This window comes from Oncorhynchus masou, chromosome 10 (genome assembly GCF_036934945.1).
Source record: "Oncorhynchus masou masou isolate Uvic2021 chromosome 10, UVic_Omas_1.1, whole genome shotgun sequence".
In the NCBI taxonomy this organism is placed as follows: domain Eukaryota; kingdom Metazoa; phylum Chordata; class Actinopteri; order Salmoniformes; family Salmonidae; genus Oncorhynchus; species Oncorhynchus masou.
Genome location: NC_088221.1, coordinates 11,985,017 through 12,428,268, shown reverse-complemented (window position 1 = coordinate 12,428,268; position 443,252 = coordinate 11,985,017). Strand labels below are relative to the sequence as shown.

The 443,252-nt window shown below is 43.2% G+C and overlaps 5 protein-coding genes and 1 long non-coding RNA gene across 9 annotated transcripts; 4 read left to right on the top strand and 2 right to left on the bottom strand.

The window, feature by feature from the left end:
• Nucleotides 1-10,547: 10,547 nt before the first annotated feature.
• Nucleotides 10,548-91,555, bottom strand: LOC135547153 (myosin light chain kinase, smooth muscle-like). Of its 3 annotated transcripts, XM_064975867.1 has the most exons (34): nt 91,375-91,555; nt 82,134-82,279; nt 76,513-76,669; nt 63,629-63,836; nt 62,448-62,493; nt 61,862-62,027; nt 61,420-61,585; nt 61,145-61,166; nt 60,401-60,981; nt 59,982-60,185; nt 58,740-58,874; nt 45,767-45,919; nt 42,287-42,424; nt 40,187-40,384; nt 39,757-40,003; nt 39,305-39,385; nt 38,175-38,956; nt 36,294-36,410; nt 35,342-35,410; nt 25,118-25,171; nt 24,686-24,733; nt 24,036-24,163; nt 23,645-23,801; nt 21,972-22,277; nt 21,785-21,811; nt 21,507-21,591; nt 20,993-21,196; nt 20,160-20,377; nt 19,769-19,892; nt 16,565-16,717; nt 16,026-16,149; nt 15,030-15,120; nt 14,615-14,743; nt 10,548-12,254 (listed from the first exon to the last, which is right to left on the bottom strand). In XM_064975867.1, exons 3-34 carry the CDS (start codon nt 76,663-76,665, stop codon nt 12,016-12,018), a joined length of 5,553 nt encoding a protein of 1,850 aa, XP_064831939.1. In that variant the 5' UTR covers nt 76,666-76,669; nt 82,134-82,279; nt 91,375-91,555; the 3' UTR covers nt 10,548-12,015. The 3 variants fall into 3 exon arrangements, with proteins under 3 accessions (XP_064831939.1, XP_064831941.1, XP_064831942.1); XM_064975869.1 differs by lacking the exon at nt 25,118-25,171; XM_064975870.1 differs by lacking the exon at nt 45,767-45,919.
• Nucleotides 91,556-100,888: 9,333 nt separating this feature from the next.
• On the bottom strand, nt 100,889-102,896 carry LOC135546921 (uncharacterized). Its single transcript, XR_010456640.1, has 6 exons — nt 102,788-102,896; nt 102,080-102,245; nt 101,850-101,952; nt 101,557-101,718; nt 101,157-101,338; nt 100,889-101,061 (listed from the first exon to the last, which is right to left on the bottom strand). It is a non-coding gene; the product is annotated as an uncharacterized LOC135546921 (long non-coding RNA).
• Nucleotides 102,897-104,123: 1,227 nt separating this feature from the next.
• LOC135547152 (kalirin-like) lies at nt 104,124-383,812 on the top strand. Of its 2 annotated transcripts, none has more exons than XM_064975865.1 (60): nt 104,124-104,518; nt 206,672-206,746; nt 208,719-208,833; nt 228,260-228,452; nt 229,859-230,371; nt 236,391-236,513; nt 241,410-241,601; nt 242,192-242,323; nt 244,186-244,416; nt 261,429-261,551; nt 267,129-267,320; nt 271,758-271,927; nt 273,494-273,668; nt 276,230-276,425; nt 280,054-280,220; nt 283,591-283,710; nt 287,110-287,328; nt 287,912-288,061; nt 294,556-294,670; nt 295,172-295,287; nt 295,519-295,641; nt 296,682-296,864; nt 299,073-299,194; nt 300,426-300,492; nt 300,867-300,976; nt 301,299-301,368; nt 302,057-302,146; nt 302,440-302,532; nt 306,291-306,402; nt 306,759-306,949; nt 309,200-309,301; nt 309,718-309,860; nt 310,163-310,265; nt 325,334-325,580; nt 353,679-353,950; nt 354,991-355,131; nt 355,947-356,042; nt 357,178-357,296; nt 357,611-357,677; nt 358,395-358,498; nt 359,083-359,152; nt 359,313-359,399; nt 359,942-360,034; nt 360,179-360,229; nt 360,513-360,590; nt 362,231-362,416; nt 362,643-362,814; nt 363,601-363,842; nt 364,282-364,532; nt 366,195-366,330; nt 370,696-370,755; nt 372,607-372,634; nt 372,899-373,061; nt 380,154-380,275; nt 380,394-380,525; nt 380,747-380,911; nt 381,304-381,382; nt 381,557-381,757; nt 382,278-382,416; nt 382,651-383,812. In XM_064975865.1, exons 1-60 carry the CDS (start codon nt 104,452-104,454, stop codon nt 383,194-383,196), a joined length of 8,940 nt encoding a protein of 2,979 aa, XP_064831937.1. In that variant the 5' UTR covers nt 104,124-104,451; the 3' UTR covers nt 383,197-383,812. The 2 variants fall into 2 exon arrangements, with proteins under 2 accessions (XP_064831937.1, XP_064831938.1); XM_064975866.1 differs by having other exon boundaries at nt 364,279-364,532.
• A 6,430-nt stretch (nt 383,813-390,242) lies between these two features.
• On the top strand, nt 390,243-393,544 carry umps (uridine monophosphate synthetase). Its single transcript, XM_064975864.1, has 6 exons — nt 390,243-390,467; nt 390,779-390,932; nt 391,112-391,798; nt 392,080-392,255; nt 392,484-392,598; nt 392,955-393,544. Exons 1-6 carry the CDS (start codon nt 390,318-390,320, stop codon nt 393,146-393,148), a joined length of 1,476 nt encoding a protein of 491 aa, XP_064831936.1. The 5' UTR covers nt 390,243-390,317; the 3' UTR covers nt 393,149-393,544.
• Nucleotides 393,545-400,179: 6,635 nt separating this feature from the next.
• LOC135546920 (beta-crystallin A2-like) lies at nt 400,180-402,840 on the top strand. The gene is made up of 5 exons (XM_064975475.1): nt 400,180-400,267; nt 400,569-400,755; nt 401,532-401,673; nt 401,934-402,076; nt 402,319-402,840. Exons 2-5 carry the CDS (start codon nt 400,598-400,600, stop codon nt 402,464-402,466), a joined length of 591 nt encoding a protein of 196 aa, XP_064831547.1. The 5' UTR covers nt 400,180-400,267; nt 400,569-400,597; the 3' UTR covers nt 402,467-402,840.
• A 3,718-nt stretch (nt 402,841-406,558) lies between these two features.
• LOC135547149 (protein FEV) lies at nt 406,559-410,077 on the top strand. The gene is made up of 3 exons (XM_064975863.1): nt 406,559-407,008; nt 407,494-407,565; nt 408,063-410,077. Exons 1-3 carry the CDS (start codon nt 406,960-406,962, stop codon nt 408,599-408,601), a joined length of 660 nt encoding a protein of 219 aa, XP_064831935.1. The 5' UTR covers nt 406,559-406,959; the 3' UTR covers nt 408,602-410,077.
• The last annotated feature ends 33,175 nt before the right edge of the window (nt 410,078-443,252 follow it).

Here is a 443,252-nt window from a genome sequence, read left to right as displayed (position 1 = left end):
ATCGAACATCGCTGGAGAGACCTGAAAATATCTGAGCAGCGACGATCCTCATCCAACCTGACAGAACTTGAGGAGATCTGCAGAGAAGAATGGGTGAAACTCCCCAAATACAGGTGTGCCAAGCTTATAGCGTTATACCCAAGAAGACTCAAGGCTGTAATCGCTGCCAAAGATTCTTCAACAAAGTACTGAGTAAAGTCTGAATACTTGTGATGTTTTCAGATTTTTTTTGCAAAAAACCCTGAAAATCTGTTTTTGATTTGTCATTATGGGGTGCTGTGTGTAGATTGTTTCCGAAGGCACCATAGATAGAATAACCCAGCTATTCACTAGGCTTGAAAGAGAAAAAAGAGAAAATAATCTATTAAGCTTTTAGTTTGCAGAAGATATGAGATAATGTATAGCCAAACAGGGTGGAGTCCCATTGCTTGTGAGAGAGGATGACATCAACTTGGGGAGAGGTTCCATGAAAATGAGAGGTTCTCCAGATGCACAGTGGTTTTATTGAACAACACAGACTGTGTGTCAACAGGGCGTTATCAGGGGGTCAGCTGTGTTAGCTGGCTACACAAATTGCATCAGGGACATTAATGAAGAGTGAGGCACACCAAAATGCTCCAAATTGTTTTTGTTGGCGACGTACATGTTCTGACATTCTCCTCCTCCGTCTCGTTTCTCGTAATTCAATTATCGAGCATCGTGATTAAGCAGGATTTTGACTGGCTTGATTCACAGTCACTGAGTCAGTTGACAAAAGTGATATTTGGGGACATGGGCAAAGCATAAAAATATGCTGGATAGATCACGGTCATTGCAGTCATTTTAGTCAGTTGATGTGAAATGATCAAGTTTGTGAGGAACAAAAGTAGGCCTACATATATGTTTAGCACAAATAGAGTTCTATTTTAAATTCCAATATCATTTCTTAGAATTCCACATGGAAATGGAAAATACTGAAAGTTAAGATATTATATTCTATCCCTTTGATATTCTTCCCCTTTGCAGGCACACAACAAAACATCAAATACCATCTAATACTGGTGGGTACATCTTCATAACATTGTAATTACAATCAAAATGTCCTTGTCAGTAGGAATCTCCATATATATTTCTTTTCAACATAATATTACAACCTGAATCACATACAGCAGCTATAATAATTGGCCTTTCTTTTTCCTCTCAAAGTCGTAATCCCATTGGTTTAGGAGCTCAACAACTGACCTATTATTCACCACAAATGAAGTAATGAACATACAGAACAGTAGTGCTCAGCAGAGCTATGCCTGTAAAATACACACACAAAACAATTAACAGTCCAACAATAGTAGGGTCTCTCCCAGACGTCTGCAGAGGACAGTAGCCAAGGCTGTGGAGTGAGTGGGATAGACCTGATGCAGCTGATGAGCTTAGACACATGAGATGGTGTGTTTGTGTGTAGATGGAAATGAGAGACATTGATTGCCTGGTGTAGGGTGGTGGTGGTAGCTGCAAACAGGCCAGGCCCTCAGCTGGCTGAGAAAGGCAGGGAGATCGTGTCAGTCCACTGGAACACACAGAGAGAGAGCAGAGAGAAGAGAAAAAGAGAAGGGAGAAGAGAGAAAGAGAAGGGAGAAGAGAGAAAGAGAACGAGAAAGAGAGACAAAAAAGGGAGAGAGAGAGAGAGATGCCCGTGTGCCCCCCACAAACAATGATGGAATGAAGGGGGCCTCTGACACCAGGTATTTGATAGAAAGACTATGAAAGGGCAAGTTGATATAACCCAGTGCACGTGACTAGATACGATGCCGTCATCAGTGTCTGAGCACGAAGGTGGAATACATTCCCCGAACTTTAACATGTAAACAACACATTGTGTTGCACCAGCCATTATCTTGTGACAAATAGGCTAAAATGTGTTACTATGACAACCGCTAGGCCAGATACTATAGTAAATGCCTTCGTTTTTTTGGTCAATGTTTTGTATCACAACAAACAATGACATAATACACTCCTCCAGGGTAGGCTTTTTTGGCCTACTCTACATAGAGAATGGGGGAATATGGTGGTTCAGGGGGAGACACAGCACAGCTGCACAGTGCTGAGAGGCCTACAGAAATCCCCACTAAAGGCACTCCTAAGAGAGCCCAAGGCGCACCACACGGAAATGTAAAATGCCCAACAGATGCCAAAAATAAAGAGAGCACAATCAAATCTCTGTGTCAGGAATCTCCCAGGGACACCAATTCACAGCTGTTGCTATATTTCTCTACAACGCAGCCAAAGGACGTTGTGTTCTCAAACACGAGAGCAGGGTTTCCCAAACTCAGTCCCGGGCCCCCCCGCCCCCCCGGGTGCACATTTTGTTTTTTGCCCTAGCACTACACAGCTGACACGAATAACCAACTCATCATCAAGCTTTGATTATTTGAATCAGCCGGGTTTGGGAAACACTGCTCTAGAGTGCACGCTCATGAGAGGAGGTGGTGTGACACCAAGAGAACATTGTGGTGGAGCCACAACAGAGCCAGAGTTTTACAACCCTCCTTTAACCCCCAACGATGTCTGTTAATCAGTGGGCAAAAGTCTACACATAAAATGTCACGTCAAAGCGTCCATTTCGGTTCAGAGTAGAGAGCAGGATACAGGGAGTTATAGTATTCAGGTCAACTAAGCATCGTGAATGTGGACAGAATATTGGGCTTGTTAAAGATTCAAGCTGCATGAAGGCTTAACCAGGCATTTTCTGAGTGAGGTCCAAAGCAGAGAAAGTAATATCCCATAGAACGAAGACGCCCTCTAGTGTATATTAAGTGTATTTCAAGAAGAAGAAAAATGTGATACAATTCCTTTCTTGCTATGTGAATCAGACATTAGAAACACACAAGTAAATGAAAAAAAATAATGGAGACACCTGAGTAAATGAGGGTTCTGGTGAGTCTTATGGTGTGGGGTGCCTTTTCCTGGCATGGTTCATTCAACCACTTCGAGGGCAAGATAAACGGCAACAAATGCATAGCCATTCTGAGTGATCACCTTCAACCTATGGTGAAGCATTTCTATCCAGATGGGAGTGGTCTCTTCCAGGATGACAATGCCCCCATCCAAAATTCCAAAGGGCTCGAGTTGTCACTGAATGTTTTGATGACCATGACAATTATGTAAACCATATCCCCCTTCCCTCCACCAAACCCACCACTGGCGTGCATGGCCAAAAAGAACATCAGTGGTGGGTTTGGCATTGAAAAACCGAAGCATGTGCAAAAAAGTGCCTGATACCTACAGTAAAATATGGTAGTGGATCGTTGTTAAGGTCAGTGACATCCTGAACTTTACCAGGTACCATTTTAGACAAAAACGTGTATGCATTTGACAGCAGGCTGACACAAGTGAATCTTCCAGCAAGACAATAACGCCTAACACTGACGGAAAATTTGGATAACCTCTAACACTAGTTAAAAATGTAATCTGTAAAAATGTAATTACTAACAACAACAATCACGAGTCAGATGTCGGTTTCGGGAAATGTGTTTAGTTTCACATGTAAATCCCTCGTTTAAAAAAAATAATCCCCACGTGACTTTTTTTTCACACCTTTATTTTTCACATGATTATTTTTACCACTTTACACGGTCTCCCATCCAGGGACTGACCGGAACCCACCCTGCTGAGCTTCAGAGGCAAACTAGCAGTGGGGTGCAAGGGTGCTATCTTGCTGGAATTAATGTGCCAACATTTGCAAATGGAGAAAAGGCAGCGAAGCAAAGGCCAAGGTAGCATAACCAAAGCTAGGGAAAATTGCGAAGAGGAAGGCGTTTTATTTTAATCGCCTTATCATAAAACCTTTTTTTTTTTGCGTCCATTTACAATTTATTTGCTCTCGCATTTAACATGATATCAGTTCGATGTTTAGTTTGGCTAGTAATATCATTATTTTTGCTTGCAATACTAGTAATTTTGTTCTCGACTTCATAAGTTTAGCTTTATATTAAAGAGCACAAAAGTAACTTACTATAGGATTGGGTTGCCCCATATAACAACACTATTACTCAATAAGAAATGTCCAATGCAGCTGTTTTTATCTCAATATCAAATCATTTCTAGGTAACAATTAAATACCTTAAATACTGTGATTGTTTTGATTAAATGGTCAAGACAGAAAAACAGCTTCTTAGAAAAGAGCAAATGTATGTAAACGCATAGCGCCACAGTTTTGCTAAAAAGCTGAAGGATGGGGCTGGAGAAATAGAACCAGTCAAATCCATAGACTGCTATGGATGCCAAGGACTGACCATCCATGATATCAAAAATATTAGTTCTAACCATGTCTTTAAGCTATACAGTGTTTGTTTGCATTTATTTGGTTTACAAACAAATGTTAAGTAAATGTGAGGTTTAGGTGTGAAACTGCTCATTTGATTTTCACTTTCAGATGTGAGGCTCAAAATGTACAGAAATAAAGACCTTTCTTCTGAAACTTGTCAGTCTATTCTTGTTCTGAGAAATGAAGGCTATTCCATGCAAGACATTGCCAAGTCACCAGATCTTTACTCAGTACTATGTTGAAGCACCTTTTATAACAAATTACAGCCTCAAGTCTTCTTGGGTATGCTTGGCAAGCTTGGCACACCGGTATTTGGGGAGTTTCTCTCATTCTTCTCTACAGATCCTCTGAAGCTCTGTCAGGTTGGATGGGGATCGTCGATTCACAGCTATTTCCAGGTCTCTCCAGAGATGTTCGACCAGGTTCAAGTCCGGGCTTTGGCTGAGCCACTCAAGGACATTCTGAGACTTGTCTTGGCTGTGTGCTTAGGGTTGTTGTCCTGTTGGAAGGTAAACCTTCATCCCAGACTGAGGTCCTGAGCACACTGGAGCAGATTTTCATCAAGGATCTCTGTACTTTGTTCTGACTAGTCTCCCAGTCCCTGCCAATTATAAACACCCCCACGGCATGATGTTGACACCATTATGCTTCATTGTAGCGATGGTGCAGGTTTCCTCAGACGTGATCCTCAGGCCAAAGAGTTCAATGTTGGTTTCATCAGACCAGAGCATCTCATTTCTCATGGTCTGAGAGTGCTTTAGGTGCCTTTTGGCAAACTCCAAGTGGGCTGTCATGTGCCTTTTACTGAGGAGTGGCTTCCGTCTGGCCACTCCACCATTAAGGCCTGATTGGTGGAGTGCTGCAGAGATAGCTGTCCTTCTGGAAGGTTCTCCCATCTCCACAGAGGAACATTTGAGCTCTGTCAGAGTGATCATTGGGTCCTTGGTCCTCTCCCTGACAAAGGCCCTTCTCCGCCATTGCTCAGTTTGGCTGGGCGGCCAGCTCTAGGAAGAGTCTGTGTGGTTCCAAACTTCATTAATTTAAGAATGATGGAAGCCAGTATTCTTGGGGACCTGCTGCAGAAATGTTTTGGTACCCTTCAGATCTGTGCCTCACCACAATCCTGTCTCGGAACTCTTCAGACAATTCCTTCATTGCTTGGTTTTTGCTCTGTCATGCACTCCCAACTGTGGGACCTTATATAAACAGGTGTGCCTTTCCAAATCATGTCCAATAAATTGAATTTACCACAGGTGGACTCCAATCAAGTTACATAAACATCGCAAGGATGATCAATGGAAACAAGATGCACCTGAGCTCAATTTCGAGTCTCATAGCAAAGGGTCTGAATAGTTATGGAGTATTCGACATTATGGAGTATTGTGTGTAGATTTTGTTTTGTTTAAAAAAACAAAAAACTTACCTTTATTTTAATAGGCAAGTCAGTTAAGAACAAATTCTTATTTTCAATGACGGCCTAGGAACAGTGGGTTAACTGCCTGTTCAGGGGCAGGACGACAGATTTGTAACTTGTCGGCTTGGGGGTTTGAACTTGCAACCTTCCCGTTACTAGTCCAATGCTCTAACCACTAGGCTACACTGCCCCCCCAGATTGATGAGGAAAACATTTTATTTAATCCATTTTAGAATAAGGCTGTAAAGCAACAAAATGTGGAAAAAGTCTAGGGGTCTGAATACTTTCCGAGTGCACTGTATATGGTAGGAAAAAATAAATAAATATCACTCCAGAAATGTATGGGCTTCAACATTGATCAAATTGACTTGTTGCTGTGTGATGGCGCAGTGCACATAAAACAATGTGGTTATATTCCCAATATTTGCGCATTCAAAACTGTAAAGTTTGCATGCATTCTGATCATTTCCAGTGATACTCAACATCCTGAAATATATGTAGATATATTTGTTAGAAAGAATACTACATTTCCCTTGACCGATTGATGCGGAATGTGAAAAAATGGCTCAACTTACCCCACACCCCATGTCCATGTGTTAACGGGCCTTACGAGATGCAAACCACTCATTTAATAATGCATAGAAATGTGTTATTTGGGGTCTCCTGAAGCTGTCCTAATTCCTGCTTAACTGGTCCCGTTTATCTAAGGGTTAAACCAGAAATCCTCTCTCTTTCTGAACAGACGAGTTTAAACTCATGAGTTTAAAATCAATCAATACTGAAGACTATGTGAATGCTTATGTTGTTGAAGTTGCCACCCTGTCATATGTCCCGTTGAAACCAGCGCTATTGCAAAGACGATAAGGCGGTTTAAGATGGCAGAGTGTTTTTACCTGTATAAGAATGGCCAGGTGACAGGGGGAGTGGTTATGAGGGCAGTGTGTGTCTGATCACCCAGGACCTGGAAACTCAGTGTCTCTGAGACTGAGAGACATCAAGGAGTTGATTCTACATGGAACAAAAATATTAAACGCAACATGTGAAGTCTTTGTCCCATGTTTCATAAGCGAAAATAAAAGATCCCAGAAATGTTCCATAAGCACAAAAAGCTTATTTCTCTGAAATGTTCCCCGTTACTGAGCATTTCTCCTTAGCGAAGATAACCCATCCACCTGACCGGTGTGGCATATCAAGAAGTTGATTAAACAGCATGATCATTGAAAGGTCACTCTAAAATGTGCAGCGTTGCCACACAACACAATGCCACAGATGTCTCAAGTTGAGGGAGCATGCAATAGGCATGCTGACTGCAGGAATGTCCACCAGAGCTGTCAAATAATTTAATGTTCATTTCTCTACCATAAGCCACGTCCAACGTTGCTTTAGAGAATTTGGCAGTAAGTCCACCTGGTCTCACAACCGCAGACCACGTGTAACCACGCCAACCCAGGACCTCCACACCCGACTTCTTCACCCAAGGGATCATCTGAGACCAGCCACTCAGACAGCTGATGAAACTATGCATTTGTACAACCGATTCGCACCAACTGTCAGAAACCGTCTCAGGGAAGCTCATCTGCGTGGTCGTCTTCCTCACCAGGGCCTTGACCTGACTGCAGTTCGGCGTCGTAACCAACTTCAGTGGGCAAATGCTCACCTTTGATGGCCAGTCTGGGTAGCCATTTGATTAGATGTTCAGGAGTCTTATGGCTTGGGAGTCAAAGCTGTTTAGAAGCCTCTTGGACCTAGACTTGGCGCTCCGGTACCGATTGCCGTGCGGTAGCAGAGAGAACAGTCTATGACTAGGGTGGCTGGAGTCTTTACAACCATCATATCAATGTAAAATTGTAGTCATGCAATGATATGTTATTCCAAACACATAGTGTGGAATATATATATATATATATAAAACACAGGAAAAACATTGACTCCACTGGGCCTTTCATAGCTTTTTTTTGCTGCCATGTAGCAGTGTAGCTAACAAATATAACTGCACATAGGTTGTGAAGTAACTCATGTTCAGAAGAGTGCTGATGGAAAACCAGATAGGGAGGAGGATGTTTTGTGTGGGGACTTGGAGGAAATGGTTCTCCCGAATGAGGAAGAGCAGAGACGACCTGGGCAGAGATATGTGATATAGTGTACCCTCTGCAGGCTGAGGTTGATTCCTGTGTCTATTTAGGGGAGGCGTTCTTTGTTGGGTTGAGTGACACTGAGGAACTAGGTTATCTTGGTGGTTTGAGAAAGGATTTGGTTCCCCCAAGTGATCTACTGTATTCAGAAGTTGTCAGTGATTATATTTTGGTCCTTTAGCTGACATGTTCTTTACCAGAGTAGTGGAGGTTGTGGTTCCTCCACAGCCTGACAGCGAGGTTGTTTGGTTGTCAGGTGCTGATTTAGCTGACATTTCTCAATGAGCTGTGAGAGGGAGGAGACTCTTACCAGTCATGTTGTGAGATTAGTGAGGTTCCGCTGGAATACTTTTTCTTTAGGTTGTATCTTGTGATGGGAATCAGGAGCTTGAAGAAGAGGTTGCGGGGAAAGCCAGATCCACCGGAGTTGTCGCTTCCTGTTGTTGAGGGGCTGGCGACAGTTCATGCAGCATGTAGTGTTTTCTTCTGTTAAAGTGGAACCGACAGAGTTGGAACTACTTTGCAGATATGAAACAGACAATCATAACAGCAGTAAAATATATAAAATTCCTAGTTTATGCTGCAACACTGACTTTTAAAAGAGGTTTTAAAAATAGAACCTATTTGACTCAAAATTCCATGACGCAGAGTAAGGCATTGTTCGCAGAATGGATGGATGTAGTTCAATGCATGATTAATATAGTTCACCAATTTCTTGGTAGTCCAAACAAATATTGCTATGAAGTTGTAAATCCCTGCTGGCCTGGTATATTGTTTGCTGCCTCCACCCATTTGGGATGCACTGTTCCAGTTTCAATGACTCAATATTTTGAACTAAAACGGACTACTGTAACTAAAGCTGTATCACAACCGGCCGTGATTGGGAGTCTCAGTGCAGGCACAATTGGACCAGCGTCGTCCGGGTTTGGCCGGTGTAGGCCGTCATTGTAAATAATAATTTGTTCTTAAACTGACTTGCCTAGTTAAATAAAAGTTAAATAAATGTCAATACAATCAAACTAGCATGGGCAAAGATCACAAGTCAGTCACAATGTAGATAATAGGCTAGTTCAGGTATCAAACAAGGCCCTTGAACCAAATTGGACAAACAAGCGAATATAAAATGAGTCAACAGTCTACTTTATAAAATTACAGCTCAATGTTCTTGCATAGGGGAATTCAACTTCAATGGGGCTTGCTTTCAGTTGCCCCATTTACAGCGTGCAGTGGAAGGACCATGTACAGACACATGCCACAGTCCTAGCTAGTCTACTAAAATGTTGCAGTCTGGCTTCGATTTCTAAAGCTTGACAATTAATAACCTAAAAAAACTAAACCTGCAACAAAACACCATACAAAGGAGAAACATTACAGCATCATTTGAGAAGTAGCCTAGACTGGCTACTCAACAACAACACATTTTGAGTGCACCACATTTTCAATACGGCCCATGTGCTGATTGAGTTTGACACCCCTGGGCTAGCTTGTCTATTTCTGGCACTACCTATTTATTTAGCAAGTTAAAAACAGAGTCTAACATTAGCTGCTGGGACGATGTCATGTCATTGGAAGAGTGGGTGAGTGAGTGACTTTTTCCCCTCATTGTTTTTCAGTGGCTACAGCTGGAGATGCAGGTGTCACTTGGTTGACTAGCAATACATGTGAATAGCTATGCTGAAATCTTGAATGACTTATCCACAGTTAGCATCTCTCTTAATAGCTAAAATGTTGACGGCCAACTAGCTGAAAAAGTTTGAGGGTTTATTTTAGTAGTCCTTCTTTAGATTTTAGCGCATCTCACTCTGGCTAGTATTAGTTGTCGATGTGCATAGGCAACTGAGGGAGCGATAGCCTGCCTTTTCAGGGTTGTTTGATCAATCGAACTGGGACGACCCCAAATGTAAAAGAGGACTCACGTGGTATTTTACATATTTGCAGAAATCCGTTCAGGGAGGGGTATTTTGTGGCCTTTGGGGAATGAGTTCTAATAATCTAAAGTTGCATTCTATTAATTTACGAAATTGTGAAAATGACCATACGGAGGTGAGGAGAATACAGTTAGTGTTTCCCCATTGATAATACTCGAGGAACACTAATGCTCTGGAGAAGGTAGAGATTGTTCTCAAAGTCAGAGTGAGGCGGCAATGGCTAACAGTTCACCTCCAGCGAGTGCTCAGGGCTGGAGGAAGAGGGCTTTGTGGACGTGGACGTGTTCCTGGTGAGGTTTTTTTTGGAAGTCGTTGCTGATGTTCACTTGTCCCTGGTGGTGGTTGCTCCAAGTCTCACAATTGCCAACATAATGGAGCTTGTTCCTTGTGACCCTGGGCCCTGTGAAGGAAGTTGGTCTCAGTCTAGAACCAGAAGGGGTCACAGGTTGTCCTTTGGCAGGAGCACCTGAGTTTAGATCCGTCAATTATGGTTTTGGATGACTGGCTTATTGTTTTGAGAATAGCTTTATCCCAGAGGTGAGGGTATCTGAAGCCAAGTTTCATAGTTGTGCAGTTCTAGCATTTATGGTGTACATATTAGCCTCTTCAGTTAAGGAAGTTATAGAAATAAGTCAATTAATTGAGCAATGCCGGTCGGTCATTTTTTTTTACTGTTTGTTTTTCTTTTTTAGCTGACAAAAACAATCTAGACATTATTCCCCCATGCTTCTAACACTATGGGAAACTCATCCCAATCACGAAATACAACCAGCTTGATTTTGTGATAATTTATTTTGTAACCGTGAGCAACTACACTTGTAGTGTTCTCATTACATGTAATCTCTCATACTGATACATTTATAAAAATTGAAGAAATATAATCTACACACAATCGAATACAAAATAAAAATCTGTGTGTGATAATTCACTGGTCTGTTTAGTATTGCAAATGTGTAATAATGGTGGACACGTGCTTGCAGGGAAGGTCACAAAACTGATGCTCAAATATGATAACAAGACTGTGCTTAAATAATTTAAAAAACATTCTAAAAGCCAAAGTAATTGCAAATACCATTATGCTGATAAAACACAAGGGTCATTCCACAAAATTATTGCCTTTTTATATAAGTAGAAATTGGTCACCAATATTGAATTGACCCTTGTGTTATATTAAATGAAGTGCCCTTTAACAGACCACATGGACAATTCAAATCACAGATTTTTAATATAAATAATAACTTGCTAAAGTGGCTAAATTCTGCATTTTGACATGTACCATGATGTGCACCCTCTGACCTCTAGGAACATTTGAACCCACTTAACCCCAACATTTCACCATCATTGTAAAGCCTTAGTTATTTTGCCGCTTTGACAAAGTCATTTGTGAAGATGATCCTTTATGTAATGTGATTCGTGACTCCTTTGTGTCTTTCCCTCATTTTAAGGTCAACCTTGTTACGTGAACTGAACTCTTTCAAATAATGGTGAAACTATAAATGTATAAATATTCTTTTCAAAAGAAATATTCAACATCTAACAATCAAATCATAGTGTAAAAGCAGGGGAGCAGGTTTCTACTCCTGTGGTGGAAAACTGAGCCGGGGTCAGCCACAACACATCAACTCTGTTACGCATAGATAGACAGGCTAGAAATGTTTTAACAATTAAACATGTTTTTGTGAAGCTTGCACACAAACCTTCCATTCCCCCGTCACTAGGGGATTCATGGCCGATATAAGATGAAATTGTCAACCGTGTTACATTATTTGGCACTTACACACTTAGAAACATGTGTTTGTTATTAAGTTGAACATGTGCACTCTATGACAAAGTTAACATTTGGTGAAAAAAAAAAAAAAAAAATGTTGACCAAGTTACACTTCTCAAAAGGCACCGAATTGGTGGAACAACCCACAAACACGCCACTGACTTCGGGTTTGTTTGGTTAAGGGGAGAAAACCGTAGATACTGTAAATTTAGCAAATCAAATAAATGGATCACACAAACAGCTGGAATGCGGTTAATGTCAAGGTAATGTTAGAAATATCAACATCTGATATCTACTATAACTGATAAGTAGGAAAGTGCATAATCATAGCAAAAGGTAATGAAGCCCATTCCCTCTCCCCCCCATTTCAGAGTGTGTCAGAGAAGGGGAGTGTATTACCAACACAGCTATTAAAAAAGATAGTAAAAGCTAAAAACAGGGGATATGGGTTTGTTTTGTACTGGTTGTACCACTCATTCCTCCTCTTCTTCCTCCTCCTCCTCCGCCATCACCTCCACCAGGAGTTCGGCTGTGCACGTGGCCTCGCCCAGACTGTTGACAGCCTTGACGGTGTATTTGGCATCGTCGTCACCGTTTACCTCAGAGATCACCAGGCTGCAGTTTCCCTCCTCGTCGTAATCAATCTGGTAGTGGCGCGTCTCCTTGATGGGCTGTTCGTCTTTGTACCATACCACCTCTGGATCAGGGTAGCCTGGGAACCACAAAATACAGACCAACTTTATTAATTTGGTTCGTGTACAGTTTAGCGGATGGTAGCCGGCTAGTGACTGTGTCTAAGGTTCAGGACAGGACGGGTGGAAGCCGGCTAGTGGTTACTATTTAACTGTCTGATGGCCCGGAGATTGATGGTCCCCAGCTTCGATGCACTTGTACGGCTTCCAACTTCTAGATGGTAGCAGGGTGAACAGGCCATGGCTCGGGCTCGCCTCAGAGACCACCAGGCTGCAGTTGCCCAAGGTTCTTGATTATCTTCTTGGCCTACTGTGACGGGTGCTGTAGATGTCCTGTAGGGCAGGTAGTGTGCCCCCAATGATGCGTTGGGCTGACTGCACTGCGGTTGCGGGCGGTGCAATTGCCATTTCAGAATTATTGTTAAAGTTCGTTGACCTGATATTATGCATTTTACCACAATTTCCACAACTGTTTTCCAAGTCGAAAGAGGTAAACAAATCAATAAAAAAAAAACATTTTTTGAAAAGGCCTGAGTTAAACATAACATAGAATTTTTTTAAAGTAAATACATTTTGTAATTTGTCATTACCGCAACACGTAACCTTCTGAATCTTGTTTGTCATAATTACTTGTGTAGACATGTTATTTTTATGTACACATTTGGATAAAGGCATACTATTAGATTTATACTTCAGTAATTTTTTCTTAGTTATTTTTCTTACCATATACAAAATATTGGAACATTACGGTAATGATAAGCAGGTTTCTGAGATGAGAATGTATGTTTTGGTAATGAGTGTGCATAGTTTGCCATAAAAAAAACTGTACTGAGCTCCATTAGAGATTCAGTAACTAATTTGTTGATCCAAATAACTTGAATACTAAAATCACACACACGTCAAAACGGGGGATATTCTCCTTTAAGTGGTGGGGTTGTTCTTTGCTAAAAGAAACTCCAGATTGTGGCTGTAAGTGAAACAAAATTGGGTTTATACAACCATATTTCTTGACAACCTCTACTTAATCAAATAATTGATGTTTGACAACAACAAAAAATCTATACTATATGTAAGCAGTGGTCCTAGTAAATGAAAGTTACAGCCCAGCGCACCCCATTGACTACACATTATAATTAGCTTATCATTACCGAAATATGCCTTCAGAATAAGATCCTCATTCTGAAGGTATATAAGTGAAGATATTAACTTGTGCTCATCTAAGGACTACTTCAATAGATGATGCATCATATGTGAATAAAACTATTAAACTATAAAAAATATATATAGGAACTTGAAAGTGTTATGGTAATGAGAAACATGTCCACAGACACTTATGTACAAATATTAATAGTTTAACTTCAACTAGTATACAATTATTATAATTTATGGACATACTACAGCAACATGTGTTTTATTCAATTAAGTTAGAAGAACAAAAATGTTATAAAATGAACGGATAATTTAATCATGACACTTTTCAGTAATGAGAATTTGGGGTGAAATGTTACATTCAACATTTTTGCTGGAATTGATTTAAAATACGATACTGTGCCATAAACTAGGCATCTTCGTCTTCAACATGATAGTTGATTGTTGCAGATTTATCATGGTTTTCTAACTCAATTTGCTACTGCCATGGTTAAAACTGGTTTCATGAACTTTAAGCTTTTGACCCTCTCCACTGCAGTCTGTTGACGTGTTTGGGGATGTGCTCTCTGCTGTCTCCTGTAGTCCATGATCAGCTTGTTTTGTTGACATTGAGGGAAAGGTTATTTTCCTGCCACCACTCACCTCCTCACTACCACTGTTGTGTCGTCAGCAATCTTGATGATTGCGTTGGAGAACAGGGAGTACAAAGGAGGGGGGCTGAGCATGCACCCTTGTGGGTCCCCTGTGTTGAGGATCAGCCTGGTGGAGGTGTTGTTGCCTACCTTCACCACCTGGGGTTGGCCAGTCAGGAAGTCTCAGATCCAGTTGCACAGGGAGGGGTTCAGACCCAGGGCCCTGAGCTTAGTGAGGAGCTTGGAGGACACTATGGTGTTGAAGGCTGAACTGTAGTCAATGAGCAGCATTCTTATAGGATGAACAGCATATTGTAGCATGTTCCACTTCGGGATGCAGGCTGTGTTTCTCAATGGGTATTCATAGGATGCAGGTAGTATTAGAAATATGAATGGGATCGAACAGATTACAATTATGGACAACCATCGAGAGAAAAGTTTACACTATGTGTGCTGCCTCCTAAAACCATATGCCTTCCTTCTGTTTGGTTTATGTACTTCATGGCAGATGAATGGATAGAGCACTTGTGATGCATGTATATGTAAATTAGGAGGCCATGTTGCATGTATATGTAAATGAGGAGTTTGTGAGACATTACCCTCAATCTTGCAGTCAAATCTGGCTGCGCTCCCCTCTACCACCTCAACATCCTTTATCATGGAGCTGAAGGTGGGCTTGACCTGAGTTCTCTCCTCAGACTCCAGGAACTCAAGGAACTGGTTGTCCTCTGCAAAATATGGAACAAAACAAAATGACATTGTTTTAGCCTCAAGTTAAACTGGTGCAGAGAGTGCTGCTTTGACTTTGAATAGGAGCAGCAGCTCCCTTGGCAGCACCAGCTACTGTACCAACCAAAGTGCTCCAAAAAATGAGGGCAAATATTTTCAGTGGCATTAATAAAACAAACATCCCTAGCTGAGTGCCATCCCTTGCTCAGGGGTGCAACAGAAAGGTTTAGAACATTCATGAGTAAAAAAAATAATAAATAAATAAATGTTTTGTTGCCACGCCACCTTCGGTAGGGGAGCCCTTCTTGGCACTGACGCCCGCCAACATCGCCATGGACGACAGTCTTCCTATGGCCCGCACTGCATGTCCCGTTTTCTGCCATGAAATCAATGATGCAATCGTTACATGTCTGAGCAGTACAAACAGTCCTTGGGCTAGAAGATAATTACATCCTCCAGAAATGTTAGAACCGCAATCTTATAAGTAAATGGGCTCGTTTGTATCAATTTGAAATGTCCTGTTTGTTGGCCATGAAGTATAGACTAGGTGTGAGTCCCAAATGGCACCCTATTACCTTTATAGTGCACTGAGCTGGTCTATAGTAGCACCCTATATATGGCGAAGGATGCCATTTGGGACACACCCAGCCTGTGACCCTAAAAGTATGCTTGCTACTACAACCAAAGCTTGATAACTTGATCCCTGAGATTATAAATCCTGAAGGCAACAAAGGACAAAAAAAAGAGACATCGCTCCACTTTCACAGTCTACTGTTTTGTGCTCTAGTTTTCCAACATGATGCTTGCAGTTTGTCCTTTTCAACCTCATGAAATACTAATGGACCTCAATGTTGACTTTGTTGTAAAATGAGCGGTCTACTCATGTGTGAGCACTCAGAGAATGAGTTTATCTGCAGGGACTTAGTGAGATTCACTTGTCTTAACCAACTTGGAAGCTCATCGAGACGGCCTGATGAGGCAAGTCAACAATTTCTGTAGCCTCTCCTATAGCAGAATTCTAAATAACATTCTCAAACGCACATGTTTTGGATGATTCATATACTCTGCCATACCACAGTGCTTGTCTTGTTTCTCATTTAAACAATTTTACGCTGCTGAGCACAGCCCTACTGTTAAAGATGGATGGCCGTTATGTTGCACTGTAACATGAGAAATGGTCTGAATCCCAAAATGACACCCTATTCCCTATATACTGCAGTCGACTACTTTTGACCAGAGCCCTATGGGACAAAGCCCACGATCTGTTCTGCTTGTACCTACCTGCCATTTCCTTCTCAGGATGTATTTCTTCATCCTTTCCTTGGACAGCTTCTTGGCCTCCATTTTGCCAGTGTCTTGTTTTAGCCATGGGTGTTCATAGCAGCGATCACATGTTAGTCTGGCCCTACGATCAGAGAACCACATGAGCACTGAGCGAGATGCGTAAAGACCCCATTCTCACTGTATTCCAACACATCAGATAGTGATTTGGATCGAGTCTCAAATGGCACCCTATATAGTGCACTACGTTTGACCAGAGCCCTGGTCAAAAGTAGTCTACAACCCAGGGAATAGGGTGCCATTTGGGAAGGAAGCATTACGTACATCTTACACCTCAACAATGAAAACAGACATCTGGCAGGCTGATCAAAGCCATTCTACAACATTTACACTCAAATCATGTCAAGACTGGGACTTCATCCCAAATGGCACCCTAAAATATGGTAAAGTAGTGCACTATGTAGTGAATAGGGTGCCATTTGGGATGCATTCGGTCTTTCATCATGTTGTGTTTCAGAGAGCAGCACCATCGTGCTTACTTCATATCTTTCTTCAGCAGCATGGTGATGAAGTCTTTGGCGTGGACTGAGATCTCATCAAAGGCGTCGTCTTCAAAGTCCCAGGTGGCCGAGGTCACGTTGGACAGGGTCTCGTTGTCGTTGTCCCCCATGAACGGGGACAGGCCACTCACGCTGGGGAGAGAGAAAGAGGCAAAGCGATAGAGGATCGTGATGGTTGACCTACAAAAATTGCACAACGTCTTCCAAAAAACACTTCTGCTTTGCATGGAAAGTACACCACACCCTGGCGGCACCCTAAAACCTGCTTACTTTTAAATGATGAAAGGCCAAATTGTAGTATATATTATTACTATTGGTGGTCTTGGTAAATTTCAACAAAGCTGCTTGTTTCATTGGGCACACCCAGGTGTTTTCCATACTGTAGGTGTATAAGGGTACATCAGTAAAGCTTTTTTATTCTCCAAATGGCACCCTATTCCCAAGGGGCCTTGGCCAAAAGTAGTGCCATTTGGGACGCACTCTGGAATCTGAAGCAACAGAGGAGATACGGGGAGAGCCTCATTTGTAACACTTATGTAAGCAGTGTGTAATAAATCTTTGTGGACCAAGGAGACCTCAGAGGTTTGGGGGCACTGGAGAGTATCGCTGTGCTCTTCCTCTATATCCATTTACAGGCATAGAGGACGGAAAGGCCCATACACTGCCTGCTGGTGGAAAGTATCTGTTGCAGAGAGCATGAAAGCCCAGAGAAACCTGATAAGGCTGGTTTGAGATTAGGGACACATTGTAGCACATAGACAGCCATACTTTATTTGCATAGTCCCCTATAGACAATATACAGATGCTCAAACTATCAACTATTACTGCAACAGCTTGCTGGTTAGGGTTAGAGCAAGGTTTAAAAGTAAATTCTGCCACTTTATAACCAGTTATGCTGTTTGTATACACCCACGGGCCAGTTTATTAAGTACACCAGCCCGTTCACGAAAATGGATCACACCTACAAACAATAAGTCACGTGCCCGTGGCTTGCTACATAAAGCAGGCAAACAGGCATCCACTTACTGTTTGACTGAACCGTAAAATGGGCAAAACTATGTTGGTGCAGGGCACGCCGAATCCAGTATCTCAGAAATAGCCGCCCTCTTGGGCTTGTCATGCACAAGTGTCTAGGGCTTACCGAGAATGACTATCTCTCCGTGGCACAAACTTCTGTCATCATGAAGCGCTTTGAGAGACTAGTCAAGGATCATATCACCTTTCCTGTCACCCTAGACCCACATCAATTTGCATACCGCCCCAATAGGTCCATAGACAACGCAATCGCCACCACACTGCCCTATCCCATCTGGACAAGAGGAATACCTACATCAGAATGCTGTTCATTGACTATAGCTCAGCCTTCAACACCATAGTACCCTCCAAGCTCAGAATTAAGCTGAGACCCTGGGTCTCAACCCTGCCCTCTGCAATTGGGTCCTGGACTTTGACGGGCCGCCCCCAGGTGGTGAAGGTAGGAAACAACATCTCCACTTCGCTGATCCTCAATACTGAGGCTCCACAAGGGTGTGTGCTCAGCCCCCTCCTGTACACCCTTGTTCACCCATGACTGCGTGGCCATGCACGCCTCCAACTCAAATAATCTAATTTGCAGATGACAACAGTAGTAGGCTTGATTACCAACAACGATGAGACCGCCTACAGGGAGCAGGTGAGGGAACTTGGAGTGTGGTGTCAGGAAAACAACTTCTCACTCAACGTCAACAAAAGGAGATGATCGTGGACTTCAGAAAACAGCAGAGGGAACACCACCCTATCCACATCGAAGGGACAACCGTGGAGAAGGTGGAAAGCTAAGTTCCTCGGAGTACACATCACAGACAAACTGAAATGGTCAACCCACACAGACAGTGTGGTGAAGGAGGCGAAACAGCGCCTCTTCAACCTCAGGAGGCTGAAGAAATTTGTCTCGTCACCTAAAACCCTCAAATTTCTACAGATGCAAAATTGAGAGCATCCTGTTGGGCTGTATCACCGCCTGGTACGGCAACTGCTCCGTCCACAACCGCAAGGCTCTCCAGAGGGTGGTGCGGTCTGCACAACACATCACCAGGGACAAACTACCTGCCCTCCAGGACACCTACAGCACCCGATGTCACAGGAAGGCCAAAAAGATCAAGGACAACAACCACACGAGCCACGGCCTGTTCACCCCGCTACCATCCAGAAGGCGAGGTCAGTACAGGTGCATCAAAGCTGGGACCAGGAGACTGAAAAACAGCTTCTATCTCAAGGCCATCAGGCTGTTAAACAGCCATCACTGACACAGGGGCTGCTGCCTACATACAGGCTCGAAATCATTGGCCACTTTAATAAATGGATCACAAGTCACTTTAATAATGTTTACATATCTTGCATTACTCATCTCATATACTGTATTCTATACCATCTATTGCATCTTGCCTATTTATGTTTCTTACTCCATTCCGTCACTTAGATTTGTGTGCATTAGGTAGTGTATTTCACATTACTTTTGGGTTGTAAATTATAGTGCTTGGATGAATGTCATGCTGAATATCTGTTCATGTTATTGTCACCAATCAACTGCAACCCACAAAAAAAGTATAATTAGATGCTAACTAGCTACGCTAACCACAAGAGTTACTGCATCTAGAGATGGCATGCTAGCTAGCCCGACTGCTACATCCAAAATAGAGTTTGCAACAACAGCTGAGTTTCATCTTAGCAACTGTCTTAACATGTAGGCCTGTCAGAAGAACAATGTTTACTCTGAAATGTATAGGCAAATCATTAAGGAGTCCTAGCCTCAGCCTGCGTCTTTGGTGCCAACATTACCAATGCTAGCTAGCTAACGCACTAAACCTGCTGCACCTGAAATAGTGTTTTCAACAATAAGACAAATACAGCCTCAGCGACTGTCCAAGCAACCTTCCAACAATACTGGAGGCCAATTGGAATTAATAACAAGTATGAAGTTTACAAGTAATTCAATACGAAAGTATATAGGCTATTTGGAAAGGGCAAAATGGCGGCTTAGTTGAAATTTTGCTGGCAATTAGTTGAACAATCTACAAACCATCTATTTGGGACTATCCAAATAAAGTGTTACCATAGAAGCTTACCACAAACATTACAAATAAGACTAGTTATAAGGGTTCTTATAGTGGTTATAGTGGTACTTATAACTTGCTTGACACTCACAGAATGTAGCAGATGACGCCTATACTCCACATGTCTGTTGGGTAACTGATTGCTTCATAGTTGATCACTTCTGGTGCCACAAACTCAGGGGTTCCAAAAAGAACTTTCAATGTTCCAGAGTTTTCTAGGAGCACACAAGGGAAGAGGGTTTCAAGAATGAAAATGTTGAAGTTTAGCATAGGAAGTTATTGAAAAGAAACATCATAATTCTGAATTCCTGTAACTTGACCAAAATTCCCAAGTTTTCCAGAAATCACAGTTGGAATATTTCTGGAATCAGGAGGGAATAAGCAGGATATCTGGGAATCCTCTAACCAGGATTTCTGGGAAAGTTACCAGAATTTTGCAACTCTAATCCTGAAAATGTGTTCTGCACATGAGGCCTGGTTACCTAGTCTGCGTGCGAGGCCAAAGTCGATGAGTTTGATGGTGCTCCCAGTCTTGTTGACACACATGATATTCTCAGGCTTCAGATCCAGATGGACGATGCCCTGCTTGTGGATGTAATGGACCCCATCCACGATTTGCAGCATGTACCTGATGACCTCTCTCTCCGTCAGCTCAAAGTCTTCATCGATGATACGCTCAAACAGTTCCCCACCAGAGATCCTGCAGAGGGAGAGAGAGAAAGATGGTTGAGATCCTGCAATATAGATAATCACAGCAAAATATGAAAATCATTCACTGGATACCACATCCTTGTCAAATCTAGAGTATCTCGAATATCATTTTTCAGCTTACAAGGCATATCTAAAATTGGTACTAAGGACAATTGCTGTTTTTAATGCGAGTCAAGTGTTCTTGGGTCAGTCAACTGTTTGACAATGCTATAAAAAGAAAAGGGGAAATGTTTCAGTCTAATGTGTTTACATGTCTAAAATATTTGGCAAGTGAACTTTTTCAAAGCATAACCACATAAAAAAAGCCGATGGTTCTGTCTGAAGTGTCTGTCTAGTAAAAAAATAAATCAGATGGAAATGTTGGAAATAGAAAACAAATTCCTTCCCCAAAATAAAGATATCACTTTCAGGTTTTTTTATTTCTTTAAACATACGAGTGTCATCATCTACTAAATAACATTTCTAGCCAAACTACTGTAAATAGGCCCGTGTCCTCCAAAGGGCACATATTCTTTATATAGTGCACTACTTTTGACCAGGCCCCACAGGGTAACTGAAATTAATATTATTTGTAAGGTATAAAAGTGACATGCAATATACTCACATTTCCAAAACCATGACAATGTCCGACTTGCCCTCGAAGGCATCAATGCACTGGACAAGTTTGGGGTGATGGAGGGAGTTCATTATAGCAATCTCTTGTCTCACATTATCTTTCTCTTTGGCAGAGTAGGCTTTGATAAACTTTCCAGCCCAATGCTTTTTCGTTGCCTTCTCCAGAAGTTTAAATACTTGTCCGAATTTCCCCCTACAACATAGAAGACAAAAATGTTTTTGGGGAATCTGAGAGGAGATCATGGATGAGAGGCATGTACAATAGGCCTATTGCGGACAAGTTTCAATGTAGATCAATGCTTTGCATGAAATATATGCCATTTAGCAGAAGCTTTTCTCCAAGGCGACGTACAGTAGTAGGGCAAACTCTGTTCATATGGGGACCCGGAGCAGAAATCGAACCCACGACTCAAATGTTACAAGTGCAATGCTCTACTGACTGAGCCTGAGGAGCACAATTAAATAAATGCTTTGCTGACCAACGCTTGTAGGTGGGTACTCACGTTCCGAGGCGCTCTTCCACATCGTACAGATCCTTGACTTTAACATCTGTTCTAACGGTCACGTCTCTGTAGTCTGGCTCTTTGTCTGAAAATAGGAACATGACAGTATATGTGTTATGACAGTATATATGCCTAGTCAGTCATAACACATAAGCACATAAGCACGTTGCAAAACAAAGGACGTAATAAAGCATACATATGTGCTTCATAGGTGTTACCCATTGAAACATTTTTTGAAGGAAACAACTATGTCAAAACATGGATTGGATTAGACATACCTTCATCATCCTCAACCTCCTCCTTTTCTGTTCGATAAAATTATAACGAAATATCGTTAGTCATTGGTATGAATCAATAATCATTAGTATGAATCACTGTCTGACAATGTCAAGGAAAACAGCTGGTTAAACAACGAGTGACAAGTGTAACCAATGCGTGGCAGTACACCAAAAGACCCCCACTTACCCTCTACATCCTCCTCTAGCATTGTGACAGGCTCAGACTCTGCACTGGGCTCGCCGATACCGTAGATATTGACAGCCCGCACCCTGAACTTGTACTGGCGTTGACCCAGCAGATTGTGAACATTATAGAAGGTGCTGTTGCAGGAGACCAGATCCTTCCACTCGCTGTCCACAGAATTCCATATCTCTAGGTTGTAAGACTGGACCGCGCTGCCCCCGTCGTAGGTGGGGCCGTACCATGACAGCGTGAGGGTGGAGCGGCGGATGTCTGAGGCGGCTGGAACACGGGCAGGGGGATCAGGTTTGTCTGGAACACAGAGGTCACACAGAGCCACTCAAGAGGTCAACGCTGAGTTCTGAACACTGGTCCGGGTTACATTGATGTGAAACATGCTCTAGGCTTTGTCCCAAATGTAACCCAGTCCCTATATAGTACGCTACTTTTGACCAGATACCTATGGGCCCTGGTAAAAATTATTGCACTATAAGATTTGGACAGATTAGATTCCCAGTCCCAGGATCTGATAAATGTGTTGGGCAAGATGAACCACCTGAGGGGGAGATCGAATGATAACAGTTCCAGGAAGGACAAACAATCCTTCCATTCACAAATGTCAGTACTCAGTAGTTACCATACACAAAAGCACAGCCGTGTTGGTAATGAAAAAAGGTTTGTCTGGCTATAGTGGCTACCTTCTGAACAGCCAACAACCATTCGTCAACAACAGTCTCACCATATCCAGTCAGGGCAGGGTGTCCATTAAAGGGCACAGTACAGGAGACTATACGTGAGAGCAGATGATCAGTGAGGCATGGAGGATCCACACAAGAAGTCTGGATCAGTTTTATGTACAGCCAGCTACAGTGCACTTTATTCTCCCTGCTTTGTTGAAGGGGTGGGAGCCATGTTACACAAGCTGTTACAAGCATACCCCCACTTAATCCCCAGGGTTCCATTGTAAAACACCAAACAAATCCGCCTCAAAGAGCACAGCTTGACACCAACAGGTTTGCAATGGTGTTGGAGTCAATGAAACAAATTATATGAAACAATTCAAAACTAAAACCTCTATACGCCATACATGCAGTCGAAGGTTGTAATAGTAACGTGAGGATCATATACATTAACAAGCATCTAAGTAGGGGGCTGCTTATACCAGTGTGTAACAAGTGCTGTGTCTCTGTACTCTATTAACAGTTCTCTGGGCACATAAACGGTTGCGTTTATGTGGAGCAGCTCAATAACTCTTCTCCCAGGCTGCTGCGTATTTTCCCTGAGTCAGGCTGGATACACTCCACTCTGACAGAAGTGGCAAAGGGCCTCATATTAAAGCAACAGCTGAAGAGAAAGCACAAGCCTTAAAAGGCCATTGGAGATCCCTGCAGTGGCTTGTTAGTGTTAGGACCTAGAGAGCTCCAGCTTTCCCGGCCTGCGTACCTTCCCTTCCCCAACCACATTCCCCAAAGCTACAGGACTGCCATTTTTACGAGAGACGAACATGATAGGTAGTGGGGCGAGTTAAATCATGCGTTATAGCAAAAATAATTTCACAGGGAAAGATGTCTCAAGAGTCTTAATTGTCTTGTGAATCTCAATGGAGCTAAAAATGGCGTCACTGCCTAGCGCCTAGAGGCCAAGCTCAATACGGCCCGATTTGGATAAATGGAACATACCAACAACGGTGAGGTTGAGAGCAGCCTGTCTCACGCCGTAGTTGTTTCGCAACTCTACGGTGTAGCAGCCACAGTGCTCCTGCTGGCTGTCAGCGATGGTCAGTTTACTGTTGGACTCAGTGGTTTCAATGGTTAAATCACCTTTGACCTCTTGGATCTGCAGACAAAACCACCATAAAAGGTAAGTCATATCACGGTGAAGGAAACTTTTGCTAAAACAGTTACATAGAGTTACTATAGTGTTATTAAATATATATACATAAATAATTAGAAATTGGACATGGTGGTTCATTTCAGGTGAAGATTGGAGTTGATCATAGACAGGGCAGAGCAATAGAGTCAATATATAATCAATACATAAAGGGGCGAACTGGTACAGACTTGTCCTTACTGGTTTGCGGAACTTGAGCCAGGTGCATTTGATTGGAGGAGCTCCTCCAAACTTACAGAGAATTTCCACCTTCTCTCCTGCCAGGATCTTCATGTCGTCTGGGAACTGAACAATCTGAGGTGGTATAGCTGGATGACACACACACACACACACACACACACACACACTTCAGCAAGAAACATCTCTATCCATCATCAGAACAAACCTCCAGGTAAAGCGTTCAGTACTCATCTGGCTCCCCCCTTCCACTGTTTGTCCAATAATCTGGGGGCTGAGATGGGTTGGCAGGGGGAATCTCCCATTGCTATTACAGGCACCCTCAGACAGAGCAGAGAGCAGCTCTCACAGAGCAGCTGAGTCCAGCCAGTGTTTGGCACATGAGCTAGGCCCTCTAGCCTGAATGAGAGCTGGGCTGGAGCACAGGCTAGGGGGATCATCTATCCTGCTTGTTGACATTTGGGTCGTTCTCTATTAGGCCAGAGAGTTTTAGTACAGGGGCCCTATGTATCAAGTGCTCCAGAGTAGAAGAGCTGATTTAGGATCCATTTGGTCTTTTTGGACAGGGGGAGCTGATCCTACTTCAGCACTCATACTCTGAGAAGCTTGGTACATAGAGATACCTTTTGCATGTATGAGGAAGTCTTTCTTACCCTGTTTGGGAGGAGTCTTTGTATTCGGTTTCTTTATCCTTGCCTCACCTGGAAAAAATAAATTATTACAAATTGGGAAGGCCGCAGTTATGTCAATGCAGTAGATAATGGATCCAATGAGATTTGATACAAATGATTCCCATTTGTGAATCTTCAACGCAATTATTCAAGTAAAATGAATATATTGATCAGAACCCAGACTGATTCTAAAAATGGTGTGTAGAATTCGCATAAATTAATGTCATTGCAATTGATTACATTGTGAGCAACAACAGCAGCAAGCGTCAGTAAATCAAAGTTTAAGTCCCTGTTCTTTTCCCAACATAATCACTCAGTGTTCCTGCACCAATATAGCTGGAATCCAGTTGTTACTATTGACAAGCCTTATTGATCAATGCATAGATGAAGATTGAATTTGTACAGCTCATTTACCACAAGTTTGAAACACCAGTCCAGTTTGTAGGCTAGCCTCTGACGGAGCACATACTGTGGGAAATAACACATTTGTACATTCAGAATCCTTGTTTAAAGCATTTGCGTTTATAGTACATCTATAAAATCATTTTGGTTTTATAAACACTTATGAGTTCTGAAGACTTAGGCGTATAGTCCGCCATAACTAGTGTATTATAAAGGCATTATGAACTTCATAGAAAATGTTAGTTCTTCCCAGGACAGTATATGGGAACCGAGAACAAACTATCTGATAAGTCAACTTGGGGAGGGAGCTATTCTCTTGTGGATGTCCTGGAAGAAAGTGCCGCCTTGTCCTTTGCTATTTGCCTTTTTTGGTCATAAAAAAAAAATTGTACCAAAGTCTTCAGGAAATAGCTCTTGGCACAATACACATTACATTTGATTGCCGTCAAGAATGAATGTGACAGTAAAAACAAACTAATGGAGCTAGTGAGGAGCAACACGGAATATTAACCTTGATGAATTACAGTTTAGGCTCGCAATGTCTTTACTTCCCTCTTTTCTGCATGAGATCCTCCTCTCTGGAAAGAACATCCTTTTTACAACAACTATTTTTGCCCAGTGTACTGAAACAAAACATGAAGTTGATAAAAAGTTTAATTTGCACAAATAACATCTACCATTGCTGTTTACATTTGTGAATACTGTACAAATATTTGTTTTGCAGCGTAAAAATACAGCAGATGACAGCCAAACAAAGAGAACAGGCTTTTAAACACACTAAAATTGTTATGAGCACACTGAATGGCCGTGAAAGGGTTTAATGCGGGAAATAGCGTACTCATTAAAAGCTTGTGTTCATGAAGTTCCCACCCAAAACAAGTAGAGAACTTAAAGGGGAAATCCACTCTTTTGGTATTTTTTTCTAAATATTTTGCATGCTAGCAGTCCAATATCTTGAAGATGCAATGTGTCACCGGCCACATCATGATGCAAATACATTTTGCATCATGACAACGTGATAGGGCCGGTGATACTTTGCATCTTGGAAGTCCAAAGTATTGAAAACCTGACTGCTGACATGCAGAATATGATCGGGACTGTATCAACAGCGGACTACTGAAAAAGAAAAAAAAACAAACACCAAAAGATAGATTTCACTTTAAAGAACAACAAATGCTTAATTAGTCCGGTTGTAAAGTTTTCACATCCATCAGTTCAGTTCTGAATTCTAAATAAACTACTGCACCCAGCCTTTGAGCTGCAGTTAAAAGGTAGTATGTGTATTCATGGGTACCAAGGGAAGCCAGGCTTCCCCCAGAAATGGTCTGTTTCATAATTTTCCTTCATTTCGCAAGAGGCTGTATCTCACTAGAGAAAGCATCAAAGTGAGCGAAACAGTACCCGTCTGACTCTGTCTGGTCAAAAAGAGTATGAAGTTGTTGCCATCCATAGCACTGAATTCAAGAGAAGCCAGTGAGCATTTGACCTCCCTTGATTGAAAATATATAACACAGTTTAGCTCAACGCTGATTGGCTGAGTGAGCTCAACTGTGAATGGTCCTGTCACATCAAAACAAATTCTAATAACATTAAAAAGTGTCAAGGGAAGCCAGTTTGGATTTGGCTTCACTCTAATCACACCGAAAGCAAAATTGAAAGTCATTGACAGAAATTGAATTGTTGGATCTCGTTGTGTTGTGGTCCTATGGTGGCTAGCTAAAATTGCCTCTCCTAAATTAGCCATGGATGGAGACTTGGACTTGTGGTTTTACTTAATTCTCCATACTGGCCAATGATTGTAACTGCAATTCTGATCCAACCATAAATTCATACATTGTGCCTGAGGATGGAAGTTCAACATGTAGCTAGATGTTAACTAGCTGGCTTGGCACATCGTTGCCCATGAAAGGAATTTAGGCTAGTGAGCAAACATTTTAGCCATTTTTCCCCCTACTTGCACGAACACACAGAGAAATGAGAACCATGGACAGCCACAGTTTACGTTGAATGGACTAAATTGTTTTATGTATATTTTAGTTGTCACTGTCATAGGTTATTTGATGATGTTGAAGTTGAAATGGTGCTGGAATAGGGAAGAAGTTGCTCTCCGGTTTTATCGTCTCGGCCTTATACATCTCTGTATCACCGTCGCAAGGCATATGGACTAACAAGTTCATATTGCCAATCGCAATATAAAGTCAAGAGAAGAAAAAGCCAGGAAGGAAGAGAGATGACGAGAAACGATTCGGTTAACCGTTTTGTGTGTGGATTAATTGGCAGAGTAGAGGACCTTGTGCATTTCAGGTAAATTAACAACTCAATGTTTATATCCCAGGACAAATTAGCTAGCAAGTGCAAGCTAACTAGCTAAATTGCCATAAATGTTTAATGCTTTTCTACCTGTCTCCAAATTAATATAATTGGTCCAGAGTTTGTTTTGATATCTTAACCTGTGTGTCATGATCGCGTTTGGTGTGGGGGGAAAAAATAAATGTATGCACGATGGTGCACACGTGCTGCCAGTTTGGGTTCCGTGTAAGGCACTGCATCACACTGCTAGAGGCGTCACTATAGATCTCGGTTCGATCACAGGCTGTGTCGCATCGAGCCGTGACCGGGAGATGCATACGGCGGTGCACAATTTGCCCAGTGTCGTCCAGCTTAGGGTAGGGTTTGGCCGGCCGGGATGTCCTTGTCCCATGGCTCGCGACCTCACCTCTCCCGAGTCCGTACGGGAGTTGCAGCGATGAGACAAGACTAACTACTACCAATTGGATACCACAAAATTGGGGTAAAAAAAATAATACATCAAGTAACATGCATACAAGGTGGGAGCTTTGTCTTTTTTTACCCCTTTTTTCTCCAATTTCGTGGTATCCAATTGGTAGTAGTTAGTCTTGTCTCATCGCTGCAACTCCCGTACGGACTCGGGAGAGGCGAAGGTTGTGAGCCATGCATCCTAAAAACACAACCCAACCTAGCCACACAGCTTCTTGACACAACGCACATCCAACCCAGAAGCCAGCCGCACCAATGTGTCGGAGGAAACACCTGGCGAACAGGTCAGAGTGCACTGCGCCCGGCCCGCCACAGGAGCCACTAGTGCGCGATGAGACAAGGATATCCCTGCCGGCCAAACCCTCCCTAACCTGGACGACGCTAGGCCAACCTCCCTAACACGGATGATTTGTGTCGCCCCATGGACCTCCCAGTCGCGGCAGGCTGCGACAGAGCCTGGGCTCGAACCCAGAATCTCTGGTGGCACAGCCTTAGACCACTGCGCCACCCGGGAGGCCCGGATCTTAATGTGTCTTTAAAATAAATGTGAGAAATATCGGTGAAAACACCGATGCTCAAATATTGATATAACCATATTGAAGTAAACTTGGGGTCACGCGATGACATGTGTGGTCCTCCCACTATGACTCTTCGGGAATGTATGCAGTTTATTAGGGTTGGGGCTACAGATTAAATAAATTGTGAACTTCACAGGGTGGTGAAAGTGCAAGGTGATGAGCTTGATGCGGCAATAAATATTAAGGGTCTTATTCTGGTGACAGTCGATGCATGGCTGCCGTTGGACAATTAAAAATAATCTTGCTTTGGTCCAAAATAAACTAATCATGCATGAAGTCAACCGGTGTAAGTGAAAGTCAAAAGAGCTAGCTTTCTATCTCTATGCTAACGTTAGCTAGCATTTAGCTCACGCCCCCCCCCCAAATCTACACATAATACATCATAATGACAAAGCAAAAACAAGTAAATAAAAATTGCAAATCCATTAAAAATATATATACTTTTACACAAGCATTCAAGCCCTTTGCTATGAGACTGAATTGAGCTCGGGTACATCCTGTTTCCATTGATCATCCTTGATGTTTCGACAACTTGGAGTCCACCTGTGGTAAATTCAATTGATTGGACATGATTTGGAGCGGCACACACCTGTCTAAATAAGATCCCACAGTTGACAGCGTGTGTCAGAAAAAAGTAAACCATGAGGTCAAAGGAATTGTCCATAGAGCTCCGAGACAGGATTGGAAGAAGTTCGGAATTACCAAGACTCTTCCTAGAGCTGGCCGCCTGGGCAAACTGAGAAATCGGGGAGAAGGGCCTTGGTCAGGGAGGTGACCAAGAACCAGATGGTCACTGACAGAGCTCCAGTTCCTCTGTGAAGATGGGACAACTATCTCTGCAGCACTCCACCAAATCAGGCCTTTATGGTAGAGTGGCCAGATGGAAGCGACTCCCCAGTAAAAGGCACATGACAGCCTGCTTGGAGTATGCCAAAAGGAACCTATAGGACTCTGACCATGAGAAACAAGATTCTCTGGTCTGATGAAATCAAGTATGAACTCTTTGGCCTGAATGCAAAGTGTCACATCTGGGAGGAAACCTGGCACCATCTCTACAGTGAAGCATGGTGGTAGCAGTATCATTCTGTGGGGATGTTTTTTAGTGGCAGGGACTGGGAGACTAGTCAGGATCGAGGGAAAGATGCACGGAGCAAATTACAGAGAGATCCTTTATGAAAACCTGCTCCAGAGCGCTCAGGACCTCAGACTGGGGTGAATGTTCACCTTCCAACAGGACAACAATCTTAAGCACACAGCCAAGACAACGCACGCAGGGGTGGCTTTGGGCCAAGACTGAATGTCCTTGAGTGGCCCAACCAGAGCCCAGACTTGAACCCAATCAAACATCTTTGGAGAGACACCACCCCCCCCCCCCCCCCAAAAAAAGTTGCGCAGCGATGATTCTCATCCAACCTGACAGAGCTTGAACAGATCTGCAGAGAAGAATGGGAGAAACTCCCCAAATACATGTGTGCTAAGCTTGTAGCATCATTCCCAACAGAAGACTCTAGGCTGAAATCACTGCCAAAGGTGCTTCAACAAAGTACTGAATAAAAGGTCTGAATACTTATGTAAATGTGATATTTCAGTTGTTTTTTTTATACCTGTTTTTGATTTGTCATTTGTCATTATGGGGTATTGTATATAGTTTGAGGGAAAAAATCAATTTAAGCAGTTTTAGAATAAGGCTGTAACGTAACAAAATGTGGAGACAGTGAAGGGGTCTGAATACTTTCTGAATGCACTGTAGTACACTACATTGTCTTTGTTTCATCTGCTGCTTGTTTCCTAATGTTCACTCATGCATTTCCACATGTCATTTATGAAATTAGATTTTATTCTATGAAGACTGGCAATTACAATGCTGTGAAAATTGTAGAAAAAGTCTTCAGTCAGTTTTCATACTAAAAGGTTATGTGCCACAGCTTACCATGTGCAGTACAGGGAATATGTTCCCTTCATGTGAGTCATAGAAATGTACAATCTTTCATTCTTGGCTTTCCGGCAGTCTTTGTGGTTTATGTATGCATGGAGCATAAATTGTACAATTGTAAACAAATTCTTTGTTAAAGTTCAAACCCATGTATATTCGTTAATATACAGCACCAACTACATAAATGTCTGCTACCTGGATTTATAACATAAGCTAGCTAGATCACCCACCCATCTACAGTTCAACCAAACCACTTTGTGTATCCTTGAAAAACAGCCAGCCCAGACATAGTGGACATCCACACATAACAAATCAAAGCGCTAGATAAATGGAACAGCTGTTTCCCGGAAATAATTGACTTTGGTAGCAAAAGGATCAGACCAGCGCCATAAAAATGATACACTGCTCAATGTACACATCACGGACAAACTGAAAATGGTCCACCCACACAGACAGTGTGGTGAAGAAGGCGCAACAGCGCCTCTTCAACCTCAGGAGGCTGAAGAATTGCCTTAAACCCTCAAACTTTTACAGATGCACAATTGAAAGCATCCTGTTGGGCTATATATCACCGCCTGGTACGGAAACTGCACCGCCCATAACCGCAAGGCTCGCCAGAGGGTGGTGCGGTCTGCACAACTCATCAGTGGGCAAACTAACTGCCCTCCAGGACACCTACAACATCCGATGTCACATTAAGGCCAAAAAGACCATCAAGGACATTAACGACCCGAGCCACTACCTGTTCACCCAGCTTCCATCCAGAAGGCGAGGTCAGAACAGGTGCATCAAAGCTGGAACAGAGATTGAAGAACAGCTTCTATCTCAAGGCCATCAGATTGTTAAACAGCCAGGACTTGCACGACTGCTCATCCATATATTTTATACTTTTATATTCTCATCCCATTCCTTTACTAGATTGTGTGTATTAGGTTTTGTTGTGGAATTGTTAGATATTAGGTTTTGTTGTGGAATTGTTAGATATTACCTGTTAGATACTGCTGGACTGTCGGATCTAGAAGCATAAGCATTTCGCGAACATGCCATAATGCAGTGCCAACTGTAAAGTTTGGTCGAGGAGGAATAATGGTCTGGGGTTGTTTTTCATGGTTTGGGCTAGGCCCCTTAGTTCCAGTAAAGGGACATCTTAATGTTACAGCATGCATTGATATTCTAGACGATTCTGTGCTTCCAATTTTGAGGCACCAGTTTGGGGAAGGCCCTTTCCTTTTTCAGCATGACAATGCCCCCGTGCACAAAGCGCGGCCCATGGTTCGTCAAGATTGATTTGGAAGAACTTGACTGGCCTGCACAGAGCCCTGAACCCCATCAAACACCTTTGGGATGAATTGGAATGCCGACTGCAAGCCAGGCCTAATCGCCCAACATCAGTGCCCGACCTCACAAATGCTGTGTGATTGAATGGAAGCAAGTCCCTGAAGCAATGTTCAAACATCTAGTGCAGGTGTGTGCAACTCCAGTCCTCTGGGGCCTGATTTGTCAACATTTTCTCCATCCCTTGCAAACACAGATAATTAATCAAATTGCATTCTAAACTGAAGATCATGATTAGGTGATTATTGGAGCCAGGTGTGTTAGCTGGGGCTGATGCAAAACTGTGACACCATTCAGGCCCTCGAGGACTGAAATTGCCCACCCCTCACTAGTGAAAAGCCGTCCCAGAAGAGTGGAGGCTACCCCATATTAATGCCAATGATTTTGCAATGAGATGTTCGACAAGCAGGTGTCCACATACTTTAGGTCATGTAGTGTAACTCAAGAAATCGCATAATTTTTTTTTGTAAAGGTGGTCTTAAGTCTTACAAATTTACATCCAACTAAGACGTTTGCAGTTTTGCTCAAGTGAAAAAATGTACATGAGAACAATTAGTCTCTCGTTGAATGACCCCTACTGTTGACCAATCACCGAAGGGGCATATACTTTGGCTTGCCACGTTATATTTGTGCACGAACAGCCCCCCCCCCCCCCCCAAAAAACACACAAAAAAAACTTGCCGAAGACCAAAACGTCACAAACTGTTCCGAATTGTTTCGGATGGAAAGCATGTGGACGCCTTCAGCTGAGAGCTCCACAATTACAATCCATTGAGATGTGATGTACATATTGTGAAGTGGAGAATTCTCAGTTACTTGCTACTAAACTGTTCTTATGCCAGCACCCAGGATATCAAGCCTTGAAGGCTCACGGTCCATATGTGAGCTGCAGAGCAGTTGCACCATGTTACCCAGCCGGAGACATGTTGAAGCTGTCAAAACAAGTCCGGCCTTAACCCTTCCACAGAGCCCTGATCTGGTTCCTTCTCACAGGCTTGGAGTCAGTTCTCTCTACTTTCATTGTGTTTAGACAATCTGGAGACATTGCATTGCACAGGCCTGTATCACAATCAGTTTTTATAATCGCCCCCCCCCCCCCAACATGGAATCTAGAGAAACCATTGAATCACCTGATGAGCACACACTCCGTCATAACAGAGGGAGAACATTACATCTCACTTGTCCAGCATTGTTACGGGCTGTCAAAAGGAGTAGAGGGCACAGATGAAAGCAGTTTGATACGAGGTAAAGGAGCGGTTGAGTGTCCCGATGGGACAGTGCATTCTGAGCTCTCCAGGACCCTGCAGTGCTGGACTGTGCCCCCGAGCGCAAGTTAAATAAATGTGCAGGGGTTAGAGTTTTCCAGCGGGGATGAAAAAGCTGCTTGTTTTCATAGCACTACGCCACTGACGCATTTCCCATGGCTCACCACGCTCTGTGGCTGTAATTAGATAACACACAAGCACGAGCAACAGGGACTGCTTTAGAAAAACCATAACATGGCGAATAACATCGATAGCCCACTCGGTAAAGCACTTGGACGTAATACGACCATGCATCTGGATGAGAATCTGAATCAAAACATTTACATTTTTGTCATGTAGCAGACACTCTTATCCAGAGTGACTTACAGTTAGTGCATTCATCTTAAGATCGCTAGGTAGGACAACCACATATCACAGGCATAGACAGTACATTGTTCCTCAACGTAGCTATCAGTAGAGTTGGAGCTAGAAGGGGGGGGGGGGTCAAGTGCAAGTGCTAGTAGAGTGATGAGAATGATTTAAAGATGCTGTTTGGGTTTCAGACGTTTTCGGAAGATGGGCAGGGACTCTGCTGTCCTAGCTTCAGGGGAAAGCTGGTTCCACCATTGGGGTGCCAGGACACAGAAGAGCTTGGACTGGGCTCCCGTAGGGGAGGGCCATGAGACCTGAGGTAGCAGAACGGAGTGGTCGGGTTGGGGTGTAGGGTTTGAGCATAGCCTGAAGGTAGGGAGTTCTTCTTGCCGTTCCGTAGGTAAGCACCATGGTCTTGTAGTGGATGCGAGATTTGACTGGAAGCCAGTGGAGGGTGTGCGGAGGAGCAGGGTGACCTGAGAGAACTTCGGAAGGTTGAAAACTGGACGGGCTGCTGCATTCTGGATAAGTTGCAGGGGTTTAATGGTACAAGCGGGGAGCCCAGCCAACAGCCAGTTGCAATAGTCCAGTTGATGTGTCAACAACTACCTGCAAATTATGAGCAGTCAGCAGTTCACACACCAAGTAAGTCACTGGGAAAACAGGCAGCACTTAAAGTAGATGGCCCTAGCTAGCAGAAAGACAGTAGCCGCAACAGATAAAGACAAAAAAGTTAAACACTCATGTGGATATCAGGAGTCCTCCAGCTATAGAATGAAGCTATAAAACTAACATTACATTTGGCAACAATAAGCTTTCTAGTACCATGTAAAATAACAAAATATGTAAGAACTACAGTATAAGCACTGACACCAACTATCACAAATCGGGGTTATAGCTTCACATGACATCCAATACCCCATTGGAACATTGTAGTGAATGAATCATTCTAAAAACAGAATTACACCCAACGCCGGACTTGAAAACATTTTCCTTGTTTCAAATCTACCCTACTTGGGAATCCAACATCAAAAGAGATTAGCCTTAATAAATCTGGGGCTCTTGTGTCAGGTCTCAACCGTCTGCTTTTATTTAACTGCTCCAAACTATCCTACAGCTCTGAGTTTTGTAGCTTGTTGGGGTCAGGCCACATTCCAGCAGGACAAAAGCGTATCCCAAAGCTGGCAGATTTTCTGCAGAACCTCCAAGTATTGGAAAAAGAGGCCGGAGCATGTGCTTCTGGCTGAATCAAGAGATGGCTGAGGAACAGGGAGACGCGAGCCTTACATGGAAGTTCGGGAGAGGAGGTTGAGTAAGCGGGGCAGCCATGCAAAGGGTCTCTCGCTCTCGTTTCCTCCCTCTCCCCCTTGCCTTTTCCTCTCCCTCCCTCCTTGGGCTTGTTTTAAGTGCCAGCGAGTGTCCCGGGCTTAAAGACAAACAGCAGTCAATTAGCTCTGTCAAACATCAGAGGAGAGGGGTGTCATAGTGGCCTCTGACCCCTGGAAGGAACCATCCAAGCTGGAGGGCTAAACGGACATGCTTCATGCTCAGCCCTAAGCGTGCCCGATCCAAAGCCTTTTATGTAAAGGAAGATTTATGTGCTTGATTCAGAAGGAGGATTCGGCTGGGTTTTTTACAGGCTTACATCATTAAATCATATGGAAAATAATGTGCAGGGGTATAGCACATAACGCTGTCAAACTACCTATGCATTCCTCAAGCTTGGAAAGATTAAGAGGACTATTAAGATATTCTAGTAGTGTAAATCAAACCTACTTCGGATAAAATATTTACTGATCGCTATTTACACCTTATATCTGTCCTTTGTTCTCTACATACTGCAAGCCGATCACAGGGTAAGAACAATATATATATATTTTTTGTTCACATGCTATAAAAGTGCCCGAGCTCGAGGAGGCAGACAGGCTGCAGCAGTGGGAAAGGCAGATCCCATGCCGCTCCTTCTTTGGGGAATAAGCATATTTTGGAAACTCACTCTCGGAGGTAGGGATGGATGGCTTCTTGCTCTTCTTGTCAGCTGCTGTCGAGTTTGTGTCTGTAGGATCTATGAGAGAGGAAAACGAAAACATGTTTCAGGTCACAGATTTCCACACATTATTATTGCCATTTATTTCATGCTAAAAATAATTCCTACGAATTGTATCAGTAACAAAAAAAAAAGTAACCATAGTCTTGTACAGTACTTTATAGAAATCAAATCAAAGTTTATTGGTCGCTTTTTTTCCCTAACACCAACAGTGCAGTAATTCAAAATAATACACATAATCCAAAAAGAAATGTAGATATATCATAACGAGCAATGTCAGCGTCCGGAATATAATGGTGTATAGACCGTGGACAGTGAACCATACATGAAATTAACCAGTCAATGTTAAAAATGTATGGATTCCCAATGGACCATTTAAAGTGAACTGAATCATTGAGATATGCCCCTGTATCCATCTTTGTCTCTCCTGCTAAACATATTTTATCTCGACTCACTTTACGAAATGGCAGCCCCCCCCCCCCACACACACACACCTCTCTGATTCAGTTGGGTTAAATGCGGAAGACACATTTCAGTTGAAGGCATTCAGTTGTCCAACTGACTAGGTAACCCCCTTTCCCTAAATTACGTTTCATAATCTCATATTTTTGTATTGATGGCAACAGTAGTAGAAGTATGCGACAGTTCAATCAATATGTATTGCAAATTAATATAAAACTAGGATTGAACCGTGCGTGCCTGCCTAATGTTTTGATGCAGGCCTGTTAGTGAGTGCTGGGGGGCTGGGCAAGGCGGACGTGCAGTGGGAGCCTGGAACAGGGACTCCAGCTCGGCTAATCTGGCCGCTGTAATTGCAGGAAGTGCCTAGGGTTATGCCGGGGCAGCCGGGAGTCCAAGGGGGACTCATGGGAGTGGGACATGACAGCCAGGAACAACTCACCATCCACCAGCACCATGCAGGAACACTCTGCTTTACCGGCCGAGTTCTCCACCCGGCACTTGTACTGGCCTTCGTCCTCGGGCAGGGCCTTGTCGATGGTCAGGGAGCACTGGCCTCCTGCAGGAAAAACACACACACACAGAGAAACTTTGTCACTGTGGCCCCCAGTACACACAGCGGCCCCCAGTACACACACACACACAGCGGCCCCCAGTACACACACACACACACACACACAGCAGCCCCCAGTACACACACACACACAGCGGCCCCCAGTACACACACACACAGCGGCCCCCAGTACACACACAGCGGCCCCCAGTACACACACACAGCGGCCCCCAGTACACACACACAGCGGCCCCCAGTACACACACACAGCGGCCCCCAGTACACACACACAGCGGCCCCCAGTACACACACACAGCGGCCCCCAGTACACACACACAGCGGCCCCCAGTACACACACACAGCGGCCCCCAGTACACACACACAGCGGCCCCCAGTACACACACACAGCGGCCCCCAGTACACACACACAGCGGCCCCCAGTACACACACACAGCGGCCCCCAGTACACACACACAGCGGCCCCCAGTACACACACACAGCGGCCCCCAGTACACACACACAGCGGCCCCCAGTACACAATCACATCCATAGCCACAGTGACCCCCAGTACACAATCACATCCACAGTGGCCCCGAGAACACACAACCATAGCTACAGTGGCACCCAGCACACACACACACACAACCGTAGCCTCCATTACTACCTTACGGCTCCATGAGGTCATAACTCACATACTACTTTTGTTATGGTGGGATGTAAATGAAAAAAAAAAGGTGCATTCTTCAACATGACCCACCTTGACACTAAAAGGAGAATAAAAATGACCTGGGGGGGGGGGGGGGTCACCTATACATGATTCCATTATTTCACTAGGTGAGGCCCTGACTTGGCTGTGTGACGGTTGAGATCTGGGGCTGTGTCACAGGACGTAACAGCTGGTGGTTGAGCAGTGTGCCTAGTTATGTTACTGTGCTGCTGCCCGTTGATTGTCTTGTTAAATTAGCCCTTACCCATAGCGCTGGTCAAAGGGCGTCATTCGGTTGCACTCAATAACAGACAGGCAACTCGCTGTTGTCATGGTCAAGCTATGGGACCAGAGCAACGCTTAACCGCTGCCTCAACTCTGGACTGAACTGTTATCCTGACAAAAATGCACTCTAACTGGACTGACAAATACTGGTTCAAGATAGCCAGAGTTCCAGGCATCTGCACCAACACAAACTGCCTGAAATAACAGAGCAGTGATTATGGACAAACTTGTCCCAAATTACACCTCGTTCCCTATGCAGTGCACTATTTCAGGGAAAGGGTGCCATTTGGGACGAACACGACGTCTGTGTTGGCGGTGTGTCAGGGGACCCCAAGGAGCCCAGAAACAGGGAATCCTTTGGCCATTCTTACTCTACAGTCGATTCATACCACCTTGTAAATATGTGGGGCTTTCTACAAGGAGACAATTACAAGCACCCAGAACAAAACAATTCGGCACTATGATAACATCGACTCCCTCTATGTAAAGGGATATGTTCCCATCATATCCCATATCGAATGCAGCGGTGCAAGAGGGGAAACTCAGTCACATCACTGTCTGTCACACTACTTCACAATATTAGAAGCCAAGCCTCCACAAACACATGGGATGCGAATTATCTACGTAGTGCACTATAAAAACCTAATAGGGTGCCATTTGAAGCCAAGCCTCCACAAACACATGGGATGCGAATTATCTACGTAGTGCACTATAAAAACCTAATAGGGTGCCATTTGGGACGCAGACATGGTCGGCCTAGTAGTGGTCCACATACTTACCTTCGTTGGACAGCTTGATGAACTTGGAGGGCTTGATGACCTTCCCGTCTAGAGTCCAGGTAATAGAAGCTGGGGGGTCACAGGTCACTTGGCAATGTAGCCTCAGGCAAGCCCCGTCCACCACGCTCATATCACTCAGCTTCTGACTGAACAAAGGCTCCTTTTCAATGTTGTTACTCTCATCAATAATCCCACCTGCCACGCAGTTGATAGCGTTCTTCTCCTTCTCAGTGGCAGCAGGGGCTTTCGGTGTTGCTGCTTCTGGAGTAGGGCTCTCCCCATTCTTCTCCAAGCTCGTCTGATTCTTCTTGTTGGCCAGAACCGATCTGAAATCTGTAGGCTCTCCTTTCTCAGTAGGAGCGGTACCTGGTTTTGGGGAGGTGGCGGTGGTGCCCCCTTTTTTCCCCAGCACATCTCTAAAGTCCACCTGCGTGGGAGCGTTGACCTTCCTCTCATCTTCAGACAGTGTCTTGGGCTTGCCCCCTCTGGGCTGGAGCTGGCCCCTGAAGTCCATCTGTTCCGCCGTAATCTCCTTCAGGTCCTCCTCGGAGACGCTCTTGGTGGTGACTTTTCTGCCCAGCACCGTGCGGAAGTCGCGCTGCTCAGCCTCCTGCAGGCGGATCTGGTCCTCGCGGTGCTCCTTGGTCTCCACGCGCCTCTTCAGGAGTCCCCGGGCTGTGCTTGGCTCTTCTGACCCCTGCTGCGGAATGGAGCTGCTGCTTGGTGGTGCTCTGCCTCTCACTGTCCCGTCCACTCCTCCCACACGCTGACAAGGCTCAGGGCTGCAGCAGCACAGAGAGAGTGAGGTGTGGAAGAGGAAAAAAAACAGGGGTTGTTTAAAAGCCCCTGCTGGCTCAGCCTCCACTAGTTAATTGGGGGAGATACACAACTCAACATGTTACATCAGAGATGACTTCAGTAGCCTTATAAGGGCATGCACCCTGAGCAGGGCCCCAGCCCCCAGGCTTTGAACAATGGCACAGCTGGAGGAGGTACTGTAAACTATTTATTTGGTTATATTCAGGGATTAAGCGGATTTGAAACTGGGGTCTGGGGAGGGGAAGGGAAGGCAAAAATAGCCCAGGTTGAGGGACCTCGACAATGAAGCAGTAGGCTAGTTAGTTACATACGTTTGGTGCTCTCCACTGGACACCACTGCACCCTCACTGACCACCAGAGTGGCAACACAACTGCAGTCACCCACTTTGTTCCTAGAAGAGAGGATGAGAAAAGGAATGGAAAACTGGGGAGGAGGGAGTGTTTTAATTGACCGTAACTGGTCCTTTCAGGCCAAATCCCTCTAAAAAAAGAGACAGCATCAAGAAGAGGGCTTGTGTCTCAGTGATGGCAGTTTTAGATGACCTTAACATTACTTTTTAATATGTAACCCTAACCCATGTATTGTAATAACCAATCAAAGCATAACAAAAGTGAAACATTCAAGTCATCTACTGTATAAGGAGTCCTCCCACTATGTCCCAAAAGGCACCCCTATTCCCTATGAAGTGCATCCCCTGGTCATCTAGTCAAAAGTAGTGCACTTCATAGGGAATAGGGTGCCACTTGGGATGTAGAAGCCTACCTCAGGCTGATCTCGTAGTCCCCGGCGTGGTGGGACCGGACTCGTCTAATTAGCAGGGACACCACATCCTCCTTCTGCAGTATCTCATAGTCCAGGTCAGTGGTCACCACCTGGCCCTGCTTCATCCAGCTCCACTGAGGGAAGGGGTCCCCAGCGATGGCACAGGACAGCAGGACATTCTGGCCCAGGTAGGCGGTGGTGGGCTTGAGCTTTGTGATGAACCAGGGCTGGACCCCGTCCTGGGGCTCTGGAAGACAGACATGGATAACCAATAGTTCATTATGGCATGAACAGGGTTGCAAAATGCTGGTAAAGTTACCCACATTTTTGTAACCCTAGGCATAAACTACATCTGCTACAGTTTAATACATCCAATTTCACCTGACACACCGAGCTATCTCAAGTAGAGTTAGCTAGGATGTTAACCTACCTTGTACAGTGAGTGAGACCTCTGTGCGAACCTCCCCTACTTTGTTCCATGCCTCACAGGTGTACTTCCCAGTGTCCTCAGGGAAGACTTCCTGGATGAACAGACTGCATTGGTTCCCCTTCCGCTCAAAGTGGAAGTCCTCAGACTCCTGGATCTCCTTCCCATTGTGGAGCCACACAATCTCTGGATGAGGATTCCCTACGACCATAAAAAGGTCACATTAAACGTTGTGTTTCATGTCCACATCATTTCAACGTGTCTAAAATGGGATTGTGTAGATCAATAAAGTGACTTTCAGATGATTTGGACCGGGGTTAAGGTAAATTCGGAATGGAGTTGCGAATTAGTCAATTGGCCACAATTGGAACTAAAGGTATCATTTAATTACATTTGTTTATTTTAACACTTTTTTCTGGTTCATATACAGTCCATGAACCAAAGACCAGCCCCAGCTACTATTGATTATTGCCTATGGGAGAGCAACCCCTTTAAAAAAGGAAAGATTCACCCATTTTGAATGTTAGAACATCGCTCGGAGATGCACAAATATGATCTATCAATTCCCAGGGCCATTTCCCGGCTGTATTTCTGCCTGCTTGAACGCCGAATAGCTCAGATACACATGAAAACATGACATTTCTCCTGGAAATCGATAGAACATCACTCAGAGATGCACAAATACAATATAACATTCAAAATGGATGATTCTTTACTTTAAGTAGAACTGAACTCTGACAACAACAAAAAGTTGGTAAATGGCCTTTATGGGATGTCTTCATTTATCCACCATCTTTGACCTTACATCTCAAAGCAAAGACTTGTTCAACATTGAGTTATAGTCAAACTAATATTTGAAATGGTATCTTTTCTTTATTACAAACTGGATGGTTCGAGCGCTGATTGGCTGACAGCCGTGGTACTGTGTATCATACTGTATACCATAGGTATGACAAAACATTTATTTGTACTTTTCTAATTATGTTGGTAACAAGTTTATAACAGCAATAAGCAACCTTGGGGGTTTGTGATATGGACAATATACCCCAGCTAACAGCTGTGTCCAGGCAGTCCGTGTTGCATCGTGCGTAAGAACAGCCCTTAACCGGGGTGTATTGGCCATATACCACATCCCCTCGGGCCTTATTGGTTAAGTAAGAGGTGGGAGATGCTTTTGGCAAAAATATTTGCCAAAAGAAGGAGACTTACGTTTCATATGTTAGTCGAATTTCTTTGAATTGATTCTACTTCCTCTAATTCAAATTCACGGTTTGGACAAAAAAGAAAAAAAGTAAGCATGGAGACAGTGGACAGGTAAACAAAACCAAAGCACAGATTTCAGTCTCACCTTGTCCACAGACGCTTACATGGTAAGGAAACTAAAATCATATTCTAACTTTGGGTGAACTACCCCTTTAAATTGTGCCCTATAGTAGCAGGCCGTTATGACAGGTTGTATTACATAACACACTCAATGATACAGTTGTCTTGCGTAACTGTATGCATTTTTCACATAGGCATGATCAAAATAAAATGCATGTGCTTTAAAGCTATTAGAAATCTTTTATAAGAAAATAAAGCAAGGGACCCTCCTGCTCCATCACTATTCACATTAAAAAGACGAGGTCTAGAATAATGTAAATCATACGACGCATTACTAGAGCCTCCTCCCCCATGCGAACAACCTCAGTGGGATAATGAAGATTACGTAATAATAATAAGTGATAATACTCAGAGTCAATCCATCCCCTCAGGTCACACATTGGAAGGAAATGGAAATGCAGAAAACACCCGAAAACCAAACAAGTATCTCTGGGGGGCCAAGCAGGAAATACCAGCTTCTAAAGCAAACAGTCGCTGAAAACACACACGATGAGTTTTCCATTCTGATTAATGGGAATCAGGGCTAAAACGAGACACCCACCAGGGTTGTATTCATTAGGGTGCACCACAGCAAAATGTTTTTCAAAGTAAAGAAGCTTCTTTTTTAATAGAGGGGAGGGAAAAAGCACTTCTTGGACTTGTCCAGGTAGTCCCTCTCCTGTTTGTCTGTTTTCTTCCGTTTGGTGCCGAATGAATACGACCCGAGAGGCCTTCTCTTACCCGTCACCTCCACGGTCATGATGACTTGGCTACCGTCCATGACTTTTAGATCCTTCAGACCTCGGAGAAATACAGGGGCCGATGGCTTCTTGGTGTCGACTGCATTCGGAGGGTCCGTCCTCTTGGCACTTTTCTTAGCTGAAATTATAACATTTGCAGGGTTACTTTTTACAGAACAGAAACATGAGTAATTCACTGAACAGCACACTAAGCCTAGAGAACCAACGACGGTTAACTTTCCCCCAGTTGACGGCCATCGTGAGGGAGCTGGCCTACTCTGAAAGTCAAAAGGCTTAAAACAACAGGTAAAAAGGGGAGGTAAAAAAATGACTTCATTTATTGTAAAACTGCAGAGCAAGTAAAAACCATTGGCAGAACAAAACATAGCCTTGCTTGGAGGACGATCTCCAAACACTTCTGACACAGGTTAAAAATACATTCATTCATTAAGCTAATATCATCTGCACCTGTGTCAGTCCTCCAGTGTGAAATTAAACAGCCAACAACCTATTAACAAGACAATTAGTAGTTGGGTGTGTGCATAGGTCAATCAGTGCAGGCTATTGGGAGTTTGTCTTTCTGTTCATTTTCCATTCCAGTCAAAGACATAACATTACTTGCTTCACAGTTAAATATGCTATATTAAGAGAGTCTTCTCCGAGTGAAGGTCTTTCCTTCACAGTCATGTAAATAAATATTACCTCAACATGGATTCCTGGAGTACTATATATAGAGGCTGGCGTAGATCTCTTAAAATGCATCCCAAATAGCACCCCATATAATGGACTACTTATGACCATAGCCCATGGTTAAAAGTAGTAGACTATATAGGAAGCCATTTGGGACAGAGTCATGATGATTTAGAAAAACAAAGAGGAACATGCTGATGTTAACAAACTCCCTGTGCGTCTCTTGGGAGTCTCTGCTCGTTCAGAAAAAGATAACCTTCTGGGAGAGAGCAACAGCTCTCCTACATCAGGAAATGAGCTGTCTGGCAGTCTACTGCAGGATATCCGAAACCTAAAATACTGAAGAACCCATACCAAAGAATCTGTGGAAAACTGTTTATGTTCTTAATGACATTGGCAGCCAAGCCTATATAGGTGCTGCAGCAGCAGCCACTGTCTGCACACTTCCAGAAGCTATGGAGCAGAACGTCACGAGTACACCTGATCCTCATCTGGCATCTGGAACACAAAGCAACGCTATAAAATTAACTCCGGCAGTTTACAATTGGAAAAAAAATGGTCAAGGTTCCGGTCTGTGTAATAAATAAATAAAAAATAAAGGGAGTGGGGTGTCTTGGTTTCTCTACCATCTCTGATGGGGTCTGAATCCCAAATGGCACCGTTTTTCCTATTTAGTGCTGTACTACATAGGGAATAGGGTGCCATTTGGAATGCAGATCATGAATACTAGACACATCGTGAACATTACCAGCATGTATTGTGCTTGGTTCTACGAAGTCAGCTCCCCATATTGTGATGTTCTTGGCAAACATGCAAGGAACATTTTCCTGAATATGCAAACACTGGAATAATCTCATTAAAAGACGACCATAGGGACGATGTTCCTGCCAAGGTCTTTGAGAGTCCAAAATCAAATTACTTGACTCATCATTACACTTCAGTCCATTAAAGGTAGACTCAGATGAATTACATTGCAATGAATAAAACCGCAGATATTAAGATGAGCGAGACTCAAGACTTCGCTCTCACACAGTATCTGCGCATGGGTTTGCTTCATGCTGTTACAGAGTGGTAGTCTGGGCACCAAAACAGGCCAGCCTCGCTGTGAGAGAGAACGAGAGAGAGCGTGAGGAAGAGAGAGAACGAGAGACCAACGGGAACTTTTTGGCCCTCGCTCCTTGATTCATGCACACCATGTATGGTGTTTGGTTTTACGTAGTCAACCCACCTCCCTTCCCCCAAGTTTATAAATTGAAATGGCTCTAACCCTGTGGATGTCAGGACCCAACAGACAGGGAGGCAGGCTTGTCATAAACACAGAAAACCGTCTGTATGCATATCCAGCATGCCAGAGGGAGATCCAAGGCATCTCCAGCATGTTTCCATCAGCACTGCTGCCTCAGCCAGCATTCCAAATGGCACCATATTCTCTTTATTAGCGCACCACCTTTGACCAGTGGTGTAAAGTATTTAAGTAGTACTTTAAAGTATTTTTTCTTAAGTTGTTTTTTGGGGGGTATCTGTACTTTATCATTTCAATTTTTTGACAACTTTTACATCACTACATTCCTTAAGAAAAGATTGTACTTTTTACATCCATACATTTTCCTTGACACCCAAAACTACGTTACGTTTTGAATGCTTAGCAGGACAGGAAAATAGTCAATTTCACACACTTATCAACCAAACATCCCTGGTCATTCCTACTGCCTCTGGCGGACTCACTAAACACACGTGCTTTGTTTGGAAATGAGGTTTGAATGTTGGAGTGTGCCCCTGGGAAAATGGTGGTATTTCAAATGTTTACCCCAGCGAAACAAATAGCTGAACCTCCACCTTGAAGCCTGGCGTGTGCTGATAGACAAGGATTTCATCCCAAATGGTAACCAATTTTTTTTTTAGTGTGCTGCTTTTGAGCAGGGCCATGGTCAAAAGTAGTGAACTACTTAAGGAAATAGGGTGCCATTTGGGACTAAAACAAACTGCAACAGAGAGAGCAGATGTTTCCTTAAATGCTACATCGGATCCCTAAATAGCTATTATCTTAGAGTAGCATTCTTCAAAGAGGCTCAACGTACTCACAAGAGACATTTCAGGGCTTTAGCAAACCGTCAAATACTCATTCTTCTAAAAAGAAAGAAGCATTTTCCTATCTCAAGAATTGAGCGCATTTTCAATTTAGCCAAAACAAAACGCGTGTTTAGATGTTCAAAAACGTAAAATCTAAACCCAATTATCAAAATAACATTCATTGGTCATTCCCCTAATTTTAGCACTGCAGACTGTTGGAAGCCAAAGTCATAAAATTGGAATATATTACAAACTATAGGGCTTCGGGGACTAATAGCGGAACTGCAAAAGTACAAGTAATCAGCATCATTTTGAGAAATAATTACATACATATGTGCTCTATTGGGGTAGTCCTCTGGGAAATATCTGATACATCAATCACAGATTAAATGTGTCTTCTCAAAGATGCAAAGGTTAAAGAAACACATCTGAGGCTGGATGTATCAAGCGTCTCAAAGAGGGGAGTGCTGATCTAGATCAGTTTCGCCTTTTAGATGACAATGAATAAGATTACATGGACAGAGGGAAGCTGATCCTAGCACTCCTACTCTCAGGTAGCATTAACACAGGAAGTCCAATTAGGATCTTTCACCCAATTATTGGCAAAATATCTGATTGGTTAAAAGACCAATTAGTGAAAAGAACATCAGAATTTGGCGGCCTGTGTAAACGCAGCCTGAGAAACTCGATACATATGGCCTCTAGAGGCTCCCAGGCCCACCTTTGATGAGGACTTTGGCAGTGCACACGGCTCTCCCATGGATGTTCTCAGCAACACAAGTATACTGGCCCTCGTCCTCTGGCAGGGCGCCCTGGACTGAGAGTTGGGCCAGGCCATTCTCAAAGGAAGAGCGGGCGTACGGAATGGGCTTGTCTGATGGTGGAAGAGAGAGGAACATGTGTCACACTTGTGGAACACCTAAACACAATCCACTCCCAGCAAAAATAGTTTCTCTTACACAGAGCAGGGTACACTTTTGCTGTCACGGTAAAGCAGGGCCGTATTGGGGAGAGATAATGAAAGGTCATTACAAATTAAGACGTTTACCATGCAGGACATGTTGTGTAAATCCATTTTCATATCAAATCAAGGGACTAAGAGTGTATTCCTTCATATCAATTCTGAAAGGTCACGTTTTGTAAACAGGTGTAGCGTAACAGTGAAACACTTACTTCCCAACAATGCAAAAATTACACAATCGTTCAAAAGTTCGGGGTCACCTAGAAAAGTCCTTGTTTTTGAAAGAAAAGCACTTTTTCTGTTCACTAAAATAACATCAAATTGATCAGAAACACAGTGTAGACATTGTTAATGTTGTAAATGACTACAAAAATGACAGGCATACAGAGGCCCATTATCAGCAACCATCACTCCTGTGTTCCAATGGCATGTTGTGTTAGCTAATATAAAGTATATAATTTTAAAAAGGCTAATTGATCATTAGAATACCCTTTTGCAATTATGTTAGCACAGCTGAAACGGTTGTGCTGATTAACCAAGCAATACAACCGGCCGCCTTTAGAATAGTTGAGTATGTGGAGCATCAGCATTTGTGGGTTCGATTACAGGCTCAAAATGGCCAGAAACCAAGACCTTTCTTCTGATTCTCGTCAGTCTGTTCTTGTTCTGAGAAATGAAGGCTATTCCATGCGAGAAAAATTCCAGGAAACTGCAGATCTCGCACAACGCTGTGTACTACTACATTACAGCAATTTCGACCATGAAGGCCTGATTCACTCAGTCCCATCTGAACAGTTGATGTTGAGATTTGTCTTACCTGAACGATGAATTTGGGCTGCAATTTCTGAGGCTGGTAACTCTCCTTTCCTGTGGCGGTCCTCATGAGTGCCAGTTTCATCATATTGCTTGATGGTTTATGCGACTGCACTTGAAACGCTCAAAAGTTCTTGAAATTTTCCATATTGACTGACCTTCATGTCTTAAAGTAATGGACTGTCATTTCTCTTTGATTATTTGAGCTGTTCTTGCCACAATATGGGCGTGGTCTTTTACCAAATAGGGCCATCTTCTGTATACCACCCCTACCATGTCACAACACAACTGATTGGCTCAAACACTTTAAGGAAAGCAATTCCACAAATTAACAAGGAACACCTGTTAATTGAAATGCATTCCAGTTGACTACCTCAAGATGCTGGTTGAGAGAATGCCAAGAGTGTGCAAAGCTGTCATCAAGGCAAAGTGTGGCTACTTTGAAAAAAATCTCAAAACCTACTTTTGATTTGTTTAACACTTTTTTGGTTACTAGATGATTTGATGTGTTATTTCAAAGTTTTGATGTCTTCACTATTATTCTACAGTGTAGAAAATAGTACAAATAAAGAAAAACCCTGAAATAAGTAGGTGTCTAAACTTTTGACCGGTACTGTAAATATAGAAAAACATTTTAACAAGGGATAAGACAATGAGAAATGACAACTTGATGTATGTGATGTGTGGGGCAAATATTTTTGCCACACACTTACGCTGCTGCTGCTACTACTGTCTTATGTATCCTGTCACTTTACCCCTACATATCTACCTCAATTTCCCCATACCCCTGCACATTGACTCGGTACTGGTAGCCCATGTATATAGCCAAGCTATAATTTATATAAATCAAATCAAATTTTATTTATTTGTCACATACACATGGTTAGCAGATGTTAATGTGAGTGTAGCAAAATGCTTGTGCTTCTAGTTCCGACAATGCAGTAATAACCAACAAGTAATCTAACTAACAATTCCTAATCTACTGTCTTATACACAGTGTAAGGGGATAAAGAATATGTACATAAGGATATATGAATGAGTGATGGTACAGAGCAGCATAGGCAAGATACAGTAGATGGTATCGAGTACAGTATATACATGTGAGATGAGTATGTAAACAAAGTGGCATAGTTAAAGTGGCTAGTGATACATGTATTATATAAGGATGCAGTCGATGATATAGAGTACAGTATATACGTATGCATATGAGATGAATAATGTAGGGTAAGTAACATTATATAAGGTAGCATTGTTTAAAGTGGCTAGTGATATATTTACATCATTTCCCATCAATTCCCATTATTAAAGTGGCTGGAGTTGAGTCAGTGTCAGTGTGTAGGCAGCAGCCACTCAATGTTAGTGGTGGCTGTTTAACAGTCTGATGGCCTTGAGATAGAAGCTGTTTTTCAGTCTCTCGGTCCCAGCTTTGATGCACCTGTACTGACCTCGCCTTCTGGATGATAGCGGGGTGAACAGGCAGTGGCTCGGGTGGTAGATGTCCTTGATGATCTTTATGGCCTTCCTGTAACATCGGGTGGTGTAGGTGTCCTGGAGGGCAGGTAGTTTGCCCCCGATGATGTGTTGTGCAGACCTCACTACCCTCTGGAGAGCCTTACGGTTGAGGGCGGAGCAGTTGCCGTACCAGGCGGTGATACAGCCCACCAGGATGCTCTCGATTGTGCATCTGTAGAAGTTTGTGAGTGCTTTTGGTGACAAGCCGAATTTCTTCAGCCTCCTGAGGTTGAAGAGGCGCTGCTGCGCCTTCTTCACGATGCTGTCTGTGTGAGTGGACCAATTCAGTTTGTCTGTGATGTGTATGCCGAGGAACTTAAAACTTGCTACTCTCTCCACTACTGTTCCATCGATGTGGATAGGGGGGTGTTCCCTCTGCTGTTTCCTGAAGTCCACAATCATCTCCTTAGTTTTGTTGACGTTGAGTGTGAGGTTATTTTCCTGACACCACACTCCGAGGGCCCTCACCTCCTCCCTGTAGGCAGTCTCGTCGTTGTTGGTAATCAAGCCTACCACTGTTGTGTCGTCCGCAAACTTGATGATTGAGTTGGAGGCGTGCGTGGCCACGCAGTCATGGGTGAACAGGGAGTACAGGAGAGGGCTCAGAACGCACCCTTGTGGGGCCCCAGTGTTGAGGATCAGCGGGGAGGAGATGTTACCTACCCTCACCACCTGGGGGCGGCCCGTCAGGAAGTCCAGTACCCAGTTGCACAGGGCGGGGTCGAGACCCAGGGTCTCGAGCTTGATGACGAGCTTGGAGGGTACTATGGTGTTAAATGCCGAGCTGTAGTCGATGAACAGCATTCTCACATAGGTATTCCTCTTGTCCAAGAGGGTTAGGGCAGTGTGCAGTGTGGTTGAGATTGCGTCGTCTGTGGACCTATTTGAGCGGTAAGCAAATTGGAGTGGGTCTAGGGTGTCAGGTAGGGTGGAGGTGATATGGTCCTTGACTAGTCTCTCAAAGCACTTCATGATGACGGAAGTGAGTGCTACGGGGCGGTAGTCGTTTAGCTCAGGTACCTTAGCTTTCTTGGGAACAGGAATGATGGTGGCCCTCTTGAAGCATGTGGGAACAGCAGACTGGTATAGGGATTGATTGAATATGTCCGTAAACACACCAGCCAGCTGGTCTGCGCATGCTCTGAGGGCGCGGCTGGGGATGCCGTCTGGGCCTGCAGCCTTGCGAGGGTTAACACGTTTAAATGTTTTACTCACCTCGGCTGCAGTGAAGGAGAGACCGCATTTTTCCGTTGCAGGCAGTGTCAGTGGCACTGTATTGTCCTCAAAGCGGGCAAAAAAGTTATTTAGTCTGCCTGGGAGCAAGACATCCTGGTCCGTGACTGGGCTGGATTTCATCCTGTAGTCCGTGATTGACTGTAGACCCTGCCACATGCCTCTTGTGTCTGAGCCGTTGAATTGGGATTCTACTTTATCTCTGTACTAACGCTTAGCTTGTTTGATAGACTTACGGAGGGAATAGCTGCATTGTTTGTATTCAGTCATGTTACCAGACACCTTGCCCTGATTGAAAGCAGTGGTTCGCGCTTTCAGTTTCACACGAATGCTGCCATCAATCCAAGGTTTCTGGTTAGGGAATGTTTTAATCGTTGCTATGGGAACGACATCTTCAACGCACATTCTAATGAACTCGCACACCGAATCAGCGTATTCGTCAATGTTGTTATTTGACGCAATACAAAACATGTCCCAGTCCACGTGATGGAAGCAGTCTTGGAGTGTGGAGTCAGCTTGGTCGGACCAGCGTTGGACAGACCTCAGCGTGGGAGCTTCTTTTTTTAGCTTTTGTCTGTAGGCAGGTATCAGCAAAATGGAGTCGTGGTCAGCTTTTCCCGAAAGGGGGGCGGGGCAGGGCCTTATATGCGTCGCGGAAGTTAGAGTAACAGTGATCCAAGGTTTTTCCGCCCCTGGTTGCGCAATCGATATGCTGATAAATTTTAGGGAGTCTTGATTTCAGATTAGCCTTGTTAAAATCCCCAACAACGATGAATGCAGCCTCCGGATAAATGGTTTCCAGTTTGCAAAGAGTTAAATAAAGTTCGTTCAGAGCCATCGATGTGTCTGCTTGGGGGGAGATATATACGGCTGTGATTATAAATCGAAGAGAATTCTCTTGGTAGGTAATGCGGTCTACATTTGATTGTGAGGAATTCTAAAATCAGGTGAACAGAAGGATTTGAGTTCCTGTATGTTTCTTTCATCGCACCATGCCTCGTTAGCCATAAGGCATACACCCCCACCCCTCTTCTTACCAGAAAGGTGTTTGTTTCTGTCGGCGCGATGCGTGGAGAAACCCGTTGGCTGCACCGCATTGGATAGCGTCTCTCCAGTGAGCCATGTTTCCTATAAATGATAGTCCAGTGTGTGTGCATGGAGTCAAAAGGATGGATTTAGTTCAAAAGAGGGTCAATGCAGATAGTTTGGGTAGCTATTTTGTTAACTAATTAGCAGTCTTATGGCTTGGGAGTAAAAGCTGTTTAGGAGCCTTTTAGTACCGCTTGCCATGCGGTAGCAGATCAAACAAACAGTCTGACACCACCTGGTAGAGAAGTCCTGGATGGCAGGGAGTACGGGTCCAGTGATGTACTGGGCCGTACGCACCACCCTCCGTAGTGCCTTGCGGTCAGATGCCGACCAGTTGCCATACCAAGCAGTGATGCAGCCAGTCAAGATACTCTCAATGGTGCAGCGGTAGAACTGACGCTCTGAGGGACAAGCCAAATCTTTTCAGCTTCCTGAGTGGGAAGAGTTGTTGTTGTGCCCTCTTCACTACTGTGTTGGTGTGTTTGGACCATGATAGGTCCTTAGCGATGTGAACACCGAGGAACTTGAAGCTCTCGACCCACTTCTACAGCTGCTCAGCGCATGCTCTGAGTATGTGGCTTGGTAATCTGTCTGGCCTTGTGGCCTTGTTAATGTTAAACCTGTGAAAAGGTCTTACATCAGCTACGGAGACTGTGATCACAGTCATACGGAACAGCTGGTGCTCTCACGCAAGTGTTGCTTGCCTTGAAGCAAGCATAGAAGGCATTTAGCTCATCTGGTAGGCTCACGTCACTGAGCAGCTCTGGACTGGGATTCCCTTTTGTAATCTGTGATAGTTTGCCAGCCCTGCCACATCCGATGAGCGTCAGAGCCAGTTATAGGACTTGATCTTAGTCCTGTATTGACAATGCCTGTTTGATGGTTCGCCAGAGGTTGTAGCGGGATTTGTTATAAGCGTCCGGTTGAGTGTCCTGCTTATGAAAGCAGCAACACTAGCCTTTACCTCAGTGGGGATGTGACCTGTAATCCATGGCTTCAGGTTGGGATATGTACGTACTGTCACTGTGGGGACGACATCGTCAATGCACTTTTTAATTAAGCCGGTGACTCATGTGGTAAACTCCTCAATGCCATCGGCTGAATCCCGTAAGATATTCCAATCTGTGCCAGCAAAACAATTCTATAGCTTAACATCCGCTTCATCTGACCACTTCCGTATTGAGCACAGCACTGGTACTTCCTGTTTGAGTTTTTGCTTATAAGCAGGAATCAGGAAGATGGCGTTATGGTCAGATTTGACAAATGTCGGGCGAGGGAAAGCTTTGTTTGTGTGTGGCGTAAAGGTGATCTAGTGCGTCCCCCCCCCCCCATTGCACAGGTTACATGTTGGTAGAAATTAGGTAAAATGGATTTCAGTTTTCCTGCATTAAATTCCGCAGCCACTCAGAGCACCGCATCCGGAACAGCATTTTCTTGTTTGCTTATGGCCCTATACAGCTCGCTGAGTGCGGTCTTAGTGCCAGCATCGGTTTGTGGTGGTAATTAAGCAGCTACAAAAAAATATGAAAACTCTTGGTAAATAGTATGGTCTACAGCTTATCATGTGGTATAACTCCAGTGAGCAGAACCTTGAGACTTGCTTAATATTAGAGATTGTGCACCAGTCTTTGTTCACAAACAGACAAACCCCACCCCTACGGATCTTACCAGATGCTGCTGTTCTGTCCTGCCAATGCATGTCTTTGTTCAGCCATTACTCCGATAAAGCATAGTATTTTACAGTTCTTAATGCCCCGTTGACGTTCATTCATGTTAAGCGAACGTATGCTTGCTGTAAAATCACTCAAAAACGCATAAAAAGACAACACCTCACGGAGGTAAATGCTGATACAACGGCAAAAGATCCTTCTTTATTCACACCCCTTGACCTTTTCCACGTTGTTGTGTTACAGCCTGAATTTAAAATAGATTAAATTGAGATTGTGTAGGCCAGTGACACACACACACACACACACTACCCCATAATGTCAAAGTAGAATTATGTTTATAGATTTTTTTACAAATAAACTTACAAAATGAAAAGCTGAAATGCCTTGAGTCCATAAGAATTCAACCCCTTTGTAATGGTAAGCCTAAATAAGGGCAAAAATGTGTTTGACAAGTCACAAAACATAATAATCAATACCAATGTGTTTAATGTGATTTTTGAATGAGTGCCTCCTCTCTGTACCCCACACATACAGATAATTGTAAGGTCCCTCAGTCAAGCAGTGCATTTCAAATACAGATTCAACCACTAAGACCAGGGAGGTTTTCCAATGCCTCACAAAGAAGGGCGCATATTGGTAGATGGGTAAAAATACAGAAAGTCATGTTCAAAAAGTTACTAATTACACTTTGGATGGGGTATAAATACATCCAGTCAATACAAAGATCCGATTTCCTTCCTCTGGCAACTGTCTTATGGATTTCACCATGAGGCCAATGATGACTTTAAATGATGAGTTTAATGGCTGTGATAAGAGAAAATAGAGGATGGATCAACAACATTGTAGTTACTCCATAATACTAAAGTAATTGACAGTGAAAAGAATCCTGTTTGCAACAAGGCACTAAAGTAATACTGAAAAACATTTGGAAAAGCAATTCACTTTTTGTCCTGAATACAAATTGGGGAAAAATCATATCAAACATTTTTGAGAAGCACTCTCCATATTTTCAAGCATAGTGGTGGCTACACCATGTTATGGGTATGCATGTAATCCTTAAGGACAGGGGAGTTTTTCAGGATAAAAAAAATAAATGGAATGGAGCTAAGCACTGGCAAAATCCTAGAGGAAAACCTGGTCAGTCTGCTTTTCACCAGACACTGGGAGACAAATTCACCTTTCAGCTAGACAAATTAAAACAAGTCCAAATATACACTGGAGTTGCTTACCAACATTGAATGTTCCTGAGTGGCCTAGTTAAAGTTGACTTTAAAATCAGCTTGAACCTCTATGGCAAAACTTGAAAATGGCTGTCTTGACCGAGCTTGAAGAATTTAAAGAATTAATGAGCAAATATTTTACAATCCAGGTGGGCAAAGCTCGTAGAGAGATACCCAAAAAGAGACTCACAGCTGTAATCACAGTCAAATGTGATTCTAACGTGTATTGACTCAGGGGTGTGAATACGTATGTAAATTAGATATGTTAGTATTTCACTTTTAATCCATTTGAATACATTTCTAAAAATATGTTTTCACTTTGTCATTATGGGGTACTGTGTGTAGGTGTGAGAAAAATATTTAATCATTTTTTTATTTAGGCTTTAACAACAAAATGTGGGATAAGTCAAGGGGCATGAATACTTTCTGAAGGCACTATGTATTAATCTTTCCTCGCAGGCCTACATTTCACAGTCGGGAAGCTAGCTAGCTCGGTGTTGAATTTAACCTGGATGAGTTGTGATGCTCTGCCACCAACAATTATAAATGGCTCCCGCGCCCAGTGCTGGACAACCCGATCCCAAGAAAGGCATTCACTTTGAAATCCAGGGGAGCCTGTTGGCAGGTATTTCAGAATCGGCCTGCGCAAGTCCGAGTCTCGGAAAGAGAGAATCTCAGATGTCTGCTTAGGGAGCACAAACACTTGCCAAGTCTGTCTGGGTGTAATACTTCAGCAGGGTTTTCAGGAAGGAGGGATGCATGCTTTTCCTTTATATGGTTCCTCGGCTTCATATTTGTTTAATGGCTGTGGGTGTATTTTCCAGCGGTAGGAACAGAAGAGAACAGAGGGGCTGTGAATGGATTGGTACTGGGATCCCTACACAGTTGCTGGGAACAGGACTTTCTCTTCCCTGAGTTGACTATGATGCCATTAATTGTCTATCCGTCTTTAAGAGGCTAACATCAACAGCTCCTGCACATACAGCTCAAACCTGGAGCACTAAGAGAAGCGGACCTTTGGAAACTATGAGTACATCCCTAATGAAACCCTATATACTGCAATACTTCTGGCCAGGGTATATAGGGGTCTGGTCAAAAGTACTATACTATGAAGGGATTAGGGTGCCATTTGGGACTGAGACAATGATACTTCTCTAAAACAAGTCAATTCAATTAGTGCTTAAAGAAGATGTTTTCTGAAGAGGATAATTCAACACATTTGGCCCCCGAAGCACAACAAAACAATTACACTGGCATAGACTCACCCCTATCAGTTTACAAACAATTTCAGCGGCCAAAATTTTGACTGGTAATGAAAGTTAGAGTTGAGAACTGAATCCTTATGTTGAGAGTCAAGTTAGGCTGGGGTGATGGATACAGATCAAACTTCAACAGAATATGATTATAATTAATGCATCATTGGGGCGGCAGGGTAGCCTAGTGGTTAGAGCGTTGGACTAGTAACCAAAAGGTTACAAGTTCAAATCCCTGAGCTGACAAGGTACAAATCTGTCGTTCTGCCCGTTAACCCACTGTTCCTAGGCCGTTATTGAAAATAAGAATTTGTTCTTAACTGACTTGCCTAGTAAAATAAAAGGTAAATAAATAAATAAATAAATACAGAAGGATAAAAATAACCCAGCTACAATAATACAGAAAATAGGGTTATAACGGCAAGGTTATAAAAGTAAACAAAAACTAAAATAAAAAACGTAATTGGAAAAACAATTTCTGAAACTGAAATAAAATTAAGAAAAACAAACATGCAACAATTTGTTTTACCGAGTTACAGTATAAGGAAATCAGTAAATTAAAATCAATACATTAGGCCCTAATCTATGGATTTCACATGACTGGGAATACAGATATGCATCTGTTGGTCACATATACATAAAAAAAATATATATTTTAAAAAGTATGAGCGTGGATCACACAACCAGTCAGTTATGGTATGACCATTTGCCTCATGCAGAGCGACACATTTCCTTTGCATAGAGTTGATTAGGCTGTTGATTGTGGCCAGTGGAATGCTGTGCCACTCTTCAATGGCTGTGCGAAGTTTCTGGATATTGCGGAAATGGAACGCACTCTCGTACACGTCAATCCAGAGCGTCACAAAAATGCTCAATGGGTGACATGTCTGGTGAGTATTAAAGCCATGGAAGAACTGGGACATTTTCAGCTTCCAGGAATTGTGTACAGATCCTTGCAACATGGGGCTGTTCATTATCAAGCTGAATCATGAGGTGATGGTGGCAGATGAATGGCACAACAATGGGCCTCAAGATCTCATCATGGTATCTCTGTGCATTCAAATTGTCATCGATAAAATTGAATTGTATTCGTTGTCCGTAGCTTATGCCTGCCCACATCCCCACTGCCACCATGGGGCACTCTGTTCACAACATGGACATCAGCAAATGCTCGCCCCGTCACAAAGCAATACACATGGTCTATGGTTATGAGGCTGATTGGACACTGCCAAATTCTCTAAAATGAAATTGAGTACAGCTTATGGTAGAGACATGAACATTACATTTTCTGGAAACAGCTCTAGAGGACATTCTTGCAGTCAGCATGCCAATTGCACATTCCCTCAGAACTTGAGACATGTGGCATTGTGTTGTGACAAAACTGCACATTTTAGAGTAGCCTTTTATTGTCCCCCAGCACAAGGTGCACCTGTGTAATGATCATGCTGTTTAATGAGTTTCTTGTCAGGTGGATGGATTATCTTGGCAAAGGAGAAATGCTCCCTAACACCAATAATGCTAGAGAAATAAGCTTTTTGTACATATGGAAAATGTCTGGGATCTTTTATTTCAGCTCATGAAACATGAGACCAACACTTTACATGTGTTAATATTTATGTTCAGTGTATATTCTCCCTGATTCCAAAAAGGAAGTACCAGTGACACGCTCAATTACGGAAGTGTCTGATGAAGCGGATGCTAAGCTGTTTCGCTAGCACAGATGGGCATATGTTCTGGGATTCATCCGATGGCATTGAGGTGTTCACCACATCAGTCACCGGCTTGGTGATATTGATTACAGGAAACACCAGCACTGAGCTAAAAGGTTAGAACTGCCACATTCAAGGAGCGGGACACTAATCCGGACGCTTATATGAAATCCCACTATGACCTCCGACAAGCCATCAAACAGGCAAAGCGTAGTAACAGGACTAAGATCGAATCCTACTATGCTGGCTCAGACGCTCGTCAGTTTCCAGGCCCTGCCAGATCCATCACAAATAACTAAGGGAAACCCAGGTACGAGCTGACCAGTGATGCAAACTTACAGTACCAGATAAGCTAAATGCATTCTATGCACGCTTCCGAGGCAAGCAACACTGAACCATGCATGAGATCACCAGCTGTTCCGGACAACTGTGTGATCATGCTCTCCATAGCCAATGTGAGTAAGACCTTAAAAACATTCACAAGGCCGCAGGGCCAGACGGATTACCAGGACACGTACTCAGATCATGCACTGACCAGCAGGCAAGTGTCTTCACTGACATTTTCAACCTCTACCTGACCCAGTCTGTAATACCTACATGTTTCAAGCAAACCCCCATATCCCCTGTTCCCAAGAACACCAAGGTAACTTGTCTAAAAGACTATCGCCCTGTAGCACTCACATCTGTAGCCATAACATATTTTGAAAGGCTGGTCATGGCTCACATCAACACCATCATCCCAGACACCCTGGACCCACTCCAATTCGTATAGCGCCCAAGCAGATCCACAGATTAGAGGTCTTCAAGGATGCACCTGTACCCGAATACCCAAGACCCGGTCTGGGACCCGAGCGGGTCCAGATCCAGAATTCTAAAATGTTGCAGGTCTTGGTATAGCAACTGCTTGGCATCTGACCGAATGCTTGGACCCCTTCAGTACTGGTATCCTGTAGTTACTCATTGCAAATTTAAAAATGACATGTTACTTTTCTATTCTTTTTCTATTTTCTTTCTCTCTGCCAATGTTGGGAAGGGCCTTAAAGTAAGCATTTCCCTGTTAGTCTACAGCAGTGTTTATGAAGCATGTGACAAATAGAATTGTATTTTATTCAAAACTCCTGCCGGTGCTAGAGTAAATGGGTTGATTGCTTTGCAAATTGATACAGCAACCCAGAAAGTTATGACATTCTGAATGAGGCATGAAAAATTACGCTGGGCGTAGACGAACGGAGCATGAAAGGACTGATTGCTTCATTTATGAGCATTTCAGTCAGCTTCTGTCACCCCTCATTCAACAAGGCACAGCATGCATTGCTCAACCTCCATCGGATTTAGCATCCGCACACCGGAGAGGTAATTGTCTGCACATTGGACATACCAGAGCAGAAGAGGGCGAACATAGTCAAGGCTATCAAGCTGTTACACAACAGGCAAAAGACCCATGACCAGAGCTGGCCATAGAAACAGAAATAAAAACAAATAGAAAAATCAAAACTATAATAACCTGGTTTCACTGTGTTGAGTTGAAATTCTACTAGATCAATTGTCAACGCCAATGCTTACATTTATTTTTTTATTGTAACCTTATAAAACACAACGTTCAATATGTGGAGCAGTTAAAGATGAAAAATAAACACTCTGTGTGTGATCTGGACGTGGTACAGAGACACATGAGCCTTCAGCAGCAGAGCAGCCAGACTTGTGAAATGGTGGTCCTCTGATCGGCCGCCCTCAGGCTGAGAGGGAAAGCAGTAGCAGAACTCCTATAATGCCTCCCAAATGGCATCCCATAGGGCTCTGGTCAAAAGTAGCGCACTATATAGAAAATAGAGCACCATTTGGGACACACACACAATAACTCACACCCCCAGTCTAGTTGATCTGTTCAAGAGGGTTCTGAGTACAGAGAAATTTGTATTCCTCCCCCTTCTCATATCATCCTTCACTTTTCATAGAAATGGACCTGATTTTAGTTGGTCAGTCCTGTGGGTGCAAAGCCTTGAAAACAGGAAGTCACCCCCCTCTAGTGGGTAAAGCGGCATAACTGGACGTGATGACTGGTACGGAAAGGGTTACAAAATTCCCTCAACTTTGCCAAAACTCCTGGGGTTTCCAGAAATCCTGGTTGAAAGATTCCCCAGAATCAGGAAGTATTCCAGAATCCTTCAACCATGATCTTCTGGAAAACTTTTCCAACCCTTCTTACTGCAGGGGGAGATGATAGGCTCTCTCACCGTTTAGGAGCCAGGAGAGGTCAGGTCGAGGCTTTCCATCCACTGAGCACTGCAGAAGGAAGTCCTGGCCCTCACTCACTGAACATCCCTTCAGGACTGTGCTGAATGCCGGGGGCTTGCCCTCCTGCCGTGGGTCTGCAGGGGAGGGAGTACACAGACGGTGTATTAACATTTACAGTATGCTGTATTGGAGCCTTGCAGTACATTTCAAATGGAATGTGTGGTAATGGTCAGTCTAAGAGTGACAAATGTGGTATTAGTAAAGTGGGGGGGGGGGTCCATTGTGATTCTGCACCCTTTTTCCAAAGTGTGTACTTGCACACTCCCATCTCAGATTTAACAATGCTGGAAATGCCCTCCAACCAAAGCTGACACCAAACCAAAGCTTTTATATCGATAACGGGGAGTACGCCAGTGTGCCACACTTTGGGAAAATCGGGACACATACTGGGTATCTGACAAGATGCAATTTTCCTTCTTTCCAATAGATGGCATAGGTAGACAAGAACTGTTACAGTCATTCCTAAAGGATGCTCACTCCCAACAAATATATACTGCTCGTCTCAAGCAAACTGAATCTACATAGCGTTTGGCACTGTTCTGAATTAGAGAAAATAAACACAATATAAAATGCCAGATGCTCCCCTTTTGCTGCAAATTGAATCACTGGTCGACTGGTGCCAGTCTGTCAAGTCCAAACAAAAACAACTAGACAAGATATCAAAACCTCTCCAAACCCTCCACTAAAATAGTTTCACTTTGATTATCATTAAAATAAACAAGCAACTTTTGGGGGGGTTATAAGGACATGCAACAGTCTCGTTTCCAAACGCAACAGTCTCGTTTGAGATCAACTCAACATTGTAGCTGAGGAATGGACTTAACCTCAATGTGCTCACTTATCCCGACTTCATCATTACCATGTTTTGATTGAGACAGCCAGGGGAAAGGAATTAGATGTGGTTTTTTTACCCAAAGGCAGAGCTGGAGACCAGAAACGGCTCAAAACTATTACACTTTCACAAACATAGACCTGTTCACTGAAAAGGAGCAATGTAATGAGCCTACGCAACACGGGCCTTAGTTCACCCTATTAAAGCTAAATGTACTTATTTACAGTAAAACTGCAACCTATTCCCTATATAGTGCCTTAATTTTGACCAGGACCCATAGGGCTCTGGTCAAAAGTAGTGCCCTATATAGGGAATAGGGTGCAATTTGGGATGCATACTAAGTACTTACTCTTGACACCGAGGATCCAAGTAGAAGAAACCTTCCCAGTGCTGGTGGTCATGGTGCATCCATAAGTTCCACTGTCCCTCTTCTGGACGCTGTTCACAGTGACGATGTGTGTGTTGCCATCCTGCTGGAAGGTCAGCCCTGCTCTGGGTCTCAAAGGGAGGCCATCTTTAACCCAGCTCAGGCCAGGCACAGGAGAACCTGAGACTGGAAGAGCACATCAACAGTCAATCTAATGGGATAAACATGCAACAATGAAGTAGCTATTAGTGAACATTGTCCAAACGGCCTATTAAAATGTCAAAAACATCTAAAAGCTGGGAATGTGTTGGGAAGGTCATGTACTATTTTCTCAGATTAAATATAGATTTATTCATTTTTTAACATCTGAAAACATGGAATCGCGAAATGTTTTGAATCACCTTGGCATTTGAATGTGACTGGGGTCCCCTCCGTAGCATCCTGGCTCTGAGGTACAGAGTCAAATTTGGGTTGAGCTCCTGCAGTCACTGCTGCCCTCTCTGACCGGCTCTCTCTGGTCTGCCTTCTGGTCTCTCTGGTGGGCTCTGGAGACGGCTCTGGGACTCCCTTTGGGGGGGGTTTCAACGGATCTCTTGTATCCCTCTCAGGGGCTCTGCTTTGGGGGTGAGGGCTGGTCCTTGCAGCGCCATGGCCTCCCAGGTGGTGCTGCAGGGTTGTGGAGCTGGCAGTCTTGGGGGGAGAGACACCAGGCTTTCTAGGGGCTTTGTCTGGCAGGTCCGCAGGAGGCTTGGGAGAAGTCACAACGGTGGTCTTGGGAGATGCTGCGCTGGTCTTCCATGCTGGAGTTTTGATCTCTGTGCCGTCTTTGGTCTCCCTGGTGAGAGTGGTGAGCCTGGTCTCAGTCCCGTCTCCTGTTTTAGCAGGGGATCGTTGGTCTGCGAGCAGGCCATTACTTGTGGGCTTGACTTCAGGTGACTCAGTTGTCTTTGGGACAGGTGCTACCAGAGCCGAGGGACTTAGGCTGTAGAAGTAGTAACATATGACATTGTCAAAAGATTGAACACCTCACTGTGAAGAAATTGTGGAAATATTTTCTAGAAATTCAGCCAACTCACAAAAATGCTTACTCATGTAGTCACACAGTAATATCACTATGCAGGGAATTTTATGAGATACATACTCACATGCCCGAGTCACTGACTGAACCTAAAAAGGAATGGATACACACTGAATTTCCCCTCTCAAATACGAATCAACATTTCCAAAATATAACTCGGTATTCAGAACTGGCGCTGCTGATGATTTACTGTGACGTTAAATGGTACCCTATTCCCTATTTAGTGGGCCCAAGTCAAAATAAGTGCACTGCAAAGGGAATAGGGTGCCATTCGGGCCACAACCTGTGTGTTGACGACTGATGGCTGAATAACAGGCTGTGTGATTGGCTGCAGTGTCCTACCCTGAACGATCAACTCCGCTGTAGCCGTGGCCTTCCCAGCACTGTTGGCTACAGAGCAGGTGTACATTCCTGCATCGTCTACACACACGTCTCGGATCTCCAGGAAGTGGATTCCGGACTTCTCAAACATGTTGAAGTGGGGAGAAGCATGGAGCTCCTCATCTCCCTGCGACAGCCATCCATCACAGAGAAAGTGGAAGAAAGGGGGAGAGAGGAAGAGAGTGAAGTCAGAAATTCAGAGATGAAGACTCACCATCCTCCATCTTTGAAAGACAGAATGTCTTCTCTATACCATCTAGAGTTGCAAAATTCCGGTAACTTTCCCCAAATTCTCAGGTTTCTAGAAATCTTGGTCAGATTTCATACTTATTCCCTCCTAATTCCAAGAACATTACAACTTGGGGAAAGTTACAGAAGTTGCCAAACTTCTGTTCCATCTCACTTTGAGCCAGGTAACCAGGGGCTGTGGACGTCCTGTGATTTTGGCCGAGAATTTGCCAGTCTGTCCCATTCGGACAAAAATACGTGAGGGTTTTGTCACAAACTTGGGGGGGCTCTCCCCCCAAATACTGGGCCTGCTCTCCACCGCTGGAACTCCAAACCGCCCGCTGGAGTCAGAGAGAAAACACAATGACTCACTACCTTATCGTCCAAAGATGTGTCTGCACAATAATATCACTTGAACAAACAAATTACATTTTAATAATGACTTAATATAGCAATATGACTGACTGGCTATATTTTTAAAACCAACATAAAACATATCTGCATTATTCGAAAAAAAAAAAAAAACATGATTAAACATCTCATGCAACAAATATTCTGGTTTTACAGAGGGAACAGGATAGGAAGGTTGATTTAAAAAAGAGAAATCATACCATCATGTGCAAAGAAAAATGTGTCCCAAATGGCACCGTATTCCCTATATAGTGACCTACTATTGACCAGGGCCCATAAGGCTTTGGTCAAAAGTACTGCACTTTGTAGGGAATAGGGTGTCATTTGGGACACAACCAAAGACATCTTACCCTGTTCTACTGGAGGAGGGGAGGCTGTATTTCTTCACCGTGTTCCCTGAAAGAAAACATGCCTCAGATAATGAATAAAAAAACTAAAAGTATGCATCTCAAATGGCACCCTATTCCCTATGTAGTGCCCAGAGACCTAGTCCAAAGTAGTGAACTATATAGGGAATAGGGTGCCATTGGAGACAGCCATAGAATATATCGCTGGTGCAATTCCAGCAGCACGTAAATGAATGGGCAGTGTTGCAGAATGCTTCATATCTCAGTCCAATGCTTTGTAAGATGCGTTTGTTCTGCTACTTGTTAGAAAGGGCGTGCTCCATATGTTAATGTTTAGTGAGCCTGAGGTGCCTAAATAGCTGTTTATGATCTTGGAAAGCTGAACAAAATGTATGGAAACACTCGGACATCCTCCACTTCTCCCCGGAAAGCAGTAGGTGCCGGGCCCCCCTCTATCATGCATAATGTTACCTAAGTATCCACAGTGTAACTATCGGAAATGGAAAGGCACAGCTGGCATGTCTACACCAAGGAATAGAAAAAAAACTAAGTGTGCTAACACCGCTTATGCTAACAGGACAGTATAAATCCAAAATGGCCCCCTATTCCCCATTTACTGCACTACTTTTGACCAGGGCCTATGGGGCTCTGGTCAAAAGTAGTGAACTATATAGGGAATAGGGGGCCATTTGGGACAAAAACCTCTGTTGGCTTTGGATGGGTTGCTCTAATGAGTTCCTTCTGAATGGGGAAATAGAAAAGGACATTATCTGCAATAAATCAAAAACAAAGTGGTCCTTTTGAAGATGATCCATACTCAACCTTATCCCTATCATTACATTGAGTTAAAACATCACTTGGGCAAAGTATAAAAGCCATGTTACAGGACATCTTATATTTTATGGAGTTGAATAAATGTGCTGGTGTTTAAAATACTTGACACAGTCTTGGTTTTAATTTCACATGAGCTTTTGAGGCCGTGCATTTCTCAGGGTTCCTTAGAAGTCTGCTTTCCATGCTACATTTGAAAAGGAGCTACAAAGCAAAGCCAGTGGACCCTGCCAAAACATTTGTTGACAGACCATTCAATTATCTATCTGGTTGGCTGACGGAGAGGGTCAAATTGTGTTCCAAATGGAAGCCTAGACTGCCATTTGGGAAACAAATTGAAGGCGCTTCTGTACCTTCTACAGTGATCTCCACTGTGACCTGGCGACTTCCGGCATCGTTGACTGCCTCACACGTGTAACGTCCCGCATCCTCCTCCTGGATACCATGGACCACCAGGCTGAAGGTTCCACGGCTACTTTGTTCCATGGCGAAGCGATCTCCAGCTATCACCGCTTTCCCATTCCTGGACCACATGACCTGGGGCTCAGGGTGTCCTCTCACCTGGGAATAGATGGATGTGTTTCAGTGGATTTTAACTATACAAAAACAGAAGAAAAATGGGGCATCAGGGGTTAATAGTCATGGTTGAAACACAGCCCAACGGTGTGCTACTCACAATCATAACGGTTTCCGTAAGAAATTTAAAAAAAAATTTAACTAGCAGATGAGTTTTTTTTAGGCCACTGACTGACACCAGCTCCGTGACAATCCCCATGCCTAGTATGTTCACATCCATCCATTTATCTTCTCAATACAATTGGAGTCAGAGCACAGGAACTCCCTGGGTGTGTGAAACTGACTGAATCTGTGGCCCATAGCCTAATTAAAACTTAATTACACGTAAAAACAAAATGGACACAGCAAACAATAGGATATTTACAAAAACAAATGATAAGCATTGATATCAACAATCAGCAAGCGAACTGGGAACCTACTGATTACTCTCGGCGTTTCCGACTTCCCAGAATACAACAAATGCTACTTGTGGCAGTAATTAATGTCTGTTTAATTATCCCAGTCTTCTGTTTTCCAACAAAACCTACATTTCCACAACTTCCTATACCCAGTGCATATTGTATTACTCAGGTTCTCAGTCCTCTGACGTTTCCATTCTCTCAATGCTTTTTGTCCAAGTTCAGTAGCCATCGCTAATAACACCACGTGAAGAGTGGAGTACAGGTGCTGAAAGGGCACACGATATGGCAGGGATGAACAGGTACAGAAGCTCTGTGAAACACTGCTCACATCCCCCGTCTAACTGGAGGAGCTTCCCACCTTTCTCGAATTCATTTCACTTCTTGTCGACTTCCATAAAAATCGCACTACAGCTTATTTTCTCTGAAGTCTTTGAAGCATCACAAATCTACAGGCAGAGACCACAGCTAATAAAAGGACAGCGGATGGGCAATCTCTCCCACTCTGTTTCCACTGGTGGCATTGCCAACCATCCTCCCCTTGAACCCCTGGGACTTTGTAAAATACCATTTCGGAGGAGAACCATGGTAAACCCAAACATGAACATTACATGGGTCTCACTCTGCAAAGCAATATAAGCCCTTGCACATATTGGCTTTAAATTAACAGCAAAACAAAAATGTAAATTGTTAACCACTGCAGCTGGTACGCATTTCAGATTGAACATACAAATGAATATGGCTCGACAGCTCGTAGACAATAGATTTGAGTTCCATATGGAACTCAAGTCTTAGGGGAGGTAAAACAACAACAAAAAGCTGTGAAAGTCCAGCTTCTCTCTGTAATCGACCACTCTCATTCCAGTCTGTCAAACTAGCCTCTCAGTTTCAATAAAATATTACCTCTGCTGTACCCAGTCCTCCTCAGGCTTGCCCCAAAATAGCAGTACCAGGTTTAAGTCGTTATTAAATCAAACAGACACTGGCATTTCCTCTTAAAACTCAGCTGCTTGACGTTCAGTGTCACAGAAATCTTGAAGCAGAGTTGAGACTTCTCGTTCACAAAACTTATTGTGGTCAACCTCTCGACCTCAAACATCCCAAATGACCACGTTCACATGTCGAGTATAGGAGAAACAACGGGTTGTTTACACACCGAGTCGAGTTCATACAAAACCCGGACACAAGTACCATATTGGTTTGTGAAGGGATAAAATGGCATGAAAACAAAGGTTGTGACAGGACTATGGATCAATGCACTGGCAGCCGAGGAGAGCCTTGACTGCTGATCCATCCTGGACATACAGCCTAGCTCCCGAAGAGCATCGAAATACCCAAGAATGCAAGACGACAAGTAAACAAGGAGAGGCGCATATGAGGAACAAAGCGAGGAATATTGTCTCTAGTGCTTTTTGAGTCACGCTACTGGCACCCAATGTATCACCACATCAAGCGGTACTACTTGCCATAACAAGGCTAATACTTTTGGGATAAAAGCAGACTTTACAACGAAATCCCCTCATAATGAAGAGAGGAAAATGATCAAAGGGAAGCTGAAGTTTGTTATTTTAATCATGTAAGCAGAGCGATTTATACTGCCACCGTTTGTTTCCATGTGAAGCAACTATTTTGATCCCTCGTGTCTTTAGACAAGACGCTGCTCCAAATCAATAAATGCATCGGACGTTTTCTTGTCCGCTTCTCAAATGACACCTTATGTCCTATTTAATGCTTTACCTTTGACCTAGTGAAAATTAGTCCTAGTGAAAAGTAGAGCACTATATAGGAAATAGGGTTCCATTTGGAACTAAGGCCTTGTCCTTTCCATTTCCCAAGAAATAGGCCTATGGTTTATTTGGCCCGGTAATTCTCAAAAGGTCTTGTACACAGAGAATTACTTTTCAACTTCGCATTCTGGTAGACACCTGTACTGGATTACTGCTGGAGCTGGTCTCTCAGAGACTCAAGAATAATTGTCTGGCTAATTCTCATTGGACGTACAGTTCAGCAGAGCCTATTCATGTATTCCCAACCAAGTTGTGATCGCTACCGTCCGGATGGTGTCAGAACAGGCTAACGTCCCAAATGGCACCCTATTCCCTTCATAGTGCACTACTTTTGACCAGGACCCATAGGGGCTCTGCTCTAAAGAAACGCATTTAGGGTATAGGGCGCCATTTGAGACACATCCCTGTTCCGTCAGGTTGAGTGATCCATAAGTTGATTCTCACAGTGCTGAGAATAGCCACTAACTATCCACATTGTGAGAATCCAACATCATTTAGGGACATGTTCAGTTTAATCCTGAGCTAACATTCCATTGGAAGGGGGAAAAAATTAAGTATTTGACTGCTGTTTCACCATTCAAAAAAACAACCTGATGTCTTCATCTCATCAACATTGCTTTTTTCCTGGCTTCGCAGCCACTTTCAAGCCAGACTGCCAAAAGACTTCCATGAATTACACACGCAAAAGACAATAATTACCCGTGTTCAACTACCGTTCCAAACAACAGTCAGTGGACGGATGAGACCGCTCTCTGCGGGAAAAAAGGCCTTCATTGAAGTAGCCTATGTGAACAGCGTACGCCATTAAAACCAAAATGTAACATTTGAATGTAACCAGCAGCAGAAGAAAGATGGCCGCTTCTCTAACACTGGTCAGAGGAGTCAGCGGAGCGGTGAGTCAGAGTGGAGCCGTGTAGGAGTAGCCTAGAAGTGGTCCACATCTGCTTTCAATAGGCAAGCAGTTTCAACCACCATCAGGTTTCTGGCAGCATACCTTTCACAGCGTTCACATGGAGCCTCCCTCGCATGCTGCTCCCCCTATATTTTCCTACTGGCTCGTAATTATGTAATAATAGAATTCTTTAGGAGGATGAGTTCTACCCTTGGCAGGCCATTAAAATGACTGGGAGGCTGGGGAGAGAGGCGCTACGTTGACCCGTGGCATGTCAGATGGCCGCCTCCATGTTGGTGGACATTCCTCGTCTTCAGAGGAGCATCCCCTCACATTAAGAACATGCCCCTTGAGCATGACAACAACGATGCCTGTTGGGAAGGGAAGAAAAAAAAACACGTACAGTCACTGTCATGCAGTACGACCAGCTGACCTCAAATGGGGACACAGACCTGGTTTGCGATGGGACAACTGCACTGTCTACTGTAGAATATAGACAAGCACGACTACAGTACTTTTTCACTGCCAATGAACACATGAGCATTTTTTTTAGATATATTCTTTCAGGAGAGTCTCTAATTATGCCATATTAATAGTTCTGCAGCACCACCCAATTACTTACTGTCCATGTCCCAAATGGCACCATACATACACCACACTGAACAAAGTATAAACTCAACCATTTCAAATATTTTACTGAGTTACTGCTCATACAGTATAAGGAAATCAGTCAATTTAAATAAATTCATTAGCCCCTTACCTATGGATTTCACATGACCGGGAATACAGATATGCATCTGTTGGTCACGGTAAGGGCGTGGATCATAAAACCGGTCAGTATCTGGTGTGACCACCAATTTGCCTCATGCAGAGCAACAACTCCTTCGCATCGAGTTTATCAGGCTGTTGATTGTGGCCAGTGGAATGTTGTCCCACTCTTCAATGGCTGTGCAAAGTTGCTGGATGTAGGCAGAAACTGGAACACGATGTCGTACATGTCGATCCAGAGCATCACAAACATGCTCAATGGATGACATGTTTGGTAAGTATGCAGGCCATGGAAGAACTAGGATATTTTCAGCTTCCAGGAATTGTGTACAGAACCTTGCGACATGGGACCATGCATGATCATGCTGAAACATGAGGTGAGGGTGGCAGATGAACGGTATGACAGCAGGCCTCAGAATCTGGTCAGGGTATCACTGTGCATTCAAATTGCCATTGATAAAGTTCAACTGTGTTCGTTGTCCGTAGTTTATGCATGCCCATAACATAATTCCACCATGGGGCACAACGTTGTCATAAGCAAACTGCTCGCACACACGTCTGCCCGGTACAGTTGAAACCGGGATTCATCCATGAAGTGCACACTTCTCCATCGAAGGTGAGCATTTGCCCACTGAACTTGATTACGACGCCGAACTGCAGTCAGGTCAAGACCCTGTTGAGGACGACGAGCCCTCAGAGGAGCTTCCTGTGACGGTTTCTCACTGTTTGTGCAGAAATTCTTCGGTTGCGCAAACCCACAGTTTCATCAGCTGTCTGGGTGGCTGGTCTCAGACAATCCCGCAGGTGAAGAAGCCGAATGTGGAGGTCCTGGGCTGGTGTGGTTCCACATGGTCTGCGGTTGGGAGGCCGGTTGGACATACTGCCATGACATTGAAGCGGATATTGGTAGAGAAATTAACATGCCAATTGCACGCTCCCTCAAAACTTAGCTGTGAAATTATGTTGACATGTTTTTTCTTTTTGCCAGATATTTGTTGGCCACTAGGACAGTGGAATGTACTTTATGCCTGGCCAGTCATATTTAGATCGATGCTTTGGGCCTGGCTATTGACCCGGAGTGTAATACCACGTCAACATAACTTGGCATTTGTGGAATTTCAATGTGTGACAGAAGTCCACATTTTAGAGTGGCCTTTAATTATTGTCCCCAGCACAAGGTACACCTGTGTCATGATCATGCTGTTTAATAAGCTTCTTGATATGCCACACCTTTCAGGTGGATGGAGAATCTTGGCAAAGCCGAAATGCTCACGAACAGGGATGTAAACAAATTTGTGCACAAACTTAGAGAAATAAGCTTTTTGTGCATATGGAACATTTCTGGGATCTTTTATTTCAGCTCAAGAATCATGGGACCAACACTTCACATGTTGTGTTTATATTTTTGTTCAGTAAACAGTGCATTTGGAAAGTATTCAATCCCCAAATTTTTACGTTACAGCCTTATTCTATAATGGATTTTTTTTTATCCCCCTCCATCTACACACAATATTGACAAAGCAAAAATGCTTTAGAAATTTTTGGAAAAGTATTTTTTTTAAATAAATAAAAATATTCAGACCATTTTGCTCAGTACTTTGTTGACGCACTTTTGACAATGATTACAGCCTCGAGTCTTCTTGGGTATGACGCTACAAGCTTGGCACACGTAAATTTGGGGAGTTTCTCCCATTCTCTGCAGATCCTCTCAAGCTCTGTCAGGTTGGATGGGGAGGGTCGCTGCACAACTATTTCCAGGTCTCTCCAGAGATGTTTGAGTCTAAGCTCTTGCTGGGACACTCGAGGACATCGAGACTTGTCCTGAAGCCACTCCTGCGATCACACTAACAGCGTCATCGCATTTTGGAATTACATTAATTTCCAATGAAACTTTTGTTGCATATATATCCAGATGATGCTACGTACTATTTTGCGCAATGACGCTGTCGGTGTATTTGAAGCCGTTAGGGTCATTGTCCTGTTGGAAGGTGAACCTTCGCCCCAGTCTGAGGTCCTGTGTGATCTGGAGCAGTTTTTCATCAAGGATCTCGCTGTACTTTGCTCCGTTCAGCTTTCCTTTGACCCCGACTAGTCTCAGTCCCTGCCCCTGAAAACCATCCCCACAGCATGCTGTTGCCACCACCATGCTTCACCGTAGGGATGGTGCCTGGTTTTCTCCAGATGTGATGCTTGGCATTCAGGCCAAAGAGATCAATCTTGGTTTCATCAGATCAGAGAATATTGTTTCTCATGGTCTGTGAGTTCCCAAGCGGGCTGTCATGTGCCTTTTACTGAGGAGTGGTTTCCGTCTGGCCAGAGATGCAGAGACGGTTGTCCTTCTGGAAGGTTCTCTCGTCTCCACAGAGGAACTCAGAAGCTCTGTCAGAGTGACCATCTGGTTCTTGGTCACCTCCCTGACCAAGGCCCTTCTCCCCCAATTGCTCAGTTTGGCCAGGTGGCCAGCTCGAGGAAGAGTCTTGTTGGTTCCAAACTTCTTCCATTTAAGAACGATGGAGGCCACTGTGTTCTTGGGGACCTTCAATGCTGCAGACAGGTTTTGGTACACTGACACAATCCTGTCTCAGAGCTCTACTTCGAACAAAGTGTAATTTGCATAGTTTAAGGCTTATATCAGTAAAGACAGCCTCTTCCAGAGTAATACGATACACAATCTCTATATATTCAGCGAGTGGGCAGAATAAATCATGTCGAAACCAATTTGACAGGACAAAATGCTAGAGCCTGAAAATAGAATTGAAACTTTGGTATGGATAGTCCTCCTTCGTCTTTCTCTCTTTGTAGGTTTATAAATGTTATCCAGGATGGCTTATCTTGACATATACATTTAAACTGCACTACGCATTTTATCCCGTTAGCCAGAAGTGGGAACCATGGGAAGCATTTAACTACAGAAATGCAGCTGTGGCAATATATTTATTTTGATAATGGCTATTCTGCCGGTTACAGCAACCGTTAGTCCATCTACTGAGTTCGGATTGATTTGAGTCTTCTGTTACGTTTCTTCCAATGATTTTATCTAAGGAAATAAATGTATCTACTCCCAAATGTCTAAAATTGGAAACAATTGGGAATCTATAAGTAGAGACGGAGTCCATCAGAGTCTTAAGAGGCAGTAGGGCTGACTAATTTGATAAAACTTGATGGCGCTGAATTTATCTATGACCTTTTTAATGCGTTTGGGAGCGATTGGGATACATTGTCTAGATATAGTAAAACATCGACTGCGTATCATGAGATGAAGTGGTCAGTATATTTTAGAGATATTGGTGTCATTTCCTTAAATGTATGATTTGCCTGGGGCAAGGGTTCCATGGATGATAAAAATAGCAAAGTAAAAATTGGATCGCCTTGTATGCTGCTTCTAGTGATTCTGTTATAATGATAAGAGGGATTTGCATAAACAGGAACATCTGCATCGAGATCAGTATCTGACCCCACAAATATCTTTACTTCGTGCCAGAGGAGCTACAACTTGCACCGTTCTGATAAAAGAGAAGTCAAGTTTCCCCCACGTAACACAGAGCCATTGAAAAAGCTTCAATCTAGACGGGCAAAAGAAGGGGGACAGTGGTATTTATGGACGCACCATGACCTACAGCACTGGGAAGGTTTCTTCTTCTTGGATCCTCAATGTCAAGAGTAAGTACTTAGTATGCATCCCAAATGGCACCCTATTCCATATAATAGTGCACTCCATTTGACCAGAGCCCTATGGGTCCTGGTCAAAAGCAGTGGACTATATATGGAATAGGGTGCCATTTGGGACACAGGCGTAAGGAGAGGTGATGGATCTTTTCTTCAGGAGTGATGAATGCTGCCTGGGAGAGCAACAGAACAAAGTAACAAACTCCCTGACACATGACCTCCTCCTGGAAGCAGATAACCGTATGTGCACACGGTACCCTTGTTTAAAGGTCGTCTGTAAATCATAGATTAAAGCGGGCTCCCACCATCTAACAGTGTGTGTGTGGGGGGCATTTGGCTGGCAGATGTCCAAAGTGTTCATTTCCATCGATACCAAAGATCCTAAAGTCTTAAGGTTGGTGCTGAACATATCTACATCCCACACAATAAAGTCATTTCAAAATTCCTTCACCAAGATGCTCTCACTGCACACAAACATGCTTTAGCTCCATCACAGTTTGAGGTACTACTGTACACCCCCACAAAAAGTAACAGCTGGAGAAATTCTGTGTTGTTGCAGAGCATCCAAGCAGAAGAGGAGCTGACTGGGTTCTGCTCCAGCGGCTCTGAAAAAAACAATACCTCAGGAAGCTGAAAGTCACAAGACTAAGATCTTTTAATCCTTATCAAGACGCATTCCATATATTTACTGTCTCAGCACCTGACCTGGGTTCAAAAACTATTTCAATTCTTTCAATAACTTGAGCGTTTGGACTAGCCTGCATGGAGTGACAGTTTTGGGATCATTTTATAAGCCAGGCAAACTCAATCAAGCACAAAAAGAATTTGAGATAATTTGAATAGTATTTGAACCCAGGTATCCTTACACTTGACGGTCAGGCTGTACTGAATCAGACACCGCAATGCTGGCTCCCTCTTCCTCTGCTAACAAGCATCTCACCCTCATCACAAATGACCAATCCCAAAGGATAAGGAAGTGATGCAAAAGGCGGGACTAGACTAACCTCATAGCAAAAATACACATCCATTTATTTCGATGTTGGATTTAGCGTTGGTTTAGTATCAACAGTAATGGAAATACAGTATGTTAGAATTTGAAAAAAAAATGTATTGTCCAAAATCTTGTTTACATAATCACTGTATGAAGGTTAAAATGCCAAGACTGTTAAACATTATAGAAAGAGCTAGAGAATTAGAACTGAAGGTATTGTTATTGTTGGTCCAATGTGCAGCACAGGAATGCAAAAGGTCTGTGTTTAAGAACTATAAATAATACAGATTTATCCATACTGTCAACGTGCCAGAACAGAAGTGACCCAGGCGAGTAGTCAGTCTGCAGAAACAATTTCCATTGTGTCAGTTTTATTTTTTAAATTAAAGATATTCAAGTTAGCTATACTTATATTTAAAGTACTTTCAATATCAGTGGGTTATTATTCCCAAAATAAACCAATTTGAACCATATGAACCCATAGAATTACATATTAGGGTCGCTGTGTATGAACCTATATGATCGGTACTATATCTAAAACCAGAGTGCTAAAATGGGTTTCTAACAGAACAGTTCCCCCAAACTGGACCTCCCAACTCCAACAGTTCGCTCCATTCTCTCAGGAAACAGCTCTAGACTTGGTTGCCAAAGGCTTTGCTATCAATGACCAGAATTGTCTGAGGCAGACATTATCATGCCATCTCAATATTTTCGGGGGGGATTCAATAATGTGCTTCCTTACATTATGTCAGGGGTGTGTCATGACAACAGTCAGAAGTGTGTATCCTTTAACATGGGAATTACAGTAGGCGGGTGAGACATACTTGAATCTATGGTAACTTTCCCAAAATTCCCAGGTTTTCCAGAAATCCCAGCAACCCAACTTGGATCCTTAAGAATTTTTCCCTATTCACATTTCATCCAACACAACTTGACTTTTAAAGATCTTAAATACATTTCCAGACAAATTCAAATAAACCCATAGATTAGGATGACACAGGGTGGAGGGATGAGCTTCCTTTGTGAGTGAGCTATAACACGTGGAGCACAACAGGGTGCTCTGTGGACCTGTGGTGCTCTGTGGTGTTAAACATCTGTGGCCACAGCTCAATGGATTCTGACCGAGCGTCTGAGCTGCAGTTACTGTCAGACACAGTCAGTCCAGTTCTCCTCTAACTCCCTCAGCAGTCCCAGGCTTCTAGCTCCATGCTCCTGCAGCTTCCCTGGCTCTGGCTCCAGACTGCAGCGGCATTCATCATTTCAATTCCCTTTGCCTTACCCACTGTGTTTTAGGAGCACACCGCAAGGGTTTGCGGGCGGCGAGACTATTTAGAGTACCAAGAGCCATTTGAGAAGGGGAAAAAAAAAAAATCAACTAAAAATGTGGAAGCTCATTGACGGCAACACAGGCAAAGATGGTATGTTAGAGAAGCCAGAGGAAGTTGAAGATAGGGGAGGTTTTTACATTCATACTGGATCTTGATCATGACCACTGGTTGAAGTCCAGCCTGGTTTAGTTGAATCAACTTTGGAAACAGGTAGTTCAGATCCTGGATGCTGATTGGTTGAAGGGCATTATTTATTGACTTTAAATTGTCGGCAAATGCCTGTTAACAGTTCATTCCGAATTCTCTCTCCTTCTTGAAGACTTTACTGCAGGGATCATTAACTAGATTCAGCCGTGGGGCAAATGTTTCTTGAGTGGATGGTGGGGCTGCAAATTGACTGACTAAACAGATAGAATATTTGACTAAAACAATCGTTTCTCACCTGGATTACATTTAAGGACATTGCCCTGCGTAGGGTGCAGTCATTCGGATAAGACATTAAAGCGGGTGCCATTCAAAATCCCATGGCACTTATTGTAAGAGTAGGGGAGTTCACGGCGGTATCAAGGCTAAATTCCCAAACTGGCCACATTCCATCATGCTCACCTAATCGGCATATATCACTCCTCACCGGATGTGTGGTGAGCATTCTGGCACGAAAATGGTCACCGTGCATCCCTGAGGTGGGTGCATAGGAGTTCCTCAGTTTGTAGAAAAGCGCTATATAAATCCAATCAATTATTATTGTATACGATCACATACAGAATGTCTCTAATATGAGGGAATACTTGAACAGATTTGAAAATCACTTGGAGCTGATTTCATCTTATGTCCACAAAACATGGGGGTCCACCATTCGCATGGTTTTGGCCCGCGGGCCGCCAGTTGGGAAACCCTGCTTTACTTTATCGTTTCATAAAGAGGATGCAATTTGGATTTTTACCACGAGCCCCAGAAATGACTCCATTACTTCACATCAGACTCAAAGCAGAGACAGGGAAGCCGAATGAAAACCGTGTGTACGGTGGAGGTGAACTCAAAGCGACAGGAGCCTGCTTTCTGTAACACCACAGTCTCATTAGTCACAAATCCTTTCCTATCGAAGAGCGATCCCACACACAGCAGGGCCATAACACTGATTTCATGTCGTTAAAACCGAACCATGGATTACAGTTTCTCCTGGCCCGTAGACTACTTTCAGGGTGAGGAAACATCGATCATCAAGTTGTACAATTCTGAACTTCCCCTTTAAAGAGGACTCATTAGCATTTGAAGAGAGCAGTAAGGTAAACATAACCAAAGTATTGATTGCTGCCATACCTAATCAATTGCCTGCTTACAATGTAAGTGAACCAATGTCATTTATTTTGTGTGTGAACTCTCTCTTTTACATGGAAAGCAGTGGGGAGACTTGACAGGAACTGAGACCGGGACATCTGAGGAGCAGAACCGACCCATAGGGGAGTGTCAAAACATGACACGGGTACATGATGAAAGGGTTCCAAACACAGAGCAAAGCCACTGTAGAGAGTTTGTCTAGCTTAACTGACTGGCCATGCTGACGACATGTGCAGTGGACAGAGTAACATTTCAATCGTGCATTTTTTGGGGATAACAAATCAAGATCACAAAACCAATGACCTACACTCTGGATATATAGTTAGGAAATAAAATGTATTGGAGAAATGCATTGTGGTCCTGTGTAGAGTTCGGCACTAGCACATTCAGGATAGTGTGTTCGAGTCGCACTGTGGCCGCCAATATGAACATTTATGCCCACATGACTAAATTGCTTGAATAAAAGTGTTTGCTAAATTGCATAAATTATATTATTCTTCCTGACTAGCATTTCACCCATGATAAACCTCTAACTTATTCCCGATCAACATGGATCTCTTTTTTCCCAATTTTTAAGTGTATTTAAAAAAAAGCATAGCCTACGCATCAATGATTTAAATGTTTGAAAACATATTGGGCAAAAATGTATTTTTAAGGATAACAAGTCACCATCCATTAATCATTTGGAAAATGGAAATTCAAGCAATCTTTGCCAAAAGGACCTTTGCGATAAAATCAAGACCTGACAGTACCGTCTGCCAGCCTCAAGTACATGTTGGGAAAAGCATTCTGAGACGGTCATTTTTTTGGTAAAAAGCCTGGTTGCTCACCCATGACCACACTGGGTGAGCTGATAAACTGGACACGGATGCCCAATTCCAAATCAATCCCTACGCACATGGAGATACGAAGAGATATTATAGGTGTTAGTGATATGGCAATATCTCCACCTTGCCCCTTGGATAGGCTAGGTGGAGTTTTCACCATATTGCTCATCTCCACAAGCGCATAGGGCGTAGGGGTCAATTTGGGATTGGGCCAAGTCCAAACAGACAGTGATACTCAGAGAGGGATGCCAAGGAGAGCTCAGTAAACAGCACAGGTAGGAGCCTTGGGCCTGCTAACAGGAGGTAGGGGAGGTCAACACAAGACCTTAACCCAAGGCAACAAAGTACACTTCAGCACTTCTACTCCAAACACAATGAAGGTTACACAACATGCTCAGCTCACGCACACTCGGGTGGGTTGAAAATAAACATATAACTGGTACAAAGTCACAAGGGACGAAAAACAAATTACATTTTTTGGTCCATTCACAAATTGGATCCCTCTCCTCCTTATGGCCCTAATCTTTCAATGTTTGCAGATATGGTGGATGCCTTACCACTACACTGGTTATACCTATTCAGAAATGCTGACATCAAAGAAGATAGGACCAAGGGGAAGGGATACAGGGAGCGAATTGGGACAGGCTTTGAGAGAGCGATTCCTACCTTCCCATCAAGGCGTGCGGTCTCTCCTGGGCTGACCCGGGCATTGCGAGGTGGGAGAGTGAATGTCGGAGACTCCGGACTTGGAGAACCTCCGCCTAATGTCAAGCTGGTCTTGGAGATCCGCGTTGTAGTCACAAGCTGCACATCCCCCATATTTCTGTAAAAGATAGAATTACTTTTTTGTAAATTATTTTGATAATGCACTTCACTTTTATAGGCCACATCCCCATACGTAGTGAAGTACTTTTGACCGGGGTCCATAGGGGACTATAAAAGGGAATAGGGACACAGCTAAAGGCTGTTTGGCCTCACATATTACAGATAAAATAGAAATATGTGATTCCTGTCTTTATATACCTTTCTCTTTAATCTAATCAACCATTTGGGGTGTATTTATTACGTCTTGCAACATAAAACGTTAAAAGAACCAAACAGAGCAAACGGAATGAAAATGGGAAAGGACCTACCGGAATCTATCCAATAGAAATGCTTGTTTGTTGCAAAATGTTCTCAGTTTGGAGTAGACATTTCCTGTTGCAAGCGTACAAACCTCTTTGCAACAGAATCTGTATAATGAATACACCCCGGTGTCGAGCCAAATCAGTAGACCTTATCAACCATAAAAACAATTGTGAATCAATGGATGATTTTTAACAATCATTACTTTTGCAAGTTTTGAGCTTGTTATTCTTATACACCGAGCTTCGCTTTGGAAGGCCAAGCTGTAGAGGTAGTTAAGGAAATATTAGAAATTAACTGCAACTTCCTTTTCCTGATGATTTAGGGGAAATACCTCCCATGTTTATTTTCCAGCACAGGCTTGAACAGAAATGGCATTCCCAGACACCTTTTCAGCCCCCCGACCACATTTCTGTGACAGTCAAAAGTCAAATTAAGAGCAAATAAGCAACCCCCAAAAAAATATTCAACAAAAAAAATTATCGCTTGAAGGCTATAATCACCATATTTGACTACTAAAAGTTTTCTGGATCACAGTACGTGCTCAATCTAGCTCGAGCTGGCCAACATTTGCATCCCTGCGTATCTAATCTAAGTCATTAGAATAGCTAAATAAGGACAACACCCACATACTGTACTCAGTAGGTCCGACAGATGCCTTGGTCATTGTATATCCCATGTGTGGAATGTGTTAATCACCACCATGGTCTCAATAGAGGAGTTGGGACAAGTACACGTGTTTTTATCCTGCCTGTTTTGAGACGTTAGATGCCTAACGCTGGTATAAACACTGGGCCTTCAGTCTGCAGCCATATGGAGCTGCAGCCGATGCCCCCTGAGGATGAACGTGAGAGTGGCACAGGGTAGAAAACCATGAATGTTACCTCCACGAGATGCCAGAAGGGCCTGTTGGACTACTCTCCAGCTTAACAACAAGTACTGGTGGTATTAAGCAAAAGGATTTGATCATTCACAACCACCAGTTCCACTGGGAAACAGGAAAGGCAGTCACACCTTTGAGCAGAGGATGAAAGCTCATGCCGCATTTAGTTTCATTAATCTGCTTCAAAAAAAATACTTATTGTACTCTACGGTTCAATGGCAGTGGCTTTCAAGCATCAAACAAAGAACTTGAGCATAGCCTTTATTAGAATTTAATACAATTCATATCCCAAATCCACACAATGCCACGTAACATCACATGGGATTAATAACGATGTCAATACAGCTGTGTATTTGATGTGGCGTGTTGTAAAGCCCTCTTGCTCTTTTAGTGTTGTGAGAGCGGTGTCAGTTCAGGGTAACTGAGGGGCTTTGAAATGTGTTTTTGGTTGAGGCCCTGGTCAAAAGTAGTGAACTGTATAGGGAATAGGGTGCCATTTGGGACAGCCTTTGCCATTGGGTTATTACCTCACAGACGTGGCATGACACACTCAAAACATGACATTGACATGCCCTGTCAGCAAACAAAAGTATCACAAGAAGGGGAAGGATTTAGCTTGAGCTCTGGGCAAACATGTTAGTGACATTAAATATTAAATGAATCTAACAAAAGAACCTTGATTGGCCCCAACGACAATGCAGCCTATGTATTATTACTCTATCTGTAAGTATACTAACAAAAATATTTTTAAAAAGCAACATGTAAAATTTCAGTTTCTTGAACTGAAATAAAATATCCCCGAAATTTTCCAGACGTACAAAAAGTGTATTTCTCTCAAATTTTGTGCACAAATTTCTTTACATCCCTTTTAGTGAGCATTTCTCCTTTGCCAAGATAATACTTCAACCTGACAGGTGTGGCATATCAAGCTGATTAAACAGCACGATCCTTACACAGGTGCACCTTGTGCTGGGGGACAATAAAAGGCCATTCTAAAATATGTCGTCTTCTTTATCCCTAACAGAAAGTCATTCTTCAATCCCAGGAGCCTCTTCAACATTATGTATTCTCAGAGGTTACCCAAAGTGGACCTTGTCGTTATATCTTTGGATGCCGAAAAGGACTTTGACCAAGTTGAGTGGTCCTATCTATTCAAGGTCTGACAGAAATGTAATATTGGAGATGGGTTCACAAAATGGATCCAGCTTTTATATAGGAACCCCTGTGCGAGAAAACCCACGTACCAAACTTTGTCACCACGATTTAACCTTTATATAGGGACAAAGCAAGGTTGTGCGCTGTTGCCTCTGCTTTTTACTCTAATCATTGAACCTCTCGCTCAGGCGATATACGGCTATAATACTAAAGATAAATCTAAATTGGATTTCACTATACACAGATGACATTCTCCTATACAGTGGCTTGCGAAAGTATTCACTCCCCTGACATTTTTCCTATTTTGTTGTCCTACAACCTGGAATTAAAATATATATATTTCTTTTCTTTCTTTTTTTGTGGGGGGGTTGTATCACTTGATCAAAATATTTTTTATTGTGACAAGAAAGAAAAAAACTTGACCGTGCATAACTATTCGCCCCCCCCCCAAATTAATACGTTGTAGAGCCACCTTTTGGAGCAATTACAACAGCAAGTCTCTTGGGGTGTCTCTATAAGCTTGGCATATCGAGCTGCTGGGATTTTTGCCCCTTCTTCAAGACAAAACTGCTCCAGCTCCTTCAAGTTGGATGGGTTCCGCTTGTGTACAACAGTCTAAGTCATACCACAGATTCTCAATTGGATTGAGGTCTGGGCTTTGACTAGACATTTAAATGTTTCCCCTTAAACCACTCGAGTGTTGCTTTAGCAGTATGCTTAGGGTCATTGTCCTGCTGGAAGGTGAACCTCGGTCCCAGTCTCAAATCTCTGGAAGACAAACAGGTTTCCCTCAAATGTCCCTGTATTTAGCACTAGCCATCATTCCTTCAACTCTGAAAAGTTTACCAGTCCCTGCCGATGGAAAAACATCCCCACAGCATGATGCTGCACCACCATGCTTCACTGTGGGAGTGGTGTTTTCGGGGTGATGAGGTGTTGGGATTGCATTTCATTGCTCAGACGAATTAATGCCATTAAAATAGTCTTCCTCCCACAACTGCTTTACCTATTCCAGAACATCCCAGTATTCATACCTAAGTCCTTTCATTAAACTGGACTCAATTATAAATCCATTCATCTGGGATTATAAAACACATGATAGGTAAAAACACCTCTGTAATTCCAAAATGGAAATAGGATTGTCTCTCCCAAATGTTCTATTTTACTATTGGGCTGCTAACCTCTGTGCTGTTATGTTTTTGCTGGATGATCCATTTCCGTCATCCAGTTGGCTTAGTATGGAGTGTGAGGATTGCCCCCAATTCTCTATTGGCGCTGTGATTTTGTCACCTGTCAAGTTGATGTCACTTTATAGTGACAATCCTATTATACACAGCGCTGTCCGAATCTGGAAGCAAATTAAAGTCTATTTTGACCTTACACCAATATCATTCCTGCTTCCTGTTGCCAGAAATCCCTCCTTTGCCCCCTCTAACACCTTATAGAAATGGAGAGAACTAGGGATCAATACCATAGGGGACGTCCCTTTTTCTTCAGGACCCTGTCTTTCAAAAATAATTTGTAAAAATCCAAATAACTTTACAGATCTTGATTGTAAAGGCTTTAAACACCGTTTCCCATGCTTGTTCAATTAACCATAAACAATTAATGAACATGCACCTGTGGAACGGTCGTTAAGACACTAACAGCTTACAGACGGTAGGCAATTACAGTCACAGTTATGAACATTTAGGACACCAAAGAGGCCTTTCTACTGACTCTGAAAAACACCAAAAGAAAGATGCCCAGGGTCCCTGCTCATCTGCGTAAATGTGCCTTAGGCATGCTGCAAGAAGGCATGAGGACTGCAGATGTGGCCAGGGCACTAAATTACAATGTCAGTAATGTGAGACGCCTAAGACAGCCCGACAAGGAGACAGGACGGACAGCTGATCGTCCTCACAGTGGCAGACCACGTGTAACAACACCTGCACAGGTTCGGTACATCCAAACATCACACCTGTGGGACAGGTGCAGGATGGCAACAACTGCCCGAGTTACACCAGGAACACACAATACCACCATCAGTGCTCAAACTGTCCGCAATAGGCTGAGAGAGGCTGGACTGAGGACTTGTAGGCCTGTTGTAAGGCAGGTCCTCACCAGACATCACCGGCAACAACGTCACCTATGGGCACAAACCCACCGTCGCTGGACCAGACAGGACTGGCAAAAAGTGTTCTTCACTGATGAGTCGCGTTTTTCTCTCACCAGGGGTGATGGTCGGATTCACGTTTATCATTGAAGGAATGGACGTTAAACTGAGGCCTGTACTCTGGAGCGGGATCGATTTGGAGGTGGAGGATGCGTCATGGTCTGGGGCGGTGTGTAGCAGCATCATCGGACTGAGATTGTTGTTATTGCAGCCAATCTCAACGCTGTGAATTACAGGGAAGACATCCTCCTCCTTCATGTGGTACCCTTCCTGCAGGCTCATCCTGACATGACCCTCCAGCCTGACAATGCCACCAGCCATACTGCTCGTTCTGTGCGTGATTTCCTGCAAGACAGGAATGTCAGAGTTCTGCCATGGCCAGCGAAGAGCCCAGATCTCAATCCCATTGAGCATGTCTGGGAACTGTTGGATCGGAGGGTGAAAGCTAGGGCCATTCCCCCAAGAAATGTCTGGGAACTTTCAGGTGCCTTGGTGGAAGAGTGGGGTAACATCTCACACCAACAACTGTCAAATCTGGTGCAGTCCATGAGGAGGAGATGCACCGCAGTACTTAATGACTTATGATTTTGACCCCCCTTTGTTCAGGGACACATTATTCCATTTCTGTTAGTCACATGTCTGTGGAACTTGTTCAGTTTATGTCTCAGTTGTTGAATCTTGTGTTCATAAAAATATTTACACGTTAAGTTTGCTGAAAGTAAATGCAGTTGACAGTAGGAGGACGTTTCTTTTTTGCCGAGTTTATAAAGATGCCATTTCTGCCCTGCAGTGAACAGACAATGACAGACTTCAATGATGACATCACCACATGCCGTGTTGCATTATGACATGCATGTCAACACACAAAAAAAATGTTTAAAAAAAGGTACGTACAATAAACATTAAGTCATTAAAGTATGTGCAACAGAAAGAGGGAGGGTAAACAAAATCAGAGAGAAGCCAACTCACTGTACTCTGTGTTGGGCTGCCTTTGCCGTAGGAGGGGCAGTGGAGGACCAAGGCCTGTCTCTGTTTTGGAAGCCTGATGCTTGCTCGGAGGAATCACCACTGGCTACCCCTGGGGCTGGGTTTGTGAGCGTCCCTCCTTTTTCCTCCTGTTTGCATGGATAAAATGAGTTAAGGTAGGAACACATTATTTGTCTAAGGACAAACACGGCTGCACATCTTCACATGGATTGAGTGTGATTGGTTCATTTGTTTATTGATTGAATTGATAAGTATAAAGTTGCTCCAGCCTGTTTTTTTTTTTTAAATGACCGATGATAAAACACAATAAATGCCCAAAGGCGTCCGATTTCCAATTTTGTCCTCTTTTTCCATTTGATTCTCAAAAGTCCATATTATGTTACTCTATTTAGCCTGTCAAATGATGGCTTACTTCCAAAAGAAGTCCAAGTCTTTGTTCAACTAACACAACATCATGTTAAACACATCTATCAAGGAAGAACACATGGTCTCGATTAAAAGTTAAATACTTTGTTTTATTCATTAGATTCTCTTCAGTTGGAAATCAAAACGAAAACGAGGAGAAACTGATGCAAACAAAATTGGAGTATAACCTCAGGTGGAATCTAAACATGTGCTTGGTGAGGACTAGAGAATGAAAACAGTTGTGTTGCTTGTATTGACTTTCCATCAGCCACAGGAATTAACATAAATGGTTCCTGTCTGAGAAAACATTTAATTGACAGGATGTGCAAGGCCTATAATAACCAACAAAGTCCCTTTTTGCTGTATAAACCATCAAGACAGGGAAAAAAACAACTGTTAGTTGTTATTCTGTACACAAATTTGACAAACAGTTCCCTCTAAGCATAGCACGAACATCAAAAGGTTGCCCTTAACTACAGAACTGTTGTTTTTCTGAATGCATTCTTCTATCGTGTCCCAAATCATCCATGGGCTCTGGTCAAAAGTAGTGTACTATACAGGGAATAGGGTGCCATTTGGGAAGCATGTTCTGTAATCCATCATCAGGATGCCATGTTGCTTGCCATCTATGAAATAATAACAGTGGGCCACTATCAGCAAAAACACAGCCAGAACTGTGTTTCATTAATTATTTATTGGAACACCAAGATAGGCACATTGGTGCTTTATCAGTGGACACATTGCAGAATGTATATTCAGTTTATTTGCGCTATGATGTTTTGCATGGCCCCGAGTCAGTCATGCTTCATACCTCACATTCGACATGGTCAAAGTAAGGTTCATACCCTTTAAAAACCAATATCAATAAAAAGAACCACGGCATAATAGTTCCGCAAGGCAAATAAAAATGCTTGCAATAGCTGATAGAAGACAAACCACTAAAAATGTATCAGTGTTATTGCAAACCCACATAACCGTGGCTATTTCCATACATAAGACTGTTTAACTGTGTGAACCCTTAGACGCACAACATGGGCCCAGGAGGCCCACAGTAATATTGGTTCCATCCAAAGTACTCCAATACCAATGCTCCTTTCATCTAAGGGTTAAGTCACATATGCATACCTGGAATACCTGGCTGGGAGAGATGTACTCTATCTCTGACAGTTTGGGGGACCGTTGCTAGCAATAAGCAAACACTTTTACATGGCCATGGGGTCATTCACCTTCACTCGAGGCCATTAGGGTGAGATAACCCACAGCACATAAGGTATACACATTCCAAATTATACCCTATTCCCTATGTAGTACACTACTTTTGACCAGGCTCTGGCCAATAGGGTGCCATTTGGGACGCACAATGAATCACCAGGATGACAAACCGGTGTACAACACGGAGGGGACTGCAGTTAAATACAAAGGACATAATGAAAGGAGAATGATGGGGACAAACTGGATAACATGTGTATGAACACAATGTCTAATCTTACTCAGAGTAGAGTCACACTTAGAGCTTTTGGTAAATGTGACACACCGTTGACTGACAGCTGGGGGAAACATGAGTTAGGAGAATAAAAATAAATTCAAATAAAAAAAATGAATAATAAATAAATAAAAACTGGGTCCATGATGTACATGGGCAATACTACTGCTTGTCAATAGCATCAGGAAGCTCATAGGACAGGACTGTGATAAGGCTAGTAACAACCCGGTAACCCACGCCTCTCAAAGTACATCCCAAATGGCACCCCATTCCCAATATAGTGCACTACCTTTGACCAGGGCCCATGCCTCATAACAGTTTCAGTTGCCAACTGTGACTGTAGCCGAGTCATGTCATATTAAACCATAATAATTAAGTTAGTTTTCCATAAATCTGTACTGTACTTTTGTTTATCCCGTGTGTAACTCTGTTTTTTGTCGCACTGCTTAGCTTTATCTTGGCACGGTCGCAAATGAGAACTTTTTTTCAACTGGCATACCTGGTTAAATAAAAGGTGAAATAATGTTTGTTTTTTTATCCACATGGGAAGATCACAGATTTCCTGCTTATTCCCTCCTGATTTCAGGATTCTTACAAATGGGATTTCTGGAAAACCTGGGAATTTTACATAACCTACTGTAACACCAACCAGCTCCATTGTTTGCCTGTAGTCAGTGTCTGGACAGGGAAAAGTGCTGACCTAAGACTTCTGCTCCTACTCAAGACCGTCCTTAGGTTCTGGATGCCCAATAAAAATAGCTGACTGCCAGAGCACAGCTGGCAAGTGAAGATTACTATTAGTGTTACAGTATTAACTGGACTTCCTGTTCAATCACCTGTGTTTCATTACTTAATGGCACAACTCATGTCCAACTGATTATGGATCAAGCTCATTAAGAACAAATTCAACAGGGGCCTCCTGAGTGACGCAGAGGTCTAACATGCTGACCAGACCGGACACGTAGCGTAAATGTAAATAAATTTAGAAATCCATGTTATTCAATTATTGCGAACGCGCCAACGAGCGTCTGCGATGCCAAGGGCTAAAATAGAAGTTATTCCTATTTCTGATGCAAATCCTGCTGAAAATCCTGCCTCTCCCATCTCCTCATTGGTTTATAGAAGCAGGTACCCACGTGCCATCTCCTCATTGGTTATACCCACGTGGGTGATTGATAGATTTTTTTTTGCCGGTCATCGTGGTAATACTATGAAAGTGTAGATGCCAATCACCATATAAGTTCAAAGATGAAAAAGCCTGGAACGAGGAGAGATGACTAGAAACGATTCAGTTGGCCGTTTGTGTGGATTAATTGTCAGAGTAGAGGACCTTGTGCATTTCAGGTAAAATAGCAACTCAATGTTTATATCTCAGGACACATTAACTAGCAACAGTAAATTAGCTAAATAGGACAAATTAGCTAGCAAGTGCAAGCTAACTAGCTAAATTGCCATACATGTTTAATGCTTTTCGACCTGTCCCCAAATTGTCATTGGTTCAGAGTTTGTTTTGATATTTTAACCTGCGTGTCGTGATCGCGTTTGGTGTAGGGGGACAAAATAAATGTTTGCACGATAGCGCACGCGCGCAGCCGGTTTGGGTTCCGTGTTAGGTACTGCTTCCCAGGGCGAGCTGTGTTACTACGGATCCTGGTTCGATACCGGGCTGTGTCGCAGCCCGGTATCCATGAGACCCATTAGGCGACGCACAATCAGCCCAATGTCGTCCAGGTTAGGGGAGGGTTTGACCGGCTGGGTTGTCCTTGTATCAGCGAGCTCTAGCATCTCCTGTGTCGTGCCGGGCGCATGCACGCTGACACTGTCACCAGGTGTACGGTGTTTCCTCCGACACATTGGTTCAGCTGCCTACTGGGTTAAGTGTGCATTGTGTCAAGAAGCAGAGCGGCTTGGCAGGGTTGTTTCGGAGGACGCACGGCTCTGGAGCTTCGCCTCACGAGTCTGTAGGGAGTTGCAGCGATGGGACAAGACTGGAACTACCAACGGGATATGACGAAATTTGAGAAAACGGGGTAAAAACAAAACACACATAAAATCCTACAAAACATTGTTCACTTTATGTATTTCTGAGCAGCTCCAAGACATACGATACCTACTAATGGTCTAGTTTCGTTTCTGTCTGAAGTAGAACGGCTGGTCGGGGAGGAGTAATCGGTCACCGTCTAGCAATCCAACAGGTTGCATGTTTGAATCAAGGACCATTGCAGCATTTTAAATAACATTCCTCTAACTCTTATTCTAAACTTAACCTTGCGGTTGGTGGAGCGGCGCGGGTTAGGGCAGAGGGCCGGGCACTGCAGGCTTTAAGGTGCAATATGCAGAATTCACTCCGTCATTTCCTAATTGCTTAAATTCCAGTAGTTCGCCATATTTCTGTTTGTGTGACAAAACAGGCAGTCATTGTGTGGAGAATCATGGTACCATCCAAACCACTGTGAAATATATTTTCTATAACCAAAAATATTGTATTTTCAGAACGGCAAAACATAAGAAATGGTGTACATAGTACAGATCTACCGCGCCTTAGGCTTGGGTTACACGAAGTAACACTCACGCCATTTTATTTCCAGTTGCAAGTGACATCAAGCAATTTTGCTGTTACATGAAGAAACTCAAACCCAAATTGCATGCAACGGCCAATCAAATTGAAGCTGCTTGTTTAAGAATTCAGAACCCACCGCATGTCATCTGCTGCATTACATCTTGGTTTCACAAATTATTTGTTTCTCCAACGTTTGGTTATTGTAACAGCAAGGATACAGACCTGTAGCCTGTACAATTTAGCTAGCTAGCCAAAATGACATTGCAAAACACCAACATAGCTAGCTAGGAACATGCTAACCAAGCTGGCAACGAACTAAGAGGTGGCAGTGGTAGCCTAGTGGTTAGAGCATTGGACTAGTAACCGAAAGGTTGCAAGTTCAAATCCCCGAGCTGACAAGGTACAAAATCTGTCGTTCTGCCCTCTTAACTGACTTGCCTAGTAAAATAAAGGTAAAATAAAAATAAATTAAAAAAAGATAGCTAGCACAGCTCATGTTGGAAAATGTCAGTTGAAACTGTTCAGTGAGAGGTTTAGGATCACCTCAAAATTAGTTATTGATTGCTAAACCATATACATAAACCATGACTAGCCATGATGCCAATAATGTTTATACCACTGTGCTCGTCTGTTCTGTCAGCCCTGATTCCCGGTTGCGCAGCACTGACGGCTGTGTTGACATGACAACTGGGTCGGAATTCCGAACCTTCGAATAGATCATGTGACATGTGTTTGTTTTGACAGGTTGTTACTTACAATTAGTTTCGCAAAGTTGCAAAGTTTCAACTGGATACAACCAAGTTGAAAATTAGTTGCAGGGGGGTGTTTCCGAAGCAATCAAGCAACTCAGTTGTAAAGCTACTAAAAATTGCATGCAGGTTTCGTCGCGTAACATACGCCGAATACAAGTGTAGACCTTACCGTGAAATACTTACTTACAAGCCCTTAACCAACAGTGCAATTCAATAAGATAGTTAAGAAAATATTTACCAAATGTTTCAAATAAAAAAAATCTAACAATAACAAGGCTATATACTGTACAGGGGGTACTGAGTCACAGGGGGTACTGAGTCAGTGTGTGGGGGTGCAGGTTAGTTGAAGTAATTTGTACATGTAGGTAGGGGTGAAGTGACTATGCATGGGGGGGGGGGTCAATGTAATAGTCCTGTGGCCATTTGAATAATGAACTGTATTCTCACAAAGGGTGTGAAAGTTCAGTGTAGAATGTGATTAAGATTGCATCATCCATGGATCTGTTGGGGCAGTATGCGAATTGGAGTGGGTCTAGGGTATCCGGGAGGATGCTGTTGATGTGAGCCATGACCAGCCTTTCAAGCACTTAATGGCTACCGACGTGAGTCGTACGGGGCGGTTATCATTTAGGCAGGTTCCCTTCGCTTCCTTGGGCACAAGGACTATGGTGGTCTGCTTGAAACATGTAGGTATTACAGACTCATTAAGGGAGAGGTTGAAAATGTAAGTGAAGACACTTGCCAGTTGGTCCGCGCATGCTTTGAGTACAAGTCCTGGTAATCCATCTGGCCTCACGGCTTTGTGAATGTTGACCTGTTTAAAGGTCTTGCTCACGTCGGCTATCGAGAGCGTTATCACAGTCATCCAGAACAGCTGGTTCTCTCGTGCACGCTTCAGTGTTGCATGCCTCGAAGCAAGCATAAAAGGGCATTTAGCTCTTCTGGTAGGCTCGCGACACTGGGCAGCTCACATCGGAGTTACCCTTTGTAGCCGTAATAGCCCTGCCAAATCCGTTGAGCGTCAGAGCCGGTGAAGTAGGATTCGATCATAATCCTGTATTGACGCTTTGCCTGTTTGATGGTTCATCGGAGGCCATAGTGGGATTTCTAATAAGTGCCTGGATTAGTGTCCCACTCCTTGAAAGTGGCAGCTCGAGCCTTTAGCTCAATGTGGATGTGGCCATGGATTACAGGCTTCTGGTTGGGATATGTACGTACGGTCGCTGTGGGGACAACCTCGCCGATGCACTTATGGATGGAGCCGATGACCGAGGTGGTATACTCCTCAATGCCATTGGATGAATCCTGATTTATTTGGCGTAAACTATGGCCAAACAGTAACCTGTGAGTTCTGGTTAATAAACGATTCAATTGAGAACTCAGTCCTGTTGTGGACAATTTGATTTATTATTTAATAAAGGTCATTACTGTACTCTGGTAAGGTGGTTTGGGAAGTATCATGCCCAGTTAGAACAGCTCATTTAGGCGGGTGGTTGGATGAAGATGGAGGACTTCAACTAGCTTTGTGCCTCACGGATGATGCTTTGTCCTGTTTGTTGTTGCTTAGCCCGGAGGACAGACATGATTATGGGGTGTTAGTTGGAACAATGAGGCACGTTGGACACTACTTACAACCCGAGCTGCTGGGCTCCAAACTGAGTAGTAGATACAGGCAGCCAGGGGAGCCGCTACGGGTGCTCGCTAATGACATTGAACGCGTCACTCGGCAGGCATACGCTCACATACCCCCTCTGTGCAGAGCGAGCTGGCACGTGACCAGTTCACACTCTACTACGGAGCTGCACACACAGACCCAGCTAACTCATCCCAAGCAAACAGTGGGGGCGTTTGGAGATACACCCACTGTGCTGGCTGTGGTGCAGAGCCTGGAAAGCCTGTATGGGTGACTGAAATGACTAAACTAATTTGTGCGATATCGCCACAGACCGCATGCAACACACACCACGGCCCCATGGTCTGCTGGGGGTGTGGTCAGCCAGGAATTGCCCTATGTCCCCCAGAGCCCAGGGAAAGGGGTTGGGGTCCACAAAGACAGGGCAGGGAGGACCCCTGGCTCTCTTTACCAACCCCCATTATCATCAGGACGGGGGAGAAAGGCTCCACTTCCCCCAAAAGCAGACAACTGCAAGCAGATGTTGCCTGCATTGTCGGTGGGCAGGAACTGTGTTGGGGACTTTTGTTACATCCCTGTCAAGGGGGTGCCCTGCACGGAGTCCACAGTAACCCCGGTGAAGTCAGACGTTGTACCAGGTTGGACTCAGTTTCAGCCCGCACGGTCACAGGTGAGCTGGTACCCATGAAAGGCTAGGGGGCAGGACAGTGCATCATCCTGTGTGGATAGCAGCTGTACAGTACCCATGTACCCTGGGGTTGGACTTTCTTAGGAGCACAGGCTTCCAGCTAGGCCTAGACAGGGGCACACAAGTTTCCAGGGAGGGCCTGCAGTCACCAAATACTCATGGCTGCCCTGCCCCACCCCCACATCTGTGTGAGACCTTCCCCCAGCTGCACCCTATAGCTAAGCCCCCACAGCTTAGTGTGACATTCCCCCAGCTACCTCAATGACACCTCCCCCTAGCCCATCTACTCCAGATAGGAGAGGACACTGTTGGCAGTGAAGGAGATATGGGAAAAGAACTGTGATGGTCTTGACTCACAGCAGGTGGAACATCTGTGGCAGTCACTGTTCAAGTTCTGAACAATGCTCTGAGGATAAGGTCGGTCAGACCCACATGAGATCGACACCGGCAACGCTCTGCCCGTAGGCTCATGCACACCTGCCCTTCTCATGCTGGGGAGAGAGCCGCACCCCTGCGGAGATAGCATTTCGACAGCCCCCTGATAGCCCTGCTGTTCCCCCGGGGGCCGGAGTACACTAGGAGACACCTTCCAAAGAACAGATACTCTGCCTCATCACGCCCGTGCAGACAAAGGAGACCTCCAGTTTGCTTCCGAAGACTTTGTGTGTTCCCTCGGAGACGAGGGACTTTGAGGTGGGTGGGTGTAGCGACCCACATAGACAACTGTGTGTCACTAAGTTTTGTTGTTCCTTCATTGTGGTGCACTTTACCAGTATCCGGTCAACCTGTTGTCTGCCAACCAAAGGAATGCCTAGAATGTTCTGGTGCCAGGTGTCCTTGTGGTTGGTGGAGGGAGGCAGGAGGTCAGGCACTGCAGGTTGAAAGACCATGCTTGCTATTGTTTGCTCTTTTTTTGCATCCTGACAGAGTTGGAAGCCTGTTGTTGTTGTTTACTGATTTATTTGGAGTAGGCTATGGCCAAAACAGCAGCCTGTGAGTTTTGGTTAATAAACCGTTCAATTCGATTACTCGATCCTCTGTTGTGGACACGTATTTAATTATACATGTCCACCAAGACGCATGATAAATTACGTCATCCAATTCGTATTCTATTGCATGACCGGGTAATATGTATGATATTGTACGACTGCTATTCCATTCATAATGTAACCTAACGTAACGTAATTTAACATACTAAATGGAGTGACACAGATTTAAGTACAGAATAATACAAATTGCCCTGAGAACACCTTGAAATAAAAACACACCACATGATTTTCAAATCATCTACTGCAAGGTTTATGTGGAATTTGAAACTAAAAAGCAACAAATGAAAAGCTCAACAACAAGAACTATAGATTGAAAATATTGTGGTAAAGTATTAGGCTATTTTAAATAATTGAGTAGAATAATATCACTAGTAATTTCAGATTAATTTGAAGTAATAAATGAAAAAGTCGATGTATTTGAAAATGGAAATTCATACAAACAATTGTAAAGTCACATCAATAATAGAGTAAGCTAAATCAATAACCTAAGGAGGCAATAATAAAAGTTCTCGATTGTCATGATCAGAGTTCCTTCATTCGAAACGTTTATGCAATAGCCTACCATGTTCAGAGCAACCTTTTGTAGGTGCAGTGATATCCCAGAGTTACAGGTAGGCTGAGACAAACATTTTCAATATTTCAGTTGGACTTACCAAAACAGCACGTTGCCAAAATAGCGTCTCGCCAATTTGAAGCGCTGCTCCTCTTGCTCTAACTTTTCACTCTGATGAAATAAACTTCTCCTAGAACAATTCAGCAGAGAAAATGTATTGCGCTTTCAAAGACAGATGAGTCACTCATCCGTCGGATGTATCGCCGTCTACTTTAGTAAGATCTTGCGGGATTCGTTGCTAGTATCAAACTTTTTGGCGTCAATCCTAACATACGTTGTGAGACATTTCATTGGTCGTGCGAGATGGGAAAGGGGGAGGTCTGAAAATCTGCAGATCTATCCCCAAATGTACTGCCTGGTCTGGGTCACACAGCATTTGTAAATTGATGTATGAAATGATGTAACTACATGATGTATTTTGCTCTCAGCTTCTTCCACTATTTATTTGAGGATTAGTTCATAAATTTCAACTGGTAAATTCAAATAGATAACTTACATAGGCTATTCAGTGCTTACTCCACATAGCCTACAAACAGAAAGCCATATTCTGAAATGTAACCAACTTTCAGTCCTTAACACATATACTACATGAGTAGTATGTGGACACCTGCTCATCGAACATCTCATTCCAAAATCATGGTCAATAATATGGAGTTGGTGCCCCCTTTGCTACTATAACAGCCTCCATTGTTCTGAGAACACTTTCCAATAGATGTTGGAACATTGCTGTGGGGACTTGCTTCCATTCAGCCACGAGAGCATTAGTGAGGTCGGGCACGGATGTTGGGTGATTAGGCTTGGCTCGCAGTTCGCATTACAATTCATCACAAAGGTGTTTGATGGGGTTGAGGTCAGGGCTCTGTGCAGGCCAGTCAAGTTCTTCTGCACCAATCTCGACAAACTATTTCTGCATTTTGTCATGCTGAAACAGGAAAGTGCCTTTCCCAAACTGTTTCCACCAAGTTGGAAGCACAGAATCGTCTAGAATGTCATTGTATGTTGTAGCATTAACATTTCCCTTCACTAGGACCAAGGGGCCTAGCTCGAACCATGAAAATGTCCGCAGATCATTTTTCCTCCTTCACCAAACTTTACAGTTGGCACTATGTATTCAGACAGGTAGAGTTCTGCTGGCATCCGCCAAACACAGGTTAGTCTGTCGGACTGCCAGATGGTGACGCGTAATTCATCACACCAGAGAACACGTTTCCACTGCTCCAGAGTCCAAAGGCGTCAAGCTTTACATCACTCCAGCCGACGCTTTGCACGTGGTGATCTTAGGCTTGTGTGCGGCTGCTCGGCCATGGAAACCCATTTCATAAAACTCCCGACTAACAGTTATTGTGCTGATGTTGCTCCCAGAGGCAGTTTGGAACTGGATAGTGAGTGTTGCAACCAAGACAGACGCTTTTTACACGCTACGCGCTTCAGCACTCGGTGGTCCCATTCTGTGAGCTTGTGTGGCCTACTACTTCGTGGCTGAGCAGTTGTTGCTCCAGCAGGGCAGAAATTTGATGACCTGACTTGTTGAAAGTTACTGAGCTCTTCAGTAAGGCCATTTTACTGCCAATGTTTGTCTATGGAGATTGCATGGCGGTGTGCCCGATTTTATACACCGGTCAACAACGGGTGTGGTTGTAATGGCCAAATCTACTAATTTGAAGGGGTGTCCACATACTTTTGTATATATAGTGATGTATTGATTACCTTGAATACCCAGTTGCGAAACTGAAATAGCCTCTCAGGCTTACTTGCATCATTACCTGGACAGGTTGTGATTACTCCAAATAAAAAGGACAGTCTAGGGCTGTTTTTCCTCTGCATTTGTCACTGTATTCACTCCACAATCAGTTCAAACACCATAGTTCACAACTATCACCAAGAGCCACTAGGGTTGCCACTAATTACCACAGCCACAAAGTCTAATTATGGCTAATCCCCACCTATTTCTGCAATTTATTGTCATAAAATCAGATTTTAAACCCAACCCTAACCTTAACCACACTGCTAACCTTATGCCTAGCCTCATTTTGACTTTGTGGCCGTGGTAACTAGGGACAAACAACCACTGGCTTGAACACCATTTTTGATAGCCTCATTTAAAGTGTAGTTATTTCTGTGCCGATTAAATATTACTGTGATCAATAAATCTTCTTGGAGCTGAGCTGTCGCAAGAGTTGAGGCAGACAGTTGTAACATGTGGAATGGTCATTTAGTCAGTGTGGGATTCAAGTAAGAGGCTGAATAGTGAAAACACCTGCCACATCTTCTGGCTGTTTCAGAACCCAGTGAAATGCATTTCTTGACTTGCAGCTGATTTCACAGCCTGTCAACACTCAGTGATGGCAGTGCTATGTAGGAAACACAGGAAGCAAAAAGATGTCAGTGGGCTGGATGTAAGAAACAGCCCATATATGCAAGAAACAAAAGAGCTTGAGAGAAAGTGTTAATATAACTTGCGATTTGATGAAAATATGATGGAGTTTCTTAGGTTTATGCAAAGGAAGCATGGCGTTCATTTAGTATGGTCACCGATTTGATCAAATAACACACATTGGAAGCTCTGTAAGTCAAACTGCAAACTCACCATAACCTCATCTAACTTTTTTTAACAGATAACTCGTTTTCCAATTGTACATTGAGAGGTCAGCATCAGTGTTACATCGGTGCTCTCTAGTGGATATTGTACTATATTGTACTATTACACTTCAGTTTATCAGTACATCAGCATATCAGTGTATTTATTATCTGTAACTGTGTCTTTTCCTACCTTCTAATGAACTGTGTTGGTTAAGCAAAGGAGCAATAGTATTTATACCTCTGGATGGTTAGCTACAACAAACGTCATAAAACAACGAGATACACTGTTATGTGTTCAGCTTCTATAAAGTAATGTCATATTACATGTAAATATGTTGACTCCCCCCTACCCATTCTAGAAAGAGGCCGGCCTTGCAGTAGGCTACTTCAGCATGGGAATCAGATCAAGAGTAGCTAGCCCACCGGAAAGGTAAAAGTAAACATTCTCTGGGAGTGCTGCCTCAAACGAAAACTCCAGACAAAACAATCCTAAACTGTCTGAAACACAGATGTATAGGAAACCCCCTCTGTGATTTCCTCCACATGCAGTGTTAACCCTGCTCAAGAGAAGGCAGTTTGACATTTACGTTTCAATATGGAGAGTTGGCAAAATCATCTCCTCCTACACGTTAGTTGTGTATCTTAAGTCATGCAGTGAAAAACATTTGGTGTGCTTTATTGGAGTGGTCTAGTGTTTCTCACACTCCACACATTTATTAATTCACCAATTTCCAAATATATTCCACTGGCCTATTAAAAACGACCATAACATTTGAACCAGTATGGAACATTTTATTATGATAATATAACATAAATGCTCATTTTCAAAATGGTCCTGACCTTACCATAACATGTAGGCTACTGTATTGTTCTGGTCCAGGGCGTTAGTATGGCTGCTAACGCTGTTATTAAGGGGCTCAGTGTTAAAAGCTGCGCTAACACCCTGGACCAGAGCTAGCTATTGAATAACCTTGTTGACCTTGACCTTTAGAGGAGTCTGTTTGAAAGGGTGATGATCTCAGGCGCCACTGATCTGCTTATCTCATTTAGTTGATGGTGTAATTATTTTCTTCCTGTCAGTTTGTGGCTGTATCTCTGTAATTGGCCAACACACTCCACTGATTAAAGCATTCAACCCACTGTGTGGTTTTTAGGAATGTTTTATGGCCTGGTTTTGGCCACAAAATTTGCCAATTGGAGAATGATATTGGCTATGCTGGCAAAACATCAGCTTGTCCTTTGAGGCGAGGTTTTTGGTTCGTAAACTGAAATGTGTAAGGTACTGAGACTTATTTGTGTACGGACTTTTGGGGGGAATATTGCAGTTGCCCAATTTGTGTCATTTTTGTGGACAGTGATTATGTTGCAAATATGTTGCATAATCCATAACAATTGTTTTTCCATACAGCATTACAATGTAACCCAAGCCTTCTGGTGCCTATAGCGCCATCTCCTGACGGAAGTTAGAAAGTGTCCTACTAAATGATGTGTCCCAGCTGTCCCGTGAGTAGTTCTCTGCTCAATACATGCAACAGCTCTCCCACTCTCCCATAAGGACCTGTGGTCATCTGGCCAATCTCTTTCGAAATATTCATTTTTCCTACATACTATTTTACCTGTGATTTGCAGATACGCTAAATCTACTCTATAAAGGATGATACCTTTTAGGGTGCATGCAGTACGTGCCTTGGCTTCGTTTCCCATAACCAGGGTTCAGTAATATACTCTATAGAGCTTGTAATGAAGAGGATCGGAGCATATTAAGCACTCAAAGGAGGTATTTCACTGTCTCTAGATTTTCATGGCTCTGTGATGTATTTTATGAACAGTACAGCTGCTTTCTTCACTTGGTAAAATCTGGCCAAACAATTGAAATCCTAAGGGAAATGTCCACATAGTCATGCTCATTCTTCCAAGACAAGGTATAGGCCCCCCCCCCCCCCATAATACACTCAACTTAAACCTGACTTAGGTTTACAGTGTCCATATTAGGACTTCCTGGATGTTGGATGCTAATCATTTGCTGTGCATTTGTCTCATCCTGTGGGCCTGTGTCTGTGGGTAAAGCATGAGGATCCTGGCAGAACCAGTGCTCAATGCCCTGTTAACAGGCCGTAGTCTGATGGCTCCAGGCTGCCTGGCCCACAGCTCACTTAGACTGCAGAACATTCCATGCTCAGGTCACCACGGTAGAAACGGTAGGAGATTAAACGCACCGAGAAATCAGAGGACCATTTACAATATTATCTAATCTACCCACACGTATAGCCTAGGCCTAGTAGACAGCATATTCCAATCACGAACACAACACACAAAGGAATCTATCTCTGAAATTACAATGTAGCGAATAAAATTCAACTTAGCATTTGTCGATGACACAAAGGAGATACACAAAGGAGAGTTTCAATTACCACAAGTTAATTGGAGATATAGCTATGGGGCAAAGAAAATACCAAACCAAATCCAACATGGTTTGCCAGAAATCAGATAATCATATAAATTATATGTAGCTTAGGCTGCATTTACACAGGCAGCCCGATTCTGATCTTTATTTTTCACTAATGAAAAAGAGCTGATGTGAAAAGATCTCATGTGATTGGTTAAAAGACCACTTAGTGAGAAAAAAATATCTGAATTGGACTGCCCCAGTGAAATGCAAACTGCAGCCTTACACACACACACACACACACACACACACACACACACACACACACACACACACACACACACACACACACACACACACACACACACACACACACACACACACACACACACACACAGAGTTGGGCAAGCTTAAATGCCCGAGAAAACTTTGTGTATTGGTGGCCGTGGCGGGGATGACCTAGTTGGTTGAGGAAGGCTGTCACTTCCTGGCATCTGGTAGCCCAGCGGGTCCATCTGTGGGACGACACACTCCCAGTGCACTTTCACATACACACACATGAACGCATGCAAGCGCGCACACACAGAAATATGCATGCGTACTGTACACACACACTGGCTGTACTACAGAACTCTGCACCATGTGAAAACATTGCTGCTATCATATTGAAGGTTACTTTGGAAAATAAGCCACTTTTGTAGTATTATTGGTATTATTTTCACAAGTATGTGGTAAAATTTCACAACTCAACTCAACTTTAAGCACATTTTCAACACACAATCACACAGTAACTTTTTCACCAAACCTAATCAGAGTTTCATCAAGAAATACCTTTCATTGAAAGTGAAATGAATGCAATGGTCAATATACTTTTTATATGATTCTCTTCTCATTTGTTTAAATACATTTGGCCATCACTTAATCCAACTGCGCTTTATGGTTAATCACCGTTTGGTAAACCTATAGATTTTAAATGGGGTTGTCTACTAAATACGGATTTTGAGTAGAATAATGTGTGCTTGTAAAAGTATAAACATCTAAAAGACATGTATGATACATGGTAACCATACATAATGACTACTCGTTATTGTTCATTGATTTCACATTGTGGTTACCACATTTGGTCACCATATACTGCAAAAGGGGATGTGTGAAGAATTGCAATTTTTGTTCAACATGGAGCAGTATAGACAGCAAAGGAGAGAGAGAAATCAAACGGCTCAGAGAGGAGGGCATGGGCCCCATCAAAGAGGTCAAAGAGATGGGCATTGGCCCTGTCAAAGAGGTCAAAGAGGTGGGAAGGGTCCCTGTCAAAGAGGTGGGCATGGGCCCTGTCAAAGAGGTGGGCATGGGCCCTGTCAAAGAGGTGGGAAGGGTCCTTGTCAAAGAGATGGGCATGGGCCCTGTCAAAGAGGTGGGCATGGGCCCTGTCAAAGAGGTGGGCATGGGCCCTGTCAAAGAGGTGGGCATGGGCCCTGTCAAAGAGATGGGCATGGGCCTTGTCAAAGAGATGGGCATGGGCCTTGTCAATGAGGTGTACATCAGAGAGAGGGAGGCAAACGGCAGGGAACTGTTATGTCTAATGAAGTCTGGGCCATCGTCGTTGACCATGTGGTAAACAAAAGCCTTACCATGGCAGAGGCAGACAGATTAGTTCAACTCTCAATTTGATCATGAGAACATTTCCCCAAGAAAACCGGTAAGTCTGCAGGATATGCACTATGCTTTACCATTACATTTAGAGTAAATGACATCTTGTAATGTATGTACATTCACAAAACATGTTACAGTATTCTTGCAGTATGATCTATTGACAGTAGACTCTGTTCTAACCTCAGAATTGACAGAAGACGCCATGGTGGTGGTCGTGTGCTGATCGACCAGCAGGAGGGGGCAGTGGGGGAAATGGGGAGGGCCAGGAATTACATACAGTTGTCCGAAATTAAGCAGGCCATTGAGGTGAACGATGACACCTTGCCAATGTGGCATCCATTTACCTTTTTGTTTTATTTATTTGCAGCAAAGAAAACAAGGGATAGACAACACAGATAAAAACACATTTAAAAAAACGGTGTGCAGGTGTGCTTGGAAGCCCAAGGGTTTATGTAAAAAGTAAAACCACACCACAAAAAAATACAAAAATCGAAACGGTTTGATAAAACAGATAACGAAACCTGCTAATTATAAATGAATTGATCAGTAATCACGTAAAAACTAAAAAATAATACATACTGTATATACAGATTTGTTTAAATGTGTGTGTGCATGTGAGAGTTAGGCTATATGGAGGAGATTACTGAGTAGTTTGGTTCATCTGGCTGACCCCAAGTCTTCACTTGAAGTTAGAGGGATGTAAGTCGCTCTGGATAAGAGCGTCTGCTAAATGACTTAAATGTAAATGTAAATGTAATGATATTTTTGCAATGTGAAGATATGAATTCCTGAGTATGGTACCTCTGTATCTGATAGAGACTATTATGTGAGGTGCGGCAGTGGGGAGGGGGAAGGTTATCACAGTGTCTTATGGTACATTGATGGATGTCAGAATGAACCTGGAAGAATCCATTGAAGGGTTTAGGTAACTGTCTGGGAGGTGTGAGTATTTGTAGATGAAAGTGCAGAATTGGAGTACATTAATGTCATACATAAACAAGATATTGAGTTTCTTAAACAAAGCTGAGGTTATTTTGTATGATGAGTAATAAGTGTAAGTAGGAAGCATATGTACTGGCCCAGACAATATTACCTTTAATGAGATATGGGTAAATAAAGCTGTGGTCTAAAGTTAGGAAGCAAGCTTGATGAACCAAAGCACTAATCTTTCTGATAGTACCAACAGATTTCATTACTTTGCTTCAGACCAAGTGACACTGACAGGACTGCTCAATCGCCCGCCTTTTGAAGAGGCACCAGGTATCTATTAAAAACACATTTACCTGGTGCCTTTTGAGAGAAACAACAATCAGGAGAAACAACAGCGGGCAGAGTATGTGTCACGTTCGTTGAATGGAGGAGACCAAGGCGCAGCGTGATATGAACACATGTTACTTTAATGACGACGAAGAAGAAACACATAAACAAACTACAAAACGAACATGAGCGCTCGCGTGCGTATTTAGTGCAGACACAGGAATCTAACATAAACAATAACCCACGAAAGGCCCAAAGAAGATGGCTACCTAAATATGGTTCCCAATCAGAGACAACGATAAACAGCTGCCTCTAATTGAGAACCAATCTAGGCAACCATAGACATACATAAACACCTAGATGGTAAACAACCCCATAAACCTACAAAACCCCTAGACAGTACTAAAACACATACATCACCCATGTCACACCCTGACCTAACCAAAACAATAAAGAAAACAAAGAATACTAAGGTCAGGGCGTGACAGTACGTTCAGGTACACCACTATATACTGTATTACTTTTACTATTAGATGCACATACTACTTCACAAAATCATATCGGAACTATACTGTAAAAATAACTAACCAAAATATATTTTTAGAAGGAGATGGTGCTTGATGCTGCTGTGAACCATCACAAGTATATCTTTGTTGATGAAGCGTGCTTCAACCTGGCCAGAACTCATCGGTCAACGGAGCGACCGTCCAAGTGCCTGGACAAAGTGGGGGAAACATCTCCATGTGCGCAGCTATCTCTGAAGTTGGGGTGGTAGGACCTGGGCCATTGTGTTTCTAAATTAAATTGAGCAGGCCTGTCAAGGTCAAGGGGTCACCTATGTCATTGTCAATGTCAGGATCCACCATAAAGGCATGGTTTCGGGTCCATCCCCAATTTGTGGCCCTATAACCTGCCCCATACTCTCCTTTTCTCAACCCTATTGAGGATTTTTTTTTCCTGCATGAAGGTGGAACGTGTACGATCGTCATCCCATGAGCATGCCACTATCTTTCTGGCCATGGATGAGGCCAATGTCAAGCTTGGATTCGCTATGCCAAAAGGTTTTTCCTGCGGTGCATGAACAATGAGGACATTCACTGTGATATGGATGAGAATTGATGGCCAAATGCTCAAGACAGGCTTGATGCAAATGAGTGCGTGCAAAACATTGTGTCAATTTCATTAATTTGATTTTTTGTTACATTTGATTTACACACAGTGCACCTATGTTGCAGTTATGTGAGAAACATTTTTGTTTGCATGAATTATTTTAGAGGATGTCTTCATTGATCACACCTTTGATTACACATTGGATAGGTATTATGTAGAATATTCCTTTCAGCATGTCTAAGTGTTCTGAAACGTGTTTCTTGCATAATTTACTATTGGATTAACTGACAGTTAAAACGACTAAATTGACAATATATCATCATATTGTGGATTGATCATTAAACCAACGTTATCATTAGATTTCAAAATCAATGGTTGTGTGGTGAGAGATGTTTACAATCTAAGTGAATGCACAATGACAGGTTTTGACTGAAAGACTGGCTGCGTTACAAGTGAGACCAGGTTGGAGATTTGTACTAAGAGTTGTGAAAATGTACCACATACTTGTGAAAATAGTACCGAAGCGACATAAAAGAAAACTTGTAAGATCAAATGTTTTAGCAGTCAATGTAAAGCAGAAAAAAATACTACTTCGAGTCTAAGTTAAATATAATCATATTTATTTCCACTACAATGGGACCTGATTGACAGCCTGTAAAGATGAATCAGTTAGTTGGATCCAGACACAATTTGCGATTGTTAATGAAGTCTGATACTTTTACCACACCGTTGTTCGAGATCCTGTGAGAAACAAAACAGGATACAGAGAAAATAAAATAATCATTTCTCATCTTCAAACCCTATCTATCGAGGTGTCATAAATGCTTTGTACTCACGCTCTCTTTTGCAGATAGCTGAGAACTCTGTCAATCTGCGACTGTGAGATGTTCTCATTCCCAACTGCCAGGTAGGTGTAGAGAAACCGGAAGGTTTCAAAGGACACACATGCATCTGGAGGCTTACAGTTGGAATCGCAGTTCATTATGTAGCAGGCTTGAGTCAAGGCATCTTTGACATTCTGTCAAGAGATGGACTAAGAGGTTGACTTTCTTTTGAATATAGTGTACTTTTTTTAATTTAACCTTTATTTAACTAGGAAGTCCCATTGAGCTCAGAAGTAATCTTTTTCAAGGGAGACATACTTCATTGGTAATGTGAGAGATGCACATTCTACAAAGAAATGACATACAAAGAATTACATGTTGAATGCATTTATATTTAGTAAATATGATTTACCTTTCCAAGATAACTGCAGCATGAAGCAAGGAATTTATTCCATTCAATTTCTTCACCAAACTTTCCCATTGAAAGGATGTGGTTCAAGGTATTCTCTGGCATATTCAAACTTTTCCATATGAGCCCAATCTCCAACTTTCTAACGGTCTCCCTTTCAGATAACTGGGAGATAGATTTTAAAAGGACTCCAGGTTAGTTGGCCTAACCTGTGTTCCTTGATTCGGCATCATGACAATTTGTTAACTGCAAGTGTACTCAAATCAAACATCAAGAAAAGACCTGAGATATTATACCTGGGAATGTAGAATTCCCAATATCTCATTTGTCAGTTCCAGTTTGGTTTCAGGATTTGGCTTCACTGAAAAAGGCTGTCCTTTCACCATAGCTGTGAAGTACCTACACAAACAAAATAGTATGGGCTTTGAAACCTCCTCACTGTGTGTTTACAATAAAATAGGATGCATACAGTGAAATGCTGGAATGCAAAGAAGCATCTGTTCCTTCAAGTGTTTTTTGAACTCACGCAGTGGAATACTCAATAATATCCTCTGGCTGAGCTCTGATGGCATCTTTGGTGAACTGCAGCAAAAAGTCTGGCAACTCTTGTGGAATATGAACACTCATTCCAGTGTGACTGCATTCACTTCCACTTGAATTAGGCCTAGACATGTCTGGGAACACAAAGGGTCCTAAAGGTGTTTTTTTTGAGAGAGAAAGAGAAAGAGAGAGAGAGAGAGAGAGAGAGAGAGAGAGAGAGAGAGAGAGAGAGAGAGAGAGAGAGAGAGATTCTCATTATTCTTATAATTTATGTTCACACCCCTATGTCATTTCATTAGGCTGTTATTTAATTTAATTATGTTACATGTTTTTGATTGTTATTTGTTGCACCCTAATAGTGATTTTCGAGCCCCCATGTCACCATTCAAATCCTGATGCCCGGATGAATTGGTTTGTCATGCTGTTTTTACATATTTCTATCGAAATGCCAAGTAAATCAAGTGTTGTTTTTTTATCAAGAAGTTCATCCCACTGTTTTTCAAGTTTGCCTTGATAGAAAATGTAACATTAAGCCCCATTCTTTTTTTTCAAATAATGTTTTGTTTAGGACTAACCATTAACTTTAGTGGTAACAATCCAACGTGTTTTTCTGCCAGTGAACACAGGCATGTTTTTTTAACATAGGTACGAATTCCAACATAAAATAATAAATAAGATTTAAAAAAAAACTTACTTAAACTCTTTTAGCTCTATCCCAAGAAAGAAAACACATCTAGTATAGCTTACTCCTCTCCGTTTCTGTTTAATATGTTTATTTTTAAACGACTCCTGCCAGGTTGGTAGCCAAGTAACGCCGTTAGCGTGACGTTCATGTGACGTTTAGGTTTAATTGCGCTGTCTCACGTTGTTGGTGGTTAACAGAAAACACCAGGCTACCACTAGAGGGTAATGTTTAGCTTTCTATCGAGCAGACAGACAACAGCGTGATCACAGTGCCACATTGAATGCGATCCATTTATGATTTTAATAAGCCTAATGAAATATCAACAGCGAACCTTAACTTGAATCTTCTTTCATGTTTGGGGAAAGCTACACATACTGCATTCCGGGGCGGCAGGGTAGCCTAGTGGTTAGAGCGTTGGACTAGTAATCGAAAGGTTGCAAGTTCAAATCCCCGAGCTGACAAGGTACAAAATCTGTCGTTCTGCTCCTGAACAGGCAGTTAACCCACTGTTCCTAGGCCGTCATTGAAAATAAGATTTTGTTCTTAACTGACTTGCCTAGTAAAATAAAGGTTAAAAAAAATTCATTCAAATCCACCGGAAACTGCTGACAAGAATCAGGCAACTTAATGTCATAGAACTAACTTTTGGGATTGCTCCTCGTAATTAGGCCTATTATGAAGTTTCTCTCGATAGAGGGCATCAGCGGGACCAATAATGGTGCATTTGAATAGCAGGACGTTGTCTCGTTAACTCATGGGATGAAGGGAGCGAGAGGGGTTGGCCAATCGATTAACAAATCGTTTTTTTCTAGTCATGATCCTTAGCAGGGTGATTTTAAATTTTGTGATTGCCCCCCCCCCCCGCTAAAAAAACATAGGTTTGTAGAAAGTAGTTATATTTAATTACATGGCTTCTTGTGTAAACTTTCTCTACAGCGAGCACTTTACTCACCAGCAATTACCTGTTTAGGGAAAGGGGTTTGTTTAGGGGGCGTGTGTTTAGGGGCGGAGGAGGGTGCGGAGGGGTCCGATTCTGAGCTATTGTTAGGAATACACCCCTGATGATACTGCTTGTATCTGCGCGATTAGTGGATTTTACAATCAATAAGAATACAATTAATTTGTTGGAATATACGGATATTAGCCTGCTATTATGCGTTTTTTGTCCCTGAAAACGTACAGATGTAAAATCATGTTGATGCTTTTTTTTATATAGCCAGACCAGTACCATTATGCAGATTTCGTGACATCACTAGAATTAACTGCCAAGAAACCGTTCTAATGCAACCACATGCTGATGCCTTGTCTTTGTAGGCTACATCTGCTCCGGCTGTATTATACTCAAGACGTGTGGTGTTTATAATACATACGTTGTTTTGCCAGTAGAACAACCCATTTGCAATCTTACGGTATCTTCAATTGTGTCACACGCGCCTTGGCTTCCTTTTGTGGCGCCGGGGCTGCGAGAGGAGGAGGTAGAGTTTTAAACAATAGAGCGCAAAATACAGCCCTGCTCCTTGGAGCTTGTAACAAGGACGGGAACCTACGACTGGAAAGCGAACAGCTGTGACAAAGAACTCAAGAACATGAAGAAGCTCGTGCACTGATTTGGTTATAGTAATCACTGGATATATTTTGCGCTACATTGTCTCTGACATCCTCAAGGAGAAAACATGAATTCAGCTGAAGGAGCCGAGGAGGGTCCAAATGATTCCGATACGGATGCGTTTTTCAAAACCGGTAAGATGAAAGTACAGTATTTGAAACCATTTCCCTCTGTGAAGTGAAACGTTTTGAGACATCTAGTGTTATTTGGGGTAGGCTATTGTGTTTAACCTATGGCAAATCTATCTCATTCATAGCCACACTTGGTTTCTGTGAGTTCCTCGGCTTAGTTACTAGTCCAAAGAGTGGTTTTCACAGTCGTTGGTATTCATTTACATTATGTAAGCATTGAATTGAGGAAATCCGTAAAATTATGTCATATTTTGTATATGAATGTTCAATTAGGCTGTATTGGGGGTGGAAAGTGTATAAAGGACACTTGCTTTTGTTGGATATTTACCCTCATACACTCTTATTGCAGGACTGTGAACTAATGACTTATACACACACACACACACACACACACACACACACACACACACACACACACACACACACACACACACACACACACACACACACACACACACACACACACACACACACACAGAGCGATACAGTATGTGTTAGTAAACACTTGGCACCAGGGGAAGTGAAGATGATATTATGCCATTCATAAAGTAGAGTATACACACCCTGGACTGCTTAATGGGTGCCTGTATCCGTCAGTGGGGGACTCCCATCACAGTGGAAAGGCAGTTTCTCAGGGACAACCTAGCCGTCGGACACTGCTCATGTTTAGTGCCTCTACACAATGTGTATCCCTGAGCAGTCTGCCGTGTGTGTGTGTTGCACACATTCTGCCTGCTCTACTGGAGAAGGGGGGACACACCCTGCCTCTCCATCTCACTCTAGCCTAGTGCATGGGAATCACACCCGGCTCTGCCGCCACGCACCCACTACGAAGTAGATATGTATCTCCATTTCCAGCTTAATTAGTGGGATAAGCGGTTATTAGGGCCGGGCAAAAGAGTAGGTCTACATCCCAAATGGTACCCTATTCCCTAAATAATGCACAAAGTTTTTCCAGGGCCTTGGCTTTGGTCAAATGTAGCGCACTATAGGGAATACACTGGTCAAAGGTAGTGGAATAGGGTGAAGTAGTGCACTATAAAGGAAATAGGGTGCCATATTCTTTTAGTTGTGGCTGTCTGACTGTGTTCCCTCCTTTTTTGTAAGTCAGTTAGAATGAGAGTAGGAGCTCCCTTCCTCTTTCCTCAGAGGGAGGTCACACTGGAAAGGCTCGTACTGTTTTTATGCAAAGCATCCTCATTGTAACTGGAGCATAATCTATCAGGCATCCTCCACTGTAGGTTGAGAGCAGATAAGAACAAGGAAGTGGGACAAAACACAAGCTGGGGGAAAAGTGGCGCCCCGGGCCCAGATACATTCTGCCTTTGGTGTCAAGGTCTGCAGAACCACACTACAGCAGCGCTGGCTTTTTCTTCTTCTGCACCAAGATGGAATTGAAATGACTCCCAGATGGCGAGATCTGTAAAAGCCACTGGCGAGGAATATGACTTTGCTGTGGTGGTACAGTGGAGACCAAAAGAGGACATCTGCTCCTGCTTCTCCATCTACGATCTATCATTGATAGTTGTATTGATACAACATGGCAGGCCCTACCCTGGGGGCAGGCAGGCAGGGGGAGAGACCATAAACCATGAAAGGCCCCTTGCCCGGTCCCACTCAACCACAGCACCAACCAGGAGTGGGTGTTTACCGTGCGAGAGAAAGACATTATGTGGCTGAATGAGTAGTAATCCATTCACAACGGCCGGCTGAAAGAGCACTGAAGTGGGTTTATGTCCCGGGCCTCACAGGAGACTCCAGGCCTGCTTATTCGGAGCTTAGAGGTAGATTAACCTCGAATGCGAACTTTAATTCACCCCTCTTTGTAAAGTGGATTCCGAGTCGAAGCATTTTCTTGTGTACATGACATAGGTCTTTTCCTCTTCAGGCTCACAAAGTAATCAGAGGGCTGTGTAGAACTTTCTCCCTCCGTCTGCCTTTGTGATTATATGTAATTGGTAGCCATGGCAATCACTTTGCTGGGTAATTTTGGCTGCTGCTCTTGGCTTTTAAGTAGTTCCCTCGCAGAGCGAGGGCCATCATCAGTCCGGATAATAATTTCTGAAGATTGACAGAGGCAAACTCGTGGATTAGTATTTGATTTGCTTTAGCATTTCAGTCTGCCATAAATAAGTCAAGCTGAGAAAAAACCCCCAGAGCAGCTGGGTTGAAAGGGGCTACTTTAGCTGATTGGACCTTTCCGACATTGTGAATATGAAGTAGGCTTATTAACCAAATGAATTGATAACACAACTAGACCTACATTTTGTATTTGTGTTATAAAACCCAAATTATATTTACACAGTTCCTTAGTGGCTATTGGGCGTTGTAGAGGGTTAGCTCTATTCATTGTTAAAAGCCCTGGCCAGTGTGTTGGTGCTAAAAATGAGAGTGGGGTGTAGTGTGTGTGTGTGTGTGTGTAGTCACACAGCTTGCTCAAATCTGCTAGGGCAGCTGGTTGACCCTGGTGCCCCCAGGACCTTTTTCATTTTCCACTTCACCGTGTGATATAGGACCTGCTCCCTCACGGAGCCAGTGCTTGCATCCCAAATGGCACCCGATTCCCTATATAGTGCACTACCTATGTAGGGAATAGGCTGCCATTTGGGATGCCCTCAATGACACAAAGGCTGCCTGGACTGGATGGTTAGGCTTAGGTTCTGATGCTTATTATCTGAGCTCACAGTCACAGTTTCGTGAGGGGCGATGCTTTTTCACTTAATTTAAACGCTAAGGTTAACCGTTATGCCGCCCTGCACCTTAGAGGCTGCTGTCCTGTATACATGGACTTGGAATCACTGGCCACCTTAATAATGGAACACTAGTCACTTTAATAATGTTTACGTACTGCTTTACTCATCTCATATGTATATACTATATTCTATTCTACTGTATTTTATTCAATGCCACTGCCATTGCTCAATCTAATACTTATATATTTCTTAATTCCATTATTTTACTTTTAGATGTGTGTGTATTGTTGTGAATTGTTAGATACTACTGCACTGTTGGAGCTAGGAACACAAGCATTTCGCTACACCTGCAATAACATCTGCTAAATATGTGTATGTGACCAATAACATTTGATTTGATTTGGATAGCTCCACTTTGTTGGGTAATGTCATGGCACTGCAGATGAGGCACTCCATGCATTCAGTCACCTGATTCATGAGTGGCGCATCACATGCACGTAAAACATCACATAAAAACACCTCGGTGTAATTGGCTCCTCAGTGTTAGGACAAATATTTACGTTAATTCACACAGCTCGCTTTGCTTTATTATGTTTTCACTTCATTTCACCCTTGGTAATAGGCCCATACAATTAAAATTAACAGATCATTATTACATGATTGTTACAATGGTAATTGAATGTGTAGTCTACCTCAGTGCAGTGCCTATTTTGCCAGGTCATGCATTGACAATTGACACAGTATAGACCTACTTACAAAACGGCACATCTGCTCTGACCAAACATAAAGAATGCAGGCCAGGGTGTTGTGATCTTGGCACATGAAAGAGAATCTGTGAAAGGGAATGAAACACTGCTAACTGAATGGAGTCATGGTTTCCCTGCAGTCTGAGAGGCAGACCGACAGACAGGCAGGTTCCACCCCACCGTGACTAGCCCTGGCCTGGGTACTGCATCGCCGGGCAACCCCCTCCTCCTGGTAGTGGTACCACACTGACTGACTGGCCTGGCCCCAGTAGTTAATGGTGGCTGTGCTTCATGGGTAGACCAGCAGGGGGGGGGGGGGGGATGGTCTCCGATGCCCCCACTGTCAGCCGGAACAATGGGTGTATACTGAACCCTCTCTCCCCGTCCCCTCTCCCCTCGAGCGGCCAGCCAGAAGCACCAGGCTCAGTCTATACTGCACCGCGCCACCAGGGTGGCAGATGGCTAATTGGCCGACGTAAACCACTAGGATAATAGAGAGAGTGAGAGAAGATTTGCGAGGATTATTGAGTCATGATCTGACGTGGAGGAGGGATAGGCAGAAAGAGGGATGTCCCCTACTCATAAAAGCAGCAGGCTCGTCACCGCTCATGTCGAACCATATGCTGCATGTGTGTTGTTGAGGGCGGTCTGGTTGGTTAGCCTGAGAGGGTAACGGAGGGAGACCTTATTAGCAGATCGCTGAATATAAAGGCTTTTAGAGAAATTGACAACGCAATCGAAGCAGTTCCCTAAGGACAGCATCTGTGTTTATTCTGTCTGATAAAGAGTCTAAAGACATAACAGTAGTTGACGTTTTCTTCTGCCTGATTGTTTATCAGGAGTGGCTGGTTTTAGAGGCTTTCATTTTTGTTTTCCTGCATAATATTTCCTTGTCATATTTAATACACGTGCTACTGCACAATTTTAACCAGCCATTGCAGCAGTCATTTCAGTCTTGTCGTTTCAGTATGTCTAATAAAACCTGTGATGATATATATATCCCATTTAGCAGACGCTTTTGTCCAAAGCGACTTACAAGTCGGCTGGGGCCACTACTTTTACATATGGGTGGCCCCCGGGGGGAATCGAACCCACGACGCTTGGCGTTGCAAGCGCCATGCTCTACCGACTGAGCCACATGATGACAGTAAAGTGTTACATCTCACAGTCACAGAGACTATTATCCATTTCTGCTGGGAATTGACATGACTGACTAATCCTTAACAAATCTCAACATAATTGGTGCTGTAATATCTCTAAATTTGTGTTGAATGAATTAATGTACAGGCTAATCTAAATATGTATGGTTATGGGATTTTATAAGAGTACACTATTAAGGAATCGGTGTCTGTACTTTAGATGACATGGGTGCTTGGGACTCCACTCTGACCTGTGACGTAAAGGCACCCTACTCCATAGTGCACTAATTTTGACCAGGGCTCTAGTCAAAAGTAGTGCATTATATAGGGACTATGGGTTAGAATGTTTCAACGAAATTGGGTCGTTAACATTTAGAAAACAATCCCTAACTGAAAACCAATGTTTTTTTAAAATATATTTTCTTACAATATTTGTCACAGTGCAGTTAACACAAAACTACCACTAACAGGTCCCGATCATCACCATCATGAAGGGAAAATAAAAAGTAAACAAATACCTAATGCAATAATGCTATAACTTTAGTAGTAGGAGATATGCGTCTTTCAAATGATTTGCCACAGATAGGGTTGCAAAATTCCTGGAACTTTCAATTATATTCCCTTGTTTTCCAGAAATCCTGGTTGGCGGATTCTGGATTCTCTGCTTATTCTTTCCTGATTCTAGAAATCGTCAACCGGGATTTTGGGCAAACCAGGGAAAGTTCCCCAAATTTTGCAACCCTATCCACAGATATAAAGTGCTCCGCATTAACAGTTGTAACAATGGCAAAGACTGAGGCAGGGAGGCGACAGCAGCGAAGTCCTGTAAGGCAATACTTTGAGAAGTTTAAATGAAAAGGTGCAACCTTTGTGAGCTGGAATTGAGCTACAGTGGCAGTACAAGTGTAATGCTTCACCATTTGAAAGGGAGAAATGCTGAGATCCAAACCATTGCTGGCAGCAGCACTTCACAAGAAAGAAGGGGCGGAGTTTCGAAAATCAAAGTGTTGATGTCAATGGTTTTTCATTTATTTAAATTGAACAAATTCTTATTTACAATGACAGCCTACCGGGGAACAACTGCCTTGTTCAGGGGCAGAACAACAGATTTTTTACCTTGTCAGTTCAGGAATTCGATCCAGCAACCTTTCGGTTAATGGCCCAAAGCTCTAACCACCAGGCTACCGGCCGCCCCAATGTCTGGGGTTGGGGGACAGCAGTAAGGTGAGCTCTGTCTGATAGCCATGACTTCGGTAGATGGAACCATATCTGCATTGTGAATTAATGTATCATTTAAATAAACAATGAAAAAAAATGGCTGTTTTTAAACGCTAATATATATTTTTTGCATTTGTCATATCCCTAATCAGGAATAGGGTTCTATTTGCGATGTAGCCACGGCAACCAGGTTAGACCACCTGCTCACCCCATCTTTGCCGCCTAGTTTAATATATTTTATATCCACTCAAGTGGATAGGCCTATTCCTTTATTTCCCCCTCTTGTCCATGAACTCTCAAGCATTTTGTAAACTCTAGATGGGAAATATAGCGAGGCCTCTGAGATTGAAGATGGAAAGCATACCTGATAGGGTAAGCTTGAAAAAAGCTTCCGGGTTACAACCAAATAGTTGCCAGCTGTAGCCATCAGATTTTAGCATGATGTGATAGGCCTAAATAGTGCTGTTTTTAAGAGGGGCAGGTAAGGGTAATTTTCTAATCCTATACTGACAATTATGAAAAACCAATGTGTTGCGGTGATCTTTGTACGAACTTGAACCAAGTCACAGAGAAACACAGCAAGCGAAGGTAAAGGTAAATTCACCTCTTTACTTAAAGTCTTGACAAAAACAAGGCAACAGCACAAGAGTGCACTAAACATAAGACCTAAGCACAGGTACAAGCAACAGAGGAACCTAATTAGCAAGGCTAACCCAGACAGGATGACCACATCAGTGAATCAACCCACTCAGGTGACGCACCCCTTCCAGGGACGGCATGAGAGAGCCCCAGTAAGCCAGTGACTCAGCCCCTGTAATAGGGTTAGAGGCAGAGAATCCCAGTGGAAAGAGGGGAACCGGCCAGGCAGAGACAGCAAGGGCGGTTCTTTGCTCCAGAGCCTTTCCGTTCACCTTCCCACTCCTGGGCCAGACTACACTCAATCATATGACCCACTGAAGAGATGAGTCTTCAGTAAAGACTTAAAGGTTGAGACCGAGTTTGCGTCTCTGACATGGGTAGGCAGGCCGTTCCATAAAAATGGAGCTCTATAGTAGAAAGCCCTGCCTCCAGCTGTTTGCTTAGAAATTCTAGGGACAATTAGGAGGCCTGCGTCTTCTGACCGTAGCGTACGTGTAGGTACGTACGGCAGGACCAAATCAGAGAGATAGGTAGGAGCAAGCCCATGTAATGCTTTGTAGGTTAGCAGTAAAACCTTGTTCTGTTGAACTTGACAGTGACACATGTGTGTGAGTGAGCGGGTGTTATTACATGTTTTACTCATGTAAACGTTATTTTTGCACACATGTAGCCTTGTGCACTTGATTGATGTCTACTATAGTGGCCACTATAATAGAGCAAAACTAGAATTGCTGTTTGTTTCATTCTATTTGTACTTTAAGATGTTTTTTTTCCCCAAGAGCAATATTTAGATGTGTGTGGTCACAAGCAGTCTGTTATAAAGGTGGTTATGGCTAACTGTTTTTTTCTCAAGACTTGAGTGTCATTTGCAGTCTAGGCAACAAATAACATTGCATTTATTTCTTTAAATGTTTTAGCTGTAAGTTAAGTTCACATCAACCACTTTCTATTTTACACACAGAGACTGATCATGTAGATCAGTGGTTCCCAAACTTTTTATAGTCGCGTACCCCGTCAAACATTCAACCTCCAGCTGCTTACCCCTTCCAGCACCAGGGTCAACGCACTCTCAAATGTTGTTTTTTTGCCATCATTGTAAGCCTGCCACACACACACTATACAATACATTTATTAAACGTAAGAAAGAGTGTGAGTTTTTGTCATAACCCGGCTTGTGGGAAGTGACAAATAGCTCTTATAGGACCAAGGCACAGATAATCTATCATTTTGCTCTTTATTTACCCATCTTACATATAAAACCTTATTTGTTCATCGACAATTGTGAATAACTCACCACAGGTTAATGAGAAAGGATGCGCATGACGCTGCAATGTTGGGTTGTATTGGAGAGAGTCTCAGTCTTTTTTGTTGTTGTTGAATTTTACCCCTTTTTTCTCCCCAATTTCGTGGTATCCAATTGTTTAGTAGCTACTATCTTGTCTCATCGCTACAACTCCTGTACGGGCTCGGGAGAGACGAAGGTCGAAAGTCATGCGTCCTCCGATACACAACCCAACCAAGCCGCACTGCTTCTTAACACAGCGCCATCCAACCCGGAAGCCAGCCGCCCCAATGTGTCGGAGGGAACACTGTGCACCTGGCAACCTTGGTTAGCGCGCACTGCGCCCGGCCCGCCACAGGAGTCGCTGGTGCGCGATGAGACAAGGATTTCCCTACCGGCCAAACCCTCCCTAACCCAGACGACGCTAGGCCAATTGTGCGTCGCCCCATGGACCTCCCGGTCGCGGCCGGTTACGACGGAGCCTGGGCGCGAACCCAGAATCTCTGCGCCACGGCTAGCAGCAAGAGCCTCTCAGTGAATGCTGCAGTGTACCCAAGTGGCATTGGGAGCAACAGCTTGCTCACGCGTTACCACTCCACTATGTCTCCCTGCCATGGCTTTTGCGCCATCAGTGCAGATACCAACACATCTTAACCACCAAAGGCCATTTGATGTCACAAAGCTGCCCTGTACTTTATAAAAAATATTCTCCTGTTCCAGTGGAGAATATATGGTTTGCAGTGGTTTGCAGAAGAGGATGTCTTCCTTACTTGACCCCCCCCATAAATGTAACGGACATATACCAGGAGCTGTGCCAGGCCCGCCACCTCTGTCGACTCATCCAGCTGTAACGCATAGAGCTCCCTGGCTTGTATGCGAAGTAGTAATTGTTTACTGTCATGTAACTGATACGTCGTTGAAACAAGTGGTGTTTAATGGAGGCATTGTCTGTATAGTTTTTTTGGCCTTTCCCCACAGCATTGTACCAGCCATTTCCACAGCAGGAGGAAGAATTAAGTCCTCCACAATAGTATGGGGCTTGCCTGTCCTAGCCGCTCTATAGCTCACCATATAAGATGCTTCTAGCCCCTTCTTATTAATGGTATCTGTTGATTTTATACATGTCTTACTACTTACTATTTGGCGTACCCCCAACGGCATTGTGTGTACCCCTTTGGGAATGCCAGTTTGGGAATACCTGTGTAGATCATATTCTTTGTTGTTTAATTAGTTATAACCTGCATTTCCCACTAGCAGGGATGTTTTTGCATGTTTCAGTGCAACAACAAAAAAGTGGCACCTTTTTGGGCCTTCACTAGTTTGCATCCCTGTAGATTTATCTCCCTAAAAGACAACTGACATAAATAGCATACAAAGGATGAATCTTTATCAATAGCAACAGCTCTTGGTGCTCCTGGAATCAGAAGCTTTTTTGACTTAATGGAGCAACGTAGTCAGAAAAATGCTGATGAATGTCTTGCTTGAGCTGTATATGCAACTGGCTAACCTCTGATGCTCACCGGCAATGTGTATTGGAAGAGATTTCTGAATGCCCTTCGCCCAGCATACACCCCTCCAACCAGACATGCTTTATCTACTCATTTGCTAGATGCAGAGTTCAACAGAGTTCAAGTTAAGGTCAAGCAAATCATAGAGAAAGCAGACTGTATTGCAATCATCTCTAATGGGTGTTTGAAAGTTTGTGGGCAAGGAATAATGAACTACATCATCTCCACCCCTCAACCAGTATTCTACAAGAGCACAGACACAAGGGACAACAGACACGCCGGTCTCTACAATGCATATGAGATGAAGGCTGTCATCAATGTCCTTGGACCTTAGAAGGTATTTGCACTGGTGACAGACAATGCTGTGAACATGAAGGCTGCTTGGTCTAAAGTGGAGGAGTCCTACGCTCACATTACATTTACATTTAATTATTATATCCCATTTAGCAGACGCTTTTGTCCAAAGCGACTTACAAGTCGGCTGGGGCCACTACTTTTACATATGGGTGGCCCCAGCGGGAATCGAACCCACGACGCTTGGCGTTGCAAGCGCCATGCTCTACCGACTGAGCCACAGCAGACGCTCTTATCCAGAGCGACTTACAAATTGGTGAATTCACCTTCTGACATCCAGTGGAACAGCCACTTTACAATAGTGCATCTAAATCATTTAAGGGGGGTGAGAAGGATTACTTATCCTATCCTAGGTATTCCTTGAAGAGGTGGGGTTTCATGTGTCTCCGGAAGGTGGTGATTGACTCCGCTGTCCTGGCGTCGTGAGGGAGTTTGTTCCACCATTGGGAGGCCAGAGCAGCGAACAGTTTTGACTGGGCTGAGCGGGAACTGTACTTCCTCAGTGGTAGGGAGGCGAGCAGGCCAGAGGTGGATGAACGCAGTGCCCTTGTTTGGGTGTAGGGCCTGATCAGAGCCTGGAGGTACTGCGGTGCCGTTCCCCTCACAGCTCCGTAGGCAAGCACCATGGTCTTGTAGCGGATGCGAGCTTCAACTGGAAGCCAGTGGAGAGAGCGGAGGAGCGGGGTGACGTGAGAGAACTTGGGAAGGTTGAACACCAGATGGGCTGCGGCGTTCTGGATGAGTTGTAGGGGTTTAATGGCACAGGCAGGGAGCCCAGCCAACAGCGAGTTGCAGTAATCCAGACGGGAGATGACAAGTGCCTGGATTAGGACCTGCGCCGCTTCCTGTGTGAGGCAGGGTCGTACTCTGCGGATGTTGTAGAGCATGAACCTACAGGAACGGGCCACCGCCATGATGTTAGTTGAGAACGACAGGGTGTTGTCCAGGATCACGCCAAGGTTCTTAGCGCTCACATCACACCCATTGGCTGTGCTGCTCATGCATTGACTCTGCTCCTCAAGGACACCATGGCACTGAAAACAATGGAGAAAGCCAAACATTAGAGAGAGCCAAGCAAATGGTTAGGTATGTGAAGGGTCATCAAGTTATAGCAGCAATCTACCTCACCAAGCAAAGTGAGAAGAATAAGAGCACCACATTGAAGCTGCCCAGCAACACCTGTTGGGGTGGTGTTGTCATCATGTTTGATATGGCAGTCGTGCCAACATCTCATCAGCGACCTGGTGGAAGGGACTTTGTGGATCTGAGCCTCGTTGCCCTTTAGTTTTACAGATGTACTTTTAAAACGTTTTTGGGAGATGTGATGGATCATTGAGGATCATTCAATATTTACTTTCTTTGGTTGTTCAGTGAAGTCATTCCATGTGAAGAGCCAACTCGTTTGATTAAAGTTCAATTCGTAACTAAATAGTTTTTACAATTTCTATTGGAAGGATTTTATAATTTGCAATTATGTCTAGGTAAAAAGTAATATGTTTATGTTTCTGTCTCCATATGATATGGTAAATACAGTGCCTTGCGAAAGTATTCGGCCCCCTTGAACTTTGCGACCTTTTGCCACATTTCAGGCTTCAAACATAAAGATATAAAACTGTATTTTTTTGTGATGAATCAACAACAAGTGGGACACAATCATGAAGTGGAACGACATTTATTGGATATTTCAAACTTTTTTAACAAATCAAAAACTGAAAAATTGGGCGTGCAAAATTATTCAGCCCCCTTAAGTTAATACTTTGTAGCGCCCCCTTTTGCTGCAATTACAGCTGTAAGTCGATTGGGGTATGTCTCTATCAGTTTTGCACATAGAGAGACTGAACTTTTTTCCCATTCCTCCTTGCAAAACATCTCCAGCTCAGTGAGGTTGGATGGAGAGCATTTGTGAACAGCAGTTTTCAGTTCTTTCCACAGATTCTCGATTGGATTCAGGTCTGGACTTTGACTTGGCCATTCTAACACCTGGATATGTTTATTTTTGAACCATTCCATTGTAGATTTTGATTTATGTTGTGTATCATTGTCTTGTTGGAAGACAAATCTCCGTCCCAGTCTCAGGTCTTTTGCAGACTCCATCAGGTTTTCTTCCAGAATGGTCCTGTATTTGGCTCCATCCATCTTCCCATCAATTTTAACCATCTTCCCTGTCCCTGCTGAAGAAAAGCAGGCCCAAACCATGATGCTGCCACCACCATGTTTGACAGTGGGGATGGTGTGTTCAGGGTGATGAGCTGTGTTGCTTTTACGCCAAACATAACGTTTTGCATTGTTGCCAAAAAGTTAAATTTTGGTTTCATCTGACCAGAGCACCTTCTTCCACATGTTTGGTGTGTCTCCCAGGTGGCTTGTGGCAAACTTTAAACAGCACTTTTTATGGATATCTTTAAGAAATGGCTTTCTTTTTGCCACTCTTCCATAAAGGCCAGATTTGTGCAATATACGACTGATTGTTGTACTATGGACAGAGTCTCCCACCTCAGCTGTAGATCTCTGCAGTTCATCCAGAGTGATCATGGGCCTCTTGGCTGCATCTCTGGTCAGTCTTCTCCTTGTATGAGCTGAAAGTTTAGAGGGATGGCCAGGTCTTGGTAGATTTGCAGTGGTCTGATACTCCTTCCATTTCAATATTATCGCTTGCACAGTGCTCCTTGGGATGTTTAAAGCTTGGGAAATATTTTTGTATTCAAATCCGGCTTTAAACTTCTTCACAACAGTTTCTCGGACCTGCCTGGTGTGTTCCTTGTTCTTCATGATGCTCTCTGCGCTTTTAACGGACCTCTGAGACTATCACAGTGCAGGTGCATTTATACTGAGACTTGATTACACACAGGTGGATTGTATTTATCATCATTAGTCATTTATGTCAACATTGGATCATTCAGAGATCCTCACTGAACTTCTGGAGAGAGTTTGCTGCACTGAAAGTAAAGGGCCTGAATAATTTTGCACGCCCAATTTTTCAGTTTTTGATTTGTTAAAAAAGTTTGAAATATCCAATAAATGTCATTCCACTTCAAGATTGTGTCCCACTTGTTGTTGATTCTTCACAAAAAAATACAGTTTTATATCTTTATGTTTGAAGCCTGAAATGTGGCAAAAGGTCGCAAAGTTCAAGGGGGCCGAATACTTTCGCAAGGCACTGTATATGCAATGCAAAAAACATCTACCTTTAAACGGTGTTAATATTAATTAGCATATATTTCCGTTAATTTCCATATATTCCCGTTAATTCCCACGGAACGTTTCGAAAATGTGTAACCCTAAATGGCAGTGGTTAATTGGTGGGCTCAGGGAGTCGGTGGTAACTAATTACATGGGGGTCAAGTACGGCGCTGCCACCTGAAAAGTCAAATTAGCTACTCATAGCAGTAATGTGAGGATGATAGTTGGATGGCTGGGTCCCAAGTGGCTGCCTGCGTGATAAGGGCCTACAGTGGCTGAGTTAAGCAGGTAGAGGAGCCGGCTAGTGTGTGTGTGTGTGTGTGTGTGTGTGTGTGTGTGTGTGTGTGTGTGTGTGTGGTGCTGCACGTGCGTGCGTATGTGTGTCAGAGAGAGAGATTACACTCTCAAACACCACTCCACATCAGGAGTCCACAGGGAAGGAAAGCATGTAAACCAGAGCATTACTATTGGAGGATTTTCTATTGACTTTCTCTTGGTTCGGACTGGCGCTTACACATGCCCATAGGGAAACCGCTCCTTCAACCCTCTGTCCTTCTATCCACCTCTCTCTCTGCCAAGAACAAGGGATTGAAAGGAGTGGTGAGGAGACTCAGCAGAGTCTCAATGTTATGTTGTTTAGCCTTGTGATGAAGACATTGCTTTTGAGACCCCCTCTGACGCCAGTGTCTATATCTGTCTGCAGGAGTCTCCGGGGGTAATAGCCATGATATAACGAGAAAATGAAAATGGATATGAGAGAGTTAGTCATTTCAAGGGAAAGCTCGAACAGTCTCCTTTTTTATTGTTCTCCTCCTTCAGATCCCTCTCCCCCTTATCCTCATTCCCTGTCCTGTCCACAGATGTGTGTGTGTGTGTGTGTGTGTGTGTGTGTGTGTGCGTTCATGTGCAATTTGTGTGTGTGTGAGTGAGGTTGTATTTGTGTACGTGTGTGTCTGTGTGCCTTAGCCCCTGACCTCGCTCCTCTCTGAGCACTCAGCCCTGACTCACTGTCAGCCACAAGGTCGCATGGGATGGAACTGGAGAGCACTCATGAATTTTTCATCATCTCTTGCTCTGCTCTCCTCCAGTCAACTTACTGTATTCCTCCTCTGCTTTATGCCGGTTCTGCGTCCCAAATGGCATCCTAAATGGCACCCTATTTCCTGATATAGTGCACTACTTCTGACCGGAGCCTTATGGGCCCTGGTTAAAAGTGGTGCACTACTTCGGGAATAGGGTGCCATTTGGGGCAAAACAAGAGGCTGGCTGGGCTGGACGACTACAAGGCACCACTGTCTGTCTGCCTCTTATTAAGCCTCTGTATTAAAGATGCCCCTGCAGCATCAGCTCTGTCACCTTGTTCCTCTCTGATGATTAATCTCCGTAACAAAAATGGCGCTGAGGGCTGTTGCACATAAAAGTTGTCCTATTGTGTACTCCTACGTCTTAAAGACTCTGTGTCGAGATGGGCTAACTAAAAGGCCTTATGATGCCAGCAGTTAAGACCTGTTCATGAATAGCCTGTTAAAAAGTGGTGTTCAGCACACGTCCCACAAGATTGGTCTGGTGTCAGCATGCACCCCAAAAGCCCTAGTCATGTCAAATAAGGGGAAGAGAGAGCCAGAGAGAATAGAGAGCCAGAGAGAAGAGAGAGCCAGAGAGACAGAATCATGCTGTCAATGGAAAGATGGTTTGCTTAGCACTTTTCCAACACAATATTTCATGGTAACTGGAGAAGGGACGATTGAGGAGAAAAAGGATGTGAACAGGGTGTAAGAGGCGCCCAATAGAGATACTACAGGAAGTGATGCCAGTAAAATGCCTTTTTGAGCAACCGCCTCTCCCTCTTACATCTTTGTAAGCTCTCTGATAACTGTAACAGGCGATACAATAGTATACACATCAAGTAGTACACACCACAGCTGTAGCAGCATAGTAACAGCAGTAACAGCATAGTACTTGTGTCCATGCTGAAGTGCTATGCTGTTACTGTCGTAAATACAGCATTACTACACAGGTAGACGGGCGAACGTAAAGTGTTACCTACAGTGCAGTTCTTTTCACCTACAAAGTTACCCTGAATGTGTCTCTAACACGTGGGAACCCAGGAGAGTATGGCAGAGTATAGTTTAGGCCTAAAATGAGTAACCAACCTTGGGTTGTTCCACCTCAAAAAGCACAAGAAAGAGGATTGTGACACCCACCATGTCAGATTGTTCTGAAATCCTCTCTGTAGTTAGAAACAGATCAGATTAGCATTCCTGAAGCATTTTGTTGAAATATAATTTGATCTCCAAGAAAATAAGCTAATTGGTAGCACCCAAATTAACCATTTTCATTCATAGTATTAATATAATATTCCAAAAATATACTACCTGACATCGGATTTGGACCATACTTTTTTCTAACGATGAGTTAGAATCCAAAGAAATGGTCAAAAGACACCTATTGACCCCCCCCCCACATCCCACGCCAATCCCACTGTATTTCACAAACTTTAAAGTACTTGTTAAGGAGAGAGTGGTCTGTGCACGGGCAGAAGGCAGGCAGGCTGGGCACTGAAGCTCAAGATTATTTGATTGACAGTTCTGGTTGCCTAGTGATGGACGTTAGCCCCGCTTCGGAAGCAGGCATTCCTTTACAGACAAGTAAAATGCCTGTTCATATGTCCAGAGAATGTTTTGTGTTGGCATTTAAAAAGCCGTTGTGTAGCCTACCGTAACAGACAAACAAACATACCACAGCCAAGGTGCTAGAAAGGGTCACATTCCATTATGTCTGAAAAGGTCATCGATACGGATACGGTAGCCTACTGTAATTTCATATTATGAGCCAAAAACACTCCCTCCCACTCAGCAACATAAAGTACCCCATGCTCACAAGACTGGCCCGGAGATGCCTCTGTATCCCAGTTACATCGGTGCCATGAATAGCCTAGGATATTCTACACCCAACAGACAGAAGACTGAACACACACTGTCATCATTAGCAAAGAGGAAGTGCAGACAGGTCAGCGAAATGGAGAGAGAGGGGCAGGCAGAACCATATGTCTTGGTCATCTGCATCTTGCTATGTCCTGTCTTGGATGACTTGCAAATTCACCGAAGAAGCCTAACGTTTCCCTCTTGCTCTCTGGTTTTATTTAAATGACACAACTTTCTTTTTTGTCTATTTAGGTTATAACATGTAAAAATGTGTTTTGTGAATAACTGCACTGTGATTTTAATTATGTGTGGAGAAGAAAAAACGTAACAAATTGAAGGATCCCAACTTCGTTTAAACTTTTAGCGTTTAAATGTTCACACCCACAGCCGAAGTAACATGGAAAGCCCGCTTGTGATGAAGTGTGACTGGCAGTGGAAGCCGACTAATGAAACAAATACAACATCTTTCTCAAAACGTAACAAACCAGCGAGGCTCAAGCAAACAAAATACTTTATTCTTTCACCACCTCAGACTGACAAATTCACTCAACACATTGGTTTTCTTATGCAGAATTACTTTTAACTGGTTTCCCTCTACAGATGAGGACTTTTTCAAATATCAATGTCCATTAGTTTCTTCGCAAGGCAAACTACATTTGTTCTGCGTACCGTTTCCATCGTTTCTTGGTGTGCTTCCCAAAAGGCACCCTATTCCCTGCACAGTGTGCAACTTTTGGTCTGAAGTAGTGCACTATGTAGGGAATAGGGTGCCATTGTGGACACACACACTCAGTTCTTACCGGGCTCCTGTCTGTTTAGTGTATACGGCCCAGGCCCAGACCGACCCAGGCTTATTCAGCCCCTCAGCTCAGCTGGTCCGCTGCTGTGTATCTTGGCCTGAGCAGGGTCATGTTGATGACTCCCCAGGGCTAGCTGGCCCAAAACTTGATTACAACAAAAGCCCAACTGACTGCAGTCATTGTTAATGGGCTGACCCTTTCACAGCGACCTTCGCTGTGTGTTTAATGTTAAATAAGCCCTTAGTAGATGTGCTGTTTGCGACATGCTGCGGTGGGCTACGCCAGTGTGTGTGTGTGTGTGTGTGTGTGTGTCTGTGTGCAGACCACGCTTCTGCTTCTGCTCCTCATCTGCGTGGGGGAGTAATGAAAACGGCATCATGTGGATGACCTCATTGATATGCGTGTTCCTCCGAGGTTCTGGCTTATGTTTTATTAACGTGTAGTGTGGACTGAATTCTCCTGGTTTTGCTCAACACCACCCTAACACATAAACAGCCTGCCATTGAGTGGACAGGGAGAAAGACTCAGCAATAATATGTCTGCTGTCGTTGTTTTCTTTGTGGTTGTATGGTGGAAAACCTCCTTTGGTTTTGTTCTGGTTCAGTGTTGATTCAGTCTGCGATTGTCGATGATAGGATCTCTGTAAGTAACAGACATGTATTTAAAAAGGCACACACAGACCCTATATGGACTGGCTTGCAGGAGATACCAGCCGTAAGTAAGACTTCCAAGTTCTATTAGCAGTTAGAGGTATGTGCTTAGCATGCTGTGAATGACATGCTTCTCACAGGGCAGAGTAAAAACACAGGGTTGTATTGGGGGTTAGTTTTAGCAATATCACAGGGTTTAGATCTGCAGGAAGGTAGGGTTACACACACGCAGGGATTACAATGGGTCCCCCACACTGATAAGTTCACTGTACTGGACCCATAATGCCCATATATTAGAGCTTACTAGAAACATCTGGAAAAGCCATTCGCCCAGGGAGAGACCAGCTCATCGCATTTAATAAAAAATAAAAAAAAGCCTTTAGGCTTTGCCCGAGTAGGAAAAAAACGTCTTTCAATGGTACAGAGCTGTTGCTCGCCCAATCATGGCTGCCTGCTCTTAGACTGTTTAAGCGTCCCAAATGACACCCTATTCCCCATTTTAGTGCACTATAGGGGCCTGGTCAAAAGTAGCGCACTATGAAGGGAATAGGGTGCCATTTGGTTCGCAGTTTGTGAGACGAACAGTGAGGCCAACGATTGGTCCCTCATTCCACTCCAGGGCATTCCACCTATCTCCCTTTGCGAGAGGGAATTGGAAAATAACTCCGTCAGCCGAGTCCGATGTGTGAATGGTGTGTCATGCAGGATCTGTAAAGCAGTTGAAAGGTGGCGAGCGCACGCTGCCGATCGGCCCGGGCCTGATTGCTGTGTTTCATACCGTGGTGTAATGGTCAAGTTCGCCCAGCGTATATAACACAGCTGCTGGATTAATGAACACACTGGGAGCATTGGCACCAGCGTTGTGCAGCTGCAGTGCCAGGATACACTAACCGTGTGTTAAAAGTCTCAGTGAAGGAGAGAGAGCGGAATATGACCCTTTCTCACTCCACTCCAAGCCTGATCGTTGGGCCACTTCAAAGGATCAAAGTGAAGAAGCCCCATTTACTCATTTCAGCCTGGATCTTGGTTTGGATGCACACACAGGACTCACATCTGGTGTGACTCAAACTCGGTTGTTTGTGAAATGAAGTGTTTTGCACTTGAACGATGGATACAATATGACTAATTCAAAATACAGACGGAATGGAGCGTTTGAAGGACACGTTTGGTTGCAAAGCTATTGAACCGAATGTCATCAATGGCGTGCCGCGGTCTCATTCGCATTCTGTCCTCAGCTTGTTTGAGTCACACGCTACACTTGCATGTCTGTTTGTCATTGTCATAGGCACTTGTCAGCGCTGTTTCATGCCACCTGGGTTGATGTTGTGCCAATTTACAGCTCACAGCCTGAAGACGATCCATTAGCGTGATTGAAAAATAAATGGATGTTTAACAAGGGTTTGCTAACAAAAATATAAACGAAAAAATGAAACCATTTCAAAGATTTTACTGAGTGAAAGTTCATGTTCAAGGAAATCAGTCAATTGAAATCAATTCATTAGGCCCTAAACTATGGATTTCACATGACTGGGAATACAGATATGCATCTGGCGGTCGCAGATACCTTCATCAGAAAACCAGTCAGTATATGTTGTGACCACCATTTGCCTCATGCACCGCGACATATCTCCCTCGCGTAGAGTTGATCAGTCTATTGATTGTGGCCTGTGGAATGTTGTCCCTCTCCTCTTCAATGTCTGTGAAAAGTTGCTGGATATTGGCGGGAACTGGGACATGCTGTCATACACGTCGATCCAGAGCATCTTAAACATGCTCAATGGGTGATATGTCTGGTAAGTATGCAGTCCATGGAAGATTTGGGACATTTTTAGCTTCCAGGAATTGTGTACAGGTCCTTGCGACATTGAGCCGTGTATTATCATGCTGAAACATGAGGTGGTGGCTGCAGATGAAGGGCACGACAATTGGCCTCAGGATCTCGGTATCTCTGTGCATTCAAATTGCTATTGATAAAATGCAATCGTTTTCGATGTCCATTGCATACACCTGCCCATACCATAACCCCACCGCCACCACTCTGTTCACAACGTTGACATCAGCAAACCGCTTGCCCACATGACTCCATACACGTGGTCAGCAGTTGAGAGGCGTTGGAGGTGGCTTTTGGTAGAGAAATGAAAATTAAATTCTCTGGCAACAGCTCTGGTGGACATTATTGCAGTCAACATGCCAATTGCACGCTCCCTCAAAACTTGAAACATCTGTGGCATTGTGCTGTGTGACAAAACTGCACATTTTAGAGTGGCCTTTTATTGTCCCCAGCACAAGGTACACTTGTGTAAGGATCATGCTGTTGAATCAGCTTCTTGACGTGCCACACCTGTCAGGCGGATGGATTATCTTGACAAAGGAGAAATGCTCACTAACATGGATGTAAACAAATGTGTGCACAACATTTGAGAAACGTAAGCTTTTTGTGTGTATGGAACATTTCTGGGATCTTTTATTTCAGCTCATGAAACATGGTACCAACACTTCACATGTTGCGTTTTATATTTTTGTTCAGTGTACTTATCTCACTTGGAAGCCTCATTCACCTTCATTGTTCTGCAGATTTAGTGTCCTGCCACCTTGCTAAACAAGGACTCTAGTCCAACGGAATATGCCTGCAATCCAATCAGAACTAAAACACAACTGATTACAATATGATTCGTTCCATTTCATAGACCAATGCAAGAAAATAACTTGTAGTTATATATTTTATGGCATTTGGTCAGGAAACACAGGATTCTGCTGTTTGTGAAAGTGTGATGATGGTGCTCAGAAAGGCAGCTTTCAAAATATGGCAAGGAGTTAAACTCCACATGTAGGGTTTTTGTGAGGGAAAGATCATGAGCCAAAGTGTCAGAAATGTGAAATGTGTTCATTTGACTTGGATTTTCTCTGTCTGGCTGCTGTTATTCAAAGAAGACATAGTCAGCTTTAGAGTCCGGGGGGCATTGCATGCAGCGGTTTAGACGGCTGGATAGGCTTGGCGTGTGTGTATCCTAGACCTAGACACTTGGAAAAGGCTGCGTTGCCTCTTGACATAAGACATTTTCCTCTCCTTTTACCCCGATCCCTTCTTATGGAGATGATTATGGAGATCAATCCTATTTGCTTCACCACAAATGCATTTATGCCAGCTATGTCATCTGGCAGCGGATCAGCCTATTTCTCACCATGCTGCCAACTATGTGTGGTCAATTTAGATTTTCCTATTCTTTTGAAAAAAAAAATGTTTTTTTGGGGGGGGATAACACATTTCTCAACTGGTGTTCTTTTATAAGCTCTGAAGTGCCCTTGCTTACAAATAAATCTGTCAATGTGTAGTCTACTTCCTTCCGGAATCGTATTTAAAAACAGAGCGCAATTAAAGCTAATTTACTCCAGGGTTCTTATTTCGTCATTGCATTAGATTTTATTAACTGAACAAAGAGGGAAAACTTGACCATTGGCTCTTCAGTTGGGTGCAGAGTAGAGGTCGACTGATTATGATTTTTCGACGCCGATACCGATTATTGGAGGACCAAAAAAGCCGATACCGATTAATCGGCCAATTTAAATTGTTTTTATTTATTTGTAATAATGACAATTACAACAATACTGAAAGAACACTTATTTTAACTTAATATAATACATCAATAAAATCAATTTAGACTCAAGTAAATAATGAAACATGTTCAATTTGGTTTAAATAATGCAAAAATAAAGTGTTGGAGAAGAAAGTAAAAGTGCAATATGTGCTATATAAGAAAGCTAACGTTTCAGTTCCTTGCTCAGAACTTGAGAACATATGAAAGCTGGTGGTTCCTTTTAACATGAGTCTTCAATATTCCAAGGTAAGAGGTTTTAGGATGTAGTTATTATAGGAATTATAGGACTATTTCCCTCTATACCATTTGTATTTCATTAACCTTTGACTATTGGATGTTCTTATAGGCACTTTAGTATTGCCAGTGTAACAGTATAGCTTCCGTCCCTCTCCTCGCTCGAACCAGCAACACAACGACAACAGCCACCATCGAAGCAGCGTTACCCATTAAGAGCAAGGGGAACAACTACTAGAAGGCTCAGAGCGATTGATGTTTGAAACGCTATTAGCGCGCACTAACTAGCTAGCCATTTCACTTTGGTTACACCAGCCTCATCTCGGGAGTTGATAGGCTTGAAGTCGTTAACAGCACAATGCTTGATGCACAAAGAAGAGCTGCTGGCAAAATGCACGAAAGTGCTGTTTGAATGAATGTTTACGCAACTGCTCCTTCCTACCACCGCTCAATCAGATACTTAGATACTTGTATGCTCAGTCAGATTATATGCAACACAGGACACGCTAGATATTATCTAGTAATATCATCAACCATGTGTAGTTAACAAGTGATTATGATTGATTGTTTTTTATAAGATAAGTTTAATGCTAGCGAGCAACTTACCTTGGCTTACTGCATTCGCATAACAGGCAGTCTCCTTGTGGAGTGCAACAAGAGAGAGGCAGGTCTCTTATTGCGTTGGACTAGTTAACTGTAAGGTTGCAAGATTGGATCCCCTAGCTGACAAGGTGAAAATCTGTCGTTCTGTCCCTGAACGAGGCAGTTAACCCACCGTTCCTAGGCCGTCATTGAAAATAAGAATGTGTTCTTAACTGACTTGCCTAGTTAAATAAAGGTATAAAAAAGTACAAAAAAAAAATAATAATTAATAATAATAATAATAATAAATCGGCAAATCGGCGCCCAAAAATACAGATTTCCGATTGTTATGAAAACTTGAAATCGGCCCTAATTAATCGGCCATTCTGATTAATCGGTCGACCTCTAGTGCAGAGTACGTGGGAAATCAACATAATTAACTCTGCTTTTGAACAGTCATAGCAGGACTAACAGCCTTGGTTTGAAATATTGATAGCGATAGCAGCACATGTGAATCTTATCATGCTATGCTACAATGCTATTAAAACAGATGGACAAACAGTGTTATGATGAAAGCTAGATTCATTATTAACAGGACTTGAACGTATTTATTTCAATCATAAAGCAGACAGAAAACTTAGTGTATCAGAAGCAGTCATCCTGTGAGCTATTTATAGGACAAACTGTTGGCAGTTGGTAGACCATTTGGCACCAGTGAGTATCTGTTTGTCATGTCTCTGTTAAGGGTCCAGCAGCAGCTGATGTCTAGTTCATGTATGCACATGTCCTCTCTAGTCATCTGGTCTGGAGGCCCACTCCCTTCCTCCGCATCCACTTCAGCCCTGCACATGCAAGGAGTTGTCCCAGCTGCTCCGTCTGAGAAAACTGATACAATTGACTGGAATTCAAATAAACCCAAGAAAATATTGGTTATGGCATTACCTATGGGAAACATGTGCCGATCGTCTAGCTAACTTGTCTAGCAAGTACTTTTCCTCCCCTTGGTAGGAAAACAGCAATTCGTTGTCTTAGCGGCTGACCCACTGGTTCTTTTGCCCTCTTACATTTCTACAGTGGTTGTTGTGCCTATTGTCTTCTGGTGGTGTAGTATGTTTTTTTCCCCCTCGTATTCAATTACTTGGATCTGAGCTGAACACATTAGAATCAAATGCCATTTAATTCCCGGCTCATGTGTGGGATTAGCTAGCTAATATGGGGAATTACTGCTGGCAACACAGCTGAGCCTCACTGAGCACACGTTGAGACCCAGGAAGGTATTAGCAGCTCCAATCAGGTCAGATTGAGTTTAATATCCCCATTCCCCAGGTCTCTGTTTTCGTATACCAGGCAGGGATATCTTCACACCCTCTACGTTCCAGGTGCCCAGTGATCTGAAATATGAAATAATAGAATGAAAGATAAATGTTTTCTTTCTCTGCGCACACCGACAAACGTCATCACTGTGAGGAAGGCAGCCACGAGGGGTTAGCATTTGAAAGGCAAAGAAAAACAGGAACACCTCTGTTTTCTCAAACGGAGAAACATGGTCGCCCTCTCCTCAGGGTAAAAATGACTGACTCTGCTTGGTCTGTGTGTGTGAAAAGCACACTCCCGTGTTCTTCTGTCATTACAAGTTTTGGGTTCAGCACAAGGGGAGGGAAGACTATTTCTCTCTCTACTATTTCAGTCTCTACCTTCTTGTTGTGTCTAGATCCATTTCCCCTTCATCCGCGGTGGATGTCGGCTCAGTGCTCAGTGGATCACTACTCTGTCTGGCCCACGATACCACGGATGTTATAAATATGAAGGTTGATTGCCAAGGTGTGAAAGTAGCAAACACAAGCACAACACTACACTCTAGATGTTAAGACAACAGAAACACGACCCCGGGAAAAGTGTTTGTGGCTGCTCTATGGAAGTTTCCCTCAGGCCGCAAGTCCATTGTCCCGTGTGGTGTTTCTCAGCTCTGGCCAGGGACCTAGCTGGTGCTGTCAAGTCATTGCTCTTTACTGCTGCTGACTCAGCCTTCAGAAGGCACTTTCTCTCTCATGCCACTGAAGCCATGCAGGAGGACAGCGGCACAGGGAACGGAACAGGGCTGGGGCTAATGGAATTGGTTCCCTCTGTTGGTGAAATGAGTCATGTATTGATGTTTTTTTAATGCGACGGCATTTGATGTAAGTGAGAGCCACTGAGTCCGAGAGAGGTGTTGTCACAGTTACTGAAAGGCTGGTGTTCATTTGAGGAATATTATCATACAATTGGTATGAAAAGAGGACATGAGAAAAGAGAGGGAAATGTCAGAGTTTTCAGATTCTCCTCAGAATCGACACATTTTTAGTCTAGTTTTCATTCCAACCCTGCTCTATTTTGCACTCTGCAGTTCAATCGAGTACAAAAAAGACTGAGTGTCAGCGTATGCGCTACTGGTGTTTTGAAGTCAGGTGCAGGAGAGCAGAGAGTTGTGAGCAGGCGCACTCTTTATTGGGCAGGAGCACAAAAGCGTCAAACCTCCAGCCAAAATGCAAAAGAGAACTGCGCAAAATACAGTCACAAAAAACAAACGTAATAATCCAACCTCCGATGGGTTACACAAGAATACCCAGGGGGGAAATAACCAGCCTGGCGCAACACACTGAACATGCAACAAAACAAACAATTCCACACAAAGACATGGGGGGAACAGAGGGAATATATATGTAGTGTGATTAGAGAATGTAAACCAGGTGTACGGGGAAACAAGACAAAACAAATGGAACAATGAACAGTGGAACGGCGATGGCTAGAAGACTGGTGATGTCGACCACAGAACACTGCCCGAACAAGGAGAGGAGCCGATTTCGGCGGAAGTTGTGACACTGAGTGCAATATGACATTTTATTAAATATACTGAACGACAATTTCAAAGATTTTACAGAGTTACTGTTCATATAAGGAAATCAGTTCATTTAAATAAATAAATAAATTAATGGATATATGGATTTCACATGACTGGGTAGGGGTGCAGCCATGGGTGGGCCTGGGAGGCCATAGGCCTACCCACTTGGGAGCCAGGCCAAGCCAATCAGATTGAGTTTTCCCCCACAAAAGGGCTTTATTACAGACAGAACTGCTCGCCAGTACCACCCTCTCCCCTCTCAGACGATCCCGCAGGTGAAGAAGCTGGAATTCGAGGTCCTGGGATGGCGGGGTCAGCATTTGTGAGACCGGTTGGACGTACTGCCAAATTCTCTAAAACAATGTTGGAGCCTGGCTTATGGTAGAGCAATTAACATGAAATTATCTGGCAACAGCTCTGGTGGACATTCCTGCAGTCAGCATGCCGATTGCACGTTCCCTCAAAACTTGAGACATCTGTGGCGTTGTGTTGTGTGACAAAACTGCACATTTTAGAGTGGCCTGTTATGGTAATCTGCACAAGGTGCACCTATGTAATGATCTTGTTGTTTAATCAGCTTCTTGATATGCCACACCTGTTAGGTAGCTGTATTATCTTGGCAAAGGAGAAATGATCACTAACAGGGATGTAAACAAAGTTGTGCACAGAATTTGAGAGATATAAGATTTCAATGCGTATGGAACATTTCTAGGATCTTTTATTTCAGCTCATGAAACATGGGACCAACACTTTACATGTTGCGTTTACAAATGTATTCGGTTTAGTTTGAGGAATGGCCTGAGCCAGATGATGTGATGGCAGGTAGCCCTATGTGCATCAAACCCCCCGATTTACGCCCATTGGTTGAGAGAGAGGAAGGTGATCATTGCAAGAGTGAGCCCATAGGTTAAACAGCAAGCGTGTGAAATGCACATAATTGTGCTTATAGACTATAAGGTAAGAAGGTGAATGACATTCCGCATAAGGCTAATAGGAAAGAGGAGAAGAAACAATGTTGACGATGTTACGTTTGTATTCATTCCCACTATGTCCGTAGAACAGGAAACAAAGTGAATGATGTTATACTTACTGGATTAAGTTAAATGAACATTCAGACCAGTCTTCCTGATTGAATGTTCGTAAACTACATTTGAGAAAAACTCAGCCTAATCAGGCACCCTGACAGACAAGATGTTTCTTTGTTAATAATCGCTGTGTGTTGATTTGATTCATGAACTTCAGCTGCATGTTGTTTTTGTTTAATAGAAGGAAAAGCTCATTGTTATTGAGGTGGAAACGATGGATGACGTTTCTCATTTTAAGTCGATTATCCAGAAATATAGTTCATGTGAACTCTGAGAGAATGCACCCGAAGTTTAGATTTTTTTTTTACAACTCTTAACTGCAGCACCAGAGAGAGAGAGAGAGGCAGTTTAATCACTACCCCATACACAATACCTCGCCTTCTCCTGCTCTAATGGTTTGTGTTGCATTTTGATGACGTATCTAGATATACCCGTAATTGTGAAATTGAATTGTTTTTCCTTCCATCATCCTCTCTGTGAAATGTTGGGTTTTGGAGGTGTGAAATGCAGGGGGAGGATATGCCCATGGCTTCCTCCCAACTGTCCTGTGTTATTACCTCTAAAAGCCAGAGCTGTTAAGGAGAGGGACTGTGGCGTGAAGTAGAAACAACATACAAAACGCTCGCCTTCGCCTTTTAATGGCAAAGTGTTTGGAAACGAAGGAGAATGACTGGTGAAAGACAGATGATTGATGCTTGGGCATCATGGCGGCTACTTAGAAACTCCTCTCAAATGTATAATGCATACGCTGCCTAGCATAAACTCTGTGGATATAATTACGCGTGTGTGGAGATTGTGTGTGACCTACGTCTTTCTCTAAAAGCATGGGCTCCTTGTGTGCTCATTTATGGCAAGCCTAATGACTGGAAATGTCATTCACTGTCATTTCTTGAAAATGGCTCTGGTGATGAATTTCGCCCTGAGGCTGCAGGAGAAGCCCAAGACAGTTTAGCATTAGCCTCTGCAGCATGATGCCTGGCAGGAACGACCTCGGGCAGACAATGAGAGATTGAGAAAAGATGATGTGAAATGGCAGGATCCTCCCTGTTACTGTACTGTGCTGTGCTGATTTAAAATGGAGCAATGTTCCATTTTCTGCCTACAGAGGCGGAGACGAGCCTAAGGCTGTCTTACACAAGCCGCAGGGTTTGTCGTGCTCTCTTTGGCACCAACCTGCCTGTAACTGCAATACAGATCGACTCTGGAAAGGAACTGCAATAAGAGCCTTTCTGTGCTGCTGGTATGGGCTAACCATCCATACTGACCATCCAGATCGACAGCGGTGTAGCGGAGCGAGTCTAGAGCTTCAAGTTCCTCTGTGTCCACATCACTAAGGAATTAACATGGTCGACACTAGAGGTCGACCGATTAATTATGGCCGATTTCAAGTTTTCAGAACAATCGGTAATCTGCATTTTTGGACACCGATCATGGCCGATTACAGTGCCTTGCGAAAGTATTCGGCCCCCTTGAACTTTGCGACCTTTTGCCACATTTCAGGCTTCAAACATAAAGATATAAAACTGTATTTTTTGTGAAGAATCAACAACAAGTGGGACACAATCATGAAGTGGAACGACATTTATTGGATATTTCAAACTTTTTTTAACACATCAAAAACTGAAAAATTGGGCGTGCAAAATTATTCAGCCCCCTTAAGTTAATACTTTGTAGCGCCACCTTTTGCTGCGATTACAGCTGTAAGTCACTTGGGGTATGTCTCTATCAGTTTTGCACATCGAGACACTGACATTTTGGCAAAAGGTCGCAAAGTTCAAGGGGGCAGAATACTTTCGCAAGGCACTGTACATAGCTTCCTCAATTACCTTGTACCTCTGCACATCAACTCAGTACTGGTACCCCGTGTATACAGTCAAATTATCATTACTCGTTGTGTATTTATTCTTTGTTATTATTTTTCTATATTTTTCTCTCTGCATTATTGGGAGGTACCCGTAAGGAAGCATTTCATTGCTAGTCCACACCTGTTGTTTACGAATGTCACAACTTCTGCCGAAGTCGGCTCCTCTCCCTGTTCGGGCGGCGTTCGGCGGTCGATGTCACCGGCTTTCTCGCCATTGCCGTTCCATTTTCTCATTGTTCCATTTGTTTTGTCTTGTTCCCTGCACACCTGGTTTACATTCCCTAATCATACTGCATGTATTTATCCCTCTGTTCCCCCCCCATGTCTTTGTGTGAAATTGTTTTGTTACGTGTTTAGTGTTATGCGCCAGACTTATTTTTCCTCCGGGTATCGTATTTTGACCTGTTGTATGTATTTGTCATACATTTGTGTATTTGTGAGTATTTTTGAGCTGATTGACTTTTACCTGTGGCTGGAGGATTTTGGGCGGAGTTGCGTCTGTCTTTTTGTGTTTATTCCAAATAAAAGTGCGCCTGATCACAACTCACTGCTTTCCTGCACTTGACTTCGTACCAGTAGCACACAACCTTTTATGCTGGGCAACCACTCAATCGCAGACCATCTGAGAGCAATAAGGGCTAGTGCACATCTGAGAGGAAGGAAGGGGAGGGGAGCATGTTTATTTGAACAAGGTCATCAGTGTCTCCCCTCCTCATTACATGATGTTCAGGTTGCTTCCCACCTCTGGCCCTCTCCTGCTGGGCTTGCTGGTTCCTGGCGCTCTTCAGGAAATACTGATGATGGGGGGGGGGGGGGTCTTTGAAACCTGACAGGAGACAGAGAGGCAGTGTGCTGCTGATGGCTCATTACCCCAGACCTGCCTGGCTTCTTATACCTGCTCTCTGTTGTTGAGTGTCTGGCTCTGGCATATATGCATTACTAGACAAGTCTCTTTTTTTTGTGGGGATGTGCCAGTTACCTCCACTTAAAGTGACGTGAAAATAATCCCCTCCCTGCCACCTGAATGTGTCAGTGTGGTAGAGAGGGAGAATGTGAAGGTTCGTGTGAAGGCTCATCAGCCTTCTACTTCCCAACCACATTGACATGCTCCACACTCCCCCATCTCATCCAAAGGGGAAAATGTACATGCTAGCATCGTGGTCTGGGTGGGTCTTTTTCTCTATTGAAATGGGGCTTTATTACAGTTTCAAACCTCTGCTGTCTAACGGCAGCCATCTGAAAAATGAGGTACGGTACGACAATTGGATTACGGTTGAATGAGGATGGCGTTTGTGCTCCTCTGGTTGTGTATCTGTCTTTGCTTTCCACTGCAGTCGTCTCTAAATTGAACGGTGTTCTCTCTGCCATTTTATAAAGACAAACATTGTTTGGATGGGCATGAGTTGTCCAACTACTGTCACTAATCAAGTCGAGATCCATTCTTTCCTCTATTGTGGTTCAACATGTGACATGGACAGTTGGCCTCTTTTTAACCTCTCTAGACTGAAGGAAACTTTGCCAGTGTCCCATTGCCCTACATTTGCCTCTTTATGAAAAACCTTGCCCTTAGTATAAACGTCTTATTCGGATCCCTAGTCAATTCCAATCCCTAGAGCTAAACAAAATATACAGCCATCCTCCCCAGCAGAATACCATAAACGTCAAACCTGGCTTCCGTATCTCAAGCGTCAAGGTAGACAAACCAATGTCTAATAAAAGTCAACCTTAATGTTTCCTTGTCCGCCGTACTCTTCCTGGACTGCGTGGTACTCAGCCATGACATCTGACTCCCCCCCCCCCACGCTTGTGTTGTAGCCCAGATGTTTCGTGGAGCTAGCTGTTAGCAGGGGCTGGCACAGCCTGCAGGCCTCGACTTGACTGGAAGTCTTCCTTTCTCTAGATCACAATGCATTGTCTTCACTGAGCAGCTGAGTGGAGGGATGACGTCCTAGTGCCGGGGGGGGGGGGGACACACGCTTCGGTCCAGTTTCATACGGTGGTGGTGTAGCCTTCACAACAGCTGTCGGTCTGTCGGTTCAGCTGGACAGTTGAAGACAAAATGTGCACATTTTTAGCATCTCTTCGAATTGTCCTTTTTTAAGGTGTCGAGCGTTGACTATGTGTATGATATGGCTGCTTCTGTCGGTTTCCAGTAACTGCCAAACACTACACTCCCACAGAGCCGATCAGATTGATCGCTGCAGTCGAAGTATGTAACCGTGCCACTCACAGACTATGCACAACATCCATCAACTCATATGACACGAGCCACTTGCAGTATGTTCTACAAACGCACGCATTGAAACCAACCCAATGTTTACAACTGCCCGTTATAGCTCAGCATTTCCCAAATGAGCGGTGGGCAGGCTGATATTGGAGACGTCATTAGAGAGTCAGTGAGCTCAGCCAGCCCAGTCTCCATTAATCCCTGCAGACCAGACCTGGGTTGACTGACTGGTGCAGCGGCAGACACACATGCCAGACCGGCAGGCCTGTGCAGCGGAGTGGCCAGACAAGGCCTCTAAACTATTCTGATTTAAATCAGTTCCTTAATCCGATGCTCACTGAAACGTGTGTTTGAAACTGGCTGAGATGGAGTTTTAAAATTGATCCACTACAGCTGAACAAACACAGACAAGGGGGTTGGCGTTTCTAGCAACAAACAATAGGTTTGAACCTGCACCTAGCTAGAGTGATGTGAGATAACAGTCAATGCCGTTCAAAAGTTTGGGGTCACTTAGAAATGTCCTTGTTTATGAAAGAAAAACACATTTTTGTCCATTAAAATAACATCAAATTGATCAGAAATACAGTCTAGAAATTGTTAATGTTGTAAATGACTATTGTAGCTGGAAACGGCTGTCACGATCGTCGTTGGAAGCATACTCCAAAGCGCAGCGTGATCTGGGTTCCACATATTTATTGAAGTGGAACTTTGAACAAGACAAAATAAAGAAACAACGAAACGTGATGTAAATGAAGTGCTCAAAGGCAACAACACAAAAACAAGATCCCACAAAACACAGTGGGGAAATGGCTGCCTAAATATGATCCCCAATTAGAGACAACGATAAACAGCTGCCTCTGATTGGGAACCATACCAGGCCAACATAGGACTAAACAAACTAGATACGAACCCCTCCTTAGTCACAACCTAACCAAAATAGAGAATAAAAAGGCTCTCTATGATCAGGGTGTGACAAGCAGATTTTTTAAATGGAATATCTACATAGGCGTACAGAGGCCCATTATCAGTAACCATCACTCATATGTTCAAATCCAATCAAACTTTATTTGCCACATGCGCCGAATACAACAAGTGTAGACTTTACCACGTAATGCTTACTTGCAAGCCCTTAACCAACAGTGCAGTTCAAGAAGAAGAAAATATTTACCAAGTAGGCTAAAATAAAAAGTAATAATAAAAAGTAACACAATAAGAATAACGAGGCTATATACAGGTCAGTGTGTGCAGGGGTACAGGCTAGTTGAGGTAATCTGTACATGTAGGTCGGGGCTAAGTGACTATGCATAGGTAACAAACAAACAGCGAGTAGCAGCAGTGTATAAGGGGGGGGTCAATGTAAATTGTCCAGTGGCGATTTTTATGAATTGTTCAGCAATCTAATGGCTTGGGGATAGAAGCTGTTGAGCAGCCTTTTGATCCTAGACTTGGCGCTCCTGTACCGCTTGCCGTGCGAGAAACCAGTCTATACCTTGGGTGACTGGAGTCTTTGACAATTGTGATGTGATGCACCCTGGATTCAAACCATGGAATGCAGTGACACCTCTTGCACTGAGATTCAGTGCCTTAGACCGCTGCGCCACTCAGGAGCCCTGATGCTCCAGATACTCAACTAGTCTGAAGAAGGCCAGTTTTTTTATTGCTTCTTTAATCAGAACAACAGTTTTCAGCTGTGCTAACATAATTGCAAAAGAGTTTTCTAATGATCAATTAGCCTTTTAAAATGATAAACTTGGATTAGCTAACACAACGTGCCATTGGCACACAGGAGGGATGGTTGCTTATAATGGGCCTCTGTACACCTATGTAGAGATTCCATTACAAATCTGCCGTTTCCAGCTACAATGGTCATTTACAACATTAACAATGTCTAGACTGTGTTTCTGATCAATTTGATGTTATTTTAATGGACAAAAATGTGCTTTTCTTTCAAAAACAAGGACATTTCCAAGTGTACATTATGGAGGTATTTGGATTAGTGTCTATGCATAGGGTCTATTCTCAATGGGAGTCTGTGATTACAGTTTGAGTAAACAGTGCAAAGTAAGGGAAATATTAAATATATTTGCAGCTGGCCATTTGAGTGGAATAATTCTAGTAGAATGAACCTTTTGCTGAGAACTTAGACCAGGGCTCCCCAATTTGGCCCTCGTGTGATTTTATTTGGCCCCCCAAGTTTTCCGAGCAAAAAATATATATAAGAAGGAAACCATGGCACCAATGGTGACTTTAAAACAGTTGATAGAAGAAAACTGAGGATGGATCAACAACGCTGTAGTTATTACTCCACAATACTAACCTAATTGACAGAGTGAAAGGAAGGAAGCCTGTTCAGAAGAATTATATATATTTTTTAAAATGCATGTTGTTTGCAACAAGGCACTAAAGCAATACTGCAAAAAATGTGGCAAAGCATTTCACTTTTTGTTCTGTATGCAAGTGTTATTTTTGGGCCAAATCCAATACAACACATGACTGAGTACCACGTTCCATATTTTCAAGCATAGTGGTGGCTACATTATGTTATGGTCATGCTTGTAATCGTTAAGGACTGGGGAGTTTTTCAGGATAAAAAAAAAATGTTATTGAGCTAAGCACAGGCAAAGTCCTAGAGGAAAACCTTGTTTTGTCTGCTTTCCAACATTCACTGGGAGACTAATTCACCTTTCAGCAGGACAATAACCTAAAACACAAGGCCAAATGTAGACTGGAGTTGCTTTTCAAGACGACATTGAATGTCGTGGCTGTAACTAGTGGCCTAGTTACAGTTTTGACTTAAAATCAGCTTGAGAATTGATGGTAAGACTTTAAAATGGCTGTAATAATCCACAAACAACATGACAGAACTTGAAGATTTTTTTAAAGCATAATGTGTAAATATTGTACAATACAGGTGTTATATAAATGTTATCCAACACGATATCTAAACACAAACGGCTTTACATTGAATCAAATGGCCTTGTCCTTGTAATTTTGTCCTGCTGAAAAACGTAATCTTATAGACTGTCTTTTTTCAGATTTGAGTAGTATGAGCTGCAGGGAAACATTTACGTGCAAAAGGGCTCCAGCAAGAGAGACAAAGAACTTCTTGACCCCCAATCTGTCACGCTGTGACATATGTTGTCATGTGAAGAAAAACATTCATCCACATTCATTCTCCTGCTGCTGAAAAATGTCCCTAAACCGGATATGATTAGGGTCAGGGTGTTATCGTGGCAGCTGTTGCTAAGATCCAGTAATTGAACCCCGGGTCTCACCTGCCATTTCCCCTTGCCATATATACAGCCAAACGTGACAACTGAGAGCAATTCAAGACGATCACTTGATGGGAACGTTACAGAAATAGGACTTTGTGATTGTCACGAACCGGCTCAAAGCCCGTAACAAAGGGAGACAACATGGAGATAAGGAGTAACAAAATATATATTTATTAGTTAAAGCAACTAAGGAAAATATACAATGGTGTGTGTAATCAGTAATCAGTAGTGTAAGTGAGGCCCCACAAGGGTGCGTTCTGAGCCCTCTCCTGTACTCCCTGTTCACCCACGACTGCGTGGCCACGCACGCCTCCAACTCAATCATCAAGTTTGCGGACGACACAACAGTGGTAGGCTTGATTACCAACAACGACGAGACGGCCTACAGGGAGGAGGTGAGGGCCCTCGGAGTGTGGTGTCAGGAAAATAACCTCACACTCAACGTCAACAAAACTAAGGAGATGATTGTGGACTTCAGGAACCAGCAGAGGGAACACCCCCTATCCACATCGATGGAACAGTAGTGGAGAGAGTAGCAAGTTTTAAGTTCCTCGGCATACACATCACAGACAAACTGAATTGGTCCACTCACACAGACAGCATCGTGAAGAAGGCGCAGCAGCGCCTCTTCAACCTCAGGAGGCTGAAGAAATTCGGCTTGTCACCAAAAGCACTCACAAACTTCTACAGAGGCACAATCGAGAGCATCCTGGCGGGCTGTATCACCGCCTGGTACGGCAACTGCTCCGCCCTCAACCGTAAGGCTCTCCAGAGGGTAGTGAGGTCTGCACAACGCATCATCGGGGGCAAACTACCTGCCTTCCAGGCCACCTACACCACCCGATGTTACAGGAAGGCCATAAAGATCATCAAGGACATCTACCACCCGAGCCACTGCCCGTTCACCCCGCTATCATCCAGAAGGCGAGGTCAGTACAGGTGCATCAAAGCTGGGACCGAGAGACTGAAAAACAGATTCTATCTCAAGGCCATCAGACTGTTAAACAGCCACCACTAACATTGAGTGGCTGCTGCCTACACACTGACACTGACTCAACTCCAGCCACTTTAATAATGGGAATTGATGGGAAATGTTGTAAATATATCACTAGCCACTTTAAACAATGCTACCTTATATAATGTTTACATACCCTACATTATTCATCTCATATGCATACGTATATACTGTACTCTATATCATCGACTGCATCCTTATGTAATACATGTATCACTAGCCACTTTAACTATGCCACTTTGTTTACATACTCATCTCACATGTATATACTGTACTCGATACCATCTACTGTATCTTGCCTATGCTGCTCTGTATCATCACTCATTCATATATCCTTATGTACATATTCTTTATCCCCTTACACTGTGTATAAGACAGTAGATTAGGAATTGTTAGTTAGATTACTTGTTGGTTATTACTGCATTGTCGGAACTAGAAGCACAAGCATTTCGCTACACTCGCATTAACATCTGCTAACCATGTGTATGTGACAAATAAAATTTGATTTGATTTGTTTTGCATGCATGAATGTGATAATGCAGGGTGTTGAAAGGTGCCAATGCAAACAAACAAAAGGCCACCAAGAACTACAACACAATCTACAAAGGTGTCTGCATGGAGAGAGTCTCCATGAATGTGGAAGAGGTCTATTTATCCTGGGACACACCTGGCCCAGGTGTTTCCCCATGTAGCTGACAACCCTCCCCAACTCCACCCACCGGCATCCTAATAAGGAAACAAGAACAAAGACAGAATATTAATATTATTCAAAACGAGAACACAAAGGCTTGTCAGCAGACATACAGTCCAGTCTTCTGCTTGCTCACATAGCAGCCCAAACCATGGTTTGTGACACCTTATCTCCTTCACAGGCCAATTTGGAGGGACACCTCAGGGCTCAGTGTTAGGCCCATTGTCGAGTCACAATAATATTGTATTGAAGCGATGCAGCTGGCAGAGTTTCTCTTCTCCGCTCAGCCGCTCGCAGCATTCCTCACTGGACATCTTATCTGATGCACTATTCACCCTCCCCTCACTGCACAACACTGCGTAATTGGGATGAAGGAAATGAAACAGACATTGTTTTAATAGCTGGGGATGGCGTTTGAATGAGTGCAGTTGTTTTTAGATATCTCTGGCTTGTCTCGCTGAGCAGCCCAGCCTCTCTTCGGAATTAATCTTACTCTGCAGTATTCCATTCCGTGCTCAGATCTTTCATCATTCAGTCTACTTTCTTGCACTCTCTATTTTTCTCTTATGTGCTGTCTTTTCCCACAGTGGACTGCTGTTCCTTCTTCTCCCTCTACTGCAGAGTAACACCAGCATTTTGAACAGAGCTGATGGCTGGTCTCTAATTAATAGCCTTTTGCTGTGATGTCAGATCACTTGAGTGGGGATAGGATTATCTATCATACTTCATTATTAAGTGGAAGCACAACATCAATCTCTTTTGGGGAGCTCTCTTCTGTCCAATAATCTGAAGGAGATGTCTCAGTCCGATCAATGAGCACCACTATCATTCTACCAGGGTTAGGGGGCGTGATCTTCACCTGCCAGTCTTCCCACACACAGGGCAGAGGAGTCAGAGGGTTACAGCCAAACATCAGTCTGTATCCAGAGAGACAGGAACCCAATCGCCTGCCTGGATCACAATAGCCTTCTTAGCTTTCCTCCTCTCAGCTAGGCTCAGGGGCATTTACGGGTGTGAAATGTCCTACCTCACTGCACAGGAAGTATGCTCTGATTCCTGTCTGCTCTTGGACTTTATGAATCATAAAGCAAGTGTTGGTGCAGGGGACCGAGCCGGCTGAGGCTGAAATCAAACCCTGCCGCTGATGTTTGCTTTCACTCAAAAGCACTTAGTCTCTGAGATTACATCTGCTCAGAGATTTTGTCTTCAACGCAGGTGAACTTTCAGAAGTTTGCAGGGAGTATTTGTGTCAATTCCAATAAGACTTGTTTTCCTCCTTCTTCTTTTTTTGCTATTCAGCAGAGAGAGGAATGTGCGTCATACTGAAGCCCAAAAGTCCTTTCCTTTAATTGGGTTCATATTTCACTGACCAATGCAACTTTTTCATGATCTTTCGCTCCACCGAATGTGACAAATCTGAATATCTGAGACGATAGAGTCAGACAGTTATGGCATTGCTATCTGGGCTTGTTAAACTTGGCTCTCATTCCAACCACACTGTTTGGGTAATTGAGGCCTCTCTTTCCTCGACATAGAATACTGGCTGAATCACATTGAGAATGAGTTAACGTTTCCTGTGTGTGGAGAATACTTTGTTCTGCCTCTGGGGTTACAGCAGCAGCAGATGCAATACAAACAACAACCAGTCATTACACTACAAATACAGATGAGATATTGACGGCACTAAATTACACTTAATAGTATTGCTTTCCTTTAGGGAAGCAATAATGTATTTCTGCCCCATAGAATCCAATCAACCGAGATTGATAGTGTATCAAAGAGAACAGAAACGCATGGATATGTTCCCCCCTATAAAGCATGTTGTGTAGAGTAATGAATTGAATGCAGGTTTTTTTCAGGCAGGAGGCTCTTGAGTGTAAAATTTGTTCAAAACAGGGCAGCTTTACTCTCTCGCTCGCTCTCTCGCTCTCTCAAAACATGCTGTGTCTGGAATTTCCCACTTGGACTCCTGGCATCTCTTGCCACTGCAGGGGAAATGAATGGGTCTATGAGTGGTATTCACAGACAGGAGAACCCGAACTGCGCAAGTTTGTTAAACAGGGGTCAATTTTTAAAATTCTGCTCGTCTTGTTTCTCTAGCAGGGGGCTTATGTATGTAGGTGGATAAGCTCTTTATGTGAGTGATTCCTCACAAAACCCATGATTTTGGGATATTTTCACAAAATGTAATTAAATAGAATAGTCCTTTGGAGGAAGGAACGTTGACATATATTTGACATTTGTATCTAAAAGCATAATTGAGATGAATCAAAGCTGGCATATGTATGACATTTTGGCCTTACCCAGGCCTTCTTTTAAGACTCTATAGTGTTTTATTTGTAGGTGCTACAAAGCAAACATTGGTGTCATATGAAGCTATACCGCTTGCTCTGTGATATGAGTAGTATTTTGATTTCCAAAACTTTGTTTCTTACATTATTTTCTGATTATACAACAGGTGGTTTGGAATTCCCATTGTTAGAGCATCTCCTACCCATGATACAGTTGAAGTCTGAAGTTTACATGCGCCTTATAGCCAAATATATTTCAACTCAGTTTTTCACATTCGTAATAATAATAGAGGACACAAATGGATCGAGATACGCAACGTTGAGTTTCAATGAAGAAACCAAGAACCACAAAAATCCAATGGAAAGCGACAGAGAGAATCATTACGGGTGCATGTATGAAAACCTAGGGAACGGGCTCTGCCCCGTGGAATCGCTAGAAAAATATCTCTAAATTACCCGAACATGCCCCAGCCTTTTATTGAAAATTGAACATTTTTGATTTGGCACATGCGATTCTCACAATTCTATATCTATCGCAATTCGATACTGCAATTTCATTGTGATTTGATGTTCCAAACATTGCTCACTATGTCTACTGCAGAGAGACGAGGGAGCATGAGAAAACAACTAGTTTTGATCAGTCAGGGAAATAAAAGTGCGGAAACATGTTGTCTGACTATTTAAAAAGAAGATTGAGAACCAGATGAAAAATACCAGCGTTTGGCGCAGGTACTTCTGACTAACGCTGCCTAATGCTACCTACAGTAGCAAAACAGGGATGCTACCCCATGCTTCCCACGTATGCGCACACTGTATATAGACTTTTCTATTGTGTTTTGACTATGTTTGTTTATCCCATGTGTAACACTGTGTTGTTTGGATCGCACTGCTTTGCTTTATCTTGACCAGGTCGCAGTTGTAAATGAGAACTTGTTCTCAACTGGCCTACCTGTTTAAATAAAGGTGAAATAAAAATACAAATACAAAATTGGATCATAACTCTAAAAGTAGTAGGTATCCCACTCTGGAACTTTGATATTCCCATTAAGTATATTATGTTCAACAATATATTGAAAAATGTGCCAAATCCAAAATGTTTATAAACAGTACCAGATCAGCATTTTGGACACAACTACTCATTCAAGGGGTTTTCTTAATTTGTACTATTTTCTACATTGTAGAATAATAGTGAAGACATCAAAACTATGAAATAACACATATTGAATCATGTAGTCAACAAAAGTGTTAATATATTTTATATTTGAGATTCTTCAAAGTAGTAGGACCTTTGCCTTGATGACAGCTTTGCATTCTCTCAACCAGCTTCATGAGGTAGTCACCTGGAATGCTTTTCCAACAGTCTTGAAGGAGTTCCCACATATGCTGAGCGCTTGTTGGATGATTTTCCTTCACTCTGCGGTCCAACTCATCCCAAACCATCTCAATTGGTTTGAGGTTGGGTGATTGTTGAGGCCAGGTCATCTGATGCAGCACTCCGTCACTCTCCTTCTTGGTCAAATAGGCCTTACACAGCCCGGAGGTGTGTTTTCGGTTATTGTTCTGTTGAAAAACAAATGATTGTCCCACTAAGTGCAAACCAGATGGGATGACGGGTTGCTGCAGAATGCTGTGGTAGCCATGCCGATTAAGTGTGCTTTGAATTCTAAATAAATCACAGACATTGTCAGCTGCAAAGCACCCCCACATCATCACAAATCCTCCTACATGCTTCTCGGTGGGAACCACACATGCCGCAATCATCCATTCACCTACATTGCGTCTCACAAAGACAATGAATACAGATATTGGTTTATAGAACAGCACATACATAGAACACAGAAATTAGTTATAAGAAAAGCACAAACATTAAAATTCCTTCCAATGTACATACCACGGGAGTCCTCTTACATTTGGGAACTTCACAGTCATGTTGATCAAACAGCCTACCTTTTCATGGTTATCTGTCCTTCGGTTATGCACATCAACAACAACAAGATCAACAACTAATGCTAGCCAGGGCGAGATGAGATACAAATCTAATGAGGGAACATTAGATAAATCCTCTCAAACTTTTTCATCTAGTTGGCTGTCAAAATTGCACTGATAAACGATGTGGAATAGTAGCCTGTTCATCCTTCTGCAGCTTGCCTGCCAATGCATGCTTGTCCCAACCCACATTTTGACAACTGAATGGGAACTTCCCTGCCTGCCCGTCCATTTGATCAATCATCAAATCAAATCAAATCAAATGTATTTATATAGCCCTTCGTACATCAGCTGATATCTCAAAGTGCTGTACAGAAACCCAGCCTAAAACCCCAAACAGCAAGCAATGCAGGTGTAGAAGCACGGTGGCTAGGAAAAACTCCCTAGAAAAGCCAAAACCTAGGAAGAAACCTAGAGAGGAACCAGGCTATGTGGGGTGGCCAGTCCTCTTCTGGCTGTGCCGGGTAGAGATTATAACAGAACATGGCCAAGATGTTCAAATGTTCATAAATGACCAGCATGGTCGAATAATAATAAGGCAGAACAGTTGAAACTGGAGCAGCAGCACGGCCAGGTGGACTGGGGACAGCAAGGAGTCATCATGTCAAGTAGTCCTGGAGCATGGTCCTAGGGCTCAGGTCAGTTGAAACTGGAGCAGCAGCACGGCCAGGTGGACTGGGGACAGCAAGGAGTCATCATGTCAGGTAGTCCTGGGGCATGGTCCTAGGGCTCAGGTCCTCCGAGAGAGAGAAGGAGAGAATTAGAGAACGCACACTTAGATTCACACAGGACACCGAATTGGACAGGAGAAGTACTCCAGATATAACAAACTGACCCCAGCCCCCCGACACATAAACTACTGCAGCATAAATACTGGAGGCTGAGACAGGAGGGGTCAAAATACAATGCCAAAATACATTTGATTGATGCCAAAATACGCTCTAAGTCGTTCCGAAATTCAGAGTGTTGTCAGATTGTCTGTTCGTAAATTCAGAGTACACACTGTATTATTGATACTGGACGATTTGGCCGAGGAGTAGTTGATCCGAGCGTTCCCCAAAATGGCAGTCAAGCACCCAAGCTAACAGGCTAATTTTGGCTAGCTTGCTAACTACTTCCAGACACAAATGAGAACACCTCCCTCTGGCGGTTTTACTCACCCTAGCAGAGCTGGTTAAGCTGTTTACATGTTATCTAGGGCGTTAGTGATTAACTATGCTGCTGTCAACAATTGAATAACTTTTTTTGCAATGTTTACTGACAACAGTCATAAAAGGCAGGTGTTGTGGGTTCTAAATTCATCAGGTGTTCTGCACTCAGGCACACAGACGAAAGTGCTCTGAAATCGGAGTAGATAGCCAGAGTGAATCTATGAACAAAGCCTGGATAACGGTCTTTCAAGTTCAGCATAGCTAACGATTCACATTTCTTGCTAGCTAACCAAGTGACACCTGATTCTCCAGCTGTAGCCACCGAAATACGATATGAGGGGAAAAAGTAGGTCACTCACCCACTCCTCCAATGACGTGACATCCTCCCAGCAGCTAGCTTGCTAGCTAATGTTAGGCTCTGTGTTTTTAGCTTGCTAAATAAATAGTTCAATAAATAAATATATACAGTAGCCAACTATGACTGACTTGTGGTCATTGCCCTTGCTAGTTTGATTGTATTCACATTCCCAGCCTTAGTTACATTCATCTGTTTTTTTTCCCTAAATATTTTGTCATTGAAACTTTAACAGTGCATCCTGAGTGTGTGGGGCCAGGAAATACCGTACAAGGCAAGCTGTGATTTACAATCTGATGGCAATATTTTTGGGACTACCAAGAAATGTATTGGTGAATTATATTATTCATGCATTGAACTGCATCCATCTATTCTGCCAACAATGCCTTACTGTACGTCATGGAATTTTGAGTCAGATATAACCTATTTTTAAAACCTCTTATAAAGTTGCTTTTGTAGCATAAACTGGGGATATGATATTTTTTACTGATATTATTGTCTGTTTGTTTCATATCTGCAAAGTAGTTCAAATGCTGTCAGTTCCACTTTAAAGAACTGGGTTAAACCTTAACAAAAGTTTTGAAGAGTCTAGGTGTCACGCCCTGACCTTTATATATCTCTGTTTTGACTAGGGTGGGTACTCTAGTGTTGTATGTCTAGGGTGTTGTATGTCTAGGGGTTTTTGTATTTCTATGTTGGCCTGATATGGTTCCCAATCAGAGACAGCTGTTTATCGTTTGGGGATCAGATTTAGGCAACCCTGTTTCCCACTTTCTGGTGTGGGATCTTGTCTATGTATAGTTGCCTGTCTGCATTATTTGTATAGTGGCATGTTTCGTTTGGTTGTTTTGTTAGGTGAGTTTCAGTTTAAATAAAATTAGGTGGAACTCTACTCACGCTGCGCCTTGGTCTCATCATTATGACGAACGTGACACGAGGCCTATTGCAGAAATGAAACTACCCAACAAATGACCGCAATAGACTAATATTTATTTTAAAACAGGCCTACTTTGAACCTATCTTGAATTAATGGAGCACACAATTAAAAAGACAGTTCAAACATAATTTAGCCATCGAAAATGTTGCAACAAAATGATTTATTTTTTTTGCATATTTAAAAAACTGGTTTAGATTCTTCAACCTAGCCTACAATAATAACAACACAATAGGATAGGCTACAATAATAACAACACAATAGGATAGGCTACAATAATAACAACAAAATAGGATAGGCTACAATAATAACGACAAAATAGGATAGGCTACAATAATAACAATACAATAGGATAGGCTACAATAATAACAACACAATAGGATAGGCTACAATAATAACAACAAAATAGGATAGGCTACAATAATAACAACACAATAGGATAGGCTACAATAATAACAACACAATAGGATAGGCTACAATAATAACAACACAATAGGATAGGCTACAATAATAATGACAAAACAATTTATAATAAATACGAAAATAAATAAATCAAACTTAGAAGATTGCATCAAACCTGAATAGGTAGTTGCACACAGCAACATTCTTCTCATTTTTGTCCACAACTATATAAAAACTTGTTGGCTTCTTTTCACTATACTCATTCTCATCTACCTTTAGTTGTACTTCAATGAAAAAGGCTCATGTGACAGCCGTGTGGCCCGGAATGATAGTGGGACCACAGTGGGTGCTCTTTTATTTCCTCACAAATGGAAACCATGTGCATGTATGCGTCCATTTGTTGTCTCACAGTCATTCTGCTTCTGAACCGGGAATGAGGTGAACTATTACACACTATTAGAGAAATGCACAGGCATGATAGATTCAGTACGTGCCAACGTTAGCACTGATAAAACATTAAAATAATCCCCAATGTTTCCTCTATGATGTTATGGCTGTGGAAAGAAGTATAGCTTCTCATTAGCCTACATCTTACTGAAATGCTACTGAAAATCTCTCAAGTTGAACACTTGTGTGTGTGTGCGCGTGCATGCATACGCATGTGTGTGTCGACAGTTATGTGTGAATGTGTGTGCTTGAAAGAGAGCCAGGTTCCAACACGGCTGCTGAAAGTGGCGCCGCCAAACACAGACAGCTGTAGTCTGCAGCAGTGTGTGTTGCGGGCGGCCTGCTCCTCATGCCGGAGACTCACTGGGGAGGTGGTGGTGCTGAAAGCTTCAGAGTCACTTGCTGCTGGGGTTAAGGAAATACAGGCCTCTGAATCATCCTTTAGCACGCCCTCAGTCCCTCTGCCTTAATATGTCCCCAGTGCAACATCAGACCTGGGTGTTTGACTAGCTGAATGATATTACTGTCGATTAATGTAGACGTGGCCCTGTCCACGGTGCCATCAATAACCCAGACCTCCAACCAGTAGCAAGGGTCTCCCAGTGAAGGAAAGTCCCCCATTGCATCATGGGGCTGCAGGTCTATAGCTCACCTCCATAACTCTCCTGTCCCCATACTGCCTAATGGAAAGAAGTAAGAGTGCTGATCTAGGCCCAGCTCCCCTCTGTCCATGTCCATCATATTCATTGTGATCTAAAAGGCAAAACGGATCCTAAATCAGCACTTCTACTCTGAGACGGTTGATACATAGGGCCCCAGGTCTGTACTGGCCAGGCTCAATGTCTGCCTATTTTGTACAGCCGTTGTGTGATGGTCCAATAGTGCGTTGAACTGGATTTCCTTTGTTAGTTAAGGTCACTGGAACAGAAGCCCTTTGTAAAAGTGGTTAGTTGATAAAGTCTACAGCCCGGGGCATGTTGTTTTTTAGGATGACTGCTTAAACATCTGCACTGTTCAAAGACGAAACACACTTTCTGTAATACGAAAAATGTGATATTTAGAATAGTGGGCACAGTCCTGTGAGTAAAATTAGTTTTCTCAATAATGAAAAAATGTAAATGGGACAAGGACATCCCAGTACTGTAAAAAGAAAGCATGGCCTGACCGTGATCCCAAATGGCACCCTATTCCCTATTTAGTGCACTACTTTTGAACAGGGCCCATAGGAAGGCCAATAGGGCTCTGGTCAAAAGTAGTGCGCTATATAGGGAATACGTTGCCATTTGGGACGAGGCTTGGGAACCAGCTGTATGTATGTGTGAGTGTCCTCTCATGCCTTATTATTGCAATCTACAGCACTGTCTGTCTCCACTCTTCTGCCTGCTCTGCTAATGCGCTAAACGAGGCCCACCGGCTTGTTGTGTCCCACCGTCCGCTGTGTGTTCTGCTCGCCAGCCAGAAACACATTAAGCTAATTTAGAGAGCCGGGGCGAGAAATAATTCAATCCATCAGCAGGGCGTGCGGTGTCAATTGTTGTAGTCCTATCAGGGAGACACAGACAGAGAGCTGGTGCTGGTGGGCTGGCAGGCTGGCTGGAAGTCCCAGGGGAGGGGAGGGACTCTGGCGTCCTGCCTCTCTCCCTCTCACTCGCTCTATTTTTTTCTCTCTCCCATTGTCCTCTCATTGATCATGTTTACGTCCCAAATGGCACCCTATTCCCTTTTATGGTGCACTACTTTTGACCAGGACCCATAGGGCTCTGGTCAATGTTGATTTATTTTTTAAAGCATTGCACTTCGTAGGGAATAGGGTGCCATTTGGGACGCCTCTCATGTCCTCCTGTTGGATGGCTGACGTAATGATCCTGGCCATGTCTCCTCCTCTCCTCCCCACAGCCCTTACCTCTGTCTATTGTTTACCCGTCATCTGTCAGTGTCTGGGCTTTCTGCCGCTCCAAGAGGGCCAGCTATGCCCCCAGATCCCAGCTATCACTCTTATCGCCAGTCCTCTTCTGTTTTACTGCTTCTGGAATATTATTTGATCTTTTCCTCCCTCCCTCCCGTCTCTCCCGTCCCTCCCGTCCCTCCCTCCCTCCCTCCCTCCCTCCCTCCCTCCCTCCCTCCCTCCCTCCCTCCCTCCCTCCCTCCCTCCCTCCCTCCCTCCCTCCCTCCCTCCCTCCCTCCCTCCCTCCCTCCCTCCCTCCCTCCCTCCCTCCCCTCCCCTCCCCTCCCTTTTGATCTATCTTACTTTGGGGTCTTTCCAATAATCAAGTCAGTGAGCACTTAGCTCTAAGGCTTTCTATGTCTCTTAGCAACAGCTCAGCCTAGCTCTCTCCTCTGCTGGATGTACAATGGTGTGATGCCTTATGTGAAAGCAACCAAACAACCTGTATGTTTAAAAAAAAAAAAAAAAAAAAAAAAGATAATTCTTTATAGACAGGTTGGTTGTTTAGCAACAAAACTAACACGTGCGCACCTATGGGGAAAACCAGACGGGGTTGTCTTAGATTGTTGACAACATGTAAACTATATTTCGTCTCCAATGTTTATTGAAAACATAAATACATTTTCACAATGAGCACTTGTCTCTCAAATACATCATTACAGTTGTTGGTTAGCTAGCTAGTGAATTATTTTGCCATATTAGTATAGACGTGACATCAGTCAAAACACCTCAAAACAAGACATGGTATAAAGAACAAGATAAACTAGCCGAAACAAGCCACCTACGATTCCCCAGATGGCCCCTTCTTGTCATCGTTGCTAGCTATCTGGCCATTCAGAACCACAACCCACGGCCTTCTGCCCCATTGGCACGTGTGCACCGTTTTCGTGATGTTGTCAGCTAACCCGTCTCTACATTGTACGACTGAGAGTATTTATGCATTGGGTCCATTTTTCGTTTTCACCACTAATGGTTAAGGTTAGGATTGGGGGAGGGGAAGCGGATCCTCGATCTGTACCTAGGGGAAACTCTGAAAAGAGACTAGTTATGGCTCTGTCTGACAGCACTAAATACACACAGCCTGAGTAGTTTAGGTCTGAGCTGTCTGTCTGCTTTGTGTCTAGACTGCGTCGCAAATGCCACCCTATTCCCCACTTAGTGCGCTGTTTTTTAAAACCAGATCCCTATTGGCCCTGGTCAAAAGTAGTGCGCTATATAGGGCATAGGGTGCCATTTGGGAGGGAACTCTTTGTTCTCCAGTGTGACACATCGGAGCAGAGGGATGAGAAATTAGTTGCAGACTGACACAACATTCCCCTGAGGTGTTTTGCTTCATGCTGCTGGATACCATGCACATATGTGTGTGTTTTTGGTGATGATACGCTGAGCTTTGTGTGTGTGTGTGTGTGCGTCTTTTTTTGTGAATCTGTGTCTGTCAGCGTCTTGCCCGCAGTTCACTTGAACACATTCATGTTTATTCTTTTTCCACATGGCTTGGTTTACTGCTTCCTCTTTTCCTCAAAAGAGACCTGGTGTAGACGGGCCGATCTCACAGTGTCATTAGAAAGCACTTCCCTTAGTGTAAAGATATTTATTTGTTTCAAAATCAGTCATAATCAGTTAGAGCACTGTCACAAATCCAATGAGGCTGTGTGGCCAAGTGCCTTGCAGATGGGGGATAGCTACACCCGTAGGAGCTGTCTGAGTCAACATGGGCTAGCATCCCTGTGGAACGCTTTCGACATCCTATGTAGTCCTTGCCCTGATGAATTTAGGCTGTTCTGAGGGCAAAGGGGGGGGGGGGGGGTGCAACATAACAAAACAAAAAGGAGAAACCTATATTCAGCAAGTTGAATTGTTGTTTTGATACTAATCATTGCAGATAGAAATATAATGAATATGTACAATCTTTGAATCTTAAATGGTATCCTATTCCATATTTAGTGCACTACTTTTCATATAGATCTGTTCAAAAGTAGTGTACCATATAGGGAATAGGGTGCCATTTGGGATGCATAAAATCACTAAAATACACTTTATTTTTTCATTTTTTGTGATATCCATTTGGGAGTTACAGTCTTGTCCCATCGCTGCAACTCCAGTACGGACTATGTTGAGAGCAATGCGTCCTCCGAAACATGACCCGCCAAGCTGCACTGCTTCTTGACACACTGCTCACACTGCTCCTGGAAGGCATCAATGTGTCGGAAGAAACACCATACAGCTGGCGACCGAAGTCAGCATGCTTATGCCCTACCGCCACAAGGAGTTGCTAGAGCGCGATGGGACAAGAACATCCCAGCCGGACAAACCCTCCCCTAACCCAGATGACGCTGGGACAATTGTGCGCCACCTCATGGGTCTCCAAGGTCACATTTAATAAACAAAGTCATGGAGTTGATGGGTTTGGTTTTCTCATTACATTGGCTACATCCCCAAATGGCACCCTATTCCCTATATAGTGCCTTACTTTGACCAGAACCCTATGGGGGAGGCAGCCATTGTTACACGGTAGTGCCATGTATCACGCACCATTTCATAAGCACAGCACAGACAGGTTATGATGAGAATCCCCAAAGAATGCCTTGGAGGTGTGCTGCTCTCACACAATCTCAGTGGAATAAATCCTAGTGAGTTTATGAGGTCAGGGAGAAGACATTGATGTCAGATATTTCCCTCAGTAGAACTGCAGTAACTGCTGGATATTAGGCTTGGGCGCTATCCAGATTGTCACCCCCAAAAGTTAGCAATGCTAACAAGTATATGTAAAATCCCATAGAGAATGCTAACTAAATGTTAAAGAGAACATTATACAGTCTCTGACCAAAGCTATACAAGTAACTCAAAAATGCTACTCACAGTTTGCTGCATGCATAAAACAAATATTATACAGCAAGGTCCAGGAAGGGATTCTCAGCTGTTACCAAGTGAATACTTGAGTTTGGAAGAAGTTACCCACTTGCTAACTAGTTACTAAATTAGCAAACCAAATGCACAACTGCAGAGCATTTTAGCACATTTTAGACAGTTTGTATTTGTCATTATTACAAACATATATATATATAAGGAAGTATAAGTGTGTGTGTGTATGTGTATATATATACACTTATACTTATTTCCTTTTATACAGTGGGGCAAAAAAGTATTTAGTCAGCCACAAATTGTGCAAGTTCTACCACTTAAAAAGATGAGAGGCCTGTAATTTTCATCATAGGTACACTTCAACTGTGACAGACAAAATGAGAAAAAAATTCCAGAAAATCACATTGTAGGATTTTTAATGAATTTATTTGCAAATTATTCAACTTCATAGTTGAAGTGTACCTATGATGAAAATTACAGGCCTCTCTCATCTTTTTAAGTGGGAGAACTTGCACAATTTGTGGCTGACTAAATAATTTTTTGCCCCACTGTATATTTGTGATAATGACAATTACAACAATACTGAATGAACACTTTTATTTTAACTTAATATAATACAATTAAAGTCTATTTAGTCTCAAATAAATGATGAAACATGCTCAATTTGGTTTAAACCATGTAAAAAAGCTAACGTTTAAGTTCCTTGCTCAGAACATATGAAAGCTGGTGGTTCAGTATTCCCAGTTCTTCAATATTCCCAGTTAAGAAGTTTTAGGTTGTAGTTATTAAAGGAATTATGACGCGTCAACTATTTCTCTCTAAACCATTTGTATTTCATATAGCTTTGACTATTGGACTTTAGTATTGCCAGCCTAATCTCAGGAGTTGATAGGCTTGAAGTCATAAACAACACAGAAATACGAGCCTTTGGTCATTAATATGGTCAAATCCGGAAACTATCATTTCGAAAATAAAACATTTATTCTTTCAGTGATATAGAACCGTTCCGTATTTTATCAAACGGGTGGCAACCCTAAGTCTAAATAATGCTGTTACATTGCACAACCTTCAATGTTATGTCATAATTATGTAAAATTCTGACAAATTAGTTCACAACAAGCCAGGCGGCCCAAACTGTCGCATATACCTTGACTCTGCATGCAATGAACGCAAGAGAAGTGACACAAATTCCCTAGTTAATATTGCCTGCTAACATGAATTTCTTTTAACTAAATATGCAGGTTTAGAAATATACTTCTGTGTATTGATTTTAAGAAAGGCATTGATGTTTATGGTTAGGTACATTAGTGCAATGGTTGTTCTTTTGTTAAATCATCACTCATTTGGCGAAGTAGGCTGTGATTCGATGATAAACTAACAGGCACCGCATTGATTTTATGCAACACAGGACAAGCTAGATAACTACACATGGTTGATGATATTACTAGTTTAACTAGTGATTATGTAAAGATTGATTTGTTTTTTTATAAGACAAGTTTAATGCTAGCTATCAACTTACCTTGGCTCCTTGCAACACTCGCGTAACAGGTGGTCAGCCTGCCACGCAGTTTCCTCATGGATTGCAATGTAATCGGCCATGATCGGCATCCAAAAATGCAGATTACCGATTGTTATGAAATCTTGAAATCGTCCCTAATTAATTGGCCATGCCAATTAGTAATTATCATCTGGCGCATGCTGCTCAACAGTGAGTGACTCACAAGGCTCCGGTCTCTCGTTGTTCTGTGCTAGTAAACACACACCATGCGACTGGAGACTACTGGTAAGCTTCATAAGGACAAATTATGTGACAGGTGAAATGAAGAACGTAATCTTCGTTATCTCCTAACGTATTACACAAGTTGACTGCAGGTATTTACTTAAAAAGTAGCTACAAATATTCGCATTTATTTAAAAAAAACTTTAACAAATAGTTTAACTGTATTGACAGTATTGAAAGACCATCCTATGGTTAAAAAAAACATTAACCCATCCACCAACAAGTTCAGGAATGGTTAAAAAATCACAACATTCACTTAAAATTAACCTTACAAATAGCGGTGTTGGGGGATTTGGAAAGCCATAGACAATTAATCAATAATATGATAATACTCATAGGAAAGATTTTAATCTCTTCGGAGGACACGTCTTTTTTTGTTTTTTTCAACTTTTCGGCTACATACAGTGTACATATATTTGTTTATGTACTGGAGAACCATTTTGGGTTTAAGTATAACTTATGTATGCGTAAAGCTTTTGGTGAGTTGTTTAATGCTTTAATATTTAATAATTGTTGCCCCCCAATTCATATAGGCACGTTTAATTTAGTCCGGCTTAGTATTCCAAAGAAGGTTAAATATTTTTTGATCATATGATTTAAAAAGCAAGTCATCTGGAGTAGGCAGCACCATTAGTACCATTAGTAACAAGTATGTCAAGGTAGTGTAAACACTGTCTTTTCATGGTCCAATAAATAATATGATACACTTGTCATAATTAGGCTTTAGTCCAGAGAGGCTAGAAAAGTGATCAAGATCTTCAATGAGACTGTGCAGGGATCCAGATTGCGGACTTAAAAAAAAAACTACATTGACACTTTTGTTTTTATCCCCTGGATTTCTAACCCCTTGATGTTCTTGTTGGATCATAATAAATAGATATGGAGACAACGGACAGCCTTGTTTTACTCTTAAAGGCTAAATACCTTCTGAGAAGTAATCGTTATTTACTATTTTACACCTGGGGTTGCTGTACATAACTTCAACCCATTGTATAAGAGATTCACCGAAATTAAAGTACTCCAGGCATTTATATATATAAAATGAAGAACAGGCCTGGTATCTTTGATGTTTCATAATGTTCAATTGTTTCAAGTCATTGTCGTATATTATCTCCAATATATTGTCTATATTAAAAAAACGAGTAAAAAATACATATTCTATGTGCTATGCATTTTACCAGGATTTCCGCATCACAACATTGAAGTGTAAGAGGCCTCCAGTTTTTTAAAAGGACTGGATCTTTATACTCACCACCTGGGTCCTGTTTTAGTAGTAATGAAATCAGACCTTCTTGTTGAGAACCTGAAAGTCTAGCATTTTAATAGGAGTAATTCAAACATGCTAATAATGGATCTTTGAGTACATTAAAAAAGGTCTGATATACTTCTACTGGTACACCATCAAGCCATGATATTTTTCCAGACTGAAAAGATTGAATTGGCTCAAAAGGTTCCACCTCTGTTTTGCTCTGCTTTCTATTAGTCCTTTGTGCATATGTTAAATATGATGCTGCCCTTTCCGCAATATTGCTGTATCGATTTATCCTTTTCCTTGTTAGCCATTCAGGCCAGGAAGCTAGTATGTCAATGAAATATTTCCTTGGCAGTCCCCTGTCAGTGACTGGCCACACACACACACACACGAGAGAGAAAGAATGGGGAGGTTGTCTAACCTGAGGTTAGCTTTCTTTTTAATTCAAAACAAGCATCTCTGCTGCTACTATGATGTTGACAACACCAAACAAGGTTAATTCTGCCATCTGTAAAACTCTATGATTCGTGTTATTTTAACCAGTTACACTGCAGAATACTACTACAGCAACAACTTCACACCAAACTTGCATTGTCATTCTCTCCTGTCAGAGGTTCCCTGTCAGAGAATATATCATATCTGTAATCACCACCAATTTCCCCAAAGTAAACTCAATGAATCAAATTTGAATAAAGCTGAAGCAATTAAATGCTGAGAGTGGAAGGTTATAAATGGATTTGAACAATGGGTAATTACAGTTCCTGATATGAAGGCATCACATTAGGAACATAGCACCTTGTCTGCATCCCAAATGGCATCCTATTCCAATATAGTACTCTCCTTTTTACCAGGACCCATATGACTCTGGTCAAAAGTGGTGCACAATGTAGGCAATAGACTGCCATTTGACCACTTGAATCTGGAGATGATCCTGCTTCTGTATGCAGTTGAGTTGCATCCAGAAATATCCCACTGTTTCAGTTTTATGCAGTGTCTGAAATGTCTAGTACAAGGGATGGAAAGGATGAGTGGTTAGACATGTATCTCAGTGTGTGTGTGCGTGTGTGTCTGTATGTCTCTCTCTCTGTCGGTCTGTTTGCATGTGTGTATGTGTACGTCTTGTAAAATGGTTGTACTCTGAACTGACACCCTCTGACTTCCCTTTCCCACATCTAGATGAGTGAGTGTGGCGCTGAACCGTTGCTGTCGGTGCCCTAACTACAAACATGCCATTGTTCCTTGGCATAGTAAACACTCTCCTCTGACCTATTTGCCCATTGTTCCACGTGATAAAGACAAGGATCAGTAGCCTAATATTTGTGGAACAATTCCACGATTGTCCGAGCCTCTGCTGGTGCTGCTGCTGACCCCACTGACTGCGTCCCAAATGGCACCCTGTTCCTAATATACAGTGGGGGAAAAAAGTATTTAGTCAGCCACCAATTGTGCAAGTTCTCCCACTTAAAAAGACGAGAGGCCTGTAATTTTCATCATAGGTACACTTCGACTATGACAGACAAAATGAGAAGAAAAAAAATCCATTAAATCACATTGTAGGATTTTAAATGAATTTATTTGCAAATTATGGTGGAAAATAAGTATTTGGTCACCTACAAACAAGCAAGATTGTACAGTGGCTTGCGAAAGTATTCACCCCTTTGGCATTTTTTCTATTTTGTTGCCTTACAACCTGGAATTAAAATAGATTTTTTGGGGGGGTTGTATCACTTGATTTAAACAACATGCCTACCACTTTGAAGATGCAACATATGTTTGAGGGTGAAACAAACAAGAAAATAAGACAAAAAAAACATACAACTTGAGCGTGCATAATTATTCACCCCCTCAAATTCAATACTTTGTGGAGCCACCTTTTGCAGCAATTACAGCTGCAAGTCTGTTGGGGTGTCTCTTTAAGCTTGGCACATCTAGCCACTAGGCAAAACTTCTCCAGCTCCTTCAAGTTGGATGGGTTCCGCTGTTGTACAGCAATCTTTAAGTCATACCACAGATTCTCAATTGGATTGAGGGCTGGGCTTTGACGAGGCCATTCCAAGACATTTAAATGTTTCCCCTTAAACCACTCGAGTGTTACTTTGGCAGTATGCTTAGGGTCATTGTCCTGCTGGAAGGTGAACCTCCGTCCCAGTCTCAAATTTCTGGAAGACTGAAACAGGTTTCCCTCAAGAATTTCCCTGTATTTAGCGCCATCCATCCATCATTCCTTCAATTCAATTCTGACCAGTTTTCCCAGTCCCTGGCGATGAAAAATATATGGTGTTCTTGGGGTGATGAGCGGTGTTGGGTTTGCGCCAGACAGCATTGTCGTTCATGGCCAAAAAGCTCCATTTTAGTCTCATCTGACCAGAGTACCTTCTTCCAAACGTGTTTGATTATTTTTTTCTTTAAGCAATGGCTTTTTTCAGGCCACTTTTCCGTAAAGCCCAGCTCTGTGGATTGTATGGAATAAAGTGGTCCTATGGACAGATATTCCAATCTCCGCTGTGGAGTTTTGCAGCTCCTTCAGTGTTATCTTTGGTCTTTTTGTTGCCTCTCTGATTAATGCCCTCCTTGCCTGGTCCGTGAGTTTTGGTGGGCGGCTTGTTGTGGTGCTATATTCTTTCCATTTTTTAATAATGATTTCAGATATTTTTTTCTAACCCAACCGTGGTCTGTACTTCTCCACAACTTTGTCCCTGGATCTGCCAGAGCCGCCAGTCAGCCAGGATCTCTCTCGCTCTCCGGTAAGCACAGGAAGTTGGCCCAGGTCTCCTACCTAGCTTCGCCATACTCCCTTTTTTCCTCCCCCCAAGATTTTTTTGGGCTGACTCTCGGGCTTCCAGCCGCGCCGCCGTGCTGCCTCCTCATACCAGCACCTCTCCGCCTTCGCTGCCTCCAACTCTGCCTTGGGGCGGCGATATTCCCCTTGCTGTGCCCAGGGTCCTTTCCCATCTAGGATTTCCTCCCACATTATTTTTTCTTTAAGCTGCTCCTCCTGCCGCTGCCTGTCACCACGCTGCTTGGTCCTGTTTTGGTGGGTGATTCTGTCACGGCAGATTTCCTCCTCTTCCTCTGAAGAGGTGAAACAAGGATCGGACCAATACGCAGCATGATAGGTGTCCATGGTTTTTAATGAGAAAAACTAAACATGAGCACAAAGAAAACATAATAAAGTTAACTGGCAACGAAACAGTCCCGTGTGGCACTGACACAGGAAACAATCACCCACAAAATAACCAAAGAACATGGCTGCCTAAATATGGTTCCCAATCAGAGACAACGATAAACACCTGCCTCTGATTGAGAACCAATCCAGGCAACTATAGACTTACATAAACACCTAGAATGAACACAACCCCATAAATCTACAAAAAACCCTAGACAGTACAAAAACCCTAGATGAGACAAAAAACATACATCACCCATGTCACACCCTGGCCTAACCAAAATAATAAAGAAAACAAAGATAACTAAGGCCAGGGTGTGACACCCTGACCTGTTTGGAGAGCTCCTTGTTCTTCATGGTGCCGTTTGCCTGATGGTGCCCCTTGCTTAGTGGTTTTGCAGACTCGGGGGCCTTTCAGAACAGGTGTGTATGTATGTATATAAAGATATATATATATATATATATATATATTACTGAGATCATGTGACAGATCATGTGACACTTATATTGCACACAGGTGGACCTTATTTAACTAATTATGTGACTTCTGAAGGTAATTGGCTACACCAGATCTTATTTAGGGGCTTCATAGCAAAGGGGGTGAACACATATGCACCCACCACTTTTCCGTTTTTTATTTTTTTATAATTTTTTGAAACAAGTAATTTTTTTTTCATTTAACTTCACCAATTTGGACTATTTTGTGTATGTCCATGACATGAAATCCAAATACAAATCCATTTAAATTACAGGTTGTAATGAAACAAAATATGAAAAACGCCAACGGAAGGTGAATACTTTTGCAAGGCACTGTAGCTCACTACATTTGACCAGGGCCTATAGGGCTCTGATCAAAAGTAGTGCACTATGTAGGTAATAGGTTTCAATCAGGAATCATTTACAGTGACGGTCAGTCAGTGGGAATGGAGAGCAATGGGCCATGAGGCCGAGGTCTTGGGCCAGAAACCTTGAGATAGCCTTCAGCAGGACATTTCCGTAATCTGCTCTCATGAAGTGTGTGTGGGGAGCTTTGTCCCATTCATTTCACATTCATCACTCTGTGAATTGTCTGCTAAAAAGGTTATGCCTAGAACCTAAATGGGTTCTTTGGGTGTTCCAATAGGGTAACCCTTTGAATAACTATTTGTGGTTCTAGGTAGAACCCTTTTGTTTCTGTTAAAACCCTTTTGGGTTCAATGTACAACCCTTCCCCTATGGGAACAGCCGAGGACCCCTTTTGGAACCCCTTTTTCTGAGTGTAATTCTGAATCCCAAATGTCACCCTATCCCCAATGCAGTGCACTACATTTGACCAGAGCCCTATGGGCCCTGGTCTAAAGTAGTGCACCATGTCAGGAATAAGGGTGCCATTTGAAACACAGCCTCGGTTTCCTTGGTTTTGGGTCGTTGATATAAGTTGCATACAGAGCAGCCTCAACACTGCTCAGCTTCCCATGAATACTTCCTTACTGGTAATTAGTGCTGGTGAAGTGTCTTTTACCTCAGAGTATTCATTAGGGACACATATTTTGGAACTTACGCACCATGTAAATTAATGCTTCTCACAGTGCCATGGGCCTATATGTGCCTCTTGTTCATCTGTTAGGCATATTCCTTGAGGGCAGATAGGGTCAAAAGTAATGCACTGTATTGGGAATAGGGTGCCATTTTGGACAGCCTTGGACCTGGGTTGGTTCCATTGCGCACTCTGTCACGAAGTGTCCAACGTGTCCCCCGGGTCATATAGGCTAATTGGGGATTTCCATGGCTATATCTCAAATGGGACCCTATTCCCCATATGCTGTAGTACACTACTTTTGACCAGTGCTCTGGGCCTACCTATGTGCCTTGTTCAGAATTAGTGCACTAAATAGGGAATAGGGTGCCATTTGGGACACAGATCCGCTCGCAGTCTCCAGTGCAGGATGAAAGACTGTCTTCATCACGACTGACGGATGTGTCAGAATTCATTATGCACTGCTGAGCTTCAGTGGTCTGCCCCCTCAATCTCCAATCAGCCTTTGATTGCAGTACAACAGAAGCACTAGGAGAGAGAGCCACATCACTTCCGAGTTCCCAGTCAGTGTGGGTGTGTTTGTGAGCATGTGTGAGCGTCTTGCGCGTGTGAATTTTGTTCCTGAGGTATAAACATCACATTGGAGGTCCATTGAAGTGTGTGTGTGTGGTTTGTGTGTGCGTGAGAGTGTGTGCATTTGTCTGCATGCTGGCTGACAGGTCAGGGACATCAGTGTTAATGGTTTAAGCAGGGGTGACACATGACCTCTAACCCTACTGCTGCTGTAACACACTGGGCCTGGCCAGGACAAATCTCTCTCTCTCTCTCTCTCTCTCTCTCTCTCTCTCTCTCTCTCTCTCTCTCTCATACACACACACACACCCTGTGAACTATATTACCGTCAGATAACTTTCTTTGTGAGATAAAAAGTGGCTATAACGTAATTTTTGGTGTGGCACTGTGTAGATACGGGAAGGGAAGTAGTTCTATTCTTTTGTCAGTCAGTGAAAGTAGATTTGTGTAGAGCTGCTTTCCTTTGTGGAACTGACGCAGTAAACTCACGCACTAAAGACGTGTGCGTCCGTGCACGCACAGATATTTTGTGTTTGTGCATGTTGGCCCTATGTCCTCCTCTCAGGGGAGATTTGGTCAAGCAGGGGAGTTTGTGCTCTCAGATTTCCCTCCACACTGAGAGGCTGAATGACTGACCTCAGAGATCTGAGAGAGTGTCGACACACTCACGCCTGCTGGCATTCCTTCTCAGTCTGAGACTTCAGAAAAATACACAAACAAACCAGCACCATGATACTCTGAGACCACATCCCAAATGGAACCCTATTCCCTATTTAGTGCACTACTTTGACCAGGGCCCACACAGTAGGTTACCCATAGGGCTCTGGTCAAAAGTAGGGGCTCTGATCAGGGAGGCAGGTAGCCTCAAGGTTAGAGTGTTGGGACAGAATCCGAAAGGTTGCCGGTTCAAATACTGGAAACGACAAGGTAAAATAACATCTGTTTCTGTGCAAGGCATGTAACCCTAATTGCTCCAGGGCAGCTGTACGATGGTGGCCATGACCCCACTCCCTGCCGGTGTCTCAGGGGGATTTAGGACACGCCAAAAAACAAAAACACATTTCCATTACACACGTGTGTGTAAAAGTTCAAATACATGCACCCCGAAAATGATTATAAGTAGGGCACTATATAGGGAATAGGGTGCCATTTGGGATGCGTTCAACAACAGCACAGAGCCTCATCAGCGCTTGCTAAACCAGGAAATGGAAGGCAGAAAAACAAAAGCTTCAGATAACCACAGGGTAACTTCCTAGCAATACAGCTTTTCAATTAGAAAACAGGTCTCAGTGCACATTCCTGTGCACCACTTCATAGGCCCAGGCAGCTGAGTCATCAGACAGCCATGTTTTAAAGTTCATTAGGGCCGTATGGTCACTCTGTTAAACCAACTCAACTCTTTTTACTCTCTCACCTCGGGAATCAATGAATGAAGAAATGCAGCAACAACAGAAAAGGCTTGAGTCGGTTCTTCTGATTTGATACTGGGGAGGAAATTCTAACATTACATAATGCCCCAAATCAAATATGAATGGCTCTTTCCTTATTTTCTCCAATCAGATTGACAACAAGATATGTTTGGAACAGTATACTGGCAAAAGCACATCTACTTCACCACTTCAGTGGAAAGAATAGAAGTCTCAATGGGAAAAAATATCACTAAGGAAACAAACTGGAAAAGCACAAGGTCTCTGTCTTCTGGCGATAAAATAAATAGTAGAGTCTCTCTGAGACAGAGAACAGGTTGTGCAGGTTTCCAAACATAACAATGCACTTCCCAAATTGAATGGATAACAGTTATGCTAACCTGGAGCTCAATTTGAGCAGGTAAATCAGAGGCAATGGAGGCAGGTTCAAATTACTCCTAGGCTGCGGCCTAAATATCTCATAGGCACATAGGCCTCTATTCAAAAGTAGTCCACCAGGGAATATGGTGCCATTTGGGATACATCTCCTGTCTGCCCAGTGTACTTGAAAGATTTGAGCCTCTGCTCAGTCAGGTTTTGCCCACTCAGACAAACCTCGCAATGAGCAGAGAGAGAGCATAGCAGAGAGCAGTGTAATGTGATTTTGTGATGAGCTGGTCACTTCCTGGTGCAGCAGAGGTAAGCAGATACTGATTCACTCTAGTACCAGGCAGGGATGCATCCCAAATGGCATCCCTATTCCCTATATAGTGTAACACTTTTGACCAGGCCAAGAGGGAGACCCATAGGGTGCTGGTCAAAATAAGTGCACTATATAGGGGACAGGGTTTGATTTGGGATCCAGACCAGTTCCCCTGACATCTCAAGGCAAGACAAGGGCACAATCCAGTAACACTAGCAGCCTCTGAATCCGTTTGTGTCCCAAATGGCACCGATGGGCCCTGGTCAAAAGTAGTGCACTAAATAAGGAATAGGCTGCAATTTGGGATGCAGACAGTGTCAGGATGAGAGGTGGTACTGGACAGAACAAGGCGCCAGCCATGCCAGCCACCGCGCCAGCCTCACAATCAGGCACCAAGGGCAAGCCAGAGGAGACACGCTAACAACATTGATAACCAGAAAGGCTTTGGGGGGACAATGTCAGGCACTCTTTAGTTACTGTCCCCCTACCTGAGCAGAGAGGAGAGCCCGGTAGCCCACATGATTAGAAGGAAGCTCCATAAGGTAATGAATGAATTATTCAGACTTCACACGATTGACATTTCTTGTTTTTCTATTTGACCTTCATTTTCAATGGATGATGGTGGGGCACCATAGAGCGCTCGATATTAAGACAGGGGATACATCCTAAATGGCTCCCTATTCCCTATGTAGTGCACTAAAGCCCTCAGAGCCCTGGTCAAAAGTAGAGCACTAGATAGGGAATAAGGTGCCCTTTGGGATGCAACCACAGATAAAGAATGGTCTCTGTGGGTCATCTGACAAGAATCTGAATTCACACACACACACACACACACACACACACACACACACACACACACACACACACACACACACACACACACACACACACACACACACACACACACACACACACACACACACACACACACACACACAACTACTAATAAATACTCAAGAGATATCTGTAATTTCTCCTAGAACTTAAATAGCAAAAATGATTGGACCATTCATTTAGCTGGGGTTACACTTGGATATATTGAGTTAATATCCTGCTCCTCCAAGGCTCTGCTGATGGGCGACAGCTAGTCTAGCGGTTAGAGCACTGGGTAACCGAGAGGTCGCTGCTTCGAATACCCGAGCATGACAAGGTGAAAAATCTGTTGATGCGCCCTTAGGCACTTAACCCTAATGTGCTCCAGGAGCACTGCACTACTATGGATGACCCTGTAAAACACAAGTGTCAAACTCATTCCATGGAGGGCTGAGTGTCGCTCCTCCCTTGTACTCAATTTATTAATTAAAATCACTAATTAATGAGGAACTCCTCTCAGCTGGTTGTCTAGGGCTTAATTGAAGGGGGAAAAAACACAGACACTCGGACCTCCGTGGAATGCACCTAGTTGGTGAACATACATTTTTCCATTTTTATTTGCTTACGGCACCTGGTATTCCCATTTGCTTACCGCACCTGGTCTCCCATCCCAGTACTAACAAGGCCCAATCATGAACAGGTATGTTCAGGGTGGTATGGCCACAAGCATATTTTTTTAACCTTGTTTTCTCCCCAAATTAGGTTCCTTGGCTCACCTCTGCAACTCCTCAATGGGCGCAGGAGAGGCGAAGGTTGAGTCATGCGTCCTCTGACCCGCCTGTCCACCTACTTATCACACTGCTCTCTAACCAGGATGTCAGCCGCACCAATGCGTCAGAAGAAACACTGTCGACTGATGACTGGCGTCAGCTTGCAGGAGCCCGGCCCTGTCACAAGGAGTCACTAGGGCACGATGAGCCAAGGAAAGCTCCACTGGCCAAACCCTCCTCTAGCCCGGACGGCGCTGGGCCAATTGTGCGCCATCCTATGGGGACCCCGATCAAGGCATGTTGGGACACCGACTGGGATCGAACCCCAGGCTGTAGTGGCGCCTCAGGACTGCGTTGCCATGCTTTTGACAGATGCACCACCCAGGACCCCCTTAAAACATATATTTCAGCCAGTCAAGACTGAGGACACATTTCAGAGAGCCGATCAGGCTGCACTAATGCTCTGGATAAGAGCATCTGCGAAATTACTGAAATGTAAATGTATTAAATTGGCTCAATTGCTCTCTCACCTAGATACCAGGAATTGTGGGAGTAAATGCTATATTCAAGCGCAGCCTCCGCTAATGCACCGGAACCTTCTATTTCTAATGAAAACCTTTAATGGCTATAAAACAATGCCCTGAGAAAAGTCACAATGATTCAGAAAACAATTTGAATTCTCACACTGTTTTTGCAGCTTTCGTGGCAACACAACTTGTTTTCTACCAAGCTCTCTGAAAGCCCAAACCACTTAATTTGCGCTAATACATCCGAGAGAAAATACAATGTGCCGGATCTTTTTTTCTCTACTATGTGTTTATGCAGTTTATATCACTGTAGTGTGGAGGCACTGGGTGTCCTCTGTCGCAAATGGCACCCTATTCCCTATACAGTTGAAGTTGGAAGTTTACATACACTTAGGTTGGAGTCACTTATAACTCATTTTCAACCACTCCACAAATGTCTTGTTAACAAACTGTAGTTTGGGCAAGTCAGTTAGGACATCTGCTTTGTGCATTTTTCCAACAATTGTGTATAGACAGATTGTTTCACTGTATCACAATTCAAGTGGGTCAGAAGTTGACATATACTAAGTTGACTGTGCCTTTAAACAGCTTGGAAAATTCTAGAAAATGATGTCAACATAAGTCAGAAATAGCATTTCAATATTCACTCCCAGGAATCCCAGTTCCACAATAAATGTTTGATTTGTTCCATAAAGTCCGTAATTTATGTCCAAATAACTCCTTTTGGTTTGCGCGTTCAGTAGACAATCTAAACTCACGATGTGTGGGTAGGTCCAGGCAAAAGTTCAGACGAAAAGTCATATTAGTCCGTAGAAACATGTCAAACGAAGTATAGAATCAATCTTTAGGATGTTTTTAACATAAATCTTCAATAATGTTTCAACCGGAGAATTCATTTGTCTTCAGAAAAGCAATGGAACACGAGCTACCTCTCATGTGAATGCGCATGACCAGCTTGTGGCACTCTGCCAGACCACTGACTCAAAGAGTCCTTATGAGCCCCTCCTTTATAGTAGAAGCCTCAAACAAGTTTCTAAAGACTGTTGACATCTAGTGGAAGCCTTAGGGAGTGCAAAATGATCCCATAGACACTGTATTCAATAAGCCAAGAGTTCAAAAACTACAAACCTCAGATTTCCCACTTCCTGGTTAGATTTTTCTCAGGTTTTCGCCTGCCATATGAGTTCTGTTATACTCACAGACATCATTCAAACAGTTTTAGAAACTTCAGAGTGTTTTATATCCAAATCTACAAAAACTATGCATATATTAACTGGGACTGAGTAGCAGGCAGTTCACGCTTTTCATCCAAATGTGAAAATGCTGCCACCTAGCCATAAGAAGTTAAACAATTTAAAGGCAATGCTACCTAATACTAATTGAATGTATGTAAACTTCTGACCCACTGGGAATGTGATGAAATAAAAGCTGAAATAAATAATTATCTTTTATTATTCTGACATTTCACATTCTTAAAATAAAGTGGTGATCCTAACTGACCTAAAACAGGGAATTTTTACTAGGATTAAATGTTAGGAATTGTGAAAAACTGAGTTTAAATGTATTTGGCTAAGGTGTATGTAAACGTCCGACTTGAACTAAATAGCACTACTATTGACCAGGAATCATAGGGCTCCATAGGAACCAAAGTAGTGCACTATATTTGGAATAGGGGAGCTATTTGGAATGTAGGCTCTGTGTTTGTGTTTCTGGCAGGAACACAAGGCCATTTCCTATGGTGAGGATGAGTCGTTTGGGGAGATTGCTTGTTATGGACCGCTAGCTATGGACACAATACAGTCAGCACCTTTAAACTGACCATGAGAGGTTCAAGTGGGAGGCCATTTGAGGAACTCCCGCTCAAATCTTCCACCGGAAAAGTCGTCATGCTTGTTATTTTTATCCTCTACAATAACATGGGTAAATGCAAAAACAAATGACACCTCTTAATTGGTGACCCAACACCAAGATTCCAAAGTCAACATCAAGATTCACCATGAAACACTGCTTTAGACATGCATATTCGGATTTGTTCCTTTCTTTCCTAAAATCATTTCCCGTTTACATTGGAGTAGAGGCTACATAAATATCACCAATGGACGGCAAATATAGTTCTGTATCAGTGGTGTGACTTCAGTCAGAGGCTATTTAGAATTAGTGAGGAAGCTACGCTTTAGACCAGGAGACACGTTGCTTTTCCCCTTTCTACTGTACCACTCAGTGACATCACATCCCATCCCTCCCTGCCCAGTGTCACGGATGAGCACGAACAAAGAGGCACACACACACACACACACACACACCTCTCCTTTGTCCTTGGCCTCCACTGCCTATTCTACTCTACACTAAGTCTTGCTTCTATTGTTCCTGATCGCGCCAATTTCCTACACAGCATGTACTAGGAAAACATCATGTCAGCCTCCCCAATATCACAGCCATATTTCTTCATTGGTGGGTCAGGACCAGGCGGGGAGCAGAAGACAAGAGAGGAGCTGGAACTGCATGGGAACGGAGACTAACAACAGCCAGAGCTTCAATCCCTAATGGCACCCTATTCCCTATCTAGTGCACTGCCTTTGGTCAAAAGCAGAGCACTACATAGGGAATAGGATGCCATTCGGGAGGCATACTCTGTCTACACTCACATGTACTGGCTCTGCAATTCTCCATCCAGTGAATTATTTGTATTTCTTACAATAGGACCCATGGGATGAATGTCCTGTTTTCCACTTGTTCTGGCTCACATGCTCTATACTGAATACAAATATAAAAGCAACATGTACAGTGTTGGTCCTATGCTTCATGAGCTGAAATAAAAGATCCCAGAATTTTTCCATTTGCACAAAAAAATGTATTTCTCGCAAATCAAATTTTGTGCACAAATTTGTTTATATCCCTGTTAGATAGCATTTCTCAATTGCCAAGATAATCCCTGACTGCAGGAATGTCGACCAGAGCTGTTGCCAGAAAATGTATTGTCAATTTCTCTACCATAAGCCGTCTGCAACGTCGTTTTAGAGATTTGGGCAGTACGTCCAACTGTTGTGTGGGTGAGCGGTTTGCTGATGTCAATGTTGTGAACAGAGTGCCCCATGGTGACGGTGGGTTTATGGTATGGGCAGGCTATCAGCTACAAACAATGAACACAATTGCATTTTAGCGATAGCAATTTCAATGCACAAAAATACTTTGACGAGATCCTGAGGCCCATATTTTTTTTAAGGTATCTGTGACCAACAGATGAACATCTGTATTCCCAGTCATGTGAAATCTACAGATTAGGGCCTAATGAAATTATTTCAATTGACTGATTTCCTTTATGACCTGTAACTCATTCAAATCTTTGAAATTGTTGCATGTTGCGGTTGTATTTTTGTTCAGTACACATGAACATCCCACATGTTCAGTGTCTGTTACAATCCTACATAGTGAGACAACAATATGAAATAGGGGATGCAGAGATGAGAGGCTCCTGAATGGATGGTTTTGATGTCAATATGAATTATGATGGCTAATGGTACTAACCAACACTATTCTCTATATAGGGGGCCTCTGGTCAAACGTAGTGCACTATATAGGGAATGGGGTACGATTTGGGAGGCACCCACAGAAAAGTTTCTATCCCTGACACCACTTTCCTGTCATTACAACACATTTGTGTTGTAAATTAGATTATTTCTGGGTTGAATGCAGTATATTGGTATAATGGCTTTAACAGAGATAGTGGTGCTGTGTAAGATATTGATTGAAATATAAGTTTAATGAAATATGCATTGGCCAGAGTTCGGCGGAAGTGTTATAATTTATTATACGGGTAATGCATTCATCTCAGGCCTTCACAGTGACTTGGGCATATGTCCCAAATGGCACTCTAGATCCCGTAGGCTCTATTAAAAAGTAGCGTGTCATATTTTTTATTGTTTTTTACAGTTCAGGGAATTGTCAGAGCCATCGTTCTTGGTGACAAATAGTGTTGTTAATGTGACTTTGTTACTGTGAAGTGATTGATGAGCGAAGGGTTTATCTCATCAATATGAATAGGTTACATTGTATTTTCACCACACAAAGCCAGTTTTCCTATTCTGCATATTCAGTAGCTGACCTATTCTGTAGGTAGAAGAGCTCTTCGGTTATTAGGATAACCAAACAATCGTTTCGGCGTAGCCGTGTGTGTGTGTGTGTGTGTGCGTGGCTTCCAAATGGCAAGGACAAAACACTTCACACACAGGGAGTTTCAGCACTCAACAACATCCCTCCCTGCATCCCTCAGCACTCAACAACATCCCTCCCTGCACTTAAGAGGCCTTCTAAAAGAAACTCAGGCTCTTTCAAGATCTGGGACGGTGATAATGCATTTTCCGAATGTGGACTCTGCCTGCATCCCAAATCGCACGATGTTCCCTAATTTAGTGTGCTATGACTAGGACCCATAGCGCTCTGGTAGAAAGTAGTGCACTATATAGGGAATAGTGTGCCATTTGGGACACAGACTCTGAGCGTCTCCCTCTATAGATTACAGAGCTCTCTAAGGTTTTACACTGTAACCGCTGTGAGAGAGACACAATGGTTGACTAGGACCTCCTCAGCCTCTGGAACGACCATACATCTGCTAGTGATTGCTGTATTGAGATGTGAATATGAGAGATGGAGAGCAGCTCAGCAACACTCTCTCTGCATGGCCAGTCCTCCTGCGTTCCATGTGCACGGTGCTTCAGATAAGTTCTCAAGACAACACAATGTCAGTTATTCAATCTGTTATCCTGGTTGGACAATTCCAGATTTTCCTGCTTATTTCCTCCTGATTCCAACCGGGATTTCTGGAAAACCTCCTACTCTTTTCCTATTCTCTATGAACTATACAGATGGGGGCCAAAACCAGCTGCCTTTCTTTCCCGGTCGTTGTTCACTGGTCAACTGTTTTGTTAGAGAAAGGGCGACTGATGATTCCACCTCGGACTGATAATTGGCTTGTTGACCAGGCCTAAAGAGAATTGCTCCATATTCAATTAGAATCAAAGAGGCTTTTTACTCTAATTCCTCTCGCCGTTGTAATTAGAATATCCTGCTTCATGTCGCCACATGCGACTGTGATTTATGACTGTATCCTCAAACTCCTAGAGAAGATTTGTTGTATTGATGCTTTGTGCCCACAGACCCTGTGTTTCTGCCAGCCTAGGGCTGTCCAGGGTCTCTGGTGGACTAGCCTGTAATTAGGAGACAACGGCCGCATCCCAAATGGCACCCTATTCCCTATGTAGTGCACTACTTTTGACCAGAGCCCCATGGGCCCTAGTCAAAAGTAGTGCACTATATAGTGAATAGGGTGCCATCTGAGTACAGAGAAGAGGGACAGGGAGAGAGTGGTCAACTGTTAGAACCAAATAAACATGAGAAAATGGTTAACCTCGATCTCCCTCTTCAGATGTGGAAATTCGCTGTCAGCACCTAAGTATGAGAATTATTAGAATTTTTCAATTTAAAAACAAAAAATGAGTCAGGTAGAGGATCAATTACTGTTTCAGTTACTCATTAGGACAACATAATGCAGGGATCATCAACATAATCATTTCAAACCTTGCTTTCATTTGTGTACGATCACGTGTCTCTATATTATGATTGGGAATACTTGGGAACAGATTTCTTGAATTAAAATCATTTGGAGCTGATTTCCTTGTGTTTTTACAGTCTTTTTATATCCAACAAGGAAAGTTACCGAAATCTTTTGGTGGCCTCAGGAAACCAGCTACGGGCCTCCAGTTGGGGAACCCTGAAATAATGCATACAGCGCCTTCAGAAAGTATTCACACCCCTAGACTTTTTACACATTTTGTTGTTGTTACAGCCTGAATTTAAAATAGATTCAATTGAAATGTTGTGTCACTGGCCTACACACAATAACCCATAATGTCAAAGTCGAATTACTTTCTGAGAAATGTTTTTATAAAAAAAATGAAAAGCTGAAATGTCATGAGTCTAAGTATTCAGACTCTTAGTTATGACAAGCCGAAATAAGTTCAGGATTAAACATGTATTTGCTTAACAAGTCACATAATAAGTTGCATGGACTCTGTGTGCAATAACAGTGTTTAACATGATTTATGAATGACTACCTCATCTCTGTACCCCACACATACAATTATCTGTTAGGTCCTTCAGTCGAGCAGTGAATTTCAAACACAGATTCGACCACAAAGATGGGTAAAAAAATGTACACATTAAATATCCCTTTGAGCTTGGAGAAGTTATTAATTACACTTTGGATGGTGTATCAATACACCCAGTCACTATAAAGATAATAGCATCCTTCCTAACTCAGTTGACAGAGAGGAAGGAAACCGCTCAGGGATTTCACCATCAACAACCAACTTGGCAGAGCTTGAAGAATTTAAAAGAATAATGTGCAAATATTGTACAATCCAGGTGTGCAAAGCACTTAAGAGTTACCCAGAAAGACTCACAGCTGTAATCGCTGCCAAAGGTGATTCTAAGATGATGGGTAGAATACTTATATAATCAAAATATGTGTTTTTCACAAATTTTATACAAATGTTAGAATTTTTCTTCCGCTTTGAGGATTTTGTGTAGATCGTTCACAAAAAAATGACAATCAAATCCATTTGAATCCCACCTTATAACACAACAAAATGTGAAAAAGGGGTGTGAATACTTTCTGAAGGCACTGCATGTGTCGCACATGGCACCCTATTACCTACATAGTGCTATGAGAGCCCTATGACCAGAGCCCTATGAGTTGTGCACTATATAGGGAATAGGCTGTCATTGGGGATGCAACCGATATCTTGCTAGTGAAAGTGTAAGGATACAGAACCAGCCTGTCATTATCATAGCGAAGCTCCCCGGTTTCCTTTGACTGTTGTCAGCTAATAACCTCTGGCTGTTTCCTTCCATGTAAGCTGGAGCAACACCTGTGTGCCTTGTCTTGTTAACTCATTTAACAAGACAAGGGGGCCTCGCTGCTCACATGGTGGAGTGATCACCACGAGCTAGCGAGCTATCTCCACAGTCACAGGGCCACAGTCAAAAAAGAAAAAGGTGCTTTTCTCCAGCGAACATCTGTAATTGGGATAGCATGTGGTTTCAGGGGTTCAAAGGAGGAATGTGTGTGTGTGCAGGAGACAAAGCAGCCTGCCTCTCCACCGTTCCTCCAGCTTCTCTAATGTTGATATTGCTGTCTTGGATGTAATATCATGTTCTTTCTGTGTATCTTGCGTGGCATCACACCCTCTTTCTCTCTCCATCACCAGCAGGTTCTGACAACACCTTGAAATAGCTGCACCACTGTCACTGTGCTGATTTAAGTGCTTATGAGATTGATATGAAGTAAGAGAAAATGAGCGCTGTCAGTACAACACGGTATGGTCTCATTTGCGTTTGACTCCTATCGCCATGTTGCCTCCCTGTGTCTTTGTGTTGCGTCAGAGTGTGGTTAACAGAAGTGTACTACTTTTGACCAGGGCCCAATAGGGTGCTATTTGGGACACAGGCAGAATCTCTCTCTGTGTTACCGGTGTCAGCAGTGCAGTGCTGGCATGGGTTCTCTTCTTGTCTCCTTTGCACATAAATAAACTTTGAAACTTGAACCTCCCCTCCTCTCAGTAGTGTTTTGGTCTTAAGCTCAGCAACAGCAGAGCTCCCCTCAATGTTTCTCCTTAGCAGGACCCGTGCTCAGTCAGACCCAGAGAGCTCTCTCTCTCTCTGCAGAGCCCTACTAGCTGGCAGCAGTCCCTACACCAGATGGCGTGCAGTTTGAGCATTACGTAAAAGCAGGTTGCCACTTGCCAGAGCTTTGGCCCCGTCCGAGTCCAAGGCTTGATCTCCGAGTAAAGTGCACATGATGGGGTTTGATCTGTATTACTGTAATACAGTTAAGTAATTGGCATCAATCTCTGAGAGAGAGAGAGAGAGAGAGAGAGAGAGAGAGAGAGAGAGAGAGAGAGAGAGAGAGAGAGAGAGAGAGAGAGAGAGAGAGAGAGAGAGAGAGAGAGAGAGAGAGAGAGAGAGAGAGAGAGAGAGAGAGAGAGAGAGAGAGAGAGAGAGAGAGAGAGAGAGAGAGAGAGAGAGATGCTGACGCAAGACAACATAGCGCCTGTAGGAAATCTGAAACGTGACTGGTGTGTTGCGAGTGCTTTTTGTGAGTGCTTTCGCCTCCTCCTGCGCAGTTTTCTGGGATTGATTGTGCTCAAACAAGAGTCTCTTTTCTCTCACTACGTGGTAGAATCAAACCAGTGATTCATTTGCGGAGGGTCCGCACATCAAAATAATTCATTTTCGGCTATTTTATTCATTAGAGGCAACACTTGCAAAAAAACCTTTGAGCTGTTAGTCCTTCGTCAATGATGTCAAATGTTTGATTACACACTAAGAGGCTGCATGCTCTCTTCCTCAAAATAAGTTTCACAGAATCTCTGCATTTAGCCATGTTGAGAGAAGGCCTACTCTGTTGTCATGGAGACCCCTTGGAGTCAGGGCTGAGTGCCAGTGCGGGCGATGTGATTGGCAGGCATGTATGGCCCACTGCACGGAGGCTGACTGATTGACAGGCAATGTAATGTGACTGAACCATGCTGGGGTGAATTGACTTAAGAATGTCTGTGTCCCAAATGGCATCGTATTCCCTATACAGTGCACTACTTTTGACCAGAATCCATCAGTCTCTGGTCAAAAGTAGTGCACTATATAGGGAATAGGGTGCTATTTGGGAATGCAACCTTAGAATGTTGCGTGGTGGGCGAAGGTAGGTAGGCAGACTGGCTGAGTGGAAGAAGGGAAGGTGTGAAAGCCTGTTGGAGGAAAAGAGGCTGCTGTCAGCTCTCCCCTCCATCAGCACATCAGCAGCTCTCCAGGTCTCTCAACTGCAATCCATTGTGTCCTCGACGCATGGAATAGGCTACACTATGTCTCACCTCTGTGATTGTAGTCTTAGAATGCGCTTACTTTCCGCAATGCAGTTTTCAGTGTTCTCAAGGCCCCTTTGTTCATGCGCGACAACAGCAGTTTGAGTGTGACATTTTTCCATTCAACTCGCCTGCGGATTGTGACTTGTGTTTGCTATTCTTATGAAGTGCTGTATGACCTCAAAACCGAAGAATGGCTTATTCCTCACTCCGACACACCACATGACCTCATGCACTGGCAACATCACAGCCAGGAAAGATTGTCTTTACACAGCTTGTGTCCAAAATGACTCCCTATTCCCTATTGGGTACACTAGTTTTTACCAGAACTCTATGGCTATGTCTATGGACTGTGGTCAAAAGTAGTGTATTATATAGGGAATCGGGTGCCATTTGGGGTGCAGACGGAATCACTGAGTGAAGGGCAAAAACGGGTCCCCTTAGGTGCTGTGGAGTGACAGAAAGCTGGACCACGATGGCTCAATCAGGTTTCCATGATGGTGTGGCTTTTTAGACCCTATGTGTGTCCAAAATGGCACCCTATTCCCTATGTAGTGCACTACTTTTGATCAGCGCACCATTTTCCCTTGGCAAAATTAGTGCACTCAAAAAAGGAATAGGCTAGCATTTGGGAACCTACCCCCTGTGACAGCCTTGTATTGACCAGCCATCAACCACCAGCCCTGCCCAGGCAGTTATCGGGATTTGCATTCACACGGAGGGTTTGCTTCACATCGTTCACACAGCACGGTGACTCAGCCAACCTGAACTCTGACGTAACGTTGACGTAACGTCACATTACCTATTGATTTCCAGTCAGATGACAGATGAAAGTATCACACAGACATGGAGCGAGCGTGTCTCTGTGTGTTTCTTGTTGTGTGGTTCTGGTGTGTATGGGGATGCGGTCGTGAATGTGGATGGACAGGCGTGTGCGTACACGAAAGAGCTTCAGCGCACACAGTTACACACACCCAGATCCTTTTACTCTGCCGAACGCCTGTTGCTACGGAAACTGATGCACACCACTGCAAACTCTACAGGACCTCCTTCACAGATACTGCTGTGTAGATGGTGAACTTGTGGGGCCTAGTTGGCTCGCTGCCAGGTGGTCCCATTTCTTGGGCCTCCTCGTTATTTCCCTGTACTCTAATTGAAGTGACACGTTTGAACATTTGGGGAGGTGCGATAGATTCTCAGCGGGTAGCAGAGTGTTTGGTCTGGCTTGTTGCGTGCCCCCGCCATTTAAACACGGGATACCTTAATATATGTCATCACCTGTGTTCACATCAGCCCTGATCTGACATGTGTGTGAAAGTGACTAGGCTGCTTGTGGGGAAACTTGCTGTGTGTGTAAGATAATTGGACTGGTGTTTGTGTTTCATTGTAATAAACACTGTGTGTGTGTGTGTGTGTGTGTGTGTGTGTGTGTGTGTGTGTGTGTGTGTGTGTGTGTGTGTGTGTGTGTTGTAGCTGGGGGGCTGTCTGGCTCTGACCAAGTCACTCTGGCTGTGTCAGTCCCTCTTTGTGTTGGGCTGATGGCCACAGCCAGTGACATCGTCTGGGCTGGTTAAAAGGCCAGCGATTTGAGTGTAACAACAGGAGTGTGCTGTCCTGGTTGTCTGTCCTTTCAGCTCCAAGACTTCCTAGTGCTCCCTAGCTGCTCTCCCCACTGATAGGAACTGACAGAGGAATGAGCTAGAGAGTGTGTGTGTGTGTGTGTCTCTTTGGTTTTGCTATCCTTGTGGGTACCAGAAGTCCTCACAAAGATAGTAAAACAAGGAATATTCGGACAACTGGGGACATTTCACCAGTCCCTACAAAGAAAAAGGCTATTTTTGGCTTAGGGTTTAGGGTTACAATTAGGGTTAGGGTTTGGGGTTAGGGTTAGATTAAGGGTTAGGGTAATTGTTAGGTTTAGGGGTGAGGGAAAATAGGATTAGGGTGCCATTTGGGAAGCAGATGTAGTTTCCCTGTAAAGAATGCTCAGCTTGGGAGAGAGGGAGCAGGAAAACATGGAACAATCGCTGTATAATAACAGCGTGGCAGTGTTACCATGCCATGCCCCCCACGGGACATCCAGCACTGTATAATAGATCAATAGAATGTTGTGGACAGGCAATGGCTCAGAGCTCGCATTGCTGTGCTCGTCTAAACACAGTGGGAAATGGGTACTGGAGGGAGAACTTGCCTGGTGTAATGTCGTGGTTACAGGAATACTACACACAAAACCTAAATTTCAGTATTTTGTTTGTTAGTTCACTTTTAATACAATCCCAACCAATGTTGCATGTCGGCGGTCAAGTTTTCAAGATAGAGCACCTTTTTTAGCGCAGGGCAACAACAAAAGGCTTTGCTCCGTCTCGGGAGGTTATTGAGTGTAGGGTTCCTTTAATTTGGTAGGGGGGGAAAAAGAAAAGAAATCTGCAGGAACTCTCAGTATCTCGTCTTGAATTGAAATCCACATTTGACACGGAAGCATGAAAGATGGATGTGCTCCATCTGTTGAGGAAGCACAGGCTTTAAGCAGGGGGAAGTGAACAGTTAGGGTTTACAAGGGCTCTGCATCTGGAGATGCCATGATGAAGACAGACAGACAGACAGACAGACAGACAGACAGACAGACGGAGATTATACTGATGATGAGAAATGGAAACCATGTGGAGGTGGCCCATCCATCCCTCTCTCGTCAAGTTGGACTACAAAGCTTCCAAACTCCAGCCCTATAATTAATGACAAGCAGAGAACACTTGGGGTTTTTCACCGTTTTTATGTGGCATTGCCCTTCTGTGGTTCTTTCATTTATTCCATGCTCCTTTATCATTTAATATGACAGGCTGGCAGGGGCTGCTGTAACCACCTCAAGCCCGGGGAACACCTTTAGCTGGTTTTAGAAAACCAGAGCAACTCAAAACAAACATCAACAAACCAACGAAAGGATTGCCTGAAACCCTTTATTATTTTGGCGCTCTTCCACATTAATTTGCAGTTACCATTGGTTTAGTGCACAGAAGGAGCTGTGCCTGTTTGGTATAACAATGGCAAGCGAGGGCTCTTTGTGTGTGTGTGTGTGTGTGTGTGTGTGTGTGTGTGTGTGTGTGTGTGTGTGTGTGTGTGGATTCGAGGGAGCACATGGTAAACGATGTGTATCCATCCGGGCTGCTAGCATGTGCTGCTGGTGGAAGGGCCCTTGTGGAGCTGTGAAAGATTGGCCACAAGCGTACATTTGTATGTGCTAACGCTGGCCAATGCTCCATGTCGGAGAATGTCATCGGCCCATTTCCATACTCAGGGCTTTCCCTGTGGTGCTCAGAGGTGCTTTACTGCGTCCGGCGTCCGCAACACTCATTACTCTGCCCACACACACACACACACACAAACACACGCACAGACACAGAATCCCCCCACGCCCACCTCCCATAAACACAGCGCTAATGGCCTAAAGTGCCGCTCCATTTTGATGCACCGCCCTTGAATGTATGACCTCATGCTGTCATTAACGGAGCTCGTCTCTGGCTCTTAAGGGGATCATTTTCTCTCCTCTCGTTCTCCTCCCGTCTTATAAACCAGCCATGGCTTCGGACTCCCGATTCTCCCCCACGCTCCCGACTCGGGTGGAACAGATTTGAGTCGGTCACGTCGTAAACCCTGTTGATCGTGCTGCCGGCGGCCCAAATTGCGTCCTATGCCCTATAATGCGCACTACTTTCGTGGGGGGGGGGTGCTGGTTAAAGAATTGTGCACTATGTAGGGAATAGGGATCAACTCCAGCGCATGCTGCCACAGTAGAGCACAGTACGTGATGCTAGTCTCCCAAGGACAGAGAGATGGAGAGGGAGATCTCCGGCTGGGCTTCTATGGGGGATTAACCAAACCCCGATTTAATTAGATCATGTGAGTCCCTCCTGTCACACTTACACATGCATCCAGCAGCCCTTTTGTGTATGTGAGCATGTGTGTGTGTGTGTGTTGACGTCAGTGTGTGTGTGTTGGCTGTTGTGTGTGTGTATGAGCGAGTGATATGGAAAGAGGAAAGAGTCAGCGATTGGCTGTGGGGTGGCCTTTGGGTGAGTTTGGCTGTGGTGGGGCAGGATAGTGATGTGACAACTCACAACTGAACATCTGTTGATGGACAAATCAAAGTGGCATGCTGGCGAGCTGTTTCAGCACTGGAGAAGCAACCAAGACAGGTATTTATGGAGATGAGTTTAGCAGATTAAGGACTTGAATGTCTTGCCTTTGTGTGTGTGTGTGTGTGTGTGTCTGCATTATCTGCTGTATTTGGTCCATCAGTGACTTTAGTTGAGTCTGTCAGAAGCGAGAGCCACATTTCAGTTCTGTTTATTTGACATTGTCATTCTAGCGTTCGATTGTTTCATTAGGGATTGCTGACAGGCTGACAGTGACAGCTTGTCTCCTTGCTTTGGAGCTTCCTAGATAAAAGAGAGAGAGAGGGCTTTTTTGTTGTTGTCACTTTTGATTAGATATCACTTTTATCTGGGCTGACCCAATGTTCAGAGATTTGAGGGAGGCTCAGAGCTGCTTTTACCCCGGTGAAATATGCTCTGGTGTCCTCTTCTGAAAGTCCTACCATTTACTAGCATTCCTTTTGAAGTATCGTTGAAGGAAAGGCTTTTGAAATGTTGGCCGCCGACAAAACGTATCCTGCCGACTCATAGTCTGTGTCGCAAATGGCACCCTATTCACTATTCAGTGCACTTTGGACAAGGGTCCACAGGTCTCTGGTCAAAAGTAGTGCACTTTATAGGGAATTGCGTGCCACTTGGGACACAGTCAATGTGCGACTAAAGTGTCGAGAGAGCATATGCGTCACAGCAATTCCAACTATTTCTGAGAGCAACAATGCTCATGTTCAAATATTTCCAATTGCATTTCTTTGTAATCAAGACTATGTTTGCTACTGGTTGAATTGTATTGTTATGTCTAATAGGCTTTTATGATGTCTGTACACATCTTTCTTCCTACAAAAGGTTAATAGATACACAGTACGATATAAATAGCCCAGCCACGCCACACAGGGATGGTTGAAATGCAGGTGCGGGATCCTCTGTGGAGCAGTGGCGTTCTCAGGAGACTACAGCTCAAGCAGGGAAGCGTAACACTGGGTTTGTCACAAATGGCGCCCTATTCTCTTTTTATAGTGCACTACTTTTGACCAGGAGCCATTGGGTACCCATCTGCATGAATTACCAGCCCAAATCCCCCGTAGACCAGGTTGTATTTCCATTCCCATTAGTTCATATTAATATACCATAAACAATCACCCTCTCGACCTGAGATATTCTCTAGTTTCTTGGTGTGGGAGACAATGTGCTCATCTAGGCTCCCCGATTCCCTATGTAGTGCACTACTTTCAACCAGAGCTCTATGACACAGCCTGTGGGCCCTGGTCAAAAGTCGGGCACTACAAAGGGAATCGGGTGCCATTTGGGACACCAGCCTTCGACACCTACAGTAGTAGTCAGAGTGCTAGTTTTCTCCATCTCTAGCTAATGAAGTGTGTCTGCTTTACATGCGTTGACTAGCAATCCATATCAAGGGCTTATTCCAGCCCTGGAGCCCAGCCTAGTGCACACGTGTTACAGCGTGGTCCAGCATCCACCATTGATTCTACTAGTTCAGAGCAGGGTCGCATTGATTAGGCACCAAACGGAAGAAAACAAACTGAACCTGGGAGACTACCTGCATTTGTCCAATAACAAACACAATTTTTCCGTCTTCCGTTGCAAAACGTTTTTCTGCGGTCTGTCATAATGAGTACTACCAAGAAGAGGAAACCCATAGGGTTTCAGCATAAGGTCTCCCTTTCTGCAGGAATCACAGGAGAGGCGGGAAGTCCCTGGACCTATTAGGATCCTCCCTGCAGAGCCATTATTCTTTCCTATGAACAGCACCCAGCATGTTCTTGTTGTATTGGAGCTCTTTGGGAATGTTTTTAACACACACACACTCCCTCCTCTGCACTCATACTCCCCTCTCTGTTTATTCCTCTCCTGTCCGTTTCCCCTCCTCTTCTCTGCATAAATGAGGGAGGAGAGGGAGCGAGAGAGATTGTTGATGTCATTATCTCACTTCGGCAACGAAAACATTTCAACATAAAATGCAACAATGGTCTTGTCATTCATGCTTACAGTATAAAACTTATCTGAAGCGCTCTGCCCAAGGGACTTGCCACCTGATTTCTATGAGATGGAGTCGTGCTTTTCAGTTGTTATGACCCGTCATTTGCATGCATTTTTTCTTCCTCTGAGCCCGAGTGTGTATTAGCACCAGACGCCTTTCCCTCGCTGTCGCTCAGCTTATCCCAGAGAGCGGGCCATCCCCCCCTTCTTTCTCTGTCTCCCTCCCCCATTCCTCTCCCTGCTTCTTTCTCGAGTCCTTGCTCTTTCCAGTAAAAGAAGGCTGCCTGATGAAAGGGATTGTGGCATTTCATTTCATTGACATTGTTAGGATGTTTTCAAGTAAGGCAAATGTGGTTTGTCACATTTCATTAATGGCAGTGTAAGGACAATGCCCCACTGGGCGGAGGCATCATTTTTAACGTCTAGTTTTGTTTTACATTTGGTTGAGTTGGCAACTAACTTGAATGAAATGTTAAATCAACAACAATGTTACCATGTCATTGGATTTAGGTTAAAAGTTCCCTTACATTGATGGCTTCCAGCATATCGAGTAAGTTTTCCAAGTTGATTCAGCGCCATCACGTGCTAACAGCGTTGATTCCGTCAGTGTTTGCCTAGTGGGACACTGCGTGTTGATTTCCCAGGCAACATTTTCTAGCACAAGACACATTTGTACCACCTGAGGAGCAAGCCCTAAATATTCTGTTAAAACACTTAACCAAGTGGTGCATCAACATTGTCTCTCTCTCTCTCTTGTCCATGGGGTTTTTGTATCTTAGTTAGGACTTGTGGTAAAATATTGGCTCGTATCTAGGACTCGCAGTATTGCAGAAACCAGCGAACCTCAAAGGTGTATATCTTGTTAGTTGACTTGTCAGTCTGGCTGTTAATAAAATCAACATTATATGGGCGCTGTAGTGAAGTGATGACTAGCAGCATTGACCTGTGCGTTTTTTCTCTATTTTTCTTCAGTCTGGGTTGGCTTTGCGGCGTGTGAGTGTTCTTTCTCCCGGGGCTCTAAGGCTGGTGGTTAGGGGTTAGCGGGAACCTAAATGGGTAGTCCCCTGGGTGCTGTTGTACTGGGTGGCTGGGTGAGGAGGTCTGACAGGCTGGGCCCTGGTTTAGTCTCCCTGGACTGAGACGACCAGTGAGTGATTGGCAGCTGTGACATTTGCCTCCGTTCCAGGCAGGCAGGCTGGGCATAGATACAACATAAAGAGCAGCTCTGATCTAAACCTTGGAGACTCTCTGTTGGATGCATGTGCTCCAGCTCACACGTGTGTCCTTGTTAGTAAAGGTCATTTACAGGTGAAGGGACCCATGAGCACCAACAAGTTCATATGAGCATATCAAATGAAGGCTATATTTTGGGGAGATGAACCCTTTTCCATAGGGGTTTGGCATAAGTAATGGCTTTGATTTAAGGTCAAACCGATTTGAAATGGGCTCTTAGAAACATCTGCAACACATTGTGTTAAAATGTATTAAAATGAGATGAAAATAAGTGAAGACTAATAGCAACAACATTATATTTTCTTTTGGGGAAATGATTTGCCTTCTGTAAGTTTAAGAAACATTGCCTTGTGCCTTGTAATTCCGTTACCAAAAAAACCCACATCTTGAAGATATTCCCTAATTTCTCTCCGTCACGAGGAGGCTAATTGAGACTACATAACTGGAAGTGTGTGCTTTCTCCCCTTCCGAATCCTATAGCAAATAATGACAACTCCATTCAGATGATTAGGTAGCAGCCTACCTGTTGGTTCTTGCTGTTATAGTCTGTTGTTCTCATATAACTTTTAGTTCTGTCATTTTTGCCAGATATCTCCTAATGACTTAGCACAGGCTCTAGCTCTATGACTGTAGCCTAGTGGCGGTTTGATGACTTGTGATTGGACGACAGCGACAACAAGCTCCACCAGCCACTCTTGTGAAAAGCAAAGAGCACGAGCAGTATAAATTATACCAAAAAAAGTTTATCTCCGTGGGAAGCGAGATGTAGACAGTATGCCTTGTGAATTCACGTGGAATTGTATGATTGTTTTGGTATCGTTTTAACAAAAAACTGATAACAAAATGGCAGTTTAAACGTTAGGAAGAATCGTCCATTTGTCATATCCCAAACACACATCAAGCCCCGGCCCATCACTCAAGCAGCACAGTTCTTCCTCGCTGTTAGATTCACTAGAAGTTTACATGCTGTTCTGTTAGGTCAAATGCCGTCAACAGATTGTTCATAACAAGAATGATGCTGCTTTCCACTTCGCTTTTTAATATAAAGCATTATATTTATATGCTTCCAACAGTTCACCTAAGTGTTTTGGTCTGCAGGTATCTGCAAAAATAAAGAAAACACCAACATAAAGTGTCTTAATAGGGCGTTGGGTCACCACAAGCCACCAGAACAGCTTCAATGCAACTTGGCATAGATTCTACAAGTGTTTGGAACTCTATTCGAGGGATGCAACACCATTCTTCCACAATTACAGTCCATAGTTTGGTGTTTTGTTGGTGGTAAAATTCTGTCTCAGGCATATTACAGAATCTCCCATAAGTGTTCAATTGGTTTGAGATCTGTTGTCGGCCATGGCATATGGTTTACATCATTTTCATGCTCATCAAACCATTCAGTGACCACACGTGCCCTGTGGATGAAGGCCTACGGGGGCATAGCCATGGTAGCCAAAATAATGGCTAAAATAATGGCCTGCCCAGCATTTTTAAACATTTATTTTTCTATTGAACCTTTATTTAACTAGGCAAGTCAGTTAAGAACAAATTCTTATTTACAATGACGGCCTACCAAAAGGCCTCATACGGGGACTGGGATTAAAAATAAACAAATATATAAATATAGGACAAAACACACATCACGACAAGAGAGACAACACTACGTAAAGAGAGACCTAAGGTAACAACATAGCAAGGCAGTAACATATGACAACACAGCATGGTAGCAACACAACATAACAACAACATGGTAGTAACACAACATGGTAGCAGCACAAAACATGGTACAAGAATTACTGGGCACAGACAACAGGACAAAGGGCGAGAAAGTAGAGACAACAATACATCACGCAAAGCAGCCACAACTGTCAGTAAGAGTGTCCATGATTGAGTCTTTGAATGAAGAGATTGAGATAAAACTGTCCAGATTGACCCGAAGCATGGTGGGATGTTAATTGCTTAATTAACTCAAGGTCAAAGACCACACCTGTGTGGAAGAACCTGCTTTCAATATATTTTATAGCCCTCATTTACTCAAGTGTTTCCATTATTTGGGGGCAATTGCAATTAGATTTCTTTTGCCCATATCGTGCTGCCTTAACATCTGTGATTCACAGATGTTTGGACAGCACAGTACAGTAAAGGAAAAATAAGAGTATAGTTCAATACAGCAGGCCTAGAGTTCAGTTCAGTAGAGCACACTAGTACAGTGTACTGTACTGTAATGATGGACTCCAATGGAAAGTTTATATTAGAGAATAAACTTTTCCCAAATAAATAGGTGGCAAAGTTATGGTGCCCCAAAACAAAGAGCGCTATGGAGCTCTTGACTGTGGCCTAACTTGGCTCCCCAAGCCATATCATCATTTACACATGGACCAACGACCTGCATGCCCAACAAGAGAGGGTGGCCACATCACTAAGGGGAGAGATAGAGAGGGCCTCCACCATCTTCCCCCCTGTGAAGATATATCTACCCCTCCAAAGGAGAGAATTCCACCCTGCCACCAACCAGAGGATAAATGCCAGCTTCTCTTGGGACTGTGTGCTATGGCCCAACGTACACCTGGCCCACCATCCCACCCTCAGCCTGCACTATCTTTACGACAATGTACACCTGGCCCACCATCCCACCCTCAGCCTGCACTATCTTTACGACAATGTACACCTGTACAAAGAGGCAGATCCAACCTTCGCTCGGACGTTAAAGGATGTTGCTCTGGTTGGCCAGTCCATCTCTCCCCACAGGAGCAACAGACCAGCCACCCACTCCCTGAGGCAAATCAGACACTCCTTTTAGACTTGCATCCAGTAACACCTCACAGGGACTAGAGAACAGCCAGCAACACTGCCCCCCCACCAGCCTCCACCACTTCTCTCCCAGGAACTGCATGCAGACACACTGAGCTACTGTATGCCCAAGCCGTACGCAATCAAAGGGGCCCCATGCAGAGTTTGGAGCTTCGCCAGCCACACTGCCTTCCATACAACCCTCCTCAATTCCCCCCCACAACCTCCCTCCCAGGCAAGTTTTGGTTACCCTCCCTACTCCCACCCCCAGGACAGGCCTGGGACACTCCCGCTCTTAATGGCAGCCCCAACTCTGCAACAGGAGCCACACCAATGCCTCCTGTGCACACCCAGAAGGGAGCATTGGCAACCACTCCGGCCCCTGCCTTGGCTCCACTCCTTTGGCAGGAGCTTGATCTGGGTGGACTGAGCTCTGCCGACACTGCTCTTCCAGTTCCTGCCCCAGCCCCTTGCATCCAGCAACTTGAGGGAGGTGTGTCAAATGTTGGGGTCTGCTCTGCTCTCACGTGGTCGCCTAAGGACCTTGGCAAAAGTCTCAGCTCACTCAACAAATAACTGCAGATGACCCTGTGCATGTTAGCTCTTATGGGAAAGAGCTAACAGGCACTCGCTGAGTTTAAATCTCATAGGGGGCTTGGGTAATGCACCTAAATGTGCAAAGTATCAAAAAATCAATAAATGGACACAATTAACATTTGGGAGCAGGACTCTGACATTCTGGTTCTCTCAGAAACATGGTTAAATGGTTCTGTCTCTGATAAGGGCATTGAAGTAAAATATTATAACATACTTAGATGTGACAGATTACAGAAAGGGAGAGGAGTGGTTGTGCGTCCATAAACCAGAATGCACATGTATTTGTTGCTGGGATTTTACTGCCCCCCTGCTGCCGTGGCGGATGCTATTGGTGCTATATCCGAGTGTTTGACACCTTTGTGTCCATGGATTTGGACATTTTAGGGGTTTTGAATTTGGATTGTCTATCCCTGGCATCAGATAAATGTAAGAGTATATGCATTGATTTTAATCTGACTCGATTGAACATAAAACCCACACGGCTAAATGTGAAAACCCCTATTAACTCCTGCTTGATTTTCTTAATTCTTACTAACAACACTATACATATTTGTCTAGTGTGCTCCCTCTCCGGCCTCTAAGTCACCAGGCTGCTTGTTAAGGCGCACACCAGTCACCATTGTTACGCGCACCTGCGTGTCATCAGACTCACCTGGACTCCATCACTTCCCTGATTACCTTCCCGATATATATGTCGCTCCCTTTGGTTCCCTCCCCAAGCGTTATTTTGTTTCTGTTTCTTGTCTGCGTGCTGTTAGTGGTTCCTGTTTTTGTATTATGTTCCATTTATTTTATTAAAACACTCACTCCCTGAGCTTCCCGACTCTGAGCGCACATCGTTACAAGTGAAGTATTTGGATATGATTTCAGTGATCATTGTCCAGTAGTATGTATTACAGATATGAAACAGCCAAAATGCTAATCTTTAAAAAAAAAGGTACTATCCTCAAGGGTTTTTACATGAAATGCTCTACTCTGATTTACCCACCATCTCCTGTATTTCTGACCCTGACTTGGCTCAAGAAAATGTATCCTCCATATTTATTCTTCTGGCAAATAAACTCACCCCTTTTAAACACTTCAGAGTCAAAGATAGATCAGAAGAAAACCAAGGGTTAGATCTATCTGAAATCAGGCCTGGGCCAAAGCATAGAAAACTGACTCTGTAGTGGACTGGCATCTTTATGACAATTGAGAAACAGATGTACTATCTGTCTGACTCCGGCACAATAACTGAGAATAGGATAAGTGATGCTTTTAATCATCATTTTATCATCTCGGCAGGTTTTTTATTTGAGAGAAACAGTGGTTTAATTGACCCTGGTCAGTCAATCGACTGCTCTTCCCTCTGCCAGCCTCTAGCTGACTCAACGGTTAACCCATCAACTTCTCATTTGAACAATTTACTATCTGTGATGTGCAAGATGGCTTGCTTTAAAAAAATCCACTGGGCTTACATGCTTGATCCATTTGTGCTGCAGCTCTCTGCCCCCCTGATTGCTGAATCATTAACCTGACAATTATATCTGGCACTATCTCCAAGGTTTGGAATGCGGCCCATGTACTTTCCCTTCACAAAGGTGGTAACCTAAATAATTATTGCCCTATTTCTAAACTTTCTTGCCTAGCAAAAATATTTGAATCCTTGATTAATTTTCAGCTAAGATCTTTCTTATCTTTGAAATGTATTCTATATGTACATCAGTTGGGTTTTAGACACGGTCATAGCATTATCTCTCTGCTGCATCCCTAGTTAAAAATGATGTGGTTAACTGTATGGATAAAAGGCACCGTTGACCTGCCAAAGGCGTTCAATACTGTTGATCACTCTGCTAATTCAGCGGCTTTCCTCAATTGGCCTATATCAGGCTTCATGTAACTGGTTTAAACATTTCTTGACAGATAGAACTCAATGTGTATCTACTGATGGTGTTAAATCAGGTTTCCTGGACATTACTAAAGGTGTCCCGCAGGGGTCAATTCTAGGTCCTGTACTTTTTTTTACTATTTACATGAGCAATATCGACAATATAGTCTGTAAATTGTAACCTGCATTTGTATGCCGATGATACTGTTGTGCATGCTATTGCCCCCACAGTTGATCAGGCTCTATCTGAACTACAGTCTGCCTTCATTATATTACAGAAAAACTTTATTGACCTGAATTTAATATTGAATGCAGGTTAAACTAAACATATGTTGCTTTCTAGAGCACACAAAAATAACTAATGATTTAAGCATTCTCATTCAAGGGTTATTCTTTATTTTTTACTATTGTAGAATAATTGTGAAGACATCAAAACGATGAAATAACACATATGGAATCCTGTAGTAAGCAAAAAAGTGTTAAACAACATTTTATGTTTGAGATTCTTCAAATAGCCACCCTTTGCCTTGATGACAGTTTTGCACACTCTTGGCATAAATCCACTTCACTTACTGTAGTTCAATAACCAAAATAGATTGTTTTGCTATAGCTGGCCCCCCCATTCTTTCTGCAGACATCTTTGAATATTTAAAAACATGCTCCGGAACATTGGTGACGAATAAGTATTTTTTAAACTTCCCACTTTGGGCTGGATGTGTAAATCTATTAGCAGAATTATGGTCTTACCTCAATTAGCCACGAAATCCCGTGTTTGAAAGTGACTGTCTGGAAGCTGTGCGGCACCATTTTACTGACATTTTCTACCACGTGGGCCAGCCCGTAGCAATTCTAGTTCTAGCCAATGAGCTTCAGCCCTTCACCATTTGAGTGACGGCTAGCAAGATGCGCACACACAGCGGAGCGAGAGATGATGTGATGCACATACATATCTGCAGATATGTGACGTAGTACGCAATTTTCAGGGACCACTTTTGGCTTGTGAGCACTATTTTCATAACTACTGGCTAAAAAGTACATAAATGTTCCGGAGAAAGTACATTTGTTTTTGCAACATTTTCTGTGAAAATTGTTCAAAGTAGTCCTTGTGTATAGAGTTGTATGGTTTGCTACCCTTTTGAAATCAATGGTTTTTGTTTGGCATACGTTTTAAAGATAGAGTCTGATATGCTGTTGGTCGACAGATAATGGTTTAGTCGATCAGTTGCAAAAAAATGTTTTATGGCACGTCTTGATTGACGCCTGACTCAGCGGACTAAACCACTGCGGAGGCCCGCGGGGATAACACACCAGTAGTTCATTTACCGATAATTTCTAATCTACAATGTTTGTTTGGTTAACGTCATTTCTGTTATTGCATTCAGTATCGAAGTTGACATGTTGTTTGCAGAACGCACAACCTAGGCTACACTTATGTGAAACACATTTTGGTTTATTTCATTCCTTTTACGAGTTGTCAATTGAATCATTGTGTTTTGTTTGGAGCGCCCCTGTCAATGTTGAGTAAAGACGAGCCCTGGATTACTCATAGAAGTAGGCCTTGGATACCTGGTCTGCGCACAAATGTAGGCTTATAAATGTGCCTATTTTGGGATCTAATAGTATTTCTGATTGTTTTAACTCACCACCACTAATGAGCTGTGGAGCTTCTTCAAAGTAATTTTTTCTACACCTCAAAGAAGAAGTAAACAAAGTCTGTTTTTACATCCATTGAGACTGACAATAGATCCTCAGGGTAGCTTATTTGAATCATCTTTCCAGCTCTCTTCCTTTCAATAACCACTTGGTGGTGAAAAGGGAAAAAAATGTCATGCTCTGATCCAGTGGAAAATAGGTGAACCTGATTTACTTCTTATCCCTTGCTCAAATAGCTTATAGATGTGTCTCCGGAGCTCACGGAAACCCTGAGTGTCCAAAATATTTGTCCAGAGTATTTTATACAATGTTGCAAGTTTGTTAGAACAAGCTTAGGGCTGGACCAAGTTGATAGTTGATCAAATGTTTCAAGTTCCTTGCAGACAGGCCATGTGTAGTCAATGTGATTTTTTTTCATCATGATATTTTCTACCTGCAGCCTGCAATGTTTTAATTTGTTGGCTTTATGTATGCTATATTTACATAGTTGACAATGGCAATCAAAAGTATTTTAAATGTATAATTTTAATTTACATTTGTATTAATGACATGACAATGATTTTGAGAAACAAAGACTTTATTATAAAAGACATGAAACTGTTCCAAGAAAATATGCATATGAAAATCATAACGGGCATGCAGATCGGTAGAAATGGTAAGATAAATTGGCACTCCAAATGAAAAAGGTTGCGGGAACATAATGGCAGAAGGCCAGCAGCAGGGGGAGGTGGAGGTTTTTTTCTTCTGGTTAGGCTATCTTGATCTCTGGCTCCCTCTTGAGTCATTTGGTTGTCTTAATTATTCAATCACAGTGTGCTTAAAGCATCAGACAAGCTCAGTAGCCTACGTATAGTTGATTTAATTCAAACACCACCGGTCTATATATGGAAAAATACACGTTTTAAAATGGCGACCATTCAATTGGTCGAAAGAACAGCCAACTCTTGGTTGACCAATATTTTTTTGTCGGGGCAAGCCCTAGTTTACAGTAATAGCAACAGAGCTGAACTGTCGAGGTTGCATGTACCACTCAGATACGCCATATTTTACCATGCTATGACAGAGTGATTGTTAGCATACTGTAGAGGCCTCTGCGTTGTAAGGATTTCTCAAAGTTTAATTTGACTGCATTGTAATATTTTATTGCTCCTCTGGTTTGGGTAATTGTTTAGGAATGTGGAGAGTATTCTAACAGCAAGAATAGATTGGCATTGATCCTACTGTGGGGCTCTCGTTTGGTTGTAAGTTCAAGACCTGAACATTTCGCTTTGAGAAAACACACACATGCTGCTGCCAAAGCATGTCCGAATGACAATGATTTCTTACTTCCATCGAATACTATACTACTCTTGGCTTTAAAAATCGTCTTGTTCAAAAGCCGCCCTTGGGAAAAGAATATCTGGTATGGTCATATGGTCACTTGGTCCAGTTATGGTATTCATTCTTGAATGAACAACGTCTCACAGCCCGTATGACATGCAATGTCTGAAAGATTTACCTTGGAATGATATACTGCAGACTGCAGAATGGAGTATTTAGAAATATATGCTATCATTGACCCAACATGCTGTATAGTTACATTAAACAAAAGTATTTTTAAGCTTCAGGCATGTTCTAGAAATCAGTGGCCCGCCCTGTCTCTTTATGTAGCGTTTGATAACACTGCGATTGAACAAAGGTGATTTAGTGGGAATAAATGGGGATGTAATTATGAGGGTTTTACTGTCTTCAACCCAGTGTGTTCTGGGTAAAGGATTAGACACAGAGCTCTTTTGTTCCGTCTCCATGATCGGATGCAAACCAATTTGGTCTCGCTGTTCTCTGATCATTACCCCATGAAGAGTTTTACGGCAGGGGCTGGGTCGTGTCGCAGGCCGGGTCTGTGTCTGCTCTGTGACCCCCCCCCCTTAAAATGGGAGCAGGGACCTTTTTTTTTGTCTGGAAGGTCCATAGTAAATTTAGCAATTTAGCAGCAGCGATATAAAATCCCCACAGTGGTGGGTAATTGTGGTGAGGCTGGGGCTGGGTCTCCAGCTGGATGCTTTATCTCAGAGGGAGGTGGCGGGGCTTGACCTGGTTTCCTTTGTGGATACGTTGCCATGGGAAACCGTTGTCGCAGCCAATAGAAGGGTGTTTCTGGAGGAGGGCAGATGAAAGAAAGCAGCAGTCCAGCTAGAAGACAAGGCGATAAGGAGCCTGTCTAGCTCTGCTCAGCCATGGTGACTGTCTGGTTGTGTCCCAAATGGCACCCTATTCCCTACATAGTTCACTACTTTTAACCAGGGCCCATAGGGCCATGGGCCCTGGTCAGAAGCAGCGCACTATGTAGGGAATAGGCTAAAAGGTTGACTTTTGGGATGCAGCCACAGTCTGTGTGCCCTCTGTTTATTGTCTCAGACAGTTGTCAGGCTAACACTGTGTTTGGTGTAGTAGTTCACTAGTCTATTAAAACATCACATTGTGTAGACTTCACAGTAAGGTGAACGGTGTGGAAAAACATTTATTGGAATTGCCAGTGCATGTAGGCCTAATTCTGTTGTTTTGTTAATATAATTTGAGCGTGCCTAATATAAATATGAAATGCCTGATTTTCTAGGTTAGATTAGGCCATTTTCATGCAAAAGCACCCATGACCACCAACGTGAAGTTTATAGGAATATGTCAAATTGGGTGTCAAATGAAAGCTAAGATTCTTTCTTTTTTATTAAGGCATATATATTGTACATTTTCCCACTATTTTCCATACTGAAAATTAGGAATAAGCAAAGGCATTGATTTCTGGTGGAAACGGGGTCTTAGAAAATATGTACCAGGAAAAGTCTTAGCAATACATCAAAATCCAATAATGTTGAAATAAAGACCCCTGCCAACTAATATCAACACTTATATTTAGTTTTCTTCTGCCTTCTGTAAGTTTAAGAAACATTGCCTAGTGCCTTGAAATTACATTACCAAAAACCCACATACTTATCTTGTCAAATTTCTCTCCCGCATGAGGGAGGATATTGAAAGTTCACAGAAGTAACAAGTGAAGGCAGACCTTGTCATGCCCTGACCTTAGAGAGCCTATGTATTTCTCTATTTGGTTTGGTCAGGGTGTGATTTGGGTGGGCATTCTAGTTTTCTATTTCTTTGTTGGCCGGGTATGATTCCCAATCAGAGGCAGCTGTCTATCGCTGTCTCTGATTGGGAATCAAATGTAGGCAGCCTGTTTTCCACCTCAGTTTGTGAGATCTTGTTTTTGCATTGTTGCTGTGGAGTCTGCAGAACTTTACGTTCGTTTGTATTTTGTTGTCTTTTGGTGTCATTTGAAAAATAAAGTAAAATGTATGCCTACCACGCTACACCTTGGTCTCCTAACAACGGACATAACAAACCTATCAATTAGGTGGAGTATTTTTACTGATATCAATTTTGTTTAGGAAATATTAAGTGTTTAAAACACAGAATTCAGCCTCCTGGGTGGCGCTGTACTGCGGTGCCAGCTGCTCCACCAGAGACTCTGGGTTCGCACCCAGGCTCTGTCACAACCGGCCGAGACAGGGAGGTCCATGGGGCGATGCGCAATTGGCCGAGCGTCGTCCGGGTTAGGGAGGGTTTGGCCGGTAGGGAAATCCTTGTTTCATCGCGCACCAGCGACTCCTGTGGCGGGCCGGGCGCAATGCGCGCTAACCACGGTTGCCAGGTGCACAGCGTTTCCTCCGACACATTGGTGCTGCTGGCTTCCGGGTTGGAGGGAACTGTGTTAAGAAGCAGTGCAGCTTGGTTGGGTTGTGTATCGGAGGACGCATGACTTTCAACCTTCGTCTCTCCCGAGCCCGTACGGGAGTTGTAGCGATGAGACAAGATAGTAGCTACTACAACAATTGGATACCACGAAATTGGGGAGAAAAAGGGGTAAAAAAAACACAAAAAAACAACAACAACAAAAAACACGGAATTCTGTTACCAAACTCCGTAATGGAATTTCTGCAAATGAATTGGCTACAATGGAAAATCATAGTCGTCTCAAACCACAATTGTTTAAACTGCTACTGTTATCCATTGTTATGTTCAGGTGATAACGGTTTTCTTTCTCGGTTTTCTGGTGGTCAAAGCATAGTGTGAAAAGTCTGGATAACTCCCTCTCTCTTCTCTCTCTCTCCAATTTATGCCTCCTTTCCCGGCTCTTACTGAGCCCCCTCTCTCTACATTTACTGTAATCAGCATCCTCCCCCACTGAGCACCGACCGACACCGGACGTCCAGGGACGTTGGAAAGTTGTTGAAATTTGGTCAGTCTGCCTTGGCCTTGATTTCAACGTCCACAGACATTGTTTTTTGGTCCGGTCCGAACCAGCCTTTATTTCAACGTTCACAGATGTCTGGACCGACCTTAATTTGGCCCAAACATGGACGTCCATGATTGGTTCAGATTTGGTCTGATCCGGATCAGAGAAAAATAAAGCATAGTGCATTAAAGAAAAGTAGAGTGTAGTTCAGTACAGTAGACAGTAGAGCACACCAGAGTTGAGTACATTATAATGTACTGTACTGATATTCTACTTTACTGTACTCTACTGAACACTACTGTACTGAATTCTACTGTTCTATACTTTAATGTCCAAACTTAAACAGAGTAACTTATTCCACATTTGGTTGTGTTACAGCCTAAATTCAAAATGTGTTACATCTACACACAATACCACATAATGACAAAGTGATAATGTTTGGTTAGTGAAATTTTAGAAAATGTATTAAAAATGAAATACAGAAATATCTGATTTACGTAAGTATTCACATCCCTGAGTCAATACTTTGTAGAATCAACTTTGGCTGCGATTACAACTTAGTCTTTAAGAGCTTTCCACATCTGGATTTGCCCATTATTCTTTTCAAAATTCTTCAAGCTCTGTCAAATTGGTTGTTGATCATTGCTAGACAACCATTTTCAGGTATTACCATAGATTTTCAAGTAGATTTAAGTCAAAACTGTAACTCGGCCACTCAGGAAACATTGTTTTAAAGCCATCGTTGGCCTCATGGTGAAATCCCTGAGTGATTTCTTTCCTCTCCGGGAACTCAGTTTGGAAGGACCCCTGTATCTTTGTAGTGACTTGAGTGTATTGATACACCATCCAAAAGTCTAATTAATAACTTTACCATGCTCAAATAGATATTTAATGCCTGCTTTTTTTTCTTCTTTTTTTACCCATCGACCAATAGTTGCCCTTCTTTGCGAGGTATTGGAAAACCTCCCTGGTCTTTGTGGTTGAATCTGTGTTTGAAATTCACTGCTCGATGAGGGACCTTACATATAATTGTATGTGTGTGGTAAAGAGATGAGGCAGTCATTCAAAAATCATGTTAAACACTATTATTGTACACAGAGTGAGTCCATGCAACTTATTATGTGACTTGTTAAGCAAATGTGTACTCCTGGACTAGATTAGGCTTGCCATAACAAAGGGGCTTAATAGTTATTGACTCAAGACATTTTAGCTATAAATGTTTTATTAACTTGTAAAAATTCACATTATGGTGTATTGTGTATAGGCCAGTGGCAAAAAAGCTCAATTTAATCCATTTAAACTTTTAAATAACCAAATATGCAAAGGAGGATATTGGATATTTCTGCCTTTGTGTTCTTAATTAGGATACATCACCATGAAGAGAATGACATACATATACATAATTATGCATTTCTGTGTATTACAGATTAGGGACCGATGATGAAATTCTGTTACCACAATTATTTTACCGGGTGTAAATCCACTACACTTAGTGGCAGGGTAGCCTAGTGGTTAGAGCATTGGACTAGTAACCGGAAGGTTGCAAGTTCAAACCCCCGAGCTGACAAGGTACAAATCTGTCGTTCTGCCCCTGAACAGGCAGTTAACCCACAGTTCCTAGGCCGTCATTGAAAATAAGAATTTGTTCTTAACTGACTTGCCTAGTTAAATAAAGGTAAAAAAAAGAAGTGTAGTTCAATAACCCCAAAAATATTTTTTCAAAGTTAAAGGTGTCATGTCATAGCTGACATACTATTCTTTCTGCAGACATCTGAATCTTAATTCAGAGCTGTAACGTCTGCTTCCAACTCACACTCTCAAACACATAGATCCCCTGAACGCAGCTCACTTTCCAGGCCACTTTCCAGCTCATACTCTCAAACACATAGATCCCCTGAACGCAGCTCACTTTCCAGACCACTTTCCAGCTTACACTCTCAAACACATAGATCCCCTGAATGCAGCTCACTTTCCAGGCCACTTTCCAGCTCATACTCTCAAACACGTAGATCCCCTGAACGCAGCTCACTTTCCAGGCCACTTTCCAGCTTACACTCTCAAACAAGTAGATCCCCTGAACGCAGCTCACTTTCCAGGCCACTCTCCAGCTCACACTCTCAAACACGGTAGATCCTCTGAACGCAGGTTGCGCTCCAGATCCCAATCACCTGAATACTGATCACCTGTTCAGACACTTGTATGTCATTATCATACACTATTTAGTACAGTTTTTTTGCACCCTATCAATGTGAGGTATTGTTTGTTTTGTGACACACTTCTATTCGGAGCGATGGTTTCCCACCGTAATTTTATCCTCCTGTGTAAGTTTTTGCCTGCCTCGCTAACAACACCTTTTTGCCTATTCCCTGCCTATTGCCTGATCTCCCGGACGACGTTACTAGCCTTTTCCCTGCCTGTACTGTTGCTTTTTTGGACCCCCTATGTATGACCTTCTTTCTGCCCCTGGACCCAACTACCTGCCTTCTCCTGTGGTCCTTTACAAATAAACACCTGCTGCTTGAAACCAGCTCTCAGTCTCCCATTGTGTGCATTACAAGAGCAATTAACAGAGGTTTTGGAAAACATGGTCACATAAATAAACTGATGAGAATTTTACCGGCATTCTGTTACCAAACTTTCCATCTGTATAGTTCTCCTGTAAATGTGTTATTTCTTCAAATGTTAAGTGTAAATTGTTCAAAGTAGTCATTTTTGCATAGAGTTGTATGGTTTTGTTAAACTTTGAAATCAATGGTTTTTGTAAAGGCATACATTTTAAGTCTCATCGCAATTATGTTACGGTGGAATTGCCCATTAGTAATCAATTGATTTACTCCATGTGACACTAGAGGCGCGGAAGCCTATTTCACTTCCTCAAAATCCGCAGAATGAATCTGATAACTCAAGAAATCTGTAATAAATGTTGAGGTTTTAGTTGCGCAATTTCACATCTAACTAAGGTGTTTGGTGCAGTATTTCTCTAGGAAAAACATTAGCAACGCGTTTTCTTCTGTAAACAAAGTCGGAGCTGCTTGGCAGGTCTGTCTCACTGTCTATGCTATTGGATAGAGACCAATCACCGCAGCTGTTCACCCCATGTTAATGGAAAATGGACATCATCAAATCAAAATCCAACCTTCATTTACCCGTTGTGATGCACGGATGTTCCAAACTCTGTTTTGGACGAGACTGACTGTATTTTTGTATTTACACTTATTGATGCCACAGGCTGTTTTCAAATGGATTCGTTGCTTTTTAAGGGTGCCTTTCCAAAGGCTCTATTCTGATATTTTTCCCACTAATTGATCAATCACATCAGATCTTTTTTTTAAAGGCTGATCTAACTAAATTTATCCAATAAGAAACTCTAGTTTTTGTTGCGAAATGTTTTCCATTACAAAACATTTTGCTACGGTGTGCACTAATAAATACACCCCTTGTGTGTTGCTATGAAATCAGCTATATATCCCTTTTGTCTGTATGAAAATAAGAATCTGTTCTTGTGTTTGTTAATGATTCTAATCAGAGGTGGTACAGGCCATCTATGCACAAACTGCAGTGCCCAGTGATTGACCCTCAGTTCCTTCACTGTTTCAGCATATTCCCTACATAGTGCCCTACTTTTGACCAGGGCCCATAGAGGTCAAAAGTAGTGCGCACTGTAAGGAATAGGGTGCCATTTGCGAAACATCCTTAGTCTGTATGATCAATTGGATGTGTCTGCTGCTTTTCCAAGCTCAATCATCATTGCCTCTCCTCCAGTCGTAATTGGTGTGTTTTAAGGTAAATGTAATTACTCACTAATGGAATTTGGAAAGTGTCCAAACACATCTACCCCTTCATTGCTGTCTGTATCAGGCTCCGAGGAAGGCACTTAATCCCAGCAATACATTTAACATGCGTAGGGATGGAGGAAAGGTTTTAGGTTTAAATGCAGTCATTCAAAGGGAAGGTTGTAAGCATAAAGAATGCCATGAAGGGTATCAGAAACAGATTGGAGAGACAACAGAGACTGGGATGGGCACATTCCCTCCCTCCCTCCCTCTATCATGAACTTGTTCTGATGTCCTGTCCTGTTGGTCCCTGTGCACCCCCAACTGTCAACACTAGGATTAGTGAGGCAACAGATTGCTCTCCTAATGATTTACTCCTAACTTCAAAAGCAGACCGGCTGATGTTTGTGACACTCTGGTGCCGACAAGCACATGTTTCGGCCTGAAGTAACGATGGTGGTGGCATCTCAAACTTAGCTGCGGTCATTATTGAGTAATAACATCTTTTAAATCAGGTTGAAGTATCTGAAGTATTTTTCTATGATTTGGCATGCGTCCCAAATGGCACACTTTTCCTTTTGAAAAAAAAGCAGTACTTTTGACCAAGATTACAAAGTAGTGCACTAAATAGGGAATATTCTGGTGAAGATGTAGTATGCCATGGACAGGTGGTACCTGTGGAGTGCACTTCCGCTGTCTTTACGTAGCGCACCACAGGCCAGGATGAAGAATGTCTCTTGTGTTTTATGGTCACCCGGGTTAGAAGGTGAAGAAACAGGGAGAATCTGATATCCAGAGCTGGGTCATCCTCCTTCTCTCCTCCTTTCCTCCCTCCTCCTCTCCACTCTCTGGATCCCAGGACAGATGTTTTTACAGGGTTCTGTGGGATTGGATGTCTTCCTGCCTCTGCTGGCAGTCTGCTCCACTCCAATGGGCTGGGTTAATTGCTCGGGGAGGACAAGGGTCTTCCACTAAACTGAGAAGAAACAGCCTTTGTCAAATTAAAACAAATGGGAATCCATCCTGCCTGGTGCTACGGCCCTCAGCCGTCTGACAGGCCATGTCAGGAACAGGCAGTAAGACATGTCAGACAAGTCAACTCCATGGGAGGTGAGCTCTTTCTCTCTCTGAGAGGCCTACAGAGTCCTCCTGTCTTCTTCTTCTTGGCTCCTCTGTACTGTGGAGATATTACTCCACTTGGTCTACTCTGGATACTCTGGAATGTTCTTTGGAGACTGTGTTTGGTAAATCATGTACCTTTGAGAACGCGGTGTCTCATAGCCACAGTGGGCGATGGTGGACATGTCCACTTGTTTTTTGAATCCTGCCACTTTTGGACACTGGGTTTCATAACACAACAGACGGTCGTCCAGCTGAAGGAACTGGGAGGGAGAGAGGGAAAAAGACAGAGAGAGAGACTTTATTGCTCAAACAATGTGGAGCCATAGGGACAAGTGACCTTATCTAATAGAAATCAGTAGGAAACCAGTGCACACTTTATGATTAGATATCTAGATGTAATGACTCGTTGCGGGGCGGTTTTCTTGGTCATTGATGTCGTGCATATGCTATGCTCTAATTGGGTGCTCTATATTGGACAAGACAAATCCTTGCATATTTGTCAGATGATTCTGCAAATATTGAGTAGTAGACAACTTTTTCCTGTCTATTTTGTCCAGTTTTAAAAGGGCAATCTGGGATTAGTACAATTTTTGGGTTGATTTTGATATCAGGATGGTGTCCTTGCATTGCTGAATTTAATTTCGCTGCTCTATCGATCACTACATACATTCAGTCTGAAACTGCCACCCAAGAAGTTATTTGTTTGACTTCATAATGAAGGGCGCTGTACAAAATAAATTAATTAGGGATTGGATCGTCTAGCAAATTGAACCAATCAGAGTATGAAAGTTGATAACGTCATCATGTAGGCCGACTCTGGCCCAATCGGTTTGTAGGACCAATGAGAACGGTCAGAATGTTTTTGCCTTCTAGAAATCGTCAGGGAGGGAGGCAAATCCACTCATCGTGGAGAACAAACCTCAGTTGGCCAGGAGCGATGTGGATGGGTAGCCAGGCAATGCATATCAAGCTCTGTCTATGAATTTGAGAATAGTTGCATTTCTCCAGCTGCCCCATCCCCCAACTTTTTCCAAATAAAAGTGGCGGGGTGTCTGCTTTGTTGTTTTTCAAATCCCAGAATGCCCATTTAAGCATTAATCAGATGAGAAGCCACTGTTGTTTGTAGACATGAACTTGAACACACAGATGATTCAGTGCTGCTGTGTGTTTTCCAAATCACGCTGTGGTGTAGTGTGGAGAATGCTCTTCATCCTCCAGCTCGTTCATTGTACTAGCTGCTGTGTTATGATCGATGCCCTTGCCTCGCCTCTCCCCCTGTGTTTTTGTGCGGTTGAGTAGATCAAGAGAGAGAGCCTGAGGAAAGTGGCCGGGCACTGGTGTGACTACCAAGTCTGTATGTGGTGCAAAGTCAATGAGAGGAAAGAGTGGTAGAAACTATTGTTATATCCCAGCTAGCACATAATGTTCTGAGAACCATATGTTTCTTAGCGCTTGGTGAGAGCGTGATTGTCCTATGGTTATTTTGCATATAACCTTCCCACAACTTTCTGGGAATGGTGCAGGATAGTTGCTTTGCTTTGGAACATTCTCAGCACATTTAAAGGCCCAGTGCTTTCAAAAACATGATTTTTTTGTATTTTATATATACAGTTGAAGTCGGAAGTTTACATATACTTAGGTTGGAGTCATTAAAACTTGCTTTTCAACCACTCCACAAATTTCTAGTTTAGGCAAGTTGGTTAGGACATCTACTTTGTGCATGACACAAGTAATTTCTCCAACAATTGTTTACAGACAGATCATTTTACTTATAATTCACTGTATCACAGTGGGTCAGAAGTTTACATTCACTAAGTTGACTGTGCCGCCTTTAAACAGCTTGGAAAACTCCAGAAAATGATATCATGGCTTCAGAAGCTTCTGATAAGCTAATTGACATCATTTGAGTCAATTGGAAGTGTACCTGTGGATGTATTTCAAGGCCTACCTTCAAACTCAATGCCTCTTTGCTTGACATCATGGGAAAATCAAAAGAAATCAGCCAAGACCTCAGAATACAAATCTGGTTCATCCTTGGAAGCAATTTCCAAATGCCTGAAGGTACCATGTTCATCTGTACAAACAATAGTACTCAAGTACAAACACCATGGGACCACGCAGCCGTCATACCGCTCGGGATGGAGACGTTTGGTGCGAAAAGTGCAAATCGACCTTGTGAAGATGCTGGAGGAAACAGGTACAAGGGTATCTATGTCCACAGTAAAACATTTCCTATATCGAAATAACCTGAAAGGCCGCTCAGCAAGGAAGAAGCCACTGCTCCAAAACCGCCATAAAAAAGCCAGACTATGGTTTGAGAGTGTACATGGGGACAAAGATCATACTTTTTGGAGAATTGTCCTTTGGTCTGATGAAACATAAATAGAACTGTTTGGCCATAATGACCATCATTATGTTTGGAGGACAAAGGGGAGGCTTGCAAGCCGAAGAACACCATCCCAACCTTGAAGCACCATGGTGGCAGCGTCATGTTGTGGGGGTGCTTTGCTGCAAGAGGGACTGGTGCACTTCACAAAATAAATGGCATCATGAGGCAGGAAAAGTATGTGGATATATTGAAGCAACATCTCAAGACATCAGTCAGGAAGTTAAAGCTTGGTCACAAATGGGTCTTCCAAATGGACAATGACCCCAGGCATAGTTCCAAAGTTGTGGCAAAATGGCTTAAGGACAACAAAGTCAAGGTATTGGAGTGGCCATCACAAAGCCCTGACCACAATCGTATAGAACATTTTTGGGCAGAACTCAAAAAGTGTGTGCGAGCAAGGAGGCCTACAAACCTGGCTCAGTTACACCAGCTCTGTCAGGAGGAGTGGGACAAAATTCACCCAACTTATTGTGGGAAGCTTGTGGAAGGCTACCCAAAACTTTTGACCCAAATTAACTAGGCAAGTCAGTTAAGAACAAATTCTTATTTTCAATGACGGCCTAGAAACAGTGGGTTAACTGCCTGTTCAGGGGAAGAACGAGGGATTTGTACCTTGTCAGCTCAGGGATTTGAACTTGCAACCTTCCGGTTACTAGTCCATTGTTAACCAGAAATGATATTGAGATAAAAACGGCTGCATTGGGCCTTTATGGAACTTGACAGAAAAAAAACAAACATATTCTCGGTATTTCATTACTTTAATAGAATGTTTCCTGAAAGCTCAAACATGGTTACATTTCTTTTCAATTTTGGTCATGTTCAAAGAAAGTTCTCCAACTGGTTTGACATTGGGAATGTACTCAAATAGAGAACGTTAAGAAACAAAGTTCTTCTGTGGGAATTTCAGTACTTTAGCATAACATTTCCTACAGGTTTCCTCATATTTCTATTTAAGTCATGTTCTCAAATTGTTCAGAGAAAGTTAAGAAAACTTTCCATAAAAAACACAAGAAAACTTTAGTAACGTTCAGAGAATGTTCTAAGAATGTTATTTAAAAACATACATTCTGCTCTTAGCATCAACAAAACTCTCTCTATCCTCTATCTTGTTAAGTGTGTTCAGGTGTGTTGGCCGCACACACTAATTGGTCAAACCTGATGTCCTTTAAATTAGAGCCTATTAGAATATACTAATATTAACCGCTTTGTATGCTCCCTCTCATACACCCAGGTTCTGTTATCTCAGGTCGTAACTTCCTGGAGGAGACTCTCTCCCCCTGGCCATGCAGAAAGAGTGTATAGAGAGAACAAAGGAACTTGCATAGAGAGAACAAAGGAAATTCTTCTACATCACAGAACTTGAGAACTGAACAATATCCATGTTTTGGGGAATGCGTAGAAGCCAGCTACGACCCGGTCCATTTTGTTTCATGTTTGTAACCTCATGAAAGTCAACACAGCCACATTAACATAACTCTGATTATACAGGTGCCTCCGCTATGGAGGTTTGCGTCTATGGAGGTTGTATAAAATGAATGAGTAAAGATTAAACTATTTGTGAAATTATGTAATGAGATGTTGAACCGTTAATGTGAGAGAATTGTATTCCCTTTAAATTTAACTAAGTCATTGGCCTGCCCTCATGAGCACAGGCATGATCTGGCTCATGGGACAGCCCTTTTCTATGGTTACGAATAAAACCTCCTCCTGAAGAAATCCTCTTCAGACCACGCGTACCTTGATGGACACCGAGGGGGCACAGGTTGAGTTCAGACCACAAAACCTCAGTATAAGCTAAGCAATGGTTGTTGAATTCCTAACCATACCAATAGGAGCTTTGGCTACACGGCGGGAAATGGTTAAAGTCTGAGACTATCGATCCTGACTGAATAAGAGCAAATCTTAGATACTAATTACTAGTCTGCAGCTAGAAATGATGTCAACCTGGGATGCAAAGACCGACAACCGCCGAAACATCTATTCTATGGGAACATTTCTGAATGGTACTCTGAACTATCCATTCTAACCACAAAATACTTTTAATCTTCAGGGAGGCAGAGAGAGAGACGATGATGAACTGACTCTTCAACAGATGGACGGACGATTCCAACAAAGATCACGATGACCCTCTCAGCCAAACATTTTCTGTAGTAGCGGATCAGACCTGCACAACGGTCAGGAGGAATTTTGGATCATTCCTCTTTACAAAACTGTTTCAGTTCCACAATATTCTTGGGATGTCAGGTGACTTCATACCACAGCATCTCAATCGGGTTGATTGCCATTCAAGCCATTCTGATTTACTTCTGTCTTTTGGGATGTTGTCCTGTTGCATCGCCTAACTTCTGTTGACCTTCATTTGGAGGACAGACAGCCTTACATTCTCCTGCAAAATGTCTTGACTTACTTGGGAATTCATTTTCGGTCGATGATAGCAAGCTGTTCAGGCCCTGAGGTGGCAAAGCAGCTCCAAACCATGATGCTCCCTCCATCATGGTTTACAGTTGGGATGAGGTTTTGATATTGGTGTGCTGTGCCTTTTTTTATCTCCATACATAGTGTTGTGTTCCTTCCAAACAACACAACTTTAGTTTCATCTGTCCACAGAATATTTTGGAACATCCAGCTGCTCTTTTTTGCTAACTTCAGACGTGCAGCAATGTTTTTTTTGGACAGCTGTGGCTTCTTCCATGATGTCCTCCCATGAACACCATTCTTGTTTAGTGTTTTATGTATTGTAGACTCATCAAAATAGATGTTAGCTTCTTCCAGAGATTTCTATAAGTCTTTGGCTGACACACTAGGATTCTTCTTAACCTCATTGAGAATTCTGCTCTATGCACTTGCATGAGTCTTCAGATCCTCAAAACCTTCTCTAGCTGCACCATCGAGAACATCCTTACTGGTTTCATCACTGCCTGGTATGGCAACTGCTCGGCCTCCAGCCGCAAGGCAATACAAAGGGTAGTGCGTACGGCTAGTAAATCACTGGGGCCAATCATCCTGCCATCCATGACCTCTATACCAGGCGGTGTCAGAAGAAGGCCCTAAAACTTCAAATCAAATCAAATTTTATTGCTGCTCACCCTAGTCATAGACTGTTCTCTCTGCTACCGCACGGCAAGCAGTACCAGAGCACCCAGTTTTGGTCCAAGAGGCTTCTAAACAGCTTCTACCCCCAAGCGATAAGATTCCTGAACATCTAATCAAATAGCAAACCAGACTATTTGCATTGCCCCCCCCCCCCATTTTACGCCGCTGCTACTCTGTTATTATCTATGCATAGTCACTTTAATAACTCTACCTACATGTACATATTATTTCAATTACCTCGACTAACCGGTGCCCCCGCACATTCACTCTGTACCGGTACCCCCTGTATATAGTCTCGCTATTGTTATTTTACTGCTGCTCTTTAATAGCTTGTTACTTTTATTTTTTTACTGAACACTTATTTTTCTTAAAACTACATTGTTGGTTCACTGTAAGGTCTACCTACACCTGTTGTATTCGGCGCATTTGACAAATATAATTTGATTTAAAATATAGTGTTAAACATTCATACCGATATAGGCGAGTTAGCTGACAACGTCACAAAAACTATGCACACGCTTCAATGGGGCAGAAGGCAGTGGGTTCTGAATGGCCAGATAGCTAGCAACAATTACAAGAAGCTGCCATCTGGGGAATCATAGGTGGCTTGTTTCAGCTAGTTTCTTGTTCTTTATACCATGTCTTGTTTTGACTGCTTGTAACTTCTGTACAAATATGGCTAAAATTCGCAAGCTAGTTTACCAAAAAAACTGTAACGATGTCTTTTGAGAGACAACAAGTCTTTCAAATACTTTGTGTTTGTTTTAGATGTGTGGGATTTGCAGTTTTGCAAGTATGCTATTGGCTCTGTTGCCGCAGGCAAGGTCAATCAAGCATAGCTACATTTGAAATGATTTAAAATAGAGTTTGAACCCATGTCTGGAGAGAGGAGATTGAAATATCCATGACTATGCTCATTAATACAATGCTGCTGGCCAGCATCCCTCTTAGTACAATGCAGCCTGCCGTGTCAATGAACAGGGTAACCAGGTAAAATGCTGGCAAAGAGAGCGTGCGGGGTACTGGACCTGGCTGGAGCGCTGTTCTAAAAACAAGCTTAACGCCATGTAAAATAGAGAAAATCTACTTTACAGTGCTGCACAGTCAACTCAGAGTATGTAAACTTCTGACCCTCTGGAATTGTGATACAATGAATTATAAGTGAAATAATCTGCCTGTACACAATTGTTGGAAAATGACTTGTGTCATGCACAAGGTAGATGTCCTAACTGACTTGCCAAAACTATAGTTTGTTAACAAGAAATTTGTGGAGTGGTTGGGAAAACGAGTTTTAATGACTCCAACCTAAGTGTATGTAAACGTCCAACTTTAACTGTGTAATCGCTTTACATTTTGTATCGGTGATGTGTTTATACTATAGAGTAAGGTGACCGGATTTCTGAAATGAAAACCGGGGACATTTCCAGTTCGGCGGTCAATATGTCATTAAAATATCCAATGGTATTATCTGTGAAATAACAAAGGGGGACAATTCCAGGCACACTGACAGACAGAGAAAACAACTATATTACAGAAACACTACAGACAAGACAGAACTGTCCCGTCTGAACAGCCATTAAGTGGTCCAGGTAGTCTTGGTAGAATGAGAACATGATCAACATTTAAAAAAAAACAGGGACAATAGTATACGTGAAATACTTAACAAGATAATAAAAAAATAAGATGCTGATGAGATTGGTAACTAGATAATATACTTATACCAACCTAATCTGTATATTTCTCAGAAGAATGTATCTTCTTCAGGATTGCTTTGTCTTTGTCCAGCTTCTCCATTAACTCCTGGCAAGGGAGGTTGAAGTTTGTCTTCACAATAAGCATGGTCTCGATGGTAGGTACAGTGCACCTATTTCTTGCTGCTGTCCATATATCATTCATTTGGGAGAACACTCTCTCGACTGGTGCATTACTGCCAGGTAAGCACATGACAACAGACGCTAATCTAGCCAGGTTAGTGTGTGGGATGTCATTCTCTTTGAAGTGGGTAACCACTGTGTTCCATCTCTGACTGAGTGGTGTCTCAGATGTTTTCCATTATTCAAGCGATCCCCCCTTTAAGAACTCTTGCAAGCCAGTAACCTTGTCAAACAATGCATCCTAATTTGATGGTCACATTGGGGCATTTTTTCTGCAGTGTGGCTTCTGCCTTCTGGATCTCTTCATGCTGAGGTCCTGTTTTTAGAAGGAGGCAATGTAAATATTTTCGATTATCTGTGTGCTTCCCCCATGCTTGGTAGTAATTCACAGCCATAGTGAAGAATGATTGGGATGTTTTGAGAAAGCTCGCTTTGGACATTGCTCCATTTTCCTCTAGTTCTCTCAGAAGACCTCTGATCAAAACTGGAATTTTGCCTCAACGTTTCTCAGAATTGCAGCTGACTTCACAGCACAGCTGTCCTGGCCTTCACGCATCTTGCTCGTGTCACTGAATATGGTCAGGTTTCCATAGACAAATGCCAGACAAAGTTCAGTAGGTGAATCTTCGAATATTGTTCGCAGGACAACAGGGCATTTGTCTTCAGAAAGAAAAAAGGTTTTCAATGGCACATACATTTTCAGGACTCTTTCTAGAGCAGGGAGCGTGGACAACCAGCAAACATTGCTGTGTCATAAAATGCTATGGTACTCCTGGCCAACAAACTCACAAAATCTATTCTGTCTCTGTCTACTCCAAATATCTTTGTGAGCAGGTACTCAACATCATGGGGAATCATATCCAAAGCTGATCTGGCCGTGTTATGAATGATGCGGGCTGGACAACCTAAGCCATTCACCTCCCGCTGCAGAGCATTTTTAACTTTGGCATGGACATTGACCCTCCCCAGCCTATTCAGACCTCCAAAGTTGGTATTTGTGTTGTCGGCAGAGAACGCCACAACTTTGTTTTCCAGGTTAAATTTGGATGGTCACCAGGAACTCCGCTGCAATTTTCTCTGCTGTTTCTCCTTTCAATTTTACAAAATCAAGCAGTTTTGTTTCCACAGACGTGCTGCCATCATATATCTTACGATATCTGGCTACTATTGGCAGCAGCTTTACATGCCTGTGATTGAATTTGTGTCCCACAAATTCAACCTGGTCTAGGTCCTGTGTTACCAAAGTAGTTACCCATGGCGCTAACATGTTACTCACTATGGCGTCACTTTGGCTCATAAAGTTTCCGGGTCAGTTGTGCTGGGCAGTGCATAGATCTGTAACTGTGATTGTGTTGCATAGTGTGGTATGCAAAGACCCTCCTGCACAGCTAAATCATATTCTTCTTGGGAAGGCTCTACCTTCGTGAAGAATGTGGTGACAGAGGGCATACAAACACGGGCAATCAGAGAGCGGCTTTATGTTTTGTCGTCTATTGATGTTCTACCACTGCCGTTCTTCCCCCGCTGCCAATTGAAAAAGAGGAATTACAAAGAGTGCAGTGAACCATGCTATCGTCTTGACCTGAATGTATAAATGGAAATTATCTCATGTTGTCATTTCCGTTTCTGCGAAAGAGCCATTGTACCTCCTCTGTCTGCTCATCTTCACTCTCCTTGTGCCACTCTTCTTACTTTCTTAATTTTTCTCCTTCTCTTTTCTTCACTCGTCTTCCTTCTCTTTCTTTCTTCCTTTCCTTCTCTTTACCTTTCCACCTCATTCTCCTTGTGTCAATTCATTTTTCCGTCTTACTCTCCAATCTTTAATAATAAATAGTACACTATTAGATAAAATACTTCTGGTTCACAGATTCCTATTGCCTCATTTTTGTATTTTATCTCAAAAACATTGTTTGGAATAATAAATTGTCAGGCTCTGTAATCATATGTTTACCTTTCCTCCTTCATCTCGTTTACTCTTCTTCCTATCCAATCTTCCTCCTCTCCTTCCTGTCCACTCTATCAGAAAACATTATGCTAACGTTATCCATGAAAATTTCTAAATATATTTTCACACCACTTATTGTAATGCCAAACCATTTAAATACAAATACATATTCCCAAAATTAATTGTGCATTCATTTGATCTAATCATATTTTCAAAATAGCCCGTCCACTGCATGTTTACCTGTGAACTTTTTTTAACCTAGCTACCATGACAGTAGCTAGCTAACTTAGTCTACACAGCTAACGTTAGCTAGCATAACCTATTTAAAACCTTACAGAGCAGATTATCTATCTATATAATAAATTGTGACATTATAACATCACGAGCTAGTATCTCAAACAATTGTAACTTACATGCCTTGAAAGCACATTTGTGGTGATGTTGTGGATTCACTTGACATTTGTGGTGATGTTGTGGATTCAAGTTTTCCACATGAGTTTTTTCTAAACTAGCGCGAGCAAGTAGTTAGTAGAAGAAGAGTGAATGAAGCTGCTATAGCCAGAAGCCCCTCTGTTGGCCTAAACAAGCACAGCGCGATTGAGACATCAACCGGTAGGCTCTGCTGCCCGGTCTTTCTTGACACGTTAAATATTTTTTCACTTTGCAGTCTGGTTTCAACGCACAGTTAAAAAACGGGGACATTTCCGGGGACAGCTCCAGCCGGGGACAGGCCACCATCTGGTCACCCTACTATAGAGTCCTCTAGCAGAGAATGCTGTCCGGCCCAATTCTCTGTTTTATCGTTGTTTATTCCTGTTCCAATTACATCATTGACTTCTAAAAACGTTGGAGGGAAAAAAAAAGTTCTCAGGGTCTGGGAATAACTTTAAGAAGAACACCAAGCTTGTCTTTCTGTTATCATCATCAGCCTGTAGTTATGTGTTCCATTTGTCCAGGAATGTAAATCTCTTAATGAGATTACAGAAGATGAAAGTTGATTATCTGAATCTTGTCCTGATCTGTCTCTCTTCTCCAGGGTCCTTCAGGAATGATGGGATTAAGGCATCTGATGTCCTGCCTGTGCTGAAAGAGAAAGTGGCCTTTGTGTCAGGTGAGTGTGTCTCGCGTCCCAAATGGCACCCTATTCCCTAGTCCTATCAGTCCTGTTCTAAAGTAGTGCACTATGTAGGTAAAATAGGGTGCCGTTTGGTTTGCAGCCTGTGATGTTTCATCTTGACTAATCCACTATGGGAAATCATGAAGATATTTTCTGTTCTGGCTGTCAGTGTTCTTGGCAGACATGTGTTGAGGAAATTCCCATGACAAGCATGATTAGTAGTACATGACAAGCATGTTGACATTTAACCATCGGCAAAACAACTTTCATGTGCGGGAACTTCCTATTACACTATCATCTTCATTAGTGCAAAGACCAATTATGTACCAAAGACTTCTTACATTTATTTTGTTTTCTGTTTTTATGCCGTGCGTAATATGCGGAAGGCTATGTATTGTATAACGGCGCAATCATAATTTTAATTCAGTTTGCATAGGCTCATAAGCCTATGCATATGCATACGCTCTAATATATGCGTATGGTTGTTTTGAATTAATCATCACCTTAGAAAGCAGCTGTCCATTTCGTTGAGTTAGGCTTTGAAACAACATCCACAACGACCATGTTTTAAACTCAGTTTCAACCTGCTGTTGAACTTCTATTCTTCAAATTGATCATCACAGCAAGGGGAGTTTTAAAAGCACAATACTCTTTTGATGTGAATTGTGATTGCATTTGCGTTGATATCAGAGGGACAATAGAGCCCTGAGTACCAGGCCATTAGGACCTCATGGTACATAGCAAGTTGTGTACACATGTCCAGAGGGCATAAAGGAGATAACCGTAATTCGACAGTCATGTGGAATTTTACTGCGGTCATGACTGCCGGTGTGGCGGTAATACAATGCAGCCAGCCGTGTGACTAAAAACGGTTTCTGACTCATCTCTCAATGAACAGGGTAAGCAGGTAAAATGCTGGCAAAGAGAGCTGGCTGGGAACTGGACCTGACTGGAGCGCTGTTGTAAAAAATAAGCTAAACGCCATGTAAAATAGAGAAAATCTCATTTAGTCTAATAAACACAAGGCTGTTAACTTAAGGCAGCCTTTGAGCTGTTGAGAATAGATATCTCATCTCTCCTTCTTTCTCGCTCTCTCTTTGTCTGTTGCTCTCCGTCTCGCTCTCTCTCCCCTGGGAGATGGGACTACTCTGGCATGCATCTCACTGATGTTTTTTTCTCCCCAAAATACATCACAGGTTTCCCCAGCAGCAGTAGAGTAATATTGTTGGCCTTATCTCTCTTGACGAGGCCCAGTGTGTGGTACACACATACACACACACAGGAGGGGGGGGGGGGCATTGAGGATGACAGACTGGTGGACATGTCAGAGAGTCGAGGGGAGGGAGAAGCACGGGGGAGCACTGCCATCCGTGGGGGTTGGTGCTTCCAAGAAGTGTCAACAAAGATCTGTCACCACCAAAATCCCTCCATGGCCCCCCTCTCCCTCCATGCCCTCCCTCTGGGGCGCTGCTGCTTTGCCTCCCTGCCTCCATGTTTGCCTTCCTGGTGCTGCTCACAAAGTCCCATGAGCACCGGGGATAAACAAACGTGCACTGTACTTCAACATCGATCTGGTCATGCATCTCTCCACACATGGGATGCGTCCCAAATGGCACAATATTCCCTGTTATAGTGCACTACTTTTGACCATGGGCTCTGGACAAAAGGTAGTACAGGGAATAGTGTGCCTTTTTGGACAAATACCTACTAAATAAGAGATATGAAGACAGAGCCTTTCTACTCTCATTATGTTGTAAATCATGTCATCCTGTAAATGACCTATACTGGCACTTTGAGAGAATGCTGAGAAAATGGAGGGATGTTTTTGGGCCCTGGTCAAGAGTAATGCACTATATAGAGAATAGGGTGCCATTTGGAAAGAACCCTATGTGCACTTAAAGCTCTATCTATCTCTGCCATAGGACTTTCATAAATCAGGAGATTTCTGCTATCTGTGTTCCTACAGGAGGTCGTGATAAGAGAGGTGGCCCCATACTGACCTTCCCTGCCAGAAGCAACCATGACAGAATAAAACACGAGGAACTGCGGCGGCTGGTGACCTATCTCTCCACTGTGCCCAGGTAAGAACAGAGGATATGTGTCTGATCGAGGATCAGTTTAGCTTTTTAGATCACAATGAATAAGATTACATGGACAGGTGGGACCTGATCCTAGATCAGCACACCTCCTACTCTGAGACGCTTGATACATGCGGGCGATACGGCCCCTGGACTTTCTGACCGTGCTAATGTAAACATGGCTTAATGTATGTGGCTAGCTGGAGGAACATGCTTTATCCATGTACCGTGCCTTCAGAAAGCTTTCATAACCCTTGACTTATTCCACATTTTGTTGTGTTAGTCTGAATTCAAAATTGATTAAATACAAATATATATACAGTACCAGTCAAAGGTCTGGACATACCTACTCATTCAAGGGTTTTTCTTTATTTTTACTATTTTCTACATTGTAGAATAATAGTGAAGACATCAAAACTATGAAATAACATATGGAATCATGTACTAACCAAAAAAGTGTTAAACAAATCCAAAATAGATTTTAGATTCTTCATAGTAGCCACCCTCTGCCTCGATGGCAGCACTTCTTGGCTGCTTTTCCTTTACTCTGCGGCACAACTCATCCCAAACCATCTCAATTGTGTGAGGCCAGGTCATCTCATGCAGCACGGCATCACTTTCCTTCTTGGTCAAATAGCCCTTAGACAGCCTGTAGGTGGGAACCACACATGCAGAGATCATCCATGAGGGTAGGTAGCAACACATCTGCCACGCTGATCCTCAACACTGGAGCTTTACAGGGGTGCGTGCTCAGTCCCCTCCTGTACTTCCTGATCACCCACGACTGCATGGCCAGGCACGACTCTAACACCATCATTAAGTTTGCAGACGACACAACAGTGGTAGGCCTAATCACCAACAACAACGAGACAGCGAGACAGGATCCTTCCTGACAGGATCCTTCCTTCCCCAGGATCCTTCCTATAGGCTGTCTTGGTTAGTCTTGGTTAGTCAACGTAACCAAGACTAAGGAGATGATTGTGGACTACAGGAAAAGGAGGACCGAGCACACCCCCATTCTCATCGATGGGGCTGTAGTGGAGCAGGATGAGAGGAACCAAGTTCCTTGGTGTCCATGTCAACAACAAGCTAGAATGGTCCAAATAAACCAAGACAATCGTGAAGAGGGCATGACAAAGCCTATTCCCCCTCAGGAAACTAAAAAGATTTGGCATGGGTCTTCAGATTCTCAAAAGGTTCTACAGCTGGGCCTCCCGGGTGGCGCCGTGGTCTAGGGCACTGCATCACAGCACTAGCTGTGCCACCAGAGACTCTGGGTTCGCGCCCAGGCTCTATCACAGCCGGCCGCAACCGGGAGGTCTGTGGGGCGGCGCACAATTGGCCTAGCATCGTCTGGGTTAGGGAGGGATATCCTTGTCTCATCGCGCACTAGCGACTCGTGTTGCGGGCCGGGCACAGTGCACGCTAACCATGTCGCCAGGTGCACAGTGTTTCCTCTGACACATTGGTGCGGCTGGCATCCGGATTGGATCTGTCAATTATATGCATATTCTAGCCTCTGGTCCTGAGAAATAGGCTGTTTACTTTGGGAACATTATTTTTCCAAACATAAAAATAGTGCCCCCTAGCTTCAAGAGGTTATTAAGAAGCAGTGCGGCTTGGTTGGGTTGTGTTTCGGAGGACGCATGGCTTTCGACCTTCGTCTCTCCCGAGCCCGTTTGGTAGTTGTCACGATGAGACAAGATATTAACTACTAACAATTGGATACCACAAAATTGGGGAGAAATGGGGGGTAAAACTCAAACAAACAAAAAAGAAGACCACAAGGGGTATCGGAGTGCCAAGTCTAGGACAAAAAGGCTTCTCAACAGTTTTTACCCCCAAGCCATAACACTCTCTGCTTATCATATATGCATAGTCACTTTAACTATACATTCATGTACATACTACCTCAATTAGCCAGTGCTCCCGCACATTGGCTAACTGGGCTGTCTGCATTGTATCCTGCCACCCACCACCTGCCAACCCCTCTTTTACGCTACTGCTACTCTCTGTTCATCATATATACATAGTCACTTTAACCATACTACATACTACCTCAAATCAGCCTGACTAACCTGTGTTTGTATGTAGCCTATACCTGTTGTATTTGGCACACGTGACAAATAAACTTTGATTTGATTTGAATATCCTGCGGATCTGTTACTATTTTACCCTTCTTGTCTTTTATTTTGTGAATAGCTCTAGATGCCTGTACATGTCTTAGCTGTCAGTGTACCAGCCCACAATAATATACCAACCATTAGGATATGAAATCGAGGAGGAGTAAACAAAAATTATGTTTTTCCTTATCAGGATTGCTACTCCTCTCGCTTTTGCATCAGAGTTGGACTGGTATATCTAACCGATCCAGCCGATTTGTAGCTTGGCCTGAGCAGAGTGTTTAATATGAGTTTCTTGAAGAAGCACTATGTCAGCGCCCAGTGATTTAAGATGAGAAAAAACCTTAGCTCATTTGACAACATTTTTATTTACCTTTATTTAACTAGGCACGTCAGTTAAGAACAAATTCTTATTTTCAATGACAGCCTAGGAATAGTGGGTTAACTGCCTGTTCAGGGGCAGAACGATAGATTTGCACCTTGTCAGCTCGGGGATTCCTTCTGGTTACTAGTCCAACACTCTAACCACTAGGCTACCCCAGCATGCCCTAAGCTATTACAGTTCCAGCTGACTATCTTTATTCCACCAGGTCTACTCTGTGCTCGGTCACTATGTGGCATTTCTTATTTTAGATGAAATTGTTGCTGTCATACAAAGCCCAAAACAAAAACGTCCCGCCCTGCGGGAGCTTGTCACGCCGCCTGTTTTAATAAATGTGAACATAAAACACAGACCTCATCCCCCCTCCACTTCCCATTACTGAGTGACTTCCCCAAACGAAGCACTCCCTGACTAACAGGCTGACCACACGCGATGCGAGCATTGCAAAATAAATGTAGAAATCTTTGTTATTCAATTATTGCACCCACACTGCTCGTGCGCCAATGAGCGTCTGCGTTGCCAAGGGCTAAAATAGAAGTCAGTTCTATTTCTGACTCAGATCGAGTCCTGCCTCTCCCATCTCCTCATTGGTTTATAGAAGCAGGTACCCAGGTGCCATCTCCTCATTCGTTATACCCACGTTGACTGAAAGACGAACGGTAATGCACCTAATTTATGAAAGTTGCCAATCGCATTATAAAGTCAAGAGAAAAAAAAGCCTGGAAGGAGGAGAGATGACTAGAAACTATTCGGTTGACTGTTTTATGTGTGGATTAATTGTAAGGGTAGAGGACCTTGTGCATTTCAGGTGAAATAACAACTGAATGTTTATATCCCAGGACAAATTAGCTAGCAACAGCAAGCTATCTAAATAGGACAAATTAGTTGGCAAGTGCAAGCTAGCTAAATGTTTAATGCTTTGACCTGTCCCCAAACTAATATAATTGATTCAGAGTTAGTTTTGATATTTTAATGGTCGCGTTTGGTGTGGGGGGACAAAATACATTCATCCACGCAGCCGGTTTGGGTTCCGTGTAACACACAGACTTTAGGGAGTCCAGACATACAGCTTGAACTAACTCGTCATCTATAGATTTAAATTTTTAATTTTACCTTTATTTAACCAGGCAAGTCAGTAAAGAACACATTCTTATTTTCAATGACGGCCTAGGAACAGTGGGTTAACTGCCTGTTCAGGGGAAGAACAACAGATTTGTACCTTGTCAGCTCGGGGGTTTGAACTCGCAACCTTACTAGTCCAACGCTCTAACCACTAGGCTACCCTGCCGCTCCACATATAAACTAAAGTTAAATAACACTTAACTCTCACGTTAGGGGGTGAGTGGCGCTAAAACATGATAGGCCAAACAAGGCTATATAAGCCATAACATCTCACCCATCACATAAGTCCCAATTTCTGATCTTCTGATCGAAAAGACATAGGCAGGAAATTCAAACACATTCCTGGACTGTATTTGGCCAATTAGCCGGTTGACACAGCCATTCTGTACCCTCAGCCAGGGAGCTTGCTTGACAAGAACAGATCGGCCTCTTTTGGGTTGTTAAACGTGCGTGTTGATCCCTCGACTGTCACCTTAAATCCGGGCTGGGAAGAGGAATCCATATCGGGTGTTGGCAGCCCTGCATTTCTTGCGTAGTAACTCATCATACGCTTTCTGTTGGTTCCTCACCTCCAAAGTAATATCTGGGTAGAAAGACACCCTGGCTCCGTTACAGTTAAGGAACTTTTGACTAGCCAGCTTGAGGATGAGATCCCTGGTCTGGGGATAGTGCAGCCGTACAAGGAATGGCCTTGGTGGCACGCCCGCTTTGTTGTCTGTGATCTGTGTGCGCGGTCGTTCAGGATGGCCGTTTTGAAGTGTTCACTCTCCGGCAATGCCGGTATCAGCTACGAGACAAATTCAGTGGGTTTCCCTTTCTCAGTGTCCTCTTGGATCCCAAATATTCGGATATTCTGCCGTCTTGAATGCGACTCGAGCATTTCCAATCGGGCTTTCAGGGTTTTGTTGTAATTTTGAACTTTGTGCACTGTTTCTCTATGTCCTGTAGCCTTTCCTTGTGATCGACTGTCATCTGCTGAACCTCATGCACCCTGCCCTTAGTTGCCTTCAGTTTCAGTCAAAGTCCCAATACTCTCCACCTTCTTGCTTAGTGAGTTTATGGCAGCCAGTAGGTCACTTTGAGTAGGTTCTGTGGGGAACTCTTGGGAGCTAGCATCTTCAGCTAACTCCTCGTGGGTCGGCAATGTTGACATTGGTTCGTTGTCTATCTTATTCAAATTATCTCTAGAGCCCCCCCCCCCTGCAATTTCTGAGGCTGGTAACTCTAATGAATTTATCCTCTGCAGCAGAGTGTAACGGTTTTCTTGAGTCGAAGAAGAGGCGGACCAAAACACAGCGTGGTTTTTATTCATGGTTCTTTAATAAAGAAACTATACATGAATAGACTAACAAAACAAGAAATGTGAAAAACCGAAACAGCCCTATCTGGTGCAAACACAATCACCCACCAAAACCCAACACCAAACAGGCTACCTAAATATGGTTCCCAATCAGAGACAATGACTAACACCTGCCTCTGATTGAGAACCATATCAGGCCAAACATAGAAATAGACAAACTAGCTATCTTCTGTAAACCCCCCACCTCGTCACACCACAACTGATTGGCTCAAACATATTAAGAAGGAAAGAAATTCCACAAAGGACTTGTAACAAGGCACACCTGTTAATTGAAATGCATTCCAGGTGACGACCTCATGAAACTGGTTGAGAGAATGCCAAGAGTGTGCAAAACTGCCATCAAGGCAAAGGGTGGCTACTTTGAAGAATCTAAAATCTATTTTTATTTGTTAAACACTTGTTTGGTTACTACATGATTAAACATGTGTTATTTCATAATTTTGATGTCTTCACTATTATTCTACAATGTAGAAAAGTCCAAATAAAGAAAAACTATTGAATGAGTAGGTGTATCCAAACTTTTGACTGGTACTGTACGTGTGTGTGCCTATGTGTGTGTATGCATATGTGAATATGGCATGCGTGCGTACATGGTTGTGTGTGTGTGTGTGTCTGTGTTAGGTTGCTGTCAGCCATTGATCAGGCCTGGCAGTGGGCCCTATGAAGTCAGCTTCAAAGCCTCTGTGTAGCTCTGAACAAAGACCTGCTTAATGAGAGTCTAAATGGTCAGCCAGCCCGGTTGGCTGGCCCGGAGAGCCAGTGAGAGTCCCCTCCGACTCCCCTCTAACTGACCCGCCACTATCACCAACACATGTCGAGCATGGAAATGGATACCCCAAATGGCACTCTATTCCCTATATAGTGGACTTTTTAAAACATAGACTTATGGGACCTGGTCAAAAGTAGTGCACTATGTAGGGAATTGGGTGCCATTTGGGACTTAGCCAGGAGAGGAGTATTAGAGAGTGGGGAGCGGGGGATGGCCACATGGCACACTTCTAGAGCAGTGCTGTCAACCATTAAGAAATGAGAGCCTCTCTCCTGATTCAAATCAAGAGCACTTTTGTGGTTTTGAGTTTCTCTCTCTCGGAGTAGCTTTACATCTCTCCGTCATATCCACAGGAGGTATTGGAGTGAGCTGGGTTTTTCCTTCGGTTCCCTTCTTTAAAAAAATTCCGCACATGAAATTAGACAAAACGATAGAAATGATTTGTTTGTTTTTGAATGTATTTTTTTTGTTGCTTTTCAGTATTATGGTTTCATAATGAGTGGTGTGACTATGAACGTCAAGGGTTGTGTTGATACAGTAGCTCCAGATCACGATATCCCAGTGATTTGTTGCTGGTCATCAATGGTATTGATCTTCCATCCCGTACCCCAGGCATTTATTGGAATTCCCTCTCTGCATCCAGGACATTTTTATATCCTCACTATTTATAGCTCTCGGATATGCATTCGCTAAGCTATTTGCTGTGATATTTTAGCAACAGTCTGTTTGTTTTGAGCTCTTTGGAATTAGCTGTGCTCTCGTGGGTCAGTGAAACTACAAACTGAGACGATGATGTCATTGCCTAATCACTTCAACATGTTCCTTCAATTAAAAGGGAATTAGCAAGTCGATGGTTGCATCCCAAATGGCACCCTATTCCCTGTATAGTGCACTACTTTTGACCCCTAAGGTCATTAAGGACACATCCCAAGTTCACGAATGCTGCTTTTCACTGAAAATCAGTGTGGCAAAGCTAAAGGTCACAGGCTACATATCCATTGACTTTTCATGTGAAAATTAGTGTTTTCATGTAGCACCTCATTTATTCAACACGAAGGAGAAAGTCATCAAATCAGTAGCACTTGCCTTTCCTACTAGTATGACTGTGTCATGGCTGTTTTCTGTTGTTCTTGGACCAGTGACCCATTGAGAAGAATAAATGGCAGAAAATAAAAAGGGTTTAAAGGGGATGCTGTTGTGGTGGGAATTGCACGGTGCTGGTACAGATTTATTGGTTGCATCTCAAATGGCACCCTATTCCCTGCATAGTGCACTACAGTAGATATAACCAGAGTAACCTCATCCGCTAAGCTGCAGTAAGGTCTAGGGCAGTGGTTTTTCATTGTTTACATTTTGTATTTCACCTTTATTTAACCAGGTAGGCTAGTTGAGAACAAGTTCTCATTTGCAACTGCGACCTGGCCAAGATAAAGCATAGCAGTGTGAACAGACAACAACACAGAGTTACACATGGAGTAAACAATAAACAAGTCAATAACACGGTAGGGGAAAAAGGAGTCTATATACAATAAATAGGCCATAGGAGCGTAATAATTACGATTTGGCAGATTAACACTGGAGTGATAAATGATCAGATGAGCAGGTAGATATTTTGCACTGGTGTGCAAAAGAGCAGTAAAGTAAATAATTAAAAACAGTATGGGGATGAGGTAGGTAAATTGGGTGGGCTATTTACAGGTGGACTATGTACAGCTGCAGCGATCGGTTAGCTGCTCAGATAGCAGATGTTTTTATTTTTTTTAATATATTTTATTTTTGCATTTTCCAATTAAGAACATTCAAAACAAAAGTGAAAAGATATTAGACAACGATGGGACAAAGTGACAGCAACAGACGAGCGTAACAACAATAAATAATAATAATGATTATATAAACAAACATACCTACAATAAGAAAAAAAATCATAACGAGACATTGGATCACCTGCCGTAGGCTACATATTATACATTACGTGTGAAACATTATGTGAGGATTATATATAGATTCAATCAATGAGATGTGGAGGGAGATTCTCCATATAGTCAATAAAAGGTTGCCAAATTCTTTAAAATGTCTTTAACTTATTCCTCAAGCAGTAAGTGATTTTCTCCAAAGGGATACAACTATTAACTTCCGATAGCCACATTGCAACTGGCAGGGAGGAATCCAATTTCCATTTCAAGGCAATACATTTCTTGGCAATTGCTAGCAATATTTCTGTTAGCTTTATAGTATGGCTTTGCCTCAGATTGGTGTTAGTAAAGTTACCCAGTAGACAGACCTCCGGGTCTAAAGGGAATGCAACCCCGTGAATTGAGGATATGGTATCGCATACCCCCTGCCAGAAACCATGTAGTTTTGAACACTGCCAAGTGGAATGGAGGAATGTTCCTTCATCTGAGCCACATCTAAAACATAGGGAGGAGTTATCTGGGTTGAACTTGTGCAGTCTAGATGGGGTGATAAAGATCTGATGGAGGAAATTAAACTGGATCAGTCTGTATCTGGAGTTCAATGTGGATGTAACACCATCCCTGCATAGGTCACTCCATAGATCCTCATCAAGATCAATACCCAGATCTTTTTCCCAAACCCCAAGTCGGGGTTTATCTAGCCCAGGCAGTGTTAGTCCTGACATAAGAGCATTGTATACACGGGAATTGGTCTTGAACAGTGGTTGGTCTGCATGGCAGAGTTGTTCAATAGGTGACATCTTAGGTAGGTTCCATTGTCCCTTGAGAGTCACCCTAATAAAGTTTCGTAGTTGTAGGTAGCTAAAGAAGTCCCTGTTAGGCAAGTGGTATTTCTGTTTCAGCTGATCAAAAGACATAAGAACTCCCTCCTCGTAACAATGTTCCAGAAGAGTGATCCCCTTATCAGACCATGGTCTAAAGTTACTATTCTGGAAAAACATAGGGATCAATCTATTATTCCATAAAGGGGTTTTAGGGGAAAGGAATCCCCCTCGTCCGAACAGCTCATGCAGTTTGCACCATGCCAGGATAGAATGTATGATTAAAGGGTTGTCTGTGATGGTTTTTATAGATTTTCTGTCCCATTTGTAAAACAATTCTGCCCCAGTGTCATCATTTACCTCAAGCTTTTCAATGTTCAACCATGAGGGAGAGGGACCATTGTCAAACCTCTGAGCCAGAAACCTAGACTGTGCAGCCCAGTAGTACATTCTAAAATTGGGGAGGTTTAAGCCCCCTTGACTGTAATCAAGGGTCAGTTTATCCAGGCCAACCCTAGGGGTTTTGCCGTGCCAGATAAACCGTCTGGTCAGCTTGTCGAGAGATGAAAAAAATGCTGCGGGGATAGGGAGAGATTGAAACAGATATAGAAATCTGGGCAGGACATTCATTTTAATTACATTGATTCTACCCAGTAGAGTGAGAGGTAAGTCCATCCATTTACAAAGGTCAACCTCCACCTGTTGCAACAAACTGGCCAGATTGATTATATAGAGGTTGTTCAGATTACCATCCACCATTATGCCCAAATATGTGAAGCCCATAGGCGACCATCTAAAAGGAAACTTGTGCTTGATGGTATGATGGTCAAAGACAGACAACGGTAAGATTTCGCTTTTATCAAAATTGACCTTATATCCAGAGAAAGAACTATAACACTGTAGTAGGATCTGCAAGTGAGAGAGGGAGTGTTCTGGGTTTGTTAAAGCCATGTATGTCAGGGCACGTTCTAATAGCCTCAGCCAACGGTTCGATGGCGAGGGCAAAGATGTGGGGGCTAATTGGGAAACCTTGTCTGTTCCCCCTATAAAGAGGGAAAGAGGAGGAAGTAATCCCATTGGTAGCAATCCTAGCTTTAGGAGATTTGTAGAGTGATTTTATCAAATTTACAAACACGGTACCTAAACCGATCTTTTCCAAGACGCAAAAGAGGTATGGCCATTCAACCCTATCAAAGGCCTTCTCAGTGTCGAGGGAGACTGCGACACTAGGTATTTTGTTTTTGTTAGCAAGGTGAATTATATCAAAGAACCTTCTGAGATTATTGGAGGACAATCTATTAATTATGAAGCCAGTCTAGTCTGGGTTGACCAACAGGGGAAGACATGACTCCAGTCTCTTAGATAGCATCTTGGTGACCAGTTTACAATCTGTGTTAAGGAGAGAGATTGATCTATAGGAGGCGCACTTTAGCGGGTTTTTCCCTTTCTTGTGGATTACAGTAATCACTGCTTGAGAGAAGGACTCTGGAAAGCAGTTGTCTTCTCTGGCTTTTTTAAGTACCTCCATAAGGTAGGGGACCAACAGCTCCCTAAATTCTTTATGGAACTCTGGAGGGAAGCCATCCTCCCCAGGAGATGTATTATAAGGTAAGGATTTAATGGCCTCCAACAATTCAGGAACTGAGAAGTGTTCACTCAGGCGCTCGCTGTCTTCCCCTGACAGGCATGGGAGGTTGAGAGAGGAGAGAAAGGAGTCAATCTCTGATAGATCATCACTTGATTGGGAAGTGTAGAGGTCTTCATAGTATTTCTTAAAAGTTTTATTAATTTCAGTAGGGTCGAAAGATATCTCATTAGTAAGAGTTTCTATGGCATTAATTGTCCTCTTACTTTCCTCTGCTTTCAGTTGCCATGCCAATACTTTGTGAGCTTTCTCTCCAAGCTCGTAATAACGCTGTTTTGATTTAGTGATGGCCCTCTCAGCTTGATATGCGTTCAGAATATTATATTTAATTTTTTTACTTACCAAAAGTCTGTATAGATCTTTAGTCGGGCCACTTTGGTAGGTTTTTTCTAGCTCTGAGATTTCAGATTCAAGGGCAATCAGTTCCGCACCGTGTTTTCTCTTCAGCCCTTTAGTATAGGAAATAATCTGTCCCCTCAGATAGGCCTTCAATGTGTCCCAAAGAATGAAGCTGTCAGGAGCAGAGGGTTTGTTTGTCAAAGTAAAAATAAATGCTCTTTGATGAATGCACAAAATTCAGGTTGCTTCAGGAGTGTAGAATTTAGTCTCCATCTATATGCTCCATTTACCTTGGTAGGAATGGAGATTGATAATACCAGAGGAGAATAGTCACTAAGCAATCTGGGGAGATACTCGACATCTAACACTCTATGAGACAGTTGTGTCGAGAGTAAAAAGTTATCTATGCGTGTGTGTGTCTTGTGTGGGTGTGAATAAAAAAAGTAGTCCCTATCCTGTGGGTGCAACTGTCTCCAGATGTCTAGTAAATTGCGATCTTTCATGAATGCCATGGTGAGCTTGCCGGCTATGGTAAGAAGTGAGGGTTTATCAGAAGACCTATCAAGAACTGTATCTAAGCAAAAATTAAAATCTCCTCCAACCAGTAGCCATCCTGGTGGTGCTTGAGCAACCTGAAGGAAGACATTCTGAATAAACATATGGTCATCGAAGTATGTATAGACTATTTTCCTTTTAATCGGGCTGTTAAGACCTTTTACATTGAATGTGACATATTTTAGTGGATTAAGCATAGGTTGGGTTTCAAATATGTAACTGAATAGAAACCTATCTTTTAAAAAACATTTTTTTTTACCTTTATTTAACTAGGCAAGTCAGTTAAGAACAAATTCTTATTTTCAATGACGGCCTAGGAACAGTGGGTTAACTGCCTGTTCAGGGGCAGAACGACAGATTTGTACCTTGTCAGCTCATATATACAGTGCCTTGCGAAAGTATTCGGCCCCCTTGAACTTTGCGACCTTTTGCCACATTTCAGGCTTCAAACATAAAGATATAAAACTGTATTTTTTTGTGAAGAATCAACAACAAGTGGGACACAATCATGAAGTGGAACGACATTTATTGGATATTTCAAACTTTTTTAACAAATCAAAAACTGAAAAATTGGGCGTGCAAAATTATTCAGCCCCCTTAAGTTAATACTTTGTAGCGCCACCTTTTGCTGCGATTACAGCTGTAAGTCGCTTGGGGTATGTCTCTATCAGTTTTGCACATCGAGAGACTGAAACTTTTTCCCATTCCTCCTTGCAAAACAGCTCGAGCTCAGTGAGGTTGGATGGAGAGCATTTGTGAACAGCAGTTTTCAGTTCTTTCCACAGATTCTCGATTGGATTCAGGTCTGGACTTTGACTTGGCCATTCTAACACCTGGATATGTTTATTTTTGAACCATTCCATTGTAGATTTTGCTTTATGTTTTGGATCATTGTCTTGTTGGAAGACAAATCTCCGTCCCAGTCTCAGGTCTTTTGCAGACTCCATCAGGTTTTCTTCCAGAATGGTCCTGTATTTGGCTCCATCCATCTTCCCATCAATTTTAACCATCTTCCCTGTCCCTGCTGAAGAAAAGCAGGCCCAAACCATGATGCTGCCACCACCATGTTTGACAGTGGTGATGGTGTGTTCAGGGTGATGAACTGTGTTGCTTTTACGCCAAACATAATGTTTTGCATTGTTGCCAAAAAGTTCAATTTTGGTTTCATCTGACCAGAGCACCTTCTTCCACATGCTTGGTGTGTCTCCCAGGTGGCTTGTGGCAAACTTTAAACAACACTTTTTATGGATATCTTTAAGAAATGGCTTTCTTCTTGCCACTCTTCCATAAAGGCCAGATTTGTGCAATATACGACTGATTATTGTCCTATGGACAGAGTCTCCCACCTCAGCTGTAGATCTCTGCAGTTCATCCAGAGTGATCATGGGCCTCTTGGCTGCATCTCTGATCAGTCTTCTCCTTGTATGAGCTGAAAGTTTTGAGGGACGGCCAGGTCTTGGTAGATTTGCAGGTTTCTACTCCTTCCATAAAAATATTATCGCTTGCACAGTGCTCCTTGGGATGTTTAAAGCTTGGGAAATCTTTTTGTATCCAAATCCGGCTTTAAACTTCTTCACAACAGTATCTCGGACCTGCCTGGTGTGTTCCTTGTTCTTCATGATGCTCTCTGCGCTTTTAACGGACCTCTGAGACTATCACAGTGCAGGTGCATTTATATACGGAGACTTGATTACACACAGGTGGATTGTATTTATCATCATTAGTCATTTAGGTCAACATTGGATCATTCAGAGATCCTCACTGAACTTCTGGAGAGAGTTTTCTGCACTGAAAGTAAAGGGGCTGAATAATTTTGCACGCCCAATTTTTCAGTTTTTGATTTGTTATCCAATAAATGTCGTTCCACTTCATGATTGTGTCCCACTTGTTGTTGATTCTTCACAAAAAAATACAGTTTTATATCTTTATGTTTGAAGCCTGAAATGTGGCAAAAGGTCGCAAAGTTCAAGGGGGCCGAATACTTTCGCAAGGCACTGTATACAGATAATTAGGAATTAGAAAATATTTCAACTTTGGTTTGAGCACAAAAGTGACCTGTGTGTCTCTTTAGGGAGGAAACAATAAACATAGGAAAAAAAAACATCCCACCCACCCCGATTGTCAGACTAAAACAACAATCCCAACAATCAAACATGAATACACTTGTATTCTCGCTTGCTGCTCGCTTTCCATCTTGTTCTTACTAGCTAAACCTTGGCGTAAACTAAAACCTGCGAGCTCTCTAAATTGAAAACAAACGTTGTGAATAGATATTTATGGCTGAATATTTACTGCCCATGGTAAGGGATGCTTGAGTCTCTTTTCGAAAGATTAACATAAATGAGGGGGAAAGCAGTGGGCCTAAGCCCACTTATTGCTTCGCCCAGTAGATATGGACTAAACCAAAATATACTCTCCTGTAAATGTAATAGAACTCACCCCGGAAAGATACGGTTAGTTGAAAATGAACAAATCAATTCTAGTGACCGGGAGATACCAGCAGTTCAATCCGGATAAGAGAAAACAAACTGCATTTTATCCCCCAGAGAGACCGTCCTGGCTCAGACGTTGCTCAGTTCTTTGAGAAAAGTGTGCACTTCTCCCGATGTGTTGAAGAGATGGCTTCGGCCTTTGTACTGAACTTTCATCCGCGCAGGGTGGATGAGGTAGCCGGTGATGTTCTTCTCCTTCAGTGCTTTGGTGGCAGGTCTGAACTGCTTGCGACGTCTGGCGAGATCCGCGCTCATATCTGGGAAAAGGCTGACCCTCTTTCCATCAATGGTGATGTCCACTTTGGCTCTTGTGAGTTGCAGTATCTTCTCTCTGTCTTGGAAACGGAGGAACCTGATCAGGACGGCTCGTGGGGGCTCATCTGGCCGGGGTTTCGGCGCTGATGTTCTGTGGGCGCGTTCAATTTCCAGCGGCTTGGTGAAGTTGATTATGTCTAGGACCTCCGGGATCCATTGAGTGAAGAAACTGACCGGGTCACGGCCCTCACTGTCCTCTTTCAATCCCACCACATGGATATTACTACGTCTACTCTGGTTCTCCATCTGATCTACCTTGTTTTTGAGGTAGGCATTGTCCTTTTGCAGTTGTATCAAGACCTGGTCATGTCTAGCGATGGTATCTTCAACTGTGCTAATGCGCAACTCTGCCTCAGTCGTTCTCAAAAGGAGATCATTCATGGAGGATTTCAGGTCGTCAATGGAAGAATGGAGTTCAGCCGATTTCTTATCAATTTTCAGAGAAAGACCTCTGTTACCATCCTGAATTTCCCGGAGGAGAGTAGCCAGCATGTCGGCAGGCTCGCAAGAGGCTGCTGAGAGCAACAGTCCGGAACTGTTGTCTGAGTTATGAGGGCTAATGCTATTCTTGCTAGCTGTAGTGTTATCGTTATCTTGGGAATCAACAACGTTTTGGTCGTCCTTCTTGCCTCTCGGTCGGAGGTCCATGGCTCTTTGGGAAGGTAAGTACTTGACAATTTATCAGCCGATGTTAGAATATTGTTTCAACGTTGTTATTTAGGTAAAAATAGAATAACTTTGAAGAGCTCGGTTTGTCAACGTCTGCTCAGCTCCGCGGCATCACGTGCTCCCCCCAGATAGCAAATGTTTAAAGTTGGTGAGGGAAATAAAAGTCTCCAACTTTAGCAATTTTTGCAATTCGTTCCAGTCACAGGCAGCAGAGAGCTGGAAGGAAAGGCGGCCGAATGAGGTGTTGGCTTTGGGGATGATCAGTGAGATGTACAGTGTGGCAAAAAAGTATTTAGTCAGCCACCAATTGTGCAAGTTCTCCCACTTAAAAAGATGAGAGACGCCTGTAATTTTCATCATGGGTACACTTCAGCTATGACAGACAAAATGAGAGAAAAAAATCCAGAAAATCACATTGTAGGATTTTTTATTAATTAATTTGCAAATTATAGCGGAAAATAAGTATTTGGTCACCTACAAACAAGCATAATTTCTGGCTCTCACAGACCTCTAACTTCTTCTTTAAGAGGCTCCTCTGACCTCCACTCGTTACCTGTATTAATGGTACCTGTTTGAACTTGTTATCAGTATAAAGGACACCTGTCCACAACCTCAAAATGTCACACTCCAAACTCCACTATGGCCAAGACCAAAGATCTGTCAAAGGACACCAGAAACAAAATTGTAGACCTGCACCAGGCTGGGAAGACTGAATCTGCAATAGGTAAGCAGCTTGGTTTGAAAAAATTAACTGTGTGAACAATTATTAGGAAATGGAAGACATACAAGACCACTGATAATCTCCCTCGATCTGGGGCTCCACGCAAGATCTCACCCCGTGGGGTCAAAATGATCACAAGAACGATGAGCAAAAATCCCAGAACCACACGGGGGGACCAAGTGAATGACCTGCAGACAGCTGGGACCAAAGTGACAAAGCCTACCATCAGTAACACACTATGCCGCCAGGGACACAAATCATGCAGTACCAGACGTGTCCCCCTGCTTAAGCCAGTACATGCCCAGGCCCGTCTGAAGTTTGCTAGAGAGCAATTTGTATGATCCAGAAGAAGATTGGGAGAATGTCATATGGTCAGATGAAACCAAAATAGAACTTTTTGGTAAAAACTCAACTCGTCGTGTTTGGTGGGCAAAGAATGCTGAGTTGCATCCAAAGAACACCATACCTACTGTGAAGAATGGGGGTGGAAATATCATGCTTTGGGGCTGTTTTTCTGCAAAGGGACCAGATCGACTGATCTGTGTAAAGGAAAGAATGAAACAGGCCATGTATCTTGAGATTTTGAGGGAAAACCTCCTTCCATCAGCAAGGGCATTGAAGATGAAACGTGGCTGGGTCTTTCAGCATGACAATGATCCCAAACACACCGCCCAGGCAACGAAGGAGTGGCTTCGTAAGAAGCATTTCAAGTTCCTGGAGTTGCCTAGCCAGATCTCAACCCCATAGAAAATCTTTGGAGGGAGTTGAAAGTCCGTGTTGCCCAGCAACAGCCCCAAAACATCACTGCTCTAGAGGAGATCTGCATGGAGGAATGGGTCAAAAATACCTTGTGAAGACTTACAGAAAACGATTGACCTCTGTCATTGCCAACAAAGGGTATATAACAAAGTATTGAGATCAACTTTTGTTGTTGACCAAATACTTATTTTCAACCATAATTTGCAAATAAATTCATAAAAAAATCTTACAATGTGCCAGTGGACCGGACAACATGCCCTCCGATTTGACACACTGAACTCTATCTGCAAAGTAGTTGGTGAACCAGGCAAGGCAGTCGTTAGAGAAACCGAGGCTACTGAGTCTGCCGATAAGAATATGGTGCTTGACAGAGTCGAAAGCCTTGGCCTGGTCATTGAAGACCAACTGGTTGATCGCAAACTGATGAAGATCAACTGGTTGATCGCAATCTATTGGTCTATTTCAGCAGGACAATAACCTAAAACCAAATGTTAAATATCCACTGGAGTTGCTTACCAAGAAGACATAGAATGTTCCTGAGGGGCCTAGTTACAGTTAGGACATCTACTTTGTGCATGACACAAGTATGTTTTCCAACAATTGTTTACAGACAGATTATTTCACTCATAATTCACTGTATCAAGTCCAGTAGGTCAGAAGTTTACATACGCTAAGTTGACTGTGCCTTTAAACAGCTTGGAAAATTTCAGAAAAAGTCATGGCTTTAGAAGCTTCTGATAGGCTAATTTACATCATTTGAGTCAATTGGAGGTGTACCTGTGGATGTATTTCAAGGCCTACCTTCAAACTCAGTGCCTCTTTGCTTGACATCATGGGAAAATCAAAAGAAATCAGCCAAGACCTCAGACAAAATATTGTAGACCTCCCAAGTCTGGTTCATCCTTGGGAGCAATTTTCAAACGCCTGAAGGTACCACGTTCATCTGTACAAACAATAGTACGCAGGTATAAACACCATGGGACCACACAGCTATCATACTGCTCAGGTAGGAGACACGTTCTGTCTCCTAGAGATGAATGTACTTTGGTGCGAAAAGTGCAAATCAATCCCAGAACAACAGCAAAGGACCTTGTGAAGATGCTGGAGGAAACAGGTACAAAGTATCTATATCCACAGTAAAACGAGTCCTATATTGACATAACATGAAAGATCGCTCAGCAAGGAAGAAGCCACTGCTCCAAAACCGCCATAGAAAAGCCAGACTACGGTTTGCAACTGCATATGGGGACAAAGATCATTCTTTTTGGAGAAATGTCCTCTGGTCTGATGAAGCAAAAATAGAACTGTTTGGCCATAATGACCATCATTATTTTTGGAGGTAAAAAGGGGAGGCTTGCAAGCCGAAGAACACCATCCCAACCGTAAAGCACAGGGGTGGCAGCATGATGTTGTGGGGGTGCTTTGCTGCGGAAGAAAGTGATGTGGATATATTGAAGCAACATCTCAAGGTCAGGAAGTTAAAGCTTTGGTCGCAAATGGGTCTTCCAAATGGGCAATGACCCCAAGCATACTTCCAAAGTTGTGGCAAAATGGCTTAAGGACAACAAAGTCAAGGTATTGGAGTGGTCATCTAATGCCCTGACCTCAATCCTATAGAACATTTGTGGGCAGAACTGAAAAAGTGTGTGCGAGCCAGGAGGCCTACAAACCTGACTCAGTTACACCAGCTCTGTGTCACGTCCTGACCTTAGAGCTTTTTGTCTCTATTTTGGTTTGGTCAGGGTGTGATTTGGGTGGTCATTGGGTGGGCACCAGATGTCCAGTGCTCCCCCACAGCCCAGTTCGACCTGTGCCTGCACTCGAGTGGCCGGGCTAAAGTGAGCATTCAGCCTGGAGGAGTGGTGCCAAGGCTGTGCTCCAGTGCTCCCCCACAGCCCGGTTCATCCGGTGCCTCCTCCACGCACCAGGCCTCCTGTAGGTCTCCCCTGTACGTCTCCCCAGGCTCTCTTTTGTGTTTCTGCACCTGACAGGACTGTTCCGGTTTTTGTTCATTCTCTTTGTTATTTTTGTTATTCAGTGTTCAGTTGAAATGAAAGTATGAACACTTACCACGCTGCGCTTTGGTCCACACCTCCTTCAACAGACGATTGTTACACTCTGTCAGGAGGAAGGGGCCAAAATTCAACTTATTGTGAGAAGCTTGTTTAAGGCTACCCAAAGCGTTTGACCCAAGTTAAACAATTTAAAGGCAATGCTACCAAATACTAATTGAGTGTATGTAAACTTCTGACCCACTGGGAATGTGATGAAAGAAATAAAAGCTGAAATAAATCATTCTCTCTACTATTATTCTCACATTTCACATTCTTAAAATAAAGTGGTGATCCTAACTGACTTTTTACTAGGATTAAATGTCAGGAATTGTGAAAAACTGAGTTGGCTAAGAGTACAAGTACTTGGCTAAGGTGTATGTAAACTTCCGACTTCAACTGTATATATATAAAAAGGGGGGTTAGACATTTTGCAAACAATTATATTTATAGAACCGTAAATCTAGCTGCAATATCAAAGCTGATCTTCATTCCCAAAACCAATAGGAAACCAACTGCACAACCCTCATGGTTACATAACTGCTTTTAGTAGGTATTAATGTTGCAAAGGCTTACATTTGTTAAGTCATGTTTAAATAAAATGTTGGCTCAGAAAAGGTTGGTGACCACTGGGGAAGGAGATGCTTCATGTAATAAAATGTGCATCCCAAATGGCACCCTATTCCCTATATAGTCCTATGGGCCCTGGTCAAATGTGGTGCACTAAATAGGGAATAAGGATCCATTTGGGATGTAGACATTTTCCCTTGTTTGTCCCCCAGTCTTCCAACACAAACGATGTGGAGAGGATCATAATTCCAGAAGTAGGGGAGGCTTGAGGAGGAGGGCATGTGGCGGGCCAAAGCAATTACAGGTTATTTTTATCTTCCAATCACAATCAAGTGCTTTCAAAGCACCGGGACCTAAAAATAGGGTGGGGGGGGGGGGGGGGGTGACAGGCTTGTCAGAGTGTTAGAATCGTGGGAGCTAATCATCACTCTGAAGGTAGAACGAGGGGGCTAGCTTAAAACAAGTCCAATTGAATAGCGCTTGTCATTTAGTCATAGCAGTTAAATTAGTTCCGGTGGTGTAATGGCTTTAGCATCACCGTGGTTGGCTCAGAGTCCAGGGGAGTCAAGGGACCAATTCAGATCTAACTTGGCTGAAGGACATTAAGTAGGGCGTGTTGGAGGATAGTGTGGAGAGCCCCCCTAGCCCAACCCAGGCTCCCTTGGAGTTGGTGTGATGTGTTGGGCATGCTGCGTACTAACGGTTGGTTCTCTCTCCCACCCCCACTCTCGCTCTCCCTCACCTCTCTCTCTTTCATTCTCTCTCGCTTCACTCTCTCGCTTCACTCTCTCTCTCGCTTCGCTCTTTCATCTCTATCTCCCAGTGAGGATGTGTGCAAGCGGGGCTTCACAGTGATCATTGATATGCGTGGTTCCAAGTGGGACCTGATCAAGCCTCTACTGAAGACCCTGCAGGAAGCCTTCTCTGCTGAGATCTGCGTGGCACTCATCATCAAACCGGACAACTTCTGGCAGAAGCAGAAAACCAACTTTGGCAGTGCCAAGTTCACTTTTGAGGTAAGGGAGAGCTCAGAATGGGTAAAAACTGAGCCTTGTTTTAGTTGGCATGTCTGGTTGCCCATTGTTAAAATATGTTATATTTTCTCTCGTACAGGCATTTTCTCTAGTCAGCATGCCTGTTTTGATGGTGATTATGTATTTCATCCGGAGTTGAATAGCAAACGTTTCATTGTGATGTTATCACAGGACTATAAGCACTACTTGACAACAGTTGTTAATTTTGGTCTGTCTCTAAAATGGACAGGAAGCACAGAGCCGTATTTTCAAAGGAACTGGTGAGAAAAGATTGCAAAGAATGATTATCCCCCCCCCCCCACACGATTTTCCCCATATTCTCTGCATGTAATGCTGTACAGAAGTCAGCCATTAGTACTGTGCTAGGTAGTGTGAGGTTAAGCTTACATCCCTTGGTCCTCCCCTTTCTCATTCCTACCATCCACAGTGAAATGTAGTGCTAATGAGAAACAGAAATCTGCGTTCCAAATGGCACCCTTGGTCCCGTATGCCTCTGGTCAAAAGTAGAGCTCTATATAGGGAATAGGGTGCCATTTGAGACGCATCCAATGAAGCCTGTATATGTTTTTGCTGGGGTAACATCATGCGAACCTCTTGATTGTGTGCTGTTGAGTGGGTCGAGAGCTTCAAGTTCCTCAGTGTCCACATCACTAAGGAATTAACATGGGTCACACATGCCAACACAGTCGCAAAGAATTTTCAGTAGGCTGAAAAGATTTGGCATTGTCCCTCAGATCCTCCAAAAGTTATACAGCTGCACCAATGAGAGCATCTTGACTAGCTGCATCACCGCTTGGTATGGCAACTGCTTGGTATCTGACCACAAGGCACTACAGAGAGTACAGCGCAGTGCATCGCTGGGGCTGAGCTTCCTGACATCCAGGACCTCTATACCAAGCGGTGTCAGAGGAAGGCCCTAAACATTGTCAAAGACTCCAGCCACCCAAGTCATAGACTGTTCTCTCTGCTATCACACGGCAAGCGGTACTGGTGCACCAAGCGTGGAACCAAATGGACCCTGAACAGCTACTAACCCCAAGCCATAAGACTGTTAAATAGTTAGCCAAATAGCAACCCAGACTATCTGCATTGACTCCCATTTGCACTAACTCTTTTGACTCACCACATATGCTGCTGCTACTGTTTATTATCATTTTACCCCTACCTATATGTACATATCTACCTCAATGACCTCGTACCCCTGCACATCGACTCGGTACTGGTACCCATTGTGTATTCATTCCTTGTGTTATCTTTCTGTTATTTTTCTATTTTTCTCTCTGCATTGTTGGGAAGGGCCCCCTTAAGTAAGCATTTCACTGTTCGTCTACACCTGTTGTTTACGAAGCAGGTGACAAATAACACTTGATTTGGATTTGACTTGACAGACTAGCATGGTGTCAGTGGAGGGCCTGACTAAGTTGGTGGACCCGTCCCAGCTGACAGACGACTTTGAGGGCTCTTTGGAGTACAACCACGAGGAGTGGATGGATCTGCGCGTGGCCCTGGAGGAGTTCATGGGCTCGGCCGTGCACCTCCTCTCCCGCCTGGAGGAGCTCCAGGAGCTGCTGGCCAAGAAGGAGTTCCCAGTGGACGTGGAGGGTTCCCGGCGGCTCATCGACGAGCACACGCAGCTCAAGAAGAAGGTGATGAAGGCTCCCGTGGAGGAGCTGGACAGGGAGGGCCAGAGGCTGCTTCAGTGTATCCGATCTAGCGACGGGTTTTCTGGGAGGAACTGCATCTCGGGTAGCGCTGACTTCCAGAGCGTGGTGCCTAAGATCGCCAGCCTGCTGGACAAGCTGCACTCCACCAGGCAGCACCTGCACCAGATGTGGCACGTCCGCAAGCTCAAGTTGGACCAGTGTTTCCAGCTCCGCCTCTTTGAGCAAGACGCAGAGAAGGTGAGTGACCAAGCTCAGAGATCTAGAAACATTCACAATAAAACCATTTCTGCTGAGTTGATCTCTGAATTGAAAATCTTTATGTCCATTGAAATATTTTATGGACTTTTGTCTTTAACTCGTGGTTACAAACGTGCAAATTTAAGTAAAATTACAAACAAAACATAGATCAGACAACGTGATATAGATGATACCAATGATCTCTGCGAACAGAATAACAAAAATTAACCCACAGTACATTAAATACACTGGTGATTTGACGTTCATAATATAATATGCAGGGCGTTTAGCTAGTAAGACCATTCTAATTGCCAAACGTGTGCCTTGTGTACAGTAAGGCAGACAAACGTCGACATGGAATTTATATTTAAAGGTTGCAAACTGATTGAGAGGTTTTTCGCATATAAATATCCCTGATCCTTGGATGCAAATATTTATCCTAGAGACCTCAGTATGACAGCGATGAACAAACTTCTGGCTAGATGTTATTTAAGGTTGCATCCCAAATGGCCCTCAATCCCCGACTGTATATAGTGCAATACTTTTGACCGGAGCCCTCTGGGCCCTGGTCAAAAGTGTACAGATCGGGTGACATTTGGGACACAGACTTTCTCTGTTTATATGCAGGGCCTAAATACATAAACGCTGACATGTTGTTTATTTATTTGAAATGCATATTAAATGGGATATAATAACAGCCTGTGCTTTTAGAAGGATATGTGCTTTTACAAGATTCTGAAAAAACAGAACAGTTCAGTACCTCATTCCCGAGATGCTATTTTAGGGAATAAACATGTATTTTGCCCACTTTTCCAATTAGTGAGGTATGTTTAAGTGTGTATTAAAAACTATTTATTCTCCCCTGCGCACACATCGCCCTTGACAATGGCAGTAATGTTGCCCAGATGAGCCCAAAGGTATATGTAATCATTTTTTTGGTCATTTATTTTTGGTTTTTAAAGGAAAACCTCACATTGCCTAAATACCCCAAAACTCATTAGGAATAGCACAACAACAACAACATGACCTCATGTTAGGACCTATATAACTCTGGCAAGGTCAGAGACACAGGTGAGCCTGCGAGAAAAGGTGGTTGTGTTTAGATGACAATGATGATCACACATTCAAAACAATGTTTTACATTGCCAAGTCATCTGCCGTTTCCCAATGCAACTGGACAAATGAACTCAAACAAATAAACTACAGTCAAATGGCCACACAGCAAGTGTATACAGACAGAAAGGAAGAAAAACGGCATTCTCCTAACCATGCGATATTCCCTCCAAGCCTTCAAGCCTGCACTCCCCCCAACATACCGTACAATGATGAAGTAGTAGCCAATGCCTGCTGGATTCTAGACAAAGGCCTTCATCTGGATAAGTGCAGTCAGTCCCTTTTCTAATGACAGTGGAGCCCCATGGTTCCTCCTGATGATTAGGCCAGGCCCAGATAAAGATTAATTTCCCTGGGGACAATGCCAATTAAGGCCTGGCACACATACTCTGTCTGTCCCTCCATGTGTCCTCTCCAATTGGTCTGTGATTGCCTGCTAACACTGCACTAACAATGTGTTACACGACTCACAGTCTAACAGGATAGCTACAGCAGTTCACCTACTGGTCATATTGTAAGCTCAGATTCCATAAGACTATTTTTAATTTGGATCCGACCGAGCACTTGGACAGTCATAGTAGCGTTTGTGGTTGCACACCTGCACTCCAGCCATTTGAACAGTGACTGTAAACACTGAGCGTATTATAACAGGGCACCTTTGAAGCTCAAGCATTAATAAGGGTATTTTTTGAACAATGAAATGAAATTGTCAGTGTGCAACCCCAGTAAAGGCACTACATATCTGTGTGGATCAAGATCAAAGGGAACAATAACAGACAGAGAGGAGGATGGAGGATAGACACATGTTTATTTTGGTCCTCCATAATGACCTTGTGCGCTCTCTTTGGCTTGCACCCCAAATGGCACCCTATTCCCTACATAGGGGACTAATTTTAACCAGGACCTATAGGTCGTTATCAGTAAAACGTCACAATAAGGTGCAGAGCGTTTCATTTGACTGCTGGGGGGGGGGGTTAGGAGACCCAAAACTCCCTAAAACCATTGACACCCGAGTGCAGTTTTTAAGGGATTGTCAAATAAATGTTAACTTTGGTTGTAATATTGTCAGCATAGTCAGAACTAAAAATGTTTGATTATTCCATGCAAAACAATTTAGCAGCAAATAACTACATGCGTTTCACGATCAGTACACGATCAGTACTCTGAATGATCGGCTATGAAAAGCCAACTGACATTTACTCCTGAGGTGCTGACTGGCTGCACCCTCGACAACTACTGTGATTATTATTATTTGACCATGCTGGTCATTTATGAACATTTGAACATCTTGGCTATGCTCTGTTATAATCTCCACCCGGCACAGCCAGAAGAGGACTGGCCACCCCTCATAGCCTGGTTCCTCTCTGGGTTTCTTCCTAGGTTTTGGCCGTTCTCGGGAGTATTTCCTAGCCACCGTGCTTCTACACCTGCATTGCTTGCTTTTTGGGGTTTTAGGCTGGGTTTCTGTACAGCACTTTGAGATATCAGCTGATGTAAGAATGGCTATATAAATACATTTGATTTGATTAAACATCAATTGATGGTGTAATTTCTCATACGTGAAGGTAACCCTACGATATCTCTCAATATTGGCACCATTAATTTGATATTTTACTGACATAAAATTAAAGGGAACTCTACTTGACAAGTATGAGTGGTTTAGGTCAATTACCCATCCTTTGTGGGATCTGCTTGACAAGCTACCAGTAGAAACTTTGTACAGTTGGCTAAACAGAGTGATAAGTATAACTAATGTACTTTTTTCCAACCAACGTATGCCTACCTAGGGAAGTTAGCTAACATTATCCCCTTTTCAACATAGGATTAAACACGCTTAAAAACTTCCTTTCATGGGCATCAATGCGCCAGGCCAACTAACAGGCCAGGGGCACAATGTATGAATTTATGGTTGGATCAGAATCGGTGTTGGCCAGTACAGTAATTGGCCAGTACGGAGAATTAAGTAAAATCACAAGTCCAAATCCCCATCTCCATCCATGGCTAATTTAGGAAAGGGCCTATTGGAGCTAGCTAGCTAACCCCCGGAGGACAACAATGCAACGACATGCAACAATTCAATGACGTTTGGTGAGAAGCCAAATCCAAACTGACTTCCCTTGGCACCTTTTTTTTTTTAATGCGCCAGGACCATTCACAGCTGAGCTCACTCAGTTTGGCTAGTATTTTATTACTTTTTTATCCAGGGAGGCCAAATGCTCCTGCGAATTGAAGGAAATGTATGAAACACAGAGAGAACAAAGTTAAATTATTTTGTGTTTTTTTCTTGGTGACATTTTTGGGGAAGCATGGCTTCCCTTGGCATGAATACGCACCATTGCTTATCAATAAAACGTCACAATATGGTGCAGAGCATTCGATTTGGCTGCTGGCGGGCAAGGAGACCCCTATCTCCATTGACAACTACCTGACGTTTTCAAGGAATAGGCTCGCAATTTCACATCGGCTACACTCACCCCCCTTTTGACCTCCTCCACTTTCCGCAGCAACCAGTGATCCGGGTCAACAGCATCATTGTAACAGTATAGACTTTACGTCCGTCCCCTCGCCCCGGGCGCGAACCAGGGACGCTCTGCACACGTCAACAGTCACCCTCGAAGCAACGTTACCCATCGCTCCACAAAAGCCACGGCCCTTGCAGAGCAAGGGGAACCACTACTTCAAGGTCTCAGAGCAAGTGACGTCACCGATTGAAACGCCACTAGCGCGCACCACCGCTAACTAGCTAGCAATTTCACATCGGCTACACAAGCACGCACACGGGCATACACACAGAAATCAGTACCATGGACAGCCACATCATATTTAGATTAGATTTATTGGACTACATAGTTGTTTGTATCTTTTAGTTGTCACTGCATAGATGATTAGATGATGTTGAAATGCTGACGTTGAAATAATGGATGCAGTTTTCTTTGTGACTTGCACTAACTATCCGTGTTTCTAAATCAATAGTTGTTTAGCGATCCAAAAATGGAAACATTAACTTGCTTGACCATGCTGTAGGTCATTTAACGGTTTGTTACATGCAATATGTTTTGTGGACTTCACCGGATAGATGTTGCTCTCTGGTTTTGTGATGAAACAACGGTGTGGTTGAATTTATTCTGCCGCTGTGTCTTCTTATTGTCTCGGCCTTAGGTGTCAAAGCATATGATTGAATTATAGAGCAAACAGCACAATTATCACAACACATAGGTTGTAATATTGCCCCCCCCCCCCTGGCATGGTTTCCCCTGTGATGTTACTCACTATCCGCTACTGGTGATAAGACCTATAGGGATTCTGGTGCCTTTTGGGACCCAGTCAAAATGAACAAATACTGCTCCTCTCGCCTGGCCTCCACGCCGCCGTCTTCCTCTCCCATCATGCACTGGTAATGATCAACGCCATATGATGGGAAAAAATCTCACAGTTTTTTTTTAGTCAGGAGAGTTATAAATTATAATCAATGTTGTTCTCCACATAGAGAGAAAAAAGACCTCTTTTGATGCAATCAATATATTTCTTTCAAGGGATATGTCATTTTTACAGAGTACATTTTAGGTTTATGATAAGGAAGGAGTTGTTGTTCATTTTGGATAATGATATACAGATGTAGGATCACTCTTTTGAACACTCTTTCGTTGCCGAGAATTTTCCTGCACTTGCAGGAAAAGCAAACTTGTAGTGCAAACGGTTCCTTATCGTCAAGTGAACATGAGTCATTTATCAGCAACTGCACTGAGCCAGAATTGTCCCCCCTAAAAAAAAAAGCAAACAGTCATTGAGCTAATTATTCTTTAGCTAGCTTCTCTCTGTTTAATTTGTAAATGATTAGATTAAGCTGTCAAGATTTGTAATTTAATAAACATGACAAGTTAGGGAATGTATAAGTATTGTTTCAATCATATGGTCTTTTGACAATAAAGTTGATTAAATCAAACCCTACTTTGAGGGTAAGAAATATGATTCAAAACCAAAATATATGGAGGACCATTTTTTCCTTGCCACTTTTCTGCTTTTCCCATTCTATTTCCTAAAGTTATTGCTTATTGAAAGAAAAGACATTGTAACTTTTTACTGCAATTGATCATGGTTTAGTAGGATAATAATTACCATAGCACTATTCATTAAAAAAAACGCCTAAATCGAAGCAAATTGTCTATAGCAACACCTGCTCGGTAATCTGTTATATCAGTACAAACACATCAGACAACTCATGCCTTTAATAAGGACTTACATTGGAAGGCAGCGCTGAGAGGTCACACTTGCGCCAATGTTTAATTAACAGCTCAATCAAACCTGATTAAATAGATGTATTCTAATGTCGCAGGCTCTTCAGAGCGGGGGTGTAAAGCTGCTGTAAAGCTGCTGGCCTAGAGGGCTGTCCTAATGTGACCCTATAATCATGCTTGTCACGCCACCGTTATTTAATTTTTGATCATATAGTTGAGTGTACCGTGCAGGATCTTAATAAAGAGCGATGGCAAGCCTCCCAATGATCATTAGGGTATAATTAACACCAGAGAGAGAACTACAGTATCATGTAAAGCACTGCATGTTGGATCACATATACTGCTGAAGCATGGGTTCAAATCCAGCCCTTTGCTGTGTCTTTCCTCTCTCTTGATCCTGTCCAATACACCTGAAAATGAAATAATTTCTGTCTGCTGTGCTGTGATGAGTTACAACAGCTGGGAATGTTCAATGATTATTATGATGATTGATTGATTATATATAATATGCTGTTTATATGCGTGCAAGCCGTGCATTCATTTCTGAATGGGTGTGCCCAGCGGGAATTGAACCCAGAAGCACCATGCCCTAACAACTGAGCCACACAGGACCAGTAACCCAACCAGCAACCTTAACTAACCTTATGTATCTTTGTTTGTTCCCATCATAGATGTTTGACTGGATCAGTCACAATAAGGAAGTGTTCCTGCAGAGCCACACAGAGATCGGTGTCAGCTACCAACACGCAGTGGACCTCCAGACGCAGCACAATCACTTTGCCATGAATTCTATGGTATGTGAGGACTATGTAGTGTGTGAGGACGATATGGGATGCAGGAACTAAATGGGTTGTGGCAACTATGTGGGGTGAGAGGACTATGTGGGGTGAGAGGACTATGTGGTGTGAGAGGACACAGTGCATGGGGATGGGGGATCTAATAATATGGATGACATCAATACTCTGAGTCATGGCTCAGTGATTTCACTTTGTATGAGCGGAGTAAAAGCGGAATTATTGAAAGACAGACTGGTCGATGTTCGAGGAGCGAGTCAAAAAGCCTTTCAATTACTGTATTAGTATCTCAAATTGGGTTGTGAAAGAAACATGCTCGTACAGCTATCAATGATGTAGCGCAGGCCACTGGCGATGGAGCGCTGGCGAAGTCCATTTTGCATATGAAAACATTCGTTCAGATTAGTATTGCTCTACTGAAATCGCAGGCTACTTCCTCAATGTTGATATGATTTCCTCTGCTTCTACTCACCAGTTACACTGCCATTAAAACTCTGTTAGGATGTTTCCCAAATGGCACCCTGTTACCTACATGGCCCTGGTCATAAGTAGTGCACTAAGTAGGGAATAGGGTGCCTTTTGAGATACACCTTAGAGTAGGGAATGGCCTCCACTGCAGTTTTGCTCTGACAGAATGAAGACATGTTTGGTGCTATTTGGTTCAGAAATCAAGCCACATTACAGTGCTGAGAAAAAGTATTTGCTCCCCTTCTAATTTTCTCTACTTTTCCATCTTTTTTTATACTGAATGTTATCAGATCTTCAACCAAAACCTAATATTAGATAAAGGTGAACAAATAACATAACAATTACATACTTATTTCATTTATTTCATAAACAAAGTTACAGTATGCAACATCCAATGCCCCTGTGTGAAAAAGTCATTGCACCCTTGCACTCGATAACTGGTTCTGCCACCTTTAGCTGCAAAGACTCCAACCAAACGTTTCCTGATCAGATCTCTACACGTTGCTGTGGAGGAATTTTGGCCCATTCTTTCATGCAGAAATACTTTAACTCAACGACATTTGTGTGTTTTCAAGCATGAACTGCTCATTTCAAGTGCTGGCACAACGTCTCAATTCGGTCTGGACTTTGACGAGGCCATTCCAAAACTTCAAATGTGTTGCTTTTTAGTCGTGCAGGTCCAGGTCCTGAGGCAGAAAAGCATCCCCAAAAGCATCACACTACCACCACCATGACCGTTGGTATAAGGTTCTTACTGTAGAATGCGGTGTTTGGTTTCCACCAGGCATAATGGAAGCCATGTCAATGACTTTCTTTTTCACACAGGGGAACTGGGTGTTGCATAATTAATGAAATATGTATACATTTGTTGGTTATTTGTAAACACAGGTTTCCTTTATCTAATATTAGGTTTTGGTTGAAGTTCTGATAATATTTAGTATAAAAAAATATGCAAAAATAGAGAGAACCAGAAAGGGGGCAAATCATTTTTCGTGGCACTGTATGTACCAAACACACCACATGCACATTTGAATGGCATGAAAAGTCCTAGCATTTAGGGGGGTAGATCAGCTTTAGTATTGTTGATAGATTGTGCCTTCCATCAGTGTTATTGTCTGCATTTCCAATCCCCCATATATATATATAAAGGTATATATATATATTCATATATTTCCCCCTAACCCTAACACCCCTTTCCTAAACGGAGTAAACTACTGGACAACAACACTTCTACTTCCAGCTTATACATACTAAATACATATTTTAAATACTTAGATATTTTTGTTTTTTAGTCCCATTCTAGCCTTCTATTGCCATTTCCAGCCTTGATTCTCAATGTGAGATGTTTTAAATTGTATTTTTTACAATAAAAACCTCCCCACTCAGAGGCAGCTTGGCTCTCACTGAAGAACCACTCTCTCTCACTCTTTCTCTCTCTCTCGCTCTCTCCACACTCTCGCTCTTGCTCCCCCCTCTCTCTCTCTCTTTCTCTCTCTCTCTCTCTCTCTGCTCATACAGACTCCTAAATCATGCTGTTATTATGTTCTGACGTGTCTTGGCTCAGCGTGTCCAGCATGTAGCTACCATGTCTGATTGTAGTTCACTAAAGCCCTGCTTTAAACCAGCGAGCTGTTTGTTTTTCATGCCTCCATTACCAGTTCTAATCAGGTTTAGCGGTAAATAAAGCCCACGGTGGGTGCATCATGTGAAGCTGATAAATGGTTGGGCCTAAAGCGGCCAGAGATGATTAAACTCCCATAGTGGAGGGATGGGTGGGTGGGTTTTGTGGACTACAGAGCCAGATGGCAGCACAGAGGATGTAAATGTCTGTCTACCTGTTTGTGTGCGAGTGTCAAAGACATCAGGGGTGGCCTGCCAGAGATTGAGCGATTCTGTCAAAGCTGCAGAAATCTGTCACGCTTGTTGTCACTAAGTTCTACACCATAATTTCATGCCGGACTGGCTCACAGGTCATACAGTATCTCTGTAGCATTGATTGTTTGGCTAATAAGCGATACTACGTTGCTAGGTATAGCTAGACACGCCACAGAGACCTAGATTTCTTCATTTGTTTGTCCACTTCGATTCAGTCATCTCTATGTATGAATAAATCAAATCCAAGTTCATTTGTCACGTGCGCCGAATACAACAGCATTACAGTGAAATGCTTACTGACAGACTCTAACCAACAGTAAAGGTATTAGGTGAACAATAGGCAAGTAAAGAAATAAAACAACAGTAAAAAGCCAGGCTGTATACAGTAGCGAGGCTCTAAAAGTTACGAGGCTTCGTACAGACACCGGTTAGTCAGGCTGATTTGAGGTAGTATGTACATGTAGATATGGTTCAAGTGACTATGCATACATGATGAACAGAGAGTAGCAGAAGCGTAAAAGAGGTGTTGGTGGGTGGCGGGACACAATGCAGATAGCCCGGTTAGCCAATGTGCGGGAGCACTGGTTGGTCGGCCCAATTGAGGTAGTATGTACGTGAATGTACAGTGAAAGTCACTTTGCTTATATGATAAACAGAGAGTAGCAGCAGTGTAAAAAGAGGGGTGGGGGGCACACAATGCAAATAGTCCGGAGTCTTATGGCTTAGGGGTAAAAACTGTTGAGAAGCCTTTTTGTCCTAGACTTGGCACTCCGGTACCCCTTGCCATGCAGTAGTAGAGAGAACAGTCTATGACTGGGATGGCTGGGGTCTTTGACAATTTTTAGGGCCTTCCTCTGACACCGCCTGGTGTAGAGGTCCTGGATGGCAGGCAGCTTAGCCTCAGTGATGTACTGGGCCGTACACACTACCCTCTGTAGGGCCTTGCAGTCAGAGGCCGAGCAATTGCCGTACCAGGCAGTGATGCAATCAGTCAAGATGCTCTCGACGTTGCAGCTGTCAAACCTTTTGAGGATCTCAGGACCCATGCCAAATGTTTTTAGTTTCCTGAGGGGGGATAGGCTTTGTCGTACCCTCTTCACGACTGTCTTGGTGTGTTTGGACCATTCTAGTTTGTTGGATGATGTGGACACCAAGGAACTTGAAGCTCTCAACCTGCTCCACTACAGCCCCATCGATGAGAATGGGGGCATGCTCGTGCCTCCTTTTCCTGTAGTCCACAATCATCTCCTTAGTCTTGTTTACGTTAGGGATAGGTTGTTATTCTGGCACCACCCGGCCAGGTCTCTGACCTCCTCCCTATAGGCTGTCTCGTCGTTGTGGGTGATCAGGCCTACCACTGTGTCGTCTGCAAACTTAATGATGGTGTTGGAGTCATGCCTGGCCATGCAGTCGTGGATGAACAGGGAGTAGAGGACAGGACTGAGTATGCACCCTTGGGGAGCTCCAGTGTTGAGGATCAGCGTGGCAGATGTGTTGCTACCTATCCTCACCACCCTGGAGCGGCCCATCAGGAAGTCCAGGATCCGGTTGCAGAGGGAGGTGTTTAGTCCCGGGATCCTTAGCTTAGTGATAAGCTTTGAGGGTACTATGGTGTTGAACGCTGAGCTGTACTCAATGAATAGCATTCGCACATAAGTGTTGCTTTTGTACAGGTGGGAAAGGTCAGCGTGGAGTGCAATAGAGATTGCATCATCTGTGGATCTGTTTGGGCAGTATGTAAATTGGAGTGGGTCTAGGGTTTCTGGGATAATGGTGTTGATGTGAGCCCTCACCAACCTTTCAAAGCACTTCATGGCTACGGACGTGAGTGCTACTCATTTAGGCAGGTTGCCTTTGTGTTCTTGGGGACTATGGTGGTCTGCTTGAAACATGTTGGTATTATAGACTCAATAAGGGACATGTTGAAAATGTCAGTGAAGACACCTGCCAGTTGGTCAGCACATATCCTGGTAATCCATCTGGCCCTGCAGCCTTGTGTATGTTGACCTGTTTAAAGATCTTATTCATGTCAGCTACGGAGAGCGGGATCACACAGTTGTCCGTAACAGCGGATGCTCTCATGCATACCTCAGTGTTGCTTGCCTCGAAGCGAGCATAGAAGTGCTTTAGCTCGTCTGGTAGGCTTGTGTTACTGGGCAGCTCGCGGCTGTGCTTCCCTTTGCAGTCTGTAATAGTTTGCAAGCCCTGCCACATAAGACGAGCGTCGGAGCCGGTGTTCAATCTTAGCCCTGTATTGATGCTTTGCCTGTTTGATGGTTTGTCGCAGAGCTATAACAAGCAAATAGATCCTGAATTCAATTAAAAACAATATCCTGAATTTAATTCAATATATCCTGAATTAAATGAAATAGATCCTGAATTAAATGATATTGACCCCTCAAACTCAACTCTGGCAATTAATTATCAGGTAGAATGGAAAACCAGCTCCGGACCTCATGGGGTACAAGTTGAATAACCCTGATATAGACCCTGGATCTTTTCCCAAAATATATGATGTCTTCTCTATGTGTGTCCCTCCCTCCCTCGGTGCAGAATGCCTATGTGAACATCAACCGGATCATGTCGGTGGCGTCGCGGCTGTCGGAGGCGGGCCACTACGCCTCGCAGCAGATCAAACAGATCTCGGCCCAGCTGGACCAGGAGTGGAAGAGCTTCGCCGCCGCCCTGGATGAACGCAGCACCATTCTGGCCATGTCGGCCGTCTTCCACCAGAAGTCGGAACAGGTTGGCAGTAGACAGTAGGCCTACGGGCTGCAACCCTCATACTGTTGTCACTCAGTCACATAGCCCTGAATTCTACCTAACTTGAAGTCTGAGCACGTAACGCAGACATTTGTGTAAAACATGTACTGACATCAAAGGGGGATTTGCATGACAATTCAAGCGTTGCATCAAAGCTTTGACCATCCTTCCAGCCCACAGGCCGTCTGAGAGAGATTGTAGTGTCAGTGTTGTCCTGTATTTCTCTGGCTGTTGCCTGTTGCTGTGTCGAGGTCGTTAAGATAGACCTGCGTTGCCTTGGCAGCAGCTGCTATGATGCAGATTGTTTGGGGCTACAGGTGTTCCTGTCGGCTGTAGACTTTGCTGCTTTACAGAGAGCCAGACAGGCAGGCAGGCGGGGTCCAGGGTTTCCTCAGCCTCTCGGGTCTGCCTGCCTGTCTGCTTCCCTCCCTTCCTCCCTCCATGCTTCCCTACCTCCCTTCCTCCCTCCCTGCCGGCCTCTGTCTCTGAAATTTATCCCCGGGCTCTGTTGATTGATCTATCTGTCTCTGTTCTGTTGTGTGAATGTGTCTTTTTGGGCTGATTTCATACAGTTCTTGGCTGGGGTGGAGGCCTGGTGTAAGATGTGTAGTGAGGGGGGACTGCCCTCGGATATGCAGGACCTGGAGCTGGCCATCCACCACCACCAGACCCTCTATGAACAAGTGACCCAGGCCTATACCGAGGTGAGACACCCTCACAACACAAACCAGGGTTGGGGCGAATTCCATTTCAATCCCGGTCAATTCAGGAAGGACACTAAGATTTCAATTATTTTCAATGCTTTTCAATTGGGAATTGGAAAATTTGGATTTGGAATTTGGTTTACTGTCTGAATTGATATGGTATTGTCCCCAATCCTGACACTCACCCAGTTAGAGCACTAACTAAACTCAGGTTTATAGTGGCATTCTGTGCTAGTTTAAGATCCCACCACATAGCTTTTAAGGGGAATGACCACAATTGTAATCCCCCTTTTATATGAGATATATACAATGTTTTTTAAAAGACTGTCATAAGCATGGATGTACTCTGCACATAACGTTGAAATGTTGCCCTTAAATGAAGAAGTCCTTAAATCAGATCGTACCAGACACAAAACTCTTTCATGTAAGTGTTTCCCTGTACTACAGTTTTATATCAAACATGACCTTTACCCGTCACATTGAATCCATCTGCATTGCACCCTGTGTGACACGTGGCCTGTTATGCATTACGTGGACCTCTGTCCTTCCATGTCAGATTTACTCGCCACAGAAGATCCTGTATGATGATAGGTTTGTGGTTGTGTAGCATTTCACTAGATGACTCTGCACTCCACGTACTTTTTTCCTCCTTGGTTGTTTTATTTTGAGCGTCATCTCTGAATAGGTTGCTATAAACGTCTCTGTGGTTTGAACCAAAAAAAGAAAGGCTTTGCTGTTCTCTTCCATATTGTGCCATAGATGAAGAAGAAGAAAAAAACCTCATCCTGATGCACCAGAAAGTGGATGTCATTTAGCGATTTAGCTTTGACTTTGCTTCATTTAGGACGGTGCTTGTGCAGCAAGAACAGAACAGAGGTGATTAGCAAGGAACTGACTTTCAAATCCCTTATTTTCCTCAAACTTTTCTTTCCACATAATGAAACTAAGATTTGACTGACATGACAAGCATCAAGATGAATTGTGATACTGTATCTAATGCAGACATAGAGTTTCAAAATCTCTGGGAGATTCTCAAAATTCCCAGGTTTTCCCCAAAAAATCCCGAAATCGGGAGGAAATCCAGGAATCCTCCAAATGTGATTTGTGGGAAAGTTGCAACCCTGTAGTAAAATAGGGGGTGCTTATATTTGTCGTGTTTCAATGCATGTACAAGTGTGAGGTGTAAAATGGGAATGTGTTTTTTGCGTATCCCATCTCCCCCTGAGACAGTGGTGTTACTGCCAGGGATCAGATATTATTGACAGTGACCCTGGAGCAATTAGGGTAAAGTGCTTTGCTCAAGGGCAGATTGACAGATTTGTTTCACCTTGTCAGTTTGAACTAGCAACCTTTGTTTTGTTTTTGTAAACCTTTATTTAAATAGGCAAGTCAGTTAAGAACAAATTCTTATTTACAATGACAGCCTACTGGGGAACAGTGGGTTAACTGCCTTGTTCAGGGGCAGAACAGCAGATTTTTACCTTGTCAGCTCAGGGATTCGATCCAGCAAACTTTTGGTTACTGGCCCAACGCTCTAACCACTAGGCTACCTGCTGCCTCTATTAGGAGGATTAGCCTAGCTCTCGCCTAGCAGTTAGAGCATTGGGCCAGTAACCCGGCAGGGTAGCCTAGTGGTTAGCATAATAGGTTGGAAGGTTGCAAGTTCAAATCCCCGAGCTGACAAGGTGCAAATCTGTCGTTCTGCCCCTGAACAGGCAGTTGTTCCAAGGCTAGGCCGTTGTTCCTAGGCCGTTGTTCCTAGGCCGTCGTTGAAAATAAGAATTTGTTCTTAACGGACTTGCCTAGTTAAATACATTTAAAAAATAATAATAAATAAATATCACATCCCTCTCTGTCAAAAGGTCAGTCAGGATGGCAAGGCACTGCTGGATGTCCTCCAGAGACCATTGAGCCCGGGGAACTCGGAGTCTCTGACGGCCACAGCCAACTACTCCAAGGCAGTCCACTGTATCTTGGACGTGGTCCACGAGGTCCTGCACCATCAGAGACGCCTGGAGAGCATCTGGCAGCACCGCAAGGTCCGCCTGCACCAGAGGCTACAGCTCTGTGTGTTCCAACAGGACGTCCAACAGGTAACTAGCATCGTGTTTATATACACGTGCAAACGCCAGAGTATTTGAGCGGTTGGAAATTCCACTCATCGATCTCGGATTGGTCTTTGCACACCGTTCTGACTCTGCAAAAAAATTGCTCAGTGCTCACGGGGTGGGTGGGGTGCCGCTCCATTCCTTTTTTTCACGTTTCTTTTTTTTTCATTTAACAAATACTTTTGTGACTATGTACCACTTGGTTTTGAAGTAGAATGTCGTAACATTTCACCATCATGTCGTAGGCTATTAAACCAGGGCTTACCTACAGTAGGTGATAGGCTGTGGCCACTGTGTTAAAAAACAAATAGCTTATTCTCTAATCTATTCATCATCAGATACTTCAGTTGTAACTGGCTCTGTTGCGACTCACATTTGACAGTTGCTAGACAACTTTAGCACTGTTACAAACGTAGCTCCACGCCGCTCACATCCCCTGGCAAACCCACACAGTGTTCGGCCTCCTGCTGTACATCACTAACTGTATTGTAAATAGCAAAATGAACATGACGACACAGTGTAAATGAAATGCTGCATCTTGAATCATATGTTGGTGCCCCGCCTCTTCAGTCACTTGTCAGGGCTGTGGGAGTTGTAAGGACTTAGATGTAGCCTATAGAAATGCTCTATGGCACACTAGTTTATTAACAGTATGAGGTTAGTAGTTCACGGTGTCAATCTGCTCTGTAGAACATGAGTCATTTATTGTTTTGGTTGAGCCCATTTTAGAGAACACAGTTCCTTGCCCTGGTGCTGCAGCAAAATATGAATTTACATCTCATAACTCATATGGCTCTGTGTTGACTCCGGGTTTGAAAAGGAGTCCATATTTCAAACGAGCAGCGTGAAGAAAGAGGAGTTTTTCAACAGTTAAGGGGAATTACTTTTCATGAGCAGAATTGTTACTCTAATATTTCTCATCTGGAACGTGCTCAGGAGGACAGTTAGTATCCCTTGCGTTGGCCATTTTGGAGAAGGGAAGAGCTGCAGTCTGGGAGTGTGTCCCAAATGGCACCCTATTCCCTATTTAGTGTACTATTTTTGACCAGGGCCTATACAGAATGGCGCTGGCATGTACAGTATATCGGCCGTTTTACGCGATCCTGACCAATTCTGCTATTTTGTGTGTTTCTTTGCACTGATCTTAACTTTTTTTTGTACATAATGTTTCCACCATTGTTTCCTATGACATTAAAGAGCCTCTGGACCTAGAACAGCGATCACTAATCTCGATTTGGATGAAGAATTATACTCGACACTAGGAAGAGGAAAATAAGACGATATAGAGGGCGATGTGGGGGCAGCCTGATAAACTACGATATAGAGACCAACGTGGGGACAGCATTATGAAACTCCGATATAGAGGCCGACCTGGGGGCAGCCTGATGAAACTACGATATAGAGGCCAACGTGGGAAGACCCTGATGAAACTACGATATAGAGGCCAACGTGGGAAGACCCTGATGAAACTACGATATAGAGGCGAACGTGGGAAGACCCTAATGAAACTACGATATAGAGGCCAACGTGGGAAGACCCTAATGAAAATACGATATAGAGAACAACGTGGGAAGACCCTGATGAAACTACAATATAGAGGTCAACGTGGGAAGACCCTAATGAAACTACGATATAGAGGCCAACATAGGAAGACCCTAATGAAACTACGATATAGAGGCCAACGTGGGAAGACCCTAATGAAACTACGATATAGAGGCCAACATGGGAAGACCCTAATGAAACTACGATATACAGGCCAACGTGGGAAGACCCTAATGAAAATACGATATAGAGAACAACGTGGGAAGACCCTGATGAAACTACAATATAGAGGTCAACGTGGGAAGACCCTAATGAAACTACGATATAGAGGCCAACATGGGAAGACCCTGATGAAACTACGATATAGAGGCCAACGTGGGAAGACCCTGATGAAACTACGATATAGAGGCCAACGTGGGAAGACCCTAATGAAACTACGATATAGAGGCCAACATGGGAAGACCCTAATGAAACTACGATATACAGGCCAACGTGGGAAGACCCTAATGAAACTACGATATAGAGGCCAACGTGGGAAGACCCTGATGAAACTACGATATAGAGGTCAACGTGGGGGCAGCCTGATGAAACTACGATATAGAGACCAACATGGGAAGACCCTGATGAAACTACGATATACAGGCCAACGTCGTAAGACCCTGATGAAACTACGATATAGAGGCCAACGTGGGAAGACCCTGATGAATCTACGATATACAGGCCAACGTCGTAAGACCCTGATGAAACTACGATATAGAGGCCAACATGGGAAGACCCTAATGAAACTACGATATAGAGGCCAACGTGGGAAGACCCTAATGAAACTACGATATAGAGGCCAACGTGGGAAGACCCTGATGAATCTACGATATACAGGCCAACATGGTAAAACCCTAATGAAACTACGATATAGAGTCCGACCCCTGGGCACCCTGATGAAACTACAATATAGAGGCCAATGTGGGGACAGCCTGATCAAACTATGATATAGAGGCCAACATGGGGACAGCCTGATGAAACTAATATATAGAGGACGACGTGGGGACAGCCTGATGAAACTACGGTATAGAGACCAACATGGGGACAGCCTGATGAAACTATGATATAGAGGCCAGCATGGGGACAGCCTGATGAAACTATGATATAGAGGCCAACATGGGGACAGCCTGATGAAACTATGATATAGAGGCCAACATGGGGACAGCCTGATGAAACTATGATATAGAGAACAACATGGGGACAGCCTGATGAAACTATGATATAGAGAACAACATGGGGACAGCCTGATGAAACTATGATATAGAGGGCAACATGGGGACAGCCTGATGAAACTATGATATAGAGGCCAACATAGGGACAGCCTGATGAAACTATGATATAGAGGCCAACATGGGGACAGCCTGATGAAACTATGATATAGATGCGAACATGGGGACAGCCTGATGAAACTATGATATAGAGGCCAACATGGGGACAGCCTGATGAAACTACGATATAGAGGCCGGCGTGGGGGCACCCTGATGAAACTAATAAATAGAGGACGACGTGGGGGCACCCTGATTAAACTACGGTATAGAGGCCGATGTGGGGGCACCCCGATGAAACTACGATATAGAGGCCAGTGTGGGGACAGCATGATTAAACTACGATATAGAGGCTGATGTGGGGGCTTCCTGATGAAATTACGATATGGAGGCCAACGTGGGGACAGCCTGATGAAACTAGCGAGTGAATAAACCACCTCTACTCTCTGTTCCAGTGGAGAATGTACAATCACTGGAGAACAAACTAGACGAGGTCCGTTGGAGTCAGCTCTAATTCCAGCAACAGAACCGAGCCAAGTCTGGGATACAAATCAAGAACTGACCTCTGATCAGCCAAGCCAAACAATATATAACCAGTCCACCAGGGACACTGGGGCGCTGTTGACTCAAGCCTCACTTACCTCACAAACTTAAGGAATAATTACTAGGCATAATCTTAGAAAATGTTACCAAGGATTCAATAGCCTAAAAAAGCAATGCTGTGTGTGTGTGTGTGTGTGTGTGTGTGTGTGTGTGTGTGTGTGTGTGTGTGTGTGTGTGTGTGTGTGTGTGTGTGTGTGTGTGTGTGTGTGTGTGTGTGTGTGTGTGCGCGCCCGCATGTATGGTAGGGTGTGTGTGTATCAGCTTTCTTTGTCATGTCAGGGAGAATCATAATCACACATCGTCTCTCACACCTTCCTCCTCTTGCAGTATGGCTCATTTTGGGTGAATACCTCTCACCACTCCTCTCATATCTCCTCCTCTCCCTACCTCTTTTTCACTGTGATAACGAGTCCACTCCCCCCTCAATGAGGCCAGTCTCTACTATTCATCATTCAATGTGCGTCCCAAATGACATCCTATTCCCTTTATACCGTTCTACTTTTGACCACGGCCCATGAGGCTCTGGTCAAAAGTAGTGGACTATATAGGGAATAGAATGCCATTTAGGGACGCACATCCAGTCATTGAAGTATGACTTGTGTTTATTAGATAACACATGCCAGAAAGTACTTCACAGGCACAGCCAGTGAAATTAGTGTGATTGGATTTATCATTCCTTGATTAGGGCCTATTCAATGTAAAAATGAAGAAAAGACAAGTTCGACTGTCGGCCAGTTTTCATTTCAATCCGATCTGCTTCAGTGTCTATTGTGCTTCCGACGTGTTTTCTGCTGTTCTGATTTGTTCCGTAAACCAACCTACCTTTCTCTCTTTCCCTGAGAGGGTATTGAAATGGCTGTCATTTGGGAAGCAACTGGAGTAATAGAACAATGTACTAGATAGAATACAACACAGTGAAAGCCACACTGGAGAGATGGAAACAGAAACAGTGTAGTGTGCAGTCCAGTGAGTCCACCTGCCCACAGTCAGAGTGGAGCTCATTTATAGGACCCAAACTGAACCCTATTACCGGTTAAGTGCACTAGTTTTGACGAGGGCCCCATAGGGTAATGGCCAAAAGTAGTGTACTATATAAAGAATAGAGTGCCACTTGGGACTCATGCATGGAGAGAGTAGCATGCATTTAGTTAGTTCATATGCTCAGTGTATACTCACAGTGCCCTAGTTTATATACATTTACTCAAGGGAACCACATCAGGGTAGTTCATTGATATTCATATCATGTCAATGATGTTTACTTGGAGTGGTTTAATGAACACCCTTATCTGTCTGACAGCACCAACTGCTATCAGCAGCTACAGTATGCATGCCTCTCTCTTTTTCTTCTCTTTCATTTCAATCCGATCTGCTTCCGTGTGTGTTGTGTATCCGACGTGTGCTTTCATGTTCTGATTTGTTCCGTAAATCAACCTTTCTCCCTCTCCTCTGAGAAGGTATTGAACCCTGTCTCGCTGCACTGCACACATTAATTTCAACACAAAACAAAGAGAGACAATTCGTGTCTCTAGTTTCATCTGAGAAATAGAACTCCTTCACCTGTGTGTCTGCCCAGCTAGCACATTTGGTTCCTTGGAAGTTGTGGGAAAGTACATTTTTGGTTTCCCACTGAATCTGTGTCACTCCCTGGCCATAGAGGGGCTTTTTATGCTCTCTTTTGGTTAGGCCAGGGTGTGACTAGGGTGGGCGTTCTATGTTCTTTTTTTCTATGTTTTTGTATTTCTGTGTTTTTGGCCGGGTATGGTTCTCAATCAGGGACAGCTGTCTGTCGTTGTCTCTGATTGAGAACCATACTTAGGCCGCTTGTTTTCCCACTATGGGTTGTGGGTAGTTGTTTTCATGTGCTTCACCATACAGAACTGTTTCGAGGTTCATTGGCGCACTTTGGTTATTTTGTATTCAGTGTTCAGTTATATTTTATTAAAATGGACACTTACCACGCTGCGTTTTGGTCCGATCCTTCCTATTCCTCATCCAAGGAGGACAACGATCGTGTGAATCGAATCGATCGGATGAATTCCCAGATTCCCATGAATTCCTGATTATTATTTTTTTTAATGTTGCCTGTTCTTGGAACGTACATTTTTAGGTTGCAGGGAGGTTCTGAGAAGGTTTTACTATGTTTCTCTGAAAGTTTTCCTGGGAGGTTTAATTAATGTTTTGAGAACAGAAATGATAGGTCATTTGAAGGTAATTCATTAACATTCTAAGAGCATGTAAGACTTTTAATATCACTGCTTGCTTAGTTTGGGTTAGCTGTTTTAAACTCCAAGTAAAGATAGGACACATGGAAATTCATTTGCTTAAGCATTAGTCATTGAAAACACATTTATTTTTTTATTGTGGCACAGCATCAGTGAGATTCAAACCTATGATATTCTGTTCTCTCTCCATGGAATTAGTCCACTGCATCACCAGGATGGAGCTAGCATGCCATGTTTTTTTAAATTCACACAAATCAAAAATCCCAAATTTTTGTCTATTAGAAACAGACCCCTTTTCAAAGGAAACATGCACTTATTAAGATCGGGTGTGGCCAATTAGTGGGCTCAGCTAACACACCTAAACAAACTTAACAAGATGGAGAGTTTTGTTGATGCTGACAACAGAATGTATATGTTTTTAAATAACATTCTTAGAATGTTCTCTGAACTTTACTCAAGTTTTCTTGTGGTTTTTGTGGAACGTTTTCTTAACGCTCTCGGAACAATGAGAACATGACTTTAAATAAAACCATGAGGAAACCTGTAGGAAACGTTATGGTGAAGTTCTGAAATTCAGAAGAACGTTGTTTCTTAACGGTCTCTGAACTATTTGAGAACATTCCTAATGTCCAACCAGTTGGAGGACATTCCTGGAGCATTACCAAAATGTCATTTAAATGTAACCATGTTTGAACTTTTAGGAAACGTTCTGCTGAAGTACAGAAAAAAAACAAGAAAATAAAGTTCCTTAAATGTGCTGTGAATGCCAAGTTATTTTATTTTTCATCCTGCAACATTCCCAGAAAGTTGTATGCAAAATAGCCATAGGACAACCACGCTCTCACCAAGCTCTAAGAAACACATGTTATTACAGAAGGTTACGTGCTAGCTGGGTGTGGAGCTTCAGATCAGAGCGTCAGCGTTTTTGTTCCAAATGGCATCCTATTCCCTATATAATGTACTACTTTTGACCAGAGCCGTATGGGCACTCAGTAGGCAATAGGGTGTCATTTGGGACACACAAAACGTAATACAACAAATGTACGAGATAGAATACACCACGTTGAAAGCCACACTGGACTTGCTGAAACAGAAACGGTGTACTGTGCAGTCCACTGCGTGTCTGGCCCCTGCCCTTGGCCCTCTGCCCGCAGTCAGAGTTGAGCTCAGTGGTAGGGGGGTGACTTTGTTTACAGCCCACTAATTACATATTGTTAGGAACAGATGTCCACGAAGACTGTACTGTACATTTAGTTAGTACACACTGTATACACATGGTTTGCCTAGTTTACAGTGCCTTCGGAAAGCATTTAGACCCCTTGACTTTTTCCACGTTTTGTTACGTTGCAGCATGAATTTCAAATCACTTCAATTTAGATGTTGTGTCACTGATCTACGCACAATAGGCCATCATGTCAAAGTGGCATTATGTTTTTTAGAAATGTTTACAAATTAATTTAAAATGCAAAGCTGAAATGTCTTCAGTCAGTAAGTATTCAACCCCTTTATTATGGCACGTTTATATAACTCCAGGAGTAAAAATGTGCTTAACGAGTCAGTTGCGTGGACTAACTATGTGTGCAATAATAGTGTTTAACATGATTTTTGAATGTCTACTTCATCTCTGTACCTTACACAAACAATTACAGTGGGGCAAAAAAGTATTTAGTCAGCCACCAATTGTGCAAGTTCTCCCACTTAAAAAGATGAGAGATGCCTGTAATTTTCATCATAGGTTCACTTCAACAATGACAGACAAAATGAGAAAAAAATCCAGAAAATCACATTGTAGGATTTTTATTGAATTTATTTGCAAATTGCCGTAGAGGAAGGAAACCGCTCAGGGATTTCACCATGAGGCCAGTGGGGATTTTAAACCAGTCACAGAGTTAAATGGCTGTGATAGGAAAAAACTGAGGATGGATCAACAACATTGTGGTTACTCCAAAATACTAACCTAATTGACAGAGTGAAAACAAGGAAGCCTGTACAGAATAAGACTATTTCAAATCATGCATCCTGTTTGCAATAAGGCACTAAAGTAATACTGCAAAACATGTGGCAAAGAAATTAACTTTTTGTCCTGAATACGAAGCATTATGTTTTTGTTATATCCAACACAATACATCACTGAGTACCACTCTTCATATTTTCAAGCATGGTGGTGGCTGCATCATGTTATGGGTATGCTTGTCATCGAGAAGGACCAGGGATTTTTTTTTAGGATCAAAAGAAAAGTAATAGAGCTAAGCACAGGCAAAATCCTAGAAGAAAACCTGGTTCAGTCTGCTTTCCAACAGACACTGGGAGACTGAATCACTGAATCCACCTTTCAGCAAGCCAATAACCTAAAATACAATGCCAAATATACACTGGAGTTTCTTACCAAGACAACATTGAATGTTCCTGAGTGGCCTGTTTACAGTTTTGACTTAAATCAGCTTGAAAATCTGTGGCAAGACTTGAAAATGGCTCTCTAGCAGTGATCAACAACCAACTTGACAGAGTCGAAAGAAGTTTAAAAAGAATAAGGGGGAAATATTGCACAATCCAGGTGTGCAAAACTCTTAGAGACTTACCCAGAAAGTCTCAGCTGTTATCGCTTCTAAAGGTGATTCTAACATGTATTAACTGAGGGTTGAATACTTATCTAATCAAAATGTGTTAATGTTTTCTTTACCATTAATGCAATTTTAGAAAGTTCAAAGTTCTTTCACTTTGACATTACAGAGTATTTTGTATATGTTGTTGACAAAAAAAATACAATTAAATCTGTTTTAATCCCACTTTGTAACACAAGAAAATGGGGGAAAGTCAAGGAGTGTGAATACTTTCTGAAGGCACTGTTCTATTTAAGCAAGAGGATAACTGCATCAATGATTGCGAGTGACTTAATGTGAATCAATAAGAATGAGCTGAGATGATGTCTTGACACCCCTACTTTCTGCAATGTTTCTGTCTCTCACTCAGTTGACAGACTGTATCAGGGCCTGCAGACTCCCATAATCTCTGTTACTCCAGAGATCTCTTTCTCATATGAGTTGGTACAGCTTCTCATTTTCCTGTTCGGATTACCCTGTCAACAGTTTAGCAAGACAAGATTATGCTTTCTCTCTCCGCCCCTCTCCCCCACCCTTTCTCTCTGATTTAGAGGGGTTGGATTAAATGCGGAAGACACATTTCAGTTGAACGAATTCAGTTGTACAACTGACTAGGCATCCCCCTTTCTCTCTGTCTCTCTCTCCCTTTTTTCTTTTGATTTTGAATGCGGGGCGGTCTAATTTAGAGATAATCAAACGTAATCCTTTGTTCTATGTTTCCTGACTATGCCGGGCTTTTGGTCAGTGATTGAAGCCTCCGCAATAGCAGGTCAGGGCTGGGGTTATCAGCAGAGCACATGAGTGACTGCTGCGCCGCACTGCACCACCAAGCAACAGACCGTGTTAATGGGACACATTTCAAGCCTCTGACTCATAGGATGCGTCCCAAATGGCACCCTATTGCCTATTTAGTGACCTATTCCCAATAGGGCTCTGGTCAAAAGAAGTGCACTAGGTAGGGAATAGTGTGCCATTTTGGGATGTGGAAATACTTTGGGCATCCAACTGCAAGTGACTTGTCAGGAGGAAGCAGTGTTGGAGGATACGTGGAGGAAGTTCTGCGCTATCCAAGGTCATCTGCTCTATAACTGTAGCCAGATTTAAGAGGAGTTGGGGAACCTGGGGCTCTCTCTATACTCTCCTCCCTCCACATTTGTGTTAATCTAATGACATTCCTCTCATTTTTCACAAGGTATAGCATATTTTTGGATAGGGGTAAGATATAGTGATGCTCTCACTCAGGTTTATGTGACAGTGGATAACAAATGAAAGGGATAGCACTCAAATGAAATAAACTTGAAATAAACTGTTACTTAGGCAACAGCAAGATGGTGCTTTATGTATCTGCGTATTTGTGAAGGTCAGAAATTCTCCACCCCAATGTGCTACTCACCCAGCTAGCACATTTGATTCCTTGGAATTTGTGGGAACTTCCAAGGTTTCTCATTGGTTCTGCGAACAAAGCCATATGTTTCCGACCAGTAAAACGTAATTTTTTTTATAACATTCTGAGAACTGAAGTGAACATTTCACCTGTTTTGGGGACAAAGATGTTTAGGTTGCAGGGAGGTTCTGAGAATGTTTTACTATGGTTCCCTGAAGGCTTTCCTGGGATTTTTTATTAATGTTCTGACAAAGAAAATTATAGGTTATTTGAGTGTAATTAAATAATGTTAACAGAACTTTTAATAAAACCGCTAGAGACTAAGGAGATGATTGTAGACTATGGGAAAAGGAGGACTGAGCACGCCCCCATTCTCATCGACGGGGCAAGAAACTAAAAAGATTTGGCATGGGTCCTCAGATCCTCAAAAGGTTTTACAGCTGCAACATCAAGAGCATCACTGCCTGGTACGGCAATTTCTTGGCCTCAGACCGCAAGGCACTACAGAGGGTAGTGTGTACGGCCCAGTACATCACTGGGGCTAAGCTGCCTGCCATCCAGGACCTCTACACCAGGCGGGGTCAGAGGAAGGCCTTAAAAATTGTCAAAGATCCCAGCCACCCCAGTCATAGACTGTTCTCTCTACTACCGCATGGCAAGCGGTACCGGAGTGCCAAGTCTAGGACTAAAAGGCTTCTCAACAGTTTTTACCCCCAAGCCAAATCGATTCCTAAACAGGTAATAAAGTGGCTACCCGTACTATTTGTATTGTGTGCCCCCACCGACCCCTCTTTTACACTGCCTGCTACTCTCTGTATATCATATATGCATAGTCACTTTAACTATACATTCATGTACATACTACCTCAATTGGCCCGACCAACCGGTGCCCCCCCTGCACATTGGCTAACAAGGCTATCTGCATTGTGTCCCGCCACCCACCACCCGCCAACCCCTCTTTTACGCTACTGCTACTCTCTGTTTATCATATATGCATGGTCACTAAAACCATATCTACATGTACATACTACCTCAATGTGCCTGACTAACCGGTGCCTGTATGTAGCCTCGCTACTGTTATAGCCTCGCTACTGTATATAGCCTCGCTACTGTTATTTTTCACTGTCTTTTTACTGTTGTTTTATTTCTTTACTTACCTATTGTTCACCTAATACCTTTTTTGCACTGTTGGTTAGAGCCTGTCAGTAAGCATTTCACTGTAAGGTCTACACCTGTTGTATTCGGCACACTTGACAAAAAAACTTTGATTTGATTTATCCAAACAGATGCCATTTCAAAGGAAACAAGAACTCACTAAGATCAGGTACGGCCAATTAATGTGCGTGGCCAAACCATCTGAACACACTTTAGAAGCTAGAGGATAGAGTTGTCTTGATGCTGAGAACAGAATGTATACTGTATGTTTTTAAATAACATTCTTCGAACCTAATAAATGATAACGTTTTATCGTGGTTTTTATGAAACGTTTTCTTGGCGTTCTTGGAACAATTTGAGAACATGACCTTAAATAGAACCATGATGAAACCTGTTGGAAACATTATGCAAAGTACTGAAATTCCAACAGAAGAGCGTTGTTTCTTTAAGTTCTCGGAGCAAAGGTGAGAACATGACTTTAAATCAAATCATTAGGAAACCTGTAGGAAGCATTATGCTGAAGCACTGAAATTCCCACAGAAGAATGTTGTTTCTTAACGTTCTCTGAACTACTGGAGAACATTCCCACTGCTAAACCAGTTGGAGAAAGTTCCTAGAACGTTACCAAATTTTTATTAAATGTAACCGTATTTAGGGCTGTTACGGTGACCGCCACACCTGCGGTCACGAGTCATGACGGCAGTCAAATAGACCATTCCATTATTGTGGGCCGGCTAGTATTGGTGTCTCTGAGGGGTCTTTGCTAACTACCTCTCTCAAAGAGTGCAGTGTATAAAGTCAGAACCCTCTGCTGTCTCAGCCACTGCCTGTCACCAAGGGTGTACCACAAGGCTCGACCCTAGGCCCCACGCACTTCTCAATTTACATCAACAACATAGCTCAGGCAGTAGGAAGCTATATCTCATTCATTTATATGCAGATGATACAGTCTTGTACTCAACTGACCCATCCCCGGATTTTGTGTTAAACACTCTACAACAAAGCTTTGTTTGTGTCCAACAAGCTTTCTCTGCCCTTAGTCTTGTTCTGAACACCTCTCAAACAAAGGTCATGTGGTTTGGTAAGAAAAATGTCCCTCTCCCCACAGGTGTAATTACTACCTCTGAGAATTTAGAGCTTGAGGTAGTCACCTCATTCAAATACTTGGGAGTATGGCTAGACGGTATACTGTCCTTCTCTCAGCAAATAAGTTAAATCTAGACTTGGTTTCCTTTATCGTAATTGCTCTTTCACCCCAGCTGCCAAACTAACCCTGATTCAGATGACCATCCTACCCATGCTAGATTATGGAGACGTAATTTATAGATTGGCAGGTAAGGGTGCTCTTAAGTGGCTAGATGTTCTTTATGATTCGGCCATCAGATTTGCCAGGAATGCTCCTTATAGGACACATCACTGCACTCTATACTCCTCTGTAAACTGGTCTCTGTATACCTCTGTAACTCTGTATACCCGTCGCAAGACCCACTGGTTGATGTCTATTTATAAAACCCTATTGCACGAAACCCTCTTGCATGAAACTATTTTCGCTCTTTTGCACGAAACTATTTTAGCTCGTTGGCGCGCACGAGCAGTGGGTGCAATAATCAGTGGGTGCAATAATTGAATAATATAGATTTCTAAATGTATTTTGCAACGTGAGCGGTGTAGTCAGCCTGTTAGGCCTCACTCCCCCCGTATCTGAGATACCTACTGAGCCCACATCCTCCACATACAACACCCGTTCTGCCAGTCACATTCTGTTAAAGGTCCCCAAAGCACAAAAATCCCTGGGTCGTTCGTCTATTCAGTTCGCTGCAGCTAGCGACTAGGAACAGCTGCAACAAACATGCCAAAAATATCTTCATTAAAATACTAAATCATGGACACACTTTCTGACAGTTGTGGCTGCTTTGCGTGACATATTGTTGTCTCTACCTTCTTGCCCTTTGTGCTGTTGTCTGTGCCCAACAATGTTTGTACCCTGTTTTGTTCTGCTACCATGTTGTGTTGCTACCATGTTGTTGTCATGTTGTGTACCTACCATGCTGTGTTGTCATCTGTTGCTGCCATGCTATGTTGTCGTTTTAGGTCTCTTTTTATGTAGGGTTGTCTCTCTTGTCGTGATGTGTGTTTTGTCCTATTTTTATTTAGTTTATTCTTATTTTTAATCAAATCAAATCAAATGTATTTATATTTCCCTTCGTACATCAGCTGATATCTCAAAGTGCTGTACAGAAACCCAGCCTAAAACCCCAAACAGCAAGCAATGCAGGTGTAGAAGCACGGTGGCTAGGAAAAACTCCCTAGAAAGGCCAAAACCTAGGAAGAAACCTAGAGAGGAACCAGGCTATGTGGGGTGGCCAGCCCTCTTCTGGCTGTGCCGGGTGGAGATTATAACAGAGCATGGCCAAGATGTTCAAATGTTCATAAATTACCAGCATGGTCCAATAATAATAAGGCAGAACAGTTGAAACTGGAGCAGCAGCACGGCCAGGTGGACTGGGGACAGCAAGGAGTCATCATGCCAGGTAGTCCTGGGGCATGGTCCTAGTGCTCAGGTCCTCCAAGAAAGAGAGGAAGAGAGAATTAGAGAGAGCACACTTAAATTCACACGGGACACCGAATAGGACAGGAGAAGTACTCCAGATATAACAAACTGACCCTAGCCCCCCGACACATAAACTACTGCAGCATAAATACTGGAGGCTGAGACAGGAGGGGTCAGGAGACACTGTGGCCCCATCCGAGGACACCCCCGGACAGGGCCAAACAGGAAGGATATAACCCAGACAGGGGGGGGGGCACAACGGCAACTGGCCGCAAAAGACCTGGATTTTTTTAGCGGGCATTACAGCCACACAAAGGGGATGCCACTGGGAAGTTTGAGCATTATCAAGTGCTTGTCAAATGGTGAATGAGAGACTGATGAAGTGTGCAAAATGCCTTTTATGCATTTAAATGTAGATGTTCCAAAGGTCTGCATCAGTGGCTTGTAGGCTGTGTGTGTGGAAGCCAGGAGTTGCTAAATGTGTTTATGTTAATTAACTGTCAATTACTGTGAGACGGGCAGTTATTTGCTTGACAATAACTGTCTGACAGAATTTCATGTCCGCCACAGCCCTAACCATGTTCAAACATTTAGGAAATGCTCTGTTAAAGTAATGAAATACCAACAAAATACATTTTTTTGTCAAGTTCCTTTAATGTGCTGAGAATGTTCCAAAGCCAAGCAACTATCCTGCACCATTCCCAGAAAGTTGTGGGAAGGTTGTATGTGTCACGACTTCCACCGAAGTTGTTCCCTCTCCTTGTTCGGGCGGCGTTCGGCGGTCGACGTCACCGGCTTTCTAGCCGCCACCAATCCATGTTTCATTTTTCCTTTTGTTTTGTCTGTTTACACACCTGTTTCCCATCTCATAATTATGTTCCTTATTTAACCCTCTGGTTTCCCTTTCAGTTTTGGCGTGATTGTCTTTCGTGTATTCCGGTGTGTTGGATTTTGAGTCCTGTTTGGTTCCATGTCTGGAACGGGATTTTGTTAAATTTTTTGATTGAGTAAATCAGTGTTTGTTACTCTTACCTGTGTCCTGCGCTATCTAGAGTCTTCTAGATAGACTCTGACAGAATGCAAAATAAACATAGGACAAACACGCTCTCACCGAGCTCTAAAAAAACATGCAGTATGGTTCTCAGAACGTTATGTGCTAGCTGGGCATAGTGTAAGTCTAAAAATGATGGTCTTTTCTTTGAGTTTTACTGCCTCTGTCTGCGTCCCAAAGTGCACCCTATTTCCTATACGGTGTCCTACTTTTGACCAGTCCCATAGGGATCTTGTCAAAAGTAGTGCTCTATATATGAGGAATAGGATGCCATTTGGGACACAGCCTCTGTTTTATCTTTTCTATGACCATCATATAACCAGGAACTGAGGACTGCTTTCACTTATACACTGTCAAAAGAAATAAAACGGTGAAAAGAAAAAGCACTTTTGGCAGCCTCTTCTGTACAGTACATTTTTCAAATGCCTCCTTAGGGGCTTGGATCGTATGTGTATACCCGGAACAATTAACAGATTTCGAACAAAGATCATGTTAAGCACCACAATGTTCACACAAGTGCTGCTCTTTCCTATGGACCTCGAGTTTTAATCAAGAAAATAGTCGTCCGGTGGTTTTGCCTGCTGTTTTTTCTAGCTACCTCTGTTTACTTTTATGGTCTTGTTGTCGTTTATGGTTTTGTCCAGGGCATCTTTGTTTTTATGCATCGGGCTTCTGGTGAATCATGTTTTTGCGTACTACTTTTCCAGGAAACTGACATTTTAATGTACTGTACTTTTCCTCTGATTTGTCAGTGATGTTGGGCTTCAGCATCACAAACACAGGTTGCATCCAACTATTGAAGAACTAACAAGCAATGTTTGAAATATGTTCTACCCTCTTGTGGCTTTGAGTCAGTGACTCTTATCACGGACCCCTAGGCTCTGGTCAAAAGTAGTGCACTAAATAGTGAATAATAGGGTGTTATTTCAGAGTCCAATATTTCAAGCCCACTTCCTCATCATCATAACTTGCATATCATCTTGGTGTTGAGTGACTGCTGAGACATCACGAGACTGACAGCACATCCCAAATGGCTGGCGCCATATTCCCTATGTAGTGCACTACTTTTGACCAGCGTCGTATGGGCTACATAGGGAATAATCCAGAAGTGACCCTCCTGTCTGAGGCATGGTATCCTCAGACAGATAATATATTATATGTATCTCTTCTAATAATCTCTTCTATTCTCAGCCCTTTCCATGTTTGTGTGACAATTTTTTACCATGTTCGAGCCAGGCTACTTTTAGACTCCTGCTTGTTCCTGTGCATGCAGCGACTCTAATCAGTCAGGGGAAAACAAGGGTTGTCTGCTCAGCCACTGACATGTTTATTAAACATTCCTGTACACCACACGCAATCAGAGGACCCTTCCGATCTCCTACTATACACACACACACACACACACACACACACACACACACACACACACACACACACACACACACACACACACACACACACACACACACACACACACGCAGGCAAGCGCATGCATGCACACACACACACACACACACACTCACATGCAACTATACACACAGGCACAGGCGCACGCACGCACGCACGCACACAAACACACCCACCCACACTCACATGCGACTACACACACGCACGCACGCCGGCAATCAAACGCGATCAAGACAGGGAGGCTATACTTGAGGACAACACAGGATAACAAGATAATTGAAGTGGGGCAGGACTGGCAAGCTTTGGTTTCACATTCCCTCAAATGACCATAGAGAGAGTTATTAGAAAAGGGAATTTAAAAAAACAGACCTGGGTTCAAATAGTACTTGAAATCTTTCAAATATGTTAAGTGTTTGCTCTAGCCTGCCTATAGTGCCAGATGGGCGGGGTTTGTCATTTTGGGACTATTCTATTGGTTCCATTGAACCAGGCAAGCTCAATCGAGCACAGAGAAAGTATTTTAAATGATTTAGCATAGTGCTTGAACTCAGGTCTGCCAGGGAATGGTGAAAGCCACTGCCACAGGGTGCTGCTGTGCTCTTCTCTGTTCCAGTCAGATGCTGTTTGCTTACACCCACAGGGACACGCAACACAAATCCACACAGATGATCTCATCTTATGACCTCTCAACTATTCATTAACATCTCACACTGTAAATTCTGCCTCGCTGACGATCATGTTTAGTCACGCAACAGTTTCAATTTGAACTCTACAGGGGAGTTATGCGAAGTTCACTGCACTTTTTGTCTATCCTTTGCTATGCACATTTGGCTTCCTTCTCATTGACTGCCATCAAGATATATAACTTAAAGTGAAAGTATTCCCAGGCTAAGTGAAAGCCCAGCATCAGGAGAGAATGATGCTATTGGATATTTCAGAGACCCCCTATAGTTTGGCTGAAACAGTTCACAAAACCTCCTCTTCCTCCTTGAAGATGGACTGCTGTTGTGATATAGGCTGACAGAGTGACAGTGGTGTCTCTTCCCCTGGAACCCAACATGCCTGTCTCTTGTACAGTGTGAGTCTTGTCTCCTTTGGAGCTAGGGGTTGAGGGCAGGAACATGGGCTGTTCAGAACATTGGTTAACATGAGTGTCTTTCTGTGTGTCTTGTGTACAGGTGATGGACTGGATAGAGAACCACGGAGAGGCATTCCTCAGCAAACACACGGGCGTGGGCAAGTCCCTCCACCGCGCCAGGGCACTGCAGAAACGGCACGACGACTTTGAGGAGGTGGCACAGGTGAGAGTACCACTATGTGTGCCAATGAGGACATTTTAATAGTGTTAATAGCTTGTCGTTGGTCATATCCTGGTGGGAATCTCCTCCCCGCATTGTTGAGTAGGCCCTGGGGTGAGTTCCCCCTAGGTACAGATCTAGGATCAGCCTCCCCTCTCCCAATCCTAACCTTAACCACTAGTGGGGGAAATACAACGCTGATCCAAGATGAACGTGTATAGGCAACTTCCCCCTACTCTGTTGAGGCTGTGGATGGCATTTTTAGATTGAAATGCCTCATCAACTGTAGCCTGGGTGTCAGTCTCTTTAGCAATCTTCAAATATGAACATTCTATTGTTAATGAGCTCGAGGAGATCAGAGGATTTGGTCCTTATTCAATAACCCTCGCAGCTATCACCCAATCACAATGCTTGTGCAAGTTAGACTGATAGGAGAATGTTCAAACTTAATTCATACATTTGATTGGAAACATTTTAACATTGGGCATTCTGACGTCATACATTTCATTGTGAACATAAATATTGGGCGTGGGTAGAATATAAGGAATCCTTGTTTATTGCACCAGAGAAGCTGTGGCCATTCAAACTTCCCATCCAGTTCATTGTGAACGCTGTAACGTATTGAACACATTGGGCTAGGCTACTGGTTCTCGAGCTGTAAGAGGAATAGAGAGAGGAAGAGAGAGAGAGAGGCCAGCGGAGAGGCCCGAGATGCATGAGTTGTGCAAGAAGGGAACAGAGAATTGTACGTTACAAGTGAATTCATAGGCTGGTCTATTAATCCACCGTTCGTATGCTAGCCTATATATTTTAGCCTACTCTACTACAGTGGACTTAGACAACCACCACCTGTGCTATGCAAGCCCGAGACAAGACAGTATTTTGCTCTGACGCACGTTTTGTGCCAATGAATTCAAGTGGAACGTCGCCAAATGCGTCAGTTTAATTAAATGTGCGATAGAAAAGAATAGTGCCTAGGCCTTTTTAACGAAAGCCTGGCTGTTGACATAGGCAACAGATCGCAAAGCAGGGAATCCCCATTACCCGCTGAGCTCGTTTTTAGGAAATGGAAAGTTCACTTTCTCATCCATAAACACATATCAAGTACACTTCTATGATCTCATTTGAAATATTAGACCTATGGGGACACCTGTAGCCTATATTTAGCAGCCAATCATGAGTGATCATTGTATCCTTTGATCGTCTAGATATATCTTCCTCTAGAATAAGTCACTTGCTTGGATAATCATTTCATAACCAACTTCTCTAGTAATACCATAGCTGTCTCTCTCTCCTCCCTTCAAACTTTCCTTGTCAATTCATTTGATAGGCAACATTATTTTAGCATTAGGCTATGCTATAATGTAGCCTAGACCTACTTTCTGATGGACTTGAAGGTGCCTATGTTTTGAATACATTTGTTAGTGTGTGTCTGAGGTGCGCTGGTGGCTTTGATTGAGTTAAGGTCATTTTAGTGTGTGTGTGTGTGCGTGTGTGCGTGTGTGCGTGTGTGCGTGTGTGCGTGTGTGTGTGTGTGTGTGTGTGTGTGTGTGTGCGTGCGTGCGTGCGTGTGTGTGTGTGTGTTCGCTAATTCTCTCTATGTCTATTCAGAAAGTTTCCTAAAGTTTCTCTTAATAAGAGAGGAGGGGCAAATAATATAAGCGTTTTTGTTGTTGTTGTATGTAAGCAAGTCGTGCTTCTGTGGTTACACAGTGCCCCATGGTGGCATAATGATCATCATATGTGCAAGGAATGAGGACAGGTGCGAGTGTTGCATTTCTTTCCTGCTTACTCCCTCTTGATTCTGGGAAATGCTGCAACCCTAAAAGCAGTGCTTGCGAGATAATACAGATGTAAGGTTATAATTTTATTCAGTTTGCTACTCCAGGAAATCTATCCTGCAGCAACTGGAAATGTGAACAATTAACGGTTATTTTTGGTCAGGGTTGATACAAAGTCAGAAAGCCTTTTTAAACCTGAAATACTCTACAAGTTTTACATTTCCTTCATATCAGGAAAGTTCTCTTGCAAACAGGTTGATCAAATTAAGATCCGACATCTGTATCGGATACCACCCGGCTTAACAGCAAGATAGAAAAATGTTAGAATCACCAGGCACATTTCTTCCACTTTGCTAACTTCCTGAGTGTAACCGTAGCAGCATGAGCCGTGACTAGTGATAACAGCAGTGCTTAGGGCTGAGTTTTAATGGTAAAAGGATGTGTAATCCGGGTATTACGGCAATATTGTAGCCCCTCCGTTGATGGATTGGCTTGATTTGGGTCATACGGTTTGCCACTTTTTCAAGATGGACAATGTGTCTTTCTTCAGGGCGAGCCAAAGTCTGGGCCCTGTTCAAAACTAGTGCACTACATAGGGGAAAGAGTGCCATTTGGGATGCAACCTGAATATCAGACTCCACATTATTTATCCTATTTTCCACCAATTAAATTCTCTCTGGGGAAGTGTAAGAGACGAGGATGTTTAATTCACTCCTACTCCTGCAGAATGGATCAAATGGCTTACTGAATCAAATAAAGAGCTTCATATTGGAATATGTTCATGTTCATATGTACATATGGCACCATCATCTTTCAAAGACACCTTACCAGATTGGCGCACAAGCCTTTATTTGATATTCTACATAATATACCATCGAGCAATTTATGAGGAATACATTTTTTTTATGACACCACATTGAAATGTTATTAAATCAGAGAGATTGTGCTCAGATTAAATCTGCCTCTTTAACTGGCTCAAATATAATGCCATTGTAGATGAAAACCCCCCTAAATAGCCTGGATGACAAAAATAGTGCAGCTCCCTCTCTAATGATTGGCCTCTGATGTATTCCACCAACAAAACATGCGATGGGGGTATTTGGTTAGGCTGAGCCCTTCTTAGTAGGATGAGAGAAAGAGAGAGAGAGAGAGAGAGAGAGAGAGAGAGAGAGGGCAAGAAACAGAGAGAGGGCGAGAAACAGAAAGAGGCTGAAAGAGAGGGCAAAGGAGAGAGGGCGAAAGAGTGAAAGGGTGAAAAAGAGAGGACGAAAGAGAAAGGAAAATATTTAAAACAGGACACAGTAGAAGTGAGTGTCATGTCTAGGGCTAACACCATGTATTAGAGGATGGACAACTTTGGGCTTGACTACAGTCTAAATCTACTGTTCAGAATCCTACTGTTCCACTTCTGAAGGAAGAGTTGTGCATCACAGTTTATAGCCTCGAGACAAAGTAGTCCTTGGTACATTTGAGTCCACTGTCAAGACCGTGCCCAGACAGATAGCCAGACAACCAGGACTTTGAGTTAAATAAGAGCCTCCCTACTCCCTCACAACCTATTTCTCACAATACCTTTGCTCCTCCTCTTTCTCTTCATCTTCAACAGAAGTTTTTCCCTCTTTCATATGGAGAGAGAGAGAAAGAGAGCGAGAGAGAAACACAGAGCTTTTGTTTCTGGCATCGTGCTCATAAAAGTCCTGCGCGTGCAACAGATTGATTGAAAGCGGTACAGAGGGAGTCCAGCATAGTAATAAAAAAGACTAGAGACAAAGATAGGGAGGGAGGGAGGGAGGGAGGGAGGGAGGGAGGGAGGGAGGGAGGGAGGGAGGGAGGGAGGGAGGGAGGGAGGGAGGGACGAATCCACATCAGCCCAGCCAACTCTGTGAGGGGAAAGCCTGCATGGAGTTATTGATTTTCACATCTCTGGAGGGAGAAGAGAAGACAGACCAAAGACAGAGAAGTTCTTCTGATGGGATGGAATTTGTGTGCTGCCTAGGCCTCCTGCTGCTGTGTGGAATACACCCAACACACCACTTTGGCTCCCAAATGGCACCCTTTTCCCTATATACGGCACTACTTTTGACCAGAGCCCTAAGGACCTTGGTCAAAAGTAGTGCTAAACACAGCAGCGTTGCAGTTCTTGACATAAACCGGTGCAGCTGGCACGTAACTACCATACCCCGTTCAAAGGCACTTCAATCTTTTGTCTGGCCCATTCACCCTCTGAATGGCACACATACACAATCCATGTCTCAATTGTCTCAAGGCTTTCAAATCATTCTTTAACCTGTCTCCTCCCCTTAATCTACAATGATTTAAGTGGATTTAACGAGTGACATCAATAAGGGAGTATAGCTTTCACCTGGGTTCATCAGTCTATGTGATGGAAAGAGCAGGTGATCCTAATGTTTTATAGACTCATTGTACACTGAGTGTATATGTGCCATTCAGAGGGTGAATGGGCAAGACAAAATATTTAAGTGTCTTTGAACGTGCTAGGTGCATCGGTTTGTGTCAAGAACTGCAACGATGCTGGGTTTTCAACCGTTTCCACTTTTTGTTCAAGAATGGGTCCACCACCCAAAGGACATCCAGCCTACTTGAAACAACTGTGGGAAGCATTGGAGTCAACATGGTCCAGCATCCCTGTGGAACGCTTTCGACACCTTGTAGAGTCCACGCCCCGACAAATCTAGGCTGTTCTGAAGGCAAACGGGGTTGCAACTCAATATAAGTAAGGTGTTCCTAATGTTTTATACACTCAGCGTATATATGGGCGCTCCAAATGTTATCCTGTTTACTATATCCATGTCCATTGAATTGACCCTCCATTGTATGCCGTATAACACGCTGACCCTCTCTATTCACTGGGAATCAATTAGATTTGGGCCAGAGCTAATGTCAATGTGACACGGAGACTGTGTGTAAAAGTGGGATTCTGCTTCATTTGGAAAAAATAGATGGATTGTGATATTTTGACGGCGTGAAAAAGGCCGACACGGCAGATAAGGAGACAGGTACGGTAGGAGTTTATTTACTTAACTGGGATTAGGGTTTGGCCCATAGTGTCACTTCTTCTCCAGGTAGTGGGTCACTAGGTCAGGGTCCATCTCTACTCCCAAATGGACCAGGATGCATCACAAATGACACCCTATACTGTTTATAGTGCACTACTTTTTGACCAGAGCTCTGGTAGTGCACTATATAGGGAATAGGGTACCCTTTGGCCCAGTGAATGTGACTCACTGCCACGACAGAAGGTTTACCAGGTCCCGAGCCATGGGGCCATCCCATCCCAACCGGATCAGCACGGTGTTACATGCTACGTGTTACCTAGCCATTCATCTGTCCTGCCCTAATGGCTGTTGCTTTACTGACTTGGTCTCCACTGTAGTGTCCATCCAGAGACAACACTTGTCCTCTGCCAGGCTGTGGGATTAGCACGTATGGAAGATAGCCAGGGATTTACCCTACCACTCTGCACCGATGGGTCCGCTGTATACGTGTGAATGGAACTGTTTTTGGGGCAGTTTAGTGGAGGCGCCAATCGGAGAGAGAGAGGTCCTATCCGTCTCTGGCGGTGGAGGAGAGAGCGAGACGTCAGTGTGCAGTAGTCAGTCAAAGCGTGCGGAGACAGAGTGCAGACAAACAGACACAATTCTCGACCAACTCAAGAGGCCTCAGCGTTGCAGTAGTCGGGCCCTGCAGAGAGCAGAGACTTTAGACAGACACAGTTCTTTACCTGCTTGTGTTGTCCTCATCTAATTTGAGCTGCCTGCTTGTCTTCTCTGGGTACCAGAACACCTACACCAACGCAGACAAGCTCCTGGAGGCGGCAGAGCAGCTGGCCCAGACTGGGGAATGTGACCCGGAGGAGATCTACAAAGCAGCACGGCACCTGGAGGTCAGGATCCAAGACTTTGTCCGGCGGGTGGAGCAGAGGAAACTGCTGCTGGACATGTCGGTCTCCTTCCACACCCACACCAAAGAGGTAAGACATGTGACCCCCGACCCCTAACCTTCATGACCTGTGGGATGGATCACTTTCCACTGTATGTCTGGGAAGTTCTGGGGTTCCCGGACACCGTTTCCTTCTTTTATTTATGCATAGTATGGTATGATAGAATGGGAGTGGATGTGGTAGGATGCAGTAGCCTTGTCGGTCTACCTTCAACACCCACACTAAAGATGCAAGAGCCCAGATCTAAAGGCCCTTCAGGATGGTTTAATCTCTCTGTCTTCAAGAGCATAATGGGGTCTAGTGACCTTTGTTTTGAAGTGGATTTTTCTTTTCACTTTATTGAGACTGTACTGCAATCAGATAGGGAGATGGGTAAGGAAGTGGAAGAAACAATGTAGAGGGGTGGCGCCGGGGGTTGAACCCCAGGCTCCGGTGGGGAGTGCAAACGTGTGCGTAAAGTCAGGGTGGTTATCACTAGACCACGGGCTCTGCAATACTACCCCTTCTTTATGCATGTACAAAATATTACCGTAAGTGGCAGTGGATGTGGTTGGGTTTAAGGTGCAGTAACTTGGCAAGGGGTCGAGGCGCGAGTTAATGCAGCCTCAGATGCCCGTCTGTGAGTGTCACTGATCACTTCAGATAGACAGACAGGGCAGACAGACAGACATGGCAGACATACCAAGATTACTAAGGTATGCAGGGAGTCTGCTCTACTTAGCGCAGCCTGATCCATGCCAGTTGTGAGCCAGCCAAGGGCTAAACTGGAGACTTCAGGAAGACGGTGTGGGTTTCCCCCAAATAGCACCCTATTCCCATATAGGGCTCCGGTCAACAAGTAGTGCACTATATAGGGAATAGGGTCCCATTTGGGACAAAACCACTGCCATCATTTTCACAAGAACCTATCACATCATACAGACACAGGATGGAATTCTCTCGGAGTCTCAAAGGGTTAACAAAATCCATAAAGCAGAGGTTGCGCTGTGGTTCCCATGGTAACTGCTCCCCATGACTGATCTGAGCACGCTCAGAATTGAACGTGCTTCTCTGTGCGACTCCTGCTCTAGCTGAAGGATCCTGGCTGTGCTTGTGCTGCACTGGGCATGACACACGCAAACAGCTACCACACACTTACACACAGATTTCACCATAAACCTGAATTAGGATAAAATAGATTGTGACACAGCAGTTGTAATCCCGGGTTTGGATTACTGTGATTAGAATATACAGTACAAACACACACTTAACACACTGATTTCACCATAAACCTGAGTTCAGACATGGGATTAGGGTGAAATAGGTTGTGCCACAGCAGTTGTAATTCTGGGCTATTACAATATAGTCTATTACAATATTACAGGATTCCTGGCTTTGTAGTATTGTAATAGACTATACACATAGACATATATGCCATACTTCTAAATGTTAAGCATGTGAGCGAGGAATGTCCTGTGTCTTCTATTCTACAGATGCTTTCATTCATTGTGTTTGTTCATCCATGAGCCAGGAGTAAAATGAGCTGAATGTCAATATCTCATTATCTTATTTAACCCAGAAATGAGGTAAGACATTCCAACAGGTATAATTGTAAATTACCATAGCAACTACATTTGCACTATATTTGTAATACCAAACACTAAAATGCCTGTTTGAAATGAATTTGGGGCAATCAAAAGGCACTGATAACGTTCTCTAAGAGCATTCACTGCCTACGGGCCCTGGTCAAATGTAGTGCACTATATAGGGAATAGGGCGCCATTTGGGACAGCCGTTTCTCTTTTTGTGTCACAACCATGTGGCGGACAGACAGAGGCTTCCCAACAGTCCTCTCTGTGATTGCTAAATCACGGCTCTGATTGCCTTCCTCGTCTGTTTGATGGTGCTGCTCGACCTAGCACCCAGTCAGCCGCCCAGCAGCCTGCCGAAGACCAGCACGCTGGCGTCCCAATTGGCACCCTATTCCCTATATAGGGCACTACTTTTGACCAGACCCCATGGTAAGGCGGAATGGGGTGCCATTTGGGATGCACACTACAGTATGTCTCCATGTAGACCGTTCTCCAGAATGAAAATTACCCTCTTCCTGCACGGCACGGCAGCCACAAGCATTCCTTCTTGTAAGCTAATTGCTGCTTTCTGTTTTTCTGGTAGAAAGTATATTAAATGCCAATTGATATAAAGACAAAAACATAAGCGCAAGCTGAAGGCCGACGCAGCCGAGGAGACAACGGATTGGGAAAATGAAAAGGATAAGTCTTGTCATACTTTACAGAGGGGGAAGGAGTGACAACGCCTTCGTAAAATCAAAAAGGCTTGGGCGGAGCGCATCGTTTCATTTTACGTGAGATGAGAATATACAAAATCGACAAAACTTCCTCTTGACAGGAAACACCAAAGTTAAAAGTTGTCAGTAATTGTCAGTTGAGCCAGTGTTGATTAGTTGGCATTAGCGACACATCCGATGCAGTGAGTGTGCCCTTGGCAATCTGACCATGTCCTGTCATTAGGCTTTTAAAAAGTAGTTGTAATCCTGGACAAGTGGCCCAGTCGGTCACTGTTAACAGGCATGTTCTGTGTGACCGCTACTTCATAACCAGCTCTGGTGTCCCACGGCATTACCACTTCCCTTTGCTTAACTCCAATAAAAATATCTACTGTTGACTGCCAGAGTGATCCCACAGATTCCATCGTCATCCATAAGCAATCTACCATACTGGATCATGTAGCCGGGAGCCAGCCAGTCAATTACTCCAACCAAATAGGCTTTGCAAAAGATTAGGGAGTAGCTGTTGGAAATAGTACAAGGTGGAGACTTAGGCTTAAAAAAAGTAGCAAAGTTTAATATCAGCTGTATACATGCCCCGTAAAATGAGCCATTTTCAAATCATTGCCATTTTGACCACTATATTTCCTCAGTCTGAGCGTTTCCTTTCCCATCAGTGAGACTGCGCCGTTACGATCCTTCATCAATCCCTCTCCCTAGTCACCCTCTGCGCCACGCTGTGTGACTCCTAAAGCCACATCCCCACTGTCTCTCATAGATCACCGTAACATCACAAAATCAGGTTCAAGGTACAGTATAGCCATTTGTAGAGGGGAAATGGTATTTTATTCATTTTCTAGCACACTACTTTTGACCAAGGATATGGGCTATAGTAGTGAACTATATAGGGAATAGGGTGCCATTTGGGATGCATGCAGTATGTCACTGGAGAGAGATGACATTCTAGTATCTTGGAAGGTGTTTTTGTGGTTCCTGGAATACAATTTGTCTGTTCGTGTTTTTTTGTTTTGTTATAACTTATCGTATCATTGTACTTGTAAGATACATTGTATCTGATGATTCAATGATTAGCTTGTTTTCTCCCTCACTGCCATGCTTTCTCCCTCACTGCCATGCTTTCTCCCTCACTGCCATGCTTTTTCTCCCTCACTGCCATGCTTTCTCCCTCACTGCCATGCTTTTTCTCCCTCACTGCCATGCTTTTTCTCCCTCACTGCCATGCTTTCCCCCCCTCACTGCCATGCCTTTTCTCCCTCACTGCCATGCCTTTTCTCCCTCACTGCCATGCTTTTTCTCCCTCACTGCCATGATTTTTCTCCCTCACTGCCATGCTTTCTCCCTCACTGCCATGCTTTTTCTCCCTCACTGCCATGCTTTCCCCCTCACTGCCATGCTTTTTCCCTCACTGCCATGCTTTTTCTCCCTCACTGCCATGCTTTCTCCCTCACTGCCATGCTTTTTCTCCCTCACTGCCATGCTTTCCCCCCCTCACTGCCATGCTTTTTCTCCCTCACTGCCATGCTTTCCCCCCCTCACTGCCATGCTTTTTCTCCCTCACTGCCATGCTTTCTCCCTCACTGCCATGCTTTTTCTCCCTCACTGCCATGCTTTTTCTCCCTCACTGCCATGCTTTCTCCCTCACTGGCATGCTTTCTCCCTCACTGCCATGCTTTTTTCTCCCTCACTGCCATGCTTTCTCCCTCACTGCCATGCTTTCTCCCTCACTGGCATGCTCTTGTTGTAGTTCATCAAAATTGGGTTTGTTTTCGAATTCATTGTAGATCTGTGTAATCTGAGGGAAATATGTGTTTCTAATATGGTCATACGTTTGGCAGGAGCTCAGTTTCCACCTCAATTTGTGGGCAGTGTGCACATAGCCTGTCTTCTCTTGAGAGCCAGGTCTGCCTACGGCGGCCTTTCTCAATAGCAAGGCTATGCTCACTGAGTCTGTACATCGTCAAAGTTTTCCTTAAGTTTGGGTCAGTCACAGTGGTCAGGTATTCAGCCACTGTGTACTCTTTGTTTAGGGCCAAATAGCATTCTAGTTTGGTCTGTTCTCTTGTTAATTCTTTCCAATGTGTCAAGTAAGTATCTTTTTATTTTCTCATGATTTGGTTGGGTCTAGTTGTGTTGCTGTCTCTCTCTCTCTCAGCCCTCTCTCTCACCTTCCCTCCCTCCAGTTGTGGACGTGGATGGAGGATCTCCAGAAGGAGCTGTTGGAGGAGGTGTGTTCAGACTCGGTGGAGTCGGTCCAGGAGCTCATCAAGCAGTTCCAGCAGCAGCAGACGGCCACGCTGGAGGCTACACTCAACGTCATCAAGGAGGGAGAGGACCTCATCCAGCAGCTCAGGTCAGTGCGGATCTTGGATCAGTTGAGCCTTTTAACCACTACTGGTTAAGGTTTGGATTGGGGAAGGGAATGCTGATCCTAGAAACTTCCCCCCGGGATGTGTTTACAGCCCAGCAGGGGGCTGTGGGACTGATCATACATCAGCGCTCCTACTGGGCCTGATATCAAAAATCATCTGAGTATGAGTGCTGATCTAAGAATGTTGGAATTGACTCCCATTCAACTCATGAGTTGAAAATCAGATTTAATTGGCCAAACCCCACAGGAAGTATCATTTTAATTTGAGTTTGACTGACCGGAAGTAGAATTGAATTCAGTGCAATTCCACCCAGTCATAGAACATGAGAGTTTCATTGAATCTGACAGGTCATACTTTCAGATATCAAAGAATAAAGCACTTTTTATACCTTTATTTAACTTGGCAAGTCAGTTAAGAACAAATTCTTATTTTGATTGACAGCCTAGGAACAGTGGGTTAACTGCTTTGTTCATGGGCAGAATGACAGATTTGTACCTTGTCAGCTCAGGGATTTGATCTTGCAACCTTTGGGTTACTGGTCTAACGTTATAACCACTGGTTTACCTGCCACCCCAGGTAGCCTTGGATGTTTTATGTACAAGATGTACTGTATATTTGTATAGACTACACCTAATATAGAATAGAATAGGCATTTGAATTTCATTGAATTTCACTGAATTGTATTGTATTTCCTTTCATTCAAATTCGAATTGCAATTCTGTATTCGGTTTACAACTTCAATTCATATTCAGGAATTGAATTGGAATTTATGAGGCATTCTCAAATCAGTTCTGAATTGAGCCCAACCCTGGTGTAAGAGTACACGGACAGGGGGAACCTGATCCTAAATGATCACTCCTACTCTGAGAAACTTTATGAATGGCCCAGATCTAGGAACAGTTTTGCCTTTCACATCGTAATAAAGATTATACGGACAAGGGCTTACCTGATCCTAGATCAGCACTCGATTTATGAAATACTGTACTGTATTGTCAAGAGTGATGGAAATGGAAATGCGCCACTAGGAGCCCTGGTCTAAAGGTAGTGCGCAATAAAGGGAATAGGTTGCCATTTGAGTTGCTCCCTTAGTACTACCCATCTCACAGCTCAGGGTTTCTCTCTCTCTTATTGACATGAAAAGTTAGCAACTTACATTGTCAACACAAGCAAAGCAATAACCCCAGAAATAATAACAATCCCTCTCTCACCCCCTCTCAATTCAATTCAAGGGCTTTATTGGCAATGGAAACATATCTTAACATTGCCAAAGCAAGTGAAGTAGATAATAAACTAAAGTGAAATAAACAATATAAATGAACCGTGAACATGACACACAGAATTTCCAAAAGAACAAAGACATTTCAAATGTCATATTATGTCTATATATGTTGTTGTAACGATGGGCAAATAGTTAAAGTACAAAAGGGAAAATAAATAAACATAAATATGGGATGTATTTACAATGGTGTTTGTTCTTCACTGGTTGCCCTTTTCTTGTGGCAACAGGTCACAAATCTTGCTGCTCTCTCTCTCTCTCTCCCCTCCAGGGACGCTGCCATGTCCACCAACAAGATGCCCCACAACAGCTCCATCGCCCACATCGAGAGTGTCCTGCAGCAGCTGGACGAGGCCCAGGGCCAGATGGAGGAGCTGTTCCATGAGAGGAAGATCAAGCTGGACATCTTCCTGCAGCTACGCATTTTTGAGCAGTACACCATCGAGGTGAGAGGCACCAGAGGCTGGAGGGTGGGGGTCAAGGGAAAGGAGCGGGAGAGGGGGGCCGGTCTGTGCGTGGGGGTGGCTGGGTGTGTGCCAACGGCGGTGCTGTTTAAGATCAGGGAGGACGATTATTTTTTTTTATGAGCATGGCCTTATTTTTATTACACATTTTTCCCGATACCCATCATAAGGTTGCTACAACCTAGCCTACAAATTAAAGTTTACAACGGAGGTGCACAGGTCAGGAGAAAAATGTGAGTAATCAAGTTGACAGACAGTTACACATTCAATACCGCCTTGCACGCTCTTGCCTGCATCCAGCTGATCTAGGGTGTAAACACTAGTCCAAACAGTTGCTAACCGAGAGTTTCTAATGGACAAATTCAGGTAGGTTTATCCCCGTTTCGTTCTGTTTTCTTCCGTTTAAGAAACGTTTTTCAACAGAATCGGCGGAATGAATACACCCCTGATCCCCGCATCGTTCACTTTCATAGCAGCAAACAGCAAACCAACAAACATGATCACTTTGCTCGTTGTATAATTCCTTCTCTCATCTATGTGCTCTCCTCCTCTCAGCTTTTCCCTTCGTTTGTGGACTTCATTGTACAACACAACAGGCATAAAAAATATCCACTGGTACTGGTGGCAATAAATTAAAACAAGCAAAAGTTTAACTTGACTTGGAAGAGTTCCAGTGTTGGATAGCCATAGTCATCTAGCTAACCTAGAATCCCTCTCTGTTTTCAGCCGGTTGTATGAGTAGGCGAAACTAACTAGCTGCATTCGCTAGAAAAGTCAGTGAAAGTGCTTTTTTTTTAAACTAACTATAAACTCAGCAAAAAAAAAGAAACGTCCTCTCACTGTCAACTGCGTTTATTTTCAGCAAACTTAACGTGTGTAAGTATTTGTATGAGCATAGCAAGATTCAACAACTGAGACATGGCTGGTGGCATTGTCATGCTGGAGGGTCATGTCAGGATGAGCCTGCAAGAAGGGTAGCACATGAGGGAGGAGGATGTCTTCTCTGTAACGCACAGCGTTAAGATTGCCTGCAATGGCAACGAGCTCAGTCCAATGATGCTGTGACACACAGCCCCCAGACCATGACGGACCCTCCACCTCCAAATCGATCCCACTCCAGAGTACAGGCCTCGGTGTAACACTCATTCCTTCGACGATAAACACGAATCCGACCTTCACCCATGGTGAGACAAAACCGCATCTCGTCAATGAAGAGCACTTTTTTGCCAGTCCTGTCTGGTCCAGCGATGGTGGGTTTGTGCCCATAGCCAACGTTGTTGCCGGTGATGTCTGGTGAGGACCTGCCTTACAACAGACCAGCCTCTCTCAGCCTATTGCAGAAAGTCTGAGCACTGATGTAGGGATTGTGCGTTCCTGGTGTAACTCGGCAGTTGTTATTGCCATCCTGTACCTGTTCCGTAGGTGTGATGTTCGGATGTACCGATCCTGTGCAGGTGTTGTTACACGTGGTCTGCTCTAAGTACTAGATTTATTTGCTGATCCTTTGATTGGGTGGACAACAAGAGTTCTGATAGGTTGGAGGACATCCTCTGGAAGTTGTCATAATTACTGTGTAAGTTTACAGAAGGGGGTGAGAACCATGAGCCTAGGTTTTGTATTGAAGTCAGTGTACCCAGAGGAGGACAGAAGCTAGCTGTCCTCTGGCTACACCATGGTGCTACCCTACAGAGTGCTGTTGAGGCTACTGTAGACCTTCATTGCAAAACAGTGTGTTTTAATCAATTATTTGGTGACATGAGTATATTTAGTATAGTTTTATCTGAAAATTATAACTTTTTAAATATTTAAATATTTGTATTTTTCTGAAATTCACTGAGGATGGTCCTCCCCTTTCTCTTATGAGGAGCCTCCACTGGTGTCTACACGTGTGTACGTGCATACGTACGTGTGCTTGTTTAAACGTGTGTGTTTGCGTGTGTGTGTATGCGCATGAGAATGTGTTCGTGTGTTTGTGAGATGGCATCTGCTGGCCACACAGTAATCTAATGATATTAGCATAAGGCTTGGAGAGACCGAATGTCAGTTGACTTTGATAGATAACTGTCTATGTAGTCCCTGATGAGGACTGGGCCTCCACTGAACTGCAGTGTGGAGCAGTGTTGCTCTTTAGTATGTCCTAGGCCGAGACGTGCCGTGAATCACCAATGGGTGTATCTAGGCTCTTACAGTTTCAGAAAAACATGGCATTATACCATAGTGAATAAAAGAAAGACTACCAGTGGAACTTAAATGACTATAGTAGTAATTCACTTGGGGGGGGGGGGGGGGGGGGGGATTATTACCATAATGCTGTCATGAAGAACAATAATACTGGGAGAGCTATAGAGCTACTATCCATGTAATGTACTGTATGTCCAGTGGAATAGCTTTGTTTGGTACAGCTTCATCTTTCACAGTATCATCTGAGCTGCACATAACGACTTAATTCCATAATCGATAACACTCGGTCTCAGTGTGAGCACCTTGGCCCATCCAGGTGCAACACTAACATCATTAACCTTGCCTGGCTGACCTCCCTGCAGGTGACGGCGGAGCTGGACTCGTGGAACGAGGACCTGCTGCGCCAGGTGAACGACTTCAACTCGGAGGACCTGAACCTGGCCGAGCAGCGGCTGCAGCGCCACACGGAGCGCAAGCTGGCCATGAACAACATGACCTTCGAGGTGATGCAGCAGGGACAGGACCTGCACCAGTACATCATGGAAGTCCAGGCCTCAGGTGAGAGATACTCAGACCAGACTGGAAAAAAAAACACTCCCTTTTCCCAGGATAAGTAACTGCGAGAAGCCGGTAAATTATAATAAATTATTTATATGAACAGCATGATGTGAAATGGAACTGTTACATTATATGTGATGTCTAAATCTGGCCTCTCTAAGGCCTCTGCATGATGAATCATCAACGCACAGGGTGGGGACAGACAGCCCATCTCAGTATGGAGCGCAGTTCACAATGCATGTAGACCTATCATCTCATCATGGTGACTTTATTTTCATGTGACAGATAGGCCTGCATTTTCTTCAGCATCGTCTATGCTACAGTAACATAAAGATCAAATGCGCGTCTATTTTACCCACCTCTTATCTGTCTTTCAGGTCACCTTATTTTTTAATCGTAACGGCTTTATCTCTTTAAATTGAAGCTGTTTTAAAACAGGCTATCAATCGAATATCGTTGCTTTAAATCAGTGCACGCGTGAAAACTCTCGCAGTCTTTCTCTCTCTCCATCCACTCCATTCTAATTGCATCCAAAATAGATAATCCTGTTCTATATTGATATATAAATATAGCCCTATATATAGATGTTCTAGCCTACCTCTTTAATACATACAGTAATACATCATTATCCTTATATGTATCTAATTAATGATGGGTTGTGCATAATAAGCTTCAAACTTATGACCTCTGTCTCTTGCCCAATACACACGCAGCTGTGCTCCGCTGGCCTCTCATTACTAAACGCTCCTTAGCTCTTGGAGTCCCATGCAGGAAAAGCTAGACTAGAATAGCTTGCTGGACATTTATTTTATTTGTGCATTTTTTTTTTTTTTTTACGCCAATAGACTATTCGAAGAGGGACTCAAACTCTTGTTGGCTGAACGTTAAATAAAGCAGCCAAATAGAACTCACGGGTAGTTTGAAAGAAGAGCGAACGAGCGATGGCGGTAGGCTATAGGAGTTATTTATTCAGACCCATAAGCATTCAGTCTTTGTGAAGAGAAGTGAAAGCCTTCTGCATCTCATTTTTGTCCTATATTATTCAAAGATGCCATTAGAATGATAAGATAAGGACAACTAAACTTATTTCATTCAACTGTTGAAAGCGAGGAAGGAATGAAGCAACAATAGAGAGAGGAAGAGGAGGTAGGCTAAGAATATTAGGGGAATATGTGTATGTATGTGTCAGCCTACTGTAGATGCGTCAGCCTACTAATTATACAAATAGGCCCTAATTAAATTTCGGAATGACAATCAAATTCGCTAGTCTATAGTTGTAACTTTGTAGGCTGCATGTGCTGCACCAGAATCACATGTTCTCTCCCCACTTTATCATGGTTTCAACAGTCCGTATGATACAATACAGTACAGTAATACAGTTCACACTAAAACAGATTCGCCTACTGGAGTTGGTTTCATTTATTTACCCAAGAGAGCATATAGCTGGCTACATCTATGGGCTTTTTTTCTGTTGTGCGTAATGTGCTGTAGCCTATATCGTGTTTGTGTTGGATAACGGCACAATCATTTGTTTTTTTGGGGGCTTGGGATCATTAAATGACTTTAATGTAGGGCTCATCATTTCTTTTTTTATGGATAGCTCATCAGGCTCAGGTTGCATCAGGCTAGATCAAAGCTCTAATCAAATCCAGACATATGCCTATTTACAGTATATATACTTTCGGATCCTTATAACACTTCCCGGTGTTATGTTTATGTCTTGGGTGGTTGGAGTCTTTGACCATTTTTAAGGCCTTCCTTTTTTTTTTAGGTTGAAGCATTTCTCCTTTAACTTTCTTTTTTCTTTTTGTATTTTGTATTTTTTTTTACTCCCATTTACAAACGTATACATACGAACAAGAACTTACAGACGCACACAAACATGGATTACATCTCATCTGCCCAGAACCGCAAGCTCACACCCCCATCCCTAGTGCCTGCATAATTGTTTGCCACTAGGCCTTAAATTGTATCAATTTGTTTTTCTCGGTCGCCCGTGCTATTTCAATATTTTAATAATAAATCACTCGATTTTTCCATTCTGTTGATGGTGGTATTTCAAGTTTTAAGTATACGTTTTTTCAAGATGAGTGATGAGAAGAGAATCGTCCAGTCCATTGGGTATCTCACTACACCCCCATATGCCATGTCTTGAAATATGCAGAATAAAAGTATGTTTACATTGTAATACTTCTGACAGCCACCTTTCTAGCTGAGGTCCAGCCTTTTCTAACACAGGTGCATTTTTTGTCTTGAAGGCCCAAAAACAGTCCCATTTCTTCCCTTGAGGCTCCCATTATTAGCCAAACAATGATCATTCTGCACAACAACTAAAAAACGATTTAGACATGCTGGCTGGGATAAAAATGAAAAAGCCCATCTGAAATTTGCCAGTCTGTTTCTGGCTGTAAGACTCCTATTGTGTCTGCGGGTTCAGAGATTGGGACAGGAGCATTGATGTGACTGAGAATGTGCTGCCCTGCCAACTGAGAGAGAGCAGAGGTCACCTGACTTGGGCCAAGTGGAAGGAGTTGATAGGTAGGATGGGGTGGAGGGAGGCAGCATCAGAGGTGCTGGGTCGAATCTGGAGTTAACCATCTGGAGAGAGAGGAGTCAGGAATTAGGTTAAAAAAGCATGGCTTTCCTTCTCCCTCAGCACAATCCTCTTACCCTCCCCACTGCACTGCATGGGGCTTAATACGAGGCCTGAGCTGCATCGCAAATTGTACTCTATTCCCTATATAATACACTACTTTTGACCAGAGCCCTATGAGCCCGGGTCAAAAGTAGTGCACTTTATATGGAATGGAGTGCCATTTGGGACGCACCCACACCACCCCCCCCCATAGCCCCCCTCATACACACCAGAGGGGTGAGGAGCATCCACCGTGCCAGCCATCGCTCTGTGCCAAGAGGGGTGAGGAAGGGGAGGGAGGGCGTTGAGCTGAAATCTGGGCCACCCTCGTGTGCCCTTCATGGACTGTGTGGACTGTGACATCCCCCTCAGTTGGGACCAATGGAGACTTAAGCCCTCCAAAGGTTTGTGCTGGGCTCTAGACAATATTTCAGGGTGGGAGGTTAAAATAGCCAGCTGTACTAGTGTCACATTTTATAGTGTGCATTTACAGTATGGACAGTTTCATTGCAGGTTTTTGGAGTGGTGCTCCTCCGAGCTCAGGTCAAACGTTGTGCATCATAGGGAATAGGGTTCAATTTGGGATAGACTTGATAACCATGGGGTTTAGGGGTAATCACAGTCATTATTTAATTAGACATTGAAGGGAAGTGTTGTCTTTTTAAGTAGGGTGATTTAATTTGTTAATTGAGAAGGAACACGGCAGATTGAAATGGAGAAGGACTGGTGGACTAGCGCCACCTAGTGCTACAGTTTATAACACATCCTTCATATATACCACAAAGGGTCTGCAGCCACTCCTATTGCCCAGTGGTAAGGTGAACACTCAAACAAATCCAATACAATTTGTTCTTAGCGTTCAGGCTCTGCTGACAGGAAGAAGAGCAGAACCTTTAAAACCCGACAACCCGAATAGGCTAACTTATGGAATGTAACTATATGTGACTGTATGGTTTCATGTGGTCGTGACAGTAGTTTCGTGTGGTGGTACAGGCATTGAGCTGACTGGGGAAAAAGAGGTGGATCTGGCCACTCAGGTCCAGGAGCTGCTGGAGTTCCTCCATGAGAAGCAGCATGAGCTGGACGTCAGCGCTGACCAGACCCAGAAGAGACTGCAGGAGTGTCTGCAGCTCCGACACCTGCAGTCAGAGGTCAAACAGGTGGGTGGGAGTACGCACACACACATACACACGCTCATATTGTGCAGTGCCGTCAGAAAGTATTTATACCCCTTGACTTATTCCACATTTTGCAGTGTTACAGCCTGAATTCTAAGTGGATTAAATACATGTTTTTCCTCACCCATCTATACACAACAGTGGAGGCTGCTGAGGGGAGGACGGCTCATAATAATGCACACCCATAACAAAAATATGAAGAGTGGTACTCAGTGACGTGTTGTATTGGATTTTCCCAAAACATAACATTTTTTTTCTCAGGACATAAAGTACATTGCTTTGCCATATTTTGTTGCAGTTTTACTTTAGTGCCTTAATGCAAACAGGATGCATGTTTTGGAATATTTTTATTTTTTACTTATTTTTACTCTGTCATTTAGGTTAGTATTGTGGAGTAACTACAATGTTGTTGATCCATCCTCAGTTTTCTCCTATCACAGCCATTAAACTCTGTAACTGTTTTAAAGTCACCATTGGCCTCAGGGTGAAATCTGAGCGGTTTCCTTCCTCTCCGGCAACTGAGTTAGGAAGGATGCTTGTATCTTTGTAGTGACTGGGTGTATTGATACACTATCCACAGTGTAATTAATTACTTCATCATGCTCAAAGGGATATTCAGTGTCTGCTTTTGTTTTATTTTTTACCCATCTACCAATAGGTTTGCTTCTTTGTGAGGCATTGGAAAACCTCCCTGGTCTTTGTGGTTGAATCTGTGTGTGCAAGTCACTGCTCGAATGAGGGACCTTACAGATAATGATATGTGTAGGGTACAGAGATGAGGTAGTTATTCAAAAATCCTGTTAACCCCTGTTATTGTACACATGCCATTTATCCAGGCCATTTATCATGTGTCTTGTTGAGCAAATGTTTACTCCTGAACATATTTAGGCTTGCTATAGCAAAGGGGTTGAATACATATTGACTCAAGACATTTAAGCTCTTCATTTTTTATTAATTTGTAAACATTTCAAAAAACATAATTCCACTTTGACATTATGGGGTATTGTGTGTATACCAGTGACACAAAATCTCAATTTAATGAATTTAAAATTCAGGCTGTAACACAACAAAATGTGGAAAAGGTCAAGGGGTGTGGATACTTTCTGAAACCACTGTATATGCACTCACAAACACACTATGGCTAATTAGGATGAACTGGACTGGTGAGAGTCCATAGCTGTTTCCAGCGCGCGCGCACACACACACACACAATGGGAGAACGCAGCAGGATACACCCTACATCAAACAGTCGGTGTGAGTGCATGGCTGCCAGCAGTGGTTCAATGTTTGGCTTGTATCAGCTGCTTGGTGAAGGCTGCTTTTCACTCAAACATGTTTCTAACTACTTTTCTGCTTGTAGGGTAAAATGTCAACTCAATGTATGCCAGTGCCATTGAAAAACACTAAACTTGAAATGCATTTTCTTCAGCTGTTGTGGTTATTTTATCATCCTCTGACAGGCTAGTAAAGTATCATCTGTGTCACTCCGAAGTTGTGCCCCAAATGGTACCTTATTCCTGACATAGTACATGACTTTTGACCAGGGCAAAGGTAGGGCACAATGTAGGGAATAGGGTGCCATTTGGGACGCCAGTCTGAGAGAGCAGCTCGTTGAGGACATTTTAATCTGAATGTCAGTTTGACAGAGAGCACATTCAGTATTCACTGTTCAAGAAATACAAACTGTGGAAATACAGATGGATGATTAAAATATGCTGGATCGCTCTCTCAGACTGAATTCAACCAGGCCTTCCACATAGCAAATCACTTCTTATAGTCAATATTAAAACTACTATTTAATTATTCAGCCTCAATATCAAATGAAATTGATATATATTGGATAATATTTCCAGAAGAAACACGTCTCAACCGAAAAAAGGCTGCAGTTTCCGTAAATCATGAATTGTGTTTGTCGCAGTTGTAGTGACATGCGTACACTGACTATGAAAAACATTAAGAACACCTTAACATGACATAGACTGACAAGGTGAATCTAGGTGAAATCCATGATCCCTTATTGATGTCACTTGTCAAATCCACTTCAGTTCAGTTATTATCGGTGAAGGGGAGGAGACAGGTTAAAGAAGGATTTTTAAGCCTTGAGACGATTGATACATGGATTGCGCAACTCAGTATTAGGAAGGTGTTCCCAGATGGCTGCTAACTTCCCTCACACCATCCTCGGTGTCTCGCCTCGCGCTAGCCGCATTCTGCACTATTCTCATTTGGGCTGGAGTAATTGAGGGCCAAAACTGCTGTCCCCGGGGACTTGGGAGTGAAGAGCCTCCACTTTGCATGATGCACTCTAATGGAAGGAAGGCAGGAAATAAGCCTGATTGTCGCAGAGTATCTCTGAAGGAGGCTTCTGGGACTGTGCTCAGCCCGGGTATTGTGGTGGTGGTGGTGGAGGGAGGAGGAGAAGGTGTAGCAATGGGCAGGGCTAAGAGAGCGGGAGAGTGAGACAGAGATATGAAGAAGAAGAGAGAGGAGAGATAGAGAGACCGGGAGATAGAGGGGAAAGGACAGAAAAGAGAGAGGGGAAGGGACAGACAGACACGTACAGAGACAGACCGACAGAAATAAAGAAAGAAAGAGGGTGGTAGAGATTAGCCATCCTCAGTATCCCCCTGACCTGGGGGTCTCTGAGTTTTAGGAAGCTAGAGAGGAAAAACAATCCATGTTTCTAATCCCTCGTGGGAGTCCTAAATGAACAAAAGGGAACATATGTAATATCTAATAGTTAAATGCCCGTGAAGAAAATACTACTGCTAATCCTAGTTTATTCCCTTGTTTATGTTGAACTATGCCAAAAATGTGTGCTTTTATGAAGCTAAACTGTTCTGAAGCGCTTTGTGCCTCTAGTTGTATTTCATGCTTGATGTTGGGATTGCTTTAGATATGTATTACATAAGCTCTGTCTAAATGACTTTGTGTATTTCTAAATCCATCCTTAGGTTTTCAACTGCTGTTTACAGTTAACCATGTCTGAGTATCTTCATGCTCATAAAGAAAGTGACATTATGGGTACTGTATTATGTTACGTGACGCCAACCAATAATCCAGAGTTCTTCTAGCCACATTGACCATAGCTTCCTGTGAGCTGATGTTTGCCCAGAACGTTTGCCCACCAGTGGTGGCTGGTGGCACTTTAAGTTGGAGTACAGGCTCATATAATAGTAATAGCTGGAACAGAATAATTGGAATGGCATGAAAAACACAGGAACAACATGTTTCCATGTGTTTGATACCATTCAATTCACCAAATTCCAGCCATTATTATGAGCCGTCCTACCCTCACCAGCCTCCTCTGGCCCAGGCCTAACTGTACTCCTACTCTGTGTGTCCTGTGCAGGTCCTGGGCTGGATCCGGAATGGGGATTCTATGCTGAATGCCAGCATGGTGAATGCCAGCTCGCTGTCAGAGGCAGAGCAACTCCAGAGGGAGCATGAACAGTTCCAGCTGGCCATCGAGGTAACCGCTTCCCCCCGCCAAACCAGACTGACAAGGCTAATCACTTCAATGTGCGCTGTCATGAAACTACATACACACGCATAGGCGCACGCACACACACATACACAAACATACACCTATATTTGGTGTAAACTCCATACACGCTTAGTCACACACACACACACACAAACATTCTCTCTCAACACCAGTGCACTGCTTGTTTTCGTTCAGCTCTTTAAATAGCTGCTGGTCTGAGCATGACGGCAAACGCTCACACACACACGGGATGGGGCTGCCCGGTAAAGTCCTGTATCAGCACACACAGGCTCTGCCGTGGCTCTCACTCTGAGAACTGGAGCCTGGTACCGGAGGCCCAGTGGCCTGTTCCAGTGCATTCTTTTGTGCGAGCATGCATGTGTGTGTCCTGAATCCCATCCAGCACAGCTCTGAATACATTTGTGGGAATGAAAATAAGCTCTTCAACCTTATTTCCAACCGGCGGGTAGAGCATGTTTTGACATTTACATATATTGTATCCTTTTGGGTTGCCGCAGTTCAGTGTTGTGGCACTTTAACTTTGCCTACTCAGAGGTCTGTAAGAAAACAAAAAAATCAGTGACCAAAGATACGGGATAAATGGCAGGAATACAGTAGATGAGGGATTCATATTGTACCATTCCTGTTAGTAGAGACCTTGAAGAGTAGGAATGTGAAAATAAATAGTTAACATGTAAAAAGGCTAAAAAGGAAGAATTTGGTAAAAATGTGCTCAACCAGCCGGTATCAATCGTCGAACATCTTTCCAAAATCATGGGCATTATTTCCACGAGATGATGGATCATTGCTGTGGGGACTTGCTTCCATTCAGCCACAAGAGCATTAGTGAGGTTGGGTATTGATGTTGGCTGATTAGGCCTGGCTCGCAGCCGGCGTTCCAATTCATCCCAAAGGTGTTCGATGGGGTTGAGGTCAGGGCTCTGTGCAGGCCAGTCAAGTTCTTCCACACCGATCTCGACAAACCATGTCTGTATGGACCTTGCTTTGTGCACGGGGGCATTGTCATGCTGAAACAGGAAAAAGCCTTCCCCAAAACTTATCACAAAGTTGGAAGCACAGAATCGTCTAGAATGTCATTGTATGCTGTTGTTATGATTTTCCGTCACTGGAACTAAGGGGCCTAGCCCGAACCATGAAAAACAGCCCCAGACCATTATTCCTCCTCCACCAAACTTTACAGTTGGCACTATGCATTGGGGCAGGTAGCGTTCTCCTGGCATCCGCCAAACACAGATTCTTCCGTCGGACTGCCAAATGGTGAAGCGTGATTCATCACTCCAGAGTCCAATGGTGGTGAGCTTTACACCACTCCAGCCGACCCTTGGCTTTGCGCATGGGCATCCTAGGCTTGTCTGCGGCTGTTCGGCCATGGAAACCCATTTCATGAATCTCCCGACGAACATTTCTTGTGCACCTGTCAGCAAGGGGTGTGGCTTAAATAGCCGAATCCACTCATTTGAAAGGGTGTCACCGTACTTTTGGTCATGTAGTGTATCATATTAGATGCTAAATGGATATTGTTAAGGTAACTGCATTGGCAGAGCGTTCTACACTACAGGAACCAACAACTGTTATTTGGTATAATACTCCTCTGAGATGGATGCTTTAGGAAAGGTGTATGGCTGTTGTTCCTGTCATTTCCTGAGGAGTTACCCTCCATTAGCTGTGGACCAGTTGCCTGGTGTGCATCCCAAATGGCACCCTATTACCTATATACTGTAGTGCACCACTTTTGACCAAAGCCCTATGGGCCCAGGGTGAAAGTAGTGCACTATAAAGGGAATAGGGTGGCATTTAGGGCGCAAGTATGCTCCATGGTCTAGTGTAGGAAGGCCTATAGTGTTGGGTAACAGGAGTCATCCAGCGAGGAAAGTCCATGTTTGTTATGTAACGGTACATTGCCTTGTTGTACCGATTCAAGAAATATTTCAAATGGAATTTTCAAACTCAATTCAAAAGACATACTCAATTGATCGCATTCTGTTTGGAGACAATTCCTGAACTTTGCTTTGTTTTTGACAATACACAAATCATCATATTTTTTGATTAAAAGTAGTAACTAAAAGTTAAATACTTTATTCCTTCTTGTGTAAGTGCAGAAATGTTGAATGGCTCTTGACTGCATCCTTTCCGTTTCTCCTGCGTTGGTTATCTCTGGTGAATTTATAGTTGTAAACCAGGCCTGGATCTGGCAGGGAAAGCCAGATCCATTTAATTCCGTAAGATTGAGTACACTTGTAAAAACGTGCATTCGGTGTCTCTTAAATTCAGATGTATTTTTTCCTTTGTGATAATGCTGACTAGCCAAGCAACAGAAACAGGCAGCCGTTTGACACGGTTACAACTGAATCTTTCCTTCCTCGAGGACATACGTATGTGAGATGATGAAAAAATAGGAGAGGAAGTCGGCAGACTTCACATATTGCACCCTATTTCCCATACCGTGCACTACTATTGACCAGGCCCAGTTTCCCAAAAGCATCTTATGGCTAAGTTCATAATTAGAACCATCGTAGGAGCGTCATTAAATCTCTTCGAGACGTACATTTTTGGGAAACAGCTCGAAAAAGTTACAACTTGAAAATCGCTTGTTATTTAGCACCTGCCTCAGACAACGTAGAATAGCTGTCAGATGCTTTTTTTTTGCCCCACTCTCCGCCAAACATGGAATCAAGACGTTCGTCTGTCTCTCTGTGACCACTGAAAACTTCCAAAGTTGACAACAGATACAAAGTTGCCAACGTCTTTGCCATTGTTAAACATGCGAAGGGATGAAAACATTCTTCAACTGAAAACCGAGATGACGACATTAAAGGATAAATACAGTAGGCTTATAGGAAATCATATTGAAGTCGTGCAAATTGTAGCCTTCTGTCTCAATATATTTCATGGTGTGTAGCAACATGCGCAACGATATGCCAAATCTGTGATTTAGTGCATCATTATTGGGTAAGCGTTAGAATAAGCCACCTCTGTATTTGCAGCCATAGGTGATAATATCTCTCTAGGAGCTGATCCGTCATCAGTATTTTGAAGTAATTAAGGTAAGATTTGAACGTGGAAAGCTGATCCGAGAGCAGCGCTACCCTTTCTTTTGAACCTCTCAGTTTCGACATGCTCCAATGACGCACTTAGTGAATGTTCTCTCAGCCCCCCCCCCCCAAAAAAAATATCATTGTAGAAGAAAAATGTAAACATGAAACTATCTCAAGTCTAAGCACATGTTAAAAAAACATTTTTTTTAAAGCACATGTTCAAAAACTTCATATTTACCATGTACATTACAATTAAGACACGATCATGTAACATTGACCCCTCACTTACCCTGACCCTAAACAACCATCTCTCTCTCTGTCCCCTCAGTCCCTGTTTCATGCCAATTCCCTCCAGAAGACCCACCAGAGTGCCCTGCAGGTGCAGCAGAAGGCTGAGGTCATGCTCCAGGCGGGCCACTTTGACCCGGACGGCATACGGGCCTGCGCCGAGAAGGTGGCCATGCACTGGCAGCAGCTCATGCTCAAGATGGAGGATCGACTCAAGCTGGTCAACGCTTCTGTGGCCTTCTACAAGACCTCAGAGCAGGTGTGTGTCCACCCCACCCACACGCAGTGCTACCTGAATTGTTTTTAGCTTTAGCTGAATCACTCAAAAACTGCCTCAAGCATTTCCCATCCATTAAGACAAATGGTGGTGGAGGCCTGGAGGGCCTACTTGAGAGGCGTTCTCTCTTTAATCACATCATCCTGTCTCTAGCTATATCCTCAATAAACAAGAAAAAAAATATGAGTTCCCACTCCTTTAATAAAATAAAAAGACACAGAGGATGATGTGGTTTTGTGTTTGGTTAAACTGGGCGTCAGGGAGCCTAGTGGTTAGAGCTTTGGGCCAGTAACTGAAAGGTTGCTAGATCGAATCCTCAAGCTGAGAAAGTCAAAATCTTGCCGTTCTGTCCCTGAACGAGGCAGTTATCCCACTGTTCCAAGGCCATCATTGTAAATAAGTATTTGTTCTTAACTGACTTGCCTCGTTAAATAAAGGTACATTTTTTTTTTTTAACTCAAAGATGGAAAAGGCTGCATAACGGCTGTACTTCCGGTTCCTTGGCACCTCGAAACTGTGTGTGACCTACTGTGAGGACTAACTGAGACGACTGTGCCCTCCTCAGGTATGCAGTGTGCTGGAGAGTCTGGAGCAAGAGTACAGGCGAGATGAGGACTGGTGTGGTGGCCATGACAAGCTGGGAGCCATGGCTGAGACGGACCATGTCATCCCCCTCATCAGCAAACACCAGGAGCAGAAGGAAGCCTTCCTCAAGGTACAGCAGAGAAGAATGGTTCCGTCTCAAATGACGCCCTTTTCTCTGTGCCTCATTTGTCTGTGCCGGTATATCACGATCGTCTGCAAAGAAAATAACAAACGAAACACAGACAATTAGTATATAGTACGAATAATTAGGTAGCGAGCTAGCAATCCCATTTAGCTACAATGTTAACAAAAAAACAGATGAACGTAGCTAGCTAACCGTCACCACCGCCTAATGTGTTCTAGAGTGTAAATTCATTACACTTTGTGAAACTAATAGGGTAGGGAAAGGTAATTGGGAAAGGGAAGAAATATTGCCTTACCAAGTAACCCTACACCCATTAATAAAGCCTCAACACGCTATTCCACTACTTGGCCCTATCTGATCCTACAGGGTGGGACACTATCGTTCCACACACCTTGTAACTCTTCTGCAGTAAAACCTCATACACCCAAGTACCTCTCTGCAGCTGCCACCTGAAGAAACAAAATCGCAACATGTGACAATTTCAACGATTTTACTGAGTTACAGTTCATATGAGGAAATCAGTCAATTTCAATCAATTCATTAGGCCATAATCTATGGATTTCACATTACTGGGGAGGGGCGCAACCATGGGTGGGCTATGCCCTCCCACTTGGGAGTAAGGCCCACCCACTGGGGAGCCAGGCCTAGCCAATCAGAATGAGTTTTTCCCCACAAAATAGCTTTATTTACAGACAGATATACTACTCAGGTTCATCAGCTGTCTAGGTGGCTGGTCTCAGATGATCCCGCAGGGGAAAAAGCCCGATGTGGAGGTCCTGGGCTGGCATGGTTACAAGTGGTCTGCGGTTGTAAGGCCGGTTGGACGTACTGCCAAATTCTCTAAAACGACGTTGGAGGCAGCTTATTGTAGAGAAATTAACATGAAATTATCTGGCAACAGCTCTGGTGGACATTCCTGCAATCAGCATGCCAATTGTGCACTCCCTCAAAACTTGAGACATCTATGGCATTGTGTTGTTGTTTGACAAAATTGCACATTTTGGAGTATCCTTTTATTGTCCCCAGCACACGGTGCACAAGTATAATTATCATGCTGTTTATTCAGCTTCTTGAAATGCTACACCAGTCAAGTGGGTGGATTATCTTAACAAAGGTGAAATGCTCAATAGCAGGGATTTAAACAAATTTCTGCACAACATTTTAGAGAAATAACTTTTTGGGGGAAATTTCTGGGACCCTTTACATGTTGCATTTATATTTTGTTAAGTACATTTTCTGTGATTTACAATCCATTTCTGCAGTACAGTTGATAACCATGGCTAAGAAGCCAACCTTACTGAAGCACATGTTATTCCTGTCACTCTGTAATGGTTTTCTTGTGGGGAAAGAGAGGTGGACCAAAATGCAGCGTCGTTAGTTTTGTGCATCTTTAATAAAGATGAAAGTACTACAATTTACAAAACAAGAAACGTGATAAAACCAAAACAGTCCTATCTGGTGCCACAAACACAAAGACAGGAACAATTACCCACAAAACCCAACACAAAACAGGCTACCTAAATATGGTTTCAGAGACAATGAGAGACAATGACTAACACCTGCCTCTGATTGAGAACCATATCAGGCCTAACATAGAAAAAAACACACACGAACGATGGCGGATCCTGGCTAAATGGCGGATCTGGAAGATCCTGGCTGACTGGCGGATCCTGGCTGACTGGCGGATCCTGGCTGACTGGCAGTTCTGGCAGATCCTGGCTGAATGGCGGTACTGGCTGAATGGCAGTTCTGGTGGATCCTGGCTGAATGGCGGATCCTGGCTGACTGGCAGTTCCGGCAGATCCTGGCTGACGGGCGGTTCCGGCAGATCCTGGCTGAATGGCGGATCCTGGCTGAATGGCGGATCCTGGATGACTGGCGGATCCTGGCTGAATGGCGGATCCTGGCTGAATGGCAGTTCTGGCAGATCCTGGCTGAATGGCAGATCCTGGCTGACGGGCGGTTCCGGCAGATCCTGGCTGAATGGTGGATCCTGGCTGAATGGCGGATCCTGGCTGACTGGCGGATCTGGAAAATCCTGGCTGAATGGTGAATCCTGGCTGACTGGCAGATCCTGGCTGACTGGCAGATCTGGCAGATCCTGGCTGAATGGTGGATCCTGGCTGAATGGCGGATCCTGGCTGACTGGCGGATCCGGCAGATCCTGGCTGAATGGCGGATTCTGGCTCCCCCTCCTTAGCGTCCCTTGAGTGGTGACCCACGCCACTAACCTTGGCCTAAGAACCCTAACAACGGGCCACACTGGACTGAGGGGCAGCTCCGGACTGAGGGGCAGCTCGGGACCGATGAAGCTCAGGACTGAGAGGAAGCTCAGGACTGAGAAGAAGCTCAGGACTGAGAGGAAGGTCAGGACTGAGAAGAATCTCAGGACTGAGAGGAAGCTCAGGCAGGTTGATAAATCGAGCAGATCCTGTCTGGCTGGTGGTTCCGGGAGATCCTGGCTGGCTGGTGGTTCCGGCAGATCCTGGCTGACTGGCGGTTCCGGCAGACCCTGGCTGACTGGCGGTTCCGGCAGACCCTGGCTGACTGGCGGTTCCGGCAGACCCTGGCTGACTGGCGGTTCCGGCAGACCCTGGCTGACTGGCGGATCTGGAAGATCCTGGCTGACTGGTGGATCCTGGCTGACTGGCAGTTCTGGCAGATCCTGTCTGAATGGCGGATCCTGGCTGACTGGCAGATCCTGGCTGAATGGCGGATCCTGGCTGAATGGTGGATCCTGGCTGAATGGCGGATCTGGCGGCGCTGGGCAGACTGGCGGATCTGGCGGCGCTGGGCAGACTGGCGGCACTGGCGGCGCTGGGCAGACTGGCGGCGCTGGGCAGACTGGCGGTACTGGGCAGACTGGCGGCACTGACGGCGCTGGGCAGACTGGTGGCAATGGGCAGACTGGCGGCGCTGGGCAGACGGGTGGCTCAGGCGGCGCTGGGCAGACAGGTGGCTCAGGCGGTGCTGGGCAGACTGGCGGCACTGGGTAGACTGGCGGCGCTGGGCAGACTGGCGGCACTGACAGCGCTGGGCAGACTGGTGGCGCTGTGCAGACTGGCGGCACTGACGGCGCTGGGCAGACTGGCGGCGCTGGGCAGACTGGTGGCACTGATGGCGCTGGGCAGACTGGCGGCGCTGGGCAGACTGGTGGCACTGATGGCGCTGGGCAGACTGGCAGCGCTGGGCAGACTGGTGGCACTGGGTAGACTGACGGCACTGGGCAGACTGACGGCACTGGCGGCGCTGGGCAGACTGGCGGCGCTGGCGCGCTGGGCAGACGGGTAGCTCAGGCGGCGCTGGACAGAGAAGCTCTGTCGCCTCTGGACTGAGGGGCTCTGGCGCCTCTGGACTGAGGGGCTCTGGCGCCTCTGGACTGAGGGGCTCTGGCGCCTCTGGACTGAGGTGCGGAAACTCTGGTAGCGCCGGACAGGCGGGAGCACCTGTGTTGATGGAACGGAGAGACAGCCTGGTGTGGGGTGCCGGCACTGGTGGTACCGGGCTGGGGACACACACCTGAGGGCGAATGCCTTGCATACTACACCAAATCAACTCCTCTCTCTCTTCACACTCCCCCAATTCTATTAACACCTCCTCGAGTGTCTCATCTCCCATCCGTTCACTCTCCTCCATTCTGTCCAATAACTCCTCGACCCTCTCAGACTCAGCCCTCAGCTTCGCCGATAGCTCCGATAACATCCATGGCTCCTTACGGTTAACAGGGGAAGTTGGCTCAGGTCTGGCTCCTGCCTCTGCCACACTCTCCCTGTGCCCCCCCCCAAGAAATTTTTGGGGGTGCCTCTCGGGCTTCCAGCCGCACTGCCGTGCTAGCTCCTCATAATGCTGCCTCTCTGCTTTCGCTGCCTCCAGCTCGGCTTTGGGGCGGCAATATTCCCCTGGCTCTGCCCAGGGTCCTTTCCCGTCAAGGATCTCCTCCCAAGTCCACTTCTCCAAATAGTGCAGCCTCTCCCACTGCTGCTGCTGCTGCTGCTGCTTCTCCTGCTGCTGCTTCTGCTGCTGCCTCTGCTGCTGCTGTTGTTGCTGCTGCCTCTGTTTACCACGCCGCTTGGTCCTTGGTTGGTGGGTAATTCTGTAATGGTTTTCTTGTGGGGAAAGAGAGGCGGACCAAAATGCAGCGTGGTTAATTTTGTGCATCTTTAATAAAGATGAAAGTACTACAATTTACAAAACAAGAAACGTGAAAAAACCAAAACAGTCCTATCTGGTGCCACAAACACAAAGACAGGAACAATTACCCACAAAACAGGCTACCTAAATATGGTTCCCAATCAGAGACAATGACTAACACCTGCCTCTGATTAAGAACCATATCAGGCCTAACATAGAAATGGACAAACCAGACACACAACATAGAATGCCCACCCAGCTCACGTCCTGACCAACACTAAAACAAGGAAAACACACACGAACGATGGTCAGAACGTGACACACTCTCTATTGCCCTTTGCCTACTCACAGCCCTTTAGGATCCCTCTCCATGTACCATCTTCCTCTACTACTTTCTTCGATGCCTCAGCATACAACATCTTCTGTACTACTCTGACCCTGGCAACCTCGATCTATGTTTCTCTCACCGGACACTTCTGATCTCCAGCAACATGGGTACCCCTACAATTAACACACACAGCATTTTCCAATGATATTACACATTCCTTTGACTCATGCCCTCTTGCACACTTCTCACATTTAGGAATTTCCCTCCTACACACTGCTGCAACATGATCATAAGCTTGGCACCTAAAACACTGTAATGGGTTCGGGACAAAAGCTCTCGCGGGAAAACTGAAACCTCCTAACTTGACTGTCGGGTAAAGACTCTGCATCAAAACTCTGCAGGACAGATGGTGTCTTCTGTGTTTCACCATGCTCTCCACCGTGTCTGCATCACAGCAAACGGCGAGTGTCACAAACACCGGCAATCTTCCATTTCAGTTGATCCTCCTCAACATTTAAATGCCACCCCAGTTATCAGTCCTTTCAACAGCAACTCTCTCCATATCAAAGCAAGTCACAGGTCCTGTCCTGGGGCGCGTTGTGCTGAGCACCCGCTCCCTCTGGACGGAAGACACACAAAAAAGCAATCCACTTTGAGTTACTTTCACCAATTCAACAGTCCCCAACCTCTTCTCCACCCAAACTGACAATCAGCCAGAAGGCAATCCATTCTCTCCAAAAATCTCACACTTACTGAACCAGAATCATCTTTGTCATCATCAGGGCGAGGCTTGAACTCTGTGGTCTTCACCACACCTTCACCATCTCTTAAGCTCTGTCAGGTTGGATGGAAACCTATTTTCAGATTTCTCCAGAGATATTAGGACGGGATCAAGTCCGGGCTCTGGCTGGGCCACTCAAGGACATTCAGAAACTTGTCCTGAAGCCACTCCTGCGTTTTCTTTCCTGTGTGCTTTTGGTCGTTGTCCTGTTGGAAGGTGAACCTTCGCCCCAGTCTGAGGTCCTGAGCACTCTGGAGCAGGGATCTCTCTGGACTTTGCTCTGGTCATCTTTCCCTCGATCCTGACTAGTCTCACAGTCCCTGCCACTGAAAAACATCACCACAGCATGATGCTGCCACCACCATGCTTCACCATAGGGATAGGGCCAGGTTTCCTCCAGACTTGACGCTTGGGATTCCGGCCATGGAGTTCAATCTTGGTTTAATCAGATCAGAGAATCTTGTTTCTCATGGTCTGAGAGTCTATAGGTGCCTTTTAGGAAACTCCAAGTGGGCTGTCAAGAGGAACTCTGGAGCTCTGTCAGACCAAGGGCCCTCTCTCCCGATTGCTCAGTTTGGCTGGGTGGCCAGCTCTAGGAAGAGTTTTGGTGGTTCCAAACTTTTTACATTTAAGAATGATGGAGGCCACTGTGTTTTTGGTGACCTTCAGTACCCAGTAATCTGTGCCTCGACACAATCCTGTCTCGGAGCTCTACGGACAATTCGTTCAACCTAATGGCTTTGTTTTTGCTCTGAGATGCACTGTCAACTGTGGGACCGTATATAGACAGGTATGTGCCTTTCCAAATCATGTCCCATCAATTTAGTTTACCACAGGTGGACTCCAATCAAGTTGTAGAAACATTTTAAGGTTGATCAATGGAAACAGAATGCACCTGAGCTAAATTTGGAGTCTTATAGCAAAAGGTCTGAATACTCATGTAAATAAGGTTTTTCATTTATTTTTATTTTTTTAATTTGCAAAAATGTGAAGATCTGTTTTCACTTCATCATTATGGGGTATTGTGTGAAGATTGATGAGGACATTTCAGAATAAGGCTTTAACGTAACAAAATGTGGAAAAAGTCAAGGTGTCTGAATACTTACCGAATGAACAGTATGTTGTCTTAAGGTAGATACACATGCAATATCTTAACCTTCATTGTATTTTGGATGGTAGTTGTGGATACATTGTCCATTGCAAGGAACCTGTTCGACAATGTATTTTCTTGTGCCACAGGCTTGCACATTGGCCAGGAGAAATGCTGAGGTGTTCCTGAAGTACATCCACAGGAATAATGTGGGTATACCTGGTGCATCAGGCCATGCCAGAGGTCCTGAGCAGCAGGTTAAAGGTCAGTCACAACAGCCTTATTGGACTAGCATGGTGTTTGTCCCAAATGGCACCCTATTCCCTACATAGCAGCTAATAGTAATAATATGTAATTTGTAGAGAGCATTTCCCACACTCAATGCACACCTACCTTGGACCAGGGCTGGCCAAAAGTAGTGCACTATATGGAATAATAAGGTATAATTTGGGACGAACAAAATGGACTAACTCTTTTCAGGCTCCTCTTCTTTAGGGAATGTACATATTTATACATTCAGTTCTTTCAGTTAAACTTACTTCTAACGTTTCTTATGTTTCTATATTGACTAGTGAGGTTTTGTTTGAAACTCTGGAGTATTCACCGCTGTTAGTTATTACTGCACTGTTGGAGCTAGGAGCACAAGCATTTCACTACACCTGCAATAACATATACGAAATATGTGCATGCAACCAATAAAATGTGATTTGATTTGAAGATCTGCTAACTTCTTTCTGTGCTCCCGGGCCTCCCTCTCCTCTTTAGCCATCCTCAACGAGCTACTCCAGAGGGAGAACCGGGTTCTGCACTTTTGGACCATGAAAAAACGCCGCCTGGATCAGTGCCAGCAGTACGTGGTGTTTGAACGCAGTGCCAAACAGGTGAGCTCTCCTGAACGAAGCCCAAGCACTCCGAGTGCTGTGTTTTTACTGCATGTCCATAACATCTGGCCTCCTGGACTGGACCCAGCCAGGATACGTGGGGGTTTTATTTGCTTTCGATGGCCAGCACAGCCAACGTTGAAAGATAGAGGACATGCAGAGAGGAAGAGAAGAATATGGAATGAGGGAGCTCTTCACTTCACTAATTTCCCCCCATGTCTCTCTCCACAGGCTTTAGACTGGATCCAGAAAACAGGAGAGTATTACCTCTCCACTCACACCTCCCCTGGAGAGAGCGGCGTGAGGAGTCAGGAACTACTGAAGGAGTATGAGGAATTCCGAGTCTCCGCCAAGGTATGGACCTGGTGCCGGGAAGCAGATATAGGATGCATCCCAAATGGTACCCTATTCCCTATGTAGGGCACTACTTTTGATCAGAGCTCTGGTCAAAAGAAGTGCCCTACATAGGGAACATGGCACCATTTGGGACGCAACCCTAGAGCTACTGTTCGGAGTCTGCTCTGACTCCCTCACTTACTGCTGACCCTCTACCTGCATATCACATTAGCTAAACACTTACACTAAACACTTCTCTGTTAGTCCTCATTTGGACTAATCTTCCGAGAGTCCTTAAACATTAAAATACAATTTATAATACAACCACATTTTCACATATAAACACACTGTTACAAACAGACATGATACACTAATATATTGACCCGTTAAATACTCAGTCTAAGAAGATATTGATTTCTTCATCTGCTATAGTCCAACACAACATTTCTATGTGTTATATTTAAATGGTTTTAAAGTATTGTTTAAATTTTGAGTGGTTTCTGGTTTGCTCAGTTAAATTATTCAATTTCTGTATTGCTCTAAATCAAAATGTTATTTTGCCTATTTCTTCTTTCTGTCTGGATAACAAATAGATGGTGGACAATCTATTCCTAGTATTTACTGAATGTCTGTCTCTTACCAATAGAGTTTGGCCGTTTTAAATGGTGCATATTATGAAATGACCAACCAAGAGCATTGCACATGACTACAACAAAATAACCATATCGCCACCTTAAAACAATCCTTGCTGCTTTGTTCTGTGCAATTTGCAGCCTCCTAATTTCACTTGCTGATGCATTTCCCCGCGAATGCATTATCAGTGGTTCAGGCAGCAAGCAAGTGTTAGGACATCTCTCCTGAGGGATGTCTGCACTCTCTCAAGCGTCAGCCTAGACATTGACGGGGAGTGTGGAGGCTACAGATTATTGAAAGATTCACACGCAATCATGCTTACATGCACACACATGTTATAATACACACACATATATGCAAACTCACCTATGCGTGGGCGCGCACACACACACACACACACTCATCTCTCTGTGGGCTTCCTACAGCAAACCAAGGAGAAGGTGAAGCTCCTCATTCAGTTGGCAGACAGCTTCGTGGAGAAGGGACATGTGCACGTCATTGAGCTGAAGAAGTGGGTCACCACAGTGGACAAGCGCTACCGAGACTTTTCCCTCCGGATGGGGAAGTATCGCTCCAGCCTGGAGAAATCACTGGGCATCAGCTCCGAGGTAAGGCCCCCTGGAGGGCCCCTGTAAGGCCCCTATAGAGTTTAGGGCTAACCCCACCTGCTGTGAATGCTCATTCATCAACATAACATAACAACAGTCCCTGGCAACTAATTCGGCTTAGTCTTTCTCTTGCTAATGAGTGTGTTTTCAAAGGACGTATGAAACGAAACAAATTTTGTCCAACATATGATATTTATAATTTGTGCTCCCTTAAATGTAAAGATAGTCCTTCATCTGCTGCTGTTGTTATAACTCCCTTAGAGGTCACCTCCCCAGTAGAAAAGTCCTGCAAATACACTTACAGTTGAAGTGGGAAGTTTTACATACCCCTTAGCCAAATGCATTTAAACTCAGTTTTTCCACAAATCCCGACATTTAATCCTAGTAAATATTCCCTGTTTTAGGTCAGTTAGGATCACCACTTTATTTTAAGAATGTGAAATATTAGAATAATAGTAGAGAGAATGATTTATTTCAGCTTTTACTTCTTTCATTGCATTCCCAGTGGGTCAGAAGTTTACACTCAATTAGTATTTGGTAGCATTGCCTTTAAATGGTTTAACTTGTGTCAAATGTTACGGGTAGCCTTCCACAAGCTTCCCACAATAAGTTGGGTGAATTTTGGCCCATTCCTCCTGACAGAGCTGGTGTAACTGAGCCAGGTTTGTAAGGCCTCCTTGCTCGCACACGCTTTTTCAGTTCTCCCCACAAATGTTCTATGGGATTGTGGTCAGGGCTTTGTGATGGCTACTTCAATACCTTGACTTTGTTGTCCTTAAGCCATTTTGCCACAACTTTGGAAGTATGCTTGAGGTCATTGTCCATTTGGACCCATTTGTGACCAAGCTTTAACTTTCTGTGCACCAGTCCCTCCTGCAGCAAAGCATCCCCACAACATCATGCTGCCACCCCTGTGCTTCACGGTTGGGATGGTATTCTTGGGCTTGCAAGCCTCGTCCTTTTTCCTCCAAACATAACGATGGTCATTATGGCCAAACATTTCTATTTTTGTTTCATCAGACCAGAGGACATTTCTCCAAAAACTATGATCTTTGTCTCCATGTGCAGTTGCAAACCGTAGTCAGGCTTTTTTTATGGCAGTTTTGGAGCAGTGGCTTCTTCCTTGCTGAGCAGCCTTTCAGGTTATGTCGATATAGGACTTGTTTTACTGTAGATTTTACTGTCCTCCAGCATCTTCACAAGGTCCTTTGCTGTTGTTCTGTGATTGATTAGAACTTTTCGCACCAAGGTACGTTCATCTCTTGGAGACAGAACACGTATCTTCCTGAGCGGTTTGATGACTGCGTGGTCCCATGGTGTTTATACTTGCATACTATTGTTTGTACAGATGAACATGGTACCTTCAGGCATTTGGAAATTGAAACAGACTTGTGGTGGTCTACAGGTTTTGACTGATTTCTTTTGATTTTCCCATGATGTCAAGCAATGAGTTTGAAGTTAGGCCTTGAAATACATCCACAGGTACACCTCCAATTGATGCAAATGATGTCAATTAGCCTATCAGAAGCTTCTAAAGCAATGACATAATTTTCTGGAATTTTACAAACTGTTTAAGAGGCACAGTCAACTTAGTGTATGTAAACTTCTGACCCACTGGAATTGTGATATAATGAATTATAAGTTAAATAATCTGTCTGTAAACAATTGTTGGAAAAATTACTTGTTTCATGCGCAAAGTAGATGTCCTAACCGACTTGCCAAAACTATAGTTTGTTAACAAGACATTTGTGGAGTGGTGTACTTAAGTGTATGTAAACTTCCGACTTCAACTGTAAGTGTGACTGTTTCACAAAGAAATGGGCTTCTAGTGAGCTCAATACAATATCTTTACTATAGCTAGTATCTCTACTGCCTTGGGTCGAGGAAAACCGGGGGCAAGACCTAACACATCTCAGTTTGAAGCCCTTTCCTCATCTCCACACGCAGGCATTGATTTCTCCTCTACTTGAAAGAGTTTTTTTTTTGAAAAGTCTATTTGATGTCAGCGTGTTGAATGCTGAGTCATCAAGGACCATGTTGAAGGGAATATAACATGACTTTAAATATGCGTCCCAAAGGGCACCCTATTCCCTATGTATGGCACTACTTTGACCAGGGTCCATAGGGCTCTGGTCAAACGTATTGCACTACATAGGGAATAGGGTGCCATTTGGGGTGTGTGCTGAGAGCTCCCTCTGTCTCTGGTAGGATAATAAGGACTTGGAGCTGGACATCATCCCAGCCAGCCTGACTGATCCTGGGGAGGTGAAGCTCCGCGACCCCAACCACGAGGTCAACGAGGAGAAGAGGAAGTCAGCCAGGAAGAAAGAGTGAGTACACACTGCCGACAGAGAGAAATAGGGAAGAATCGCTGGAGGAAGCAGGTGTTGCGAAGTACTCAAGTCTATGGTAGTACTATGGCTTTTCATAAGGTGTATAGGCCTATGTTTAACATCTCATGATGTGCTGGGGGGCTGGTCAAGTGGTAGTGCTGCCGTCTGCCCACGCCAAAACACATATGCTCTTTGAAGAAGTGGTTAGATCCACGTTCCGCCACTCACTATTTCTGCTGTGTCCCTCGTTTATATACATTTCATTCAGTTCATTCCGACCCCTTGACTTTTTCCACATTTTGTTACGTTACAGCCTTATGGTAAAATTGATTCAATTAAATGTTTTCTTTATCAGTCTACCCACAATACCCTATAATTACAAAACGAAAACAGGTTTTTAGAAATGATTGCAAATGTATAAAAGAATACAAAACAGAAATACCTTATTTACATAAGTATTCAGACCTTTTGCTATGAGACTCGAAATTGAGCTCAGGTGTATCCTATTTACATTGATCTTCCTTGAGAGGTTTCTACAACTTGATTGGACAAGGTTTAGGAAAGGCACACACCTGCCTATAGAAGGTCCCACAGTTGACAGTGCATGTCAGAGCAAAAACCCAGCCATGAGGTTGAAGGAATAGTCCGTAGAGCTCTGAGACAGGATTGTGTCGAGGCACAGATCTGGGGAAGGGTACCAAAAAATGTCTGCAGCATTGAAGGTCCCCAAGAACACCGTAGCCTCCATTATTCTTAAATGGATGAAGTTTGGAACCACCAAGACTCTTCCCAGAGCTGGCCGCCCGGCCAAACTGAGCAATCGGGGGAGTAGGGCTGGGGCAAACATATACCTTCTTAATTGGCTCAAACGCATTAAGAAGGAAAAAAAAATCCACAACTTAACTTTTAATTAGGCAAACCTGTTCATTGAATGCATTAAAGGTGACTACCTCATGAAGCTGGTTGAGAGGATGCCAAGAGTGTGGAAAGATGTCATCAAGGCAAAGGGTGGCTCCTTTGAAGAATCTAAAATCTTTTTTGATTTGTTTAACACTTTTTTGGTTACTACATGATTCCATATGTGTTCTTTCATAGTTTTGATGTCTTCACTATTATTCTACAATGTAGAAAATGGTCAAAATAAAGAAAAACCCTTGAATGAGTAGATGCGCCCAAATGTTTGACTGGTACTGGTTGGTGATAATATCGCATGTGTTTATTTATCCAGGTTCATAATGGCTGAACTCCTTCAGACTGAGAAGGCCTATGTAAGGGACTTGCATGAATGTTTAGAGGTAAGCTTATTCCTCTTCCATTTTCGCTTGGCAATGGAACTCTTCTTTTCAGGGTTGTTTTGGCCTTGGCATGGACTCATAGAAGTGGTTCTTGGGATGTTTTAATGATATAATAAGTCAGATTTGTTCTTTGTTTTTCCACCTACACAGTCATTGGTATTTCAATTACAGTAACATTTTAGTTATCCAGAGCAACTAACAGCCAGTGCATTCAACACATTTTTGGAGGAAAAAAACACATTACAGTTATAACCCTTCTTTGAAAAGGTTGCCAGGATGAAAAAACAAGCCCAAGATGTTTTGTGAGGATTGGTTGTAGGACATGATAGAATGTAATTTACTGTGTGTCTCTCTCATCTCCTCGTCCTGTCTAGGCGTACCTGTGGGAGATGACGAGTGGGGTGGAGGAGATCCCGCCTGGCATCGTCAACAAGGAGCACATCATCTTCGGCAACATCCAGGAGATTTATGACTTCCATAACAGGTAGGAGTCTCTTTCAAATTGAGGATGCGTCCCAAATGGCACCCTATGCCCTATATAGTGCACTTATTTTGACCAGGATCGGGGTCAAAGGTAGGGCACTATATAGGGAACAGGGTGTCATCTGGGACACATCCTTAATTTGAAAGAGATTCCAACTTGTTATATCAGTTAGCTTTGTTGTTGTGTTTCAGGTGCAAATCATTGCATGAGAGACCAATTCAAATCACTTCTATTTCATGTGATTTTGGTTGTGGAAATACGTATTCTATGATAAGCAGTGAATATTAGCATGGTTAACCCTCTCTTTTCTGTCTAATTGCAGCATTTTCCTCAAAGAGCTAGTGAACTATGAACAGCTACCTGAAGATGTGGGCCATTGTTTTGTCACATGGGTAAGACTCCTGTTTTCACTCAATGGGTCGTGTTAATTAGAGCACACAAAGGAAAACGTTGTGTAACGTTTAGCAATGGAAACCGAAAATGAGTATTTCTTATTGGTAACGTCCAGGTAGTCCCATCCTGTTTCATGCCTAGTGAATACGACCATAGTGTTTAGTTTTTTGCTTACACCGCCCACATGGCACTTCTGACTTGTGGCTTCATGATTACATGTGAATGTTGTTTACATTCTTGCAATTAGTTTATAGAACATCTGTAATCAATCGTATTTTATAAAGCCCTTTTGTCCATAAACAGGCATACAGTAGCATTCATTTTTTATTTAACGAGGTAAGTCAGTTAAGAACAAATTCTTATTTTCAATGACGGCCTAGGAACAGGGGGTTAACTGACTTGTTCATGGGCAGAACGACAGATTTTTACCTTATCGGCTCGGGAATTCGATCTTGCAACCTTTCAGTTACTAGTCCAACGCTCTAACCACTAGGCTACCTGCCGCCCCATGATAGCCTCTTGTAAAGCTGCTTGGTTTATGCATTGTCAGTGAATGTTACTTACCGTAGTGATATAGATAGATAGATAGATAGATAGATAGATAGATAGATAGATAGATAGATATATGTAAGAAAATACATGTTCAGTAATTTGAATTTGACTGGATTTTCCCATTCTGTTTTGCAGGCTGATAAATTCCACATGTATGTAAATTACTGTAAAAACAAACCAGATTCCAGCCAACTCATATTGGAGCATGCTGGAAGCTTCTTCGATGTAAGTGAATGAGTTTTCCTCTTATACCTGTAGGTGGTGCCAATTAGCCAATAATCATTTTCTGCTTGCTACCATTAGTCTCTTTGCATGAAAGTGCACAGCCATACTCAGTCTTATGACTTCTGTTCCAAATGGCACTCTATTCCCTTTACAGTGCACTATATATGAACAATGACCATAAGGAATAGGGTGCCATTTCAGACGAACACATGATGATAGGCATCACATTAAGGTATCTCAATGTCAACATCAATATGCTTTAATCGTCATGATGTCGTCAATTCTGTGTGCAGGAAATCCAGCAGCGACACGGATTGGCCAACTCAATCTCCTCCTACCTTATCAAGCCAGTGCAGAGGATCACTAAGTATCAGCTTCTCCTCAAGGTAGTGAACATGATGGGACAAAAGATTTCTGTCCCAAATGGCACCCAATTACCTATATAGTGCACTACTTTTGACTAGAGCCCTATGAGCCCTCAAAAGTAGTGCACTACAGTTATGACTGAAATGATTGGCGACATTAAAAATAATATTTACCAAAAGAAGGAAATTGTATTATTTTACATGAATACAATTGCTTTTTTCTCAACAAGATAAGAATTAAAATGATTGGCACCCCTGTTTTCAATACTCTAGCACCCTCCCCTGGCAAGGATAACGAGACAGTTTTTTTCTAAAAAAGATCCTTGATATCCTTCATCTGCTCTTATGGACTTCCCTTGTGAATTCAAACCACAGGTTTTCAATGAGGTTCAAGTCCGGAGACCGAGATGGCCGTTGTAAAATGTTGATAACTGGGTAAAGTTCATGATGTCATTAACCTTAACATGGTCCCCAGGACCAGTGGATGCAAAATACTCCCATAAAATCAAAGATCACCACAACATTTTACAGTAGGTATGAGGTTCTTTGCATCCTTTTGACACTAGTGCTGAGCGATTAGTGATTTGAGGTCCGATTTTTAAAAAAATCACAGTTTTCGATTATTCAATATTAATAAAACATTAAATGCACTATACATTGTGGGTTGAATGCTGTAACACAGATTTTTTTAAATAAAAGTCCTATGATGGTAGTGACTGCCCATTACTGCTTATCATTTATTCACATTACTTTACAAATTAATTAAAGCTGAAACGTCTTGAGTCAAGTATTCAACCCCTTTGTTATTTGAAGCCTAAATACGTTCAGGAGTAAGCATTTGCATAACAAGTCACGTAATAAGATGAATGGACTCACTGTGTGCAATAATAGTGTTTTAAGCATGGTGAAGTAATTAATTACACTTTGGATGGTGTATCAATACAACCAGTCACTATAAAGATAAAGGCGTCCTTCCTAACTCAGTTGCCAGAGAGGAAGGAAACCACTCAGTGATTTCATCATGAGGCCAATACAAAAACTGTTATAGAGTTGTTGGCTAGAGATCCAAGTAGGCACATTTGCTATTTAACGCAACCATTTGTGACAAAACTATTGTAGAGTTGAAAATGCGATGGAAGCACATTGAACTTTAGACTTTTATTCGGTACATGAAAACTTTGCAATATGTAACTTTTTGGGCGACCTGACCAAATCCACATAGAAATGTAAGTGATAGATGTGTCATTCTGATTGATAGTAAGTCTAAGAAGCGGTAGATCTGTTCTGTGTGTGCTATTTAGTTTTTGCGTCTTTTAATTTCGGTTTTGTTCACCAGTTTCAAATAGCTGAAAATGCAATATTTTCATTGATGGAAAATATATTTCACAGTGATTTCGATGGTACAGTGATTCTTTGCACTATACTTGCTTGTTTTGTCACGTGAACTGATTAGCAACTAGGGAATGGCAAAAAAGTACATTTTGTGTGCACTGTCATCACACACTGACCTTTATCAGCAACAAGTCCGTTTGATGGAAATAGCACTGGTGGGAAAATGCCTACTATTTATATTCAATTAAAAATCTGTCACCAATTAGATGGAAACCTAGCTGTTGTAGTTAAGCACAGAAAATGTGTCAATTAACTACAACTCCCTACTACATCACACAGTTCTGGCTTGATCGGATTTCTCTCTGGAGAAACTGTGCAAGCTGCACATTGAGCACTAAATGGAATTCAAATAATTGAATCAATTTTGATCAATTAGTTGTTTAAAAAACAAAAATACAAACATTTTGGTTAATCACTCAGCACTTTGACACCAAACCCACTACTGGTGTGTGTGGCCAAAGAGCTTTACTTTCATGTCATCTGACCTTAGCACCAGTTACAATCCAAGTGCCAATGCCGTTTAGCAAACTTCAGGCATTTGCATTTGTTGGATTAAATGGAAATAGAACTCTTTAGCCACGCACACCAGTGGTGGGTTTGGCGTCGAAAGAAGGATGCAAAGAACCTCATACCTACTGTAAAATATGGTAGTGGATCCTTGATGTTATGGGACTATTTTGCTTCCACTGGTCCTGGGGCCCTTGTTAAGGTCAACGGCATCATGAACATTTACCAGGACACTTTCACCAAAAACCTGGGTTGCCTCTGCCAGTAGGCTGAAACTTGGCCACAAGTGGATCTTCCAGCATGACAGTAAGCCCATCAAAATCCACAAAGAAATGGTTAATTGACCACAAAATCAGATTTTTGCAATGGCCATCTAAAGTCTCCGGACTTAAAACCCATTGAAAACCTGGAGGAACGGTCTAAGATTGCTCTCAAGCTCATAAAACATTTTTGAAAAAGGCTCAGTGTCGTTATCCGCACAGGGGTGGGTCCTACAGTATTTTAAACATGGGTGTCAATACTGTCATTGTAACGGCAGTTGGTGGAAGAAGGTGGGGACCAAGGTGCAGCGTGGTAAGTGTCCATCTTGTTTATTTAACTGAGCACTGAGTAACCAAAACAACAAAGAGAACAACCAAAACAGTTCTGTCTGGTGCAGACACAAAAACAGAAAACAACAACCCAGTGGGAAAACGCTACCTAAGTATGGTTCTCAATCAGAGACAACGATAGACAGCTGCCTCTGATTGAGAACCACACCCGGCCAACCAACAAAGAAATCCAAAACATAGAAAATGAACATAGAATGCTCACCCTAGTCACACCCTGGCCTAACCAAAATAGTGAATAAAAGCCTCTCTATGGCCAGGGTGTCACAGTCATTCGACTCCTATCTTTTTGAGAGAAAAATATATTACTTGTTAAACATAATATTTTCCTCTGAGCGATTGTATTAGTATAAAATCTATAAATCTATAAATAGCATACAATATACAGTGTAGCTCATTATTTGTAATATTTATATTATACAGTGGGGAGGCAGCGTAGCCTAGTGGTTAGAGTGTTGGACTAGAAACCAGAAGGTTGCAAGTTCAAATCCCCGAGCTGACAAGGTACTAAATCTGTCGTTCTGCCCCTGAACAACCCACTGTTCCTAGGCTGTCATTGAAAATAATATTTGTTCTTAACTGACTTGCCTAGTTAAATAATAAAACAGTCTCCTTTGCACATCTTTATCAAGGTTTCCAATATAGTGCACATGTGGAATAGTGGAATAGGGTGCCATTTGGGACAAGGATCCATCCCACTTCCCCCAGGAAATATGAAACATCAAAGCATTCTGGAGCACTTCTCTACCTCTCTCTATCCCTCCCTCCCACCTACATATGCACCCACCCTGCCTCTCACTCTCCCTCCATCATCCCTCTCTCCCCTCCCTCCTTCCCTGCAGCCCTCCCTTACTCTCTATCAGCATGTTTACGTTGAGCTTTCTCATAGGGCCACGCTCATTAATCACTTCCCATGAGTCGGCTGATTCCCTTGCCTGTGTGTGGGCCCTTAGCTCTGTGTTAAAATGTCCATAGCAGCACTTAGTGATGTGTCATCACACAGTATCTTAGGATGCATCCCAAATGGCATCCTATTCCCTATGTTATATAGTGCACTTATGCCAAGAGATCCCCCTTTACAGTGCCTGGCATAAGAAATAGCACTGAAACCATTTCCAGACGTGTCTTCTCCAAATGACTGTTCCTAATAAAACAGTATCCAGCTGGGGAAATGATTGTCCTGTGTTTAACATGCATGCCAAGGAACTGTAGACTTAGGAACCCCATCAATGCACTGGAACTGATGAAAACGGTCCAAATGTCATGTTTCAGGAGCTGCTGACCTGCTGTGAGGAGGGGAAGGGGGAGATTAAGGACGGCCTGGAGGTGATGCTTAGTGTCCCCAAGAGGGCCAACGACGCCATGCACGTCGCCATGCTGGAAGGTACAGCAGGAGGGAGACGTGTGTGCTTGCGTTCTATTTAAAACGTCTCCAATTCTCTTAGAAAGGGTGTTACATCACTTCATGTGGAAGTAAACTAACTAACTGTATATGTCCCTTTAAGGGACAATTGTGAAATGTACAGTAAGACCTGCACTGCATGGAATAACTTTTGTCGGCAAGTCGGCAAGTATAGAGCTGGAAGGTTGTTGTTTCTCTGTCAGCGTTGGGGACAATTGGAATTGAAGTCTGACAATTCCAATTGCCGAAATTTCAAATTTCATAATTGCAAAAAAATGTGCTTCTATTTCAATGACTAAATTGAAGTTCTTACTTGACTTCAATGTGATCTCCGACAGGTTTCGATGAGAATCTGGACGTGCAGGGAGAGCTGTTCATCCAGGACACGTTCCAGGTGTGGGATCCCAAGTCTCTGATCCGGAAGGGCCGGGATCGCCATCTCTTCCTGTTCGAGATCTCCCTGGTGTTCAGCAAGGAGATCAAGGACTCGGCCGGCCGCACCAAATATGCCTTCAAGAACAAACTGCTGGTAGGACTGGACTCCTTTCCTGGACCCTTTTTCTCCTTTCCTTGTCCTTCTTTTCTGTCTTCTCCTCTCCTCGCCTCTTTTGTCCTCTCCTCGCCTCTTTTGTCCTCTCCTCACCTCTTTTCTCCTCTTTTCTCCTCTCCTCGCCTCTTTTCTCTTCTTTTCTCCTCTCCTCGCCTCTTTTCTCCTCTCCTCGCATCTTTTCTCCTCTTTTCTCCTCTCCTCGCCTCTTTTCTCCTCTCCTCGCCTCTTTTCTCCTCTTTTCTCCTTTCCTCGCCTCTTTTCTCCTCTCCTCGCCTCTTTTCTCCTCTCCTCGCCTCTTTTCTCCTTTCCTCGCCTCTTTTCTCCTCTCCTCGCCTCTTTTCTCCTTTCCTCGCCTCTTTTCTCCTCTCCTCGCCTCTTTTCTCCTCTCCTCGCTTCTCCTCACCTCTTTTCTCCTCTCCTCGCCTCTTTTCTCCTTTCCTCGCCTTCTCCTTTCCTTGCCTCTTTTCTCCTCTCCTCGCCTCTTTTCTCCTCTCCTCGCCTCTTTTCTCCTCTCCTCGCCTCTCCTCGCCTCTTTTCCCCTCTCCTCGCCTCTTTTCTCCTCTTTTCTCCTCTCCTCGCCTCTTTTCTCCTCTCCTCGCCTCTCCTCGCCTCTTTTCCCCTCTCCTCGCCTCTTTTCTCCTCTTTTCTCCTCTCCTCGCCTCATTTCTCCTCTTTTCTCCTCTCCTCGCCTTTTTTCTCCTCTTTTCTCCTCTCCTCGCCTCTTTTCTCCTCGCCTCTTTTCTCCTCTCCTCGCCTCTTTTCTCCTCTCCTCGCTTCTTTTCTCCTCTCCTCGCCTCTTTTCTCCTCTTCTCCTCTCCTCGCCTCTTTTCTCCTCTTTTTTCCTTTCCTCTCCTCTGTTCTCCTTTCCTCGCCTCTTATCTCCTCTCCTCGCCTCTTTTCTCCTCTCCTCGCCTCTTTTCTCCTCTCCTCGCCTCTTTTCTCCTTTCCTCGCCTCTTTTCTCCTTTCCTCGCCTCTTTTCTCCTCTCCTCGCCTCTTTTCTCCTCGCCTCTTCTCATCGCCTCGCCTCTTTTCTCCTCTCCTCGCCTCTCCTCGCCTCTCCTCTCCTTGTCTCTTTCGTCCTCTCCCCTCCTCTCCTACCTGCTCTACAGCTAAAGTTCAAGTCAGAGGTCCCTTTGAAAGGAATGAAGCTGCACATGACTCACTCTAAGGAATGAGACTGGTTACGTATAGTCATTTGGAGTTGCAGCTTTTCAAGGGCATTTTCACAAGACAGTGCTGGTGTTTTCATGTAGATATTGTGTCATCCAGCTGGCCAAGCTGTGAACCTAATAATACTATCACGATGTGATGCCTTGCATGTGTCCTGGGGAGTCCTGGTGAGTTGGATCAGAAAGGCAGGTGCTTTTAACCAGTGGAGATGTTTGCTCCACACTGTGGGCCAAGAGGTTAGCCAACCCATTCCCTTTGATTTGCATCCAGCCTTGGATGAGATGTAAAGCCCCCATCGTGTGTGTGTGCCTGTGCGCCTGAGCGCGTGCCCGCCTGAGCGCGTGCCCGCCTGCGCGTGCGCCTGCGTTGGATGAGTGCGCAGAGTATTTATGCTATTGTGGGCTACGATTCGTACGACGCTCAAATGTAGATATTCTTGCCTTCTTATTTCAATAAAGTCACTCTCAATTGAGTGTCTGCTAAATGACTAAGATGTAGATTATGTGTAAGCAGGACTGGACTACGGTATATGTGTTAATTGCCCGCTTGTGTAATAGGCTACAGTATTTCAGGGTGTTTTAGAGGAAGCTGTGGAGGGAGAACACAAAAAGGCAGGTGTTGAAAACATGAAACCCCGAGCAGATGGAGTGGTCTCAGTCCTGAATTAAAGCATGAATTATGAATGCATATGTGCGTGTCCAATAGCAGCTGTTCCAGGTTGCTTTCCACATGGCACCCTATTTGCCTTTATGGAGAGAGCCCTATGGGCCCTGGTCATAATCAGTGCACTATATAGGGAATAGGGTGCCATTTGGGACACGCGACCAGCCAGGATCCAAGGACTACAGTCCACAGGGACAAAGAGGAAAGTTGGATGGGATTTACTATGACCGTATCTTAATGTACCTCTTAAATGCCATGTCATTATACAGGGAACGTTGCTATTGGGGTGTTTTAAATTATATTCAATTGAATACTGAACACATTATTTGGGATGTTCCAATTCATAACAAGCATTTGAAAACAGTGTTTAAGAACTTGTTGTTCTCCATCTCCAGACATCAGAACTGGGCGTGACAGAGCACATTGAAGGGGACCCCTGTAAGTTTGCCCTGTGGGCTGGAAGGACCCCCTCATCTGACAACAAGACTGTCCTCAAGGTAGGTCCACAAAGGCATCTACTGATTCCTAAAGATAGTTTAGGGCAGCTTTCCCTTTTAGATCATAATGAATATGATTATACGAACAGGGGGGACCTGATCCTAGATCAGCACTCCTACTCTGAGATGCTTTGTGAATACGGGGCCCAGGTCTCTTAAAGCTGCCTTCTACTGATCTTCAAGATTTTTCAGGACATTGAGGGCCATTAAAGGCAACATATAATATAGTCTGCCTAAGGACTAGGCCTGTAAGGGTCATGCCTTGCAGAAGGCATCATTTACACAGCAACAGCTTCAGGGTTACAGTGCAGTTTTTCTCCTTTGTACGCCAACACCTTCTCGTGAACTTCAAGTGACAGAGGCCAGAGGACCCAAAAAGTTCAATGTGATGTGGTGTGTCTCTCTCTCCTCCCCAGGCGTCCAGCATTGAAGCAAAGCAGGAATGGATCAAGAACATCCGGGAGGTGATCCAGGAGAGGATCATCCACCTCAAGGGGGCGCTGAAGGAGCCCATCCACATGCCCAAAACCCCTGCCAAGCCACGCAACAACAGCAAAAGGTGAGCAGGCCCATCACTCTGCCATGGCAGGCACCCACATAAGCAACACCTGGAAGAATAAACAATAGTCAAATAAACAATAACCATATTTGGTAGATCAGTATGGCTCATTATATTTGATTTGGTCCATCTTTTCGATTAGGATGGCGAAAGATACGATACATCCCCATCAACAAACGAACATCAAGACAGACAGTCATGTGACACATCCCTTTTAACTCTCTCTGTGTGTGTGTGTGTGTGTGTGTGTGTGTGTGTGTGTGTGTGTGTGTGTGTGTGTGTGTGTGTGTGTGTCTGTCCAGGGATGCTGGTGAGGATGTCGACAGTCAGGGTGACGGCAGCAGCCAGCCAGACACCGTCTCCATCGCCTCCAGGACCTCCCAGAACACTGTGGACAGTGATAAGGTAGGAGGACGTCAGGAACATCTCTTCTATTCCCAATAGGGCTGCACAAGATATTACCATCACACATATTTCACAATTGTGGGATGTGTATTGCATCAAACAAACAAAGTTTGTTAAGTTACAGTGATATCGGTCACCTACAGTGCCTTCAGAAAGTATTCACACTCTTTGACTTTTTCCACATTTTGGAAAATTATTATCTCAGAGGTGTGAATACAAATGTATTTAATTTTCGGTACATTTGCAAAAATTGAAATGGGGTATTGTGTGTAGAATTTTGAATTCAGGCTATAACACAACAAAATGCGTTATAAGTCAAGGGGTTTGAATACTTTCTGAAGGCACTGTGCATTGCAGACATTGCATTACATAAACCAAAGGTGGTGTGCCGCGTCTTCGACTGCACAGTCGGGGTTACAATTGCTAAATCATGTGATGCGGTTAGCTGATATGTTAAACACTTATCGTAGCATCATGACACCTGGCATACATTTGCAATGTGGTCAGTCTGGCCAATTGATTCCTCCCTAGCTCTGCCCCCTGTAGGTCACATGATGGAGAGGTGATTTACAAACAGGGTTTCCCTGGCCTCTCTTATGTTTGCAGCAGGGGCTGTGGCCTGGCATTAGAGATTAGACTCCCCATGTAGATGCTACTAGGTTAGACCACAATCATGTGAAGCTATGAAAAGGGTGTTTAGGTTTTGTGCAGGCATGTGCCCTCACTCAGCATATGAAGGACCATATGAAGTCAAAGTAAGGCTCATTTCAAACTATTTTGCAGCTAAATGGTTTCTCTTGAGCTAGAAGACACTGTATTGTTGGAGTGGGAGTAGCCAGCAAATCTGATGCCTTACGCTTGCTTACAGCAGCACTACAGGGTCGGACAGGCCATTTGCTTCAATTAAGACGCTGCGGAGCTGGCGCGAGATATGGCTTGGAAAATATACATCAATCCAGGGATGGGAAATGTGTTGTACACCATATTGTCCCTTTATCCCAACTGTTCGTGATGTTACGTTTGATACCGGAGCTTCAAGGCATGAGTCGAAATCACTACCTCGAAGCAGTATGCCGATGCCTGTATCACTTTATCAGAAGCACATGATCAATGAAGTCCGAAGCTTTGTTTCGTCCAACATCCACCTGATTTGGTTTGGTAGAAGACAAAAAGTCTATCTATAATAATTTGGCTGTTCTAAATGATTTTGACCAGCAGCTGCCACTAGTGTATGCTGTGTTGAACAAAGCCTTGAGTAATGAACCCATTTCTGACACAATTGACTGGAAAACCTCAATGCCTCAGGAAGCTTATTTTCCCCATCACTACCGACTGTTACACAGAGAAGATTGAACGACTGGTTTTTAAGTGCCTGTCATTCAATCTTCTCAGTGTCACAGCTGGGATAATATAGACAATTCGGAGTACAGCGCATTTCTCATCCCTCGATTGAGGTAAGCTTTCCGAGCCATATCTCACTCCAGCTCCTCTGTCTTAATTTAAACAGTCTGTCTGACCCTGTAGTTGCAGCTGAAAGCAAGCACAAGGTGTTGAATCAGCTAGTGTGGGAGTTAAGCTGGGCCATGTTTAGTAGTCAAATGTTCCGGATAGAAATGAAATAAATAGGGATGACACGATTGGTTGTTCTACCTCCTATTTCTATCTGAGCGTTCCACAACATTGCACTCTGTTGAACGTGACCCTGATGGGCATTCTGTTGTGAAGCTGTCTCTGGTCGTGCCTTTTTGCTGTCTTGTCTTTTGGATGGAAGATCTCGCTTTAACCCTCCCCGTGGTCCCTGGTCAAATCAAATCAAAATCAAATTTTATTATTTGTCACATACACATGGTTAGCAGATGTTAATGCGAGTGTAGCGAAATGCTTGTGCTTCCAGTTCCGACAATGCAGTAATAACCAACAAGTAATCTAACTAACAATTCCAAAACTAATATCTTATACACAGTGTAAGGGGATAAAGAATATGTACATAAAGATATGAATGAGTGATGGTGCAGAGCAGCATAGGCAAGATACAGTAGATGGTGTACAGTATATACATATGAGATGAGTATGTAAACAAAGTGGCATAGTTAAAGTGGCTAGTGATACATGTATTACATAAGGATGCAGTAGATGATAGAGTACAGTATATACGTATACATATGAGATGAATAATGTAGGGTATGTAAACATTATATTAGGTAGCATTATTTAAAGTGGCTAGTGATATATTTTACATCCTTTCCCATCAATTCCCATTATTGAAGTGGCTGGAGTTGAGTTAGTGTGTTGGCAGCAGCCACTCAATGTTAGTGGTTGCTGTTTAACAGTCTGATGGCCTTGAGATAGAAGCTGTTTTTCAGTCTCTCGGTCCCAGCTTTGATGCACCTGTACTGACCTCGCCTTCTGGATGATAGCGGGGTGAACAGGCAGTGGCTCGGGTGGGTGTTGTCCTTGATGATCTTTATGGCCTTCCTGTAACATCAGGTGGTGTAGGTGTCCTGGAGGGCAGGTAGTTTGCCCCCGGTGATACGTTGTGCAGACCTCACTATCCTCTGGAGAGCCTTACGGTTGTGGGCGGGGCAGTTGCCGTACCAGGCGGTGATACAGCCCGACAGGATGCTCTCGATTGTGCATCTGTAGAAGTTTGTGAGTGCTTTTGGTGACAAGCCAAATTTCTTCAGCCTCCTGAGGTTGAAGAGGCGCTGCTGCGCCTTCTTCACGATGCTGTCTGTGTGAGTGGACCAATTTCGTTTGTCTGTGATGTGTATGCCGAGGAACTTAAAACTTACTACCCTCTCCACTACTGTTCCATCGATGTGGATAGGGGGGTGTTCCCTCTGCTGTTTCCTGAAGTCCACAATCATCTCCTTAGTTTTGTTGACGTTGAGTGTGAGGTTATTGTCCTGACACCACACTCCGAGGGCCCTCACCTCCTCCCTGTAGGCCGTCTCGTCGTTGTTGGTAATCAAGCCTACCACTGTTGTGTCGTCCGCAAACTTGATGATTGAGTTGGAGGCGTGTGTTGCCGCGCAGTCGTGGGTGAACAGGGAGTACAGGAGAGGGCTCAGAACGCACCCTTGTGGGGCCCCAGTGTTGAGGATCAGCGGGGTGGAGATGTTGTTGCCTACCCTCACCACCTGGGGGCGGCCCGTCAGGAAGTCCAGTACCCAGTTGCACAGGGCGGGGTCGAGACCCAGGGTCTAGAGCTTGATGACGAGCTTGGAGGGTACTATGGTGTTAAATGCCGAGCTGTAGTCGATGAACAGCATTCTCACATAGGTATTCCTCTTGTCCAGATGGGTTAGGGCAGTGTGCAGTGTGGTTGAGATTGCGTCGTCTGTGGACCTATTTGGGCGGTAAGCACATTGGAGTGGGTCTAGGGTGTCAGGTAGGGTGGAGGTGATATGGTCCTTGACTAGTCTCTCAAAGCACTTCATGATGACGGAAGTGAGTGCTACGGGGCGGTAGTCGTTTAGCTCAGTTACCTTAGCTTTTTTGGGAACAGGAACAATGGTGGCCCTCTTGAAGCATGTGGGAACAGCAGACTGGTATAGGGATTGATTGAATATGTCCGTAAACACACCAGCCAGCTGGTCTGCGCATGCTGTGAGAGCGCGGCTGGGGATGCCGTCTGGGCCTGCAGCCTTGCGAGGGTTTAACACGTTTAAATGTTTTACTCACCTCGGCTGCAGTGAAGGAGAGACCGCATGTTTCCGTTGCAGGCCGTGTCAGTGGCACTGTATTGTCCTCAAAGCGGGCAAAAAAGTTATTTAGTCTGCCTGGGAGCAAGACATCCTGGTCCGTGACTGAGCCGGATTTCATCTTGTAGTCCGTGATTGGGAATATGTTGCCATTTTGGATGCACGCCAGAGAGGGAGGCCTGACCAGGCTTTTGTGACGCCCTATGGCCTTTTCACACAGTCCACCCACATGCCATGCTTTGCCCCAGTGCTAAATGTCACACTGCCACACACAACAGACAGACAAGGCTCTAGAATGGAGTGACATGGCCTTGTTGGGCTGGTGATGAATGGGCCTGATGTGAGGGAAGTTTATGGAACAGCCGTGTTTATGTGTGTGTGTGTGTGTTTGTGTGTGTGTGTGTGTGTGTGTGTGTGTTTGTGTATGTCCTTCCTGGGCTTCTTCACGTGTGATTTTTCCATGAACTCTTGCCTAGTCTTTATCTCTGGAACCCAACACAATTTCTACTCTCCTCTGTTGTTTGCAGCCCTTCCTGACATTTAGGACTGCTTTTGTGTTGGAGGTTGTCTCAACTGAAGAACAATATTATTTAATTCAGTCTTGAGGTGGGAGTGTTGTCTTATTGCTCTTCTTGGAAGGCTCAGTGCTGGAGCTCCCTTATAGTTTATTGCAAGACCGATAAGCTAAATTCCGATGTTGCTTATGCTGTTATGATTAGGTAGGGGAAGGCTGGATAGTACAAATCACAGTTCATAACGCCAAACCTGAACTAATTTGAGCGGCTAAGCATCACTGACTGACTGTCATGAGTTTTTTTTCTTATTTTCTCTCTGTTGTTATGTCGCAAGCCGAGCCATGTCAATTCTTCCACAGACTTGGTTTTGAGGTCTTTCCAAGCCCTTCCAATACCTTCGTCTGATCCAAGCTGAAAGTTTGCCACTCTGCACAGACACATGCAGACTCCTGTCTCGCACCCACTGCTGTGGCCCAGTGGCTGTGGCTTCCACTGAGGGAGGATTTGTTTTCATCCTGCATGGAGCTGGAAGAGCCCGTCTGCGATCCAAATGGCACCCTATTCCCTATAGTGCACCACTTTTGTACAGAGCCCTATGGGATTCCCTATGGGCCCTGGTCAAAAGTAGCGCAGTACATAGGGAATAGGCTGACATTTGGGACGCACGCCTAGGCTGCATCCTGGGCTTGTCTTGATGCCATCTGTCTCCAACTTGTATTTTTCAGTGGTGTCTACTTACCCCTGTAGATCCACCCAACCCATGGCTCCATGGAGTATTATAGAGTATTAAGTCCAACAACAACACTTTTTTTTGTAAATTGTTGGCTTGTAGATTGATACATGATGAAAACAGTTTTCTAAAATTTAACCATTTTGGGTGTACAACTGGGGCGTGCGTATTCACGAGGAACAAAATGGAAGCAAATGGGCCGAAACTGGGAGGGATTACCTGAACTTGTCCAGTAGGAAAGGCTGGTTTTTGTTTTCCTTTGCAAAACATTTTACTACGGTATGCACTTATGAATATGACCCATAGTTCACAAGGGTGTTTGGCCTCTGTCCCTCATGCTGCACATCTCATGGATGTGTTGCTGTGCTCTGCTCATTCACTAAGGCAAGGCTGTGTGCCTCTCTCCATTAATAAAAGTTGACTTCTCCACCCCTGTCTCACCATATAATGAAGCTATTCTCCCATTGCCACCGCTGCATCCATAAGTCACAAGACGACCCTCACGCTCCTCCGATGGGAGAGGAGGGTTCTCTCTCTTCTAATGTTCTCTTTCCCTCACTCACATGCTCTCTCTCTCTTTTTCTTTCTCTCTACTTTTCTGTCTCTCTCTCTCTCTTTCCCTCTCCCTCCATCTGAAGGCTTTGGGCCAAGTTGGGCTTAGCAGTGTCCCTCCCTCCCTCCCTCCCTCCCTCCCTCAAGCAAGCAAGCAAACACACACATTCCCTAATACACATACTGTCAGAGTGTAGATCATCACAGCAGCTTGGGCTATCCAGTGTTCCACAGGCTTACTATGAGTAGTAGAGACGGGTCATAATAACAAACACTACTGTACAGCCTGCCTGTCTGGCTCAGCCAATCAGAAGGCAGAGCTACTTGAACTGAGCTTAACTCACAGCAGCGCAGAGAGAGTGAAAGCAGAGCAAGAGACACCATGCCAAAGTGGATGAGCTTTAAACTTTTCAAGGAGAGCAGTCGCGTAAGTAATAGACCCTAGCTTCTCTACCGAAGTACCTTGGATCTTTTAAAGACCTGTGACGTTTAGAGAAGGTTTTGTCGAGGCTACGGGTCGTTTTGTCGAGGCTACGAGTCCTGCCAGATGTTGTCAGGCACTTGTCTTCTGTGCAATTTTAAATCATACCATGAATTAGTTGAATCTATTGATTTAATGTTTAGCCTGATCAGGATCTTTAAGATTGTAATTCTACTGTCTGAATCACACGAGTCCAAACTGTACATTGCAGGTATGTATAGCTTCTCCACATATTCACCATAATAGAGAAAATGTATATCTCGCCACATAGGCATATCATTCATGGGAATCATATTGGAGTCACATGAAATATGTTAATGTGGCTAACATCAGATGGTTGTAATGTTATGCCGGAGCACTAAGAAGAAGCACATTGCTGTGTTGAAAGGGAGTTCCCTCCCTCATGTCCCAGCAGTAGAGCAGATTAATGGTTAAACTGTGAGGGCTGGCTGGGCCAGTCGACAAAGGAAGCAGGCTATTAAAACTGCCTCAATGAGACAGTACTTACTGACTCACTGTGCAGTTCTGAACATAGAATTATGGATATTGGCAGCCTAGCAACATGACAAAAAAAAACATCCATCTTGGTCAGGAAAAGTTTAATTCTAGAAACTGATCAAAATGTTGAATTATAGGATATGTTTGGCTCTGGCTAAAGACATGGTTGCTGTAGATTAACCATATAGTGGCTTGTCTTGTCTACTGTTTTACTGAGTATATGCGCAGACCTGGGTTCAAATACTTTAAAAAATCATTTCAAATTCTGTATCTGTGCTTGATTATGCTTGCCTGTTGCAATGGAACCGATTGAAAAGTTCCTAGTGTAAACCCTGCACACCTTGCATTCCAGGCAGGCTAAAGCAAACGCTCCAGATTTCAAATAGCATTTTAACCCAGGTCTGTGTTCGTATAGTCTAAGAGAATGAGGATGGAGGCTGTGTTGAGATGAGTATGCAGCAGACGGGTATGTCTTTATGACTGAAACGCAATGAATGCTCAGCTGACATTCAAAATTAGGTCATACTATGGCCCGCGAGTGATTTTTATTTGGCCCCCTAGTTTACTGAGCAAAAATGTACTGTAAACCAGGGATAGGTATCTAGATTCAGCCGCAGGCCATTGTTTGATTGATGTATTTATTGTATTGTTTACCCCGTTTTCGTGATGGACTCAGGAGAGGTGAAGGTCGAGAGCCATGCGTCGTCTGAAAAACACGACCCTGCCGAGCCGCATTGCTTCTTGACACACTGCTCGCTTAACCCGGAAGCCAGCCGCACCAATGTGTCGGAGGAAACACCGTCCAACTGGCGACAATGTCAGCGTGCATGCACCCAGCCCACCACAGGAGTCGCTAGAGTGCGATGGGACAAGGACATCCCGGCCGGCCAAACCCTTCCTAACTCGGACGACGCTGGGCAAATTGTGCGCCCCCTCATGGGTCTCCCGGATGCTGCCGGCTACTGCCGGCTGCGACACAGCCCGGGATCGAACCAGGATCTGTAGTGACGCCACTAGCAATGCGATGCAGTGCCTTAGACCTCTGCGCCACTCGGGAAGCCGCACCGCATGCCGATTTTTGACGTCGTGGATGGTTGGGGGACCAGAACAACTAAGCCCCAAAAGAGATTGTATTTTAAAATAACAATCATTTCATGCCTTGAAAATAACAATCACAAATGTCAATATTTTGTGGGAGTACTTGGGAATAGTAAACTGGGTGATTTGACAGTATTTTTTATAACTTCCCAGAATGCACCAGGCGGCCCATTGATTACTCAAGGGCAACGAACACAATGGGCGTTAATAAGATTCCTGTTGCGTTTACGCACTGAAGGTAGGTGAGGAGTCAAACCAGGAGAGCAGAGATGTCAGTGTAGCCTACATATTTTAATCAGGGCATGTCCAAAAACACGGTACAGTACAATACCCAAAAGCAACGTCCAAGGCAATGGTAGCTAACAGTACAAAAACACAACGCACCTTACTAAAATAACCACACGCGAAATACACTGAGGAAAGCCTCCACAAGCAACAAGAAAATAATCCCGGACAAACCTAAGCGGGGAAACAGGGGTAAATATACACACAGAAATTAAAGCAAAGGAAAACCCGGTGTGAATGAACCAAAGACAAAACAAACGGAAAAGGAAACATGGATCGGTGATGGCTAGTAGGCCGGCGACACTGACCGCCGCGCACCGCCCGAACAGGGAGAGGAACGGAAGTCGTGACAATTCTAATGGAGTTTCCCCATCTCCTCAAAAGTATCTCTTGTTGAATCAACAAATCACACCACATACTTTACTTTCTGCTTTGATCCTATGGGTTCATTCGCAATGGCCGCCAGTCCACCCACTATACCGTCATTGACTTAAATGCGGATGCCCGTTCTATTCTATTTCTACGGCAGCACATACAGTGAGGAGAGGAAATGTTTTTTTTTTTTTTTTTGCTATTCTAACAGTTATTATGGAGACCGCGTCATCCACAATTCCATGACCGTCACAGCCCTACTCAACGCTACTAAAAAAGCCTTGACCACTCCAGCAGTGCTGAGCATTTACACCCCATGTATATTCTTTCTACTCTAATTGTCTGAAGTTTCAATTCAGTTAAGTTTGAATATATTTAGTCTGTCAATTGTACATAATTTGTAGGCTTATGTGCTACATTTGTTCTTCATGGACTCCCAGCCTTGCTTCTGAATCATAATAAAAATGTGTCAAAACACCCACGAGGAAAAGCAATCTCCATCACCAAGACTGTGGCCGGTGGCCATCCTAACCAGGGTTGTATTCGTGAGGCAACAAATGGAAGAAAATGGAATAGGGAAGGACTTGCTGAACTTGTCCAATACGAAACTCTTCCGTTGCAAAATGTTTTTGTGGTGGTGTGTCCTAATGAATACGACCCGAGTGAGCATTATTTGACGTGTGTACCTTGACAGAGGCTCGACCGCATCTCTGGCTGGCCTGGAGATCTCTTAGCAACGGGCCCCGTCTCCCCCCTGGTGGAGGTGACCTGAGACCTGATACCGTGCAGATGGTGTCGAGGGGAGATGAGGGGTGCGTCCCAAATGGCATCCTATTCCCTACACAAAGGTGCTCTGGTCAAAAGTAGTGCACTATATAGGGAATATGGTGCCATTTGGGACAATACCGAGATGAGACGATGCCGGCCACATCTGCTGCTTGCTGCAGCTTAGACCCAACAGCTGCTGACATTTCATGGACAAAACTGTGCTGGGGGACAGAGGGCTCATGCCATGTCAGCTCCATTGTACGGTAAAGCCTCCATCCACGTCCCAAATTACACCCTATTCAGTGCACTACTTTTAACCAGTCCCCTTAGGAAATAGGGTGCTATTTGCATTCAGAAGACCTTGATTTACTTAACTTTTAGAACTCATTGTCAAAACGTTGCACATGGAACATGGAGATGTTGAGCATTGCTCTTATGATTATTTATTTCGCACTGATTCTTATCATACTATGGAGAAGTTGCTTGGCTTGTAATGACCTCCCTTTGAACAATATTGCAGAATAGTCACTGGCACAGTAGTTGATTATCACAGCTTGACTTGCGGATTGTTTATCATTCATTCAGCTAATTAACAAATAAAACATGGACGTCACTCGCATTGCTGTGATCATTTGGTGGGTTATAATTATTTATCTGTTTCTCCTCTGTCTTCACCCAAACTCCTATGACTAGGTGACATAATTCAATAAGTTGCAGCTCCTTTTAATATTAAGGCCCCTGCGATGACGAAACCCGTCTTGGATGGGTTCCGCCACAGCCCTGGAAACTCAGACACTTTACAATTTCCTGTTCCCCTTCGTCGGCACGGCTCTAACATCCACGCTATTTTGACCCAGACTGGCTTCTCTCTCACACTCACTCACTCACTCACCGTCTCACTCACTCACCCACTCACCGTCTCACTCACTCACCCACTCACTCACCGTCTCACTCACTCACTCACTCACTCACTCACTCACTCACTCACTCACTGTCTCACTCTGCATCTCAACACACTGAGCCAAATGTTGTCCTCAGTGGGTTATTTATGGAGATTGAGCGAACATTTGAAGAGTCCTGTATTTATGCTTTTGACTTGGGTCTCAATGTTTTGGGCTTTTCCAAATGGGTTAATGTCTCAAACAAAAGTTGTTTTTATTTGCCATAAAAGTGGAGTTTAAATATATAATGCTTTAACCCCTACTCCTTGGGCCCGTCTCAAATGGCACCCTTAATTCCCCATGTAGTGCACTACTTTTGAACAGAGCTGTATGGGCCCTGGTAAATGTAGTGCATGAAACAGGGAATATGGTACCATGTGGGACTCGGCCCTTGTTTTTTGTGACTCTTGAAAACAGAGGGCACACCCTTATTGTTTTGGAAGATTCGTCACTGACACCCACACAGTTCTACCACAGTGTCTTATCCCTGGCTCATAACACGTAACGTTTTTTCCAGGTGGCTTTGCTGGAGAGGTTAAAATAGGAACTGTTGCATGCCATCATGAAATGTTTGTTTTTATTTAGTCTCTTTTACAATGGCCATGAAACAGTCTCCCTCAATGTATTTCACATGAATCTGGCCTTGTGTCCTATGTATGCATACTGTGAATCCCCCTTAACTATCCAGCTCCAATCATATTTTATTATGGTCACCACGATAATTAGGCTGAGTTACTGGCAGTTGTTATTCTACTAATTGGACAGAATTAATCATGTGGAGGTCTGTTGTGCTGCTCGCCAGTATAAAACCAGGGGATGTATTAACGAACAAGTATTTATCACTATAGTAACAAGGGATTCTTCTGCAGGCTGTTTGTTTTTGTAAAATTAACTCCTTTGGGGACCGTTTCAATGTAAGACACCACTTAATGAGAGGTCAGTTCACTGATGTTCCATTGGCTTTGGAACACAGGGAGGTTGTTGTTTGATTTAGGAGAGAGGGTGAAATACAGATCTTGCAGCTAGCTGTCTCCTATAAAATATGTTGAGGGAATCTTATTATTATTATTATTGCATTATTCACATGTTGTGAAACACTGATCTTGGGTCAGTTCGTATTTCCCCCACTAATGGTTAAGGTTAGGATTGGTGGGAGAGGACGCTGATCCTAGATCTGTACCCAGGGGAAACTTCAAGCTGGATCCTGTAAGGACAGACACTGAGGTGGTGCTGTGGCCTGTATGGTCTGCCTGCCTGTTGAGAGTAAACATACATGACATACATAGACAGGAAGAGGAGAGGCCCAGGCTGTCTGAGCCCCACTTGCACTCATGAATTTTACAGCTGGGACCAGATGGCCAACCATGCAGCTCGCAGAGTTACCCCTTACCAGATAGCCATCCAGGAGTTACCTCAGAGTTACCTCTGACCAGATGGCCAACCATGTATGTTGCAGAGTTACCTCTGCTCTCAGGGCCAATGGGGCAGGGGTAAAGTAAGCCAGGTCCGGTACAGCGTCCCAGTAAAACGTGAGCCTATCACAGTAATTGAAACAAAATGCAAAGAGAAGGCAATTGCACCATAGTTTAACATTAGCCTGCTGAAGGTCAGCTGCATTAAAATGACCGAATTGACTTGGCACTCCAAATTGCATTGTGGTTCGACGAGAACACAAACATTTTGCCAAGTCGGATATAAGTGGCAGAGAACCAGATGTGCGCTTACAGCAGTGGACTACAATTGTAGTGGGCCTATATGAGAATCGGCAAAATGTCTTTACGAGTTAAGGTAACCGATGTCTCTTTCCATTCATCAAATTGCGGGTGCACAGTGCACTGTTTGGATGCTGTAATTATTTTGTGAGTGGACGAACATGCGCGGGTAGCCAACAGGAGCGCTTTTTGAAGTGATCGTTTGACAATCGGATGAAAACATAAAGACTGGTTGTGTTTATGCCATGTTAAAAATGTAATACATGATGAAAGTTCCATGGCAAACCTTTACTGGGCCGACAGAGATCACATTAAATTAATAGGGATTCTATATCTATATATATGAGACCCATAAAAAAAATGTAGTAGGTCCCGTAGCGGTAAGAAATCAAATCTACTTCCACACCTGGGGAGTAGTGTAGAGTTGCCCCTAGATGTTGATCCTGGGTCAGTTTTGCATTTCCCAACTCATGGTTAAGGTTAGAAACTGATCCTAGATCTCTACCTGTGGTCAACTTTGACCCAGAGCTTTCTGTTGACTCTGTGAACTCTGTCCTATTATGCACTGGGTGTGAACTGTTGATGATGGTAGCGTTCGGACATGACTCATGCCTCTTATCAATGCTGTGGGCATATTAGTCAGCCTATTGAGCTGAGAGGTGTGTATTAGATTCTGCAGTCAGGCAGATATACCACTGAACTCTGCGGGCCGGTTTCCCGGACACAAATTAAGCCTCTTCCCGGACTAAAACCCTATTTCAATAAAGAATTGGCAATGTGTTTTTTGTTGTTGTTGTTGTTATAGACAATGTAAACAAGACTGTTTTTGAGGGCAAACAGTCTTGTTTGCCATGTCCATGTAACTTAACTGGGGCTTACAGTGACAATTCTAATAATAGTGAGCTCTTTAATGAAGCACATGTTTTGGCTCAGCAATCCTCAGTGGTCAGAAATGAGAATTTGGACAATGTAGCGAGTGATGCATAGCCTGATGATGCTTCCAGAAAGATGTGGGTGGTCTGTCTTGATATACAGTGAGTTCCGAAAGTATTGGGACAATTACACGTTTATTGTTGTTTTGGCTCTGTACTCCAGCACTTTGTATTTGAAATGATACGAGTGCAGACTGTCAGCTGTCGTTTGAAGGCATTTTCATCCATATCAGGTGAATGGGGTCCCCCCATTTTAGGGGACCAAAAGTATTGGGACAAATTCACTTGGGTATTAAAGTAGTAAAAAGTTTAGTATTTGGTCCGTTGATCTTCCTCATTCATCATTATTCACCATTCATTCAGGATTATCCATAATAATGTAGAAGAGTCTAGAATCTTTTCTTATTTGCATTAAAAGTGACTTCAAAATAACACTATTTTCCATTTATTTTGGGCACAAAATAATCTGAAACGCAACCAAAATGAACAGAATATGCGTCCAACAAGTTTGTCGAGTCACAAGTTTGATGTAGTAATTTGTGTTCTATGGATATGGGACCAGAGTAGAGCGTCTGAGCAGATGAGGAAGTGTTGAGTTGACTGTAAGTGACAGCCTGAGGATTGATCCTATCCTATTTTCATTTCCCAAGGTGCAAGGTGGGAGATTTACTGACTTCCAATTGGCTCCTAGCTTGATGATTGTGAAACCAGAGATAATCTTCCTCAGCCAGAGAACATTAATAATCATAGAGGACTGGGGATTTCCTCATAACTGGGAGCCTGCAGTCATTTATGACTCTCATCGATCAAACCGGTATAGTGCCACAACCAATCCCTCGTATAGAGTTCCCATAGGCATTGCGTCCCAAATGGCACCCTATTCCCTATATAGTGCACTACTTTTGACCCAGACCTCTTATGGGCCCTGGTCAAACGGGGTCGCTATTTTTGAGACTCAGCCATAATCACCAGACGACTATGAGATATAGCCTGTATGCGTCCGTTTATTACCACACTTCACTAACATAGTCATATAATACCATCCAGTTGAGTCATTTAGTGGGTGTAAATATGAGCAGGTTGAATCTTGCCTTGAAGGCTGAACTGAGCGATTTCCACTAGATGTGCCAGCTGCGAAGTCAAAAATGTACTATATTGTAAACATTTTATGAAAACTAAAATGTGCTTTTTGGTCTCAGTTTAAGGTTAGGTTTAGGCATTAGGGTTCGATTTAAAGTCTGATTTGAAGACTTTGTGGCTGTGCTAGCTAGTGATCACTCTGCAGAGCTGCCTCCAGAACAAGATTTGTGACAAACATGGCGAACCTGCTGTAAATATGACGGCACGACATCTCTTTCTAGAAACTAAGCTGATCTCTGATACTGATAATGAGTTCATGACGAGGTCAACTGTGTTGAACTGATACACTCTCCTACATACTTATTTGGACAGAGAAGCTCAAATATTTAATTTGGCGTGTTACTCCAGCATTTTGGATTTGAGATCAAATGTTTCATGAGGTGACAGTACAGAATGTCACCTTTTATTTGACGTTATTATTGTACATATCTGTTTTATTGTAGAAATGAAATCACTTTGTGTATCTAGTCCCCCCACTTGAAGGAATACGTATTTGGACAAGTTCACTTACAGTGTATATTGTCAAAGGTTTAGTATTTGGTCCCATATTCCAAATATTAAATGACTACATCAAGCTTGTGGCTCTACACATTTGTTGGATGCATTTTCAATTTGTTTTGGTTGTGTTTCTGCTATGTTGTATAAACGAATGGTAAATAATGTATCGTATCATTTTGGAGTCACTTTTATTGTACAGAAGAATGGAATATATTTCTGAACACTACATTATAGTGGATGCTACCATGATTACGGATAATCATTTAATGAATTGTGAATAATGATGAGTTAGAAAGTTAGATGCACAAAGATCTTTTAATCCTCTAACTTCCTCACTCATCATTGTTCACGATTCATTCATAATTATCTGTAATGATTATCATAAGCTGTCCCACATGACACCCTATTCCCTGCAAAGCTCACAGCTCAGGTCCCAGTGTAGGTCAAGCAGGTAGCCTCACCACCAATGTGTTGGGCCAGTAACCGAAAGGTTGCTGGATCGAATCCCCGAGCTGACAAGGTGACAAAGGAAAATCTGTCGTTCTGCCCCTGAACAAGGCACTTAACCCAATTTCCCCTTTAGGCCATCATTGTAAATAATAATTTGTTCTTAGCTGACTTGCCTAGTTAAATAAGAAAATTAAAAAGCCCTGTTGTGGTTATGACGGTATTCAGATATTAGTTTAATGGAGTGCTATGAGCATATGCATAAAAACAATGTGAGCCATGATAATAGTTTTATTTGTGCGAAAGACCCGCCTTGTTTTAAAGACTATATAACTCACTGTTCTCTCTCTCTCTCTCTCTCTCTCTCTCTCTCTGTGTCTCTCTCTCTCTCTCAGCTCTCCGGGGGCTGTGAGTTGACGGTGGTGCTGCAGGACTTCACAGCAGGTTGTTCCAGCGAGCTCAGCCTTCAGACGGGTCAGACGGTGGAGTTGCTGGAGAGGCCCAGTGACCGCCCCGGCTGGTGTCTGGTGCGGACCACCGACCGTAGCCCCCCTCAGGAGGGCCTGGTGCCCAGCTCGGCCCTCTGTATCTCCCACTCCCGCAGCAGCGTGGAGATGGAGTGCTTCTTCCCCACAGGGAAAGGTAAGGGCATCAACCATTTTACAGTTGAATAAAGACGGACAGATTTACTAGTAGATCTTTATAGAATGAAGGTGACATTTGGTCAACAAAAACAAGAAGGACCAATGGAATGTTTGTAAAAGTACAATGCATTTAATGTGATGGCTTGTTCAATAGAACGAAATCTTACAATTGTCTTGGTCCTCTGTTGTTTTTGTTTGGCAGCATGGTAATGTCACTTCTTTGTCTCTCATCTCTCATTCAATGTCAGAGCTGTGGAAAGATTTGATATGAATATACCTGCAGCAAATGTTTACCATTGTTTCACCTGCTACGGGCACTGCTGGATTTTTCAGAACTTGGAAGCTTTTTGTTCCCAGACAACTCAACATGTCTTAATCCTACCTGTAGAGGGAGGTGTTGGTTGTCACTAGGATTCGAGGCAGGTTGGCCATTTGACAGCTCGGGGAACATTTTGCCTCTGAAGAACCCTTGACATTTTACCTCGGTACAATATCCGTCTCCACTTACGTCACTCAGAAAGGTTTTAGGTATAATGATGGCAATTCTCTCAAACGGTTTTCACATCAACATGCTGCTCACACTGTGATAGTAGCTAATGCCTCCCTGCTTTCCAGGACAAACGTAAAAGAGGTTCCGTTACGACTTTCATGGAGGCTCTCTCTAGCGTGGTCTAATGTTCTGTATATGGAATTGTAATTAGATTTTGATGTAGCATTGAAAGGGGGTAGTTTTGACACCTGTCATGTAACTTTAATCTACGTAGAGGTATCCATTGTCCGAATGAAACTTTTGTGTCAAACAGAGAGAGAGCGTACCACAGAAGTTTATAGAGGTGAACTTAGGGGTCACTATGTGTCACATTTAGCCCAACAATGAGCACCATTATGCTCTTTCGAACACAGCCCATCCATAGCAACTTAACAAAGGAGCACAGTGGTTGCCGTAGGGATTTCTTCTAGTTATAAAATTCTACTTGTCACATGCTTCGTAAACAACAGGTGTAAGTGAAATGCTTACTTGCGGGTCCTTTTCCAACAATGCAGAGTTACAGATCTAGAAGTTGCCCTAATGCCGATTGAGTCTGCTTTTTTTTACATTTGTAACAGAGCCGGTGTGCTTTCTAGGAGTCCATGTTGTGAAATGACTGGCTATTGTTAGCCGCCTCAATGAGTATCTGACGAACCTCTTGTTATTGTCCATAGAACATTCCTTTGTCACCTGTCCCGAATTTCATTTGTTTTGCTGATTTGGACCTAAAACATCCCTTGTTCCTATTCTGAGATGCTGTGGACACCCTTGCTTCCTGTGCTTCTGTGAAAAGGGATTCTTTTTGGAATATAGTTTATGGTAGTGTTGGTTGATTGAGTAGCACAGTGATACCACAAGGCTTAAGATAATAAAGTTTGCTGTGCACTGTTAGGTTCTTCATATCCATTACATCCAAGTTAGTCATTTTGCATGTACAGTGCCTTCAGAAAGTATTCACACCCCTTGACATTTTCCACATTTTGTTGTGTTACAGCCTTAATTCAAAATGGATTAAACATATTTATTTTCAAACCCATCTGCACACAATACCCCATCATTTTGGTAATTTGATATTTTCTTAGGATACCCATTATCTGTTGCAAAAGCAGCAGCTTCTCTTCCTGGGGTTGACATGAAACATGACATAATACAAAACATTAATAGACAAGAACAGCTCTAGGACAGAACTACATCAAATATTTTTTAAAGGCACACGTAGCCTACATATCAATACATACACACACGCTATCTAGGTCAAATAGGGGAGAGGCGTTGTGCCGTGAGGTGTTGCTTTATCTGTTTCTTGAAACCAGGTTTGCTGTTCATTTGAGCAATATGAGATGGAACGGAGTTCCGTGCAATAATGGCTTTATACACTGCTCAAAAAAATAAAGGGAACACTAAAATAACACATCCTAGCTAGCAGCAGGCAATCTGGTCACGAAAATCAGAAAAGCAATCCAATTAAATTGTTTATCTTTGAGCTTTGGATGTTTTCACTCACGAGACTCCCAGTTAGATAGTAAATGTTCCTTTTTTCCAAAAATATTATTTTTGTAGCCGAAATAGTTCTTCACGTTTGGCTGAGAATTCGACCGGAAATTGCGGTCACGACAACGCCGAAAAATATTCCAAATTAGCTCCATTATATTGGCAGAAACATGGCAAACGTTGTTTATAATCAATCCTTTATAATCAGGCCTCCCGGGTGGCGCAGTGGTTAAGGGCGCTGTACTGCGGCGCCAGCTGTGCCATCAGAGTCCCTGGGTTCGCGCCCAGGCTCTGTCTTAACCGGCTGCAATTGGCCTAGCGTCGTCCGGGTTAGGGAGGGCTTGGTCGGTAGGGATGTCCTTGTCTCATCGAGCACCAGCGACTCCTGTGGCGGGCCGGGCGCAGTGAGCGCCAACCAAGGTTGCCAGGTGCACGGTGTACCCTCCGACACATTGGTGCGGCTGGCTTCCGGGTTGGATGCGCACTGCAGTACGGCTGGTTGGGTTGTGTATCTACATTTACATTTACATTTTACATTTAAGTCATTTAGCAGACGCTCTTATCCAGAGCGACTTACAAATTGGTGAATTCACCTTCTGACATCCAGTGGAACAGCCACTTTACAATAGTGCATCTAAATCATTAAGGGGGGGGTGGTGAGAAGGATTACTTATCCTATCCTAGGTATTCCTTGAAGAGGTGGGGTTTCAGGTGTCTCCGGAAGGTGGTGATTGACTCCGCTGTCCTGGCGTCGTGAGGGAGTTTGTTCCACCATTGGGGGGCCAGAGCAGCGAACAGTTTTGACTGGGCTGAGCGGGAACTGTACTTCCTCAATGGTAGGGAGGCGAGCAGGCCAGAGGTGGATGAACGCAGTGCCCTTGCTTGGGTGTAGGGCCTGATCAGAGCCTGGAGGTACTGCGGTGCCGTTCCCCTCACAGCTCCGTAGGCAAGCACCATGGTCTTGTAGCGGATGCGAGCTTCAACTGGAAGCCAGTGGAGAGAGCGGAGGAGCGGGGTGACGTGAGAGAACTTGGGAAGGTTGAACACCAGACGGGCTGCGGCGTTCTGGATGAGTTGTAGGGTTTTAATGGCACAGGCAGGGAGCCCAGCCAACAGCGAGTTGCAGTAATCCAGACGGGAGATGACAAGTGCCTGGATTAGGACCTGCGCCGCTTCCTGTGTGAGGCAGGGTCGTACTCTGCGGATGTTGTAGAGCATGAACCTACAGGAACGGGCCACCGCCATGATGTTGGTTGAGAACGACAGGGTGTTGTCCAGGATCACGCCAAGGTTCTTAGCGCTCTGGGAGGAGGACACAATGGAGTTGTCAACCGTGATGGCGAGATCATGGAACGGGCAGTCCTTCCCCGGAGGATGCATGACTTTCAAACTTCGTCTCTCCCGAGCCCGTACAGGAGTTGTAGCGATGAGACAAGATAGTAGCTACTACAACAATTGGATACCACGAAATTGGGGAGAAAAAAGGGGTAAAATTCACACAAAAAAAAGAATTACAACCATTGAATCTATATGTATTGACCATGACAGTTTACAATCTAAGGTAACACCAAGTAATTTAGTCTCCTCAACTTGTTCAACAGCCACACCATTCATTACCAAATTCACCTGAGGTCTAGAACTTAGCGAAGGATATGTACCAAATACAATGCTCTTCATTTTAGAGATGTTCAGGACCAGATCACTACTGGCCACCCATTCCAAAACAGACTGCAACTCTTTGTTAAGGGATTCGGTGACTTCATAGCTGTGGTTGCTGATGCGTATATGGTTGATTCATCAGCATACATGGACACACATGCTTTGTTTAATGCCAGTGGCAGGTCAATGATAAAAATAGAAAAGAGTAGAGGGCCTAGAGAGCTGCCCTGCGGTACACCACACTTTACATGTTTGACAATAGTGAAGCTTCCATTAAAGAAAACCCTTTGAGTTCTATTAGAGGTTGAAAAACCATAACACATACAGTTGAAGTCGGAGGTTTACATATACCTTAGACAAATACATTTAAACTCAGTTTTTCACAATTCCTGCCATTTAATCCAAGTAAAAAGTCCCTGTCTTAGGTCAGTTAGGATCACCACTTTATTTTAAGAATGTGAAATGTCAGAATAATAGTAGAGAGAATTATTTATTTCTGCTTTTATTTATTTCATCACATGAATCCCAGTGAGTCAGAAGTTTGCATACACTCAATTAGTATTTGGTAGCATTGCCTTTAAATTGTTTAACTTGGGTCAAACATTTCAGGGTAGCCTTCCACAAGCTTCCCACAATAAGTTGGGTGAATTTTGGCCCATTCCTCCTGACAGAGCCCCGAAAAGTACGATCTTTGTCCCCATGTGCAGTTGCAAACCATAGTCTGGCTTTTTTATGGCGGTTTTGGAGCAGTGGCTTCTTCATTGTTACCTTCTTGCGTCGAGCAATCCCGGATCCGGGATCCTATTTATAGCCTCAAGCTCATTAGCATAATGCAAAATTCAAACTTGCAAATGCTTTTATTTCATTATTTGTTTTTTTATGCATGAATGCGATGGCTCACTGTTTGTTGTTGGCATTTCCTGCCTAAGTTTGCCAATGAAGTAATCATTAAAATAATTGGCAACATCAAATGGTTTTGTGACGAATAAGCCATCTGATTCGATGAAAGATGGGAGTTGAATTTGTTTTCCTGCCCGTCATGTTCCATCATTCTTTATATCATTGATCTTAGCTTCATAATACAATTTCTTGTTCATTTTGTTGAGTTTAGTCACATCATTTCTCAATTTGCAGTAAGTCAGCCAGTCAATATGAGCCACTCCTTTTGCCCCATCTCTTTCAACCATACAGTTTTTAAAATCCTCATCAATCCATGGAGCCTTAACAGTTCTAATAGTCTGTTTCTTAACTTCTTGCGTCGAGCAATCCCGGATGCGGAATTCTATTTATAGCCTCAAGCTCATTAGCATAACGCAACATTAACTATTTATGAAAATCGCAAATGAAATGAAATAAATATATTTGCTCTCAAGCTTAGCCTTTTCTTGACAACACTGTCATCTCAGATTTTCAAAATATGCTTTTGAACCATAGCAAAACAAGCATTTGTGATAGCTAGTGTAGCATTTAGCGGGCAACATTTGCACAAAAACCAGAAAAGGATTCAAATAAAATCATTTACCTTTGAAGAACTTCAGATGTTTTCAATGAGGAGACTCTCAGTTAACATAGCAAATGTTCAGTTTTTCCTGAAAGATACTTTGTGTAGGAGAAATCGCTCCGTTTTGTACATCACGTTTGGGTACCAAAAAAAACCCGAAAAATCAGTCATCAAAACGGCGAACTGTTTTCCAAATTAACTCCATAATATCGACTGAAACACGGCAAACACTGTTTAAATTCAATCCTCAATGTGTTTTTCACATATCTCTTCATTGATATATCGTTCGTGGTAGTCTCCTTTCTCCGGTGAATCGCTTGGAAAAAGACGTGCAGTTGAAGATGACGCACCAATTTCGACGGAGGACACCGGGCGGACACCTGGTAAATGTAGTCTCTTATGGTCAATCTTCCAATGATATGCCTACAAATACGTCACAATGCTGCAGACACCTTGGGGAAACGATAGATAGGGCAGGCTCATTCCTGTCGCATTCACAACCATATAAGGAGACAATGAAAAACAGAGCCTCAAAAATCCTGCTCATTTCCTGGTTGCAGTTTCATCTTGGTTTTGCCTGTAGCTTCTGTTCTGGGGCACTCACAGACAATATCTTTGCAGTTCTGGAAACGTCAGTGTTTTCTTTCCAATGCTATCAATTATATGCATAGTCGAGCATCTTTTTGTGACAAAATATTGCGCTTAAAACAGGCATGTCTTTTTATCCAAAAATGAAATAGCGCCCCCATAGATTTAACAGGTTAACAGGTGCATGTTTATCAACAATCATAAATTCCTCAGGTGCTGCATCTGGATGCTCCTCATTATTCACATCAGACCAACAAATATTTTTAACCTCATCCACATAAGAGTCACAGCAAAATCTTTTGTATGATCTCTTATACACTATTTTGGGCCCAGCTTTTGGAACTTTGGCTTTCCTGGATGTAGCCACTATATTGTGATCACTGCATCCAAAGTTCTACAGTATTAGTATAAATGTGGATGATCTTGTTCCTGTTGTGTTTGTAAACACCCTGGTAGGTTAATAACCTGAACCAGATTACAGGCACTGGTTACAGTGAGAAGCTTCCTCTTGAGCGGACAGCTTGATGAAATCCAGTCAATATTCAGGTCCCCAAGAAAGTAGACCTCTCTGTTTACATCACATACACTATCAAGTATTTCACACACATTATTTAGATACTGTTAGCACTTGGTGGCCTATAGCAACACCCCAAACAAAAAAAGCTTTAGATGTGCCAAGTGAACCTGCAACACTTCAATAAAAAAATCACATAAGATCTTCTATAGGCATTATAGGGATATGGCTCTGAATATATACAGCAACACCTCCCCATAAGCATGTGTACAACTGACTTTCCCTTTCTGTCTCTTCTATAGATGTTATATCCTTGTATTGCTACTACTGTATCATCAAAGTGAGTCTCAGAAATTCCTAATATATACATTTTATCTGATGTTAGCAAGTTATTGATTTCATGAACCTTATTTCTAAGGCTGCATATATTAATATGGGCTATTTTCAGCCCTTTCCTGGGTAGCTTATCAGAGATAGACAGACATAATATGGAAAAGAGCACACAAAGCAAGAGGAAACAATATACATTCAGCAGTCCATTAATCAATTGCTGTGTGTGTGCGCTCTGCAGGGTTGAAGCTACAAACCCATAGGCTTGGTTCTCTCATCCCTTCCAGGCTTCTGGGAGTGAGGGAGGGTGGACAATGAGCCTGTCATAGCGGATGTAAGCAATATCCACTCCAAAGTGAAAACATGTTTTTAGAAAATGTTGCACATTTGTTGTAAATGAAATACAGAAATATCTCATTTACATACTGTGCATTGGAAAGTTTTCAGACCCCTTGACTTTTTCCACATTTTGTTACGTTTACAGCCTCAATCTAAAAAAATGTTGTTTTTTTTTAAAATTCCTCCTCAATCTACACATAATACCCGATAATGACAAAGAAAAATCATGTTTTTAGAAATGTTTGCAAAAAAAAATCACATTTACATAAGTATTCAGACTCTTTACTCAATACTTTGTTGAAGCACCTTTGGCAGGGATTGAGTCCTCTTTGAGTCAGCTTCGAGTCCTCTTGGGTATGATGCTACATGCTTGGCACACCTGTATTTGAGGAGTTCCTCCCATTCTTCACTGCAGATCCTCTCATCCTTTGTCAGGTTGGATGGGGAGCGTCGCTGCACTGCTATTTTCAGATTTATCCAGAGATGTTCGATCGGGTTCGAGTCCGGGCTCTGGCTGGGCCACTCAAGGACATTGAGACTTCACTCCTGCGTTGTCTTTGCTGTGTGTCGTTGTGCTTAGTGTCGTTGTCTGAAGTCCTGAGCGCTCTGGAACAGATTTTAGTCAAGGATCTCTCTGTTCTTTGCGCTGTTCATCTTTCCCTCGATCCTGACTCGTCTCCCAGTCCCTACTGGAGAAAATCTCCACGGCATGATGCTGCCACCACCATGCTTCACCATAGGGATGATGCCAAGTTCCCTCCAGACGTGACGCTTGGCATTCAGGCCAAAGCATTCAATCTTGGTTTCATCAGACCAGAGAATCTTGTTTCTCCTGGTCTGAGATCCTTTAGGGGACTTTTGGCAAACTCCATGTGGGCTGTCGTGCCTTTTACTGAGTGGTGGCTTCCATCTGGCTACTCTACCATAAAAGCCTGATTGGTGGAGTGCTGCAGAGATGGTTGTCCTTCTGAAAGGTTCTCCCATCTCCACAGAGGAGATGGGAGTGACCATCGGGTTCTTGGTTACCTCCCTTCTTGGTTACCGCCACTGTATTTTTGGGGAACTTCAATGCTGCAGACATTTTGGTACCCTTCCCCAGATCTGTGCCTCGACACAATCTTGTCTTGGAGCTCTACAGCGGTTCCTTCGACCTCATGGCTTTGTTTTTGCGCTGACATGCACTGTCAACTGTGGTACCTTATATAGACAGGTCTGTGCCTTTCCAAATCATGTCCAGTCTACTGAATTTACCACAGGTGGTCTCCAATCAAGTTGTAGAAACATCTCAAGGATGATCAATGGGAACAGGATGCACCTGAGCTCAATTTGGAGTCTCATAGCAAAGGGTCTGAATACTTATGTAAATAAGATATTTCTGTTTTTTTAAATATACATTTGCAAAAAAATGCTTTGTCATTATGAGGTACTGTGTGTAGATTGATGATTCAGAATGCACTGTAAGTATTCAGACCCCTGAGTCAATATTTTGTCGAAGCACCTTTGGCTGCGATAACAGCTTTGAGTTTGCGCTGTTCTGTGAAGGGAGTATTACACTGTGTTGTTCGAGATCTTCAGTTCCTTGGCAGTTTCTCACATGGAATAGCCTTAATTTCTCAGAACAAGAATAGACTGACTAGTTTCACAAGAAAATTATTTGTTTCTGGTCATTTTGAGCCTGTAATTGAACCTATACATGCTGACACTCCAGATACTCAACTAGTGTAAAGAAGGCCAGTTTTATTGCTTCTTCAATCAGGATTTTCTTCAACATTTTTCAGCCGTGCTAACATAATTGCAAAAGGGTTTTCTAATGATCAATTAGCCTTTTAAAATGATATACTTGGATTAGCTAACACAACATGCCATTGGAACACAGGAGTGATGGTTGCTGATAATGAACCTCTGTACGCCTATGTAGATATTCCATTAAAAATCTGCCGTTTCCAGCTACAATAGTCATTTACAACATTAAAAATGTCTACACTGTATTTCTGATCAATTTGATGTTATTTTAATGGACAAAAAATGTGCTTTTCTTTCAAAAACATGGTCATTTCTAAGTGACCCTAAACTTTTGAATGGTAGTGTATGTCTGGTTTCAACTTTTTCACCACAATAAGGAAATTCCCATTCTTGTGGCCTCGTAGATACACTACGTTGTTTTTCCCACACTCACACATTTTCTCTTTAATTTTCTCTGAAAAGTTCTCACATTTACAATAGAACATGCTCCTTCTGCCCATGCTCTTTACAGAGAAATACCAGTTCCCCATGGGTTTGTGACATACTGAACATTCTGTGATGAAAACAAGTAATCTCTCATCACACACCTTGTGTAGGGTTGTGTGTTTTTGCACAGCTATCTATGACCGTACAAAGTTCAAGGAAGTAAGCAAGATCAATGATAAGCTGGTGGTGGTGGTGTTGTCGTCTCACCAGTGCATGTCATTAATGATCATGTAACTCAGACATTCTCGTCATAGTTTCAGGGAAGAATGATCCTAACCCTAATAATGTATTAATATTTCATCCAGATTTTTTTGTTTGTTGTTAGTGACAGTTGGTGAGCACTAGAGTTAGAATTAGTTAGAGCTATTTAGAGGAAGTGTGAGTTAGTTAAATGATGGTCAAATAAATGAAGGCCACCGAAGCGAGGCGTCCTGTCTCTGTGTATGTGTGGTCGGTTGCTCGCCATGTTCTGTTCAATAAGACACACATTAACTCTCGTTTGTTTCAGGAATCAACTCATTTGCCTATCCACTGCATACTGCTGGTTAAGACTTTCCTCAGAGAAGAGCTGGCCTTGTTTTTCCATGGCAGCATGCAAAACTAAGAGCTGTCGTATGGTCACAGCTAAACAATATGGAAATTTGCACAGCAAGAAGAAAATACTCCCGTGTGAAAAGGGTAATGTAGAGATGCGGTCGTAAGGGCAGATATTTCCGGAGGAGGGGTTCAGGTGCCTAAGTGTTGATATTTATTTACAGTGTTCATATTTATTTACAGTTTTCAGTAGTGATAGCCCGGCAAAGATATCCACAAGATAAACGGGTCGACGACAGACTTGCTTCTCAAACAAAATCAACCTGAAACAGGCTTAGCCTGTAGCTTCCATAGCTATTACAGGTTGGGGGTGTGCTTGGCTCAAGCAGCCTCCCCACTTGATTTCTAAAGCAGAACTGAATTTCTCTCCAAAAAGAGCCCATATACAGTTTAAGAAAGTACACTTCCTGGAACATACCAATCAACATCAAACAAGTCAACATCAAACAAATCTGACTAATACAAATGTAACTGGCTTTCTCATAATTACCACATGACATATATTCGGTCTAAAACCAAATTGACCACTTCCATGTACACTTTAAATGAAGCACACGTTAAACAACATGAATCATGAATGGTTACATGAATGGAACTGGCAAATGGTAGAAACCCAGTAACGTACTGTATGGCGGTGGACGAATGCGTGCGCACCCCTGACGCACAACCCAAATGACAGGGACAGACACATGGAGCTCTGACAACACGGGAAGTATGAACAAAGGAAAGCATTAACAGAATTAAATAAACCGTTTCTAGCTTGTGGCTGTTACGATTATTCTGTGCACACAAAACAACCTTCCACTGTTGAGTAGGCTAGAGACAGGTAATGTACCACATTGTTTGGAACAGATTATACAAAACTACGTACAATGTTCCCACCGAACTGGGCATGAACTATAAACTGGAGCTTACTGCAAAGGTGCAAAATAATAATATAGTCATGTGCAGTATAATGCATAAGGGAAATAGAAAACACTTTTTAAATATAATGGTAGATTAGACAGTGATGAGACTGTGTGTGTGTGTGTTCGTCACACACACGTCACCTTATGAAAAGGCAATGCCGTCAAAATAAATGCCGTAGGGGCACAGTCATGGTCCACATTTCAGAAACTGGTCATTCACTAGGTAGCAAAATAGAAGGTCCATGGGTGCCTGACTTTGGGGGGGGGGGTTTGAAATGCTGTCACGATTATTACATTTTTTTAGTAACTTGTCTCAGCAGCATACATATTTGATGCAAAGAGGATAGAAATGGCTTGTTTGGTCGATATTACTTCCCAAGCAGACAGACCCAGCGCCAATATAAAATGACTAAGAGGACAGTTGAAATCAGTGAGGGGGCCAACAAATGTGGGGTTCTTGCATTGGAATTAAATTGAATTCTGCTTATATCACGCTATACCACAATTATCGTAAAGTTCAAACCCTGAGATTGCGAGACCATTGAGTGCTTTTGAAGTGACAGGTTGGCGTGACATCTCTGTAGCCCATCTCCACTGTAGCAGCACAATGGACAGAGCCCTACACACTAAAAGCAAGGCCTATTTGGCAATGAAAATGTAGGCTGGCAAAATAAGTAACTTTGCCATTCCATTAACCCTAGGTTTTTGCTGAAAGTGACGCCACTGGCTATAACACCAAGATTTTGATCAAAACCTACCAGCATGATTGTTTCTTACCTTTTTCAGAATAGTTGCAGCTTCTTTGATGCTCTGTTGAACTTCCTGAGTAATCGATCATTCCATTCCCACCAAAACCTTCTTGTAAGATCGCCCTGAAATTCCAGTTGGATTAGTTGTGCTTTCCTTGGGTGTAGCATGATTCATCTGTGCTGACTGAACACGTTTGTCAAAGTGGAAAATGAGTTCTTGCCAGGTGCCTATCATTAACAAGTATTGACACCTCAGTTCCCATAGCACTTCAAACGTGTTTATCTTTCCACATTGCAGTGCATTTCAAATGCTACTTACTTGATGCGTGTCTAGCGAATCCATTGGTTCTATCAATAGCAATGCTTCCAGTTAAAATACCCACCTTGGGTGAAGGCCTTGTCTGCATTAGGATTCGAGGCTGGCTCCTCTGTTCTAAGATCGTCAGGAATAGTCGGAGGTGGCTGTTGAGCCATTATCCTGGTGGCGCTTGTGAAAGGGGGGTATGTTCTGCACGCGTAGCTTGCTGGAGATAGGCAGCAGCATCGCTGCTGTGCTTGGCGGCAGCCTCAGTGCTTTGATTCTAATATCCATCGTGGTAGTGGCAGATTAGCTGGTTAGAGCTATACAGGCTAATAACACTAACGCCTTTTGCGGCTAGCAGAGAAGCTAAACTCTAGCGGTGGTGCGTGAGGCAGAGTTGATTGAAGCAGCTTCAACTGTAAGTTGAAGCAGCTTCATACTTATACATCAAAATCAATTATTACATGCTGAGGTGTTTCACGTTATTAATGTAGCCTACCACAGATGAGCAGTGTTCTTTTCAGCTTTTTATGGAGTCGTAGCCTACCTAACCGTCCAGTGGCTTTCAATAGCCCCCCTACACACAAACACGCTCTGTCCGTGGTGCTGATACAGCGCGATACAGATTTCGTGACAACCTGTCACTCAATCATTGCAACATTTGGGATATTTTTATATAGGGACATAAAACTAAAACTGAGGTGGCACAAGTTTTAATTGAGGGGGCTATGTCCCCTTTTGCCCCCTCATGGATCCGGGCCTGCAGGCAGAGCTGTTTTATCAAAACAAAAATATCCTGGTGCATTCAGACAAAGCCCGTGGTGTAAAGTACTTAAGAAAAAATACTTTAAACTACTACACTGAACAAAAATATAAATTCAACATGGAAAGTGTTGGTCCCATGTTTCATGAGCTGAAATATAAGATCCTAGAAATGTTCCATATGCATAAAAAGCTTATTTCTCTCAAATCGTGTGCACAAATTGGTTTACATTCCTGTTAGTGATCATTTCTCCTTTGCCAAAATTATCCATCCACCTGACAGGTGTGGCATATCAGCGCCTATAACCACTGCGCCACCCGGGAGGCCCTTAAATATAAACATTGGGAAAATAGATAGCAAAAATGCAGAAGGGTGTTAAATGCCTGTAAACAGTTTGGGGAGCATTTTTTCCCCCCACAGATTCAATCATTTAATATTAGGCCTACTGATTATTTCTCACTATCTACTTCCGAGATACTCATTGACAGACCGCGAGCTACCAGACATGCGGTTTTCTTCCAATGTTCAACCTTTGGTAGTAGGCTAATGGAAGGCTACTTCGAGTCAGAGTCGGCGGTACAGCGAAGCCTAATCTGACATGCCCGTGCTCATCATGGTTCTTAAAGCCAAAGGGAAAAGATGCAAAGAATTTGTTTGTGGTGAACGCTGCTTAAATTGAGATTAAATTGTAATTGTGTGTCAGTTGTCTACACACCACATCCCATAATGTCAAAATGGAATTATGTTTTTTGAATTGTTTTTTACAAATTAATTTTAAATTAAAAGCTAAAACGTCTTGAGTAAATAAGTATTCAACCCCTTTGTTATGCAAGCCTAAATAAGTTCAGGAGTGAAAATGTGCTTTGCAAGTCACATAGTAAGTTGCATGGACTAGCTCTGTGTGCAACATTTTGAATGACTACCTCATCTCTGTACCCCACACCTACAAGTATCTGTAAGATCCCTCAGTCAAAGACCAGGGAGATTTTCCAGTGCCTCCAAGAGAAAGACAGCTATTGGTAGATGGGTTTAAAAAAGCTGACATTGAATATCCCCTTGAGCATGGTAAAGTTATTAATTACACTTTGGATGGTGTATCAATACACCCAGTCACTACAAAGATACAGCTGTCCTTCCTAACTCAGTTGCCGGAGAGGAAGGAAACTGCCAATGGTGAATTTAAAACAGTTACAGAGTTTAATGGCTGTGATAGGAGAACTGGATAAACAATAGTGTAGTTGTTATTCCCCAATACTAACCTAAATGATAGTAAAAAATAAGGAATAAAAAATATTACAAAACATGCATCCTGTTTGCAAATCAACACATCAATGTGTACCACTCTTAATATTTTATCAGCAAGGACTAGGGAGTTTTTTAGGATCCAAATCAATTGAATACAGCTCAGCACACTGGTTCAGTCTGCTTACCAACAGACATTTGGAGACAATTCACATTTTAGCAGGACAATAACCTAAAACACAAGCCTTGGTCATTGAGGTGACCAAGAACCCAATGGTCACTGTGACAGAGCTCCGAAGTTCCTCTGTGGATATGGGAGAACCTTCCAGAAGGACAACCATCTCAGCAGCACTCCACCAATCAGGCCTTTATGGTAGTGGCCAGCTGGAAGCCACTCGTCAGTAAAAGGCACTTGCCAACCCGCTTGGAGTTTGCCAAAAGGCACCAAAAGGACGTTCAGACATTGAGAAACAAGATTGAAAGAAACAAGGCCTGGTTACAGTTTTGACTTAAATCGCCTTCATAATTTATGGCAAGACCTGAAAATGTCTGTCTAGCAATGATCAACAACAACTTTGACAGGTGTACAAAGCTTTTAGATACTTAACCAGAAAGACTCACAGCTGTAATCACTGCTAAAGTTCCTTTTAAAAAGTATTGACTGCGTGTGAATACTTATGTAAATTAGATATTTCTGTATTTAATTTTCAATACATTTGTGAAAATCTCAGTTTGCGCCATTTCTCAGGTGCATATGAGTAGGTCTGAACACAGTTCGCCACCGCCAACTTTTCAGTTCATAGGTACCTTTAAAAAAATGAAATTGTCTCTCACATAGAAGTCGAAGTCATTAATGGTCAATGGTCAGTTGGATTTGTGTAGAACTGTCAGCAGCAGACTGACTCTTGACTTGGGTCAGCTTTCCACCACTCCCTGTGCAGTCCAGGGGCACAAGAGCAATGGTCGGGGAAACATTGCCCCCCTGTGGCATATCCAGCCCCATTGCCCCCCTGTGGCATATCCAGCCCCTTTTGCTGTAGCGTCGCCTTTAGGCCAAGCGCAGATGCACTCACAGGCGTCTCAGATTCCCCTGTACGGACAGGGACAGGAAAGGCCCCGGTCAGCTCAGTCACAAGTTTCCCCTCAACATCGCCCCCAACACGTTCAGGAGAGGAGTGGGCAGGAGGCAGATTGACATCCCGGACGATGTCCTCACCAGGGCCTGACTAGCGCTGCGGCTCCGACTCACACCCACGCCACGGCTTGATGGCTGACGGTCCTTTGTGCTTCGAAGCAGCAGTAAAACTCGTTGAGCTGGTTAGGTAGAAGGGGATCACCCAACGCATAGGTGTTCTTTTGTTGGTCATTTGTGATCTTCTGAAGACTCCTCCAGACAGACGAGCAGTCGTTAATGGAGAGTTGTTGTTCTAGCCTCTCCTTATATGGTGCTTTAGCGGCTTTAATCCCCTTTTTCAGATTCTTTCACTACTCTGCAATGGTCCATGTTGCCACTCCTATGTGCCTCTTCCTTGACAGAGCGTAGGCCTCTCAGCTCTGCATTGAGCCAGGGTTTTTCGTTGTTGAATGTGACAAAAGTACTGGTTGGAATGCAGTTTTCCCCATAGACACCAATGTACGATGTTACCCTGCCTGTGTAGTCAGGTAAACTCAGCAAAAAAAGAAAAGTCCCTTTCCCAGGACCCTGTCTTTCAAAGATAATTCGTAAAAATCCAAATAACGTCACAGATCTTCATTGTAAAGGGTTTAAACGCTGTTTCCCCCATGCTTGTTCAATTAACCATAAACAATTAATGAACATGCATCTGTGGAACGGTCGTTAAGACACTAACAGCTTACAGAAGGTAGGCAATTAAGGTCACAGTTATGAAAACTTAGGACACTAAAGACGCCTTTCTACTGACTGAAAAACGCCAAAAGCAGGGTCCCTGCTCATCTGTGTGAATGTGCCTTAGGCATGCTGCAAGGAGGCATGAGAACTGCAGATGTGGCCAGGGCAATAGATTGCAATGTCCGTACTTTGAGACGCCTAAGACAACACTGCAAGGAGACAGGACGGACAGCTTATCGTCCTTGCAGTGGCAGACCATGTGTAAAAACACCTGCACAGGATTGGTACGTGGTACAGGATGGCAACAACAACTGCCCGAGTTACACCAGGAACGCACAATCCCTCCATCAGTGCTCAGACCGTCCGCAATAGGCTGAGAGAGGCTGGACTGAGGGCTTGAAGGCCTGTTGTAAGGCAGGTCCTCACCAGACATCACCGGCAACAACGTCGCCTATGGGCAAAAACCCACCGTCGCTGGTCCAGACAGGACTGGCAAAAAGTGCTCTTCACTGACGAGTCTCGGTTTTGTCTCACCAGGAGTGATGGTCGGATTCGCGTTTATCGTCAAAGGAATGAGCATTACACCGAGGCCTGTACTCTGAAGCGGGATCGATTTGGAGGTGGAGGGTCACAGTGTGTCACATCATCGGACTGAGCTTGTTGTCAATGTTGGCAATCTCAACACTGTGCATTACAGGGAAGACATCCTCCCTCATGTGGTACCCTTCCTACAGGCTCATCCTGACATGACGCTCCAGCATGACAAATCCACCAGGCATACTGCTCTTTCTGTACGTGATTTCCTGCAAGACAAGAATGTCTGTTCTGCCATGGCCAGCGAGCCCAGATCTCATTCTCGTTGAGCATGTTTGGGACCTGTTGGATCGGAGGGTGAGGGCTAGGGCCATTCCACCCAGAAATGTCCTGGAACTTGCAGGTGCCTTGGTGGAAGAGTTGGGTAACATCTCACAGCAAGAACTGGCAAATCTGGAGCAGTCCATGATGAAGCGATGCACTGCAGTACTTAATGTAGCGGTGGCCACACCAGATACTGACTGTTACTTTTGATTTTGACCCACCCTTTTTTCAGGGACACATTATTCCATTTCTGTTAGTCACATGTCTGTGGAACTTGTTCGGGTTATGTCTCAGTTGTTGAATATTATGTTCATACAAATATTTACACATGTTAAGTTTGCTGAAAATAAATGCAGTTGACAGTGAGAGGACGTTTCGTTTTTTGCTGAGTTTATGTTGATATTGTCTTCCTTGAAAATGTCCCATTTGGTGGTCTATTTCTTCACTGCTCTAGTACCAGTTCTACCTGTTCATCTTAGAGCACAGGCAGGCCAAGGGTGTTTCATCTGGCTGTGTGGGGCTCAGTCTGTGTCTTCCCTGAAGCACTGCTCTGTCTTTCTGTGTCCCCAACAGCCACATAGCCCAGATATGCTCCATAACAATCACACAGCTCCTTACCTGCAGTGTCCTAGTTCTCAGTACAGCACCAAGGGCACTTTGTCTGTATGCAACACAACCTGTCCTTATTTATCCTCTTTAGGATTTGATACACACAAGGTGCTTCTCACATAAGCTTTTTCAGAAGCTTTACTTGGAGACTTAGAGAGGGCATAGTGGGAAAGGACTTATTTTCAGGGAGTAAAATGGCAATTAACATAATGAAACCTGGCTGTCTTTCCTCAGTAGCATAAGAAGTAATACATTTGGTGCTCATATCTGCTTGTCAAGAATGTGCCCGCACATGACATTTGACAGCCATTCCCACCCATGAAGCCTATTTTAACTACTGGTAGACTGGGTGCAGTTAAAGGCACAGTGCAGTCAAAAACTTGATTTCACTGTGTTTTATATACACTACCAGTCCGACGTTTTAGAACACCTACTCATTCAAGGGTTTCTCTTTATTTGTACTATTTTCTACATTTTAGAATAATAGTTGAGACATCAGAGTGTGCAAAGATGTCATCAAGAAAAAGGGGGGCTATTTATAAAATATATTTTTATTTGTTTAACACTTTTTTGGTTACTACATGATTCCATGTGTGTTATTACATAGTTTTGATGTCTTCGCTATTATTCTACAATGTAGAAAATTGTCAAAATAAAGAAAAGGCCTTGAATGAGTAGGTGTTCTATTAGTATTTCCACTCCAGTTTGAGGTTGAAATAATACTGTGAAATTGTTTAAATTATGTTAATGCTCTTTTAGTGCAAGGGCTGTTTGAAAAGACCGCCTGAAATGTCAGCCTGTTTTGGTGGGATGGAGTTTTGGCCTGCCTGGTGACATTCACCAATAAGAAAGGGCGTTCCAAACGCTCTGCAAATAAGAGCTCATTTTCAGTTTTCCACTGCCCACATAGATCCCTCCCAAACAATCCGAGCAAAATACTTGTTTGAGAAATTGTCCTTTGCTAAAAAATCTATTTTGGTTTCTTTTTGACCCTTTTAAAACAATCACAGTCAGGTATTTCATTTCGACCCAGAACTGAATTGATATTGAGATAAAACGGCTGCATTGGACCTATATACAATATACTATAAACAATCTGAGTGTTGTCTTTATGTTTGCTAGGACCATACCGATAGGGCTAGTGGTGCCTTTGTCAAAGTGACCTATTACGTTCACATTTTCACTCTAACCTAAACTGCTCTCTGTGAATCAGAGGTAGTGAGTGAGTGCCTGGGAGTGTAGGGTGCGCCTGCCCTGTTCCCTCCTCCCTCCCGGTCCGTCCCTCCCCTCAGTGGAGGCAAGTGGAACAGGCTGAACTTGAAGAGGCTCGTGGCTGGTTGACTGGACTGCAGTACAGGTGCATGTTGCATCTCCCCTCTCTCCTTATCATTCGTCTCCCGGAGCCATGCGCTTCCTTTAGCTGGCCAGGATGAAAAGTGGGAGGCATTGTTGCTCATGTTGTGGTTGGATTCTTGCTAAGTGTTGCTGCTGCGGTTACAAAGTGACAGGTGCGTACCTTTACTGCTGGCTGAAGTACAACTCCAAAGGTAAGTTACATCCCTGGCTGATGTCCAGACAGAAGCGCAGCTTAACGATATGGAAGATCTTTCCGTGAGAAGCTCAGCTGTGAGAAAACACAGAATCTGTTCTCTGATCGTAACCCTGACAGGAGCCCTATGCGCGTAAGTCCATGGTTTAGAACGGAGATCCTGAATATTGTTACGCAATTATTTTATCTGGACATCAGCCAGGGGTGTTACTTACCATTTGTATTTGCTACCAACATTTGTGAGAGAATGCTTGTGTCTGACTTTACGTGCTGTAGCTGGTTGACACTATTAGACGTGTCTCCTGTTTTAATATTGCATGGCTTTACCTTGCCAGTGTTTACTTGTTTGCGGATGTTTCAGGGATCTATTGTGTAGAATCTTAGTGGGACAACGCAGCACTCTATCACTCGCGTGCATTCAAACCGGAATCTTTCCTCCCTGTCTATTCCCTTTCTTTTCCTTTGCTGTCGTTTTTCACTTAGGCTTGGTGTCTTCTTGCTGTGTTGAGTGCACAGAGGCAAACGTTTGTCTCTTAACGCTTTTTAGTGTGACCGGAGCTATTCACTCAAACATTTGTGAGAGAAAGCTTGTGTCTGACTTCACATCCTTCATAGTAGCTGGCTGACAGCCTGAAAACAAAATCTCTCCCGTTTTAATATTGCATTTGCATTTCTCTAGTGTTTACTTGTCTGCTGATGTTTTAAGGCGTGGTGCTGTGGAGTGGACAGAGGCAAAGTGCCTCTCTGCTGAGCACTAATGTGACCTTAAGTACTGCCTCATTATATATTAACTCCGGCAGCATCTCTGGGCTGTGTACAATAAGAGAGATAGCTGCTGCAATGGTGAACACTCAATGAGAGCTGCACTGGCGCCAACAGCTATTGTATGCTGTTGTATCATTATGCTGTCTCCATGCAAGAGGATGCAGAGATTCAGAGGGATGGGGATGAAGCCGTGTCAGCAATATGTTAGGGTTCTGGGTCAGCAGAGTAGGCTCCCATTCATAAACATTGAACGCGTCACTAAGAATTGCATAACATGCGAGGTGTTCGTTAGTCTTACAAATGTTATGGATTTTAATTTTCAACATTTCTGTTGTGGTATGTCTCTCAAGAATGTGGGATAATATACGTGGAAGTCATGTTTTTCAACTCTCTAACCTAGATTATTTTTGAGGGTAGATAGTAACACCGCTGGTGTCTTTTGAAGACCAAATTAGCCACAAATCTTCTTTCATGTGAAGCATTACAACAAGTTTCTTTGAAGATGACTCTTAGGGGGAACTTTAGGGAGGGCTGTCTGAATGTGGATGGGATGGCTTTCTCCTTTTAATTGTTGCCCAGCGAGTTAACTAGCAGGAATGTTTTCCTCTTTGCATCAAATGTCTGGCCTTATTACTGCTCTTGTTCTTGTTGTTGTTGTTTTTACATCCTTTAGGGGTTCACCTTTTGCCCGTTCAGCAAATGGACACCGACATGCTGATAATGTAACCCACACTTAGGAGGTAGCTAGTAGAGAGATTTGAAAACTCTTCGGATATGCGTGGAATGTTTACACAATATAAGTATGCCACAAAGTGCGTGACAATGATGGACTGATGAGGAAATAAGACTTGTCTGTGAATAGAAATACCAAAACTCTGGCGTAGTACCAGTAACACCCGGTCAGGAAAAGCAGGACCCCTCAGTTTCACGCATGCAAGGAATTCAACTTTCTGTTTCCTGGAAGTCAGATGACATGACAAGTGAAGGAGTATAGTCAAGGAGTAGACGCAAAAAAAATACCTCACGGAGAAACAACTGATAACAAGTTTCTGCTGATTTATTCCATTGCTGACAGGGCATCTCAGTCACAGGATACGTCCCAATTGGCACCCTATGTAGTGCCCTACTATTGAAGACGGCCCTATGGGCCCTGGTCAAAAGTAGTGCCCCACATAGGCAATAGAGTGCCTTCAGTTTAGCCTTTTAAAAGGCCATTTGGGATGAAGTTTCCAGAAGAGAAGATGCGGTTGTGGCAAGTTGCCGGAATGTTCTGTGAACAGTTGTACTTCGATAATTAGCCATTTATGTATTTTTATTTATCCGTTATTTTACCAGGTAAGTTGACTGAGAACAAGTTCTCATTTGCAGCAACGACCTGGGGAATAGTTACAGGGGAGAGGAGGGGGATGAATGAGCCAATTGTAAACTGGGGATTATTAGGTGACCGTGATGGTTTGAGGGACAGATTGGGGAATTTAGCCAGGACACCGGGGTTAACACCCCTACTCTTACGATAAGTGCCATGGGCTCTTTAATGACCCCAGAGAGCCATATGGTGACTAAAGCTGTAGAGGATTCTCAGGGTAATTCAACTCTTTCCTGAACAGACACTGCTCATAGCCCCAGAGATTATCTTCAATTTAATTAATGTATATTAATGAATACGTCCACCTGTGGGACATTCCATACTGTACACGTCCTTAAATGTGGGCATACTGTACTAAGAACCTGTGTTACTGCATATTTGACACCACATATCAGGACAGGTAGTCACAAAAAAACAACAACTAGAAAACAGACAGGCTGTCATGGAGGAGATTGTGTGTAGACTAGAGCAGTACACTGTCAGCCGTTGTTCTTATGTGCGGTGAGAATGGAGAATTAGGTGTATTGAGAGTGATAGCAGCCTGAAGGCTGTGTTGTTGAGTTGTAGCCAGAAGCAATGGAGCCTCTGAGAGGGTGACAAGAAGCCTGTGGCAGTATGTATCAAGTGCTTCATTCGGAGTGGTGATCTAGGATCAGCTCCCCCCACTCCATGTAATCTTATTCATTGTGATCTAAAAGGCTAAACTGATCCTAAATCAGACATTGGATACGTACTGCCACTGAGGTGCTCTCCTCCTCTTCCACCACCTCTTTCTCCTCCATGCCCCTCCAGCCCTGTGCATTGAGGTGAAGACTGGCCTGCCTGCCTGCCTGCTTCACACGCAAGCGGGTTGCTAGGGGACCATGGATCCTCAACAGAAAACATCTCAGGCATTTTTACCGCTCACATGTTCCAGCTGCCGGCCTGCTCCAGTACGTGTCCATGTTTTCCCCATTCTATTGTCAACCCTGGCTCAATTAGAAATCACTTCAAGTCTTTGTGATACAGCATGCCGGTGGAGAAACCATTTCTGGCTATTGTTGGGAAAATGGTTATCTCTCTGCCTTTTCTCTTTTGTGCATTCTGAAGCTGAGACTAAGTAATTGACTCGAGGGTTGTTCCACCTCAAAAAGCACAAGAAAGAGGATTTTGACACCCACAATCTTTGATGATTCTGAAATTGATTCTGTTGGAAACATTTAAGATTAGAATTCATGCGACATTATTTTGTTGTAATATCATTTGATAACTGCGCAATGAAGCTAAATGATTGCACCCAAATAGGCAATTTAAATGTATAGGATTCATATAATATTCAATAAATATAGTACCTAACATCCAATTTGGACCAAACTTTTTTGTAACCCCACACTAATCCCACTCCAACAACGAATATATAGTATCAGTTCCCTATGTCTGACGCAGTATGAAGCTGCGGCTCAGAGTATCGTTTCTTCATGCTATGTAATGTATTACCAGTGAATTTGGTAAAGTGTTATCCCCCGTTCAGAGAAATTTGTCATTGAAATTGTACCATCCTACATCCTGCTATTACCAGGTTCTGGCCCCTAGATGGTGCTGTTCCGGGTTATTTCTTTTTTAACCCCCCCCCCCCTCCTCTCAATGTTAAAGGGATAGTTCACACAAATTACAAAATTACATGTTGGTTTCCTTAGCCTGTAAGCACTCTATGGACAGAGCATGACAGCAATACATGCGTTGGATTTGTTGTCCACTGTTTCAAATACTAATTTATTAGCATTTGTGGCACAAATCCAATGCAAGTCAATGGGACCTATATTTCACACTTCATGTCCAAATCATGCTGAAGTATCTAAAAATGTATTTTGTACCTCAATGATGTTACTTATAGATCATTTGGGTATGAAGCACTAAAATGCTAATATATGTACCATTGACTTGCATTGGATTTGTGCCACTAATGCTAAAAAGTTAGCATTTGAAACAGTGGCCAGGTAAACAAAACCAAAGCATGTGTTGCTGTAATTCCTTGTCCATAAATAAGGAAATCAATGTGTAATTTTGTGATTTGGGGGAACTATGCCTTTAACATTGGGGGTTGGGAATGAATTTTTCCTAAAAAAAAAAATCATCACCTAATAGTAGGAACAGCACCATCTAGTGGTCAGAACCTGTTAATATCAGGATATAGGATGAGCCAAACCTAACAACTTCAATGACTAATTTCTCTGAACAGCGGAAAAAAAACATCACCAAATTCTCTGAGAATACATTACATGGGATTAAGAAACAATACTCAGAGCTGCAGCTCCATAGTACTTGTCAGAGATAGAGAACTGATACTGTATACTCATTGTTAGGGTGGGATTGGCGTGTGTGTGGGGGGGGGGGGGGGCTTTTGTCAATTTCTTTCAATTCCTCATGGCTCATTGTTAGAGAAAAGTTTGGTCCAAATCAGATTTATTGAATATTCTATGAATCCTATAAATTAAAACGGCCAATTTGGGTGCAATGCATTATCATTCATTTCTCAGAGATCAAATTATATTTCAACAAAAAAAAATGTTTCAGGAATGCTAATCTGATCTGTTTGTAACTACAGAGAGGTTTTCAGAATAATCTTGAGACGGTGTGTGTCATGGCTTGCTGAAATGACATGGAGCGACTCTCAAGGTCATTCCACAGGTTGCCATTGTGTGAGACTGGCTCTATATCACATAACTTAATCACAGTCGGTGACACAGAAATATGACACTCTGTTTGCTCTATGCGATAATACCTCACACAAGCATTTCAAACAGGCAGACAGTTTAACTAGAGCAGTGGTCCCAAAGCATAAAAACCCTCCAGAAAATATAGTTATAACAAAACATTTGGATGGGTCTTAAACTAAATTCACCATCAGAGCAGGTCAAAGAAACACTTACAAACCTTTTTGATTTCGTGTTGAGGAGTCATATTTTATCAACATAATTATAACTCTGATGACTGTTTAACTCCAATATCTCACTGCACAATGTTTATATAGGGTTGGAAATAATATACCCCTTTTGTGGTAAGAAGGGATTACTCTTGGTGGCTTTTTCTAGTGAAAGCAAAAGGTGTGTGATAGAAAGTGCTGATTCTGCGAAAGCACTAGGTAGCAGTGAGACAGCCGAGTGAGGAATGAGAATATCTCTCTCTTAGTGCGGCCATTAAGCAGTCAAGGTGGGAAAGGAAGGCGCTTAAGAGGACCATGTGTCCCCAATGGCACCCTCTTCCCGATATGGTGCACCACTTTTGATCAGAGCCCTATGATCTTCCGTATGGGCCCTGGTCTATAAAGGAGAATAGGGGTGCCTTTTGGGACATAGCCCTCGTGTACAAAGAGCAGGGGCCTATTGGCCGGCCAAGGGAGCCACTATTTTTGTAGCACGTGACCATGAGAGCGCCTGCTGTCGTCAGCAAGCCTCAGTGTGACGCGCTGCTCTCCAAAGTGCTTTTCAAGCAGGCAATCATGTGTGGCGTCACAAGGCCAGCTCAACAAGCTACTGTCCAGTCACAGTGAGATTGTTACCACAGACAGTCTGCAGCGAATGTTCCCGAGGCTGCGTCTCAAATGGCACCCTATTCCCTAAAATAGTCTACTACTTTTGACCTGGGCTCTGGTCTAAAGTAGTGCACTATATAGGGACTATGCTGTCATTTACTATGTAGGGAATTAGGCTGCCATTTGGGAAGCATCCCAAATATCTTTGAAGTGGAGTAGAAACCCTCATGTATGGCGGTTATTGAACAGAGGAGGCCTAGCCTGGAGCACTATGCTCCACAGCATCTATGCAGGTCATAGCTGTAAGTGTACACACGTGTCCCATGCAGCCAAGTGTTGGAGTCTTCTCTCTCTCTGACAAAGGCCCATGGAGAAGGCCTGTCTGAAAAGCAGTGTTCATGTTATCAAAGAGCCATTTCATCAGTTGACTCCACATGGAGAGGAGGGGCTGTGGGTCACCTCAGTTAAAGGGATATTTCAGGATTTTGGTAAATTAATGCCCTTTATCAACTGTACTTTCCCAGAGCCAGGTGAACTTGTGGATACCAAGTCAAATTCTTCGGAAACAACAGTGAAATGCTTACTTACGGGAACTTTGCCAACAATGCAGAGTTAAAGATATATATTTTTTAAATTATAAAAAGTTAAGAGGTAGTATGCTTGCTGTACCCAAAGACTTTCAGTCTTTGTGCTAAGCTAGTTAGCATTGGCTTGCAAACGGATCACTAACTTCCTTCATACTGGACGCAGATACATAAAAATGTTATCTACGAGTTCATCTGACTCTGGGGATGTAGATAAATGGTCTCATTGCCAAAGTCCCGAACTATCCCTTTAAAAGGCCTATTCCTTCAGACTGCCCTTCTTTCTCTCTCCTCCTCTCTCTCTTTCAGCCCTGTTGTTGACTGTCCCCACAGGGAGAGATTGTGGCTGGGACTATGATATGGCTATGATACCCCTATGGGCTGCTGAGCTAATCTACTTAATAATATCTAACTACAGGCTTTGTCCACATGATTCTTCACAAGCTCACTTCCCCATAATGAGTCACCTAGCACAGAAGCAACAAGTCAGCAGCAACACAGGCTACGCTATCCCATTTCCTGTCAATACAGTGCATCCGGAAAGTATTCAGACCCGGTGACTTTTTCCACAGTTTGTTACGTTACAGCCTTATTCTAAAATGGATTAAATTAAACAAATCCTTATAAATCTACACACAATACCCCATAATGACAAATCAAAAACAGGTTTATCGAAATGTTGGCAGAAAACAGAAATACTTTATTTACGTAAGTATTCAGACCCTATGCTATGAGACTCAGATGTGCATGGAGGAATGGGCCAAAATACCAGCAACAGTGTGTGAAAACCTTGTGATGACTTACAGAAAACATTTGACCTCTGTCATTGCCAACAAAAGGTATATAACAAAGTATTGAGATAAACTTTTGTTATTGACCAAATACTTATTTTCCACCATAATTTGCAAATAAATTAATAAAAAATCCTACAATGTGATTTTCATAGTTGAAGTGTACCTATGATGAAAATTACAGGCCTCTCATCTTTTTAAGTGGGAGAACTTGCACAATTGGTGGCTGACTGAATACTTTTTTGCCCCACTGTATCTCCCTATCCGGCTGATAACAACATCCTGGGTCTTTTCAACATCATGGACAGACTTGTATGTTGGTTGACCTGGCTGGCCTGGTCAACAGCACAAACATATCTCCCCTTTCTTCTCAATGGCTTGGCCAAATGTTTCCTTTAGTATCAAGCTATGTTTTATCTCAAGGGGATGGATGTTCTCTCTGCTTTTCTGGTTAGTAGTACTGACGATACTTCAGGATTGTGTTCATTTGGGAGAAAATCTATTTTTTTGTGTGTTCTGTTGTTAAATGTTTTGTTATGGTGTACCCTACTGTACTTCGCTTTTGACTGCATGGTGGTGGACCGGGAGGAGTTTGACAAATACATCATTCAGGAGCATTTGCTCTAATCACTCTCTGGCGTCAGTCGGATCTATGTGAGGACCTCTGCTCTCTTTTGGGTCTATGTATCCTTCCATACAGGAATTTTGTAACAGAGTGCAGAGGCAAATGTCCTCGCACTGTAGACCAGAGCTAGTCTGGATCCAACAGCACATACAGTTCCTTCAGAAAGTGTTCAACCCCTTCACTTTTTCCACATTTCTTGTTGTGTTTCTGCCTGAATTTTAAATCGATTCAATTGAGATTTGGTCTCACTAATCTACACACGATATCCCATTATGTCAAAGTGGAATTTTGTTTTGATAAATTATTACAAATTAATAAAAAATGAAAAGATTGAGTCAATAAGTATTCAACCCCTTTGTTATGGCAAGCCTTAAAAAGTTCAGGAGTAAAAATTTACTTAACAAATCACATAATAAGTTGCATGGACTCATTCTGTGTGCAATAATAGTGGTTAACATGATTTTTGAATGTGGCAAAGAAATGTACTTTTTGTCCTGAATACAAAGCAATATGTTTGGGGCAAACACAGCACATCACTGAGTAGCACTCTATATTTTCAAGCGTGGTGGTGGCTGCATCATGTTATGGGTTTGCTTGTCATCAGCAAGAACTAGGGAGTTTTTTGGGATAAAAAAACGGAATAGAGCTAAGCACAGGCAAAATCCTAGAAGAAACCCTGGTTCAGTCTGCTTTACAACAGACACTGGAAGGCAAATTCACCATTCAGCAGGACAGTAACCTAAAACACAAGGCCAAATCTACACTGGAGTTGCTCACCAAGATGACATTGGATGTTCCTGAGTGGTCTAGTTACAGTTTTGACTTAAATTGGCTTTGAAATCTTTGGCAAGACTTGTATCATTGCAAGACAGCCATTTTCATTTCTGAGAAATGTCAGAATTTGTCTTCCCCTTTGACATTAGAGTATTTTGTGTAGATTGTTGATAATAAATCACAATTGAAGCCATTTTAATCCGACTTTGTAACGCAATAAAATGTGGAAAAATATTAGGGGGTTGAATATTTTCCAAAGTCACTGTATGTCTTCAACTTGGTTAAATAGTTAGTAATAGCCTAAACGAGTCCACCTTTTAGCAATTATGAAGCAAGCTGCAGTTTATTAACATAAAAGTCAGAAAAGCAACTGTCCAGCAAACGTTTCCACTTCTTTTTACTGGCTTAAAACAAACATGAGCATCAAATATTTACAGAGAAAAGTGCATAATTATCAGCTAACACACTGGAAATATATCTTTGGGGGGGGGGGGGAAATAACATTTGTCACAGGCCCTGTTTGTACAAATAATATCAACGGTCAAAAGGAGGTGTGTTGTGTTCTGAAACCGAGGCTTGAAATGAGCTGAACACACACTGTGTGACTTGCATTCCTATACAGTATTAGGCTCCATTGAGTATTGTTGGTATACACATGGCTGCATTCCTACACTGTATTACATTGGGCAATGTTAATAAACAAGTGACTGTGTACTGTTCACCCTATGCTTTTGGGAAGGTTGGTATTTCTTAGTGGACGTCAGACTGCAAGGGATAACTAAGGCATAGTTAGTACAGAAAGCTAGCACTGTGTATGGACAGTCTCCATCCAACATGGCACCTTATTTCCTATGTTGTGCTCTACTTTGGCCAGGGCCCATAGGGCTCTGGTCAAAAGTAGTACACTACAGGGAATATGATGCCATTTGGGATGCACACAAAGCCAACGAGAGAGTGCTGGTGTGCGACTCAGAGGCTCATGCTGTGTATTTGGGTACTATAAAGGTGTGTGTATGACAGAATGCTGTCAGGGTGGAATTCTGAAGACTAAAATGCTGTTTGTCTCGTCTCCTTCCAGAGAACTACTCAGTCAGTGGGCCCGAGGGAGCGAAGACCGAGTCGGTGGCCAGCCTGCAGCCCCAGGCATCCCAGAGCTCCATCCATTCAAGCTCTCCGGGACCGAAGCGCTCGGGGAACACCCTGAAGAAGTGGCTGACCAGCCCTGTGCGCCGCCTCAGCCACGGCAGCAGCATCAAGAAGTTACCCAACAAGCACAAGAAGAGAGACGGCCGCAAGAGCATCGACCTGGGGCCTCCCGAGAGCACCCTGCACGGCGAGAGCGTAGACGAGGTAACGAGTGTCCTGACTCCTCTCCACAGCGTCTCTTGCTCTCTCTTTCCAACTCTCTCGCAGGACGCGAGCGCAGACGAGGTAACAATCACCGTCTCTTCTGCGTCCTCATCAGCCTCCTCTCTCTCTTTTCAACTCTCTCCATCCAGCGCGTCTTTGTACATACTGTGATGGGTTTCCTTCAGGGACCGCTTATGGTGGACTTGTGCTTCTTTCAGGCTCTTTTAGTTTTTACAAAGGGTTAAGTGATTGGATCAAATTTAGAAGTACAGCTCAGGCAACGCCTGGGAGGGTCAAAAAAATCTCTTGACCCTCACATGTATGGAGGAGCAGTTTCCCAAGGATACAGGATACAGTATGAGCTGTTATCTTATGACATCCTAGCCCAATTATCATGGGACAATTCTACAGGGTGCATAGGCAATGTTGGTTTAATCACAAGTCATGAACAATGGGCATCACAGTGTAAATTGGAGCCTTCTAGCAATTTTAGTCAGTGCACTAGTGTATATCTTTCCATTTTAAATGTACGGATAGCAGCGTAATGTTGTGCTGTACTATAACCACTGCTAAATGTTTTAGATGCCTCCCACAAGGATAGAAAAGTGAGAGAAATGTATAATCACCATATGTTATTAGACAGCTACAGTATAATTTCACAGTACCTTGAAAAGTAGACTCCTTGTTCTCACTCCTAGCGGAGCCCCATGATAAAGAAAATAAATAAATAAACCTCAAGGAATGGTCACAGAAGTGTCCCACATGATTTGATCTCGCCGATCAGTGGGACTGTGATAAGGGTCACGTCCCTAATGGCACCCTATTCTCTCTAATTGTGCAGTGCACCATAATAGGGAATTGGGTGCCATTTGGGACGCAGCCCCAGGCCTGAAGTGACTTCCTACTGGGTGGCTGTGTGGCTCCCAGTGTGATTCTGAGACAGAGAGGCACTGTGGTGGAGCAGGGCACCCCAGTGAACCCCGGGACAATGGCCCACATTAACTCCCCCCCCCCTGACTCGACCCTTTCTATCTCTACAGAGGGGCAGAAAGGAGGGCCCCCTGTCCAAGCCCTCCTCTGGAATGCAGAGCGGAGGAGAGGAGGAGCCCGAGGATGACTCTCACACCCCCCTGCCGCCGCCCATGGAGATCATCAAGGACCCCTCGTCCCAGGAGGAGAAGGTATGACATGACACCCTCTCTCTCTGACACCGTAGTACCTCTTCTAGATGGCGTCCAAAATGGCACACTGTTATGCTCTGGTCAAACGTATTGCACTATGTAGGGAATAGGGTGCCCTTTGGAACGCAGCCTTAGCAACAACGAGAAAATAGAACAAAAAAAATGTCAAAAGGAATATCTTCCCTTCGGGTTGATGGACTTGTGTTGAAGCATCTTATTGATCACAGAGAATCTGTTATGTCATTCAGCATGGGCTCATAAGACGTGTCCACCTGAAACCCCCTCCCCTCTGCTGTCTATGTGTACAGTACAACACTATGCCACAAACTACCAGATGTGTCTCCAGCGGAGTCTGTGTCTGCTGTGCCCTGATGAATGTGAGGCATTATGTACACTGGCTTGGTTTACAGCTGGAAGAGCTGCTGCACTGTGTTTGACCTAACTAACACACTGTTGCACTGTGTCACGTTCACTCTCTCACTTGGCTCTATATACAAGATCACGCCACACGGACTGTGTCCCGAATGGCATCCTATTCCCTTTGTAGTGCACCGCTTTTGACCAAGGCCTCTGGTCAAAACTAGTGCACTATAATTTGGGACGCACTCTTTGTCACTAAATTGTCTCTGGCCTACTGCTTACTGATCGAGCTAGTGTATAATTCCAATAGCACCTCACATTTCTCCACTAAAGCTTGCCTTTTGTAGCTGCTCAAAGGTCCTGACTAATAACTACCTTTGTCTCCCTGTCCCTGTTCCCTTTCTCCTTCTCCTTGCTACTAACACTCCCATTCCTCCCAAACCGTGCCTTTACAGTCCTCCGCATTGCATACTGCGCGTCAGGGCTCCGCCGATGTCCCCAGCGCTGCGGATCTTGTCAGTGCAATAGAAAAGTTGGTCCAAACTAAGATGGTAAGTGCTAAGGTGAATGCAATACAAAATGGCATTGGGCAATTTCTACGCTGTCTTTGCACACTGCTAACAGTCGGTGACAATCTCTTAACCATCTCTAAACTAACCCCATGTTTCTCTTGACGTCATCTACTCACTCCAACTTCCACTTCTCAAAGGCCACTAAGCAACCATGTCATGCTGACTGGGAGCCACCATTTTGAGATGCACATCAGATGTTCATGTTATCGCGCCGGACAGTTAACACACAGCTTCCTCTCTCAATGTCGTTGATAGAACAGAGGTTGCGTCTCAAATAGCACCCTATTCCCTGCCTAGTGCACTACTTTTGACCAGGGCCCATAGGGCATAGAGAATAGGGTGCCATTTGAGGCTCAGCCTCTCTTGCCACAAACAGATCAGATAAAACAGATTAAGTAGTATGGCGTCAGGTGAGAGATCGTGTGATACGTTTCCGAGTATCTAATGCACAGTAGCTTCCTTGTGAATGTTCGTAAAATTATTATAAAAAAAAAAAAAATGGACCCCTTTTTCTCCCCAATTTCGTGGTATATAATTGGTAGTTACAGTCTTGTCTCATTGCTGCAGCTCCCATACAGACTCTGGAGAGGCAAAGTCCTCCGAAACACATCCCGACCAAGCCGCACTGCTTCTTGACACAATGCCCACTTAACCCGGAAGCCAGCTGCACCAATGTGTCGGAGGAAACACCGTACACCTGGCAACCGTGTCAATGTGCACTGCGCCTGGCCCGCCACAGGACATCCCTGCTGGCCAAACCCTCCCGTAACCCAGACGACGCTGGGTCAATTGTGCGCTGTCCCATGGGTCTCCCGGTCGCGCCGGCTGCGACGGAGCCTGGACTCGAACCCAGAATCTCTAGTGGCACAGCCTTAGACCGCTGCGCCACTCGGGAGGCCAAATGTTCATTAATTTGACAATGTTTTCATCAACTCTCTTTCAGCTTTGTGCACGTGGAGCCATTTCCAAAAGAGCACAATACAATCGAACACTGCTTTTGAGATGCATAGACTTATTATGTAGCTCATTAAAGCAGAGTGATCTCAGCAGTGGACTGTGTGACTATAACCTCTGACCTCTGGCTTCATATCCTCTCTCTCTTCCCCCTTGTTAGAATCTGGAGCCAGGTGCCTATCCCAGCTTCACCAATTTGACTCCTCCAGAACAGACCAGCCCAGCCCTGCCCAGGAACCCTGAACTGGAGCAGAAGGCCAAAGCTCTGCGTGGACGCATGTATGAGACATGTAGCTAAACCTCTGGCTGACTCCCAATTCCCAAAGTGTGCATTTGCGCACTCTCCATCATGGATTTAACAATGGTGGAAACTTCCTCCCGCCAGTGATTACACCAATGCAATGGTTTTAAGTCCATGAAGGGGAGTGTTCAAGTGCACACTTTGAGAGAAAGTGGCACACAAACTAGGGCCCTTGCCTCTCTTGACACTCTTTGTTTGTAGCATGACTGTGTATAGAGGTGGTTCACTCTGCAGAGAAATGCTGCCTCCTGTGTGTATTCAGGTCACTGAACACACTTGTCCTTTTCCTCAGGTTTGTCCTCAATGAGCTGGTACAGACGGAGAAGGACTATGTCAAGGATTTGGGCATTGTAGTGGAGGTGAGTTGAGAACAATGTCGTCCTAGCAGGGGACTATTCAGCCTCAAAAGTGCAGAAGGAGCGTGAGAGAGAGAGGCAACAGTGGTATCCTAGTAACAGTGGGGAATGTGACCAGTCACTGCTCTAGTTTTAAAAGTCATAAATCTCCAAGGTGTGCGTTCCAAATGGCACCCCATTCCCTATTTAGTGCACTACATTTAACCAGAGCCCTTTGGGCCACTATATAGGGATTTGGGTGCCATTTGGGACACATGCAAGTGTTTGGTGCTGGAATAGCAGCCAGGCTGTGTCCTTGTTGTCGCCCTATTTGCATTGTGTCCTTTGGTATTTATGTCAAAGTCACAGAGAAGCTCTCTGACTTATGACCATATTTATGTGCAGTTGAGAAAACATCATTTGAGTATGGTTTTGTCTTACATAGGGAGATAAGGGCATAGGGGTTTTCTCACGTCCAGGACCTGAGTCCCAAATGACAACATATTCCCTATATAGTGCACCATAGGCCCTGGTCAAATGTAGTGCACTAATTACGGAATATGGTGCCGTTTGGGATGCAGTCCAGGAATTCAACCATATGTAGTAATCCCATACTCTTTTTCCACCACATGATAGTTTTACACTGCTGATTATTGTCGGACTCTCATGTTTCCCTTGACGAGTCATATCAAGGTCACGACCTGAATTCGGTCTGATTATTATTTTTTCCCCCCCTTGTAGGAGTTCATGAAGAAGATGGAGGAGAAGGGAGTACCTGAAGATATGAAAGGAAAAGACAAAATGGTTTTTGGGAATATTCACCAGATCTACGACTGGCACAGAGAGTAAGTCGTTTTACAGTCTGCTGATTGTGTCTGTGTGCAAAATGCCACCCTATTCCCTACGTGGTGCACTATTTTTGACCACAATGTGACTCTGTTGCAATCAATTGATCAAATCACTTTTTGTAAAGGAGAATATGTGTAATTCAATTGAGGGTTCATATAAAGTATCATAATATAACATAACATCTTTGGTAGTTGAATAACATTTGGGGAAATCGGATCTAGACTTTATTTTCCTTATTTATTATTATTATCATTAAACATCCTGCCGAAAAGACTTGATGAGTATTGTTAAGCTATGTCGAATTGCAGGAAATGAGCTTCAAAACAACATGTTTGTCAATTTTCCTTGTTCCCTGAAATTAAACAAAATCAAGCTGGTGGTGTATTTAATATAGCCATCTCAGTGAGCAATCATTAAAAAAAATGTAAAGGGGGGGATATTTCAAATGTGAAAAAAGTAGTGCTGGGGATAAATGTTGGGTGGTAGAAGACCAATACTTAGGCGTGTAAGTAAAATATACCACTATTTTGGCTTGTCTCATAACCATACACTGTGATTGAGAGAATGTTTCCTCCCACAGTTTTTTTGTCGGTGAGCTGGAGAAATGTCTTGAAGACAACGAGCACCTTCCTGAGCTTTTCATAAAACATGTACGTGTCTCATTTGTGTTCGGATGAGATAATGGGTGTTGTAGAACTTCAAGTTAGACCCATTTAACAGACTTACTGGGGTTTAAAAGTATTATTCCGACATTTTCAACCATAGAACTGGAAAATAAATAATAATAATAATGTGGTTCCATTTGAACAGGAGCGGCGACTACACATGTATGTGGTTTACTGCCAGAACAAGCCCAAGTCTGAATTTATCGTCGCTGAGTACGACACATTTTTCGAGGTGAGCTTATACCACACTTCTGAGAATTCTTGAACAGCCTGAGAACGGCTTTGCATAAAATATTTTTTTAATATATTTTATATATATATATTTGCATTATAAATAAGCCAAATCAAATCAAAATCAAATCAAATTTTATTTGTCACATACACATGGTTAGCAGATGTTAATGCGAGTGTAGCGAAATGCTTGTGCTTCCAGTTCCGACAGTGCAGTAATAACCAACAAGTAATCTAACTAACAATTCCAAAACTAATTTCTTATACACAGTGTAAGGGGATAAAGAATATGTACATAAAGATATGAATGAGTGATGATACAGAGCAGCATAGGCAAGATACAGTAGATGGTATCGAGTACAGTATATACATATGAGATGAGTATGTAAACAAAGTGGCATAGTTAAAGTGGCTAGTGATACATGTATTACATAAGGATGCAGTAGATGATAAAGTACAGTATATACGTATACATATGAGATGAATAATGTAGGGTATGTAAACATTAAACATAAATCCTATTTGCATCTAATTCTACTTTAGGGCCTACAGCAAGAGATCAGTTCAAGACTGGGCATAAGTGACTTTCTCATAAAGCCAATTCAGAGAATCACCAAGTATCAGCTACTTCTAAAGGTAAGGCTAACATTCTCAACTCCAGCATACAAGGAACCCTGTAATATGCAAGTCTTAGATATACTCGATTTACACCAAACGTTCCATTATTTTATTGTTCGCCCTATTAATTACTTAACTCTTTTTATTTGTATCTTCCTTCAGGACTTCTTGAAGTATAGTTCCAAAGCAGGACTAGATTGCCAAGAGTTGGAGGTAACAGAAACTATTTGCAATTGAAGCTATAGAGTATGTGTTGTTTAGGGTTTCCCAAAAATACCTGTTTTTTTTCTGAAATCCCATTTGGACGATTCATGAAATCTGTAGGGAAAAATTCAGAAATCTTCCTGATTCCAGGAAACATTCAACCAGGATTTCTGGAAACCTTAGGCTTTTTGGGAAAGTTACTGGAAGTTGTAACCTTAGTTGTTGTGTTGTGTATTCGTCAGCGTGGCTATATCTACTTCAATGCTCACACCATTCTTAATATGTTTTACAGAAAGCAGTTGGTTTAATGTCCCAGGTCCCCAAGCTGTGCAATGACATGATGAATCTTGGCAGACTACAAGGCTATGAGGTGCTGTACAGTTTCATGTCATGTATTTATTTAGCCAGGATATTCCACTCAGTAGCAATTGCCACTGTTTCCCAGGGAGTCAATAAAGGCGTATACATTAAATAGAAAACAGCACGATATGATGTGATTTGTTATGTCATACATGTACAGGAAGTTAAGTTAGCGCTGTGATTTTAGGTTTGTTTCAATCCCATGCTCAAAATGTACTAATGAAGCTGTATTACCTGTCTTATTGGATGACCAGGCCAGGGCTCAGTCTGTTTGTTCCTCCACAGCCATCGTGAAAGTCACTTTGACGACACTCACAACTAAATGAAATCTCTGACCTCCAAGATAAGCAAAGATTTGCCTTGCCTGCTGTAACCGCTACGTCCCAAATGGCACCCTATTCCCAATATAGTGCACTACATTTGACCAGAGCACTATATGGGTGCCGTTTGAGACGCAACCCTGGTCTCGGACCAAGCGCAAGTGCCTGCTGTTAGCTTTATGACCTGGTGAGGAGAGAAGGGGCTGATGGACCGTGTAACACCCCTGTGTTGACAGACAGACTGGGGGATGGCTGACTCTGCTTTATTCTCCAGTGTTGATAGACGTTGACTCAAATCAAACTTTATTGGTCACATGGGCCGAATACAACAAGTGTAGACCTTACCGTGAAATGCTTACTTACAAGCCTTTAACCAACAGTGCAGTTCAAAAAGAGTTAAGGAAATATTTACTAAATAAACTAAAGTTTAAAAAAATCTGAAAAGTAACACAATAAAATTACAATAACGAGGCTATATACAGGGGGTACCGAGTCAGTGTGCGGGGGTACAGGTTGGTTGAGGTAATGTACATTTAGGTAGGTGTGAAGGGACTATGCATAGCTAATAAACAGCGAGCAGCAGCAGTGTACAAAACAAATGGGGGGGTCAATGTAAATAGTCCGGTGGCCATTTGATTAATTGTTCAGCAGTCTTATGGCTTGGGGGTAGAAGCCATTTAGGAGCCTTTTGGTCCTAGACTTGGCGGTCCGGCACTGCTTACTGTGCGGAAGCAGAGAGAACAGTCTATGACTTGGGTGGCTTTCCTCTAACACCACCTAGTATATAGGTCCTGGATGGCAGTAAGCTTGGCCCCAGTGATGTACTGGGCCGTATGCACTATCCTCTGTAGCGCCTTACGGTCAGATACCGAGCATTTGCCATACCAGGCGGTGATGCAACCGGTCAGGATGCTTACGGTGGTGCAGCTGTAGAAGTTTTAGAGGATCTGAAGACCCATGTAAAATCTAAAGTCTCCTGAGGGGGGAAAAGGTTTTGTCGTGCCCTCTTCACGACTGTCTTGGTGTTTTTGGACCATGATAGTTCGTTGGTGATGTGGACACCAAAGGACCTTGAAACGCTCGACCCGCTCCTCTACAGCCAACGTCGATGTGAATGGGGGCCTGTTCGGCCCTCCTTTTCCTGTAGTCCACGATCAGCTCCTTTGTCTTGCTTACATTGAGGGAGAGGTTGTTGTCCTGGCACCACACTGCCAGTTCTATGACCTCCTCCCCTATAGGCTGTCTCATCGTTGTCGGGCCTACCAGTCATAACTGAACCTGTGTGTGTGTGTGTGTGTTTGCGCGTTTGTGTTCCTGTTCCATCCCCCAGGGTAAGCTGACCAGCCAGGGTAAGCTGCTGCAGCAGGAAACATTCTTTGTGACAGAGCAGGATACGGGCGTTCTGTCGCGCAGCAAGGAGCGCAGGGTCTTCCTGTTTGAGCAGATCGTCATCTTCAGCGAGCTCCTCCGCAAGGGCTCATCCACGCCGGGCTACCAGTTCAAGAAGAGCATCAAGGTGAATTACGTCAACCACGACCACAATCAATAAGATCAGGGCCCACATTCACAAAGCGTCTCAGAGTGCTGACCCCTCTTATTCATTATGATTAAAAGGCCAAACTGGTCCTAGATCAGTACCTTCTAATGGAGCTGTTTCTGAAAACAATTTCCTATTTCCTACTTTTGCGTTGATAATGATTTGTGCATTGATGGGTTAGCATGCTTGTGTTTCATTGTAACAGGTGAGCTACCTTGGCTTGGAGGAGCATGTGGAAAATGACCCGTGTAAGTTTGTGCTGTCGTGTCGAGGGTCGGCCGAGCGCTTCACCCTGCAGGCAGCCAACCTGGACATCAAGCAGGTGTGGGTCCAACATGTCAGCCAGGTCCTTGATGCCCAGAGCAACTTCCTGTCTGGTGAGAGAATGTCCTGCCTGACAAATCAAATCAACGTTTATTTGTCACGTACAGTGAAATGCATACTTACAGGTTCTAACCAATAGTGCAAAAAATGTATTAGGTGAACAATAGGTAGGTAAAGAAATAAAACAACAGTAAAAATACCGGCTATAAAAGTAGTGAGGCTATAAAAGAAGCGAGGCTACATACAGACACAGATTAGTCGGGCTGATTGAGGTAGTATGTACATGAATGTATAGCTAAAGTGACTATGCATATATGATGAACAGAGAGTAGCAGCAGCTTAAAAGTGGGTTTGGTTGGGGGGGTGGCACACAATGCAAATAGTCCAGGTAGCCATTTGATTACCTGTTCAGGAGTCTTATGGCTTGGGGGTAAAAACTGTTGAGAAGCCTTTTTGTCCTAGACTTGGCACTCCGGTACCGCTTGCCATCAAACACCTCTACTGTCATTAGCCAGCTCTAGGGTTGCAAGATTCTAGTAAGATTCCCAGAATAATTTCAAGAAATCCAGGTAGGAGGATTCCAGAATTCATGCTCATTCACTTCTGATTCAGGTAAACTTCCAACCAAGAATTCTGGAAAACCTGGAAAATTTGGGAAATGTACTTGAATTTTGCAACCCTAGCTATATCAAAAAAAATAGTTTAATCATAACTACAGCCTCAACACAGAGTAGTTTTCACCTCTATCATGGTCCTTATCTGTCTGACACGGAATACACAGGTATTATGTGGATTATCTGCCATTAACTAGTGTGTGTAACAATTGACTATCTCCACAGCCCTGCAGTCTCCTATTGAGTACCAGAAGGAGAAGGGTAGTTCTCACTCCCTCACCAGAAACCCATCGGGCAGCCGGCCCCCTAGTTGTAACAGTAGGCCCCTCTCCTCCTCCTCTGTGGGGGCAGAGAAGCCCCCCCTGGCGGGACCGGGTCGGACCCCCACCCCTCTCGAGCTATCTACCTCCAACGGTAGCCCCTGCTTCGACCCCACGAAACACAGCGAAAGCTACGAGTCCACCAGGGTGAGTCCAGTCTAGTTAAATCTAGTCCAGACCACACCAGTCCAGATCACTCCAGTCTAGTCCAGTTCTGTCCATTGCCAATTGCCAGGACACACACAGGTCTTAGTGTTACCCCCCCCCCCCCCCTCTCAAAACTCTAGCACTGCAGAACTAAGGAGGTCGGAACATTGCAGGTGTGAATTCAGGCTATTATTAGTTCTGATGGCTGGCCTAGTTTTACTGCATTTCAGCAGGAGACGAGGTGTTCAAACTTGCTGACAAGAAGAACTGAAGTCAGAGTTAAGGAATTGACTCAATGTACTGTACTGTATGTGATGACTCAGGCCCTTTTGAAAGGTTCGTTATTTGAATGTGTATACAGGTTTGTATCACTGCTGTGATTTCCACTGTTGTAATATAATCATCCTCCTTCCTGTACCCCCCCACCCCCACCCAGCAGCACGGTGGCGGATGTAACGGCATGTCCTCCACAATGATGGTGACACAGGACTACAGTGCACTGAAGGAGAATGAGATCTGTGTGATCCAGGGCGAGATGGTGCAGATCATGGCCACCAACCAGCAGAACATGTACCTAGTTTTCCGGTCTGCCAACAGCCAGTCTCCTGCAGCCGAGGGCTGGATCCCAGGCCACATCCTGGGACCCCTCACTAAAACGCTCAAAGACAGTGCTGCTGACGCAAGCATCAAGTAAGTGTCCCGTAAGCCCTGCTACCACACCCACGGAGCTGCTCTGATTGGATGAGGTGAAAGTTGTCTGCTCCAATCCCTATCCCCAACCCCCTTAATGGGAACTAACTCGGAAATGTTGGACTACACAGGGGTCATGTTTTCTCCCTTTTTTTGTTTGTTAATATATGTAAAGGCTTATTAAATAATTATCTGAAAAGAGCTAAAGGACTGTAGAGAATCACGGCTTCATGGTAGAGAAAACGCACAGAGAAAATCTTACATCAATGTGGAATTGACTGGTCTGGACTTTCATTTCTGTTTCTAACATCGTTTTTTTCTTTACACGTTTAAAAAAAAGAGAGAGAAAAAGGAAAAGAACGGCCTGATGGACTGAAGCCTATTTCTCAAAGTGGAGAAAGTTTGTTATTGTCTATGGCAAATTGTACAGATTGTGTTTTTATTTTATTTGTAGAACTTTTATTTTGTTACTATCAGATATGTTGGCAGTTTACTGTAAAGCGTTTAATTTGGTTTGTTTACTGATGCACTTTCTTCAGTACATTCCTGTATGAGGTATTTTGCACTATTTAAGAGAATCCATTATTAATGAAGGCAGGTTGTGCAATATAATGATAGTCACAATGTTAATCATTGTGCTTGTAGTGTAACTAAACATTTGAAATGCATTTGAAGAATGTAAAAGACCATTTTGACGTAAGCATGCATTTGCAAGGCAACAGAAGTGGAACTTGTTTGCGTTAGAAGAACATCAGTGACGTTGTTTTATATTGCGAACTCTGCAGTCAAACTGTACCTTTCTCCGCTGACCATTGCTCTCACAGCATTAGACCTAGATTCCATTCTTATCTCACATTGAGGATCAAATGAATAGTGAAATCAGTTACCAGTTATTTTCTAATGTTGATTTTCATGTGTAAAGATCTCTATCAAGTTTAATTGTGGCTTGCCATCCATTTCTTCCCAATGATGGACCATTTCTAAATCATGGGCTTTATTAAAGTGATCATCATTCTCATGGACCTGTCCCGGTGGTGTATAAATACATTGACAAACACAAAACACCACTTCTGGGATCTACATAAAGGAGTGAAGACATTAGGAGTAGTTCAACAGCACTTTATTCACTTTCTATATGATTTGTTTATTTTACACCCGTTTTGTTGACGTAGTCTGATTTTATTATAGTAGACAACTTTATTTTCAATTTTGTACTAACCCCACCGGTCCTCGACAAAAGTTGGTTGGGTACAAAGCAGCGTCGTTGAAAATCTCATGACAACGTAGAGCCATTGAATGGTTGGTCAGACGCAAACAAACTATGCTGCTTTGACACAAATTGTGTGTCCACTATGGTGTAAGAGAATCAAGGTATGGTAGCGTATGGAGAAGTCACATTTAAATAGCTTGTCCGTCTTGTGTGTCTAAATTTCTAATACACTGTGATACAAATGTGAACATTAGCCTTTTGTTTTTCTGTTACAAAGAAGGTACATTTCTATCTCTCTTTCTTTTGCTTTCTCTTGATCTCAATCTCACTCTGATTTTCTTTTCTTTCAATAAAGTTGGCTAGCCCCCACTCAATCCCCCCCCCCCCTGCACCTCCTCTCCCCTCACTGTGAATAAGCCTGGATTTGACTGGTACATTTCTTGGCACAACAGGAAATCTCTTTCATGGAATACCCTGCGCTCGAGAAAGCGGACAGAAAAGGATATCAATGGCAAGGGTGGTGGCGCAAGGGTTGAGAATGGACTCCGTAAGCCCAAGGAGATTCTCAGCACCAAGGTCACTGTCGAAGTGAGTAAGCAGGCTAACGGCGGAGATGGAGTTCTATGACCCTGCCTGCCAATCCCTTCACCTGTGTCCCGTGATGTTAATAATCTCCCAACACTTAAACATGATCATCTAACTGCACTCACTGTCTGCTCTCACTTTGGTTTGACTCCCCCCGTATGCATGACACTAACGAGTCAAGTCACTTCTTGTCTGTGAATTGTGGTGGTTTTTGGTTTTTGATTAAGCTAACTTTTGTTTTTGTTCAAATGAACAACTTTTGTTTACATTAATGCCACTGTGAAACCACCATTTTGATAACATATGTCCTGGAACCCATGAAGCTATCTCCTAAATGAAAGTCCTCATTCCAGAGTATGGGTTTAGCATGACGGTATTATAAGCTGTTCAATTAAAACACACTGAAACTGGATCTCACTATACAGTGAATTCTGAAAGCATTCAGACCGCTTCCCTTTTACCACATTTTGTTACGTGATTCTAAAATGGATTAAATAAAAATAAATGTCCGCATCAATCTACACACAATACCCTATAATGACAAAGAGAAAAACTTTTTTTTTTTTTTTACTTTGCAAATGTATATAAAAAACATACCTTAAGTATTCAGACTCTATGAGACTCGAAATTAAGCTCAGGGTGCATCCTGTTTCCATTGATCATCCTTGAGATGTTTCTACAACTTGATTGGTAAATTGAATTGATTGGACATGATTTGGAAAGGCATACACCTGTCTATATACTGTAAGGTCCGACAGTTGACAGTGCATGTCAGCGCAAAAACCCAGCCATGAGGTCGAAGGAATTGTCCGTGGAGCTTCGAGACAGGATTGTGTTGAGGCACAGATCTGGGGAAGGATACCAAAAAATGTATGCAGCAATGATGGTCCCCAAGAACACAGTGGCCTCTATCATTCTTAAATGGAAGAAGTTTGGAACCACCAAGTCTCTTCCTAGAGCTGGCTGCCCGGTCATACTGAGCAATCGGGGGAGAAGGGCCTTGGTCAGGGAGGTGACCATAAACCAGATGGTCACTCTGACAGAGCGCCAGACTTCCTTTGTGGAGTTGGGAGAACCTTTCAGACAGACAACCATCTCTGCAGCCCTCCACCAATCAGGCCTTTATGGTAGAGTGGCCAGACGGAGTCACTCTTCAGTAAAAGGCACATGACAGCCTGCTTGGAGTTTGCCAAAAGGCACCTCAAGGACTCTCAGACCATGAGAAACGAGATTCTTTAGACTGATGAAACCAAGATTGAACTATTTGGCCTGAATGCCAAACATCACGTCTGGAAGAAACCTGGCACCATCCCTACTGTGAAGCATGGTGGTGGCAGCATCATGCTGTGGTGATGTTTTTCAGCACCAGGGACTGGGAGACTAGTCAGGGAAGAGGGAAAGATGAACAGTGCAAAGTACAGAGAGATCCTTGATGAAAACCTGGTCCAGAGCGCTCAGGACCTCAGACTGGGGGCGAAGGTTCACCTTCCAACAGGACAACAACCCTAACCACACATCCAAGATAACGCAGGAGTAGCTTCGGGACAAGTCTCTGAATGCCCTTTAGTGGCCCAGCCAGAGCCCGTACTTCAACCTGATCAAACATCTCTGGAGAGACCTGAAAAAAGCTGTACGGCGACGCTCCCCACCCAACCTGACAGAGATTTGAGAAACTCCCCAAATACAGGTGTGCCAAGCTTGTAGCGTCATTCCCAAGAAGACTCGAGGCTGTAATTGTTGTCAAAGGTGCTTCAACAAAGTACTGAGTAAAGGGTCTGAAATACTTATGTAAATGTGATATTTCTTTGTGCAAACATTTCTAAAAACCTGTTTTTGCTTTGTCATTATGGGGTGTTGTGTGTAGATTGATATTTAATACATTTTATAATAAGGCTGTAACATAACAAGATGCGGAAATAATCAAGGGGTCTGAATACTGAATACAAATGCACTGTACATTACATTATCTTTCTGTATCAATGTACAGTATTAGTGCATTTCAAAGTAAACCCATATCAATTCCAAATGATGCTATGCTAAGTCTGCCAATCCAGCTATCATTTTAAGCATGTTAGAGTACATTGTTTTAATTTGACAATTATGACCATTCAAAAAAATCACACAAAGTTTGCTTGCAAGTTTGTCCTCGTCATGGGTTGTTTTAATATTTATGGCACTACCCCTACACTCCCAATATCAAATGTGAACTGAAAAAGAGACCTGCACATTGAATCACAGTTCTGCTTTAGTGTGTTGTTAATTATCTTGTTAGATTGCATTGTTTCAGGTGTCAGCTCTATAATTTCTATGATTTAATGTAGCTACATTTTCCAGCTCATCCAATATGTATATATTCATACATTTACCTCCAATAGGCTCAGTCGTTCCCAAGCAACTCTACGTTGCAGATTCACTCTTTCTTTTCGTACATTCAAGCCTTCCCACATACTACATGCTGGATTGGACCTCTAGCCCTTATCCCATAGGCCATCCCCAAGATAAAACAATTAGTTTCCTTGCACTGTGGGTGTATCTATCCAATCCTTTCAGATATACAGGAATGCTTGGGGAGTATGGGCTATGGGATGAATTTGAAATTCAGCACAAGACATATTCTCTGTCTTTAGCACTATATTTACTAGTAAAACCAAATCCCATACACAGTTAAGTGATAATGCCCCTAGAAGCCTGTGTTTGGAGAATATATTGGCACGTGTGCCACAAATAGCTACCTTGCTGTTATTCTAGCTGCACTTTTTGATGTGACTGTAAATTAGCTGTTGTTGTCTCCCTATAGCAAGCAAGGGATAAGAACGTTGCCAGCCAGTATGGCAATGGAACATTTAGAACGAACGACTGGGTCGCGCCTCTAGCAAACAAACTGATAGAACAAACAAACGATCAGCCGGTTTGGGTAGCAACCCTAGATTTGTGTCAGGACTGTGTCTTGTGCAAGGATGAACCTAAATCCCATACACAGTTAAGTGATAATGCCCATAGAAGCCTGTGTTTGGAGAATATATTGGCATGGGTGCCAATATATCCTGTTCTCTGGCATTATCACTTTTATACAACAGGTTACCAACATATTAAAATAATGATTGACATATTTTCATTAAAAAAATGTTACTTTGAAGAATTTATTTATACTATTTCATCCTTGCACAAGACATAGTCCTGACACAAATCTAGGGTTGCTAACCCAAACCGGCTGGTCGTTCGTTTGTTCTATCAGTTTGTTTGCTAGAGACGGGACCCAGTTGTTCAGTCTTTTTGTTCTGTATGTACAGTATGGACGCGACCCAGTCGTTCGTTCTAAATGTTCCATTGCCATACTGGCTGGCAACGTTCTTATCCCTTGCTTGCAAGGGAGACAACAACAGCTAATTTACAGTCACATCAAAAAGTGCAGCTAGAATAACAGCAAGGTAGCTATTTGTAAACCTTGCTGTCGGTCTCTCCAACATTGTTTCAATATTCAAATTTGATCTCCAGCTGTCCAATATTTGTATACACCCAAAACAATGAGCTCATGAGGCGAGATTTTGCCTGGCATAGAAAATGTGCTCTCTCGTCAGGACACTGTTGTTCAAAGGAGCTAGCCAACAACACAGTGAACACAATTACTTCAAATATAAGCTGGAAACACTGCAAACTAGCTGCACTTCGTTTTGTTGTACCTTTTTTCAGGTGACATTTCTTTGTATATATCCATAAAAATAATGCCAGCCGATTCATGATTTCGATTGGCTGAGAAACGCTGCCTGTCTTGTCTCGTCCCGACTCCCGTTCATTACAATAGGACAGCTGGAGATCGAATTTGAATATTGAAACAGTGTTGCAAATGTCGGAGAAACCGACAGCAAGTTTTATACATATCTCCGCTGTGGAAAACAAAATGTTAGTCTAAAAGAAATGTGAGATAATCTCTAGATGCTTTTTATAGTGGAGATCAGGTTTGTAAATTGCTTGGCTGGGCTGATGGGACAGTGGATTGCACAGTCTGATGGAACAGAGTAAATAGGCATTTTATGTCATAGATTTAGTCTGGTGGTAACTTGTGGAATAGACACCAGCTGTAATGCGGTTTTAACCAATCCGCATTCAGGATTAGACCCACTCGTTGTATAATAGCCTACAAAGAATCCTTGGCCCACATTCAGAAAGCTTCTCTGAGTGGAAGTGCTGACTGAGCTAGTATCAGTTTGACTTTTCGATCATAATGAGTAAGATTGTATGGACAGATCCTACATCGGCACTCATACTCTGGGACACTTTGTGAATACGGGCCCTGACCATGCCCCTAGCTTGGGGACCCAGGGCCTTTGTAACCTCTCTAATTTTGCTTTCTCTCATCCCACACCGCAGGAGTCAAACAGCTCAGAGGAGTCAGATTGCGATGATGAACTCCCCAAAACTAGCATGGAGGTAGTAGTACACGCTGATCTGCCGTCATGCATGCTGCCCAGTTGAGTTTCTGTAGCTAACCCAGTGAGCACAAGAAGTTGAAAATGTCTTTTCAACATATTTTTCAACCCCAAAAAACGTATTTGTAACGTCTTTTCAACGTCTTTTGCTCGTAGGGAAGTCTACATATTAGCAAGAGGAAACTACACAGAGCATCTTAGGGGTTTCCATTGTGGTCAGGAGCATTCTGCCAAAACACCTGGTTCCACATATTGTTGCACTAGCTACAGAGGTTTCATCCATAGAAATATAATCACTAGAACAGACATCCCCTTCCAAGTCAATGGTTATGCAATGGGTGGACTGGCGGCCATTTTGAAAATGTACCCTGAACAGGAACCAATTTTTGTTCCTGCTCCTTATCTGATAGGATTTTCTGGATCCAGCCTCAATGAGGCCATGGGTGGAGTTTGTAAATGCATTAGCCACTGATTGGTGCACAATATTAAATATCAGATAAGAACCTGGGGTGTAATCATTAGTCAAACGTATTAGTCCTGTGTGGCTCAGTCGGTAGAGCATGGCGCTTGCAACGCCAAGCGTCGTGGGTTCGATTCCCGCTGGGGCCACCCATATGCAAAAGTAGTGGCCCCAGCCGACTTGTAAGTCGCTTTGGACAAAAGCGTCTGCTAAATGGGATATATTATTATTATTATTATATTGTATTGCAACAGAAACCGTTTACTCCAAACGGAAGATGTTTTTCAACGAAAAAAATAATTTCTATTGGACAAAGTCAGGTAGGTCCCTCACCGTTTTGTTCCGTTTGGCTCTGTTTGGTTCCTAGTGATTACACACCTGAAACACATGAGCAAAAGAAAAAACGTTTAAAATGCGTCTTTTTGGTTGAAAAGACGTTGACAATATGTATTTTCAACGTCTTGTGCTCACCTGCATAATTGTCACTGCTCTACAGCCTGTGGACCCCCAAGGAACAGTAGCTGCTGCATGAGCAACAACTAATTGGGATCCTAATAAACTAAACCAGCCTGCACCCCTCTAAAGCTCGCTTGGTCCTGTGTGGCTCAGTTGGTAGAGCATGGCGGGTTCAATTCCTTCACGGGCAACCCATATTAAAAATAGATACACGCACAACCAACAGTAAGTTGCTGCCTAGTCTGCTAAATGGCACATATTACTATTGAAAATGCTTTAAGTTCCCCCTCAGTTCCAGTTCGTGGTCATTGTATTGGAAAAGCATCCTCCTTTGCCTTTAACAGACTTGACCTATCAGCAGGTGTGTTAGTCTGTTGTAAAGATGTCCATCCTTTTTGATTTTCAATACAATTGTTCCAATTTCATGTCATTATATCCCTAAAGCAGTTTGTGATATTTTTTGTAGGTGCTGCATGTTCCACTTGTCTGATCTCAAGCATCCACACGTTCTCTTCTTGTGTAGCAGTGTGGTTTCCATGGAGCATTACTGCAACCTAGTGTTCCTACCTTGGAATAGGTTCATGAATGTGAAAAAAGCCTCTCACAAACCCCTTGAAGCATGTTACTACTCCTGACCCTTCTTCTTTTAGATCCCCTGGTGCTTGCATCCCATGCTGTTTTTTATTGAGAACAATATTTCTATTATGCGTTTTGAAGATTTTGAAAGGCATAGTATGCCTAAATGTCACATAAATGTGGGGTACGATGCCCTTGTACAGTAGCCTATATTGCAAATAATGTTTAAATGGTAGTACACAACTGTAACACAGAACTCTCTGAGGTATGTATGTATTCACTCACTGTAAAACAGTGCGTATTCCAAACAAGAACATTAGTTCATTCATATTGCCTAACAGCCATACCTTTTCTTTGCAGATAATGAACCCCAATTTTATACAAGAAGGTAAGATGAACTATCAGAACATAAGCCCCTGCATTTCAATGCTTAAGAGTGAAATCAATCACTTAATTACGGAAATGCCATGGATCCTGAGTCTGGTTGTGTCTCAAATGGCAGCCGATTCCCTAATAGTGCACTACTTTTGACCAGAAGTCCATGGGCCCTGGTCTAAAGTAGTGCTCTATCTAATGTGTCATTTAGGATGTAGCGTATATTTGCTGTTAGAATGTGGTGTGGTTAGCTGACACTTTGTGTGAATGTATTTAGTGGCTCCAGAATTCCTGATACCACTAGCTGATGTGACATGTGCATTTGGGGAGACGGTGGTCTTGTGCTGTAAAGTGTGTGGACGTCCCAAACCCAACATCACTCTGAAAGGACCCGATCAGAGCCCGGTTGTCAACAACTGTCGGTTCACTATCAACATTAGGTAAATGGACTATAAGGTTTCTAGTTAGAAGTTCTAGATCTGATCTCCAACCCTGTTCCTGGAGCGCTACCCTCCTGTACAGTCTTGTCTCATAGACTAGACGTAACATAGTAAAGATACAGTATCATACTGAATTGAGTATGTTACGTTTGGTGTGGTTACTTAATGCAAAAAACTAAAAAGGTGGTTGGCCGAGGGTATAACACGAAAAGGTTGAGCGTTCGAAACGCATCGACAATTTTAGCTAACTAGCAACTTTGCAACTACTTCGCATGTTAGCTAACCCTTGCCCAACCCAAACTCATCCCTTGAACCTAACTCCTAACCATAACACTTGAAAATAACGGAACCTTAACCCTTAACACCTAGACTAGCTAATGTTAAAATGGATGATGGACTTCCACAAATGAATATACAGTGCCTTCAGAAAGTATTCACACTCCTTGACCTTTTCCAAATTTTGTTGTGCTAGAGTCTGAATTTAAAATTGATTAAATTTAGATTTCTTTGGGTCACTGACATACACACAATACCCTATAATGTCAACGTGGAATTATGTTATTTTTTAAAACATTTTTACAAATTAAGTAAAAATGAAAAGCTGCAATGTCTTGAGTCAATAAGTATTCAACCCCATTGTTATTGCAAGCCTAAATAAGTTGAAGAGTACAAATGTGCTTAACAAGTCACATAATAAGTTGTATGGACTCACTCTGTGTGCAATAATAGTGTTTTACATGATTTTGGAATGACTACCTCATCTCTGTACCCCACACATACAATTATCTGTAAGGTCCCTCAGTCGAGCAGTGAATTTTAAACACAGATTCGACCACAAAGACGAGAGAGGTATTCCAATGCCTTGCAAAGAAGGGCACCTATTGGTAAATGAGTAAAAAATGGATGGTGTATCAATACACCGAGTTACTACAAAGACACAGGCATCGTTCCTAACTTAGTTGCCAGAGAGGAAGGAAACCTCTCAGGGATTTCACCATGAGGCCAGTGGTGACTTTAAAACAGTTACAGTGTTGAATGGCTGAAAACTGAGGATGGATCAACAACATTGTAGTTACAGTGCATTCAGAAAGTATTCAGAAACCATGACTTTTTTCCACATTTTGTTACATTAAAATGGATGAATCTAAAATGCTCATCAATCTACACACAATACCACATAATGACAAAGCCAAAAAAAAAAAACCTTTACATAAGTATTCAGATCTTTTGCTATGAGACTCGAAATTGAGATCAGTTGCATCCTGTTTCGATTGATCATCCTTGATGTTTCTACAGCTTGATTGGAGTCCACCTGTGGTAAGTTCAATGGATTGAACATGATTTGGAAAGGCACACACCTACCTGTATAAGGTCCCACAGTTGACAGTGTATGTCAGAGCAAAAACCAAGCAATGAGGTCGAAGGAATTGTCCGTAGAGCTCTGAGACAGAATTGTGTCGAGGCACAAATCTGGGGAAGGGTACCAAAACATTTCTGCAGCATTGAAGATCCACAAGATCAGTGGCCTTCCATCATTCTTAAATGGATAAAGTTTAGAACCACCAAGACTCTTCCTAGAGCTGTCCGCTCGGCCAAACTGAGCAATTCGGGGAGAAGAGCCTTGGTCAGGAAGGTGACCCAAAAAAACAATTGAATCAATTTTAAAATAAGGCCGTAAGGTAACAAAATGTGGATAAAGTCAAGGGGCGGAATGCTTTCTGAATGCACAGTACTCCACAATACTTACCTAATTGACAGAGTGAAAAGAACGAAGCCTGTACAGAATAAAAAATATTCCAAAACATGCAACCTTTTAGAGCTGGGTAGCATGGCCAGGCGTTCTAAGGCTCCATGTTAAGGCTCCAGTCTTTACGGAGGCTTGGGTTCAATCCCATCACTGCCATCTTTAATGAGGTTCCTTGCGCAAGTCTTCAATATCTACCAGCATTTCGCTACACCCACAATAACATATGCCAAATATGTGTATGTGACCGATAAAATTAGATTGGATTTGTTTGCAACAAGTGTGGTGGAATTATTGTAATCAAAAGGACACTTTTACATTTCTTTAAAACATTTCATTTAATATATTTATATTTAATATTTACTGTCTCAACGTCAACAGTGATGAGGCGACTCTGGGATGCTGGCCTTCTAGTCAAAGTTGCAAAACAAATCCATATCTAGGACTAACCAATAAAAATAAATGATTAACATGGAACACAGACACTGGATAGAGGAACTCTGCCTAGAAGGCCAGCATCTCGGAGTCGCCTCTTCACTGTTGACGTTGAGACTGGTGTTTTGCAGGTACTATTTAATGAAGCTGCCAGTTGAGGACTTGCGAGGCTTCTGCTTCTCAAACTAGACACTAATGTACTTGTCCTCTTGCTCAGTTGTGCGCCGGGGCCTCGCACTCCTCTTTCTATTTTGGTTAGAACCAGTTTGCTCTATTCTGTGAAGTGAGTAGTACACAGCGTTGTACGAGATCTTAAGTTTCTTGGCAATTTCTCACATGGAATAGCCTTAATTTCTCAGAACAAGAATAGACTGACGAGTTTCAGAAGAAAGGTCTTTGTTTCTGGCCATTTTGAGCCTGTAATCGAATCCACAAATGCTGATGCTCCAGATACTCAACTAGTCTAAAGGAGGCCAGTTTTATTGCTTCTTTAAATCAGGACACCAGTTTTCAGCTGTGCTAACATAATTGCAAAAGGGTTCTCTAATGATCAATTAGTCTTTTAAAATTATAAACTTGGATGCCAAGATGCCATTGGAACAAAGGAGTGATGGTTGCTGATAATGGGCCTCTATGTAGATATTCCATTAAAAATCAGTAATTTCCAGCTACAATGGTAATTTACAACATGAACAATGTCTACACTGTATTTCTATGTTATTTTAATGGACAAAAAGAAGTGCTTTTCTTTCAAAAACAAGGACATTTCTAAGTGACCCCAAATTTTTGAATGTTAGTGTGTATCTTCATAGACAGTGAAAAGCTCATATTTAAATGCATAATTAAGTGCATGCAACAATGGAGTTTAATAAAATAAGCTTTAGTTATCTATCACACTCCAATGGATCAGCATGATGGAAATGACTATGTCCATCCCAGAAACTAAAATTAGCATATCTTGTTGGACAAATCCAGGTAGTGGCTCTTGTTTAAGTAAAATGTATTCCGTTGTTGCCTAATGAACATGACCCAAGACAAGCATCATGATTCCACTATTTATAAGGCAATGCCTGTAGACCAAATAGATTAGGATCAGTTTCACTCTCCGCATCAGAGTTCACCCTCTCCATTCACTAGGGCATGCTGCGAATAGTGTCAACATCTTTAGTTCATAACAGCAATCAAAACAATCAATCCATAATACATGAATTGCTTCACTCGTATAGTTAATAACATACTAAACACAAATCAGTCCTTCAGTTTAAAAAAATAATTCATTTTCCAAATCATAATCAAAACCCATTTAATTATCCAACCCAAATATACAATGACATTGCTCAGTGATTTAAATGAGTCCCATCACTCAGTCAAAAACCCTCAATTTAACGCACATCAACACTGGCAGAATGTACATTTACATTAACATACAGTATAATTATGCTATAATTCTAGTTTTAACTTATCATGATTTATAATTACAGATCAGTGTCCTAATGCATTCTTAATCTAAATTTACTATACATTTTATGTAGTGTGTAGACCTCTACAATCAACCTAACCCCTCCAGGCACTGATTCTTCTTGCATCTTCTTCATTGCCTTCCTCCAATAGCTTTACAGTTCAAAGTGGATGACCCATGATAATGTCCCAATTTCAATGTCTCACCTGAGCCGCCCGCCACCACCTTCACCACCCATTATGTCTTGTCCATTTGTCAACCAGTATACCAGCAACATAAGAGAAGTTTGGAACAGATTTCTCCCCATGCTCCCTCCACGTGGACACCTCTCACACTCCTGAGAGAAAAGCAGTTGATGGCTCCAATTGGACGCTGCACACAGGGTGCTGGCTCAGGACTAAGGTCTCTCAGTAGAAGTGGTGCGGATAGGGCCGTATTGCACGCTTTTCCCCCCCGCTTTTCTTCAGTCAATTAGGGGTTTTGAGGTACACCCACGGTTCGGCCGCATGATCTTTTCCATGCATTAAGACACGTCACCCTTCATGATAACCTCAAGAGAGAACAGATCAGAACAATAGTTTAGTTCAGTTCATTTTTGATTCAGGGAAATCCAGACAAGCATTGACTATGATCAATTATTACTTTTACCAATTATTCTTAATACCAATGTCTAAACATGTGTCAAAGAGAATAACAACCCTTTCAATTGAATTATTTATTTTCTTCATCGCAGAGCCACAGGATCAGGATGTTAGACCTATAACCTACCGGGAGAAATCCCAGCAATCCAGCAGACCTAATCTGGTGAGATTTGTATCAAAACAGAACAGAACAAACAACACAACAATACACTCCTTCACATATCACTCCAGGTGTGTAAACTTCAATCCAAAACCTCAGAGGACTGTTACTTCCCCCATTTTGACACACAACTCCCCATGTGAGTAATGTGTAAAAAAAACAACACTACTACTACTGGTCAAAATAGAACTATAGAAACACTAACCCTTAACTCCATAAAGAACAAAAATGTATACCCATAAGGTCATAGGAAAATAGACTTAAGACAGCCTACCCTTAGTCAAAGGCAACACCCTCTCCTTCTTCACATTGGTCCAAATCACAAATATGTCGAAGCAGTATAAACTATATCATAATTATCAATATTACAAATAACCTTCAAATCAGTATTACAAATGACCTTAAATTCATTATCCAAATGGCTTTCCAGTGAGAGTGATCAAACCACACAGGAAAGTCAGGAGAGAGGTCATACAAACCCTCCAAAGAAGTGTTTCTTACTATATTAGACTAATTCATAAGAAACATTTCATATCCCAGGTTTCCAGTAAATGTCTTACGAAAATAATTCATTTAAAACTCTGAAAAGGAAAACTTCAGAAAATGAAATGTCTGTGTGTGCCCCTTTTAAGATAACATGGCACTAAACCCAAATGAAATAGTACAGTTACAATAAAATCAAAACATAGTATTTTAAAAACACCAACAAAGTCATAACAAGTGTGTTGTGTGGGTATTTGCAAACCTTAAGGTAAAAACATACAAATGCCCAGGCCTTATTAAATTGGGTAGTTTTTGGCCTCAATCTCACTCACTGCTCTCCCCAAGACCACAGGCCCGGGAAACATTTCAAGGTGACAATGAAACCCCCAGGCATCTTCAGACACTGCAACATGTATCTCGCCACCGAGTCAAAAGATTAACTCCCATATTATATTATATGACTGGTCTCTTTTTTTCCATAGCAAGGTAAAATGATCCTGGTGTCCAACAACATACAGTCGAAGTCGGAAGTTTACATGTACCTTAGCCAAATACATTTAAACTCCGTTTTTCACAATTCCTGACATTTAATCCTAGGAAAAATTACGTTTTAGGTCAGTTAGTATCACCACTTTATTTTAAGAATGTGAAATGTCAGAATAATAGTAGAGAAAATGTTGCACAATCCAGGTGTGAAAAGTTTTTAGACAATGTTGCTTCTACAAAGTATTGATTCAGGGGTGTTAATACTTATGTAAATGCTATATTTCTGTTTTTAATTTTCAAGTAAATTAGCAAACATTTCTAAAAACATGTTTTCACATTGTTGTTATGAGGTATTGTGTGTAGATGGTTGAGAGAAAACAGTTTAATAAATTTTAAATTCAGGCTGTAACACAACAAAATGTGGAAAAAGTCCAGGGTTAAATACTTTCTGAAGGTACTGTATACCGTACAAATATAACATATCATACTAAAAGCAGTGTCTCGGATTTACGTACAGAAGATGACAATGCAGGTTGTCCTGTAGGTTTTCACTCCAACCCTAATCAGCTGTTTGATAAATTGAATCAGGTTATTCAGAGCGAAAACCTACAGGAGGGTAGCTCTCCTTATTTTGTAATGAATTTTTTTACAATTCGCAATTGTTGATATCGATCTAAAACTAAACAGAAATCGACAATGCTTTAGGCTAGAAACAAGTAGTAAAATGCCCGAGGAAGATGCAACTCTGCACGAGAATGGTTTGTCTCTGTGACATTCAGAAGCTGAGCTACAACCTTCTAAAGTCGAGGAGACAAAGAAATCGGACTTTGCTTGGAAAGGGATCTTATACAATGTGTGACTGTCACTATCAATTGATCTATTCACTTTCTGTAAAAGGGAATATGTATAATTAAATTGAGGCTTCATATAAATGATCATATAACATATTTGGTAGTGGAATAACATTTGGGGAAATCAGATCTAAACTTTATTTTCCTTAACCATTATTATTATCATTAAATAGCCTACCTAAAAGATGCCATGAGTCTTGCTAGACTATGTAAAATTGCAGGAAATTAGCTTCAAAACAACAACATTTTACTATGCCCTCCAGTTTGACGTTTTTCAAATGTTATATAGGGGGCCCTGGGGAAACAAGTTTGGAACCCCTGGTCTAGATGAACGCAGGTATTTTTCAACATCCTGTGGTGCCTGATGAAGGGAGGATGGCTCATATTAATGGCTCAAATAAATTAAGTGGAACGTGACCAATTCCGGGAAACCATATGTTTCATAGTTCCATTCCAGTGGTACCCCACTATATAGGGAAAAGTTCCAATCTATTGTCTGAGAATTGCTTAAAGGTAATGCCTGTAGCCTAATCCCATTGTCCATCCATTAAGTAGACTAAACCTGTTGTTGGAGGACTAGCATGAACATTAGATGGAGCTCAGTAAAAGAAGCAATCAGCGAAAGCATACATCAACGTTCTGTCCCAAATGGCACCCAATTCCCTATGTTGTGCACTACTTTTGACCAGGACTTATAGGGTTACGGTCTATTTTAGTAGTGCACTATGTAAGGAATAGAGTGCCATTTGGGATTGAACTCAAATGTAACATAGGTCAAGCTCCATTTTCAGCAACCAATCCAACCTGGCCTCTTCTTCTCTGTCTGTCTCCAGGGATACGGGTGACATTCTGCTGAAGATCTGTAACCTAATGCCCCAGGACACTGGCATCTACACCTGTATGGCTGTCAATGACCATGGCACTGCCTCCTCCTCTGCCTCTATCAAAGTCCAAGGTAAGAGGAAAGGAAGAGATGGGGGTTGTGGATGATGGATATAGTGAGGAATGAGGTAGGAGGTGAGGTTCTCTATGACCATGGAGACTACTGATGTTGGGCTGATGTCTGTTCTCAGGTATCCCAACAGCACCTGCTAGGCCCGTGGCCCAGGAGGCCAGTAGCAATGCGGTGACTGTCCACTGGCTCCCCCCTGCCAGCTCAGCTAGCTGTGCCGTGTCCAGCTACACAGTAGAGTACAGGCAGGAAGGTACAGTAGGCCCATCTCTTCTGGCTCTGGGGTGCACCAAGATACAGATTTAGGATCAGCCTCACCTCCCCAATGCTAACCCTAACCATTAGTAGGGGAAATGCAAAACTGACCCAAGATCACCATCTAGGCCCAACTTCCCCTACAATTCACAAGCTACTGACAGTCACCTGAGATCGTTGAGCAAGAACTTGTTGACCTCTTCATTCTCTTCCCTGCAGACTCCCTACTGTGGCAGCAGTCAGTGGTCTCTACAGTAGATGTGTGTGTTAAGATTGAAGATCTCATCCCTGGGGGGCACTACCAGTTCCGGGTCAGTGCCAGTAACCCCTGGGGGGTCAGTCCACCCAGCGAGCCCTCCAACATGGTGACCCTGCCCAGCGGGAGTGAGTCAAACCCTCCACCTTCACACTACAAGCAGGGAGGGAGTTAAGCTATACCTAGACTATGGATACGTCCTAAATGGCACCCTATTCTCTATATAGTGCACTACTTTTGACCAGGACCCAGGTGCCTGCTCCTAGAATCCATACTAAATGGCACCCCATTCCCTATACAGTGCACTGCTTTTGACCAGAGCCCTATGGTCAAATGTAGGGCACCATAAAGGGAATAGGGTGCCATTTTGGAAGCATTATCTTGGCATTTCACCCTCATCACAAAAACCAGTCATGGCAGATTGAGAGGTCCTTGAAGAAAGAAACGTTACTGTACGAATGTAGCGACAATGTAAATATTGACTAATAAAATATTCCATTTGTTATCTCTCTATTCTAAGCTTCCACATATGATGGAATGGGCATTCAGTGGAAAGACAACTTTGAATCGAGTTTCACGGAAATTTGTGAGATTGGACGGTAAAGTACACCCCCCCCCCCCCCCGCTGTTTTAAAGCAGCCTATCATAATAATTTTTGTATTTTATTGGGACTTTTCATAAAAATTCTCATAACAAAGGCTCACAGCAGCAGTTTACAACAATGAAATGTTTTACCTGTTACAACTACCCTCCTACTCCTCTCCCTTCTCCAGGGGTCGATTCTCCGTGGTGAGAAAGTGTCTGAACAAGGCCAGCAAGAAGGAGGTGGCTGTGAAGTACATCACTAAGAAGATGCAAAAGAAGGAGCAGGTGGACCACGAGGCAGACATCTTGAGCCACGTCCAGCATCCTCAGCTGGTGGCTCTGACTGACACCTACGAGTCCCCCACCGCCCTCATGTTGGTCTTCGAGCTGTAAGGACATTTCTGCTGTGGACTTGGGCTGTTTCTCAATTCATATTTCCCTTGATTCCTTGCATCATCTCTGCTCACCTCCTTCTCAAAATGCATTGGAGAAGAAGGTCCGGGTGCAGGGACTTTGGATCTTATCCTCCAATACGATTGAGGAGGCGGCAAGGAGAGAGGAATCGAGAAAAGATTAATTGAGAAAGAGGGATAGATTATTGTACAGCCTGGTGTTTCAGTCACTTTTTGCTTTTAGCCAACTTCTTGCTGTGTTGCCAACACTAACATGTGAAGCTCATGGAATGAAATTCATAGAAGAGAACCCAGTATAGGACCCAGGCTAGGGATTATAGTTTACACTTGGCTTTGTTAGTGTAAATGAACATAGTCATTGTTTGCATCCCAAATGGCACCCTATTCCCTACATTGGTCAAAATCAGTGCACTGTGTAGGGAATAGGGTGCCATTTGGGACGCACAATAGTGTCATAGTGTGGTCTGTATACATTTTTGTCTCGTGTTGCTCCCAGGCTGGAGGGCGGGAGGCTGTTGGACTACCTGGTGGCCCATGATGAGCTGATGGAGGAGAAGGTGGCCTTCTTTGTGAAGGACACCTTAGAGGCCTTGCAGCACCTCCACACCTGCAGAGTGGCCCATCTAGACCTTAAGGTGAACACAAAGCACACATCAGTACCAATGCTAAGAACATATATTAAAGTGACGTTACACTTTAGTTTGACAGATGTTTTCAGACCTCTAAAGTAGCCTGTCAAGATGAAACCACGTCCCACGACGCCCCAAATGAATGGAAATTAGTTAACTTTTGTGGTCTAAAAGCACCTGTCCCTTTTAACCTGATCTTGGTCAAACCCATTAACAAACGCATTCATATCGTGTCTCTAGCCTGAGAACCTCCTGGTGGATCTCCACGTGCCTGTTCCTTCTATCAAGCTCATAGATTTTGGAGATGCGGTCCAGGTGTCTCGCCACCGTTATGTCCATCTTCTCCTGGGCAACCCCGAGTTTGCGGCTCCTGAGCTGATCCAGGGCACAGCGGTGTCCCTGAGCACTGACGTTTGGAGCGCCGGGGTTCTGGCCTACGTCATGCTGAGCGGTGTCTCGCCCTTCCTGGACGAGAGCCTGGAGGAGACTTGCGTCAATATCTGCAAGCTGGACTTCTGCTTCCCAGAGGACTACTTCCAGGGAGTGAGCCAGGCGGCCAGGGACTTCATAAGCTCTACCCTGCAGCAGGACCCCCGGAAGAGGCCCATTGCCACTATCTGTCTTCAGCACCCCTGGGTGAGTGCCCACAGTGGAGACTACTCCAAGACCCCACTGGACACGGGCCGTCTGGCATCCTTCATCGACAGACGGAGACAACTACACGACGCGCGCCCTGTCACCAACATCAAGGGACTGTTGACCAGCAGCATGGGACACACCCTATAATCACCCCGTGAACAGCCAATTAACACAAAGGTGAAACGAAAAACACTCTGTTAGTAGTACTTTGGGGGTGTATTCACTAGGCACTTAACAGAACCAAACCGAAGTAAACTGAACCAAATGGGGAGGGACCTACCTGAATTTGTCCAATAGAAACTTGTTTTCGTTGCTACTGTTTGGACTAATGATTACACCCCAGGACTCTGCCATTGAAACATGCTTTTCCATCTCTGGATAGTAGATAATACCTGTAGCTTGTCAACAAACATGTTGTGTGAATATCATTACTGTGTTCAAGATGCCAGAAGACAAGACATTGAGATCGAGATCTTTCAGAGCTGTAGTATGAAGCCCTACCACTCTTATGGTGTCCATGTATTGGAAATGCCAAAATTGTAATATATTATCCTTGGAAATGATTAACTAACTATCAGGGAAAGATCTATGAACGGTAATAGAACTGTTGAATGTAATTTATTGTAGAATGTGGTCAGCCTTTGTAGAAGTGCTATTGTCTGTGAAGAAATATTCAGCATTGATCCCTTAGTGTGGAGATATAGTACAACGGTTATTTTTCCAACGGTGCGGTTTGAGATATGAATGAAAGAATCCAACACGATTAACTTCTCACATCACTTTTGTACATCATTCTTGTTTGTCGGTACACGTCTGTCACCTCCAAGCTCACTTTGAATGCATTTTGTTGGTTCCCCATTCATAGGTCTCAGGTTTAGTTGTGATTTGAATGGTCTAAGCTGGAAGGACAGGCTGCAAATTTCAATCCGAATAGGGCAGTGACCAAACAATGAGTTGCATATTTCTCTTTCTTAGACCCAAATCGTTTACAACAAATCTGAGGTCTTCACATTAGCTCTCATCGCTCATGTAGTTGAGGTGAGTCGGACTGCCCTGCGATTTCAAAATCAGTGTCTCCCTCGGCCCAAGAGGAATTTGTGTCTAATGGTTAAATGGCCAGTGCAGTCAAAAACGTGACTTTCCTGCGTTCTATATTTCCACACTATGAGGTTGGAATAATACTGTGAACTTAATGGCCTTTTAGTGTTAGAGCTGTTTGAAAAGACTACCTGAAATTTCAGCCTGTTTTGTTGGGATGGAATTTTGGCCCACCTGGTGAGAATCTCTTTATTAGACCAATAAGAGAGTTCCAAACCTCTCAGCCAATAACAGCTAGTTTATAGTTTTCCCCTCCCCACTCAGACCACTCCCAGACAGTCCGAGCAAAGTTCTTATTTGAGAAATTGTTCTTTGCTAGGAAGCTATTTTGGGTTTCTTTTTGATTATCACAGTAAGGCACTTAATTTTTACCCAGAATTGATTTGATATTGAGATTTTTTTTTAAACAGCTGCATTGGACCTTTGAGGTCATGGTTTCCCGAACTCAGAGACTGGGGTTCAGATCCCACCTGTGACACTTAGTACTGGTCACCCATTTACTCAATATGATTGTTTACTTGTGCAATTAGCACTCAGGGTCTAGAACACTGATTGAACACTTCATGTAGTATTGCCCCAATAGTGTAGGATTTGAAAACCCAGACCTTAATTACTTAATTTCTGGATGTATTGTTTATTTAAATATGAGAACTGGTATAACTTGATTGATTTTAAATCGTTATGTATTTATTCAAATTATGAAAGGATGTTTCTAACATTTTGTAACAGCGGACGCAGAGACCCATCATTCATTCGTACTGTGTGCTTCCCAAATGGCACCCTATTCCCTACATAGTGAACTAGTTTTGACCAGGGCCTATAGCACTGGTCAAGCAGTGCACTATATAGGAATAGGGTGCCATTTGTGAAGCACATTAAGCATTCCTATAAGTAGGATATACAGTACAGTATGTAGACTCTCTCACAAAAATCAATCTTTGTCATCAAATATTTAAATGTTATGCTGATTACATTTTTCTCATACCTACAGGCAAGGCAATTGAATGGCAATTCATAAACAACCATAAAACCATAACCATGTGTACATGCCTAATCAAATACAAAGCTGGTAGTATGCTCCATGCTACAGTGCTTCAAACCTACTACTGAGCAAATTGGTGAATCAGTTCTGCTTCACGTTAGCAAGATGTGATACTATTGCTACCTAAAACAAAGTGGTAAAATCTTAAGATTTACAGTGCCTTCAGAAAGTATTCATAACCCTTGACTTTTCCCACATTTTGTTGTTACAGCCTGAATTTAAAATGGATTAAATTGAGATTTTGTGTCACTAGCCTCCACACAATACCCCATGTCAAAGTGGAATTATGTTAGAAATTAAGAAAAAAATTAAAAGCAGAAATGTCTTGAGTCAATAAGAATTCAACCCCTTTATATGGGTACTAATAAAAAACAAAACAGACATTGAATATCACGGTGAAGTTATTAATTATACGTTGGATGGTGTATCAATACACCCAGTCACTACAAAGATACAGACCTTTCTAACTCAGTTGCCGGAGAGGAAGGAAACCACTCAGGGATTTGACCATGAGGCCAATGATGACTTTAAAACAGCAATGATCATTCAACCAATTTGACCAAGCTTGAATTTTGAAAATCACTGAACAAAAACGCAACATGTAAAGTGTTGGTCCCATGTTTCATGAACTGAAATAAAAGATCCCAGAAATGTTCCATACGCACAAAAAGCTTATTTCTCTAAAACGTTGTGCACACATTTGTTTACGTCCTTGTTAGTGAGCATTTCTCCGTTGCCAAGATAATCCATCCACATGACAGGTGTGGCATATTAAAAAGCTAATTAAACAGCATGATCATTACACAAGTGCACCTTGTACTGGGGACAATAAAAGGCCACTAAAATGTGCAGTTTTGTCACACAACACAAAGCCACAGATTTCTAAACTTTTGAGGGAGCGTACAATTGGAATGCTGACAGCTGTCCACCAGAGCTGTTGCCAGATAATTGAATGTTAGTTTGTCTACCATATGCTGCCTCCAACATTGTTTTTGAGAATTTGGCAGTATGTCCAAACAGCCGCAGACCACATGTAACCACGCCAGCCCAGGACCTACACATCCAGCTTCTTCACCTGCGGAATCGTCTGAGACCAACCACCCGGACAGCTGATGAAACTGTGCAGTATTTGTGTCTGTAATAAAGCTCTTTTGTGGGGAAAAACTCATTCTGATTGGCTGGGCCTGGCTCCCCAGTGGGTGGTCCTATGCCCTCCCAGGCCCACCCATGGCTGTGCCCCTGCCCAATCATGTGAAATCCATAGATTAGGGCCTAATGTATATTTCAATGGACTGATTTCCTTACATGAACTGTAACTCAGTAAAATTGTTACATGTTGGGTTTATATTTTTGTAAAGTATAATAATGGGCAAATGTTGCACAATCCAGTGTGGAAAGATATCAGAGACTTGTATTTGATTTATTGACCTTTATTTTACAGGGTGTCATATTGAGACCAAGTCCATTTTTTTCAAATGAGCCCTGCACAATACAAAACACACACATCATAAAGGACAACAGGCATTCAAGCCTGAGCCTCCCCTGCAACACATTCCACATCTGTGGAGCATAAAAACCAAAGCAGCTATTCCCTAAATCAGAAGCCACCCTTGGAACCTCTAGCACTATCCAATCTTGTGCTCTTCTACGGTATTCTATTGTTTTAACCTTGACGAATGTTTCTGTGGGAGCTCATGGTAAATAAACAAAGGGAATTCTGCTCTAATCTTACAAATAGAGAGGCCCAACCCTCCTTTTGATACAATACGCAAGGGTGAGTTAAAAGATTTAAAATCGGCAGTAATGAATCTACAGGCACAATGGAAAACAGCATCTAGAGGTTTAAATGTGGAAGCTGCATCTAAAACAGACATAAAAGTGGCATGGACACCTTTCTATTATCAACAGACTACACATGCTCTATTTCTGTAGAATAATCCAATTTTGATCCCCAATTGACCATCTAGCCAGACACCAAGATATTTATAAAGAGGGAGGGAACTCAACAAAATAATCTGTGGTAAGGCTAGTAACTTCAAGGTTACTTAAGTCTGGAAAACCTAGAAAATAGCATGCATTTTGTTTTGTTTGCATTAGGTACCAACTTAAGATCCAAGAGTGACTGTAGTGCTTGGAAATACCGAATGCTAATGTGAAAAGGCTATGTTTACAGATGGTGCAACAGAATACCATACTGTGTCATCGGCATAAAGATTTCACATTTTTCACAGTATTTCCAATGTTATTTATATACAGCGTGAATAATAGTGGCTCCAGAATCAAACCCTGGGGTATCCCTTTATGCACTTCAAGGAATTGAGATTTAACCTGGCCACAATAGTTTTTCAATGTAAAGCATTGACAATATTATTTTAAAAATGAATGTTGTTGCAGTAATAATACTGTGCCCTGATGTACACTACCTGTCAAAAGTTTAAGAACACCTACTCATTCAAGGGTTTTTCTTTATTTTTTACTATTTTCTACATTGTAGAATAATAGTGAAGACATCAAAACTATGAAATAACACATATGGAATCATTTAGTAACCAAAAAAAGTGTTAAACAAATAAAAATGTATTTTATGTTTGAGATTCTTCAAATAGCCACCCTTTTCCTTGATGACAGCTTTGGACATGCTTGGCATTCTCTCAACCAGCTTCATGAGGTAGTCACCTGGAATGCATTTCAATTAACAGGTGTGCCTTGTTAAGTTAACTTGTGGAATTTCTTTCCTTCTTAATGAGTTTGAGCCAGTCAGTTGTGTTGTGACATGGTAGGGGTGGTATAAAGAAGATAGCCCTTTCTGGTAAAAGACCATGGCCATATTATGGCAAGATCAGCTCAAATAAGCAGAGAGAAATGACAGTCCATCATCATTACTTTAAGACATGAAGGTCAGTCAATCTGGAAAATTTCAAGAACTTTGAAAGTTTCTTCAAGTGCAGTCGCAAAAACTATCAAGTGCTATGATGAAACTGGCTCTCATGAGGACCGCCACAGGAATGGAAAACCCATAATGGAAAACCCATCTGTGGCATTGTGTTGTGTGACAAAACTGCACATTTTAGACATTCTATTGTCCCCAGCACAATGTGCACCTGTGTAATGATCATGCTGTTTAATCAGCTTCTTGATATGCCAAACCTGTCGGGTGGATTGATTATCTTGGCAAAGGAGAAATGCTCACTAATGTATGTAAACAACTATGTGTATACAATTTGAGAGAAATAAGCTTTTTGTTAATATTGAAAAATGTAGGGATCTTTTACTTCAGCTCATGAAACATGGAAACATGAAACACTTTACATGTTGATTTAGACTCAACATGAGTTTACTGACTGCGTAGCCTCATAGTAGATGTGGTTATCAAGCCTTCCAGTTCTGGCCTTGGTGTACCTCATCCTAGGCTTGAATGGCTGTTTTGTATTCTAGGGACTCTAGTGAGTAGTCTGGACCCTGGTTTTATGGATACACAATCTATCGTTTTTCCTGTACAGTGCAGTATTTGTAGGTAGTGTCCAGTGGCTCCATTTTTAAGTTTTATTTTATTTATTTTTATTTCACCTTTATTTAACCAGGTAGGCTAGTTGAGAACAAGTTCTCATTTACAACTGCGACCTGGCCAAGATAAGGTGGAGCTTTACCTAGCATGGCCTTGTTGACGACCTGGATCCAGTGGGTCTTCCGACGAATATGTAGCGAGGGCCAGCCGACTAGAGCATACAAGTCGCAGTGGTGGGTAGTATAAGGTGCTTTAGTGACAAAACGGATGGCACTGTGATAAACTGCATCCAGTTTGCTGAGAAGAGTGTTGGAAGCAATTTTGTAGATGACATCGCCGAAGTCAAGGATCGGTAGGATAGTCAGTTTTACTAGGGTAAACTTGGCAGCGTGAGTGAAGGAGGCTTTGTTACGGAATAGAAAGCCGACTCTTGATTTGATTTTCGATTGGAGATGTTTGATATGGGTCTGGAAGGAGAGTTTGCAGTCTAGCCAGACACCTAGGTACTTATAGGTGTCCACATATTCAAGGTCGGAACCATCCAGTGTGGTGATGCTAGTCGGGCATGCGGGTGCAGGCAGCGATCGGTTGAAAAGCATGCATTTGGTTCTACTAGCGTTTAAGAGCAGTTGAAGGCCACTGAAGAAGTGTTGTATGGCATTGAAGCTCGTTTGGAGGTTAGATAGCACAGTGTCTAATGACGGGCCGAAAGTATATAGAATGGTGTCGTCTGCGTAGAGGTGGATCAGGGAATCGCCCGCAGCAAGAGCAACATCATTGATATATACAGAGAAAAGAGTAGTTTCAGGCAAATATTCATTTTTTTGGCATAGGTGCACACTGGCCTTGGGCTGATTAAATGTGTAAAAGGTGCAATTGGCTCATCATCATTAGGTTAATCCAGGTCTTTAACAGGTATGCCTGACCATCATTGTTTACATTGTGTCTTGGAAGTAAGTAATCACCTATAGGCCTACAGTGTATTGCATTGCAGTGAACAGGGAGTGGGTGGATATTTGGGTATTTAGACCATAGTCCCTCATAAAATAACACCACATCTAGATTCTACAGACCCTACTGAGAAAATCCCAACCCTTCTTCTACTTCGGCACCTAGAATAGTTTTCTCTCTATAAGCCAATATGTAATTTATAGGCACATAGTGTATTGTATTGGGACCAATGGAGTGGTTTGGAGTAGAAAGTGTTACTGGGCACGTAGACCTCTGTCCCATATGAAATAAAAGCAATATATAGATTCTATAGACCCTAGTGAGTAGTCCCAACCCCATTTTTACTTCAGCACCTAGAATAGTTTTCTTTCTATAAACCAGTATGTATTTCATATACAGTGTATTGCATTGGGGGCATTTATTTGACCGAAATGTAATGGACATGTCACTTAAATATGAACCAATATTAATAATTGTTCATGTCTAGACAAAAAAAAACATATATCATGACTAAATACATGTTAATGAAACGTTTATAATATTCAATTGTGGACCTTTATTTTGAAAATTCCGTGACCCGGAAACACTTTACGTGTCTGACGAGATGCCGCTTGACGAGTGAGATCGCTATCTAGCCTACTGATATTTGCAAGCGGAGTTAAAACATTGAAAATGGAAAACGTCTGTCTTGAAAGTTTAATCTTAAAGTTGCATGATGTTCAGGCAGTGAAATTCGGAACGTTCACGCTGAAGAGTGGAATAACCTCGCCGATTTATTTTGATCTCAGAGTTATTGTTTCTTACCCAACTCTCATGAACCAGGTTGGTAAACACGTGTTTTCCATGAGTATTGGAAACAGCAATGTCGGCGTTCCCAAACTCGGTCATGGGGACCCTAATGATGCACGTTTTGGTTTTTGCTCTAGCACTATACAGCAGATTAAAATGACCAAAGCTTGATTACTAGGGCAAAAAAACAAAACGTGTACCCCTTGGGGTCCCGAGGACCGAGTTTGAGAAACGCTGAACTATGTCTGTTCGGAGGTAATCAAATCAAATTGTAAAATGTATGTTACGAGCTCATTAGTTGAAGTTAGTTGACTAAGTGTTTTGAGTGGTTTGTTTGCCTTTAGGTGTCAAGTCTTCTTTATCAACGCGCCAAAGATAAGGACTTAAAATACAGCTCTGTGTGTGGAGTCCCATACACTGCTCTGCCCTTGGCTACAATCATCTGCTCCAATCACGAGCTGCCCATGCTCATCCGAAGAAAAGAAGCCAAAGACTATGGTGCGATTTCATGATGGTCAAATTTGATTGTTCTCTTTGAGTGTTTTTTTATTTTAAGCATCCCATCAGTCTACAGTTGGAGCTAGCAAGTGTTAGAGCATTTCATCAGTCTAAATAGATTCCAGATCTCTCATCAGACATCCATCATGGCCACAATATGTTCCATCTCTTTATCCTAGGAACTAAGAAGATTATAGAGGGGACTATTCACCCTGGAGACACGTGTCTGATCATCGAGGATGTAGTGACCAGCGGCAGCAGCGTCATGGAGACGGCTCTGGTGCTCCAGGCGGAGGGTTTAAGGGTGACTGATGCCATCGTGTTGATGGATAGGGAGCAGGGCGGCGGGGCAATGCTGGCCAAGAGGGGCATCACGCTCCACTCCGTCATCTCCATCTCCAAACTCCTCAACACCCTGTTTCAGGCAGAGCGCATCGACTCGCTCACGGCCCAGAGCGTGTGCAGGTTCATCCAAGAGAACAACACCTACAAGCCCTCTGGTGAGGAGGAGAAGAACGGCTCGCCTGCAGCCAAAAAGCCCTGCAAGCCGGCGGAGCTGAGCTATGGAGACAGGGCCCAGCTCCAGAAGACACACCCTCTGGCCGCCCAGCTCCTCAGACTGATGGAAGAAAAGAAGACCAACCTATGTGTGTCGGCGGACATGACGGGCTGCGAGGAGCTGCTGCAGCTAGCCGACTCTCTGGGGCCTCAGATGTGTGTGTTGAAGACCCACGTGGACATCCTTCAGGACTTCAGCCCAGCCTTCACCCAGTCACTCAAGGACCTGGGCCTCAAACACAACTTCCTCATCTTTGAGGACCGCAAGTTTGCCGACATCGGGAACACGGTGAAGCACCAGTATGAAGGTGATTAGTGGGTGCACTCGTTGTGCATTGCTGTGTGCCCCTCGGTGGGTGGTGATTTCACCTTAAATGTGCAAACTCTTCCCACCCAGGGCCCCAGGCTATGTAAAACTAACGCGCCCTGTGTTAAAATAGACACATAGTCCAACTCCAGCAAATAAGGGGCATTGTTGTACAGCAGTTGTCCCCTTAACCTTTTGAAACATAGCTTTTCAATCCTAATTAATATCTGGTTTCTATTATTTCTAAGTCTTCTGACTTGTGTGTTTTCCTCTATTTCTCAGGTGGGCTCTACCAGATCTCCTCGTGGTCTCACATCGTTAATGCCCATGCGGTACCAGGCCCTGGGGTGGTGAAGGGGCTCAGTGCGGTGGGCCGCCCGCTGGACCGCGGCTGTGTCCTCATAGGTCAGATGAGCTCCCAGGGTTCCCTAGCAACAGGGGACTACACGCAGGCTGTGGTAAGCAAAGCGCTCCAGCAAGAATTTCCTCAGAATGTTCTGTCCCTCTCTAACCTCCCACAGCTCTCTGCAATGTGTTAGAATTCAGGACACAGTGTCATCTTGCAGGGTCACCGTGAAAGCCGGTTTTACATTCTAGTATGTTTTCATAAGGGTGTTTGCATCGGACAGTTTAACTGTAGTAATAGTTGGATTCCTTAATGTAATCCTTAATCTGTCATTCCATAGGTGAAAATGGCTGAGGAGCATTCTGAATTTGTTTTTGGGTTCATCTCTGGCGCCAAGATCAGCAACAAGCCTGAGTTTGTACACATGACTCCAGGGGTGCAGATGCAGTCAGGAGGTACCACACTCTATACCTGTTAACCACTTCATCCATCCTGTCCAGTGTTCTGTCATTTTCAGAATGTCCTGTTGTAAGCTATCCTTGCCACTAGATGGTGCTAGTGTCCAATAAATGAAGACTGGGTCACTTATCTTGGTTGTCTGTATTGGCACCCTATTACCAACAGTGCACTACTTTTGACTAGAGCCCTATGGGCAAAAGTAATGCACTATGTTGAGAGTAGAGTGCCATTTTGAATGCAGCCCTTGTTTTCATATTTATTTATTTTTTACCTCTTCAGCAACAAACTAGGGTGGTGTTTTCTTTAGCACCACACTGTTCATTGATCATAATCTTCATCCTTTCTGTTTCAGGTGATGGTCTGGGCCAGCAGTACTCCAGTCCTGATGATGTGATTTGTAAAAGAGGCTCTGACATCATCATCGTGGGCCGTGGTATCCTGGGGGCCTCTGATAGGGTGAAGGCTGCTGCAGAGTACAGAGAGGCAGGCTGGAACGCATACACCAAGAGACTCAACACATCTATCCAAGGAGACGCTAAAGACTAGGGCTACATCCTAAGTGGCACCTTATTCCATATATATTGCACTACTTTTGACCAGAGCCCTATGGGCCTTGGTCAAAAGTAGTGCACTATGTAGCGCATAGGGTGCCATTTGGATGCTGACAAGACTCGAGCAGACACCACATCGCTAATGTGAAACATGATTATTCCCTCCAACCAGCTGCTGAAACCTTTCTCTTAGCCACAACTAGTTACAAAACTTGCTAAATCAACTGAACTGCGACAATGCTAATTTTAACCTTTGGCGACAGGGATATGTTTCAGTTTTTTTCCCATAGTGTTATTTTTATATAATCTAATTTGCCATTTTTTTAAAATGATTTGTGTTGACCAGTTATATGGAATTGTGAAATGACTTAAATAAATACATTTGCTGTAATTATCAGTGTTCTTTGAAGTCTATAAACAATTTATCAGGGGTGTTTTCTACAGATGAACAGATACAGATGGAAGACTGTCAAAAGATTCATTTTACAAATGTGAATGAATGTGTATTAATTAATTGACATTGCAACAATCAATTGACTTGTGTTGACAACAATGTATTGGTGAACCAGTGAAGTCTTTATCCCTCTGATGATTATTTGTGATGTGCCATCCAGGTGTAGGGTTTGCTGTATATCCTAGCCACAAATAAACCGTGGATATGCTGAGCTTGTTTCATTTTATATGGTATCTCAATCAATCAAACGTATTTATGAAGCCCGTTTTAAACCAGCCAATGTCACAAAGTGCTGTACAGAAACCCAGCCTAAAACCCCCAAACAGCAAGCAATGCAGATGTGGAAGCGTCTGCATCTACTTTTTACTTTGTGAAATCAAGCATCGTCTACATAACACGCCAGTCTTTTCGCAAGGCAAGCTCTGATGAGGTAAGGAACTAATTTGCAAGCCACATGATATGAAAATATGTGTAAATGACATGATGGGGAACAGAGCAGGGGGGCAGGCAGGTGGGTTTTCTCCTACCTTCAACACAGGTGAATGAAGCCACCTTTGAATGTCCCATTCTCAACCGGTTCAGCTTGAGCACAAAGGTCAGCAAACCCTGCCATCTCATCGATTGGACCGAGCGCAAAGCACGGTTGGTTTGCATAGAGAGGGAGGGTTGGCATAATAAAGAGCTAAACTCGTCTACGTCTGCTCTCCCTCCCCTTGGCTGTTGTGTCAATATTGGACCTGAGCAACGCACCGTGCGACAGGTGTCCACTGGAGAATCCTCTCTCTTTTTAAAACCAACCTGAAAAAAAGGGAGAGAGAAGATAAATGGAAGGATGGCCTACCATGCCAGGAGTATATATAGGCTACCTACAACGTGCTAGACGCATTCAGTGTTGCCTATAAGATGTACACAATGCGCAGGTATTACTGCTAGTGCGTTTTTAAAATGTCTTCTCACTTTTGTTTCTCCCGACAATAGAGAGGCAATGGTAAGTTTATGTCGGGAAAAAATGTGTATGTTGGATTAAATTGTGAATGACAATTTTAGACAGGTAGGCTACATTTTTTTTGTATTGGCATCAATGTTAACCTTTGCACCTTTCCAGGTGTGTGGACGCAGCGAGAAATGGAGAGTATAACGTCGTCTGCAACTGCTCTTCCAAGACGGGATCATCATATTTCGTTTGATTTTCTGTATTTGCCTCACGTTGAGCCACACGCACAATACCTGAAGATTAAGTTTTGTTCGTTCGGCTCGCGTTAAGCAGGTACAGATTTTCTACAAAACAGAAGAGCAAGTTCATACTGCGACATGAAGTCGTTCTCATTGATGTTGCTGTATTTTCCTGTCACAAATACAAACTTCGAACCCCGATTTTTTGGTGCAACTGGACAAGTTTTTTTTAAAATTAGTATTCTCTTGATTTATATGGATAAAGTTATGTTACCATTTTTTTTGTTTGTTCTCTCCATGGATTTTACTATGACTAGTTATTAGACTTATATTGCCTAGTTATTTCCTTTTATTAAATACCATTAGGTTTTTTCTTTATGGACATGCTGTAATGATGATATCCAACCAGTTAGCGCCAATAGTGTCATCATTATGTCAGAGTGCACCGGGAATCAGGGAGCTGGTCATTTCTTAATTGTAGTTATCTTAATCATTAACCAACCAAGTAACAGCCATCTGATATGGACCATCTGCTGGCTGGATCCTCAGCTGCCTGGGATCTGTACCTCAGAAGAGGCAAGGCTACTCTGTTAAATGAGCTATGAAATTCATAGGTGTCTGGACATTTATTCCAGTAAATGCAGAATGTAGCCTATAACAAACAGCTCATCATAAAAACACCACCTCATTCTCCATTGCTCATGCACTGTAAAACATTTTGCATTTCAGTTAAGCACAGAGACATCATACACTATAGGCATATCACTGCTTTGCATATGTTTCAGAAACATCTATTTTCCACCTCTGACAGTATAATTTGTAGTGCCAGTTACCCCACCACACACACACCACTTCGATGAGATGATTAACACATGTACCTCAAGTATCTGTATAGTTCCATTCTCCTTTGAGCATAACTGCAGGTATACATTTGCATATCCAGTTTTCGTTGTATGAACGAGCCAATAAACAGCCTGGTAAAGGCTATCCCATGTAGTCATTTCTGCTCTCATGTTTCCCTACAAAGTTCCAGTAAATATTTGTTTAAGGTCAGTGTAAGGAGACCTCACAGCCCATATTCTTCATGCTAGTGACAGTTTATGCTGCAGTTACACCCTAAACCTCCAACATGACACTTCCTCAACTTACTCTACAGAGCAGTTATTGGCTCTGTAAAATATGTACACACAATATTATTTTGTCATTCCCTGGTGTCTCAGGCAAGTCTTCAATCTTTCAGTATTTCATGGAGCAATATATGTTCTTATCATTTCATATCTGTTCTGTTTTATGGATAAACATGACTGGGACAAAATTACTTAACGAAAATTATTATTTGCCCTGTCTCAGCAACCTATAAAACTGTGTGGGATTCTCTCACAGATGCAAACAAATTGTGACTATTTCAATTCATTCTGACTATACAGATATAAAATCATCCTTCTCTTATCCTATTACATCATCTTGAGAGAATTATGTGTAAGATCAAATAAGCTCAGTTTTTTCCCCCATGGGCTATTATTCTTTAGGTCTGTGGCTATCATAACACCCAGACAATTGTGTGTGTCTGTAGAAAAGCATGATTGCATTTGTGGTGCCTGTTCAACTGCTACCTGTTGCCTAAGTGGAGGACAAGTGTTGCCCTGTGGGCTGTGTGCTGTTTCAAATTACAGTTAAAGAGGTTGCTAATGAAATATGAAAATGCCTGGGGGTTGTTTCTCTTGTAACTGCCTGGCTTTACCTAAGCAGTGGAGCACAGAGGCTGGGAGAAGGAGGGGGAGAATCCAGGGCTCTGCAGCAACTCTCTGGGTGCGTCTGAAATGGCACCCTATTCCCTATATAGTGGACTACTTTTGTAGTCCACTATATAGGGAATAGAGTGCCATTTCGGAGGCACCCTGTCTTGGCCTCGGGTAAATCCTGCCTGTCTGTTGCGGTTCACTCTGATGCAGAGCCAGAGCCATTCACAGAGCAGATGTCACCTGCCTGAGCTGTCATGGCCTGTTCAAATTTGTCCTTAGGAGGATTTGTTTCTATAGCAGCAGAGGGGAAAAACACACAGGGAGCAGGTCATTTGGTGGTGGTCTGCATCTGCTCACTCACTGACTATTCAGGTAGCACCAACTCACGTTGAAGCAGAACACAAGACCTGTCCATTTACAACCTTATAGCAAAAAAAAGAGATATTTCTGATTCACATTGGACAATAAAGTTGTACTGTATGCCACTTATCTTCAGTTGAGTTGTGTCTCCTCAAGGCGATATTCTGAAGAAAGGTGCTGTAAGTGAATATTTGCACATGTTGGGATCAGTGTCTGATCAGGTATGTGTATGGATATGTCCTTGGTTCAAACATACACAAAACATTTCCATGACACAGGCTGATCAGGTGAATCCAGGTGAAAGACATGATGCCTTGTGGATGTCACCTGTTAAATCCACTTCATTCAGTGTAGAAGGGGAGGAGACAGGTTAAAGAAGGCTTTTTAAGCATTGAGACAATTGATATATGGATTGTGCATGTGTGGCACTCAGAGGTTGAATGGGCAAGTCAAAAGATGTAAGTGTCTTTGAACGGAGTAGAGTAGTCGGTGCCAGGGGCAATTGTTTGAGTCAAGAACTGCAATGCTGCCGTTCCCCCCCCCCCGCTCAACAGTTTCCGATGTGTATCAAGAATGGTCCTCCAGCCACCTTGACACAACTGTGGGAAGCATTGGAGTCGACATGGGCCAGCATCCGACTAATTGAGGCTGTTCTGAGGGCAAAAGGGGTACAACTCAATGTATATTCTATAGCATTATCCATCCTATTTTCTTGTTGTTTGAGTGGCTCACTTGAAAAAGAGACCTGGGTCTCAATGTTGACTCCGTGTATAAATACAAATCGAATGAATACAAAATAAATTTGAAGGGTAACCTGAAACTATGAATTTGTGGGCAATAGCAGCATCACTTACTGACAATACATCAATGCTTACGCAACCTCCCTGACTAAGTCAGATAGGCACAGGCTGGAGGGCTTTGTTACCATGGAGAAACTGGATCCTGAGAAACAGTCTGCCTCACTTACACCACACAGTTATCACACGTACACATGTTGCCCTATAGAGGGGAATTGATTTAAAAAATAAATGAAGGGGGATAATTGTGATAGCTAAAGTTGTCTCTAGCCTGGTTCATCTCACATCACTCTATGGTTTATTCGCCGTAACGTGTAAGATACAATGAATGGATACGAGAAAATGCTGTGAGGGAGAAGAAAAAAAACAGATGTTCAAACAATGTTGTTTGCTCTGGTTGCTGCCTGGTTGACTGGTTCTTCCAACCTGCACCTCCGCCAACTGTTTGCAGGTTGGCTACTCAGGATGGCAAACATAGTGCCAGCATTGCTAAATGAAGTGGTCATCCTGTCGAAGTGCAGTGGCCCATAGATTGACATTTCTATGCGTTCTCTCTTTTTATCCAACACAAATAATATATTAAATAGTATCTATAATATCTGAAATAAAATATAAATGTATTTGTAGCCAGAGTCAAATTAATATAGACTTGCCAACAGTTTTCCAATGCACAATAAGTAAATATTCATTGTTATTGTGAAAAGCATCTGATATGATCATATTTCACAGGTTCCATTTCATTTATAAACATAGAAATGGTACAACCGATCATTTAAAGTTTCATGAGCAATATCCCCTCTATCAGAGACCCGTGAGACCAGAGCAGAAGACTAGACTAGCCTACTACTTTCCTACTACTGCTGTAAAGGAGATAAACATTCAAAGTAGAGTTCTGAGTTTTGAGCCTTTACTGTAGGCCCTATGTGTCAGATGCAAATAGGGAGAGCTGAATTTCCAAGTGAAATTAAGCTTCAGCTGATGAGCTGACAAATCTAATCTATCCAATGGGGGATCAAAGGCCAGCAGATGGGTGACTACTGCTCTGTCACCATGTCCACCAGCCCCAGGGCAAACAAGGCCACACAGGTAAGACAGAACAATGAACCCACCTCACTCAAAGGGGCTGCTGTACACACAAGAAATGAAGCATATAGGCACACACACGTGGCCACACACGGAGACAACAGAAAAGGGTATAACTACCATAAAAACACATTCACAGAGGACCCATCCAAGTCTGAAGTCTGATTACTTTCAATTTCCATCAGCAAGTATATTTAAGTCTACCACAGCTTTGGGGTCAATTCCATTTCAATCCAGTCAATTCAGGAAGTAAACTGAAATTCAAAATGTCCAAGTCTCATTCCCAATCGGCACCCTATCCCTTAGTGCGCTACTTTTTAAAAGTAGTGCACTTTATAGGGAGGCATTTGGGACGCCGCCCAAGAGTTAGGCCAACAACCTTCTAAAGCCCTCACCTAGTGAATTTCTTCATAAAAATACAATACTATTATGCATACTGTATTCACAGACTTCTCGTCCTATTATAACATCACCTGACCTGACCATATGTCTCTATGATATGTTGCCTCACTTCAAATGTGTCATCGTCATATTTACAGCCTATTATCACCAGTCACTGTAATGAACTGTTGTGCCACGAGATGTCACTGCAGGCAGGTATTATTGCAAGTTGACTGACATGACGAGGTTCCATTTGTATTATTATACTAAGAATCCAGATCATGAAGTAACACTGCAATATCCAAGCGCCTCCTTAAATAAAATATGATACACATTTATAAGTCAACCATCCGTATTGATGAGAAGATCCACAGATCCACATTCCACTTTGCTTTCATAAGCTCCACAAAGGCACAGAAACTATTTGGACCCATTGACAACTCAGCAACTGAAAAACACTGACGTCATAGAACAATCTGCATTGTAAATGGATGAGAACTGAGTGCTACCAGGAACATGCCAGAATCTTTTCTCACGTTCCTTTCAATTAATATGACGAGAATCGATTTAGCGTGAACAACAATAGGTATCAAAAAGGTTATACATTTAAAATGCTCTCTTTCAACCATATGAAGTATAAACATGATCCAACATGAAAGAATATGAATCATTCCTGAAAAAGAAAATCTGTCTGTTTCTCATTTTGTTTCCAATGAGAGATGACAGTGGTGCCATGTTGAGTGCTGTGCGGTGGCATGGGTAGAGGCAACCACACATTGATGCCCTTGTACCCACCTCTGGGCTTAATCTCCAAGAATTCTGCCATTATCCCCAATTTCCAATCAAACTGTCGTGTCAGTGTGTTGCTATTGTGGCCGGTTCAGCAGGCAGGGCACAGGCTTTGGGTGCAATTTTGATGAGTCAGTGGATCTAAGCTTCCCACAATAGGCCTCTGTAGCCTCCACAATGGTGTGGACTAATGCACGCTTTCAGCCTGCCGCTGCTGAGTATGCAAGGCTTGTGCGAAAGCGGCAGTAAACGAGGGGCTTGGTAGTATAAAAACAGAAGTGAGGGCCTAGGACTCGACATTGTTACACTGGATCTGTTCCACCTCAGTACTCTCTGTAAGTATTCACACTACCTAGGTAGGATGTGAACATCTGATTCCTGTGCATCAGCGTGCCAACCAGTGGGATTGATTACATCCAGTATGGGAGATATATATTTGATATTTGTATCTGATATTTCCCCAGTGCAAACTGAGAGCTCAACTCATTCACAACATGAGTTGTTTGGTGCTTCGCACCTTGCTCAGGAATCAATGTTCACTTTCATGTATAGCTAGCTACCAGAGAACCCAGAGTGTTAGCTCTCCATTTTAGCCTAGTTTCCTCATCTCTGGTCTTCCTTGTCCCCCTTTGGTAGAGAGCAACCTCACGGTGGAAGTAGCAGCCATGAACACTCAGCAGATGGAGCAGATGGGCCAGTTCAAGATCACTGTCTGGGAGGAGGAGAACTTCCAGGGAAAGCGTTGCGAGTTCCTGCTGGAGTGTCAGAACATCATGGAGAGGGGATTCCAAAAGATCCGCTCCATCAAGGTCGAGAACGGACCGTAAGTCTCTCTTTGGATGTCTACACCAGCCTAAAACAGAGGAGCTGTACTACATTACTGGTAGAGTAGTAATGTAGTATTACTATATTCGATCCATGGTTGTTGTTTGGTCAATCAAAGGTATTGAGGATTTTTAGCTCATAGGTTGCGTTTGAGTAGAAAGTGAGAAATATGGTCATTGTAACATTCATTTCTAGCCTTAGTTCCTCTCAGAAGCTAATGTTTCCTTGAATATTATATTCTACAATTGCAGTTGTACTGTACTGTTGTGAACCTGCCCTCGGTTGATAAGCAAAGCTTGGTATGACAATGCTGCGTTTCGTTATCATTATCATGTCCACTCAACACTTGATAGCCTGATTTGGGCAATCTGTGTGCAATATAGTTTATGTATCATTTTCACATGGTTTGGACCAAATGTTATAGCTGAACGCAAGACATGAGCTCATCGATTTGTGCGCGTTATTAACCTTAAATGGAGCTCGTTGTTTTGTTTCTGTCAGTCAGTCAAAGTAGACTACTGTTGTAATCTCCATTGAGTCCCAGCTGCCGGCCTTGTGTTCTGTTCAAGCGGCTGACTGGCGATCTGATAATGGTCCAAAGGCGCAGCATGTGGTGTTTGCTTTGTCCTTTTGTCCCGTAATCAACACAGCGCTCTGTGCCATGGGGGCGTTGCACTTTTGTGAACTAACCTGGCACTCCATTTTCTCTCTCTCATTCTTTCTTTCTTTCTCTCTTTCTTTCTCATTCCCTCTTTCCCCCTGCCTGTCGTTTAGCTGGGTGGGTTTTGAGTACCCTGAGTTCCAGGGCCAGCAGTTCATCCTTGAGAAGGGAGACTACCCCCGTTACGAGGCTTGGAGCGGAAACAGCAGTTACAGGACCGAGCACATGCTTTCCTTCAGACCTATTAAGTGTGCTGTAAGTTCCTCCCACACAAATGTCATTTCAAGGATAAAGAAAAGCGCCCATCAGCGCATATTTCGGAATGAAGCACAGTAATAGTAATAATGTTTTAGGTTAAGGTTAATATATTCACAGATGATGCTGGTGTTTATATTTGACCATAGTACAATCATACCACAATTCTCAAATCCATCCGTTTTGGATTTTCCCCAAATCTCTAAAATATGATGAGGCCAAATTAAAACAAATCAAGGCTCCTGCACCTCTATCAACAGAACCACAGTGACAGCAAGGTGACTCTGTACGAGTGTGAAGACTTCCAGGGGCGCAAGTTCGAGATGTGCGATGACTACCCCTCTCTACAGGCTATGGGCTGGTGCAGCAAGGAGGTGCCCTCAATTAAAGTCAACTCCGGAGCGTGAGTCTTTTCTTATTCCTGTAACCTATGTATGCTTCTGTTACAAACACTCTAGGCTCTGATACGTAGACTACATTGACAAAGACATAATCACCCAAGACGATTGGTTTTGTACATTTCATAACAGCTTAGGACTGCACCCGGTCACACGTTACCTACATAGCAGCCTCATATAGTTTGTGTGATAAGAGTCCCATTAGAAAAAATGATCAAGTGAAAAACATGTGCCCTTCTCTTCACAGCTGGGTGGCCTATCAGTTCCCCGGTTACCGTGGCTACCAGTACATCCTGGAGAGAGACAGACACCAGGGAGAGTACAGACACTACAATGAGTACAGCACCCAGGCTCACACCAACCAGGTCCAGTCTATCCGCAGAATCCAGCACTAAGTCCACTTGACACTATCCTCCAGCGGCTACCATGTACTGACCATGACATATATTCAAAATAGGCAATAAAGGCTTTATTCAAACTACGGAAACAGAGTGCTTGTGGCAATTCCTTGCTTTAAAAAAAACAGACTCTTGATCAGGACATATTGCTAGCTATCTAGCTGTTTAAAAGCCCGTGGTAGAGTCTTAACAACCCATTGCCACAGTGGCTAGCTGTATACTCCAACACAAGTGAATCACAAAGGCATTTCATGACCTGACAAATACATCAATACATAAACCAGGGTAAATACCACCTTTCTGTTAGGATAGGATGTATATTGTTCTTGTCAGATTGTATCTTATTTCCAATAAACAAAAGCAAGAGATCACTATTGTTTCCACCATTTGTTATTGCAATGTTGTGTTTTGTCGTAGCCTACCATGAAGCCTATACAAAAAAAGAGGGGTTAGGGGCTAAACTGGGGCATCAAAGGACCACCTTTCTTTTACTGTGACAACAATCAAAAGAGCCATAAAACTTTACCAAGCGAAATCGACAATATATGCCACATACATGCCCCTGGAGGCAATGGATCGACCCCCAGTTACGACACTCACTTTCTCTGACATATTCCTCTCTGCCCTAAATGTAGGCTATCAATAAAACTTGAAAATACCTTTCAAATATGTTTTTTAAAAAGAACAAAGAAATAAACAATATGTTTCTGTGCTTATGCCTTGAAATAACATACACTACATGCCCAAAAGTATATAGACACCCCTTCAAATGAGTGGATTCGGCTATTTCAGCCACACCCATTGCTGACAGGTGTATAAAATCGAGCACACAGCCATACAATCTCCATAGACAAACACAGGCAGTAGAATGTCCCATACTAAAGCGCTCAGTGACATTCAACGTGGCACATTCATATGCCACCTTTCCAACAAGTCAGTTCATCAAATGTCTGCCATGCTAGAGCTGCCCCATCTAACTGTAAGTGTTGTTATTGTGAAGTGGAAACATGTAGGAGCAACAACGGCTTGTGTGGTAGGCCACACAAGATCATAGAAATGGATCGCCAAGTCCTGAAGCGCAGAGCACATAAAAATAATCGGTCCTTGGTTGCAACACTCACTACTGAGTTCCTAAATGCCTCTGGAATCAACGTCAGTAGAAGACCTGTTCGCCGGGAGCTTCATGAAATGGGTTTCCATGGCTAAGCAGCCGCACATAAGCCTAAAATCACCACGAGCAATGTCAAGCGTAGGTTGGAGTGGTGTAAAGCTCACCACCATTGGACTCTGAAGAAGTGGAAATTCTCTGGAGCGATGAATCACGCTTCACCATCTGGCAGTCTGACAGACGAATTTGGGCTTGGCAGATGCCAGGAGAACGCTACCTGCCCCAATGCATAGTGCCAACTGTAAAGTTTGGTGAAGGAGGAATAATGGTCTGGGGCTGTTTTTCAATGTTCGGGCTAGGCCCCTTAGTTCCAGTAAAGGGAAACCGTAATGCTACAGCATACAATGACATTCTAAACGATTCTGTGCTTCCAACTTTGTGGCAACATTTTGGGGAAGGCCCTTTCCTGTTTCAGCATGACAATACCCCTGTGCACACAGCATGGTCCATACAAAAATGGTTTGTCTAGATCAGTGTGGAAGAACTTGACTGGCCTGCACAGAGCCCTGACCTCAACCCCATCGAACACCTTTGGGATGAATTGGAACACAGACTGCGAGCCAGGCCTAATTGCCCAACATCAGTGCCCGACCTCACCAATGCTCTTGTGGCTGAATGGAAGCAAGTTCCTGCAGCTATTTTCTAACTACTAGTGGAAAGACTTCCCTGAAGAGTGGAGGCTGTTATAGCAGCAAAGGGGGGGACCAACTCCATATTAATGCCCATGATTAATGCCCATATGAATGAATGAAGACAGAAGGCTCTTAATATGAAATTAAGTAGGCTTCTCTCCAAACCTGGCCTAAGGCGACCAACATGCAGCCAGACAATGTGAGTTGTCCAAGGTGCTGACCACTGCAGCCATGACAAACTAATGTAAGACCAAATAAACGATTTAAATTGGGGGATAGCCCCGCTATGTAGGGTTAGGCTATCGTTGAGACTGCCATTGCATGATAAGGCTAACACATTTGCCAAGTTGTGCATAATATATGGATGTTTTCTTGAACCGGATTACGTTTTAAATCACACTTGCTACATCCTTATTGAATGTTTGTTTGCTGTGTCGTCTGACAGTTCAGGTCCAGGACATTCAATTTCGCGTTAACCTACACACCCAGAGACTTGCTCATGAACCGCAGACCGGTAAAAGACACAGGCCCACACCCAGTCCAGGATCTTTTAATAAATGTTCAACTATACACACCTTTCCCAAATACACATTTCTATCCCGACTGATTAAAACGGCCGCACAGTGCAGAGGAGCTTGGCAGTCGTTTCGGATGGTGGGGGAATAGGTTAGGCCAGTGTTGCTTGTGTTTCAATCCCGAAAAACTGGTAAGTCCAACGATGAGTAAGAGAAGATATAAATAGTTTTTAGGTAGCCTAGCACTCTCTTTGCCTGTGAACGAGTTGGGAATTATTTTAAATGCAGGAGGCACTGCACTTGTCTTGGCTTCTCACCATCGATTTACTGTGCATACATAGGAATGGTCTCATTTTGTAATCAGATGTATACAATTATTTAGATATTTCTGTGGGATTGCTTTACAGTCAATAGACTTTATCTAAAGTGTTATTGAAGGGTGGAATCCTAATTTGAGATCCGTGCATAACTACCACCACTGACAATATGATTTATGCGCACATGTGTCAAATTATGATTCGAAGAGTTTTAGAGCCTATCGTTTGTTTGAATTGACAAATATTTATTTGAAATTATAAGGACACTATAAGGACATCAAAACTGGAACTATAACTTGGAACACATCAGAACGGGCCAATAATATTTAATTCAAACCTTTCGAAAATGATCTAGCATTCGAGGCTTGTTTTAAGTTGCCTGCGACCTGTTTAAAGACTCAGGCAGCTAAAGCAAGTCTGGGACGCCAGACACAACTCTTCTGAGGGCAGCAGCAGCGGAACGCGTGGAGAGAGAGGCGTGGTGGGGACGTGGAATATTATCGCCTACTCCATGAGTCATATAATAGCCTTGCTTAGCAGTCACATACATACTCTCTGGTCTCATATCGTTTGCTCCTGTTATCTTTGCCCTAGACAACTATGACTTGATAACACATTTTCGTGAAAATATTACATTTGCATCAATACATGTTGATTTACAAGAAATGTAATATGTTGTGTTTATTATGTGAATTTAATTATTGTCCGGTGTTGTGATTAGAAATACGTATTATGAAGTTGGTAAAAGTAGCATAAAACGTCTACAAAATCTACAATTTGCTGTACATTTTGCATGTCCATGGCATATGACAGCTAATAAAGTGTTTGCCTTAAATACTGTCATTCCCTTTTTATTACACTTACTCACTGCATATTTTCACAGCTGATCTCATTAATGTTATCTGCCCACAGTGTATTTTTCTTCATATTCCTTAGGCTAGGACTAGGCCACGTTTATATGGATAGAGTTATTGTATTTCAAGAAAAATCTTAATAAAGAAAATGCATTGTCATTATTATAAAAATGCTTATTATTATTTCTTATTAGTATACCAAGCCTCTGTATTATTAGGCCTATTCATGATAATGGGTATGGCTCTGAGTATGATTAGGATTCCTTATATTATTATTACTAGGCCTATTGTTGTTATTATTATTTGTAGGTCTATTGTTGTTATTGTTATGCTATTATTAGGCTAATGGAGTTTTGTGGATCATGGATGGGGTCTTGGGAGGTAGCTTGGACGCTCGTCCTTGCAGGATTGCTTTTGATTAATAGAGAATTGTTCTCTCGTGGCTTTACATCGATAAACATATTTTAAGATATTGTTTTAGATTTAGCCTCATTACACTCCGATTGTATATAGCCTTATGCCTATAAACATAAGGTCGGTGATACATTTTTCTTGTTTTCCCAGGTGCATTGAGGCGTGTTTTTAAGGTCAATATTATTTTCATACATGAAATAGGCCTCTGTGTTTGCAAAGAGGTAAAGAGGCGGAAAAGAGAGGGATCTGAACTGGTTTTCCCATGTCAAACACTTCAATTCTCCATAGAAACTCTGATCTTAACGCGGAAACTTTATTAAACCCTGATGGTGGATTGATAAGACCGAATTTCTCTCGGATCTTTTTATTGTGGAGACCGGGGAGAGATGACAGAGGCAAATTGCTCTTTTAATTAAAGCAATGCACCAGAGGAAATTGCTGTCTGAATATTGTCTCCGAGATGGGGTTTGTGACAGTTGCCTGGAAACTTCAATCTGTCCCACATTTATTCCAGATCACAGTTATGAGATAAAGTTTAATAAAAATCTTTGCCCGAATGAAATCCAACCCTTTCTTGAACAACAGCTACAATGAGACAGAACTGCGGAGGAAACCTTATGTTTAACATGTATCTCTCAGGTTCGTTCTTTTGTACGTGACATTGAAAATATTATTTATTTATAGGCTATTCAGATGAGGGAAATCGTCTTTATTCCTTCGGTAGTGATTCTGCTTCTAGTTAGCGATTGCTCTGCCTTTTCAATCTGTAACCTGTCTCCTCTTTTGTCGGAAATCGGATATCCTCTTTCCTGAACGCGTTTCCTGGCTTCAGCCGTAATGCTTGGAGGAAAAAAACTACAAATATTAGAAAACCGAGCATTAGTTAGAGACTAGATTATAAAATGAAACCATAGCTTTTTAAGGCTTTTTTTAATAATATTTTCAATCTGAAGATAGATATTTCAACGTGGAATAAGGATATAGTTTGCATAATTTTCTAATGTTTCATTGTATTTTAACATAATTTTGCAATGGAAACTTATTTTACATTAATATATGCTATATTTTCAAATAATATTGGTTTAATAACATATTTATTTGTGTTAATGACCGGTCTATTGCAGATCCAACAGAAAATCTGTTGAAAGAAAGCAAAGGTGCATCCTGGAGTCCCATAAACACAGGAGTGCAAAAAGGTAAGAAATTGTTTAAATTTTGTATTTATTATATGCATCCCAACCCAACATTGTAGTTATTCAGAGCATTTTTAAGAATTAATATAAGCGTTTACCTTTTAATAATTGTAATAATCTACCGTCCATAGAAACACTGCCATTGATTTTATTAGAGATAATTAATCACATGAAAGAAAATGATAACACGCTTAAAAAAGGGTTCTACAAGAGTGGACAATAAATACGTAATTGGGTTGTTTGTGAACTAGGCACATTTTTTTGACAAATCATTTTCTTTCTTGCTTTTGTAATTATAAGACATAGACATTGAGGAAATTGAAACAAATTATTGTCCAACTACTGCTAGGTTATCGACATGTTAATTTTATGCGTAATTGTACACTTATTTTGGAAATAAAGTTAAATACATTTTTCAAATAGCCTATCAAAGGATGAATGCTTATTTTCCTTTATTGTCACCGTCACACATGTGTACTATTATGTGTTATTTTGATTAGGCAGTGGACAGATTCAGCTATGGCAGTTTCTCCTCGAACTCCTGTCAGACAGCGCCAACATGTCCTGCATCGCCTGGGAAGGGACGAATGGAGAATTCAAGCTAATTGAACCAGATGAGGTGGCACGGCGATGGGGCGAGCGCAAAAGCAAGCCCAACATGAACTACGACAAACTCAGCCGCGCATTGCGGTACTACTATGACAAAAACATAATGACAAAGGTCCATGGGAAGCGATATGCTTACAAGTTCGACTTTCACGGGTTGGCTCAGGTTTGTCAACCCTCATCAACAGAGCAAGCTCTTTATAAATTCCAGAGTAATTTTGCCCCCATTCCCTTTTCAGGGATTTCAAAGCTAAACCTGGTTGGTCCAGGCGTCGGTTCGTCTGGATTCTCTTATTGGCCGGGGTCGCCACCGACTCTCTACCACAGTCACAACCTCCAACCCCCGGGACCGTTTGGTTCTGTGTCTGCCTCGCACATCAGCTGCGTCAACAACATCAACAACCTGAATAATATCAATAACCACTACAATTGACTCCTATTAACTCTACCAATAACGTTGTTAAAAAAGGCCTAATCATAATTCACAATGGTAGCTGAAGGCGCACGTCTTTTTAAATTAGGTCTCTGAATTATGATTTTTCCTCTTGTGGACCAACATTTTTTTTTAAATCCTCAATAATTGGGTCTATGGGAAAATCATGAATCATTTATGGAAAGTTTAAAATTTAAACACATGCTTTAAAAAAGCCTATATCAAACAAAATCTAGATTAAGAACCATTGTCTTGCCTATTTTCTCTCGTTGATAAGACATTACGAAAACGTTCTCGAACGTTGCAGATATAAATACTACAAATAGACCAGACGTAATTTCCTTATTCTACATGCAAAACGATGCGTCCTGCTGAACGCATTCCTGGTGTCTGCAAGAGATTGTCTGGCTTCTAGCGCCTCCAGGTGGCTATTAATTCGGCATATAAATACTGATTTGATCTCAAATAAGCTTGCAGTGTACTTTTCAATGTAGAGATATTACTGCGATGGAGATACAGATATATCGTCACTTTAAATAGCCTTCGTTATGTAGATGTGCCGACACAGGCAGTTTACAATGCAGTGCAGGTGTCTTCAAGATTACGACAACAAAAGGGGTTGCCTTTTCGTTTTCATACGTTTTCTTTATAGACTATTTTTACATTTGACACACAGATTCGACATTTTTATACACGGAAAAAAATACATAGATTGTTCGATTAACACTTAAAACCTCTTAGAAATGATCTTTGAAATTGTAGGCTAATTTTTCCGAAAAGCTATATCCACCAATTTTTCACATTTGTGTTTTTCATCGGAAATTATTGCTTATGGGTACCTTAATTTATGTGTAAAATAGTACTGTTCTCAGATTTTCGTGTGTATGATTATTATACTTTTTTTTGCAAAATGTTATACATCCATTGTTTAGCTGGAATGAAATGTTCATATCCTGTCAAATGGAAAATGTAGGCTAATTGTTTTAGATAGAGATCTCATATTACTGTATGAAAAAAAGTTGATTTAAAAAATATGTATGTTGTGCACTAAATGTATAATTTGTACATTTATTTATACACATTTTTGTTACTTGTTACATTTGACTCTGTAAAACCTAGCAGTACTACCTATTTCCCTGAGAGTGAGGCGCATATGTAGCATTTTGAAAAACATGTAATTATTTGTCTCTAAAATGAAACCGTCAAGTGATAGATTTGAAACAAATACATATCTGTCATTGAACAACCCCATGCCATGATTAGATATAGTGAAAAAAAACACTAACCTCTTTCATAATTTGTTTAAACAATAAAAGCTAATTTACCAACATTTCTGAAAATGGGTAGGTCTATATAACGTTTTGGAATTAAACTCTTCACATGTACCTATTCCATTACTTCTTATTCGTTCTCTTGTTGTTAGCCTACTGTAGCCTATAAAATGAACATGTTATTGAATAAATCGAGTGTCATTTGTACAGTGGTTGATTGTCATTTGTTAAGGTTTAGGCATGCATGCTATTAGGCCTATTGTAGCCTAGATTTGTGACATTTTGTGAACTTAGCATGTTATTTAACATGCATTTTATTTTTGCAGAATTATCACAGAATGTATGAAAATGTGCACAAGACCATCATTATCCCCATTAGAATTTGCAGATGATTTTTCCAAGTGGGCAACACATCTTTCGCTCTCAGCTTGGTTGAGGATCTTATGGCGACGTCTAATTAAGCCTACATTATTTTAAGCCACACAGGGGCGCGGCGTCATACTGTTTCCATAACATTTATATAACATTTAAATTATCTACATTTAAAAACATGACCCACTGTTCCATGCGTTATTCTGTTTTGAGGGAGAAACGTTTTGTGTTACTTTAAATCTAGACAAAAATGAAATTGTGCTATTTCAAAATATCTTTTCACCTTCATTGCTGTGGATCAGGTCATTGGCCACATTTACAGTGCCTTCAGAAAGCATTCACACCCCTTGACTTTTTCCACATTTTGTTTTGTTACAAAGTAGGATTATGATGGATTCAATTTTCATTTTTTTTGTTGTCAAAAAACAACCCAAAATACTCTGTAATGTAAAAAATAAAAAAACAAAATGAAAACACTAATACTGTATGTCTTGATTAGATACGTATTCAACCCCCTAAGTCAATACATTTTAGAATCATATTTGGCAGATGTGAGTCTTTCTGGGTGAGTCTCTAAGAGCTTTCCTCACCTGGATTGCATAACATTTGCCCATTATTCTTTTCAAAATTCTTCAAGCTCTATCAAATTGGTTGTTGACCATTGGTAGACAATCATTTTCAGGTCTTGCTATAGATTTTTAAGCAGATTTAAGTCAAAACTGTAACTCGGCCAGTAAGGAAAATTCACTGTCTTCGAGGTAATCAACTCCTGTCTCGATTTGGCCTTGTGTTTTAGGTTATTGTCCTGCTGAAAGCTGAATTCATCTCCCAGTGTCTGATAGAAAGCAGACTGAACCAGATTTTCCTCTAGGATTTTGCTTGTGCTTGTGCTTAGATTCATTCCATTTATTTTTTATCCTGAAAAACTCCCCAGTCCTTAACGATTACAAGCATACCCATAACAGGATACAGCCACTATTATGCTTGAAAATATGGAGAGTGGTACTCAGTAATGTGTTATATTGGATTTGCCCCAAACATATCACTTTGTATTCAGGACAAAAAATGAATTGCTTTGCCACATTATTTTGCATTATTACCTTAGTGTCTTTTTGCAAACAGGATGCCTGTTTTGGAAGATGTTTTTTCTGTACAGGCTCCATTCTTTTCACTCTGTCATTTAGGTTATTATTGTGGATTAACTACAGTATATTGATGGTATGGGTCAACATGCCTTCCATGTCAGTTTGCCTGTATCTGGTAATGAATTACTTCACATAAGCTTTATGTAACCTAAACCTACATCTAGACATGCAGTGCTGTCAGTGGTTTGAGATCCAGAGAAACAACTATTCCCTCTTTGTCTGTGGAGCCCATTTGAAGTCATAGATGGAGAATGCCTCCCGCATGGTTGCATATTGTGAGGAGGCTGATAAGAACATGGCAGTGTATGTGTGTGTGACCTGCATATCAATAGAGCCATCTATTGATGTCAGGCAGGCAGCGCTCGAAACACCAGACCCATTTCAAATACCCGGTCTCCTCTCCCTCTGTCTGCATATTGACAGACCAACAGAGGCCAAGGCATGATCTCAGTTTCTCTCTATTCTTGTTCTCACACTATAGAACACTTAAAGGAAATGTCCCTATAGCAATGACATTCACTTTCAAAAGATTAAAAAAGGAGCACAAGCAAGATATGCATACCGATCTAAACTGTTTTAAAGCTATGCTTAAACCTACAAGATTTTTAATAGACAGTACCAGTCAAAATTTTGGACACACCAACTCATTCCAGGGGTTTTCTTTATTTAGATTCTTCAAAGCCACTATTTTCCTTGAGGACATCTTTGCACACTCTTGGCATTCTCTCAACCAGCTTCAAGAGGTAGTCACCTGGAAAGAAAATCAATTGTGTTGTGACACGGTAGGGGTTGTATACAGAAGCCGTTTTTTAATAAGGCTAAGTCCATATTATGGCGATAACAGCTCAAATAAGTAAAGATAAATTACAGTCTATCATTACTTTTAGACAGGTCAGTCAACCCGGAAAATTTCTATAACTTTGAAAGTTTCTTCAAGTGCAGTCGCAAAAACCATCAAGCGCTATGATGAAACTGTCTCTCATGAGGACCGCCACAGGAAGGGAAGACGCAGAGTTACCTCTGCTGCAGAGGATAAGTTCATTAGAGTTACCAGCCTCAGAAATTGCAGCCCAAATAAATGAGTTACAGAGTTCAAGTAACAGACACATGTCAAAATCAACTGTTCAGAGGAGACTATGTAAATCAGGCCTTCGTGGTCGAATTGCTGCAAAGAAACCACTACTAAAGGACAACAATAATAAGAAGATACTTGCTTGAGCCAAGAAACACAAGCAATGGAATTTAGACCTGTGGAAATCTGTCATTTGGACTGATGAATCCAAATTTGAGATTTTATGGTTCCAACCACTGTGTCTTTGTGTGGTTCCCACCATAAAGCATGGAGGTGTGATGGTGTGGGGGTACTTTGCTGGTGACACTGTCAGTTATTTCTTTAGAATTCAAGGCACACGTAATCAGCATGGCTACCACAGTATTCTGTAGTGATATGCCATCCTACGAAGCAGCCACCTGGCCAGGCTCTGTAGATGTGCGCATCACACACCACTCCCGAGTATATTACTAGCCAATGTCCAGTCTCTTGACAACAAGGTAGATGAAATTTGAGCCAGGGTTGCCTTCCAGAGAGACATCAGAGATGGTAACATCCTATGTTTCACGGAAACATGGCTCTTTTGGGTAATGCTGTCGGAATCGTTCAGCCACCGGGCTTCTCCATGCATCGCGCCGACAGAGCTAAACTCCTCTCTGGGAAAAGGAAGGGCGGGGGTGTATGCTTTATGATTAACAACTCATGGTGTAATCATAACAACATACAGGAACCCAAGTCCTTCTGCTCACCCGATCTTGAATTCCTTACAATCAAGAGCCGGCCATTTTACATACCAAGATAATTCTTGTTATTTCAAATCAAAGTTTATTTGTCATGTGCGCCGAATACAACAGGTGTAGACCTTACTTACAGGCTCTAACCAATAGTGCAAAAAAGGTGTTAGGTGAACAATAGGTAAGTAAAGAAATAAAACAACAGTAAAAATACAGGCTATATACAGTAGCAAGGCTATAAAAGTAGCGAGGCTACATACAGACACCGGTTAGTCAGGCTGATTGAGGTAGTATGTCTATGTAGGTATGGTTAAAGTGACTATGCATATATGATGAACAGAGAGTAGCAGTAGCGTAAAAGAGGGGTTGGCGGGTGGTGGGTGGTGGGTGGCGGGACACAATGCAGATGGCCCTGTTAGCAAATGTGCGGGAGCACTGGTTGGTCGGCCCAATTGAGGAAGTATGTACATGAATGTATAGTTAAAGTGACTATGCATATATGATAAACAGAGAGTAGCAGCAGCATAAAAAAGAGGGGTGGGGGGGGCACACAATGCAAATAGTCCGGGTAGCCATTTTATTACCTGTTCTGGAGTCTTATGGCTTGAAGGTAAAAACTGTTGAGAAGCCTTTTGGTCCTAGACTTGGCACTCCGGTACCGCTTGCCATGCGGTAGTAGAGAGAACAGTCTATGACTGGGGTGGTCTTTGACAATTTTTAGGGCCTTCCTCTGACACCGCCTGGTGTAGAGGTCCTGGATGGCAGGCAGCTTAGCCCCAGTGATGTACTGGGCCGTACGCACGTTTGTTATTCTGGCATCACCCGGCCAGGTCTCTGACTTTCTCCCTATAGGCTGTCTCGTTGTTGTCAGTGGTCAGGCCTACCACTGCTGTGTCGTCTGCAAACTTAATGATGGTGTTGGAGTTTTGCCTGGCCATGCAGTCGTGGGTGAACAGTGAGTACAGGAGGGGACTGAGCACGCACCCCTGGGGAGCTCCAGTGTTGAGAATCAGCGTGGCAGATGTGTTGCTACCTACCCTCACAACCTGGGGGCGGCCCTTCAGGAAGTCCAGGATCCAGTTGATGATGGAGGTGTTTAGTCCCAAGATCCTTAGCTTAGAGATGAGCTTTGAGGGTACTATGGTGTTGAACGCTGAGCTGTAGTCAATTAATAGCATTCTCACATAAGTGTTCCTTTTGTCCAGGTGGGAAAGGGCAGTGTGGAGTGCAATAGTGATTGCATCATCTGTGGATATGTTTGGGCGGTGATTGGTTGGGCGCCCGTAATTGAGTTTTGATCATCCATAAGGTGCAGTACAAGAACAGGGACACAGATAAATGTGTAGGTTGTTGAAATTCAGGGTTCACTCTTCTTAGTCAGTTGGTCATCCATTGTTTTATTTCTAGAAGTGTTAGCCGTCGTACATTTTCAGCAGAGGGAGTCACCTTTCTCTCTCAATGGTAAACATGACTCTGTGTCCTCAGCTACCATTCACAACTGCACGTTCTACCACCCACAGCGTGATCTTTTACCTCAACCCATTCACTGTTAACTGGGCTAAAGTGGATTAAGCTCAGTCAATATAGCTGCAGTTGAGTGGTGTCCTATACTGTAGCTAGTCGAGTTGACTGCAAGTACATGCAGGATCAGGTATAATCTTGTTGAACAGATTAGGAGTGGCAGTTATAGTAAGTGAAAAGAATAGCCCATAATCCCTCATGTTCCCTGTTCCACTTTAGTTTCCATTTAGTTGAACTTTACTTTTAAGTCATACCTCTACCACAGTGGCACAAAGACCAAAAGATGGACTTTCACTACAGTCAGTACAACATTTAAGATAAATATAAACCTAATATATATAAATAAACATTAAAACACCCATCTAAATAGGACATTAATGATTTTACTATTCATAGACATGATGCTCATGCACAGATATTTTGACCTTGTATTATATCATCGGAGTGAAAATGTTGCATTCTAGCATTTTTTGTCATTAATCTGGAGGCAGCTTTGCAGAGTGGTCACTATCTGGCACAGCAACAATGTCATAAAATCTGATTTTAAACCTAACTTTAACTCTAAGCTTAACCACACTTCTAACCCTAATGCCTAACACTAACCTTACATTACATTTGTACAATACAGCCATTTTTGACTTTGCAGCTGGCCTATCTAAGGAAAAACATGCGAAAATGTTACAGGGGTCTTGTCTGAAATAATCCCCGATTAGAAGGGGTGTAGTTGGTCAGCTTGTCTGATTCTGTCTCAGTGTAAAGATGTATGAACTTAAATTCGGTCACTCTTTTGCTGCTGAGAATTGCATACTTGTAGTGTATTTGAGTTTTAAAAAGGCTTCTAAAGTTTGTAAATTCCACTTTGAAAATTCAGACTTAATTTGCCCTAATGAAAATTGTACCAACCCCTACAAAAAATGTCAGTTAATTATAATCCACATAATAATTCCCATTTCCTGATGCTGCAGTATTATTTTTCTGCTGAATCAAACTGACTCAAATTAAGATCCTACATCTCTATGTACTAGAGATCTAAAGTGCAGCTAACTTTGTCCAACTACAGTGTTGTAGAGAACGACAGTGTTGTAGAGAACGAAAGTGTTGTAGAGAATGGCGTGTCAGTGCTATCAACGGTGCAGCTGTAGAACGTTTTGAGGATCTGAGGGCCCATGCCAAATCTGTTCAGCCTCCTCCTGAGGGGTAAGAGGCGTTGTCGTGCCCTCTCCATGACTGTGTTGGTGTGTGTCTACCAGGCCTACCACCGTCGTGTTGTTGGCAAACTTAATGATGGTGTTGGAGTCGTGTGCGGCCACTCAGGCGTGGGTGAACAAGGGAGTACAGGAGGAGACTAAGCACGCACCCCTGCGGGGCCCTTGTGTTGAGGGTCAGTGTGGATGATGTGTTGTGGCCTACTCTCACCACACGGGGAAGAACAAGATCCAGTTGCAGAGGGAGGTGTTCAGTCACATGGTCCTTAGCTGAGTGATGAGCTTGGCGGTTACTATGGAGTTGAACTCTGAGCTGTATTCAATGAATGTGTCATGTCAAAGGAAATTTATGGAAATGTTGACTAATGTTGCATTTCATGTGGACTTTCTCTCAGAAATCCATTTTGTTACGAGGATGGGAATGAAAACAGGGGAGAGCTGGTTAATACCAAAAACAGACTGACCACCAAGCTATACCTCAGCACCACCACAATGACATTCTGCATAATTTGTTTTCTAATCCATTAGACATTGCCTAGGTCAATATGATAGATAAAGAAGCTTTGATAAACTTAATGTGGCCTATATCCGACCACAGTACATGGGTCATCTCACACTCAGACATTGTGTATTCCTATTGATTCCACAGTGGGCTCTGTCTGCAGTGTTGCTCTTCGGCCAATGCTTGATGTGACAATGTGGCCAATAGTCATTCAGTAATCCACTGGTTACTATAGAGACGAGGAAGAGGAGAGGAATGCGCCAGCTGGCCATCAGACCCGGGCTGCATCTCAAATGGCACCCTATTCTATTATACATTCCTAGGACCCAACAAAGCTCTGACTGCAGCCTACCCTGTCGTCACACAGACACTTCTATCAGACTGCAGCAAATTCCAACCAATCAACTGGAGGAGCCTTTGGCCCACGTGTTCTAGTTCTGGGGAATTCCTCTTGTATCAATGTTAACCACATTGTCTCATGAAGATACAATCCGACCTTTCAGAGTAAAGTTGGTCATTGTCATACTGATCACATAAGTTATTGTCATGACCAAAATGTATTTCCAAAATTAAATGTGTATCTTTATAGACCAAGTATGTTAACAGGGTTTCTAGTAGCCGCAAATATCCATAACGTATCAGTGTTTCACTCTCTTGAAATGCGTAAAGTCCTTTGATTATTTAAAGACTATCCAACCACCCCCTAATGTTATGATACTGTAAACTGTATGGCCTGCATATTTATTCTAATATATATTGCATAAAAAGGATGCAAATAGCCAACAGATGAAGGCGAAAGGTTTTAGGACGTGAAAGTGGATGACAGGCCCGTCACGTCATCACTGCCTCAGCAACAGCTTTACTTCCAGAACACACACACACACTATCTCTCTCTCTCTCTCTCTCTCTCTCTCTCTCTCTCTCTCTCTCTCTCTCTCTCTCTCTCTCTCTCTCTCTCTCTCATTTCACTCATACAACAATATAGCCTATTATTAAAATACAGTATGTTTACAATATCAACAATATTATTTTCCACGTTCCAAATTACACTTTATATATTCACACAGTTTAAGGGGGCACGTTTGTCATGATGACAAGGTGAATGTGCTCTCTACTGAAATGGCTCAACAGAATCCTTCAGATTGTCCAAAGCACAGCATATGACAATCTCGTATAACTGACGAATGTGTCCTTTCATATCTGGAAAAGGACAAAGTAGAAGTAGAAACTGATGCTGTTGCGGCATTGCTCATCTCCACAGTGTGAATCCCGTTGACATGGGTGTCTTGATTAGAGGTCAGCTGGTGAACCCACAGTTCATAAACAAATGAGAAGCACACCTGATCATGGCTAGAAGGTATCCAGCTTTTGTCAAATTAATCTAATATTTGACATTTCATAGCAGATTAGGAGAATGTATGCAGCAGGTTAGGAGAATTAGGTTAAGTTTAGGAAAAAAGGTAGGGTTAGCTAAAATGCAAAAATATAAATGTTTACGTTAATTTGACAAAAGCTGAATCCCTTTTATCCAGGACCACTTTTCATTCTAGATTACATGGTTGCTTTCAAGACAAGATTGTTTTTATTTATTTGTTGTCAGTGTCAGTAGAGTAGGCCTAGACTACCATCGTATTAAAAAATATTATCCTCTCCAGTCATATAAAGTGTAGTAGAATTGCATTAAATGTTTATCAAAGGCTACATTTCCCCCCTGCAAAGGAAATTAATGTCTTTGGTATAGCCTATAAACCTATGCCACTACGTGCTTATTATTAGCCTAAATTATCACTATCCACTCTACTCCTCAGGCTTACATTAATCTGCCAATGCGATGCTAGATGCATGCATGCAATCCTTTGATATAAAGGGTGAAAAAATTGCTTCCCCAAAACATGAAACTCAAGCGACACATGCTAATAACTAGACTACAAGCTAGCTAATTTTGGCTAACTTAGTGTTGTTGTAACCTTGTATTGACTGCTGTCTGTGTTGAGGTCTTGACAGACCAAAAGGTTCATTCTCTTTTCTGACAGTTCTTGAGTCTTATCTCGTTGATGTCACCAATGGGGTTTTATGGTTGGGGTAATCTGCCAGAGCAGCCAAATACTCCACAGAAAATGACAGAGGTGATGAATCAACTAGTTTTAGGCACTGTTATCATGCAGTTTGGGGTAGCCACTCAGCTGTTGTTGTCAGAAGAATGAATGCGGTGGTCTTCCAACATGGCCACCAGGAGGCGTTCTACATCAACCGCAAGCCTACTATATCTTCTGGTGGAAGAACGAAATTGTATGAATTTAAATGAAAATATGTAAGGAAAGATTCAAATGTGTTGTTTACATTGTTACATAAGCTTGTTTGGCTGGTAGCTTATTCTTAAGATGTTTGTGGTGAACCATGATGTGCATTAGGGTGTCTAAATAATGTGGAAATTGAGAAAGTTGAGGTGACTAATCTGCTTGGAGTAACACTAGATTGTACTGTCATGGTCAAAACATATTGATTCAACAGCAGGTACAATGGGGAGAAGTCTGTTCATAATAAAGTGTTACATTCTTAACAGCATTATCAACAAGGCAGGTCCTACAGGCCCGAGCTTTGTCGCACCTGGACTACTGTTCAGTTATGTGGTCAGGTGCCATAAAGAGGGACTTAGGAAAATTGCAATTGGCTCAGAACAGGGCAGTACGGCTGGACCTTGGATGTACACAGAGTGCTAACATTCTGAATATGCATGTCAATCTCTCCTGGCTGAAAGTGGAGGAGAGATTGACTTCATCACTACTTGTATTTGTGAGAGGTATTGACATGTTGAATGCATCGAGCTGTCTGTTTCAACTACTGGTACACAGCTCGGACACCCATGCATACCCCACAAGGCATGCCACCAGAGGTCTCTTCACAGTCCCCAAGTCCAGAACAGACTTTTATATGTTAGTAACCATTTTATAAAATAAATAAGGCACCCGAGGCAGTGCTGTATCATGAAGACAGTCACAGGTAAATGGGTTGCCCAGCGTGCCTTGTTGCTTAAATACATTATATTGGCTTGGCCTTCTTTCAGACTGTGCAAATAGCTGCAAATCTTCTCCAATGTTTCAATGCAGAGCAACCTGATCTCAGAGCATTTTGTATTTCTTAAATCTGAGATCCTCCATTTAGTATGATATGTTACATTTTGTTTGGTATGTATTCATTTGTGGATGTCCATCACCCATTGCGTATGCTATATTATGAATACAATTTGTATTATATGTTACAAATTTGCTGAATGTACAATATGTAATGAATTTGAAAAACGTACGATATGTTACGAAGTCTAGCTAGGTGGCTAACGTTAGCGAGCTTGCTAAGATTAGCTAGACTAGGGGTTAGCGGTTAGGAGTTATGGTTAAATTTAGGAGTTTAGGTTAAAGGGTTAAGGTTAAGGGAAGGGATAGCTAAAAGGGTTAAGGTTAGGGTTAGGTGAAGGGTTAGCTAAAAGGGTTAAGTTTGGGGTTAGGGGAAGGTTTAGCTAACATGCTAAGTAGGTGCAAAGTAGCTAATGCTGCTAGGAGTCAAGTGGATATTGATGGGTGAAATTCCAGAAGGTGATGCTCGCCTCTTACATCACCACTCTGTAGAACACACTTCCCCACAAACACTCAACAGTAAACAGACAGAACTTTACACTGAGTGAGGAATTTAGAGACAGTCAAAAGCAGCAGGGATAATTCTGTAAACAAGGACTAGTTGTTCAAAACTAAAGAATTAGCCAACCCCCATACATAGGGTAAGACTGTCAGCTGATTGGACCAATGAGAGAGATAATCAGTGACCACATTACATTTTATTGGATATAATTTTCGAGAACAAGCTTCCATTGATAGATAACTCAATCAGTAGATGACTTAATCCTATCAAACACCTCATTAAGAAGACTTTAAACATCTAGACTTACATGGCGCAAAGCAATACGAATAATTTGAGCAAATGAAAAGTATTGAAAGGGCCTATAGGGGAAGGCATACTTTTAGGGGAATTTAGGGCTTTTAAAGTATGTACATTATATAACCAGTGTTGGGAAAGCTACTCTGAAAATATAAACTCAGCAAAAAAAGAAACGTCATCTCACTGTCAACTGCATTTATTTTCAGCATGTGTAAATATTTATATGAACATAGCAATATTCAACAGCTGAGACATAATCTGAACAAGTTCCACAGACATGTGACTAACAGAAATGGAATAATGTCAGTATCTGGTGTGGCCACCAGTTGCATTAAGTGCTGCAGTGCATCTCCTCCTCATGGACTGCACCAGATTTGCCAGTTCTTGCTGTGAGACTTTACCCCACTCTTCCACCAATGCACCTTCAAGTTCCCAGACATTTCTGGGGGAGTGGCCCTAGCTCTCAACCTCCGATCCAAAAGGCCCCAGACGTGCTCAATGGGATTGAGGTCCAGGCTCTTCTCTGGTCATGGCAGAACACTGACATTCCTGTTTTGCAGGAAATCATTCACAGAACAAGCAGTATGGCTGGGGGCATTGTCATGCTGGAGTGTCATGTCAGGATATGCCTGCAGGAAGGGTATCACATGAGGGAAGAGGATGTCTTCTCTGTAACGCACAGCGCTGAGATTGCCTGCAATGACAACAAGGTCAGTCCAATGATGCTGTGACACACCGCTCCAGACCATGACGGACCCTCCACCTCCAAATCGATCCCACTCCAGAGTACAGGCCTCGGTGTAATGCTCCTTCCTTCAATGATAAACACGAATCCGACCATCACCCCTGGTGAGACAAACACACAACTCGTCAGTGAAGAGCACTTTTTGCCAGTCCTGTCTGGTCCAGTGAAGGTGGGTTTGGGCCCATAGGCAACGTTGTTGCCAGTGATGTCTGGTGAGGACCTGCCTTACAGCAGGCCTACAAGCCCTCAGTCCAGCCTCTCTCAGCCTATTGCGGACAGTCTGAGCACTGATGGAGTGTGATGTTCAGATGTACCGATCCTGTGCAGGTGTTGTTACACGTGGTCTGCCACTGCGAGGACGATCAGCAGTCTATCCTGTCTCCCTGTAGCACTGTCTTAGACGTCTCACAGTACGGACATTGCAATTTATTGCCCTGGCCACATCTGCAGTCCTCATGCCTCCGTGCAGCATGCCTAAGGCACGTTCACGCAGATGAGCAGAGACCCTGGGCATCTTTCTTTTGGTGTTTTTCAGAGTCAGTAGATAGGCCTCTTTAGTGTCCTAAGTTTTCATAACTGTGACCCTCTTGATACTCCCCATCCCGGATCCGGGATCGTGAATAAAGCCTCAGGCTCATTAGCATAACGTAACGTTAACGATTTCTGAAAATCGCAAATAAAATGAAAATAATGTGCCTGCTCTCAAGCTTAGCCTTTTCTTAACAACACTGTCATCTCAGATTTTCAAAATATGCTTTTGAACCATAGCAATTCACTAATTTGTGTAAGAGTATGCAAAGCTAGCTTAGCATTTTGAGTAGCATTTAGCACGCAACATTTTCACAAAAAACAGATAACCAAATAAATAAAATCATTTACCTTTGAAGAGCTTCGGCTGTTTTCAATGAGGAGACTCTCAGTTACATAGCAAATGTTCAGTTTTTCCTGAAAGAATCTTTGTGTAGGAGAAATCGCTCCGTTTTGTACATCACATTTGGCTACCGAAACGAACCGAAAATTCAGTCACCAACAACGTCAAACTTTTTCCGAATTAACTCCATAATATCGACCGAAACATGGCAAACGTTGTTTGGAATCAATCCTCAAGGTGTTTTTTCACATATCTCTTCATTGATATATCGTTCGTGGAAGCCTGCTTTCTTCTCTGAATTCCATGGAAAAATACTTGCAGCTGAGGTTTGCGCACCAATTTCGGCGCAGGACACCGGGCGGACACCTGGTAAATGTGGTCTCTTATAGTCAATCTTCCAATGATATGCCTACAAATACGTCACAATGCTGCAGACACCTTGGGGAAACGACAGAAAGGGCAGGCTCATTCCTCTCGCATTCACAGCCATATAAGGAGACAATGGAAAACGGAGCCTCAAAAATCCTGCTGATTTCCTGGATGCCGTTTCATCTTGGTTTTGCCTGTAGCTCACGTTCTAGGGCATGCACAGAGAATATCTTTGCAGTTCTGGAAACGTCAGAGTGTTTTCTTTCCAAAGCTATCAATTATATGCATAGTCGAGCATCTTTTTGTGACAAAATATCTTGTTTAAAACGGGAACGTTTTTTATCCAAAAATGAAATAGCGCCCCCAGAGTTTCAAGAGGTTAATTGCGTACCGTCTGTAAGCTGTTAGTCTCTTAACAACTGTTCCACAGGTGCATGTTGATTATTTGCTGATGGTTAATTGAACAAGCATGGGAAACAGTCTTTAAACCCTTTACAATGAAGATCTGTAAAGTTATTTGGATTTTTACGAATTATCTGAAATTACCTGACAAAGAGACGTTTCTTTTTTTGCTGAGTTAAGTTTACCAAGCTACACACCGGAAGAGGTTTTAAGCTACATTAAATCAAATCAAATTTCAAATCAAATCAAATTTTATTTGTCACATACACATGGTTAGCAGATGTTAATGCGAGTGTAGCGAAATGCTTGTGCTTCCAGTTCCGACAGTGCAGTAATAACCAACAAGTAATCTAACTAACAATTCCAAAAATAATTTCTTATACACAGTGTAAGGGGATAAAGAATATGTACATAAATATATGAATGAGTGATGGTGCAGAGCGGCATAGGCAAGATACAGTAGATGGTATCGAGTACAGTATATACATATGAGATGAGTATGTAAACAAAGTGGCATAGTTAAAGTGGCGAGTGATACATGTATTACATAAGGATGCAGTAGATGACAGAGTACAGTATATACGTATACATATGAGATGAATAATGTAGGGTATGTAAACATTATATTAAGTAGCATTGTTTAAAGGGGCTAGTGATATATTTTACATCCTTTCCCATCAATTCCCATTATTGAAGTGGCTGGAGTTGAGTCAGTGTGTTGGCAGCAGCCACTCAATGTTAGTGGTTGCTGTTTAACAGTCTGATGGCCTTGAGATAGAAGCTGTTTTTCAGTCTCTCGGTCCCAGCTTTGATGCACCTGTACTGACCTCACCTTCTGGATGATAGCGGGGTGAACAGGCAGTGGCTCGGGTGGGTGTTGTCCTTGATGATCTTTGTGGCCTTCCTGTAACATCGGGTGGTGTAGGTGTCCTGGAGGGCAGGTAGTTTGCCCCCGGTGATACGTTGTGCAGACCTCACTACCCTCTGGAGAGCCTTACGGTTGTGGGCGGAGCAGTTGCCGTACCAGGCGGTGATACAGCCCGCCAGGATGCTCTCGATTGTGCATCTGTAGAAGTTTGTGAGTGCTTTTGGTGACAAGCCAAATTTCTTCAGCCTCCTGAGGTTGAAGAGGCGCTGCTGCGCCTTCTTCACGATGCTGTCTGTGTGAGTGGACCATTTCAGTTTGTCTGTGATGTGTATGCCGAGGAACTTAAAACTTACTACCCTCTCCACTACTGTTCCATCGATGTGGATAGGGTGGTGTTCCCTCTGCTGTTTCCTGAAGTCCACAATCATCTCCTTAGTTTTGTTGACGTTGAGTGTGAGGTTATTGTCCTGACACCACACTCCGAGGGCCCTCACCTCCTCCCTGTAGGCCGTCTTGTCGTTGTTGGTAATCAAGCCTACCACTGTTGTGTCGTCCGCAAACTTGATGATTGAGTTGGAGGCGTGCGTTGCCGCGCAGTCGTGGGTGAACAGGGAGTACAGGAGAGGGCTCAGAACGCACCCTTGTGGGGCCCCAGTGTTGAGGATCAGCGGGGTGGAGATGTTGTTGCCTACCCTCACCACCTGGGGTGGCCCGTCAGGAAGTCCAGTACCCAGTTGCACAGGGCGGGGTCGAGACCCAGGGTCTCGAGCTTGATGACGAGCTTGGAGGGTACTATGGTGTTAAATGCCGAGCTGTAGTCGATGAACAGCATTCTCACATAGGTATTCCTCTTGTCCAGATGGGTTAGGGCAGTGTGCAGTGTGGTTGAGATTGTGTCGTCTGTGGACCTATTTGGGCGGTAAGCAAATTGGAGTGGGTCTAGGGTGTCATTAAAGCTACACTTTAAAAAAATATAGCTTACTTAAGTCAAGGTAATTTGAAAAAGTATTTCACTACATCCAAACTACTGTACATTGTGTACAGTACATCTAAATCTGAAATATCATAGACTACTAATTTCAAGAACATATCACTCTGGAGTCAGATGCGAACACAATGTGTAATTGCCTATTAAACCCAAAGTATTTCAAGTGAGAATTAGACAAAAAGTAGTGTGTATTTCCAGTAGTTAGCTACACCACTACATGGAAAAAAGTAATTAACTACTGAAAACACTTCCAACATTTTTATTCAGTTAAAGCTACTGCAAAATATAGTTAAATTACTAGTTGAACTAAATGTAGTTCACTACTCCCCAACACTGTATATAACTTAATAAAATGAACTGAAACAGTAAAGTTGTTCTCTAATAGGGAGGTGGTTATGGGTTTAACGATAAAAAATACATTTAAAAAATTGAATTTATTTTGTCACGTACACAGTGTACAGCAGGTATAAAGGTGCAGTGAAATGCTTACACGCTAGCTCTCCAACATTGCAGTTCCATAATCAATATCAATAATACAAATAAAAGAATCAACAACAACAAAATAACAACATGTAATTAGAAGAAGATAGTATGCATAGTAATAAACTCATACGTACACAATAGGATATACAGCACTGGAGGTTGGTGGCAACTTCATTGGGAAGGACATGCTTGTGGTAATGTGTGAAGAGGAATATGTGGAATGATATCAAATACATCAAACACATGGTTTCCATATGTTTGATGCCATTCCATTTGCATAGTTCCGGCCATTATTATGAGCCGTCCTCCCCTCAGCAGTCTCATGTGGTATACAGTATAGATTATGAATGTGCTACGTCAAGTATGACTGTATCTACAAATGTAAAGTAGATAGTGTCTTGGTAACGCAGTTGAATAAATAGTATGTAATTGAACAGCAACGTTGACTGTGTGTGTGTGTGTGAGAGAGAGAGAGAGAGAGAGAGAGAGAGAGAGAGAGAGAGAGAGAGAGAGAGAGAGAGGGGAATGTTGTGTGTGCGTGCGCTTGTGTATGTGTATTTAGCTGCACTGCAAGAGTCGTCACTATAGTATCTGGTTCGAATCCAGGCTGTATCACATCCGGCCGTGATTGGGAGCCCATAGGGCAGCGTACAATGACAAGTAGGCCGTCATTGTAAATAAGAATTGTTCTTAACTGACTTGCCTAGTTAACTAAATTTGTCAAGCAAATAACTGCCGGTCTCACGGTAATTGACCGTTAATTAACATAAACACATTTAGCATCTCCTGGTTTCCACGCATAGCCTACAAGCCACTGATGCAGACCTTTAGAACATCTACAATTTAAAAAGTTTAATAAATCCATGTAATACCAACCTACACCATCACAATAAATGTATTACTTATTTTAGATAGATCTAAAGAAACATGATATGAAGATTTCAGATTTCTCTTTCAGTTGAAAAGAATAGCATACTCTGAGTTGTCCTTATGTTAGACCCTAATCTGGCTTTGCCATATAACTGTCGGCTACACTAGGTCATTTAGCAGACAAGATTTGCTTAGAATTTCGTGGCATTATTTTATATTATTTTGGAGTATGAAGAATACAATTGAACATAACTGAATGAAATAGAAAGGATATTTTCTCCAAACGATTTGAGGGGGTGCACACATGTGGGTATCTGTGTTGAGTGGTTAACAAAGATACAGGTACTGCCATATGCTTAATTTAGAGTTATTTATGTAACTTTAGTTGTGATAGAAATGTTGTGCTATATGTTTTGATTTTTAATACATTCTAAGACTGCATGATGCGACTCTAATGATGATTTGAATACAGATGCATGAAAGGCATGAGCTCTGCTTTGTTTTTTTTTGCACAGGCTGTACACAATTCATCAGTCTCTCATTCACAATTTGACAAACACTTGATAATGCCTCAAATTTCCCGGCTGCATCCCCTTTGTCTGGCAGTGAAAAAAAGACATGCCTTTTTCGGCCAATGGCAGGGTAATGTGCGGAGGCCGGCTAGCCTAGCCTTGTAATAATTTTATTTTGCAGCCTGCCGAAGCACCTCTCACTCACATGGCTCTCCGTCACGTGATTGGGTCTTTCTCACAGGCTACAAGTGAAGACAGACACATCGGGGATGCACCTGCGCACGTCCTTATCCAATTCCGAGGTGCATATTGAAGATATTGGAAGAACTGCCCACATTTACTTTTTATGGTGAAAATGATCTTCCCCAAACTTGAAACTCAAGGTGCTGTGTATGTATGCCAGTTAGGCTCCACAGCCCTTGTAAAGTGAATTAATGTGTCTAATTTTAAGAAGGTATTTGGACACTTTAGTTCTGATACAAACCTTATCAAAACATTTAGTCCTATGGGCTAGGCTACATGAGGTGTGAGACTATTATTTGAAAATGTCACAAAAGAAAGCATGGGCTGTCTTTCTTAATAAACTGGGCGTCATTCACAAGTGATAATACATAATTCACAAGTGATAGGCTAATATTGTCACACTATTCTTGATTTAATCTTGTCTTTACATATACAAAATAATATGTGTGAAATTTATTTTGATTTAGTATGGACCATTATCATGCATCTGTCTCAAAACAAGGGCAGCGAGAAAAAATACATGTTATCTATGCACTTGAATGATGAATGGAGGACGCTTTCCCAAGGTTCATTTTATTGCCAGGCAGGTAGGCTATACTCCTGTTTTAAAGAGAAGCAATGTGCTTAAAATTTGGAAAGTTGATATATAAATATAGTAGTCTCAGCCTATAGAATGCTGATGGGACCTTCACTCTGTTTTCTCACAACATTGCATAGCCTATAAAAATGTTAAGCAACATGAGCTCATGGACTCAATTACATTGGCATTTATGTCAGAGTGATTAGAGGGACAATAGGGTGCTGAGTACCAGGCAGTTAGCAACTTTGGTAGGCTACTAATGACCATCAGCAGCATCAGAGCTTGGAGATGCCTAATTACAGTGAAAGGGTCACGTGGAATTTGACTGCCCTCATGACTCATGACCGCCAGTGATACGCCAGTAATACGGTCACAGCAACAGCCCTAATCAGGTACAACTGTGTTTAGCCACCCAAAAATGATTATTTATGAGCAATTCCCTCTACCCAAAACTTCTCACCTGAATGCATTTATTTGAAGGGGTTGTGCAACGGCTGAAATTGGGTTGAGAGTTAGCCTTTAAGTGATACAGTCTACTTTGTGCTCACCCCTCTGTTCCTCTCCATCACTTTCTCTGTGATGTCTGTCGTAGTCTCTCTTGTATGCCCTCTTATGTTTCTGTCTCTTAGTCCTTTATGCTGTTGTCTCTTTTGTCTACCCTCCTCTCTCATCCTGTCCTGGTTGCAAAAACTGTAAAAGTGTGTCTTGTCTGGCGTCTCTCTCCATCACCTATCCTTCTGTTGCTGTCTCTGTGCCTTGTCTGGTAAGTCTTTCTCCATCATATCCTACTCTTCTTTTACAGTCACTGTGTCTTGTCTGGTGTGTTTCTCTTCATTAAACTGGGATATGCTTAACACCCCGGCAGTCCTACAATCTAAGCTAGATGCCCTCAATCTCACACAAATCATCAAGGAACCCACCAGGTACAACCCTAAATCTGTAAACAAGGGCACCCTCATAGATGTCATCCTGACCAACTGGCCCTCCAAATACACCTCCGCTGTCTTCAACCAGGATCTCAGCGATCACTGCCTTATTGCCTGTATCCGCTACGGACCCGCAGTCAAACGACCAGCCCTCATCACTGTCAAACGCTCCCTAAAACACTTCTGTGAGCAGGCCTTTCTAATCGACCTGGCCCGGGTATCCTGGAAGGACATTGACCTTATCCCGTCGGTTGAGGATGCCTGGTCATTCTTTTAAAGTAACTTCCTCACCATTTTAGATAAGCATGCTCCGTTCAAAAAATGCAGAACTAAGAACAGATATAGCCCCTGGTTCACTCCAGACCTGACTGCCCTCGACCAGCACAAAAACATCCTGTGGCGGACTGCAATAGCATCGAATAGTCCCAGCGATATGCAACTGTTCAGGGAAGTCAGGAACCAATACACGCAGTCAGTCAGGAAAGCAAAGGCCAGCTTCTTCAGGCAGAAATTTGCATCCTGTAGCTCTAACTCCAAAAAGTTCTGGGACAATGTGAAGTCCATGGAGAAAAATAGCACCTCCTCCCAGCTGCCCACTGCACTGAGGCTAGGTAACACAGTTACCACCGATAAATCCATGTTTATCGAAAACTTCAACAAGCATTTCACAACGGCTGGCCATGCCTTCCTCCTGGCTACTCCAACCCCAGCCAACAGCTCGCCCCCCCCCAGCTACTCGCCCAAGCCTCTCCAGGTTCTCCTTTACCCAAATCCAGATAGCAGATGTTCTGAAAGAGCTGCAAAACCTGGACCCGTACAAATCAGCTGGGCTTGACAATCTGGACCCTCTATTTCTGAAACTATTCACCACCATTGTCGCAACCCCTATTACCAGCCTGTCCTCTCTTTCATATCGTCTGAGATCCCCAAGGATTGGAAAGCTGCTGCAGTTATCCCCCTCTTCAAAGGGGGAGACACCCTGGACCCAAACTGTTACAGACCTATATCCATCCTGCCCTGCCTATCTAAGGTTTTCGAAAGCCAAGTCAACAAACAGGTCACTGACCATCTCGAATCCCACCGTACCTTCTCCGCTGTGCAATCTGGTTTCCGAGCCGGTCACGGGTGCACCTCAGCCACACTCAAGGTCCTAAACGATATCATAACTGCCATTGATAAAAGACAGTACTGTGCAGCCGTCTTCATCGACCTTGCCAAGGCTTTCGACTCTGTCAATCACCATATTCTTATCGGCAGACTCAGTTGCCTCGGTTTTTCTGATGACTGCCTTGCCTGGTTCACCAACTACTTTGCAGACAGAGTTCAGTGTGTCAAATCGGAGGGCATGCTGTCCGGTCCTCTGGCAGTCTCTATGGGGGTGCCACAGGGTTCAATTCTCGGGCCGACTCTTTTCTCTGTATATATCAATGATGTTGCTCTTGCTGCGGGCGATTCCCTGATCCAACTCTACGCAGACGACACCATTCTGTATACTTCCGGCCCGTCCTTAGACACTGTGCTATCTAACATCCAAACGAGCTTCAATGCCATACAGCACTCCTTCCGTGGCCTCCAACTGCTCTTAAACGCTAGTAAAACCAAATGCATGCTTTTCAACTGTTCGCTGCCTGCACCCGCACGCCCGACTAGCATCACCACCCTGGATGGTTCCGACCTAGAACATGTGGACATCTATAGGTACCTAGGTGTCTGGCTAGACTGTAAACTCTCCTTCCAGACTCATATCAAACATTTCCAATTTAAAATCAAATCTAGAGTCGGCTTTGTATACTGTATGTCAAGAGAGACATACCAGACAAGACGCAACAAAGCCTCCTTCACTCACGCAGCCAAACTTACCCTAGTAAAACTGACTATCCTACCGATCCTCGACTTCGGCAATGTCATCTACAAAATAGCTTCCAACACTCTACTCAGCAAACTGGATGCAGTTTATCACAGTGCCATCCATTTTGTTACTAAAGTACCTTATACCACCCACCACTGCGACCTGTATGCTCTAGTCGGCCGGCCCTCGCTACATATTCGTCGCCAGACCCACTGGCTCCAGGTCATCTACAAGTCCATGCTAGGTAAAGCTCCGCCTTATCTCAGTTCACTGGTCACGATGGCAACACCCACTCGTAGCAAGCGCTCCAGCAGGTGTATCTCACTGATCATCCCTAAAGCCAACACCTCATTTGGCCGCCTTTCGTTCCAGTTCTCTGCTGCCTGTGACTGGAACGAATTGCAAAAATCGCTGAAGTTGGAGACTTTTATCTCCCTCACCAACTTCAAACATCTGCAATCTGAGCAGCTAACCGATCGCTGCAGCTGTACATAGTCTATCGGTAAATAGCCCACCCAATTTTACCTACCTCATCTCTATACTGTTTATATTTATTTACTTTTCTGCTTTTTTGCACACCAGTATCTCTACCTGTACATGACCATCTGATCATTTATCACTCCAGTGTTAATCTGCAAAATTGTAATTATTCACCTACCTCCTCATGCCTTTTGCACAAAATGTATATAGACTCTTTTTTTCTACTGTGTTATTGACTTGTTAATTGTTTACTCCATGTGTAACTCTGTGTTGTCTGTTCACACTGCTATGCTTTGTCTTGGCCAGGTCGCAGTTGCAAATGAGAACAATGTTCTCAACTAGTCTAGTTCTCAACTACCTGGTTAAATTAAGGTGATTTATATATATATATATATATATATATATTTTTTTTTTTATCCTACTCTTCTGTTGCTATCTCTGTGCCTTCTCTGGTGTGTCTCCATCATATCATACTATTGTGTTGCTATCTCTGTGTCTTGTCTGGTGTGTCTCCGTCATATCATACTCTTCTGTTGCTATCTCTGCGTCTTGTCTGGTGTGTCTCTCTTGACATACAGTATACACAGGATATACACAGAGTACATATTGCAATTAAATGTTTACATGCAGGTTCACCTCTCGACAATGCAACAACAATAAAAAAAAAGTAAAAAAGCTCAATTAAATATTTTCAACCAATGTAATAATTGGCAGTTATTTACAAATAGTTACACAGCCTTTATATAAAATAAAAAGAAATGAGCCAAGCATGTTTACCTGTATAATGGAATAGGTTATAAGACCTCAATGATTCATTTAATTTGGTCCGTTCTACCAACTCAACATTGCCCATTTTAAACAGGGTTAAATATCTAGTAGTAATGTTCAGCTTCAGTCCACTGTGTCATTGTCAGAATATAATGTGCTTTAGTCAGAATTGTTTCTCTCATCTCTTCGGTCTCAGCTAGCTAGCCAGCCAGTAGCTACTAAAGTTACTAGCCAGCCATGCTAGCTAGCTACAGTAACAAACCTCATCAAAAATCATAATATTAGCTTTCCCATTCACTAAATATACTGTTAAATAACTCTGACTGACACCCAATAGATTAAGGATGCTGAGCGCTAACACTAGATTATTAGCATTAGCTCTTATGCTGAGAGAAACTAGCTAGTTAGCTTCCACCAACCCTGCCCAAACCTGTGGCTAACTCTGCTGCTGCTGCACTTTGACTTTCTTGCTATTCTACCCACTACACCTCATTCACTGCTGCCTGCTCCAGCTCAATCTGCTCGCTTATTTTTCCTCTCTTACAGAAGACATTGCGAATACTCTGACTGACAGGAGTTTTTCTGCTTGAGGGCATTGACATCTAACCAGTACTGTGGGCGTGGGGAGGGGGAAAAATGGACATGTGTGGTCCAATGCGTTGTGAAATATTTACCAATTACAGCAGACACTGCGACACTCCAGCGGCTTCTTGTAATGCCTGCTACTGCCTAGCAGTATATTGCTGTTATTATTTAGTTTTTATTCAGTTTCTATAACCAATCTGACATTTTTTGGGGGACAAAAATATGTATCGTACCATCAGAAGGTTTGGGGCTGGATCTAAAACAATTCCAGGCTTAATGATGCCACTGCTGTGATACCGCTTGCCAGATATTGTAGGGGTCGTACGTGGCCACACAGTCATGGGTGAACAGGGAGAACAGGAAGGGGCTGAGGAGGGGGTGGTCTACCCGTCAGGAAGTCCAGGATCCAGTTGCAGACAGTGGTGTTCATACCCAGGGTCCTGAGCTTAATGACGAGCTTGGCGGCGACTATGGTGTTGAAAGCTGACCTGTAGTCTATGAACAGCATTTTCTCACATAGGTATTCCACTTCTCCAGATGGAATAGGGTAGTGTGCAATGGTGATTGAGTCTTCCGTGGATCTATGGTGTTGGTATGCAAACTGTAATGGGTCCAGGGTGTCAGGTAAGACCCGCAACTGCATCGTCCAAAACCGCAGAGTTCTCCAGAGGGTGGTGCGATCAGCACAACGCATTACTGGGGGCACACTGCTGCCCTCCAGGACATCTACAGCACCCAGTGTTACAGGAAAGCCAAGAAGATCATGAAGGAGCTCAGCTATCCGAGCCCCGGCCTGCTCACCCCGCTACCATCTAGAAGGCAGAGACAGTACAGTTGCATCAAAGCTGGGAACGAGAGACTGGAAAACAGCTAGGATAGCCGGCCTCCGTACATTACCCAGCCCTGAACTTCAGTCACTGTTACTAGCTGTGTACCACCCGGTACTCAACTAGGTGACCTAAACTGGGACATGCTTAACACCCCGGCCATCCTACAAACTAAGCTTGATGCCCTCAATCTCACACAAATTATCAATGAACCTACCAGGTACAACCCCAAATCAGTAAACACGGGCACCCTCATAGACGTCATCCTAACTAATTCGCCCTCCAAATACACCTCTGCTGTTTTCAATCAAGATCTCAGTGATCACTGCCTCATTGCCTGCTTCCGTAATGGGTCTGCGACCAAACAACCACCCCTCATCACTGTCAAACGCTCACTGAAACACTTCTGCGAGTAGGCCTTACTAATCGACCTGGCCGGGGTATCCTGGAATGACATTGACCTCATCCCATCAGTAGGTGATGCCTGGCTATTCTTTAAAAGTGCCTTCCTCACCATCTTAAATAAGCATGCCCCTGTCAAAAAATGTAGAACTAGGAATAAATATAGTCCTTGTTGCACGCCAGACCTGTCTGCCCTTGACCAGCACAAAAACATCCTGTGGCGTTCTGCATTAGCATCGAATAACCCTCGTGATATGCAACTTTTCAGGGAAGTTAGGAACAAATATACACAGGCAGTTAGAAAAGCTAAGGCAAGCTTTTTCAAACAGAAATTTGCATCCTGTAGTACTAACTCAAAAAAGTTCTGTGACACTGTAAAGTCCATGGAGAATAAGAGCACCTCCTCCCAGCTGCCCACTGCACTGAGGCTAGGAAACATTGTCACCACCGATAAATCCACTATAATTGAGAATTATAATAAACATTTCTCTACGGCTGGCCATGCTTTCCACATGGCTAGCCCTACCCCGGTCAACTGCCCGGCACCCTCCACAGCAACCCGCCAAAGCCCCCACCATTTCTCCTTTACCCAAATCCAGATAGCCGATGTTCTGAAAGAGCTGCAAAATTTGGACCCCTACAAATCAGCCGGGCTAGACAATCTGGACCCTCTCGTTCTAAAATTATCTGCCGAAATTGTTGCAACCCCTATTACTAGCCTGTTCAACCTCTCTTTCGTATCGTCTGAGATTCCCAAAGATTGGAAAGCTGCCGCGGTCATCCCCCTCTTCAAAGGGGGTGACACTCTAGACCCAAACTGCTACAGACCTATATCTATCCTACCCTGTCTTTCTAAGGTCTTCAAAAGCCAAGTTAACAAACAGATTACTGACCATTTCGAATCCCACCATACCTTCTCCGCTATGCAATCTGCTTTCAGAGCTGGTCATGGGTGCACCTTAGCCACGCTCAAGGTTCTAAATGACATCATAACCGCCATCGATAAGAGACATTACTGTGCAGCCGTATTCATCGACCTGGCCAAGGCTTTCGACTCTGTCAATCACAAAATTCTTACTGGCAGACTCGACAGCCTTGGTTTCTCAAATGATTGCCTCGCCTGGTTTTCCAACTACTTCTCTGATAGAGTTCAGTGTGTCAAATCGGAGGGCCTGTTGTCTGGACCTCTGACAGTCTCTATGGGTGTGCCACAGGATTCAATTCTCGGGCCGACTCTCTTTTTCTGTATACATCAATGATGTTGCTCTTGCTGCTTGTGATTCTCTGATCCACCTCTGATCCACTCACTGTATTGGCCTTTTGTTTTCTTTTGTTCTACTGTATTATTGACTCTATGTTTTGTTTATTCCATGTGTAACTCTGTGTTGTTGTATGTGTCGAATTGCTATGCTTTATCTTGGCCAGGTCGCAGTTGCAAATGAGAACTTGTTCTCAACTAGCCTACCTGGTTAAATAAAGGTGAAATAAAAAAATAAAATAAAAACTCTGCACCTTAGAGACTGCAGCCCTATGTACATAGTCATTGAACACTGGTCACTTTAATAATGTTTACCTACTGTTTTACCCACTTTATATGTATATACTGTATTGTAGTCAAGGCTCATCCTATATACTGTAACTACTGCTGTACACACCCTTTCTATTCATATACTATCCATAATGTTTATACACACCATCATATACATTTGTGTTCGAGACCAATAATCAATTGATCAAATTTATTTACATCAGCAGTTGACATACAACAGCTTGTGAAAGTATTCGGCATTTTTCCTATTTTGTTGCCTTATAACCTGGAGTTAAAATAGATTTTTTGGGGGTTTGTATCATTTGATTTACACAACATGCCTACCATTTAGATGTTTTAATATTGTGAAACAAACAAGAAATAAGACAAAAAACCTGAACTTGAATGTGCATAACTTTTCACCCCCCGAAAGTCAATACTTTGTAGAGCCACCTTTTGCAGCAATTAAAGCTGCAAGTCTCTTGAGGTATGTCTCTATAAGGTTGGCATATCTAGCCACTGGGAGTTTTTCTTTCCCATTCTTCAAGGCAAAACTGCTCCAGCTCCTTCAAGATGGATGGGTTCCTCTGATGCACAGAAATTCTAAATTCTAAGTCATCCATCATTCCTTCAATTCTGACCAGTTTCCCAGTCCCTGCCAATGAAAAACATCCCCACAGCATGATGCTGCCATCACCATGCTTCACTGTGGAGCTGGTGTTCTCGGGGTGATGTGAGGTTTTGGGTTTGCGCCAGACATAGCATTTTCCTTGATGTCCAAAACGCTCCATTTTAGTCTCATCTGACCAGAGTACCTTCTTCCATGTGTTTGGGGAGTCTCACACATGCCTTTTGGCGAACACCAAACGTGTTTGCTTATTTTTTTCTTGAAGAAATGGCTTTATTCTGGCCACTCTTCCATAAAGCCCAGCTCTGTGGAGTGTACGGCTTAAAGTGGTCCTATGGACACATACACCAATCTCCGCTGTGGAGGTTTGCAGCTTTATCTTTGGTCTCTTTGTTGCCTCTCTGATTAATGTCCTCCTTGTCTGGTCCGTGAGTTTTGGTGGAATGCCCTCCCTTGGCAGGTTTATTATGGTGCCTTATTCTTTAAATAGTTTAATAAGGGATTTAATGGTGCTCCGTGGGATGTTCAAAGTTCTGGATATTTTTTATAACCCAACCCTGAAATGTACTTTTCCACAACTTTGTCACTGACCTGTTTGGAGAGCTCCTTAGTTTTCATGGTTCCGCTTGCTTGGTGGTGCCCCTTGCTTAGTGGTGTTGCAGACTCTGGGGCCTTTCAGAACAAGTGTAAAAATACTGAGATTATGTGACAGATCATGTGACACTGAAATTGCCTCCTGTTGGACTTTATTTAACTAATTGTGTGACTTGTGAAGGTAAGTGTTGCACCAGATATTATTTAAGGGCTTCATAACAACATACATATGCACGCACCACTTTTTCATTTTTTTCATTTTTTCATTTCACTTCACCAATTTGGACTATTTTGTGTATGTCCATTACATGAAATCCAAGTCCTAAGGGTGGCCAGTCCTCTTCTGGCTGTGCCGGGTGGAGATTATAAGATTGCATGGCCATTAAGACCAGAAGGGTCAAATAATAATCACAGTGGTTATAAAGGTTGAAGGTAAGCACCTCATTAGTAAATGTCAGATGGATTTTCATACCGGAGCATTCAGAGGATGAGACAGCGGTGCGGTAGAGAGAGCGAGAGAGATAGAGACAGAGAGAGAGAAGGTCAAAACAGCAGGTCTGGGACAAGGTAGCACGACCTGTGAACAGGTCAGGGTTCCATAGCCGCAGGCAGAATAGCAGAAACTGGATCAGCAGGACGACATGGTAGCACGTCCGGTGAACATGTCAGGGTTCCGTAGCCGCCGGCAGAACAGCAGAAACTGGATCAGCAGCAGGACCAGATGGATAGCCTGGAGTCCTCAGGCCAGGTAGTCCTGAGGCTTGGTCCTAGGGCTCAGGTCCTCTGGGAGGGGAGAGCGAGAGAGTGAGAGAATTACAGGGAACATACAGTACCTAAGATCACATAGGACACCAAATATTAGTATTACACCAGATAGGTGTAGAGCGACATCGTTGATATATACAGAGAAAAGAGTCGGTCTGAGAATTGAGCCCTGTGGCACCCCCATAGAGACTGCCAGAGGTCTGGACAACAGGCCCTCCAATTTTACACACTGAACTGCGAAGTAGTTGGTGAACCAGGCAAGGCAGTCATTTGAGAAACCAAGGCTATTGAGTCTGCCGATAAGAATACGGTGATTGACAGAGTCGAAAGCCTTGGCCAGGTCGATGAAGACGGCTGCACAGTACTGTCTTTTATCGAGGTGCACCCATGACCAGCTCAGAAACTGGATTGCACAGCGGAGAAGGTACGGTGGGAGTCGAAATGGTCAGTGACCTGTTTATTAACTTGGCTTTCAAAGACTTTAGAAAGGCAGGGAAGGATGGATATAGGTTTGTAACAGTTTGGGTCTAGAGTGTCACCCCCTTTGAAGAGGGGGGTGACCGCGGCAGCTTTTCAATCTTTAGGGATCTCGGACGAAACGAAAGAGAGGTCGAACAGACTGGTAATAGACTGGCAACAATGGTGGCAGATCATTTTAGAAAGAGAGGGTCCAGATTGTCTATCCCAGCTGATTTTTACGGGTCCAGGTTTTGCAGCTCTTTCAGATCATCTGCGTTCTGGATTTGGGTGAAGGAGAAGCTGGGTTGCTTGGCAAGTAGCTGCGAGGGGTGTTGGCATGGGTTGGGGTAGCCAGGAGGAATGCATGGCCAGCCGTAGAGAAATGCTTATTGAAATTTTCGATTATCATGGATTTATCGGTGGTGACCGTGTCGCCTAGCCTCAGTGCAGTGTGCAGCTGGGAGGAGTTGCTCTTTTTCTCCATGGACTTTACAGTGTCCCAAAACTTTTAGGATGCAAATTTCTGTTTGAAAAAGCTAGCCTTTGCTTTCCTAACTGACTGTGTATTGGTTCCTGACTTCCCTGAACAGTTGCATATCACGGGACTATTCGATGCTATTGCAGTCTGCCACAGGATGTTTTTGTGCTGGTCAAGGGCAGTCAGGTCTGGAGTGAACCAAGGGCTATATCAGTTCTTAGTTCTACATTTTTTGAAAGGGGCATGCTTATTTAAGATGGTGAAGAAATTACTTGTAAAGAATGACCAGGCATCCTCGACTGACGGGATTAGGTCAATGTCCTTCCAGGATACCTGGGCCAGGTCGATTAGAAAGGCCTGCTCACAGAAGTGTTGTAGGGAGCGTTTGACAGTGATGAGGGCTGGTCGTTTGACCGTGGACCATAGCGGATGCAGGCAATAAGGCAGTGATCGCTGAGATCCTGATTGAAAACAGCAGAGGTGTATTTGGAGGGCAAGTTGGTCAGGATAATATCTATGAGGGTGCCCATGTTTATGGATTTAGGGTTGTACCTGGTGGTTTCCTTGATCATTTGTGTGAGATTGAGGGCATCTATCTTAGATTGTCGGACTGCCGGGGTGTTAAGCATATCCCAGTGTAGGTCACCTAACAAAATCAAATCAAATCAAATGTATTTGTCACATACACATGGTTAGCAGATGTTAATGCGAGTGTAGCGAAATGCTTGTGCTTCTAGTTCCGACAATGAAGTAATAACCAACGAGTAATCTAACTAACAATTCCAAAACTACTACCTTATACACACAAGTGTGAAGGGATAAGGAATATGTACATAAAGATATATGAATGTGTGATGGTACAGAGCGGCATAGACAAGATGCAGTAGATGGTATCGAGTACAGTATATACATATGAGATGAGTATGTAAACAAAGTGGCTAGTGATACATGTATTACATAAAGATGCAGTAGATGATATAGAGTACAGTATATACGTATACATATGAGATGAATAATGTAGGGTATGTAAAAATTATATTAAGTAGCATTGTTTAAAGTGGCAAGTGATATGTTTTACATTAATTCCCATCAATTCCCATTATTAAAGTGGCTGGTGTTGGCAGCAGCCACTCAATGTAAGTGGTGGCTGTTTAACAGTCTGATGGCCTTGAGATAGAAGCTGTTTTTCAGTCTCTCGGTCCCAGCTTTGATGCACCTGTGCTGACCTCGTCTTCTGGATGATAGCGGGGTGAACAGGCAGTGGCTCGGGTGGTTGTTGTCCTTGATGATCTTTATGACCTTTCTGTGACATCGGGTGGTGTAGGTGTCCTGGAGGGCAAGTAGTTTGCCCCCGGTGATGCGTTGTGCAGACCTCACTACCCTCTGGAGAGCCTTACGGTTGTGGGCGGAGCAGTTGCCGTACCAGGTGGTGATACAGCCCGACAGGATGCTCTCGATTGTGCATCTGTAGAAGTTTGTGAGTGCTTTTGGTGACAAGCCAAATTTCTTCAGCCTCCTGAGGTTGAAGAGGCGCTGCTGCGCCTTCTTCACGATGCTGTCTGTGTGGGTGGACCAATTCAGTTTGTCTGTGATGTGTACGCCGAGGAACTTAAAAAACTTACTACCCTCTCCACTACTGTCCCATTGATATGGATAGGGGGGTGTTCCCTCTGCTGTTTCCGGAAGTCCACAATCATCTCCTTAGTTTTGTTGACGTTGATTGTGAGGTTATTTTCCTGACACCACACTCCGAGGGCCCTCACCTCCTCCCTGTAGGCCGCCTCATAGTTGTTGGTAATCAAGCCTACCACTGTTGTGTCGTCCGCAAACTTGATGATTGAGTTGGAGGCGTGCGTTGCCGCGCAGTCGTGGGTGAAAAGGGAGTACAGGAGAGGGCTCAGAACGCACCCTTGTGGGGCCCCAGTGTTGAGGTTCAGCGGGGTGGAGATGTTGTTACCTACCCTCACCACCTGGGGGCGGCCCGTCAGGAAGTCCAGTACCCAGTTGCACAGGGCGGGGTCGAGACCCAGGGTCTCGAGCTTGATGACGAGTTTGGAGGGTACTATGGTGTTAAATGCTGAGCTGTAGTTGATGAACAGCATTCTTGCATAGGTATTCCTCTTGTCCAGATGGGTTAGGGCAGTGTGCAGTGTGGTTGAGATTGCATCGTCTGTGGACCTATTTGGGCGGTAAGCAAATTGGAGTGGGTCTAGGGTGTCAGGTAGGGTGGAGGTGATATGGTCCTTGACTAGTCTCTCAAAGCACTTCATGATGACGGAAGTGTCATCATCAGTCGTTCAGCTCAGTTACCTTAGCTTTCTTGGGAACAGGAACAATGGTGGCTCTTTTGAAGCATGTGGGAACAGCAGACTGGGATGAGGATTGATTGAATATGTCCGTAAACACACCAACCAGCTGGTCTGTGCATGCTCTGAGGGCGCGGCTGGGGATGCCGTCTGGGCCTGCAGCCTTGCAAGGGTTAACCCGTTAAATGTTTTACTCACCTCGGCTGCAGTGAAGGAGAGTCCGCATGTTTTGGTTGTGGGCCGTGTCAGTGGCACTGTACTGTCCTCAAAGCGGGCAAAAAAGTTATTTAGTCTGCCTGGGAGCAAGACATCCTGGTCCGTGACTGGGCTGGTTTTCTTTTTGTAATCCATGATTGACTGTAGACCCTGCCACATACCTCTTGTGTCTGAGCCGTTGAATTGCGATTCTACTTTGTCTTTATACTGACGCTTAGCTTGTTTGATTGCCTTGCGGAGGGAATAGCTGCACTGTTTGTATTCGGTCATGTTTCCGGTCAACTTGCCCTGATTAAAAGCAGTGGTTCGCGCTTTCAGTTTCACGCTAATGCTGCCATCAATCCACGGTTTCTGGTTTGGGAATGTTTTAATCGTTGCTATGGGAACGACATCAGCGTATTCGTCTATGTTGTTGTTTGACGCAATACGAAACATATCCCAGTCCACGTGATGGAAGCAGTCTTGGAGCGTGGAATCAGATTGGTCAGACCAGCGTTGAACAGACCTCAGCGCGGGAGCTTCTTGTTTTAGCTTCTGTCTGTAGGCAGGGAGCAACAAAATGGAGTCGTGGTCAGCTTTTCCAAAAGGAGGGCGGGGGAGGGCCTTATATTCGTCACGGAGGTTAGAATAGCAATGATCCAAGGTTTTACCAGCCCTGGTTGCGCAATCAATATGCTGATACAATTTAGGGAGTCTTGTTTTCAGATTAGCCTTGTTAAAATCCCCATCTACAATGAATGGAGCCTCAGGATATGTGGATTCCAGTTTGCAAAGAGTCAAATAAAGTTTGTTCAGAGCCATCGATGTGTCTGCTTGGGGGGGAATATATACGGCTGTGATTATAATCGAAGAGAACAAACTCTGAAGATAGATGGGAGGCAATCAATTCACATATGGTGTCCAGGGCACAGCTGGGAGCTGAGGGGGGTCTATAACAGGCGGCAACAGTGGGAGACTTATTTCTGGAGAGATTTTTTAAATTAGAAGCTCGAACTGTTTGGGCATAGACCTGGAAAGTAAGACAGAACTTTGCAAGCTATCTCTGCAGTATATTGCAACTCCTCCCCCTTTGGCAGTTCTATGTTGTAGTTGGGAATGGAAATCTCAGAAATCTCTGAATTTTTGGTGGCCTTCCTAAGCCAGGGCTCAGACACGGCAAGGACATTAGGGTTGGCGGAGTGTGCTAAAACAGTGAGTAAAACAAACTTAGGGAGGAGGCTTCTGATGTTAACATGCATGAAACCAAGGCTTTTTCGATTACAGAAGTCAACAAATGAGAGTGCCTGGGGACACGCCTGGGGACACGCAGGGCCTGGGTTAACCTCTACATCAACAGAGGAGGAGTAGGATGAGGGTACGGCTAAAGAATAGCAAAACTGGTCATCTTGTGCGTTGGGGATAGAGAATAAAAGGAGCAGATTTCTGGGCGTTGTAGAATAGATTCAGGGCATACTGTGCAGACGGGTATGGTGGGGTGCGGGTACAGTGGAGGTAAGCCCAGGCACTGAGTGATGATAAGGGAGGTTGTATCTCTGGACACGCTGGTTATACTGGGTGAGATCACCGCATGTGTGGGAGGTAGGACAAAGGAGGTATCTAAGGCATGTACAGTGGGACTAGGGGCTCCGCAGTAAACTAAAACAATGATAATTATCCTAAACAACAGTATACAAGGCATATTGACATTTGAGAGAGACATAAAGTGAAGCATAAAGCAATCACAGGTGTTGATTGGGAGAGCTAGCTAAGTCAACAACTGGTAAGACAACAACAGCTAATCAGCTAAGACAAAAACCACAGGTAAAATGGCGATGAATGGGCAGAGAGGGTCGGTTAACTACACACAGGGCCTGAGTTCGGGGCTAGGGCTGACAGAGGTAAAGGTAAACAAAGTGGAGTACCGTGATAAATGAACAGTCCAGCAGGCATCAGCTATGTAGTCAAGTGATCATAGGGTCCAGTGTACAGCAATAGATGGAACAGGGAAGCTGCGGGGTAATCGTTGCTACACTATCACGCGGGAGACACAGCATTTAAAGTTAGCAGTCCGGGCTAAGAAGCTCGTCGTCCGGTAAAGGCGGTTGGAGGCACAGCTGAAGGAATTACGTCCGCGGACCAGTCGTGGTGGTACAGCGGGGTGCCGTGTCGACGAAGGGACCAGGCCAGATGGCGAAGGAGATATTGTAGTTGTGGTAATCTCCTTTGCTAGCCGGGGATGCGCATGGCTCAGGGCTAGCTTCGGGGCTGGGTCACTCAGTGGCAGCTAGCTAGCTGTGATGATCAATGGTCCAAGGTTTACGGCTGGAATCTGGCGTTGTAGTGGAGAAAAACAGTCCGAGGCTGGCAGGTATTATCCAGGCTTAAAAACGGCGGTGCCTGTGCAGAGGGTAAAGGCTGCTAGCAGTGGCTAACAATGACTAAATAGCTAGTAACTTAGCTAATTAGCTGACTACCTTCTGATTAAAGTTTTGGCTATAGGTTCTAAAAAAAGAGCGGATCCGTGTCACATTGAGTGAGGCGGGTTACCGGAAGGTATATTTAATTTAAAAATGGAAAAAGAGATTGAAAAACAAATTGAAATATATACAAAAAAGACGAAAAATACAAAAAGTAAACGAGAGGACAACAAACCACGTCTGCACTGCTACGCCATCTTGGATGGATTCGGATTTAATTGTATTTGGTCAAAGGAGCACAGGACACTGGTTTGCAAACCTGTTCTAGGAGTGTTGTCAACTTCCCACAATAATGATTTATATTAGCAAAAGAGTTCTTCATGGTTTTTCATGGTACAGTAAAGATGTATAAACTCACTGCATGTGAGTAAATCTTGATTTTATAATACCCTCACTGGCAATCTATTCCCTTTAGAGTGCCGAAGGGCCTTGGTCAAAAGTAGTGACCTATAAAGGGAATAGGGTGCTATTTGGGATGTGAGCAGAGGGAGGAAAGTGACAGTGTTTCAGAAGGGGCAGATTTGATAGTGTTTAAAATATTTGGTTTTGCGCTGGCACTGGACGTGGGAATATGCAAAGTGATTCCCGTGAAAGTTTGATTCAGTCTCATACTCATACTGTCAGTCTGCTGTAGAGAGATGACTGCTGTCAGGGGGAGGGGGGTAGAGAGAGAGAGAGCAAAAGAGAGGGAGGGATGGAGAGGGAGAAAGAGATAGCGAAAG

Coding starts and splice junctions, on each gene's coding strand:
- umps (XM_064975864.1), top strand. CDS start 390,318: ATGGAAAACGTCTGTCTTGAAAGTTTAATCTTAAAGTTGCATGATGTT. Junction 392,256..392,483: donor GGGACTACACGCAGGCTGTG/GTAAGCAAAGCG, acceptor GTCATTCCATAG/GTGAAAATGGCTGAGGAGCA. Junction 392,599..392,954: donor GGTGCAGATGCAGTCAGGAG/GTACCACACTCT, acceptor TTTCTGTTTCAG/GTGATGGTCTGGGCCAGCAG.
- LOC135547149 (XM_064975863.1), top strand. CDS start 406,960: ATGAGACAGAACTGCGGAGGAAACCTTATGTTTAACATGTATCTCTCA. Junction 407,009..407,493: donor GTTTAACATGTATCTCTCAG/GTTCGTTCTTTT, acceptor GGTCTATTGCAG/ATCCAACAGAAAATCTGTTG. Junction 407,566..408,062: donor AAACACAGGAGTGCAAAAAG/GTAAGAAATTGT, acceptor TATTTTGATTAG/GCAGTGGACAGATTCAGCTA.
- LOC135547153 (XM_064975867.1), bottom strand. CDS start 76,665: ATGGGGGATGTGCAGCTTGTGACTACAACGCGGATCTCCAAGACCAGC. Junction 23,802..24,035: donor GGCTCAAGTTCCGCAAACCA/GTAAGGACAAGT, acceptor TTTTGTCTGCAG/ATCCAAGAGGTCAAAGGTGA. Junction 21,592..21,784: donor GGAGGTTGAGGATGATGAAG/GTATGTCTAATC, acceptor TCCTATTTTCAG/ACAAAGAGCCAGACTACAGA.
- LOC135546920 (XM_064975475.1), top strand. CDS start 400,598: ATGAACACTCAGCAGATGGAGCAGATGGGCCAGTTCAAGATCACTGTC. Junction 401,674..401,933: donor TCAGACCTATTAAGTGTGCT/GTAAGTTCCTCC, acceptor CTCTATCAACAG/AACCACAGTGACAGCAAGGT. Junction 402,077..402,318: donor ATTAAAGTCAACTCCGGAGC/GTGAGTCTTTTC, acceptor TTCTCTTCACAG/CTGGGTGGCCTATCAGTTCC.
- LOC135547152 (XM_064975866.1), top strand. CDS start 104,452: ATGAATTCAGCTGAAGGAGCCGAGGAGGGTCCAAATGATTCCGATACG. Junction 208,834..228,259: donor TATCTCTCCACTGTGCCCAG/GTAAGAACAGAG, acceptor TCTATCTCCCAG/TGAGGATGTGTGCAAGCGGG. Junction 295,642..296,681: donor AATTCCGAGTCTCCGCCAAG/GTATGGACCTGG, acceptor GGCTTCCTACAG/CAAACCAAGGAGAAGGTGAA.